This window comes from Armigeres subalbatus, chromosome 1 (genome assembly GCF_024139115.2).
Source record: "Armigeres subalbatus isolate Guangzhou_Male chromosome 1, GZ_Asu_2, whole genome shotgun sequence".
Taxonomy (NCBI): Eukaryota; Metazoa; Arthropoda; class Insecta; order Diptera; family Culicidae; genus Armigeres; species Armigeres subalbatus.
Window position 1 is genome coordinate 285160179 of NC_085139.1, and position 576716 is coordinate 285736894.

The 576716-nt window shown below is 41.7% G+C and overlaps 3 protein-coding genes, 1 long non-coding RNA gene and 1 pseudogene across 5 annotated transcripts; 1 reads left to right on the top strand and 4 right to left on the bottom strand.

Annotated features, from left to right (window-relative positions):
* Window positions 1-59877: 59877 nt before the first annotated feature.
* LOC134215187 (uncharacterized) lies at window positions 59878-365595 on the bottom strand. 2 transcript variants are annotated; one of them, XM_062694424.1, is made up of 7 exons: window positions 364383-365595; window positions 216683-217106; window positions 128974-129188; window positions 128780-128915; window positions 128083-128708; window positions 80258-80396; window positions 59878-61274 (listed from the first exon to the last, which is right to left on the bottom strand). In XM_062694424.1, the coding sequence occupies exons 2-7, from the start codon at window positions 216735-216737 to the stop codon at window positions 61054-61056; spliced, it is 1392 nt and encodes a 463-aa protein (XP_062550408.1). In that variant the 5' UTR covers window positions 216738-217106; window positions 364383-365595; the 3' UTR covers window positions 59878-61053. The 2 variants fall into 2 exon arrangements, with proteins under 2 accessions (XP_062550408.1, XP_062550412.1); XM_062694428.1 differs by lacking the exons at window positions 216683-217106; window positions 364383-365595 and adding an exon at window positions 129769-129884.
* Window positions 365596-409768: 44173 nt separating this feature from the next.
* Window positions 409769-414610, bottom strand: LOC134207403 (uncharacterized). Its single transcript, XM_062683127.1, has one exon. The coding sequence runs from the start codon at window positions 414608-414610 to the stop codon at window positions 409769-409771; it is 4842 nt and encodes a 1613-aa protein (XP_062539111.1).
* Window positions 414611-456588: 41978 nt separating this feature from the next.
* On the bottom strand, window positions 456589-457527 carry LOC134215207 (uncharacterized). Its single transcript, XR_009980073.1, has 3 exons — window positions 457369-457527; window positions 457173-457309; window positions 456589-457111 (listed from the first exon to the last, which is right to left on the bottom strand). It is a non-coding gene; the product is annotated as an uncharacterized LOC134215207 (long non-coding RNA).
* A 5654-nt stretch (window positions 457528-463181) lies between these two features.
* On the bottom strand, window positions 463182-465720 carry LOC134207404 (116 kDa U5 small nuclear ribonucleoprotein component-like; annotated as a pseudogene).
* A 36749-nt stretch (window positions 465721-502469) lies between these two features.
* LOC134207405 (uncharacterized) lies at window positions 502470-506317 on the top strand. The gene is made up of 2 exons (XM_062683129.1): window positions 502470-502488; window positions 502623-506317. Exons 1-2 carry the CDS (start codon window positions 502470-502472, stop codon window positions 506315-506317), a joined length of 3714 nt encoding a protein of 1237 aa, XP_062539113.1.
* Window positions 506318-576716: the final 70399 nt, after the last annotated feature.

The window sequence follows — 576716 nt, forward strand, 5'->3', positions numbered from 1 at the left end:
GGCTCTGGAAGCCTCCTTTCAAGAGGCTCGTAAGCCTCTCTTAAGAGGCTCAAAACCTTTTTTCAAGACGCTTGGAAGTCTCCTTTCAAGAGACTTGGAACCCTCCTTTCAAGACGCTTGGAAGTCTCCTTTCAAGAGGCTTGGAAGCCTCCTTTCAAGAGGCTTGGGGGCCTCCTTTAAAGAGGCTTGGAAGCGTCCTTTCAAGTGGCTTGGAAGCGTCCTTTCAAGAGGCTTGGAAGCGTCCTTTCAAGAGGCTTGGAAGCCTCCTTTCAAGAGGCTTGGAAGCCTCCTTTCAAGAGGCTTGAAAGCCTCCTTTCAAGAGGCTCAGAGCCTCCTTTCAAGAGGCTCAGAAGCCTCCTTTCAAGAGGCTCGGAAGCCTCCTTTCAAGAGGCTCGGAAGCCTCCTTTCAAGAGGCTCGGAAGCCTCCTTTCAAGAGGCTCGGAAGCCTCCTTTCAAGAGGCTCGGAAGCCTCCTTTCAAGAGGCTTGGAAGCCTCCTTCCAAGAGGCTTGGAAGCCTCCTTCCAAGAGGCTTGGAAGCCTCCTTTCAAGAGGCTTGGAAGCCTCCTTCCAAGAGGCTTGGAAGCCTCCTTCCAAGAGGCTTGGAAGCCTCCTTCCAAGAGGCTTGGAAGCCTCCTTCCAAGAGGCTTGGAAGCCTCCTTCCAAGAGGCTTGGAAGCCTCCTTCCAAGAGGCTTGGAAGCCTCCTTTCAAGAGGCTTGGAAGCCTCCTTTCAAGAGGCTTGGAAGCCTCCTTTCAAGAGGCTCGGAAGCCTCCTTTCAAGAGGCTCGGAAGCCTCCTTTCAAGAAGCTCAAGCCTCCTTTCAAGAGGCTCAGGAAGCCTCCTTTCAAGAGGCTCAGAAGCCTCCCTTCAAGAGGCTCAGAGAAGCTTCCTTTCAATAGGCTCAGAAGCCTCCTTTCAAGAGGCTCAGAAGTCTCCTTTCAAGAGGCTCAGAAGCCTCATTTTAAGAAGCTCATAAGCCTCCTTTCAAGAGGCTCAGAATCCTCCTTTCAAGAGGCTCAAAAGCCTCCTATCAAGAGGCTCGGAAGGCTCCTATCAAGAGGCTTGGAAGCCTCTTTTCAAGAGGCTCAGAAGCCTCCTTTCAAGAGGCTCAGCCTCCTTTCAAGAGGCTCAGAAGCCTCCTTTCAAGAGGCTCAGGAAGCCTCCTTTCAAGAGGCTCAGAAGCCTCCTTTCAAGAGCTCAGAAGCCTCCTTTCAAGAGGCTCAAGCCTCCTTTCAAGAGGCTCAAGCCTCCTTTCAAGAGGCTCAGAAGCCTCCTTTCAAGAGGCTCAGAAGCCTCCTTTCAAGAGGCTCAGAAGCCTCCTTTCAAGAGGCTCGGAAGCCTCCTTTCAAGAGGCTCAGAAGCCTCCTTTCAAGAGAGCTCAGAAGCCTCCTTTCAAGAGGCTCAGAAGCCTCCTTTCAAGAGGCTCAGAAGCCTCCTTTCAAGAGGCTCAGAAGCCTCCTTTCAAGAGGCTCGCAAGCCTACTTTCACGAGGCTCAAAGCCTCCTTTCAAGAGGCTCGGAAGCCTCGTTTCAAGTGGCTCAGAAGCCTCCTTTCAAGAGGCTCGTAAGCCTCTCTTAAGAGGCCTCAAAACCTTTTTTCAAGAGGCTTGGAAGCCTCCTTTCAAGAGGCTCCTCCTTTCAAGAGGCTTGGAAGTCTCCTTTCAAGAGGCTTGGAAGCCTCCTTTCAAGAGGCTTGGAAGCCTCCTTTAAAGAGGCTTGGAGGCCTCCTTTCAAGAGGCTTGGAAGCCTCCTTTCAAGAGGCTTGAAAGCCTCCTTTCAAGAGGCTTGAAAGCCTCCTTTCAAGAGGCTCGGAAGCCTCCTTTCAAGAGGCTCGGAAGCCTCCTTTCAAGAGGCTCGGAAGCCTCCTTTCAAGAGGCTCGGAAGCCTCCTTTCAAGAGGCTTTGAACCATTCTTTCAAGAGGCTTAGAAGCCTCCTTTTAAGAGTCTTAGAAGCCTCCTTTCAAGAGGCTTAGAAGCCTCCTTTTAAGAGTCTTAGAAGCCTCCTTTCAAGAGGCTCGGAAGCCTCCATTCAAGCGGCTCGAAAGTCTCCTTCCAAGAGGCTTGGAAGCATTCTTTCAAGAGGCTTGGAAGCCTCTTCTCAAGAAGCTTGGAAGCCTCCTTTCAAGAGGCTTGGAAGCCTCCTTCCAAGAGGCTTGGAAGCCTCCTTTCAAGAGGCTCGGAAGCCTCCTTTCAAGAGGCTTGGAAGCCTCCTTTCAAGAGGCTCGGAAGCCTCCTTTCAAGAGGCTCGGAAGCCTCCTTTCAAGAGGCTCAGAAGCCTTCTTTCAAGAGGCTCGGAAGCCTCCTTTCAAGAGGCTCAGAAGCCTCCTTTCAAGAGGCTCAGAAGCCTCCTTTCAAGAGGCTCGGAAGCCTCCTTTCAAGAGGCTCGGAAGCGTCCTTTCAAGAGGCTTATTATCTGCTGGGACTCCTTTGAGCTCCGCTACCAGCTGAGGCCTCTCAACACTAACTTCAGGGTCGACTCGGAATACTGATCGGAAATACAAACACGGTCTATGCTTTTTACCAACTTTTATTGTGTACTTACAATGGTAGTGTGAGTGTGTAGTGTAAGGGTGGCGGCCGGCCGGCTTGGGGATCACTGCTGATGAGGAAGGGGACCATGCGCTGGTGTACGTTACCATGCGGCGATCGCCTGATGAAGACGACGATAGAACGTTGGTGGCAGCGGTGGGGTCACCGATTATGGGGGGGGACCATGCGCTGGTGTACGTTTCCACGCGAATGATCGGTTGATGCAACGACGATAAAACCTCGCCTCTCTTGAGTTCCCCAGTGGTTCTTGGACGGAGGAATCGAGGGCTACGGACGAAAGCTGGTCCTCATTGGTTCTCTCTCGGAGCACAAATTCAGTTTGCTGAGCCGATGTGGATGGGAAGGAGATGCGTCGCTATTACGGACTTCTCCGACGGTTCGTCCACACCTATGCAAACGATTCGTAGGTGTTCAGCTCTTCTGGTCGAATCTTCCGAAACCCTCGGATGCTCGGGGCTGACCACGAGGGCTTAGGTAATAAATACCTATGGGTCCTAATTAGGGGAATTGGGAAAGAGGATAATGTTCGAGCTAACCGGTCCACTCACATATTCTTATACCTGATTCTTGCTTGGCCTCTATGCAAGCAGACTTTCACCACTAGCCTATTTGGAGCACTATAACACGGCTTCACTCAAATTATTGTTTAAAGTTAATAAACTTCCAAAGATGCAACTATCTAGCTTGCTGGTTGGCTTGGGAAAGAAATCGCCTTTTGTCTAGGACCGGTAGCTGACCCTCAATTTCCCTCCCTTTTCCAAACGTTCCTTGTACATACTCCGTCGTCTAAATTTCCTTTTAAATCCCAGATCCCAAATAATGCTTGTATTTGTTTAGTGTATGTCAGATGTAACTTAATTTTAATATGACCGTTTCATCGGAGTGCTGTTTTATAACTTGTTTGATGTCCTAAGCTAATTGTTTATAGTTTAATCCTTGTATAGTTTTAAGACTTTAATATAAGATATTCATTATTCTCCTCTAGGCTTAATTAGTATTTAATAGTTATAGTTTAATTAGCAAACAATTAAAAATGACATATTTCAAAAGATAACTCATTCTCTTTATGACGAACAGTAGTATGCTGTTCGTCTCTGGCTCTTTTTTGTTGCTTCTCTCGCTCTGCTTCAACTTCTTCCCTAGGGTGGAGATACCTAAACGGTAACACTACCTTACCACCCCCCCAAAATAAATCGTTCGCGATTTATTTTTGTCTTAACATTATCCCATTTATTCCTACTCAGGTTTGAGAAGCTTTCTTTGTCAAGCAGACTCGACTTTCCCAAAAGAATCCATCTAGTTCTTCAATAAACAAATTTTATAATTGCAGTTCAAATTGAAACTTATTGAACGATTTTAGACCCGAATCGATTACTTGATCTTATCCTCTCCCAATCATCTGAGTACACTTCCAGTACTCAGAGGAAGAAATTTGATCTCTTTTGCTTTGTGAGATACAACAAATGAAGCTGGCATTCAAACATCGTCGTTGCTGGAAGATTGACGTGATTCCTGTTTTGGCTACCTACTTTTATTCGTAAAACTTATTGGGATTTTGCGGCAATTGATATAGTGAATTTTGATTATTCCGGAGCTATGGCATGAGGACTTTGTGCTTCTTCGAGACGTAACGCAGAATGAACCGGTTCGAGAAAGTTCTGCTGTGCATCTAATTGAAAGTGGGCATTTATCAGTTTTACTCATTTGTCTGTGTTATTACAACGACGCGAATTACTCTCTACAAAACAAACGAAAACCTCTTATTGTACTATTTTTGTGAAAGTGGCGGTACTATTGAAAACTACTACATGATCGTCGCACCAACTAGACGAGCTGTTCGTGCTTCATTTGCTCACATTACTGAAGGCTGTGACATTGACTCTGACCTCGACTGAATGTTGGACTAATTCTAAGACTACCTAATTGATCCTATTGAATATAAATTTGATTGAGTGAATTGACATCTATTTTAGTGTATTGGAGTCCCTGGCTTTAAGTCAGCTGCTGAAAAGACTCCTAATTTTTCCCAGACTCATCTTCGATCTCATATGAGCTTGTACCGCGCCTAGAAACTATCCTACAAGGAATGTAAGCGGGACCCAGCTTAGCATTAAAATTTTCACCAGCTACCGACTGGGTAAAACTTCTTCAGTAGACCTTTTGACCTACTGCATAGATTGGTGCCGGCGTATGGTACCGCAATTTGTAGTTATGTGCACTCTTGTCATGAGCTTTCTTCAAATTGTTCATAACCGAATCGTAAACTTTCTTGTTTACGTTCAGCCGATTTTCGTGTCTGTCGCTCTCTGTAATGTCTCTAGTGGTAGCATCTAGCCTGTGCTCATCGCCTCTGGCAACAATTTCGTGACCAAATAATATACGATAAGGCGAGAACCCTGTCGATGAATGTATAGTATTATTGAGAATGTGTTCTACTTCTGATATTTTCGTATCCCATGTTTTCTGATCCCACTTTACATAAGTGCGGATACATGAATTGATTGTCCTATTTAATCGTTCTACAGGGTTGGCCTGGCTATGATGACGAGCATTAGCCCAGTGCACAACCCCATAGCGATCAAGAAATACCTTAAAGTCCTTGCTAATAAAGCAACTAGCATTATCGCTAATTATATTTTCTGGTACCGAGTATCTACGAAACCAATTCTCTTCAATCAGTTTTGTCACAATACCAGTACTGATCTTTTTCACGGGGAAAAGCAAAACCCACTTCGAAAACAAATCCATTAGCACTAGTAGGTGGCTATTGCCGGATTTGCTGCGCGGAAGGGATTGAATAAAATCGATGGCGAGGATTTGAAAGGGCTTTGTGCAAATTCTCTGTCTTCCCATCTTGGGATGTTGAGAAACGCACGCAGGCTTACACTCTTTGCATGTGTTGCATTTTTCGACGTACTTTCGGATAGTTGATGCCATCCGAGGCCAAAAGTATCGTCGACGGACCTTATCCAGCAATTTCTCATATCCAATATGGAATGCTTCGTCGTGTTCGGCTACGAGAACTCTCTCACGAGATCCCTCGGGCACACAAAGCTTCCATTGAAAAACGTAGTCTAGTAGTCTTCAGTTTTTGATGGGACAAATTTGTATAGCTTATTATTTTCTAATTTATAATCTAGATTTCCATCAGGACTATCACGGACTTGTTCAAACAGACGGGAATACCATTCGTCTGTTACTTCTATTGCTTCCATTGCGCGTGACAAGGCATCGGGGATAATATTATCTCGACCGCGACGATGACGTATCTCCATATCATAGCTCTGGAGCTCAATGCTCCAGCGGCTCAGTCTTGAGGAAGTTCTCCATTTACCTTTCATGATATGTGTCAGGGCAGAGGCATCGGTCACGACTAGGGTGGTCTAACCGGTAATACCGAAACCGGTAATACCGGTTTTACCGGCCAATTTCGAGTACCGAAAATACCGGTTTTAGAGACGGAAAATACCGGTATTTTCGGTATTTCAAATTTGGCTGTTGGTATAAAAAATCTCGAATAGTTTTCAGTTAAGCTAAAGATTCACCGTGACAAAAACACTTGCAACAGTTGAATGCGCTCATGTATGAACATTTGCACAAGTAAGCATCATTGACGACGTTCACGCTTCCGCAAAAATCAATCACCAATATTCACCATCGTCATTAATCATACGTGTTGCTCCATTCTTTTAGCCATATGTCAAATTGCCAATGACTCTTCAATGTAAATGTGAAAACGGCAAGTGCCGTAGTAGTTCTCTTCCGGAGATCACATGTGAAAAATGGTTTGCTGCAAAAATATGTCCGTTCTGAATTCGGAAAAGCACTTGTATTGGTGGCTGACACCAAGCCACGTCGGAATAGCAAGTTATCCATGCTCGAACGGTTCTACGAGTTTCAGGGGGCCGTTCAAAAAACTTTGATCGATTAAAAGCTGCAATCCAAACTTATCTTCTGTGATTATGATTTTTGTTTTTGGTAGGTGAAACAATTCAAGCCCTAGAAACTGGTCAAGCTGCTGTGGAACTACTCTTCCGACGTGACAATTGCCAAGTAAAGTCAAAGAAATTGTCGTCGTTGCGATGCTCTCAAAGAACGAATCCAAGAGACGATCAGAATACGCTGATTTGTTTACTTTTCTGAATTATCCTGCCGAAAAATAATTGATCAAGACATCCGTCTTTGATTAAGCAAGTGGACGAGATCTTGAAGCGTCTAATCATACGTACATCAGAGCAGAATGCATAGGCAACGGCCACACCTGACGACTGGTGCATAGAAGATATCTCTATATGTACGATTTTTCTGGTTTATCGATAAAAGAACAACATGTAAAAAGACTGCAGCAGAGCAAAATACTTGCTTTGCTGGTGACAATTGCGTTGACGCCAGGATCCTTGCAAGGATTCGTAAAAAAGTTCAAACTAAAGGTTTTTTTTATTTATGGAATTTTCACAAATACCGGTTTTTTACCGGTATTACCGGTATTGACTCCACCAAATACCGAATACCGGTATTTGTGAATAATGGCCAATACCGACCACCCTAGTCACGACCGTGAAGTGGGTTCCTTCAATATACGGTCGAAACTTTTCTATGGCGGATAGGACTGCAAGGCCCTCTTTTTCCGATGCAGCATATGATTGCTGAGCAGGAGAAAGCTTTTGCGAAAAGTACGCGATGATCGTTTCGCCACCTGCGTGCTCTTGTGTCAATATAGCCGCGATTGCGCAATCGCTTGCATCGGATTGGACAACAAACGGCAAGTCAAAGTTGGGATTACACAGTACTGGCGCCGTAATTAAACATTCCTTTATTTTGATGAAGCTTTGTTCAGCCACTTCGTTCCATCGAACGGTTTTCGGCTTGTTTCGAAGTAGATTGGTTAACGGGACTGTATACTCACTAAAAAGTGGTATGAAACGCCTATAATAATTGGCCATACCGAAAAACCTACGCAGCGATCGAATTGAATTTGGCCTTTCATAATTAATGATTGCCTCTATCCTTTCGGGGTTCGGTCGGAGCCCTTCCGATGAGAGGATGTATCCTAAATATGGAAGTTCTTTAAACAGAACTTCGATTTATCCATATTGACCGAAAGATTCGCTTTACTTAAGCGTTTGGCCACCTCCCGTAAACTTTGAATATGTGCCTCGAATGTTTCGCTAGCAACGACAATGTCGTCGAGGTAGACAAAAACACCTGGCTCTAATTCCCCATAGCCGAGAACATCGTCCATCAGCCGTGACAAAGTAGCAGGGCTATTGGCAAGTCCAAAAGGTAAGCGGGTAAATTGAAATAGTCCCCTTCCCAACACCGAGAATGCAGTATACTTTCGCGAGTTCGGATCTAGTGGTATTTGTAGGAAAGCCTTAGTTAGATCAATCGTGGACAAATATTTACACGATCCCAACCTGCTGAGTATTCTGTCCTGGTGTGGGAGGGGATATGCGTCTCGTTTCGTCCGTTCGTTCAAACGCCTAGCATCCAAACACAGTCGGACCTCCCCTGTTGGTTTAAGAACCGGCACGGTACTTAGGGCCCAATCGCTTTTAGCTTTTTCAATGACTCCCTGAGAAATCATTTTATCAATCTCCTTATTGATTTTAGTTTGCATTTCTGGCGATGTGGGGTACGGGTTAATACGAATCGGAGGTGCTTGCAAAAACTCTTCTTTTAATTCTATTTTGTGCGATATCAACGAGGTGATATCAAGCATTCCCCCCTCTACCGATTCCTTGAATAACCCCTTCACCTCGCCTAGTCTCTGCATCTGTATTTCACTCAATTCGTCTTGTTCCCCTCGCTCTTCTTGGCACTCACTCTCGGTCGTGTCAAGTGCAAAAATCTCTGACGATTTGAGCACATTTAGTTGGAATCTGAAAGCTTTCCAAAAATCTTCGTAGCCCAGAATCAGCCTACGATTTAATTTGGGAGCAATCAAAGTGGGGATTATATGACACTCTTGATTGAACGATATAGGTAGGTTGACGTACCCTTCAATATCGATTCCGGTACCTGAAGCGGTCTTGATAGATACCTCTGAAGGATAAATTTTTAAACCGAGCTCCCTAACCAATTTTTTTGAACCTATGCCCAGTACAGTCCGTTGTGCTCCGGTATCTAGGAGACCCAGAATCTCTTTTCCGAGTACATTTATTTTGATAAACGGTCTCTCATCTCCTTCGACTCTAACGAAAATCTCTTCAACATTTCTGTCATTTTCGTATTGATCGGCAGCAACTTACTCAAAGCCGCTTTGTCGCAAAAGTGTATGGGTATCGTCGAGATTAGGAGGGTTTAATTGGGTGGCTTCGGCTTCCTCCTCTAAGCCGAGCTCTGCTCGTTTTTTGGGCAGCATGGACAAGTTTTGGTGAGAACATCGGGAAAGCCACATATACGACAAAATTTTCGTCGTTCCTGTGAACATTCTCCATAGTGGTGGCCTTGTTTTCGACAGTTATAGCAAATGCCTATAGCTGGACGTTTATATTGTTCGACTGAGTCTGGCAAGTGGCTTTTAGAAGACCCTTCTTTCGGATCCCATTCAACCTCTTGTTTGCTGGGTCCTTTGACCACCACTTTGTGTTATGTATTGGGTTTAAATGCATTTTGTTCGCCTTTGTCTTTGCCTGGTTTAGGCTGAGATTGGGTGCTTTTGGTGAATTGCTTCGAACCGGTGATTTCATTCACCTGATTAGTTCGAGATCGTGGGAAATTGTCGACTGGTCTTTGGAAACTAGCCCAATTATTGTCGTCGACAATTCTACCGAAACGTTTAAGTTTTGATAGAGATTTAATGTGAGCACCTGTCATAGCATTCTTATAGTCGAAACGCATGTTTCGCCACACTATCTCGAATTTGCGTCTTTCATGAATAGGGCGCGTCATCGATTGGAAAATCTTGAGAATATCGTGGAAGTAATCCACGAACTTCTCTCCTCTAGCCTGTTTTCGATTTGTGGCTTGAATCTCCAATTGAAAATCTAGATCTGGAGGGAGAAACTCTCGCTTCAGGTCCGATTTCAATTGGGCCCACGTTCTGAAGTCTCTATTTTCCAGTCCTTCTATTAACCAATCTTTTGCTCTTCCTGAAAATAAATGAATGGCTCCTCTGAACAGTTCCCGATCCGAGATTTCTTCGGCTTTACTTCTCATTTTAACTTCTTTTAAAATTCTCCTAACCTACGGCCATTATCCTTCCCATCGTACTTTAATCTCCAATCTGAGATTGGAACCCTTTTCAAAGGCTTTTTTGACCCTTTTCTATGCTTCTTTTTTCTACTGTCGCGCGAGCTTGAGCTTTCTGTCGAACTAGAGCTTTCCGAAACTGACGCTGATGTATTCTGCGCGGACGAGTCGTCTACCGAATCAGTAGAGAAACTGATTCTTCTTCCTTTTTTCTTATGAGAACTTGCGGACGGATTAACTCTCTTAGTGCTAGCATGTTTTTTTGGCTTGCTCTTCAGAGGTTTGCTTAGCTTCCCTTCTTTAATACTTTCAACTGAGCTTTCTGTACTACTTTCGATGTTAGAAAGTTTTGAATCAGAGTGTTGTTGAGCTTCATTTTCTTCCGGGTTTGAAAAATTGATAAAATTTTGCAAGTCCTGTTCGTCAGAATTTCTCACGTCTTCTTCTTGTTTTGGAAACTCCAGCTTAACCATTGCAGGTTCTGTTTTAATTTTTTCATTCAACGTTAGCAGAAGTTTTTCAAGTCGACGTTTTCTTTCGACATTCTGTGCTGTTTCTTCGATTCTTAATCTCTCTTGTTCAATTTCTTTTCTCTGCGACTTTTTCTTGTTCCGTGGTTTGGATAACAAAACTTCTGAAGTGCTGAATCAAATCAGCAGCTCCTTTGCTGTCGCCTTTCTCATATTCTGATAATCTTTTTCAATATAGCTTCCGATTTCTTCATAGATTTTTCTAGTTCTGATTCTTTAATACGCTTTCATTTAAATACTCCTCCACTTGCTTCGATTTCCCTCTTTTCGGGTCAAGTTCCATAGCACTCGTGGATTCATTCAAAACATCAATTTCATTCCTAATTTCTTCCAAAGCCATAGTCACGTCCTTTTCTAATTTCTCTGACTCTTCGCATAACTCTTCTCCTCTACCATTCGGTTTAGGGAAGTAATTCTCAAGTAAGTATGCAGAGCACTGACTTAATTCCAAAATTTCATTTCGGTATTTCTTAGATTGAGAAGCTCTTGATAGCAGAAAGGATCTCACTCTATAATGTACCAAGCGAGTTTTGAGTTTCTCGCGTTGACGCGTGTCGGTTTTTGAGTTCTCCAACAAACCACCTATTACTTTCAATTTTGATTTAATAATAGAAATTTCTTCTACTACGTTCCTCCACGTAGGAGAGTGGGACACTGCCACTTTACCTATGTCCCTCTCAACTCTCATCCGATTTTTCAGTTTACATCTCTTTATGCTCTCATGCTCATCTAACCCGTAGAATATATTACGAATTAGCAACTCATGCTCTATTCATCAGTCGAGAAATGCGAAACATCTATGTGTTTATACATCAGTTGCAAATCCATCGTTGCCAATGCGAATCGTGAAGCACTAACGATATAAATTTGAATAAAGCTTCTATTACTGAGAACTACTGCTGATTAGAATCAAGACCCATTAATAAAAAAAACTAATACAAGTTTCCGTAATTTGGTAATTGATTATTCTAGGTGTATACTTTTGCGAGTGTTCGCGCACTAGTAAGTAGAAACGAATTGAATATTAGAGCCTAAAAAGAATTCCCCGGTGAGTGATCACCCGCTTTCAGCACTCCACTTTCAGAAAAAACAGTCTTCGCAGATTGAGTTATCCTAGCTTAGACCCTACTTCACTCCAGATCACTCGTATTGTATTCCAGATCAGTTTAATCAGTTAGTTGGGCGCCATTTATTATCTGCTGGGACTCCCTTTGAGCTCCGCTACCAGCTGAGGCCTCTCAACACTAACTTCAGGGTCGGCTCGGAACACTGATCGGAAATACAAACACGGTCTATGCTTTTTACAAAATTTATTGTTACTTACAATGGTAGTGTGAGTGTGTAGTGTAAGGGTGGCGGCCGGCCGGCTTGGGGATCACTGCTGATGAGGAAGGGGACCATGCGCTGGTGTACGTTACCATGCGGCGATCGCCTGATGAAGACGACGATAGAACGTTGGTGGCAGCGGTGGGGTCACCGATTATGGGGACCATGCGCTGGTGTACGTTTCCACGCGAATGATCGGTTGATGCAACGACGATAAAACCTCCTTTCAAGAGGCTCGGAAGCCACCTTTCAAGAGGCTCAGGAAGCCACCTTCAAGAGGCTCGGAAGCCTCCTTTCAAGAGGCTCAGAAGCCTCCTTTCAAGAGGCTCGGAAGCCTCCTTTCAAGAGGCTCAGAAGCCTCCTTTCAAGAGGCTGGAAGCCTCCTTTCAAGAGGCTCGGAAACCTCCTTTCAAGAGGCTCAGAAGCCTCCTTTCAAGAGGCTCAGGCCTCCTTTCAAGAGGCTCAGAAGCCTCCTTTCAAGAGGCTCAGGAAGCCTCCTTTCAAGAGGCTCAGGAAGCCTCCTTTCAAGAGGCTCAGAAGCCTCCTTTCAAGAGGCTCAGAGCCTCCTTTCAAGAGGCTCAGGAAGCCTCCTTTCAAGAGGCTCAGAAGCCTCCTTTCAAGAGGCCTGGAAGCCACCTTTCAAGAGGCTCCAGAAGCCTCCTTTCAAGAGGCTCGGAAGCCTCCTTTCAAGAGGCTGGAAGCCTCCTTTCAAGAGGCTCAAGCCTCCTTTCAAGAGGCCTGGAAGCCTCCTTTCAAGAGGCTGGAAGCCTCCTTTCAAGAGGCCTGGAAGCCTCCTTTCAAGAGGCTCAGAGCCTCCTTTCAAGAGGCTCAGAAGCCTCCTTTCAAGAGGCTCAGGCCTCCTTTCAAGAGGCTCAGAAGCCTCCTTTCAAAAGGCTCGGAACCCTTCTTTCAAGAAGCTCGGAAACCTCCTTTCAAGAGGCTCGGAAGCCTCCTTCTATGAGGCTCAGAAGCCTCCTTTTATGAGGCTAGGAAGCCTCCTTCCAAGAGGCACGGAAGCCTCCTTTGAAGAGGCTCGGAAGCCGCCTTTCAAGAGGATCAGGAAGCCTCCTTTCAAGAGGTCTGGAAGCCTCCTTTCAAGAGGTCTGGAAGCCTCCTTTCAAGAGGCCTCAGCCTCCTTTCAAGAGGATCGGAAGCCTCCTTTCAAGAGGATCGGAAGCCTCCTTTGAGGAGGCACTGAAGCCTCCTGTCATGCGGCTCGGAAGCCTCCTTTCAAGAGGATCAGGAAGCCTCCTTTCAAGAGGCCTGGAAGCCTCCTTTCAAGAGGCCTGGAAGCCTCCTCTCAAGAGGCTCGAAAGCCTATTTTCAAGAGGCTCGGAAGCGTCCTTTCAAGAGGCTCAAAAGCCTCCTTTCAAGTGGCTCAAAAGCCTCGTTTCAAGAGGCTCGGAAGCCTCGTTTCAAGAGACTGGAAGCCTCCTTTCAAGAGGCTCAGGCCTCCTTTCAAGAGGCTCAGGCCTCCTTTCAAGAGGCCTGGAAGCCTCCTTTCAAGAGGCTCAGGAGCCTCCTTTCAAGAGGCTCAGGAAGCCTCCTTTCAAGAGGCTCAGGAAGCCTCCTTTCAAGAGGCTCAGGAAGCCTCCTTTCAAGAGGCTCAGAAGCCTCCTTTCAAGAGGCTCAGAAGCCTCCTTTCAAGAGGCTCAGAAGCCTCCTTTCAAGAGGCTCAGGAAGCCTCCTTTCAAGAGGCTCGGAAGCCTCCTTTCAAGAGGCTCAGAAGCCTCCTTTCAAGAGGCTCAGAAGCCTCCTTTCAAGAGGCCTGGAAGCCTCCTTTCAAGAGGCCTGGAAGCCTCCTTTCAAGAGGCTCAGAAGCCTCCTTTCAAGAGGCTCAGAAGCCTCCTTTCAAGAGGCTCAGAGCCTCCTTTCAAGAGGCCTGGAAGCCTCCTTTCAAGAGGCCTGGAAGCCTCCTTTCAAGAGGCCTGAAGCCTCCTTTCAAGAGGCTCGGAAGCCTCCTTTCAAGAGGCTCGGACGCCTCCTTTCAAGAGGCTCGTGAGCCGCCATTCAAGAGGATCGGAAACCTTGTTTCAAGAGGATCAGAAGCCTCCTTTTAAGAGGCCTGGAAGCCTCCTTTCAAGAGGCTCGGAAGCTTCCTTCCAAGATGCGTGGAAGCCTCCTTTTAAGAGGTTCGGAAGCCTCCTTTCAAGAGGCTCGGAAGCTTTCTTTCAAGAGACTCGGAAGCCTCCTTTCAAAAGACTCGGAAGCCTCCTTTCAAGAGGTTCGGAAGCGTCCTTTCAAGATGATCGGAAGCGTCCTTTCCAGAGGCTCTGAAGCTTCCTATCAGAAGGCTCTGAAGCCTCATTTCAAGAGGCTCGGAAGCCTCCTTTCAAGAGGCTCGGAAGCCTCCTTTCAAGAGGCTCGGAAGCCTCCTTTCAAGAGGCTCGGAAGCCTCCTTTCAAGAGGCTCGGAAGCCTCCTTTCAAGAAACTCGGAAGCCTCCTTTCAAGAAGCTCGGAAGCCTCCTTTCAAGAGGTTCGGAAGCCTTCTTTCAAGAGGCTCGGAAGCCTCCTTTCAAGGGGCTCGGAAGCCTTCTTTCAAGAGGATCGGAAGCCTCCTTTCAAGAGGCTCGGAAGCTTCCTTTCATGAGGCTCGGAAGCGTCCTTTCAAGTGACTCGGAATTATTTTTTCAAGAGGCTTGGAAACCATCTTTCAAAAACTGAGAAGCTTCCTTTCAAGATGCTCAGAAGCCATTTGAGAAGCTCGGAAGCCTTCTTTTAAGAAGCTCAGAAGTCTCCAAAAGTTCTTGAAGTCTTCTAGGAAACATGATATATTAACTTAATTTTAATTGGAAAGTTCCACGGAATAACGAACAACTTTTTGGAGAGCCATATATTCCGTTAGTTTTAACGTCCGTTTTTCATTTATCTTGAGGGTTACGCTTATTTTCATTTACAACGAAAAAATAGGGGGTACCTCAATAAATGCAAAAGTTTGAAAGGGTACCTCTCAAGAAAAAGGTTGAGAACCGCTGAACTAATTCATTGCAAAATCCCTTCAAATAAAAAACAAACACATTTTAGGATTTTTTTGATTGCTTATGTTAAACACATTTCAGGAAAAATATAATGGTTGACAGTAACTGGAATCGGATCCAGGTCTTGCTTCGTAGCCGCGCATCTTATCGCACGGCTAATGAAGGTCCCAATATTGAAATTATCGACCTAGGTTTTGTGTCGTGCAGCATTCGTATCATTATCAATTAACGATGTCATTCCTAATTCCTAACATTTCACTCAAGTTACTGAATAGACACACACACACATCCATAAGCGAGCCATCGTACGTCAACAAAGAAAGGAACCCCATTTCCGCAATGACTATGTTGCACATAAACGCCACCATAGTTTGGCCAATTTCACCTGAGTTGCACATTCCCTTGATTTCCGGTGCACCGCATCCGCAGCCGAGCCGAGCCGAGCCGAACACACAAACAGACAACCTCATTCCACTTCCGTCGGTCGATGGCTAGTTTTGCGACGTCGCTCGTTCGCTTGGTTATCATTGTGCGGTCGGTGCTGTCCAACCGTCTATCCGTCTATCCAAATCTTCTCTTAATTGGAGCTAGGGGACCCGGAATCCGCATCCTGTGCACTGTTTTTTTTCTGTTGTCCCGGGCTGAGGAGGGGTTAGAATTCCAGGTTGGTTTTTTAATCCTGTCTCTCCATTGGTGAACGGGAAACATTGTACCTGTTCCGGTAGAATGGGAATTAAATTATGAAGTTATTAAATTATGCAAGAGACCTAGCGGGGATTATACACCCAGAAAGCAAGACAGCTGGAAAGGCGGGCAGAAGAACATGCTCGAGTTCTATTCTGCGGGTTATGGCTCAGAAGAAGAAATCCAAAACAGGCTACAAAGCACTGTGGTCCAAACGGGATGGAAGGGGATAGTTTTGACATAGGTATTTGATGCAAATAGAAATTATTCAATCATTTTTTTATTTCTCTTTATTCATATTGTTTCATATTTATTTCGTCAAAAATCGATCGGTGACCTCCAGCTATTACCGTGGGGCATCGAAATCCGTACATTTAAGCACCTTAGTATATGAAAAAGTCATTAGAAAATAGGAATCGAATGTAAATAAAACGTTTGTCACTGACACAGGCGCATGAAGGCTTCTACTTTTGAAGTGTTTCACATTTACTCATTAAAAACTACGAAAGACATGATCAAATAATGAATTAAATCAACTACTCCTGACTCGAAATCCGTCCACCGTGGACGGATTTCGAATCAAAGGATCAAAATCCGTACAGCTATTTCTTAACTTAATATTTAAATTGAAACAGTCTGATTGACTAAACTACCACTGTGAATAGTTCGATACGCACCTAGAGAAGCGACCCCTTCGATTTGTATTCCGCTTATCTTATGTAATGATTTGCAATTAGAAATTAAAACAAAGTTACTTTTGGTGCAATTATGTTCTACCCGAAAACAAAATGGCGGCAAAAACTCCGCGTTTGGTGGGTGGAGATTTGTTTTTGATTTTTGTTGTTTTAATTTCAAAGCCTTCTTTTCAATTCTATGCTCTAAAAGCTTACTGTCAAGTATCTGAACAGGATAAAATTAATTATTTCTACATTAATTACCTTTAACCTCCTTTAATTTATTGATATCTCATGAGGTGGACGGATTTCGGTGCTGTACGGATTTCGGTCCCGCACGGTATTCATAAAATTAATAACCTAGCGAAAAAATACTCCGATGGTTACTTTTATTAAACTCATCTAAAATTTCTCAAATATGGAACGTGAAATTTTTGTTTAAAAAATATTGTTAAGATTTCGTTGAAAGAGTTTTCACGGAAATCCTCAATTTCTTCAGCTTTGTTCTGGAAACTTTTTCCTGTGACCTGAAATTTTCACTGTTAAAAAAACGCCGGAATAACTTTGAAAATCTTCTTGTCTGTTGAAAACGCTGGAATAACTAATTTGAAAAACCTTGATTTCGAAACATGTTGTAAAACTTTCGTATTCTCTTCGTCCTTGTCGTGTTCGGAGGAGACGGCCTCACCCGAATCAGCCGTCTCCAGCTGCTGCTCGATCCGCAGCAGCTCGGAAGCATTACTTCTTCCCGCGAAATACATCACAAAACTGAAGCTGACTCCGCTCATCTGTCACTCACACATCTGGCACTCGTGTCCAATGTATATGCCCTCTTATTCTGTTTATATTTATATTATCAATACCCGTCTCAATCCCTACATCTTCCGCCTGTTCTACTCTCTTATAACTTCATTATCATTATTTTGTTCTACTATTTAATTCAATCTACTATTTTATAATGAGTTTTTTTTTCAGTTGCGAGCTTTTAAGTTCCGACCGAACAGAGAACTGTGACATTCATGAGATTCACAACAAATTAAAAAAATTAAACAAATAAAGTCATCAAGTTTTTTTTTTCTACTCCTATATGAGTGTTCACTAAATCCACATAAGTTTTACATAGTTTCAAACCGATTTCCATAGAAATTTCAAATAAAAGTCACACACAAACACGTAATTCGAATCTCCAATCAAACCATTAACAACATTCTACGCAACTCTTCGCTTACTTGAACTTAATCTTTGTTATCATTTTCTAACACTGAACTCAAAACAAACACTGATCTCGGAATGCAGTCATGGATAGAACTTACCAGGCTCTAGAACATCAATCCTGCATCAAAATCGAAAAATAATCATTAACAACATTCTACGCAACTCTTTGCTTACTTTTTCTGTTTGTTTACATTTCTAACAACGAACTCAAGACAAACACTGATATCAGAATGCAGTCATGGATAGAACGTACCAGGCTCTAGAACATCAATCTTGCATCAAAATCAGAAAACAATCATTAACAACATTCTACGCAACTCTTTGCTATTTTTTTTCTATTGTTTGTTTACATTTTCTAACACTAAACTCAAGACAAACACTGATCTCGAAATGCAGTCATGGATAGAACTTACCAGGCTCTAGAACATCAATTTCGCATCCAAATCAGAAAACAATCATTAACAACATTCTACGCAACTCTTTGCTTACTTTTTTCCTACTGTTTGTTTACATTTTCTAACACTGAACTCAAGACAAACACTGATCTCGGAATGCAGTCATGGATAGAACGTACCAGGCTCTAGAACACCAATCTTGCATCAAAATCAGAAAACAATCATTAACAACATTCTACGCAGCTCTTTGCTTGTTTTTTTTTTCTACTCTTTATTTACATTTTCTAACACTGAACTCAAGACAAACACTGATCTCGGAATGCAGTCATGGAAAGAACTTACCAGGCTCTAGAACATCAATCTTGCATCAAAAATCAGAAAACAATCATTAACAATATTCTACGCAACTCTTTGTTTACTTATTCTCACTCTTTGTTTACATGTTCTTACTCTGAATACAAGTCAAGCGCTGATCTCAAACATGCCATCATGGAAGAGCTTACCAAGCTTAGAGATACCCTCTCGGGGGAATTCTTGTGTACCCTCTCAGGGGAATGATTGTTTACCCTATCAGGGATACCCTCTCGGGGGAATTATTGTTTACCCTCTCGGGGGAATTCTTGTGTACCCTCTCAGGGGAATGATTGTTTACCCTATCAGGGATACCCTCTCGGGGGAATGATTGTTCACCCTATCAGAAACCGTCTCTAAAAATAATTTGATTAAACAAATTAAAATAATTCTATTTCACAAACATCGTTTAATAATTTTCACATTTTTTCGAGTGTAATAGAATTTTTGTTTCCAAATTTTCTCACGATTTACAGTATCACAGAACGCACTTTCACTTTTTTTTTGTGTAATAAAATACAAACATATATATTTTTTTATGAGTGTCACGTTTGCTTTTGCAAAATTATATTTTTTCCTGAGTGTACCAGCGATGAATGACCAGGGCTGCCATATATACAGATTTATCTGTATTATACAGATTTTTTAACGTCAATACAGACTTGATACAGATTACAGAGTTTATACAGATTTTTCAAAACAGTACAGATTTGTACAGATTTTTTGTTATTTTAAATGGTATCGTCCCTATAAAAATCACATAAGGTTTGCTGGAAAACTATCACTTCTTTCTTCGATGGTTTACCAGATTTATTTGACTGACGGTTAATTGCCACGATTGCTTTGATTAATATTTTGGTGGCTCTCCGTTGTGGTTCATATCAAGTCTATTGCGATGCTTTCAAGTCTATAGACTATATAGATATATTAGATGTTGCCTTTCCATAATTGGTCGGGGTTCTACCAAACCGCACCAAGCAGCTTTTATACTGCCTTGTGATATTTTGTTCGAACAAGGAAAAGGGCAATAATTTCGTATCATTTGTTGCAGGATATCCCAAGTTACGGGGTTGAGGGATATCCGATCAAATAAATCTGCTAAACGAAAGCTTGAATAGAAAAACAAGTTTTTTTTTTGTTTGCGCTTGGTGCGATCTGGCAGAGGCCTGACCAGTCCAAACCCAGGACCATTTCCCTGTCACACATAAAACCATAAATTGAGGTGTGACTGCTTCATGCATACTTGGCAAACTTATTTCTAATTAAATTGTTTGAGTCTCAAAAAACGAACTCAAAATATATTTTAAAGAAGTTTCGGATATGTGAGTTTTTAAGATAGTTAAATGTTTCTTGAGTACATTCCGTCACCATACCAGCATATGTATATCGAATTGACTGCTTAGTATCCATCAGTATTTTTTTGATAAATAATCATAGAATTATTAAACAAATTAAGATAATTCACAGGCACACTGGAAAATGTTATTGCCATTGTGATATGTTTTTCTTTCATTATTTTACGCAATTGGTAGAAGTAAATAGAAAGGATTAAGAAATGTATTCCTCTGTCTTATAAGCATCAGTTGATTGGGCATGCATAAATGGCAAAATATAGCAATGGTTACGTAATCGGGTTTAGTAATCGGTATTTGGGCATTGCAAAAATCATTGTTTCCGAATTATACCATTTAACATTTAATCTCGGTGGAATACATATTGAAGAAGCTAAAACAATATCCGAAAAACATCACTTGTAGAATGATGATATTTTTTTTTGCTGAGATCGAATAATTGAGATGTAGAATTTAAAAGACGACATGAATTTCAGAAAAGAAATGAATTATAACAACCGAGAGAATTTAAGTGATGTGATGCTTCTACATAATTGCAAGCAGCCCCCTTAAAAGATTCCAACGGATTTCTGTAATTTCTAATTTTATTTATCTGGTTTAAAAAATACTTAATGAAAATGTTTTCTAAGTACATCACATTACAATCATCAGATTCGATATTTTGCATAATTTATAAAAATAAAACTATTTCCCCCCAAATACAGACAATACAGATTTTTTACGATTCCCAATACAGATTTACGAAAAAATCATCTGACAGCCCTGTGAATGACGTTTAGCGCACGCACACTAATGTTCGTGATGTGTTTGTTTACCTTACCTTTTTTCACAACCTCAAACCGACACATTTGGATGTGATAATCTCAGCACACAACTCTTTTTTTTACCAAAACAAACGCAGTTTTAATTTTTTTTTTTTCTCGCGAAAGACCGAGCTCATTTTATTGGAAGCGTCACATTTGTCACAACAAACCGACTTGGCCAATGTCGTGTTCGGATGAGACGGCCTCACCCGAATCAGCCGTCTCCAGCTGCTGCTCGATCCGCAGCAGCTCGGAAGCATTACCTCTTCCCGCGAAATACATCACAAAACTGAAGCTGACTCCGCTCATCTGGCACTCGTGTCCAATGTATATGCCCTATTATTCTGTTTATATTTATATTATCAATACCCGTCTCAATCCCTACAGTCCTGAATATTGGGCCTTGCAAAAAAAATGACAACTTTGGAAATAATTTTCCAAGGCTCTCATAGATGTGTAAAATTTCTCCGCAGAACAAACACGTGCACGTGCTATCAAAGCTTTCATCACTATAATCCTCCACGTGGTGGACAAATTTTCAAAAATATCAAAGTAGCTTTTTTTTTCTTCAGGTATGTTTTTCTTATGCGACTATCTGGCGCTTATTTTTCGTTGTAGACTTTTTTCATGCGCGATATAATATAGGTATTCCTTTAGTTTTTCTTAGAAGTGCCCCTGAAGGCAAATTTCTAATCCGTCATACTTTTCAATTTTTTTTTTTTTAATTTTGGTTTCTTTCTTCCAAATTCTTCTTCCTTCTAAAATCAACAAACTTTTAACAACAAATTGTTCCTATAAATTATAGTGTTGAATTGACAGACGAATTCTATTCAAGAATTAACTTGTGTGGCTGCGGTTGAAGTCAGGGAGGGTCGTTGAATTTTCTCTCCCGGATTCTGGAGTTAGAGCATCTGATCACATCCACTTCTGTATCGAGAGGAGTACGGCAGCTCAAGAATCGTGGTCATCAATATGCGAAGGGATAGACCGGATCGTATACACACAGCTTGCCAGAGAAAAGCAGGATTACTGAGCCGAATGTCAAAGAGGAAGAGGTATTTATCGCGAAATATTTGACGGCTGATTTTCGAGGTATTCAGAAGTCCAGGTATGTTAAATTTTTAATTTTGCTTGCTGCACAACAATGGCCGTAAAAAGATCTACCTCATGTTGCCGAAAGGGTCAAACATGATAACAAATGATAAGCTAATAAATTTAAACTTCTATATAACGTACATATCGATTTCAAAGTTGTACGTTATATCTAGGGGTGGTGGAAATTCGCGACAAAATTTTGAAAATTTCGCGGTCAGCCTATTCAGAAAATTTGAAAATTCGCGGCAATTTCGCGGTAAATTATATTTCGGTCCAAAAAATAAAAAAAGACAATGTAGATTCCATATTTATTTAAATTGTTACGTTTATTAATTTCAAATTATTTTTTTTATTATTTCTTTGCATTACTGGTCAAAAGCACTTGGTTGGCCAAATTTTTTTCCGTCAACTTTTGGCGCTGGGAAGTTGATTAAATTGTACTGGCTGACACTACGTTCAGCATCTACCGAGTTTCCAGGAATAGACAGATATTTCACCGCTATAAGAGCTGAGGAAAGCGGTCTCGGTTTGCAAACCAAAACGTGAGTGGATCGGCATTTTCCTGTATTTCCGTAACGGCATGTTCGTAGGCCGATAGTTCATCCTGTATCAAGTCTATGATTGCACATTCTGAAATTCCATCGTACAGGTCATCAACAGACAAAAAGGCTAGCTGCGAATCCAGTAATCGGACCGATCGTAAAAACATTAAACCCGGTTGGCAGAATCGCGTGGTAGGTGTCGAGTAGTATTGCTTCATTTTATTCGACGCTTCGGCCAAATTGATTATTTCCCGTCAAACAATTTTATTGGTGCAATCGATTAATTCTCTTATTTAGGATAAATTTTCCTAAAGAATCCATATTTTCACGTCTCTAACTATTTTTAAAATTTGAAATAAAAACAAAATTGTTTTTCAATTTAATTTTAGCTCAACATTCGACCAATTTCGGACTTTGCACTTAAAAAATATAAGGACGTCAAAAAATGCGTTGTTTGTCGAGTTGGTATTGACTAGGTCAAGAAATCGAGTGAGGCAATAGATTGGAATAAAATTATTGACAGGAAAGGTTGATTTCGCGGTTTTTCGCGAAAATGTTTAAATTTCGCGGCTAACATAAAATTTCGCGGATTTCCACCACCCCTAGATATCGAATTGTACGTTATATCGAAGCATGAGTAATCATCCTTATTTTACACTACTTAAATATTGTACTATCATGTACTTTATTGTATGTATTAGGGTATCTGTTCCTATATCAATAACAATAAGGCAATGCCCATATGAAATGCATTGATTTCTCACCCAATAATCAAGAAACATGAGAATAATTATGCTCGGCTCATGTAATTTTTAATTGAAAACAATTTGTAAACTTCAAAAATGAAATTTTCATCACATTATAGAAGTATTTAGCTAAAAAACATTATCACCGCCATGCACCTATTTCAATAACATTCAAAAACAGTTAATCCTATGCCTGTACCTATATCAATAATACTGTTTCCAACATAAAATACGCACACTATTACTTATGTGTATACGTAACGATATGATTGCAGTGATGCCGAATTCTTCAATGTTTTGTATTTGAGTTGGAATATAATTACAAAATTGCTGTTTTTGTTGCAGTTTTCCATCTTATCAGTTCAATTTTGTGTTTGTCATAATTTATCTTTTCGATATAATTTATTTTACAAACATAAGATTGGAATTTCACAGTGAAAGTACATTCAAGCGCTTTGAAATAAAAATCTAAGTCGGCAACCCTTGAGAATACTGCAAGTCATGTAAACAGTTTGGAATGCGGACAAGGATAATTTAGACGTTGTTCGAAATAAACCTATATCAAACTATAGGAAATTGCGTTGGTTTTTTAAATATAATTATATTCATAGTGAAAATGTGATGTGCTTTGTGTGCTGTGAAGTGAATTTTGAAGGGAAAGAATTGTTTTAGCTTGAAATTGAGTGGAAAACAACGGCGTGAAAACAGATGAATCTGCTAGTCGCAATCGACCAGTGCATCAAACCATCAGTTCAGAGGTAGTAAAATGAAAATAAAAGTGCTTTATAATTTTATCTTTTAATAATTTGATTCTTGTGAATTAAAACATCATTTAAACGACTTTTTGAATAATATTCCAAACATTCAAGAATGTGTTCCATCCATTATTGTGTACATACGATGTGAGCAATTGTAAATAAATAGATTTTTTATTTGGTTTATCGTCGGTTGTGATTAATATACGGGCTGTTATTAATATGGGAACAGATACCCTATATGTATTGTTTAATGTTTATTAGGTTGGAATGATGAAAGGCTGGAAGTTAGGGTTCGGTTTTCACAATCATCTAATCTTTGACATATAGGAGAACACGAAGATACAATGGGAGTTAACTAACAATATGTGTGTTTGTAATATATATGCAATAGTCGTCACCATTGAATAAGTTTGCGTCGTAATTTATCCGTGTAGATAGTATGAAGACGTAGATTTTGAATTGCTTTCACTTGATGTTTTATATCATCAGATTTGTTTTACTTGTTTGGATAAATTGTATAGAAAGACGCAGTTATAATTTTCGTTGTCGTCGTCGGTGAATAGAGTTACCTTTTCACTAATTTGCAGTGAGGGCTTGAAAAAACAGTCATCATTGTATTATACCCAAAACAAAAATTGCTACCATCGAATAGAAGGGTATCTTTCTACCATTCTCTGTATAGAAAGCTAACGAAAATGTTTGGAAATCTGATAACACGTCTTGTATAAGAACTTCGCATAAGAGTTATTCTCAATACATCCAAACAATTTCACCTTTTCTCGTCAAAATACGCATCCTTCTGTACTGAAATCTACACACGATTGGACAACGTTGCACATCCGCATACATATGCGCTGCAGCATCGTCTGACATCATAAAGCGAACTCTACATATTCTTTCGCACATGTGTGCGTGAGGCATCGTACACGGAAGAATAAAAGTACCCAAAATTGAGTACTTTTAAACTTACTTTTGAGTTATTTTTCTCTTCGCTTCCATCCACTCTTTCTTTTGTTGTCAAAAACAAAAGAGCCAAACAATCCAACGACGCCAGTTCAATAAGGGAAGCCAATTTTGAGTTTTATTACCTGAGGTCGAAATTGAGTGAATTAAACTTAAATTTGGGTCAATAAATTTTCCGTTAGGTACTGGGAGTAAAGGCAAACTACTTCGACCCTACTTACTCAATTTTGGCTTCCCGTACGGATGTTCGAGGTTGGGTGAATTAAACTCACTATTGGGTAGTTTATTTCTTCCGTGTAACTTTGCGTCATGCATAGTGAGTATGTTCTGTTCTGAGTCGTAGTTTCGATGTAAAAGTTCAACGGTCAACACTTTGCTGTTTTTGGTAATTTTGTTTTCATTGCTAACGGTTGGACGGTTCAGATCGATTAACAAGGTAAGTAAAAACAATTAGTGATGAATTATGAAATTCCGGAGTGTTCTAGTACCATTTATTATAGCTATTCGAAGCATGAATCATCAAAATCAAACATAAGTTATGATTATTTCAAACGTTTACACAATGATGAAAAAAAGAAATCATTTTTGATACTAAATTAACGGTATAGAGAAAAAATGTTTAAGTTTTTTACGGCATAACATGTAATCGTCACCAATTCGGATAAGATCGAATCAACTCAATGCACATTTTTACGAATTTCTTTCAGGGCCGTCATTTTTGAATGGTAAAATTTAAATAGAATCAGCCGTATCTCTAGCGACAGTTTTATATACAGTTCCCATATCTATCCTACTAAAAACAAAGGAATGTAAGTCCAATTTGGTCGAGTCTGTTTTGATTCCTAGCGTTCACACAATGGCCATCCATACAGTACGTCACGCCCTTTGGGGGGAGAGGGGGCTCCGAGCAGCGAGACGATCAATACAAAAATATAGAGGTTTCATGCAAAAGGTGTGACGAAGGGGGTAGCGGGGTCACCAATTGTTGCGTGACGTACTTTATGGATCTTACCACATGTCAGACAAAACCATTAATTATTGGTGTTTAACCCTATTGATGGTTTATTAAATGTGGAAAAGGTGTTTACTTGAAAGAACAGAAATTTAATAATCATATTTTCATTACTTTTGTATCTATAGCATACGTAGTAGCGTATACGCTTTTTTTAAGATAAGACTGATTTGGCAGCTTTGCATGGAAAGCCTAATGGTTGTTTAATTCACTCTTAAAATGTGTCGTTTGTGCTGACATAAGAACACTGCGACTGATTTCTTTTATCAAGACCAAGTGTTATGACAATAAAGACATTATAAAAATCCGAAAGTTTGAAATATCCGAAAGCATAATATAATATAGTATGTACTTTATTTAGTGTTTCTCGATGAAAAGAATAAATAAAATTTAACAGGGAGTCGTACAAGAAGTAATTGAGCTCGCGCGACAATCGCATTTTCTCCCATTTTCGAATGTCGCAACTATATTGCGAGTGGTGCGCATGATGGCGCACGGCTATGGCATAGATGCGCACTACTCGCGATGCAGTTGCGACATCCGGAAATGGGAGAAATGCGATTGTCGCTAGAGGAAAGCTCGGTTTTCAACTGGATCGGTACAATATTATGATCTGGGTAAAGGCTCAGCTAAAATAGAGGTAATAAACCAGCTGTTCGGCCACATTGAGAGTTGACGTAAAGTCAATGTCAACTTCTCTCCACGAACAGCCTAGATAGCCGTGTGGTGTTCAGTGGTTCCAGTGGTAAAAGTCCACCATACAGGTGACCCCTAATTCTCGGTGTGATGCGGCTTTATGCTTACCGTGCCTACGAATGAATGGTTAGGGGGGTCTAATAAAAACCTAACCGCAAACGGAGCCTGTGAAGCACCAGGGCACCCTTCACAGTATTTTAGCCCTCGCTGCGCTAACCGCAGCTATGGCGTAGTTGACTTTTTACTTCTCCGAGATAATCGGCTACTCCTATTCAACCTCATCGTGAGGTTAAATAAGAGAAGGGTTATGAATATGTGTTTTAATTAGTTTTCAACAAATTGTCACCTATATGGATTCGCATTATGCGTTTTTTACAATGTGCTTTGTGTATGTTACCTATATGGATTCGCATTATGCGTTTTTTCACAGTGTACTCTGTGTCTCGTCCTTGACGTTTGGCTTCGGCTACTCTTGTTCAATCTCAACGTGAGGTTAAATAAGAGTGGGGTTATGAATATGTGTTTTACATAGTTTTCAACAAATTGTCACCTATATGGATTCGCATTATGCGTTTTTCACAGTGTACTCTGTGTCTCGTCTTTGACGTTCGGCTTTGGCTACTCTTGTTCAATCTCAACGTGAGTGTGGGGTTATGAATATGTGTTTTACTTAGTTTTCCAACAAACTTCCACCTATATGGATTCGCATTATGCATTTTTTTACAATGTACTTTGTGTTTGTCACCTATATGGATTCGCATTATGCGCTTTTCACAGTGTACTCTGTGTTTCGTCTTTGACGTTCGGCTTCAGCTACTCTTGTTTAATCTCAACTTGAGGTTGAATAAGGGTGGGATTATGAATATGTTTTTTACTTAGTTTTTCAACAAATTTTCACCTATATGGATTCGCATTATGCGTTTTTTTTACAATGTACTTTGTGTTTGTCACCTATATGGATTGGTATTATGCGTTTTTCAGAGTGTAATCTGTGTTTCGTCTTTGATGTTCGGCTTCAGCTACTCTTGTTTAATCTCAACTTGAGGTTGAATAAGGGTGGGGTTATGAAAATGTTTTTTTTACTTAGTTTTTTTCAACTAATTGTCATCTATATGGATTCGCATTATGCGTTTTGATTTTTACAATGTACTTTGTGTATTTTTTATTTTTTTTTTTTTATTTCTTTATTAAGGTGTTTTTTTAATCTACAGACTAAGTTCAACACCGGACTTTGTGTATGTTACCTATATGGATTCGCATTATGCGTTTTTCACAGTGTACTCTGTGTCTCGTCCTTGACGTTCGGCTTCGGTTACTCTTGTTCAATCTCAACGTGAGGTTAAATAAGAGTGGGGTTATGAATATGTATTTTACTTAGTTTTCAACAAATTGCCACCTATATGGATTCGCATTATGTGATTTTTACAATGTACTTTGTGGTTGTCACCTATATGGATTCGCATTATGCGTTTTTCACAGTGCACTCTGTGTTTCGTCTTTGACGTTTGTCCATTGTTACGTCCTCTATGTTTTTGTGACACCTCTCTTTAGTCCCAAGCTGAATGCGTGTGAGTCTACATAATTGGCTTTCCTATAAATGGTTCCATTCTCCTTTCCAACTTCACTTCCTCTTCCTTTCCCCTTTTCACTTCCTTTTCCGTCAGGTAAATGATGAGAAAGGCCAGTGAAGGCGATGGCACAAATCTCCCAAATTGAGGGGAACGTGCCTCCTGAGCCGACGTTCTGATACCTGATACGATACCTGATACCACATGTCAGACAAAACCATTAATTATTGGTATTTAACCCTATTGATGGTTTATTAAATGTGGAAAAGGTGTTTACTTGAAAGAACAGAAATTTAATAATCATATTTTGATTACTTTTGTATCTATAGCATACGTAGTAGCGTATACGCTTTTTTAAGATAAGACTGATTTGGCAGCTTTGCATGGGAAGCCTAATGGTTGTTTAATTTACTCTTAAAATGTGTCGTTTGTGCTGACATAAGAACACTGCGACTGATTTCTTTTATCAAGACCAAGTGTTATGACAATAAAGACATTATAAAATCCGAAAGTTTGAAATATCCGAAAGCATAATATAATATAGTATGTACTTTATTTAGTGTTTCTCGAAGAAAAGAATAAATAAAATTTAACAGGAGTCGTACAAGAAGTAATTGAGCTCGCGCGACAATCGCATTTTCTCCCATTTTCGAATGTCGCAACTATATCGCGAGTGGTGCGTATGATGGCGCACGGCTATGGCATAGATGCGCACTACTCGCGATGCAGTTGCGACATCCGGAAATGGGAGAAATGCGATTGTCGCTAGCGGTCAGCTCGGTTTTCAACTGGATCGGTACAATATTATGATCTGGGTAGGCTCAGCTAAAATAGAGGTAATAAACCACCTCTATTTCAGCTAATTGTGTTTTGCATGTAACCCGTTAAACCAGAGTAGGCGCGACCGCCCGATGCAACCTGTCGGTACTTATTCAAAAGGACGTATGTGATTTTGTAAACAAGATTTGTCCAATCTGATATCCCTCCCATGCAAACCATCACCATAGACAGATAGAGGGAGGCTTCAGCTACCTGTTGGTGGTGTTGATTTTCGTGGGTGGGCCATCAGATTGGACAAATCGACGTTTGAATCTTTGTTTACAAAATCACATACGTCCTTTTGAGTACCCGAGAAATATTCATTGATAATATTTTCCCTTGCGTGAGTAGCATCGGAAGTTTGTGAATCATGATATACCAACTACGAATCGTACGGCTAAAATACGTGTCTTTTATAGGATTAAGATTAAGTTTTTTTGATCTTTAGTTCAAAGCAAAACTACCTAAACAAATTTTAAAATAGGGATTGGAACCATTTTTGCTTGAAATTTGATTGGAACGAGGGCTTGAGCCAATACATGATAACGGTAACTGCTTGCAATTATAGTCTACATTACACTTGTTACAGAACTATTATAATGCTGTAACGGTAGTAAAATCCCCGTACTGATTAAATTCTATGCAACACAAACTCTTCCACACATAATTTTATCTTTACCACATAATTCTAATTTTCACGGAAAGAGCTATCCGAAAAACCTTTCCCGGAAACTTGAACTTTTCAAAAGATTTCCCTTCTACAACCAATAAATCGTCGGAACCAACTACAATTATTATTTAGCTCAATAATATAACCACACGCACTGCCCATGATCTCATAGTTGACGTAACAACCATTCCAAAATTCACCGAATTCGACTTATCACTTGTACGTGTTTGAGTAAGGGACGATTCAAATATGACGTCCACTACTTTTTGAAATTTCTGGACCCCCCTCCCCCCTCTGTCGCGCTTTTTTGTATACCTAGTATATGTACTGTCACAAAATCTTAGACCCCTCCCCCCTTAAGACTGTGACATCATTATTGAATGACCCCTAAGTCCACTTCACTGTTCTGCTGCTCTAAACCATAACTTTTATGCCGAATAAATCACCAACAATAGGGCATCATCTTTTGGTTTTATCTTCCAAGTCCAAACCCGCTGTTTGTCATTGGTTTTATTTCATTTTGCCAAATAAGGCCAACGGCTCTTTTAGCCCTCGAGGATTTCGGTCCGGAATCCAGAAAGAGAATCCGATTAAAACCCCAGGCCACTGGTCTAACCTACGGCAGTCAACGGGGTGGGCACAAAAGGCCTCCTTTTGATCCTCGAGTCCCAGGGTCGTTTTGAGGAAGCGGGGAGGCGTTCGGGTCTGGTTAGCAACGGAATTGGGGGTCAGTTTTTGGAACTTATATTAAGGCTTGTTCGCGACAAAATCTGGACACATAACTTTAAGAATCAAAATAAACTGCTGTTGGTTTAATTCGGTACGTTTTTCACTTCAAATGGCTTCATTCCTTATCGATGCTTCGATGTATGCACGAAACTTGGTGACATTTGAATTTTCTAAGAAATAATACGTGCCGAATGATCTGGCATCCTCAGTAGAATTTGTTTCGAGCTCGTATCCTTCTGGTGGCTCATAAAATCCGTTTTTGTTCCACTCTCTGACGTTTTAGATATTGTCGAACAAGCATCGACAAATTTTAAAACGCTTTGAGCAGTGTTCACATGAAAACAAATTAGTTTAAAAAAACTTTTTAATACAATTCTGTAACCTAACGCTCAGATAATAATGTTAGTTTGGGGCACCTGCTCACTTCATATTACATAGCATTGTGCAGGCACTATCATCTTTCGCCTCCTTCCCACTAACCAATCTCATGAAAAAGCAAAATCTCAATTGTATTGGACTTGGCGATTGCATTGACAAGAGATATTTAAATCTCGACATAACATAAATACATTACAGTTGATATTATGTAGAGAAGTTGGTGCATAAACATAGTATGGGGTAGGGGATAAAATGGGCTGGTACCATTTTAAGCTAAATAGTAACAACTTGAATCAGCAGTCTACTTGTTCTTAAAACCACTTTATGCAACCTTGTAATTAGAAACCTTGTAAAAAGAAAAATTTCCTCTACAAAAATAATCGATCCCATGTTTTGTCAACAAGATTATTTAAACAGAGAGTCAGAGCCAGAGTTTTTTTTAATAAAGTTTCCGATGCAACTGATGTTATGCGTGAGTAATCTGTGTTGATTGTACGTTCTGGGAAGCTTTCGCTGTATACAATATCGGAAACCTGTGAAAAAGGAACTGAAAATCTAATATTATGAACCGCTCAATATTTACCTTTTTGCTATAAACTTATCAAATGCTACAAGAGATTTTTATTTTTTTACATTTCCCACGTAAATTGAGGACAAAACCGAGTAACCGAGGTCTTTTTCTCCCCATTCTTGACATTCTTCGTGTCATTTCTCGACTTCCGTTCTATATTATGTCACCCAGCTACCAACAAGCGCCATCTGTTGGGTAGTTTGTCATTCCAACTCGTTGGTAGCACATGCCCCCGTAATAGGGTTCTAAAACCGTACCACTGTTCCATATACTATCCAAATAGTGAAAATCGCGATAATACTTTCCTTTACTGCTTTGGAACTAGCAAGGTTACACTGAAATAGTAAAATATATCTAGTAAAGTAATTTTGCATAGCTATAGCCTGTTCAGCATCTACGCCCCAACGAACGATAAGCCTGATGACGTGAAGGATGAGTTCTATGAGAGCCTTGATAAGGCCTACGGAGAGTGTCTTACACACGATGTACAGATCGTCATCGGGGATGCTAATGCGCAGATCGGAAGAGAAAGTTTCTTTTGCCCTGTCATTGGTACGGAAAGCCTTCATTCCGCTACCAACGATAATGGTCTGCGACTTGTAACCTTTGCTGATGCTAAAGGGATGGCAATAAGCAGTAGCTACTTTGCACGTAAGAATATCCGCAAACACACCTGGTAACATCCGAGTGGAGACACTTCCTCACAGATAGACCACGTGCTGATCGATGGACGACATTTCTTGGATGTTATAGATGTAAGGTCCTTCAGAGGTCCGGACATCGACTCGGATCACTATCTTGTCTTGTCTTGTCTTAGCACATGCACAGCCACTATTGAAAAGCATCATGAAATGGTTGTATTTCCGAACATTTTCTTGTCTGGATCTCGGATCACTATATTGTAAATGCAAAAATTCGGGCGCGACTCTCCAGCGTCAAGAATTCACGAAACAACAGAACGATGCGTTTTAATATCCAACGCTTATCAGTTGAAGAAGTTGCTGAACAGTACCACCAGAAGCTGGACGAGCGGATAGGAGATGCCACCGGATCTGGCGAAGTCAACAGATTGTGGGATCATATCCACGAAGCCGTGACTACAACAGCACAGGAAGTGTTGGGCACTGCACAGCGACGCCAACGAAATGGTTGGTTTGATGAGGAGTGCCAGCGAGTGACGGATGAGAAAAATGTTGCTAGGAAAACGAATGCTAGTGGATCGTACCTGTTCCAACAGAGAGCGGTACAGTGTAGCAAGGCAGAAGAGAAACGAATCCACCGCAGCAAAAAAGGCAACACGAAGAGAGTGTGATAGCTGAAGCGCAGGAGAACATGGATAGAAACGATATGCGGAGGTTTTATGCAACTGTCAATGGCGCGCGGCATAAGACTGCGCCAGTGTCTGCCATGTGGAATGACCAAAAGGGGAATTTGCTGACAGACAAGTCTATGGTGGCAGCCAGGTGGAAGGAGCACTTCGAATATTTATTGAACGGTGAAAATGAAGGTGTATTAAGGTCACTCCTGACGGAATCCACGTTCCAAACTGCTCGCGTTTTCGGGGGCACATCACTCGATTCAGAGGCGGCGCACAACTGTCATTTTTGTTGATTTAGCTTTGCTGCGTCGCAGCATGCGTGAAATAATAAAAATGACAGTTGTGCGTTGCTTCCGTATCGAGTGGTGTGCCCCCGAAAACGCGAGCACTTCTAATCTTGGATTCCGTCAGGAGTGACCTTAAGGAGCAAGATGGGCATAGTCGGCGATGATGGTCAAGCTGTGGAACCATCAAAGTTGGACGAGGTAAAGAAGGCTCCAAACGAGCTGAAAAACAGTAAAGATGCTGGAAAGGACGAGATCCCGGTCGAGCTTCTCAAGCACGGAGAGCAGCTGCATCAATCAATCCACCACATTATCCAAAAAATATGGGAGGATGAAGAACTGCCTACCGGCTAGTTGGATGGTCTCATATGCTCAATCTATAAGAAAGGGCACAGACTAGAGTGTGCCAATTACAGAGAGATCACCCTTCTGAACTCGGCGTACAAAATCCTATCCTGTTCGCGTAACCTATTTAACAGACTGAGACCGCTTGAGGAGTCCTTCGTCGGCGAATACCGGAGGTGAGGGCCGATCAACGACATATCAGATGTATAGCCTACGGATAATCCTTGATAAATTGCGGCAGTACAACTTGCAGACTCATCATCTGTTGATTGATTTCAAAGCAGCGTACGATTCAGTGAAGAGAAATGAGCCAAATGCCACAGGATAATGTCCGTACATGGTTTTCCGGCGAAACTGATTAGACTGATACGTGCAACACTGGATGGCATGAAATCAAATATTCGGATTGTAGACGAAGTGCCAATCTCGTTTGTGACCTTAGACGGATTGAAGCAGGGCAGTGGCGTAGCCACGGGGGTGGTTTTGGGCATAACCCCCCCCCCCCCCCCAGGAGACAAAATTTTTAGAAGCAATTTTTTATCGAACCCTCTCAAATAAAAAAAAATGTTCAGAAACACCACGCAAGCCCCCCCCCCTCCCCCAACCAATTTTCTGGCTACGCCACTGAAGCAGGGTGATGCACTTTCGAATTTATTGTTCAACATTGCACTCCTGGACTTCGCAGACGACATCGACCTTATTGGAATAGATCGTAGAGCAGTAGTGCAGGCTTTAGTCCCACTGACGACGGCGAGGATAGGCTTAACCATTAACTCTAGTAAGACAAAGTACATGGTGGCAGGTAGAGATAGGGGAAGACCTAGTGGTGTTGGTGCTTGGGCGGGATGTATTTGAAGTTTTTGAAGAATTTGTTCACCTTGGAACGCTTGTAACATGTGACAATGACGTTTCTCGTGAAGTCAAATGACGTATTGCTGCTGCGAATATGGCCTTTTACTGAATACCTAACCAGCTTAGATCCCGCAACATGCAGACGGAAACGAAATTTGCTCTTTACAAAACTCTGATTCTACCAGTGGCCCTTTATGGTCATTAAGCTTCTTCTTCTTCCTATTGGCATTACATCCTCATACTGGGACAGAGCCGCCTCGCAGCTTAGTGTTCATCAAGCACTTCCACAGTTATTAACTGCGAGGTTTCTAAGCCAAGTTACCATTTTTTGCATTCGTATATCATGAGGCTAGCACGATGATACTTTTATGCCCAGTAAAGTCAAGACAGTTTCCAATCCGAAAATTGCCTAGCTTGCACCGGAAATCGAACCCAGCCACCCTCAGCACGGTCTTGCTTTGTAGCCGCAGGTCTTACCGCACGGCTAAGGAGGGCCCCAATGGATATTAAGCATGAGCGTTAAAAGAGGCGGACCGACGAGCTTTCGTGGTTTCGAGCGAAAAGTGCTGCGTACAATACTCGGAGGGAAACTAGAAAATGGTGTTTGGCTCAGACGCATGAATCATGAGCTGTATCAAGTATACAAAGAAGAAAATATTGTGAATCGTATAAAATACGGCAGACTTCAGTTGTCTTGTCACTTGGTGCGAATGTCGGAAGAAAGAATATCGAAAACAATATTAAACAGAGAACCAGATAGAGGCCGGCGACTTCGTGGAAGGCCACGAACATGCTAGCTGCACGCGGTGGAATCGAACCTGGAGACCCTAGAGTTTCGGGGAAACTGGAGGAACATCGCCCAAGACCGACGATTATGGAGCTCTACAATACGCCAGGCATAGGTGTATCGACGCTGTAGCTAATCAGGTATCCAGGTTTCCAGGTAGGTGTTGCTTCTTTCTTTCTTTTCTTTCTTTTTATTGGCGTTACATCCCCATACTGGGACAGAGCCGCCTCGCAGCTTAGAGTTCATTAAGCACTTCCACAGTTATTCACTGCGAGGTTTCTAAGCCAAGTTACCATTTGCGCATTCGAATATCATGAGGCTAGCACGATGATATTTTTATGCCCAGGGAAGTCGAGACAATTTCCAATCCGAAAATTGCCTAGACCGGCACCGGGAATCGAACCCAGCCACCCTCAGCATGGTCTTGCTTTGTAGCCGCGCGTCTTACCGCACGGCTAAGGAGGGCCGAGGAGGTAGGTGTTGCTAAAATGCCTAGAAGGTGGCTACTTTCCAGATAGGTGGAAGTTCCAGAAACTAGTGCTGCTGCCGAAACCAGGGAAACCGCCGGAGCTGGATTGTACAGGCCCATATGCCTACTAGATACACGGGAAGGCTGTGGAAAAGGGTGATTTTGACATCGTGGTTTGGGCAGCTGTCGTTCTCACGTTCGAGCTGTGCGTTGAATACGTTTTTATCATCATCAGTGTTTGCGGAGTGTGGGCTATGGACGTTGATTATGCTAACATTGAAGAACCGGCCTTTGATCCTCAACCTGCACATTGCCATGATCTCCCATCGCTATGAAAGCTGTTCCCAGATCATGCGTGTTGCCGCAGTTCTGCTAGTTCCTACAGCGCTACGATGCCGAATCCACGGCCCTAGGGCATATTTGCGAGGATGCGTGTGCTCCCAATGAAATTGAGAGATTTGAAGTTCTACGAACCAAGCTTCCATTCGCTGGTCCTTTTTCGTCGCTGTGATCTTCGTCGATTGTTCCGGACCATATTCTCTTGCTGAATATTTGTTGCTGTTTTTATAAACCTGGCTAGCAGGGCCTGACGCCAAACCCCTTAATTTCCGAAAGACCTAAATGAACTTTTTTCTTAAAGTCCCTCGCTGGTACTCGAACGATGATCAACCGCTCCTAGCATGGAGAACAGACGCTCGGTAAAATGTGCACCTCCGGACAGAAGTAAAGTCCTAACCCCTCCACTTTCTCTGACCCACATGGGGTCTATTTAATTCCTTCAGGTGTGCGCTACCCAGCATTTGCCATAACAAATGGTATGGCTGAAAATGTCATTTGGCTGAAAGCGACATGGAGCCGAAAGGGAAATATGTAAGGCTGAGCTGTTAGTTTGGGCAAAAAGTCTTTCGCCCTTACAGTTGATTTGACCGAAATGCCATTAGGCTGAATTGGTAATTTGACAGAGAGATCCATTTTGCTGGATACAGCATATGGCCGAACAAGTCATAGGGCCGAGATTGTCATATCCTGAACGGTTTATATGACCAACAACATCGACCCATTGACATTTTCTGCCAAACGACCATTTTAGCCAAACATTTTTTTCGAATAAATTGCCAGTTCAGCACATCCAATACAGCCAAATCATATATCCGGTCAAATGCCCTTATCTGCTGAATGGACCAATACGGCCAAACGACTTTTTTGGCCAATTGACTTGTTCGGCTGAACTTCATTTTCTGCCGGATGTCCGGCCCAATGGATTGTTCGGTCAGGTGGGTTTCGGCTTAACAGTTTGTTTAGTCAAATACGTCAAATAACATATTCGACCAATCAACTTTCAATATTGGGACCAAGGACGGAAATCGGTCGGAACGGAAGGGTATTTCATAATGAGTGTCAATGAGCCAAGCTGCAGTTCGCAACTTCCACTGGGAGTTCTTTTAGTTCTTACGTGATATTTTGGGGATATCAATCTGGCATTTTTTTGGACTCCTACAAATTTGAAGAATTGTGAAAAGCTATAGATCAGCTGCGTGACAGCATTTAAACGGCAGCGAGTCGATTCAAAAAATGTCAGTGGCTACTTGATGCCAAAAATCTGAGACCAAAAACTATCGGCGACGGTGTGGCGCACAATGGAACAACTCTGAAAAAAGACGGTCAAAACCTCTTTGAGACGTTTGATACAGATTTAGATTTATGATTTATGATTTATGTTCGTGTTCATAAAGTTACCCGTCAACATTTGGAGCATTAAATCCACTATTGTGTTACAATGAGGTACCCGAACAAAAAAAAATTGTAGTAAATTTTTTTATTCAGATTTTTGATAGTGTACTAGAATAATGTGTTTTGAGAAACTTTACCGAATAAACTATATGTTTTCCTCTTGTTTTTGAAGGGTTGAATCTTTGTTTTTCGATATTGCAATCCAGAACTAATGTAAAAATAGATTTTCAATATTTGTCAACTAAATATACAACATATGGATCCGTTTTGTATTACAAAACATTGAATGGCACTAATATACGATAATCTGCAGATAGAATGCTGTTTTTGATTTAAATTTCTATCAAATGTAACAGTTTTATCGAAAAAAATAGGCCAATGATTAAATATCTGCCTTATAGGCACATTTTGGCAGCTAGATTATTTTATATAGCTTATTTTATATAGATGAAGCCAGTGGCTAAAGCTCAATTGGGTCTGATGAGGCTCATTGGTGCATATTTAGTGTACAAATATTGAAAATCGATTTTTACATTAGTTCTGGATTGCAATATCGAAAAACAAAGATTCAACTCTTCAAAAAAGGAGGAAAACATATAGTTACTTCAGTAAAGTTTCTCGAAACACAATATTTTAGAACACTGTCAAAATATCGAACAAAAAAAGACTGAAGAAAAAAAAAATTTGTGCTCGGGTATCGCAATAAAACCTAAAAGTGAATTTTACGCTCTTCATGTTGTCGGGCGACTTTATGAGCTTATTCTATGAACAAATCATGGATCTATATCTGTACTAAACGTCTCGAAATGGTTTTGACCGTCTTTTTTCAGAGTTGTTCCATTGTGTGGCGCGGCGGAGCACACATCTGCTTTCGGAATGCGGAAAATTTGACATTTGAAAACTCGGACAGTTTGTGTTTCGGAACAATATAATGTGCGTCTCAGGGCTTGGAGAATTACTCATCGAAACTTATCGATGTGAATTCCTTCTCAGATTGCGAACGATTTACCACTGTGGAAGATTTTTGTTTTATGTTTTCCCTCCACTCGTAAGTGGAAAATCCTTCTCGGAGCTCTTTATAGGAAATCTCCGGATTTGTTAGTCGGAGCTCGGAAAACTTATATCTCGGAAGTCAGGCAAATTACTTCTTGCAATTTTGAGAATTGCTTTTCGGAACAAAAATAGTTACTGAGAGTAACACGGCGAAATTTTATGCGGAGAAAATTCTTCTCGCAAATAAGATAATTTGCAGTTCGGAGCCCGGAGAATTTGTTTCACAAATCACGGTCAATTTACTCTGTTAGGGTTACAAGTAGGTACTTGGCGCGTTTCGTTATATTTCTCCGCATGTAGCATAAAGCCTCTTTTATCGGAGTCGCTTTTGATAGTCTCACGGAGAAGAAATATACAGTTGAGGGCACATGAAGCCAGAAATTATCTGCTAATGTGCATCTCAAGTTTTAGTCGCAAATCAACATCCCACCCGGTCGATCGCAAAATCCATCTCGCTGTATTAGTTACTCCGGTAGTGTTTCTAATAAAATCTTGTGATCCCTCAACACGCAGTTGTTAGTATATTGAAGTTGGAAGAAACGATCATCAGTTTGTGCTTTATTCGAGAAGAAGGGTCTGCAACGACAGTTTTGAAGATTTGGTCCGTGGTCGATAAGAAAACGAGTGTTCAGTGACCGTTTAAGAAAAGGCAAACGAAGAATCCTCCGAAGATACACAATTTGCATTCTCGTAACGCTGGATAGACATCTTTACGCTATATTCAAATTCCAACCCAACGAATACCTTCCTCAATATTCAACTCCGTTGTATTTATGAGACCATCGGCAAATCGTAGGCCACTCGTAAACTAAGTACTACACGAACAGTTAATTCCCCTCCTTACAGTGAAGATATGCGTATTGTTTTAGATTGAAATCAAAAACTCTACATCTGGATAGAGATGTCTAAGAAACATAAGTGTTCAATCTACGGAGTATACCGTTGCAATGCTATGCTGCGCTATGCTTTGAATTGAGGTTCAATATAAAAACCCAACAGCGTGCTTTTGTTTGGATTTTGCATTCGTGATAGTCGTCCACAATCCCCTACGATTCCGAAGCCGTTACAAACTATTATTATCGATTATGAATGGTCAGAACGAATGATTTCATTCGAGCGATAAGCTTTTTCAAATACGATTTCAACGCCCGTTCTTATAGCTTGATTTATCGGAAACTGCTCGCAGTAGATCGAAAATTATTCTCTGCGCACAATGTGGCGCAAGTTACTTCGTGCAGTAATCTTACTGCTGATAGCAACTGCAACGGGTGCCGTAAATTTCTGCGAGTGCCCTTGCAGCACGGCTTCACAATTGGTCTTCGAACCGTATTTCCAAACGGGAGCGAACTGTGTCAGAATGAAAAACGGACAGAGCTACAAGAATTTGTTTTTGGGTGACAACATAGTCGATGGGGGTCACCAGGTCTATGTGGATCAAACAGTGTACACAAATCCGAACTACCGAAACAAACCCACTGCCTACTGGAAGCTGTTCTATCCGTGGAAGAACGACTCGAACAAAGTGGTCCCGTACGTGATACAGAACATTCTCACATTGGAGTTCCTGACGGCAACGACGGTCGCTCAGCAGATCGATCGCTATGTTGTGGGCAAACCGGAAATCAATACGAACAGCTTGTGGAATTTCTACTTTGGAGGGCTCAAAGGAGCGTACAAGATCGAGAACTACAAACTGAAGGAGTGGTTCCGGCAGCACACCGAGAGGTCCGAGGGTCTCATTAAGGGCGTAGTTTATACGGATATATTTTTCAAGAACGATACCAACTCGCAACGGTTTAACTGGTTTCTGAAGGCTTGTCATGAACAGATTTAAGAAGCTAAGATTTCAATAAGCATTGCTGCATTTGCTGACTGAAATTGATAATAAACAAGCCAAAAATCAAAATGCACAGTGCTTAAATACTGACAAAACATAAAATTGATTAATAAAATACAGCCATTTAATGTGTTTGATAGGTTGGGTGTTGTTTTTGAAGTGCTAAAAAACAATCTCATATTTGATCGTATTCGAACACAGCCACAAGGTACCTTATTCTATTCCAATACAGCAAAAATTCTAGGAGCAAATTCATAATGTGGAAATCTTCAAAATAATTACAAGTTTGTTCTTACATACCTAGTTAAAAAAAATCCTCGGAGCGGAATGAATATGTCTTTATAAATGCGTTTTCCAAGAAAAATAACAACGAATGTTTTATTAGGAGAAAAACTGTGAGGAAAAAGGTCCACTTTCAGCCGGTTTTGCATCACTGAGCTATGACCAGCGGACCATTCATGATGGTTCCTAGGGAATAGGATAATTGAAACGGTTCTCTCAAATTAATTTTGCTGGAAAAGAAGATGCCTTCTCGGTGGATATTTTGCTTTTGCCTTTTTATAATCATTTCGCCTGAAATATAATTTTGTCAGGACGGAACGACGGACGGGCTGAGATTGAGTTCCCGTGAACGAAGTTTAATGATTCTCAATGCATAGCAATTCGGTTGATTTCGGGGGAAAATAACGAAAGGTGATAACCTACCGCGTTGCCTGTGTATATTTATTGCGAGCATTTATACTTTCATATTTCAGCCGTAAAAGCAACTTTATGACTGCCAGGCAAATTAATGGTCTCATTAGGAATTCCGTTTACGGATCATGTTCATCAGTCCAGGATTTTTGGTTTTTCTTTCCCGCTTTAGTACACAATATTTATTGACGTATACGCGTCACAATCCTGCAAGGGGGAATGCAAACACACGGACATAGGAAAAAGGACTTTTTCTCTGCATGAAATATGTTAACACATCAACCTCTCAGGTATAGACGTTTTTTCAACAAATTCGCTAGTAATAGTGCCAATATCAGTAAAAATATCTTTCCAAATTTGTGACAGGAAATTGGCTCCCTATACCGGAAACACACGACGGAACCTTACACTTTCCATGAACCAATGGTAATGATGCTTCGAATTGATCACATGTTGGCTTCCATGGACGATTTATCTCGGAATCAACAAATTGGTCGCAAGTGATGCATATCGATCGGGTCATTTATCATCGTCGGTAAATATTTGAACTGAAAATAACTGAGCTGGGATTGGAATGGGAAGAAAAAATTGTTTACTCTCTACTTCAAAGGACGCAGTTTTCTAACAGACTCTGCAAATACACCATCATCAACTGGTGCACGTGTGCCATCTCAGATTCTATGTGTTCATACTTTCATAAGTTAGAAGGCATCCTCTGCAGAAGTCCTCTGTATAAAACAGGAAATGTATTTTTTTTGCCCAATAGCGTCATTTTCAGTAAACAACATCATTACCGAATGAGCAGCTTCTGGCTGCGAAGATTGAAATACCTATTCATGTTTTGATTGACAGGTATCAATTAGGCCGCTACAAATATTTGATAAAAATTATGTATGTCCAACTGGTCTCCGAAAGGTCATGAGCGGATGATAAAATATAAATTGTTGCAAATGGCGTCCATTTTCAGACGAAGACGACTGGCCCTAATAAAATTTGTACCACGCCACGATCACTACGAATGGTTCTACACAGCAAATAATTTTGAAAATTCAACGACGCGACGTGTAAAATTGCAGCTTACCCATCAAACGAATTAACATTCGATATTCAATTAAATTTGACTGAACTTTACAAGCAAGCACAGTTTAAATATATTTCGATTTAAAAGACTTTCGAGATCGATTGAATGTTACGTTTATTTACATGCTCCAAATATGTGCATTAAAATACATTTGAAATCACAACATATTTTTATCTGTGTAGGAACTCCTCGACGTGCAATGAAGTTTCTTAAGGCGATAAAGCAAGAGTCGGTGCTTAATGAGTTTGCTAGCTCAACATGAATGGCTCGTGTCGCCAGGCAGATAATAATCAAACCCCACCGCTTTTGTTTTCTTCTTCCGATTGCTACATCCATGGGACCAAAAAAGTCGACTTCTATATGTGTGAAAGGGTGTGAAAACCTCTCTGACGGAAGATCTGCCATTACAAATTAATTGTGTACAGACTACTCTTATTCTAAGTTCCTTATTCTAGATTTGAAACAATACTTGGACACATTAAAATCAAACAAATTACAAACATTATTAAAAGCTCTAAGCGAAGACCACATTATCAAGAAGACTGGCGACACAGTCTGAAATCGGGCGACACTGTTAGCAGCGTTGTCGGTGAGCCAAGGTGGTACTATGTTTGTTTGTGTGAGTGAGTTGCCATTGTATAGTCAGTTACACATTCAATCAAAATATATGAAAACCACATTTAAATTATGCTTCGAAAAAACTCTCGAGAAGTACACTGTGAACCATTCTACCGATTCTTTTAACTTTTAGTTAAAATTTGACAAGCGGAACTTTTTTTACGAAAAAAGAGTAAGATTTCCATAAAAAACCCAGATTAATCCACCTAGCGGTAATGATGCCTTTCTCGTGCGGTAAAAAAATAATATTTTGAGCATTACTCCTGAGCCCATAGTCCGATCGGGCCAATTTTCAATAGAAAATAATGAGACAAGATACTGCGTCGAATGTAGCCTGTTGTGAGCGAGGTAAGTGCATTAAAAGTGAGCGAGACTTTTTTACGCGCTTTTTTATGAGAAAAGGTATTTTGGCCATAACTCCCAAGCCCATAGTCCGATACGGCCAATTTTCAATAGGAAGCAATGGGGCAGAATACTGCGTCAAATGCAACCTCGAAAGGAAAGGAAAGAAATCGGTCAAGGGTAAGTACAAAAAAAGTGAGCGAGACTTTTTGCTCTTTTGGTGCGCACATACACACACACATACACACACACCCACACACACACGCACACACACACAGACATCACCTCAATTCGTCGAGCTGAGTCGAATGGTATATAACACTATGGGTCTCCGAGCCTTCTATAAAAAGTTTGTTTTTGGAGTGAACATATAGCCTTTACGTATACTTAGTATACGAGAAAGGCAAAAAATGGTATAATTTTCGATCCCATAGTCCGATATGGCCAATTTTCAATAGGATAAAACGGGACAGGATTCTACGTCGAATGCAACTTGTTGTGAGCAAATCGGTTGAGGATAAGTGCCCGAAAAATGAGTGACATTTTTACGCGATTTTTTCGTATGAATTTGTATTTTGGCCATAACTTTCGATCCCATAGTCCGATCTGGCCAATTTCAAATAGGAAACATTGGGACAGGATTCTGCGTCGAATACGACTAGTTGCTAGCAAATCGATTGAGGATAAGTGCCCGAAAAATGAGTGACATTTTTTACGCGATTTTTCCGTATGAATTTGTATTTTGGCCATAACTTTCAATCTCATAGTCCGATCTGGCCAATTTCAAATAGGAAATAATGGGACAGGATTCTGCGTCGAATGCAATTTGTTGCGAGCAAATCGGTTGAGGATAAGTGCCCGAAAAATGAGTGACATTTTTTGAGTAGTTTTGCGCACACACACACACACATACACACACACACACATACACACACACACACACAGACATCACCTCGATTCGTCGAACTGAGTCGATTGGTATATAACACTATGGGTCTCCGGGCCTTCTATAAAAAGTTTGTTTTTGGAGCGATCATATAGCCTTTACCGTATACTTAGTATACGAGAAAGGCAAAAAAGAGATGTCAATACAATTTCACTCTGTCTCTGAGTGATTTGAAACGGGCGTGTACATAACTAGTACCAAATAGTTTTACTTGAAAAGTTCCTAACTTTGAGATAACCCACGTTAGATGTTTTTCCCCATAACTCATGCTGGTGGTTAACTCATGCTGACTGTTTGCACATATACGTTAGCGCTTGGATGCTGGCAGCGGCGAGAAGGAAACCAGCCATTGCCAACCAACCAATAATTTATAGAGAAAATTCAAATAATAGATAATAAAAATAGATGTTAATATATATGTAGAAAGAACGGAAAATATTCAGAATGTTGGTTCACTAGCCGTGATTATGTTACCTCGGGGCAAGCCAGAATTTAGACAGATTAATAGTTTTTCTAGGCAAAAAAAATCATTTTATCGCTTTTCAGTTTTTGATGTTTCAAAGGTTCCAATAGGTTCAAATTCATTTTTTAATCACAACACTTTATTTTGTAGACAAACAGATAAAAACCCATAAAAGACCTCAAAGAAATATGTTTAAAGCATATAATTTTAATGTTTAACTTACACCCAGATAGTTTTCTGACTCTCTTTCTCTCTTGATTGGTGTTAAGTACTAAGGAACTGTCCATGCGAGATGTTCATACAAATAATAATTCCGAATTTGTTCCTTGTGTTTTTTTTCTGAATTGCCACGAAAAACTCTTTTTGTTTCAAACTCAGTTTTACGAGAAATTTTTCTGCCTGTACAAAACTGAGCTGATTTGTGATTCCGTGTGGTTTATTTTGTGGGTTGACAGCTATATTCCATTGCAAATAATAAAGGTGCGGGTGCGTTCGCTGAATGGTGACAAAGTGGTGCAGGAAACACCCCGGAATAGTAAATATAACACCCGTCGATAACAATATTAAAAAGACATTATCCTCTCGTGGAAAGAATGCATTTGCAATGCAAAAGTAGGCGCATGCCCGGATTAGAGCAATGGTGGGTGTAATCCCTTCTTTAGAAGTAGGCGTGTGGCCAGATTATGGCAATGGAGGATATGATACCTTCTTTAAAAGTAGGCGTGTGGCCGTATTATGGAAATGAAGGATGTGATCCCTTCTTTAAAAGTAGGTGCTTGCCCGGATTAAGGTCATGGTGGATGCGATCCCTTCTTTAAAAGAAGGCGCTTGCATGGATTGTGGCAATGGAGAATGTGATCCCTTCTTTAAAAGTAGGCGCATGCTCGGATTAAGGCCATGGTGAATGCAAGTAAACGCTTGCATGGATTATGGCAATGGAAAATGTGGTCCCTTCTTTAAAAGTAGGTGCTTGCCTGGATTATGACAATGGTGGATGTGGTTCCTTCTTTAAAAGAAGGCGCTTTCCCTGATTGAGGCAATGGTGGATTTGATCCCTTCTTTAAAAATAGGCGCTTGCACGGATTATGGCAATTGAGGGTTTGATTCGTTCTTTAAAAGTAGGCGCTTGCCCGGATTGAAGCAATGGTAGATGTAATCCCTTCTTTGAAAGTAGGCCCTGCCCGGATTATGACAAATGGTGGATGTGACTCCTTCTTTATAAGTAGGCGCTTACCGGGATTAAATCAATGGTAGATGTGATCTCTTCCCCGAGTAGCACAATTCAGATTGATTTGGTTGCAGTAACTCATATGTGACTTGATTGGTTTCAGTAACTCTTCTACGACAAGTGTATTGCTTGATTTTTTAGAATTAGGCGCTTGCCTGGATTAAGGCAATGGTGGATTTGATCCGGTCTTAAGGCGCATGTCCGGATTGAAACAATGGTGGATGTCAATCAATCAATCAATAAGTTTCTCGCGGTGATGAAACCTCATAAACAAGGAATCTAATTGGCAAAACAATGACAAATACGGTTCGTATTAGATCGCTTGGGCCAAGTAGGAACGTGTGAATTGTTGCGTGAAAAATTCCAATAAGTAGCGCCAATTTGCAGGAATATCTGAAAAATGCCACTGATCGTTAGAACTGTCTCCGAACGCCGAACAACATATCAGCAGGTTGAAATCGCTGTTATTTTGCCTGTCTTGGTAAGATAGTTCACACACTATCAGCCAAGCCGTTCCTGGGTGGACGTTAGGTAAAATAACAGCGATTTCAATTTCCTGTTGTTCTTCAATGGCCCTCTGCTTACGTTTCAACTTCTATTCAATTTCATACTTGTCGCTCGCTTGCGATAACTTTCAATTCTGTGCTTCATCGTGCTTTACAAACATGCTCCCTTCCCCTTTGAGCTTAGGTAGTTCGATCTCACCGATAAAAGCCAATGAAAATCAATCAATATATATATATATCATAATATACATCGATAATGCAGTAGCGGAAGCAGCAAAAATACCAATAGGAACAATAAGGTAGAAAATCTAATTAGAAAGATTGACTCTGTACAGTAAGTTAGACGGTTATAGATGTCACATGTAATACGCTCACGTTGTGCCTAATTGGACGAAAGAGCTGATAAAATAAGCAAATAAAAAAAAAAATATTGGTATAGCATGCTTTCGTGTTTACTTCATTATCGAACCCATAATGAACGAAATAAAGACATTTGAAAATAAAAACTAAAACCATTACGATTTATTTAAATTTAATAGAAAAAGATAAATAGAGGGTTAGGATTAAGAGGTTTGGTTATATGGAAATTCAAGCAACATTTCTAAACAAAATTAATTCTCACTTGATTTGACAGTCCTACAATTTTATTTCGAAAGTTCAAACTTTTAATTTCAAAGCGGCATGCTATTTTTTAACACTAGGCGTAACAAAAGTTTACGTACTTTTATTTTGAACATACGCAACTCTCTACGAAAAAGAACCAACGCAAATTTTCATTTTTACCAACAATATTTTTAATTTTATTAATGATTTTTCTTTCTGTGTAAAAGGGAGAAATGGGCAAGTTTTCTTGCTTGCTCTTAAATGAAAGACAAAACAAGCCACCAATGTAAATCTAATTTAATACTGATCTATCTTGCTGGTAGGTGCGTCAACATTTCAAATGGTCCCGTTTTGACAGGAAGCTTCTTTATTCTTAACTTGTCACGCCGTACAATTCCGATCCCAATTATCATGTATTGCTCATATGAAGGAAACCACGTAACTAAATGGCTCAACAAATCTTACTTATCTATTACACAGCTCAAAAAAAAAATAGGCCAAATGACCTTATGCCAAACGACCATTATGCCAAACGGCCGTTATGCCAAACGGCCATTAAGTCAAATGACATTATGCCTAACGGCATTATGCCTAACGACGTATGATGGTGGCCGGGTGTATCAACCAGAGGATACGAAAAAGGTACGGAGTGGCTAACTCCGGGTACGCAAGGTCCACTAATCACGGCGGCTTCGGGACAGTTCGTCGAATGACATTTCGTCGAATGACGTTTGGTCGAATGACACTTGGGCGAAAGGACATTTGGTCGAAGGTACATTTAGTCGATTGGACATTTAGTCGAAAGTATTTATCAGCATAATTCATCGAGGCCCATCTAGTCGAAAGGACGCCTGGTCGAAAGGACATTTAGTCGAAAACACATTTAGTCGAATATACATTTTGTCAAATGGACATAAAGTCGAAAGTCAGTTTCATCATAATGGATCAAGGCCGACTTAGTCGAAAGTTTTTTAATTTTTTCAACTTTATCATCGTAATTTTTTTATTTGCGGTCGAAAGGTCATGAACAATAATGGGCAATTACTATTTCTAATCAAGTGTTTCAATTTTAATCGAAAGGTCATTCAGTTGGTTTGTCATCCACCCAAATGGGATCTAAATGATATTTATTAGTTGAAGTTTTTCAAAAAAATTTTAACAAAATAATATAAATAAACACCAAATTATATGTAACGTTTGCCGCAATATAATAATAAAAGACACTATATCATTCTTTAAATTCATTTCATTCCGGTACCACGATCAGATCCATCTAAATATTCATATCTATTATGCATAATACAAAAAGTATTTCTGTTGAATCTCTTCTCCCTGGTAGTACTGAAAAAGAGTCCTGAGTTCTGCTTCTTATCGGCGGAAGGCTAGTCCTTTGATCCGTATTGAAAACATCAGCCAACCATCGAGATTTCAATATCCTCTTTCCGCGTAACAGAAAGTTTCCGAGATAATAATTTTTTTGATATATCCTGGCCACATGTGAACTGGTCCACAAACGTCTTGAACACTGAACAAAACATCCGAAGAGTATTTATTTTCACGGTATATCTTCGAGAGTTGTTCTAGAGAATTTCTCATTTTGACTGCAAGAAGTATTCTGAATAAGGAACAGTTCCAAACAAGTGTTGCTAGGGAAATTTGGGTAACTATAGAAATTTTTATAAACAATAATTTTCATACTTCACCAAAGCAATCCTAGGAAACTAATCAAATTTATCTTTCTAATTGTAATTGGTATCTCAAACGACATAGACATGATGGAACTCGTTTGGGAGTGGAGTAGCACGGAAGATATATGGATGGATTGCTTGGAGGGGTTTAATGGTCGTGAAGAAATTCATTCAGCAGGAGAAGAAGCAGTTATGGAAGCCAATGAAGATTTTTCGCTCGGAAAAACGGAAACTTGTGAAGACCTGATGGAAGCTTCTGGTTCAGTGACGGGTGTTATAACCGAGAAAATTGAGCTGGAAAAAACTGCAAAAGATTCACCTGAAGACGTGGGAGGACCAAGTAAAACCACAAAATGCAAATCGCAAACCACGGCGGTGAACGCAAAAGAGCAGAACGATTTTTCAGAAAGCGCATTGAGGGACTCTGTGCAAGCCTTAGTGGAAGTACCAGAAACAACAAAAGAACCTGTAGCAGAACATTATGAAATTATTGAATCTATACGAGGACGTCCGAAGCTATTATTGAACGGCTATGCTTACAACTTAAACAAGAAGGTACGTGTTGAAATAGATATTGAACCAAAAACATATATTTTTATTCCTAACTAGTCGACCCGGCAGACGTTGTCCTGCATAGTAGGCGAAAATGCGCGTTGTGAACTGCCCATTCGAAATTTCCATACGAATCATACTTTTGGTTTTTTACGATTTACTCGACTTTACTTGTAATTTTTGCATGAGGAAATATCGTATAAACCCGTCGGAAACTATAACGAATATTTCTGCTGAAGTAATGATGAAAATCCATCCAGCCGTTATCGTGTTATGCGGATACGAACACAGACCATTTCATTTTTATTATATAGATGTAGATAGATGAAGTTCATTATTGGACCTGTGTGAAAAAGCGCAGCTTAAATATTGGAAATAGGTGTGAGCGACGCTTATTTCACGAGTCACAACAGGACAGAAGCATAATATAGACATTTGTAAAGAGCATTGCCATCCGCCGAACTTATTGGAAAATGATTGTCTGCGACAAGCTGACAGCTGTTGAAAAAACGATCAAGTGAAAACCGTGAACCTCCGTCGTTAACCATCAGCGTTTGTGCCAAGAATACGCCGTTAGAGGTTTGTTTTCCATTAATAATGTGAGGTAAAGTATAACCTAATTATTTCAAATCAATAGGTTCAGACGATGATTTCGAAACCAGCACAGAAGAAGATATCTAGACCAACATTTGAAAAGGGCGTAACAGCCAAAAATTATTCTTTCTGATTCTTCGTCCACATATAGAGCTATATATGCAGTCGAAGAATCAGAAGGAATAAATTTTGGCTGTTACGCCCTTTTCAAATGTTGGTCTAGATATGTCGAAGAAACCGCGAATCAATCAAAATATATCCTAAAGCTCCTGAAACGCCGGAAGATTTTGAAGAAATGGACGAATGTTTCAAAAAAACTTTAAACGGGCCCCCTTTTTTAGTTGGACAAAAAATCACCGAAAGCGGAATAATATTGATGTTCTCTACTGCAGGTAATAAAGTGGTAACAGTTATTTTTCAGGAAATTTTATTTTTGTTAAAAAATTACAGATAATGTAAACCGTTTAGCTTCATCCAACCTTTGGATGTTGGATGGAACTTTTGCCACAGCTCGGCAAGGTTTCCGTCAGATGTACTCCGTTTTGGCATCCATCGGGACAAAAGAATCGGCTAGATTTCTCCCAATGGTATATTTTTTGCGAATCTATACCATTTCGTCGAAAGACATTTAGTCGAATGACATTTGGTCGAAATGACATTACGCCGAATGGACTTTTGGTCGAAGGGACATTTAGTCAAAAATGATTTTTAGTCCACTATAGACATAGGACATTTGGTCGAATGAAGTTTGGTCGAATGGACATTTAGTTGAAATCAGATTTTAGAAATAATAATCTTCGTACATTTGGTCGAAAGGACATTTGGACATTTTGCCGAAAATCAATTTAAAATTCTTTAAAGACGTAGGACATTTGGTCGAAAGGACATTACGTTGAATATTAATTATAAACAAAATGATCAATTGCGGTGTTTTGAAAGATATAGATTTGAAGATTACCCCAAATACTCGTATGTCGCTGGGCGACTATTCATACGACTATCACTGGGTCGCTGCATGCAAGATTACTGTGACGCTTTTATTTCAATATTGACCAAAGAATGATAGGATCTTTAAAAGAATAAAAAATAAGAAAAAGGTAAGTTTTCCCGACTTGATATAGCCTTTGGCACACGGTGAAGTTTTTAGCAAAACAATATTGCCATCATTGATTTTTAGACTTATTCCAGGAAAAATAAACAATAGATTTTACTCTCCATGAGTGTTTGATTAGTTAATTTATTATATGTATTAGGAACTCAAACAACTAATGCTACTTAACGAAGAGGGGAAAAAACAATACAAATTAAAAATAGCCTTGTGAATTAAAAATCTTTCAGTGTTAATGCTACTCCTCGCAAATAATCTTGGATGTTTGGATAATTTTTGTAGTTTTGCACTAGACCTTTCAAGCGCGTGTCCTTTTCTGTTTCTTTGAGACTTCGTTTAGGCACGGGTAGCCCTTGTAGAATAGAGAGTATTTCCCCGTCGGTAATATTTTGCTCTTTCTGAAGGTTCAAGTGTTTAAAAAAAACCTGCATTAGGTTTCGATAAAATTCGCCATCGGTTATGCCACCCTTCTAGACGATTTGTGGTACGAGGCATGCCTTGCACATTTTTAAACACGTTCCAAATATGTACATCGAAACACGGTTTGCTTCTAACAACGGTTCCATCTTGCTTTGTTTTTCTAACACAGCCAAGAACGTAATTATTTTCAACATATCTGTGGGTTGAGAAGTGGTTAGATAAAATAAGTTTCAATATATTATATGCTACAAACTGGAAAAAATCATGCATCATAGCTGGAGCTGATGTTCTTAGCGTCTGGAAGGCATCTGGTATGAGTTTTGGCGGTAGGAATGCAAGGGCTTGAGTCATTTTAAATGCCATGAAAACATCTTTGTTTTTCGAGTATGAATGTACCAGTCCACTACTTTGAATCCGTTTGTAAAAATTTTGGCATAAATGGAAAAAACATCCTTGCGTTCGAGTTTCAGGAAATACTGATTGAACCGCATTTATGGCTGCTTTCTCATAGTCAGTGATGACTACTTCCGGATCGAGTTCGACACTGGTCTGAGCTGCGTACTTGACCAAAAGCTGGAAAGCGTCGGTATATGTTTCTTCCGACTTAGACTGCAGCAAAAAATGGCTTTGGGACAGTTCGTCGAATGACATTTCGTCGAATGACGTTTAGTCGAATGACATTTGGTCGAAAGGACATTTGGTCGAAGGGACATTTAGTCGAATGGACATTTGGTCGAATGGACATTTAGTCGAATGGACATTTAGTCGAATGGATATTTGGTCGAATGGACATTTAGTCGAAAGGACATTTAGACATTTTTGGTTAAATTTTAATAAATAATCCACAAGATACACGAATAAATTGGTTGGAGGAATTCAGTGGACATGAGGAATTTCAATCAACAGCCGAAGAAACGAATAAGGAAGCCAATGAGGATTTTTCATCTGAGCTAACAGAAACTTCTGGAGACCTGGTGGATTATTGAAAAATTGAAAACCTACAGAAGTAGCAAAATATATACCCTCTATTCTATTTTCGGCACATGGTCAAAAACCAATGATATCAATGTTATTTTGCTAATACTTCATCGCAGTCGGCTTTGGAACATTTCGTTGATTGACATTTGGTCGAATGGAAATGGTTTTTTATTCTTTTCATTGATACTCTTTCTTCCACTCAATATGTATACAATAATTAGTTCAGTATAAAATGGTCTTTCAACCATAATTCGTTAGTTATTGGCCGAAAACTTAATATAGACCAAATGATCATATGACCTTATATGCCATCACACGCATATTCGTCCCATATTTGCTGGAATTTCCGATGTACATGGGACAGTTATGCGTGTAACGGTAGTAATGTCTATTCGGCGTCATGTGTAATGACGAAACATCATTCGACTACATTTCTTTGATCAGGTGGTATAGATTCAATGTAGTCGGTTAGAAGGGTTCACGAAAGTCAATATCCAGTCGAAAATAATATCGCAATATTCACCGTTTTTGTATTATTCATTCTTTTTATCAACCCATAATTCTTTGGACAATATTGGAACAATAATTATATGACTTTTAGGAATACCGCAATAAATCAATTATTTTTTAATTGTTATTGATTTAAGTTCTTTTTTTTTTTTCAAATATTCATTCGACGGAACGTCATTAGACTAAATGTACCAAGATTATCAATTCGAAAATCCACTTTCGACCAAATGTCATATAACCAAATGTACGAAGATTCTTCTTTCTAAAATCTTATTTCGACTATGTCCGTGTCCGGTCAATTCGACGTAGTGTCCTTTCGACCAAACGTCATTTGATCAAATGTCCTACGTCTCTACTGGATTAAAAATTCATTTCGACTGAATGTCCCTTCGATCAAATGTCCATTCGACGTAATGTCCTTTCGACCAAAGGTTTTTTTTTTTAATCTTGCGTTTATTTAGAAGGCTCATTTGCCATTTGGCGTTACGGAGCCGGAAATATGTTTGGTTTTTGTACAATTTATTTTACAGTTCTTGTGATTCTTACAACTAGAGTTAGTTTGGGTAGCCGACGTACACGCGACTGACTCAAGGTTAGGGATCACAAATACACAATAGGAATAGGAGGGGGTAGGGTTTTAAAATTATTGATTCCGGTGTTGTTGCTTTGGTTTGATGGTGGTTTTTGCATTGATCTGTAATGGAAGAGAAACAAAAAAAAAGGAAAAAAGAGACACCGAAAAGAAGAGGACACTTTTAAGGGTAAATGCAGGGGACAGGGGACAGGGGACAGGGGACACAAAAAGAATCAAATTCTAACATCAATCTCTTTCAAAAACAGATTGATAAAATTCATACTCTAAATCAAGGCTTGCCCACACTTCCTGAAGGGTTTTATTTGTTTTCCTCGGACCCGGACAGGTCTAGTTAACTCAGACCTGGTTTCACGATGCTCGATGCACACCCACACGACGTGCTTGATTTCCTGATAGTTGCCACAGACACAGAGATTGCTTCCAGAAAGCCCAATCTAAAACGTATGCGCATTTAGCGAGTAGTGATTAGACATTAGTCTACACATGATTCGAATGAAATCACGTCTGACATTCAACCATGGTTTCTTCGATACCTGAGGGAGAAAAGAATGCAGCCATCTACCCATGTCTCCACTTTTCCATTTCCGCTGCCAACTGATCAAAGTCTCCTGATGAGCTATTGCAACAAAATTCATCAAAGGCGATTTACCTCGTAAATATCGCCTTCCATAGCGCCCACCTTAGCCAGGGAGTCCGCTTTCTCATTGCCCGGAATCGAGCAATGAGAAGGGACCCATGCCATGGTGATGGTATAGGAGCGTTTCGATAAAGCACTCAATGCTTTTCGTATCCCTCTTAAGAGATACGCTGAGTGCTTAACCGGCTTCATCGAACGAACAGCCTCCAGAGAACTTAGACTGTCGGTGAAGATGAAGAAGTGCTCAGCAGGAAGTGTTGCAATATACTCCAGTGCATAGTATATAGCTGATAGTTCAGCAATGTATACTGAACATGGCTTCTGCAATTTGTAGGAGGCGCTATGTAAATTATTGTACACACCGAAACCAGTGGAATCTTCAAATTTTAATCCGTCTGTGAAAAACCTTCTGTTTGCGCTGACATGCCCGTACTTGTTTGCAAATAATCTAGGTATCACCATCGAACGATGGGAACCGGATATTTCATGAATCTCCTGTTTCATGGTTGTATCAAAAACTACAGCGGAACTGTGGGAATAGGAGAAGTTATCACGATTAGTGTTAACCGAAGAGGGGGCTACCTTCAACGTCATGTACCGGTAGTACACATAAAACGAGTTTGAGGATTACGTTCAAGCAGCTTCTCGAAATTCTCAATGACCAAAGGGTTTAGTACCTCACAACGAATGAGAAAGCGGAGTGATAATTCCGCGAAACGATCGGTAAGAGGAAGTACTCCCGCAAGTACTTCTAGACTCATCGTATGAGTCGAGTTCATACAACCTAACGCGATGCGGAGACAGCGGTACTGAATCCGTTCAATTTTTAGCATGTGCGTCTTCGCCGCGGACTGAAAACAAAAACTACCATACTCCAAGACCGAAAGTATGGTTGTTCGATACAACCTAAGTAAATCTTCCGGGTGGGCTCCCCACCATGTACCGGTTATTGTACGCATGAAGTTAATTCTCTTTTGGCATTTTTGTGTCAGATACACAATGTGCTTCCCGAAGGTTCATTTGGAATCGAACCAGACCCCGAGGTATTTAGAAGACATACTGTGAGTGATTGTCTTACCCATCAGTTGAAGCGGGAACTTTGCCGGCTTATGTTTTTTGAAAAGACAACCATCTCAGTTTTCTCCGGAGAGAATTCGATACCCAGCTTTAAAGCCCAAGTAGACAAATTGTCCAAAGTATCTTGCAATGGTCCTTGCAGATCAACCGCTGTTGGCCCCAAAACGGATACAACACAATCATCTGCAAGCTGTCTTAACGAGCAATTCGGCATGAGACATTCATCAATGTCTCTGACGTAAAAATTGTAAAGAAGGGGGCTTAAACATGAGCCCTGAGGGAGACCCATGTAGCTAATTCGTGAAGTTGCCGAGTCACCATGAGAAAAACTCATACGCTTCTCTGACAACAAATTGTACAAATAGTTGTTCAAAATTGGCGAAAGTCCACTCGTGGAGTTTGTCGGATAAGACATCGACGCAAACTGAATCAAAAGCCCCCTTAATGTCCAAAAACACTGAGCCCATTTGCTCTTTATGAGAGAAGGTGAGTTGAATTTCTGAAGTAAGCAACGCAAGACAGTCGTTCGTTCCTTTGCCTCTCCGGAAACCGAATTGTGTATCTGACAACAAACCATTAGACTCAACCCATTCGTCGAGCCGATGAAGAAGAATCTTCTCCAACAGCTTCCGAAGACATGATAGCATCGCGATAGGACGATACGAATTACAATCGGACGCGGGTTTGCCAGGCTTTTGAATGGCTATGACTCGCACCTCCCTCCAATCATCTGGAACAATATTCATTTCCAAGAATTGATTGAATAGGTTCAATAAACGCCTCTTCGCGACGTCTGGGAGGTTTTTTTAGAAAATTAAACCTGATTCTATCCATCCCTGGAGCAGAATTGTTACATGAAAGAAGAGCGAGTGAGAATTCAACCATCGAAAAGGGCCGATCCATGTCACTAGTGCTGTCAGCTGAAGTGACCCGAAGCATTCGCTTCACAGGAACGGAATCTGGGCAGACTTTCTCGAATATCGAATATCCACCGTGGTGAACTTTCACGATCCTTGTTAACCGACGACGCGTTACGCATTCTTCTACCGACGGACCAAAGTGTCTTCATTGAGGTCTCACGCGACAGACCCTGGACGAAGAGTATCCAGTAACCGCTTTTCTTCGTCTTGACCAGCTTCTTAAACTGGTCCTCAAGCGCAATATAACGCTTATGTAGTACGACCGAACCATGTTTTCGAAAATCCTTAAACACTATGGATTTCTCGCGATAGAGCTGTGTACACTCGCCATCCCACCACGGACTGGATGGCTTCCTACGGACCGAAGTTCCTGGCACCGGCCGGCGTTGTGCAGGAGAGCGCTGTTAAGAATCAATTCGGACAAAACTGGTACTCTTCCGCGGTGGAAGTACGTCTACCGACTGTTCACCGACAACAATTGCCTTAGCATATTTGCCCCAGTCAATGTGCTTCGTGAGGTCATACGCGATGTCGACCGGAGGAGGCTGGTATGTTCCATTGGAGATTGATATTTCGATTGGCAAATGATCACTACCATGGGGATCCTGGACAACCCTCCACGTGCAGTCAAGGGATAGTGAGCTCGAACATATTGAAAGATCTAATCGGCTATCTTTCGTCGAAGGTGCCACTCGTGTAACTTCTCCAGTATTAAGAATTGTCATGTTGAAGTCGTCGCAGAGGTCGTATATCAGAGATGAACGGTTGTCGTCGTACAGTTCCCCCCAGCCTGTTCCATGAGAGTTGAAATCTCCCAAGAGCAACCGTGGCTCGGGCATTACCGAGCAGATGTGTGGAAGATGCCTGCGAGATATCGCAATTCCCGGCGGAAGATATATCGAGGCGATACTGAGGTCTTTTCCTCGGATAGTCACCTGACATGCGACTGCTTCGGTGCCTGACATCGGTGCAAGATCGACTCTATAGAAGGAGTGCTGTTTTCTGATCCCTAACAGTACCCTCCATGTCTATCTGCACGATCTCGGCGAATGATGTTAAATTCTGGAAAATGGAGGTTCACATCGGTGTTAGCCATGTTTCGCACAAAGCAAAAACATCGCATTGTAATTTGTTAACTAAAAATTTAAAAATATCTAATTTGTGAAAGATGCTTCGACAGTTGCACTGTAGAACCGAAATCGTATTAACCTCGTTGACCTTGTTAGCCATCGAAGGATACCAATGTTTCAAGTAGGGGCATTTTGGAAGCCAGCTGCTTCAAAAGGGGTGTCAAAAGAGGGAGAACTGATTTAACCATGTTTGTCACATGGTCAGAAGCATGAACATGAGCATGAGCACTATGACCGCACAATTCGTAGTTGCTACTCCGTGATTGACTAGAACTTGCGAAATTGTACAGAGAACACAATAAATGGGGCTTGGGACTAGCTACCCATTCTCAATGTACACGTTTCGGGAGCTCAAATATCTAAAGTCAATAACGGCGCCGGCCACGTCCTTACGGTCATATAGGAAGGGAAGGATTGTTAGTCCGACTCTCGTTGCTACTAGAGACCGAGAACACCTCTGCATCTCCACGATTGTCTTCGGATAGGATATCGTTTTAGTTACAAAGGATAATTTATCTGGATTCACTTCGGTAAGTGATACGATCTATGGGATGGGAAATAACACTCTCGCTGTCTGAAACTTTCACTTTCTGATTTATTCACTTACCCGCGCAAAGCAGAACAAAATTACGGCGACCGGCCGATCGTTTTGCCTTCCGCACAAAGCAAAACTAAACTTCGACGACCGGCCGATCCGCTTACTGGACAAACACGACAGGACAAGAAACAAACTTTTGCTTTCTGATTTATTTACTCACCCGCACAAAGCAAAACTAAACTTCGACGACCGACCGATCCGCTTACTGGACAAACACGACCGGATAAGAAACAAACTTTCACTTTCTGATTTATTTACTGATCCGCGCAAAACAGAGCAAAATTACGGCGACCGGCCGATCATTTTGCCTTCCGCACAAAGCAAAACTACACTTCGACGACCGGCCGATCCGCGTACTGGAGAAACACGACCGGACAAAAAACTTTTACTTTCTGATTTATTTACTCACCCGCGCAAAACAGAGCAAAATTACGACGACCGGCCGATCATTTTGCCTTCCGCAAAAAGCAAAACTACACTTCGACGACCGGCCGATCCGCGTACTGGAGAAACACGACCGGACAATAAACAAACTTTCACTTTCTCATGTTTGTCACATGGTCAGAAGCGTTGAAGAAGTTAAGGATGAAATCCACGATGCCAACAAACGTGAACATTGGAGCATCCTGGGATTGATCTCGATGCCCAGCAGCTGACGGAGAAATTGAAAAAGTAAGAACATCAGGGATTTTAGATGTCCCCGGAAGGGGCGGAAAGTCCTGTTCTTCCTGGAGAAAGACTCTAGGAGCTGAACGTCTGGGGATAATTCCACTTACCTTCGATTTTGCCATGTTGGCTTGGGGAACACTGCGTGGTAGTTTTCGAGATTTTTTCGAGGATCTCTGGCTCTGTTTTCCTCGTTTCCTCGATGTCCCTTTGAAAACAAAGGACACCCCTTCGCCAACTTCAGAGTCAGAAGCTTGATCATCAATTGACAGAGACGAGTAAATGTTATCTGCTTCAACAGGCGAAGCGGCCTTTTTCAGCATCTCGGCGTAGCTTCGTCGAGAACGCTGCTGTAGAGACCGCTTCTGATATTCTCGTCGCTGTATGTACGTAGGGCAAGCGGTGAGAGCATGCGGAGGGCCTTCGTTGCAATAAACGCATTTCGGCGCAGTCTTGCATGCACCGTCCTCATGATGCACAGCGAGGTTTATTGCAGCAGTACTGAGCGGTATGGCCCAGCTGCTTGCAATTAACGCAGTTCATCACCCTCGGCACATACAGCCGAACAGGCAATCGAAGTTTGCCAATCACCACAAAATCAGGCAACGCAGACCCGGAAAAGGTCACGCAAAAGGAGTCAGAAGCCAAGTAGACCTTTTTCTCTCCCTCCTGCGACACCGAATGCATTTGCCTGCAATCCAGTATCGGGACAGGAGGAAGCGAACGGTTTTTGAACTGGCCGACGCCATGAAGTATATCTTCGGTGGTCATACTCCCTTCGGTGACCACGCCCGCGATCTCGATTGCCTGACTCGGCAAATACACTTTATATTCAAACGTAAACAGCTGACAGGAAACAATCTCGTTAGCCTGCTTACGATCACCAACAGTGACCCTCAACTTGTTGGAACCGACCATGTCGATGGTGGTTACCGACGAGAAGCGCTTTTCCAGATCCTTACTGATCTGATTAATATTCAATAGTTTTCCTTTGGGTCGAAAGAAAACAACGTATGGCCCATTAAAGTCGGGAGGGTAGGCCTTCTGGCGGGGGGTCGTACCAGTGTTGCTGATATCCATTTTGGTTTGACTTGGAACACCAGAACCCAATAAATTATCATCGGACTGGGTATACGATATACGACCCCCGCCGTCTTCGCCTTCGTGCATTGCGGAAACTATTCCGCTGCAGCGAGGCACACAAAATTTTTAACGAACCTTATCACAAGTAGAGAGAAAACTAATACTAATAATACTGAAAAACACTACAGGGAGGGTAAATGAGAGAATCTAACTACTACCTACTAACTAACTAAAATAAAACTATCATAAAGTTATCGACTAGGATTGGAAAAGGGGGAAACAACGAGGGAAAAATTATAATACTCAACTTCTATTGACGACAGCTGCACAGCACCACAGTACGCACCAGATGAAAGCACGTGGCACGAACGGGACCAACCACAAGAGACGTATGTATTGGTCTTCGCACCAACCACTTGCAGCGAACGCTCCGTCTGGGCTGCGATGGCGGTTATGATCGGTGTCTGCTGCTTTCTGCTCGCACGATAGGTAGGGACAGCAGGGAGCGATGAAGCTTGGCTCGATGAACTGACGCGCGTAATGACGCTGATATACTTTGCGCACGTGATTTTTTTTTAAGAAAACCACGAAAAACTTCTCACGGGTACTTAATAGCGTCGCTAAAAAGTCCCACTTCTTAGTCTAGCTAAAGATCTTGGTCACTTCACACTTTCTCACGGTAAAAAACCTAATACACGAGGGAAAAAACCGGCACAGGACCCAGAGGTACAAGACGAACGTCTGTCTCGCAAGGTAGCCCGACAAAGAATGACCAAAGGTTATTCGACTAAATGTCATTCGACGAAATGTCTTTCGAAGAAATGGTATTGATTCCTGCCCAAGTGCCCAAGCGCATCCAATACAAATTGACAGTTATAGATCCAAAATGAAATTTACAAAATTTGTCCCTATTTTCCCGTAATCGTGATTCGGATTAAATATCAATTGTTACCCGCAGGTAACAACATGTTCATATTTTTCAGAAAAAAAAGAGAGGGAATAGATATTTGTCGAAGATGATCTGGTATTCCTTGAATAGCATGATTTATGGACAAATCGTATTCAATTAAGGAACTGTCGTTGGTGAAGTGAATTCGTGGGATGGCCATGGCCACATCTTTGAGAATGCTGAGGAAGTGGAAGGATGGTTAGTTGGATACCTACCCTCTCATTGATTCTACTGAAGGTTTTAGGATGGAGGGTTATAACAGTAGGAATCGTTTTGGTAGAACGTGAAATACAGAACAGAAAGAACTAAGATAGAAATACAAAGTCCACCGAGACCACCGAGCTCGTCTTGATCCGTTATGGTCTACAATATATGGTACACTTTCACTTGGATCGAAGTGCAATTTACACCAGTTCTGATCAATCACGGAGTAGCAACCATTGATATGTACAGTCAGTCTAAACTAAGCTAAGCTGTATCCGAGACTTCCCCCAAGACGTAATTCACGTCAAAACTAATTATCGTTGCGCATATTCATGCTATGCAATCAGCCCCGAAAAAAAATAAAATATGCTGTGATACATCACTCTACTCACAAAAGCAACCTCGTTACAACTCATTGAAGGTTTCGTTTCTTATATTTTTCCAATAGACTTTTTCACTATACAACATTCGTTTTCTCTTCTCCCATCGTTTGCGTCGTCTCCACAGCACCATCCACACAGCGGTGGGGAGGAGCAATCAGCCTCTAGTTTTGTTCTATGTGTTCCGATCACAAATTCAGTTACGGTGACCGCTGTTTCACGTTCCCATTTGAATGTACAATTTCGTATAGATTGTGAGATTGCATTATTTAGCGATATTTCGCTCGTTTTCTCGTGCTCTACAGACCCGATTGATGAACATTTGGAATGCAGTTTTCAGAAGTTTAAATAATATTTTTTTTCAACGGGATGGTATTTTTTTTCTGCTATTTATAGTGTTTGTGAGTGAATTTGCTGTACAACCATCATTGTTTAGAACGTGTTTTAGTTCAGATTCGATATCCTGGTGTGTGAGTTCACACGAAACTTATTAACTATGCCCTTAAGAGTGGTATTGTTCTAATTATTCAACTATTGACTATGTGATCTTATTCCAAATATTTCAATTTTTGTTATCATATAACTACCTTTAGACTCTTACACTTGTAGCGTAGCTGGCTTAAAATACAAAAAATAGCATTTTATTTCTTCACTAGATATTTTATCCACGATTTTACACAACAAAGCTTTTCCGTGCAAGGATCTAAAACGAAACGCTGTTGCTTTCACAATCCACATTATTTCTGGTCTTTGCTCCGTGCAGATACCAAGCGGACATAGTTTTTGTATATGGCATCGTTCACGATCCCCCTGTATTGGATTGAAACCTCAATAGCGCAAGCGTGTTCACGAAATTTTCCAAGACTTCAGAATCGATTCAATCTTAAATTCAAATGACTTGATATGTAATAAAATATGTCTAAATGTGATCAAGTCAACTGAAATTAAGTTTTTCGACTCATAATAAGCGATTTTGCAAACTCGCTTGCCCCTTCGAGGGTTAAAACATCATTCTCCAGCGGAAAATCAAAGTTCAGCGTTCGTTCCGATCCAATCATCCCCTGTAACGCGCGGGAAAAGGGCCGTTGGTATTTGGTATTTGAAAAGAAGCAACGCTGAGAACAACATAAACATAAACCTCACACCGACTGTACAACGCTCTGCTCGGCAGCCATCGCCAGTGCTCAGACCCCAACCCTACCGCAACAGCGTTAGGAAGCCATTAACGGGAGCACTACCACAATCGACGACAGGAGCACCATCAACGATGGACCACCCCCCAAGAAGGACGATACCGCCATTAATGCAGCTGTGAGTGACGACGGCCACACCATCGTAGTTGGGAATTGGCCGGTGTCTCGGTACGGTGACTGGATCCACGGCGGCCAGAATAGTCGCAGTCGGTTGTGGAGCGGTGCCGATCCGGATGACGCTGGAAAAAAGAAAAAAAAATGAGAAGAGAAAGTGAACGGAGATTCAACACGAGTAAATTGAATTTTTATGCTTGTTTGGCATCGTCAGGCGACGACAACGTCTTGGAATTCAAGAAGATGTTATTCCAAGGGTCGAGAAAGCGTGTAGCGCGCTGAGTATCAGTATCATAATTAATTCAATCGCATATTACTGTCACATCCGAACACATGAGTCCGTGTAAAGGGCTTTTAGTGTGGGGACATTTGAAATGGGAAGGTTTTTGTCAGGGCATAATAGAATTGGATGATTGTAAAAGTGTCGACTTAAGATAAAGAAAAGTGCAACGGATCCATTGCAGTTGTCTTATTATGGCCGCTTTATGTGCAAAGAGAATGGAAAATTCTTGTTTGGGTTTTATCGTCTGGAGAAGCTGTTAGTGAATCTGATCATCACTCTGAAACAACATTGCATTTGCAGACAATCCATTAGCACTCCGGTTGAAAATTGGTTTTTGCCATTAACAATATTTAACAATGAGATTTCTAAGCGATTGCTCGTTTAGACTATTTAAATGTTATGAAAACAGGACACGAAAAAACAAATCTGTTTAATATTGTATAAAATCTTGGCAATTCTGTAAGGTTTTAATACAAGGAATGTAAGCTTACAGGATTGGTCAGTGATATCCTAGATCTCGATTTTAATCTCATGCTGAACCCGATTTCTGAAAGTGGATGATCTTATGACGTTGCGGATGTAGAGCAAATAAAGTCCGTAGAAATATGCGGATATAGACCGGATAGAATCGTATGTCCCATAATTCAATAAAAGAAAACAGCCTCACGATCCGAACAGAGTGAAAACGACACCACACAATAGTACCTGTTACAAACGGCGAGACATCTGCATCCCGTTGCGAAAGGGTCACTCGATCCACTCGCAGCAGAAAGTAGTGAAAGTCATCCTATCCATGCATCACGACTGTCATACGGGAGCTTTTTATATCGTCTACATTACAGCTTGATCGTGAACATGAGCATAAGCACGATGACTTGTGTATTTCGTAGTTGCTACTCCGTGATTGACCATAACAATTGCAATTGCAAGGAACCTAATAGATGGAAGCATGGGATTTGCTCTCTAACCTCAATGTGCACAGTCCGAGAGCTCTAGTATTTTTGAATGGTCGATAACGGTGCTGGCCACGTTTTCACGGTGTATCGAAGATGGGAAGGAATTGATGATGCAATGCCCACTGCAAGCCGAGAAAACCTCTGAACTCGCCACGAGCTTGTAACTATGTCTGCTGGGCGTGTGCAACCCGTTCTAAAAAAAGTCAATCGTCGAAGACAAGCTCTTGAGCATAGTGCGCCTCTTTTGACCTCCAACGGCTCGAATAGGAAAAACGTCTGGAGAAATAATTCATCGGTAGAAAGTACGTGATTTGCAAGCCCAGCTTGAAGAGGATGGAGAAACCAGTATCAATAGCAGCAAGACACATCGTTTGTCGCATGGCAGTTCACAGAGAACCCACGATTGGGTACAGAACCAACTAGTCCCGACTACAAACACCAACGGACCAAAAACATTCCAGTGCTTCCAGTGACAGCCACAGTGCAGTGTAGCCACTGCGAACAAATCGATTGCGCTATCGAGCGTTTCTGTTGACACCAACCCGGTAAGCACGATCAAAGAGCCACACAGCATCGCTACTTTCGAGCCGACACGTCACAGTTTTTGTCCCTTGGACAAAAATAGAAACATCGACTCTCGTATTTAGTCGAATCAAGTAGACCATGATATTAACATATGTTTCAATTATTATGCAGTATGCGCATTAGTATCTTTGTAAGGTCACTTGGACGGTCAAAACAACTCGTGTTTATAATCATTTCCGTCGCTGAAAAATGGATGATTTATCACATGTTAGTGAAACGCATATTTTTCATTCCCTAAGTTTTCGAACGGTACCTGTCAATGTAAAAATCGATATGAAAAGCGTAGAATCAAGTAATTAAGATCCAATTCAATGTGTTTAAGTTTGACATATTTCGACCATTGTAATAAGTAAAGCTTCCAAGTCATGGGCATGAAGTTATATAAGAAGAAATAATCCACAACTTTTTTTTCCAAATTCGTTTATTTGGTAGGCTCAGGCGTGTATAACACTTTAAGGAGCCATGAATCTACAACTTAATACAGCTTTTAAAAAAAGTACATCAAAACACATCTCTGAAAATCGCACCAGATCTTACGTATAGTATTCATAAGAGAATGGAAGTGATTCCAGCTGCTCTATTAAGAGTTCATGTATTGAAATTTCTGTCTGATTTATATAACCCAGATGATTTCCCCAAAGAACTTGAGATAGAACGGAAGCAGTATTGCAAACTATTTTGTTTGAGAACTGATAAAAATGGTCAAAAACTTTCAATCTTTCAAGAAATTGGAGAAGCAAAACTCTCGCTGTTTGTCTTCGTTGGTAATTCTTCCTCCCAATCCGAATACAATTATTGAAGGTATTGCCAAGTCTTTATTCAACATTCAACAACCTCAAAAACCGTATCAGGAATGTTCAAATAAAACCAAGAAACAACGTATTGAAGACCTCATCATCATATATATAGTAGCCCTGTTTGTCTGTCCGGTGACTAGCCAACCAGACGCAGCACGCGGGGAAATTCTCACAAAAAATAAAATATTTGACACTTCAATTCTTTTTTACTATCAGATGCAGAAAACAAAACCAGTGACAACCTTAGACAACGAGACACAGCATTTGATGAAAAAAATCACAGACAACAGACGTTGAAAATTTTGATTTTTTGATTTAATTATGCATACCATCTATAAGAAACTTAGACACAATCCAGTGTTGTGATCAAAAGTATTGATAATGTCATAATTTTCATTGTACGTGACTGGCGAAAAATTCTTTTAATAGTTTTGAAACCTGTTGATAATAAGAAACATATCAGAAATGTTATTTTTAAGACAAAAGCTGCAAAATCAAAGATTTATATACACGTATACGTCTATATACCTCTTAGAGAATAGACTTTATGATCGGGAGGAAACGGGTATCTTCAACAACAACAAATGCATGATAGGTACATACCATGACAATGCTCACGAAAAAGCAAAAAAATTACTACCACTAAGGTTGTTGAAGATCTTATGGTAATTTTTTTGTTCAGTCAAGCAAATGACACCAAACTAGTCAGTAAAAACTTAAAAAAAACGATTAATGATGACGACTTTGAAAGAAGCGTACACACGTTTCAAGGAAATTCACGATAATATTAAAGTAGGTTTTTCCTCATTTGCAAGCCTTCGGCCAAGGCAATGCAAGCTTCTTTCCAATTCAGGAACACATAGGGTAGTGAGCTAATTCCCGTCGTAGTAGGTAGTGCTTGGTTTTCAAATCTAATTTATACGCCAGCCCAACTACTTACTCTAACTAAGTTGTATGCAACACGTATTTTAGAGTTCCTAGTTTTCATTGTGTACTATTAGCGCATTGAACAAATCATAGTTTATTGAGAATCGGCAATTAAAAATACCCTTCAAATTTTTCAAATTTTTTCTTATGAAAATCTGTTTACGTCCATGAGAATTTTCATTCGTCCAGTCTAAAATTCGATGGATTGCTGTCAAATAAATCTGTTGGTATTAGTGTGCGATTTCTACAAGTACACCAAATTAGTTTTTTATGCGGTATCATACCGTGCTAAATAAAAATAACATAAATTCAATTAATATTGGCCTGTTCTGAATATGATATGTGTACATTGTGAAACATTGGATAGAATATGTGTACGGAGGATGTTCGCGGCTATCCAAGAAATACCTGAAGTGGAGGTCTTCAGATCTACACGCGTAACCAATGATCTACAGGCCTATTTTGTTAATGTAATGTACCCATAGTAGTACATATAACAGCATCTGCGTATGGAAGACGTTCGCGGCTATCCAAGAAAAACCTGAAGTGGAGGTCTTCAGATCTACACGCGTATCCAATGATCTACAGGCCTGTTTTGTAAATGTAATATACCCATTGTGGTACATATAACAGAATCTGCGTATGGAAGATCTTCACGGTTATCCAAGAAATTCCTGAAGTGAAGGCCTTCAGGTCTACACGCGTAACCAATGATCTACAGGCCTGTTTTGTAAATGTAATGTACCCATAGTAGTACATATGACAGAATCTGCGTATGGAAGACGTTCGCGGTTATCCAAGAAATACCTGAAGTGGAGGCCTTAGATCTACACGCGTATCCAATGATCTACAGGCCTGTTTTGTAAATGTAATATACCCATTGTGGTACATATAACAGAATCTGCGTATGGAAGATATTCACGGTTATCCAAGAAATCCCTGAAGTGAAGGCCTTCAGGTCTACACGCGTAACCGATGATCTACAGGCCTGTTTTGTAAATGTAGTTTACCCATTGTGGTACATATAACAGAATCTGCGTATGGAAGACGTTCGCGGTTATCCAAGAAATACCGGAAGTGCAGGCCTTCAGATCTACACGCGTAACCAATGATCTACAGGCCTATTTTGTTAATGTAATATACCCATTGTGGTACATATAACAGAATCTGCGCATGGAAGATCTTCACGGTTAGCCAAGAAATCCCTGAAGTGAAGGCCTTCAGGTCTACACGCGTAACCAATAATCTACAGGCCTGTTTTGTAAATGTAATATATCCATTGTGGTACATATGATATAATCTGCGTATCGAAGACGTTCGCGGTTATCCAAGAAATACCTGAAGTGGAGGTCTTCAGATCTACACGCGTAACCAATGATCTACAGGCCTGTTTTGTAAATGTAATATATCCATTGTGGTACATATAACAGAATCTGCGTATGGAAGATCTTCACGGTTATCCAAGAAATTCCTGAAGTGAAGGCCTTCAGGTCTACACGCGTAACCAATGATCTACAGGCCTGTTTTGTAAATGTAATATATCCATTGTGGTACATATGATATAATCTGCGTATCGAAGACGTTCGCGGTTATCCAAGAAATACCTGAAGTGGAGGCCTTAGATCTACACGCGTATCCAATGATCTACAGGCCTGTTTTGTAAATGTAAAATACCCATTGTGGTACATATAACAGAATCTGCGTATGGAAGATATTCACGGATATCCAAGAAATCCCTGAAGTGAAGGCCTTCAGGTCTACACGCGTAACCGATGATCTACAGGCCTGTTTTGTAAATGTAGTTTACCCATTGTGGTACATATAACAGAATCTGCGTATGGAAGACGTTCGCGGTTATCCAAGAAATACCGGAAGTGCAGGCCTTCAGATCTACACGCGTAACCAATGATCTACAGGCCTATTTTGTTAATGTAATATACCCATTGTGGTACATATAACAGAATCTGCGCATGGAAGATCTTCACGGTTAGCCAAGAAATCCCTGAAGTGAAGGCCTTCAGGTCTACACGCGTAACCAATGATCTACAGGCCTGTTTTGTAAATGTAATATATCCATTGTGGTACATATGATAGAATCTGCGTATGGAAGATCTTCACGGTTATAAAAAAAACCTGAAGTGGAGGCCTTCAGATCTACACGCGTAACCAATGATCTACAGGCCTGTTTTGTAAATGCAATATACCCATTGTGGTACATATAATAAAATCTGCATATGGAAGATCTTCACGGTTATCCACAAAATACCGGAAGTGAAGGCCTTCAGGTCTACACGCGTAACCAATGATCTACAGGCTTGTTTTTTAAATGTTATGTACCCATTGTAGTACATATAACAGAATCTGCGTATGGAAGACGTTCGTGGTTATCCAAGAAATACCTGAAGTGGAGGCCTTCAGATCTACATGCATAACCAATGATCTACAAGATGGTTTTGTAAATGTAAGGTCCCTTTAATATCGACTCATGGAGGTTTCACAGTAACAGAATCTGCGTATGAAAGCCGTTCGCGGATATCCAAGAAATACCTGAAGTGGATCATTTCAGATCGACACGCGTAAATAACGATCTGAAGGCCTGTTTTGAATATATAATGTACCCATTATTTTTGCCTTTCTCATACAACAAAGTTGTACCGAAAGGCTATCATTTCACTCCAAGAACGAACTTTTTATAGAAGGCCCGGAGACCCATAGTGTTATATACCAATCTACTCGACTCAACGAACTGTATGCATGTGTGTAGGTGTGTGTATGTGTTTGTGTATGTGTGTGTATGTGTGTGTATGTGTGCACAAAAGCTAAGAAAAACATTTGACAACTTTTCTTATAGCAATCCTTAGCCGATTTTCTCGCAACAAGTTTTATTCGATAGAAGGCAAAGCCTAGTTGATCGCGTTTGAAAGTTATTACGAAAATGGTACATTAAACCGAGCCATATAAGCGACATATAAGGTTGGTGTCTTGACTAAATGCGAGAAAGGCAGTATCACAATTCGGTGAACTAAGTTGGGTTTTTTTTTCTTTGAGGTCGTTCAACAATGATGTCACAGGTTTTAGGAGGGGAGGGGTTTGTAAGATTTTGTGACACTGCATATACAAGGTATACAAAAAAGCGTGACAGAGGAGGGAGGGGGGTCTAGAAATCTAAAAAAATAGTGGACGTCATATTTGAATCATTTGCGTGTTTTTTAAGTTTAACATCAAGTTCAACACAAATGTATTCAATATGAAGAGAGCATAAACCATATTTAAAATCGGAACATTGATCTTCAGCTACGCGTGAAGATCAAATTGCTTACTCCAGGGATTTCTTGAATGACCAAGAACATATGCTGTGAGGGCATTCTGTTATTCGTACTACAGAGAGCATGTACCTTCTTTGAAACCGGAAAATTGATCATCAGTTACGCGTGTAGATCAAAAGGCCTTACTCCAGGGATTTCTTGGATGACCAAGAACATATGCAGTGAACGCATTCTGTTCTTTGTACTACAGAGAGCATGTACCATATAACCGGAAAATTGATCTTCAGTTACACGTGTAGATCGAAAGGCCTTACTCCAGGGATTTCTTGGATGACCAAGAATATATGCAGTGAACGCATTCTGTTCTTTGTACTACAGAGAGCATGTACCATATTTGAAACCGGAAAATTGATCTTCAGTCACACGTGTAGATCGGGAGGCCTTACTCCAGGAATTTCTTGGATGACCAAGAACATATGCAGTGAACGCATTCTGTTCTTTGTACTACAGAGAGCATGTACCATATTTGAAACCGGAAAATTGATCTTCAGTTACGCGTGTAGATCGGAAGGCCTTACTCCAGGGATTTCTTGGATGATCAAGAACATATGCAGTGAACGCATTCTGTTCTTTGTACTACAGAGAGCATGTACCATATTTGAAACCGGAAAATTGATCTTCAGTTACGCGTGTAGATGGGAAGGCCTTACTCCAGGGATTTCTTGGATGACCAAGAACATATGCAGTGAACGCATTATGTTCTTTGTACTACAGAGAGCATGTACCATATTTGAAACCGGAAAATTGATCATCTACGTATTCTTTCTCTGTACCACAAGGAGCATGTACCATACTTAAAACAGGACTGCAAATCTTTGTTCCTGAGCTCAAGCCATTTCTTGGATAACTGGACGACTTATCTGTGACTTTATGCAGAATAACTATCATTTCGGTCAATTTTGAAAGTCAAACTTAAAAGTTTATTTCGGTTCCAGTTAACAAAAATTTCCTATTGCAATCCCATTTCGACCGCATAAAAATGGTTTCGATTGTGCTGCCATTCAGTTAAATGCCTCAGTCTGTCAAACAACTAACACACATGCTTAACATGTACGTGGGTAGTGCTGCCAACAGATTTCTGTTATGAAATTATTTCTCCTGTTTCAAACTTTTGGAATAGTGGAAAATTTTAGTGTGAATGACGAGTGTGTATGAAAAATATTTATTTGGAAGACTTTTCTTTTATTACACTAGCGGAAAATAATTGAAAAACCCACTTTTATTGACTGCATGATGTATTATCAGATGTGTAACATAAGATTATTTCAGTTCAAACTGCCAGTTTGGCAACGCGTTTTTCGACTATAAACAAGGCGACGAAGAAAATAAATTTCAAACGATCTAAAGTTTTAAAAAACAGATCATTTGAACGCCTTCCGGTAGTTATTTTTCAATTATTTTTCACTTGAGCAATAAACATTGCTTTTATTTAGTGCGCAGTGAGAAATTTATGTGAAAAAGTGCGGTGAAAAGCAGTGAATTAAGTTGGTTTTGGTGACGGTGTTGCGCGTCTTCTACAGCAGTGAACGAACTGGATTTTCCTTCGTCGCACGGATAACGTAGGAAATTGTGAAAAAGTCACTGCCGCAAAGTTAAATTTATCTGTATTTCAAGTAAGTAACACCGGAATGTAATTTAAATGAATGCAGATCGTAGTGTACACTTTTTTCTATCTCGCCAGATGGTTAGTTCATTATTTTAGTTTACGATTCGCGAGTATTTAGTGATTTAGAATTTGATATGACGAATGCTAACGCCATGGACGAATTAGCGCATAACCCTAATGTGTGTGTGTGCACAACCCATGAGAATATTAATCTTATTTTACATAGTTTGAAAAGAATCAATTTAACAAAGGATATTAAAATGTTAACTGGTAGTCTTTTGTGTGAAAATATAACATCAAATTGCTATCTATGATCTTGTTCGGATTGTCCAGGCTCTTCATCATTGGAAAATATTTTATTCGTTGAGTTTGAAGACAAATATATTGATCAGTTATCATTTGAGCAATGGGTGACCACGGATAGGTGTGACCTAGAAACTATTGTAAAACCTGTAGATGAGTTTGTGTCATATTTTTGCTTGAAATTAGAAAGTTTAATCCCTCACGATTTCATTAAAACAGAACAATCCAGCTTTTTAAAAAATACGAAAAATACATTACAAAATGGTGAATTTTTAGTCATTTGTGATTTTTCTGAAAATTACAGCTTTGTATTGCAAGATGAAGTGCAGTCCCATCACTGGAACGTACAACAAGCTACAATTCATCCATTCGTTATTTATTTTAATGGAAGTACGCAAATTGAACACTTAAGTTTTATTATAATTTCCGAAGATTTAAGACACGATTCAGTATCCGTAAACTTGTTCATTGAAAAAATGATTAACTTTTTACGCGTTGATAAGAATAAAGTAGTCAAAAAGATATATTTCATGTCTGATAGAGCAGCGTCGCAGTACAAAAATCCTAAAAAAATTTCGAGCCTATGTCAATTTAAATCAATGTACGGAATTGATGCAGGATGGCATTTTTTTTTGCTACGTCACATGGCAAAGGTCCTTGTGATGCTATTGGAGGAAAAATAAAGCTCATGACCACAAGAGCATGTTTAGCCAAAGAACGTGAGCATCCAATTAATACTGCGAAAGAACTTTTTGATTGGGCGAATCGTAGAAAAGAAAAAGACAAATTATCATTTTGCTTTACTACTACTGAAGAGTACGAAATAAAGGCTTCAGAGCTCAGCGAGCAATATAATAATGCAAAAACGATCCAAGGAACCCCAAAATTTCACTGTTTCATTCCATTGTCGGAAAAAAAATAAAGCAAAACTATACTCAAACTGTGCTGATAATAATTCAAAAGTGTTCGATATTGTAAAAAATTTGAATAAAAACAAATAAAAAATAAGTATTAATAAACTGTTTTCATGATATCATAACCCATACCGAAATTCAAACCCAAAGCTCTTAAAGTTTCTATAACAACATTGTGTAACTGCCACATTTAATTTAATAATTAGGATAATATGATAGATCGAGTAGAGAGACTCATCGATCATTTCCTGCAAAAAAATATTCTGGTGCTGATATTAAATGTCAAATCTAAAATTATTTTTGTGATCTGTTAATTCATTTTTATTTATTTATACATATTATATTTATACATATAATAGACATAATATCGATGAATACATAAATATGGAATATCATAAAAACAACTTGTTCAGCTCACGCAAGGCCCTTAACAATAAAATCAGCATCAAACTGCGATTCCTGAAAAAAAAATACATGGAAATTGTTTTTTTTGTTTACTATGTGTGAAAATTGTGAAATGTTTGAAATGTCATAACTTTTTTGTTTATTAGTTTACCATCACCAAATTTTTATGGTAGATAGCTAATATAATGGACCGTTTTCCCTAAAAAAAATTACGTTCGTAAAAAGATAGGGTTTTGAGATATTTGAGTTTTTGTGACAAAAATGATATTTTCTAAAGCAAAAAAAAAATTTTTTACGGTGTACATTTTTTTAAGAATCACCATTTAGTTGTCTAACTTTGCTGAAAAAATCATAACAATCGAACATTCCGTTTTTGCTGTACAGCTCTTTGAATATTTTTGAACCATTTTCACATACACCCTTTTGAAAAGTTAGTCGTGACTCAATAAAAAGATTTGATATCGAAAAATGACGATTTAGATGAAATTAAAAAAAGTTTCAACTCAATAGAAAATCATGAATTAAAAATTTTGTTAAATTTTGATGCAGTTGCTTGGAATCGCTCAGCTGAGGAGCTAGCATTCGCGGTCAATTCGACATTGTTGTTTCAAAAGGACGAAAGTCGCAAACGTAAACATTGACTTCTTCAGGAAGATTAGAGACTTCTGGCCTTATTTTCCACTTCCGTTCGATAGAAAGCGCGGAGCGCCACCAGTTCCAAGTGGTTGTTAGCTGGGAGCGGTCCTAGTTGTTGAGTAATTTGCAGGAAAAGTCATTGTTTTCGTTTGCGACATTGGCCCTTATGAAACAACAGTGTCGAATTTATAAAGTAGCTCAAGCGCAAATCAGGAAAACCATTGGCATTGGCATTGTACATTGACTTGGATTTATCTGAGAGAAAGTACAATCTGCTTCAAAGTACTTTAAGGACACTCCTCACGGAATCCAAATTCAAAAGTACTCGCGCCTCAACGGCACACCACTCAATACGGAAGCAACGCACAACTGTCATTTTTATTATTTAAGCTTTGCTGCGTCGCATTCCTGAAATAATAAAAAATACAGTTGTCCGTTATTTCCGTATCGAGTGGTATGCCCTTGAAAACGAGAGTATTTGGATTCCGTGAGGAGCGTCCTTAAACTAGGTTCATGAAAATCTGCTTCCTAGCCTTTATGCGTTGAAAACGGAGAAGGAAAAAATCATTCGTAAGACCTAATTAATTGTACCTCTTTAAGCATTATGCAGCAAATTTCGGTAGAGAGCTCAAGGGCGGCGAAACTTGTATGCAAATGGGGTTTTGATGGAAGCTCAGGACATAGCACCTACAAACAAAAATTTGCGGAAGCTGAGAGCTTAGATAAGGGGCTGCTTGTCGTGGCTTCAGTTCCATTGAAAGTTATCGACACTATCCTCTAGTCAAATCCGCTCAACATTCTTCATTCTCTGGCCATCCGGAATATGCTCCCGGCCGAATCATTCCTCGAGCACGACGACACACCACATTGTCTCTGACGCCAAATGAACGGATGGAGCAGCTTTTCCTTGATTATGATGATTTCCCTGATTCCACAATCCTAATCCCCGTCCATCCTTAAACATTGTAAACCTAACCTCGAGTCACCACGAGTTTGCTGGCTTCTACTCCTCTGTTACTGACTTCATAATAAGATGATATTGATTGTACATATAAAACCCAGATTAATCCACCTAGCGATGATGGCGCCTTTCACGCGCAAAAAGGTAATAAATGTTGCCTTTACGCTTACACCTCGATGATGTACAAGAAAGGCAAAACAGTTACACCGTCTAATGTTATGATAGAAAATTTACACTAGTAGACGACAGATGGCGCTGCCAAAAGTTTCTCGAATTTCCTATGTTCGAATTTTGACTTTCGGACAATTTCATAGTACTATGAAACTGAACGAAGAGCATACTTACGCCTAAATGCGTGCAACACGAGCATCTTTATAGCACGATGAAACTCTTAATGGGAAGCCACGGATAAAATATTCATAGATGCAAGGCATTTTTCATAACACATTATTGTTCTATGTGACTATGTCTCATCACTATTTTAATATTATCTATTTTTTGCAATTTGCAATTATTATGAAATTCAATAGTGATCAACAGCGTTTTAGTCTCTGTCGGATGCAACTTGTTGCAAGAAAATCGGTTAAGAGTTTCTATGTGAAAATTTGGCTAATGTTTTTTATGGCATTTTGTGCACACACACGCACACACATACACACACACACGCACACACGGACAGACAGACATTTGTTCAGCTCATCGAGCTGAGTCGAATGGTATATAACACTATGGGTCTCCGGGACTTCTATCAAAAGTTCGATTTTGGAGTGAAATGATAGCCTTTCGGTACAACTTAGTTGTACGAGAAAGGCAAAAAGAACCATGGCTCCGTAAAGTGTTATATACGCCTGGGCTTACCAAAAAACGAAATTGAAAAAAAAAATAACAAATTCCAATGATTTCTGATACCGTCGTTAAAAAACAACCCCTCAAATCATTTCTAAGGATATCCAGATTCTATAGTATAAAACATGGCGTTTACGACACTTATGAAGTGGTCAATTGGAAATTGGTCAATTGTTGTAAAAATCATCGGATCATTACTCGTCATGGTACGATTTACACAAACTCCGAAACCGGTACATAAGGGAAGTCTGATCAGTTTTGGTCTGGCATGCAAAAACCTTTCTTAGCCATCTCGAGGCTGCAGGTCTTCAAAATCATCTTTCGAATCCCCTACTGCTTGAGGAGCTGGTACACAATCTTCCAGCTACACTCAAGCTTAACTGGTCACTTTTCAAAAGGCAGCACCTCATTGACGACCTTACCACATTCGGGTCTTTTATGGAAGAGATCTTGATAGCCGCAAGTTATGTTAGTTTTATGAACGAGGTAGAAGGACATCGAATCAAACAGAAGAAACCGAAGACGAAGAAGAAAATGTATGTAAACGCACACGCTTTAGAGGAAAAAAAGAGGAGACACTTTGCCCAATGGTGATCGTCAGGCATAGGCAACAAAAGCCGTGTGTCACTTTTAAGAAAGTTGGTCACAGGATCAAGGATTGTTACACTTTCTTTAACCCTCTAAGACCCGGGACGAACGGATTTTTTTCAAATGGCTCGCATTCAGCACCTGATCGTCGGAATTCCTCGCGGTTTGGTTTGTGCTCAATGGGAATAGCTATATTTTTGCTCTGATACATTTTCAAATAAAAATTTTTGTTCAGGTCCGAATTATTGCTAAAAATAAGTGTGCGCGGGGGTGTTTTTTCTATAATTCAAACATCTCTTCAATATTCTGGACGTGTTCATGCCCAAAATTTATCAAATCACCCATCAAACCAACCCAAAAAGATATTTGTAAAGATTTTTAGTCGATTCCGATGTTTTCACCATTTGAGTAGGGCAGGATTGACTGAATTCAGGGCCGCATTCAGGGGTTACAATGGTAGAGTAAAAAAAAATTGACCTTCTGTAATTTTGACCAGGGCCGGCTTGAGGGGTCCAAATGGGGAGAGCAAGGGCCATATCACCAAAAGCAATGGAACTGGGCATGCGACTGCTCAAACACCATGGAAACACATCAGGAGCTCAAAGAAATCTGTTTCAAATGGAAATTGATCTTCTGAAATTTCAACCAGGGCCGGATTTAGGAGTGAAAATGGGGAGGGCAGGGGCCATATCACCAATTGCAATGAAACAGGGCATGCGACTGCTCAAACTTCATGAAAACACATCAGGAGCACAAAGAACTCTGTTTGAATTTGAAATTGACCTTCTGAAATTTTGACCAGGGCCGGATTCAGGGGTCCAAATGGGAAGAGCAAGGGCCATATCACCAAAAGCAATGAAACTGGGCATGCGACTGCTCAAACACCATGGAAACACATCAGGAGCTAAAAGAAATCTGTTTCAAATGGAAATTGATCTTCTGAAATTTCAACCAGGGCCGGATTTAGGAGTGAAAATGGGGAGGGCAGGGGCCATATCACCAATTGCAATGAAACAGGGCATGCGACTGCTCAAACTTCATGAAAACACATCAGGAGCTCAAAGAATTCTGCTCGAACTTCAAATTGTCTTTCCGAAATTTTGACCAGGACCGGCTTCAGGGGTCCAAATGGGAGGGCAAAGGCCATATCACCAATAGAAATAAAACTGAACAGTGGGCATGCGACTGCTCAAACTTCATGAAAAACACATCAGGATCTCAAAAACTCTGTTTGAATTTGAAATTGACCTTCTGAAATTTCAACCAGGGCCGGATTCAAGGGTGAAAATATGGAGAGTGGACTGCTTAAACATCATGAAAACACATCACACATCTCCGGAAGTTCCTCCAGGAAATCCTCCGGAAGTTCCTCCAGGAAATCCTCCGGAAGTTCCTCAAGGAATTCATCCGGAAGTTCCTCCAGGAATTCCTCCGGAAGTTCCTCCAGGAATTCCTCCGGAAATTCCTCCAGGAATTCCTCCGGAAGTTCCTCCAGGAATTCCTCCGGAAGTTCCTCCAGGAATTCCTCCGGAAGTTCCTCCAGGAATTCCTCCGGAAGTTCCTCCAGGAATTCCTCCGGAAGTTCCTCCAGGAATTCCTCCGGAAGTTCCTCCAGGAATTCCTCCGGAAGTTCCTCCAGGAATTCATCCGGAAGTTCCTCCAGGAATTCATCCGGAAGTTCCTCCAGGAATTCCTCCAGAAGTTCCTCCAGGAATTCCTCTGGAAGTTCCTCCAGGAATTCCTCCGGAAGTTCCTCCAGGAAATCCTCCGGAAGTTCCTCCAGGAATTCCTCCGGAAGTTCCTCCAGGAATTCCTCCGGAAGTTCCTCCAAGAATTCCTCCGGAAGTTCCTCCAGGAATTCCTCCGGAAGTTCCTCCAGGAATTCCTCCGGAAGTTCCTCCAGGAATTCCTCCGGAAGTTCCTCCAGGAATTCCTCCGGAAGTTCCTCCAGGAATTCCTCCGGAAGTTCCTCCAGGAATTCCTCCGGAAGTTCCTCCAGGAATTCCTCCGAAGTTCCTCCAGGAATTCCTCCGGAAGTTCCTCCAGGAATTCCTCCGGAAGTTCCTCCAGGAATTCCTCCGGAAGTTCCTCCAGGTATTCCTCCGGAAGTTCCTCCAGGTATTCCTCCGGAAGTTCCTCCAGGTATTCCTCCGGAAGTTCCTCCAGGAATTCCTCCGGAAGTTCTTCCAGGAATTCCTCCGGAAGTTCCTCCAGGAATTCCTCCGGAAGTTCCTCCAGGAATTCCTCCAGAAGTTCCTCCAGGAATTCCTCCGGAAGTTCCTCCAGGAATTCCTCCGGAAGTTCCTCCAGGAATTCCTCCGGAAGTTCCTCCAGGAATTCCTCCGGAAGTTCCTCCAGGAATTCCTCGGAAGTTCCTCCAGGAATTCCTCCGGAAGTTCCTCCAGGAATTCCTCCGGAAGTTCCTCCAGGAATTCCTCCGGAAGTTCCTCCAGGAATTCCTCCGGAAGTTCCTCCAGGAATTCCTCCGGAAGTTCCTCCAGGAATTCCTCCGGAAGTTCCTCCAGGAATTCTTCCGGAAGTTCCTCCAGGAATTCCTCCGGAAGTTCCTCCAGGAATTCCTCCGGAAGTTCCTCCAGGAATTCCTCCGGAAGTTCCTCCAGGAATTCCTCCGGAAGTTCCTCCAGGAATTCTTCCGGAAGTTCCTCCAGGAATTCCTCCGGAAGTTCCTCCAGGAATTCCTCCGGAAGTTCCTCCAGGAAATCCTCCGGAAGTTCCTCCAGGAATTCCTCCGGAAGTTCCTCCAGGAATTCCTCCAGGACTTCCTCCGGAAGTTCCTCCAGCAGTTCCTCCGGAGTTCCTCCAGGAATTCCTCCGGAAGTTCCTCCAGGAATTCCTCCGGAAGTTCCTCCAGGAATTCCTCCGGAAGTTCCTCCAGGAATTCCTCCGGAAGTTCCTCCAGGAATTCCTCCGGAAGTTCCTCCAGGAATTGTTCCGGAAGTTCCTCCAGGAATTGTTCCGGAAGTTCCTCCAAGAATTGTTCCGGAAGTTCCTCCAAGAATTGTTCCGGAAGTTCCTCCAAGAATTCTTCCGGAAGTTCCTCCAAGAATTCTTCCGGAAGTTCCTCCAGGAATTCCTCCGGAAGTTCCTCCAGGAATTCCTCCGGAAGTTCCTCCAGGAATTCCTCCGGAAGTTCCTCCAGGAATTCCTCCGGAAGTTCCTCCAGGAATTCCTCCGGAAGTTCCTCCAGGAATTCCTCCGGAAGTTCCTCCAGGAATTCCTCCGGAAGTTCCACCAGGAATTCCTTCGGAAGTTCCTCCAGGAATTTCTTTGGAAGTTCCTCCAGGAATTCCTTCGGAAGTTCCTCCAGGAATTCCTTCGGAAGTTCCTCCAGGAATTCCTTCGGACGTTCCACCAGGAATTCCTTCGATCCATCGTCGCTTTGATTAACCGTGTCAGTTTATCCGGAAATCCGTTTTCGTGCATTAGCTGCCATAGCTGGTCCCGATCGATTGTATCATATGCGGCTTTGAAGTCGATGAATAGATGATGTGTGGGCACGTTGTATTCGCGGCATTTCTGCAATACCTGACGTATGGCGAACACCTGGTCTGTGGTAGAGCATCCACCCATAAATACCGCCTGGTACTGCCCACGAACTCTCTTGCAATTCGTGTTAGTCGGCGGCATAAAATTTGGGAGAGTACCTTGTAGGCGGCGCGGTAGTTGCTACAATCCAGCTTATCGCCCTTTTTGTAGATGGGACACACTCCTCCCAAACCTTGGTAATGACCAAGTGCAGCGCTCTAGCCAGTGCCTCACCACCGTAGCTCTCCTGGTAGTTGGTAAACTCCAGGGGCTTTGTTGTTTTTCAGCCGGCTGATCTCCTCCTGGATTTCCGGAGATTCGGAGCCGGAAGTCGTATGTCCTGCGCATGTGCTTCCAGGTTCATTACCATACCTCTGATCCCGGGGCACCATGCCTAATGCAGCGGTTGCGGTGCTTCCAATGGCTGCAAAGTTTATGCATCGTTGGCCGTTGTCGTTCGATACGGTATGCAGACTATCCGATCCAATGACCAGTTTATACATTTCCTCCCTACCTACTTGAGCGTTCATGTCGCCGATGATGATTTTGACGTCACGCAGTGGGCATCCATCGTATGTCTGCTCCAGCTGTGCGTAGAACGCTTCTTTCTCGTCGTCGGGTCTCCCTTCGTGTGGGCAGTGCACGTTGATGATGCTATAGTTGAAGAAACAGCCTTTTATCCTCAGCTTGCACATCCTTGCGTTGATTGGCTGCCACCCAATCACGCGTTTGCGCATCTTGCCTAAAACTATGAAACCGGTTCCTAACTCATTGGTGGTGCCACAGCTTTGGTAGAAGGTAGCCGCTCGATGCATGCTTTTACACTTTCTGTCCTGCCCAGCAGATTTCCTGCAGCGCTACGATGTCGAAGTTGCGGGGATGTAATTCGTCGTGATCCTTTATTCGTCGCCTAGGTCGTTGCCGATTGTATCGAGTCGTATTATCTTCTATGTCGTTCGTAGTGATTGGTTTTAAAGACGGCTTATTGGGCCTGCGCAAACCTCCTGTCTCATCGGAGGGTCGTCGTGTCAGGTCTATTTAAGTTTAATAGAGTCAACTGTCAAACTCCACCACATCCTGGGCAGCCACAACAACTCACAGGTGGCCTGAGCAGGGATTGTCAAGCCCTTGGACATAGTCTCTGCTGCCACCTTACATACAAACATCTCCATGAATGGCCGAGCCGAGTCACTTGTTATGTCCCTATTGATACATTTTCTATGCGCTATGTCTTGATCACACTTTTCATTTGTTTGATAACGTTAGAAGAAATTTAAAGAGAGTGTGTTTTCTTGTGCCTGCAAAAATGGGTAAATTACTTTGACATAACTTCGTAAAAATAATTACTTAGTCTCTCACCAAAGCAACTTCCTTTAGATTAGTTTCTCTTCAAACTAATCATCTCTTACCCGTGGCGCGCACGAAGATGCAGAAGATTCCTCGGTCTCTTGTGGCAATGAGTGTCAAACTAATCATTCTCTTCTAATCGTAAATTGAATATAATGACGAAGCCGGCATCGTTATTGGCCTGTACAATGAGAATATTTTTCTAACCCCAAAAAAGTTATTCAATTGGTGAGCTGTGCATATTTTTTTGTTTCTCGGTTTATCACGTCCATCAACTATAAGCCAATTAAGCTAAGTAATGTACATAGAATTTCAAAGGATGGGAGAGGATCTTAAGAAGTCTACACAAGTCTAAAAGAGGGGTGTAGAGTTGTAAAGTTCTGCATTATAAGAAAATTATTTAGAGCTTTTCAATGGAATGTCTTCACTTGTCATAGGACGAATTCGTATTATTGCATTTAATACCACCACTTGATTGAACTTTACAAATACGTATTTCGACCTCAACTCTAAGGCCGTACGAGATTACTGTTAAGGCCGTTATACGTATCTATAAAGTTACAATCAAGTGATGGAATCAAATGGAAAAGTACGAGCTCGTCATATGACAAGAGATGTTCTACATATTTTATGCGCGGCTCTTTGTACAAATAACATCATACAACGTATATGAATCTCACTTTAAGCATCATATCAATGAATTAAATACAACAAAGTAAATTCCGCATTTAATCCAATCAAGTATTTGCGATTCTCATGTCATCGATGCTTTTACACCTAAATGCTCAATTAATTGTCGAATACTATTACCAATTAGAAGCAAACATTGCATCTGACATGACGACGCTGGAAGACCGACCGGGTCCATTTCGCCGAGTCGAACGCTTTTAATTAGCGCAATTGAATATCGATTTCCAAATGGTCATTACATTCAGCGCGATCCGGAACCATGCCCGCCCACCCACTTCTTCCCTCCCCCATCCCTCGGGGAGTATTGCGATTTCGCGGTGGACTCTGCTGAGTGAGTATTTAGCGCCAGTTGGCTTTGGAGCGGAAACGTGGTTGTGGCAACCAACACTCACCTTCGTCCTTATCGCTCATGAAGGAGAAGTGCACTCCGTTGTCGCTGTTGGAGAGCACCCGCACCTGGGGATAGTTTTCATCCGCCGTTTGCTGGGCGGACCGTTCGTATAGATCGAATATCCGGGCGATGCATTTCACCTGCGGGAAATTGGAGAGATGGAGAATAGGAAACTTCAATTAATTTGCGAGTGAATGTAAATGAACACGGGGGGAGATGAATGGTTTCGAAAGCATGCTTTTGTTTTTCTTTCAAGATCACAAAATCCATTTAAAATTTCCAGAGGATTATTTCGTGGACCTTCACAGCACATGAAACAAAATTGATTTTACGTTTTAGAAATGGTTTTCTGTAACCTTCATCGGTATAAGATTGAAAAGTAAGAACAAAGTAACAGGCAACAATCTTACAGACCCGAAAAGCACTTTCTTAATGTGGCTCAAAAACACTGCTGCCCAGACTTATTGTCGAACATTTGGTGTGTACAAAATTAAAGATTTTTCAATTACGTTTTGTCCCAGGAAGCAACCGCGAGTCAAATATTCCGGATACAGGTCTTCTCAGCTTTTTTCCTATATTTTCAATTTGTTGAAATATGAGCCAAGACATGTTGAAATATGAACAAGAAGTCGCCCCAAAAGAGTTAATCGCATTAATAGGTCACAAAGTTTTGCGATCGATAAATACCTACGAAACATCCCACCCTCTAGTTCCGCCATAAACACAGCAACAAAAATGTGATTGATACCACTTGTGATTCATAATAAACACGAAACAAATCAAATATACCTCATTCAGTCATAAAACAACCCCCTAGCCGACGACGTCCACAGCCCCACCGGAGTTTATCACGAAGGTAACAATTCAACCATATTCGCCCGATCTTGGCACTCGACCACAAAAGCCAGCAAAAACCTCGAAAAACAATTTTTCAATCATAAACTGAAGGATATTTGAGGCTTACGGGCTCAACTCGTACACGTCCACGCGAGCTCCAGAATTCGCCCTTTCGACTCACTCACATATCATCATTATATTTCGCTCGGAGTCATAAATTTTATTCCGCCATTATTTCTGCTGCCAAACGAACTGTATTCCTTACTTTCAGCACATTCCGGCGCACAGAGACGAATTCGAAAAGCTTTACCGTTTTTTATTCGGTCTGCCATTATTCGTTTCCGAGGAAATTTCGTGCTCTTACCTTGATTCTGAAAACCTCTCTCTAATAGATTTTTTTTGAACACACAGCAACAAAAATGTGCGTAACTCTGAACTTCGAAATATGATCATCCTTCAATAAGTTCATTCAACAAAGTATCTCACTGTTCCACTGACATACAACTTGAAAGAACATGTAACTCTCTTTTGTATAATACCTGAATGTTTTAAACGTGTAAGATGAGATCGCTAATCGATTTCATTCTTTTGCACCGTGCATTGCCATCGATATCGCTTTTGCCCCTGTGCCACTCGGAGTTAGACATTTGTAGCGTTTGCTACCCTGCGGAGTTTTTGCGATTTTTTCTCCCTATTTTCGCAAGCCAATGGAATTTCTCACTGTCATTCGTTGACAGTAAAAGCATTGCCATGTTTATTCACATTCCATATACCTTCTATGTATGGCGGTGAAACGTTTGTACATATTATCGTCCTTCGGTTCCCCCCAAAAAAGCCCCCCCCCCCCCGCGCGTGTGGTATTTCGCTCAAAATAAATCGAACTCAACCACATTCAGTGACGAGGACGCACGGCGGCGGCCACGATTTGTGCCATCCCGCGAAGCGGAACGCATGTGGCGGCGGGAACGGAGTTTTCAAATTTGTTTTAATTATTGCTTGCCAGCCCCGAATGGCTTTTCCTGTGGGGTTTTTCCCGCGCGTCAATTTTCATTTACTGTTCAATGCGGTTACACACATTTTCGAATCGCTGTTTTTTTTTTCATTTTTTTCATTCTCAATCCAGTACGCAATAATGAAAACGCATTTAACAATGCTATTACCCGGCTTTTTGCTCGGGGCCACAACCATACCGCCTTCCATCACGCCAGTTCACCTAGTTTTTGGGGGTTTTAAATGGAAATTAATTCGTATAAAAATATGGTGGAATGGATGTCGGAACCCACTTGGTGTGGGTCCACCGCATGATGGCTTGAATTTGTTTGTTTTCCAATAGCAAACTTGAGGTTTAAAGAGACATTCACCGGTTTTCGTAGGAAATTATTTAATTTATCTTCCAGTTCTTGAATTATTGAAATGACATATCTTTAAGTTATAAGGGGCCCTCCTTAGCCGTGCGGTAAGGCGCGCAGCTACAAAGCAAGACCATGCTGAGGGTGGCTGGGTTCGATTCCCGGTGCCGGTCTAGGCAATTTTCGGATTGGAAATTGTCTCGACTTCCCTGGGCATAAATGTATCATCGTGTTAGCCTGATGATATACGAATGCAAAAATGGTAACCTGGCTTAGAAACCTCGCAGTTAATACTGTGGAAGTGCTTAATGAACACTAAGCTGCGAGGCGGCTCGGTCCCAATGTGGAGATGTAATGCCAATAAGAAGAAGAATATCTTTAAGAATTCCTTGAATTTTTAACAACTAGAACCAGAAGCCATTTTTTTAAATTGTGGAAAGGAATTCTGGACTAAGGGAAGTTTCAGAAACTTCAATCCTTTCAAAATTTTCGAAGTTTCAATAAGAACTCAAAGAACGGCTGTTGAACATAACAGTCAAAATTTAATAATTCAAAATTAATATACAATTCAGAACAAGAATCGCCGGTACTCAAAATTCAACAACAACAGGTATTTAAAAATACTAATGAACCATTCAATCCGAGGTAACTCTCGGAAACCGAAGTGGAATTGCGAAACAAATCCTTCACGGATATTTTGCTCGATATTTTCCATGGGAAAATTCCGAGGCAAATCATGCGCGGATTCCAAAAAGAATTCCGCCATGATTCCAAGAGGAATGCCGTAAGGATTCCGATGGATATCCTGAATCTATGACACAAGTTGGATAGGACAAAAGGTAAAAAAAACAAAAGGTCACGAGGACAAAACGTCAAAAGGGACAGAAGGTCAAAAAGGACAAAAAGTCGAAAGGAACAAAAGGTTCAAAAACACAAAAGGTAGAAAAGCAGAAAAGGTAAACAAAGAAGGACGGAGAACGATGCAATAAAAACATAAAAGAAAGTAGACAGAAAAAGTGAGAAGGAATAAGGAAGAAAAAGATGAAAGGAAGAAGGTAGAAGGAAGAAGAAAGAAGGACCAAAGCAAAAGTAAGAAGGTAGAAGGAAGATGCAAGAAAGAAGAAGGAAGAAGGAATAAAAAATAAGAAAGAGTGAAGAAAGAAGAAGGATTAAAGAAGAATAAAGAATTTGAAGGGAAGAAGGAAGAACAAAGAATGAAAAAAAGAAGAAAAAAATAATAAGGATGAAAGAAAAAAGAAAAAGAAGAAGAAAGAAGAAAAAAGGAAAAAGAAATAGTGGGGAAGGAAGAAGAAAGATGGAAAAAGGAAGAAGAAAGATGGAAAAAGGAAGATTGAAAAATGGAGATGAAGGAAAAAAGAAGGAATTAGGATTCCGAGTAGAACTCCGTCAAGATTCCGAGTGGAATCCAATCAAGATTCCGAGTGGAATCCCGTCAAGATTCCGAGTGGAATCCCGTCAAGATTCCGAGTGGAATCCCGTTAAGATTGCGAGTGGAATCCCGTCGAGATTCCGAGTGGAATCCCGTCGAGATTCCGAGTGGAATCCCGTCAAGATTCCGAGTGGAATCCCGTCAAGATTCCGAGTGGAATCCCGTCAAGATTCCGAGTGGAATCCCGTCAAGATTCCGAGTGGAATCCCGTCAAGATTCCGAGTGGAATCCCGTCAAGATTCCGAGTGGAATCCCGTCAAGATTCCGAGTGGAATCCCGTCAAGATTCCGAGTGGAATCCCGTCAAGATTCCGAGTGGAATCCCGTCAAGATTCCGAGTGGAATCCCGTCAAGATTCCGAGTGGAATCCCGTCAAGATTCCGAGTGGAATCCCGTCAAGATTCCGAGTGGAATCCCGTCCAGATTCCGAGTGGAATCCCGTCAAGTTTCCGAGTGGAATTCCGTCAAGATACCGAGTGGAATACCGTCAAGATTCCGAGTGGAATCCCGTCAAGATTCCGAGTGGAATCCCGTCAAGATTCCGAGTAGAATTCCGTCAAGATTCCGAGTGGAATCCAACCAAGATTCCGAGTGGAATCCCGTCAAGATTCCGAGTGGAATTCCGTCAAGATTCCGAGTGGAATCCCGTCAAGATTCCGAGTGGAATCCGTCAAGATTCCGAGTGGAATCCCGTCAAGAGTCCGAGTGGAATCCCGTCAAGATTCCGAGTGGAATCCCGTCAAGATTCCGAGTGGAATCCCGTCAAGATTCCGAGTGGAAACCCAGTCAAGGATCCGAGTGGAATCCCGTCAAGATTCCGAGTGGAATCCCGTCAAGATTCCGAGTGGAATCCCGTCAAGATTCCGAGTGGAATCCCGTCAAGATTCCGAGTGGAATCCCGTCAAGATTCCGAGTGGAATCCCGTCAAGATTCCGAGTGGAATCCCGTCAAGATTCCGAGTGGAATCCCACCAAGATTCCGAGTGGAATCCTGTCAAGATTCCGAATGGAATCCCGTCAAGATTCCGAGTGGAATCCCGTCCGAAGGGAATCTCGACAGGATTCCGAAGGGAATCCCGACAGGATTCCGAAGGGAATCCCGACAGGATTCTGAAGGAATCCTGACAGGATTCCGAAGGAATCCTGACAGGATTCCGAAGGAATCCTGACAGGATTCCGAAGGAATCCCGACAGGATTCGAAGGAACCTGACAGGATTCGAAGGAATCCTGACAGGATTCCGAAGGAATCCTGACAGGATTCCGAAGGAATCCGACAGGATTCGAAGGAATCCTGACAGGATTCGAAGGGAATCCTGACAGGATTCGAAGGAATCCGACAGGATTCGAAGGGAATCCTGACAGGATTCGAAGGAACCTGACAGGATTCAGAGGAATCCTGACAGGATTCCGAAGGAATCCTGACAGGATTCCGAGGAACCTGACAGGATTCCGAAGGAATCCCGACAGGATTCCGAAGGAATCCCGACAGGATTCGAAGGGAATCCCGACAGGATTCGAAGGAATCCCGACAGGATTCGAAGGGAACCCGACAGGATTCCGAAGGAATCCTGACAGGATTCCGAAGGAATCCGACAGGATTCCGAAGGGAATCCTGACAGGATTCCGAAGGGAATCCTGACAGGATTCCGAAGGGAACCTGACAGGATTCCGAAGGAATCCGACAGGATTCGAAGGAATCCGACAGGATTCCGAAGGGAATCCCGACAGGATTCCGAAGGAATCCCGACAGGATTCCGAAGGGAATCCTGACAGGATTCGAAGGAATCCTGACAGGATTCCGAAGGAATCCCGACAGGATTCCGAAGGAATCGACAGGATTCCGAAGGAATCCTGACAGGATTCCGAAGGAATCCTGACAGGATTCGAAGGAATCCTGACAGGATTCCGAAGGAATCCGACAGGATTCCGAAGGAATCTGACAGGATTCGAAGGGAATCTGACAGGATTCGAAGGGAATCCCGACAGGATTCCGAAGGAATCCTGACAGGATTCAGAAGGAACTCGACAGGATTCCGAAGGAATCCTGACAGGATTCCGAAGGGAATCCCGACAGGATTCCGAAGGGAATCCCGCCAGGATCCCGGAGGGAATCCCTACAGGATTCCGAAGGAATCCCGACAGGATTCGAAGGAATCCTGACAGGATTCGAAGGAATCCTGACAGGATTCCGAAGGAATCCCGACAGGATTCCGAAGGGAATCCGACAGGATTCCGAAGGAATCCCGACAGGATTCGAAGGAATCCTGACAGGATTCGAAGGAATCCGGAAAGGATTCCGAAGGGAATCCCGACAGGATTCCGAAGGGAATCCCGACAGGATTCCGAAGGAATCCGACAGGATTCCGAAGGAATCCTGACAGGATTCCGAAGGGAATCCGACAGGATTCGAAGGAATCCTGACAGGATTCCGAAGGGAATCCCGACAGGATTCGAAGGAACCTGACAGGATTCGAAGGAATCCGACAGGATTCGAAGGAATCCTGACAGGATTCCGAAGGAATCCCGACAGGATTCCGAAGGAATCCTGACAGGATTCCGAAGGAATCCTGACAGGATTCCGAAGGAATCCCGACAGGATTCGAAGGAATCTGACAGGATTCCGAAGGGGAATCCGACAGGATTCCGAAGGAATCCCGACAGGATTCGAAGGAATCCTGACAGGATTCCGAAGGAATCCGACAGGATTCCGAAGGAATCCTGACAGGATTCCGAAGGGAATCCTGACAGGATTCCGAAGGAATCCCGACAGGATTCGAAGGGAATCCGACAGGATTCCGAAGGGAATCCGACAGGATTCCGAAGGAATCCGACAGGATTCGAAGGAATCCTGACAGGATTCGAAGGAATCCGACAGGATTCGAAGGAATCCGACAGGATTCGAAGGAATCCGACAGGATTCCGAAGGGAATCCGACAGGATTCCGAAGGGAATCTGACAGGATTCGAAGGAATCCTGACAGGATTCGAAGGAATCCTGACAGGATTCCGAAGGGAATCCCGACAGGATTCGAAGGAATCCTGACAGGATTCCGAAGGGAATCCCGACAGGATTCGAAGGGAATCCCGACAGGATTCCGAAGGAATCGACAGGATTCGAAGGAATCCTGACAGGATTCCGAAGGGAATCCTGACAGGATTCCGAAGGAATCCGACAGGATTCCGAAGGAATCCCGACAGGATTCCGAAGGAATCCCGACAGGATTCGAAGGAACCCGACAGGATTCCGAAGGAATCCGACAGGATTCGAAGGGAATCCTGACAGGATTCCGAAGGAATCGACAGGATTCCGAAGGGAATCCTGACAGGATTCGAAGGAATCCTGACAGGATTCCGAAGGAATCCTGACAGGATTCGAAGGAATCCTGACAGGATTCGAAGGAATCCGACAGGATTCGAAGGAATCCGACAGGATTCCGAAGGAATCCCGACAGGATTCGAAGGAATCCTGACAGGATTCGAAGGGAATCCGACAGGATTCCGAAGGGAATCCTGACAGGATTCCGAAGGAACCTGACAGGATTCCGAAGGAATCCTGACAGGATTCCGAAGGAATCCCGACAGGATTCCGAAGGAATCCTGACAGGATTCCGAAGGAATCCTGACAGGATTCCGAAGGAATCCCGACAGGATTCCGAAGGAATCCTGACAGGATTCAGAGGAATCGACAGGATTCGAAGGGATCCCGACAGGATTCCGAAGGAATCCGACAGAGTTCGAAGGAATCCGACAGGATTCCGAAGGAATCCTGACAGGATTCCGAAGGAATCCCGACAGGATTCCGAAGGAATCCCGACAGGATTCGAAGGGAACCTGACAGGATTCGAAGGAATCCTGACAGGATTCGAAGGAATCCTGACAGGATTCCGAAGGAATCCCGACAGGATTCGAAGGGAATCCTGACAGGATTCGAAGGAATCCTGACAGGATTCCGAAGGGAATCCTGACAGGATTCGAAGGGAACCTGACAGGATTCCGGAAGGGAATCCCGACAGGATTCCGAAGGAATCCGACAGGATTCGAAGGAATCCGACAGGATTCGAAGGAATCCGACAGGATTCGAAGGAATCCGACAGGATTCCGAAGGAATCGACAGGATTCAGAAGGAATCCGACAGGATTCCGAAGGAATCCGACAGGATTCCGAAGGGAATCCGACAGGATTCCGAAGGAATCCTGACAGGATTCGAAGGGAATCCGACAGGATTCGAAGGAATCTGACAGGATTCGAAGGGAATCCTGACAGGATTCGAAGGAATCCTGACAGGATTCCGAAGGGAATCCCGACAGGATTCGAAGGGAATCGACAGGATTCCGAAGGAATCCGACAGGATTCGAAGGAATCCTGACAGGATTCCGAAGGGAATCCTGACAGGATTCGAAGGAATCCGACAGGATTCCGAAGGAATCCCGACAGGATTCGAAGGAATCCTGACAGGATTCGAAGGGAATCCCGACAGGATTCGAAGGGAATCCTGACAGGATTCCGAAGGGAATCCGACAGGATTCGAAGGAATCCTGACAGGATTCGAAGGGAATCCCGACAGGATTCCGAAGGAATCCTGACAGGATTCCGAAGGAACCTGACAGGATTCCGAAGGGAATCCCGACAGGATTACGAAGGGAATCCCGAGAGGATTACGAAGGAATCCGACAGGATTCGAAGGGAATCCCGACAGGATTCGAAGGAATCCTGACAGGATTCGAAGGAATCCCGACAGGATTCAGAGGAATCCCGACAGGATTCCGAAGGGAATCCCGACAGGATTCGAAGGGAATCCCGACAGGATTCCGAAGGGAATCCCGACAGGATTCCGAAGGGAATCCCGACAGGATTCCGAAGGGAATCCCGACAGGATTCCGAAGGGAATCGACAGGATTCGAAGGGAATCCCGACAGGATTCCGAAGGAATCCGACAGGATTCCAAGGAATCCCGACAGGATTCCGAAGGGAATCCCGACAGGATTCCGAAGGGAATCCCGACAGGATTCCGAAGGGAATCCCGACAGGATTCCGAAGGGAATCCCGACAGGATTCCGAAGGGAATCCCGACAGGATTCCGAAGCGAAGCCCGACAGGATTCCGAAGCGAATCCCGACAGGATTCGAAGAGAATCGACAGGATTCCGAAGGGAATCCCGACAGGATTCCGAAGGGAATCCCGACAGGATTCCGAAGGGAATCCCGACAGGATTCCGAAGGGAATCCCGACAGGATTCCGAAGGGACAACTGGGCACGATATAAAGCCAATAGCAATTCATGGTATCCATACAGTGCCTTAGAGGTCATGCGCATGATTAACGATTTAGATATGTCCAAACAGGATATCTTAGGTTCTCCAAATCTACCAAGTCATCTGAGATCGGTACAAAATCAATAGCAAGTCATATTCTCCACCCAGGCCAGGATTTACGATTTGAATATGTCCAAGCCAGATGATCTAAGTTCTCCAAATCACTGTGGAGTTCAGACCAATTGATCCACCAAGTCAACTGGGCCTGCTACAAAATATATAGCAACCCATGATTTGCGATTTTGTCAAGTCCAAATTGAATGTTGGAAGTTCTCCAAATCATTGTGGAGTTTAAACCAATAAATCTTTCAAGTCAACTAGGCTCGGTTAAAAACCAGTAGCTAACCATGCTGTCCCATAGACCCTTAGAGGCCATGCGTATAATTTACATTTTGGATATGTACAAATCAGATATTCTAAGTTTTTCAAATCAGTCTGGAGCTCAGACCAGTTAATCTACTAAGTCAATTTGGCTCAGTACAAAATCAAAGACAATCCATCGTATCATTCCGAAATTCATACCAATTTGTTTAGCATATCAACTACAATCGGTACAAAATCGATAGCGACTCCATCTCATCAATCATTTTCCTGATTATTATCTTCATGGTTTATGGTTTAGAAATTACCGATAACGACGTTCTAAGTTTTCCAAATCTTTTAGTAGATTAATTAGCCCACAATGCCATTAACGCTAGGTACAGAACCGACAGCAAGTTGTAATGTCCATTTAGGTCCCTGAAGACTCAAAAGAGCTCAAAACATCATATTAGGACGAACCAAGATTGTGAATCGTAAGCATGGCCGATAGTAGCCAGAATATGTTAGGTTGCCATCGGTATTGCGCCGAGTTGAATTTGTAGATCAATTCATCTGGACTCTTGAGGGATTGGTTTTGTACCGAGCACAGTTGATATGATAGATCAATTGGTTTGAATTGATCAATGATTTGAAGAGCTTAGAATATTCAATTTGATTAAATATGATTCGTAAATCATGCGCATGGCTTCAAGGTGTTTATTTGAATATCATGGATTGCTATTGGCTATGTATCGAGCCTAGTTGCCATGGTAGACCAGATGGTCTGAACTCCAGAATGATTTGGATAAATCATAACATTCGATTTGGACTGATATAATTCGTAAACAATGTACATTGTCTCTGAGCGCCAATAGCCAGACACAATGACTTTGTACTAAGCACAGTTGACTTGAACATATCATGGATCATGGGTATATCTATATCGTAAATCATGCACATGGTCGCTAAGGGCTTATATGAGTTTCTTTTGGCTATATATTGGGCTCATTTGACTAGGTTGACCAATTCGAAAACTCCCGAATTATTTGGAGAACTTAAATAACTTGTTTGGTCATAACTAGATCGTAAATCATGTTTATGGCCTCTTAGGGTCTGCATGAACACCTTAGAATTCCGTTTTGGACATATTAGATCATGCACACGGCTTCAAGGGCTGTATGGGCCTGCTGACGTGGTAGATCAATAGGCTTGAACTCCAGAATCATTTAGAGAACTTATAACATCCAGTTTGGACATATTCGAATCTTAAATCATGTACATGTGCTCTAAAGACATGTACGGACCCCATGGGATGTTACTGTCTTTGAATTGAGCCCAGTTGACAATTGGTCTGAACTCCAGAATGATTTGGAGGACTTAGATATACGGTTTGCCCATATATAAATCGTAAATCATGCACATGACCTATAAGGGCTTGTATAGACACCATGGGTTTCTATTGGCTTTGTATTGAACCCGGTTGACTTAGTAGACCAATTGGTCTGAACTCCACATTGATTTGGAGAATCCAGAACATCCGTTTTGGACATATTTAGATCATAAATCATGCACATGGCTTCTAAGGACCTTAGAACATTCGGGTTGGAAATATCCATAAGCGATAATTTGCTTTGTATCGAGCCCAGTTGTCTTGAAAGACCAATGGGCCTGAACTCTAGAATGATTTGGAGCACTTAGAATATCCGGTTTGGACATATCTAGATTGTAAATCATGCGCATGGCCTTTAAGGGCCTGTAACGACGCTATCGGATGCTATTGGCTTTGTATTGAACTCAGTTGACTTTGTATCGAGCCCAGTTGCCTTGGTAGACCAATGAACCCAAATCCAGAATGATTTGGAGAACTTAGAACATCCGGTTTGGACATATCTAGACCTTTTTTTTTTTTTTTTTTGACTATTATCGGCTCTTTCAGTCTTATAAAGCAGCTAAAACGTTATTGCATCTATTTTCCGACGTTTCGGTGTATATTTCACCTTCTTCAGGGATTTCTATGATTTTGATTTTGTTAACAACTAATTTCAATTTTCATCAAAATCATAGAAATCCCTGAAGAAGGTGAAATATACACCGAAACGTCGGAAAATAGATGCAATAACGTTTTAGCTGCTTTATAAGACTGAAAGAGCCGATAATAGTCAAACAAAATTGAGCACAACAGTCGAAAGCATCCTTTCATATCTAGACCGTCAATGATATACATGGCCATGGCCTGTTTGGATTGATATCGAGTCCAGTAATCTTGGTAGATCAGGGCTCTAAAATCCAGAATGGTTTGGATAACCTAGAACATCTGTAGAAATATTGTCTGCACTCATGATTCGTCATCACTGAAGTAGTATTGTGTATTTTGTGTTTGTCATAATTCATCTTTTCGAAATAATTTATTTTACAAATATAAGAGTTGAATTTCACAGTGAAAGTTCATTCAAGCGCTTTGAAATAAAAATCTAGTTCGGCAACCCTTGACAGTACTGCAAGCGATGTAAACAGTTTGGAATATGAACAAGGATAATTTAGACGTTGTTCGAAATAAACCTATATCAAACTATAGGAAATCGCGTTGGTTTTTAAAATAAAATTATATTCATAGTGAAAATGTGATGTGCTTTATGTGCTGTGAAGTGAATTTTGAAGGGATAGAATTGTTTTAGCTTGAAATTAAGTGGAAAACAACGGCGTGAAAACAGATGAATCTGCTAGTAGCAATCGAGCAGCGCATCAAACCATCAGTTCAGAGGTAGGAAAATGCAAATAAAAGTGCTTTATAATTTTAACTTTGGATAATTTGATTCTTGTGAATTAAAACATTAGTTAAACAACATCTTGAATAATATTCCAAACATTCAAGAATGTGTTTCATCCATTATTGTGTACATACGATGTGAGAAATTGTAAATGCATTGATTTTTTATTTGGTTAATCGACGGTTGGGATTAATATACGGGCTGTTATTAATATGGGAACAGATACCCTATATTATCAATTCAGTAGAAAACCGAAATGAGCGATTAGTGAAGTCGGATTTTTCTCACAATCCGTACGCTAAACCTAACTGCACTGCAATACCCAACGCATGTTATTGTGTCAACTGATTGACATAATCCCACTGCATTTTTAAATGCATGCGTGCATGATGCGCACTACTAATCACATAATTCGAATTGTCGCGACTCGCGTCGCAGCGCGAGTGCTCAATCGCGCGGTCCGCTTTGGTGGCGGCGCGACAATATGCAGCTTAAAACCTGGGTGATGCGAATAGAATCGATTTGGTTGTCAAACTGAAGCCAAACTTTTCTATTGTGCCGGAGCCAAACATTGAAGATTGTGGTTATGTTCGATTCAGATCCTATATATAGAAGTATTGTTATTATTTGGGAAAAAAATAAAAATAAACTTAGTTTGAGTTTTGTATTCTTTGTAACAAATATTTTCACATTATTTTTCGAGTGGAAGATTAGTAGGAATGCAATTAAAAAGCACTCGTTACGCTATTTCACGAGATTCAACAGCTGATTGGGACAGAAATGTATGCAAACCATCGTAAAGTCGTGTAGAGTCTCGCGCATTTGTGCGCCTTCATGCAGCATGGAAAGAGAAATTCGAAGAGCGGGAAATTTTTGACAGGCAAGTAACTGCAAAATAATTTTATTTATGGGATTGATTTCAAAATATCCCTCTACTTGCTTGAGAGCAGAAAAGCGGCTCTATCCGCACCACCCAGCTTAAAACTATTCACCCACTTCAGCCAGTTTTGACAGCTACACGATTTGTCTCACTGTCAGAAAAAAACAATCGGTCAGGTTCGTTACGAGAAGTGTTTTTCTAAAACGTTGTTCCGAAGTAGTTGTAAGTGCACCATGGAACCGATTCCCGGACCATCTAAGGAAGTGCCCACGAAACCGAAAAAGCGGGGTTTTACCGATATTGCATGGGAATTGGTGCAGCAGGAGGAAGGGAGGTTCTATTGCAACTAGACCTGTGCGCCGATCCACTTTGAACCGGCGGCGGCGTGAACGCAATTTTCTATCGGCGGCGGCGGCTTAGCCGGCGTCACGCCGCGGTTGCTCTCGGCGGCGGCGGCGGCGGCTCGGATCGGCGCGATTCAAAATTTCTTCGGTGTTGAAGAACGATTGTTTTTTGGAATATTATTTGCATAGCAATGGCAATAAGCATAATTTATATTGTACGCTGTTAAATAATCCTCCAGGAATATATGTGAAAATGCACCTGAGATTCCTTTAAAAATTTCTTTAGGAATTTCATTACTTTCTCTCCAGAAATTCTTATTGAAATCTCTTCATAAATCTTATTTCCTGAAAATACTATCAAAAACCCTGAATTATGGCTTCCTTAGCCTGGCGGCCACAAAGCAAGGACATGCAGAAAGTGACTGGATCCATGTCATGTGGCAGTGTAAGTTTTTTTTTTGGTTCTTCCCTTTACCTTTGAGGAACATCGCGTTAGTGTTATGACACAGGAATGCAAAAATAGTGAATTTACTTAGAAACCTCACCGTTAGAAACTGTAGATGTGCTTGATGAACACCAAGCTGCGATACAGACATTTTCAAATGGAGGATGTAATGTAAACAAAAAAAATCAAATGAGAAAATTCCTGAATGTCAGAAAACCCTACAAAAATATACAGAAACTGATGATGGAAATTTTCCATGAGTTCCCCATACAGAAATTCTGGGACACGTATTATTCAATCCTCAGAACTGCTGATCAAGGGAATGCCTAAAACTCATAGATATGGAATTCTTGGAGTGAATTAAAAATTGGGTCCTATCGAAAGAATTCCCCAGAATACAAGAAGAAATTTCCTTTAATTCATAGGAGAAGATATCCTCATAATTCGTGAGGGAAGAATTCCCCAGAGTTAGGATGAGGTGAATAATTCGCCGGTATCCTTGGAGGATAAATTCCTCCAAATTCCTTAAGGAAGAATTCATATTAATTTCTGGGGGAGGGATTCCACAAAATTCGTGCGAGAGAAATTGCCCTAGCCTTTGGAGGGGCAAAATTCCTAAATATGTATTTAGGAGAATTTCTGTAGAAGGAATTATTGTAGGAGAAATATTTGTTTATTTATTTATTTTTTTTATTTCTTATGTAATAAGGATAAAAATGTCCCTCAAATCTAATTATTTATGTACAAACAAATATGCTCATAATACAACAATCAGAATTCATAAGAAACACATCAATACAAATAAACAGGACATATCAATCTTCAATTTTTGTGTTAATTTGTGCCTCAAAAGTGTGTTGCGAAAAGTCGTTGTAGAATAGCTGGCCATAAATTAAAATCAAAGTGATAGAATACTGCGAATTAAAATATCCCAGAGCTTCTGAAAGAGGAATTCTCTAAAAATACTAATTTTAGAGCTCCTTAGTTCCTAGAACTCTTGGAGGAGAATTTCTCCAAAATAGCTGGGGGAGATTTCCAGTGAGAGAGGCGATGGTGTTGCATTTATTTAGATTTTTTGGTGGATTTATTCCGCATAATTCCTGAATGGACAAGTTCTCAGACCACCTGAGATGGAAGAATCAAGAATGATGGGAAAATCAGAAAAACCAGAATTCGAGGAGCAGGAATTTCCTAGAGTCATAGAGAAATCGTTCAAAATTTTAAAAAAAATAACGGGTTGTTTGACCGAAACCCACTCGGCCGAAAGCCATTTGGCCGAATGCCATTAGGCCGAAACCCATCTGGTCGAAAGAATCGCTTGGCCGAAAGGGTCGCTTGGTCGAAAGGGTCATTTGGCCGAAAGTGTCATTTGGCCGAAAGGGTCATTTGAAAAGTAGGAAATTAGGAATGAGAAAAGAGACATGTCACTTCTCACTCTTCATTATTTTCTTCTTACTCTAAAAAGTGAGAAGCGCGAAATGAGTGAGGAGCGTGAAGTAAGGAGTGAGACGTCTCACTACTCACTTCGCGCTTCTCTTTTTTTTAATGTATGTAGTGAGAACTGAGGAGTAAAAAGATAGACGTCTCAATTCTCATTCCTCATTTCTAACTTCTCACTGTAAAAAAAATGAGGAACGCAAAGTGAGTAGTGAGACGTCTCACTACTCACTTCGCGCTTCTTATTTTTTACAGTGAGAAGTTAGAAATGAAGAATGAGAATTGAGACGTCTATCTTCCTACTCCTAATTTTTCAAATGACCTATTCAGCTAAATTTTTTGTCTGTACAATTTGGCCAAATGACCTTTTCGGCCAAATGACCTTTTCGGCCAAATTACCCCTTCGGCAAATGACCCTTTCGGCCCAACGACCCTTTCGGCCAAATGACCCATTCGGCCAAACAACCCTTTCGGCCAAACAACTTTCGGTCTGGTGGCATTCGGCCAAATGGCTTTCGGCCGAATAAGTTTCAGCCAAACGACCCTTCCCCTTCAAAATAACAGTCTGCAGGGGCCAAAGTCCTGAAATCCTTGGAGGTAGAATTCCCCATGATTTCTGAAGCAATAAATGATCAGAACTCCTGGGTAGGAATTCTCAAGAACTTCTACAGAAGGTATAACCCTGTATTCTTGAAATACCAGTTTCCCAGAATTGCTAAAGAAAGAATCTTGAAAATTTTCTGGGAAAAGAATTTCTCTGAATTAAAGAATCCAAAATTTTTAACAGAGCAATTCCTCAAAACTCTTAGTGTGGGAACTTCCGACTTCTTGGAGGAGTCTTGAATCCCCAGAACTTCTGCAGAAAGAATCACTGGTGGCGGAGTTCCCAGAATTTCAGAATCCCAGAAATGAATCTTCCAGAGCTCCGGGAGAAGAAATTTCCTAGGAAGGATATGCTACCAGTTATGTTAAAAGCACGAGCATGATGGCCGTGCATTTCGTAGTTGCTACTCCGTGGTTGTCCAGAGCAATCGCAATTGCACAAGGAACCAATGGATGAAAGCATGGAATTGGCTTTTTAACCTCAATGTGCACAGTTCGGACTGTGTTCTCTTATTCTGAATGGTCGATAACGCCACATCCTCACGGTTTATCGGGGATGGGAAGGAATTGATGATGCAATCACTCACCCACTGCAAGCTGAGAACACCTCTGCATTCGGCATGAGTTCCTGTGGAAAATCTAGGAGTTAGGTTGTATGGCAGAGGTTGGTTTTTTTAAACGGGTTGCCATTGTGGGGGGGAGTATATTCTAATTGGACCGAAACGAGCTTTTTTTCACTCATTTCGAATTCTAACAGTTAACTGCTAGAACTAATCAAGTTGTAGGTATAGGGATAGAAGATGGAAACGGTATGGAAGCCTATTTCCAGTTCTAGAGATTGCTAGAACATGAGATATATATGAAAAGATACAAAGTAGGAGGAATGGAACAGGCCTGGTACTGAACCCACGACCTTCTGCGTATAAGGAAGAAATAGTAGCCATATGAGATATGTAAAAAAGATGCTCAAAAATATTTCTAGCTCTCTTATGTACAAAATGGCTCAACGATGATTTTGTCATTGTCAGAAATGCTATGCTGTTCACCGTATCGAACCATTTGATGGCACATTACATCATGTCTGTCATCAGTTACAAAATCATATTTTCTAAAATTGCGTTCGATTAAGCAACTAGGAATTATGTTTCTGCCCGACTTTGTGTCCCACGTCTTTCAAATACAATGATCCAGAATCTTTTCATTTTCTAAGCTTCTCTTTAGCAAATAAAATTTTAAGCGCAACGGATCGTTTTCAAATTTTTATTATAATTAGGAAAGACTCATCCCTACCGATATTGAAAAATATGCATCCCAGTTCATACAAGAATTGCCTGAAGTATAGGCCTTGAACTCCTTGAGGGCTGCCAGTTTTATTTTTATTCGTTTATGCTGACTGTGGTCTCCTTAGCCGTGCGGTAAGATGCGCGGCTACAAAGCAAGACCATGCTGAGGGTGGCTGGGTTCGATTCCCGGTGCCGGTCTAGGCAATTTTCGGATTGGAAATTGTCTCGACTTCCCTGGGCATAAAAGTATCATCGTGTTAGTCTCATGATATACGAATGCAAAAATGGTAACTTGGCTTAGAAACCTCGCAGTTAATAACTGTGGAAGTGCTTAATGAACACTAAGCTGCGAGGCGGCTCTGTCCCAGTGTGGGGATGTAATGCCAATAAGAAGAAGGAGAAGAAGACTGTGGTCTATAGAATTGAATTTGATGAGAGTTTTTCATCCAAGTTCATCCAAGAATTCCCTGTAGTTTAGGCATGAAGATCTGCTCGCGTACCCAAAAGTCTATTATCTACTTTTCAATGCTTAATTAGTATTGGGCGTCTTAGATAAACCTTGACAATTGGTGCGCTTTGTATTCCATAGATCCACATTGGATATCCGCTCACAAATTATTTTATTGCAGGCTTCCGAGAATTTCCTTGAGTTTACGCCTTATTGGATCTTAGATATGTCCAAAAATGGTTCATGTTCTATGTGATCCAAATAACCAAATTGGATAACCCTTAAACAAGAGGTCAAATTTCAAGAAGGAGATAATAGATCTTTCATTACCCTTACATTACCCCATAGACCTTGAGGTCGCGGAATTCTTGGGTTACCTGTCATGGAACACATGTTGAATATATGTCCAATTTGATTCATAAACCACTAGGAATATTGATATTAGTTTACGCGTGGAGATCTCTCCAGGAAATTATTGGAAGACCTGAAACGAACCTGGCGATAACATAGTTAATTAATTAATTTAATTTGGGTCCGCGGATTGCCATGTATCATATTTAAAAGAATTCGAAGATCAATTAAATGAAAAACAAGTAATCTAAACAAATAGTAGTTTGTGCAACTAGTTGCAAAAAGATGATTTTTTCAGCACGAGTTGTACGTTTATCCAACGAGGCTTGCCGAGTTTTGCAACGAGTTGCACACGCTATTTTTTGCAATGACGAAAAATGGGCTTTAATATGATAAATCTATACCAAAATTGTACAATCGAATTTACTCCACATGATCATTCATGTCAATAAATTATGTTGCGGCAGAGAACAACAAGATTCAATCTTATCGTGCCAAATTGCATAGCTTGAAAAGCTATGAAGCGATGGATGCAATTGCCTTTGGAAAATTGTGATCTTATGTCCAACAAACCATTTCATTTATTACGAGACGCTTAGAATACACTATTTAAACAGTCACCCAAACTAATTCAGCTAAATGTAGTCAAGTAACTACTGTCTCAATGTAGGTTTTTTATTATAGCACCCAAATGAGTGCTATAATGAATATTATGCAACCCATTTGAGTTGCATAATGGTCATTAAAGCACCCATTCTGTTAATATGGAAAAGTAGGCCGTTTTATCACTCAAATGACAACTGTAAACCAGGTATTATGATCAGGAATTGCAAAAAAAATCATTTCCTAACAACAAAGTGACATAAAAAGATGGTTGAGTGTACAAATAGAGGTAATAAACTATAGAGGACGATTGTCGCTGCGGTTCCCTTTGTTATCGTCCCCAAACATGTTGGGTGCCTATCTGTCAAAACGTACTGATTTTTCCTTTGTTGACATTTAGTGCCCTATCCTCGCCAGCAAAAGATGTTTCGCCCGTGACGACAGCGCCAAGCGTCCTCTATAGTTTATTACCTCTATTAGTGTACATGTTCTTTTCAGCGGCGCAGCCGAAATTTTTCAAATGTATAAGGGTTTTAACGGAATTTTTCTTCTAACAAATTGGAGAGGAGGGTAAATTCTCAAACGGCTCGCTCAAAATTCACCGGCGGCGCGGTTAAAAAATTACAGCGGCGCGCCGGTCAAAAACGGTGGCGGCGGCGGCGCATAAAAATTGTCGGCGGCCGCGGCGCGGCGCGGCGGCGCACAGCTCTAATTGCAACATAGAACCGTCATCTAATTGCCGGCTCTCACAGCAAAAATATGATAGTGGAAACTTTATCCGACATTTCCGGACATTACACCCACATGCAGCATTCTCACATGGCCTCCAAGTGGATCCTGAAAGTTCTTCGAAAAAGAAACCTCGCGTAGTGACGAAGCGGATGGTGGCTATTGACGCGCAGCAGTTCACGGAGGGATGCGTTCGACTAATAACGAACCATAATCTCCCTCTGAACTGTTTCGAATGGAAAGGATTGCGTTTGTTGATGGATCCGAGTGCCCAAGCTCTTGGCATTTCAAAGGATCGTCGAAATATAAAAACGCTTCTCCACGAAATTTCCGTAAAGGTTGTGAAACGCATACAGGATGAAATGAAGGGGCGGTTGATATCAATTAAAAATGATTCAGCACAGCGCCACAACCGTCATATATTGGGTGTGAATGCCCAATACGAACTGTAGAACGTGCTGGTAACAAGAACTCTGGGTAATTTCTATTCTACAAAGAAATGAAGTATACTGATATATGATTTTTATGTTTCAGCTATGATGGAAGTTACAGAGAGCCAAACAGCGAAATTTCTCAAGGCCAAAATTATTTACGTGCTCAAGCGCCATGGGGTAGTGATCGAGCAAATTCACTCGGTCACTACCGACAACGGAGCAAATATGCTCGCCGCAGCAAAGCATTTGCGTCAATTATTCACTGTGGAAATGCTGGAGGAACACGATGGTCATCATGAATTCCCCCCGGACTTGGAGTTCGAATTGAGCAATCAGTTCAATATCGTGCGATGCGCAGTGCACACGCTGACGATGTCGTCAAGAACACAGACCCTAACATCAAACAAATCACCGATTGCACCAAAAGCTTGAAAAAAATAAAGTAAAGTACATCGATTCTCACGGAACTAGATATCCTCCACTATGGTCTCCTACAAGGTGGGGAGGCAAGTATAAAATGATACGGAACATCATTAAGCAAGAATCATTCTATTCATCGATTCACGAGCACTTTCCAGAGCTAAGTGAGTATTAAACGATTTCAAATTCAAAGCCTTTCTATTATACTGTGTTATCCTAATTTTGACTCTTATTGATTTTTTAGCATTATCTGAAGATGATTGGATCTTTATGAAGGAATATGAAACGGCTTTCCGTCCTTTGCATAAGATGACTAAGATGATGCAATCGCAACACCAAGTGTTCAGCGAATTTTATATGCAATGGATACTAAACTTGAAATGCATTCAAGATTTGAAAGAAAATCGATTTTCAGCCCCGTTGTTCGCTTCACTGACTGAAAGGCTAAAGATGCTGAAAGGTTCAATGGTTTTCAAAGCAGCGTTATTCCTGGACCCCAGATTTAACTATTTGAATTCGAAGTTCTTCTCACCAGAGGAGAAGATGGAATTATCCATTTCAACCAGCCTATCCACACTTCAGGCAACCTATCCTCCCCCTATCAAAGAGTTACGACATTTATGGATGCTCCCTTATTTCTAATTTATAAATTTATCATATTATACCGTATTCGATTTTTTTAGAAGTACATACTGAATGTATGGAGTCGATTGCAAAACCTGAATGGATCTCAGAAGCTTAATGAATCATCTGAAGCGGAGAATGTTTCAACGGAAGAACAAGACATTACGGATTATCTAACGGAGCTCTACGGAGGAAAGTTGGATTATTGTGCAACGCAATCAAACGAAGCAGATTTACAAAGACAACTAAAACTACTGGAAGTGGAACCACGACAAAGACACAATTTTGATGTCTGGAACCATTGGATTTCTAGAAAATCATCTCACCCCCAACTCGCTCAGGTAGCGTTAGTGATCCTTGCGACCCCAAGCAACCAGGTTTCAGTCGAAAGAGCCTTCAGTGCGTTACCTTTGGTATTGTCTGATCACCGTACAAGTATTTCCGTTGGCACTCTGGAAGAAATCTTGATTTTGAAGCTGAACGACGACGTGTTTGAAACAGTATTTCCAACTTTTTACAACTGGTGGATGTATAATGGAATTTCCTCTTGAAACTGAATGATTTTTTTTAAAATACATATATGCACTGCTTGATAGTGTTGTCATTTGTACTAACTTTGTAACAATCGAGTGGAATCAGAAATAAAAAGGAGTACACATTGTTATTGTTTTTTTAAACCGTCTAAGACGAATTAAGTACTGTCCATTTAATTCCACCAGTTAAATGGACAGTACTTAATTCGTCTTAGACGGTTTAATACATTCCACTAAAAGCTTAATATATTTTTCTGGATTGTTTTTTTTTTTTTAATTTGATTATAGACTAAGGATTCAGTCTTTGTACGTCACATAGTACATGGACGATTCATAAATCATCTGATAATAAATCAATCCATGATTAATTATTTTTAGAGCGTCTTAGGGGAAATGCTACAAGGTTAAAAGACTATTATTCTTCCATTTACTTCCACTATTCACTTTTATGTATCAACAAGCAGATACGTATTTCGTTTCCTACTTGGAAGTTCAGTGTTTGTTATCGACTGAAGAAAAACATTGCTCGTTAACTTTAAATATGGTGTGTAGGTAGAACGGTAGGTAGGTAAAAATTAGGGCATGTCGCTTGGACCGATTCGTCGTCGTCCCGTGGGTAGTAATCTAAACAGCTTGATCTTGATCTTTGTTAAGTAAGTTTAATTGTTTTTGTTTGTAAATTTCTAAGCTTTCTGCTACGTCAAGTTGACGTAGCTAACAGGAGATATATCCCTCGTGCTTCTTCACTGTTGAAACTGTTGAATATTTTTTGGAAAATATGCATTTTTCAGGGTTGGCAAAATTAGGCACTAAGGTGGCCAAAACCGGTACACTTCCCCTAGCATGATCAACATGTAGAATTGAGTTTTTAGTTTCTCGTTTGATGGAAACTTTTAAAAATACAAATATCAGAATAAATAGCTAGTTGTATGTCGGTATCTAAAATGATCCTATAGGGACACGGCAGGTATTTCCGTCCATCGTCGTAGGGGCTAAAACCAACGAAAGCAACGTACATTTGCTAGAACTCCACTATAGCAGAACGTTTCTCCTTAGCTTATGATTTGGTACGTATGAGTTTTACAAAAAAAAAGCGTCTCTTTTAGTGGTTTTCGAGACTATGACGAACAGACGAAAATACCTGCCGTGTCCCTATTTTAAATTTTTTGCAGCGTTTAATAAAAAATGAGAAGTAGGGGGAATGACGGCTTTGGCAGGTTTTGTTCTATTATTGGTAGGGGTTTTTTTATGACTGACTAGGCTCAAATTTGGCATAAAGATTCTTTGCATATCAAAGAATATTGTGGCCAAATTTCATAAAATTTGGTCTACAAAAACCCCCTGCCAATAATAGAACAAAACCTGCCAAAGCCGTCTTTCCCCCTATGTAAATTAACGAATTTGGGCAACATGTCTTAATTTCCAGTTAGTCATACAAGCAGGGGCTTAGAAAGCAGGAATGAATTCGAATATCGATAAAACTAATGCTATGAAAGACATTTAAGCTGTTAAATTCCAATGAACAATATTCTTTGAGTTTAACAGTTTTACTAGCGGAAATACAGCATTTGACTTCCAATTCCAACGATATAATTGTATCACAAGTGTAGAGAATGATATTCATTTGCCTTTGTATCACTACAGCATATCTGGCAACCCTTAACGTTTCGTCTCGGTAGAGTATAGAGTAGAGGAGAGTGAAAACCGTTGGCGTGAAAAGTGGTTGCCTACGTGCGGTTCGTTGAATAAAGTTTATATCTAAAACCCACTGTTAGTTCTTGAAGTTTATTATTAGTTAAGTCCGTTAAGATCCTACAACAAGTACATACATATACGAGTTTGTTCATATAGATTAAAAGAAAAGCAAGCCTATCCCTCAGATATAAATTGCTTCACAAAATTACCATCATGACCATCAATTCCAGAATAAACGGTTTTATCTTGTGAGTGAAAACGAATTGTGAAAAATGTCAAATAAAATTGGAAATGTGAAGGAGGGAAAAGAATTGCTAAGTCAAATCTGGGTCAATATGACCCGAACACCGTAAGTGTGAGTTTTTTAAGCACTGTAGGAAGGTTAATGACTACTAGATCGACATATCTTGCCTCATGCTTTTATTTTTAAAATTCAACTCTCCGCGTGGCTAAATGTGTTAGATTACATTTCCAACACTTAGGATGAAGATGTTTAAAGCTGGTATCATTTACCACTAAAAGCGGACAGGCTTGATATAAATAATCACTGAATACCATTCCCATAAACATCGCTCGTTTATATAACAGATTCGCAATGGGACAAACAAACTTGATGTTGTTTTCACTAATTTTCCGAAAAAAAAGTTTGGGATTTTTTAATGCTTTCGGAAAATATGCATGAGAGTAGACTGCTCTGTGATACAAAGTTGAATACCAAAACAAACATGGGACAATTTTGCGTAGAAGGGCAGGTAGTATGATTCTCGTGTGCGGGTTTCTCGCAAAGCATGAAACATTTTATAGTTTCAAATAAAAATATAACTCGACGTATTTTGAATATCGCACATTTGCTTTGAATTTTAAACTATGAACAAAGTGATAGTTGAATGAAAATGTGCCAGCGAAATATTTCTCCCTGTAAAAAGTTTTTACGGACAAATTAAAGCTTTTTTCCAGCGGAAGCAATTTAAAACTCGCACCATCAAATCGAGTGAAATTTGGTTCCATCCCAACTCCAGCATTGAATGTGGCAATAAACGATGACTATCCACAAACCCACACTCTCATGACGTTGGAATACTTTCCAGTTCCCATTTTCTATTCCAACGTTGATATTATTCAACTTTTTTTTCACATTCTCTGCAATGAAAAAGTGGCGTGAAGGGAATTCAGCAAACACCCGGCAAACAATTGGCGTAGAACTCACTTTGAAACATATTGAACTTTTATTTCTTCCCATGTCTGTTATTATTATTGCATTTGTTGCATCACCCGCCCGGCGCTCAGTCGTTCCCCTTCACACAAATTTGTATCGAAAGCTCAAAGCTGGTGTCTATTTTTTTGGATAATAATAAAAAATACTCCATCATTTCGCCATAAACATATATACAAAATAAGGGGGGAAATGTTATAAAATGCTGCTGTACACGTATTTTTGTAACATTTTTTAGAGATGCAAATTGATGATCAGACTTCACAAAGATTTCAAAGAGAAACATCTCAAGCAATATTCCAGAATAATCAACGAAAACCTTAGACGTTCCGCCAGAGGTGTGTTTTAGACCATCATCCTTTATACGATTCGTTGCCATTCAAACGAGCTGTGCTGCAAACTAGCGGGAACCGAAGGGAATCGCAAAACGTGCAGCAATACAATAATTCTCACTTTGGCGTTGAATCAACTTCCCTTCATCTGACTGCGATCCCTCACCCAATTTTCACTCCATCGCATTCAGTTCTGGTGGATAAAAAGTGGAAAACCTATCGCTCGTAGAAAGGAAAGGAGGTGGCACCTGGGGTGGAAAGGTGACCGTGAGGATTGAATTTCAAATAAATTTCGAATAAAAAGTTTTTTTTTTGTATCGCGCACTACTGCTTTGAGCTTTTTTTTATCGTCGAATGCAACGTGCTGGGGATGAACAAAAAATAAACCGCGAGTGAAAATAACGTGGAAACAACATAACAGTTGGCCAAAGCTCCTATCATCGACGAGCAAACTCTGTTTGAATCTTAGAACCAGTATAAGAACATATTAAAACATGCAACTGCTAATTAATTCATATTCAGTCAGATCTCACAAACGAGCACGATTTTATGGTTTCATTATTTGACCGAGATCACCGGAATGCTTCTGCGTTTCAGTGTTGAGTAACTAGTTATGATCAAAAATAAGTAAAGAATGAACAGAAGCATTGTTTATATTTTTAAAACGAAATCGCGCCATTCGCACATTTCCGGGCAGGTCCAAACTGGTACAACTTTCTACCGCGCAGTTTGGCACTGCAATGTGCACGTCCGCGAACGAACGCCTCATGCATTGCACCTCATCGAAGGGATAGCTGGGCACGAGGGTGCCTTAAATTTTTTATGATGATTGCAATAAAAATGATCGCCGTGTTTTAGCTGCGGCCGGACGAGCCACACAGGCGTGATAATTTTTGTTTTGTTTGAAAGAACAATCGGCCAGGATCAAAGGCGACTATAATTGGAAACACATGGCTGGACTTGGATTAATGAAAATTCGTGGGGGGCATTTCAATCAAAGGATTTGTTTTAGAATTGAAAAAAAAGTTTCAACGGCTTGGAAAATCTTTATGAAGCTTTTAGCTTTTATGAACCTTTCATGAACATGACCATGTGTTGACAATTTTATTGATGCTCGACTGTTCACATTCGCCCCGGTTTGGTACAGTACAAGAAGCGAAACATCCCAATCAGCATTGTCTTCAAGAAGTTTCGGAAATTTTTCGACTGAATGTTGGTGAAGCGATGAATCGTCGAAAGGAAGCAATAGAGGCATCGGTCGGGATTCATTCCGGAGTTCGGTCAGAACTCATTCTGGAATCCGGACAGGATTCCTCCTGGAATCCGGACAGGATTTCTCCTGGAATCCGGACAGGATTCCTCCTGGAATCCGGAAAAGACTCCTCCTGGAATCCGGACAGGATTCCTCCTGGCATCCAGACAGGATTTCTGCTGAAATCTGGACAGGAATCCGGACAGGATTCCTCCTGGAATTTGGACAGGATTTCTCCGGAAATCCGGACAGGAATCCGGACTGGAATCCGGACAGGATTCCTCCTGGAATCCGGACAGGATTCCTAATGGAATCCGGACAGGATTCCTAATGGAATCCGGACAGGATTCCACCTGGAATCCGGACAAGATTCTTCCTGTAATCCAGACAGGATTCCACCTGGAATCAGGAAAGGATTCCACCTGGGATCCGGACAGGATTCCACCTGGAATCCGGACAGGATTCCACCTGGAATCCGGACAGGATTCCTCCTGCAATCCGAACAAGATTCCTCCTGCAATCCGGACAGGATTCCTCCTGCAATCCGGACAAGATTCCTCCCGGAAATCGGACAGGAATCCGGACAGGATTCCTCCTAGAAGCCGGACAGGAATCCTCCTGGAATCCGGACAGGATTCCTCCTGGAACCCGGACAGGATTCCTCCTGGAACCCGGACAGGATTCCTCCTGGAACCCGGACAGGATTCCTCCTGGAAACCGGACAGGATTCCTCCTGGAAACCGGACAGGATTCCTCCTGGAAACCGGACAGGATTCCTCCTGGAAACCGGACAGGATTCCTCCTGGAAACCGGACAGGATTCCTCCTGGAAACCGGACAGGATTCCTTCTGGAATTTGGACAGGATTTCTCCTGTAATTCGGACAGGATTTCTCCTGAAATCCGAACAGGATCCCTTCTGGAAGCCGGACAGGATCCTTCCTGGAAGCCGGACAGGATTCCTCCTGGAATCCGGACAGGATTCCTCCTGGAATCCGGACAGGATTCCTCCTGGAATCCGGACAGGATTCCTCCTGGAATCCGGACAGGATTCCTCCTGGAATCCGGACAGGATTCCTCCTGGAATCCGGACAGGATTCCTCCTGAAATCTGGACAGGATTCCTCCTGGAATCCGGACAGGATTCCTCCTGGCATCCGGACAGGATTTCTCCTGAAATCTGGACAGGAATCCGGACAGGATTCCTCCTAGAAGCCGGACAGGATTCCTCCTGGAATCCGGACAGGATTCCTCCTGGAATCCGGACAGGATTCCTCCTGGAATCCGGACAGGATTCCTCCTGGAATCCGGACAGGATTCCTCCTGGAATCCGGACAGGATTCCTCCTGGAAGCCGGACAGGATTCCTCCTGGAAGCCGGACAGGATTCCTCCTGGAAGCCGGACAGGATTCCTCCTGGAAGCCGGACAGGATTCCTCCTGGAAGCCGGACAGGATTCCTCCTGGAAGCCGGACAGGATTCCTCCTGGAAGCCGGAACGGATTCCTCCTGGAATCCGGACCGGATTCCTCCTGGAATCCGGACAGGATTCCTCCTGGAATCCGGACAGGATTCCTCCTGGAATCCGGACAGGATTCCTCCTGGAATCTGGACAGGATTCCTCCTGAATCTGGACAGGATTCCCTTCGGAATCCGGACAGGATCCCTCCTGGAATCCGGACAGGATCCCCCCTGGAATCCGGACAGGATTCCTCCTGGAATCCGGACAGGATTCCTCCTGGAATCCGGACAGGATTCCTCCTGGAATCCGGACAGGATTCCTCCTGGAATCCGGACAGGATTCCTCCTGGGATCCGGACAGGATTTCTCCTGAAATCTGGACAGGAATCCGGACAGGATTCCTCCTGGAATCCGGACAGGATTCCTCCTGGAATCCGGACAGGATTCCTAATGGAATCCGGACAGGATTCCTAATGGAATCCGGACAGGATTCCTAATGGAATCCGGACAAGATTCCTCCTGGAATCCGGACAGGGTTCCTCTGGAATCCGGACAGGATTCTGCCTGGAGCCCGGACAGGATTTTACCTGGAATCCGGGCAGGCATCCGCCTGGAATCCGGACAGGATTCCACCTGGAATCCGTACAGGATTCCTCTTGGAACCCGTACAGGATTCCTCCTGGAATCCGAACAGGATTTCTCCTGGAATCCGAACAGGATTTCTCCTGGAATCCGGACAGGATTCCTCCTGTAATTCGGACAGGATTTCTCCTGAAATCCGGACAGGATTCCTCCTGGAATCCGGACAGGATTCCTCCTGGAATCCGGACAGGATTCCTCCTGGAATCCGGACAGGATTCCTCCTGGAATCCGGACAGGATTCCTCCTGAAATCCGGACAGGATTCCTCCTGGAATCCGGACAGGATTCCTCCTGGAATCCGGACAGGATTCCTCCTGGAATCCGGACAGGATTCCTCCTGGAATCCGGACAGGATTCCTCCTGGAATCCGGACAGGATTCCTCCTGGAATCTGGACAGGATTCCTCCTGGCATCCGGACAGGATTCCGCCTGGCATCCGGACAGGATTCCCCCTGGAATCCGGACAGGATTCCCCCGGAATTCGGACAGGATTCCTCCTGGAATTCGGACAGGATTCCTCCTGGAATCCGGACAGGAATCCTCCTGGAATCCGGACAGGATTCCTCCTGGAATTTGGACAGGATTTCTCCGGAAATCCGGACAGGAATCTGGACAGGATTCCTCCTAGAAGCCGGACAGGAATCCTCCTGGAATCCGGACAGGATTCCTCCTGGAACCTGGACAGGATTCCTCCTGGAATCCGGACAGGATTCCTCCTAGAACCCGGACAGGATTCCTCCTGGAAACCGGACAGGATTCCTCCTGGAAACCGGACAGGATTCCTCCTGGAAACCGGACAGGATTCCTCCTGAAATTTGGACAGGATTTCTCCTGTAATTCGGACAGGATTTCTCCTGAAATCCGAACAGGATTTTTCTGGAAGCCGGACAGGATTCCTCCTGGAAGCCGGACAGGATTCCTCCTGGAAGCCGGACAGGATTCCTCCTGGAAGCCGGACAGGATTCCTCCTGGAAGCTGGACAGGATTCCTCCTGGAATCTGGACAGGATTCCTCCTGGAATCTGGACAGGATTCCTCCTGGAATCCGGACAGGATTCCTCCTGGAATCCGGACAGGATTCCTCCTGGAATCCGGACAGGATTCCTCCTGGAATCCGGACAGGATTCCTCCTGGAATCCGGACAGGATTCCTCCTGGAATCCGGACAGGATTCCTCCTGGAATCCGGACAGGATTCCTCCTGGAATCCGGACAGGATTCCTCCTGGAACCCGGACAGGATTCCTCCTGGAACCCGGACAGGATTCCTCCTGGAATCCGGACAGGATTCCTCCTGGAATCCGGACAGGATTCCTCCTGGAATCCGGACAGGATTCCTCCTGGAATCCGGACAGGATTCCTCCTGGAATCCGGACAGGATTCCGCCTTGAATCCGGACAGGATTCCTCCTGGAATCCGGACAGGATTCCTCCTGGAATCCGGACAGGATTCCTCCTGGAATCTGGACAGGATTCCTCCTGGAATCCGGACAGGATTCCTCCTGGAATCCGGACAGGATTCCTCCTGGAATCCGGACAGGATTCCTCCTGGAATTTGGACAGGTTTCCTCCTGGAATCCGGACAGGATTCCTCCTGGAATCCGGACAGGATTCCTCCTGGAATCCGGACAGGATTCCTCCGGAAATCCGGACAGGATTCCTCCTGGAATCCGGACAGGATTCCTCCTGGAATCCGGACAGGATTCCTCCTGGAATCCGGACAGGATTCCTCCTGGAATCCGGACAGGATTCCTCCTGGAATCCGGACAGGATTCCTCCTGGAATCCGGACAGGATTCCTCCTGGAATCCGGACAGGATTCCTCCTGAAACCCGGACAGGATTCCTCCTGGAATTTGAACATGATTTCTCCTGAAATCCGGACAGGATTCCTCCTGGAACCCGGACAGGATTCCTCCTGGAATCCGGACAGGATTCCTCCTGGAACCCGGACAGGATTCCTCCTGGAAGCCGGACAGGATTCCTCCTGGAATCCGGACAGGATTCCTCCTGGAATCCGGACAGGATTCCTCCTGGAATCCGGACAGGATTCCTCCTGGAATCCGGACAGGATTCCTCCTGGAATCCGGACAGGATTCCTCCTGGAATCCGGACAGGATTCCTCCTGGAATTCGGACAGGATTCCTCCTGGAATCCAGACAGGATTACTCCTGGAATCCAGACAGGACTCCTCCTGGAATCCAGACAGGACTCCTCCTGGAAGAAGACAAGATTCCTCCTGGAATCCGGACAGGATTCCTCCTGGAATCCGGACAGGATTGCTCTTGCAATCCGGACAGGATTCCTCCTGGAATCCGGACAGGATTCCTCCTGGAATCCGGACAGGATTCCTCCTGGAATCCGGACAGGATTCCTCCTGGGATCCGGACAGGATTCCTCCTGGAATCCGGACAGGATTCCTCCTGGAATCCGGACAGGATTCCTCCTGGAATCCGGACAGGATTCCTCCTGGAATCCGGACAGGATTCCTCCTGGAATCCGGACAGGATTCCTCCTGGAATCCGGACAGGATTCCTCCTGGAATCCGGACAGGATTCCTCCTGGAACTGGACAGGATTCCTCCTAGGACCCGGACAGGATTCCACCTGGATTCCGGACAGGATTCCTCCTGGAATCCGGACAGGATTCCTCCTGGAATCCGGACAGGATTCCTCCTGCAATCCGGACAGGATTCCTCCTGCAATCCGGAAAGGATTCCTCCTGGAATCCGGACAGGATTCCTCCTGGAATCCGGACAGGATTCCTCCAGGAATCCGGACAGGATTCCCCCAGGAATTTGGACAGGATTCCCCCAGGAATCCGGACAGGAATCCGGACAGGATTCCTCCTAGAAGCCGGACAGGAATCCTCCTGCAATCCGGACAGGATTCCTCCTGGAACCCGGACAGGATTCCTCCTGGAATCCGGACAGGATTCCTCCTGGAACCCGGACAGGATTCCTCCTGGAAACCGGACAGGATTCCTCCTGGAAACCGGACAGGATTCCTCCTGGAAACCGGACAGGATTCCTCCTGGAAACCGGACAGGATTCCTCCTGGAAACCGGACAGGATTCCTCCTGAAACCGGACAGGATTCCTTCTGGAATTTGGACAGGATTTCTCCTGTAATTCGGACAGGATTTCTCCTGAAATCCGAACAGGATCCCTTCTGGAAGCCGGACAGGATTCTTCCTGGAAGCCGGACAGGATTCCTCCTGAATCCGGACAGGATTCCACCTGGAATACGGACAGGATTCCTCTTGGAATTCGGATAGGATTCCTCTTGGAATCGGACAGGATTCCTCCTGGAATCCGGACAGGATTCCTCCTGGAATCCGGACAGGATTCCTCCTGGAATTTGGACAGGATTCCTCCGGAAATCCGGACAGGAATCCGGACAGGATTCCTCCTAGAATCCGGACAGGATTCCTCCTGGAATCCGGACAGGATTCCTCCTGGAATCCGGACAGGATTCCTCCTGGAATCCGGACAGGATTCCTCCTGGAATCCGGACAGGGTTCCTCCTGGAATCCGGACAGGGTTCCTCCTGGAATCCGGACAGGGTTCCTCCTGGAATCCGGACAGGGTTCCTCCTGGAATCCGGACAGGGTTCCTCCTGGAATCCGGACAGGATTCCTCCTGGAATCCGGACAGGATTCCTCCTGGAATCCGGACAGGATTCCTCCTGGAATCCGGACAGGATTCCTCCTGGAATCCGGTCAGATTCCTCCTGGAATCCGACAGGATTCCTCCTGGAATCCGGACAGGATTCCTCCTGGAATCCTTGCAGGATTCCTCCTGGAATCCTTGCAGGATTCCTCCTGGAATCCTTGCAGGATTCCTCCTGGAATCCTTGCAGGATTCCTCCTGGAATCCTTGCAGGATTCCTCCTGGAATCCTTGCAGGATTCCTCCTGGAATCCGGACAGGATTCCTCCTGGAATCCGGACAGGATTCCTCCTGGAATCCGGACAGGATTCCTCCTGGAATCCGGACAGGATTCCTCCTGGAATCCGGACAGGATTCCTCCTGGAATCCGGACAGGATTCCTCCTGGAATCCGGACAGGATTCCTCCTGGAATCGGGACAGGATGCCTCCTGGACTCCGGACAGGATTCCTCCTGGAATCCGGACAGGATTCCTCCTGGAATCCGGACAGGATTCCTCCTGGAATCCGGACAGGATTCCTCCTGGAATCCGGACAGGATTCCTCCTGGAATCCGGACAGGATTCCTCCTGGAATCCGGACAGGATTCCGCCTGGGACGCCGAAAGGATTCCGCCTGCGATCCGGACAGGATTCCTCCTGGAATCCGGACAGGATTCCTCCTGGAATCCGGACAGGATTCCTCCTGGAATCCGGACAGGATTCCGGACAGGATTCCTCCTGGAATCCGGACAGGATTCCTCCTGGAATCCGGACAGGATTCCGGACAGGATTCCTCCTGGAATCCGGACAGGATTCCTCCTGAATCCGGACAGGATTCCTCCTGAATCCGGACAGGATTCCTCCTGGAATCCGGACAGGATTCCTCCTGAATCCGGACAGGATTCCTCCTGGAATCCGGACAGGATTCCTCCTGAATCTGGACAGGATTCCTCCTGGAATCTGGACAGGATTCCTCCTGAATCCGGACAGGATTCCTCCTGGAATCCGGACAGGATTCCTCCTGAATCCGGACAGGATTCCTCCTGGAATCCGGACAGGATTCCTCCTGGAATCCGGACAGGATTCCTCCTGAATCTGGACAGGATTCCTCCTGGAATCCGGACAGGATTCCTCCTGAACTGGACAGGATTCCTCCTGGAATCCGGACAGGATTCCTCCTGAATCTGGACAGGATTCCTCCTGGAATCCGGACAGGATTCCTCCTGGAATCCGGACAGGATTCCTCCTGAATCCGGACAGGATTCCTCCTGGAATCCGGACAGGATTCCTCCTGAATCTGGACAGGATTCCTCCTGGAATCCGGACAGGATTCCTCCTGAATCTGGACAGGATTCCTCCTGAATCCGGACAGGATTCCTCCTGAATCCGGACAGGATTCCTCCTGGAATCCGGACAGGATTCCTCCTGGAATCCGGACAGGATTCCTCCTGAATCTGGACAGGATTCCTCCTGAATCCGGACAGGATTCCTCCTGGAATCTGGACAGGATTCTCCTGAATCCGGACAGGATTCCTCCTGAATCTGGACAGGATTCCTCCTGAATCCGGACAGATTCCTCCTGGAATCCGGACAGGATTCCTCCTGAATCCGGACAGGATTCCTCCTGAATCCGGACAGGATTCCTCCTGGAATCCGGACAGGATTCCTCCTGGAATCCGGACAGGATTCCTCCTGAATCTGGACAGGATTCCTCCTGGAATCCGGACAGGATTCCTCCTGAATCCGGACAGGATTCCTCCTGAATCCGGACAGGATTCCTCCTGAATCCGGACAGGATTCCTCCTGGAATCCGGACAGGATTCCTCCTGGAATCCGGACAGGATTCCTCCTGAATCCGGGACAGGATTCCTCCTGGAATCCGGACAGGATTCTCCTGGAATCTGGACAGGATTCCTCCTGAATCCGGACAGGATTCCTCCTGGAATCTGGACAGGATTCCTCCTGAATCCGGACAGGATTCCTCCTGAATCCGGACAGGATTCTCCTGAATCTGGACAGGATTCCTCCTGAATCTGGACAGGATTCCTCCTGGAATCCGGACAGGATTCCTCCTGGAATCCGGACAGGTTTCCTCCTGGAATCTGGACAGGTTTCCTCCTGGAATCCGGACAGGATTCCTCCTGAATCCGGACAGGATTCCTCCTGAATCTGGACAGGATTCCTCCTGGAATCCGGACAGGATTCTCCTGGAATCCGGACAGGATTCCTCCTGAACTGGACAGGATTCCTCCTGAATCCGGACAGGATTCCTCCTGAATCCGGACAGGATTCCTCCTGGAATCCGGACAGGATTCCTCCTGAACTGGACAGGATTCCTCCTGGAATCCGGACAGGATTCCTCCTGAATCCGGACAGGATTCCTCCTGAATCCGGACAGGATTCCTCCTGAATCCGGACAGGATTCCTCCTGGAATCCGGACAGGATTCCTCCTGAATCCGGACAGGATTCCTCCTGGAATCCGGACAGGATTCCTCCTGAATCCGGACAGGATTCCTCCTGAATCTGGACAGGATTCCTCCTGAATCCGGACAGGATTCCTCCTGAATCCGGACAGGATTCCTCCTGAATCCGGACAGGATTCCTCCTGAATCCTGTAGATGTTGCATTGAAATCGTAGCAATTGAAGTTCTAGAATATACTGAATTGATAAACTGAAATAAAATTTTAATCTGAAATTGCAATCGCTTTCCTCATCAGAACTTCTGCATTTAATTATAGAAAAACGCTCAACACCGTCGATTAACGCTCGCCACTGATTGAATGCACTCGATTCTAATATGGATAACATTTCATTCATTTCCGCTGTCACTCTACAAATCATCCATCCATCCCGGACGACAGCCAGCCAGTGCCAATCTCGCGGAACGCCATTCGGTGTGAGTCAGCTCTCCAATCACATTTCTAGATTTCGCCGTGAAACGACAAGAGACATTTCCGCGATAACAAAGAGTCCTCCCGAAAAAAAATCAGAAAACAAAACACTGTGGGAGGAGCACTTCAATTCGCACCGACGGCTTTATTGGACGAATGCATTCGTTTCAAAATGAAACTTGGATTCGTCCATAAAACGTTTCTAAGTCATAATTTTTTTCTAATATCGATGAATCTACAAACATATTCAATGTTTTGGAGTTCAAAACAATTCTCTACAATTAACGGAGATGAGTGTTTTACTTCTGCGTGGCCAATATCATCTTCTAAACTTAGACTTGCATGATCATGATAAAATTACAGACATATGAATAGATTTGATAGTTCCGTTACGAATATATCATTATTAAATACTTTTCATGCTTACTTCAGTTCATTTTAAAACTGTTGTGCAATATTGCAGAAAATTCCAGTAATTGTCAACTTTTTTATTTTATATATTTTAATGTGCCATGGATTCTGCTGCCACTTCACCCCAATGATATCCTCGCGGGAAATTGAAAATGTCGATTCGTCGTTCCACTTTGGCACCCAGTCTCCCAGATTGGAAAGCCCTCACCCCTGTTCAATGACACTCGTTGGTCCGCTTCGCTAAAAACGAACACAACCCCGACGTCCTGCCGTAATAGCAACGGGTACATACCTGGCAGCCTACCCTAAATTGACAAACATCAGAGCCGGGTGCCTACGCAAGGAAGAGGGAAAAAAATTGTCACGCAAAAACCGACAGTGATGGCGCGTCACACTGCCACGAATTCATGGAATCCGGCACCGCAAACTAGATTGGGCGGCCTGTCATCGGTTTTCCACCAACCAAACCCATCGCATCGCAGTTATTTCCGCTGGCAGAGGGGACCGGGACACCCAACTCAATGGGGGCAGTGACACTACACTGCTGCTGTTGCTGCAGTGGTGTCAGGTTTGAGGAAAATTGAAACCGTCTATAATTTGGAATAAATGAAATTCGCAATCTGAAATCAATATGTTTCCAATTTCATTTCAAGTGGGTCGAATTTCGTTCCCGATTGGTATTTGAAAACGATGAGCATGGAACGCTTTGAAAATCAATGTTATAGGTAGAAGACACCCAGATATCGCGCTCCCCCAGTTTTCGCCCACCTATTTTAAAACCTTCATTTCTCGAAAACTATTTGTTGGAAACAGTTAAAGCTCAGGTTTTTTCATAATTGATTGATGCTTGTATGGAAATTTGTTTACTGTAACTATTTTCAACAACTAGTTTACGTGATATAAAGATTTTAAAATAGGTGGGCGAAAATTGGGGTAAGCGATTTCTGGGTGTCTTACCCTATCTGAGCTTAGGATAAATGTTCAATAGTTAAAATGTTTCGTGAACTTCTTGATCTCCGCCATGAGTTCAATTGGATTACGGATTAAAATAATTAAGAACAAGTGGAAGTGGTCAATGGTCGGTCATCTTCTAATATTATATCAGTATAGTGTTTATCTATACTATGGATTCTTTTTAAGGCATCACAAATATTTATGAAAAATATGAGAATGGCAGAACAATATACATTCTGACAACCAGCTAAAATACTATATTAATTATGATTTGAAGTTTCGAAACCAGTTTGGAAAAGTGCAATTCTAAATCGAAATCTCTTAGTCAATTCCTTTGTAACATGCTTGAGAGAAATTGAAAAGAATTGACTCAATACATAGGAACATATCTTTGAAGCCTGGCCTGCCATTTCCTAAGGTCACCATAATAATATAAGCTCGGACATTCAAATTTTAGTTTCTTGAGGGCTTTGCGAGTACCTACAACTTAACAAGGTTTCAAGAAAGCATAGAGCGTCTTGCCAGAGAAGCCGAACAAAGCCAGCTCTTGAATGACAGATTCTGTTTCCTTTCCTGGAGAAACCTACAGAAAGCCTAGTGGCGAAAGTTCGCACGGCCCAATGTCCGCGTATTGATAAGCTAGAGACGTTCATGTACTTTGTTATAACAGTAAACCAGCTATACGATCATCTTGAGGCTGCTGGAAAGTACGAATATCTAAACAATGCTTCGCTCGTTCAAGAGCTTATGAGCAAACTGCCACCCAAGCACAAAAATAAATGGGTGCGATTTTAATGCGGCACGAAGGAGACACCGTTGAGGACCGTCAATAACTTCGTCTGTGAAATACCTAGTGTTCGAAGTCTCAGAAGTTGCGGACTTCACTGGAGTATAACAAGGAGAAGGAGAGGTACCTCATGCAGGGACGGCTAAATCGAGATCAGATCATCATGTAGCGGAGCGCGGATTCTCAAACGCATACAACGCAGGTACATCGTCCGTAACCGTAGCGATCACAAAATTCGATTCTATGATGACTTCGCCAAGCTAAGTATCCCTGAACGTTAAGAAATGTTTGAGAAATTAATTAAGGGTGTACGGAATCAAATTGCATCACTTCCAAAGGTCGATAACATTTCGCTTCCTGAGTTGGTTGTAATAAAATTTTGAATACGACGACTTCAGCATGTGTTTACACTGCGTGAGTTTCATTGCGAAATTTAAATAGTTTCGAAATTACAGTCAAAGGAACAGGACGTACGCCATATAATGCACTCACTTTAATAATCAACACCTTAATAGAAAATGCTAGTAATGCAATTTTCTGCCAATGGCCCCTAAATCATCGGAGCTGCGGCCGATCCAAAGATACTTAGAGCTTTAAAGGTATCCACTTTTTTGCATTATGGCACATAAAATGTTGTATTGGTCTCAAGCGGTAAATTTTTATTGGCTAATAATAAAAATAATAATAATAACGTCAACATTTTTAATTCATTGACTAATTTCATATTAGCATTCCGAATACACCATCTGTTTAGTAACTTCTATAGTTGAAAACCAAAATAAATAGAAAGCAAAAATGCTGAAATATAATTTTGGACTGATATTCGCCAAGTTCTGGGAGAGCATCAATCTCATTGTTCAAGCCGGATTACACTGTAGCACTTCTTTTTTTTGTAGGGTAGAACGGTCCAAAATGCACCCCTGGGGCAAAGTAACCTCACTCATAAAATCACTCATATAATCTCTTGTAGTACATTTATGAACGAATATTAACATTACAATTCATAATAAGTTATCCATCATTGAGTTCCATTGTAAAAATTAGCAAAATCCGTTCATATTCACCAAATTTTAACAATTTGCCATTCTTCCACCACATCCGTAAGATTGTAGTTCAATCCATTAAGAAAAACAAACAACCATGCGTTCATCATCATTTTACATGCTATTGAGTCATTTTAGACCACCATTCGGGCGTTTTTCCCAAGGCCTATTTTTAAAACATTTTTTAAATGCATTAGAAAGCCACGAAAACCTTATTGTTTGTATAGGAGATCATTGTGAAATGTAGGTGGGTTTGTAAATTTTGCACCTATACGTTGAAATGGTTGGATATTTTTGTTTATATGGGCAAAAACAAGGAAAAAGCTTAAGGAGTGCATTTTGGACCGTTCTCCCCTATTCCATTTTTGTAATAGTTAGTGGCAATGCTGTGCAGCACATTTCAACACTCTGATATAGACACGCTTATTCTTCTGCATCCCACACTGTAACTAACCATCACAGTGGCATAAAGCTGTCTTTGTCTATTGTGACATGCCCATTGAAATGATCGGATTTGCTTCGTCCATCATTCTCCAAAATATAAAAGAGTGGCACGATACCGGACCATCATTTGACTTGTCTGTAAAAAGATACTAATTACCATCAATTTGCAGTTGTATTTGTATTAGCGCTACCCGAGCAGGAGAAATTGGCTCAATGATATCTAATTATGTTATTGATACCATACTCTGTTATGAACTATCCCTGCATAAGAGGTAAAATACCAAAGGAATAATACCAAAAACTAGTATGCACAATACTTAAGCCATAACATGCTCAGTTATTAAATTGAATTTCAATACCAAATGCATAACCAATTATAGTATTGAAATACCTAAGCATGTTATCCCTCAGGTATTCTGCATATAAGTTTTTGGTATTATTTTTTGGTATTTTACCTCTAATGCAAGGCTAGTTCTACTCGGAGCAAAGCGTAGAACAAAATATATTGTGCAGCGGAGAAACACATTTAGATTCAGCCATGTGTCGCATGGGCTTCATCAGCATGAGCATCGATCCCTTTGGTTGTCTTGGACGCTCTTTGTACAATGATGGTTATCCACAAAGAAAGAGCATCATTTTAAGTTTTCTATGAATGTACAAAGAGCATCCTGATATTGCTCTGGTTAGAGGCGTCAAAATATGGGTTCTTTGGCAAAATTGACGTTAATTAAGTCAAATAATCGACTGTGACAATGAAATGAGTTAATTTGTTTGTTATGAAAGATTTTAAGTGGAAAATGTTGGTTGGGAAGATCCATTTATTACGTGACGTAAAAAATTACCATTTTCAACCCCCCTCCCCCCATGTCACACTTTATGTATGAATCATTTAAAAAACATGTATGGATTCTCACACTTCGGGCAACCCCCTCACCCCTCTAACGTTATGTTTCATAAATTGATAATCTCTTTTAGGACTTGTACAAAACCTTATTTATTTATTTATATTACAGTACTTCTAAGTGATGATGCAATTTTATTCCGTTCACCCTTTATTATGCCAATTTATTGATAGAAAACGACACGGCAAAGCACCGTGCATGTTCCGTGAAGATTGCAATGTATCAAGCTGCTCGAAGAGATACAATCAAACGCATCCTCTACATTAGTGGAGCTTCTGAGTGTCTACGGTGTACCAGAACCATTGGCGGTAACCTGGACAACGAATATGAAACGGTTGGAAGAGGCTTCACGGAACTGCGACCTGTAAAGGGTCTTTCAATCCACGGTTGTGGTTCAGAAGTTCCCTGAGACTTGGCATCTAAAAGTCCAAGGAACCTAAATTTAAAAATTAACAATTTCCTAACACTATATTCGCTTTCAACTGTTTAATGTGAAATTTTTGGACAAGCTTTTGTTCTAATTTCGATTCCACTTCGAGTGATGTCTATTCCTGATGAATCCGATATCATTCAAAACTCCATTGGAATACATAGGATGTACTTTTTCGGGTATTTCGATGAAAACTTAAATGCTTGTGAGCGTCCGAAACTTTTTCCAGATTCATGGAAGCAATCCTGTTCGGATTTTCAAAGGAGTCCTGTTCAAATTCCCAATTCCCGGATTCCCGAAGGAATCCTTCCCGGATTCCCGAAGGAATCCTTCCCGGATTCCCGAAGGAATCCTTCCCGGATTCCTGAAGTAATCCTTCCTGGATTCCCGAAGGAATCCTTCCTGATTCCTGAAGGAATCCTTCCTGATTCCTGAAGGAATCCTTCCTGGATTCCTGAAGGAATCCTTCCTGGATTCCTGAAGGAATCCTTCCTGGATTCCTGAAGGAATCCTTCCTGGATTCGAAGGAATCCTTCCTGGATTCGAAGGAAATCCTTCCTGGATTCCCGAAGGAATCCTTCCTGGATTCCCTGAAGGAATCCTTCCTGGATTCGAAGGAATCCTTCCTGATTCCTGAAGGAATCCCGTTCGGATTCCTGAAGGAATCCCGTTCGGATTCCCGAAGGAATCCTTTCCGGATTCCCGAAGGAATCCTTTCCGGATTCCCGAAGGAATCCTTTCCGGATTCCCGAAGGAATCCTTTCCGGATTCCCGAAGGAATCCTTTCCGGATTCCCGAAGGAATCCTTTCCGGATTCCCGAAGGAATCCTTTCCGGATTCCCGAAGGAATCCTTTCCGGATTCCTAAAGGAATCCTTTCTGGATTCCTAAAGGAATCCTTTCCGATTCCTGAAGGAATCCTTTCCGGATTCCTGAAGGAATCCTTTCCGGATTCCTGAAGGAATCCTTTCCGATTCCCCGAAGGAATCCTTTCCGATTCCTGAAGGAATCCTTTCCGGATTCCTGAAGGAATCCTTCCTGGATTCCCGAAGGAATCCTTCCCGGATTCCCGAAGGAATCCTTCCCGGATTCCCGAAGGAATCCTTCCCGGATTCCCGAAGGAATCCTTCCCGGATTCCCGAAGGAATCCTTCCCGGATTCCCGAAGGAATCCTTCCCGGATTCCCGAAGGAATCCTTCCCGGATTCCCGAAGGAATCCTTCCTGATTCGAAGGAATCCTTTCCGGATTCCTGAAGGAATCCTTTCCGATCCCCTGAAGGAATCCTTTCCGGATTCCCGAAGGAATCCTTTCCGATTCCCGAAGGAATCCTTCCTGGATTCCCGAAGGAATCCTTCCTGATTCCGAAGGAATCCTTCCTGATTCCTGAAGGAATCCTTCCCGGATTCCCGAAGGAATCTTCCTGATTCCTGAAGGAATTCTTCCTGGATTCCTGAAGGAATCCTTCCTGGATTCCCTGAAGGAATCCTTCCTGGATTCGAAGGAATCCTTCCTGATTCGAAGGAATCCTTCCTGGATTCCCGAAGGAATCCTTCCTGGATTCCCGAAGGAATCCTTCCTGGATTCGAAGGAATCCTTCCTGATTCCCGAAGGAATCCTTCCTGGATTCGAAGGAATCCTTCCTGGATTCGAAGGAATCCTTCCCGGATTCCTGAAGGAATCCTTTCCGGATTCCTGAAGGAATCCTTTCCGGATTCCTGAAGGAATCCTTCTGATTCGAAGGAATCCTTTTCTGATTCCCGAAGGAATCCTTTCCGATTCGAAGGAATCCTTTCCGGATTCCTGAAGGAATCCTTTCCGGATTCCTGAAGGAATCCTTTTCCGATTCTGAAGGAATCCTTCCGGATTCCTGAAGGAATCCTTTCCGATTCTGAAGGAATCCTTCCTGGATTCCCGAAGGAATCCTTCCTGGATTCCCGAAGGAATCCTTCCTGGATTCCTGAAGGAATCCTTCCTGATTCCCTGAAGGAATCCTTCCTGGATTCCTCGAAGGAATCCTTCCTGGATTCCCGAAGGAATCCTTCCTGGATTCCCGAAGGAATCCTTCCTGATTCCTGAAGGAATTCTTCCTGGATTCCCGAAGGAATCCTTCCTGGATTCCCTGAAGGAATCCTTCCTGGATTCCTGAAGGAATCCTTCCTGGATTCCTGAAGGAATCCTTCCTGGATTCCTGAAGGAATCCTTCCTGATTCCCGAAGGAATCCTTCCTGGATTCGAAGGAATCCTTCCGGATTCCCGAAGGAATCCTTCCCGGATTCCCGAAGGAATCCTTCCCGGATTCCCGAAGGAATCCTTCTCGGATTCCCGAAGGAATCCTTCCCGGATTCCCGAAGGAATCCTTCCCGGATTCCCGAAGGAATCCTTCCCGGATTCCCGAAGGAATCCTTCCGGATTCCCGAAGGAATCCTTCCTGATTCGAAGGAATCCTTCCTGGATTCCTGAAGGAATCCTTTCCGGATTCGAAGGAATCCTTTCCGATTCCTGAAGGAATCCTTTCCGGATTCGAAGGAATCCTTTCCGATTCAGAAGAAATCCTTTCCGGATTCCCGAAGGAATCCTTTCCGGATTTGAAGGAATCCTTTCCGGATTCCTGAAGGAATCCTTCTGATTCCTGAAGGAATCCTTCCCGGATTCTGAAGGAATCCTTCCTGATTCCCGAAGGAATCCTTCCTGGATTCCCTGAAGGAATCCTTTCCTGGATTCCCGAAGGAATCCTTTCCGGATTCGAAGGAATCCTTTCCTGATTCCTGAAGGAATCCTTCCTGGATTCGAAGGAATCCTTCCTGGATTCCTGAAGGAATCCTTCCGGAGTTCCTGAAGGAATCCTTCCGGAGTTCCTGAAGGAATCCTTCCTGGATTCCCGAAGGAATCCTTCCTGATTCCTGAAGGAATCCTTCCTGATTCCTGAAGGAATCCTTCCTGATTCCTGAAGGAAATCCTTCCTGGATTCCCGAAGGAATCCTTCCTGATTCCCGAAGGAATCCTTCCTGGATTCCCGAAGGAATCCTTCTTCCTGATTTCGAAGGAATCCTTCCTGATTCGAAGGAATCCTTCCTGATTCCCGAAGGAATCCTTCCTGATTCCTGAAGGAATCCTTCCTGGATTCTGAAGGAATCCTTCCTGATTCCCGAAGGAATCCTTCCTGATTCCCGAAGGAATCCTTCCTGGATTCGAAGGAATCCTTCCTGATTCCCGAAGGAATCCTTCCTGATTCCTGAAGGAATCCTTCCTGGATTCAGAAGGAATCCTTCCTGGATTCGAAGGAATCCTTCCTGATTCGAAGGAATCCTTCCTGGATTCTGAAGGAATCCTTCCTGGATTCCCGAAGGAATCCTTCCCTGATTCCCTGAAGGAATCCTTCCGGATTCCCGAAGGAATCCTTCCTGATTCGAAGGAATCCTTCCTGGATTCCTGAAGGAATCCTTCCTGGATTCCCTGAAGGAATCCTTCCTGGATTCCTGAAGGAATCCTTCCTGATTCCTGAAGGAATCCTTCCTGATTCCCGAAGGAATCCTTCCTGATTCCTGAAGGAATCCTTCCTGGATTCCTGAAGGAATCCTTCCCGGATTCCTGAAGGAATCCTTCCTGATTCCCGAAGGAATCCTTCCTGGATTCCCGAAGGAATCCTTCCTGGATTCCCGAAGGAATCCTTCCTGATTCGAAGGAATCCTTCCTGGATTCCCGAAGGAATCCTTCCTGGATTCCTGAAGGAATCCTTCCTGATTCCTGAAGGAATCCTTCCTGATTCTGAAGGAATCCTTCCTGGATTCCTGAAGGAATCCTTCCGGATTCGAAGGAATCCTTTCCGGATTCCTGAAGGAATCCTTTCCGATTCCCGAAGGAAACCTCTCCGGATTCCCGAAGGAATCCTCTCCATATTACCGAAGGAATCCTTCCCGGCTGCCTGAAGGAATCCTTTCCGGATTCCCGAAGGAATCCTTTCCGGATTCCCGAAGGAAGGAATCCCTTCCGGATTCCCGAAGGAATCCTTTCTGATTCCTGAAGGAATCCTTTCCGATTCCTGAAGGAATCTTTCCGATTCCCGAAGGAATCTTTTCCGATTCTGAAGGAATCCTTTCCGATTCCCGAAGGAATCCTTTCCGGATTCGAAGGAATCCTTTCTGGATTCCCTGAAGGAATCCTTTCCGGATTCCTGAAGGAATCCTTTCCGATTCCCGAAGGAATCCTTTCCGGATTCGAAGGAATCCTTTCCGATTCCCTGAAGGAATCCTTTTCCGATTCGAAGGAATCCTTTCCGATTCCCGAAGGAATCCTTTCCGGATTCCCGAAGGAATCCTTTCCGGATTCCTGAAGGAATCCTTTCCGATTCGAAGGAATCCTTTCCGATTCCTGAAGGAATCCTTTCCGATTCCTGAAGGAATCCTTTCCGATTCCTGAAGGAATCCTTTCCAGATTCCTGAAGGAATCCTTTCCGGATTCCTGAAGGAATCCTTTCCGATTCGAAGGAATCCTTTCCGATTCGAAGGAATCCTTTCCGATTCCTGAAGGAATCCTTTCCGGATTCGAAGGAATCCTTTCCGGATTCCCGAAGGAATCCTTTCCGATTGAAGGAATCCTTTCCGGATTCTGAAGGAATCCTTTCCGGATTCTGAAGGAATCCTTTCCGATTCCCGAAGGAATCCTTTCCGATTCGAAGAATCCTTTCCGGATTCAGAAGGAACCTTTCCGATTCCTGAAGGAATCCTTTCTGATTCCTGAAGGAATCCTTTCCGATTCTGAAGGAATCCTTTCCGATTCCTGAAGGAATCCTTTCCGATTCCCTGAAGGAATCCTTTCCGGATTCGAAGGAATCTTTCCGGATTCTGAAGGAATCCTTTCCGATTCCTGAAGGAATCCTTTCCGGATTCCTGAAGGAATCCTTTCCGGATTCTGAAGGAATCCTTTCCGGATTCGAAGGAATCCTTTCCGGATTCCTGAAGGAATCCTTTCCGGATTCCTGAAGGAATCCTTTCCGGATTCGAAGGAATCCTTTCCGATTCCTGAAGGAATCCTTTCCGGATTCGAAGGAATCCTTTCCGATTCCCTGAAGGAATCCTTTCCGGATTCCTGAAGGAATCCTTTTCCGATTCCTGAAGGAATCCTTTCCGGATTCGAAGGAATCCTTTTCCGGATTCCTGAAGGAATCCTTTCCAAATTCTCGAAGAAATCCTCTCCGAATTCCCGAAGGAATCCTTTTCCGATTCCTGAAGGAATCCTTTCCGGATTCCCTGAAGGAATCCTTTCTGATTCGAAGGAATCTTTTTCCGATTCCTGAAGGAATCCTTTCCGGATTCCCGAAGGAATCCTTTCCGGATTCGAAGGAATCCTTTCCGATTCCTGAAGGAATCCTTTCCGGATTCCCTGAAGGAATCCTTTCCGGATTCCAGAGGGAATCCTTTCCGGATTCCCGAAGGAATCCTTTCCGGATTCCCGAAGGAATCCTTTCCGATTCCTGAAGGAATCCTTTCCGGATTCGAAGGAATCCTTTCCGATTCCTGAAGGAATCCTTTCCGATTCCTGAAGGAATCCTTTCCGGATTCCCGAAGGAATCCTTTCCGATTCGAAGGAATCCTTTCCGATTCCTGAAGGAATCCTTTCCGATTCGAAGGAATCCTTTCCGATTCCTGAAGGAATCCTTTCCGGATTCCTGAAGGAATCCTTTCCGATTCCTGAAGGAATCCTTTTCCGATTCGAAGGAATCCTTTCCGATTCCTGAAGGAATCCTTTCCGGATTCCTGAAGGAATCCTTTCCGATTCCTGAAGGAATCCTTTCCGATTCCTGAAGGAATCCTTTCTGATTCCTGAAGGAATCCTTTTCCGGATTCCCGAAGGAATCCTTTCTGATTCCTGAAGGAATCCTTTCCGGATTCCTGAAGGAATCCTTTCCGATTCCTGAAGGAATCCTTTCCGATTCCTGAAGGAATCCTTTCCGGATTCCTGAAGGAATCCTTTTCCGATTCCTGAAGGAATCCTTTCCGGATTCCTGAAGGAATCCTTTCCGATTCCTGAAGGAATCCTTTCCGGATTCCTGAAGGAATCCTTTCCGATTCTGAAGGAATCCTTTCCGGATTCCTGAAGGAATCCTTTCCGATTCGAAGGAATCCTTTCCGATTCCCGAAGGAATCCTTTCCGATTCCTGAAGGAATCCTTTCCGATTCCCGAAGGAATCCTTTCCGATTCCTGAAGGAATCCTTTCCGATTCCTGAAGGAATCCTTTCCGGATTCCTGAAGGAATCCTTTTCCGGATTCCTGAAGGAATCCTTTCCGGATTCGAAGGAATCCTTTCCGGATTCGAAGGAATCCTTTCCGGATTCCTGAAGGAATCCTTTCCGGATTCGAAGGAATCCTTTCCGATTCCCGAAGGAATCCTTTCCGGATTCCCTGAAAGAATCCTTTCCGGATTCTGAAGGAATCCTTTCCGGATTCGAAGGAATCCTTTCCGGATTCTCGAAAGAATCCTTTCCGGATTCCCGAAGGAATCCTTTCCGGAATCCCGAAGGAATCCTTTCCGGATTCCGGGAGGAATCCTTTCCGGATTCCGGGAGGAATCCTTTCCGGATTCCTGAAGGAATCCTTTCCGGATTCCGGGAGGAATTCTTTCCGGATTCCCGAAGGAATCTTTTCCGGATTCCCGAAGGAATCCTTTCCGGATTCCCGAAGGAATCCTTTCCGGATTCCCGAAGGAATCCTTTCCGGATTCCCGAAGGAATCCTTTCCGGATTCCCGAAGGAATCCTTTCCGGATTCCCGAAGGAATCCTTTCCGGATTCCCGAAGGAATCCTTTCCGGATTCCCGAAGGAATCCTTTCCGGATTCCCGAAGGAATCCTTTCCGGATTCCCGAAGGAATCCTTTCCGGATTCCCGAAGGAATCCTTTCCGGATTCCTGTAGAAATTCTCCGGATTCGCGAAGGAATCCCATAAGGATTCCCCAAGGAATCCTGTTCCCAAGCAATACAAGTTGAATGAAACTAGTTGCAGCAACCTAATTGTGACTGTATCTAGGTAAATTATGGACAGTCTTCACGAAAACATGAAAGCCGCTGAGCTTGAGTGCTGTTTTTGCCAACGCATTGTCATCCCGAGCGCGCACTCTCCGCTCGTGTTCGCCATCAACATTGAACATTCATTGGTGCGAAGAATAAACGCGGTACTGTTCAGCTCAGGCTCGAGCTCAAGCTTTGGAGTTTGTGCTTTGGGTGAACTGCGGCTGTTTTAGGCCGAGCACGAAGCGGAACGTTTCGATTTTGGCATAGTTGAGGCAAGAAACGAATCTGAGTTCGTATAGATGAAAACAAGTTATGGTTTCATCATTTGCAGTTAGACATGGCAGCATAGAAAGATTTTTTTTTAATTCAAACGAAAATAAACAATATTTTATTGCATTCTGTTGAACGACATGCAAGATTTTATTGCTTGAATATTTTTCAAATGTGTGCATGTGACGTTGAATGAAGTGAGTAGAAATATACGCACACATAAATCTTATTAATAATTTCGTACAGAACTTCGCGAATTTTTTTTTTTTTTCGTTGAATCCAAATACAATAAATTTTACGGAATCCCCAATGGTAATTCGTAACGAAAAAAATTCTGAAATCGGCACCGGAATTTCTACAACATATACTTCGAAATGCGTGAATCCGCGAAACTCTTCTGAGTTTCTACGATTAACTCTTCGGATCTTTCACAGAAAATTTTTCAAATTTTTTCAAAAAAAAGTTTTTGATATTAATTTGAACCTGACCCGAGATAATGAAAATTCAAGTAGCTTCCCGCAGTTTGAACCTATGCTTTGTATAACACGAGTAAGCACTATTTTATTGAATTCCTGCATTTTGTAGACTAAAAGTTAATCGAATAGTACTAAACCGTCTTACAGCAGGTCAAGACGATCTAAAAATAATGAAATAATGTTCCATCCGATACTTTATTGTTCAGTCGCAAATAATTTCTCATCTGCCTGCACTGTCCACTTTTTACGCCAGCAATGAGCAAATACGTGAATCATTATCCAAAGATCTTCGTAAAACGTCCTACTGCGTTGAGCCATATTCTACCCTGCGAACTAAATAACATGCGTTATTCAAATTAACGACAAGAGCATTTCATTTGTTTGAACTTTCCCACAGGACCCTGATTTTGACTGTGATTTTGCTCATTCATACTGCAAACCACTGAAAATAATGGCTTTGAGCTGATAAGACGATAGTGATGGAATGTGTTATTATGAGTCATGCTCGATATTCGGGTCGAAACGGTACTCTTTCTACTACGCAGCAATTCCTCGATTCGCACCGTCACAACGCCATTGAGCGCTTTGATATTAGATTCGCGAAAAAAACGTTTGTCCCTCGTCGCAGTGCGTCGCTTCAGTGTGGTTTGTTTTTCATCACCGCACTTTGCTAAACACATCTCAACGGCTGCTCTGTCGGACTGAATCGATGATAATGAATCCGGACTGAACTGATATTGAACGGAATTTTATCCCCGGCGGGGATGGCATACTTTTCAAATCATTCATAGATAACAGGAGCCATTCGAAATAGGATTCGACAAAAAGCACTCACCTTAATCTTCCCTTTGTCGAAGTGTTCGTGCCCGAGCAGCAACTTCAGCCGGGAAACGGCCGTTTCGTATCGTGCTGTGGCTGCTCCCTTCTTGCCACTCCCGGAGGATGACTTTTTCGATGTCGATGCCGAGGAATACACGGCTGACGGCGATGGCAGCGCCGGAGCGGACGACAGAATTTGGGAACTGGCCGTCGTCAGGGACAGGGCAGCAGCTGAGGCCACTATGGCAGCGGCCACCGGCATCGTAAACTCCGGCGAATGGTACTGGACAGCGTTGCTGTCCAGTGCTGCTGCTGCCGATGTGCCTTCATCGTTGTCGGCCTCGTTGTGCGCAGGAACCTGCTTTTGGCGTAGGGAAGACTTGGTGGATTTTCTACTGAGAGCACCATCGGCGGTGGTGGCACTGCTACTGCTACTACTACTGCTGCTGCTGTTCGACGTCGGTACAGTGACGAACTCCAGCCTGGACGGAGGCTGGATCGCTCCGAGCGGTCGATCGTTGATGAGCCATTCGAGCCGGGCCGCTGGCAGTGATTCGTTTGATATGCATTCGACCTCGAGAAACTCGTCGGCCCCGTAGAATGGCTTCATATCTACGATCTGGGGTTCGCCGTTTGGTAAATCTGTTGGTTAGATTAGAAAAAAAAAATCTGATAATGATGTGAAGAATAAAATGATTTATAGCGAAACCGACCTACTGCATTTAAATCTCTGGTGACTATTTTAGTGTGAAACGAGGGTGCTGCTTCGGTGATTTCGCAGCTGTACTTCCCACTGGTGTGTGGTTCTACGCTTCTGAGCACAACGTGACTCGCGTTGCAATGTTCAACCTGGGAAAGTAATAAATTAATTCCGTGACCAACACAGTCTCAACAAATATCAACTCACATTGATGTTTATTCCCGCCTTCGGGAAGATCTTGATCGATGGGATTTCCTTCGAAGTGTAGCGAAAGAACTCATGCTTCCCCTTGTACCACTTAACCGAGTACAAGTCCTCGTCGAGAAGGTCGCTCTCGCATACCAGCACCGCCGGGCTGCCCAGGGTCACCGCCAACGGGACCCGCACGTGAACGCTGTCCAATCCATGCACACTGTATGAAACTGGAATGGAATAAAGAGAAGAAGAAATAAGGTTTCACAATGAAATAAATTCTAAAATCAAATTATCACTATGAATCAAACCGAATAGTTGACATAAGTTGGAAAGTCACTTCACAAGCAAAATCAAACTAGGTATCGCCTAGGTATCATCTTGCTCATAAATTCCATATTATAGAAATCTACTTCAACAGACCCAGAGCAATCCCAGCAGAAACAACTTTTCCGCTCATCATTGCATGCAAGCATGAACGAACAAACCCCAATTACATTTTCAACCCCTTCCTTCCGCACACCCATCGAGACCTTGAACTCCAACGCAAAAGGATATTCGGATCCGGATCCGATTTCCTCTGACCGATCTGCCTATAGTCCATAGTTACAACAGAGCGGGAGCGGCCAGCCTCGTAAACAAGAAAAAGGGCACCCAGGAAGAAAAGCGATAACGTGCAGGCAATAAAATTCGTCTTTTCCTTTGGCCTTGCTGCAGACAGACAGACAAGACACGAAAGGTCCATTGCATGCACCGTTAAAGTGCTCTGACTGACTGGTTGGCTGCCTGGCTGGGATCATTTCTTCGAACCTTTGAGGGTCGTCTGCCGAAGATGCGAAACGAACATGCACTGAACCCTGGCCCCTGAAGTGTGGTGCTTTGCCCGCTGCTTATTGCTTTATTGCAAAATAACGTTTTACAGCCACGACACGGAACGAGTGCAGGGAACTGCACCCATGCGGCAGCAGCCAAGACGCAGACTGGTGCTGCAACGATGTTCAACATGACTCTGATTGGATTGCGAAGTCAGGCAAAAGTTATTCCTGGGTGGTGAGGCGCATACATTTCTCGACGTTCACGTGTTGTTAGCTCTCGGAAGTGTGACGCTGGATGCTGCATTTTCCGCCTTTGAGGAGAGCTGATGAACTCCGGGCGTAACTCAATCAGGGAAAATGTGCCGCCGCAGAAATTTGTCACCCGGAAGAAGGAAGTTTAGCATATTTTCGGGAAGGAAGTTTGCCTTTGCTGTCACTTACTAGTTGTTTGGTGTTGCCTCTGGCAGTTTCGTGAAGGTGGAAGCTTTGTACGGTGAAAACTTACTGTCAGTGACATGGTTGGAAAGACGAGAGCTGACATGGGTTGCCTCTGATTTCGTTATGCAACAGTGCTCACTGCTGATATTCCATGTTTAGTACACCAGTGAGATGGTGTAAAAAAGTTTCCTGACGGCTAAAGTCAGGGAAACTTAGAATGAACATGAGAAATGAATGAGATAACTTGGCAGACCTTCTCTGAAATAATGTAGATTACATTTAACCCATCATAATCATGAATTTGCTTCCTATATTTCACAGAAAAATATTACTCCACATCTTTCCGAGGGAAAAAACTTGTGAAAATAACGATACTTTCTATCCAACTCGGCCCTCGCCATATTCCCCTGACTGAAGACGTAAACCACATCCATCCCTTTGGAGGAATTTTTCAGCACTCAGACAAGTGCCGGCGCTCTGAACGATGTTGCTTTTTACCGCTGATTGTATATTTCACTCGCCCACCTTGAAAAATAAGCACTTTCTTTATAACTTCCGAGCCTCATCGTTCAACAACCAACAAGTCTTCCCGTTGAAGTATCACAGACACTTTTTTCAACGTATTTCGCTTTTTCAGATGTTTTTCTCTGCTGACGAATTATTACCCTTAACGAGGTACAGGAAATATACTTTTTTTTCTCACAAATGATCAAAACGCGAATACCTACTCGAATCGAAATGTTTAGAGGGCTTATTTCTTGTTAGAGTCTGCTTATCTCGAGTTGACGGTAAAACACATTTTGGTGGGGAGCTAAGGAATAACTACGAGGACACGGGAATAATGGCAAGATATGAACGCATCCGCTACTTTTCGCTGTGAGAATTTCGCCTATTGAATAATGTCTTGCTTTTGTCCACACAGCAAAAAAATTGTAATATTACATCGGATTCGATGCACATCATCGCCGTCGTAATTCGTGTGTGTTATTACATCTGATTTGTGTACCAGAAAATGATGTAATTGGCATTTTGTCACCAAAATGAAACGATGTAACACGTAATATGTTCGACGTAATGAAAAAACGACGTAATAACCAGCCAGCACAAATCTCGCTTTTGGCTGCTGGGTTAGGGTGCTCAGGAATTTTCTTCCATGTTTCCAAAAAGCGTATCAAAAAATGTTATATTTGTTTTTATTTCTCATAATTTTCCACGTCAATATACAATATAATAACAAATTATTGATTTTTATTTTAACTAATAGTACTTTGAAGTAAAATTTGTTCGTTAGTACCTAAATTTGGCAATACTTTATTTTTCCAGTAACAGGTTTTCGGGACATTTTATTCTTAAATTTTCAGCTTTTCATGCTTAATGATTAGTTTTTCAAGATTTTCGGATTTTTGGTAGACTCGATAAAAATATTGTCCCAGCGGCGTGATAGATTATTTCCGGCCTGCTTGGATTGGCGTGGACTTATTTCATTCATTTAACGTTTTTTGACAATATTTGAATTATTTCGCCCAACAAACATCTTTAAAAAGTCCTCCACAAATTCCCCCGGAAACTCTTCCAGGAATCCTCTGAAAATTCCTCTAGGATTTTGGCAACTTCTCCAGTAGTTCTTCGAAAATTCCTTCATGTGTTCTTTTGAGTATTCCCCCAGGAATTCTTACGAATATTTCTCCAAGGGTTCCTATAGAAATTTTTCCAGGAAATGCTCAAAAGGAGAATATCATCCAAGAGTTCATACGAATATTCCTTCAGGAGTTCTTTCGGAAATTCTTTTAAGAATTTCTCTGCTTCCGGGGATCCCTCCTGGATCCCCAGGATTCGGAAAATCCTCAAGGAGTCCCTACGGACATTTCCATAGTTTTAGAGTTCTTATGGAATGTCTGTCGAAAGTTCCTTTCGGTAATTACTCCAAAACTGCTTCAGATTAATTTTGCGTTGCGTTGTGTTGCGTTGTAACGGAGTATTTCGTAGATTGCATACTGATAGCTGTCATGTAGGGTAACTGTACCAGTTTCGGCCAGGTTCCTAATTTGGCCAGTTTCTCGCATAACTTCGAAAATAAAGTAATTTTCGAGGTTTTATCAGCTCTAAAAAAACAGATAAATCCCTTAGGCTTCTTTACTGTTGAAATTGATCGATAGTTATTGTAAAATATGTATTTTTCAGAGTTGGCCAAATTAGGCACTAAGGTGGGCAAACCCGGTACACTTCCTATATTCTTTAACACTTTCACCCTAATTGCTTATGGATTCCAATTGGGGTTTAATGGCTATCCAATTGAGGGTCAAATGATAAAGAATTTAAGCTACCATTGCTGTCCACGCCCATCTTCTCCGTTACTAGGGAAAGGAAGAAAATGATGATATGACATCTACTTAACTAAAGGCCAGCGACTCACCGACGCCCTCATAGATGTCAAGGAGTTTATTTTATTTATTCATTTATTTATTTATTTGCTTGATCACCTCCATCTGACCTATGTCTTAATGAGTTGGATGGTTGGTGGGGTTTGAGGTTTAGGAAATAAATTAAAACCCCTTCCCCCTTATATATTTTTAAAATTTCAATTGACATTTAGTTTTGATCAAAAATTTTATCCCATCAGGATGAAAATATGAATCATAAAATGACAATTCAGTGATTAGGCGTAAGAAATTTTGAACCAACAAAACATTCCAGAGAAATTGAATTTTCTGTGGAACTGATAACAATTTTCAGTCGATTGCCCTGAAAACACTTCATAGAATAAAAAAACATGCAAATGTCAACCAATTCATAGTATTATAAGGACAAACCTTTTTGACAATTCGTTATTCTTCAAATGGTATTTGAAGTAATGTCAATCTAATATAGACGAAACAACTTGGTGCAATTGTCCTGCAAACCCGACTTTACAAAATATTTAATCATTTCGCAAACTTTCCGACAATCGAATAATGTCTGTATAATAAACTCGATTTAATTTTCAAAGTAAATTTAGATGACGTACCGATTTCTAGATTAACGTAAATGATGTTCAAAACATACCAAATTAGGATTTCACTTACGGATACCATCTCTAAATGACCAGTGCTGCTTGAATTTATGATGCTAGTTCATTTGACTCAAACAGGAACAGATTAATTCTTCCAAGAATTCCTTCGGAAGTTGCTCCAAGAATACCTCCAGTAGTTCCTCCAGGAATTCTTCCGAAAGTTTCTCCAGTTTTTCTTCGGAAGTTCTTCTGAGAATCCTCCGGAAGTTCCTCCTGCAATTCCTCCAGCAGTTCCTTCAGGATTTCCTCTGGAAGTTCCTCCAGGAATTCCTTCCTCCAGCAATTCCTTCTGAAGTACCTTCACTAATTTCTATCGGAAGCTCCTCCAGGAATTCCTTTGGAAGTTCCTCCAGGAATTCCTTTGCAGTTCCTCCAGGAATTCCTTCGGAAGTTCCTCCAGGATTTCCTTCGGAAGTTCCTCCAGGAATTCCTTCGGAAGTTCCTCCAGGAATTCCTTCGGAAGTTCCTCCAGGAATTCCTTCGGAAGTTCCTCCAGGAATTCCTTCGGAAGTTCCTCCAGGAATTCCTTCGAAGTTCCTCCAGGAATTCCTTCGGAAGTTCCTCCAGGAATTCCTTCGAAGTTCCTCCAGGAATTCCTTCGAAGTTCCTCCGGGAATTCCTTCGGAAGTTCCTCCAGAAATTCCTTCGGAAGTTCCTCCTGGAATTCCTTCGGAAGTTCTTCCAGGAATTCCTTCGAAGTTCCTCCAGGAATTCCTTCGGAAGTTCCTCCAGGAATTCCTTCGATGGTTCCTCCAGGAATTCCTTCGAAGTTCCCCAGGAATTCCTTCGGAAGATCCTCCAGGAATTCCTTCGGAAGATCCTCCAGGAATTCCTTTGGAAGATCCCTCAGGAATTCCTTCGAAGCTCCTTCCTTCGGAAGTTCTCCAGGAATTCCTTCGGAAGTTCTACCAGGAATTCCTTCGAAAGTTCCTCGGAAGGAAAATTCGGAAGGAATTCTTTCGAAATTCCTCCAGGAATTCCATCGATAATTCCTCCAGGAATTCCTTTGAATGTTCCTACAGGAATTCCTTCGGAAGTTCCACCGAAAGTTCCTTCGGGAGTTCTTCTACGATATCCTTCTGAAGTTCCTCCAGGAATTCCTTCTAAAGTTCCTTCTAGAATTCCTTCGGAAGCTCTTTCAGGAAAACCTTCGGAAGCTCCTTCAGGAATTAATTCGAAAGTTTCTCCAGGAATTCTTTCGGAAGTTCCTCCAGGAATTCCTACGATAGTTCCTCCAGGAATTCCTTCGAAAGTTTCTCCAGGAATTCCTTCGAGAGTTTCTTCAGGAATTCCTTCGAAGTTTCTCCAGGAATTCCTTCGGAAGTTCCTCCAAAATTCCTTCGAAGTTCCTCCAGGAATTCCTTCGGAAGTTCCTCCAGGAATTCCTTCGGAAGTTCCTCCAGGAATTCCTTCGGAAGTTCCTCCAGGAATTCCTTCGGAAGATCCTCCAGGAATTCCTTCGAAAGTTCCTCCAGGAATTCATCCGAAAGTTCCTCCAGGAATTCCTCCAGAAGTTCCTCCAGGAATTTATTCGAAAGTTCCGTCACGAATTTCTTCGAAGTTTCTCCTGGCGTTCCTTCGGAAGTTCCTCCTGAATTCCTTCGGAAGTTCCTCCAGGAATTCTTTCGGAAGTTCCTCCAGGAACTCCTTTAAAAGTTGCTCCAGGAATTCCTTCGACAGTTCCTCTACGAATTCCTTCTGGAGTTCCTACAGGAATTCCTTCAGATGTATCTCCAGGAATTCCTTCGGAAGTTCCTCCAGGAATTCTTTCGTCCTTCAGAAATTCCTTAGGCAGTTCCTTTAGGAATTCTTCCGGAAGTTCCTCCAGGAATTACACTACAAGTTCCTCCAGGAATTCCTCCGAAAGCTTCGCCACAAGTTCCTCCATTAATTCCTCCGGAAGTTCCTCCCAAAATCCTTCGGAAGTTTCTCCAAGAATTCCTTGGGAAGTTCCTCCAGGAATTCATCCAGAAGCTCCTACAGGAATTCTTCCAGGAGAAAGGAATTCTTCAGGAATTTCTCCGAAAGTACCTCATAAAATTCCTCAGGAAGTTCCTTCAGGTATTCCATCGGATAATCCTCCAGGAACTTCTTCGGAAGTTCGTGTATAAATTCTTTCTGAATTTTCTTCACGAATTTACTCATGGATTGCTGCAGGGCAGGATTTTATCTGGAAGGCATCCTCGAGAAATTTTCCTGAATTCCTGGAGGATCTTCAGAAGGATTTCTTGGAGGAACTTCCGAAGGATTTTCTGGAGGAACTTCCGGAGAAATAAATGGAGGAACTTGTGGCGGAACTTTTGGAGGAATTCTTGGAGGAACTTGTGGTGGAATTCCTGGAGGAACTTCCGAATATTTCCTGGCGGAACTTCCAAAGGAATTCCTGGAGGAACTTCCGAACGATTTCCTGGAGGAACTTCAGAAGGAACTTTTGGAGGAACTTCTGAAGAAATTTCTGGAAGAACTTTTGAAGGAATTCCTGTAGGAACTTCCTGATAAATTGCTGGACAAACTTCCGAAGGAATATGCGAAGGAACTTCAGAAGAAATTCTTGGAGAAACTTCCGAAGGTATTCCTGGAGGAATTTCCGGAGGAAATCCTGGAGGAATTCCTGGTGGAACTGCTGGAGGAGTTGCAGTAGGAACTTCCGGAGGGATTCTCAGAATAACCTCCGGAGAAATATCTGGAGTAACTTTCGGAGGAATTGCTTGAGAAACTTTCGGGGGAATTCCTGGAGGAACTTCCGAAGAATTTCCTGGAGACACTTCCGAAGGACTTCCTGGAGGAACTTCAGAAGGAAGTCCTGGAGGAACTTCAGAAGGAATTCCTGGAGGAACTTCAGAAGGAATTCCTGTGGGAATTTCCGAAGGAATTTCTGTGGGAACTTCCGGAGTAATTTCTGGGGGAACTCCTGGGGAGCTTCCGGAGGAGTTCCTGGGGAAACTTCCAAAGGAATTTCTGGAGGAACTTTCGAAAGAGTTCCTGGAGGAACTTCCGGAGGATTTCCTGGAAGAATTTCCGAAGGAATTCCTGGAAGAAGTTCCGACGGAATTTCTGGAGGAACTTAAGAAGCAATTCATTTCAAAATTTTTAAACTTTAAATTTTAGAATTTTTAAATTTTTACATTTTTTAATCTTTAAATTTTTAATTTTTAATCTTTAAATTTTAAATTTTTAAATTTTTAAATTTTTAAACCTCAAAATTTTTAATTTTTAAAGTTTTTAATTTTAAAATTTTTAAATTTTTATATTTTCAAATTTTTATAATTGTAAATTTGTAAATTTTTAAATTTTAAAATTTTTAAATTTGTAGATTTTTAAATTTTTTAATTTTTAAATCTTCAAATTTTCACATTTTTGGTTTTTTAATTTAAAAATAATTAATTTCCATTTAAATTTAAATTTAAAATTATTTATTTTAGTGCGTACGTGTTTTAATTGACCGGAAACTTGAATTCCGCCTGCTTCTCATATGCGGGTCCGGCGGAGCACTTCACTTGGAATAGGTTAACATCACAATATTCTTATTCATTTCGAAAATATCGGCAAATCGTTTACAGCACGTAGGTATAAACTAAGCTTATTCACAGTCTGAACAGCTGCTTAGATTTTGCATGACCATTTGATCAGAAAATAAATAAAAACAATTTAAAAATAAACAAATACCTAGCACATTGATTTAAGATCAATTCAAATTATTTCCTGCTTTGAAGATGTTACCCGTTTGTTGCTGGTTGGCATTGGCAATCCGATGGCTTTGTCATCGTTTCCCCTGCCTCATTGGGTCTTTTTACCCGTACACAGTCCGTTTCCAACACTGTGGTTGGATTTCATTCCGCTTCCTTCCTTGGAACTGAGATCGGCAAATGAACTACAGCATAATTCCGCCGGATCATTGTCCTGGAACGAAAATGAAACCACAGCTTGAAAATATCAAATTGTAAATTTGAAGGAGCTTCCGTGCATCGGAGATAACTTACCTGATGTATTCCTTTTGTACCGGAAGGGATTCTGATGCCTCGCTGAAATTATCGATCGAGTATCCGTAAACAATAATCCACTAGAAAATCTTTTCCGAATTAACATTTTCTTTTTGCTTCCGGCAACCGAAATACTAACAATTCAAAATGAAAACTTATCGCTTGATTGACTGACAGTTCTGTGATATGGAAATGCTAATATCATCTTCCAAACTTGGACGTACATGATAGCATTAGAGGCGAAAGTATAGAATTGATAGTTCCGTTAGGATACGGCAGGCATGAAGAATGTTTTTATAGAAGTCGATTTGAAAGCGAGCGGAGGGCAATATTTGTGATGGCACATATCGCGACCTTCCTTCTGCCAAGCTCCCGTATGAAGGGGAGGAAGAATATCAGTGTGAAGCTATATATCTCCACTGGCAGAAGGAGATATATCAGCTAAAATATTCTTCCCTCCTAACGGAACTTCAATTCTATACTTTCGCCTCTAATGCTATCAGAACATGTACGTCCAAGTTTGAAGATAAGCATTTCCATATCAAAATCGTTTAACTTCACGTAGAAGTAACACACACGAAATCATTAATTTAGTGACAGTTCTGATTCGGTTACGTAATATTACATATATTTTGCACACCCGAATCCTAATCCCCATCCATCCTTAAACATTGTAAACTTAACCTCGAGTCACCACGAGTACGTTCCCTCTCTTACTAATTTAATAATAAGATTATGTCGATTGTACATATCACAAAGAAACGTGGCTCCGTAAAGTGTTATACACGCCTGAGCCTACCAAATAAACGAACTTGGAAAAAAAAATATTTTGCACAATATATCACCTCTAATGTAATATTTTGTAAGTAAACAAGTAATATTACGCTAGTTTAGCGCAGATATAGAAACATTTTCACCAATCAGATTTTGCGTTGCGCGATGTACAAATGGATCAATTTGACGTAAAAATACGTTAAATCTAGTTTTACATAGAAATATAAGGTACATCTCGTGAAGTTACGTCGCTGGATATTAATATTTTTTGCTGTGCAGGAAATATTAGTGATAAAGTATCTGTTCCATTATTAATAACATGCTCCTATATCAATAACATTCACAAAACAGAAAATTTAGGCTCAATTTGTGTCGTGTTTTGTTGTTTTCCGGCGTGCTCAATATAAGACCAGCATAATCTACAAAAAAAATATATAAACGACGCGTTGAGAACAAGATATTTTAAATAGAAAATTGAAATATTCTTAATAGGTACAGTAAAACTATTATTTTACCCCACCTGATTTTACGCTAACTCTTTTACACACAAAATTTGGTATAACGCTCCCTATATTGACGTAGGACTTACGTTTCTCTTTACTATACCGGGTGTCAGTTCAAAATATCAAAATCGACCGCGTTAGCGAATATCCAAAAATTACGTAACGCACAAATTGACCATTCCCCTATGTCACACTTTTTGTATGAATCATTTAATAAAATGTATGCATTGTCACACTTCGGGAAACCCCCTTCCCCCTCTTAGCGTTACATAATTTACGGATGCACCTTTACGCTGTGTTGAAAGATTTTAAATCAGGCCTGCCCAACCTTTTCAAGCCACGGGCCAATTCTTATGGGCCAAAAACAATGGATATGTTTGCGTGCGTTTTGACAGATTTCCCATGGGAAAACTGTCAAAACGTACGCAAACGTATCCATTGTGTTTGACCCTTTAGAATTCACACTTGCAGGCGGGCCAGAAATTATTCGGTGCATAACTTTTGAAATATTTTCAAAATAATCATTGTTTTTTTTTTTCAATTTCTTGATAAACTAAACACGATTTTATTGTGTTCAAACAATCTTTTTAGTTTATTTTATTTTCGTTGTTGCATTACACGGAAGAAAAAAAGTACCCAGCGTTGAGTTTTTTTAAACTTACTTTTGAGTTATTTTTTCTCTTCTCTTTCATCCACTCTTTCTTCTGTTGTCAAAAACAAAAGAGCCAAACAATCCAACGACGCCAGTTCAATACGGGAAGCCAATTTTGAGTTTTATTACCTGAGGTCGAAATTGAGTGAAATAAACTTCCATTTGGGTAAATAAATTTTCCGTTGGGTACTTTTTTAACATGGGAGTAAAGGCAAACTACTTCGACCCCATTTACTCAATTTTGGCTTCCCGTACGGATGTTCGAGGTTGGGTGAATTGAACTCAATATTGGGTAATTTAATTCTTCCGTGTAGAGATCATTTGAAACATTTAAAAAAAAAATTCACGCCGTTTACCGGGTGTTAAAAAAATGTAAATTTTGTAACCTTATCAGCATATTGAACAGATTTGCATGAACTGTTTGTAGAAATAAAAGATCTTTTAGTTACTAGGTAAAGATTGTCGCTTCGGTTCCATTTGTTCTCCTCCCCAGAACATGTTGGGTACCAAGCTGTCAAATCGTATGGATTTTCCTTCTTAGACATTTAGCTCCCCTATCCTCGCCAGCAAAAAGATGTTCCGGACAGCGACGACAGCGACAATCTTTAACTAGTAACTAAAATATCTTTTGTAGAAATGTACCAGATTTCAGAAACCCACTGTGTCAAAGTGCTTATTGTTCAAGTCATTGAGATGTTTGGCGATATCTGCTAGAAATGCTAAGTAACTCAACTTCATCTTGTAGAAATGGTGCCATTCTCTATCGAAAAGAACAAAATCTTTAGGCATGGTACCACGGCTTAGTCACTGAAATTCGCAAGGTTGAGTTCCCTGATGTTGATAAAGTTGATTATCTTAATAACGAGCGTCAATACTTGAGAAATATTGATCGTTTTTGCATATCGATTCTTTTGGTGAATATGCAATGGCAGAAAAATATCGCCATAACTCAAGCTCTATTTGGTAAAAGGGCGAATGTCGCAAGGGAGAATTCTATTCGTCGTCTTCCCTTTTTTGAATAAAAGTGACAAGCAGTTTATCACCACCTTTGTTGCATTTTATCACCTCAGAACGCAAGTTCGCATTGTTTTCTATCGTTCTGAGGTGGCTGAGTATTGTCCGCAGCACCTTACGCTCAAACACTCCGAAAGTTCTCTCATCAGCCTCCTTTAACGTCCATGTTTCATGGCCGTATAAAGTAGTATACAGAGTTGTATACAGCGCGAGTTTTGTTTTCGTTTGCAGACTACGGGAAGCTGGTTACGAAGTCCGTAATAAGCCCTATTTGCAGCTGCAATACGCCTTTTCACCTCGCGGGTAACTTCATTATCGCACGTCACCAATGTTCCAAGATACACAAATTCTTCTACCACTTCAAATTTTTCACCATCCAGCATCATTTCGCTACCACCACCACTAATGAACCCACGTTGATTGCCAGCGACCATGTACTTCGTTTTGCTGGTATTGATCGTGAGTCCAATCCAAGGCGCAAAAGCCTCTTCCACGGAATGGCGATCAATCCCGATAATATCGATATCGTCCAAAAATCCCAGGAGCATATGCGATTTTGTGATAATGGTACCGCTTCTTTGCACACCAGCTCTCCTAATCGCTCCCTCGAGCGCTATATTGAACAGTAGGTTCGAGAGTGCATCACCCTGCTTTAATCCATCTAAGGTAACAAATGACGTCGATATTTCATCCGCAACCCTTACACTTGATTTCGATCCGTCCAACGTTATACGAATCAGCCGTATCAGTTTCGCCGGAAAACCATGTTCAAGCATAATTTGCCATAATTCATTCCGTTTTACTGAATCGTACGCCGCCTTGAAATCAATAAACAGATGATGTGTCTACAGGTTGTACTCCTGGAATTTATCAAAGATTTGTCTCAGGGTAAACATTTCATCCGGCGTTGATCGGCCTCACGAAAACCTACTTGGTATTCGCCGACGAAGGACACTTCAAGCGGTCTCAATCTGTTGAACTGAATACGGGACATAAATTTGTACTACGCCGAATCAAGGAGGGTTATTCCTCGGAAATTGGCCCAATCCAATATGTGCCCTTTATTAAAGAGAGGGAAAATTAGGCCGTCCAACCAGCTAGCAGGCATTTTCTCGTCTTCCCATATTTTTGACATAATATGGTGCAGAACTTCATAAAGCTGCTCACTGCCATGTTTGAGAAGTTCAGCCGGGAGCTGGTCTTTCCCCGCAGTCTTATTGTTTTCAGCTCTTTAATAGCTTTCTTACCTCATCTAGTGTAGGTGAATCCACAGCTTGTCCATCGTCGCTAATATTTATTCTGTTCACCGATGCACCGTCACTTCCACTATTCAACAAAGTCTCGAAGTGTTGCTTCCACCTGGTATCCACTTCGGTTTTATCTGTCAGCAAATTCCCTTGTTGGTCGTTGCACATGACGGGGGACGGCGCTATCTTTCTCCGCACGCCATTGACAGACTCATAGAACCTCCGAATATCGTTCTGCTCCATTTTTCCTGCGCCTCGCTAATCACATGTTCTTCATATTATTTCTTCTTTCTGCGGTGGGTTCGTTTTTCGGCTGCTCTTGCTTCCTTGTACCGATCTCTATTCGATCGAGTACCGGACACCAACATCCGGCTTCTGGCAACGTTCTTCTCGTCTGTCACTCTCTGACACTCCATATCGAACCAACCCGTCCAGGGTCGCCTCTGTGCAGTGCCTACCACTGCTCGTGCTGATGTGCTCACCGCCCCATGGATCGACTCCCATTGATCGTTGATGTAGTCGCTAACGTTGATTGTACTTATCCGTTCGTCGAGCCTCTGGCGGTACTCAGCCAATACTCCTTCCGCCGACAATCGCTGGATATTGTAACGCATCGTTCGTTGTGATCTTTAATTCCATACAGCTGACAACCGTGATCGAATTTTACTGACCACGAGGTAGTGATCAGAGTCAATGTTCGGACCTCTGAATGTCCGCACATCGATAACATCCGAAATGGCATCCATTCACCAAAACATGGTCTATCTGGTTGCAAAATCACCATTTGGGTGTCTCCAGGTGTGTTTCGGATATTCTTGCAAAGTAGGTGCTACGGATGGCCATCCCTCTGACAGCAGCGAAATTAACTAGCCGTAGGCCGTTGCCATTGATAACGGAGTGAAGACTCTGCCCACCGATTATGGACTGGAAAAGGTCCTCTCTACCGACCGTTAGCATCTCCGATAAAAATTTTCACGTCATATTTGGGCACTCTTCATGGGCTTTATCAAGACATTCACGTCGTCGGATTTATCGTTTGTTGGTGCGTAATTGAATAATTTGCCTCTTATCCTAAACACACAGATTTGTTTGTTTTTGGGTTTCCGCCGCATCACTCGCTTAATCTGCTTGCCCATCACTACGAAACCGACTCCATGCTCTGCTTTTCCGCCGCCGCTTTAATAGATGTTATATTTGAATGCATTGTTGGTCATGGATCCACGGCTCGGAATTCACGTTCTCCGGATCTAGGCCATCGGACTTCTTGAATAGCGGCCACGTTCACTCCAACCTTCTTCAGTTCATGAGCCAGAAGGCTCACTCTTCCAGGGTCATTTAGGGTCCTGACACTCCAGGTGTGGTATTTGAGAGGCTTCAGGGTCGCGTAACCTACATCGCGATGATGGGGCTGCCACCTTAGGTATAGCTGACGCGATACAGCATTTCGTTAATCTTCTCACTCTAGCTGATGTCAGAAGGACAACAGTGCCCAGACTGCACTACCAGCTAATTAGTACACAACCCTTAGCTGGCGGTCTTTTGTCATCGGACGACCCGTGGAAGCGTGAGATAGGAACTTGTGGGGACCAGAGATCTGTTGGGCGCTCCTTCCTTGATGTCAACCCACCATTTTGCAGCCCAGAGCTTGTACTATGTGATTGTTTTTCCTAACTTAGAATTGTCACAACGCCATTGTTATTTTCTGTCATTGTTGATGCTCCATCAATCGTAAGGTCACTTAAGTTTTCCTTCATACAGGTCTCAACAGCCGTCAGGTTTTCCCGTTAGTTATTCCCTGCATTGGGATCGAAGCTGCCAATTTCTTTGTCATTCGAGGACCACCAACAATTCCTACAATGAAGACAGCCACCTTCGCCACGTTTTTCGCGTCAATATTTTCATCGTTTGCGAGAGAGTAGAATAGCGGCTTTTTCAAGTAACGTAGCTTGCAAATCTTCTGCGAGAACTTTTACTCTTCACCGTCTTCCGCGCAAAATAATGCTACCTCAAAATTTGGTAGCCAAATTTTATTATTTGAGGGGGGTTTCACCGGGAAAATTATAAATATTGAGCTTTTATAGAAAATTCTTCAACAAAACAGATGAGTTTTTCGATTTTATCAATTTACGCCTTTACGAAAAAAAAGTAGGTATTTGTTCTATCCTAAATGGAAATTCAAATTGATTTAAGCCATATTTCATAGAATGCTGGGATTCAGATTTTATTCCTTCAATAAAAATTTCCTAACAAATTAAGCAAACCAGCCTTCCTTTTTCCAACGTGAGCATAAACTACTCTGACCAATCTTTATTGAAAACTCGATGTTTCACATCAACCTTCTGTGTCTCGGGGTTGCTTAATGCAATCATTTCAAATTATATAAAATATTATTTTTCGTTTCAAATTCGAATAAATGGTTTTCCATCACGAGCTCTGATTTAGAACTTTCGCATTTTATAATGAATAATAAAAAGAGCTTCTAGAGCCATACAGAAGAGATGGCGGGCGGATTATGAGACTAATGAGCCACAAAAAATGGAACCGAGGGACGCATCCGGCCCGCGGGCCGTACGTTGGACAGCTCTGTTTTAAATGTTAATAGCGTTTGTCTCAGTGAACGAATTGTTACGGTGTTACGAGACGAGCCAGCCTCAGGCTGAAAGTCTCGATAATAAATACAAAAAAAAAATGTTACGGTGTATGCCTTTCAAGTCCATGCTTGATAAGACCCGAAAAACTTGTTTCAATAGGCATAAAACTGTTTTCAATGAAAAATATAGAGTTCAAGGGAATCTTCAGATATGGGTACCGCATAAATCTTTCATCATTCCATTACCACGTTCTGATTGGCGCAGACACCAGCGAATAAGCTGCCGCTAGGTCTGCCCGGAATCCATAAAATAGCGCAACCCGACTTTTTCCTTCCATTCTGACCGGGACAAGCAAAGCAACAGCAGCGTCGATTCGACAGCACTCACGCCGTTTAGCAAGGAATTACGTCCATATCATCCGCTTTTTTCGGCCCTACAGAATCCAAGCCCATCAGCCGAAACATAGCCAGTACAACAGAAGATGTATTTCCAGAAGCAGTCCATTCTATAGACCCGTCAAAGCAACAATGCGGAGCAGGCTTGACAGAGCATCACTCGCGAGTCAAAATTGAGGAGAGTTTGATGAAATCCTGAGGAGTATCTCAAATGCTCTTTATCATTAATCTTGAGCTTCACACAAAAGATGTTGAGTCCTGTCAACAAATCATCAAATAATAAACAAACTCTCAATTTTCTGCTTTGTAACTCACGAGAGCTAAGTTCCCACGCCGCAATATTGAACATATCGCTCACTCTCTATAAACGTCTCCCACACTCCTTTTCCTTCTCTCAGTGTATTTTGCAGTATGCACCTGTCACTTGCTATGAAAACAAAACAAAGTTCATAAGCAACGAATCCGGTTCTGATTAGCTTTGATTGCTGAAAATGGCCCAAAAACGGCGCTCCGGATTCGATTCCACGGTATTTTTTGAAAAAAGTGTCTCATCGGATGGATTTGCTACAATAATTACGTGTAGAACGTGTCGAAAGGAATTTAAAAGTGATCAAAATTACAACTTGAAGAGGCACATCATAACAATGCACCCGGAACTTGCAAGCAGCTGCGGATTATTGCCCGAGACAAACGAACTTGGAGATCATCCCCCAGTGAAAACCAACAAAATAAGCGTCAAAATGGATACGAACAACTTCCTCATTAACATGGTAAGTTGGGCAACTGAGTGTAATTTGCCGATGAACTTTTTCTCCAAAGAGTGCGTACGGAATATTCTCGGGCCCTTGGAAGATGCCCTTGAAATACAACGAGCAACAAGACAGCAAATTCTAGTTTACGCCGAAGTGGTTCAAACCCGAATTGAAAAGTTCATCACCGACGAAGCAAAGGGAGCATTGGTATGTATTAAGGCAGATTTGGCTTCTCGAAAAGGACGTTCGGTACTGGGTGTTATGTTAATGCACAGTGTCAAGGACGGCAAAATTACCGTCAGGACCTTGGGGATGATTGATCTGTATACCGAACAACACTTGGCAGAGGAGGTGTTGGATATGCTTAAACGTTTTTCGATCGATATCCAACATATATATTTGTTCACTAAGGATGGTAACGGGTCAAATTTTCGTATATAAGCTAACTAAATGTTACCAATATCTGTATAACATAATCCAAGTGATGCTCTATGATGTTTAAAACTGCTAATCCATAACTGGATTTTCCCTAAAGTACATGCAGCGCCACTTAGGTACTGCAAACGATGCGACGCACCTAACATTTTGCTGTCAATATATTCGATTTATATGGGGAGATAAGAAAGTCTGATTGCAATCAAATGAAGTGAAATCGGACTCACTCACTGAAAATTATCGAGCAGCGATTGAACTTGGGCAAATTTCTGGGCTGCTTCGATCAGCAAAGAGTGAATCCAGAGCGGGCTAAATCCGCTATCAACCGAGTATAGGAAGAAATGAACATGCTTGAAATCGGGTCCTCTCAAATTCATCAAAATGAGAGCGCTTGTGTTGATTCGCATACGACAGTATAGAAGACGAGTGTGTGTCAAGTGGTGAGAGAATAAAAGCTTTTTGCTGATTCTCTCGGGAATCGACCATCACTGCCTCTGCATCCCCACAATTACCGCGGGAAGGAAGTTATGTTAGTTAGGTGGGGTAATCAGTAACATAGATCGAGGATTCACCATGGAAAGTGATGGTACCTATGCAACTTCTATACAACTGTATAAGGATTTCCTTATCTTGTTCAATTGTTCATCCTTCGCGAGGATAAACAATCAATCGCTCAAAGTGAGTGATTTTTCATTTGAATTTGAATTAAAGACTGCGTCATAATTTCTTTAACGTAAGGAAAGTAGAAAAGAAGCGGGATTAAAATTTAAAATAAGGAAATATTCACGGCTGTTCAACCACATTGATAGTAACCGGAAAGCTAATGTCAACTATCAACCCTTATTTTATCTCAATTTTCTTGGAGCTCCTCCAGAAATTACTCCTGTGATTCCTCCTGTAGTTCGACAACGAATTTTCATATTCCATAGAAGAAATTTCGAAGAATATTTCTCCTCGAGAAATCCGAAGAATTTCTTAAGCGAACCCGATCAGTACGACAAAACCTAATTATATAAAACTTATAATAACTGTTAAATTAATTAAGATATATTTCTTTATTTTGCTAATTTTCTGTTATTTTAACTACTAATTGGACACAACTTGTAATTGAATCTGTTAGAAAAAAGAACTTAACTACACGACCTGTTACAAATCGGTTATTTTATTATGCCAATGAAACTCTGAAGAACTTGTTGAGTTAATTTCCAAGAAATTTCAGAGGAGATAACTTTTTGGAAGAATTTCTGGAATATCTGGCTGAACTTCAGGGGAACTTCAGAAGGAAATTCTGGAGAAACTTTATAAGATCTCTTGGCTCCTTAAGGAAATCCAGGGGGAATTCCTTATTGAACTCCAGAAAGAATTCCTGGAAGAACTGCTGCAGTAATTCCTGTGTGATTCTCCTGAATGGAACCCTGGCTTCTGGTTAAATTCCTAAACGACCTTCATTAAGACTTTCTGGAAGATCTAATTTCATAAATTACTAAATTCCCAAATATCTGAATTCGTTATTTCTTAAATCCACCACGTGGCGGCCGAATTTTCAAAAATATCAAAGTAGCTTTTTCCGTAGGTGTGTTTTTATTAGGTGACTATCTGGCGCTCATTTTTTTTTGCGATTATAAATAAGCGGCGGAGTAGATTTTTTTATGAGCGGTACAATATGTCAATAAATTAATTATAAAACCAAATCGAGAAGCTTAAGGCTCTAGTCGAATTGCAAAGTCAGAATGCGCAAGAAGCAAGTGAACAAATAGCTTCTCTTCAAGCATCCATCTCGTGCGCAGCGCCAGCGTGGGTCACTCAACCTTCCTCTCGGCTAAAAAACGCCGGTAGGGGTTATTGACGGCCCATGGCTTGTGGAGGCGATGAACCGCAAACGCGATGGGCTTTCGGCCTTCGAGGTGGCGACGGAACAGCTGGACGCCATCATCGACTTTGCGTCATCGAAGCATAATATCAGCAAGGACCTCAAGAGGAGCTTGCAGAAACTTCGAAAGTCGATGCTGGACGCCAAGCTGGAGAGGGCGGTCGGGACGGCCAAGTGTAAACCCGTGAAATCGGTGGGGTCGAGGTCTACCCAGACTGAGGCCCAAGGATTCGCGGACTCGGGCAAGGTCGAATCGACCGAAGGCGTGCCGACGAAGACGGTGATACCAAAGTCTACCCAGACTGAGGCTCAAGTATTTGCGGGCTCGTCGGAGGTGACTGCTCCAACGGAGCAGACACAAAAACGGGGGAGACAGTCTCCAGGGGATGAGCTCCCTACGGGCCGTTCCAAAACGCGGAGGGTTACTACCCCGAACAAGGGTAGTAGGGCTGGGAAGCTGATCCCAGGTCAGGTACCTCCAAAACCGGGGGAGGAAAGACCTGGAAAGATCCGTCCTCCCAGGAAAGACGGTGGTAAGGGGTTACGGCAGAGCTCTCAGCCGCACCAGACCAGGGAAATAGAGGGGGATGACGCCTCCTGGACCCTGGTCAAGAACAAGAGGGAACCGAAGACGTCAAGGGCCGAAAACGAGGCCCAGGCGAATGAGGGTAGCAAGAAGTCTAGGGTAGGCGCCAATCGCTCCAGGGGCGATGGACGTTTTGAAGGCGATGAGGAGTGACGTCAAGCTCGGTGAACTCGGCGCCGACGTACGTCGAATAAGACGTACCCGGATGGGCGAGATGATCCTGGAGCTGAAGCGGGGCGTCTCGCAAAAGGGCGCCGCCTACAAGAAGTTGGCGGAGGAAGTTCTAGGCGAGACGGTCAAGGTGAGGGCACTCACTACGGAGGTGAATCTAAGGGTTAAAGACCTGGACGAGATCACCGAAGTCGAAGAGCTCATCACGGCACTGCGGCGACAGTGTGAAGTGGAGACGCCCACCGCAGCCGTTCGGCTACGGAAAGGTCCGGCAGGGACGCAGGTAGCATTGGTTCGGCTATCTGCAGCGGACGCCTCCAAGGTAGTCAAGTTAGGGAGCGTCAAGGTGGGATGGTCGGTATGCCCTGTGGGCATATACGAGCAACCCGAAGTTTGCTTCAAGTGCCTGGAACCGGGGCACAAGCAATGGGACTGCAAAGGCCCTGACAGAAGCAATCTCTATCGACGCTGCGGATTGGAGGGACATAAGGCACAATGCTGCACGAACCCTCCCAATTGTTTGATTTGTTCCAGCAAAGCTGTGAACAGCAAGCACCCCATGGGAGGTTCGATGTGCCCGGCGTTTAAGCGTGCTGCAAAATCACAGTGCAGGTAAGGCAGCTGGCTTGCTCGGCCTCGCCCGAGTGTTTGGTGTGCGCAGGTTTAGAGGAAACGGCGGAACACGTGTTGTTCGTGTGCTCACGTTTTCGCGCAATGCGTGACCACATGCTTGCCACAAGTCGTCTGGACACTACCCCGGACAACCTAGTTCGGATAATGTGTAAAGATGATGTTGGCTGGAACGCCGTTTTATCGGCTATCGCCCAAATCTTATCTGATCTACACAGCAAGTTGCGCGTGGACTCAAGGATGGCTAGTTCAGGCGCAAATAAGAGGTGGTCCAAGGGATCGGAGTCGGCGTCATGGGTAATACCGGTGGTCATGCTCTGTGGTCGAACTCGATCCTTTTATCGAACAAGTGGCCGCGCGAAGAACAACATGGAATCGTCGCTTTCGCGGCGTTGGTAAACCGGGCGGGTTCCGAGCCCGAGGACGGAAAGGGTCCTCGTCAAGGCTGGGGCAGGCGTAGGCACCGCGTCGGCAAGTCCCTCTGTGTGCTGGCGAATAGGCCCTATCGACCCTTCCCACCTTGCGAAGTCGACCCTTCCCACCTTCCGAGGACATAGGGCGTGATAAGGCCACCTGGAAAGCCGGCAACGTGCTGGCACGATACCATGGTGTTCTTCTAAAAGCGAGTTACGATGTTCGGTGCTGCAAGGACACGCAACTAGCATCGCGGGTGCGGTGTGCACTGGCACCATTTGCAGCAATATTTTCTGGTTGTACCGTAGGGACAATGGGCTTGGCGGCAATGGAAACGGATTGGAGGGTCGGGGAAGTGGTCCTGCCTCCTCGGTGATCCCTAACCCTGCACTTCCTGGTCAACCCAGGATGTCTGTTGAGCGGATTCCTCCATTGTTTAGGAAGAAAAAAAGCATCCATCTCACTGTATATTCATCTCATGGCAAAATAAAGAAATACAGCCAATACCAATTTCATCACTTCTGTTTGCTGACTTCTGTTTGATGAAAAAAATCACAAAAGTGAGAAACAAACCAAATTCCTTGTCATCGCTTTGTTTTTGATGAGATGGATATAGGAGCTATGGGATGAAGTGCCGAAACGTTCCCCTACTTTGATTGAATATTTTGGAGACAAATCTGTCTACACACTGTCTACACAGTTTGTCTTCACTGGCCGCAAAATTGACAAACCTCTATCAAGGTTCCCAATAATTATTAACAATGCCGCACCCAACGAGACGAAAACCTTAACGTACGATATCTCTTACGTCTAGAAATACGAAACCTGATGTTTCGAAAAACAAACCGACTTAAATGGCGCATGGATCACAATCAAATAGTCCGTTCGCTTTAACACATTCAGAGTATTCAAAACCATTATTTTCCCTGATGCCTCAGCAGAGACAATTCCTACCTGGATACCTGGTTGACTACAGCGTCGATACACCTATGCCTGGCGTATTGTAGAGCTCCATAATCGTCGGTCTTGGGCGATGTTCCTCCAGTTTCCGATATTCGCACCAAGTGACCAGCCCACTGAAGTCTGCCGTATTTTATACGATTCACTATATTTTCTTTTTTGAATACTTGATACAGCAAAAGATTCATGCGCCACACACCATTTTCTAATTTTCCTCCGAGTATTGTCCGCAGCACTTTTCACTCGAAAACCCTCCGGTCCTCCTCTTTTAATGTCCATGCTTCATGTCCATAAAGGGCCACCGGTAGAATCAGAGTTTTGTATAGAACAAATTTTGTTTCCGTCTGCATGTTGCGAGACCTAATCGTATTCCTTAAACGGCCCTATTCGAGTCCCTTCGAAACGCGCAGAGGGTTACGGAAAGGTGATGGTCTTTCGTGTCTGCTATTCAACATCGCCTTGGAGGAAGTACTACGAAGGGCAGGGATTGACACGAGTGGTACGATTTTCACGAAGTCCGTCCAGTTATTTGGCTTCGCCGACGACATTGATATCATGGCACGTAACTTGGAGAGGATGGCGGAAGCCTACATCAGACTGATAAGGGAAACGAAACGGATTGGAGGAGTCATCAACACGTCGAAGACGAAGTACATGATTGGAAGAGGCTCAAGAGACAATGTAATCCATCCACCACGAGTTTGTATCGGTTGAGACGAAATCGAGGAGGTTGAAAAATTCACTGGTGATCTCCGATAACGATACCAGCAGAGAAATTCGGAGACGCATCATGGCAGGAAATCGTACGTACTTTGGACTCCGCAAAACGCTCCGATCAAATAGAGTTCGCCGCCGTACCAAACTGACTATCTACAAAACGCTCATTAGACCGGTAGTTCTCTACGGACACGAGACCTGGACGATGCTCGTGGAGGATCAACGCACACTGGGAGTTTTCGATAGGAAAGTGCTGCGTACCATCAAAGGTGGAGTGCAGATGGCGGACGTTACGTGGAGGTGGCGGATGAACCACGAGTTGCATGAGCTGCTGAGAGAACCATCCATCGTTCACACCGCGAAAATCAGAAGACTGCGGTGGGCCAGGCACGTAGCCAGAATGTTGGACAGTAATCCGGTGAAAATGGTTCTCGACAACGATCCGAAGGGAACAAGTAGGCGAGGTGCACAGCGAGCAAGGTGGATCGATCAGGTGGAGCACGATTTTTGGACCCTCCGCAGATTACGTGGTTGGCGAAGTGCAGCCATGGACCGAGCTGAATGGAAAATACTTTTATGTATTGCACAGGCCACTCCGGCCTTAGTCTGGTAATAAATAATTAAACAGCTGAGAAAGCTCAGGTTTACCGAGAAATTAATTAATCCCAACCGCGTAAATAAAACCTGGGTGTACTAAAAGTGTTCACTCAACGAAAAACGCTTCTTAAATAATCATTTAATTTGAACTATATTTTTTTTTGACACGAATGGATCTCTCTGGTGTAACGTATCAGTAATAAACAAATCACGACAGGATATGTCTTTGGTTACCAGATCAGTGCTAATGGCGTAAGCCCACCCATCGCAGCAAGATAACATATTCGAGGAGAGGAAACAACTTGAAGGCATTTCATTGTACCATAATTCGTTCGATATTGGAGTATTGCTCGACTATTTTGAGTTCTAACTACCCAAACGGAGAAGAATCAGTATAACGTTGTTTTATTCGTTTCGTGCTTCTTCGAATACCATGGTGAGATTTACCAAATTTCTAAGACCGTTGCCTTCACAAAGAAAATAGCTAAATCGTTCGTTAGTTTGTGTTGAAACACTATTTAGATATCCCTTATAGGTACACATTGAATAGCAAGCAGTCTTAAATTAATCAAACCAGCAATCCAATTTTCCTCCTTCCTTCCGGTATGCTCCGCTCATTAGAAACCATCAACTCCACTCGGAAACCCGAACCGCTAAATTGATGTTTACTGACACAAACAGGCTATACAAAGTTTGTCACGGACGGATGATGGCTCCTGGGTCTGGCGGGCTCACGTAACCATTCGCTTTCGTTTCCGTAAATAAATGGCTTTCGTTTGGCTCGTAATCGCCACATAATTCAACTTTTGCCACTCCGTCCGATTCACTTCCCACTCACTCCACCGCACCGCTGCCGCGTGCCTTGGTTGAGTGTTTTGCCACCGGCGATAGCGTGGGGTGCGAACTTGGTGAGTTCGGGGTGTGAGAATGATAAATTTTCCGCACATAGGTGAGGAAAATTCTTCGGGGTCCAAGGGACACCTTCATCACATTCCTTCACGGCCCAATTGGACGACCGATAGGGAACTACACTCCGACCGGAAACCGCTATCGGTGCCACCATCGGAGGAGCGCTCGGCGGACGTCGTACATAATGACCAATGCCGGATCTGACACGTATCGCGGGGACGCTCTTAATCACACGCGTCGTTGGTTGGGGATTTCCCCGATTAGTGTGCAATCAATGGTGGCCATTAGAGCGGCGTAGAAATCCGAAGTCGTAAATCATAGCATGGACGATTCGGTTGGTGTCCGGTGGTGGGCGAAATTTTGCACGCGGAATGGCAATGAGCACTAATGTCGTTTGAGTTCCACGCTTCGGAATTGCAATTGGAGGTTATTTGTATAGGCACACTACGTGATGTAAGTCATGCCGTTTTGATGCCGAAAATGGAATTGTGGCTATTTTTATAATGGCTGTTTCATTTTCCAAATTTATGGACGTCATTGAAAGGATGTTACGAGAAAGTGAAAATCCTCTTAATATTTACAATTTGTGGCATCCAAACTGTTGGTTGTCCGAATTACATCCAAATTGTTTTTTCGTGGAAATTTGAAAGAATTTCTTTCTTTGGGAATTGGAAATATTTTTCTGTGAAAATCGCAAGAATTCTCAGTAGAAATAGGAAAAAAATAACGTGCAAACTCAAAAGCTTTTTCTGTAGAATTCCGCAAGGATTCGAAAAAAAATATCGCTGGAAAATTGAAAGAATTTTTCAGAAAAGATTTCTGATCCGTCGATTGGATATCCGAAATTCGCACATATTGTAAAAACCCATTTATGAATAGAAGTTCCGAAGCGTTTTTATTTATGTGTGCGTTAATCCACATTGGCTAGGCTCCTATAAAAGCATAACTCTTTTACAGTTTGTTACATCAACTACCACTTTACAAACAGAAAACAAGATATGTTTCCCCACAAAGCAAAGGCGACCGACGATGATGTAAAGGATTAATATCCTTTTACAGGGGAGCTTATCGATTGAGAGGGACGAACTACTGCGTCCACAATCGCATAGCAGCTCGTGTGATGAGGGTTCAGCTCTGTGTCGTCGAGGGCTTACATCACATCATCAACATTAGCAGCCACCCAGCCGAAGCTCGAAAGGGTAGGTAAATGGAAAAATAACATGAAAAGAATAATAACCACATCAGGTGCCGTCCGGTTCCACCTGTGTCAGCATAGGTGGGTAGTCGGGCAGAAGTTCCGCTTCCCATAGAGCAATGCATACATACGGATGAAAATGATGGGCCGGTTGTGAAGGGGAGCTTGATCCAAGACGCACCAACGAGAAGGTGTTGTACGAATCACCCTTGACGCATGATTTATCGGCCGAATGCTCGGAAACTGCATTTCGAACCCAGTTCCCCAATATCAACGGGCTATTTATCTGTTATGAACGCGAGGGAAAATCCTTTCTTCGGATTGCTTTCACAGTGATGATGTTTTCCCTTTTCTGACCTCTGATGGAGGGATAAACACCGAGCCCCGATTCAATGCTGTTCATTGTGTGGTACGACGGACCGCACGGGATCTGAGTTTTTCCATCAGGTTAATAATTGAGCCGCAAAAATGCTTCTGTGAATAAATGGAAGCAGGGTTGATTTAGCACGATTATGGATTCCACCGAGCATCAAGCTAAATGTATTTCCGCTACAAATCGTGCGACTTGAAACGGTTGGCACCACGATTAGAGCAGAGCACGAACAGCACACCTATTAAATGGAATGGTTTTGAGGCAGGTACGTGGATAACGCCAGGTTCATAATAAATCGTGAAAATTGCTGTCACACACCCCATAAACTGGTAATAATGGAGAAGTTGGTTTGTGGCAGAGTTACTGCATAATGCTCGCTGGACTACCACATCAGGTGAGTAAATCGCTGAGCTAGTGGAATGGATTCCGAGGAAAAAAACTTCTGTTTAATCCATGCACGGAGAATTGTTGTGCCATAAAGGGTTTTCAAAAATCACTCTGATCGTGTCGTGCTTCAAAAGATTTCTTCAAATTATGAATGAAGAAGTAATGTCTATGAGTAGTTTAGTGTATCTTAGGAATAAAAAATGCGTTCAAATTATTCCGCCAAATTAATTAAAAATCGAAAGTGAAGTTCTGAAGTCATTTAAAAATTTACAGAAATAAAGAAAAAAATAAATAAATTACAAATGTCATGCTAAGCTTTTTAAACATTCCTTTACACCGTGCAATCTTTTAAAAATCATCGCTATGCCGAATGCCATTAGTCGGCGTATCTGATTCAGCGGATCTAATTGCCAGGTGGTTTATATGATAAATGAAAGCTGATTTCATTTGCTACTGCTGGGGTAGTAGTAACTGATGGTCGTCACCTAAGCGATTACTTTTTTCCCCAACACTATACATTGTCACGAACATGTTAGCGAGGTTAATTCTATGGTTGTCGCTCTTAAATGGAAACTGTTTTACTTATGACTTTGATAGTGAATACTAAAATCTTTATGGTTACGACCCTTCTATTAAATAATGGCACGGAAAAAATGATTGCTGACCAAACGAATCTGGCCTTGCTGAGTAACTGACAGTTTCGTTCTCGTAATAAATTTTCTTAAAAAAGTGTTATTATTTTTCAAAAAAATTACGTATTCAATCACTTTTTGCTTGGTTTATCTTTCATTTGTGTTTTTTCTGTCATAACTATTCTATCTTTAATGAAGTATCCGAACAGTATATTAGCATTGAAAAATGGACTAATTTCGGATGGCTATAAAAAAATCTACGAAAAAAGACGACTCGATAGAACAAACATTTCTTGAGCTTGAGCTTGAGCTTGATTGACTGCTCGTAGTTGCTACTCCATTATGACCAGATCAGCTGTTCTTGCACAGGGAACCAACAGATGTTTGCTTGGGACTAGCACACATCTTCAATGTACAAGAACTGGTGATCTCATTTGTTAGGTCATACTGGCGCCTGCCACGTCAGAATGCAAGTCAATGTAGGGAAGGGGGAGGAAATGATGATGCAATCACTCGCCCACTGCAAGCCGAATATACCTCTGCACTTGCCACGAGTTCATGCGGAATTTGTTGGAATTTCTGGGTTAGGTTGGAGAGGCAGAGGTCCGTCTTGGTTAACGAGCTGCCAATGTGATAGATAGGAGAAGGTAACTGATGGAATTTCTAATTGGATGTAGGAAACGAGCTCTATAAGTTCATTTCCAATTCTAGCAGATTACTGTTAGAATACGCAAATTGAAGGTATAGGAATAGTAATGGAAACGGTATGGAAGTCCATTTCCAGTTCTAGCGATTGCTAGAACATGAGAAATAAAGAGAAAGATACAAAGTAGGAGAATGGAACGGACCTGGGATTGAATTCACGACCTCCTGCGTATGAGGCAGAAGCAGTAGCCATATGACTACCAAGCCCGCTTCGAAACATGAGAGATCATGCACTGAACTAATTATTTTTATTACCGGCCGCGCAATGCAGAACACAATAATTCGGCCGACCGCGCGATCGTTCTGCTGTCCGAAACATGAGAGATCACGCACTGAACTGATTACTTTTATTACCGGCCGCGCAATGCAGAACACAATAATTCGGCCGACCGCGCGATCGTTCTGCTGTCCGAAACATGAGAGATCATGCACTGAACTGATTATTTTTATTACCGGCCGCGCAATGCAGAACACAATAATTCGGCCGACCACGCGATCGTTCTGCTGTCCGAAACATGAGAGATCACGCACTGAACTGATTAATTTTATTACCGGCCGCGCAATGCAGAACCAGCCCGGTGGCATTCCTATCTCACACAATAGGTTCGTTTTGCAGCCAACATTGCGCGACCGTATCCCACTGACAGTTTTGTATCCCAATAAGAATCAAATGTGATGTTTGTAAACAAAACACATACTATCATGAATTTTACACTGGGATGTTGGCTGCAAAAACATGGCGTCGTGCTACCCACCTGGGCAGAACACAATAATTCGGCCGACCGCGCGATCGTTCTGCTGTCCGAAACAAGAGAGATCACGCACTGAACTCCGACTCGATAGAACAAACATTCCTTACGATAAACTCTGAGGCCGCCAGGCTTCCGTACGGCAGATGGCCAGAACATTACCCGTGGACAATGAAAAGAAGATTGTCAGCAATTTCTCCAGCCATTTCGTGGTCCTATTCAACTGTTTCTCCGTTTTGGCCATGAAATTACTGAAGTAGATCTTTCTATCTGTCTCAGATAAGATGCCTTTTGTTGGCAAAAATTGATCTCATATTAAATTAAAAAAAAAATTGACGTAAACTACGTCTAACAGGGTGTAAAATGGAAATTTCCAAATTCGAGACCATCACAAAATTAGGGGAGATTTCAAACGTTAATAGCGTCTTTATATTTCGATGGATTTAAGAGATTTGCTTATCAATCGATTCAGAAACTTTCCAGCAATTTGCCAATTCCATTGATACTATTGATTATATCAACGTTAAACTATTGAAAATGTTATTTCTTTCCAAACCCGGTGAAAAATTCAGAAACAATCAATCCCGTTCAAACATCCCCAACACGGACATCAGATTGCAGTAAGGTACGGGCCTTTTGGCCCACTGCTTCGTTTTCACTGTGTATAAAAAGCCCCATGTTTCGCGTGCGTGCGTCTTTTTCATTCTGGATTTCATGGAGAGCGGACCAGGGGTGACATTGCGCATCTCGAATCGAATCACTCGATTCGTACGTTTTTGCATTCGTTTCGAAAAAATTGCGGCATTATGTATTTCGTTCGACTTCATTCAGTCGCAGTACAAGATTTCGAATGGTGCTGTACTAGCTCAATCGAGTATGTTCTGTCAAACGAAATGTAAACAGAGAGAATAAGAGATAGCTGTCTCCGTGTTTATTATGCCGCCCGCTGGAGAGATAGCCTTCAGCGCATTGCGAATGTGAGTAAACAAAGAGAATAAGAGTAATTTCATCTGCGTGAAGCATGTTGCCTGTTGGAAAGGCATCCTTCAAGGCATGAATTGACAGTTAATTTATAAACAAGCAAATCGTGCTCAATGACTATAAAATCTATATTTTTTATTGAGCGGTTGTAACCGATTAAAACATTATGCCAATACGACATATTTTATAAATTGAGATATAGTTACGACACAAATTATAAGTTTTATTATTAATTGAATATTATTCGGCAACTCGGCCGTACGTAAACCATTTTTTTTGTTAAATGTCTGGGCTGTGCATATGCACAGCACATGTTTCTAAATGGACAAATTGATATGAAATTTGCGAAAACGAATACACGTGTCTTGTAGGGACTAGAACCCCCAACCTCCTACTTTCTAGATAGGCGTGATAACCCCTACACAACAAGACCACTTAAAGGTCAAGTTTGCGGAAAAGCCATCAGAATCCTAGTACCAAATTCAACCATGGTTAGCTCTTTTTTGCAAATTGAATATCTTTCGGATGCTTGATTTGTCCAATCTTCACATGTGGATGTGCTTTACTGTTGCATATCCACAGTCAAGCGAGTGCACATTGTTTATTAATCGAGAGGATCACACTCTATGCCCCCAACAACGAGCTGGGCGGATTTGTGCCAAAGGCTTGCTTGGCTAAAGCATTTGATTAGTTTGATTGCTCTAATTGTAATCAAGTGTCGGTCTTCCACCGTCATTAGTCGTCTGAGTACCCGCGACCGCATGCGTAGAGCAATCAAACTCATCAAATGCTTTAGCATTTATTATATTTATTCGAGTTTATGCCACAGATCCAATTTTGAGCTAAATAATTTAAAGCTAAAAAAGGATTCAATAATACATTACTTTGATGTTTCCATGTGTTTTAGTTAAATGCACTTGGGTCATCTCTTGCGCGTTTTGTTTTATTTAACTCAACTATTTTTACGTAGATTTTGGATTATATACGTTTTTACGCAGATTTTCGCCATAGATTTTTCACGCGGTTTATCGAAATCGTCAAGAAATACGTGAAAACTGAAAAAAAAAGATTTAAGTTGAAGTCGTTTTTACGAGGATTTCGGGATAATTAGAGATTGCATATTGTCTGGAAATTATAAAAGTAGGTATACTAATGACATTCTTTCCTTCAAGATACAATAATGAAACATTTATACTATTCCCGTAGAGTAATAAAAACAAATATAATGAAAAACTTTTAGTGAGAAATGACTCTCGAACAAAATTCGAAAGCTATAAAGGTGACGAGTGATTTTCATTCGATTTGAGTCGTTTTTCAGTGTGCTATCGAGTCTCCATAATGCCAAAACATCTCGTTATTCTTGTACCTCCTCGAGAATACTCGAACGATGAGTCGTTTTCGAGATCGAATCGAAAGCCGTAATGTCAAACATGTTCGACTCGATAGAATTACGTTCGAATCGAGATGCACAATGCCACCCCAGGGCGTCCAGAAGCGGTCCTCGCGAAAACGGCTGTCACAGCGGTGGTGGTGGTGCGGATGAAAATGTTTCGCTCGGTGGTGGTGGCGGTCGTGGCAGCACCAGCACATCATTTACATCCGTGTTTCAAACCACATCTTCGGCGGATCTGGCAATCAACGGCGTCCGTAGAGCCGAATCATCGGATGGTCGGTGGTCGCGCAGTCCAGTAGTTGCTGTTAATGTATGTATGTATGTATGTAGTGAGCCACCATCCTGGCTGGAGTCTTGCCCTACATGCGGTTCCACCCAACCCTTATGTGAGTGACGATTTTTCCCACCGTAAACGGGTGACGGGGTACCCGGGTACCCAACCTCCTTACAATGGGCATTTATGTGTCTGTGGGTGTTTGTATGTGTGTATCGCTGTGTCTATGTATGCGCTTGTGCGTGAGTGTGGTTTCAGAGAACTGTGTGAATTCAGAGGCCACCGGGTGGTCCCCTGGAAGATCCGGAACTCCCATAAAAATGGTCAATTCGTAAATTCCATCGTACAGCGACGGCATTTTTAGAACCATTTTTTGCCGAACCCTGAGTAGGGAATTGATGCTTTGACCCACTTCCGGCCTTTGTGTCCACTGGGTGGTCCCCTGGAAGATCCGGAACACCCGTAAAAATGGTCACTTCGTAAATTCCATCGTGAAGCGACGGGATTTTTGAGAACAATTTTCTGCCGAATCCTGAGCATGGAATCGATGCTTTGACCATCATTCGGACCATTGTATCAACTGGGTGGTCCCCTGGAAGATCCGGAACATCCGTAAAAATGACCAATTCGGAAATTTCATCGTGATGCGTCAGGTTTTTATTTTAAACCATTTGTTGCCAAACCCTGGAATTGATGCTTTATTCCATACTCAGGTTTCGGCAGAAAATGGTTCTAAAAAAATGGCGTCGCTTTACGATGTAATTACGAATTGACCATTTTACGGATGTTCCGGATCTTCCAGGGGACCACCCAGTGGACACAATGGTCCGTATGTAGGTCGAAGCATCAATTCCATACTCAGGGTTCAGCAAAAAATAATTCTAAAAAAGTCCCGTCGCTGTACGATGGAATTTACGAATTGACTATTTTTACGGATGTTCCGGAAATTCCAGGTGGCCACACACCTCCAAAAATATGTACATGCACTTGAGCAGCCTTTGTCCCAGTGACATACGCAAAGATTCATATAAGGTACACTGGGGGAAGTGGAAAAGGAAAAATCGATAGTTCATGTTCAAATTATTGTAGAACCAATTTAAATGATCTAAATGCATTCAATCATTATGGGCTACCAAAAACAGTCCATTTTGCACCAACTGTGCGGTAATTCATACCATTTTAGCCGCTTGAAATTTATAAAAATATATTTGAAATTTGGGAGTTATTTTTCCACTTACCCTAGCAGAATGGGGTAAGTGGAAAACCCAAGTTATCTTGACCTTCAATTGTGATGAGTAGTGATATATGATTAAAATCAAGACGGTAATTGCTCTGAGTATCTTTTGTTGAATAATTTCATTGGATTAAAGGAATAGGTCCCCAAGGAATTCTTGAAATAGCTAGGGGAGGGCTGATTGTGCCTTCTCGACCACTAAGTGTACGTAAAATCTGTATGTTTGCCTCAAAGTTAAACTTTTTTGAGGGAGAATGGGACTTACAGTGTTATAAACTTATCGACTCAGTTTAACGAATTGATATGATGTCTGTGTGTGCGTTTTTGTATGTATGTGTGTGCGCAATACACGTACAAAATTATCACCTATTTCCATGCACTTGTCTCTACCCGATTTGTTCGCAAGAAATTGGATTCAACGGCGAAACTTGTTATGAATATAAATGAATATGTATTATGGAATTTATTTACCTATCAGTGCTATTTTATTATTCTCGTACATTTTTTTTTTCATATATAAAACAAGTGAAAGGCATCAATACTGATAGGTGGATTAATCAGGCGTTTTCTTATGTATGTTAGTCCAATCACCACTGAAATCACAATGATAACAAAGAAGGAACATATTAAGCTATGAAAGCTATCGAAATAAACCATGAAGGGAAGGAAAAAAATTGCGTGATCAGAACATTATCCACTTTCCCCGCAGCATTCGATACCAGGGGTAAGTGTAAAATCTTTAAATTATTTGCTTTCATGGTACAAACCACTACAAATTGAATGTGATTAGTTTAATTGTATTATAATGGTCACCTGTGGTGCAAAATCACCGGAAAAAGGAACAATTTATGCAAGTAAGAATTGATTTTATGAATGCAAAAATCAACTTCTCGCGAAACCTAAAATGACAGCTCCAGCGTAAACTGTGTTAGTGTAAGTATAACACAGATTTTAACATAGTATTAGTGTGAACATTAAACTATATTTTTGCACAATGTTATGGTGTGGTAAAAACTGTAAAGTCTGTAAAATTGAAATTTTTAGAGTCGATTTTTACACTTACCCCCTTTTTCCACTTCCCCCAGTGTACCTTAATCAAACACTCATATAAATACACAGGCCCACTGTTATATGATGCCCTGATGCACCCTCCCAACCCCATATGATATATTTACAGTCAAATAAGTAATATAGTAATATAGTATAGTTGTAATCAATAAAGTTAAACCTGTAGCCACGCCCCTTTGGCGAGTGTGTAATGGTTACACAATAATTGTACTCATACCGTATCGAGGCGGGACTAACGACCTTTCTTTATTGATTATAAGAAAACTGCTTTCGACAGCGCGCGTGGCATTTCATTTGAAATGTCGCGGAGAGCGGTCCCAGCATCGGCGGAGCTGCTGAGCAAATTTGATTCCAGCCCATGGCGTGGGTCGTTATATGCATTAGTTAGTGATTCGAAATATGCATTATTGGAATTGGAATTGAATATCTTCTCAGGGCCACCATTCTACACAAAGACAAAGGAAGATTGAGGTGGGGCGAATTTTATTCAAAGCGCAAATTAACCGCTTGGCGACGCCATAAAGTTGCCGTCCGTAGCAGAATGACGAGGGGGAAAGGTCATTTGGCCGAATCCCATTCAACCGAAAGCCATTTGGCCGACTGCTACTAGGCCGAACAAGCCACTAGGCCGAACAAGCCATTAGGCCGAAACCCATTTGGCTGAAAAAGGTAATTTTGCCGAAAGGGTAATTTGGCCGAATGGGTCATTTAGCCGAATGGGTCATTCAGCCGTAAGGGTCATCTGGCCGAGAGGGTCGTTTGGCCGAAAGGGTCAATAGGGTCGTTTGGCAGAATTGGTCGTTTGGACAAATGGGTCATTTGGCCGAATGGGTCATTTGGCCGAAATGGTAATTTGGCCGAAAGGGTCATTTGGCCGAAAGGGTCGTTTGGCCGAAAGGGTCGTTTGGCCGAATAGGTCATTTAGCCGAATAGTTTATTGAAAAGTGAGAAATTAGGAATGAGAAGTGAGACATCTCACTACTCACTTTGCGCTCCTCTTTTTTAACAGTGAGAAGTGATAAATAAGGAGTGAGAACTGAGACGTCTCACTTCTCTTTCCTCATTTCTCACTTCTCACTGTGCAAAGTGAGTACAGTAATATACCGATTTTGTCCATTGTCCCATTTTGGAAGATTCTTGCTGCACGGCAACTTGGAGTAGGTCGTATTCCGAAAAACGTCATACTTGTCGGATGAAGCCCAAGCACAATTCCTCGCTGAAAAATAATGCCCCCCTTCCATCGATACAACATGCGAAAGCAGTAATTGTCGAAGCCCTGGGTCTGGAGTCGCAACAGCCGATATGAACACAATGTTACAAACGAGCTTCTGTTTATGCCGATAGAGTACCGTGCGGGACCGAAATCCGTATAGCACCGAAATCCGTCCACCCCATGAGATATCAATAAATTAAAGGAGATTGAAGGTAATTAATGTAGGAATGATTAATCTTATCCTGTTCAGATACTTGACAGCAAGCTTTTAGGGCATAGAATTGGAAAGAAGGCTTTGAAATTAAAACAACAAAAATCAAAAACAAATCTCCACCCACCAAACGCGGCGTTAGTGCCGCCTTTTGTTTTCGGGTAGAGCATAATTGCACCAAAAGTAACTGTGTTTTAATTGCTAATATCGAATCATTACATTAAATGAGCGGAACACAAATCGACGGGATGGCTTCTCAAGGCGCGTATCGAACTTTTTACAGTGGTAGTTTAGTCAATCAGACTGTTTCAATTTCAATATTTAGTTAAGAAATAGCTGTACGGATTTTAATCCTTTGAGTCAGGAGTAGTTGATTTAATTCATTATTTTATCATGTTTTTCGTAGTTTTTAATGAGTAAACGTGAAACAGTTCAAAAGTAGAAGCCTTCATGCGCCTGTGTCAATGACGAACGTTTTATTTACATTCGATTCCTTTTTTCTAATGACTTTTTCATATACTAAGGGGCTTAAGTGTACGGATTTCGATGCCCCACGGTATTTCGTTCAGAGCCAGCCCAAAAATACCGCACAAAGCGCAGGCGATAAAGCTAGCCGCCGCACCACCCTTCGTCGTGCATCCAGTCTACGCTCTGGAAGCAAAGTTTCCCGGCGGTTTGAGGCCGGAAGGGGGTCGCGAACGCCCTCAACGTACTCCAGGGGAGTGTTCCGATCGTCGTTCGGCCAGGCAGTAAGTTCACGGCACGAGAAAGCCACCAAAACCTCGTGCGTGAACGTGAAACTCGGTTGCAGATCAACGAGTCATCGTCGCCGTCGTCGTAGAAAGCGCAAAAGGGAGCTTCAAAGCGTAAGCCCAGAAAGGCCGTGAGTAGAAAGCCTTGCATGCAAGCTCCTTAGCACAGGCACACAAGAATAGCTAAAGTAGACAAAAAGGCCCACGTTAGGGACCCCATACACGCTTCGACATGTTGTACAACTTTGAGTCCGTATCCAATAAATTTGGTTCGGTCAGAGTGAAGTCGGACCGTCTGTGGGCAAGTTGTAACATCGAACAGTCGTACAACTTGCTCACAGACGGCCCAACTTTACTCCGACCGAACCAAATTTGCTGGGGTGGAAATCAAAGTTATACAACATGTCGGAGCGTGTATGGGCCTCTTATGGAACGTACACACGGTCAAGCAGTTTGACTAACATTGACTCCACCTCTCGTTTATTCAAACATCCATCAAGTTTTACCAACAGCGGCACGAACAATCAATTTATTTGACCAACAATATCACACACACGAAAAACCGAAGCACCAACTCGAGTACCAACCATCAAAAAATATATGGGGTTTGTGCAACTTCACTACAAATGCTCAAACATGTTCGGCGAACCTTGACTCCACCGCCGACAACTCAAACCAAAATCAAACCATTTAATTTTTTTCCAACCGAGCCGCCAACTGTCAAATGGTTGTTCGAACAACTTCACACACGTTCAAACAAAGCAGCAACCGAAACGTTTTCTTGGGGGTGGAGTCAATGTTCGTCGAACTGCTTGACTGGTGTGTACGTAGCATTAGGTAACCATATGTGAACAGGGGCAATTAAGCCGGCCGGTCGGAATGACCGTTGTAAATACCTAGGTTAAGTAATCTGTTAAATAAAAGTCGTAAAAAACATGTATTAGTGATAGTGAGGAAGCTTGAGTGTGTTACACATTCGGGTAGTTTCAAAGTGGAATGAGGGTAAAGAGGTTGGGGAATTTCTGCCAGTGATGATAACGAACTTAGGTCGTGTTGAGGGAATTCGGTTGTCTGGTGGAATTTGTAAGCTATGCTAGATCGGTGTCGATTGTGGGTGTTTCCAGGTCTTTCGGATCGGAATTAGAATGCTTGCTTGTTCCCGTTCATCTCCGAGAATTTTGAAGCTGACTTTCAGTCAGTATCTAGCCGGGCATCGTAGAAAACGACGAGTGGTTATCTTCGGAGGTGGCGCATAAGCCATTTTGTATGCAAGGAGTCCGGGAACAAGCCGCGGAATGCTAGCCGCCATTTTGGCCGCTACAATGTCCACTTATTTCTATTTTATACTCCTGTGGAGTATAAAATAGAAATTCGCTGTTTTTGTGTCATCTTACAATATTGTTACTTGTCCATATAAATATCCTTATACTTTCGAATTCGTTTAGTCCAATAGAGTTGTCCCTTTTTATAACAAGAGGGTGTGGAGAGGGTGGTAATCGAGCCCATGACCATCTGATTTAGAGTCAGACGTGTAGATAACTACTCTACGGACCACCCTGAATAACAGCGTCAAATGATAAAAAATGGTTTCAGTTTGAGTGGAAACATTACAAGCAGAGTTTTTGCATTTAGGGTAATTTTCTGCTTCAAGTGGGTGTGAATGATATGCTGTTCTTTATGTCCTTCAATCTACTACAAAGACATCATCCACTAACAAAGACAACGATCTGCAAGTGTATTAAACATTTGTATTATCCAAATGAAAGTCAATAAATAGATAGCTTTAAAAAATAACTGTGTGCGAATAAATGCCACAAAAACACTTAGCTAAGAGGCGGCATAATGGCAGGCTTTTGAGGAATGTAAATAAGAAAAAGATAATCATTTTGTAACGGAAAAACAATCAGGCGGACCCTAATTAAGCTTCTTTAAGAAGATTGTGCTAATTTCTCTGAGCTAAATTACAAACAAGCTTCCGTTTCCCATTTCCAGTGAATGAGCGAGCCGGGATAAGTGAGTAATTACGTAACCGCTTGAGTTGTTCTCCGTTGAAGGGGCCCAACTCCTCGTATCAGCCGACAACAATCGCAAGAATGCTGTAATTTAGAGCTGACGGATAAAACTTACGCATTCTTCCTTTCCATGGTAGGTATGTGAGCTGTCGAAGAGGAGCCCATCATCCGGAATGTGTGTTGTGTGGGGACCTGCCATGTAAAACAACGGGTGGGTTCGTACCGGTCGATCCCGAGACCGCTTGCTTGCCGGGGTACCACCACTATGAATGCAAGACAAACTTTCCGGGCCAACAAAGCGCGCATTCAGGCATTGTTGTAGAACCCCACCGATTCGACAGCGTCGACGAGCGGAAAATTTCTATAATTGTGTCTAATTTAAATTACAAATTAGACATCTGCCATGACAAAAGTCGCTCTCTACGACAATGGCTACGAGGCGCTCCTGGGATGGTGTGGACCGTGGGTGGAGCTTAGCTACTTTACTACTTTCGGTAATTACTGGCGTTTTTCCACACACACACAGACGGGGAAGGAATTTTCATTAAATTAACTCTAGTTTTTCGAAGGAAAACTTTCCGGAACCGAACAACGCTTTTCCATTCGCCAGCGGAGGGCGGATAAATTCTCTATCGAAGTGACAGTCAGGGGGCCTTAATTACTTTAATTGATACTTGGAGTTTTAAATGGTACCAAGAATAGGAAAGCAGCTCTCAAATTACAGTGGTTGTGATCTGATTTTAACGTTAGAAGGTTAGAACAATAAAGGTGATAAACTATAGAGCAAAATTGACGCTACGGTTCTCTTTGTTTTTATTATCAAACATGTTGAACAGATACATTATTGTCAAACCGCGTAGATTTTGGATTGAGATTTGTTGCATAGCCAATCCTCGCCAGCAAAAGACGTTTCGCCAGTAAAAATAGCGACAATATTTCTCTTTAATTTATTACTTCTATTGCTTGAACTCATAGACTGGTGTATTAATCTTTACTTTTTATTCTTCTATAGACCACACAGCAAGTTCCATTTATTTTGACATGAGACGAGCCTGCCTTGGCCTGCAAATCTCAATATTTGTTTAAACTCGTGTTTATACATAGGAACATAATTTTACAGCCAAATTATGAGAAATTCATTCAGCAGGGTTCAAATGTAGAAAGAAATTTAAATAAATCTCACTAATCATCTCCAAATGGTCTCATATGATATGTAGCATATCGTCAGAGACGTTTATCGCTTGTAACGATAATTAACAGATTCATGGAGATACACTTCCTAAAGTATTCCTATAACATGATTCAATGACGAGGAACACCGTTGTTAGTGATGTATTTAAACTTGGTTCATACACGTGTGTAAAAACCCCATGGCCACAAACGTACACCTTGCTGTAGAAAATTTAATATTCTAAGCTGCATTATCGTCTTGAGACTACAAAACAAAAGAAAGAGATAAAAAACGCATTTGAGTAGGTTTATGCATGTTATCGTGCAAATGATGTTTCATGCTTCAAGCCAATATCGAATCAATTAACTCAAAACTAATAACCTTATGCTCAGACATCCGTCCGACTGCATCCCGTCCCAACAACGGAATCACAAAATATACAAGCAATTATTAGTACTAAACACCCTTTCGTGCCGAGGCACTTCCTGCTCGTGTTCCTGTGTTTGTGACTGCTTGTGCCCAGCCAGCCGAACAAATGACGAAAATCCCGGATTCATGTTGCGACTTAGGTGGTATAATAACAAAAATTAATTTCCCATACACACGCCTGCTTCCGCCTTGGCACTGAAATGCTGGTCCGACCACATTTGCTTCGGAGTGCAATCAAACTGCCGGACAACAGCAACAGCAGTACCCCTACCCTACCAGACAGAACCACACCGAATGCAGGATTAAACTGCATTAAAACGATAGAGCGACGCAGCGCTGGGCGAAGAAAAAGGGTCAACGATGAGCTTAGCATTATCCACACTAGGGTGGGATTTTCTCACTTGTAAGTTGTGACAAGGAGTGATGCTATTTTTGGGAAGTTAATCGGTTGGAGAGTTGAGTTTAACATAAGCTTGAAGAATTAGTGGAGCGACCTGAATCGGGGAAGGATCGTTTGGCCGAAACCCAAATGGCGGAAAGTCATTTGGCCGAACGGGTTATCCGGCCGAATAGGTCATTTGGTGGAACAGGTCATTTGGCTGAATAGTCATTTGGCCGAAAAGGTCATTTGACCGAATAGGTCATTTGGTCGAATAATTAGGTCATATGGCCGAACAAGTCCTTTGGCCAAATAGAAATAAGGTATGAAAAGTGAGACGACTCACTTCTCACTACTTATTTCCCACTTCTCTCTGTGAAAAAATAGTAGTGCGAAGTGAGACTTTTGACTACTCACCTCTCACTTCTAACTTTTTAGTGAAGTGTGAGATGAGAAGTGAGAAGTGAGACTTCTTACTTCTTATTTATCTTTTCACAGTGAGAAGAAATAAATGAGACGTCAAATGTTACATTCGACCAAATGACTTATTCGCCAAATAACATATTCGGCCAAATAACCTTTTTGGCTAAATAACCTTTTCGGCCAAATGCATGTCGTTTTCGGCCAAATTACTTTTCGACCAAATCGGTGTTGAACTTAATCTAGAATTAAAAAAAAAAAACACCTAAATAAAGATTAAAAAAAAAATAATTTCGACCAAATTATTCGACTTATTCGCCAAATAACATTTTTCGGCTAAATATCCTATGAATCTACTGCCGTGAATCGCATATTTGTCCCATATGAATAGGAAACCCCACAAAGATGGGATAGTTATGCTATTTTTAGATTTTTCCATTATTCATGGTTGTTGTCGTTGCTGGTCCATCTCGTCGTGAGTCCATTGTGTCCGTTTTGTCCATGTCATGTATCCAATGATCGTTGCATTGTTCGATTGCCATTTATCCCGGTAACGTTGAAGGAAGGCCTCCGATAAGAACAAGTTATCAGTCGTCATCAGGCAGCCGTGAGGATAAGGCGCGCACCCCAATACGCCACCGCATAGGCTGCGCATCTGGCGACTGACGAGGGTTTTGGTAGAGGGGCTGGCAATCGAACCCATGGCCATTCACTTGTAAGGCGAACGTGTAGCCAACTACGCTACGGAACCCCCCTTTTGAAAATTTTACTACTTGGAAGTTAGCTCACAGGTTGACAGCACGCCCCATAGTAAAATCAAGTTAGAAGTGTTAGGTTTTTCGAAATTGATTTAAAATAGTTCCCGTGCACCAAAATTCATGAAATTTCGGATTTAGGCTCAATTTTTTATAATAGATTCAAGGTGTGTAGTAATCTCAATACCCCTAAAAACCCCAATTCAGGAAATGAGACGCAGCCATAGAAAACAATATGTATATGCAGCGCCGTAGCGTGTGGTTGGCAGGGTTGGCCCCATCAAGGGCGCCAGGCCTTAGGGAGCCCCGATATCCAGAATTCGCTATGGGAAATGATGACAAATTATTCTCAAATTCACTGGTTTAAAGTGATTCAAATTCATGGTTTTATCTCGGGACTACATTCATAATCAATCGTTTGACGTATTTCCGGAAGGCCATGTTTCGTCATAAACTGGCACAGGTTCCAGAACGTCGGCTTAGGGGCATGTTCCCCTAGTTAGGGAATGTTAGGGAATGAATGAATGAATGAAAAGGAGCATGGAGCATATTTACGATTCCAGTAAACCAGAATCTTGTATAATTTTAAAGGTGAAAAACGAACCGAAGCGTTAAATATTCGATGAGCACTTATAATTTGAATTTGATTTTTCTTCTCTATAAAATAAACCGGAAAAGCTTTTAACGAGGATGACCATTTGAAATGACGGCATGCAGAATACGAGAATCTGCAGCGAGAGATTTCAGTAACGGTGACAACTGACGTGAATTTATTGGCCCAATCAAATCAACCCGTGCCAACCAACTACCGTCAGACCTTCAAAAATTCATATACGTTAACATGCCCGTTGGTTATTCTGGTCATCAATCAACCCACCCCGGGATTGTATTGTTCTTGATAAGACTTGGTCCAATCGCTATTCTCACCATCTACCAATTTTTCTCCAAAGCTGAATTTCATTGAAAGAACAGTAGTCCTTTCAAACCTCCGATCAGCCAGGATTTTTCTTCATTAAAGAAGCATCCAATCCACTCCAAAGTAGGGTTCTTCTTGATGTGACTAGCCTCGATAGCGATCCTACCACCGACCGGGACACTTAAGAGTTGGGTTTTATTGGCCTAATCAGCTCCATATTTTTTTGTCGTGAATCCACTCTTCATGTGCAAAGGTTTATTGAATCTTTCAGAAAATCATTAAACTCCAAGGGATTTCTAGAAATGTTCTGGCCTTTTAATAATCGTAACTTCCTACCTATTGAAACATATGCAGGTTAAAGATCCTTCTGGAATTCATAAAGCAAAAATTCATTAGAACCACCGGGCAAAATTAAAGTTTATTTTTATTCTTCCTCCTCTTAGCACGCTCGTTTTGAACATCTGTAAGAGAATAAGGGGCGCGTACGCTATGTTTAAAGGCAACTATTATGCAAAGTGGATGCACCTCGGATGTTAAGCCGTTAGGTAATAGTTTTTGACCTCTAGTTTAAGGATCTGTGACGATTGAAATATTTCATCGGTGAAAATTTGACTTTTTTACCATTTAAGGAGATATTTTTAACCTTAAAATTTGTTCTGATTTTTCAAAATTTTTTGAAGCTAGTTAAATAAAATCCAGGCACCACATTTTTTTCCTGACGCTTCAAGGAAAATTTTCATTTGAAAACAATTTTCATATGATGAAAGTAGCAAAAGTCTACTAAAAATACTGTTGACACCTAACATATATTTCATTTTTCGTTAGCGAATTCTTGTGTAACTGCATATCTCATATGTGTCTATTAAAACCAGCAACCCTGCACTACTTGTTACCATAGAAACAGAATTTAACGCTGGATAGGGTAAGGAAGATGCTCGATTATATTTCTATTGTGTTCATAATCAGCTTCTAGAAGGAGGAGACTATGACACAATTTTAGGCAAAACCCATCCTCCAGCGCTACATTAGCTGGTAGGAATGGTCCACCAAATTTTCGGCCCTGTAGCAAAAAAACCATCCAGACAAATCTGCAGTCTGGACAGAGGTCAACGCAACTCATCGCGCTCACCATGGTTTCACTGGGCGTTACTGCCGAAGTCTTTTTAGTTAAACGGGGTGTTTTGAAAGGAAAATAATGCAATGGTTATTACACGGTATTGGAGAGTCTACCACAGGTGGTTGATTGCTGATTTAGTGTAACATGTAACATTTTTGGACTTCTATTCAGACGCCATACGAGCTTTTTGTGACAGTTGAATAGCAGCCGGGCTACCAATCACCGAAAAATTTCTTATTTTGAAATTCCATGTTCTTGAATTGAGCGCATCACATGGAGGCCTCACAAAGTGCACGGAGCAAACAACGGAAGCCATCCATAGAAATATTTATACTATCTAGCAAAACTACAAAATGCCAGATAACCACGACCAGTATGCAAGTAAACTGTTATCCACGGTCGGTGGTAGCAAATAACAGTGGTCACATAATGCAGACGTTCATTGAGGTTCAATCAAGATTGAAATACAGAACATGAATACTACTTTTAACTAGTTCGTAGTTTTAATTTTTTGTTGATTATATGTTTGTCCAAGCGTAATTGTATAGCAAAATCAGCTCAATGCTAGTGACAGTTATGGGCTGGTCGCTATCCAATAATGTCTGCATGCATGCTGTAATATTAACTTGACTGAAAACATATTCATCCTTATTTATGGAAATTTAGTATTTTTTTCCGTGGAATATTTTGATTTCTTTATGGGAAATTCTTATTTTATAATCGCAATGTTTGCTTTTAAAAGTGCCAATTTATTTTTGTTTTGTTAAAATTCTCTATATTTTACTTCATTGCAGCATGCGTGAAATATTAAACATGACAGCTGTGCGTTGCTTCCGTAGTTAATGGCTTGCCCTTGAAAACGCGAGTACTTTTAAGTTTGGATTCCGTGAGAAGCATAAGGATAACTATGTATGAAATAATTGCGCACCATTTTTTTCATTTTTTGCAACACACACACACACACACACACACACACACACACACACACACACACACACACACACACACACACACACACACACACGCGCGCGCGCTGAGAAGGCGTCCAAACAGAAGCGAAGAGGAGATCGATATTGCGCAGTGGTAACAATAGACGTAAAAAATGCGTTCAATAGTGCCAGCTTCGAAGCCATCGCATCAGTGCTGCATAGAATGCAGGTCCCTGGTTACCTGTGCCATATCCTGAAGAGCTACTTTCAGTGCAGAGTGTTGGTGTACGACACTAACGAAGGGCGTAAGTCGATGCGGGTTACAGCGGGCGTTCCTCAAGGCTCCATTCTCGGTCCAACTCTTTGGAACGGGATGTACGATGGAGTCCTGAGTCTGCGGTTGCCTAGAAAAGTTAAAATCGTGGGTTTTGCGGACGACGTGTCACTAACGGTGATGGGCGAGACACTTGAAGAAGTAGAGGTGTTGGCGACGGAGGCGATAGCAATGATCGAGAGCTGGATCAACGGAGTGAAGCTGCAAATAGCTCACCATAAGACGGAGGTGCTACTATAGTCAGCAACTGTAAGGCGATTCAGCGGATGGAAATCGTCGTTGGTGATCATACGATTGCATCGAAGCGATCACTGAAACATCTGGGAGTGATAATCGATGACCGACTAAACTTCAATAGCCACATCGATTACGTCTGCGAAAAGTCGGCGAAGGCTATGAGCGCAATAGCAAGGATCATGCCAAACGTTGGCGGTCCAAGAAGCAGCACCAGACGTCTACTAGCTAGTGTCTCGTCATCGATACTGCGGTATGGAGTCCCCGCTTGGGGTAATGCGCTGGAAACCAAGCGAAACCGTAGAAGGCTACAAAGTGCGTTCCGGCTGATGGCTATACGAGTCGCCTACATAACGATCTCGTCGGAGGCAGTATGCGTTATCGCCGGGATGGTCCCTATCTGCATCAGCCTAGCGGAAGATATTGAGTGCTATCATCGGAAAGACACGAGAAATGTGAGAAAGATGGAGAGAATCCGTTCAATGGAGAGGTGGCAGCATGAATGGGACAGTACAGACAATGGGAGGTGGACCCACCGACTCATTCCAAACCTGTCAACGTGGATGAACAGGAAGCATGGCGAAGTAAACTTTCACCTGACACAGTTCCTGTCAGGCCACGGCTGCTTCAGGAAGTATTTACATCGGTTTGGGCATGCTGCTTCGCCATTTTGCCCGCAGTGTGAGAACATCGAGGAGACGGTGGAGCACGTGATTTTTGAATGCCCCAGGTTTGAGGCAGTTCGAAGGGAAATACACGGTTTAAACCAAGAGAACGTGATAGAAAAAATGTGCCGAGAGGAAAGCACGTGGAATGCAGTCGACAGGGTAGCTACACGGATTTTATCCGAGTTGCAGAAGAAATGGCGTAACGACCAAAGAGCATCGGTATCGGGAGAACTGCCTTCGTCGGGGAACTCTCCGAGGACTAGACCGAGTAGTTCGCGATGAAATACAACCAGTTACGGGTCGTCAGGGCACCAGTGAACCGGACGCCCTGCTCCCCCGGAATCGCTGGACTGACCTTGGCACTCGGCTGGTTGGCGTTGGTATCGGAAGAACCTCCTTCGCCGGGGCACTGTTAGATTCCCCGTTGGCACGAGGCCGAGTAGATTGTGAAGAATGAGCTGCTAAAGTCGCCGAGACACCAGTCACTTCAAGGTGAAGGCTGGGTACACCGGCGATAGTATTAAGGAGTGGTGCTGAACAGCACAACAGGCCGACTTTTCCGAAGTAAAGCATATTGGTAGTACCGGAGAAGTTTAGGCAAAGACACGAATAGGATGGAAAGATGGAAAATTCGAATGGTAGAATCCATGAAGTAGACAGTTATCTTGCGGTCCGAGGGGAAGCAAGGTAACAAAACAAGTAAAGGAGGTTTTTTCCCTCAGTCGAGGGTTTTTCCTCCCACCACGTTGGAAGCAAATTTCCATAGAAGCAAGATTACCTAATTGTGGAAGGTAACTTAGCAGGCGTGATCCCCAGAGCCCAATCCCCCTAGCAGGCCGCAAGGGGAGATGGTGAATGTTTCCAAGCAGTTTTGCGAGGAAGTGCAGACGAAAGTGTCATAACTCAATAAAAAAAACACACACACACACACACACACGGGGGGGCAGCAGGGACTTTGTCCAAGGGCTTGACGACCCCTCCCCATGGCCACTGCGAGTTAGGGGCCTGTCTAGGACGTGGTGGGGTTTGACAGTGGGCTCTGTTGAACCTCTATAAAAAGCTGCATGTGTCTGCAAGCAGGCCCTATCACAGCGACCGTGCGCCACTCAAAGCACACAAGCCCAACAGGTGTGCCAACCGGCACATCAGGATCCATGCCAGTAAGATCCTGATTATGGTATACTGGTCACGGCAAACGACATTGGACGATTCTCGGTTTTTAGATAGGATTAGGCGTATATGGGCTGACAGTCGAGCTATTCTGTTTCCTGAGTAAAAAAGAGTGACATCCTTTTGAAATGGCAAGCAGGCTAATGGTTCGTCTGCCTCCGTCCCGGTAAACAACCTGGCAGGCCTCCGGTAACGCTCATCACTTGTCACCTATACTGGTGGGTAGTAGGTTCAGATGCACCATTCCTGATTTACGCCGATCCGGCTCTGAACACGGTGTTATAAGGCACCGGAGTCAACCCTTGCATGGACCTCACTGTTTACAAAGGCACCCATGGGATCACAAGAGGCGACTAACTACAACAGGTAGAGATAACGGCCCGGAGGGGGGACCCCTTTTAACATGGAAAATTCTACAATCAACGAAGGAGCAGGCGGTGCGAATGCTTTCGCAAAGAGTGGGAGGCTGCAGCGATCTCCAGTGATGGCGCAGGCAGCAGTAGCAAGTACCAGCAGTATGGCCAAGGCTGCTGAGAACCAGGCAGGCCAACAGGAGCTAGGATCCGGGAATGGGGTGTCCACCCCAAAATCGGGAAGTAGTGCTATTCAGGAGGATTTACAATTCGGGAGGTCCAACCTGATGGAGGTGCGGAAGCGAGTCAACGAGCTCTATGACTTCGTGAAGGACAAGCACAATGTTCACACGAAGATCGCGCTGAAAAAGAAAGCCGAAGCAGCTGAAAAGGTGCTGAAAGATGCGGCGGAGCATACAGCAGTTGAGACACAGCAGGCACCTAAAAGTCCCCTAATCATTCGCACGGAAAAGCGAGGAAGGGATTCGCCTGGAGAGAAGGAAGGTACGAAAAAGCAACGGAACGTGCAAGACTTTGCCAGCGTGCTGAAGGAACGCGTCACCGATGGTGAGTGGCAGACCGTGGAAAGCCAGCGGGAGAAGAGGAACAAGCAGGAGGAGAATGTGGAAAAGAGGAAGGAACAGAAGAAAAAAGAAAAACGTCGTTCTCCTCGGCAGAGAGTTAAAATCAAGCGATAAAACGTCGTACGCAGCGATCCTGAAGAAGGTGAGAGAGGACTCGGAGCTAAAAGACTTGGGTGAGAAAGTGATGAGAACTAGGCTTACCTAAAAGGGGGAGTTGCTGTTCGAGCTGAAGAAGGATCCCACGATCAAGAGCTCGGCCTTCCGGGAGCTCATTGCCAGTTCATTGGGCAATGACGGTAACGCAGGAAGCAGTGATCGAGTGCAGAGACCTGGACGAGATCACGACGGAAGACGAACTGAGGGATGCACTGGTCGCACAATGCAAGCTGGGGGAAATGCAAATGACGATTCGACTGAGGAGAGCGTACGGTGGCACACAAGTAGCAGCGATACGACTACCAGCAGAGGCTGCCAACAAAATGGTGGAGACGGGAAAGGTGAAAGTAGGATGGTCGGTGTGCCCGTTGAGATTCGCCCCACGAGTCACCAAGCAGATGGAGCGATGCTTTAAATGCATGGCGTTTGGCCATGAGGCGCGAAACTGCAAAGGCCCGGATAGATCCGGTCTATGTAGTAAATGTGGTGAAGAAGGAGATGCCTGCTCTGCAAACCGGAGGACGGAAACGAGCATATGACGGGTGGCTTTCAATGCCCTGTAGACTGGCCCAGATTACTATGGGGAGAAAAATGTTGTCGAATTCCACGGGGCACCCCAGAATTTTGTCTTTGGGTGAGAAAATCAATCTTTGAAAATTTCAGCTCAATCGCTTGTTGCATAAGCTGGCGCATTTGATTTGAAGTTTGTAAGGGGATTTCAGCCAAAATGTATAGAAAATACACCTCCGTCACTCATTCGATCTGGAAATTGGTTCTGATTGCTCGATTGACCTCAGAATTACAAAAACGGCAGTCGGTATGCTACAGAACAATTTCATAGAACATTGCATGATGATTAAATGAACTTTTATATAATTTTCGGCTGATTTATTAGGAGCTGATTTGTGTATTTTTGGGTTTTTGATCGAATCGCATCAGCCGAAAACTATATTATAAAAGTTCATTTAATCATCATGCAATGTTCTGTGAAATTGTTCTGTAGCATACCAACTGCCGTTTTTGCAATTCTGAGGTCAATCGAGGAATCAGAATCAATTTCCAGATCGAATGAGTGACAGAGGTGTATTTTCCTATACATTTTGGCTGAAATCTCCATACAAACTTCAAATCAAATGCGCCAGTTTATGCAACAAGCGATTGAGCTGAAATTTTCAAAGATTGATTTTCTCACCCAAAGAGACAATCCTGGGGGTGCCCGTGAAATTAGACAACTTTTTGTTTCCTGGGCCAGTCTAATGCCCTGCATACAAGAAGGCGATGGCGGACCGGGATTAATGGAGATCATCCAGTTGAATCTCAATCATTGCGACACCGCACAGCAACTGTTGTGGCAGTCGACAACAGAAGCAATGTGTGACGTGGCAATTATTGCTGAACCGTATCGGATCCCTTCTGACAACGGCAACTGGGTGGCGGATTCATCGGAGATTGCGGCTATCCAAGTGATGGGCAAATTCCATATTCAAGAAGTGGTAGACAGCTCAAGCGAGGGTTTAGTTATCTCCAAAATCAACGGGATCTTCGTGTGTAGCTGCTACGCACCCCCAAGATGGACCTTGGAGAAGTACAACCGGATGCTGGACTCACTCACGGAGGAGCTAATCGGCCGAAAACCGGTAATCATCGGAGGCGACTTAAATGCTTGGTCAGTGGAATGGGGATGCAGATTGACCAACGCCCAAGGCTACAGTTTGCTGGAGGCGCTAGTGAAGCTGGAAGTCAGACTGGGAAACGAAGCTTGCGTCAGCACATTTCGCAGAGATGGCAGGGAGTCCGTTATGGACGTCACGTTCTGCAGTCCGTCTCTGGTTAGAAACATGTACTGGAGAGTTTGTGAAGACTATACCCATAGCGATCACCAGGCGATTCGGTATAGTGTTGGAACACGAATGCCGAAAGTACGGCGAGAAATTAGGAATAGCGGGGGAAATGGAAGACGAAAGACTTCGACAAGGATCATTTTATCGAAGCACTTCGAGCAGACAGCGGCGCTACAAATCTCGATCCAGATGAGCTGACAGAAACTCTTGCGATGGCATGCGATGCGACGATGCCAAAGAGACTGGAGCCAAGGAAAAGCCGGCGGCTAAATTACTGGTGGAACGAAACTCTTGCGATTCTCAGAGCCAGAAGACGCTTTCAGAGAGCAAGGTCTGAAACAGTCAGAGAGGAGCGTAAGATAATCTTCCGTGAAGCTAGATCGACCTTCAAACGGGAGATTAAAGTCAGCCAATCCAACTGCTTCAAGGAGTTGTGCCGGGAAGCTGACGCTGATCCTTGGGGTAACGCTTATCGGGTCGTAACAGCGAGGATCAGGGGCCCAGCGACGCCAGCGGAGATGTGTCCGAACAAGCTGAAGATCATCGTGGACGGTCTTTTCCCGCAGCATGATTCTACGATGTGGCCGCCTGCACCGTACGAAGATGAAGACGGAGTAACCATTGCAGGTATGCAAGTCTCCAACGACGAGCTGTCATCAGTGGCGAAAGGTCTGAAGATGAAGAAAGCTCCGGGTCCGGATGGAATTCCGAACGTGGCTCTAAAAACTGCGATACTGGCGTTTCCAGATTTGTTCAGGATGGTGCTGCAAAAATGCCTAGCAGATGGCTACTTTCTGAATAAGTGGAAGATTCAAAAACTGGTGTTACTGCCAAAACCAGGAAAACCTTGGGGAGTACAGCTTCGTATAGGCCCATATGCCTGCTGGATACACTGGGGAAGCTTCTGGAAAGGATTATCCTTGATAGGCTGACGCAGTTCACAGAGGGCGATATCGGCTTGTCGGAGAAGCAGTTTGGATTCCGAAAAGGCAGATCGACGGTGGGTGCAATTAAAGCGGTCGTTGAAGTTGCAAAGAAAGCATCCAAGAAAAAAAGGTGCGGCAATCGGTTCTGCGCCGTAGTATCGGTTGACGTCAAAAACGCTTTTCACAGTGGCAGCTGGGAGGCCATCGCCGTAGCGCTGCATGGAATGCGGGTTCCAGACTATTTGTGTAGAATCCTTAAGAGCTACTTCGAAAACCGGATTCTGGTCTACGATACGAATTCGGGGCAGAAGTCAATTAGGGTTACGGCGGGTGTTCCGCGAGGCTCCATACTCCAGACATCTAGGAATGATGATCGACGACTGTTTGAATTTCAACACCCATGTCGACTATTCCTGCGAGAAGGTGGCTAAGATGGTCACTGCGCTTGTGATCCTTGCAAACGTTGGCGGACCGAAAGGCAGCAGTAGGCGTCTTTTGGCGGCCGTATCATCCTCAATACTTATGGGCCAAACACAATTGGTACGTTTGCGTGCGTTTTGACAGTTTTGCCATGGGAAAACTGTCAAAACGCACGCAAACGTATCCATTCTGCTCCGCTCTTTAGGTATGGCGCTCCAGCCTGGGGAGCTGCGCTCAAGACGAAACGTAATCGCAGGAAGTTGAATAGCGTGTTTCGTCTAATGGCCATTCGAGTCGCGAGTGCGTACCGAACTATTTCGTCGGAGGCAGTTTGCGTTATCGCAGGGATGATTCCAATCTGCATAACCCTAGCAGAGGATATCGAGTGCTACCAACGGAGAGGTACCAGAAATGTGAGGGAGACGGTGAGACTGGACTCTATGGTAAAGTGGCAGCAGGAGAGGGACAATGCAGATAGTGGCTCATCCCCAATGTGTCGACGTGGGTGAACAGGGAGAGGTGAACTTTCACCTCACTCAGTTCCTATCCGGACACGGTTGTTTCCGCCAATATCTGCACCGATGTGGCCATGCGTCATCGCCATTCTGCCCAGCGTGTATCAACGTAGAGGAGACTCCAGAGCACGTGTTATTCGATTGTCCGAGGTTTGCGGAAGCACGTAGAGGAATGCCTGCCCAAAGCGTGGACAAAACCGCACAGCGAATGTGTCACGATGAAGATACCCCAAGTAACATTTTAAGGTCTGAGGGAAGCTCTCTCGCGGTAGAGCGCTATTTTCGTACTAAAATGTCTATAACTCGGAATTGGGAACGAATTTCGCTTATCCCAACTGACAATCTCTTTGAAATTTATCAAGGAATGTTCCTACAAAATTTCATGGACCTACTATTTCCCAAATTTGAATTAAGCTCTAAATACTGAATTATTGTAGAACTGAAATTTTTGCTTCTCAGTACCGCTCTTCGATGATTTGAAGCACAAAGGAACCGAATTTCGCAAAACTCAACTGACAAAAGTTTTGAATTTTTCCAACGATCATTTTGATGTAATAAAAAGTATATGTCACCGCAATAAATTTTGCAGGAAGCTCTTTTTACTTCAACCACGTTTTTTAAATTCCATACAAAAGTTACCATTTCGGGAGAGCAGCCAACAGCATATTTTCTTGTGGCGCACGGCAGGAAAGGAGCGATGAGAGCGATAGAAAGTCCGTCGTCTAGCGTGACACTATAAAAAAGCGTATTCCTATTTGTGAACACGATGATACCAAATATATAAATTGAAATCAAATATAGGAATGAAATGAGATAAACAATTGAAAATAAATAAGACAAATAAGACAAATCAAACAAATAAGCCAAATTAAACAAATAAGACAAATAAGACAAATAAAGCAAATAAGACAAATATTTTGGCTCCTCCAGGAATTGCTTCGGAAGTTTCTCCAGGAATTCCTTCGGCAGTTCCTCCAGGAATTCATTCGGAAGTTCTTCAAGGAATTCCTTCGGAAGTTCTTCCAGGAATTCCTCCAGGAATTCCTTCGGAAGTTCCTCCAAGAATTCCTCCAGGAATTCCTTCGGAATGTTCCTCCAGGAATTCCTTCGGAATGTTCTTCCAGGAATTCCTTCGGAATGTTCTTCTTGGAATTCCTTCGGAAGATCCTCCAGGAATTTCTTCGGAAGTTCCCCCCCGAATTTCTTCGGAAGTTGCTCCAGGAATTCCTTCAGAAGTTCTTTCAGGAATTCCTTCGGAAGTTCCTCCAGGAATTCCTTCGGAAGTTCCTTCAGGAATTCCTTCGAAAGCTCCTCCAGAAATTCTTTCGGAAGTTCCTCCAGGAATTCCTTCGGAAGTTTCTCCAGGAATTTCTACTGAAGTTTCTCCAGGAATTGCTTCGGAAGTTTCTCCAAGAATTTCTAATGAAGTTTCTCCAGGAATTGCTTCGGAAGTTCCTCCAGGAACTTCTTCGGAAGTTCCTCCAGGAAGCATTTTGGAAGTTCCTCCAGGAAATCCTTCGGAAGTACCTCCAGGAATTCCTTCGGAAGTACCTCCAGGAATTCCTCCGGCAGTTCCTCCGGGAATTCCTCCGGAAGTTCCTCCGGAAGTTCCTCCAGGAATTCCTCCGGAAGTTCCCCCGAGAATTCCTCCGGAAGTTCCCCCGGAAATTGCACCGGAAGGTCCTCCGGAAGTTCCCCCGGGAATTCCTCCGGAAGTTCCCCCGGGAATTCCTCCGGAAGTTCCCCCGGGAATTCCTCCGGAAGTTCCCCCGGGAATTCCTCCGGAAGTTCCCCCGGGAATTCCTCCGGCAGTTCCCCCGGGAATTCCTCCGGAAGTTCCCCCGGGAATTCCTCCGGAAGTTCCCCCGGGAATTCCTCCGGAAGCTCCCCCGGGAATTCCTCCGGAAGTTCCTCCGGGAATTCCTCCGGAAGTTCCTCCGGGAATTCCTCCGGAAGTTCCTCCGGGAATTCCTCCGGAAGTTCCTCCGGGAATTCCTCCGGAAGTTCCTCCGGGAATTCCTCCGGAAGTTCCTCGGGGAGTTCCTCCGGAAGTTCCTCCGGAAATTCCTCCGGAAGTTCCTCCGGGAATTCCTCCGGAAGTTCCTCCGGGAATTCCTCCGGAAGTTCCTCCGGGAATTCCTCCGGAAGTTCCTCCGGAAGTTCCTCCGGGAATTCCTCCGGAAGTTCCTCCGGGAATTCCTCCGGAAGTTCCTCCGGGAATTCCTCCGGAAGTTCCTCCGGGAATTCCTCCGGAAGTTCCTCCAGGAATTCCTCCGGAAGTTCCTCCAGGAATTCCTCCGGAAGTTCCTCTGGAAATTCCTCCGGAAGTTCCTCTGGAAATTCCTCCGGAAGTTTCTCTGGGAATTCTTCCGGAAGTTCCTCCGGGAATTCCTCCGGGAATTCCTCCGGAAGTTCCTCCGGGAATTCCTCCGGAAGTTCCTCCGGGAATTCCTCCGGAAGTTCTTCCGGGAATTCCTCCGGAAGTTCCTCCGGGAATTCCTCCGGAAGTTCCTCCGGGAATTCCTCCGGAAGTTCCTCCGGGAATTCCTCCGGAAGTTCCTCCGGGAATTCCTCCGGAAGTTCCTCCGGGAATTCCTCCGGAAGTTCCTCCGGGAATTCCTCCGGAAGTTCCTCCGGGAGTTCCTCCGGAAGTTCCTCCGGAAGTTCCTCCGGAAGTTCCTCCGGGAATTCCTCTGGAAGTTCCTCCGGGAATTCCTCCGGAAGTTCCTCTGGAATTCCTTCGGAAGTTCCTCCGAATTCCTCGGAAGCTCCTCCGGGAATTCCTCCGGAAGTTCCTCCGGGAATTCCTCCGGAAGTTCCTCTCGGAATTCCTCCGGAAGTTCCTCCGGGAATTCCTCCGGAAGTTCCTCCGGAAGTTCCTCCGGAATTCCTCCGGAAGTTCCTCCGGAATTCCTCCGGAAGTTCCTTCGAATTCCTCCGGAAGTTCCTTCAGAATTCCTCCGGAAGTTCCTTCAGAATTCCTCCGGAAGTTCCTTCGAATTCCTCCGGAAGTTCCTTCGAATTCCTCCGGAAGTTCCTTCGAATTCCTCCGGAAGTTTCTCCGAATTCCTCCGGAAGATTCTCCGAATTCCTCCGGAAGTTTCTCCGGGAATTCCTCTGGAAGTTCCTCCGAATTCCTCCGGAAGTTCCTCGGGAATTCCTTCGGCAGTTCCTCCAGGAATTCCTTCGGAAGTTCCTCCAGGAATTCCTTCGGAAGTTCCTCCAGGAATTCCTTCGGAAGTTCCTTCGGAAGTTTCTCCAGGTAATCCTAAAAGAATTCCTGGAGGAACTTCCGAAGAAATTCCTGGAGGAACTTTCGAAGGAATTCCTGGAGGAACTTCCGAAGGAATTCCTGGAGGAACTTCCGAAGGAATTTTTGGAGGAACTTCCGAAGGAATTTCTGGAGGAACTACCGAAGGAATTTCTTGAGGAACTCCCGAAAGAATTCCTGGAGGAACTTACGGAGGAATTCCTGGAGGAACTTCCGAAGGAATTCCTAGAGGAACTACTGAAGGAATTCCTAGAGGAACTTGCGAATGGATTCCTGGAGGAACTTCCGAAGGAATTCCTGGAGGAACTTCCGAAGGAATTCCTGGAGAAACTTTCTGAAGGAATTCCTGGAGGAACTTCCGAAGGAATTCCTGGAGGAACTTCCGAAGGAATTCCTGGAGGAACTTCCGAAGGAATTCCTGGAGGAACTTCCGAAGGAATTCCTGGAGGAACTTCCGAAGGAATTCCTGGAGGAATTTCCGAAGGAATTCCTGGAGGAACTTCCGAAGGAATTCCTGGAGGAACTTCCGAAGGAATTCCAGGAGGAACTTCCGAAGGAATTCCTGGAGGAACTTCCGAAGGAATTCCTTGAGGAATTTCTGAAGGAATTCCTCGAGGAACTTCCGAAGAAGTTCCTGGAGGAATTTCCGAAGGAATTCCTTGAAGAATTTCTGAAGGAATTCCTGGAGGAACTTCTGAAGAAATTCCTGGAGGAACTTCTGAAGGAATTCCTGGAGGAATTTCTGAAGGAATTTCCAGAGGAACTTATGAAGACAATTTCTGGAGGAACTTCCGAAGGAATTTCTGGACGAACTTTCTTTTTTTTTCTTCTTAGTCTTCTTGACTTAATTGTCTTATTTGTCCCATTTGTCTTATTTGTCTTATTTATCTTGTTTGTCTTATTTGTCTTATTTGTCTTATTTGTCTTATTTGTCTTATTTGTCTTATTTGTCTTATTTGTCTTATTTGTCTTATTTGTCTTATTTGTCTTATTTGTCTTATTTGTCTTATTTGTCTTATTTGTCTTATTTGTCTTATTTGTCTTATTTGTCTTATTTGTCTTATTTGTCTTATTTGTCTTATTTGTCTTATTTGTCTTATTTGTCTTATTTGTCTTATTTGTCTTATTTGTCTTGTTTGTCTTATTTGTCTTATTTGTCTTATTTGTCTTATTTGTCTTATTTGTCTTATTTGTCTTATTTGTCTTATTTGTCTTATTTGTCTTATTTGTCTTATTTGTCTTATTTGTCTTATTTGTCTTATTTGTCTTATTTGTCTTATTTGTCTTATTTGTCTTCGTTGTCTTATTTGTCTTATTTGTCTTATTTGTCTTATTTGTCTTATTTGTCTTATTTGTCTTATTTGTCTTATTTGTCTTATTTGTCTTATTTGTCTTATTTGTCTTATTGTCTTATTTGTCTTATTTGTCTTATTTGTCTTATTTGTCTTATTTGTCTTATTGTCTTATTTGTCTTATTTGTCTTATTTGTCTTATTTGTCTTGTTGTCTTGTTGTCTTATTTGTCTTATTTGTCTTATTTGTCTTATTTGTCTTATTTGTCTTATTTGTCTTATTTGTCTTATTTGTCTTATTTGTCTTATTTGTCTTGTTGTCTTATTTGTCTTGTTGTCTTGTTGTCTTATTTGTCTTATTTGTCTTATTTGTCTTATTTGTCTTATTTGTCTTATTTGTCTTATTTGTCTTATTTGTCTTATTTGTCTTATTTGTCTTATTTGTCTTATTTGTCTTATTTGTCTTATTTGTCTTATTTGTCTTATTTGTCTTATTTGTCTTATTTGTCTTATTTGTCTTATTTGTCTTATTTGTCTTATTTGTCTTATTTGTCTTATTTGTCTTATTTGTCTTGTTGTCTTATTTGTCTTATTTGTCTTATTTGTCTTATTTGTCTTATTTGTCTTATTTGTCTTATTTGTCTTATTTGTCTTGTTGTCTTATTTGTCTTATTTGTCTTATTTGTCTTATTTGTCTTATTTGTCTTGTTGTCTTATTTGTCTTATTTGTCTTATTTGTCTTATTTGTCTTATTTGTCTTATTTGTCTTCTTTGTCTTATTTGTCTTATTTGTCTTATTTGTCTTATTTGTCTTATTTGTCTTATTTGTCTTATTTGTCTTATTTGTCTTATTTGTCTTATTTGTCTTATTTGTCTTATTAGTCTTATTTGTCTTATTTGTCTTATTTGTCTTATTTGTCTTATTTGTCTTATTTGTTTTATTTGTCTTATTTGTCTTATTTGTCTTATTTGTCTTATTTGTCTTACCTACACCGGAACCACTGTTATCACCCAAATACTTTTCAAAGCTTGTGTGGAAACCTTGTACAGAAATCCTCTCACGATATTTTCTAATGTTGTTCTAGAAACGGCTCATGTTTTCATTTTTCGAAACCAGCTGGAGTTTGTTTATTTTGATTTCCTCATTGCGTGATTGGTCGGCGCTGCTGCTGTTCTCTCGCCGAACCACTGCATGAGTGATATATTTCTTCCCCATTGTTGCCAATTCCTTTTGTTCTCCGTTTACGGCAAATTCTCAAACAATTGTAAACTGCATAATGATGAAATAATTTTGGCGACACTGACAGCGTCATTCTGGCGCGCTGAATTGGGCAATTTTCTCTCTCAGAGAGTGCTACCACGTGCTTTTTTAACGGAAAACTCTTCCCTCAGACCTTAAGTTTTATAACGCTCTTGAAGACCATAACTTACTCTTCAAGAGTGTTATAAAACCAGTATAAAACCAAAATGTTACAAGGGACGTGGAATGCGGTAAGCAGAGTAGTGAGGCCAGTAGTGTCAGAGCAGCAGCATAGATGGAGAAGAAGGGACCAGCAAATAACCGTCGGCTCGGAGGAAAATCCAGCATAGTGAGCAGTATTTGGCCTCGGGTCGTCGGGGCGCCGGTGAACCGGAAGTCTTCTGCCAACCGGAATCGTCGGACCGACTTCGGCACTCGATCAGCCAACCTGCTGAAAAAAGAAGAAATGATAAGGAAGTGTTTCGGGCATTGCCAGTGCGGACGTCATCCACCAACGGAACTGTCGGACCACCTCTGCAACCCGAAGACGAAGTCGGCGCAATGCGCGAAAGCGTCCTCTGCGATAGCCGCCGGTAGTCGGAGAACCATCAGTGCGGAAGTTTCCCTCACCGGAACTGGTGGACCACCCTCGACGCCGGGGTAAGACAGGAGGATTCAAGTGATGATGTTTGCGTAGCAGTGGATCTCAGCAAGCCAGTCGGCGAACTAGCCTAAACTAGGGGGCGGAATTTTAGAAGAAGTGCATGAGCTCAGGAGGATAAGGGACCCGGTTTATCCGGGAGGCACATTTTTAGCAGGTCGGGAGGAGCCCATCCCTGTTCGCCTTCGAGCATAGTGTGGATGCTCAGGTGTCTGTCGCGCAGATTTTTTCAAAGCCTTAAACCCTTGTAAAAAAAACGTGCTCAGCTCAACAACTATGGGTCTACGAGCCTTTTAAAAAAGTAAGTTCTCGGAGTGAAATTATTGCCTTTGGGTACAACTTTGGTGTACGCGAAAGTAAAAAAAAAACTCCACAACAATTTAGAGAACCAAGAGCATATTCATCAAACCAATATAATACGTAAGGGCTTGGGGCCTGCATGGACAAGCTTTGTTGATTTCCTTTATGAAATACTTCTAAATCGGTAACTTTTACTCATATTGAATTTTGTAAATCGAAATTTTCTACATTTTAAATGACAGCATCCGTACTCCAGTCAATCTTCCCAAAAACATGAGGATCCCTTGAAACATAACAAACGAGCAAACTACAGGAAACTAGATGAGGTGGATTAGGCAAACGTGAAAATGTGAAAACCGTGAAAGTGAAGTGTGAAAATCGCTTAAAAGACGGCCGGGAACTGGCTGTTTGAAATCATGTTTTTCTTGATCGCAGTATTAGACATGTTAACCAATACATGTACTTCCCAACATGTCATTAGGTTCAGGTTTCCCTTAATACAAATCCCGTACAAATGCTTGTTCATTTATTTGATAAATCGAATGTGATGAAACTTGCATAAAATATTTAGTCACATGATGAATCATCGAACAAATGTACCATGCGTCTCCATATTCAATTCATACAAGTTCTTACATACTTCATGAATTGATATCTAATGAGATTGAAACTCCTTTCTATTAGTTTACCCAATTATTTTTCCATGGACGTTATGCAAAATTAAACAAAACACTGAATTTATCCCAAAGCCACACCCTAATCCACAATCGCATAATCCAACAGCAATGCCATCTCGATCCTGAACCATCTCAAACAAACATGACCAACAACGATGTTCAGGGTGTCCAAAGCGCACTCCTGCTCTCTTCGCGCGCACCCACACGGCTCCCCGACTCACAGGCTCCATTTCGGTACCAGCGCCAGTTCAGTCGCGGCGAGTAAAAGATAATGACTCTTTGGTCAAGCTTTAATTTAATGCCGGACATAATTGCATCCATTATAGAATGGGAAATCGAATCATTGCAAATCGGTTAGAGCAACTGACTGCAACTGCAGTTGGCATGCGGACCGTTCCGGTTCCATTTTGGTGCGCATTCAATTTCGAGGCACATTTATCATCCGGCTTGAGTGGCACACGGAACGTTGTTTGCTGTTGGCGTCGTCGTCGTCGTCGTCGGAGGTTTAGAGCTGTGCAGTCATTCAACGCAGTTGCATTTATTGATTTGCCTTCGGACCTAATTAATCTTGTACGGGAGCATGTTATTTGCTTTTTGCTGGCCTTTCAAAACACTATGCGCGATACCCTTCAGTCAGTTTCGAGATGAGAGAACATGACGTTTCAGTTCATTTGACTGGTTTCGGTGATTTATCGCTTCGAATTTGTAGTTTGACTCATTGGAACGAGTGGCGAAGTACCTACTCAACAGAAGAAGTCGCATTTTGAATGCAATTAAAATACACGAACGCTCCGGAGCATAACTCCTCGCAAAACTATGGAAAAGCGAAGTGTTATGGCAAACTGCAGAAAGTTTCCCCATCCAGATGTTGTGCGATACCGTGACAGAAAACAGTCTCCTTCGGACGCCGATGCACGTTGATAAATCTGGAAAACTTTCACGTCCCGTGAAGCAGCTGTAGGGGCACAAGCTCACGGACATGTGCTTCCTCGTTTAGCATGTTCACATGAATGTCTGTTTCTTGGAGTGTGTTCGGTAGTTTAAGGTGTGTCGGGGACTGAATAAAAACGCCGGAAATGGGTCCCTGGAGCGAAAACTTGAGCCATATGGCAGAGAGACTTATTTGGAAAGTTCCGAGTCGTTACTGTGATTGCATTCGCAGACATTAGTTTTTGATAGCAGAGCATCCTAGTTGTGATGATATCTTGGCATTCGGGAAGTTTCTCAAATAAACTGATATTCACTTGATGGTTTATTAAAGGATCCGAAAACTTTGCTCCAAAAACATAGAGACGAGTTTTCGTCTCACAAATTAGCCCACGAAGGTCGCCAGCTGTGCAATTTGAGGAATTTTAGTAAAAAAATCTTATATGTGCTTGAGTACTTTGCTTTGTCCCACCTTTGCAATTCAATACAACTTCCCATTCAAGATCAAAACAATTTGCAAAACAGAAATTTAAATAATTATCGTGGAGACTCAATACACTTTCACACGGACATTGAAAAAAATCCCGGTGGAAATTCAGTTGGATTTCCCTTGGACATAGGAAATTTTGAAAAGAACTTAGGAGTATTTTCTAATTAATATTTGGGAGAATCTTTCGTGGGAATTGAGAAGAATTTTCGGTTGAATTTCTGAAGAACAGCCCTTGTAATCAAGGGTATGCGATAACACACTTTTTCCTAACGAAACGAAACGAAACGAAATATAGGTTTCTTTCGAGATTTCGAGACGAAACGAAATCAAGGTTCATTTAATTCGAAATTTTTCGAAACGAAACGAAATTTAATTTTTATTTTCCGCGGAATTTGTTTTATTAAATTACATTATGTACGCAATCCTGATTTCACTTTTACGAAGTCGAATAACTGTTTTGCGACCAAAAGAGTCACAATAACAGAAAAGGAAATCTGTGATAAATCGCCACACATTCTCGCCGCATATACCATTGGCGATAAGACAATACCCCAGCATTTGTGCCACTTTCAAAAAAAATCATCGTGGAGCGTGTGTTCCCGAATCTGATCAACTTTATATCAGTTTTATACCAGTAAGTATATAAAAATAAAGAAATTGTGGGATTTTTCATATACGGATTCAAATTTCGTTTAAAACCTTAGTTCACTTAAGAATTATGTAATTATGCTAAAGCATACTTCATATTGTCTTGTCAGCGTGGACTAAGTACTGACTTAGTCAAAATTAGAAAATTAATGCTTAGATTTATTTTTTATTTAGTGGGATACTCAATTATGTATCCACATCTGCCAGGCGTATACGCAGATAGAGAATTGATAATACTAGACCCACATTTGAAAGAGCGTATCAGCCAAAATGTATTCCTTCTTATTCTTCGTCTACATATATAGCATACATTTGCTCACTAGAAGAATCCTGTGCGCCTTTTTAAAATGTACGAAAATATATATTTCCGATTGAATTTAACAGACCCATAGTCTTATATACAATCAGCTCGACAAACTGAGCTATTGTCTGTGTGTTCTTGACATATGAGAACAGCTGTTATGGTCAGTATAAGCTGAAAGCAATCTTAAGTAATTTTAATGATCTTTCAACCCGTTCTGAATTTTATTTTTGCAAATTCCATGCGAAGATCTAGAAGATCATACAGCGCCGTATCGAGCAGTTGGCCGGATGCCACTTCTCCAAGGGCGCCAGTCTTTAGGGGGCGCCAAAATCAAGGATTACGCTATAAGCAAAAGACAAATTTATTTAGTTTAGGGTTGGTACAATGGTAGAGATAATATGTCTTATGACAAGTAAGAGATATCTGGAATTATCTAGAGCAAGCCAAAAATATTGCCTTTTTTCCACATCAATTTTTCGAAACGAAACGAAATTTATTTTATTTTCCGCGGAATTTTTATTAAATTGTTTTATTAAATTACATTATGTACGCAATCCTGATTTCACTTTTACGAAGTCGAATAACTGTTTTGCGACCAAAAGAGTCACAATAACAGAAAAGGAAATCTGTGATAAATCGATAATTATGGATTTGTTTTAGTTTTGACTGCTAATCCGATTTCTCAAGGACTTCCGAAACCGATTTGAGGAGGTCAGTAGAAAAAAGAGAAAAACAAAAATATAATATTTAACAAATTATTTGACAATCATGGATTTTGATTATCAACATTGTGTGAATCGGTTTATTTAAAATTTTAGCTATTACATATTAGGGCCACCGAGGGATTTCCGGAGCCATAATGTTTGATAGCAGTGACTTTTCGCGAGATGTAGAACTTATTGAATCAGTGCAGCATACATTTAAGCGTTTTTGTATAGAAAATTCTATTACCCTTATGAACCATATCAGAGAAGAATAAGTCGCATGCAGATCACATCATTAACTCGGCGCGTCCTTGATGTGTCTACGCTTCATTGACTTGTACATCGATCTATTCACTGAAGCATTACTAGTGACCTCCAGTTTTGGTTTCCCACGCATGGTCTACGTCAGTTGCATCTATTCTACATCCCTAGATCAAGGGCAAACCTGGGAAAAGCTGCGCCTCTTTCTCGTTTATGCCAGACTTACAATGAGGGCTACAACGAAGTGAACATTTTATGGAGCTTTCGCAATTCAAAAGGATTGCATTCAATGGTTTGAATTTATTCAGCTTTTTTAAGTGGACATCTTTAAAAGGTTACATTCATTATAAACCGATTGACAACATTTAGAAGGAATCTATGACAAAAGGTCGAAAGACAAAAGGTCGAAAGGACAAAAGGTCGAAAGACAAAAGGTCGAAAAGACAAAAGGTCGAAAGGACAAAACGTCGAAAGGGACAGAAGGTCGAAAGGACAAAAGGTCGAAAGGTACAGAAGGTCGACCGGGACAAAAGGTCGAAAAGGACAAAAGGTCGAAAAGGACAAAAGGTCGAAAGAGACAAAAGGTCGATCAAGAACAAGTTGATAGCAAGAAGAATTTAAGAAATGCATTTAACTTCAAGCAGAAATAACACACTCATCATATCAATCAAAGTTGAAGAATGAGCAATTTTCAAAGAAGGAGTAATTACTATGAAACAATATTATGAATATCTAGATAGTTCTGTTAGAGATAAAAAAGATTGTTCATTTAGGAAATAAATAAAACTTGTATTGCGCAAGACAGAGTTGTCCTATATAGTTGGCAAAAAAATTGCTCTTTTATTTTAAACTATTTTTGGCAACTAAATACAGAAAAATATATTAAGCTCTTTTAGTGGAATGTATTAAACCGTCTAAGACGAATTAAGTACGGTCCTTTTAATTCCACCAGTTAATTTTCGTTATCTTTGCAGATACGTATTTCGACCACAACTGTGTGATCGTCTTCAGTGTCTTGTACTTGACTTCAGTGTCTTGAAGTCGAGTCAAGTATGAAGACGATCACACAGTTGTGGTCGAAATATGTATCTGCAAAGATAACGAAAATTAACTGGTGGAATTAAATGGACAGTACTTAATTCGTCTTAGACGAACTAAATACAATTCATTCAATGAGTGCAAATAATAGATGAATATCTAGGTTTTCTGAATGTCACTTCGATCTGCCAAAATAGTGTACTCCGCAGCCACGCAGGCGCACACATTGAAAATACACCGGCGTGTAACATACGCCGGTGTATTTGATTTGCGGCGTGCACCATTTTGACAGTCGAAGTGACATTTAGGAAACTCAACATTCATCTATTAGTTGTACTCACTGAATGAATTTTATTTAATTGTTAAAAATAGTGAAAAATAAAAGAGCAGAGTTTTTGCTAACTGTGTAGTGCAACTTTGGTGCTAGATTGCCTTTCTTCGTTTCAGTTTCTTGTCTATTTCTACCTTTTGTCCCTTTCGACCTTTTAATCCTATTGATCTTTAGTTTCTTTCGACCTTTTGTCCCGTTCGACGTTCTGTCCTTTTCGACCTTTTGTCCCTTTCGACGTTTTGTCCTTTCGACCTTTTGTCCTTTTCGACCATTTGTCCCTTCGACCTTTTGTCTTTCGACGTTTTGTCTTTCGACCTTTTGTCCTTTCGACCTTTTGTCTTTCGACCTTTTGTCCCTAACCCATTTAGAAGTGCCTTTTGTTCTTATATCCGGAAGTATGGATTTTTGTGTAATCTATAGTTAAGATAAATTTCCCGGTTTTTGTTTTTTTTTTCATTTCTTCTTATTATAATCAAATGTATATTGGTCCTGAGGTGGACGGCAATTCCGACCATTGAACAACCCACTGCATAGTTCAATTTTATCAACACAAATATGTACAGGAAGTGACTTCAAACTATCGACAGACACAGTCCTGAGTTAAATTTTCCTTGATCCAAACAGATCCGTTGGCGAATTCGACCACCAACCAATCTACACACCATACAGTTATTTTTTATTTAATTTGTCCTAACTGGGTTCAGTGGTCCAAAGCTACATTTTACTTGATCCAAATAGGTTCAATGGCAACTCCCGGCCACCAACAAACCAACTCCAAAATATGGTTTTCCCTGATTCGACTAGATCCGGTAGAAACTCTGACCTTCAACCATCTCACCCCAGAGTGAAATTTTATTAACTCTGTTAGGTCCAGAAGTGGTTTCAAAACACCGTCAGACCCACTCCAGAATCGGATTTTCCTTGACGCGAATAGGTCCGATAACGATTCCGATAATCGACCGACGCATTTCAGAGCTGGATTTTATTGACCCAACTAGACCCAGCAGTGCGTAGGCTCTGAAAAAAACCTTAACATTATTAATGAACTTCCATCACGGCTTTAGAAGATATTTAAGCGAACTTGTGAAATAATCAAAAAAAAATATCACCAAATGGAAACAAATCTTAGATCGACATTCTGCAATTCAAATGAACTTCAGGAACAGAAGTTCTTGTTCTCTTCACAGTATTGAATGATGTTTAAAGCATCTTTAAACCACTAAACCTTCTAATTTTACTGTTCATGCATTTCAAATTGTCAAATTGTTGTTAAATTTTCCCATTTTTATAATCAAAAGAGGGGCGCCAAATTATGGTTTCGCCAAGAGCGCTAGCAGTCCATGCTACGGCTCTGCTTACATATTGTGCAAATAGTCGAAGAAGAGCTTCCCGAGCAAAGTCTGAAAACATAATGAGAGCTTATAGAAAACACATTTTGATTTTGACATCAAATTGAAATCATAATTTGTTTTCAAATATGAATCATCATGATTGATTACATATTTTGATCCTTTGCTCTCATCGATAGCAGGAATAGTTTTCGATTTGATGTCACAGTAAGATTTTTCTGCTATACATTTTGTTATTTCAACCGTTAAAACGACCAAAAATATATCAAATTGAGAACCATATTCGGCGATTTCACAACATCAAAACGGGTTATCGTTTTGCTCTCAAGCTTTGCTCGGGTTATTAGCTTGATTGTACACATCGTAGTTGCTAATCATGATTGACCGAGAAACAGCAAATATGCACAGCTCACCAAATAAATAATATTCTTGGGATACAAAAAAGTTATTCTTATTGTATACTTGCTTCGGTGTTTCCAATTCGTGACCAATAATGATGCTGGTCACGTGTTTCTAGTCAATTAAGGATTAGGAGAGGAAAATTAGTTTAACACTCATTGTTATAAGAGACCAAGGAATGCTCTGCATCTCCGTGAGCGCTACAGGAAAGAAATCGTTGGTTAGTTGAGAAGGTATTTCTTGTTAAACCCTTGGTGAGCGACAAAATATGTATTACGAAGTTATTTTGAAAACAAGAAGACGAAAACTGTGTTTCAAATCAATCCAACGCAAGATCAATGTGTTTCGTTTAATAATCTTCTACAACACGATCGATCCTGCACTTAATAATTTTGTGATCTTCGATGCAGACATTAGTTTTATCACTTTACGTTCTCCCACACTAGTTGGCGTGATCAGCATCAACACGATCGATTGCACACTGATTAAACAAATTTCTGCTACGCGAGGTAGATTTTTTCACTTCGCGTTCTCCCGGACTAGCTGCCGTCCCATGACCAGCATCCACATGATCGTTTCCGCATTCATATAGAAGAAAACTACATACGAATTTGTCGACTAGGAATGAGGTTATGTATTAAGCTTTAATAGAAATATTGTACAACCTAATGTTTTGAAAACAACTTTACGATGTTCAGCGGCGCAGCCAAAATTTTTGATAATATAAAGTATGGTTTAAGTTTAAATTTGTTTCGAAATTCCGCGGAATTCCGTTAAATTTCGTTAGAAGCTAGTTTTTTTCTAGCGATTTTTTTGTAACTTTACGAAACGAAACGAAATCAAGAAATCAGATTTCGCCATGCTCAAATTCCGCGAAATTCCGCGGAATTTCGTTTCGAACCACCTGAAACGAAATTTTTCGAAATACCGCATATGCTTACTCGTAATCTGCTCGTGAAAACTAAGAAGCGTTTCCCGCAAAAAAATAAAATTTAATGGACCGGTGGACCAATCGAATCTGCCAAATCTGAATACCAACGCTTGGACAGTGGAGTGGAACAGCCGCTGCACCGGGGTCAAGCGTTACTAGACGCGCTAGCGAAGCTCGACGCAGTCCTAAGCAGCACACATGTTCCACATAGGTTGCTGCAACTCATATGCGACCAGATTGTGTCACAATTAAGTTGCTGCAACCATTTTTGTCGGACTTGTGCAATGATAGTTCCGCTAGCTCATTCAGAAGAAACGGGGTCGAGTCATGGATTGACGTAACGTTTGCCAGTCCTGGCACCAGACTTGGACTGCGGGGTGGATGAGGGTTAGTGATCATCTAGCAATTCGCTTTGAGATCAACTATGGCGAGCAACATCCAAGGTCCGGGGATCCCTGTCAGGTCCGTGGATGGAGAACCAATCACTTCGACAGCGTTTTCAACGCGGCCCTGGGACTGGAAGCCAACACTGAATGTCTAAGCGGGGATGCGTTGGTAGCTGTCCTATCACGCGCTTGCGACGCCACCATGCCGAGGAAAGCCCTGCCAAGAAATGGCAGTCGCTCGGTATACTGGTGGAGCTCCTAGATTGCGGCCCTTCGATCAACCTGCCTTAAGGCTAGACGAAGGATGCAACGTGTCCGCACCAAGGTTGAAAGAGCGGAACGCCATGAAGAGCTTCGAGCTGCGAAACTGGTCTTTAACTAGGCCATCAAGAGCAGTAAGAGAGCGTGTTTCGACAACCTATGCGAAGGAGCCAATGCGAATCCGTGGGGTGACGCCTACATGATAGTGATGGCCAAGACCAAGGGGAGCTCTTCACCCCCTGAACGGTCCCCAGATAGGTTGGCGAGGATTATCGAGGTACTATTCCCGTCCCGAGGCACAAGTCCCTGGCCTCCTGCACCGCAAGGCAATATGGGTGCGGTCAAAATGGTGGCTCCGGTGACGAACGGAGAGCTACTCGTGGTGGCCAAATTCCTGGTAACGAACGAAGCTCCAAGGCTTGATGGAGCTCCAAACAGCGCTCTCAAGACAGCAATGATAGCGAACCCGGACATCTTCAGTCTAGCTATGCAGAGATGCCTAGATGAGTGTAGATTCCCCGAAAGATGGAAAGATGGAAAAACATCAAATTTTCTGCAAGATGAAAGACCCGTTGCCCCCAGGCAAGCAGAAGAACGTGGTGTATTCCATTAGAGTGATTCAAATTTTGACTTTTTTGCTCCCCTATGCTTAAACGATGGCATTTGCCATTTTAATAATCGTCCTAAAATTTTAGCTTATTTGGATGTAATTTGACTGAGCACAAGCAGTTTGAAGCTTGTATGGAAATTACTATGAAAACAGTAACTTTTGTGAAAAACCGTTCCCCATCATTGCCCATGAGGCTCTAAAAATGTATGAATTCGTTAGCAACATAGAAAATTTAACAAGGGAAAATATCGTCGTTGTTGCTAAACGATTTGATGCTGGCAACAAAAGTTATTAGGGAAATACTGAATTGTGGGAAATTCATTTTAACACGTAAAAGAATAACATCAATATCAATAATGAGCACTTCTGTTTTCTTTATAGTTTAGCTCACAAAAGTCAGAATGCTTCGCAACAACAACTGACTTTCAGCTTAGGATCTATTCTATGATGGCGATGCGTTACATATATTCAAAAAGATTCTGGGCTGCTTCACGAAACGATTCTTTACATAAGTGGGAATCCTCATAGTAATTTTCATATAACCTTTAAACGGCACGTGCACAACCAAATTACATCCAAATCAAGTAAAAATTTGGGAGGAATATTAAAATAGCAAAAACAATCGTTTAAGGATAGGGGAGAGAAAAAGTCAAAATTTGAATCACTCTAGTATTCCATACCATGCGGAACGAATGATGGTAAGGTGTACATCGGACAGACGAAACGGATGCTGGAAGGGAGGATCATGGAGCACAAGAACGACAGCAAAAGGCTCCCCAGACCCAAGCGATTCCATCGCCGCGACGGCGACAACTAATCGCCGCGTTTCTATCGCTGAGTCGCTGCAGGCGATGTTTCATTTACACTTCCATACCAGCGCCGACAGAATCGCAGTCGCCAAGCGATAGAATCGCGTCGCGACCGTCGCGGCGCGTGTGTTTGGGGAACCTAAAAGCGAAACCCGCGATCTGGCCTGGCTGTACACACAATGGAGGAAGGACACGTGTTGAATTTGGAAAAAAAAAACCACCGTACTGGAGACAATCGCAGACCCGGAGACCAGGATGATTGCGGAGGTATTCCACATTAAAAAACAAGGCGAAAGGCAATCGGTAAACCTGCAACGTGAATGTGGGAATATCAACAGCACGTACAATGTGCTAATGGCTAGGCTACGTGAAGGCGAACACAAACGAACAACAAACAATACCAATAATGCGGAGAACGAAACAGGCGCTTTTGGGCGTTGAAAAATTTGTGATAGAGTAGAGGGTGGTGGGCAATAAAATTAGTTTAGTTTGACCGAGGAAGGGAAATGGTCGCATTAGCGAATTGTGAGTGTTCAATTATGAATGTAAATTTGTGTAAAATGTTTGTAGTTTTTTAGTAATAAATGTTTATTTTTATACGTCTGATGATGGCTGAAGAATAGTAGGTCGAAACGCGTAACGTGAAAAATGCTTTTTTATTCCATCGTTACCGTAATTAATAAAGAAACTGGTGTTGTTGCCGAAACGCCGAGAAGCCGCAGGGCGACCCATCGACATATAGACCAATTTGTCTTATAGACACGACGGGCAAGTTGCTAGTGAGGATCATTTTCAACATGCTGATCCCGTACTCAGAGGGTACGAACGGTCTGTCAAGCATTCATTCATTTATTCAGACTAAGGCCGAAGTGGCCTGTGCGGTATATAAGAGTCTTCTCCATTCGGCTCGGTTCATGGCTACAAGTCACCAACCACGCAGTCTACGGAGGGTCCGCAAGTCATCCTCCACCTGATCGATCCACCTTGCCCGCTGCGCACCTCGCCTTCTTGTGCCCATCGGATCGTTGTCGAGAACCATTTTCACCGTGTTACTGTCCAACATTCTGGCTACGTGCCCAGCCCACCGCAGTCTTCCGATTTTCGCGGTGTGAACGATGGATGGTTCTCCCAACAGCTGATGCAACTCGTGATTCATTCGCCTCCTCCACGTACCGTCCGCCATCTGCACTCCACCATAGATGGTACGCAACACTTTCCTTTCAAAAACTCCCAGTGCGCGTTGGTCCTCCACGAGCATCGTCCAGGTCTCGTGTCCGTAGAGAACTACCGGTCTTACGATTTCCAGCCACTATGCGCCTCCGAATTTCTCTGCTGGTATCGTTATCGGCGGTCACCAGTGAGCCCAAGTACACGAATTCTTCAACCACTACTTTTAAGTCGATACTGGCATTTAAGCCAAAAGCCATCTAACATCTAACCAAATCCCATTAAGCCGAATTGAACGTGTATCCGAAACTGTTATCAGGTCAAAAATGGTTTGACTAAAAATGTATTTTTACCGAAAACGACATTCAGCCGAACTGGTAATTTGGCCGAAAAAAATTGTTTAACCGAATAGATCATTTGACCGAAAATGCCGTTTGGTAGGAATGGTAATTTGGCCCGAAAATGTCCTTTCTGGCCGAACGGCATTATCTGCCAAATGACCTATTCGAATGAACGACTTTTTTGGCAAAATGATCAGTTCAGTCGAACGACACGTTTTTAAGAAGGTTGCAGAAAGGACAAGGGTCAAATGGCTCTTTCAGTCAAATGCCATTTTTTACCAAACGGCATTTTGGTCAAATTATGATTATGTATATTCGGTCAAACGACTTTTTCACCCGTACGCCATTTTCAGCCAAATGACCTGTTAGGGTAAACAACTTTTTACAAGTCCGTCCAAATTTTCCTTTTGGCTGTACATCGCTTTCGGCCAAACTACATTTTCGGTCAAACCAGTTTTGATCTGATAACAGTTTCCGTGAATCGTTTTGCTAAATGATACCTGGCTAGATGTCTTTTGGCCTAAAGTCCAGTATCAACTAAAAAATAGAGAGGCCACGGAATGTTGTTCAATGGTCAATTGACAAAAAAAATTATTTCGCCAAACAAGTGGCCATTTCTGACCATATTACCCGTTCAGTACGAGGTTCAGTCATTGAAATTTGGCCGTATGGCTGGTCCAAATGACATTATTGGCCAAATTGCCCGTTCTGTCAAAAAACTATTTCTGCTTTTTTTTACAATGTTATGAAAACTCATATGTGAATATGTACGTTATGTGGAAGATATTGATTTGGAAAATGTATTGGAGGTAACCACTTTCCCTTCGATGGGACTCGAACCCATGACCCTACAGTACGCTAGACTGGTGCTCTAACCAACTAAGCTACGAAGGACCTAGGTTGCGAAGGCCGACGGAGGTCCTTCGTAGCTTAGTTGGTTAAAAGCACCAGCCTAGCGTACTGTGGGTCATAGGTTCGAGTCCCATCAAAGGAAAGTTGTTACCTCCAATTCATTTTTCAAATCAAAATCTTCCACATAACGTACATATTCACATATGAGTTTTCATAACATTGTTAATTAACGTCCAGGTCGGGCGGTTTAATGCCTGGAAATAGGCAATGACCTTTGATTGAACTGAACTTGAGTTGCGTGCTCTTGCCTACGCAATGCGGTCGGGTCTGAGCTTGATGACCGACTGGCAAATAGCTTACACAACCTCACTTGATCAGTACCGTTGCTGATGAAGAATGTGTATAGCCGCCAGACATTCTAAATACTCACGCTCCTCTAATGTGGACGTGTACAATACACATGTGGAAGTATTGGCTTGAGAAATGGATTGCGAGTGATTTGACTATGCGTCCAATTTGGGAATCTCGAGCTCGTTCAGTGGCTGCTAGGTTGCGAAGGCCGACGGAGGTCCTTCGTAGCTTAGTTGGTTAAAGCACCAGTCTAGCGTACTGTAGGGTCATGGGTTCGAGTCCCATCGAAGGGGAAGTGGTTACCTCCAATACATTTTCCAAATCAATATCTTCCACATAACGTACATATTCACATATGAGTTTTCATAACATTGTAAATTAACGTCCAAGTCGGGTGGTTTAATCCCCGGAAATAGGCAATTATCTTTGATTGAACTATTTCTGCTTAATTGGCATTTTTAGGCAACGATGGTTTCGGCCAGACGACCTGTTAGGGCAAATGGCTCTTTTGGCCAAATTACCAGCTTGGCCGTCCGTCACTTTCGGTCTTATTGGAATAGGATGGAACTTACCAAGAATTTTTAATCAAAAATAGATAAAATTTTCTGAAGAAATCCAAAAACAATCCTCAAAAATTTAGAGCATTTTTCCGATGTTTTGAAGTTTAATGATGAACTTCTCCCAGCGAAAAAAAAATCACTCCAATAAAGGATAAAAAAAACTAACCGTCTTGATTAATTTAGATTGGGGAAGTCAACGTTAACTCTCTTTCACTAGTCACAATTTTCTGTGTGAATTTTAAAGAATACTCAACAGAGACATTTTCCCGTAAAAACTATGAAGAGATTCTCATGTAAATCCCAACCAATTTTCCTTGGTAATTCCAAAGAGTTCTCGAAACTAGAAAGTAGTTCCCGTGGAAGATCTGAAAATAATTTGAAATGAAAATTCTGGAAAAACTTGAAGAATTTCTGGGGAAGTTCATCAATTTGTTGAGGTGAAATTCAAAAGATTTTCCAGTTATTGTCGTGAAAATGTCCAAAATAACCAATTCAGCCGAACGACGCTTTCGACCGAATGTCCTTTTGACCAAATTGCCCTTTTGACCAAACGACTAATTCGGCCGAAGGACAACTTCACGATTTTTTCAGCCAAAGGAACTGTTCGACTAAATGACATTCTCGGCCAAATATCTTTAGGCTATCACTGAGGATAATCCGCACATTTTTATAGGCGAAAATCCATAAAATTTAATTTGAAAATTTAATGTGCGCACATAGCCATTTACTATCCCAGGACGCACTTAAAACAAATAAGTGTAATACATATCATTAGCGTAAAACGATTTTTATTAGCCGAACAAATGAATCACAAATGCGTGGTTAACTGATCACATCAAAATCTATTAGTGTACACATATTGATTTCGTGCAGATTGTAACGAATTAGTTATCATGCGACGAATGCGAACAGATATTATTCAGCCGACGCGCCACCTATACGTGGATGTAGAGACTGTTCAAGCTTTTGAACATAAAAATTTAAAGCGAGTACCACTTCGGATCTCATTTAAATTTTCTAGGCATCTACAGCCACCTTACTCGTTGCCGCTACTAAAGTACATTTCGGATTTTGTTTTCCGCAAATTCGCGAAATTTGTACAATAGGCCCCAGTCGCAGGGAGAAACCCAGTAGAGAAGATGAGATGGGATGAGAATTTATTTTTTTCCAGCAAAGACGATATTGAGGCTTTGTTAGCAGGATCGGTCGGTCGAAACGATTTGAACATTATAATCGAACCATTTCCAGTTGATCCGCCGAACTAAACAGTCATAGTGCGAGTAAAATCCTAAAACTCAACTGAAAGCAAAACGTGCTTCATAGTGCAGTTATAGAAGTGAGAAACCTGTTGTAATTGATTTTCGAGATTAATATTATGGATATTTCAATTAAGTCTAGTGAAGCAGTTTAGAATAATTCTCCCTCCTCGATATTGATTCCTAAAGGGCTCGTGTTATCAAAAGCCATTAGGTCAAGGTAAGCAACCTATAATTGCAAAAAGGCAGATAAAGGGATCAATAAATCATTATTCGTACGTGGAACAGCATATCCCACTGTTCGACGTGGGTGTGTCCGAGGGGCGACCACACACGGCTCCGAAAAGTGCAACACGTGACTTCAAACTGCGAGATTGCCTGGCACGTGGTTAACGTTTTCCCGCCAGTACAGCCGCCCACCATCATATTTGAGGGCAAGTGGCGCTATTCCGAACCACTGTGCAACCGTTATCGATTTCCCGCAAAGGCGGACGCCCACCACCCACTCCAAGGGCGAGTGACAGCAATTTTGAGCTACTGTGGTAGCTGTCATAACGTGTAGTCAAACCTTCCCAGCTCCACCGTGTGATAAGACAACCACCATTCGTTACACGCCGAGACGGAGCATAACACTTCCTCGATCCACCGATCGACGTGAGCAGCGGCCAGCACACCAGTCAAGCAGTTTGACGAACATGGACGGGGCGGCCCAAGAAAACGCTTCGGTTGCTGCTTTGTTTGAACGTGTGTGAAGTTGTTCGAACAACCATTTGACAGTTGGCGGCTCGGTTGGAAAAAATTAAAACGGTTTGATTTTGGTTTGAGTTGTCGAAGGGTGGAGTCAAGGTTCGCCGAACATGTTTGAGCATTTGTAGTGAAGTTGCACAAACCCCCATATATTTTGTGATGGTTGGTGCTCAAGTTGGCGCTTCGGTCGTTCGTGTGTGATATTGTTGGTCGAATAAATTGATTGTTCGTGTCGCTGTTGGTGAAACTTGATGGATGTTTGAATAAACGAGAGGTGGAGTCAATGTTGGTCAAACTGCTTGACCGTGTGTACGTTCCATAACGACACCTAGTGGAAACCGTTTGAACTAGCGGCGGTGTAACATCGCCGAATGCATGCCTTGGGTGCAACAGTGCATCTGCCACGTGCGGAGCATAGTACCATGTACGTCCAGCGGAATTGCCTGAATAAATCGATCCACGCCTTACGAAGCCTCGCACGCCGTCAGCATAATCTTAAGCACAACAGGTCAGACCCATCTATTGTGTTGGATACTCAAATCTCGCACACACTCGTACCGCCCCGTTGCACATTCACTCAATAGGAACAGGGAACTCTTACCTTTTGTGACGAGCCGCCGACTCGATGGGATGTACCGCTGGCTGTTATCCACCTCAAAGCCACCTGCGATGCGACGTTGTATTGCCGATAGCTGTGCACACACACCACAATCACCAACGATGTTTATCCGATGTCACCACTACACACAACCACCAGAACTCGATGATGAGAACCAACGACCGTGTCCACCACCACTGACACGACCACCAGCCTCCACCCACCGACAGTCGCGCTCCACACGACTGCTGCCACCAATCGGCTCCCACGAAGGACCACGGCAATATGCCGACACGCACACCGCAGCTGAAACGCCACGTATTGCTATGGATGCGCCAGGTGCGATGCCGAAACCGCACGGTTTCATAAAATTATTATGAACTCTTTGCAGCCGCGCCGGCGGTCCACAGCCCGCACACCGTCGTTGTTGCCGAACCACACGCCACCTCTCGCTTTGCCGTCCCAACGCTAGATCCGTTCCGATGCTCGCGACAACAAGATGAAACACGTTTGTCGACTCGCGTCTGAAGTGCTGCTGGTCGCCTTGTTGACCGCTCCACTCTGTCGCCTCTCGGAACTTCTTCTTGTGAGAAGAAAAGACACCTTTTTCACTTTTACTCTTTATTTCGTTGTTATCGGTACAAAGTATGAAAACAGAATGAAATGAGAACTTTTTAACTTTTTAACTTTAAATTCATTTATTTTAATCTTTTTGTTTTCCACAGTGATTTTTACATTTAAAGTGTTTAGCCTTCTGGCCCTTCATCTTAGGTTATGAGTATTTCTTTTTTTATGTAATTTTTATATAATGAAACTTATTTTCTATTTTTACAGTTTAGCCTTTTGGAGGCATCGATTTGTTTGTGAAATTTGATAACCTAACTACTATGTACACTAATATTTACAATAAAAATTTGATAACCTAGATTGGAACTAGCGCCCTAAGCGCTTGTTGGACCGACGCAAGACACGGACCCTAAACTTTTCTTTACACTCACCAAGGCGTTCATGTAAGGTTTTTATTCCGGCCAGACGGTGGACCTCGGATGTTCTTGTCCTGGGAGGGGTGTTGAGGATCATCCTCAGGAATTTGTTTTGGACCCGTTGAAGTTTGAGGTGGTGGGTTTTAGCGCAGCTCTCCCAGACCGGCATGCCGTATTCGATCACAGGGAGGATGATTTGCTTCTAGACAGCAAGCTTATTTTTCAGGGACAATGACGACCGGCGGTTGATCAAAGGGTACAGTAGTTTCAACAAAACGTTACACTTTGTCACCGTTTTGTCAACCTGTTGCCTGAAAATAAGCTTGCTGTCGAGGGTCAAGCCAAGGTAGTTGGGGCCTTATTGGCCCATTCCACAGTCGTGCCATTGAGGATGATTTTACAGTGCCCAGGTGGAACAAGTATAGGGGATTTAGAGTGGGGGAAAATGATGACGTGGGTCTTCGCCGCGTTGATACAGATCTTCCAGCTGGTGAGGTACTCTGTCAGGGCATCCAGGCCTCGTTGGAGTTTGCCACTAGCGCTCTGATCACTCTACCGTTGTAGACCATGGAGGTGTCATCTGTGAACAAAGGCAGCATGCCGCCTTCTGGAGGTTCTGGCATGTCGGAGGTGAACACATTGAAAAGCAGGGGCCCGAGGATACTGCCCTGGGGGACGCCTGCGACGATGTTATGCGCATTGGAACTCGCTCCGCTGATTGCGACCCGGAATGTCCTTGCCGACAGGTTATTGTTGATGATTTTGATTGATGTTTGTACACCAGGCCATCATGCCATACATTGTCAAATGCCTTCTCGACATCGAGTAAGGCCATGGCGGATGTTTTCGAGACAAACTTGTTCCGTCTTAGGACGTTGGTAACTCGGGTCAGTTGGTGTACAGTTGACCGACCGCGTCGGAAACCAAACTGTTCCTCGAGCAAGATGTTGAGATTTTCGGCAGACTCAAGTAACCGGTGATGAATAGCTTTTTCGAATAGCTTGGATAATCCTGAGAGAAGGCTGATGGGACGATAGCTTTTGGGTGAGGAAGGATCCTTCCCAGGCTTCCGGATGGGGATGACTTTCGCTGACTTCCAGGCCGATGGGAAGCAGCTGAGCCGGAGACACTGATTGAAGGTGCTCAAAGAACGGCGCACTCATGTGTTTGAGCTCGAGATTCAGGATGCTGTCGAAGCCTGGGGCCTTCATATTCTTCGATGATTTGATATAGGCCGTCAATTCGCCAGCTGAGATCTCCAACTCCTCCGAGAAGTCGTTGGGAATCAAATGGATGTTGTTAGCATGCTCGTTGACGGCTGCTTCGTGTGGACTGACGATGTTCTGCCCAAGATTGTGTGAGCTGACGAAGTGACGACCTATTTCAGCGACCTTCTCTGCAGGAGTTATCAAGCGATCCTTAGAGCCATTATTGTCTAGTGGGATCAAAGGTGGAATGGGCCGAGGCTTGGATTTTAGAATTTTGGTCATTTTCCAGAACGGCTTAGCATAATCTGGGAGAGTGCGGATCTTATTCGAGAAGTCGTTATTTTTGAGGTCCACCATTCTGGCCTTGATAATTTTTGTGATTCGATTGCAGCGTGCCTTAAGCTCAGGCAGTCCAGTACGCTGAAACTGCCTGCGAGTGACATTCCGCAATCGAATCAAATCTTTGGTGAGTGTATCGATGTTTAAGGAGTTGCTTACCTGCCGAGCCGTCGGTACGTGTTGCTCTCGGGCCGCCGTGATCGCCTCCTCGATAGCGCACAGCTGGCGGTCGATACTTTCCGGCGTCTCCGGACGCACTTCGTAGTCGACGGTGTTATCGACGCACTGCTGGAACCGCTGCCAGTTCACTCGGTGGTAGTTCCGCCGTAACTGCTGGTGCCGATTGACCGAGAAGCCCAGTTCCGCCACCACCGGATAGTGATCCGAACTGAGTTCCTGGTATACAACCGGCTGCGAGACGTGGTCACTCAGGTTTTGTTATGTAGAGGTCGAGCGTTGCGTGGGCACCGGACCGACGCAGCCGAGTGGGGGAATGCGGGCTCAGGCTCGTGTAGTGGCCTTCCTCCATGTCGTTGCTCCAGATGGTGCCGTTTCGATTGCCGCGACTGTTGCCCCAGGCTTGATGTTTGGCACTCAAGTCGCCGGCAATGATATACTGGCCTTGCCTCCGCGTCAGCTTGACGATGTCCCTCCGAAGGGCAGCCGATGATCCATCGCCGGCTTTGGCTTGCGTTGGACAGTACGCCGCGATGAGCGCGATTGTGCCGACCGAAGTGGTGATTTCGACACCGATGGCCTCGATGACACTGAGCTGGAAGCTTGGAAGCAGACGACAGTTGATGTTGTAGCGAAGAGCGATGGTCGCACCACCGTGCCTGGTCGGCCGGTCGAGTCGCGGGCTGCGGGAGTCCGGGATGTTGGTGTTCACCTCCGGTTTTAGGTGCGTCTCGGTGATGAACGTGGCGTCCAGGAAATCCTTCAGCTCAATTATTTTGCTCTTGAGCGAGCAAGCGTTCCAGTTGACCAGGCCCACCCTAGCAGCCATTTTCGATGATGAACATGCCAAGAGTGAAGACCTGGTCGAAGCGGGTTTTGCAGCCGCGCAGTCGAGTGGCGAGCTGCGCGAAGATCGGCATCAGTTGTTCCGGAGTGTACAGCGGAGCAGATTCTTCCGATGGGACGGCTTCGTTCTCCGACTGCCGATGGAACCCAGGAGAAGGGAATGAAATGAGAACGAATGGAACATTTCTCATATAACAAAAAATCTGTGTTGGCAGCTAAGAACTACATGTCATGACCACGCCCTTCGGGATGCGTTGCTGGATGTGAACTCATATCCTGTCTTGAAACGCGTCCATCGCGAAATTATTGTTTTTATGATATCTAGAAATAAGCTAAAATTGTACAAACCTAAGATACGTAGATAGCTAGCGTTGACGTCAACTAATAGAAGACCAGGACATGCATCTTGTAAATTGTGCACACTTTAAAATTCGACAACATGAATTATGGTCAGATAAAATTTAGTCTTCTTCTTTGATTGAATAGGTTGACGTTTCCTGGGCATAGTTTGGTTCGGTATCGATTAAATTCTTATTTTACTTGCTTTTAAATTGTACTGCATCCCCACTTATTCGGGTTTGAATTCGTGGCATGGAAGAATTCTAAGATTGGCAGCTACATGCTTTGGGAAGTTCAAAATGGGATCGGTGTTTGAAACTCCTATCAGCCTCTCCCCGGCGAGTGGCGCTAAAGCTGCTGTTGGTTAATAAGGACAAAAAGCATTTCGTTGTTCTGAGTGTATATATCCTACCGAAGCCTGAAAACATAATGAAAGCATATAGAGTATTTTGATTTTGACATCAAATTAATTCATAATATGTTTTCAAATAATTATATATCTTCATAATTATTTACATATTTTGATCTCATGTTGCTATAGATTACTAAATTTAATGATATGACATCAAACTGTGTACTTATTTTGCTATCGGAAACCAATATCTAATTCAGTTTTCGATTTGCTCTCATCGACAGCAGAAATAGTTTTTTATTTGACATTAAGATAATTCTGCTACACGTTTTGTTATTTTAACCGTTAAAACGACCAAAAAGATATCAAATGAAGTAAACAGAATCGATGATTTCACAACATTAAATCAAGTTATCAATTTGCTCTTAAGCTTTGCTCGGGTAGGCTTCTACCAAATAGTCTTTTCAGTTAAACGACTGACCTGGCCTGACTTTCTGTTGAACAACTCTTTTCTGTTCAAAAATTCAATTTCAAACAGATTTTTTTTATTTCAACTTGAACTCCAACGCAATTTTCACGCTTAGTTTTTACGGAGAGCTCTTCGAAGTGTTAAAAAGATGTTGTATGAAATTTTCATGGAAATAATTGGAATCTTCACGAAGAATTCACTGGAGTTTCCACATAATGTTGTCACTGAGGAAAATGGAAGTATGATTTTCAAGCAAATGCCTTATGAAAATTTGCCACAAGGAATCGGTATGAATTTCAATATGTTGCCTTATGAATAACGATTTGCAATTTAAAAAAGTTAAGTACGGTAGACTGCGCCCATCGACGCTTGAATACTCGGGAAGGTAAACTACGTATAAGAAGCACTGTTGGCGGAATAATCAGTCGAAGATTCATAAGGCGCCGGTTATGAGTTTCGCTAGTCCAGTTTGCTGAGTGTAGAGATCTATCAGGAAATTATACGGAAAATCCAATGAATCTTAGGAGTTTCCACTGAAAATTTTGATCGGCGTGGGAAATTATAGATTAACGGCGTGACAAATTTTAAACGGCGGAGCGCCGATGCAAAAATGTCGGCGGCGGCGTGGCGCGGCGGCGCACACCTCTAGCTGCAAGATACGGATCAACCAACACGTCGAATTTTTATTATCCAACATTGAAGCTTTTGGAACGAAATTGGCACAGAAGATGTTGGCACAGTTGGTTGCTGAAAACTGGTACATTTCCCTCACCTTGATTAAAACAGTTCATGTAAATCTGTTAAATAAGCTGATGAAATCCGAGACCATCACAGCAGTTTTCAAGCTTATTCGCTGATTTGATAGGACACAGTAACGAAATATCCATTTTCTCAACACCGTTTAATGATGTGAGTTATGAAATATGTATACCTAAAATGAAAAAAACATTGATTATTTTGAAAATATATGAATTTTTTTTGCGAATAATTTCTGGCCCGCCAGCTGGTGCTAATTCTGAAAAATGGGCCCGTGCCTTGAAAAGGTTGGGCTGGCCTACCTTAATCGATAGGATTTTTATTGGTGGAGCTTAGGCATTATTACGGATTTCAATTAGGCGCGCTGCTATAATGAATGCTGTGTTTGTGTGTCATGGCTGAAAACGAGACAAGTTGAATCTTCGTTTAGTAGATCAATCTATCTTTTAAGTCTTATTTCTACGCCTTACTTCAGTAATACCTATAAAGATGCCTACCATTAGTAAATTTCTGCTGCCTAAAATTTCTACAGCACCAATGCCTAGAAAATCAAACAAATGATATTCCATTCTTCATTGGCTTCAGGTTTTGGCCTTGTTTCCCAAGCAAATGCGATTAATTTATCTTAGAAATATCGTCCCATTCTCACATCGGTTGAATGGCTTTATCAAAAAAATAAAATAAAAGTGAACCGAACGAAACCGTCTCCTTAGCCGGTCCAAAAGTTAATTAATTGGATGGCTAATTTGATTTGATCTGAGCATAACGTGCTTCCATGCTTTCCACCAATCTTACGGCCATCAGCTTGGATTTTTCTTCGTGAGGATAACTTTTCCTTTTTATGTTTTCTGTGAAACAATGCCGAAGACGACAACGACTACGTCCGTAGACCGGTCGGTCTCGAGGTGGAGTGAGTTGTTCACATGACGACGACGTTTCTTCATAGTGGTGGCTTGCCTGGCTGGTGTGCTGGAAAAAACTTGACACTATACTGGAGCTGGGAACGAACGCGTCCAGGATGAAAAATTATAGCGCCTTGTTTCGTGTCCCGGGCTGATGGCGTGACCGCACAACTTCTTCATTTTTTCGAGGCAATTAATTTATCATGATCCTGGTTCTATGTTCTCCGGTGGATGGTGGTGTGCTCGTTGGCCAGTCAGCAAGACGAACCATCGAGGTCGTCGTTGCGGGTTTGAGTTTCCAACAGCCGACAGAGTGATAGTGCTGTACGAGTGGGTTTTGTTTTGTGCAGTGCTACAGAAGAGAACTTTCATCAATGTGCTCAGAAGTGAGCGGTCTGAAGGCTTAGAAGTCATTAAACTCGTCTTAAAGATAACGGCGCTCGTTTCAAACGATATGGCTCGTCCGTGGCTGTTGGAAGCTTTATCATTCGGTTTTGAACTGAAGTACTGTTTTAATGGGTTGTTATTCACGCTCATAAATCAAACATCATGATAATTTATCTTCTTCACTTCTCCTTTGAATGTTGATAAAACATTTATTTCCATAATAGTTACCGCTTAGCCGTGCAATAGATAACAATTTCATCACGGATATACATCTTATCCATGGTCATGAACGAAACTTACACAAGTCGGTTTTTGACGAAGAATAAGCAGATTCCAAACATTAATAACGTCGACTATGGGAGTTAAAGGATTTGATTCGTTATCTGATACTGGCGATTTGTAGTGTGAGCTGTGTGAAACGTGCACAATGAATTGTTTTATTTAAAAAAAAAAATAATTCAGTCCAGTTCATTCGAACTGGAGCAGAAATAACTCGCTCGATTTCAATACAAATAAAACAGGCGGGCAGTGATGCCCCTCCCCGGAAGATTCATCAATTGAACAGGATTTACCGTTTCCCTTTCTATTAATGACCAATACGAATAAGCATCATATCTTTCCGATCGCTACATTTTCCTCCTGAATCGGCATCTTGTTTGTACGCTTACGAGCTCACTTTCCCGGAACGGATGTTTGGATTGTAAAAATGCTCGGGGATTCCGGTTTCGGCTCACCGATGAAAAGACTTCCACTATTTGGTTTTGAATAACATCGAGGCGAGCGGGCGGGCTGGCGTTCGTCGGTGGAAAAGGACCTGCCTTCTTCGAAGTCGGAGCAAACAGATCATCCATATTCCCACGTGGTTGGATCGGAATGAAATAAACATTCAATCACTCCCGTGGTGGGTATCCTCCGATTCAAAGAATCCTACGATCTGATAAACCTACCTCAGGTGTTGGATGCTGGAAGCGTAGCTAATTTTCACTTTGAATTGTAAATCAGCGGCAGGCAACAACAGCAACAACAACGGTGGGAAACTGTCTGACGTAATCGTGTTCGATTAGGCTTCTTGTTTGTGGTTTCTGGGGTGTCGTCAAGAGAGGATTTGGGTTCGATGGCTGGTCGGGGCGAGCCTAAACCCGTTCCCAGTGATACTTTTCCGCATGATGAAGACGATGTTCGTGGGAATTGCGTCAGTCAGGCGGATAAGATTTCGCAGCAGCGGTAGTGAGCTGCAACGATGTCGTCGTTGCCTACAAGTAGAACGACGACGATGGGATGAAATATAATTTAATGCGTGCCAATTTTCCGGCCCAACGAACCACGAAGGCACTTGTTAAGTAGCGACTAATACCTCGGTAAGCTTCGCGAGTGCAATCCGAGCAAGGATGTTTACGTAATTGGTTGTCAGGTGATACGATAGAAGGAGCGGCATAAGTTGTTATAAATATTTCATCGCCATGTCCGCCTAGCAGATTAGTATCCGTGATGTACTTTCACAGTTATTAACTACAGGACAAGTTATTAGACTTCGTTTATCTTGTAGAAGCATCATATTGGTCGGCGTTCTGCCAAACCGCACCAAGCGGCTTTTTGACTGACTTGTGATATTTTGTTCGTAAAAGGAAAACGGAAATCATTTCATATAGCAATTCATACGTACACTTTTTGGAGGATATCCTCAGCTATGGAGTTGAGGGATATCCGATTCGATTTGTAATCAATTGAATCTGTTGAACGAAATCTTGGTCAGAAAAATGGTGAATTATCTGCTGGCGCTTGGTGCGATTTGGCAGAACCCCGGCCATATTCGATTACTGGACTGGACATGTTTCATATGACAATTCCCCCTTTAAATAAACATTTTATTACAGGTTTTCTGTACGAAGGATCTAGGATCTAGGATCTAGGATCTCGAAGAAGTTTGCACAGGGCCCAGTACACTTTCCGAGAAAAGTCCGATTATCATAAATAGAGCAAATTGAAAACATTTTTGAGGTCGACATCAAATTGAAATCATGATTTGTTTCAAATTCTAATTTACGTGACTGATTACATCTTTTGATTTCGTTTTGCTGTCGTAACTGCATGAAATGATATTTTTACAAAAACCAACATCAAAATTATAATCTTTCCGGAAGTTCCTCCAAGAATTTTTTCCGGAAGCTCCTTCAGGAATTTCTTCCAGAGAAACCTCCAGACACTCCTTCTAAAAATTCCTCTTGAAGCTTCTCCAGGAACTCTTCCGGAATTTCTCCGGAAGGTCCTCCAAAAGTCTTTCGAATTCTTCCAAAAATCTGAAAATTCTTTAAAATCTTTAGACATTCCTCAAAACTATCCATCAGGAATTCCATGAAAAAAATCCGAGAGGAAATCCTCCGGAATTCCCTCCAGGAATTCTTCCAGTAGTTCCTCCAGGAATTCTGCCAAAAGTTCCTACAGGAATTCATCCCATTCCCGAAGGATCCTTTTCCCGGATTGCGAGAGGAATCGGCATAAGTTGTTATAAATTTCGAAAGGAATCCCTTCCGGATACCGAACCGAATCCTTTCCAGATACTGAACCGAATCGAGGGGAATCCTTCCCGGATTCCGAGAGGAATCCTTCCCGGATTCCGAGAGGAATCCTTCCCGGATTCCGAAAGAAATCCTTCCCGGATTCCGAGGGGAATCCTTTCCGGATTCCGAGGTGAATCCTTTCCGGATTCCGAGGGGAATCCTTTCCGGATTCCGAGGGGAATCCTTTCCGGATTCCGAGATATATCCTTCCCGAGAGGAGTCCTTCCGAGGGCAATCCTTCCCGGATTCCGGAGGGAATTTTTCCCGGTCTCCGGAGGGAATCCTTCCCGGATTCCGGAGGGAATCCTTCCCGGATTCCGGAGGGAATCCTTCCCGGATTCCGGAGGGAATCCTTCCCGGATTCCGGAGGGAATCCTTCCCGGATTCCGGAGGGAATCCTTCCCGGATTCCGGAGGAATCCTTCCCGGATTCCGGAGGAATCCTTCCCGGATTCCGGAGGAATCCTTCCCGGATTCCGGAGGAATCCTTCCCGGATTCCGGAGGAATCCTTCCTGATTCCGGAGGAATCCTTCCCGGATTCCGGAGGAATCCTTGCCGGATTCCGGAGGGAATCCTTCCCGGATTCCGGAGGGAATCCTTCCCGGATTCCGGAGGAATCCTTCCAGATTCCGGAGGAATCCTTCCCGGATTCCGGAGGAATCCTTCCCGGATTCCGGAAGGAATCCTTCCCGGATTCCGGAAGGAATCCTTCCCGGATTCCGGAAGGAATCCTTCCCGGATTCCGGAGGGAATCCTTCCCGGATTCCGGAGGGAATCCTTCCTGATTCCGGAGGAATCCTTCCCGGATCCCGGAGGGAATCCTTCCCGGATTCCGGAAGGAATCCTTCCCGGATTCCGGAAGGAATCCTTCCCGGATTCCGGAGGAATCCTTCCTGATTCCGGAGGAATCCTTCCCGGATTCCGGAGGAATCCTTCCTGATTCCGGAGGAATCCTTCCCGGATTCCGGAGGGAATCCTTCCCGGATTCCGGAGGCAATCCTTCCCGGATTCCGGAGGCAATCCTTCCCGGATTCCGGAGGGAATCTTTCCTGGATTCCGGAGGAATCCTTCCCGGATTCCGGAGGAATCCTTCCCGGATTCCGGAGGAATCCTTCCCGGATTCCGGAGGGAATCCTTCCCGGATTCCGGAGGAATCCTTCCCGGATTCCGGAGGAATCCTTCCTGATTCCGGAGGGAATCCTTCCCGGATTCCGGAGGAATCCTTCCCGGATTCCGGAGGAATCCTTCCCGGATTCCGGAGGAATCCTTCCCGGATTCCGGAGGGAATCCTTCCCGGATTCCGGAGGAATCCTTCCCGGATTCCGGAGGAATCCTTCCCGGATTCCGGAGGAATCCTTCCCGGATTCCGGAGGGAATCCTTCCCGGATTCCGGAGGAATCCTTCCCGGATTCCGGAGGAATCCTTCCCGGATTCCGGAGGAATCCTTCCCGGATTCCGGAGGAATCCTTCCCGGATTCCGGAGGAATCCTTCCCGGATTCCGGAGGAATCCTTCCCGGATTCCGGAGGGAATCCTTCCGGATTCCGGAGGAATCCTTCCCGGATTCCGGAGGAATCCTTCCCGGATTCCGGAGGAATCCTTCCCGGATTCCGGAGGGAATCCTTCCCGGATTCCGGAGGAATCCTTCCGGATTCCGGAGGAATCCTTCCCGGATTCTGGTGGGAATCCTTCCCGGATTCCGGTGGGAATCCTTCCCGGATTCCGGAGGAAATCCTTCCCGGATTCCGGAGGAAATCCTTCCCGGATTCCGGAGGGAATCCTTCCCGGATTCCGGAGGAAATCCTTCCTGGATTCCGGAGGGGAATCCTTCCCGGATTCCGGAAGGAAACCTTCCCGGATTCCGGAGGGAATCCTTCCCGGATTCCGGAAGGAAACCTTCCCGGATTCCGGAGGGAATCCTTCCCGGATTCCGGAGGGAATCCTTCCCGGATTCCGGAGGGAATCCTTCCCGGATTCCGGAGGAATCCTTCCCGGATTCCGGAGGAATCCTTCCCGGATTCCGGAGGAATCCCTCCCGGATTCCGAAAGGAATCCTTCCCGGATTCCGGAGGAATCCCTCCCGGATTCCGGAGGGAATCCTTCCCGGATTCCGGAGGGAATCCTTCCCGGATTCCGGAGGGAATCCTTCCCGGATTCCGGAGGGAATCCTTCCCGGATTCCGGAGGGAATCCTTCCCGGATTCCGGAGGGAATCCTTCCCGGATTCCGCAGGGAATCCTTCCCGGATTCCGCAGGGAATCCTTCCCGGATTCCGCAGGGAATCCTTCCCGGATTCCGCAGGGAATCCTTCCCGGATTCCGCAGGGTATCCTTCCCGGATTCTGCAGGGAATCCTTCTCGGATTCCGCAGGTAATCCTTCCCGGATTCCGCAGGTAATCCTTCCCGGATTCCACAGGTAATCCTTCCCGGATTCCGGAGGGAATCCTTCCCGGATTCCGGAGGGAATCCTTCCCGGATTCCGCAGGGAATCCTTCCCGGATTCCGCAGGGAATCCTTCCCGGATTCCGCAGGTAATCCTTCCCGGATTCCGCAGGGAATCCTTCCCGGATTCCGCAGGGAATCCTTCCCGGATTCCGCAGGGAATCCTTCCCGGATTCCGCAGGGAATCCTTCCCGGATTCTGAAGGGAATCCTATCCGGATTCCGACAGGAATCCTGTCCGGATTCCGATGGGAATCCTATCCGGATTCCGATAGGAATCCTATCCGGATTCCGACAGGAATCCTATCCGGATTCCGAAAGGAATCCTATCCGGATTCCGACAGGAATCCTATCCGGATTCCGACAGGAATCCTATCCGGATTCCGACAGGAATCCTATCCGGATTCCGACAGGAATCCTATCCGGATTCCAACAGGAATCCTATCCGGATTCCAACAGGAATCCTATCCGGATTCCAACAGGAATCCTATCCGGAGTCCGACAGGAATCCTATCCGGAGTCCGACAGGAATCCTATCCGGATTCCGACAGGAATCCTATCCGGATTCCGACAGGAATCCTATCCGGATTCCGACAGGAATCCTATCCGGATTCCGACAGGAATCCTATCCGGATTCCGACAGGAATCCTATCCGGATTCCGACAGGAATCCTATCCGGATTCCGACAGGAATCCTATCCGTATTCCGACAGGAATCCGATCCGAATTCCGACAGGAATCCGATCCGAATTCCGACAGGAATCCGATCCGAATTCCGACAGGAATCCGATCCGAATTCCGACAGAAATCCTATCCGGATTCCGACAGGAATGCTATCCGGATTCCGACAGGAATCCTTTCCGGATTTCGACAGGAATCCTATCCGGATCCGACAGGAATCCTATCCGGATCCGACAGGAATCCTATCCGGATTCCGACAGGAATCCTATCCGGATTCCGACAGGAATCCTATCCGGATTTCGACAGGAATCCTATCCGGATTTCGACAGGAATCCTATCCGGAGTCCGACAGGAATACTATCCGGATTCCGACAGGATACCTATCCAAATTTCGACAGGAATCCTATCCAGATTCCGACAAGAATCCGATCCGGTTTCCGACAGCAATCCTGCCTGGATTCCGAGAGGAATCTTGTCCAGACTCCGAGAGAAACTCTGTCCGTATTCCTGTTCGAATTTCGAGAGGAATCCTGTCCGAATTCCGAGAAGATTCCTTTTCAGGATTTGAGAGGAATCCAGCAATCCTGTCTGGATTCCGAGAGGAATATTGTTTGGATTCTGAGAGGATTTCTGTCTGGATTCCTGTCCGAATTTCGAGAGGAATCCTGCCCGAATTCCGTGAAGATTCTTTTCCAGGATTCGAGAGGAATCATATCCGGTTGCCGAGTGGATTTTTTTCGGAAAAAGATTCATTACCGGATTCCAAAAAGAATCCTTTAAAGATTCCGAGGAGAATTCGTCTCGGATTCCGAGGAGAATTCTGCCCGAATTCCGAGGAGAATCCTTTCTGAATTCCGAAGGGAATCATTCCTATAGTACAACTCGATTTCCAGGAATTGAAGCTTTTGGAAAAACACTCCAAAGAATTCCTATAGACCTTTTCAATAAATTATAATTCATAGACAATAAAATACAAATAAAAATTTCCTAATATTTGAAACTGCTTGACATGTTTTTTTATCAATTTTTTCATCGCTTTACTGATTAACCAATTACACCAAAAATGCTGGTGCCCGACGATTACCAGAACTCTGGCGCCGCCAGTGAGAACGATTATGATATTGGACCAACAGACCATCAAAGTAATCACCAAATTTACTCAAAACGATTGAATTACTTATTTTAGCAAAAGTAGCTAAACTAGGAACAAAGTAAATGGTATTTGTATACTGAAGTTTTTCCATGACGCTGCTTTATACCTCTCTAATCTTGGTACATCTTAAACAAGCCACAGAAATATAGTAAAGCCTTAAAAAATCAATATCACAATTCAGTCTGAATGATATATTTTCTCCTGTGGGTCTATACACTGCCATTTTACTACGCAAACCGAGGAAATTGGAAACTAAACATGACATGATGTTGCTTTTTCAATGAACCAGAATAACCGTCCGACCGAGCAATTGCTTGGACTAACAACCGTTTAACCAGATATCTTCTGGCCTATTGACCGAAGTTTCCTTTCGGTTTGATTCAATAAATTTATGTTTGCCTGTCACGTCCGACAAGCCAAATTCACAGGAACCTTAACACAACCATCCAGCATCTTCTCACAGAATAAATTTAATAAAAGCAAAATACAATTGTGGAATGGCAAAGAAAATTGAATTGAAATTTGTTTCTTGCTTGGATGCAATATGGATGGAATCCAACATCAACCACGGCTTCCCCATTGCCTTCCCCGTGCCAGAAGCACCATAATCATTCAATTAACATGCTGTGCTCAAATAAATTGCCCTGTCACAACTAAGTCGCCCTACAAAGCGACAGGACCAGCGACAAATCGAAATAGATTAACGAGTACAAATTGTCCCCCGTCCGTCAGTGCGAGCCTTCCCCGCCTTCTACACCGGGTTCCCCACCGTCATCGTGACATCGCGCAATTCCGCGACTTCGATTCACCCACAGAATGGCTTCCACCGGTTGCGTCAATTTTGAACAAAAGCCCCCTCCAGCCTTATTAGCATAAAATCTATTTCGCGAATTTGACCGCCGCCGCCCGTGATGGCGACCGACAACTTACTGCTCCGCTATGCCACGAATTGAAAATTGAGCGGCGAGCTGAGAAAGACGCTCGGATCCGTAGGATGGGGTAATTCAATTCAACTCCCAATCGTAGCGGGAGGAAATTGGTTCTTTGAGCATTGACGGCCGTTTGTTTGATGGCGCCGCCGCCGCCGTGCTGCTGCTCCACCCTAAGATAGTGACGAAAGGGCGGACGTGACTGGAATGCTTCTTTAAAATTAATTGGTATTCGAGGAAGGGAGACTTCCCATCATGTTTTCCGGTTTTGTCCAGACAACATTAACACAAGTTGTGCTAAACCTAGGGAGTTTGGTGAGAATCCGAAACGATGACGGGTTGTATAACAACCTTTAAAAGCAACTGAACGGGAATTACGAAATTCGAGACAGGGGTGGCAAACTTGTTAATTTACAAATTGAACCCCACACAACTCCCGGTCCCGTACTTACCTTTCATCACAACAAGCTGAAACACGTACATCCAAATGTTGGCCTTGATTAGCATTTTTGCGGCCGGGTTCTGCCAGAGCGCTCCACCGGCCTGGACGTTGCGCACCGAGTCCGTGATTTTGGGCAAACTTCACTAACGATACTTTGGGAAACAACTGATTCACATTCGGTGTCCGGTATCAGATGGCATTGTTTTGATCGTCCCCGCCAGGTGAGATGAGTGGGAAAGAAGGAAAGCAAAACTTGGTACCCGGAACCGAAATCATCCGCCCGCTCCTCCCCCTTTGCAGACGGTTGGCAGCTCTGGTTTAATTTCCATCGCTCGGAGCTATGGGAAATTCGAGTGGGTTTAACGATAATGGAGCTCTGACACTCTGCTTCAGACGGTTGTTTCCGGAACAGTGTACTTCACTTGAATTTCATTCTGTAATTGAACGATAGAGAAAGAAAGCGATGTTAGTCAACAAATTAAGTCAATGCAGTGAGACATTTTGACAATTGGTTATTGAGCACGAGATTTTAAAATCAAGTTTTACTACGGAAGTGGATTTCATTAGTAGAAATAATGTAAATTCATTAAAGCCACTTTATGGATGTTGATCCTTTTAGGCTATAGGCCGATGCTATTATGGTAGCATTCCATTAAGTAGTTGATGTGCACATTCTGAAATATAAAGTTCGCCTTGGGAATGATAGACACAAACTGCCAGATTTTGATATCAATCGATCAACGAACTCTTTAAGATGTTTCTCAACTATTAAAAACAATGGTTTAAAAGCGGTAAGCTATTGAAAAATTAAATTTCGCCAAGCACTGTTCAAAATTGGTAAACCAACCAATTCCGTATGTGCATCGCAAGCACAGACATCAAAACCGTGCAAATTACGGACTGGGCTCTAAGCCTCAGTTCAAACAAAACTTCGCCGAGAACGGGCACAAAGGCCGCACAGCAGCTGTCCCAAGATGACGCCGGTAGCAGGTGTACTAGCGAAAAGGAGTAATTGATTGGCGGTTGCCAACAGCAGCACTGAGCCGAAAGTAAATCATCCGACAGCAGCAAAAGAAATTTTCCCGCAAAGTTCGGACCATCTTTAGTGATTAGAAAGGCGCTTTGGGAAAATAAAATCTATTCTTTTCATGGCCAAAACTTTATGAGAAGGGAGACAGTGCAGAAATTTATTCGTACAGATGGCAAATCTAGTAGCTGACGTCGCCATCGGTCGCAGTGCTTCTTTTAAAATTATGATTTTCTGCGTGAGTGGTAGGAAAACCCTTCTCTTCTGTGAGCGTGGCTGGAGCTCTGAAAAAGGCCTTTTTGGCTTGAGCTACTCCCTCCTTCTCGTTTACTTGGATCAGGTGTATTTTTTTGTCTTCATTTGAGAGGTTTTCAGCCCTAGGCTGGCTCACTTGATGAAGGCTACCACACCCCCTCCCAGTTCGGATTTTTTGCACGAAAATAATATCTTGAGGGGACAACTGAATTTTCTTTTGTGAATTTTGAAAACACTGTTTAGCAAATCCCAGGAGCTTTTCGGCAAATCCAAGAAAAGAAATTAGGCCGAAACAAATATTTATTTCTTCTTTTGTCCCACTGACCTTACGATAATGAAAAAGGGGACAATAAAAAATAAAGGCATACATTAATAAAATCTTCATCAGTTTCCTTAAAGATTTTTTTTATGGAAGTTCAAAATATTATTATTCTTCTGAAAAAAATTAAAATCCCCCCTCAAATGAATAAGTTTGGCCATGAAACTTAATAATGATAACAAAATTATGCACTGAGAAACTAAATAATGAACAGAAAAAAATTTCGGGGTGTACCCTTTCCATTTTTCTTACTCCTCAAATAAAGTGCTTGAAAAATAAAGACACTCTCCAGAAGACATCAAAAGTCTTCAATCAATAGTTTCGCCGATAATTCCAATGTTCCACTTTTTTCAAATCAATACGCGTCGAATCGACTCCCGCAATCTTGCGTGCTCCAGTCGTTCCTCATAGTCAATGCTGCAGCCAGTTCGTCGGGACTCAGGTTTACCAGATTGCTCCCAAATCTAATTGCTTCTGCTAGCACATCCTTGTTAAAAGTTTCTATCGTCCACCTAAGCTCTTTGATACCACACTCAAGTGCTCACACGCTAGCTTCCCTCCGACGCAGTATCGGACCGCATGATGATCGCTATGTGTATAGCCTTCGCAGACTCTCCAGTTTATGCTCCTCGGTAATGCAGGACAGGACTGTAATAGGTAACATCAATGACGGACTCTCTGGATGTGCTAGCAGAAACAATTAGATTTGGGAGAAATCTGGTAAACCTGAGTCCAGAAGAGCTTGCTGCAGCATTGGCTCGAGCCTGCTTCCCTCCGGTAGGTGCTCGTCGATCCTTCGTTAGCCAGATCTACGTTCAGCCTAGCAAGTGCTTCCAATAGACTCCAACCGTGAAAATTCGAAAAAAAATAACATATTCGGACCAAATGTCCTATTCGACTAAACGTCCTATTCGGCCAAATGTCTTTTTCGGCCAAATGTCTTTTTCGGCCAAATGTCCTATTCGACCATATGTCCTATTCGGCCAAATGTCCTATTCGACCAAATGTCCTATTCGACCAAATGTCCTATTCGGTCAAATGCCCAATTCGGGCAAAATGTCCTATTCGGCCAAATATCATATTCGGCAAAATGTCATATTCAACCAAATGTCCTATTCGGCCAAATGTCATATTCGTGCAGATGTCATATTCGACTAAACGTCCTATTCGGCCAAATGTCTTTTTCGGCCAAATGTCCTATTCGACCATATGACCTATTCGGCCAAATGTACTATTCGGTCAAATGTCCTATTCGACCATATGTCCTCTTCAGCCAAATGTCCTATTCGACCAAATGTCCTATTTTATGTTTGTTCTAGTACATAAGCTCTTGTGAAGGCTTGAATACATGCCCAAAGCGCTCCCATTCTTATAGGATCTTTCACTGGTGAAGGCACATCAATGCAATTCAGGTATTTTTAGTTTTTTTTAATCAACCAGGCCACTTATTTAGTTAGATTTTTAATTAATTGCATATTATTCGGCAACTCGGCCGTACGAAAACCATTTTTTGTTAAATATCTTGGCTGTGCATATGCACAGCATATGTTTCAAAATGGACAAATTGATATGAAATTTGCGAAAAAGAATCCACGTGTCTTGGAGGGACTCGAACCCTCAACCTCCTACTCTCTAGATAGGCGTGATAACCCCTACACAACAAGACCACTTAAAGGTCACGTTTGCGGAAAAGCCATCAGAATCCAGGTACCAACCTCCACCGCGGTTAGCTCTCTTTTTTGCAAATTGAATATCTTTCGGATGCTTGATTTGCCCAATCTCCACATTTGCTTTACTGTTGTATATCCACAGCCAAGCGAGTGCACATTGTTTATTAAACGAGAGGATCGCACTCCATGCCCCAGCAACGGACTGGGCAGGACGGTATAGAATGCGAATTCAATCGCACTCTGCTGTGCCAAAGGCTTGCTTAGCTAAAGCATTTGATGAGTTTGATTGCCTTTACGTAAACGGTCGCGTGTACTCAGACGACTAATGACGGTGAAAGACCGACACTTGATTACAATTAATTGCATATTATTCTGCTACTCGACCGTACGAAAACCATTTTTTTGTTAAATATCTTGGCCAAGACACGTGGATTCTTTTTCGCAAATTTCATATCTATTTTTCCATTTCGAAACATATGCTGTGCATATGCACAGCCAAGATATTTAACAAAAAATGGTTTCGTACGTATCAATTGACAAATCATCAAAAAACTTGTGAAATGCTAAATATCTAGGAAATATTCATATCGACAACAAATATTAACAAAAAATTTTATTTTTTGGTTTGTGCTATTAGGACAGTTGACTTATTTGACAAACCAATTTGGCAAACTTATTAAATCCCTACTGTGAATGCTTTTCCAGTTTTTTATCCAGTGTAACTAATTTTTATTTTGAAATCAATTTTTGGATAAGATTGACAAAACCATTTGGTTTTTCTGGTAAATTCCTCCAGTTATTCCTCCAAAAAGTTTCCTTTAAAAAAAATCTTGGAAAATTACTTTAGGAACGTTTTCGGAAATTTCTTACAAAATTTCTCCGAAAATTCTTACAAAATTTCTCCGAAAATTCTTTCCGACTTTCCATTACGGATTTTTTTTTCAGAAAATCCTGTACGAATGTCTTTCGGAAATTCGTTATGGAATGCATACGAAAAAATTGTTTCAGGAATTCCTACGAAAATTTAGTTAGGAATTCCTTCGGAGACTTCTCAAGGAATTCTTTCGAAAGTTTATTTAATAATTCCTCCGAAAATTTCTTCAAAAATTGTTTAGCAACTCTTCAATTTACTTAAGCAATGCCTACGAATATTTCTTAAAGAAATCCTTCGAAAAATATTCCTTATGAAATTTCTTCGGCAATTATTCAATGAATTCCTTAAATAAATTCTTTCAGATATTGTTTAAGGGATGTCTTCGAAATTTCTCAAAGGAATTTCTTCAGAACTTCTTCCAGAAATTCCTTTGAAACATTCTCCATGAATTCTTCCAGATCCTCCCGCCGGAGTTCCTTCGAAAATGCTTTAATGGGTTCTTTCCGAAATTCTTCCAGTAATACATTTGGCATTTTTTAATGTTTGTTATTCATTTTTTTGTTCTAATCTTAGAAAATTAAATAAGTAATTCCATCGGAAACTATTTCATTATCTAATTGATTTTCAAATGAAAATCCAAGAGAATTTATGATGAAATCTACGAAGGAATCCCGGAGAAACTTTTAAAGAAATCCCTGAGGAAATATATATCCGAAGACATTTTTAGCTATTTTTTTAATATTGAGGCATTCCACGGGGGCATGTCAGTCGATCCTGAGCGACCATTTCGAAAATATTTGAAACTCTGCACAGTTTTTCAATTTCATCTAAATCGTCATTTTCGATATCAAATCTTCATATTGAGTCACGACTAACTTTTCAAAAGGGTGTATGTGAAAATGGTTCAAAAATATTTAAAAAGCTGCACAGCAAAAACGGAATGTTCGATTGTTATGATTTTTCAGCAAAGTTAGACAATTAAATGGTGATTCTTAAGAAAATGCGCACATTAAAAAAATTTTTTTGCCTTTAAAAATATCATTTTGTCACAAAACTCAAATATCTCAAAACCCTATCTTTTTTCGAACGTAATTTTTTTAGGGAAAACGGTCCATTATATTAGCTATCTACCATAAAAATTTGGTGATGGTAAACTAATAAACAAAAAAGTTATGACATTTCAAACATTTCACAATTTTCACATTTAGTAAAAAAAATTTTTTTCCTGTGTAAGTTATTTCGAGAATTGCAGTTTGATGCAGATTTTATTGTTAAGGGACGTGATTTAAACAAGTTGTTTTCATGATATTTTGATTTAATTATTCATAGCATCTATAAGAAACATAGACACGATCCAGTGTTGTGATCAAAAGTATTGATAGTGTCATAATTTTCATTGCACGTGACTGGCGAAAAATTCTTTTAATAGTGTTGAAACCTGTTGATAATAACGTTGATAGAAACATATCAGAAATGTTATTTTTAAGACAAAAGCTGCAAAATCAAAGATTTATATACACGTGTACGTCTATAGTTTACCTGCAAAAATATACCTCTTAGAGAATAGACTTTATGATCGGGAGGAAACGGGTATCTTCAACAACAACAAATGCATGATAGGTACATACCATGACAATGCTCACGAAAAAGCAAAAAATTACTACTACTAAGGTTGTTAAAGATCTTATAGTAATTTTTTCTTCGATCAAGCAAATGACACCAAACTAGTCAGTAAAAACTTAAAAGTGATTTTGTTTATTGAAATATTACGAACAACATGAGTAGCCGCTTTCTCAACTGTTGTAGGCCGTTTGATGGAAAAAGTGTTCAAAAGAGTTACGAAATCTCACCGAAAGCACCATAGATAAACTGAAAGCGACTGGTTATGCTCCAATGTCCACATTGAATACAAATTTACGCATTTGCACGTCCTGCCGTCTAAACGTTGACAAAAGAGCAATCTGTATATCATCGGTTGAGCAGAGCGCAGGAAGTTCGAAAACGACAGCAACTGAGGAATTGCCAGATGTATCGACAACAACTGAGGAATTACCAGAAGTATTAAGTGCTGAGAGCCTTGCCACCGTACCATCAGCGAAATCTGTTTCAACAAATCAATCGGAAGATGAGTGTATCCAAAAGGTCAACATCGAACGCTTTAACGAGGGCATAGCTGGGATAAAAGTGACTCCGATTAAATGGAGTAAGATGGACTACGTTTATTACCCGGAGAAAAATACCGTGAAATAAACGAAGCTGTACGAAGAAACCTCTTCAAATTAGGACCTGATGATGTGGAAAATACAGACTACGATGAGGTAATTATAAATATGAAGGAAAGGTTCTCGAATGCAGCCACGACAAGGAAAGAAAAATTATTGATTTTGTCGATGCTGCCAAGTTCGTGGTCTATTCAGGATGCCATTGATGAGTTCAAAACCAATAGAAATACAGTAAAAGAGGCAAAACAATTGAAGAATAACTGTCTTTCAACCAAAAATACTAGGTCTAGTACTGCATTAACAGATGAGACAAAAGAAATAGTAGTTCAATATTTTGAAGATGATGAAGTAAGTCGAGCTATGCCTGGTCAAAAGATTATGTATCAGTAAAAAAGATGGAAAGCGTCAAGCAATCCAAAAACGATTAATGATGACGACTTTGAAAGAAGCGTACACACGCTTCAAGGAAATTCACGATAATATTAAAATAGGTTTTCCTCATTTGCAAGCCTTCGGCCAAGGCAATGTAAGCTTCTTTCCAATTCAGGAACACATAATGTGTGTGTGCACAACCCATGAGAATATTAATCTTATTTTACATAGTTTGAAAAGAATCAATTTAACAAAGGATATTAAAATGTTAACTGGTAGTCTTTTGTGTGAAAATACAACATCAAATTGCTATCTACGATCTTGTTCGGATTGTCCAGATTCTTCATCATTGGAAAATACTTTATTCGCTGAGTTTGAAGAGTTTGAAGTTATCATTTGAGCAATGGGTTACCACGGATAGGTGTGACATAGAAACTATTGTAAAACCTGTAGATGAGTTTGTGTCATATTTTTGCTTGAAATTAGAAAGTTTAATCCCTCACGATTTCATTAAAACAGAACAATCCAGCTTTTTAAAAAATACGAAAAATACATTACAAAATGGTGATTTTTAGTCATTTGTGATTTTTCTGAAAATTACAGCTTTGTATTGCAAGATGAAGTGCAGTCCCATCACTGGAACGTACAACAAGCTACAATTCATCCATTCGTTATTTATTTTAATGGAAGTACGCAAATTGAACACTTAAGTTTTATTATAATTTCCGAAGATTTAAGACACGATTCAGTATCCGTAAACTTGTTCATTGAAAAAATGATTAACTTTTTACGCGTTGATAAGCATAAAGAAGTCAAAAAGATATATTTCATGTCTGATAGAGCAGCGTCGCAGTACAAAAATCGTAAGAATTTTTCGAGCCTATGTCAATTTAAATCAATGTACGGAATTGATGCAGAATGGCATTTTTTTGCTACATCACATGGCAAAGGTCCTTGTGATGCTATTGGAGGAATAATAAAGCGCATGGCCACAAGAGCAAGTTTAGCCAAAGAACGTGAGCATCCAATTAAAACTGCGAAAGAACTTTTCGATTGGGCAAATCGTAGAAAAGAAAAAGATTTAACCAAATTAACATTTTGTTTTACTACTACTGAAGAGTACGAAATAAAGGCTTCAGAGCTCAGCGAGCAATATAATAATGCAAAAACGATCCAAGGAACCCAAAAATTTCACTGTTTCATTCCATTGTCGGAAAATAAAATTAAAGCAAAACTGATAATAATATAAAAGTGTTCGATATTTTAAAAATTTGAATAAAATAAATAAAAAATAAGTATTAATAAACTGTTTTCATGATATCATAACCCATACCAAAATTCAAACCCAAAACTCTTAGAGTTTCTATAACAACATTGTGTAACTGCCACATTTAATTTAATACTTAGGATAATATTAATTCATTTTTATTTATTTATACATATAATATTTATACATATAATATACATAATATCGATGAATACATAAATATGGAATATCATACAAACAACTTGTTTAACTCACGCAAGGCCCTTAACAATAAAATCAGCATCAAACTGCGATTCTTGAAAAAAAATACACGGAAATTTTTTTTTTGTTTCCTAATGGTGAAAATGGTGAAATGTTGGAAATGTCTTACCTTTTTGTTTATTAGTTTACCATCACAAAATTTTATGGTAGATAGCTAATATAATGGACCGTTTTCCTAAAAAATTACGTTCGAAAAAGATAGGGTTTTGAGATATTTGAGTTTTTGTGACAAAATGATATTTTTAAAGGCAAAAAATTTTTTTTACTGTGCACATTTTTTAAGAATCACCATTTAGTTGTCTAACTTTGCTGAAAAATCATAACAATCGAACATTCCGTTTTTTGCTGTGCAGCTTTTAAATATTTTTGAACCCTTTTCACATACACCCTTTTGAAAAGTTAGTCGTGACTCAATATGAAGATTTGATATCGAAAAATGACGATTTAGATGAAATTGAAAAACTGTGCAAAGTTTCAACTCAATAGAAAATCATGAATTAAAAATTTTCTTAAATTTTGATGCTGTTGCTTGGAATCGCTCTATTTTGGACTTCACAAATGATTTTTTGGAGGAGTTTTTGAAGAAATTCCTAGAGGATTTTGTGTAGAGTTTTCGAAGGCATTATTTTAAGAAAGCCTGTATCAAAAGTAATTCCTATTGGAACTGCTAAAAGAGTTTTTGAAGGTTTTTCTAAAAGACTTCCCAAAAGAATTCCTAGAGTTATTTTCGCAGGAATCCATAAAGGATTTTTGGAAGGATTTTTGAAGAAATTTCCGGAGGAATTCTCAAAGGAATTAATGAAGAAATTTCTGATAGAATTTCAAAGGAAATGCCTATTGGTATTTTTTAAGTAATTCCTAGATTTCGCCAGGAATTCCTTCCAATTTTTTCCAGTAATTGATTTGCAATTTCCTTAGGAAATTTCTTTGGAGATTCATCCAGGAACTCCCTCGGAAATTGCGTCAAGGTGTACAAAAAATCCTTTGGAAACGAATTCCAGAAAGTCTTTCGGATCATTTCGAGTATTTCTTGGAATTTCCTTCAGTTCGGCATTTCCTCCACCCGTTCCTTTAAAAACTTGTTTAGGAAAACCTTGGGAAAATCATCAAGGTATTCTTCCATAAAATCCTTCTGAGAACTCTTTTGGAATTTCTTGAAAATCGAAAGGACGAAATTTTCATAAAAAATCCTGAACGAGTTCCTTAAGGTCACTCCTGACGGAATCCAAGTTTCAAAGTGCTCGCGTTTTCGGGGACACACCACTCGATACGGAGGCGGTGCACAACTGCCATTTTTGTTGATTAGCTTTGCTGCGTCGCAGCATGCTAATCAGTCGTACGTTGCTTCCGGGTCGAGTGGTGTGCCCCCGAAAACGCGAGCACTTTGAAACTTGGATTCCGTCAGGAGTGACCTTAAGGAATATCCGAAGAAATTCATAAAGGATTTTTCAAAGTAGCTCCTGAAAGAACTTCCAACAGTCTTGTATTTTTCGGAAAATTTGTTTGGACATTCCGTCAAAACTTCATTCAGCATTTCGTATATACTTTCTGAAAATTCTTCGCAAATTTCTTTTGAAATGACTATGGAAAATATTTTAGAGGACCTTCGGAAATTGTTTCAGAATTCCTCCAAAAACTCCAGAATGTTCTCCAAAATCTCCTTAAGAAATTCATTCAGGGATTACTTCGGAAATTTCATTAAGCTTTGGAAATTTACTTAAAAATTTCTTCGAAAATAATTTACGAATTCTTCCGGAAGATTCTTTTTGGAATTCCTTCCTATTTTTTTTAGAAATTCTTCTAGGGGTTCCTTTGCAAGTTCCTTGACAATTTTCCTGAAATTTCCATAGGAATGTTTTCAAAACTACCTTAAGTAATTTTTAGAGAATTTCTCCGGGTAATCCTCTGGAAATCCCTCTTTAAAATTCTTTGGTAACTTTAGGAAGCTACATACAGACACTGACAAAACTAGATCTGTACACATCGTTCATTCTTCCAGTCGCCCTGTACGGTCATGAAGCATAGACATTAAAAGATGCAGACTATCGAATTCTCGGAGTGTATGAGTGGACAATACTGCGCTCAATACTTGGCGGTGTGGTAGAAAATGGTGAATGGCGCAGCCACATGAATCAAGAGTGCACAAAACTGCAGACATCAGCAGGCTGATAAAATACCGCAGATAACAGTGAGCTGGACATGTAGTGCGTATGCCGGAGCCTGGAAATGGACGTGGGCTCCGGGGTAGACCTCGCACTCGCTGGCTGTGTGCAATCGAGGAAGATGCGTGTGCGGCCTGCGTGCAGGGAGACTGGCGACTAGCGGTCCAAGAACGAGCGACCTGAAACAAGACATCACATTCGGTTTTGCTCCGGACAACACGGAGTGTACAACCATCATAGGTATAGGTATGGGTAACTTAAGGAAGAAATTCTTGAACATTTACCTCAGGAATTCTTTCACAATTTTTTTCATTTCTTTTGATTTTTTTTTCGGGATCTCTACAGAAATTCATTCAAAACTCTTTTGGAAATTTCTTCGGAAATTTATTTGAAAATTCCTTCTAAAATTGATTTTAGGATGCATTGGGAAATTCTGCTACGAATTCCTTTGAAAATGTTGGTGGGGGATTTCTTCGGAATTTTCTTAAAAGAGTGCTACTAATTTTTATTCGGGAATTCCTTCAGTTCCCAAAGTTCTTCCGGAAATTTACTCAAACATTTTGCCGGAAATGCTTTAATAAACTCTTTCCGACATTACTTAAGCAATTTCCTTCGGAATGTTCTATGGAAAATTCACTTAGGAATTCCATTGGAAATTAGTTCATTTTCTAATAAAGTTTCGAATGAATTCCTGCAGGAATATTGTATGGTTCTCCTAAAGGAATTTCCCAAAGAGAACCTCAATGGATTTTAGAAAGAATACCTATATGAATTTATGCTGAAATTCTCATAGGATTTAATGAAAGAATTCCTAATGTTCCTAAGAATGCCTGCAGGGATTTTCAAAAGAAAAATCCTAGTTACCTCCAGAAATTTCTTTAGGAACTCCATCAAGAACTATCTTGGCATTTAACCAAATTTAAGGAAAAATATTCAATATGGTTGGTCATCGTGCCCCAATCTGACTCAGTTAGTGTTTATTTCAGTTATGTTGATGAGTTATGTTGATGATCTATTGTGCATACAAAAACGGAATTGGCTGTTCATTGTGGCTGTCATTAGTGGATTCCATTGTGTATGTCCTTCCAGGCTCTAGGGGTCACAGCAGGTGAACGAAGTAGCACCGCAAATTCTCTAAAAAAAAAATAAGCAGCCACTCAAACATTGCTCAATTCTGTATATTTTAGGATTTAGATATATTGAGAAGCAAAACGACTGGAGTGTATCAAAATCCTGAAATGGAAATAACTTAATTTAAATAACATTTCGAAATCAGGTATTGATTCGTGTCGCCTGACTTTGATGATCGACATACAATAAATATTGCATTTTTAATCCACTGAAGTCGATTTTTATACGAGCGATTTCTACCCCGTGAATCAAAACCGCTTGAATCCAAAAAAACGCTTTTTATTTATTTTTTCAGCCATTGATTTTTTCATCCACGCCGGTTCACGCCGCAGCCGATAAAAGCGAACGGCGCGCCGCCGTAACGAAGCCGCCGGGGCAAAAGTGATCACCACGCCGCCGCCGATTCGAACAAATGTCCTATTCGGACAAATGTCCTATTCGGACAAATGTCCTATTCGGACAAATGTCCTATTCGGACAAATGTCCTATTCGGACAAATGTCCTATTCGGACAAATGTCCTATTCGGACAAATGTCCTATTCGGACAAATGTCCTATTCGGACAAATGTCCTATTCGGACAAATGTCCTATTCGGACAAATGTCCTATTCGGACAAATGTCCTATCCGGGCAAATGTCCTATTCGGACAAATGTCCTATCCGGACAAATGTCCTATTCGGACAAATGTCCTATTCGGACAAATGTCCTATTCGGACAAATGTCCTATTCGGACAAATGTCCTATTCGGACAAATGTCCTATTCGGACAAATGTCCTATTCGGACAAATGTCCTATTCGGACAAATGTCCTATTCGGACAAATGTCCTATTCGGACAAATGTCCTATTCGGACAAATGTCCTATTCGGACAAATGTCCTATTCGGACAAATGTCCTATTCGGACAAATGTCCTATTCGGACAAATGTCCTATTCGGACAAATGTCCTATTCGGACAAATGTCCTATTCGGACAAATGTCCTATTCGGACAAATGTCCTATTCGGACAAATGTCCTATTCGGACAAATGTCCTATTCGGACAAATGTCCTATTCGGACAAATGTCCTATTCGGACAAATGTCCTATTCGGACAAATGTCCTATTCGGACAAATGTCCTATTCGGACAAATGTCCTATTCGGACAAATGTCCTATTCGGACAAATGTCCTATTCGGACAAATGTCCTATTCGGACAAATGTCCTATTCGGACAAATGTCCTATTCGGACAAATGTCCTATTCGGACAAATGTCCTATTCGGACAAATGTCCTATTCGGACAAATGTCCTATTCGGACAAATGTCCTATTCGGACAAATGTCCTATTCGGACAAATGTCCTATTCGGACAAATGTCCTATTCGGACAAATGTCCTATTCGGACAAATGTCCTATTCGGACAAATGTCCTATTCGGACAAATGTCCTATTCGGACAAATGTCCTATTCGGACAAATGTCCTATTCGGACAAATGTCCTATTCGGACAAATGTCCTATTCGGACAAATGTCCTATTCGGACAAATGTCCTATTCGGACAAATGTCCTATTCGGACAAATGTCCTATTCGGACAAATGTCCTATTCGGACAAATGTCCTATTCGGACAAATGTCCTATTCGGACAAATGTCCTATTCGGACAAATGTCCTATTCGGACAAATGTCCTATTCGGACAAATGTCCTATTCGGACAAATGTCCTATTCGGACAAATGTCCTATTCGGACAAATGTCCTATCCGGACAAATGTCCTATTCAAACAAATGTCCTATTTGGACAAATGTCCTATTCGGATAAATGTCCTATTGGGACAAATGTCCTATTCGGACAAATGTCCTATTCGGACAAATGTCCTATTCGGACAAATGTCCTATTCGGACAAATGTCCTATTCGGACAAATGTCCTATTCGGACAAATGTCCTATTCGGATAAATGTCCCAGGCCTGGTAGCGGGTCACTTTTTAGTGACTTGGTCACTTTTTTCGAGCAAGTCACTAAAAAGTCTCTTTTTTCGACCTCAAGTCACTAAAGTCACTTTTCCTCGCAAAAAGTCACTATGTTCAACTATTTTGAAACTACAGTACTGACCCGATTTTGTCACTCCCCGATTTTGTCTACCCCCGATTTTGTCTACCCCCGATTTTAGCACGTTTTCGACCCGATTTTCGTTTTCGACCCGATTTTGTCACCCCAAAAAAATTTGTCATTTTTTTTATTTTCGTAAATAATACCAAAAACAACATTGATTTTCATGAAATAACTTTCACCGCCTGTAGTTTATTACGAACGACTTCTGAGTACCTGGGAAATATTCTGCAAGCATTTTCGACAAGGAATAACGGGTACCGTTAACGCATTTTGCCTTTCTAAGGCTTAAGCTGGTTCATACTTCATATTTGTAAAAGGAATTAAAAAAAATTAAAAAATTTCAGATTTTGTCACATGCCCTATTTTATCATCCCAAAATTCACCAGGGGGTGATAAAATCGGGATATTACTGCATTTGTCAACTATTTTGAAACTATCCACTATTTTTTTATAGCTTCATGTATCCGTCGGATGATGCTTTGTTCATGGTGGAAATGAAATTACGGATCATGGAAAAATTATCGCTCTGAAACTTCGCCAGCTATTTAACTCGCTGCTCTTATTGGCATTTCACCAGTAACTAATTGAAGATGTTTTACGTCACAATTTATAATTTCGAATTCCATAGCAAAAATCGTTCATAAACACGCACAGCAAGTAGGAAAATCTGCGTATTTTAGGGAAAAAATATTTAAAAGTTCAGAGATCATGGTCCTGCATTATAGGCAGGAGGTCGAGAGTTCAATCCCAGGCTCGTTGTAGTACAATGTACATGAATTTTCAATTTTTGTTGTTTCGTTTTCTACCAAAACAATCCGTACTGTTGTTTCTTTCGCACTAAAGATTCCAAAAACTTCCGTGACACCTATGACAAATCGTAGAGTTCTTTGCAACTTTCTTAAGTAGGTATTCGGCTAAACCAGTGATCGTAATTTTCACTCATTCTCACGACACGAGAAGAGCCCATGCTCATGCTCATGCATCATGCTCATTCACGCAGATTTTCGCCGAGAAATCATTTTTTGGGGAAGAAAAACAGGTCTTATGAGTGATAGCAATGTTTCGCTCACTTCCAGTGGCGAAAAATATATGATTTGCTAGCAAGACTACTTCTAGTTTTGAGTAGTCCTGCTTTTGACTGATATTGAGTAAAATTTTCGTGCGTTTAAAAGAGAGGGCAATCAGAGTTTGTAGAAATAGATAACAAATTTATCAAACTTGTATACAAGTGCGAAAAAACAGGATAGGCAGCCCCACAGAGAAGTGATGATTTTCGCTTTGTTCTTCTCATCTTGTGTTGCGGGCCTCACTGCTGTGTAGAACAAGTTGAAATGCATCAGAACCAGAGCTTCCCGCAATTTGAGCTTTTTGAAATAAATTTATAATGAAATTCTGAGTTCGTTCCAAGAGAAAAGAGTGGTGAGTGTAAGATGTTTCCACCACAAATTACGAAAAAAAAAGATTCACTTTCAACCCAAAAACGCTTGATTTCGTCTCATCGAACTTGCAACTGAAACTAAAAGTCACTATTTTGTCACTTTTTTTGCAACTGAAAGTCACTATTTGGTCCCTTTTTTCGTCGGCTCTGGTCACAAAAGTCACTATTTTGAGCGCCATCCGTCGCTACCAGCCCTGATGTCCTATTCGGACAAACGTCCTATTCGGACAAATGTTCTACTCGGACAAATGTCCTATTCGGACAAATGTCCTATTCGGACAAATGTCCTGTTCGGACAAATGTCCTGTTCGGACAAATGTCCTGTTCGGACAAATGTCCTGTTCGGACAAATGTCCTGTTCGGACAAATGTCCTGTTCGGACAAATGTCCTGTTCGGACAAATGTCCTGTTCGGACAAATGTCCTGTTCGGTCAAATGTCCTATTCGGACAAATGTCCTATTCGGACAAATGTCCTATTCGGACAAATGTCCTATTCGGACAAATGTCCTATTCGGACAAATGTCCTATTCGGACAAATGTCCTATTCGGACAAATGTCCTATTCGGACAAATGTCCTATTCGGACAAATGTCCTATTCGGACAAATGTCCTATTCGGACAAATGTCCTATTCGGACAAATGTCCTATTCGGACAAATGTCCAATTCGGACAAATGTCCTATTCGGACAAATGTCCTATTCGGACAAATGTCCTATTCGGACAAATGTCCTATTCGGACAAATGTCCTATTCGGACAAATGTCCTATTCGGACAAATGTCCTATTCGGACAAATGTCCTATTCGGACAAATGTCCTATTCGGACAAATGTCCTATTCGGACAAATGTCCTATTCGGACAAATGTCCTATTCGGACAAATGTCCTATTCGGACAAATGTCCTATTCGGACAAATGTCCTATTCGAACAAATGTCCTATTCGGACAAATGTCCTATTCGGACAAATGTCCTATTCGGACAAATGTCCTATTCGGACAAATGTCCTACTCTAACAAATGTCCTATTCGGACAAATGTCCTATTCGGACAAATGTCCTATTCGGACAAATGTCCTATTCAGACAAATGTCCTATTCGGACAAATGTCCTATTCGGACAAATGTGGGTTGCAGATGGCGGACGGTACGTGGAGGAGGCGAATGAACCACGAGTTGCATCAGCTGTTGGGAGAACCATCCATCGTTCACACCGCGAAAATCGGAAGACTGCGGTGGGCCGGGCACGTAGCCAGAATGTCGGACAGTAATCCGGTGAAAATGGTTCTCGACAACGATCCGACGGGAACAAGAAGGCGAGGTGCACAGCGGGCAAGGTGGATCGATCAGGTGGAGGACGACCTGAGGACCCTCCGCAGACTGCTTGGTTGGCGAAGTGCAGCCATGAACCGAGCTGAATGGAGAAGTCTTTTATGTGCAGCACAGGTCACTCCGGCCTTAGTCTGATGATAAATAAAAATCCTACTCGGACAAATGTCCTATTCGGACAAATGTCCTATTCGGACAAACGCCCTATCCGGCCAAATCATCTTATTCGGCCAAATATCCTATTCGGCCAAAATATCGTATTCGGCAAAATGTAATATTCGGCCAAATGTTCTATCCGGCCAAATGTCCTATTCGCCAAAGTGTCATATTCGGCCAAATGTCCTATTAGTCCAAAAGTTCTATTCGCCCAAAGGTCCTATTCGGACAAATTTCTTATTCGGACAAATGTCCTATTCGGCCAAATATCCTATTCGGCTAAATCTCCCATTCGGCCAAATGTCCTATTCGGCCAAATGTCCTATTCGGAAAAATGCCCTATTAGGCTAAAAATGCCCTATTAGGCTAAATGTCCTATTCGGCCAACTATCCTATTCGGCAAAATGTCCTTTTCGGTCAAAAGTACTATTCGCCCAAATGTCCTATCCGGCCAAATGTCCTATTCGGCCAAATTTCTTATTCGGCCAAATGTCCTATTCGGCCAAATGACCTATTCGGCCAGATGGGTTTCGACTTGATGGTTTGTTCAAATGGCTTTCGGCCAAAAGACCCTTCCCGTTTAGAGAACTTAGAACACCTGGCTTAGGCATGATTGAATAGTAAGTTATAAACGAGGACTCTATGGCATAGTTTCCCAAAGTGGTGGGTCGCGATTCCCCTGCCTGTGTAAATGGAAGGGGGTCGCGACCCCGCAACATTGGGAAGCTATGCTCTATGGACATGTGTGGGCTTGATAGGTTGACGGTGGTGTAGTACGGAGCGTAGCTGACCTGGTAGACCAATTGATCTGAGCTCCGGAACGGTTTGGAGAACCTTGCAGGTTGAATGGTTTAACATTAATGAAAAAAATGGTTCAAAATCATTTGAGAAATATCTGAGACATAGTCATTTTTAACGCTGCTTAGTTTTGTTTTCCAATAGAGTAGACCCTTCCGATGGCATATAGGGATATTCAAAAAGTTCATGTGACATTTCCTTTTGGTATGATAGTGAACTATGCTAAAGTTCATTGAATAAACCTAATTTTACTGATTTTTTATTAGCAGCGTCCTGACTCACGGCATTCCAGGGAAAAACTGAACACCCCTAGAAACGCGAAGGGTAATATGAGATAGGTAAGAAATCAATGAAACAATTTTGAAAATCGGACTGAGATGTAGCGATTTGAACTTTAAGTTTCCCTCAAATCTGATCTCGGTATTCGGCGTGTTAAAGCCATGACGCAGTAACTCCACTTCACACTTACCGAACTTTCCATGAGTTCAATGCATCCCATTCAAGTTCACCGACTTCCAAGAACGGTACTCCACCGTCTCCCTGAGAAAACAAAATTGAAAAATTAAAAATTCAATTTTGCAGAACCACATCGGCTTCCGGACAACGGTAAACTGCCCATCTGGGAACCACCCGGCAGCAAATCTTCAACTAAGGCAGAGCCTTTTCGATTCCATTTTGCCAGCCGAAAATTGTGAGCTCTCTGCGCTTCGTAATCGAAAACAATTTCCCTTGCCGTTGCCGCTTCACGCTTCACATCATCGGCCGGCGCCGCTACACCGCTCGGCTCTATACGGCAAAACTTTTCCATTTTTCCACATGGCTGGCCTGTGCATTCATCTCCTCCACCACCTCATTTCTCCCTGTCTTCCGTGGCCCTCGGCTACTTTTCGGGGAAAATGTTCCGTCGTTTACACAATCGCCTCATAAAGTCTGCCTACACGGCTACGGTTCCAGCAACGTACCCGACACCACCCGCAGCCAGCCGCCAGCTACAGTCCATCGAAACCAGCTGTTGGACCGTGGCCTGACTTTTCCGCTGCCGCAGATTTACTGCTTCGAACCGAAAGCGTAACTTCGGGGGAGGAAACCACACAGGACCAGCAAATTCTACGATATCGCTGTGTATAATCGATAAATCGATTCGCAAAGTTTCGCCTGAGCTCGTTTTTGTTGATCACATTTTTACTCAGAGTTACTATTTTATCGCTCACGACAGGGGTGGATTGCACACGAGATCAGCCGAGGAAAAACGCCCCCGTATTCGGGGGAGTGATGCGTGTTAAGTGTGTCCTTTTCATGTAGGCTACATTGAGGTGAAAAAGTTTCGATTAACCTTAATGGATACCATGTCAGCATATGACACCTCGCCAGCGCGCTTGGCGAGATCAGAAAAAGCTGCGACAAATGATACCAATTTCGGTGATCATTCGCTATTGAACTGAGCAATGTAAATAAAAGCTCTTCAAAAATATTATATTGATTCAACGGTACTCTGCTTATAATTGCCCCGGCTTTTCCCCGGTCGTAAAAGATTATCGTCATTCCGACTCATCATCGTCGCGCCGCATTTACCGTCGTCCCCATCTGGAGGTGGAAAACCGATTTTGTTTTTGTTCAAGCCAATGGCGCTTCCGATTTGGGTATCATCTTGTTTCAGGGATTGAATGTTTTTATTTACTTCGTCCGAGTGGGCGCGCATTGGGCGGCCGCTATTTTTTACTACCCGCAGCAATGTAGGCCGAAAGGCAGATTAAGTTGTAATGATTTGGCAGTGTGGGTGCGCGTGGACGCCAGACGGGGAAGCAATGGATGGTCTGGTCATTCGACCAGAGGCGGCGGGGGCAGCGGCGGCAGCGAAAGGAATTCGCCGAAATTGCCTAAGCTCATAAATCGCATTTGATGGTGATGGATTTTATGTGTAACGGCCCACGCTGTTTGGACAAGCGTGTGACTTCATTAAAGGAAGATCAGCGGTTGTTTTGAGTGATATTGAATGGCCATTATGTCAGCCTATGGCTATTGAAATGTATTCATTCGAGAAGCTTTTCGATGAAAAAACAAAACTGTTGATGCACAGTAGCTTTTGGGTGTTGATCGAATTCTTTTAGTGCAAATCCATTTGGAATTTTCAATGTTTGGTTTGAAAATATTTGATATGGGAGATATCAATTTTCAGTTTCACGAAATCGTATTAGATTTGAAGCGCTAATAACGTCATTCCTAATTCATGGATGATAATGGGCTCTTCTCGAGAACAAAACAAGCAATAATTAGTAGAAATCGAGAATTTTGGTAGGTGTAGTTTAAGGTACAGCCATCTATACCATCGAGGGCACGTTTCTTATTCCCATTCAACTTCATAAACAATAAGACGAGACAATACTGATTATGACGATGCTTTGTTACAGTCCCAAATACATTCTTGTTTTTATCATGAAGATCCACCCAATTTACAGGTATCACATTCGATCCTTATTGATCAGCGCCCTGGAACTTGGCTGATATTCCCAAGAACTGTTAGTGGAATTTTCGTAGAACTTCTCCAACAAATTTCGAATAATTTCCTTTGGAATCAGTCTTTATCAAGCATTAAAATTTGCTCCCGAGATTTTTTCGGGTTTCGGCCAATTCCTTCCCACTACGTGCTTTCCTTCCGAAAACCATACAAATCATGTAAAGGAGACGCATGGTACATGCTACTTTTTTCTACATTGGGAACAACTCCCGGGTAAAGGTGTGTGCCGGACCTAAAATCGTCGCCGGGTTCGATTGTAATAATTATATCGTGCTCTAAAATTTCATTGGCAGACGAGCCCCTGGTTGACCTTGACACTAATCATCCTGCTCTGGTTGTTACAATTAATTTGGCTATACCGATTGTCTATGAACCGTTGACTGAGTATATTGCTCTGGATTTTTTCTCGAGCTTTTTATGCTGCGTTATGTGGAATGCTTACCGAAATCGACTGGAGTTTTCTCGACTCGAATGTTAATGTTAACGACGCCGTGAATTTTTTTAGCACAGCTGTAGAAGAAGCAATCTTCAATATTGTTCCAGCGAAAAGGCCTCCGCAAAAACCTCTATGGCAGAGGCTCCCAAACTTTTTCGATATGCGACCCACCTAGCAAAATCCCATATTCTTTACGACCCACCAGTTACCAAATACATGCATTTTAAGAAGGTGGATAAAAATAAGTTTACGTTGGATTGATCAAATCATTTGTTGCTTCACGTTTCAGGCGGGTGTACAGTTCTGCCAACTTTGCAAATGTTCGGCCGACAATGTCCATGTCATCAGCGAAACAAATAAATTGACGGGATCTGTTGAAAATCGTACCCCGGCTGTTAAACCCGGCTCTCCGCATGACTAGAGATGTCGCAAATTAATCGATTACTTCGATTAATCGATTCATCGTTGTGATAATCGATTAATTTTGAATCGATTATTACCCAACGATTAATCGATTCAATAATCGAGAGGAATCGTGAGTAATCGATTAGTTACTAATCGATTAATCAGAATTTTACGACATCATAAGGATGTCGAAAATTAATTGATTATTTCAATTAATCGATTCATCGTTGTGATAATCGATTAATTTTGAATCGATTACTATACAATGATTAATCGATTCAATAATCGACAAGAATCAAGAGTAATCGATTAGTAACTAATCGATTAATCGGGATTTTACGACATCTCTACGCATGACACCTTCTAGCGCTATTTTGATCAACAGGCACGAAAGTCCATCACCTTGTCTTAGTCCCCGGCGCGATTCGAACGAACTGGAGTATTCGCCCGAAATCTTCACACAACCTTGCACACCATCCACCGTTGCTTTGATCAGTCTGGTAAGCTTCCCAGGGAAGCTGTTCTCGTCCATAATTTTCCATAGTTCTACGCGGTCTATACTGTCGTATGCATACCCCTGTATTGTATTTTTCAAAATCTCAGCAAATTTTTAATCCAGTTTGGAACGGAATTAAATTGGATTTGAGTTGGATTAGATTTGGATTGGATTTGGATTCGGTTTGAATCGAATTTGGGTTGGATTTGGTTTGTAGTTTGATTTGCACTAGATTTGGATTGAATTTTGTATTTCATTTTAATTGTAGTTGGATGATGATTGGATTTGGATTGGATTTGGAATGAATTTGCATTGTATTTGGATTTGGTTTGGATTGGATTTGAAGTGAATTTGGATTGGAACTGGATTGTAGTTGGATTAGATTTGGATTGATTGTATTGAACTTCATTGTATTTGCCAACATCTCTCTATTATTCTATTTCTAAGTGTCTGCCTCTGTTCACTTTACTTCAATAACAAAAAAAAGGCCATTGAATTCGTAAAATTTGTTGTTCTCTAGTCTTCCATTCATTACTTAGGTCCATATCTACTTGGTGGAATAGATTTGTGGGACAAAATATGCCTAAAAGTATGAATCATAATTAATCTATCGCGACCCACCATTGATCAGCTCACGACCCCCCGGGGGGTCGCGACCTACAGTTTGGGAAACCATGCTCTATGGTATAATCCTCGTTTGCGCGCTCTAAAACGACAACGATCAGCTGCCTTTCAAAGATACAGCAACTGTCGACTGTCGTACTACAAACGGCAATTCAACCTTCCAAGTAATCGAACTACAATCTTTTTCTCTACAATCGCCACGTCAAACGCACGGAAACAAGACTGCGAACGAATCCAAAAAGTGTCTGGTCATTTGTAAACTCGAAGCGAAATAAGGAATCCGGATTGCCCTGTTCCATGTTTCTTGAAGGAAATGCAGCAAGTAACGAAAGTGAAAAGTGTTCCATGATTTAACTTCATCCACGATACAAGTGCGAGACGCTACCCTCGCAGCACACATGTTTGACATAAGTTACTGCAACTGATATGTGACCAGATTTAGTCACAATCAAGTTGTTGCAACCATTTTTGTCTGACTTGTGCTGCTCGGGTATAGCTGTAATTCCACGGGATGTTCTTGATTTCAGACTTCCTCATTTCACGGACAACGTGGTGATAGCTGCAACAAAGAAATTGAAGCATTCGTTCGCTGCCGGCCCTGACGACATTTCCTCTTCTGTTCTGCAACATTGCGCAGACACGTTAAGTGCTCCTTTAGCTAAGCAAGCTGTTTAATCTCTCGCTCATTTGAAATTCTCTTATATGTTCCCAGTCTTCCCGGGCGAGGCCGAGTGTCCGAACCGGTGTAGGTACTGTCTGAAGCCACCATGGCCTGTAAGAACCTGGGTCAGGTGGAAAGAGATTTCCCCATGGCGCCTCTTGACCCACGTACCTATCTCCGGTATCAACCTATGTGTCCATCTACCCTTAGTGGAACTGTCCCACGCACGCTGCCATTTGACCATTGAGGCCAACCTGACAGTCCTACGGATGCCTCTCGTACCGCGCATTTCGAAGCACTCTATGTCTTCACCGATAACGATGTCAATAGGCATCATACCGGTGATGACGCAAAGTGCATCGTGCGACACGGTACGGTACGCGCTCGCAACTCTTAGGCACATGAGCCTATACGTACTTTCTAACTTCGTTCTGTAGCAGTTAATACGCAGGGCCGTGCCCCAAGCTGGCCACCCCATACCTCAGTATGGACAGAGCGACACTAGCCAGAAGCTTGCGCTTGCTGGCATAAACCGCAGAGCTATTGGACATCTTCCGGGACAATGCCACTATAGCTGTGGAGGTACGCTTGCAGGCGTAATTGACGTGGCTACCAAAGGTGAGCTTATCGTCGATCATTACCCCCAAGAGTTTGATGGAGCGTTCAGAGGTGACCGTGCCGTTGCCCGCCCTTATCACCGCTTGTTGCTCCGACTTTCGGTTGATAACAACAACCACCTCAGTCTAGTGGTGAGCCATTTCTAACTTCCTGGAACTCATCCACTCCTCCACAATTGCGATCGAGTACGCTGCGGTCAACTCCACCTCTTCGATCGATTCGACGTAGACCTCCAGCGTAATATCGTCAGCGAAGCCGATGATTACCACGCCCACCGGGAACTTCAACCTCAAGACACCGTCGTACATGACGTTCCATAACACCGGACCCAGTATGGAACCTTGTGGAACACCTGAGGTTATGTCAACGCACTTCCGACCGGCCTTCATGTCGTATACCAGTACTCGATTCTGGAAGTAGCTTCCGAGAATCTTGTACAGGTATTCGGGAATTCCAAGACGCAGGAGCGCATCTGCAATAGCTGCCCAACTGGCACTATTGAAAGCATTGCTCACGTCGAGAGTCACTACTGCACAAAAGCGAACTTCCCTCCTCTTACGCTGGATAGCTATCTCCGCGGATTTGGTAACCGACAAGATAGCGTCTATGGTCGACTTACCCTTTCAGAAGCCAAACTGGTTACTCGATAGACCATCCGCACCCTCCGTGCGTACCAACAACCTGTTGAGGATGATCTTCTCGAGCACCTTCCCCGCCATATCAAGCAGGCATATTGGTCTATATGCCGACGGATCCCCCGGTGGTTTTCCCGCCTTTGGCAATAGAACCATGCTCTGCCTTTTCCATGCTTCAGGGAAGACTCCCTCGTCCAGGCATCTCGGCGCCTTACCTACACTAAGGGACTGTGCAATCCCCGCAAGTTCCGCCACAGTTACTCTCCCCTCGTCGGCCACCCTGGCCCTTGGCAGCTCCACAAACGGAAGCCAGGGACTTGGGTCGTGACGTGGGAAGAGCCCCGCGATGATCCTCTCCAGCATCTCTGAAGACCGCTCTGTAGAGGCCATCACTCCACGTGCCTTGGCCATTACGACCCTATAGGCGTCACCCCATGGATTCTCGTTGGCACTTTGACACAAGCCCGCGAAGCAGGTTTTTTGCTTGATCTAATCTCAGTCTTCAGAGCGGCTCTAGCAGCCACGAACGCCACCCGTCGTTCAACACGCTCCTCTTCTGTGCGTGCTCGCTGCATCCGCCTCCGTGCTCGTAGGCAGGCGCGGCGCAGGTTCGCAATTGCTTGAGCCGGTGGCCTCCTATTCGTAGGGTGAACTTTCCTAGGCATGGTGGCATCGTATGCACGCGAGAGTACTGTTACCAGCTGCTCGCCGCTCAGACCGAGAGTATTGTGCTCGCGGCGGAGCGCTTCCTTAAACACCTCGTCGTCAAAGTATGATGTCTTCCACATACAAGGGCTAGGCCTCGCCTCTTCTTCCGTCCGCTGAATGCTGGTCGTATAGTCGATACTATAGCGAACTGCCAGGTGGTCGCTGTGAGTGTAGCCATCATCTACCCTCCAGTTCGAACTACTCGTTTGGCCAGGGCTCCAGAACGTAACGTCGATAGTCGACTCGGCCACGCTCCAGCTGTAGGTTCTTTTGATACCGAAATTACCCAAGTCCACATCCAACATGACCAGCGATTCCAGCAGGATCTGCCCCCGTTGATTCGTGGATCGGATTCCCCATTCCACGGCCCAAGCGTTGAAGTCCCCCGCTATCACCACCGACCTACGCCCCACCAAGTTAGCCGTCAAACAATCTAGCATTCGACCGAACTGCTTGATTGACCAACGAGGAGGCATATAGCAGCTGCAGGAGAAGACCCCGTTGATTTTGGCAATGACGAAGCCCTCGTGTGTCGAAAACACCAACTCTTGGACTGGGTATGTCCCCGTTGTCCATATCGCCGCCATTTTAGACCCATCGATAAGGATCTGCTATGATGGCAATATCCGTCCCCCTTCAGCAACTGTCAGACACAGCAGTTGCTGGGCTGCATCACAGTGGTTCAGGTTAAGCTGCGTTACCTGCACTGTGATTTTGAAGCACGGATGCTTGCTGTTCGCAGCTCTGCTGCCTGTGCAGCATTGTGCCTTATGTCCCTCCAATCCGCAGCGTCGCCAGAACTTGCTTCTGTCAGGGCCTTTGCAGTCCCATTGCTTGTGCCCCGGTTCCAGGCACTTGAAGCAAACTTCGGGTTGCTCGTATATGCCCACAGGACACACCGACCATCCCACCTTGACGCTCCCTAACTTGACTACCTTGGAGGCATCCGCTGCACACTGTCGCCGCAGTGCCGTGACGAGCTCTTCGACTTCGGTGATCTCGTTTAGGTTTTTAACCCTTAGATTCACCTCCGTCGTGAGTGCCCTCACCTTGACCGTCTCGCCTAGGACTTCCTCCGCCAACTTCTTGTAGATGGCGCCCTTTGCGAGACGCCCCGCTTCAGCTCGAGGATCATCTCGCCCATCCGGGTACGTCTTATTCGACGTACGTCGGCGCCGAGTTCACCGAGCTTAACGTCACTCCTCATCGCCTTCAAGACGTCCGAGTACTTAGCCTCGTCCGTCTTGATGACTAGGGCATCGCCCCTGAAGCGATTGGCGCCCTTTCCAGGTCCTTCCTCCCCCGGTTTTGGAGGTACCTGGCCGGGGTTCAGCTTCCCAGTCCCACTACCCTTGTTCGGGGTAGTAATCCTCCGCGTTTTGGATCGGCCCCCAGGGAGCTCATCCCCTGGAGACTGTCTCCCCCGTTTTGTGTCTGCTCCGTTGGAGCAGTCATCCTCGACGTGCCCGTGAATACTTGAGCCTCAGTCTGGGTAGACTTTGGCACCACCGTCTTCGCTGGCACGCCCAAGGTCGATTCGACCTTGCCCGAGCTTGGCGTCCAACATCGACTTTCGAAGTTTCAGCAAGCTCCCCTTTAGGTCCTTACTCATATTATGCTTCGATGACGCAAAGTCGATGATGGCGTCCAGCGTCGATACGGAGGCGGCGCACAACTGTCATTTTTGTTGATTTAGCTTTGCTGCGTCGCAGCATGCGTGAAAAAATAAAAATGACAGTTGTGCGATGCTTCCGTATCGAGTGGTGTGCCCCCAAAAAGGCGAGCACTTTGAAACTTGGATTCCATGAGGAGTGACCTTAACGCCTTGGGATTAGGGGTAAGGGACGATGGTCCCCTTGGTCGCACCCCTCACTCTAGCTGATGTCAGAAGGACAACAGTGCCCAGGCTGCTCTACCAGCTAAAGAAACAAAACCCTTAGCTGGCGGTCGATTGTCATCGGAAGACCTGTGTAGGTCGCTCCTTCCCAGACGTCAACTCACCATTTCGCAGCCCAATGTCATACGAATTCTGTGGTGTGTCTATAATGGTGTTACGAGGTACCGTGGAGCTATTCCACCTCATAAAACTAGTGGGGACATCGAAGATCTTCATGTTGATCGATTTGAATATTAAGATCTGAGCTCAAGGAGAGTTTGGAGTGTCGTAGATGTCGAACGAATTCTCTACTGTGTCTGTAATGGTGTAATGAGGAACCCTGGAGATATTTCAACTCATAAAGCTTGTGGGCTCATCGAAGATATTCATTCTGATCGATTTGAATATTAAGACCTGTACTCAAGGATAGTTTGGAGTGTCGTAGATGTCAAACAAATTCTGTGGTGTGTCTGTAATGGTGTAATAAGAAGGCATCGTGGAGCTGTTCCAACTCATAAAAATAATGGGAACATCGATGATCTTCATTGTGATCGATTTGAATATTAAGACTTGTACTCAATGATAGTTTGGAGTGCCGTAGATGTCAACCGAATTATGTGGTGTGTCTGTAATGGAGTTACAAGGTATCGTGGAGCTATTCCACCTCATAAAACTAATGGGGACGACAAAGATCTTCATGTTGATCGATTTGAATATTAAGATCTGAGCTCAAGCAGAGTTTGGAGCGTCGTAGATGTCGAACGAATTATCTAGTGTGTGAAATGGTGAAATGGTGTAATTAGGAACCCTGGAGCTATTCCAACTCATAAAACTAGTGGGCACATCGAAGATCTTCATGTTGATTGATTTGAATATTAAGATTTGAGCTAAAGGATAGTTTGGAGTGTCGTAGATGTCAAACAAATTCTGTGGTGTGTCTGTAATGGTGTAATGAGATACCGTGGAGCTGTTCCAACTCCTAAAAATAGTGGGGACATCGTAGATCTTTTTGTTGACCGATTTGAATATTAAGATTCAAGTTCAATAACTGTTTGGAGTATCGTAGATATTGGAAAAGATCTGTTATACCGCTGAACAGGCGCGGGATATTATCATAAAGCATTTCAATTTCAATTATTTAACCAGAATATGGTAAAAAATGGTGTTGATTCCTTAGAACATCAAAATTAGAACTCAAGGATAGTTTGGATGCTCTAGATCATCCTAGTGCCCGTAACCTGACCTGGGCAATATTTTTCCTGGATGGAACAGTTAATTTTGAACATTTTTGCTGAAGAAATCAAGGCTCTATCTCTTAAAACTGATTTTTGACAGCTGATTTTCGTCTTGGGTAATATATGACCCATCCGGTTAAAGCACACACTTGGTGTTACAGAAGAGGGGTCTAAATGAAATGCTGTGCTACACGTTCAAAAAACCAGGACATCGACTAAAGGAGTATGAAAGGTTTAAGCCGTTCCAACAGTGACTGTCTGTGTGGTCAGTCGTCACCATTTCCTACTCTATTCGGTGAGATCTGGCCCTGCACTCACCCGGTCATCGCAAGTAGCATTGAGTTTGGCTTAGTGTGTTGATGAGCTTAATAATGTTGACATAACATGAGTTTATGGTTGAGCTAATGTTAACGTTAAAATTACTGAAACTCATGGAAATTTTAGTTTTTGATAAAATTAGACAAGATATTGACAAGATTTTATGTTGTTGTAAATGTACTTGAAATAGAGGACCATTATATAGCTTTCAAGGTCAGCAAAAAGTTACTTGAAGAAAGAATAAAAAATCGTTCTAGGTATTCACATTATTTAAATTCTCACGACAGACTGTCCACAAAGTAAAGCTCTCGTTCCGACCCACCTTTCAATAACGCAATGATGGAAGGGCACACTTTCCTACAATTGCTCGGAAATTGGATTCTTCTCGTCCACTTCCGACCGACAAATGAACGAACAACCCCTTCTGCCGACATCCAAGCGGCAAAAGGATCAGCAAGCCGTAGAACAACTCAGCGGCAATAGACTGGCTGCTTTTATTACAGCCCAGTTTCTTATCAAGATGCTCATCGGCAGCCGACAGACGCCAAACAACAATGTTCACTGTTCAGTGCAGGTTTATGGTGATGCCTTTTCTTGGCTGGTATCCGTCCAACTAAGCAACGTACCTAGAGAAGTATGATTCTTGTTATGCTGGGTGCCGCGCCACCCGTGGCCGTCCTCAAGCGAGGGGGCTGGATGGTAGCAAACAACTTTCCTAGGCGAGTAATTACTGGTGGATGTTGTTCTACTGAGTGAAGAAGAACACGATGACTGGTTTTATTCAAGTGATGCAATGATACAAATAACAGATGCAGAAGTCCGACAGCTACATCTTTGTTCCCAGCACTTGAAGGGTACATCTGTAGAAGTAACTTGCTTTTGATTTTCTGATGGAACAGAAAAAAATGGCAATTAGAAGCAGCTATTGTAAAAATAAAAATGAGGTCTCCAGGGTTTGCATATTTCAACTGCAGACTTTGAATTGCTGAATTGCTACAATTTGATTTACGTACAAAAAGAAGTAGAATATTCTCTTCTGACTTAAAAACAAATCTTTATTCTCATTTGCAATGAAACCTTAGCTCGGCTCAAACCGAATTTCAACCCAGAATAATCGAATTGCAGTTCCTCAGCTCGAAATGTGCTTCAAATTTTCACATGACAACTATTATTGGATCATCCATAACCGGCGCTAACTGCCCGACGCCAATTCACCATTCGAAACGGGCCCGATAACTCATGTCCACTCAGCTTCGCAAAACATCATAAATTCTTGCTGTCCCGAACCGCTCCCTCCAATTAATCTTAACAGAACCGACGACCCCCTCTAGAACGGAACGAGCCGTTCCGAGGTGGCGGAAAATCCTATTCCCCATAAACACCCACTCACGGATATATTGGACCCGGTTGACTGACTAACTGACTGCGTGCCTACGTGCTATCGGCGCCGTCCGTCGTCCGTGGTTCATGGTGTCACTTTTTCCTGGCGCGCTGCTGGAGTGTCGCCAGTCCTCCTAACAATGGGACAGGCGGCGCGCTTGTTTGGCCGTTTGGAGTACGGGGCATGAAGTGCACAAATAAAACACTCACTCTAATCACTTTTGCAAACATATTTTATTCATTTGTCACACGTCGTAGCTAACGATGTAGCGGACGCTGCAAAACAGGCACAGAGGGACCGTGTCCCGGCGTTGAGCGGGTCGGGATTGTGAAGGGCAATCCATCAGGGACACAACATCAGTAACAGTTTAGGTCGCTTCTATGCGGGAACAGACTCTGGCAGATATGCCTAGATAGGTGTATGTTTTCTATCTGTAGCACATATGGTTTCAACAAAATGTCCTTCAATATAAAGCAAATAAACATTTTTTTAAACTGATTTACAAGACCAACGACTAGCACAACAAAAAAAATCCCATTAATCTTTAGTGGAAAACGTAAACAATAACAAATATGGCCAATTAATCAATTGATTTGGCCACGCAGGTCATTCAACCAGTTTTTTTTTTAATTCGAAGAACCAGACGTTTGGAAACTCAGTTAAGGACAAGTATCACAGAATCCAAAACAAAATTCACTCACGTTTTCAAGGGCACACCACCACGAAGGCATCGGACAACTTTTATTTTTATTATTTAAGCTTTGCTGCGTCGCAGCATGCGTGGAATAATGAAAATGACAGTTGTGCGATGCTTTAGTATTGAGTGGTATGCTTTTGAAAACGCGAGCGAATTTTATTTTGGATTCCGAGATGCTTGTCCTTAAAGTAGACGTTCGATAACTGCAACACATTTAACTACAATGCTTGTTACTACAAGTTGATAGTTGCAACGACTTCGCAGTTATCGGACCACTAGATTTCAAAACGTTGTCATAGTCAATGCACTTCTATTGCATCTGGTAACTGTTTGACGTCTAAAACGCATTGCAGCTTTTTTACTGAAACGTACGTGATAGTAATCGAGCGCCTAGTGAGCATGATTTTAATATTCCAGCTAATTAGGTGTGTTAAGCCGTTGTTTATGTTACCAAATTGACAGTGGGGATGTAATTGACTCGGTGTAGTGTTTATCGGCTATGCAGTCAGACGACCAGCTAAAAGGCTATATTAATTCTGATCCGACGATTCTGTACCTTTATTGGTACGAGTTAAATTGATTTAAATGTTTCAGCGTTTAATTGTCAATTTAAAAAGGACCAACAAAGGCACTGAAATGTTGGATTTGAATTAACATAGCTCATTAGCTGGTCGTCTGACTGCAGATAAACACTACACCTTTCCAAATTGAGTTAAAAAACCATTCAATGCTATGAAACTAAGATCAACCAACCACCCCCTTCCTTCAGTATTTCCCAACTGATGCAATGTCATCATCGTCCCTAACTGCGTAACACTTTTGCATCTTTCCCGACCACAATGCTTCCACTACAGGTCAAACTTTGTCTTCAATGAAATATCAACGGCTTTCAGAACAACCTGCCCAACTTGGAAATGTTCACATAGAATAGTTTCCCCTGGCCAATTAGAAAGTCAAACGCATTACTTGCCTCCATGGATCGTTCGCTCGCACTTTCAGAGGCACCGATTTCAACAAGGAAGCAAGGACAAAGGATGTAACAGCCAAAATTTATTCTTTCTAGTTCTTTGCCTATGTACATAGCTATGTATGTATGTAGAGAAGGAACCGGAAAGAATAAATTATGGCTGTTACGCCCTTTTCAAATTTTGATCTGGAACTGTAATTTTTTTTTATTTCAGTTTTGCTGCGTCGTAGCAAGCGTCGAATAAAAAGATAACAGCTGCTCGTTGTTTCAGAATTGAAACCCGAGTAGCACAAGTCAGATAAAAATGGTTGCAGCAACTTGTTTGTGACTGAATCCGGTTATATAAGTTGCCGTGACTCACGTGGAACATGTGTGCTGCTAGGGAAGTGATGCCCTCGAAGACGCGTGGAATAACATTGGATTCCAGAAACTTCGTCCCTAAATATTCCTTACTCTGTTGCAATTGTTATTCTCCGAGTGATCTCCTTTGACGCGAAGACTTCCCAGTCGTTAGAGTTTGTCTTCGTCTTCATCATCGTTATGTATGTCTCCATTAGTGAGGCACCATCTGCCCCTTTCTTCTCTTGGGAGATATTAACGCCCACCACCCGAACTGGGGAGGTACAAAATCGTCCCTTTCTGATGTTTTCCTACTCGAAGCTTCTGACTGTTCCCCCCTAGAAAGATTGCTTCTGATCTCTATGAGATCAACCATTCCCCAATCCATGTTACTTCCAACGCCTCTCCCTTTATTTGATCAGTTCTCGGATGGATGAAACGCATCCGAATGCAGAGACTTCCCTCTGGGCACCCCAGAAAGTTAAGTGCATTGGAAAACTACAAACAAAATCACTGCCGAACAAAAAGTGCCGAACCAAAGACTAATTAAGACGTTCATGTACGTTTTAGGCCTTTCAAGCCGGTTTTTCCCCTCACAAAGAGGGAAATTTGAACCCAGGTCAGACTACCCAGTGCGGGGGCGGAGGTCATTGGACGTTCCATTCGCTCAGTGCGCATCCTTACGCAGATCCGGACAGTGTGGTTTGTGTCTGAAGTGGCCATTTTACGGCGGAAAAAGGGTGTTAACAGCAGTCGTTTCGACAATCATTCCTCCAATACAGTTGCACCTTGCACCGGAGAGTTTTGATTTTTCGGAACTATATTGTAGGAGCACAAGGGACAACTAACTCTATACTTTCGACAGTATCCAGAAATACTAACAAATACCTAACAAATACTAGCGAAAAACTACGTCGTATCTACGGTAAATTTATGGAAGAGCCCTGGTTAGAAAAGCATGAAACACAACGCCACCCAATCGATACTGTCCACCCAGTTATATGAAACACATGGTTTCAGTCTCCTTTAAATTCTTAAAAATCACTGAACAACTATTTCTATTACTATTACTTTTTGAGCAATCTTTAGGGCCTAGGTTTTGGTTTGATGCCATTCGAAATATAAAATGCGGTTTGAAAGTTTTCAAGAATCTGTAGAAGGTAGATATCAGGTGTTTCCAGTACGGGGGAGCACTGTGTTTCATCAGTGGCGCCGGGAGTGGGTGGGACAGATAGGACATGTCCTACGCACGAAAAATCATGGGTAGGACAACCTGAGCATTGTCCTACCCATGATTCTAAAGAGATAACAAACAATAAATAAAACAATCTGCACTATGTGCTACATTAATAGCTGCTGCCCATTTTTAGGATTATTTTCTATATACTGGCTTTCAAACGTATGGTTATCATTTATTCCAAAGCAATTCGAAATAGTTTATTCTCTTGATCTTCCCTGAGAAAATTTTAGATTAAGGGCGATTAAACGTTACTTATTACAGTTTATGTATATCTTACCAATCATCTGTCATGAAGAACATGTTAGCGACTTTTGGCCAAAATCATGGCCCATTGAGTTGGCCTGGTGTGCTTAGGAAATTGTTTTAAACTACCATGAAGAGGTTTTTTCCGAGTTTCCAGCCCAACATTTTTAAAATTCCTATAAAACAAATTCAGAATTCTCGCGAAAATTTGTTCAGCATTTCCATTGATTTTTTTCAAAATTTTCTTTGAAAACTCTTCGAAATTTCCTCGGGAGATTCTTTGGAATTTCGTCGAAAAATTGTCCGGAATTTAATTCGAAATTTCTTTAGGAAACTTTTCGGAATTCACTCGGGAATCACTTCCGAATTCTCCGGAAAAACTTCCCAAATTTTCCTTTGGAAACGCTTCCGGATTCCCAGGGAAGAGTCCCTCCGGTAAAAATCATCGGGAAGCTCTTCAAAATTTCATCGAGAAATACTTTGGAATTACTTTGTGAGTTTCTTCAAACTATTTTCGGGAAACTCCTCGAAATTTGCTCAAAGAACTCTATGAAATGTGCTCGTCGGAATGTTCTATAAAAACTATCGGGAAACCTTTCGATTTTTTTTGGAAAACTTTTCGAAATTTTCTTGGGAAACTCTTCCAAATTCCAAGTAGAAATTTGTTGAATAATTATTTGCGAGTTTAGGGGAAAATGTTACACGGTTTAAACGACTGTTGTGTTCCTTGTCTTCTAAAAGGACGAAAACAGTCGTGTAAACCGTGAGCAATTTGTTCCATGGAAAACCATACGAACATTATTCGGGAAGCTCTTAGAATTTATTTTAAAATTAAGAATTTACTTGGGAAGCACTTCGAAATTTTTACGAAAAATTCTACGGAATTGCTTTGCGAAACCATTGCTTTCCTCGGAAAATATTTTGAATTTCCCCGGGAAAACCCATGTAATTGATTTGAGACACTTTTCAAAATTTCCTCGGGAAATTGGTGGAAATCCCACGGAAAATTGTTTGAAAATTCTTCAGGAAACTCTTCGGATCAGATAACTATTCAGTTTTCTTTGAAAATCTTTTCGGAGTTTCCTCGAGAAACGATTCCGAATTTCCTTTAAAAAAACTCTACGAAATGTCCTCGGGAAACTCGTAGAGATTTTCTCAAGAAACTCTTTGTAATTTCCTTGCCAAACTTTTCGGAAGTTTCTCTGAAAAGCGTTCAGAGATTCCTCGAGAAACTCTTTAGAATTTATTTGGGAAACTTTTCCGAAATACCTCGGGAAACGCTTCCAAATTATCTGAAGAAACTCTTCGTAATTTCTTCAGGAAACGCTTCGGACTTCCCAAGGGATTTTTTTTTTCGGAATTTTTCAGGAAGTTCTTCTAAAAATCCTCGGGTAACTCCTCGGAATTTCGTTGGGAAATATTTCGAAGGTACATCAGGAGAATGTTTATAATTACTATGAAAAACTCTTCGGAATGTCATCGAAAAAATCTACGTACTTAATTTGGATAAACTCTTTACAATTTCATCGGGAAGCTTTCGAAATTACCTCGAAAAACTCTACGAGCTGGTTGGAATTTTCACGAAACACTCTTAAGAAATCCTTCGGGAAAATCTACGTAATTAATTTGGAAAACTTTTCAAAATTTTCTAGAGAAACGCTTTGAAACTTTCTCGTAAATTCTACGGAATTTTGTCGGTTAACTCTGATCATTATATGATAATGGAGGATATTTGACTGAACACAGATAAATTCGATCAGCATTCAGAGCTTTGTGTGAAACGTACTCTATCAATGCCTCGTTTCAAAATTGGCGTTTTCTTAGATGTTCGTTGGGGCAAATTTTGTCCTACCCACGTCTTGGAACCCGACAGCGCCTCTGTGTTTCATCGACTAACTGACAAACGCCATAACAACCGAACTAGCAACCGTTTCTTTGTTTGACGAAAATCGTGGATACTAGAAATATCACGAAATACTATTGCGAGACAATGAGAAATATTATGGCAAAGTTTAGAGTTACTTGCCGTTTGTAGGAGCACGTATTTTGGTGTAATGTTATTGCGGTGAGGTAGAACCAAAACGGGCTTGGTAGTCATATGCTTACTGCTTCTGCCTCATATGCAGGAGGTCGTGGGTTCAATCCCAGGTCCGTTCCTTTCTCCTACTTTGTATCTTTCTCTATATTTCTCATGTTCTAGCAATCGCTAGAACTGGAAATGGACTTCGATAACGTTTCCATTTCTCCACATACCTTCAACTTGACTATTCTAGCAGTAGAATTGGAAATGAACTAAAAAGCTCGTTTCCTACATATCCAATTAGAAATTCTATCAGTTGCTTTCTTCTATCTATAACATTGGCAGCTCGTTAACCAAGACGAACCTCTGCCTCTCGAACCTAACCCAAAAAATCCAATAAATTCCGTATGATCTTGTGGCAAGTGCAGAGGTATATTCGGCTTGCAGTGGGCGAGTGATTACATCATCATTTCCTCCACCTTCCCTGCATTGACTTGCATTATGACGTGGCAGGCGCCAGTATGATCTAACAAATCAAAGATCACCAGTATTTGTATATTGAAGATGAGTGCTAGCCCCAAGCAAACATCTGTTGGTTTTCTGTGCAAGAACTGCTGATCTGGTCATAATGGAGTAGCAACTACAGGCAGTCAAACAAGCTCAAGCTCATACCTCGGACCAGCGGCAAAATTGGACCAAAAGCGGCTCCATGGTGGTGCCCCGAAGCGAAAACGACAACCCGATGGAGAAGAAAGTGTCTTCGCTTCCTTCGACGACTCCAGTCATCCGACCCGGATCACCCTGAAGCACTGGCGAGATTTCAAGAAGCAAGGGCAGCAGCACGAAAAGCGATCATTCAGGCAAAGCAGCAATCGTGGGAAAAATTCGTGACGAGAATATCACCCAGCAGCACGACGACTGAAATGTGGCGGACCGTGAACACTCTACGTGGTAATCGACGACAGCGTCCGGTAGTCCTCCAACGATCGGACGGGTTCACAGATGATCCCGAAGAAGTAGCAGAAGAACTAGCGAAAGTTTACAGCGAAAGATCTGCGACCTCCAGCTACCCTCCCTCGTTCCAAATGGCGAAAGCGGCAGCTGAACGAAAACTCATCGATTTTTCTCGACACGTATTTCGCCGAGCTTGAAAAGTCGCTACCTACCACTGACGAACACTGTCTTATTGCATCTCTTGATCTGTCGAAGGCGTATGAAACCACCTGGCGACATGGCATACTACGAACTTTGAAATCTTGGCGAATTCGAGGGCGCATGTTTAACATGCTGCAAAGCTTCCTCTCGGAGCGCACCTTCTAGGTGTCCATAGGGGGACACATGTCTCAACAATATTCGCAGGAGAACGAAGTTCCACAGGGTTCCGTCTTGTCCGTGACGTTGTTCCTCGTGGCCATGCAGTCGATCTTCCTTCTGCTGCAAGACGGAGTTCAAACTATTTTGTACGCGGATGACATCCTTCTCGTAGTACGAAGGTCAAAGGGAGAAGGTTTGCACCGGAAACTGCATGCGGCAGTCAAGGCAGCGGATAAGTGGACGAAGAGTATTGGATTCACCATCTTCTTCTTCTTATTGGCATTACATCCCCACACTGGGACAGAGCCGCCTCGCAGCTTAGTTTTCTTTAAGCACTTCCACAGTTATTAACTGCGAGGTTTCTAAGCCAGGTTACCATTTTTGCATTCGTATATCATGAGGCTAACACGATGATACTTTCATGCCCAGGGAAGTCGAGACAATTTCCAATCCGAAAATTGCCTAGACCGGCACCGGGAATCGAACCCAGCCACCCTCAGCATGGTCTTGCTTTGTAGCCGCGCGTCTTACCGCACGGCTAAGGAGGGCCCCAGGGGAGGGATTCACCATATCAGAGACGAAATAGCAAACATTCTATTGTAGTCCAAATGCACGCCGTGAGCCGACACAGAGCATCACCATAGACCAATCCCCCATCCCGAAGACCAATCGCCTGAGGATTCTAGGTGTCACTCTCGACCGAACACTTACGTTTAAACCGCACTGTAAGATGGCCAAGAAAGCTTGCGAATCGCGACTAAGGATCCTGCAGATGATCGGAGCGAAACTTCCGCGTGGCAATCGCACGACTCTTCTGCAGGTGGGCTCGGCTTTAGTCACCGCAAAGCTGACATATGGAATAGGATTAGTTAGCCGAGGAGGTTCGGAAACCCTGCAAAGTCTCGCTCCTGCATACAACACAATGGTCCGCTACGCTTCCGGAGCATTCGTAACTAGCCCGATTAACTCGGTCATGGCTGAAGCTGGCAATCTACCGTTCGAACTATTGGCCGTTCAGTCTATTGCACGGACGGCCATTCGGATGTTAGCTAAAAGTCGACACAACAGCATCCTTCCGCTAGTTCATCGAACTTCCGACCGTGTACTCGAAGTAACGGGTGCAGCGTTTCCCGCTGTTGGGCAGCAGAACAATCGTGTTTGGCACGCACGTAAACCGTCGATAGTATGGGATGTAAAGAACAGTGTCCGAGCCGGCGACCCACCAGACAGAGTTCGTCCAGTCGTCCAACAGCTACTTTCGACCAAATTTCACAGGTCGACAGTAATTTACACAGATGGCTCCAAGCATGATGACAAGGTAGGGTCCGCCTTCCACTCCCATGGCCTAGTCCGAAAGTTTAGTCTCCCGAAAGAATGCAGCGTCTGGCGTATGCCATCAAGAAGGCGGTAACTATGCGAAATATCAATGACGACATGGTGATACTAACGGACTCTGCAAGCTGCTTGTTGGCGTTAGAATCGGGAGCATCGAAACATCCGTGGATCCAGGAAATAGAACAAACAGCACAAAACAAACCTGTCCGTTTCTGCTGGATCCCCGGGCACACTGGTGTGAACGGAAATACTGTGGCTGATCAACTAGCGAACGAGGCCAGGGAACAGCCTGTCATTGACACGCCTATCCCTGGTGAAGATGCGCTACGAATGGTGAAACAGGCGATACGACTCCGGTGGGACCGTCACACATTGGAACAACTCAGAAAAAAGACGGTCAAAACCTCATTGTGGCGTTTAATACAGATTTAGAACCATAATTTTTTCATAGAATGTGCTGCTCGACAAAATCTATAGCGTGAAATCCACTATTATGTTTTAATGCGATACCCGAGCAAAAAAAATTTTTTTCAAGTATTTTTTTTTGTTCGGGTTCTTGACAATGTTTTATAATATTGTGTTTTGAGAAATTTTGCTAAAGATACTGTATGTTTTCTTCCTAATTTTAAAGGTTGAATCGTTGTTTTTCGATACTGCTGTCTAAAACTCATATAAAAATCGATTTTCAATATTTTTAAAATAAATATACAACATATCAACACGTTTTATATCACAAAATAAAAAATGGAACTAATATACGATCGTTTTCAGATAATATGGTCTTTCTGATTGGAATTTCAGTCAAATAGAACGGTTTTATTGAAAAAATAGGTTAATTTCTTGATTAAATATCAGCCTTATAGGCACATTTTGGCAGCTAGATTTCCGTTATTCTAAAAGCTGATTTTGTATAAAAGAAGCCAGTGGCTAAAGCTCAGTTGGGTCTGATGAGGCTCATTGGTTTTTGTTCCAATTTTTTAAAGTGTTATTTTCGAAAAAAAAATAGGTTGTGTTTCACCTGTATCCAGTTTGTACTAAAAATAGTACTAAAAATGCTATAGCTCCCGCTCACAAAAAGCATTCCTCTTCCCTTAAGATATGAAAGATAGAAATATGCGCTCAAACATGATAAGTAAGTAAAATATAAGTATACTAATTTTCTTGTTTCAATTTGATTTGCCTTTAATTGATTATTAGGCAGTTGTTTCCGCATTATCGATTAACTGTAAGGTGCAAGTATCTTAACCAATAAGGTATTATACGGGTACAGTACCGAGTTTTGGCCATATCTCCATATTCGAGCATTTATTTAAAATATTTTACAAGTTCTAGTGGTGTTTTAGCTCTCATAAAGATACACTTATTATTTAGTCAAATTTACTTCTAAAACCAATCGATTTTGTTAGAAAACAATGTTTTTCAAAAGTTGGCTAAATTAGGCACTGAATTATAAGCAAAGGGTACGCTCATCCTACTTATAGAAATAATAATAAATAGATCCACAATAAGGCCGATGAAATGAGTATATGATGAGAAAGAGAAATATTTATCGAAAACTACACTATAAAAATTGGAACAAAAATCAGTGAGCCTCATCAGACCCAACTGAGCTTTAGCCACTGGCTTCTTTTATACAAAATCAGCTTTTAGAATAACGGAAATCTAGCTGCCAAAATGTGCCTATAAGGTTGATATTTAATCAAGAAATTAACCTATTTTTTCAATAAAACCGTTCTATTTGACTGAAATTCCAATCAGAAAGACCATATTATCTGAAAACGATCGTATATTAGTGCCATTTTTTATTTTGTGATATAAAACGTGTTGATATGTTGTATATTTTGAAAATCGATTTTTATATGAGTTTTAGATAGCAGTATCGAAAAACAACGATTCAACCTTTAAAATTAGGAAGAAAGCATACAGTATCTTTAGCAAAATTTCTCAAAACACAATATTCTAAAACATTGTCAAAAACCGGAACAAAAAAAAATTGCAGAATTTTTTTGCTCGGTTATCGCATTAAAACATAATAGTGGATTTCACGCTCTAGATTTTGTCGGGCAGCTTTTTGAACACATTCTATGAAAAAATCATGGTTCTAAATCTGTATTAAACGCCACAATGAGGTTTTGACCGTCTTTTTTCTGAGTTGTTCCAATGTGCGTCAGTGGTATGAGTCTAAAAACGCTAAGCTGAGGGAGATAAAATTTGATACGAATAGGTGGGCAGACCAGGGTAGCGTAGCCGACCCACTCTTTCCTGCTGAAAAAGGGATCATCCGCCCACCTGCGATTGCTGTGGAACCGTAAACGACGTACGACACCTTATTTTGTATTGCCGGAAGTATGAGAAAGAACGATAGGAGAACGACATCAGCACTACTAGTCTGAGGGATGCCCTGAGTAATGATGGAGGAAGAATAAATGCACCAAACGCGATTATACGAGCAACTCTGAATGATGGGAGGTCTAAAAAAAGGTCGCTACCAAGCAGCAGTCCTCTCACCCGGGAAAGGGCCCCGACGAATCGTCGAAGAAATATTACACAAAGCGCTTCCCCAGTGCTGGGCTGTTGTCGGTGTTTTCAAGACTAGTGTAATGGTTTCGACAGCGGCTGACACTGTGGGGCAAAGCGTCCAACAGGCAAGTTCCAGCTCTGAGCTAATATCCTTCGCAGGTTATCGTGGCACCTTTTCTCCCACAGATGACCAACCAACGCAGAGCAGAGTTCGCTGCAGACTTCGGCACGAGTTGTCGTTATGGCGGCGCCTCCGGTCTACAGTACCACATGCTTTACACAATTCTTTGTTTGCACAGAAGAAGGGACTGACAATTTATTCGTTAGGACGAGAGAAGGAGAAGGTGAAGCTGAAGAGAAGAAAGATTATGAGATGGTTTCCTCTCTTGAAGGAAAAGGACGAACATTTCTGAATTTCATTTCAATTAGTTGTAAATCAAAATTTTAGACACATACTCCCTGACACGAATGCATCCATGGCGGTGTGAAGTGTCTCTAATAAACAAACAAACAAACAATTATGTTATTTGTTTACCATTTGCTTGGTCGCAGACGGTCGCAGCTGGAACTGCTTTTAAATGACAGATAATAGTGTAGATATTTACTCAGGGGATGTTTCAGGAGGAGATTTGAAGGGGAAACATACTTTCTTGGCGGATGAGGATAACAAAATTTTTAAGAAAATTGTGTTTCCGTTCGACAAACATAGTGAAGTTATTTATCAGGACGGCCCCAGCTTTAATAGCCTTTAAATGACAGCTGGAATTGTAAATATTTATTCTGAAGACGTTTTAAGAGATAATTTGGAGAGGAAACATAAGTTTACGTAATTTATTCAACCAAATTATTTCAAATTTGATGCCTTATTAAATTAGCAAATTAGCTCAAATTCAATAACAATAACGATTGCATCTCATATAGTATACCATAAAGCAGCATAACTTGTATTACGATAAAGTAATATTTTTTGATTTATGAACCACTGTGCGGTGTCTACCCAGTGGCGGCATGGAGCGAGAAGCCAGGATCAACCACACCATTGCCTCCCGGTTCAGAAATGGAGAAAACACTAACTTATTAAAAAGATCTGTTCTAGAACTGTTACGAGTTCCGTAGCCGTGTAACCATGGGACGTGGTACACCTATGGATCCGTCTCCAACCACGGCGTCGGTTTTGGAGTCTCCGGACCCGATCCAAATAGATCAGAGAATCTAGCCAGTCAGTGCAACAACTTCTAGGCCGCTCCCTTTTGTCACCACTACGGTCCCGGCTTACAAGCCGATTGCGATCCTCACGGATTAAACCAGTAAGTAACACTCCCAAACATTCATGGATCCAAGGAATTCTCGCTGACATGGCGTCAAATACCTGCTTCGCTTGGATCCCTAGCCATTGTGGCATCAGGGGTAATTGCCCTTGCAAGCGTTGGATATGAAGGCCTTCTCTGCACCCACTCCGTCCCACTGGCTGACATTAAAAAGTGGATAAGAAGTGTCGTCGGCCAGAATTGGGCACGGACTTGGAGTATTTGTCTTTGTTTAACAGCAATGAGAATCAGATAATCGGACCAACCAGCTCACTAACTATGGTAGGCAAAATAAACTCGCCTTGACGATGGTGTGGGTCCCTTAGTACAACTGGTATTTGTCTGAAACTTGATTATGCATATGTACAACATGTGATAGATTTAGTTCGGAAAAGGTATTGGAGGGTAACCGCCCCTTCGGTGGGGTTTGATCCCACGACCCCAGTTCGCATGACAGGTGCTTTCCCTACTAAGCTACGAAGGACCTCCGTCGTCCACCGCAGCGCCGTTGCTGATGAAGCAAGTGTGTAGGAGCCGGACAATATTAAATACTCATCCTACTTGGTTGACATTGTGTACAAAAATACATTTGAGAGAGTTAGTTCTGAAAATGTATTGCGAGAGATCGGCTGGTACCTGGTGCTGGGAATTTGGTTTCATCAGTACCCGCTAAGCTGCGGTGGACGACGAAGGTCCTTCGTAGCTTAGTAGGGAAAGCACCTGTCATGCGAACTGGGTTCGTGGGATCAAACCCCACCGAGGCGGTTACCCTCCAATACCTTTTCCGAACTAAATCTATCACATGTTGTACATATGCATAATCAAGTTTCAGACATAGTAATTAATTTCCACTCCGGGTGGCTTAATACCCGGCATATAGGCAATTAACTTTGAATGTACTGAATTGGTCTTTGTTCACACTTCACAGACGACGGGAGGTTGTTTTCCTGCGAACATTGCCAGCTGTCAGATTACCGGAAAGGAGTCCGAATTCTTGGGTGGTAACGAGCTCTTGAGTTAGTGGCCGATAAGCCCCCAATCCATTGCTATGCCAAACATGACAACAGTCTAGGCAATGAGGACTCCTGTGGGGTCAAGCTAGACTACCGACAGTTAAACCCACGCCGAAGAGCCCTCACTATAAATTGTTTCACGACGGCCAAGTTTTTATCGATGTCTATACCAGAGCTTCCCAAACTTTTGGGTATGCGACGCACCTAGCAAGATTCTGTATGTCTCGTGACCCACCTATGAAAAAATTTTACCAAGTAGTATTGAGCATTAATCGAATCAGAATGTCATCTATTTCGGCAAGTTTTACAAAATATTCACGTTACCTTCATGTACAAATGCAAAAAATGACAAACATGATATTGTTTGTCAAAATGTTTTTATTTTACTTCATTAAGGGGACAGCTTTTAGGCATAAATGTTTTCTAAAATAGCGTGGTGATGAATATTTAAATACAAATGCGGTTTGAACTTGAAATTATGTTCCTAAAAAAATGATCAAAAGGTTCGGCATTCGAACTGCAATTAATATTTGTTCTACGCGACCCACCAACAATCCGCTCGCGATCCCCCTGGGGGTCGGGACCCACAGTTTGGGAAACCATGCTATACCATGGAGAAGCTAGAAGAGCCCCGTGAATACTGCGTTTCCATCCTAGAATTGACTAGTACTAGTAGATATCCTTCTCCTCGAACGACAATAATTTTAAATAATAAGAAAGAATAATGAAATGAATTTGTTACTTTTTTTTCTTAACTAATTTTATTTGCTAATTATCTAATACATGCATTCATCTCTTAGACTAGGTGTTCCGTGTTTTCTTAACACTATCATCCTTATTTGCTATGTTACGCTTTTAGTTATTATTAATACATTTCAATTGCCTCTGGCAGTTAGAATTTTTCCTCTGGTTGAATTGAACCATGTAGGAATTACAATGTTTTCAACTTAAACTAAACTTAACCTATTTTATACTAAGGGTACAAGGAGTTAATCGTTGCAATAGAAGATTGCAACGATTTTTTATCTAAAATTGGAAATTATGTTATTGAACATTTGCTGCAATGTCTCATTATTAGAAACTCTATGAAGGTCATTGGTGCTATCCCACGGAGGCAACTTCAGAATCATTTCAAAATTTTATTTTGATTCCTCTGAAGTGCTTTCTTTCAGGTATTGCAGCAACCAGTCCATATTGACACAGCATACAGCATGGCTGGTTTAGAAAATAGGTTGTAATTCAAAAATTTGTTCTTAAGACAAAGTTTCGATTTGCTGTTTATATTATATATATTTTTTACATTTGGCTTAAATGCTTTCAATGTGATTTTTAAAAGTTAATTTTTGATCTAGCAGAAGTCCTAAATATTTAGCTTCGCTAGACTAATTAATTGGAACCCCATTCATAGTGACAATATGTCTGCTAGAAGGTTTCAAATAAGAAGCTCTCGGCTTATGTGGGAAAATTATAAGCTGAGTTTTGGAAGCATTCGGGGAAATTTTCCATTTTTGCAAGGAAGTGGAGAAAACAGCCAAACTTTTTTGCAATCTACTACAAATGACACGAAGGCTTCGCCCTTTGGCTGAAATGCCCGTGTCATCTGCAAACAAAGATTGCTGACACCCGGGTTGTAAAGCAGGTAAGGCAGAAGTAATAATGTTATACAATATGGGCCCCAGTATGCTGCCTTGGGGGACACCAGCCCTTACAGGTAATCTATCAGATTTAGTATTCTGATAGTTTACCTGCAGCGAGCGATCTGATAAATAATTTTGGATCAGTTTAATGATGTACAGAGGAAAATTAAAATTCATCAATTTTACAATCAAACCTTCATGCCAAACACTGTCAAATGCTTTCTCTATATCAAGAAGAGCAACTCCAGTCGAATATCCTTCAGATTTGTTGAGCCGAATTAAGTTCGTAACTCTTAATAACTGATGAGTGGTTGAATGCCCATGGCGAAAACCAAATTGCTCATCAGCAAAAATAGAATTGTCATTAATATGAACCATCATTCTATTTAAAATAATCTTTTCAAACAGTTTGCTTATTGAAGAAAGCAAACTGATTGGGCGATAACGAGAAGCCTCAGCTGGATTTTTGTCCGGCTTCAAAATTGGAACAACTTTGGCGTTTTTCCATTTATCTGGAAAGTATGCCAATTGAAAACATTTGTTAAATAAATTAACCAAAAAGGATAAAGAGCTCTCAGGAAGCTTTTGATAAGTATGTAGAAAATACCATCATCACCCGGGGCTTTCATATTTTTAAATTTTCTAGTAATAGATCTCACTTCATCCAAATTAGTTCCCAACGAAGGGTCAAAAACATTCTCTTGATTGAGAATGTCTTCGAAGCTCCGTGTAACCTGATCCTCAATTGGACTAGTGAGACCTAGACTAAAATTATGGGCACTCTCGAACTGCTGAGTAAGTTTTTGAGCCTTTTCGCCATTTGTTAATAAAATTTTATTTCCCTCTTTAAGCGCTGGAATTGGCTTTTGAGGTTTTTTAAGATTTTTCGTTAATTTCCAAAAGGGTTTCGAACTGGGATCCAACTTCGAGACATTATTCTCAAAGTTGGTATTTCTCAGAATAGCGAAACGTTTTTTAATTTCATTTTGCAAATCTCGCCAAATAACTTTCAACGCGGGATCGCGAGTTCTTTGGTATTGCCTTCTTCTCACATTTTTAAGACGGATCAGTAGCTGAAGATCGTCGTCAATAATAATGGAGTTGAATTTAACTTCACATTTCGGAATTGCAATGCCTCTGGCTTCGACAATTAAATTTGTCAAACATACGAGAGCATTATCAATATCACTTTTGGTATCGAGAGGAATATCAACATCAAAATTCCTATCGATATACGTTTTATATAAATCCCAATCAGCTCTATGATAATTAAAAGTAGAGCTGATTGGATTATAAATGGCTTCTTGTGAGATTTCAAATGTCACAGGAAGGTGATCAGAGTCAAAGTCAGCATGAGTTACCAATTGGCCACACAGCTGACTTGAATCCGTTAAAACTAAATCAATTGTAGAAGGATTTCGACTGGAAGAAAAACAAGTTGGTCCATTGGGATATTGAATAGTATAATATCCCGCAGAACAATCTTCAAATAAAATTTTACCATTGGAATTGCTTTGAGCATTATTCCATGAACGGTGTTTGGCATTGAAGTCACCAATTACGAAGAATTTTGATTTGTTGCGAGTCAGAATTTGAAGATCAGCTTTCAACAAATTCTTTTGCTGCCCATTGCATTGAAAAGGCAAGTAGGCTGCAATGAAGGAAAATTGTCCAAAATTTGTTTCAACAGAAACTCCCAAGGTTTCAAAAACTTTGGTTTCAAACGAAGAAAATAATTTATGTTTGATACGTCTATTAATGACAATGGCGACCCCACCACAGGCGCTGTCAAGACGATCATTTCTGTAGATAAAATAGTTTGGATCTCTTTTAATGGAGAGTCCTGGTTTTAAATACGTTTCAGTTATAATGGCAATATGCACATTATGAACTGAAAGGAAGTTGAATAATTCATCTTCCTTACCCTTTAGAGAGCAGGCATTCCAATTTAGAACTTTCACACAATTATTTGGATCTATTGAAACGGAGTCCGATAACAATTTTTGTGTGTACTTTATACCAACCTGAACAGCTTCAGGAATGGTATTTGCTTTGAACATTGCATCAATCATGTGATGCAATTGTTCAGTTAAAAAATCAAATCGGAAGCAGTCATGCTACCTGAATCAACAACATGACCGTTATTTTCCGTTGGGACATGGGTATAAACCTCATTTTGAGAAGAGAAATTTTGTCTACCAGCAGCGATGTTTGCATACGTAGGTACATTCGAAAAATTGGAATTTACTTAAGTGCTTGCTACCCGTTGACGAGCGGCAAAATTTGTTTGTGAATTGTGGTGGGTATGAATTGTTCGACCGGTAACCGGTTTCGAAATTTGAGCGTTTGAAAAATTTCTACCCGTCGAATCTGGGATCCGATTGGAATTTCCCGTCATCAATTTTGAACGGGAATTCAAAACTTTTTGCGTGAAGGGCATTCCCAGAAATTGGATTTATGATTGCCCCACAGTTTGCGCACTTAAATTTATTGGAATCTTCTCTCACAGGACATGCGTCCTTGGCGTGAGAGGTTCCACCACAAATCATGCATTTAGCATCCATGTGACAATGTTTGGTTCCATGACCCCACTTTTGGCACTTACGGCACTGGGTAGGGTTTTGGAAATTTCCCAGGGCCTGCGGAAATGTTCCCATGTAACACGGACATGAGACATAATACAGGCCTTTTCCAAACTTTTCATACTATTTAGTTCACTTTTGTTAAAATGAACTAAATAAAATTCTTGAGAAATGCCCTCTGGGAAGTACCAGAATGGATTTCTTTTTCATCTTAATTACTTGGACTGGTGAAAATCCAAGTAATTGAGAAATTTCAATTTTAATCTCATCCAGTGATTTGTCATCACTGGGGAGACCTTTCAAGACGACTTTGAACAATCGCTCAGTTTTGTCGTCGTATGTGAAGAATTTATGGCGCTTCTCAGTTAAATAGTGAAGAAGACGTTTGCGATCGTCAAAGGATCCCGGCAAAACGCGGCAGTCACCCTTCCTAGCAATCTGAAATGAAACCTTGATCCCCTGAAGGTTACTCAAAATCTCATTCCGGAAGCCAGAAAACTCGGCAACAGATACCACAATTGGCGAAATCCTTTGCTTTTTCGCATGAATCGAATCTCCTGGGCTAGAGGTATATTCGATTTGCTCAATTTCATCATTAATCAAATCGAACTGATTGCTCAGTTCGATTGGAGAAGAATTATTTCCGATATTAGAGTTTGAAGGAATTCTCCAGCTTCCTTCTATTTTTCCGCGCTTTCGCAGGACGGTCTTGAAACCTTGTTTCTTTGAAGGAAGTGGAGAATTCAGAGACTCCTTCATCTGGTTTTCATTAATGCTCATTGTGAGCGTGGAGACGTGACCTTCTAAGAGGTTTTTTCCCAGAACGGTGTTCCTGCAGGATTACCACCGCTTGTCGGAATTTTACTTCCGCAAACGGGTCCAACGTAAAACGAAGGCACGGGTCCTTGCAAAGATCGTAACGGGATCAGTGGGTACAAATAGCGCTAAGAAGCACCGTTGAAATTAAAATAGCTTCGGGTAGTATTAAAACTTCCTTCCGCAAAGAGAGAAAGAACCGCACAGCACGAAAGCACGATGCGGTCTGAATAAATTTGTTACTGCATTTTACATTTGCATTGCTATACAAAACAAAACGAAAAGTGTTCTTCCAAACAAGATGAAGGGCACTGCACGAACGAATTTCTTTCTCTTTCGTTCTTCATGAAAGTTAGAAAACAACAATGCCAGTAAATGTCAAAATTGACATTTATTTCTATGCAGTGAGAAAGAGATAAAGTTCGTCAGGTTGCCATAGGATACTAGTGGCTCTACGGGTCTTCACAGAAACATCAAAATTGGGTACCTACCACTTTGTTAAGAAAATTATTTTGAGCTTCTTAGTGGAATGTCTTCACCTGTCATAAGAAGAGTTTGAACAATCCCATTTAATTCCACCACTTAATTGTACCTTGACAGATACGTGTTTCGACCTCAACAGTAAGGTCGTCTTCAGTGTACAAACTCGTCTTATGACAGGTACCTACCACTATCAAATGCAATACTAGAAGTGGGGTCTCGCATGAGCCTCAATAGTCTATGGTCGAACGGTCATCGAAGATGTCAAAAGGAAGTTGGCTGGGGGGGGGGCGGTCAGTACTTCTCTGACTCCATTAATCTGGCCCAACCCAATCAACCGCCGAACTGTGGGGGAAAGTCCGCCGGAGGTGGCCAATGCATTCGTGGAATGTTTTGCATCACTTGCATCGGTAACTTTCTATCCAGCCTTGTGCCCAGCCGATTTTCAAAGGCTCATAGCTACTAGGACCAGGTCAGAAGCAGCGGGAAGCCTTCTGGTTTGGATGGAATATAGTATCTAATGTTGGAGAACCTTCTCTCTACCACAAATATGTTTTTTCTCGATCTGGTACGTCAAGCCTATACTAGTCAAACTTTTGTCGTCGAGTTGCGGCCCAGCCACGTCACTCTGGGCACCAAAACAGTATCTCGTCCCGTACTGACGGAAGATTTAGTTTCTGTCAAAACGCCTTTTTCCCGGGGTACGAGCCTAGTTCGTACTTCGCTAGATTCGCACTTCAAAGCGATTAACACAGTTATTAACCGCGAGGTTTCTAAGCCAAGTTACCATTTTTGCATTCGTATATAATTTTCAAAGCTCACACAGCATAAGTTGACTGCAAAATGCGAAATAAAATATATGCAATCAATCATAAATAGTCTAAAAGTTGGTCTCTCATATCCATTAGAACTCGCCACAAGGGCATACCTCAAAACTGATAACAACCATTTTTGCATAACCAATTTTGTTGATAAATTTGAGCTTGGCTCGTGATATATGTCCTTACTGGAGTGTTTACATTAGCGAAAGCCATTAGTTGCAGCCAACAACATAACCATGGCTTGTCTTTGCATCTAACTATGTAGATCAGCTATAGTTTCCAACGTGAAATTGAGTCCTTTTTCAGCATGTTCGCGTGGTACCAATAATGGGCTCCCCACGTTGCAAAAAAAAAAGTTGTACACATTTATGACACTATCGGCCATATCATTCCCAGCGCGCGAAATACCTGGCGTGCAAAACTCCTTTTCCCAAGCTGCAATATTTGCCGAAACACATGTCATACATAGATATTCGCACACCGCGGCTCCGCTTTCGCCCGTTAAGCACACTTTTATAATCGTTAAAAAAAACGCTATACAAAACCACTTTCGAGCACGATCTGACCCCTCTAATTCACTCCGCCCACCCCAGAGCCCCATCATCGCTGATGAATGGGGGTCGGCATGGTTCCGAATTTTGTCATTTTTTAACGACCGTCATCAATTATTTCGACGCCTCTGGCACTCGCTCGCTAAGCACCACCGCCGTTATCCACCATTACAGTACAGTGATCGATTCAAGAGAAAGGCTCAACTTTCGGTCAAAAGTATAAAACGACCGAATTCAAACGGCAGAAAACAAGCCACAGAATAAAACATTTCAGTTCCTTGTTCCCCAAATTTTGCCCACTATGCGCTGGTAATCCAGAATCCCGCGCATCGTAGCACTGCCCGACCGACACAACAACTTTTGTTATGGTTATTACTCCAATGCACGCGCTGCTGGATGCTGGTGACCGTCCGTCGTCCCTTTGTTGCTGCTGATAGATCATTAATGGCGGCGGGCCGCGAGAATGGAACACCGCACCATACCACCACCGTGTCGGGTGCGTCGCACAATAAGCGCCAACTGTTGCGCCGGAGCTTCCCCAACCGAAGAACGGGACAGTATGTGCCGTTCCCGGTCGGGAAGCCAAGCCGCGTCGTGATGGTATCAATTAGTCAGAATAAAATGGTGACGTGCCAGTTCGCCAGTCTGCAAGTTTGTTAATTATTCAATTAGTCTAATTCCGCGGTCGGTCGTGGCTGAGTTCGCATGAGGCCCGTGCTAGATTTTGTTTTGTACACGAAATTGACTGAACGAGCGATTGTGTACAGGCCTAATTAATTTAGTCGTCCAATTGGACGTAATTGAATTCAATGTCAAGGAATGGGACAATCTAAATTGCTGAGTGCTGATATCTTGACTTGAGATAAAATAAAATTGATGAAATTTTAATAGTTTCCATAAGTATGTTTGTTGAATACCTAATGTTCTTTTAAGGGAAATCCTTGAAAACTTACTCAAAAAACTAACTAAGCTAACCCAATAAATTGAGCATACTTTCTCTGCATCTCTATTGAAGTTTACGAAACTTTTTCAAAAAGCCTATGTCAAGTTAGGACCACAATCATTTGTTAGCATGAATTTTAGATAACAAATCTCTGTTGAGAAAACAAGAAAGCTCCAATAAGAAGGAAAAAACTTTATCAAAAACATTGAAAATCATTTGCAGGAGATTAGGAAAGAAGCTGAGATACATATTTTATCCCTCAAGCTTGAAAAGCTTGGAAAGCTTCCTCGAGAAGCTTGGAAAGCTTCCCGGAGAAGCTTGGAAAGCTTCCCTGAGAAGCTTGGAAAGCTTCCCTGAGAAGCTTGGAAAGCTTCCCTGAGAAGCTTGGAAAGCTTCCCTGAGAAGCTTGGAAAGCTTCCTCAGAAGCAAGCTTCCTGAGAAGCTTGGAAAGCTTCCTGAGAGCTTGGAAGCTTCCTGAGAAGCAGGCTTCCCTGAGAAGCAGAAGCTTCCTGAGAGCTTGAAGGCTTCCCTGAGAAGCAAGGCTTCCTGAGGCTTCCTGAAGCAGGCTTCCTGAAGCAGGCTTCCTGGAAGCAGGCTTCCCTGGAAGCTGGGAGCTTCCTGGGAAGCAGGCTTCCTGGGAAGGCTTGGAGCTTCCTGAGAAGCAGGCTTCCTGAGAAGCTTGAGCTTCCTGAGAAGCTTGGAAAGCTTCCTGAGAAGCTGGAGCTTCCTGAGAAGCTTGGAGCTTCCTGAGAAGCTTGGAAAGCTTCCCTGAGAAGCTGAAGCTTCCTGAGAAGCTTTGCTTCCTGAGAAGCTTGGAAAGCTTCCCTGAGAAGCTTGGAAAGCTTCCTGAGAAGCTTGGAAGCTTCCTGAGAAGCTTGGAAAGCTTCCTGAGAAGCTTCTGGAAGCTTCCTGAGAAGCTTGGAAAGCTTCCTGAGAAGCTTGAGCTTCCTGAGAGCTTGAAAGCTTCCTGAGAAGCTTGAGAGTTTGGAAAGGCTTCCTGAGAAGCTTGGAAAGCTTCCTGAGAAGCTTGGAAAGCTTCCTGAGAAGCTCCTGAAAGCTCTTCCTGAGAAGCTTGGAAAGCTTCCCTGAGAAGCTTGGAAAGCTTCCTGAGAAGCTTGGAAAGCTTCCTGAGAAGCTTGGAAAGCTTCCTGAGAAGCTTGGGCTTCCTGAGAGAAGCTTGGAAAGCTTCCTGAGAAGCTTGGAAAGCTCCCCTGAGCCTGGAGCTTCCCTGAGAGTTTGGAGCTCCTGAGAAGCTGGCAAGCTTCCCTGAGAAGCTTGAAGCTTCCTGAGAAGCTTAGGCTTCCTGAGAGCTTGGAAAGCTCCTGAGAAGCCTGGAGCTCCTGAGAGCTCAAGCTCCTGAGGCTTCCTGAAGCTCCCGAGAGCTTGGAAGCTTCCCTGAGAAGCTTGGTGCTTCCTGAGAAGCCTGGCTTCCTCCTGAGAAGCTTGGTGCTTCCTGAGGCTTGGAAAGCTCCTGAGAAGCTTCTGGAGCTTCCCTGAGAAGCTTGGAAAGCTTCCTGAGGCTTGGAAGCTTCCTGAGAAGCTTGGAAAGCTTCCTGAGGAAGCTTGGAAAGCTTCCCTGGGAAGCAGAGAGCTTGGAGGCTTCCTGAGAAGCTTGGAAAGCCTCCCCGAGAAGATTGGAAAGCTTCCCCGAGAAGCTTGGAAAGCTACCCTGAGAAGCTTGGAAAGCTACCCTGAGAAGCTTGGAAAGCTTCCTTGAGAAGCTTGGAAAGCTGCCCTGAGAAGCTTGGAAAGCTTCCCTGAGAAGCTTGGAAAGCTTCCCTGAGCTCCCGAGGCTTGGAAAGCTTGGAGCTCCTGAGAAGCCTGGAAAGCTTCCTGAGAAGCTTGGAAAGCTTCCTGAGAGTTTCAAGCTTCCTGAGAGCTTTGAAGCTTCCTGAGAGCTTGGAAAGCTCCTGAGAAGCCTGGAGCTTCCTGAGAAGCTTGGAAAGCTTCCTGAGAAGCTTGGAAGCTCCTGAGAGGCTTGAGCTTCCTGAGAAGCTCTGGAGCTTCCTGAGAAGCTCTGGAAAGCTTCCTGAGAAGCTTGGAAGCTTCCTGAGAAGCTTGGGAGCTTCCCTGAGAAGCTTCAAAGCTTCCTGAGAAGCTTGAGCTTCCTGAGAAGCTTGGAAAGCTTCCTGAGAAGCTTGGTGCTTCCCTGAGAGCTTGGAAAGCTTCCCTGAGAAGCTTGGAAGCTTCCTGAGAAGCTCCTGGAAAGCTTCCCTGAGAAGCTTGGAAAGCTTCCCTGAGAAGCTTGGAAAGCTTCCCTGAGAAGCTTGGAAAGCTTCCCTGAGAAGCTTGGAAAGCTTCCCTGAGAAGCTTGGAAAGCTTCCCTGAGAAGCTTGGAAAGCTTCCCTGAGAAGCTTGGAAAGCCTCCCTGAGAGCTGGTGCTTCCCTGAGTTTGGAAAGCTCCCTGAGAAGCTTCTGGTGCTCCTGAGAAGCCTGGAAAGCTTCCCGAGAGCTTGAGCTCCCGAGAGGCTTCAAGCTCCTGAGAAGCTTCGGTGCCCCTGAGAAGCTTGAAGCTTCCCGAGAAGCTTGGAAAGCTCCCTGAGAGGCTTCTGGGAAAGCTTCCTGAGAGTTTCAAGCTTCCCGAGAAGCTTGAAGCTTCCTGAGAAGCTTGGAGCTTCCTGAGAAGCTTGGAAAGCTTCCCGAGAAGCTTGAAAGCTTCCCTGAGAAAGCTTCCTGAGGTGCTTCCCCGAGAAGCTTGGTGCTTCCTGAGAAGCTTCTGGTGCCTCCCTGAGAAGCTTGGAAAGCCTTCCTGAGAAGCTTGAAAGCTTCCTGAGAAGCTTGGAAAGCTTCCTGAGAAGCTTGGAAAGCTTCCTGAGAAGCTTGGAAAGCTTCCTGAGAAGCTTCTGGAAAGCTTCCCTGAGAAGCTTGGAAAGTTTCCTGAGAAGCTTGGAAAGCTTCCCTGAGCTTCAAGCTCCTGAGAGCTTTCTGGAAAGCTCCCTGAGAAGCTGGAAGCTCCCGAGAGCTTGGAAGCTTCCTGAGAGCTTCTGGTGCTTCCTGAGAGGCTTCCTGGAGCTTCCCGAGAGGCTTCTGCTCCTGAGAGCTTGCTCCTGAGAAGCTTGAAAGCTTCCCTGAGAGCTTGGAAAGCTCCCTGAGAAGCTTCTGAGCTCCTGAGAAGCTCTTGAAAGCTTCCCGAGAGCTTGGAAGCTTCCCGAGAAGCTTGAAAGCTTCCTGAGAAGCTTCTGAAAGCTTCCTGAGAAGCTTGAAAGCTCCCTGAGAAGCTCTGGAAAGCTTCCTGAGAGTTTGAAGCTCTGGAAAGCTTACCCTGAGAAGCCAAGCCCTGAGAAGCTCTGAAAGCTCTCCCGAGAAGCTCTAAAGCTTCCTAAGCTTCCTGGAGCTTCCTGAGGCTTCCTGTTGAAACTCTCCTAAGCTTCCTGCTGAGCATCCAGCTTTCAAGGAAGCCTCCTGCTTCCTGGCTGAAGCCCCAAGCTTCCAAGCTTCCAAGCCTGGGAAGCCTGCTTTCTCAAGGAACCTCCGCTTCCAGCTGGGAAGCCTAAGCTCCCAAGCCTCCCCTGGCTGAAGCCTCCAAGCTTCTGGAAGCCTGCTTGCTTCTCAAAGTCAAGCTTCCCAGGAAGCTCTGCTCGGGAAGCCTGCTCAGCCTGCTTCCTCGGGAAGCCTTCAAGCTCCAGCTTCCCCTGGGGAAGCCTGCTTCCCAGGAAGCCTAAGCTCGAAGCCTCTGCTTCCTGGGGAAGCCTTCCTTCGAAGCTTTAGCTTCCGGGAAGCCTTTGCCTGGGAAGCTCCGGGAGCCTTCCGGGAAGCTCCAAGCCTCCAAGCTCCTGTTCTTCTCAGCCTCCTGGGGAGCTCAGCTCCCAGCCTGGGAGCTCCTGCTCCCAGGAGCCCAAGCTCCCAGCTCAGGAAGCCTCCTGCTCCCAGGAAGCCTCCGCCTCCCAGGGAAGCCTGCTCCAGCCCAGCCTGCCTCCAAGCCTCCCCAAGCTGCCAAGCCTCCAGCCTCAAGCCTCCGGGAAGCCTCCAAGCCTCCCTGTGCCTCCAAGCTTCCCAGGAAGCCTGCCTCCAAGCTTCCCAGGAAGCCTCCAAGCTTCCCAGGAAGCCTCCGCTTCCCCAGGAAGCCTCAAGCTCTCCAAGCTTTCCCAGGAAGCCTCTGCTTCCTCAGGTGCTTCTCTGCCTCCCAGCCTCCGCCTCCCAGGAGCCTCCCAGCCCAGCTCCCAGCCTTTCAGGTGCCTCCCAGCCTCCCAGCCTCCACAGCTCCAGCCTCTTCCCAGAGCCCCAGGAGCCTCCAGCCTCCCGCCTCCCGGGCCTCCCAGCTCCCGCCTCCCGCCTCCCAGCCTGCCCCAGCTTCCTAGCTCCGTCATGAACCTCCAAGCCTTAGCTCCCGCCTCCCAGGAAGCCCGCCTCCCAGGCTCCTGCCTCCCGCAGCCTCCCAGCCTCCCGCTCCCGCCTCCTTCCTGCCTCCCAGCCTCCTGGGAGCCTGCTTCCCAGCCTCAGCCTCCTGCCTCCCAGCTCCCAGCTCTCAGCCTCCCGCCCAGCCTGCTCCTGAAGCCTGCCTCCCAGCCTCCTGCCTCTCAGCTTCCTGCTTTCGAAGCTTCCAAGCCTCCTGGAAGCTCTGCTTCCCATGAACTCCCAAGCCTCCTCAAGCCATCCGCTCAGCTCAAGTTTCCCAAGCCTCATGAGCTCTGCCTCTCAGCCTCCCGCCTCCCGAGAGCTCATCCCCGAGAAGCTTCCAAAGCTCCTGAGAGTTTCAAGCTCCTGAGAAGCCTGGAAAAGCTCCTGAGAAGCTCTGGAAGCTTCCCGAGGCTTGGAAAGCTCCTGAGAAGCCTGGGTGCTCCCTGAGAAGCTTCCCGAGTTTCCTGAGAGCCTCCTGAGAAGCTCTCCCTGAGAAGCTTGCCTTCCTGAGAAGCTTGGAAAGTCCTTGAGAGCTTCAAGCATCCCTGAGAAGCCTGGTGCTCCTGAGAAGTTTGGAAGCCCTGAGAGTTTGGAAAGCTTCCTGAGAAGCTTGGAAAGCTCCCGAGAGTTTGGAAAGCTTCCCGAGAGCTTCTGGAAGCATCCCTGAGAAGCTTTGAAAGCCTCCTGAGTAGCTTCCAGGTAAAATGCTCCTGAGAAGCTTGGTAGCTTCCTCTGAGGCTGGAAGCCTTGAGAAGCTTGGAAAGCTTCCTTGAGAAGCTTGGAAAGCTTCCTTGAGAAGCTTGGAAAGCTTCCTTGAGAAGCTTGGAAAGCTTCCTTGAGAAGCTTGGAAAGCTTCCTTGAGAAGCTTGGAAAGCTTCCTTGAGAAGCTTGGAAAGCTTCCTTGAGAAGCTTGGAAAGCTTCCTTGAGAAGCTTGGAAAGCTTCCTTGAGAAGCTTGGAAAGCTTCCCTGAGAAGCTTGGAAAGCTTCCCTGAGAAGCTTGAAAGCTTCACTGAGAAGCTTGGAAAAGCTTCACTGAGAAGCTTGGAAAGCTTCACTAAGAAGCTTGGAAAGCTTCACTGAGAAGCTTGGAAAGCTTCCCTGAGAAGCTTGGAAAGCTTCCTGAGAAGCTTGGGAAGCTTCCCCGAGAAGCTTAAGCTTCCTGAGAGTTTGGAAAGCTCCTGAGAGCTTGGAAGCTTCCTGAGAAGCTTGGAGCTCCTGAGAAGCTTGGAAAGCTTCCTGAGAAGCTTGGAAAGCTTCCCTGAGAAGTTTGGAAAGCTTCCTGAGAAGCTTGGAAAGCTTCCTGAGAAGTTTGGAAGCTTCCTGAGAAGCTTGGAAAGCTCCCTGAGAAGCTGGAAGCTTCCTGAGAGCCTGGAAGCTTCCTGAGAAGCTTGGAAAGCTTTCCCTTGAGGAGTTTGGAGCTCCTGAGAAGTTTCAAGCTTCCTGAGAAGCTTGGAAAGCTTCTGGAAAGCTTCCTGAGAGTTGGAAAGCTTCCCTGAGAAGCTTTGGTGCTCCCTGAGAAGCTTGGAAAGCTTCCTGAGAAGCTTGGAAAGCTTCCCTGAGAAGTTTGGAAGCTTCCCTGAGTTTGGAAAGCTCCTGAGAAGCCTGGAAGCTTCCTGAGAGCTTGGAGTTTCCCTGAGAAGCTTTGGTGCTGAAAGCTTCCTGAGAAGCTTGGAGTTCCTGAGAAGTTTCAAAGCTTCCTGAGAAGCTTTGGAGCTCCTGAGAAGCTGGAAAGCTCCCTGAGAAGCTTGGAAAGCCCTGAGAAGCCTGAAGCCTCCTGAGAGCTTCCTGAAAGCCTCCTGAGAAGCTTGGAAGCTCCTGAGAGCTTGGGAAAGCTTCCTGAGAGCTTGGAAAGCTTCCTGAGAAGCCTGGGAGCTTCCTGAGAAGCTTGAAAGCTTCCTGAGAAGCTTGAGCTTCCCTGAGAAGCTTGGAGCTTCCCTGAGAAGCTTGGAAAGCTTCCTGAGAGTTTGAAAGCCCCTGAGAAGCTTGAAAGCTTCCCTGAGAAGCTTGGAAGCTTCCTGAGAAGCTTGGAAGCTCCTGAGAAGCTCTGGAAAGCTTCCTGAGAAGCTTGGAGCTTCCTGAGAGCTTCCTGAGCTCCTGAAAAGCTGCTCCTGAGAAGCTTGAGTTTGGAAAGCTTCCTGAGAAGCTGGAAAGCTCCTGAGAAGCTTGGAAGCTTCCTGAGAAGCTTGGAAGCTTCCCTGAGAAGCTGGTGCTTCCCTGAGAGTTTGGTGCTTCCCTGAGAAGCTTGGAAAGCTTCCTGAGAAGCTTGAGTTCCTGAGAAGCTCAAGCTTCCTGAGAAGCTTGGAAAGCTTCCTGAGAAGCTTGGAAGCTCCTGAGAAGCTTGGAAAGCTTCCTGAGAAGCTTGGAAAGCTCCCTGAGAAGCTTGGAAAGCTCCCTGAGTTTGGAGCTCCTGAGAAGCTTGGAAAGCCCTGAGAGCTTGGTGCTTCCTGAGAAGCTTGCTCCCTGAGAAGCTCTAAGCTTCCTGAGAAGCTCTGGTGCTTCCTGAGAAGCTTGGAAAGCTTCCTGAGAAGCTTAAGCTTCCTGAGAAAGCCCTTGAGAAGCTTGGAGCTTCCTGAGAGCTGGAAAGCTTCCTGAGAAGCTTGGAAAGCTTCCTGAGAAGCTTCTGGAAGCTTCCTGAGAAGCTTGGAAGCTTCCCTGAGAAGCTCTCTGGAGCTTCCTGAGAAGCTTGAAAGCTCCCTGAGAAGCTTGGAAAGCTTCCTGAAGAGGCTTCCTGAGAAGCTCTGGAAAGCTTCCTGAGAAGCTTCAAGCTTCCTGAGAAGTTTGAAAGCTTCCTGAGAAGCTTTGGAAAGCTCCTGAGAAGCTTGGTGCTCCCTGAGAAGCCTGGTGCTTCCTGAGAGTTTGGAGCTTCCTGAGAAGCTTGGAAAGCTCCTGAGAAGCTGCTTCCTGAGAAGCTTGGAAAGCTCCTGAGAAGCTTGAAAGCTCCTGAGAAGCCTGGGAAAGCTTCCTGAGAAGCTGGAGCCTCCTGAGAGCTTGGAAAGCTCCTGAGAAGCTTGGAGCTTCCTGAGAAGGCTTGGAAGCTTCCTGAGGCTTGGAAGCTTCCTGAGAAGCTTGGAAAGCTTCCTGAGAAGCTGGAAAGCTTCCTGAGAAGCTTGGAGCTTCCTGAGAAGCTTAAGCTTCCTGAGAAGCTTGGAAAGCTTCCCTGAGAAGCTTGGAAAGCTTCCCTGAGAAGCTTGGAAAGCTTCCCTGAGAAGCTTGGAAAGCTTCCCTGAGAAGCTTGGAAAGCTTCCCTGAGAAGCTTGGAAAGCTTCCCTGAGAAGCTTGGAAAGCTTCCCTGAGAAGCTTGGAAAGCTTCCCTGAGAAGCTGGTGCTTCCTGAGAAGCTTTGGAAAGCTCCTGAGAAGCTTGAGCTCCTGAGAGGCTTCCTGAGAAGCTGGAAGCTTCCTGAGAAGCTTGAAAGCTCCCTGAGAAGCTTGGAAAGCTTCCTGAGAGCTTCTGGAAGCTCCCAGCTTCCTGAGAGCTTCAAGCTTCCCTGAGAAGCCTGGAAAGCTCCTGAGAAGCTTCAAGCTTCCTGAGAAGCTTGAGAGCTTCCTGAGCCTGCTCCTGAGAGCTTGAAAGCTTCCTGAGAAGCTCTGGAAGCTTCCTGAGAAGCCTGGTGCTTCCCTGAGAAGCTGAAGCTTCCCTGAGGCTTGGAAGCTCCCTGAGAAGCTCAAGCCTCCTGAGAAGCTTCAAGCTTCCTGAGAAGCTTGGTGCTCCTGGAGCTTGGAGCTTCCCTGAGAAGCCTGGGAAAGCTTCCTGAGAAGCTTGGAAAGCTTCCTGAGAAGCTGGAAGCTTCCTGAGAAGCTTGGAAAGCTTCCCTAAGAAGCTTGGAAAGCTTCCTGAGAAGCTTGGAAAGCTTCCTGAGAAGCTTCAAGCTTCCTGAGAAGCTGGAGCTCCTGAGAAGCTTGGAGCTTCCTGAGAAGCTGGAAAGCCCCGAGGAAGCTCCTGAGGCTTCTGGAAGCTTCCTGAGAAGTTTGGAGCTCCTGAGAAGCTCAAGCTCCTGAGAGTTTGAAAGCTTCCTGAGAAGCTGGAAAGCTTCCCTGAGAGCAGGAGCTTCCTGAGAAGCCTGAGAGCTCTGGGAAGCTCCCTGAGAAGCTTCTGGAGCTTCCTGAGAAGCTTGAAGCTCCTGAGGCTTGGAGCTTCCTGAGAAGCTTGAAAGCCTCCTGAGAAGCTGGAAAGCTTCCTGAGAAGCTCCTGGAAGCTCCTGAGAGCCTGGAGCTTCCCAGGAGCTTGGAGCTCCTGAGAGTCAAGCTCCTGAGGCTGGAAAGCTCCCTGAGAAGCTTCTGGAAAGCTTCCCTGAGAAGCTGGAAAGGCTTCCTGAGAAGCCTGGAGCTTCCCTGAGAAGCTTGGAAAGCTTCCTGAGAAGCCTTGGAAAGCTTCCTGAGAGCTTGGAAAGCCTCGAGAAGCTTGGTGCTTCCCTGAGAAGCTTGGAAAGCTTCCTGAGAAGCTTGAAAGCTTCCCGAGAAGCTTGGAAAGCTTCCCTGAGAGCTTCCTGGAGCTCCTGAGAAGCCTGGAAGCTCCTGAGGTTTCAAGCTTCCCTGAGAGGCTCTGGTGCCTCCTGAGAAGCTTGAAAGCTCCCTGAGAGGCTTTGGTGCTTCCCGAGAGTTTGCTTCCTGAGAGCTTCAAGCTCCCGAGAAGCCTGGAGCTTCCTGAGAAGCCAAGCTTCCCTGAGAGCTTCTGGTGCTTCCCTGAGAAGCTCTGGAAGCTTCCCCTGAGAGCTTCAAGCTCCTGAGAAGCCTGCTCCCGAGAAGCTTGAAAGCTTCCTGAGAAGCTTCAAGCTTCCTGAGAAGCTCAAGCTCCCTGAGTAGCTTGGAAAGCTTCCTGAGAAGCTTGGAAAGCTTCCCCTTGAGAAGCTTGGAAAGCTCCCTGAGAGCTCTGGAAAGCTTCCTGAGAAGCTTTGGAAAGCTTCCTGAGAAGCTTGGAAAGCTTCCTGAGAAGCTTGGAAAGCTTCCTGAGAGAAGCTTGGAAAGCTCTTGAGAAGCTTGGAAAGCTCCTGAGAAGCTTGGAAGCTTCCTGAGAAGCTTCTTCCTGAGAAGCTTGGAAGCTTCCTGAGAAGCTTGGAAAGCTTCCTGAGAAGCTTGGAAAGCTTCCTGAGAGCTTTGGAGCTTCCTGAGAAGCTTGGAAAGCTTCCCTGAGAAGCTTTGGAAGCTTCCTGAGAAGCTGGAAAGCTTTGAGCTCCTGGAAAGCTTCCTGAGAAGCTTGGAAAGCTTCCTGAGAAGCTTGAAAGCCCTGAGGAAGCTTGAAAGCTAAGGCTTGGAAAGCTTCCTGAGAGCTTGCTGGAAAGCTTCCTGAGAAGCTTGAAAGCTTCCTGAGAAGCCTGGAAGCTTCCTGAGAAGCTTGAAAGCTTCCTGAGAGCTTGGAAAGCTTCCTGAGAAGCTTGGAAAGCTTCCTGAGAAGCTTGGAAGCTTCACTGAGAAGCTTGGAAGCTTCCTGAGAAGCTTGGAAAGCTTCCCTGAGAAGCTTGGAGCTTCCTGAGAAGCTTGGAAAGCTTCCTGAGAGTTTGGAAAGCTTCCTGAGAAGCTTGGAAAGCTTCCTGAGAAGCTTGGAAGCTTCCTGGGAAGCTTAGGCTTCCTGGGGAAGCAGGCTTCCTGAGAAGCTTGGAAAGCTTCCTGAGAAGCTTGGAAAGCTTCCTGAGAAGCTTGAGCTTCCCTGAGAAGCTTGGAAAGCTTCCTGAGAAGCTTCCTGAGAAGCTTGGAGCTTCCTGAGAAGCTTTGGAAGCTTCCCTGAGAGCCAGGCTTCCTGAGAAGCTTGGAAGCTCCTGAGAAGCTTCAAGCTTCCTGAGAAGCTTGAAAGCTTCCCTGGGAGAAGCTTCCTGAGAAGCTTGGAAGCTTTGAAGCCTCCCGAGAAGCTTGGAGCTCCTGAGAAGCTTGAAAACTCCTGAGAAGGCTCTGGAAAGCCTCCTGAGAAGCTTGGAAGCCTTCCTGAGAAGCTAAGCTCCTGAGAGGCTTGGAAGCTTCCTGAGAAGCTCTGGAAGCCTCCTGAGAGTTCTGGAAGCTTCCTGAGAAGCTGGAAGCTTCCTGAGAAGCTTGGAAGTTTCCTGAGAAGCTTTGGAAAGCTCCTGAGAAGCTGGTGCTTCCTGAGAAAGCTTCCTGGAAAGCTGCTCCCTGAGAAGCCAAGCTTCCTGAGAGTTTGGAAAGCCCTGAGAAGTTTGGAAGCCCCTGAGAAGCTTCTCCTGAGAAGAAGCTTCCCTGAGAAGCTTTGGAAAGCTCCTGAGAAGCCAAGCTTCCTGAGAAGCCAAGGCTTCCTGAGAAGCTTGGAAAGCTCCTGAGAAGCTGGGCTTCCTGAGAAGCTTGAGCCTCCTGAGAAGCTTGGAGCTTCCTGAGAAGCTTGGAAAGCTTCCTGAGAAGCTTGGAAAGCTTCCTGAGAGGCTTGGAAGCTTCCTGAGAAGCTTGGAGCTTCCCTGAGAAGCTTGGAAAGCTCCTGAGAAGCCTGGAAAGCTCCCGAGAGCTGGGAAGGCTCTGAGAAGCTCCTGAAAGCTTCCCGAGGAAGCTTGAAGCTCCTGAGAAGCTTCAAGCTCCCTGAGAAGCTCAAGCCCTGAGAGCTTGGAGCTTCCTGAGAAGCTTGGAAAGCTTCCTGAGAAGCTGGAGCTTCCTGAGAAGCTTGGAAAGCTTCCTGAGAAGCTTGGAAGCTTCCTGAGAAGCTTGGAAAGCTTCCTGAGAAGCCTGGAAAGCTTCCTGAGAAGTTTCAAGCTTCCTGAGAAGCTTGGAAAGGCTCCTGAGGCTTGGAAAGCTTCCCTGAGAGCTGAGGCTTCCCTGAGAAGCTTGGAAAGCTTCCCTGAGAAGCTTGGAAAGCTTCCCTGAGAAGCTTGGAAAGCTTCCCTGAGAAGCTTGGAAAGCTTCCCTGAGAAGCTTGGAAAGCTTCCCTGAGAAGCTTGGAAAGCTTCCCTGAGAAGCTTGGAAAGCTTCCCTGAGAAGCTTGGAAAGCTTCCCTGAGAAGCTTGGAAAGCTTCCCTGAGAAGCTTGGAAAGCTTCCCTGAGAAGCTTGGAAAGCTTCCCTGAGAAGCTTGGAAAGCTTCCCTGAGAAGCTTGGAAAGCTTCCCTGAGAAGCTTGGAAAGCTTCCCTGAGAAGCTTGGAAAGCTTCCCTGAGAAGCTTGGAAAGCTTCCCTGAGAAGCTTGGAAAGCTTCCCTGAGAATACTAATTAAGAATACTAATTGAGAATACTAATCTTAATACTAATTAAGACTAATACAAAAACATTTTATATACCTTTATTTTGTTGTTTTTTTTCTGATTTTAAAATTAAGTTCAACACCATAAAAACGCCGAATAAATGCAAAACAATCAAAGCTAACTAAAATCTTTTATTGTTATTAGTTTTAAATGCATCTCTTGAAAAACCGTCTCAATTAAATAAGATTCAGTTTATACTCGATAGGATCCCAGCTCCCAAGGTGTTGTCCTGATGCGGTGTTTGTCAAACAAAACCATGGTTGACAACTTTCAAAAGCCAAGGTCAAAAGGTGAAAGAGATAATTCAAGGACTAGCTAACAAATTCTAGACGCAACAGAAAGTCGCATGGATATGGTAAACAAGCCTAAACAAACGTGACTCTAAAACTTCATGAACCAGTTTGATAGGAGTTTATGCTATTAAGTCATTTACAGCTTAAATTTTACTCAAATATTTAGCGAGCCCATTTTATGAACTGCTAATTAATTTATTATTATGGTACGAAATTAATTAATCCATTTATAAGGATCCATTCTTTTCCATTTTATGTCCATTTTAATGAACCTCATTGAAAAACTCATAACAAACAGGAAGCTACAAATCTCTCATAAAGTTCCATTCCCATTCACAAAAAAATGAAACAAAAAGTCACAAAGTCAACAATTAATTCACAACTAAATATCTCCTCCCTGTTTCCGACGTATTACCCGCCTCACATCCTCGAAGACACACAAACCCAACACACATTCGAACTCATAAAATCCAGATTTGGGAGGATGATTTACTCAACAACCCTGGGCGGAGACGACGACGACAACGATGAAGTTGAGCAGCAGAAAAACCCCACCATCCAGCATCGTTAAAATGTCGCGTCATTCAGCCGAAACAGCGAGCAGCTCGAGTAAGCGTATTCTCACTACAGCCTCAGCCTTTTCGTTTAGTTGAATACAGCCTCTCTCGGAGGAGCGAACCCAGCAGCATTAGCGTGGCCGTGTTGAAAGCAAGGACTTTCGCGAACATGACAATCCTTTCCGTGTTCAGCTTGTTCTTTGGTCCCGCGCCGTTTCGGTCGGAGATGAGTTGACAAGTTGAGGCCCGTGTCGGTGATGATGTAGTCAAAGTAAATTTATTCGAAATTCCTACAAAAAAATCTGCTTTTACGAGATACTAGAACTAGAAAATCACAAATGAGCCTTTTAATAAATTAGAATAATATTCGAGCAACACTGCAATTCACGAGCAGTGCGTCAAAAGTCGACAATGGATTTTGGTGGGCTTTTTTTTGTTTATACGAGCAGAATGTGAGCAACGACTAGTAAACAACATAAGCGGAAGATTTATTGCGCTCCACGAAATGTTTCCCAGGAAAAGGAAACTCTTTTTGTCTTGCCCCCTCATTCGCTCCATTCGTCAGGCGGACAGTTGCCGCCAGGCTGGTCCTTGTTCGAGAAAATTTATTTTCCTTCTGAATGAATAATTCCTCAGTCAAACTGGCAAACAGTTGGGAACAGCACGGGCGGCGGCGGTTCCGGCTCGTCGTACTCCGAACTCAATGCTATTTTTACTGGCTGGTAGTACAAGTTATATTTGGAATAGGAAAAGTATCTTTGTGGGCAGATTTTCGTCAGAATTGTTATATGTATTAGCTGTTGCACGCTGACACTGCACAAATAGACACCCAATGCCAAAGAAAAAATATCGGAAGTTCCAACGTCATGATGACTAAGCAGGATAAGACGTATGAATGTGGCTATGTATTTTTCATCCCATCAGCACTCGAGTGTTCTGCGACACCCGGAGCTATAGTTACATTTGTCTTCGGATTATTAGTTGAGATAAATACGGTATTGGTACATTCACCAGTGAGCATTGAATATATTTTCTGTATGGATTCGGATGAGCATGGAAAAACACAGATTTGAGCGAAACCAACTGACTCACATATTTCATATAAAATAACGCCACCTTTAGACTGGCATTACGAGAAACTGGAGAATGCGGATTGGACTTTCAGCAGCTTTGCGATAATATGTACTACGAAGTAAACATTAATGGTGACAGAGTGCGAACCTCTGAGCCCGGTTTTCCGAAGGACATAAATATTGTAGATAGCAGACCCGCCGAACTTCGTTTCACCTAAAATTGATTTATTCTCTGCTAGTTCTCGAAGGGGAGGAAGGGGTCTCGAGCCATCTTAAGAACCTTCCCCGGCCCCAATAACCTCTGCATACAAATTTTCACGCCGATCGGTTCAGTAGTTTCGGAGTCTATGAGGTTCAGACAGACAGAAATTCAATTTTATGTATTTAAAAGAAAAAGATTAGGGCATTTCAAATTTAAAAAGTGTTCAAACAATCTGGGCTCCCATATTTGTTGTGACTTTGGCACCACAGATGCGGAGTTTGAGCATGGCGAAATATAATTCTTTGATTTTGTTTCGTTGAATTCGCAATTTAGCTTTTAACGAAATGAAACGGAATTTCGCGGAATAACGAAAGAAATTTAAATTAATACCAAACTTTATTTTCATTGGGGATGGATAAAATGATTGGGAGAGGCGAAATTTTATTAAAATTTAATTAACCATTACTCCATAAAATATCAACCGATTTCATTCTGTTTCGAATGCATGTTTACACCACAGGATACCGAAATAATTCGGATTAGTTGAAAGCATGCCAGAACAGTGTGTAGCGGTTTAAATCTGGTATTATTATCAGGAGCACCTCAGTGCAGCTAATAATATGACGTCCCCTGACCCCTAATCCTACGGCAGCGGTTCTCAACCTTTTTCTTGAGAGGTACCCCTTAGCAATTTTGCATCAATTGAGGTACCCTCTCTCGGAGTCTCGGGTACATCAGGTACGGGTCAACACGGCCAAACCTCTTGAAAAAATAATTCCTAGCCCCTTAAAAGGAGGTTTCTTATCCCTTTAAAGTAGGCTCCCGCGCCTTTTGATAAGCGGTGTAGAGAGGCTTCCTAATCCCTTGAAGGTGGTTTTTGAGTCACTTAAAGGATGCTCCCTTTGCATCTTGAAAAGACGCTTCTGAACCTCTTGAAAGGAGGCTTCCAAGCCTCTTGAAAAAATTCCGAGCTTCTTGAAGCAAGGCTTTATAACCTCTAGAAAGAAGGCTTTCTAACCACTTGAAATGAGGCCTTCGAACCTCTTAAAAAGAGGCTTCCGAGAATCTTGCAGAGAGGCTTCAGAGCCTCTTGAAAGGAGGCTTCCGAGCCTCTTGAAAGGAGTCTACCTAGCCTTTTGAAGGGAGGCTCTCTAGCCTCTTGAAAGTAAGCTTCTCAGCCTCTTGAAAGGAGGCCTCTAGCCTCTTGAAAGGAGGCTTCCAGGCCTCTTGAAAGGAGGCTTGAGCCTCTTGAAAGGAGGCTTCTGAGCCTCTTGAAAGGAGGCTTGAGCCTCTTGAAAGGAGGCTTCTGAGCCTCTTGAAAGGAGGCTTCTGAGCCTCTTGAAAGGAGGCTTGAGCCTCTTGAAAGGAGGCTTGAGCCTCTTGAAAGGAGGCCTGAGGCCTCTTGAAAGGAGGCTCTGAGGCCTCTTGAAAGGAGGCTTCTGAGCCTCTTGAAAGGAGGCTTCTGAGCCTCTTGAAAGGAGGCTTCTGAGCCTCTTGAAAGGAGGCTTCTGAGCCTCTTGAAAGGAGGCTGAGCCTCTTGAAAGGAGGCTTCTGAGCCTCTTGAAAGGAGGCTTGAGGCCTCTTGAAAGGAGGCTTCCAGGCCTCTTGAAAGGGAGGCCTGAGCCTCTTGAAAGGAGGCTTGAGGCCTCTTGAAAGGAGGCTCTGAGCCTCTTGAAAGGAGGCTTCTGAGGCCTCTTGAAAGGAGGCTTCCAGGCCTCTTGAAGGAGGCTCTGAGGCCTCTTGAAAGGAGGCCTGAGCCTCTTGAAAGGAGGCTTCTGAGCCTCTTGAAAGGAGGCTCTGAGCTCTTGAAAGGAGGCTCTGAGCCTCTTGAAAGGAGGCCTGAGCTCTGAAAGGAGGCCTGAGCCTCTTGAAAGGAGGCTTGAGCCTCTTGAAAGGAGGCTTCTGAGCCTCTTGAAAGGAGGCTTCTGAGCTCTTGAAAGGAGGCTTCTGAGCCTCTTGAAAGGAGGCTTCAGGCCTCTTGAAAGGAGGCTGGAGCCTCTTGAAAGGAGGCTTCTGAGCCTCTTGAAAGGAGGCTTCTGAGCCTCTTGAAAGGAGGCTGAGCCTCTTGAAAGGAGGCTTCTGAGCCTCTTGAAAGGAGGCTTCTGAGCCTCTTGAAAGGAGGCTTCTGAGCTCTTGAAAGGAGGCTTCTGAGGCCTCTTGAAAGGAGGCTTCCAGGCCTCTTGAAAGGAGGCCTGAGCCTCTTGAAAGGAGGCTTCCAGGCCTCTTGAAAGGAGGCTTCTGAGGCCTCTTGAAAGGAGGCTTCCAGGCCTCTTGAAAGGAGGCTTGAGCCTCTTGAAAGGAGGCTTCTGAGCCTCTTGAAAGGAGGCTTCTGAGCCTCTTGAAAGGAGGCTTCCTGAGCCTCTTGAAAGGAGGCTTCTGAGCCTCTTGAAAGGAGGCTCTGAGCCTCTTGAAAGGAGGCTTCCTGAGCCTCTTGAAAGGAGGCTTCCTGAGCTCTTTGAAAGGAGGCCTGAGGCCTCTTGAAAGGAGGCTTCTGAGGCCTCTTGAAAGGAGGCTTCCTGAGCCTCTTGAAAGGAGGCTTCCTGAGCCTCTTGAAAGGAGGCTTCTGAGCCTCTTGAAAGGAGGCCTGAGGCCTCTTGAAAGGAGGCTTCTGAGCCTCTTGAAAGGAGGCTCTGAGCCTCTTGAAAGGAGGCTTGAGGCCTCTTGAAAGGAGGCTTCTGAGCCTCTTGAAAGGAGGCTGGAGCCTCTTGAAAGGAGGCTCTGAGGCCTCTTGAAAGGAGGCTTCTGAGCCTCTTGAAAGGAGGCTTCTGAGCCTCTTGAAAGGGAGGCTTCCTGAGCCTCTTGAAAGGAGGCTCTGAGCCTCTTGAAAGGAGGCTGAGCCTCTTGAAAGGAGGCTTCTGAGCCTTTTGAAAGGAGGCTTCTGAGCCTCTTGAAAGGAGGCTTCCGAGCCTCTTGAAAGGAGGCTTCTGAGCCTCTTGAAAGGAGGCTTCCACGCCTCTTGAAAGGAGGCTTCCAAGCCTCTTGAAAGGAGGCTTCCAAGCCTCTTGAAAGGAGGCTTCCAAGCCTCTTGAAAGGAGGCTTCTAAGCCTCTTGATAGGAGGCCTGAGCCTCTTGAAAGGAGGCTTCCTGAGCCTCTTGAAAGAGGCCTGAGCCTCTTGAAAGGAGGCTCTGAGCCTCTTGAAAGGAGGCTTCTGAGGCCTCTTGAAAGGAGGCTTCCAGGCCTCTTGAAGGGAGGCTGAAGCCTCTTGAAAGGAGGCTTCCAAGCCTCTTGAAAGGAGGCTTGAGCCTCTTGAAAGGAGGCTTCTGAGCCTCTTGAAAGGAGGCTTCCAGGCCTCTTGAAAGGAGGCTTCTGAGCCTCTTGAAAGGAGGCTTCTGAGCCTCTTGAAAGGAGGCTTCTGAGCCTCTTGAAAGGAGGCTCTGAGCCTCTTGAAAGGAGGCTTCTGAGCCTCTTGAAAGGAGGCTTCCAGGCCTCTTGAAAGGAGGCTTCTGAGCCTCTTGAAAGGAGGCTTCCTGAGCCTCTTGAAAGGAGGCTTCCGGAGCCTCTTGAAAGGAGGCTGGGCCTCTTGAAGGAGGCTTCCAGGCCTCTTGAAAGGAGGCTTCCAGGCCTCTTGAAAGGAGGCCTGAGCCTCTTGAAAGGAGGCTTCTGAGCCTCTTGAAAGGAGGCTTCTGAGCCTCTTGAAAGGAGGCTTTGAGCCTCTTTAAAGGAGGGCTGAGCCTCTTGAAAGGAGGCTCTGAGCCTCTTGAAAGGAGGCTTCTGAGCCTCTTGAAAGGAGGCTTCTGAGCCTCTTGAAAGGAGGCTTCTGAGCCTCTTGAAAGGAGGCTTCTGAGCCTCTTGAATGGAGGCTTCCTGAGCCTCTTGAATGGAGGCTTCCTGAGCCTCTTGAAAGGAGGCTGAACCTTTGAAAAGAGGCTTCCAAACCAAGCAAGTTGTCGACCCTAAGGAACGACGGGAACCAGTTCCTCCTTCTACGAAGAATACCGAAGTTCGCCGGGAGGGAAGTTGCTAATCCCAAAATGGCGAAGAAGGAACGAAAAGCGGTAGAGAAGGCGAAGGCGCCTTTGGCCAAGAAGGGGAGTGCCCGCAGAGGAAAAGGGCACATCTTCCAATGGTCATGGCAGGAAGGCCAAAGGCGAAGCAATTATCGTCAAGGCTGATGGTAAGAGCTATGCTGACGTTCTGAAGGCTTTGCGGGGCGATAAAAAGCTCACTGGTCTAGGGGATGATGTCAACTGCATTCGCAGAACGCAGAAGGGTGAGATGATCCTCGTCCTGGAGCGGGATGCTGCGCGGAAGAGTTCCGCGTATAAAAAGTTGGCAGACCTGGACAAAATTACCGTAGCCGGTGAGCTGCTAGCTGCACTGAGAGATCAGTGTGGCGTTAAAATCCAGGATACCGCGATTCGGTTGCGGAAAGGTTATGCTGGAACGCAGGTTGCCTCATTCCAGGTACCTGTGGCTGACGCCAAGAAGGTACTGGATAAGGCTGAAGGTGGGTTGGTCGGTATGCTCGGTGAGCGCAAACCAACAACCTCAAGCATACTTCAAGTGCTTCGATTACGGACATAAGTCATATGACTAAAAAAGTCCTGATCGGAGTCGGCTTTGCCAGAGGTGTGAAGCTGAAGGTCACAAGGCTCACACCTGCCAGGCCGCTCCGAGGTGTTTGATCTGTGGTCCTGTCGGCCTCCAGACAGTAGCTCAGCTAAATCTCAACCAAGTGCTGCTACAATAGACGGTGCACGAGAATAAGACTGATGTTGCCTTTCTGTCCGACCCATACCGCATCCCTGCTAAACATAGCAGTTGGGTTACGGATAAGTCCGGAATAGTGACCATCTGAACTTGCGGGAGGTACACCATCCAGCAGAGTGTCATCTCCGGATGATGAGGGTTTTGTTATAGCAAAGGTAAACGGAGTTTACTTTTGTAGCTGCTACTGTCCTCCGAGATGGAGCATAGAGCTGTATATTAGTGGTACTGAACGTAGTCCTGCTGAACGAGAGCCAAGCGTCAACGTTCAGAGGACCGAATGGCGAGTCATGGATCGATGTGGCCTTCTGCAGCGCGGGATGGACGGTGGAGCCTGAATGGAGGGTTCACGAAGGTTATACTGGCTAGTGACCATCAGGAAATACGTTTTTTGATCAGCTATACCCCCACGTTTTAGTACGTTTATGATCAGCTATACCCCCAACAGAACTACAAGGCGGGTCAGTAAAGCTGATCTGGGATGGCGTACCTCGCAGTTCGACCCAGAACTGCAGGAAGAATCACTACGGTGGGAAAATCGGACTCTAAGCCTTAGTGGTGATGAGTTATCCGATGTCCTAACACGAGCATGTGACGTGACAATGCCCAGGAGGACTATGCCAACCGCCAATCGATGTACTGGTGGACGAGCACGATAGCTGATCTTCGCAGAACCTGTCTTAGAGCTAAAAGAAGGTTGCGACTTGCTTATTAACTTAAATTGTCATTCCACCACATTATTACCTACTATTCTACCTAATATAGGAACGGGGTGATAATGTCTCTTTCAATAGGACGTGTTTGCAGAGGAGATAACGCTTTCTTCAAATGAACGCGTTTGCCCGGTATAAAGCTCTGTCCATTTAACATAATCCACTCAACTGCCCGCAGTTTTGGCCCATCGAGACATTTTGGGCAATAATGAAGCGGAAGCTTGAGAAAAGTGGATAAACACCTTGGGACGCGACTCAGATGACCAAAATGTGGAACAAATGTGCCAAGGAAGTTGTTTCCGGAGGTATGTAGCGTTGGATGGCAGGAATAAAAAAGAAAGTGCAAATTGTCTCAAGAAAACTAGAAATGATTTGCATTTATGATTAATGATTTCCTTAAAGAACAGTAAATTACCTTTGTTTTGATGTATTAACCTTATTTGTGTGTCAATCCGTTACCTAGATACAGATGTTTTATTATTCCGGATTCTAAATGGACATAGCTTTACGGCGGATAATGGAGATAATGCCTTTTTCAAATGAATGCGTTTGCCCGGTATAAGGCGGTCAGAGGAGATAATGTCTTCTTTAATTTTTTTTTTCTGTACAAGGTACACCAGAGGAGATAATGACTGTTTAAATGAACACGTTTGCCAGGTACAAGGCACACAGAGGAGATAATGCCTTCTTTATGCGTTTATGTTGTATAAGGCGAACGGAAGAGATGATGCCATCTCTAAATCAACGCTTCTTTCCGCAGACAAACAGAGCTCTCTATCTCACATACACACAATATATTACTCTTTCACTACCTCTTCCTCACTAACTATTATTCACTCACATACTCTTACTCACTCACTTACTCTCAATTACTCCTACTGACTCACTTACACTTAATCAGTACTGCAAAAGGTCGAGATCGTCATAAGACAGAGAACAAAGCGCTTTTTTCTATATCTGACGATCAAATGAAAGAACCGTGTGCTCTTTTATCAATTTTGCACGAAAAGCAGTCATGAAAGGATGTTGTATTTTGTTTTTTAAATTAAAACTTCTAAATTATTTTAATAGAAATATGCAGAGAACAATCACTGGACGATAAATTAATCATATTCCTTGAATCCAACGAGTTGAAAGCGGCAATAATCACAATAATAAAGCAGATATTGCAATTTTTCATGTCCTGTCACGGAATAAAAATTGGTGAGATTTTTACAGCATGCCTTTCATTCTTCGCGTTTCTATAGAGAATGAGAGGGGCAGATATGTAAACACCGCGTGACATCTCTCATTGAAATTGACAAATTGCAGTACTGCTCTTAATCACTCACTCTCTCTTATTCACTCACTCACTCTTACTCACTCATTCACTCTTGCTCACTCTCTCACTCTTACTCACTCGCTCATTCTTACCACTTACTTAGTCTTACACTCACTCACTTTTACTCATGCACTCATTCTTACTCACTTACTCACTCACTTCAACTTACTCACTCACTTTTGCTCACAAGCTCATTCTTACTTACTCACTCACTCGTTCTTACTCATTCATTCACTCTGTTACTCACTCTCAGGGCAGCAGGGACTTTGTCCAAGGGCTTGACGACCCCTTCCCATGGCCACTGCGAGTTAGACCGGGACCATCGTCCCTAACCCCTAATCCCAAGGCGTCAAGCGACCCGTGCCGAGGGGATGCATGGCCAGGGGGGTGAAATAATGAGCTAGGCCTTTAACGGAGCATGTGGGGTACCTGGGCACCCTCCACAGTAATTGTCCCTTACTGCGTCATGCTGGGCTTTGGCGTGGTGGACCTCTTTTTCCGAGCAACTCGTGGGACCAAAATGGAAAACCAAGCCTTCAATAAGTGGTAGTAGTGTAGTCGACAACCCCTTCGCATGAGGTGGGTTGTCCAGGTTTCCGCCTAGGAGGCCAGAGGCAATAGTCGGCAACTCGGTGCGCAGCGCCAGCGTGGGTCACTTAACCTTCTCTTCGGCTACGCCGGTAGAGGTTAAGGACGGCCCATGGCTTGTGAGGGCGATGAACCGCAAATGCGGAGGGCTTTCGGACTTCCAGGTGGCGACTGAACAGCTGGACGTTATCATCGATTTTGCGTCATCGAAGCATAATATCAGTAAGGATCTCAAGGGGAGCTTGCTGAAACTTCGAAAGTCGATGTTGGACGCCAAGCTGGAAAAGGCGGTCGGGCGGGCCAAGTGCAAACCCATGAAATCCGTGGAGTCGAGGTCTACCCAGACTGAGGCCCAAGGATTAGCGGACTCGGGCAAGGTCGAATCGACCGAAGGCGTGCCAGCGTAGACGGTGGTACCAAAGTCTACCCAGACTGAGGCTAAAGTATTTTCGGGTACGTCAGGGGTGACTGCTCCAACGGAGCAGACACAAAAACGGGGGAGACAGTCTCCAGGGAATGAGCTCCCTGGGGGCGCTCCAAAACGCGGAGGGTTACTGCCCCGAACAAGGGTAGTGGGGCTGTGTAGCTGAACCCCAGCCTGGTACCTCCAAAACCGGGGGAAGGACCTGGAAAGGTCCGTCCACCCAGGAAAGACGGTGGTATGGGGTTACGGCAGGCTGAGAGCTCTCAGCCGCACCAGACCAGGAAAATAGTGGGGGATGACGCCTCCTGGACCCTGGTCAAGAACAAGAAGAAACCAAAGACGTCAAGGGCCAAAACGAAGGCCCAGGCGAATGAGGGTAGCAAGAAGTCTAGGGTAAGCGCCAATCGCTCCAGGGGCGATGCCCTAGTAATCAAAACGGACGAGGCTAAGTACTCGGACGTCTTGAAGGTGATGAGGAGTGACGTCAAGCTCGGTGAACTCGGCGCCGACGTACGTCGAATAAGACGTACCCGGATGGGCGAGATGATCCTCGAGCTGAAGCGGAGCGTCTCGCAAAAAGGCGCCGCCTACAAGAAGTTGGCGGAGGAAGTCCTAGGCGAGACGGTTAAGGTGAGGGCACTCACGACGGAGATGAATCTAAGGGTTAAAGACCTGGACGAGATCACCGAAGTCGAAGAGCTCGTCACGGCATGGCACTGCGGCGACAGTGCACAATGGTCCCTGAGTCGAATCTAGCAAGACAAAAATGTTTGAGCCAAAACTATTAGTTTTAGATATATAGTGCCTTTGGGAAAAAAAATTCATATTTTTTGACGATTTTTTTCCATGTAGTGAATTTAGGGTGGTACCTATATTTTAGAAGTTCATAATATCAACTTTTTAATTTTTCGGTAAAGACTTGTGCAATGTTCCACAAAGTTGTAGGGCAAAAAATTTTGAGCAACTTTGCCGAAGAAACCATTTTTCTATCACTTATGGTTCACAAGTTATGAGCTTTTTCAATAAATACGTTAGGGCGGTCCCTAAAAATCGGCATTTTTCACATAACTTTTTATACATTTATTTCTCGCATAAACTTTGTTTCGAGCACTTTTAGGACTTTTGAAGACGCACATTTTTGTCAAAGAACCATGGAACTATCTCTTATAACAAAAAAGTTATTTGAGTTTTTGTATGAAAAACATGTTTTTTTCATATGCATATATTTCAAAATGGAGCAAACCGATTTTCAATCTATTGGTTCTATTCGAAAGCTCGCACTTTTCTGCTTTTATGGTGGGAAAACTGAGAGAGAGTTTTTTGCTTAAAGCGTTTTATTTCATTTTGAAAAATATGATTTTAATCGAAAACGGATATAACTTGATAAATAAACGAGATAGGATTATGGGTCTTCAACAAAAAGATGTGCCTTTAGAAGTACTAAATGTAGTCCATTCAACGTATCCCTCAAAAATCAATACATAAAATATATTTAAAAAAACGGTTTTCGTAAGGAAATAATCGGTTGATCGATCGATCGTAGGCTGGTTGACAGAGTGTAGGATACCTGGACCAGCGATGATAGCTCAGCGGAATAGGTGGGATGCTCGATCGGTGGTACTTCCATGGACAATAATAATCGCACGCGACACTTAGCAAAAAACACACTTTTATTGAAACGCGGACTCTAACAGGCTACATGTATTTCGACTTAACTCTAACAAAAACCCTGATTAATCCACCTAGCGGTGATGATGCCTTTCTCGCTCGTTCAAAAGGGTTGACAAACATATTATACAAGTCTAATATAACACTAAATAGGGCTTATTTTTCACATTTGTTTATGGCAGCCCTTACTTTGTACCGTTAAATGCACAACAACGATCCATAAATAACATCTGAATGTTCCATAAAACGCTATCTTAAATCCAAAAAATAGTTCAGGCTTATCCATAAAGAATAATTTTAAGATCCATAACTAAGCATAACTAAGTTAAAAAAAAATAAATCAAATAATTGGAAAATAAGTATGTACCTTTAAACATGATCAAGAAAAACAATATCATTCCTGCTATTTTCCCATGAGCGTATGACAAAATGATCTATAAATGTTTTAAAAATTATCCATAGAAAACTACATTTAATAAAAAATACAATTTTGTGCAATTTTTATCGTGATTATGATCCATAACTTCGGTAATATGATCCATAATTTTGGTCAAATGACAAATTTTCGAGTGTTTCCCATTTTGAAGTCAGAATCCAGCTTAGGCTTCTGGCACCTTCTGGAATAGTATGATTCTTCATCATATAGATAAGAATTCATTTTTTGCTGATGAGCAGTTCCGGTTTTGTCATTGATATTTAACCACTTTTCAACTAAAATTTACGAATTTGATTCGACTTAATAAAATCTTCTCTTCAGATTCTATTAAGTCGGATCAAATTCGATACTAGGGTTGCGTTTCTTCATATGGAGAAAATTTCGAAGTGATTAACCGAAGGTTTGATTAAAGTTGATTAATTTTAATTTGCTTTTGTATTTATTATACTGAACTGAACTAAACTTATTTATCAGATCACTCAGATCTACAGGTAAACTCCTGTACAAAAATTTGATAAATTACTCGTGACAGAGCTGGTGTTACCTAAATCAGCATACTTGTGCCAATAATGTGCCAGGGAATCAAAAATCGTTGTTTACCTTAGTGTAATTTGTTATGGATTATAGCAAGGATGTTTTCGATCATTTAGTAATATAGGTTCGATAATTTAGTAGTTTGACAATAACTCATTCCAGAGGTTAAATGTCGAAAAATATTCACACCAGAAGTTCACCATAAAACACGTTTTAAAATTTAACTCCTGGTATGAGTCATCGACAAACTAAATGATCAAACTTAGATTACTACATGATCCAAAACATGTTTGGATTGTAGAAAAGTTTGGATACATTTTCCATTGACTTGCCAAAAAGAAAAATTTTCTCCGAATCCTTCCGAAACTCAGCTTCTCCCACATAATCCGAGTGCTATTTGAAATCTTCCAACAGATATGTTGTCACTATGAATGGGGTTCCAATTAATTGGTCTAGCGAAGTACAAGATTTAGGACTTATGTATAGCATGAATTAATTAACTATCAAAACCACACAGAAGTTATGCAAGCGAAAAGGTACGAATATAGTAAGTTAATATTTATAAAAAACAAAACCATTTACTAAAATAAATTGTTTGATTTACAAACTAATTGTTAGGCCAGCCATGTTTTACATATACTGTGCCAATATGAATTATTTGTTGCAACGCCAGGAAGAATGCATTACAGTGGATTCGAATCAAATGTTGAAATTGAGTCTGAAGTTGCTTCCCTGCACACCAAAACATTATGAATATTAGGTGACATATCTGAATGAATTGACACAAAAGCACACGTAACGTAAACTCAATCGTATATGTTTTTCAACGTCAGATGATTTAAATATGCCACGGAACCTAAACACAGCACCAGGTACGTTGCCGCACGAATGCACAAGCAGCCGATGATCAGTGCAAATTGCGTATAACCTCTTATACTTCGATCACTTCTCATCCAAGAAGCAAAAATAGCTGAGGGGTATCGTTCTAAGCTCTCACTCAGAGCGTCTATGTTCGACGCTCGTTCGGTTAAGTCGATTTGTCAAATCTGAGAGCCGAGAGCACTCGGCACTCATCCTGACCCTCTTTTTTTAAACATAATTTTTGGATATAATACAAATAAGTTTTATATAATTTTTATTTTACTAAATGCCAAATTTTTAAAACGACTTCTCTGCGATTGTAAACAAAGATTAAAACATCGATTTGTCAAATCTGACAGGCGAGAGCACTCCCACGCAATCCAACACCACCAAAAGGTAGCCGAAGAATTTACCTATATGTTAGACTACATATCTACACTACACAAGTCTTTTACTCGAAATAATTAGACTTTCATGTTGCCAATCTAAAAGAAAATTAAATTTCGAACCCGAAAAATCAAATCACTTTCGGCTAAAATGTGTTTTAACGTTTTAACAATCATTTTAAAATTGACGCCCTATATCCCTTGCCGGGTGAAATAAAAAAGCATCATCCGGTCCCCATTTTGTTTACTTATACTGACTAATAATGACCAATAAAAAAATAATATTGTTATTATTTAGTATAAGTTATTACACACTAGTGCTTTAACTCTGTTATTAGGTAAATTTAAAAAAAACAAACTGTTGGGCAGTGCTGTCGAAAAATATTCGCACCAGAAGTCCACCATAAAACACGTTTTGAAATTTAACCTCCGGAATGAGTCATCGACAAACTAAATGATCGAACTTAGATTACTACATGATCCAAAATATGCGTGGATTGTAGAAAAGTTTGGATACATTTCCATTGATTTGCAAGAATGAAAAATTTTCTCCGAATCCTTCCGAAACTCAGCTTCTTCCACATAATCCGAGTGCTTTTTGAAATTTTCAAACAGATATGTTGTCACCATGAATGTTCCAATTAATTGGTCTAGCGAAGTCCAAGATTTAGGACTTATGTATAGCATGAATTGATTAACTATCAAAAACCACACAAAAGGTATGCAAGCGAAAAGGTACGAATATAGTAAATTAATATTTATTGAAAAATCAAAACCATTTACTAAAATAAATTGTTTTATTAACAAATTAATTGTTAGTAAGCATATGCGGTATTTCGAAAAATTTCGTTCGAAACGAAATTCCGCGGAATTTCGCGGTATTTAAGCATGGCGAAATCTGATTTCTTGATTTCGTTTCGTTTCGTAAAATTACAAAAATTTCGCTAGAAAAAACTAGCTTCTAACGAAATTTTACGGAATTTCGCGGAATTTTCGAAACAAATTTAAACTGATACCATACTTTATATTGTCAAAATTTTCGGCTGCGCCGCTGAATTAACTAAAAACTGTTTTCAAAACTTTATGTTATGCAAATTTTTCTACTAACGCCTACTATATAATCCCATTCTGGGTTGACAATTACATATTTAGTTTTCTTCTATAAAATGTCTTCAGTGTTTTGTTTGAAATATTTGATAGAAACCAAAAGTATCTTCTTCTTTGATTTCTCTACATTCCAAATAGGACCTGGCCTAATTTTCAACAAAATATTCTATTAGCATTTCCTCAGTTATCAATTGAAAGCTTTTCTATGCCCACCATTGCATGAGTATGTGTCGAAAATGTTTCCAACCCGAAAGCATCCTAGACCGAACCGAGAATTGAACACGCCATTCCCGGATTGACAATCCTACACCTTTGCTCGCAATGCTACTGGAGATCCCAAAAAGTATCTTTAACTCAATTTTTGGGATATGGGCTTAATATTTGAGACGTCAGGCTTAGAGTGTAAATGTAATAAGATACGAAGTCTTTTTCTAGCGCTTCTTTCCTTTTAAAGGCCGATTTGTCCACCTCCGTTTAGGACTCAAACCAGGACTCAAACATTGGAGGTTTCCGCACTATTCTAGGGATTTATGGCAGTGTTTTATGGAACAATCAGATTTTTGTTTATGAATCTTTTTTCCTTTTTTCATGGATCATTCTTTATTGTTTATATACAAAAGTATGTTTTGCCTTCACCTCATACTGTCCATAGCAGCTGTTTCTTGCACTGAATTGAAAGCGTACTTTAAGGCGAAACCCGTTAGAATTCAACTTCAAATCTACCCCATGCTTTCGGGAGTACACATCTCAAAATACATGAAGCTTGAAACACGGAAGATATTTTTCATCTTTGCTGCGTTGTAGAATGCATTAAGATTTGTTGGTCATCTATTCACATAATAAGAGTTTGGTCAGCTGGCGCTTATTGCGCTTGCAATAATTGTTGAATATGCAGAAACACATATACAAGAGCAAACAGACAATAGCTCAGTTCGGCGAACTGATTGTATATCAGAATTTGGAGAATTTGGATTGTATATGAATTTGGAGTAAAATAATTGCCTTTTGGTACATTTCTTTAATTACTTCTCAAAATTATTTCTCTATACCTGACAAACTGCTGATGCTGCCATGGAAACTTTGCTATCACATTTCTGAAATACAATCAGAAATTGTTATCTTTGTGCATTTTAGAAAGTTGCAGAGGATTTGTCAAGTGAGTAAATGTATGCTATTATCAATTATTTTTTAGTCATTACTTAATATTTTGAACGGAGGGGTTGGTATGACCCCGTTCTATGCTTGAAAATTATGAATTGATTTTCACTGAACTTCTCCGAAAACGCTGTAGGTACAGTAGGCTTTTATCTTTGAACTACATTCATGATGTGCTTCGAACACAAATATGGACAAGAAAAATAATAAAAATAGCCGATTCTATCATTTTCCATGATTCTTCCAACTGGTGGCAATGTGTATGCAGGCTAGCCTTACTGATATAAAACTGAACTGATATAAAATAGATCAAAGTCGGGAGCACACGCTCCACGATGAATTTCTTTGAAGCGATACAAATACTGGTGTGGTTGTATCTTCTTCTATATACATACAAAATAATTTCTGTCTGTTTGACTCTTATAGGTAGATTCGGAAACTATTGATCGGCCGATCGGCCTGAAATTTTGTATACAGAGGCTTCTCGGGCCAGGAAAGGCTCATAAGATGGTTCAAGACCTCCCCTATTTGGAAAAGGGGGTTTCCATACAAATGAAACACAAATATTTGCATAAGTCAGGAACTAATCAAACAAATGGAACCAAATGTGGCATATGAGAGATTTTGATGACAAGAAATGTTTCTATGATAGGTTGAGACTCCTCCCCACTTTAGAAGGAGGGAGGCTCCCATAGAAATTAAACATAGAAATTAAACAAGAACGAATCAAGCAAATGGAACCAAATCCGGCATGAGGAGCTTTTAAAGATAAGAAATGGTTATATAATGGTTCGAGACTCCTTCTAGCTCTAGGAGTTTTGACGTATCGTATAGCAAACATTCAAACTTATATTGTGAAAACAAAATAAAAGTTTGGGCTAACTAATCCATTGTGGGCAAGACGAAGTTCGACGGGTCTGCTAGTGATATATAAACGGAAACGCGGCGATTTATCACAGCCTGCTTCTTCTGTTACTATAACGCTATTGGTCCCAAAACCTTTTTCAACTTCGAAAAATTAAATCATATCATATAAAACCAATTCAATAAAAATTCCGCGGAAAAAATTATAATTTCGTTTCGTTCCGTAAAAATTCGAATTAAATGGACCTTAATTTCGTATCGTTTCGAAGTCTCGAAAGTAAATCTATATTTCGTTTCGTTCCGTTTCGAATCAACATGGACATTTTATATTTCGTTTCGTTTCGTTTCGTTAGATAAAAGTGTGTTATCGCATACCCTTAATTGTTAGGCCAGCCATGTTTTGCCAATATGGATTATTTGCTGCAACGCTAGGAAGAATGCCTACAGAGGTTTCAAATTAAATGTTGAAATTGATTCTGAAGTTGCTTCCCGGCACACCAAAACATTATGAATATTAGGTGACATATTTAAATGAATTGACGGAATTGACACAAAGGCACATGATGTAAACTCAATCGTAATGTTTGTCAACACTGAGGAAAATGGACGTATGATTTTCAATCAAACGCCTTATGAAAATTTGCCACAAGGAATCGGTATGAATTTCAATATGTTGCCTTATGAATGATGATTTTCATTTGAAAAAAAGTGAAGTGCGGCAGACTGGGTTCGAACCATGGACGTCGGGGTCGGGAGGCCGGTATGTAGACCACACGCCCATCGACGCTTGATTACTCGGGAAGGTAACTGCGTATAAAAAGCACTGTTGGTGGAATAATCAGTCGAAGATTCATAAGGCGCCAGTTATGAATTTCGATAGTCTAGTTCGCTGAGTGAACGTCAGATGATTTAAATATGCCACGGAACCTAAACACAGCACCCGCGCGTTGCCGCACGAATGCACAAGCAGCCGATGATCAGTGCAAATTGCGTATAAGTTGTTCTACTTCGATCACCACTCTTCTAAGAAGCAAAGATAGCTAAGGAGTATCGTTCTAGGCTCTCACTCAGAGAGTCTGTGTTCGACGCTCGTTCGGTCCACTTTTTTTTTCAAAAACATATTTATAAACAATTTTTAGTTTCTATAACTCAATATAAAATTTTTAAAACGACTTCTCTGCGTTTAAGATTAAAACATCGATTTGTCAAATCTGAGAGCCGAGAGCACTCCCACGCAATCCAACACCACCAACAGACAATCAGACAACAGACAATCTTCACCTATATGTTAGGCTACATATCTACACATGGTTTTTAATCGAAATAATTAGACTTTCGTGTTGCTAATCTAAAAGTAAATTAAATTTCGAACCCGAAAAATTAAACTATTTTCGGCTAACATGTGTTTTAACGTTTTACCAATCATTTTAAAATTGACGCCCTAATACCCTTGCCGGGTGAAATAAAAAAGCATCATCCGGCCCCCACTTTGTTTACTCGCTTTCGTCAGGGCCAATGCGGTGTGTTGGTGATGCTTCCTTCTGCGATATTCATCCGACGGCAAGCGACTGAAGCGAATGCAGTGCCGTTCGCTCCCGCCGAAATGTGCTTGCATAGCGTCCTCACGCAAACCAACTACGCTCCCATACGCTTATTGCACGCCACAAAAAAGATACCACTTGAGAAGTTCACTCGTATATAGGGTATGCGAGCGCATGATAGCAAAATAATAGAAAAAATGAGCCTGATTACGCTTAGTAAAGAGAAACATTATTAATTATTGAACAGATTTCTCTTCGTTAAAGGTTGCCCAAATAAACACTTATAGGGCGATCATGCTCTCAGTGGAGACAATGGGTTCTTAATAATATTGTTCATCATTGCATTACTGAACGTTTGCTTTACTTGAAACGACACGTTGTAATTATGCCATTATAAATACTAATTGAAAACAATAATTTCCCCAACAAATTGGCTTTCCTACCTATATACTGCCGCCGTAAGCGTTACTGTTCTATATTTTCTTCCAAGCAAAATCAATATTGGACGATTATGCTTGCGACGGCAGTATAGTGGAGCTCATTTTACCTCCAAGAAATTTAGATCAATTATCAAGACGAAATGAATCCAATTTCATTTCTAGCTAATTCAAAGTTTGTCTATTAGTTAATGCATTAAAACTACCAATTTCGAATTATCAAATACATATTTTCTTTTATTGATTCAATAATACTTCCAATATTGGTACCGTCACCCTAGCAGAGTGAACTCTGTGGCTTGGAAAAGAAATGAACATATACCAATTTGATGAATACTGTACGACTTATATTTACTCACATCAAGTGTGATCCGATGGTTATGTGGTACAGCAAGCGCTTTCCACCACAGAGGTCAGCAGTTCGAATCTAGGTGTAATCAGTATAGAACATTTTGCTATTTTTTTATACGCAAAAACAGTTTTTTGGCCATAACTCCAGATTGCGATGAGCTATTGATCTAATTTTCAATAGCAATCAATGGGACTGAATTCCGCGTCGACTGCAACTTGTTGCGAGCCAATCGGACAATGGGAAGTTCAAAAAAGTGTGTCTACAAAATTTGTACACATACACACATACACACACACACACATACATACATACACACATACAGACATCACCTCAGTTCGTCGAGCTGAGTCGATCGGTATATAAAAATCGGCCCTCCGGGCCTCCTATCAAAATTTTGTTTTTGAAGCAATATTATAGCCTTTACGTACACTTAGTGTACGAGAAAGGCAAAACTTATAACTAAACACGTATAATCGGCCTCGCAGGACCGTTTCCGACTGTGGATGAAATCGAACTAACTAATCTCCTGATTTCTCTAATGTCTCCAACCACATTGCTCTGGTGAGTTTGGTACTACCTAAAAGCTATGATAGCCCATATCTCCTGCTCAAACCACCTAGCCATAACATCGGCTCCTATCATCTATCCCATATCAATGACGTCACCAAAGGCACGATCGAAAGGGAAAGTGATCGTTGGCCTAGGTCATGTACGTTTGGCCGGCCGTCGAGCAACCGATAGAACAAAAGCCATCTGCAATGATCTATCACTGATCTGGCGACGGTTTGCTTTGCTGCTGTTGGTGACTGAAACTACGAGATGCATAGGGTGGCTCTCACAGACACAGAGCTTATGATTTTTTTTACGTTATTGTGCCTTGCAACAAAATTACAACTTTCGTGATAATTTTCCAAAGCTCTCATAGATGTGAAAAATTTCTCCGCAGTACAAATAGCACGTGCTATCCAAGCATTCACCGCTAGGATGCACCACGAGGCGGCCAAATTTTATAAAATATCGAAGTAGCTTTTTTATCTGGAGGTATGTTTTTCTTAGGCGACTATCTAGCACGTATTTTCCGTTGCGACCAAAAATGAGCGAAAGAGTTGTTTTTTTTGTGAGCGGTACAGTACATAGTTCGTTTACAAATTACATAATACCGAAAAAACAATTTTCAATCCCTACCCACCCCTTTTTACAACTTTGATCTCGTACTTGATGAAGATTTGCGCCGTTTCAAGGTTTTCCGTTCCGGAATTTCTCCTGGTGTACCTACTTAGCCAAGTTTGTTGCGTTCAAGAAATGCTCTTTTTTCTATTACTTGCCTTTCATAACATTTCGAACTTTAATGCAAACCACTGAGATTTTCCCACCTGATGAAGATTTGCTTTTAACGTAATAGTAATAAAAACATTTCAGTAGCTAACCAATGGTCATCTTCGCTTTCTCCCACTGGCGATACCGAAAAATATCTAATCAAAACAAGGTAGGCTTGTAACAAAGGCTATACTTCAAAAGTGACGTATTTTTAACGCTACATATCCAACAGAAAACCAAGCTACTACCATTAATATGCATAGTAACCTGATTTTCTGTTTGATGTTTAGCATGGCACACAAAAGACATGGCAGTCTCAACGCGTATGTGAACATTCAGTAAGAATGAACCGGTGAACCGAGGAAATGCGCTCTCTAGTTCAGCCTGCTTTGATCGATCTAACGTTTATTTCCTTACGAAAACCTATAAATTTTGTATTGTTTTCAGAGGGATACTTTGTATGAACCAGATTTAGAATTTCTAAATACACATCTTTTTGTTGAATACCCATGGACCTATCTCGTTTATTTATCAAGTTATAGCCGTTTTTCGATTAAAAACATATTTTTTTCAAAATGAAATAAAACGCTTTAAACAAAAAACGCTCTCCCAGTTTTCCTACCGTAAACGCAGAAAAGTGCGAGCTTTCGATTAGAACCAATAGATTGAAAATCGGTTTGCTCCATTTTGAAATATACGCATATGAAAAACTCAGATTAATCCACCTAGCGGTGATAGTGCCTTTCTCGTTTCTTGCGAGGGAGTAATTTCTTCGTTCTTTTGGTATGAAAAAAAGTATTTTGACCATAACTTCTGAGCCAATAGTCCGATCCGGCCAATTTTTAATAGGAAACAATGGGACATGATTCTGCGTCGAATGTTGCGAGCAAATCGGCCGAGAGTAAGTCAAGACAAAATTTTCAAAACGACTTATCTGCTTTTGTAAACAAAGATTCAAACGTCGATTCGACGAATCTGATAACACTCCCACGCAAACAAACACTACCAATAGGCAGGTGAAGGTCTCGGCTACCTGATGATGGTGTTGGTTTGTGTCGAAGTGCTATGAGATTCATGCAATCGACGTTTGAATCTCTGTTTACAAAAGCAGATAAGTCGTTTTGAAATTTTGTCTTGAAGTGCCTAAATAGAGAGTAAGATTTTTTTTTTTGTAAAAACTGGTCATAACTCCGAAGTCCATAGTCCGATTGGGCCGGTTTTTGATTCGAAACAATGGGACAAGATTTAGATAGAGGTTAAGGATAAGTGAGTGTCAGTCAGTGAGTGAGAGAGATTATTTTGCGCACACACATACACACACAGACATCACTTCAATTCGTCAAGCTGAGTCGATCGGTATATAACACTATTGGTCTACGGGGGTCCTATAAAAAGTTCGTTTTTGGAGCGAACATATAGCCTTTAAGTATACTTTGTATACGAGAAAGGCAAAAAGAATTTTGGTCATAACTTCTAAGCCCATAGTCTGATCGGGTCAATTTTCAACAAATAATGGGACAGGACTCTGCGTCGAATGCAACTTGTTGCGAGCAAATCGGTTAAGGATAAGTGCCTAAAAATGAGCTAGACTTTTTAACGTGCTTTAATATGAAAAAAAGTATTTTGACCATAACTTCTTAGCCCATAGTCCGATCGGGTCAATTTTCAATAGGAAACAATGGGACAGGATTCTGTGTCGAATGCAACTTGTTGCGAGCAAATCGGTTAAGAATAAGTGCCTAAAAAATGAGCTAGACTTTTTAACGTGCTTTAATATGAAAAAAAGTATTTTGACCATAACTTCTTAGCCCATAGTCCGATCGGGTCAATTTTCAATAGGAAACAATGGGACAGGATTCTGTGACGAATGCAACTTGTTGCAAGCAAATCAGTTAAGAATAAGTGCCTAAAAAATGAGCTAGACTTTTTGCGCACACACACACAGACATCACTCCAATTCGTCGAGCTGAGTCGATCGGTATATAACACTATGGGTCTCCGGGCCTCCTATAAAAAGTTCGTTTTTGGAGCGAACATATAGCCTTTACGTATACTTTGTATACGAGAAAGGCAAAAACATGTTTTTCATACAAAAACTCGAATAACTTTTTTGTTATAAGAGATAGATCCATGGTTCTTTAACAAAAATGTGCGTCTTCAAAAGTCCTAAAAGTGCTCGGAACAAAGTTTATGCGAGAAATAAATGTATAAAAAGTTATGTGAAGAATACCGATTTTTAGGGACCGCCCTAACGTATTTATTGAAAAAGCTCATAACTTGTGAACCATAAGTGATAGAAAAATGGTTTCTTCGGCAAAGTTGCTCAAAATTTATTGCTCTACAACTTTGTGGAACGTTGCACAAGTGTTTACCGAAAAATTAAAAAGTTGATACTATGAACTTCTGAAATATAGGTACCACCCTAATTTCACTACATGGAAAAAAATCGTCAAAAAATATGAATTTTTTTCCCAAAGACACTACCCAGGTAACCAATAAGCATTAAAGTAAGCACTATAGTAGCATTATACTTGCATTGCATATGCTCCATGCTGTATATAAGCATTTCGAAAACCTGACTGTTCTAAATAAGCATTCTCAAAGCAATCATGAGAGGCATAGTCTTAAAATAGCATTTTGCAATGGAACAGCTACATTAGTGCCACTTTAAGGCCTGTAGTGTTCATACGTCAAACGTTTTCCAATATGAAACCATATAGCGGGGAGTATTTGTCCAATGAACTTACATTTGAAAATAGAAATCGGAACGTGCAGAATATTTTTTCCATTCCGACCATTGACAGGAGTATTTGTCGTTAACCTAACCCTACCACTAATTACATAGTTTAGCTACATTTTATTATTCCATTGCTCTATTTTCGATGGATGCATTAAAGCAGCACTACTGTAGCTGTTTCATTGCAACTGGGTATAACGTTTGTGACGGTTGCATTCTGAGATGAGTTAGATTAAGTTTCAATGTTCCTGAAAGGGGATTTTGTTTATGTTGGACAAAATTATTTCCACTACCATCTCTCTTTTATGGGCCAGCTGGTAAGGGCGATGACAACTACAGCGTCGAAATGGCAAGAGCGCGAGTTCGAATCCCGCTCGAAGAAAGTAAAAAAAACATGTTCCATATCAAATATGAAAATAACAATAACGATATAATATGAAAAAAAAAACTATGTAAAAAAATAAATTAGAAAAAAATGCCATGAAAAAACTTTTTTTCTTGTTTTAAAAATTAAGCATTTATTCAGCATTTCGGATGCTGAATAAATGCTACTCAGCAAAATTTCTACTTTATCGATAAAGTAGGATTGCGCATTTAAGCAGCCATATATTGGGCCAAAACCTGCATTAAAATAGCATTAAAGGCGACTATAGGGCTTATTGGCATTTAATGTTTTGCAGTAAAGGCGCATATAATGCCACTTAAATGCTTTATATAATGCTTACTGGTTACCTGGGTATCTATCTAAAACTAATAGTTTTCTCGTAAACATTTTTGTCTTGCTAGATTCGACTCTGGGACCATTGTGCAGTGTGAAGTGAAGACGCCCACCGCAGCCGTTCGGCTACGGAAAGGTCCGGCAGGGACGCAGGTAGCATTGGTTCGGCTATCTGCAGCGGACGCCTCCAAAGTAGTCAAGCTAGGGAGCGTCAAGGTGGGATGGTCGGTGTGCCCTGTGCGTTATGGGTTATGGAATTATGGGTAGTATCGTAGAGTGCATCGTAGCAACTATGGTAGAACTTAACTCGTAACACACCACGCAAAGGTGTCTACCCAGCATTACGGTTATCCGTAATATCTAAATTCCTGAATTCTTAAATTACTAAATTCCTTAATTCATGAAATGCTAAATTCTAAATTCCTAAATATCTAATTTCCTTAATTCTAAATTCCTTAATTCCTGAATTCCTAAATTCCAAAACTCCAAAATTCCTAAATTTCTAAACTTCCAAATTCCTAAATTACTAATTTCCCAAATTTCTAAATTCCTAAATTTTATAGTTCCATAGTTCCTGAAATCCTAAATTTCCAAATTCCTACATTTCCAAATTCCTAAATTCCCAAATTTCATAATTCCTAAATTGCAAAATTCCTAAATTTCTAAATTCCTTAATTCCTTGATTCCTACCCGAGCAAAGTCTGAAAACATAATGAGAGCATATAGAGAACATATTTTGATTTTGACATCAAATTGAAATCATAAATTGTTTTCAAATATGAATCATCATGATTGATTACATATTTTGATCTCATTTTGCTGTAGATTTCTAAATTGTATGATCTGACAGCAAACTGTGTACTTATTTTGTTATCAGAACCAATATCAAAATTAGTTTTCGATTTGCTGTCATCGATAGCAGGAATAGTTTTCGATTTGATGTCACAGTAAGATTTTTCTGCTGTAGATTTTGATCTTTTAACCGTTAAAACGACCAAAAGGACATCAACCTGAGTTATCAAAATTAGGCGATTTCACAACAACAAAATTAGTTATCGATTTGCTCTCAAGCTTTGCTCGGGTAAATTCTCAAATTACTAAATTCCTGAATTCCTAAATACTAAATACCTGATTACTAAATTTAGTAATACCAAACAATAATAGCGCTCAAACTCTTATTCAAGCCATCAAAAGTCTTGAGCGAAATGGACTTTATGTGCGGGCAATTTTCGTAATCTTAGTTTAGGTGGTGGATGCTTCTTTAGCACATGGATTTATTTTTCTACTTTATCAATGTGTGTTTTAATTCAGGATTAAGTTCAACACAGATTCAGCACATGGAAAGTTGGTGCATTATTCACTATCACTCGTCTGTAAGGTAAACAATTATCAGGTGCTGCTTCTAATTTAAATTGAATATTGAAATTTGGCAACAAGTACTCCTAATATTGTCCCAAAACGTTTTGGTTGATCGTGTCACTTTACTAATGAAAATTGCATTTTTCACGCAAGTTTATGGCGTTTTCAGTCGAAGAAGTGTATGCGTAATCTAGCGTAATGTAACTTAAATATGATTGATACATTTTTTTAGAATCAGTGATAGATATTTCCCCACAAAACGATGTATTATCGCTGAATTATTGATTAATTTGCATGTTGAGCCAACGTTACATCCTTTACTTACTTACTCATGGGTCCTGTACACCTCCGGTGTGGTGCGTTACATCCTATGTCAAAATTATCTCTCGTTACCCTATAAAAAAATGTTCAGTCGTGGTGATCGTTACTTTTAATTTGAGACTTTTAATCTGTTGTATTCCAACTGATGATAGCACTTCATAAAGCTTTCTCTCCAACAAATATAATTTTAGGCTTTATTCCGCAGTACGTATGAAGATCATTACAAATTTCCCTCTTGATCGTCATAAAACTTAAATGCATTAAAGAATCATTGGAAATGCCATTTGTATTTATTGTCCAGAACCCATACTACACAATGTATTTTTTTCTCTCCCAAAACCTACAGAATGACAATGCTCTTTATTGCAAAATAATGCCTTCCCTCGTCCTACAGCCGGGCCGTTGCGTGCCGTTCGTTAAATATAATAGATGAAAATTACTTCAGAATTCCCCGGCTACCTCATCAGGGCTCGTTTTCGACGCATTTTGATATTTTTTCGGATGATTATATTTTGCTCTGCACCTCAGCACCCCATCCCGGGACGTTTCTCGGCCGTCTAATGACTTTGGAGACCGGCACGAGATTGGAGCAGCTTGAATCGGGAAATTAGACTCACTTTTACCGTTATCCTGGGAGCATCACGAAACTCGTAAACGGTGGGCGGGGATGGAGGATGCTCGGCCGTTGAAGGCATCAGCAAAATAAGGAATTTTTATTTCCGCCGCTGAAATGTTGTGATGGTGAAACGTATTTTCCGCTAGCCTGAGCAGAAGTCTGAGAGCAGTCCGAAAAATAAGCGACAAAGTATTCACAAGGTGAGCGAGCTGGATAATTGCACCATGGTAGGATGGGAATATTCGAAATGTGTAATTACAATCTCACTAAACAAGAAAACATATTGAAAACAAATGTTGACATCAAAATTTAGGTGCAATCAAGCTGAATTTTCAAGCAACAATGGCTTTGTCGTGATAGCATGTTGGTTACTTTTAAGTAGGAGCTATTACCTTTATTATGGAACTGTTACGTTTTACCCTCGAACAGCCTCAGTAACAGCACGTCAGTGAGAAAGTTTCAAGGGCGCAATGGACTTCTAATTTATGACCCATTATGGTACCAACCGCCGGGTTTTTCTGTTGCTCTCATTCATTCGTTTTTCCAACTGCTATAGAGCTTTGTTTTTGGGAGGGAGCCTCTACGGACGAGATGACGCTTAATTACGGTGTAAAGTGGGTACGGACGGGAAAAGGTCTCCGGGAAAAAAAGCAGTGAAAAGTACATAAACCTCGTGACACGGCAGTGCGCTGCTCGTCTTACCGAGCAATGGACTCTTTTATTGGGGCAATTATTTTCCCGGGTCCTGTTTGTGGAGTTCATTTTGATGACGGTGTGGTTCTTTGGGACTATGTTGCTGACCCGGGCGTCGACTAACCTGGATAAAGTCTGTTTTGAAATTAATTTTGTTACAATTCAGTTGAGTAAGAGTAGCAACACGGGGATTTTAATAAGGCCCAACCCTGTTCGAAATTATCACTAGATGTGGGAACTGTGGAGTGCATTCTCACTGTTGGCAAGCGGGGCCACTTGGAACACCTTATGGCACTGACTGTTCACTGTTCACTGTTTTGTTGACACATTGCACGATGGGCTAGGAGTACCGGATCACAAAAATTTAACACGGCAAGGTATCTTCTTCTTATTGGCATTGCATCCCCACACTGGGACAGAGCCGCCTCGCAGCTTAGTATTCATTAAGCACTTCCATAGTTATTAACTGCGAGGTTTCTAAGCCAAGTTACCATTTTTGCATTCGTATATCATGAGGCTAACACGATGATACTTTTATGCCCAGGGAAGTCGAGTCAATTTCCAATCCGAAAATTGCCTAGACCGGCACCGGGAATCGAACCCAGCCACCCTCAGCATGGTCTTGCTTTGTAGCCGCGCATCTTACCGCACGGCAAGGTATAGCCAATGGAATTCAAAATAATGTTATAAATTACGAGCTGATTTTATTTTGAAAAAGAATAAATGCATTGACTAAACATTCAATAGACACCTTTTCCGGGGTCAATTCGGGAAAAAATATTATCATGAACAATAAAATAAATATATGTACAATGTACACGGAAACAAATTCGTTTCTGTTTTCATGAATAAAAAATCATGATTCCATGAATCGAACTCATATATGAAATCATGAAATGGATTCATAATTTCGAGAATCTAATACCGAAATTCATGAATCAGAACACCTATTTGGAACTTGGTTCATGATATTGCTACAAGCGTTACGCTAGCTGTCAAACTCAATTTGTATATTTGTGGCATCCATTTTGGAAACGAGTGTTTTTTCATCTGCACGTTCAATTCGTGAAAAAAAGGTTTATAACGTTTTTATAGTGTGATAAAATAGTAGAAATAGTGTAAAGTTAATTCGCTTAATGTCGGAAGTGAGCATCAGCATCGTAAGTAGTAGTCAATACTAGTCAAAAGCGATTTTACGAAATTAAAACTATCTGCGAAAAACCATGTATAGTCAGATTTCTCGAAATTGAAGATCTTCATCGAAAAACATTTGGTAGGCGTAGTAGCGAATAACTTCCTGCATACCCAGTAGGGGAAGGTGGGGAGACTTGATCCCCGGGGAGACTGATCCACCCCTGTTTTAACGAGAACTAAAGTAGTTTTGTTCCAGCGTATTTTTTTAGTATAGATCCTCTAGACAAATGATTTTTATGTGATGAGCTATTTTTTGGATTCACAACCTTATTAATTCTGCAGGGCGGTTTGTATGTTTTGACCTACATAAAGATTTTTAATTTGCCACGCAAAATATGAATCACTTTTCATAGCAATGACCAAATGGTTTCGTTTTTAACAGCACAAAGCCATAAATGTGCTTAATGATCTGTAATGATGAAAATGTCAACATTCCATCAAAGTTTTAGGATATTTGGATTTGAAGTTGCTGGACCACCCTGGCAAAACGATTTCCATCTACGATATTGCTGGATGTTTTGGTAAAGTATTTCCGAAGGCGTTCACACCTAGCAAACATCAACATCAAAGGAGGTTTCAAAGCAGCCGGAATTTACCCTTTCAATAGAAATGTTTTCTCGTCTTATGTCACCAATAGGCCGCAAACGGAAAATGTCACAACTCAAACTGAAGATGGAACTGTGGCAAACCCATTTATGGATGATAATCGTGCGGCGAATGATTCGAAACCTCTGAAAGAAGATCCTCTCTGCTCAACGGCAGGCCCTTCAACGCAGAGCTCGGCTGGTTTCAATTAAGAAGATATAAGACCGTTTCCTGAAGCATCACCGAAGAAAACTAATAGAAAAGGGCGTAAGCGAGGAGAGACAAAATACTAACGGATACACCACAAAGAACGGCACTGATCCTGGAGCTTACTGCACGTCTTCGGAAGCATCCAGCACAAAAAGGAAGAAGTGCCAAGAAATCGTTGAAAATGACTTCAGAGACATTTGCTGTTGCACAGCAACAGCTTTCTGATGAAGAAACCGCTCGCGATGTACAGAAAACACGGCCAGCGAAGAAACGAATAATAGATGACCTCAAAATGCGATGTCAAAGACAACGCGAAGCCAAGGGAAAATCAGTCAGGTGTTCGGCGAACAGGGATTTGGATTAATGATGAAATTTATGATAAAACAAGAAACTTTACACTGAATTTTGAAAATTCCTCTGTTATTGACGTGATCTACGTCTAAGGGGAAGGCTCGGGTACAAGGTGTAAAATGATAATATAAAACCCAGATTAATCAACCTAGCAGTGATGATGCCTTTCTCGTGAATTATCCAATATATTGAAAGAACCACATTAGAAAGGCAAAAAAGCTCTTTAGGAGAATAGATCACATTTTTTCGATCATTTTGCATGTTTTTGCATTAGTTAAAATGCATCGCCATCATCTCGGAAAAAAAATTTTTTTTTGGTTTTGAATTTTTTTTTCCAAGGGGGGACCCTTGGGAAAAAACAATGATTTTTCAATAATTCCGAAATGCAATGTCCGATCGAGCCAATTTTCAATAGCAAACAATGGGACCGCATTCCTCGTCGAATGCAACTTGTTGCGAGTAAATCGGATAATGCTAAGTTCCAAAAAGTGTGTCTACAAAATTTGTACACATACACACATACACACACACACACACATACATACATACACACATACAGACATCACCTCAGTTCGCCGAGCTGAGTCGATCGGTATATAACACTATGAGTATCTGGGCCTTCTATCAAAAGTTCTTTTTGAAGCAATCATATAGCCTTTCGGTACAACTTTGTTGTACGAGAAAGGCAAAATTGGGGACCGTCACGAAACCATGTAAGATTCGTAATATTAATAGGTCCTTTATCTGTCAAAGGATTTCAAAGATTTATATATCAATCGATTCGCAACTCTCCAACAATTTGCCAGTAGGATTGAAACTTTTGAGTATCAACATTGAACTATTGAAAATTTCAGTTTTTTCATCTCCTGTGCAGCGCGTTCCAATCCTTGGTAATTGCCTACTTTTAGGATATTATCAATTGTTGAACTGGGTGTGTGTGAAGAATGGGGTGGCCCAGTTGCTAGATAGTGGGGTCCCTACTTCCTCACAGAGTTTGGAGTGATGCTAAAGCTGGGTAGTAGTGTCGGTGGGATAGTTTTTTCTCTTCTATATAGAGCGGAATAATTGGTTCAGTGTAGGGGACAACGGTCAAAAATTCACCCCTGGGGCAAAATGGCCTCACTCATAAAATTACTCATATAATCTGTTGTAAGACATTAATGAACGAATATTACCATTACAATTCATAATTAATTATCCATCATTGAGGTCCATTGGAAAAATTGAGAAAAATCCCTTCATATTCACTCAAATGTAACGATTTGCCGTAAGATTGTAGTTCAAAACAAATATTACAAATATTAAACAAATATTTGGTTTTACGTAGTGTACGTCGAACGGTCGTGTCTTGTATACAACCCCAATTTTTTAAAATCTTTTTTGCATAGTTGAGTTAAATCTTTTTAATTAAATATGAACATTTGAGTATTATCGCAAAAATGAATTGCTTTATAATTTTGCTAACTGGTTGAATGGAATTCTGGATTGAAATAATAATAAAAAAACTCGTTTCAAATTCTTTTCTTTCATTAACCATCGAGATCTTGTACCATTGTAATGCCTTCCAAAAAGTACGCTTGTCTTCCACAACAGGAGCGAGGATCAAGTCTCCCCCACAAGGGGATCATGTCTCCCGCAAGTTTTCAAAATGCTGATTTTTCCATTTTTCAGAAAAAATGATATTTTAGTTATTTTTATCGATAACATAATGCTTTCGATAATTTTTTAAGGTGCTTGACATGTTTCTCTATCAGATTAACCAAAAGTTCATGTAAAACAATGGTTTTTTCGATAAAAAATTTTGAATTTAAAAAGTGGGGATCATGTGTGTCCAGTTTCCCCTACTGGCAGTGGTGGTTTGGAAATCAGTTGTATGGTCGTAACATTCGTAACATTGTACGAAAAAGTTTTAATTTGGTCCAATCCGTGTTAATTTTGTAATGTAAAATACGACTTGTGTGGTGTGTGTGTGTGTGTGTGTGTCATCCTCTATCCCTCACCCAGCTGGGGGTGTTGGTCAAGTAGTACTACGAATAATTTGATCATATCTCATGCTCCGTAATGGTGCCCTTTTAGTTATGAAGACTAGTGCTGTAAAAAGGAATCACTGCTGAAGCAAGAATGGTGTCTTCAGAGAGTGTAGGGGATGGGGATGCACTAGCTAGCCATAACAGGTACAGCAAAACTTCACAAGGACGCCCTTATTCGTACTGACTACTCAGGGAGTAAAAGGTCGAGAAGAGCCACCGCTGCCAACTAAAGCGTGAACCGGATACCTGGGAGTCCCACAATATCCGCAGCAATAGTAGCAAACGATGCCCTGTACGTATTTAGTTGGCAATATATGAGGTAACAAAATATAATAGATACAAATGAGGGATCAAAAAATTAATACAATTAACTCTCTAATTCCCAAGATCGCCTTTAGATGGATGTTTTTAGTTTTTAAATAATTAAAATTCATAATTCATTTTGTTGACATTGAAGTCAATCAAAGTGTATTTCAAAGTAACTTTAAGAAGCTTTATTAAAAATAACATAGTAGTTTTTATGTAATGTGTTTCATAAGTTGGTTTTATTTTTATATTTTAGTATTTAAATTTGTATTATTTTGATGAGTGAAATATTTGTGGTTAGTATTCTTCCACAATAAATCCGTTATCATAAAGAGCTTAAAAGATACATAATTCTTTTAATATGATAGAAATTATGTCCAAGTATGAAAAACTATAGCAACACAATTCTAAAAGTTTAAAATCTGAATTTGACAAGATGGAAGTAAAAATGGTTTTGAGCGAATACGGACATTTGGGTCTTAGAGGGTTAAAGGAAACAATTGGAACTTTCTCACCAGATTCAAGTGTTTTTTTCTTCTCCATCAACCAGCTCCGCAATTCAGCAGGATACGCAAACAACGACGACCACAGAAACGATTTTTCCGGCGATTTTCAGTAGATGGTACAAGTTAAGGAGTTCGTTTAAGGGGTTTTTCCTTTTTGTCATTTATTGGATAGGGGTCACATTGTAGGCGGTGTGGAATCAGCATGTCAGTTTGAAAATTGTTTCTTCTTCCGGACGCGAAATATTATTCTCATGTATCACTTAGAGCGACAAAAAACCACAGAACAAAAAGCGGGCGAGAAAAAAAACCGTATCAGTAAAATCTCTCTACATAATACTTTTTCACTTAAATTTAAATTAGCAAGTTGAATGAAACGCAAAAAAATGGCGGGAGCAAAAATTTTCCGATACACTCCCGACCGCGGCACACTACGATTCCTGTAAAATACGACTTGTGTGGTCAAAATTTATTATTTGTGGGGTGATTTGAAACTTTTAGCAAACTTTTATAAAATTGATCAGTTTTTCTATTTTATATTTTGTTTTATCGTGTAATTTCAAAACGATTTCTATTAATACTAGTTGACCTGGCAGATGTTGGCGTTCGGTGGTGTTTGTAGCGGTCGTGGCAGCAGCAACACGTCATTTACGGTTGGGATTTCACGGAGCGTATACCATCCGTTGTCGTAGCAACGAATAATCAGACGGCGGTCGTGGTACAATTAAAATTAATCGGTCCTTTTTTAGGGCCACCATATGTTATACACAGAGAAAACTTGTTTGGCGGGATCGACAAAAAGTAAACAACATTGACGCTTGTCAAAACGCCCCAATTAGCGAACGATCACTGTAATATCAAATCTTGATTAGACAGCAAAGTTAGAAATGGATATGATTGATATAAGAGATAAAAGATCAGATCACAATATCAATAATTTTTGCACTAAAATATCATGAGGAGATCTAATTATGTTATTTATAAGAAGTGATTAATATCATGTGCTATTAGCTTGTCTTGTTCTTATTCATAGCACATTTTGATATTTGAATGATATTTCGGTGCAAATTTGTGATACTAATGCCTGTTATTTTATCTTTTATATCAATCAATTCCATATCATGTTTTGCTATTCTGCTCATGGCTTCTGCCCTGGTATCGGTTCGAGCGGCGGTCATCGGCAGGTAGTAGCTGCAGAAAATTTGTTCACTCTTATGCTACAAAACCACGATAAATCTAAGGCTGACATCTCTCTCCCTCTTTTTCTATCGAGCAATTCCCTTTTTTTTGGGTACGTTTTCGGTAACCCTGAAAGGGCCGTTGGATTATTTTCGGTGTGGATGGACGCGCTTCACCTCCGGAGCCGTACAGCGTGCGACCCTAGCATTCAGTGCAAATATAGTTTATTAACAATATAGTCCACTTCGTGAATCCCCATATGTTAGGCAAGAAACAGCACATCCACACCATCTTGCGTCACAAAAGGAGACTAACGCCTGAAAACGATAGCCCAGGCACAGACAAACAGACGTAACACTTAAAATATTATCAACCATAACTTTAATGACCATTTTGAATTTGATTGATTACGCGTTTCACAACTAGAGGCGCTAGCGTCGTAATCCTTCAAGTTTGACATTTCACTCTAGCGCCTTCTGGTGACAATGTCATACGAAACATTGTTTCGTGTAACATGCTCGCAAGATGGTGGTAGAGCAGTTGAGCGATTGATTTTTTAGAAAATTGTTCAAGCTGTTACGTCTGTTTGCCTGTGGCCCAGGGGAGCGGTAATTGCAAAAATTACACAAATTTCACAATTTAAGAAAAATTGAATTACTTTTTCCGAAATTTTATTTTTAAACTCTGATATCAAAATGGGGTCATGGGATGATTCCTAGCATATAATTTCGACATGTTATATTGAATATTGAATCATACGTTTGAGCTCCCCTCGGAATGTCTCTTTACTACAATGCTTGCCTTTTGTGACACCGCGGCGCTACTGCGTTGTCTCTTCAAATCAGCTGGAGTGGACTATATTAGTAATAGAGTGTATTTGGATCAGTGCGTAGACAACATCCATGACGGTGACCATTCTGCGCTTGGAGTGCTCCGTGTAGGTGACAGCGTCCTGTTCTATATTTCCCAGGAACACAGGTCAGCATACCACAGGTTTCCAAGTAGATGAGTCCGGAAATATGCTTGGCCCCTCCATTGCCGAGTCCTTTGCTACGGCCGGTTATTGTGATGGTGGTGGACGGGTGGATGTGTTTGGCCTGTCTCTCACACTGCCTATCGTCCGCGCGGAACGCTAGTGTGAACCGAAAAAGCGCGCGCGAGACAGCAGCTTTCTTGTAACCAATAAAGTAAAACCATTAGCCCCGCCCCATTAGAAATAACGGTGCACATTTCATTTATGCATTTCCACATTCACTGTTAGGGCGGAGCCCACTTCTTCTTTTTCTTTTTTTTTTAATCTATCATTTATTTGGAAGGCTCATTTGCCGTGAAGCGTTACGGAGCCAGAATCATGTTTTAAATACAGTTTATTGAGATTCTTATACACTAATGTTAGTTTTGGGGAACCGTAAGACTCGCGGTTTGGTCGAGGTTAGGGAATACAATAATATTGAAGGAAAGGAAGGGAATTTAGGGTGCTTAAATTAATTACATATGATGCTGATATTCACTTAGTTGATATCATTGGCGATGTTTCACATCTGTAACGAGATAAACATTTTTTGGAAGACAGCAGCAAGAGGAAGACATACGAGTGGGATTTAACGGTAGACAACGAAGAGGGAGACATTCTTAAAGGACTACGACAACGAAAGGGATGGGTGGACGACGATTACAGTCTAACATCAGCCACTTTCAGAAAATGGTGGACAAGGGACATGTATTCGAGATCAAGACCTGCCAACACTTCCCTAATAGGCCTCGGCTGCTTTCCTCGGACCCGCAGATATTCAGTTAGCGTAGATCTGGGGCCACGATGCTCCTCGCACGCCCACACGACATGGTCAATGTCTTGGTAATCTGCGCCGCAAACACAGAGATTGCCTTCTGAAAGTCCCACTCGAAAAAGATGTGCATTTAAAGAGTAGTGATTGGACATTAGACGACACATGGTTCGAATGAAATCTCGTCCCAAATTCAATTTTTTGAACCATGGCCGCCTCGATACCTGTTGACGAATTGAATACAACCATCTACCCATCTCCCCATTTGTCCATTTTTGTTGCCAGCTGATCAAGGTTTCCTGACGAACTAATGAGAAAAATTCATCGAAGGTGATTTGTCGATCATAAATATCACCTTCCATAGCGCCCACCTTAGCCAAAGAGTCCGCTTTCTCATTGCCCGGAATCGAGCAATGAGAAGGGACCCAAGCCATGGTGATTGTGTAAGACCGTTGTGATAAGGCACTCAAAGCTTTCCGTATCCCATTCAGAAGATACGCTGAGTGCCTAACCGGTTTCATTGACCGAACAGCCTCCAAGGAACTTAGACTGTCGGTGAAGATGAAAAAGTGGTCAGGAGGTAGGAATGCGATTTGCTCGAGTGAATAGTGTATGGCTGCTAGCTCAGCAGTATACACGGAACTTCTTCTTTTTCTCTATGCATAAAAAGACCCGTGTTTCGGCGCGCGTCATTTTCGTTCAAGCACTCACAGAGAGCGGACACGACGGTACTGCTGTGAGCCAGCATAGGAAGCGATCGTCTCGGGTGGAGAGTCGACCATGGCATCAAGTAGCGATCCCAGCGATAACGGCTGCCGTAAACTAATATTTACATGACGCTAATATTAATGCTGTCCAATGAGCAGCTCGAAGTAGCTCGAAGTTGTTCCCGTCCTGCTCGTTCTTTTGACGTAAACTACGTCTAAGGGGAAGACTCGGATACAGGGTGTAAAACGGAAATTTCCAAATTCGAGACCGTCACGAAATTAGGATAGATTTCAAACGCTAATAGCTCCTTTATCTTTCGATGGATTTTCGAGATTTTATTATCAATCGAATCGGAAACTCTCCAGCAATTTTTTATGCCCATTGGAACTATTGAATATTAACGTAAAAACATTGAAAATCCCAATTCTTCAGAAACCCAGTAAAATTTCAGGGTTTCGTTACGGCCGCCATATGGTGCGGTTGGTTCTTGCGCTCTACTTTTGTGCGGTGATTCGCACAAAAACTAGAACAAAAGAACCAAAGCCATGACCGCGGTCGAAGCAAAAGAGTAATGTTTATGAAAAAGTGCTTTAGGTGCTGGACATGTTCGCCCTTGCTAATAATTATTTAAAGCTTACACTGATGGACATAATTATACTTCAAATTTTCATTGTAATCCCTCTAAATGCATAAACAGGTTTATGTCAAAAGGCAATCTAGACTAACATTATAAAGCCAATTTTGACGTAAACTGCGTCTAAGGGGACGGCTGGGATACAATTTGTACAATATTTCAAAATTGAGGACCGTCATGAAATCATGTAAGATTTTGAAGTTAATAGCGCCTTTATTTTTTAATGAGTTTTTAAAATTTGTTTATCAATAGACTCGGAAACTCGCCACCAGTTTAAAAGTTCTATTAAAATTGATTATTAACTTTAAACAAGGTTATCTTACCATTTGGGCAGCACCCCTTAAAATAATACTTCAAAGAATTTAATAGCCATTTATTAGGCAATTACCTTTGAGATGCATTAACCACTCTAAGTCGAATAGGTAATAGTCGAAGAAAAGCATCATCACCACTGGGGAATGAATTCGGGTTTTTTGAGTGAAAATTTTAAATTGTCGCATTCAATTCTTTTCATATTTTGAATTACGTCAAATTTGTTCGTTGTCGTGCCACATTGCATAGTTCGATAAACCGTGAAGCGATAGATGTACTTGCTTTTGGAAATTTTTGATGTCATGTCCATCGAACTATTTCATTTATTACGCGATGCAGAGAATACACTATTTGAACACTTACCCATTGTGTACTGTTCTGATGTTAGCCAAATGAGTGTTATAATGAATATTATGCAACCCATTTGATTTGATAACGTTCATTAAAGCACTCATTTCGTTGGTATGGAAAAGTAGGCCGTTTTATCACTCAAAAGTGAACTGTAAACCAGATATTACGATCAGGAATTGCAAAAACCTTAAAGTTGAATCGCCTTTCCACACCTCCATATCGAAGAGACCATCGAGATAAGAAGAGATCGAGGAATTAAAATGGGTAGTAGATGGAAAAAGCTCGTTGCTATGAAAAACGGTAGAAAACCAAATGTCATTTCTTGTGTTTGAGTTTATCATTGCCCAAAGGTTGTCTAATAGCCTAGAAACTTGAATATATCGACATAGAGAGAGTGAATCCTGAATAAAACATGATCAGAACACATCGAGATAGAGATACCAAGATAAGGAGGTTATGGAAATGGGAAATGCAATAATGTATGTAGTTCGTAGGGACGGAGAAAAGGGACATAGGGAGATATATCGAGATGTAAAGTGTCGACGGTAATTGGTGCGCGATCGGTGCAGAACATACTCGCGAAATACTGAATCGTGGGAAAATCAATTTAACACGTAAAAGAATTACATAAATATTAATAATGAGCAACAATCCGATCGCTTCGGAAAAATGACTGTCTTACATATTAGGAAATATTCTATGAAGTCTTCGGGTTGGGCCGCCACACAAAATGATCATATAAGGGGCGATTTCTATAGTAATTTCCATACAAGTATCAAACTGCTCGTGCTCAGTCAAATTACAACCAATTCAGTTAAAAATTTAGGAGGTTCATTAAAATAGCAAATGTTATCGTTCAAGCATGGAGGAGCAAAAAATTTGAATCACTATAAGCTCATGTTCAAACCAGTAACATAGGCAATCAAATGAATTATCTTATAATCTGTTTTACGTAGTTTACGTCGGGCGGTCGTATCTTGTATATAACCCTTCTGATTTTTTGTCAACAAATGGGCATGAGCGTGACAGGAACAACTTCGAGCTACTTCGAGCTGCTCATTGGACAGCACTATTATCTTTGCACCAAAAGGTTATTCGTAATTTATGTCGGGCGGTCGTGTATTGTACACAACCCTTCTGATTTTTCTTTTTTGACATTTCTCCTAGCATGTTGCTTTGGTTTCTAATAATGTGATTGTCAGTTGTGGTTCACATTAGGCCTACTTCGATGGTTTCGAAGCAATTGAATATTTGTTTTATATAGTAAACGGCTAGGATGTAAACGGCAAGTGCTGTTTTACTGCCACACTGGAACGGCATAAAATGTGCCAAAATAAAATGCAGTAAAAAGCCACACACACACAAGTTTTTGGAACAAAAAAGTTGAGGGTTGTATCCGAAATACGGCCACCAACTGGACGTAGGATTACGTAAAGAGTAAAATATTCAATATTGAATGCAAATAAATTTTCGCAGAATCTGCCTCCGACAAGAGCCGCCGGTGCTGCCGACGCCAAGCGATTATTATTTGCACTTTGAAGTAAATGCCTTGACACGGAAGCACTGGCATCAAAGGAACAAATAGCAGAGCCAGATAGCAGATGCCAATGGTAGGAAAGAAAGATACGCCATCTACATTTACAAGGTGTTGCACTGTGTTGCAGCAGGTCCGTCTAGATACTGGCGTCTCATCGAAGGCAAGCTGTTCATGCTTCGTAAATGACATCTTCGAGTGTATCGAGGCTGAGATCTCCAATCTGGTGCAGTACAACAAACGTTCAACGATAACCACCCGCGAGATTCGAACCGTCGTCCTCCTCCTGCTGCCGGACGAGCCGTCTCTAATCAAAGCCTTCACCAAATACACCAGCTCAAAATTAACTGGAACGAGGGGGTAGCCCCAGACGCGCCTATACAAGAGAGGCCTTCTCGTACAGCGCACGCAAAAATCCACTTTAGCTTCTTTTGAGGCATTATACACTGTTTAGTGTTGCCTGGGTTGCCAATCGACACCGCCGGCAAGCCACCGAACCGAAGGCGTTAGAAACAATAAACGCTGCTGTTAAAAGTATAACCAAAGCGGAAGCAGAAGTACCCGCCTGTGTTTGTGAAGGGCGATCCGCCGGATTTGCACTTTAAAATTTGCCAGCTGATCGCGAAAGGACTGAAATGTATATTTTGGATCGAGGTCGAGAAAGTGATTCCGTCCAATAAAGACCTCCATCAATCCGTTGTGAAATTACTCGAGGTCCACACGTATGAGTTTTACACTCATGACCTCCGTCACGCAGTGCACAAAACTGCTTCAACTTCGGGCACGACACCAGGTATTGCCGCATGAAGCCACGCTGCAACAAGTGTGGCAACCCGCACCCAACGGAACAATGCGACAAGATGAAGGTGGCCGTACGCCAACTGCATCGACAAACATCGAGCCACCATCATGGTCCTCCCACCGTTATAACAGCACAGGCGACTGGTAGCGACAGTCGCGTCGGTTCAAGCTCCAGCACCACCTGCTCTATTCTTCAGCGAATGGCCCTCGCTTCCTCCTTTCGGATTCCATCGACAGACGGGGAACGAAACTATCCCTACCAATGGAATCTTCGCTCCGTTTTACACCCCGTATCAACTAATACCGAGCTTCTGATAACTCGGCTGCCACTGGTTGCAAAACCCGATTTGACCAGGTCTGTACTCTTGGCATGTTAATCGTTGAAAATGGCTGCTAGGATGGGCCGTTTGCTCACTCAAGAGCAAAACCATCGACCTAAAGGATTTTACCAGATTAAAATTAGATATACGTGGCGTTCATCACCGAAATACACCTCAAACCGGAGGTGAACGTTTACATTCCGGACTTTCGCATCGTGAGACTCGACTCGACTCGACGCTTTTCGCAAAACATCAACTTTCCTTGCCGACAATCTTCCAGCTAAGTGTCACCGAGGTCATCGGTGTGGAAGTTACCACTTGTGTAGGTACAATCACGTCCATCACGCCGACTGCCCAACTTTAACCGAAGCATCAAGTCTGAGGGAAAAGTCGCGGTAATTGGCACCATATGACGCGATATAGAAAATGGGGAAGGGCCGTTTGGCCGAAGGCCACTAGGTTGAAAGTTGTTTAGCCGAATATACCATTTGGCCGAACAGACCATTAGGCCGGAAGTCATTTGGCCGAAAGGGTTATTTGACCGAATATGACATTTGATCGAACATGTGAAAAGTTAAATTGAAAGTTAACGAAGAACTTATTTAATTAAAAAAAGGCTATTTCAGCTGGAAAAGTAACATATTCAGCCTGAATTGCTTGTTGATGAACCACTGGATCATTTGTTGTACAACTCGGTCAAACAAAATGCACCCGTCATTTAATGATCCCGAAAAATAAGGGAATTGTTCTTCAGGAATTAGAGGAATTGCTCCTAGAACTTCTTGGGCAGTACGTACTAGAATATTTAAGTCTGAAAAAATATTTCAGAACTTCATTAAAAAAATATTTGGAACCTCAACAAACTTTTTTTTTGACATTCTTTATGAAGTAGTACGTCTACTTCATGAATTTCCACAAAAATTCTTCTAGGAATTCCTTCGCAAATTTCTCCTTCAAGCCCATCGGGAAATCCGAATTTATATAAAAATTTCTTATGAGATTCAAATCAGGAATTCCTTTGCGAATTTCTTCTAGATCATATTTTCGCAATACAGTTCCCATACAAGGTTCTTCAAGAATTCCTGGACAATTTTCTGAATATCAGAAGGAATTCAGAAGAAATATCTGTAACAAACATGAACGACCACATTTCGCAGCAGGTTGTCCACCAGGAGCTCAGCTCAGTCCACTACCCAGTAGTGGCGGAAGTGAGCCTCTCAGTAAATCGACATTAGCAGTACCGATGAAAGTATAATCGAGTCGACTGTGGTCGGTTCCAACGATGCGTGAACGACCACATGGACTGCCAGCGTCATCCAGCAGCTCCAGAGGAAATCGATGCGTGTTATTCCAACGGCAGGTAAGCAACACCCTAACCATTGTTAACATCACCAAAGATTTGATCCGTTTTAGATATTTCAGTCGTACCAAGTCGTACCAGTCGTACAGTACCAACATACTGGATTGCCTGCACTTAAGACACCCACACAGATTTATATCTGAACTTGTTATTCTGTTACAACATTTTTTTGTGATTAGTAGCTAAAATAACAAAAATTCTAACAAAATTTCTTTATGTTTTATTAAAAACGATACTAAACATGTTTTCAATTGATCTACAATATAACTCAATGTGCAATAAAAAAGGATGAAAATAATTAAAAAAAATTAAAAAGTTATGTTATTGAACAATATATGGAAAATGGAACTGAAAATTAATGGAATATATGACTCTCCATAAAGTTGGCTGAAATTTCCATTATTCCGAGCTCTTGTAGAGAGGCTTTCGAGCCACTTAAAAGGAGGCTTCTAAGCATCTTGGAATGACGACTCTAAGCATCTTGAACGTAGGCTAATAGGCCCCTAGAATGATGAATTCCAATCCCCTTTAAGAGAAACTTCCGAGCTTCATGAAAGGAGGCTTCCGGGCCTCTTGAAAGGAGGCTTCCGGGCCTCTTGAAAGAAGGCTTCCGGGCCTCTTGAAAGGAGGCTTCCGGGCCTCTTGAAAGGAGGCTTCCGGGCCTCTTGAAAGGAGGCTTCCGGGCCTCTTGAAAGGAGGCTTCCGGGCCTCTTGAAAAGAGCCTTCCGGCCTCTTGAAAGGAGGCTTCCGGGCCTCTTGAAAGGAGGCTTCCGGGCCTCTTGAAAGAAGGCTTCCGGGCCTCTTGAAAGGAGGCTTCCGGGCCTCTTGAAAGGAGGCTTCCGGGCCTCTTGAAAGGAGGCTTCCGGGCCTCTTGAAAGGAGGCTGGGCCTCTCGAAAAGAGGCTTTCTGGCCTCTTGAAAGGAGGCTTCCGGGCCTCTTGAAAGGAGGCTTCCGGGCCTCTTGAAAGGAGGCTTCCGGGCCTCTTGAAAGGAGGCTTCCGGGCCTCTTGAAAGGAGGCTTCTGGGCCTCTTGAAAGGAGGCTTCCGGGCCTCTTGAAAGGAGGCTTTCGGGCCTCTTGAAAGGAGGCTTCCGGGCCTCTTGAAAGGAGGCTTCCGGGCCTCTTGAAAGGAGGCTTCCGGGCCTCTTGAAAGGAGGCTTCCGGGCCTCTTGAAAGGAGGCTTCTGGCCTCTTGAAAGGAGGCTTCTGGCCTCTTGAAAGGAGGCTTCTGGGCCTCTTGAAAGGAGGCTTCCGGGCCTCTTGAAAGGAGGCCTGGGCCTCTTGAAAGGAGGCTTCTGGGCCTCTTGAAAGGAGGCTTCTGGCCTCTTGAAAGGAGGCCTGAGGCCTCTTGAAAGGAGGCCTGGGCCTCTTGAAAGGAGGCTTCTGGGCCTCTTGAAAGGAGGCCTGGGCCTCTTGAAAGGAGGCTTCGGCCTCTTGAAAGGAGGCTTCCAGGGCCTCTTGAAAGGAGGCTTCCGGGCCTCTTGAAAGGAGGCTTCCGGGCCTCTTGAAAGGAGGCTTCTGGCCTCTTGAAAGGAGGCCTGGGCCTCTTGAAAGGAGGCTTCTGGCCTCTTGAAAGGAGGCTTCTGGGCCTCTTGAAAGGAGGCTTCCGGGCCTCTTGAAAGGAGGCTTCCGGGCCTCTTGAAAGGAGGCTTCCGGGCCTCTTGAAAGGAGGCTTCCGGGCCTCTTGAAAGGAGGCTTCCGGGCCTCCTGAAAGGAGGCCTCCGGGCCTCATGAAAGGAGACTTCCGGGCCTCTTGACAGGAGGCTTCCTGGCCTCTTGAAAGGAGGCTTCCGGGCCTCTTGAAAGGAGGCTTCCGGGCCTCTTGAAAGGAGGCTTCCGGGCCTCTTGAAAGGAGGCTTCCGGGCCTCTTGAAAGGAGGCTTCCGGGCCTCTTGAAAGGAGGCTTCCGGGCCTCTTGAAAGGAGGCTTCCGGCCATCTTGAAAGGAGGCCTCTGTACCTCTTGAAAGTATGTTTCCGAACCTTTTGAAATGAGGCTTCCAATCCTCTTGAAAAGAGTACTGCGAGGTGCATACAAGGAGGCTTTCGAGAAGCGTAGAAAGATGCTTCCAATGCTCTTGCAACGAAGCAACCGAGCTTTTCAGAAAAAAAAACCTACATGCCTCTCAAATGGAGGCTACCGAACGTGTAGACTCTTAATTTTAGTTCAGAAACATATTCTTAACATATCATTTAACATTTTGTTTCGATTAGGTAAATTACACAGAAGATTTTTTAAATTCGTGCATTCATCGTGCTGTCCTGTTGAGTTTTTGTCCCACATCCCTGCATCTACTGTGCTAGTTGTGTAAGGCAGGATTCGATAGTCTTTGATTGACTGATCGCCATGTATAATATGTACAAGACAAAATTATGAAATAAAAAAAATATACATATACCAAAACTTTATCAATAACTTTTGATTAAAATTGTAATGAATCCGCCATTATGCATTTTTGTACGAGGTACCCCTTGGGCCCGGCTCTAAGGATCGCTTGATGACTCCTGCAAAGAAGGTCGCCAAAATAGGTCGTCACTTTGTCAGCTCACATAATCTTGAAAAGAACATCGTCAGTCCGTACGAAGCCAGCCGTTAACGAGCAGGGAAGGAAGATGTCGCTGTTCAGGTTAAGATTCTAAAGCTCTTTTCTACTGCAGCTCTTTTTGGCAATGATTATGAGTTTGACAACTATATGAATGGGATGAATTAGTAAATTACATAAAAATCAATGAGTGATAAAATTAGCACCAGACTTATTCATGTCACTTTTGGTCAACAAGCAAACTTAAACGAGAAGAATTTGTGAACCGAAATGTTATCAATAAGCTATTATAAACCCAAAATTGCCTCCATAAAAATGATCAAGGTGATGAATGCGTCAAAATTTTCATAATTTAAGAAAGCTTAATCATAGCAAATCATGTACGTAACTTAATTGAAACAAACGTTCAACTTTGCAAGTTTTAATCAACTCCCTTGATACTGAAAACTCTCATTAAGATATCGCAACAACTTACCCCCACATACAATTAAACTGAACAAGAACCCGACAAAATTTGTTCTCCACTTAAGTTACTCCCGACTGAGATTGCTAACCTCTACCAGGACCTGCTCCCACAGACCGTTATCCAAACAAAGACGAAGAACAAAACTTAGTCCTACCCTCGGGAGACTCGTGATCCGCACTCGTGCCCCTGGGAATCTCACAAAATATATGAGCTCATAAAATTATCTTCCTGCCAATATAATTTGCTCTCACCCATGTACCCCTTTGACCCACTCTCAGCCAACTCAACTCATTTTTATTCATCGGAAAACCGCTCGTTCGGAGGGAAAAGTTTCCCGCCCGGATCCGCTCCTGGTGTGTCTCGATAAAAGTCAACCGAAAGACAAATAAACTAGCAATTTAAATGGGGGATCCGTCGTTATTTCCGAGCACCCATTATTCCCCAGCGAGCGAGCGGGCGGGCAAGCGAGGGCGAACGTTGCCAAACCGGTCAGTCTAGTTCTAGTATCTTTGGTCGGGTGAGCCAAGTGGAGAGCCCGTACCTATCTGAGGTCGGTCGTCTATGCAAGCTCGTAATCGTAAATCGTTAGCCCAATCCAAGAGGAACGAGCGCCTCGGTGATAGTTTGGTTTAGTTTTATTTGAGTTTTTCGGGAAAAGTAGTTTAGGTAAGCGAAGTCTGATTCAACAAGAGCAGCTTGATATTGGTTTCATCGTTTGAGTTTGGGGAGTAACTAACTTCGAAACTATGGGGCGTAACATAGCGAGCTTAATCAATATTTGAGCATAAAATGAGGGGAGGTTATTATCTGTGGTTGTCAGGCATTGTTGAATACAACCTTTGTTTATTTCTGAAATAGGTAAAGATAATACCGAGCTCCGAACTGGTTACTATAGTAAAATGACTTTAACAATCTTCTTGAAATGTTTCTACGTTACTTATAACTGTAAGAAAGGACAAACATGTTGCCTCAAATAGGTAATGGCTTGATTTTATATTCACCGGAAAATCATGTACAGTACATACTTCATTTCTGGTATCACAATGTGTGAATTTTTTAATACTTTTCTCCCGATTACATTCGGTCTTCTTCTAATTTATTACTGAGAATAAACATTTCTAGGGTTAGGCCTGCTCCAATTTTCAGCTGTTTTGCCTTTGTTGGGGAATTGATGCCATTGATTTGATCTGCTGTGTTGTATCCTCTTTTTTATAAATGTTAAAAGAATTTTTGATCATTTGTGAAAATGTGACATGAGTTCAGTGCGAATTGGCTCTTGTTTCGGACAGCAGAACGATCGCGCGATGTGCCGAAATTTTGTGTTTTGTTTTGTTTTTCCTTAGGACGGTTCGTAAGTAAATTGATGAATATATTTTATTATTTTTACAGCATATACTGTTATTGACAAACGCTTTATATTGCCGAATAGAGCTCCCTATTATTCTTTCCCACTAACACAAATTATCCATCCCGAGACATCTATGAAGGTAGTATGGGTTCCCTGCATCTTCACTAGTAGATGTTGAACTAACATTCCTTCCCTTCCTTCCGTGATTGTAAGGACGTGGCCAGGTATACAACTGCTACTGTATAGGAAAAGGTACTAATCCCAAGTACCAATTTGCGACAATATACAGTAGATTGCTCAATTGAGCATTGTATAGCCACCCACGATTTGTACAATCACATATGCTATGCTATGCTATGCTATTTGTGAAAATGTGACATCTAGCATCGATTACAGACTTCACCATGGTTGGATTGCTCAAAATTAGTATCATAATTTCGACTGATGAAATTTTCGTTGCCATCCCATAGGTTCAGGCTACTTGAAATACCATGCGCCCCCATTTTTTTTCAACATTGTTCATCCATTGCACTATGGTACAGGATACAGATTTACGCGGAAAGATGCATTTTACGCCAAAACTATATTTTTTAGAAAAAACTGTTGTTCTACAAAATTGTTCGAAATAGTAAGGCCATCATTATGGTTCTACCAAAAAATAGGGTGGCCCATCATATAAAAAAAATTATAAAATATTTTTTTTACTTCTCGGAATATTGACATATTATGTTCTACAAAGTTGTAGCGCAGCTTATTTCAATCAATTTTGCTAAAAAACTTTTTCTGTAGCTCTTAAGTTGGCTGATTTAGAGCAATTTTACCTAATTAGATTAGGGTGTACCTCAAAAAAACAGTATTTTTGATCTACTTTTTTTGTTCTACATTTCTCGAAAAAGTCGTCTTCAGGTGACTTTTAGAGCTAAAAAAATGCAACTTTTGATGGGTAAATATGCTCAATATCTTTTTCCGATCAAAAGTTATAATCGTTTTTCTGTCAAAATTACATTTTTTCATAAGTTGATATCTCCGGTTAGGGCAGACCAAAAAAATATATTTACACGGCATTTGAAAGAGAAATTAATATTCTTTATTATGTCAAAAAATTGGGGATATGTTATTTTTTTTATCTCAAGTTTTATCAATTTTACTAAAATCATGTTTTTTCAAATAAATTAATATAACTCGACAACGGAAGAAGATACAGACGATATTCTTATAGCAAAACACGCGTTTTGAAAAGCCCCAAAAGTCTTCAGAAGATGATATTCGTGAGAAATGAAAAATAAAAAATCTACGGCTTAAACACTTTTTATAAATTTTATCATTATTATCGTATTGCAAGATTTACGAGAAAAGATGCATTTTCGGTCTGAAGCATACTTTTAAGAAACAAAATTTGTTCTACAAAGTTTTTCTGGATACTTGGGCCCTTATTATAGTGTTGCTGAAAAATAGGGTGGGCCATTTTATAAAAATGTGAAATTTTATTTTTTTTATTTTGCGGAAAATTGACATAAAATGTTCCACAAAGTTGTAGCGCAGCTTTTTCCCATCAACTTTGCTATATAAACTTTTTATGTAGCTCTTAAGCTCACTTGTTTAGAGTAATTTTACTTACCAAGATTAGGGTGTCCCTCAAAAAAGAATATTTATGATCTGCTCATTTCATTTTTTATTTTTCACGGATGTCACCTTCTGAAGATTTTTGAGGCTTTTTAAAACGCGTGTTTTGCTCTAAGAATATCGTCTGTATCTTCTTCCGTTGTCGAGTTATATAAATTTATTTGAAAAAACATGATTTTAGTAAAATTGGTGAAACTTGAGATAAAAAAATAACATATCCCCAATTTTTTGACATAATAAAGAATATTAATTTCTCTTTCAGATGCAGTGTGAACATATTTTTTTGGTCTGCCCTAACCGAAGATATCAACTTATGAAAAAAATGTAATTTTGACAAAAAAACGATCATAACTTTTGATCGGAAAAGATATTGAGCATATTTACCCATCAAAAGTTGCATTGAGCTCTAAAAGTCACCTGAAGACGACTTTTCCGAAAAATCTAAAACAAAAAAAGTAGACAAAAAATACTGTTTTTTTGAGGTACACCCTAATCCAATTAGGTAAAATTGCTCTAAATCAACCAACTTAAGAGCTATAGAAAAGTTTTTTTAGCAAAATTGATTGGAATAAGCTGCGCTACAACTTTGTAGAACATAGCATGTCAATATTCTGAGAAATAAAAAAATATTTTCTTATTTTTTTTTATATGATGGGCCACCCTATTTTTTGGTAGAACCATAATGATGGCCTTACTATTTCGAACAATTTTGTAGAACAACAGTTTTTTCTAAAAAATATAGTTTTGGCGTAAAATGCATCTTTCCGCGTAAATCTGTATCCTGGACCATAGTGCATTGATTAGAGCTGTGCGCCGCGGCCGCCGACGATTTTTAAACGCCGCCGCCGCCACCATTTTTGACCGGCGCGCCGCTGCAATTTTTTGATCTAGCCGCCGGTGAATTTCAGGCGAGCCGGTGAAATAATTTGGCATTGGGGGTTCATATCCCTCGATTTGTTAGAAGAAAAATTCCGTTCAAACCCTTATACGTTTGAAAAATTTCGGCTGCGCCGCTGAAATAACATATACATCAAACCTCTTTTTACGTCACTTACTGGGAGGATGTAAAACGAATAATGTTGAGGAAAGAATTTTGGTTCATATTACTTGTTTTTCACTTAATATATGAATCTTTGGATTCTTTTACATATGATACTACGTCCACTAGTTGAACTTTTGTGGTGAATATGTTATCGCTAATATATTTCATTCAAGATAACCCAAGAATTCCCTGAAGTATAGGCCTTATCGTCTATACGCATAACGAAAGATCAATTAGCTCCTTTTAGAAATGAAACATGCTCTTAGTGATCATTTGAATCAAATTGGCTTTTGTTTCATTCCAAGAAATCCAAGAAGTCCAAGAATTGGAGTACAGGCCTTAAAGTCAATACACGTAACGAAAAATCTATTAGCTCCTTTTAGATATGGAACATGTTCTTCATTTAAATCAAATTCTTTATGAATTGACCCTTCCGGTCAAAATTTTTTATCGATTCTTTAATTTATTTAAGATGAACTTCGGCCTAGCATTTTCCCGATCTGGAACCAACATCAGCTCAATTCTTCAGGCCGGTTCATACGTAAAGCACTTTTTTTATCTCTTGGTTTCAATTTTTAAAATAGTTAAAAGGTTAAAAAATGGGAGTTCTTGGGAAAAGGTGACCTTAAATAAGTCAAATAATCGACTGAAACAATAAAAACGACACTCAAGGAAAGGTCAATTGAATTCGTGTTCCATTCCAAGTCAAAATTTTCTAGAATTGGAGTCCAGGTCTAAAGGCCAATACGCATAACGAAAGATCTATTTGCATTTTTCAGAAATGAACATGCGGTTAGTGATCTGCTAATTAGCATTACATATCTCACTTAGCTTACATATCTTAGCTTAGTACTCATTAAGGCACATCCACAGTTGTTAACTTCGAGGTTTCTAAGCTAAGTTATCATTTTTGCATTCGTATATGAGGCTGAGACGATAATATAGTTGATAAAACAAAAAAGTTTCCTAGACCAGACAGGAAATCTAACCCACCTTCAGCTTGAACTTGCTTTGTAGCTACGCATCTTACCGCATGGCTAATAAAGGCCGATGACATAGTGACGCGTGTGCGTGCGCGAACGCGTCCAAGCACTCGTGAAGCAGAATATCAGCAAGAGGATTCCTTTTGTCTTGGACGCGTTCGCGCACGCACACGCGTCACTATGTCATCGGCCAAAGACCTAGCTGTTTGTGATCATTTGATACAAATAGCATTTGATTTCATATTTAATAGCCTATTCAGATTGGGCTATTTATAACTTTGTTAAGTGAGAGGGTATCCAATTATTACGAGGTGTTCAGACTGCAGCAAGATAATATATCTTGACGTTTCCATGTTTCCTCATTTGCACGCTAATACAGGGTTGAATTCAAGGAGAGTTTTAAAATTTAATTTGCGAAATCAAGCATTTGTGTGGCGACAATCGAACATCTTTTATGAACAAAGTTTCTACGAAAAAAATATTTTAAAAAATATGAAAGGGGATTTTCGAAGAATATTTGAAGCTCTCATTAAGGATAATCAGCGAAGCTACATTCATTAGTTGGGTGCGCCGTTCTTCGGGGAATCAGACTATTCCTCAATTTAAAATCAGTTTAAAAAGTATTTTGATTCTGTACTATGATCGAACGGAGATTTGATAGAAAAATTTAGATACTTTTGAGAATTCTCACAAAAAACAAAAAAAGGACAATTTGACCAATTGTCAAGAAATATTATTGAACTAAAATGTATTTCCACCAGTATCTCCATGTATGAAGGGCAACTCAGCAATTTCATTTTTTTTTTCAAAAATGGAAACTGGACCATTGCGTTCTACTCGACAATCAATGATACAGCTTCTAACGAAATCGAATCATGTGAATGTGATATAATTTAAACTGGATTTTGGATGAATTAATGCATTACCAATCCATGTTTTATTTAAGGTTATTCTACTTTATATATACATCCCATTCAAATCGTACAGTTTTCCCACGTGAAAAATGTTGAAATCCAAAGTATATTAAGCTATTTAAGGAGCAGAATTGAAACAATTTATGAAATCATGTTTATTCATCAAACATATTCGTTTTACAACCATTCCTACGTTTTAAATTGTCTTCCGCATTGGCCCTTGAACTTTGAAAATTTATTCGATTTGTTCTATTTAAATCTATAGGTTTAAGTTAAATACTTTATGTTAATTCTAGAGATAATAATTATCATCATTATTTTTCATCATATAAAATGCTTTCCACAAAACCATCACAATCCGAGTTATTCTTCAGCGCTCAGAAGATTTCCATCTAACATGCATTCGACCCTGCTGCGACAGAAAGAGCATGACTGTCAACTACGAAACGAAATGAAAACAGAGAGAATTTTCTCTCTGGCAAAGAGAGCGTGACGCTTGTCAGTTTTGTTTTGTTGAATTTCTCCCTGCATCCCAGTTAGAACGAAAGCTCTCTCGTAATGATTGTTCGTAATAAATTCTTTATGACTCTTTTTAGCGGGTATCTTTTGACAGCGCAAAATGTATGGAATATTACGTAAATAATGACATCATAAAGCGTATTTACCCTGAAACGCCAATTATTATGTCATTAATGGTGTAATCTGAATAGGCTATAAGGCTTATGCAATTTAGTGATATGGATCATAAAGAGCATGAACCATCTCTAGAAAAAAACAGCCGATAGAGCGTATTATACTCCAAGGAATATCTCAGAAGATCTGGAAAAATATACTTTTTGAGGGCATATCCAATTTGGTTCTATAGATTACAAGGCACATTGATTTCTTAAAACGTGGTACGCTGGAGAGGATATTAAAAATCCTTCAAAACGGTATAAATGTTTCTAGGGCAGCGGTTCTCAACCTGGGGTACATGTACCCCTGGGGGTACCTTCGCTGGTCCTAGGGGGTACCTCGGTCAAAAATGCATAATGGCGGACGTATTACAATTTCAATCAAAACTCATTGATAAAGTTTTGATGATTGTGTATTTTTTTATTTCAAAAATTTATATTGTACACAATATGCAATGCGATCAATAAATCCTAATAGAATTCTGCCTTCCACAATCAGCACAATGTATGAAGGGCTGCGGAACAAAAGATCAAACGAACAAAACATCAAATGAACAAAATGATTTTTTTTCACTAAAGCTCGATTGCTTCGTTGCAAGAGGATTAGAAGCATCCTTCTACGCTTCTCGGAAGCCTTATTCCAAGCAGCTTGAAGGTCTCCTTTCAAGAGGCTCGTAAGCCTCCTTTCAAGAGGCTCGGAAGCCTCCTGGGCACTTCAGAAGCCTCCTTTCAAGTGGTTAGGTTGCCTCCTTTCAAGAGGCTCGGAAGGCTCCTTTCAAAAGGCTCGGAAGTCGCTTTCAAGAGGCTCAAAATCCTCCTTCCAAAAGTCTCGGAAGCCTCTTTTCTAGAGGCTCAGAAACCTTCTTTCAAGACGCTCGGAAGCCCCCTTTCAAGACGCCTGGAAGCCCCCTTTCAAGAAATTCAAAAGCCTTCTTTCTCAAAAGTCTCCTTTCAAGAGGCTCGTAAGCCTCCTTTCAAAATCCTTTCAAGAGGCTCGGAAGCCTTCTTTGAAGAGGCTCGGAAGCCTTCTTCTAAGAGGCTTGGAAGCCTCCTTTCAAGAGGCTCAGAAGTTTCCTTTCAAGAGGCTCAGAAGCCGCCCTTCAAGAGGCTCAGATGCCTCTCTTCAAGAAGCTCAGAAGCCTCCTTTCAAGAGGCTCAGAAGCCTCCTTTCAAGAGGCTCAGAAGCCTCCTTTCAAGAGGCTCAGAAGCCTCCTTTCAAGAGGCTCAGAAGCCTCCTTTCAAGAGGCTCAGAAGCCTCCTTTCAAGAGGCTCAGAAGCCTCCTTTCAAGAGGCTCAGCCTCCTTTCAAGAGGCTCAAGCCTCCTTTCAAGAGGCTCGGAAACCTCCTTTCAAGAGGCTCAGAAACCTCCTTTCAAGAGGCTCAGAAGCCTCCTTTCAAGAGGCTCAGAAGCCTCCTTTCAAAAGGCTCAGAAGCCTCCTTTCAAGAGGCTCAGAAGCCTCCTTTCAAAAGGCTCAGAAGCCTCCTTTAAAGAGGCTCAGAAGCCTCCTTTAAAGAGGCTCAGAAGCCTCCTTTCAAGAGGCTCAAAAGCCTCTTTTCATTAGGCTCTGAAGCCTTTTTCCAAGAGGCTCGGAAATCTCCTTTTGAGAGGCTAGGAAACCTCTTTTCGAGAGGTTTGGAAGCCTCCTTCCAAGTGGTTAGGTTGCCTCCTTTCAAGAAGCTCGTAGGCCTCCTTTTAAGAGGCTCAGAAGCCTGCTTTCAAGAGGCTCGGAAGTCTACTTTTAAGTGGTTCGGAAGCCTCCTTTCAAGATGCTCGGAAGCCTCGCTCCAAGAAGCTCAGAATTCTTCTATAAAGAGGCTTGGAAGCATACTTTCAAGAGGTTCAGAAGCGTCCTTTCAAGATGCAAAGGAAGCCTCCTTTTAAGTGATTCGAAAACCGCCTTCAAAAGGTTCGGTAGCCTATCTACAAGAGGCTCAGAAGCCTTTAATCAAGAGGCGCGGAAACCGACTTTAGTAGGAATTCAAAAGCTGAAAGGAGCTTCCCTTCAAAGGGCTCGGAATTACTTTTTCAAGAGGATTGGAAGCCTATTTTCGAAAGGGGGTACCTCAATTAATGCAAACGTTCGAAGGGGTACCTCTCAAGAAAAAGGTTGAGAACCGCTGTTCTAGGGTAACCTAAATTATGATTGTTTTCGTAAACATCTCGTGGGGTAGGTTGACCGGCTTCTGTGTGGTCTGTTAGGCCGAGTTGAAAACTTAGTAAATACCAATCGACACAATTGTTTACCGATTCCCCAATAAAAACAGCATTGAAGGAAGAGAAAATGCTCGAGAAAATGATATCAAATGCAAGTAGGGGGAATGACGGCTTTGGCAGGTTTTGTTCTATTATTGGCAGGGGGGTTTTTAATATCTGACTAAGCTCAAATTTGACCTCAACATTCTTTGCATATCAAAGAACATTGTGGCCAAATTTCATAAAATTTGGTCGACCAAAACCCCCTGCCAATAATAGAACAAAACCTGCCAAAGCCGTCTTCCCCCCTATGTTAAGATTTTAGATTATATTCAAGAGTTAAGATTTTTTTACGTGCCTAAAAATTACAAAACTATAAACACTACATTTTTCCAACTTCAAAACATTGCCCACTGATTGATTTGATGTGTTTCGCCTTTGTTTTGTTATAACTTTTTCCTCATTTTGTGTTCATCGATGAGAATATGTCACAAATGTGCTCAAGACTTGTATGTTTATGACTGTGAAAACCGTTTTTTGAAAAGTCGAACCAGACAGACATTCCGAAAGGAAAATTCGGCCAACTAGCCCTGGTCTCCCCTACCCGTGCAGACCTAAGGGCCTAAATTCCAGTAAATTCTTGGATGCACTAAAATGGAAACATTGTTCATCTAATTCAATTTAAAAAATAACACAAACAACATAAACGATTGAGAAAAGCTAGCAGCTCCGAAGGAGATCAAGACCTGTATTTCAGGGAATTCTTATATGAACTGGAATGCAATAAATGTTGGAAGAATATCCATTTTTATTCTATGTCGATAGGAGCGAGTCCTTTCAAATTATTCGTGAAAACTGGAGAACGGTACTTTGTGTTCATTATTTAAATTGTTCGGAAGAATCTAAGGAAACGAGAAGATTTCGAGCCATTGTATTTGAATGACGGAGGTCACAATGTCGAGCAGAATCATAACTCTCAATTGTTTGATCGAACTCAATACAAGAATTCTCCCTCTCCCACAAGACAATTTTCTTGCTTTGCCTCTAATTCACCGGATATGGTATCTTTTTTAAAGAAATCTGATTTTATTACTGATGACAGATATTTTGATGTAATGTGCTATCAGATCGTGCGATACTTTGATCAGCATTGCATTTCAGGCAAAGTCAAAACCAACATTGAAGCATTTCACATAGAAGAGCTAGAAATCAGAGAACACCTTTGTACATAACTGGTACCAAACCAGAAAATCTTCCTGATACCATTTTTAAGAAACCTCTTTCTGAAAAAATTGCTCCCTCGGAATTTTGGAAATTTATTTCTAGAAACTCCTCCATTATCGATTCTTTCTACAGAAATTCTTCATAAGAACTACTCTCAAAGAAGTTTGAAGAATTGTCCCTTTGAGAATTTCCTTTTTCCTTAATTCTGTGCAAATCCTCCCCCAGGAATGCTGCTAAACTTCTTCTTCAAGGATTCTGGAAAGCTTTATTAATAGAACACAGGGTTTTTTTTCAGCCTTATGAATTATGGGGAATCCCTTCCCAGTAGTTCTGATTATGTACCCAGTACACCTTCGGATATCATGTAGAATTCTTCCTCCAAGGATTTTTGGGAACTTTGGACTCCATCAGACTGTAACCTTTTCCTTGAATTCAGTACAAATTCTTCCTCAGGAATTCTAGAAAATTCCTGTTCCATGAATTCTGGGAAATTGATTTCAATCTTCTTGGTTTTTCCATATCCAAAAATTCCTCCTCAGGAGTTCTAAGGACTTACCCCATCCGGAATTATGGGAAAATATTCCACAAAAAAAATAAAGGACTACATCTACAGCCTACCTTTTCACCTCAATACAAGTATTCCTTTATCTAAAATTTCTGTGGAAATCTCCCACCAAGATAAGGTACCCCGGGGCAAGTGAAAATACGGGGTAAGTGGGTACTATGACTGCAGATGAATCGATGAACGTTTTTAATGGTAACAATGTTCTAGGAAGATGAAGCAGAACTATAAACGAGTTCACCCGACACAAAAATATTTGGAATCAAAACCATTTGAGGCACCATACTAATGCTATTGCTTGATCATGACTTTAAACTACCGGGAAAATCTATTACTTTTATTTTAATTCAATGGATTTCCAACTAAATAGTCGTTTCTAAATTAAGCATTGATGTGGAGAATGAATGTTTTGAGCAATTAAATATTTGTGTGACATCGAATACGATTTAATTTTTTTCATTGGGCCAAAATCTGCCATTTTCATTTGTCCTTGACTTTTAACATACATGGGGCAAGTGGGACATATTTGAACAACACTTTCAATAAAGCTATTTTAATTGTTTTTAAATAGTTGTCTAGTTAAAAATAACTGCGTCTTCATATATCATATGGATCTTAATCAGATGCAGTTTGATTCGTTTTGTTATTTTCAAACTTCGCATCAGATTTTCAGATAAATAAAGTGCTTAACACATAAATTGGCTATTTTGTTCTGTTACAAATTAAAAACACTGCGCATCGCCTGAATAAAAACGTTTCTTCTGAAGTATTGATTTATGTAATAATTTGTGTTCTAAAAAGAGAAATATTTATTCATACGAAAAGTGAATAAAGATTTGCTTATCCTTGCCACCTAAAACATTTGGTACAAAAGTAAGCTAATGGAAAACAAGACAACAGCCAAATAAACAGTAAATCGGCTGTTGTCTTGTTTTCATATCTGCTAACATTATAATCCCTTTCTTGTTGCAAAAATAAAGTCCGACATGCAACCAATCTCCATCCATGATCTGCAAATACTAATACTCAAAAATAATATTAACAGTATATCTACATTCCTCAAATTAGTTTCGTTCGACAGTAGAAAACAGAATAGGTCCCACTTGCCCCGTTTGAAGGGGTAAGTGGGTACTGAAGGTAAATTTATTAATTGCACTACCAATATTTTTGTAATTGAATAAATGGGCTTCAACACCTCTACACTTCAACAATGGAAGCATATAATGGTGTATCAGTAATTAATGTTCTGAAATTACCAGTTTCCTAAGTATGCGTTAACAATTTTGTTGAACTAGCGTTTTTTAGGTCCCACTTGCCCCGGGGTACCTTATGTCGGAATTCTATATGAATATGAATTCTTCTTTAGAAATTATGGGAGCTCGATATACAAGAATTGTGATATATTTCTGCTTTAGAATTTTTGGGGAAGTTTTGGGGAATGGCCCTTCCAAAATATCATGCCAATCCCTCTAGCTAGAATTTTGAAAAATCTCTTCCCCAGAAATTAAGAGGGATTTCTCCTTCAAGAATTTGTAAAAATATATCCTATTATGTTCCTGGTGAATTTCGCACCATTGGCCAGATAATTCTTCTCTCTGATATCTCTAAGGAATTTCTCCTTCATGAATTATGAAGAAATATTCTCCTATGAATAATAGGAAATTCCTCCGACTTGACTTCAAAAAAGTGTCTTACACAAAAATTACTTCGAAACTCAAGAATTCTAGGGGGTTTTATTCTCCCAGATTTTTTAATTCACTACAAGAATTCCTTACCTAGGAGTTTTAGGGATTCCCTTATCCAGAATCGGAATGAATACAGTGTCAACCCGATTTTGTCACTCCCCGATTTTGTCTACCCCCGATTTTATCACCTTTTCGACCCGATTTTATCACGTCCCGATTTTATCACGTTTTCGACCCGATTTTGTCACCCCAAAAATTTTTGAAAATTTTAGTCTTTCTTTTTATTTCCGCAAATAATACCGCAAACAACATTGATTTTCATGAAATAACTTTCACCGCCTGTAGTTTATAATAAATGACTTCTGGGTACCTGTGAAGAATTCGGTAAGCATTTTCGACAAGAAATAACGGGTACCGTTCACGCATTTTGCCTTTCCAAGGCATAAAATGATTCAAATTTGTGAAATGAATTAAAAAATTGAAAATAATTTTTTTTCCGATTTTGTCACATACCCTGTTTTATCACCCCAAAATTCACCATGGGGGTGATAAAATCGGGATATTACTGTAATACGTATCTTAGATTTTCTGGATAAGAAACACCTAGAAAAGTTCTCAGAAAATGTCTTTAAGATTCTCACGTATGTCCTGCTGACATTTTCTCATCTGAACTTTTTGGTTGGCAGTACATACCCCATTTGAACATTCCCATGTCGAAGCTAAGTGTTTGTTAGAATTTCCACAGTTATTAATTGTGAGGTCTCAAAGTAGACTTATTGTGATTAGGGCACGAAGACCAAATATTTAAATAAGGTATTTTCGTCACCCACCGAAATGTTTGAAGGATAATTTTGAGCCGCGCCGATCCGAGCCGCCTCCGCCGCCGCCGCCGAGAACAAATTGCGGTCACGCCGCCGCCGGCTCAAAGTAGATCGGCGCACAGGTCTACCATTGATGTAAATGATGAGCAAATTTAACCACTTTGGAAAACAAAGAACAAAAAGGTTCATAAATACAGCATAAAATGCAGTTTATGTGCGCTTTTCGAATTGTTTGTAGATGCAGTATGAAATTGTGATAATAATACTTGTTCAGCATTTGAATCAAATTAATTTAGATTGTTAAGTTGAATTTTGAATCACCCTAAGGAAGACTAGATGAGTCATATCCCGACCAACCATTTCTTCAATTTTCTTTAAAATTCTTCATATAGATCGTTAAAGGTTTTCATATCAACCGTCGATAGCGATCGATGCCACTTCATGAAGAATTTTAAATTAATCAAAAGTTAAAACACGGAAAATTGTTATCGATCTTTTCCAAAATATCGATATCAATTGATACCAACAAAAAGTTATTTATTTTTACAGTTCTAACTCACCGACCTGTCAAAATTTCCAACAAAAACAAAAATAGATTCTTCAGAGGTTTGCTTCTACATTTTTTGTTTATTTATTTGCTTAATCGGGAATCGAACCTGAAGAAGTGATGATGTTATAAATTTGCCCAGAGAACTTAACCACTATCCCACAATGAAATGATGATTGTAAGCAGCTAAGTTGCATCAACATGCTAAGACTTGAAATTTTCATTCGCATATTACTTGCATATAGGGGGATTATTTCCCACTTAACACCATTCTCACATTCATCTTACTTCAATGCGTACATAAAATGACAGCTGCTGTTAATTTGTTCGTAAATTGGAACTATATTACGGCTTTTAGAATTGAAATCCGAGTGTCGTTTCATTCAACATCCGTTCATTTTTAGAAAATTTCTAAATCATAGTTTTTGAGATGTAAACAAACCGCAAAATATCCATCGGTGTTTTGGTATCCAACGATATGAATCGATGGACTAAAACGTAATGAAGGTGCAGCGATGTTCGACAGTAAAATTCGTTGTCAAAATATATCATAAAGTTGAGATCGTACTTTATCAGAAATCTGATAACGTTTCATGAATATTCATATCGTTATTGTGATTAATTTGATGGTAAAGATGTAGCGATGTTCATCTTTCAAATACTTTGTCAAAGTATATCATTGCGTTGATATCATACTTTATATGAACTATGATAACGATTCATTAAGATTTGTATCATTTTTGTGAATAATGTAGTGTAAAGAAATACCAGCAAAATTATTTAATTTTAGATAAATAACTTCGAAGAAGTTTGACGAATGGTTGGCCGGGATGCTGTAGATACAGCCAGGCGTAAACAACAATACACTAATAGTAATCAGTTGTGGATAGTAGAGAGCAGAAAGTTTGAAGAGAAGCAATAACCGAGTGTGTGTTGGTTAAGCCGAATGCGTCCAGCACAGCTGAGTTAACGAGGAAAAAAAGGTTGTTTACGTCTGGCGAGTTAGTTCGGTTTGTATCACACGGCACAGCTGTTGCCGTCGCGGCGAGTTTTTAATAAAATTGAATAGTGCAAAGGTGGAAATTAAACGATTTGTTTTCTCGCTATTATGATTAACTGGCGAGTTAGTTCGTGTTTAGTGGAATGCAAACATACGTGTTTTAGTGCCAAGTTGCAACGGGAAATAGAAGAAACTTAAACCGGTTCCGACGTTGGACCCGGTAGTGAAACAGTGACGAATTTCATATACAATACTAACATTTTGAATGTTAGTAACAATGCACCATGTATAACACACATTTTTCATTATTTTTTAATAATTTGAATAAATTTTACAACATGCAGCTTAAAGTAGATTAACTATTCCACTATACTTACATTCCAATCAGTCTTAAATCGGGATAACTAGGGTAAAGGATGTATTTTGGACCACCCTTACCGGGGCTCTTATTTTGAACCACCAAGAAGAATTTGCACTCAGTGGCCCAAAATATGAGCCGCCGAACCGGTGGTCCAAAATACCTCCCTTACCCTACTGGAATTTGAAGTAAACTCATAATTTACGGTTTTTGGCCATAAAATAATCGAAAATTTCTTAACATCGCAATAGTGTAAGTGCTCCTAAAAATCAAAATATCATTCAATCATCATGAATTAAAAAACCCTGATTAATCCACCTCGATACTTTTCTACGCCTCATCGTTTTGGACAGCGTCCCAGCGAATCCGTGCTGCCTAGTCGGATGCCGTGCATGCCAATCGGCAGGCCTGCCGTTTCAGCCAGACTGCTACAAATAACCGAAGAAGAAAAAGAAGCCACCAAGCCGTTGACTGTGCCAAGCCACAGGGCTGTTAGGGGAGCGGAGCGTACCATCCGTCCCCAAGGATCGTCATCCCACCCGGCCGTTGCGCCATTTTGGACCCAGCGTCCACATTTGGACCCTAGCATCGTATATCGGACGATCGATTGTATCATATGCGGCTTTGAAGTCGATGAATAGATGATGTGTGGGCGGGCACGTTGTATTCGCGGCATTTCTGCAATACCTGACGTACGGCGAACACCTGATCTGTGGTAGAGCGTTCACCCATGAACCCTCCCTGGTGATTGCGCGGTAGTTGCTACAATCCAGCTTCTCGCTATTTTTATAGATTAGACACACGACACCTTCCACCCACTCCTGCGGCAGAACCTCATCCTCCAAAACCTTGGTAATTACCCAATGCAGCGCTCTAGCCAGCGCCTCTCTACCATGTTTAAACAGCTCTCCTGGTAGTTGGTCAACTCCAGGGGCTTTGTTGTTTTTCAGCCGGCCGATCTCCTCCTGGATTTCCTGGAGATTCGGAGCCGGAGGTCCTGCGCGCGTGCTCCTAAGTTCATTACAATATCGCTACCGTTGTCTGCCGCATCGCCATTCAGGTGCTCTACGTAGTGCTGCCACCACCTTTGGATCACCTCACGCTCGTTTGTAAGAAGGTTTCCGTTTATGTCCTTACAAACATCGGGCTGTGGCACGTGACCCTTACGTGATCGGTTTAACTTCTCATAGACCTCGGTCTCGATCTTCCTGCTGGCGCTTTTTCCTCCAAAAAATCGAGTTCTGTCTCTTCCGCGCCCGTTTGTATCGTGCATCATTCGCTCCCGTGCGGTGTTGCAGCAATCTCGCCCATGCTGTATTTTTCTCCTCAACTAACTGCTCACGTTCGCCGTCATACCAGTCGTTTCTCTGATCCGGAGCCACCGTGCCTAATGCAGCGGTTGCGGTGCTTCCAATGGCGGATCGAATATCTCTCCAGCCATCTTCAAGAGATGCTGCACCTAGCTGCTCTTCCGTTGGGAGTGCCACTTCCAGCTGCTGCGCGTAGTCTTGGGCTAGTCTACCATCTTGTAGCCGCCCAATGTTAAGCCGCGGCGGGCAACTCCGACGCGTGGTGTACACCGTCGAGAGTTTTGAGCATAGACATACTGCAATGAGGTAGTGGTCGGATTCAATATTCGCTCTGCGGTAAGTGCGGACGTTCGTGATGTCGGAGAAGAATTTGCCGTCGATAAGAACGTGGTCAAATTGGTTTTCCGTTCCTTGATTAGGTGGTTTCCATGTGTCCTTGTGGATAGTCTTACCATTAGCTACCCATTTTCAACACGTACACGTACACTCTCTGTACACGTTTCGGGAGCTTAAACATTTAAAGTCAATAACGGCTGGCGGGCCACATCCTCACGGTCATATAGGAAGGGAAGAATTATTAGTCCGACTCCCGTTGCTACTAGAGACCGAGTACACCACTGCATCTCCACGATTGTCTTGGGATATAGGATATCGTGTTAGTTACAAAGGATAATTTATCTGGTAAGTGATGCGATCTATTGGATGAGAAATAACACTAATACGCTGTCTCGCAACGAGTAAAAAGGTAAAATATGCACGCCCGGTGGCAATCGCGTTTTGGACGACCGAAAGGAAACGCAGCACTCTGTAGTCACTTGATCGGTGGCTACTCCCAGGGGGTCCCTCGGACAAAAATGCGTAATGGCGGATAAACTACAATTTTAATCAAAACTTATTGATGAAGTTTTGATAATTTTGTTTTTTTTTTATTTAAAAACTTTGTCTTGTACAAAATATGCATGGCGGTCAGTAAAACATGGTCTATTAAATCCTGCCCTCCACTACCAACACAATGGATGAAGGTCTGTGGGACAAAAGATCAAAAGGACAAAACCTCGAATGAACAAATTGTAAAAATCTTCTATGGAGAATGTTGTAATATGTTAAGAATATGCTTCTAAACTATAAACTAGAATCTACAGATTTGAAAGCTTTCATTTTAGAGACATGGAGGCTTTTTCCTTCCAAGCAGCTCGAAGGACTCCTTTCAAGAGACTCGAAAGCATCCTTTCAAGAGATTCGGAAGCCTCCTTCCAAGAGGCTCGGAAGCCTCCTTTCAAGTGAACCGGAAGCCTCATTTTAAAAGGTCCGTAAACATTCTTTCAAGAAGCCCGGAAACCTTCTTTTAAGGTTTTCACTATAAACTTTTTTTCTCCTTCTTTTAAAAGTCTTGTAAGGATCTTTTTTGGGGTTCTAAAGCCTCATTTTAGGAGGGTCGGAAACCTACTTTCAAGAGGCATGGAACCGTACTCACAAAAGCCTCAGAAGCGTCCTTTCAAGATACTCAGAAGCCTCGTTTTAAGTGGTTCGAAAGTCTCCTTTCAAGAGGCTCAGAAACCCGCTTTTAAAGTGGTTTTCATCCAAAAGGCTCTTTCAAAAAGGCTCGAAAAGCTTCTTTCAAAAGGCTCAGAAGCCTCCTTTCAAGTGGTTCGGAAGCCTCCATTCAAAAGGTTCGAAGTCTTTCTTCAATTTTTTTTCAAGACGCTTGGAAACGCTCATTCAAGATACTCCAAAGCCTTCTTTCAAGTGACTTTTAAAGCCTTCTTGTTAAAGGCTCGTAAGTCTTTTTTAAAAAGGCTCGAAAGTCTTCTTTCAAACGGCTCGAAAGCATCCTTTCAAAAGGCTTGGAAGCCTTCTTTGAAAAAAGGCTCGGAAGACTCTTTTGAAAAGACTCGGAAGGCTTCTTTCAAGAGGCTTGGAAGCCTTCTGTAAAGTGGTTCGGAAGCCTCCTTTAAAAAAGACTCGAAGCCTTCCTTCAATAGGCTTGGCAGCGTCCATTCAAGATACTCCGATGCCTTCTTTTTGGGGGGTTCAAAAGCCGCCATTCAATAGGCTCGGAAGGCTCTTTACAAGATGCTCAAAAGCCTCCTTCGAGAAGCTCGAAAGTCTCCTTTCAAGAGGCTCAGAAGCCTCCGTTAAAGGGGTTTAGAAGCCTTCTTTCAACAGATTCGGAAGCCTCTCTTCAAGGGGCTTGGAATTCTTTTTCCAGGAGGCTTGGAAACATACTTTCAAGAAGCTCAGAGGCGTCCTTTCAAGATGCTTAGAAGCCTCCTTTTAAGCGTCTCGAAAACCGCCTTTCAAAAAGACTCGGAAGCTTTTCTTCAAGAGGCTCGAAAAGTTCTCTCGGAAAAGGCGCGGAATAATACTTTCAATACACTCAGAAGCCTTCAATAGTCCAAAAAGTTCTGTTGGAAGCTCGATGTATTAACTTAACTTGTATTGAGAAGTTTCCCGGAAAAGGTAAATTTCAGAAAAGTTTATGGAGAGCCATATACTCCGTTAGTTTTCAGGTTAATTTTCCATATATCTTAAGAGTTACGCTTATTTTCATTTATAGCAAAAAAAACATAGGGGGCAAAAGTTCGAAGGGGTACTTCTCAAGAAAAAGGTTGAGAGCCACTGGCTTATATGGCATAACGCTTCAAAAGCTTAAGAGTGAAATCAGTAGTGATTCAGTTTCATTCTAAATTTTCGACAACTATTCTAGTTTGAATCTGGAGCAAAATAGTACAAACTCGTTGGTTTCCCCAGCAGCGTTCTATTCATGTTTTCCAAATTTTCAATTAAATGAAATCATTATGTTGCTGCCAAGAAAGGTCCCGTAATTACAAAGTGGATTGATCCGTAGATAAAATGACGCATTCATACACCAAAACAATTGAAAGTAATTTCTCGTGATTCATTCGTGGTTCAAATCTGCAGAAAATAGAACTGAGCGTTATACCAGTTTTAATTTTTTGACAGTTGACTGGTATAAAAAATGAATGTAGAACAGCTGCTGAATGTTTGATTCAGATTCATATCCAAACTGACAGGCTCGAACGATTTGAATCACTGCTGCTTTTACCCTAATTGGTCAAAGAAAAAAAGCACAAATAAAACGCGCATGTTAAGATTTTCTCACAGCACAGACACACCCTCATATTCCATCGTTTCATTATTTTCTGATGATGCATTTGAAGAAATGTAATTTTGGCTCAATGGCTAATTACATTGAGCCAAAATTACATTTCTTTCAATAGCTTTAGTTTCTAAAAGACTGATTTGTAAGTCATCCATACACAATTTTTCTTTGTTCGTATTTTGTCTACTCAAAGGCCAAAGCATCAACAAAGTGTAATTTTTTTTTAATAAATTCCTTTTTGCCTTTCACGTACAACAAAGTTGTACCGAAAGGCTATCATTTGACTCCAAAATCGAACTTTTATAGAAGTCTCGGAGACCCATGATGTTATATACCAATCGACTCAGCTCATCGAGCTGAACAAATGTCTGTCTGTTCGTGTGTATGTGTGTGTGTGCACACAAAAACCGAAAAACATTAGCCACTTTTTCATATAGTAATTCGATTTTCTCGCAACAAGTTGCATTCGACAGGGGACAAAGCCTTGTGATCACTATTGAATTTGAAGAACGATATATACTATTGCGTTTAAAAGTTATTAAGAAAATGAAATCGAACTAAGGTACACTGGGGGAAGTGGAAAAAGGGGGTAAGTGTAAAAATCGACTCGAAAAATTGGAATTGTACATACTTTACAGTTTTTACCACATCATAACATTATGCAAGAATAAACTTTGATGCTCACACTAATACTATGTTGAAATTTGTATAATACATACACTAACACGGTTAACGCATGAACTGTAATTTTAGGTTTCGCGAAAAGTTGATTTTTGCATTGATAAAATCAATTCTTATTTGCACCAATTGTCCCTTTTTCGAGTGAATTTATATCACAGGTGACCATTATAATACAATTAAACTAATCCCATTCAATTGGTAGTGGTTTTGTACCAAGAAAGGAAATAATTAAAAGATTTTACACTTACCCCAGGTATCGAACACTGCGGGGGAAGTGGATAATGTTCTAATTACGCAATTTTTTCTTCTCTCTAGGGTTTATTCGGATAGCTGTGAATCTTAATATGATCCTTCTTTGTTATCATTGTGATTCCAGTGATGATTGTACTAATATAAAGTAGAAAACGCCTGATTAATCCACCTATCGGTATTGATGCCTTTGACATGTTTTACATATGATAAAAAATGTGTAAGAAAGTTAAAAATAACACTGATAGGTAAATATATTCTATAATTCACATTAATTTTTATTCATAACAAGTTTCGCCGTTGAATGCAATTTTTTTTGCGAACAAATTCGTTAAGTACAAGTGCTTAAGAATAGCTGATAATTTTGTACGTGCTTTGCGTACACATACATACAAATACGCACATACAGACATCCTCTCAATGCGTTATACTGAGTTGATTAGTTTATAACCCTGTAAGACCCATTTTTCCTTTAACAATTTCATCTTTGGGGCGAACATATAGACTTTACGTACACTTAGTGTTCGAGAAGGCAAAACAAGCCCTCCCCTAGCTATTACGAGAATTCCTTGAGGATCTATTCCGTTAAGGTAATGAAATTATTCCACAAAAGATACTCAGAGCAATTATCATATTGATTTTAGTTATATGTAACTACTCATCACTATTGAAGGTCAAGGTAACATGCGTTTTCCACTTACCCCATCCCACTAGGGTAAGTGGAAAAAGAACTCCCAATTTTAAAATCTATTTCCATAAATTTCAAGCGGCCAAAATGGTATGAATTTCCGCACAGTTGGTGCAAAATTGACTGTTTTTGATAGCCCATTTTGATTGAACGCATTTAGATCATTTAAACTGGTTTTACACTAATTTAAACATGCACTATCGATTTTTCCTTTTCCACTTCCCCCAGTGTACCTTATATAAGCGCCATATAAGGTTGGTGTCTTGGCTAAATACGAGAAAGGCAGTATCACCACTTGGTGAATTAAGTTGGGGTTTTAATTAACGTTTGAGCCAATGCACTACAAACCGTGTAAATATTGAATTTTGTACCAGACAAATAATCTCTTAATAGCATGTACTATTTACTGCCAGTGTCTCTAATACAAAACTGTGCAATTTAGACTCAAATTTATCAGTACTTTTACTAAAATAGCTTATAGGGTGAAAATTGTTACCATTTTGTTTCTGTAATATAATAGCTCCAAATCCATGACTACTAGCATCGCAATGGAGTTGTGTTTCAGCATTTGGATTAAAAATGGATAATATTGGTGCCCTAATTAATTTCTCTTTCAACATCTGAAATGCTTCCAACTGAGCTGCATTGAAATGAAAAACAGAATCTTTTTTTAAAACATTGTATAGTGGTCTTGCAATGAGAGCAAAGTTTTTAATAAATTTGCGAAAATAACTTGTTAGTCCTAAAAATCGCTGAACATCTTTTATGTTTTTAGGAACAGGGAATTTTGAAACAGCCTCAATATGCGATTGATTCGGTCGTTTACCGTTTTCATTGATTGTGTAACCTAAATAGTCAATCTCATTAAACAAAAATTTGCATTTTTCAAGATTTAATTCCAAAAGATTATTATTTAATATTTCGAAAACTGTTTTAAGAGTTTCTAAATGTTCTTCAAATGTGTCTGAAAATATAATAATATCATCAATATAAACACAAATTTTTCCTTCTTCTATTAATTTTCTAAAGATTGTATTAATGAACCGTTGAAAAACTGCGGGCGCATTACAAAGCCCAAACGGAACGCGTAAATATTCATACTGTCCAGATGGTGTTACAAACGATGTATATTTAGTACATTCAGGAGCGATTTTGATTTGGTGAAATCCGGCTTTTAAATCCAAAACGGAGTAATATTTTTTGTTCCTTAATTTATCTAGAGTATCTTCAATTAATGGTAAAGGGTAGTTATCTCTAATTGTATCTTTATTTAGCTTGCGATAATCAACACGCATTCTAACATCACCATCTTTCTTCTGAACCAATACAATAGGGCTTGCATAAGGAGAATCACTTTCTTTGATAATATTGCTATTCAAAAGCTGTTTAACTTTTTTGTCGACTTTATTCTTCTCAACGTATGATAAACGTATTGGTTTGAGATTAAATTGATTACCGGATTTGTTCGTCCAGAAAGAAATGTTCATACTATAATTTGTGACAGGCTCGAAAGGTTTGTCAGAATATTCAAAATATCGTAAAACATTGCAGATTGATCACTACTTACAATTCCAATATTATTCTTTATTTTGAATTCTTTGAACAATTCTACAGGGTTTGCATCTGAAAGATATCCAGCCTTAACATTTTCAATCAGAGAGTCTCGAGAAATTTGGATGTGGTTTCTCTCGATAATTGTTCGAACATCTGGTTTCATGATAATATCTCTTCCAATAATAGCATCTGGGCTGGGTCGGCCACACTCTACGTAGGGGCGGAAACGAAATCTGTAACCAAGCACTAGACTGGAACCCAGCGGGACATCGCAGTAGAGGCAAACCCAAAGGCTCTTGGCGGCGAAGCCTCAATAAAGAAATAAAAGAATAAAAAGAAGCCGTGTTCCTCCAATACCCCTATAGATTTTTTTTTGTGATCATAATGTTCAATTTTCGATTGTTTCGTAAAAGTTAAGTGTATGAGAGAAACAGGGCTTCCAGTATCGAATAAAGCTTTCAAGTATTGATCAGTATCAGTCAATGTTATGTCTACCAATCCATTGTTGTTGTTGGTCTGTTTGTCTAACTCAGCATCCACAATTCCTATTGCATTCGATCGCATCTTTGGGATAGGGTTGTGAGTAGATTGTTCTTTCCTTCCAAACATTTGGTGAGCATGGTAATATCTTGCGGCAATATGTCCTGGTTGCTTACAGTTGTAACACACGATTGTAGTTGACATTGAAGGTCCTCGAATCTTGATCATCGAAAAAGTTCTTGCAATATCTGCTACCGTCGAGAAATTCTGTACTCTGGCTTGATTTTTCAGGTGCTGATCGGAAATTCCTTCAACAAGATATTCCACAAACTCATTTTCTTGTAGACCAGCGGTTCTCAACCTGGGGTACATGTACCCCTGGGGGTACCTTCGCCGACTCCAGGGGGTACCTCGGACAAAAATGCGTAATGGCGGATGTATTACAATTTTGATAAAAAATTGACCTTTCCGTCAAAAAAAATATTCGCTCGATCGATTCTTTATTTTATTTAAGGTCAACTTCCCAAAAAAAACATATTTTTTACGCCTCTAAGTATTTTTAAAATTTAAAACAAAAAATCAAAACAGAGCTGTTTTTCAAAATTGGCCTAACATTTGCCCGACTTTGAACGAACATCGGGTGAATTTTTCAAACAGGTTCAAACGTGCAGCACTTTTTTGGATTTTGTTTTCAACTTTTAAAATAGTTAAAGGCTTAAACAATATGAGTCTCCTTTCTAGGTTCGGAAGCCTCCTTTCAAGAGGCCCTGGAGTCTCCTTTCAAGAGGCTCGGGAGCCTCCTTTTCATTTTACTTCTCCTAAGTTCATGCGCCAATGATTGGAGAAAAATTTAACTAAGCCAGAGCATATTTTTTGCAATTGATGTAAACAATTTCTCGAATCTGCAAGAGAAAAACAGTATGGCGAGTTCTTGATAAACAACAAGGTCGACGAAGAACGTTCATTGCATTGATTTTAAAAGATGTTGAAATTACGTTCAAAATGCATATTTTAGCTAAATTGCTATCATTGGGATATATATTCTGACGAAACAAATGTCAAAAAGTGAACATGTTATGACCTTGTTCGTAAAATCTTCCTGTAGACATGTTTTATGTCGTGAGTATGTAAAACGAAACATATCAAATAACCAAACAAATGTCATAAAACAACATGTTATCAGCAAGTTGTAAGAATGTATAGTATGAAACATCTTCAATGATCGGATTGCTGTATGTTTCGCAAAAACCATTTCATAGCTTTCCTTGAACATATTATGTTATGTATTTAATTTTCCCGACCATTATTCAACATTATTATTAGATCTTCGTTAATAATGATGTTTTTGGTGTTACTTGGGTCGGAAGCCTCCTTTCAAGAGGCTCGGAAGCCTCCTTTCAAGAGGCTCGGAAGCCTCCTTTCAAGTGGCTCGGAAGCCTCCTTTCAAGTGGCTCGGAAGCCTCCTTTCAAGAGGCTCGGAAGCCTCCTTTCAAGAGGCTCGGAAGCCTCCTTTCAAGAGGCTCGGAAGCCTCCTTTCAAGAGGCTCGGAAGCCTCCTTTCAAGAGGCTCGGAAGCCTCCTTTCAAGAGGCTCGGAAGCCTCCTTTCAAGAGGCTCGGAAGCCTCCTTTCAAGAGGCTCGGAAGCCTCCTTTCAAGAGTCTCAGAAACCTCCTTTCAAGAGTCTCAAGCCTCCTTTCAAGGGGGTCAGGAAGCCTCCTTTCAAGAGGCTCAGGAAGCCTCCTTTCAAGAGGCTCAGGAAGCCTCCTTTCAAGAGGCTGGAAGCCTCCTTTCAAGAGGCTCGGAAGCCTCCTTTCAAGAGGCCTGGAAGCCTCCTTTCAAGAGGCTAGCAAGCCTCTTTCAAGAGGCTCGGAAGCCTTCTATCAAGAGGCTCGGAAGCCTCCTTTCAAGAGGCTCGGAAGCCTCCTTTCAAGAGGCTCGGAAGCCTCCTTTCAAGAGGCTCAGAAGCCTCCTTTCAAGAGGCTTGGAAGCCTCCTTTCAAGAGGCTTGGAAGCCTCCTTTCAAGAGGCTTGGAAGCCTCCTTTCAAGAGGCTCGGAAGCCTCCTTTCAAGAGGCTCGGAAGCCTCCTTTCAAGAGGCTCAGAAGCCTCCTTTCAAGAGGCTCGGAAGCCTCCTTTCACGAGGCTCGGAAGCCTCCTTTCAAGAGGCTCGGAAGCCTCCTTTCAAGAGGCTCGGAAGCCTCCTTTCAAGAGGCTCGGAAGCCTCCTTTCAAGAGGCTCGGAAGCCTCCTTTCAAGAGGCTCGGAAGCCTCCTTTCAAGAGGCCGGGAAGCCTCCTTTCAAGAGGCTCGGAAGCCTCCTTTCAAGAGGCTCGGAAGCCTCCTTTCAAGAGGCTCGGAAGCCTCCTTTCAAGAGGCTCGGAAGCCTCCTTTCAAGAGGCTCGGAACCCTCCTTTCAAGAGTCTCGGAAGCCTCCTTTCAAGAGTCTCGGAAGCCTCCTTTCAAGAATCTCGGAAGCCTCCTTTCAAGAGGCTCGGAGGTAATGCCACTAAGAAGAAGATGAGTTACTTTTATTTCCATTTACAGCAAAAAATAGGGGGTACCTCAATGAATGCTAAAGACCGAAGGGGTACCTCTTTAGAAAAAGGTTGAGAACCACTGTTGTAGACGTAATGGCATTGCTAGCATTTTTTTTTCTCGTTACAATATTGACGGAATGTTTTGTGTTCCACTTCCTTAACTCCAATCGTTTAAGCGCTTCGAATAGACTTATTTTGACGTAGGACTTACGTCTCTCTTTACTATACCGGGTGTCATTTCAAAATATTCAAATCGACCGCGTTACGCTGTGTTGAAAGATTTTAAACGTTAATAGCGTTCGTCTCAGTGGACGAATTTCTGCGGTAAGCCCCTCAATCGACAGATTTTAAGTATGCCTTTCATGTCCATGCTTGATAAGACCCGAAAAACTTGTTTCAATAGGCATGAAACTGTTTTCAATGAAAAACATTGAGATCAAGGGAACCTATAAATATGGGTACCGCATAATTCTTGCATCATTCCATTACCACGTTCTGATTGGTGCAGACACCAGCGAATGAGCAGCCGCTGGGTCTGCCGAGAAGCCATAAAATAGCGCAACGCGATTTTTTCCTTTCATTCTGACCGGGACAAGCGAAGCAACCACATCATCGATTGAACAGCACTCACACCAGGGAATGAAGTCTGCACCGACCGCTCTTTCGGCTCGACACCATCGAAGCCACCATCATCAGCCGAAACCTAGCCAGTACAGCAGCAGTCCTCCCTACAGACCCGACAAAGCAGCAATGCTGAGCAGATACCGGCAGCAGCAGCAGAGTCGAGCCGAGACCGGCCGGCATCGGTGATGAGCCGAGACAGGCTGAAGAAAAGCTATATGCTGCAGCATGTATGTCCAAAAAACAAACGGTTCTTCAGAGAACCAATAAAAGAGATCAATATCAAAGCTTTCAATATCCTTCGGGGTAGAAATTGTACTCCAATATGCTAGTGATAAAATTTTATAATTTTCATAAATAGCGACTTCGCTTGACCATGGCTAAAAAAACATAAGATGTCCAAATCTCTCACATAATATTTGGATATTTGGATTAAAAAAAAAACACCGATAACAGCTCAAACATTAATAAACTATCAATCGATTTTTCATCAAATGTTGGATTTTTTGGCATTGATCAAGAAATATCTAGATAAATATTGTTTGATACTGACCGCACACAAAGCGAACGTGACTGAATGATCGTCCCATGTTACCAATGAATCGCCTGCTTTGAGCGTGCTTACAGCGGCACACTAGGAGTTAACTTTCTGAAATCAGTATGGCGAAAGGCATCTAAGGTTCGATTTCTCAAAATTAAGCACTTTTATCAAAAAAATATTTGGTAGGCATGGTAGCGGACACCTTCCTACATAATCGGTACCAAATAGTTTTTCATGAAAAGTTTCTTATTTTGAGAAAACCCGCGTTAGATGACTTTCGCCATACAAATTTCTGGCGGTTAACTCTTGCTGGCTATTTTGCGCATATACTATAGCGCCTGGATGTGACAGCGGCGGGTAGAAAATCAGCCACTGCCAATAATTCATTCTAAATCTTATCACCCGAAATCCCATGTCCGGGTGTTTCCTTCCTTCTACTACTAACAATGTTGTCTCAGAAAGTCAGAAAAGAACACGTACTTCCCACCTGAACTGCAATTCTAAGCTCGCTTGCCCGGCTTATTGGCCTGTATCTAGCGAAAAGTCCCGTTAGGAAATAGACGTAAAAAAGAAGAAGTCTTTCTCGAACGCGTTGATGATGATGACGCTTTGGCTGACAAAGAAGCGGGATACAAGACACTGGCTGATTGGCCCACCAATTGGGAAGCAGAGAAGATTCAAAATACACCCAGGTTTTTTTTTACACGGTTTGGTTTTAGTCGTTTAAGACCTTCAGCGTCAACGAAACAATGAGCTAACCCCACGAAAAAATTCACAAAAAATCAAAGAAAATCCAGGGGGTATTAGAAATTAACGAATTCCAACCGCGTAAAAAAAAAACCTGGGTGTAAGGTATAAAAGAAAAGTGCATTCGCTCGCAGAGCATTCAGTGTTTTTTTATACCACCACTAGAAATTCGTGGTTATTTGAATAGATCGTTTTCTTACTTTTTGGACTTAGCCGAAGCAAACAGCCTTTTTCAAGGCTCTAAGAGTTAAAAATAATGTTCTCCTTCAGTCGCTATCGCACGGATTAGGAGGCCCTACATCCTCTGCTGGGCCAACTTGTGGCTTATTTCAGGCAGTCCTTCAGTGGGAAGGTTGCCACTGTCGAGGCTAATATTCCGTGACCGGATAGATACTTCCTGAATTGTTTTTGATGATTCTTGTTCGAGGTAGATTTGATTTCTGTGTCGGTTTGATGAGAAGATTTTGCCAAGGAATGGTATGCAACGCCGATTATTTATCCAAAATAGCTGATGTGAGAAATTTGGACATATTATGTATCTTAAAGGCATGGTCAAGTCAAGTCCTACGTCCACTTAGCGGTTATGTCACAGCCATTACCCACTGTTGAGGAAAAAATTGTTTTCATGGCACAGAAAAAGTTGTGAAGATCCGTAGTCAACAGCTCCGTTGACGATGAGAGCCAAACTTGAGCATTTCCTTTTAAGTGTTTCAAAACTAGCAGCTTCATGATACCGTCGTTAATCTTGAAAATTTGTTTCGTATGCTCAAAGACGCTAACGAAAGGTTCAGCATTCTCCGCATAGGATCCAGAGTAGTCCGGCAACAGTGAAGAAATGTCTTCCAACTTGAACATCTGATTTGAAATTGCCGCTGTTGCAACATTACGTTGCTCTTCTTCTGATCTACATACAGACGGTATTCCAGTAACTTGGTCTACAGCGCGCGAACTTCCTTCTTGACACGTATTTTGGCCAGAATTTCTTGCCCCTTCGCATTGATTTTCTTGATTCGATAAAAAAATACCGATGATGATGAGAGCCAGATGGTGTTTTGTGACAATTGCCAGGTATGGTTCCATTTTGGCTGCCAAGGAGTGACGCCAGGGGTACTTGTAGAGCACGATTGGATTTGCAACGACTGCGCTGGTAACGCAAATGGAACGACTGCCATCGGGGACGAGGAAAAGCAAGCAGTTACTGGAGGCGAAAAGGGAAATAGCTCGTGAACAAGAGCGTCTTGCTGCTCTGATAGAAAGGAAAAAGCGGGTGGCAAGTATGAAACTAGAGTTAGAAAAGGAAAAGAGGGAAGCTATGTGGTAATTAGAGAAGCAGGAGTTAGAGGCGAAAGTGGTAGCAGAGGGAGAATTTAACAAGAGGAGGAAAGCAGAGCAGAAAAAGATTCAGCGCAGGTTAGATAAGGCTCTATCGGCACGGGTTCAGTTAGAAAAAGAACAAAGAACGATGCGGTTCTGCCGAAAAACGTCTACTCCAACAGTACGTTTAGGGAAAGCGGTACAAAATGCGAAACCATCGGGAGTCAATGTGAATGCAAGTCATGCAGGAGATGTGAATGTTAACGCTTCGATGTCAGATAATGAAAGTGATAGTGATGATGGTTGTGGTGCATTTTTTTTTTCTCGAGCAAGGGTAAACGGAAATCTGCAACCAGACACCTGAGGAGGTACTCAGGTAGTGTGGGGATGGGTATGTCATGTAACTCTTACCCGACCCACTAAAACCAAAACCCTTTCGCCAGTCCGTACCCCCGGCCCGCAATTAAGCAATACATCAGGGGGGACTATTGAGAACGCTCACGCCTATGCTAACGCACTTGACGTCAATACACACAACATCGACTTCTTGGGTGGCTACCTCACCACCCGTCGATCGCAAGCTATGATAGTAACCTAACGGTCCGTATCATAATCTTACGTTGGAGACGAGCACCGACAACAACCACCGCGCGTGAACCGCAATGACCTCTATATCTACATACTGAGGTCCCCGCAGCCCACCCGCGACATGTTGGTTGTCGGGGTGAGCAAAGTGTTCACTGCATCACAGGTGCCCTTACTGCACACGTTGGTTTTGTTCAAGACGCCACCACCGCTGCAGTTTCAACATAATCTGTTGAGATGCTGTGTTCACCGCATTCCATATAGCTTCCTCCCGGCACATCCTCTCGACGAGGTTGTCCGGGGTTGTATCCATACCACTAATAAGCAGCATGGTATTGCGTTCTATCTTGAATCGCGGGCATGCGAACATCACATGCTCTGCCGATTCTACCTCACCTACACATTCAGGACACTCCGCAGTATCTGCGAAGCCAAACCTGTGTAGGAATTTCTTAAAGCAGCCATGTTCAGACAACACCTGTGTAAGGTGGAAGTTGACTTGACCATGCTTCCTATCAACCCAGTTGGACACATCTGGAATCAGTCTGTGGGTCCAACGACCTTTGACTGCGCTGTCCCATGCTCTTTGCCATTTGAGCAACGAAGCTGCTGTCTTGACACGTCGCACTTGCACCGAGTCCCTTTCGTTGTAGCACTCCACATCCTCCTCTAAGAGTATGTCGATCGGCATCATTCTAGCTATAACGCACACCGCCTCATATGATATGGTGCGATATGCGCTCGCGACACGTAAACACATCAGCCGGTGTACTCTGATCAATTTCTTTACATTGTACTCGGCTTTTAGTGCTACGGCCCATGCCGGCACGCCATAACGGATGATAGACAATGCTACGCCAGCTATCAGCCTACGCACTTGACTATGCACCACCGATCTGTTGGACATCATTCGTGATAAAGATTTTATCGCCAATGAAGCCCGCTGACATGCATAATCGACGTGGCTCGAAAAATTGAGCTTATCATCGATCATCACGCCCAGATGCTTGAGAGACCTCACGGAGTTAACTGTGCAGGTCCCTACTCTTATCCTCGCCTGTTGCAGCCCATGACGGTTATGCACTACCACGACTTCCGTCTTGTGATGTGCAAGGGACAACCGCCTCGAGTTGAGCCATTCCTCCACTCTGCCAATCGCGTATGAAGCCTTCAGTTCGACTTCGTCGAGAGTGTCTCCTGTTACCTCCAGCATTACGTCATCCGCGAAGCCTTCTATTTTCACACCGGCCGGGAGACTTAGGCGTAATACTCCATCGTACATAATATTCCACAGAACCGGTCCGAGGATCGATCCCTGTGGAACACCCGCGGACACTACGATCGACTTTTGACCAGCATCAGCGTCGTATAACAGCACCCTATTCTGAAAATAGCTTTCAGTATCCTGCACAGGTAATCCGAAACTCTCAATCGGTGCAGGGAGTCAGCAATTGCTGCCCAGCTAGCATTGTTAAACGCGTTTTTTACATCAAGTGTAATCAACGCGCAGTACCTAATACCTCTTCTGTTTAAACCTCTCGCTATCTTGGCCGTACCCGTTACCGCTCGAATTGCTTCGATGGTAGAACGGCCCTTACGGAAGCCATACTGGTTGCTAGATAAGCCACCAGCACACTCTGTATAAGCCGACAATCTATTCAGGATGACCCTCACGAGTAGGCAAATTGGTCTGTATGCCGATAGGTGCCAAGCTTCGGTAATAGCACCAATTTCTGTCGTTTCCATCGATTTGGGAAGTTTCCTTCGTCCATGCATCTCTGGAGGTAGCTCCTGAACATATCTGGATTGGCAAGAATGGCGTGTTTAAGGGCCAGGTTTGGAATACCATCCGGGCCTGGCGCCTTATTGAGCTTAAGTTTTCTTGCAGCTACGATAAGCTCTTCGTTAGTCACTAGCGGTATCACGTCAACTGACTCATACGGAGTAGCGGGCCAGTTCGATGATTCATGTCTCGGAAACAACCCGTCGACTATTTTGGCCAACATCCTCGGAGATTTTTCAGGTGGCGTGATATTGGTCCTAGCCATCACCATCCTGTATGCATCTCCCCATGGATTGTCGTTTGCCATCCTGCACAGCCGCTCGAAGCAGGCTCTCTTACTACATTTGATCTCGTAGTTCAGAGCTCTGCTCGCTGTCTGGAACACCCTGCGTCTCTCGACCTTATCAGCGTCTGTTCTGGCACGTCGCAACCTTCTCTTTGCTCGAAGACAGGTTCTACGAAGGTCTGCAATTGTGTCAGTCCACCAGTACACAGGTTGCCGATTTCCGGAAGGTCCTCCTAGGCATCGTCACATCGCATGCACGGTTTAGTACATCGATTAACTCGTCGCCACTTAATCCCGTTGTTCGCGTCTCCCATCGTAGTGATTCCTCCAAGAGTTCTGGGTTGAACTGCGAGGTGCGCCATCCTAGATCGGCTTTGCCGATCCGCCTTGTGGTTGCTACGGGGGTATACCGGATCATAAAACGAATTTCCTGATGATCGCTGGAGGTATGCCCCTCATGAACCTTCCATTCTGGCTCCACCGTCCATCGCGCGCTGCAGAAGGTCACATCGATGCATGAATCACCGTTCGGTCCCCTGAACGTTGACACTTGGCCTTCATTCAGCAGGACTACGTTCAATACCGCTAGCGACTCTAGCAGGGTATGACCTCTGGCGTTTGTGGACCGGGATCCCCAGTCCACTGCCCACGCATTGAAGTCGCCTGCTACAACTAACGGTTTTAAGCCAGTTAGTTTTGCTGCAAGAATATCTACTACCCTAGTAAACTGCACTATACTCCACCTGGGAGGACAGTAGCAGCTACAAAAGTAAACACCGTTTACCTTTGCTATAACGAAACCTTCATCATCAGGTGATGATACTATCTCCTGGATGGGATATCGCCCGCAAGTCCAGATGGCCACCATCTGAGACTTATCCGCAATCCAACTACGGACAGCAAAGCTACATCAGCTTTACACTCAGTAACCGACTGTTGTAGTAGCAATTGAGCCGCCTTGCAGTGGTTCAGATTCAGCTGTGTTACCTGCGTGTCTGGATCCTTCTAGAGGCCAGACAAGCCTGGACACCGGTGAGGTGTCTGTTGTCTGTACCCGGGGGACAGATCAGACACCTTGGTGCAGCCTGACAGGTGCGAGCTTGGTGGCCTTCAGCTCCACACCTACGGCATAGCTTACTGCGATCAGGTCCTTTACAGTCATAAGACTTATGACCGTTGCCAAGACACCTGAAACAGGTCTGAAGCGGTTGGCTTATACTTAGCGGACATACCGACCAACCCACTTTCAGTTTAGCCTTATCCATTACCTTTTTGGCTTCAGCCTGAGGTACTTGGAATGAGGCAACCTGCATTCCCGCGAAGCTTTTGCGTAACCGAGCCGTAGATTCCTGGATCTCGACATTGCACTGATCTCTCAGTGCGTCGACCAGGTCTCTAGCCTCGGTTACTTCATCCAGGCCCTTGCACTGGATGTTCGAAACTGAACATAGGGCTCTTACTTGAACCCCATCGCCCAGGACTTCCTCCGTCATCTTTTTGTACTCAGTACTCTTCTGAACAGCATCCCGCTTCAAGACGAGAATCATCTCGCCTCTCCGCGTCCTTCGGATGCAGTTGACATCCTCTCCTAGGCCAGCGAGTTTGTCATTAACTCTCATGGCCTTCAAGACTTCGGCGTAGCTCTTGTCGTCAGTACTGACGATAATCGCCTCGCCTCTGTCTTTACGCTTACCACTGACATTGGAACGCGTACCCGTCTCCTTCTGGGCTCTACCCTTCTTAATAGTGGCGCGTATCGCTCCGCCTGCCGCTTTCTCTGCCGCCTGCTGCCGTTGCCTTCTCGCCTTCTTGGGATTCACGACCTCCCTCCACGGTAGATCTTCCTCCCGGCGAGCTTCAGTGGTCCTCGATGGTGGAGACACTGGGTTCACCGGCTTGGGATGGCCATCCTTCTGCTCGACCTTATTCCTTTTCTCTGGCTTCGGGGCTGCGGACTTCTCGACAGCTGCTTTCAGGTTCGCCTCATGCGTAACCTTACTCAGCTTCGGGGTCGCCCCTGTTACAGCCATCCTTTTGTGGAGTTCCTCGACCTGGCTCTCCGCCAGTCGTTTGCCCTTGGACAGGAGACGAATTTTCGATTCTGCCTCCTCTTTGTCCTTATCCGCCTGCTTCCGCTCCTTGACAAGTTTGCGGAGCTCTCTCTCCGCACTCTTGCTGGCCTCTAGTAGGGACCTCCACTCCGATTTGGCCTCAACTACTAGGGCACAGAGTGCCTGCACAGCAAGTTTCAGATCCTTGCTGTACTTAACCCGGTTGTCTAGGAACGACATAATCACGTCGGATACCTCCGTGACTACCTCCATCGTGTGACCACCGTTCTTCGTGGTTCGCCATCACAGATTTGATGACGCGGGTCAGGGTGAGGCCGTCCATCTTTACTTCAACCGGCCCCTCCTCAGACCCTCTACGGGCTCCTCATCGCCTTCCCCCGGCGATCTTTGGGGAGACCTTTCAAGGCCGCTACGTCTGGTGAAAGGGTTCTCCTTACCACCATTCGCCTCACCTGCATCCCTCGACGTTTTGTGTTTTGTGTTGTTAGAATTCATCGCTGTTGGGTCCCCCTTGCGGCTGCTGTCGAATCCTGCTGGTGTAGTCGCCTTCGCGATCCCATGGTTATCTATACATACCTTGCGGCATGCAGGGAGGCCATGCGAGGGTTGACACTTTCGTATTCAGAGCCAGATCAGCGCTAGTCAGGGAAAGCATCTAAGCCTACTCCCACTCAGCTGCCAGCTGAGCGACAGAATTGTACCGCGTGCTACAAGGCCCGCCACGGTTTTAGGGGACGGAAGACAGCCTGGCCATTAGCCCATTCGCCGTTTCAGGTCGGTGTCACCCGGCCTTACTAAGAGAATAGAATAACCAGACTACCAGCCCTCGCGTTCACAATATCTCAATATCCAAAAACAAGACCAATAACATGCAACCAGTATACCATAATCAGGATCTTACTGGGATCAATTTTGATGTGCCAATGGCACTCCCTGGGCTTGTGCTTTTGAAGCGGCACACAGTCGCTTTGATAGAGTCTGCTTACGGGCACTTGTGGTTTTTTGGGAGGGATTTTAGCCCACAGAGCCAACTGCTAAATTCCACCACGGCCTAGGCAGTTCTCCCTGACTCACAGACAGCTGGAGAGGGGTCGTCAAGCCCTTGGACATGGTCCCTGCTGCCTGCTGTGGTGCATTTAATGAAGTAGAAGTATAAGAAAATTATTTTGAGCTTTTTAGTGGAATGTCTTCACTTGTCATAAGACGAGTTTATACCATCCCATTGAATTCCACCACTTAATTGTATCTTGACAGATACGTATTTCGACCTCAACAGTAAGGCCGTCTTCAGTGTCTCGTACGAGTCGTCGAATCGAGTCAAGTACGAGACACTGAAGACGGCCTTACTGTTGAGGTCGAAATACGTATCTGTCAAGATACAATTAAGTGGTGGAATTCAATGGGATGGTATAAACTCGTCTTATGACAAGTGAAGTAGAAGTAGTGCCAACTAAAGCTCAACTGTCTGCGCGACAGTTTTTGGCACGACCGTTACCAACATTCACCGGAAAAGCAGAAGAGTGATCAGTTTTCATCACCAATTATGAAACGACAACGAAGGCGTGTGGCTTTTCCAATCTAGAGAACCTAGTACGATTGCAGGAATGCTTAAAGGGAGCTGCACTGGAAGCAGTAGGATCGCGACTTCTGCTTCCTCAGTTTGTTTCAAGTTAATTCAAGAGCTTCGTGAACAGTTTGGTCAACCCGAGCCAATTTTGGAGACATTGTTGGTGAAGGAGAGATCTGCAGACGTCTCGAAAGCAGAAAAGCCGGCGTCGCCGTCGTTCATCACGTTCGGCCGGTTGGTTCGACAGCTCTGTGACCACATGGAAGCAACACGTCTGGCGAAAAAGCTTCCATCTAGCACAAAAATGGATTGGATCCGCTTCAAACGAAACGAGATATGCGGAGGAAGCAAAATAATGCTACGTACGATGGCAGATTTCCTCGTGGAGCTCGTTTCAGTTGCATTAGAGGCAGTTAGTTTAGATTACAAGCAGGAAACCAGTTGTCGAACATTTAGTTCGGGGCGGTGCAAGCAAATACGTTCAGGAGTGTTTGTGAACGTTCGCAACCAGGACGAAACAGTAGTGCGCACCGTTGGGATTTGTGCAGAGTTGGGATTTGTGCAGAAGCTGTCTCAATGATCATGGAGACTTCAAGTGTAAGATGAACATCAGCTGCAAAGTGGCAAATTGTAACGGGTCTCATAACACGCTGCTGCATCAACTAAACGCACACTCCCTATGTAACGTACATAGTAGCTTATCACAGTCGTCGGTAGTATTCCGCGTCGTTCCCGTCGTAGTATACAATGGCTCCAGGGCACTGAAGATTTTGACATTTCTGGATTTCATATACGCTTATCGAATCTTCGGTGGCAGAGAAACTAAAATGCGATGGAGATATGCAACCTCTGTGCATTTCGTGGACTTCCGGGATGACACGAAAAGAGCAAGATTCGAAGAATATTAGCCTGTCAATATCAAGTCCGGAGTCCACCAAGAAAATAGAGATAAAAACGAACAGTGGGTAATGTCTGTGACATAACCGCTAAGTGGACGTAGGACTTAACATCAACTATTTTGGATAAATAATCCGCGTTGCATACCATTCCTTGGCAAAATCTTCTCATCAAACCGACACAAAAATCAAATCTACCTCGAACAAAAATCATTAAAAAAAATTCAGGAAGTATCTGTCCGGTCACGAAATATTAGCCTCGACAGTGGCAACCTTCCCACTGAAGGACTGCCTGAAATAAACTACAAGTTGGCTCAGCAGGGGATGTAGACTGTATCTCAGCCCTTCCACTGAAGAGCCTTCTAATCCGTGCGATAGCGACTGAAGGAGAACATTATTTTTAACTCTTAGAGCCTTGAAAAAGGCTGTTTGCTTCGGCTAAGTGCAAAAAGTAAGAAAACGATCTTTTCAAATAACCGCGAATTTCTAGTGATGGTATAAAAAAGACTGAATGCTCTGCGAGCGAATGCACTTTTCTTTTATACCTTATTTTGAATCTTCTCTGCTTCCCAAATGGTGGGCCAATCAGCTAGTGTCTTGTATCCCGCTTCTTTGTCAGCCAAAGCGTCATCATCATCAACGCGTTCAAGAAGGGCTTCTTCTTTTTTACGCTTGTTGCTCGCTGCTGGCGTCTATTTCCTAACGGGACTTTTCGCTACAGGCCAATAAGCCGGGCAAGCGAGCTAAGAATTGCAGTTCAGGCGGGAAGTACGTGTTCTGTTCTGAGACAACATTGTTAGTAGTAGAAGGAAGGAAACACCCGGACATGGGATTTCGGGTGATAAGATTTAGAATTGGTAACATGGGACGATCATTCAGTCACGTTCGCTTTGTGTGCGGTCAGTATCAAACAATGTTTATCTACATATTTTTTTTATCAATGCCAAAAAATCCAACATTTGATGAAAAATCGATTGATAGTTTATTAATGTTTGAGCTGTTATCGGTGTTTTTTTTTTTCAAATAAGATTATGTGAGAGATTTGGACATCTTATGAATCTTTCAAGGCATGGTCAAGCGAAGTCCTTCGTCCACTTCGCGGTTAAATCAGAAAAACTATCCACTGTTAGTTAGCGTCAAATTTATGAAAATCACGCATAAAATTTTATCTCTAGAATATTGGATTTGGCACCCAAGTACAATTTCTATCTCGAAGGGTATTGAAAGCATTGATATTGATCTCTATTATTGGCTCTCTGAAGAACCGTTTTTTGGACATACATGCTGCATCATGTGGCTTTTCTTCAGCCTGTCTCGGCTCAGCACCGATGCCGGCCGGTCTAGGCTCGACTCTGCTGCTGCTGCCGGTATCTGCTCAGCATTGCTGCTTTGTCGGGTCTGTAGGGTGGACTGCTGATGTACTGGCTAGGTTTCGGCTGATGATGGTCGCTTCGATGGTGTCGAGCCGAAAAAGCGGTTGGTGCAGACTTCATTCCCTGCTAAAAGGTGTGAGTGCTGTTCAATCGATGATGCGGTTGCTGCGCTTGTCCCGGTCAGAATGAAAGAAAAAAATCGCGTTGCGCTATTTTATGGCTTCTCGGCAGACCCAGCGGCTGCTCATTCGCTGGTATCTGCACCAATCAGAACGTGGTAATGGAATGATGCAAGAATTATGCGGTACCCATATTTATAGGTTCCCTTGATCTCAATGTTTTTCATTGAAAACAGTTTCATGCCTATTGAAACAAGCTTTTCGGGTCTTATCAAGCATGGACATGGAAGGCATACTTGAAATCTGTCGATTGAGGGGCTTACCGCAGAAATTCGTCCACTATGACGAACGCTATTAACGTTTAAAATCTTTCAATACAGCGTATCGCGGTCGATTTGAATATTTTGAAATGACACCCGGTATAGTAAAGAGAGACGTAAGTCCTACGTCAAAAAGTGTACATACGGTAAGAGATTACAATAACGCTAACGCAAACAATTACGAACATCTACAAGGGCTGGACGTAGCGGACTATTCATTAGAGGCGCCACGAATGCTCATTGGATTGAAGCATCTGCATTTGTTTGCACCATTAGAGTCGCGTATTGGAGATCCCGGTGAACCAATAGCAGTAAGGTCGAGGCTTGGATGGTCAGTGTACGGTACACAAGAGAAGCCGGTACATGGTTCAATATTCGATAACCATAAGGTAGTGAAGTGTTTATCAGTGTCGGAGTCAGACAGTAATAATAGAACCAACGATACGGAAAATACGACGGAACGCATAGCAGAAGAGGGAGGAAATACAAGGCATTTGTATAAATTTGCCATGGCAAACGAGGCTAGAAAGATAGTTGAAAAAGTTAAAGAGATTTGTTCCAATCGATCACCTAAAAAATCCCGAGAAAGGTTTTTGGAGGCAAGTTGTAAGTGGCAAGGAATATGGTCATGGAAAAAAGCGCAAGGAAATGTGTTTAGGAGAAAGTTGATATGAATCATGATATCCGAGGTCATGAAGCTGGCGTTAGAATTCGTCGTGTTCGAAATTTGAGATGGCGGCAGTTGTGCACGCGAGTGTTGAAATCGCGGTGCCTGTTATAGAAGACAGAACATCCAGCTGCGTTTTGAGGATCCTGCGCCTGAGTTACGGGGGGGCTGTTGCGGCACCTGGCAAGCTGCTACAAAAACGTATTTTCTCGACATCCGAACAATTATTAGGTATATTATTACTACAGCCACCTTTACAAATGTTCGGCCGACAATGTCCATGTCATCCGTGAAACAAATAAATTGACTGGATCTGTTGAAAATCGTACCCCGGCTGTTACACCAGGTTCTCCGGATGACACCTTCTAGCGCAATGGTGAACAATAGGCACGAAAGTCCATCACCTTGTCTTAGTCCCCGCGTGATTCGAACGAACTGGAGTGTTCGACGGAAATCCTCACACGGTTTTCGATACCATCCACCGTTGCTTCGATCAGTCTGGCAAGTTTCCCAGGGAAGCTGTTCTCATCTATAATTTTCCATAGCTCTACGCGGTCTATACTGTCGTATACCGCCTTGAAATCAATGAACAGATGGTGCGTTGGGACCTGGTATTCTGGTCAAGCGGCCGTCAACGAAGCCGGCTTGATAACTTCCCATGAGCTCATTCACTAATGGTGACAGACGACGGGAGATTATTTGGGATATCACTTTATAGGCGGCATTAACGATGGTGATCGCTCAAAAGTTCGCACACTCTTGTCGCCTTTATTGTAGATGGGGCATATATGTTAGAACTGATTATAAACTGATCACAGTGTATATTAAAGTATATTCTCTGGGTACTGCGTTGCTTCACTACAACGTGTGAAGAAAAGTAAATAAAGAAAATTTTCATTTGATTTCTTCTATTCGACAAACGCACACGCTTTCTTATTTCGTTCTCCGTTTTCCACGCATCCGGTTTTCAATATACCGTGGATAATCAAAATTCAGACATACTTTAACTTCGGACACTCCAATTTGTATGGGAGGTTTTCAGAAATATGTCATTGAAATGTTTCATCCAGCTGTTTCAATTCAGCTCATAGTTTTAGCTTTATTTAGGATAGTTTCGATCTAGTAATCCATGTTAATTCAATGTGATGAAATAATTGAATGTCAGTCTGAGCTATCTAGTGATAATTATTTGCAATATTTCTTCTCAATATTGTGTAATTTGTTGTCCGAAGTTTGAAACGTTGTGTCCGAAATATGAATCCAATGTTGCTTCTGTCCGAAGTTTGAGTATAACAGAAGCCGGACAGTTTTATTAATCGCAAGGATTCTACACAATAATTCGTACATGTTAATCCTGTGTTACAAAGATAAGCGATATACTTTATGATAGTAATGGTAATTAGAACGGTGAGACTTAAATAGTGCTTTATGATTGTAATGGTAATTAGAACGGTGAGACTTACAAAAAGTGCTTAAGCGTCCAAAGTTTGAATTTGCACGGTAACCCCTTCCTTCCACTCCTCCGGCAGCTGTTCAGTTTCACAGATTCTGACTATCAATTTGTTCAGACAAGTGGCTAGCTTTTCCGGGCCCATCTTGATGAGCTCCGATACCATCCTTACCAGCTGATTTATTGGTCTTCAACTGTTGGATGGCATCCTCGACTTCCCTCAAGGTGGGGGCTGGTTGGCTTCCATAGTCCGCTGAACTGACGTAGTCATCTCCTCCGTTGCTTTGACTTTCACTGCCTGTACTCTCAGCGCCATTCAAATGTTCCTCGTAGTGCTGCTTCCACCACACGTTCGTCCGTCAAGATGCTACCATCCTTAGCCCTGCAAATTTCGGCTCGAGGCACGTAGCCTTTGCGGGATGCGTTGAGCTTTTGATAGAACTTGTGTGTTTCTTGAGAACGGCACAGCTGTTCCATCTCCTCGCACTCCTCTTCTTCCATGCGGCGTTTCTTCTTCTAAAAAAGGCAGGTCTGCAGTCTACTCTTCCGTCTATAACGTTCTACGTTCTGCCGGGTACCTTTCTGCAGCGCGACCGCCCGCGTAGCGTTCTTCTCCTCCAGAATCTGTCTGCACTCTTTGTCGAACCAATCGTTCCGTTGACTTCGTCCCACATACCCGACGTTGTTCTCCGCTGTGTCGTTAATGCCTGCTCTAACTGTATTCCAGCAGTCCTCAAGAGGGGCCCCATCGAGCTCACCCTCTTCCGGCAACGCTGCCTCGAGATGGTGCGCGTAGACGGCCCGTGGCGACATCAGCTTGCTTCAGTCGCTCTAAGTCGTACGCGGCGGTCATCGGCACCGAACATTGTTGATGACGGCTAGTTTTGGGCGCAGTTTATCCATCACCAGATAATGGTCAGAGTCGATGTTAGCGCCATGATATGCCCTGACGTCGATAATGTCGGAGAAGTGCCTAAACAATACCCAACCCCAATAACCTCCCGTATTACAAATGACCTTTCCAACCTCTCTATAATTGTTTATTTTCGATAGAGAATACATGTTCCAAATTTGTTTTAAAATAACCCATGCATTAAAAAAATATTCAAATCTTTTCATTTCATAAATATGCCCTCTTTTCCATTTACCTGTGACACTCCCACCCAGTCTAATATCGTCTTTCTTAGATATGGAATAGTTGTTTCAAATTTGGATAAATTTGGTTAAAGAGCTCAGGAGTTACACTGAATTTATTTATTTATTTTATTGTTGTCAATGGCTACCATTTCATCTTCATACACATCTTTGGTGGGTAGGTACAACGTAATTGTTATCGCTCTAACAATTCTTTTAATTCAATTCATGATCATTAGGGGTCGTTCAAAAATGTCGTCATAGGTCATAGGTATACAAAAAAGCGTGACAGAGAGGGGTTTAGAAATCTCAAAAGGTAGTGGACGTCATATTTGAAACACCCCTTATTTTAAAAATGGCACTATTGAGAACCAGTCTGTGAAGTGGAATGAAATGTCGTAACAATTTGTTGACCCTTTACAGATGTAAAAAAAATCATAAAGATGACCCAGTTCGCGCCGGTATTTAATAAACCCGGGCTGGCATCCATTTATTTCCTCCTTGTAACATTTCCAGCATAATTAACTTTTCATGTCCTTCAAACGCACCTGTTTCCTAACGAGTCCGAAATATTTCCCTCTAGCATTTTTGCACCCGGAATTATGGGCTCCATTTAATTTCGCTTACGGCGAACAGAGAACTACAGTAAATCACCTTTTTAGTACCACCTTCTCAGAAGTATTAACATTCCTTGAAGACCTGCTTGCTCTCGCGCAAACAAACAAACCGCTAGCCTCCAGGGGAAAAGCAATCACAAATCAAACCAGATGGTCTCCACCAGCACCGCAGTCCAGTCCGGTTCGCCTTCTTTCCCACGTTGTTCCCTGTTATAATTCACACACACCCTCCACCTAAATAAATATGTACATATTTCAAAGTTTACTGGTTTACGCTCCGGTTCGCTTACATTCTGGATTGGACGCCGCTGCTTCTGCTTCTGATGTTCGGTTCCGTGCTTGCTCCACTGAGTTTTCCACTTCCGAGTCGAATGGCTCTGGCCACGCGCCAACTCGCGTTCTTCCGTTCAGCCTTGGCTGACTCGCTCGGTCTGTATTCAACGGATTCTCGCACTCATCTCCATCAATCTCGGGGAAAACTTTTTTTCGCGCATCATTTTTCTTCCGCCGCTTGACTGGTTTCGGCTTTGCCACTCCACTTTCCTATCGAACTCTTCGGTAAACAATCACACGAATCCCAAATTAGCAACACTCGGGTAAACTTTTCAATTTTCGCTTCACGCTTGGGCCCTTTTGCTTTCACTGCATCCTCATTCCACTTTGTTTGGACAGATTTTATTTCTTTTCTCACTGCGGGAACTCACTTCAAGGGCACTCTTAGGTTTCGTCTTCCTTCCTTTTATCAATAAAAAGGTTTCACCAGGGTTTGCTTCTGTTTCCCTTTTTTCTAAAGGCTTTGCCTTTTTCGGTACTTCTCGTTTTTCCTGTTAACGATTCCCATCAGGCTTGGGCATTTGCATTTATTTTCCACAACGCAACACAGCCGTAGAACAATCACTACTGAAAGTTGGGGAGGTCACGTTTCCCATAAGCCGACGATATGAATACCCCTGAATGTGTTCTTTCACCAAACGAAAAGCAAAGAAAAACATTCCCTCCGAAGGACCGCTTTTTTATCTCGACACCATGAAAGTCAGAACCCCCAGAAAATAACATCCTTCTTCACGAAATCGGTTATGTCACAAAACCTCCACTTGAACGAACGCCCCCTGCCGAAAAGGGATACACTTCTTCCAGCCTGGATTCACCCTTTTCTCGTTGCAAAAAGCAACAGAAGACCTGCCAGCACACTACCCGCGAAGCGTCCCAAAGTATCCAAACATCACGTCGCAATCCTCGCCGTTGCCGTCATCTCCCTTGGCAATGACACTCGCCGCCGCACTCTCAATCGACGACAATCATCACACAGTCATCGTCAACATCTCCGCCAGATGACCACCACGGACGGCAAGGAAAAAATCGCAATCCGTATACGCAGGAAGGAAGAAAAAATCGAAGAACTCATCCAGACCTGTCACACATTGCCGTTCACTGGGGCAGTGGTGTGTGGAACCGCTGGAATCGCGCGCGCTACCAAAAAGCTTACGACCGCATCCGGACCGATTCGACGAGCAACTGAGTTGCGACACTTGCCAGCAGTGTTGTCTACCGCCCGCTGTCTGTGTCGGCATCTTCGGTGGTCGGTCGTCCCGTCCCGTCCGTCTTCGTTGGGTGCTTTATTGGGGGGTTAATTGATTCGGGGCTCGATTCGGAACGCGTTTGGTCGCGAATTTGGAAGGAGCTTGCATGCAAGTCCTTGGCTGGGATCATGCGCTGTTCTCCAGTTCCGGATGATGTTTTGTTTTGGCGGGAAGTTGTAGTCTAGTACTGCGTTTTTAAAAGCATGTTTGTTTCGTTACCTCCAATGTTGTGATGCAAGATGTGACGTTTTCTGATTCTGCTTGCGATTTCGGAAATTTTACAGCTGTATTTATGTAAAATTCACCACTAGAAAAAATGAAAAAAAAAACTTTTGTATACTTCACAAGGCTGAGCCTGTCAATAAATCAAACAAATCGCGTATGATTCAAGTTGTCCGTTAGAATAAAACACTCTCAAGGTGCAAAGGCCACCAATAAAAGATCTCCACCCTGAGTAAATGTCAGCTAAGCCGAAAGCCGATAACCTATATACCATCCATGTACCATGCGTCTCCATTCATATACTTGTAATATGATGATGCAATTTTTTTTCGTTTGTTTGAGAAACTACATATGTGCACGCACTTTGAAGAGCAATTATGGAGTACTGTTTGTAGTTTTCGAACTGGAAGTGCCCCGGGATGTTTAGTTTTGCCCAACACTATTGATCTGTATAGAAGAAATCAAAAGATTCGATGCCAATTTGTACAAAAACCGTTTTTTATTGTTTTTTTTTTTTTCAGAATTGTGTAAAATGAATATATGCAGTTTCACAAACAAATGATTCATATATCTCTCTATCTCGATGTGTTCTGATCATATTTTGTTCTGGATTCATTCTCCTTATGCCGATATGTTCATAATTCTAGGCTACTAGACCATTTTTGGACAACAACAAACACATCAAACAGATGACATTTGTTTTGTTGTCATTTTTCATAGGGGAAAAGACGGCTTTGGCAGGTTTTGTTCTATTATTGTCAGGGGGTTTTTGTCGACCAAATTTTATGAAATTTGGCCACAATATTCTTTGATATGCAAAGAATGTTTAGGCCAAATTTGAGCATAACCAGTCATAAAAAAAACCCCTGACAATAATAGAACAAAACCTGCCAAAGCCGTCATTCCCCCTAGCAACTAGCTTTTTTATGGATGTAGTAGGTACCGGTTTCAATTTTCCTTCCATTCCTCGATCTCTCCAGTTGATTCAATAATATAAGATTGCTAATATCGTTCCTGTTCGCGTGACTAACATCTAGAATACTTCGACCTGGCAGTCAAAGTACCGGTACGACAAGTGCCAAACCGATGTTGGTGATAAAACCAAAAATACACTACCTACAACATGATGCATAAATTATGGCCAATTGAAGCATAATTAGGCGAAATAATTTTAATGACTACAGCGCCACCAGCGTTCTAGTACTTATGCTTCTACTATCTCACGCAAAAAAAAGCGTTCCCGAATTCGTGAACCAGCAAAAATACACCGTGATTTAATTCATGGATTCGGGAACACCAGTCACGTTTTCCAGAACGTTCCAGAAAACGTGACTGTGTTCCCGAATCCGTGGTTGTTGTTCACGAAAAAATACACCGTGAACTTGTTAGTTCACGAATTCATGAACGCTTTTTTTGCGTGCTCTACTTATCTCTCTCTTATCTCGACAGAGTTAGTCATACAGTCGTGAGGTGTGGACGTCTTTTCGGTACGGTCCGCAATTTAAATTGTATCTATATATTTTTACCTCTACGACGCAACCGCGTTGTGCGCTTCTCGTGCTTCGCCAGTAACTGTTTAAGTTTACTTTTTTATAAATATACATAAGTTTTCGTCGCGCGCGAGTCATCGAACCGACTGTGTCGTGAGAAATTTATTTTCTTCTAAAGTCATGCCGTGTGGTGTTAAATCGTGCAACATAAACAACGATCGTTACTTGTGGAAATGCGAGTACTGCAATAAGCGATTCCATGCAGCCTGTATCGGAGTTCAACGACATCAGGAAGAAATTATCACTGCGTTTGTTGCTCCTTTATGTGCGGACTGCCAGGACATTCTAAGGAAAGAGGCCGACGTGCGCATAATGCTACATCAGCAGGAAGAGCTTATAAAGGCTATTCGTACACAAACGGACACGAACCATCGTATTATGGCTGACCTAAAGAACTTTTCTTCAGTGTCATTGCTATTTGAAAACATTGAGCACCTGCTCAATGATGTTGAAAACGTACTGGCTACGACCAACCAAAACAACGAACGCTTATGCACTTTGCTAAATGAACATATGAAGTCGTGTGACTCACGTGCGACCTCAACAATTGCCAACATTTGTAAGTCGAATACGGCATTGTCACAAAAAAATCACCATCTATGTGACGAGAGGCTTATTTGCCTACAAAATGACGTGGTTCTTTAAACAAAAAGTACCGAAACACTGGCATCATCGAGCCAAGCATCAAAACTTCAAGAAATTCACGACGAAGAAAAATTTGTGTCCGCGAATATATTCGCCCCACAATTAAATGCAGCGGGAACCAGTGCTAGCCAGCCAGAATTAACAGAAAATAATAGCCTACCTCTCATCTCCCCGCTTCAACAGCGCGCACAACAGCAGCTGCAACCAGACCCCCCATCGCCCACTAAGAATAAACTTGCGCGTAATGCCATTGCTGAGCTTTTTGCTGAGCGTCGTGCAAAAATGCTAAGTGCCGATGCTCAAGTAAAAGGAAGTTGCTCTACGCATATCAACGAACCCGGCTGGAAATGCTTTCAAGGTGGGGAAATGAAATGTAGGTGGAGCCCAGACTGGAAAAAAATGGAACATGAACGGCGTCAGCAGAACATCTCCATGCAAAACAATCGTCTCAACAGCACCAATACCCAAGGCAGCATTATCAAAACCAACATCGTTAGCAAGACGAACGTCAAACGAACCACTGAAATGATTAAACGACCTGAACGACGCAGTAAAAGCAACAACAAACCAAATGACAAGCAACTACTGCCAATGGCAAAAAGTCAATTTTCTGGTCCTCCAGTAACAATAGAACATCCAATTGCAGCTCTATCAGCTCATAGTGCAAAATCTTTCATCCAGTTTAAGAAGGGTGAAACCATCTATCCAGCTGAAAAATCACAAATGAAACCTCAACCACCTTACGCTAATACTCAGCAGAATCAACAGCAACGGCAACAGCAGCAACTACAGCAACAAGAACAACCACCAAATCCTGACGGCCAATTCGAACTAGACCCAATGAGACCACCCATCGTTCGTCTGACGCAACAATCTACGGAAAGGGACGGGCGGTTGCCAAAAGCCAGACTATGTGATCCTACCATCATGAGGGTTGTTCGGTTGTATCTTGCGTACATGAAAGACCAGCCCCCAAATGTATGCATCGATGGAATGACGCCAACCAGCATCAAGATCTTGCATCTGAAGGACTATCATCATCTCCTGGACACCTTCAATGCATATTCACCGAAGTACATCGGGAATATGGAGTTGGGCCAGTTGAAGTCGCAGCAGACCTGCAGTCTTATCGCCAATACCTTTCGAGTGAACGGACACATCGCTTGCAACAGCTAAGGGAGAGCTCAACCAGGTTCCACTCTCCTTCCCCCAGAAATTTTCGCAAGTAAGGACGCCTTCTTCGCCTGAAGTAAGTAGCACTATTTCTTTGACCGACGAGCAGCCAAAAACTTCTTCAGAATTTAAACAGAATGTGACTGAAGTTTCGATATATTGTCAAAATTTCAATCGCATGAAAAGTCCAGCTAAAATGAAGGAAATTTATAAAAACATTTTGAGCACGTCTAGCACGAAACTAGCTGGGACGAAAGCGTAAAAAGTGAAGAAGTTTTTGGAAGCGGCTTTAATGTATTTCGAAACGACAGAAATTTTCATGAGTCCAATGGAAATCAGGTGGGGGAGTTCTTGTAGCTATTTCGACTACCTTTAATTCAGAAATGATTCCTACATCTAAATTTAAAGAATTTGAGCATGTTTGGGAGAAATCATACATCGCAGGTGAAACACACGTGTTTGCCTCGGTGTATTTTCCACCTGACCATGCTCATAAAAGCACGTATGAAAGTTTTTTCCAATGTGCTGAACAAATTTTATCACAACTCCCTCCAGAGGTTAAAGTTCACATCTATGGTGACTTCAACCAACGCAATCTCGATTTCATTCTGGACTCTGAAAATGAAAGTATTCTACTCCCAGTCGTTGGGGACAATGAAACATTGCAATTTATTTTCGATTCAACCTCTAAATTTGGGCTTAATCAAATTAACCATATAAAAACAGACAGCAATGCTATTTGGACTTTTTATTAACTAACGTATATGAAGATTTCTGTGTGACTGAATCATTAAATCCATTGTGGAAAAATGAAGCGTTTCACACAGCAATCGAATATTCTTTAATCATTCACGCCCACCAAAGACATAACGACTATTAGTATGAGGATATCTTCGAATACCATTCAGCGGACTATGAAAGAATTAAACTAAGATTAAATTAATTGGTATTAATTGACAATCAATTATAAGGAATGAAGGAAACATCGATACTGCTGCATACACTTTTAACGAAACTTTACAGCAAATAATTAAACAAGAAATTCCACTAAAAAAAAACGACGATATAGAAATACAAAAGTCCAATCTGGTACAACATTCAAATCAAAAATTTGAAAAATCGCAAACAAAAAGCACATAAAATCTACAAGAAAGAAGAGAGTGATCAAAACTTAGCGAAATATTTGGAAATCTGCGACCAACTGAATCTAGCCATCAGTAATGCACTTGAAAAATATAATTCAAAAATTGAGCTTGAAATAAAGTCCTGTCCAAAGAACTTTTTCAATTACGTAAAAACAAAATTAAAATCAGACATTTTTCCATCTGTGATGCACCTCGACGAAAATGTTGGCGATAGCTCGGAAAAAACTGTAATTTATTTGCCAATTTTTTCCAAGACATCTGTACTACATTTTCGGAAGAAGATCGCGATCGCGATTATTTTGCGTTTTATCCAGAATTTTTCAGAGATGTTGGTGTAAATCAAATTCAAGTCCAGGAAATTTTCGACGCTCTAATGAACTTGGATGCTTCGAAGGGACCTGGCCCTGACAGTATTTATTAAAAAATTAGCAAAAGAACTCACTACTCCTCTATATTGGCTTTTCAATAAGTCTCTGGAATCTGGAATCTTCCCAAAAATATGGAAAAGCTCTTTTCTAGTACCAATATTTAAATCTGGTCGAAAATCAGACGTACGTAATTATCGTGACATAGCCCTTATCTCTTGCATTCCAAAACTTTTCGAGGCAATTGTCAACGAGAAGCTATTTTTGCAAATCAAAAACAGAGTAACTGACACACAACACGGCTTTTTTAAAGGTCGCTCGACTTCAACAAATCTGCTTCAATTCGTAGATTTTTCATTGAATGCAATGGATAACGGCAACCATGTAGAAGCTCTATATACGGACTTTAGCAAGGCATTCGATCGCATTGATATACCGATGCTGCTTTTTAAACTACACAAAATTGGAATTGAACCACGACTCCTGAAATGGCTTGAATCATACCTAACTGACCGCCAACAAATTATCAAATTCAATGGACACAAATCAAAACCAATTCAAGTCACTTCAGGAGTCCTCAAGGCTCTCATTTGGGCCCTCTTCTTTTATCTTGTACGTAAACGACATTTCCTTCATTCTGAAAAACATTAAAGTGTTAATTTATGCCGATGATATGAAGCTCTTTATGGAAATAAGAAATGAAGTCGACATCAATGTATTCCGCAATGAAATAGACAAATTCTACATATGGTGCAAGAAAAGCCTATTAGAACTGAATGTAAAGAAATGCAACTTAATATCATTTAGCAGAAAAGAACAATACCAAACATTTCAATCGCATTAGGAAATCAGAATGTGGAAAAATGTGAAAGAGTAAGGGACTTAGGAGTAATCTTAGACTCTAAACTTTCTTTCGTAGACCACTACAACACAATCATTCACAGGGCTAATAACATGCTAGGGTTCATAAAGCGTTTCTGCTATAACTTTCATGACCCATATACAATTAAAACACTTTATGTAGCTTATGTTAGATCAATAATGGAATATTGCAGTATTGTATGGTCTCCTTTCTCAATCACGCACGAAGAGAGATTAGAATCTGTACAAAAGCAATTCTACTATTTGCTCTTCGTAAATTAGGCTGGACATCATTTCCACTCCCATCATACAAAGCACGCTGCATGCTTATTGACATACAGACTTTGAAAGAGCGGCGTGAAATAGCAATGGTTTCCTTCGTAAATGATATCGTTTCGCAACGTGTTGATTCACCTGAAATCTTATCAAAATTAAACTTTTATATTCCTTCAAGGCAACTTCGTAATCGCACCTTATTTATAACAAACTATCATCGAACAAATTATGCCAAATTTGGACCTTTGAATCGAATAATGAACATTTACAATCAACACTGCGAAGCTATCGACTTTACAATGTCTCGGCAGAATCTTAAAACATATTTTAATAGAATTCGAAATCGCAACACATAAGACAAAAGATATAACATTTTTTATCTGTACTATTTAATCTCTAGTTATTATAAATATATGGTAAATACTTCACAATTTATGTATATTAGCATTAAGAAATGAAAAAAATATGTATATTTATATGTACTAGTCTACGACGGTTGACGAAAATTAATAAATAAGATGGTCCCTTCAATATCGAGATTTGGAAAGGTGACTGTATTTCATTACTATGTTTGAAATTCGATTAATGCACATGCACTACATGTGAAAAATTTTGTTCGAAAAATGTTTTGTAGGGTAACCACTTCCTTCGGTGGGGTTTGATTCCACGAAACCAGTACACTAGACGTGCTATCACTACTAAGCTACCAAGGAACTCCGTCGCCGTCGTCCAATTTCAATTTCTGTGCACTTAGATCAAGCACATTACATCATCGACTAGTACAATTTACAAGCGACGAACCCTTCGTAATAATCTCGGAATAAGTATTCCCAAACAGTCTTCTAGCGTTTGTGGTCTGTCATAAGTCGATTTTGGTCGGGAACTACCTACATTTGCAGAAAATAAGTATTACGATTTTTTGACATTAACTACGTCTAAGGGAAATTTCCCTTAGGCTCGAATACAGGGTGTAAAATAAAAATTTCCAAATCGTTAACCCCCACGAAATAATGTTAAATTTAGAACGTTATTAGGAATCTATACAATTTTGTCGAAAGAATGGACACTTAGTCGAAAATGAGTTTAAGTCCACTTGAGACGTAGGACATTTGGACGAAAGGACACTGCGTCAAATGGACATTAGGTCGAAAGCAGATTTCATACGTTTGATCTAAAGGACATTTGATTTTTAGTCTAATGAACATTTAGTCGAAAGCGGATTTTCGAATGAACAATCTTAGTGGGACTCATTGGCGTAGCCAGGATTTCGAGCAGGGGGCAACTTTTTTAGGTCTTCTAAATTGTTATTTTTTCAGTAGTTTCACAAAAACACATGAATATTAGTGCTTGGCACTATTTCCTTCTAAATTCCAAAAACTTTGAAGCCAAATCCACAACCAACAGTAAAAGCTGGATCATAATAGCGCGTTGCGCTGGGCGTAGAAGTCAGCTTTTTATACTAAAACGCAAAGCCAGGAACTCCGGAATTGATCCGAAAATTTCCCCATTGTTTACTCCATGAAATCCTACACAAACTCCTTTATAAGTTCTGCAGGGATTTCTTCAGATAATTCTTTCGTGCTGTTTCTCGTAAAAATTTCTGAAAAATTGCACTGTGGAGTTCCTAAGAATATCGGAGACGAGCCAGCCTCGGGCTGAAAGTCTCTTTAATAAAGATAAAAAAAAAAATAAAAAAATTCCTAAGAATATTCCGGGGAAATTCCGCAGAATTGCCAGAAAACATTCCTGAGAAATTCGCGAATTTTCGGAATTTTCGGTGAAAGCTTCGAATAATTTCATGTAAAAATTTCAAAGAATTTCTCCATGAATTCCACCAATTCTATCCAATTTATACAGATATACCGAAAATAAAATTATCAATGGAATATTTGGAGGAACTCCTTGATTTATTACCGAAGAGATCCTGAAAGAATTCCGATGGAAACTTCAAGATTTTTACTGGGAGATCCTCCAGGAGTTTATCCGGAAATTCATCCGGGATTTTTCCCAGAAATTCCACCGGCAGTTCCTCCGAGAATTCCTCCAGGATTTCCTCCGGAGAATTATTCCGGTAGTTCTATCGACGGGGTTCCTCTGAATTTCTCCAGAATTTCCTCCGGGAATTCATTCAGACTTTCTTTCTGCAATTCATTTAGGCTTCTTTAGGAATTTATATAAAAATTCCTCCAGAAGCTAATCCGAGAATTTCTCTTGAAGCTCCTCTGATGATGATGATGATAATCCAACTACATACCCCTACAAAGGTTTCAGCTAGACGAGATTTATCTATAAGATGAATTCTCCAAAATTTCATTCGTGAATTATTCTGGTAGTTCCACTGGCAGTTCCCTCGGGAGCTCCTCTGAAAATTCTCCCGGGAGTTTCTTCACAAATTCCACCGAGAGCTACTTCGAGAATTCCTCGGGCAATTCATCCGGGAGTTTCTATGGGAGTTCCTCCGAGAGCTCCACCGGCAGTTCCTCTGGGTGTTCCGCTGCAAATTCCTCCGGGAGCTCCATCAGAGTAGCTCTTCCAAGAAATCTTTCAGGCTTTTTCAGGAAATAATTGGAGTTTTCTTTTGAAATTTTGCTGGAAATTCCCCCCGAAGTTCTTCTGATAGTTTCTCTGGTAGTTCCTCCGGGAGGTCCTATAGAAATTCTTCTAGGAGTTTCTCCTGAAATTCCTCCAGGGATTCTTACGGGAGTTCCTCTGGCAGTTCCTTCGGGAATTCCTCCGGGAGATCCACCGGCAGTTTCTACGAGATATTTTCCGGGAGTTTCACCGGCAGTTCCTCCGGGTGTTCCTCTGAGGAGGAGCTCCCGGAGGAACTTCCAGATTAATTTCCGGAGGAACTCTCGGAGGAATTTCCGGGGGAATTCCCGGAGAAATACTCAGAGGAATTCTCGGAGGAACTGGTGATGGTAGTTCTGGAGGAATTTCTTGAAGAACTACAGGAAGAATTTGCGGAGAAACTCTCGTAAGAACTCCCGGATGAACTCCCGAATGAACTTCCGTTAGAATTCCGGGAGGAACTCATGGAAGAATTCTTAGAGGACCTCAAGGAAAAAATCTCGGAGGAACTTCTGTAGATAAATTCCTATAGAAGCCTAAATGAATGCCTGAAAGAAAGCCTGAATAAAATTCTGGAGGAACCTCGGGAGAAACTACTGGTGGAACTCCCGGAGGAATTTTCAGAGGAACAGCTGATGGGATTCCCGGAGTTGAATTTCTTGAGTAACTTTCAAAATCCAATTTTCCGTGAAATTCCTGCCAAATATCCTCCAGGAAATCCCTATGAACTTCCTGGAGAGATTCCAGGAAGAACTCTTGGAAAAATTCTTAGAGGAGCTCCCGGAGGTACTCCCACAAACACTTCCGGAGGAATTCTCACGAGGAGAAGTTTCTGAAGGAATTTCTGGAGAAATATCTGAAGGAATTCCAGGAAAAATACCAGGAGGAATTAATGGAGAAACTCCCAGTTGAAATCCTGAAAGGGGAGCGGGCCATTTGGCATAAAGTCATTTGGCATAACGCCATTTGGCATAAGGCCATTTGGCATGAAGGCCATTTGGCATAACGGTCATTTGGCATAACGGACATTTGGCATAATTGTAACCAACGTCAAAAGTGAGGGTCATTTGGCATAACGGACATTTGGCATAATTTTCTTTGGGTTCGCTAAATGGTGACTAAGTGGTGCGGGAAACACCCCGAAATAGTAAATATAACACCCGATAGCAATATTAAAAAGACATTATCCTCTCGTGAAAAGAATGCATTTGCAATGCAATGCAAAAGTAGCCCGACTAGAAGGTCATATCAAAATTATATCATATTGTTATTATGTTATACTAAATTTTTATAACAAAATTTGTTAGAAACATGGTTCAGGATGTTGTTAAAATAACTAAATTTCTATCAAAAACTGCACTACTTGAAACAAAAAATTATCAAATTTTGTTACAATTTTATCATAAAAATAACATATTCTGTTAGAAATTTATAACAGAATCAGATACAAAATATATTGTTTCTGTGCAGTTGGAATTTTTACAGGTCGTGATAGGTCTCCAGATTGTGATCAACAATCATATTTTTTTTTGTTTTTGTCTGAACAAGAATATTTTTCGAGAACATGAAATTAACAACATAACAAATAAGGCAACCTTCTCAAATTATATCAGCGTTGTGATACCTATGGCTGGGAGACTTTGCTACATCTATTTTAATTGCCTACTATTGGGCAATTCGGTGTTAATCATTTTTCAAATCATATTATGATATAATCCTGTTACAACATTTGAAAGATAATGGCTACTGAGAACAAAATTGTATCAAAATAAGATATAAATATCACAATATGTTAAAATTGTGTTCAATTTTTGTTATGCTCTTCTAGTCGGGAGGTGCATACCGGGACTAGAGCAGTGGTGGATGTAATCCCGTCTTTAAAAGTAGGCGTGTGGCCGGATTATGGCAATGAAGAATGTGATCCCTTCTTTAAAAGTAGGTGCTTGCCGGATTATGGCAATGCTGGATATGATCTCTTCTTTAAAAGTAGGCGCTTGTCCGGATTATTATAATGGTGGATGTGATTCCTTCTTTAAAGAAGTTGCTTGCCCGGATTATGGCAATGAAGGATATGACCTCTTATTTAAAAGTTGACGCTTGCCCGGATTAAGGTCATGGTGGGTGCGATCCCTTCTTTAAAGGTAGGCGCTTGCATGGATTATGGCAATGGATGATGTGATCCCTTTTTCAAAAGTAGGCGCTTGTCCGGATTAAGGTCATGGTGGATGTGATTCCTTTTTTAAAAGAAGGCGCTTGCCCGGATTGAGGCAATGGTGGAAGTGATCCCTTCTTTAAAAGTAGGCGTATGCCCGGATTAAGGCCATGGTGGATGTGATCCCTTCTTTAAAAGTAGGCGCTTGCATGGATTATGGCAATGGAGGATGTGATCCCTTCTTTAAAAGTAGGCGCTTGCCCGGATTATGACAATGGTGGATGTGATTTCTACTTTAAAAGAAGGTGCTTGCCCAGATTGAGGCAATGGTGGATGTGATCCCTTCTTTAAAAATAGGCGCTTGCACGGATTATGGCAATGGGGCGCTTGTCCGGATTGAAGCAATGGTGGATGTAAACTCTTCTTTAAAAGTAGGTGTGTGGCCTGAATTGTGGCAATGCAATGGTGGATGTGATCCCTTCTTTAAAAGTAGACCCTGCCCGGATTATAACAATGGTAGATGTGACTCCTTCTTTATAAGTAGGCGCTTGTCGGGAATAAATCAATGGTAGATGTGATCTCTTCCCCGAATAGCACAATCCAGATTGATTTGGTTGCAATAACTTTGGTTTGGTTTTAGTAACTCGTCTACGACAAGTGTGTTGCTTGAGTTTTTAAAGTTGGGCGCTTGCCCGGATTAAGGAAATGGTGGATTTAATCCGGTCTTAAGGCACATGCCCGGATTGAAGCAATGGTGGATGTAATCCCTACTAATAATAATAAGTCAATGATGGATGTGATCCCTCTCACGGAAGTAATTCTGCCGTTTTGTTATTTCGTTCTTCCGGAAAATGTCAAACATCAGTCTAAATTTATCAGAAAAACATTACATGAAATATCCCTTTCACTTTCACAGTTCGAAATTATGCTAAATGTCCGTTATGCCAAATGACCCACTCTTTTCTTGCAGTTCAAAATTATGCCAAATGTCCGTTATGCCAAATGACCATTATGCCAAATGGCCTTTATGCCAAATGACCGGCTATTGGGTTTTCCGCAAGATAAAAAAAAACTCACAATCACTTCACGGACAGTCGTCGTGGGTGGTTCTGGGCCGTACGGTAAAAACGTCTTTTCTTATAGAAATAATTAATAGACTCTGGCTTAGTCATCTTGACCAAAAGTATTTATTTATTTATTCAGACTAAGGCTGAAGTGGCCTGTGCGGTATATAAGAGTCTTCTCCATTCGGCTCGGTCCATGGCAACACGTCGCCAACCACGCAGTCTACGGAGGGTCCGCAAGTCATCTTCCACCTGATCGATCCACCTTGCCCGCTGCGCACCACGCCTTCTTGAGCCCGTCGGGTCGTTGTCGAGAACCATTTTCACCAGGTTACTGTCCGACATTCTGGCTATGTGCCCGGCCCACCGCAGTCGTCCGATTTTCGCGGCGTGAACGATGGATGGTTCTCCCTACAGCTGATGCAACTCGTGGTTCAATCGCCTCCTCCACGTACCGTCCGCCATCTGCACCCCACCATAGATGGTACGCAGCTCTTCCCGACCAGTTAGTCATAACAAAATTTTATCACAATCATAACAATATGTGTTACAAACAACAAAACTTGCAATAATTTTGTTATAAATTCTCTGCCAAAGATGAAGGAAATAAAATTTCATGATCCTCATAACATGATTGTAACACAATGTGTTATGTCTATTTCTCCAGAAAAAAAATTGCCTACATTTTTGGTAGATAGGAATTGGAAAAAAAGTAAGGTACCACCTACAGTATAACTTGAATCTACATTCAAAGTTGAACCAGCAGGACAAGATAATTGCCTACATTATGGATAATCATAATCTTTTCAAGAACATAATTTGTTATAGTATAAGCTATTTTCACCGCTTTTTATGTAACACAACAAGTTATAATTTTGTTCAAATAATAACATATTTAGTAATATTTTTGTTAAAACTAGAAGAGATTTTGTTACAATTTTTGTTATTTTAACTACTAATAGTACATGTTTTATAACAACCGCTGTTATAAAAAACTGTTGTAACAGAATAACAAGGTCTGATATAAATCTGTTACTATCTACTGGTCGGGTTTCCTTTCAAAAACTCGAAGTGCGCGTTGGTCCTCCACGAGCATCGTCCAGGTCTCGTGTCCGTAGAGGACTACCGGTCTAATGAGCGTTTTGTAGATTGTCAGTTTGGTACGGCGGCGAACTCTATTCGATCGGAGCGTCTTGCGGAGTCCAAAGTACGTACGATTTCCAGCCACTATGCGTCTCCGAATTTCTCTGCTGGTGTCATTCTCGGAAGTCACCAGTGAACCCAAGTACACAAATTCTTCTACCACCTCGATTTCGTCACCACCGATGCAAACTCGCGGTGGGTGGCTCACATTGTCGTCTCTTGAACCTCTTCCTATCATGTACTTTGTCTTCGACGTGTTGATGACTAGTCCGATCCGCTTAGCTTCCCTCTTCAGTCTGATGTAGGGTTCCTCCATCTTCTCAAAGTTACGTGCCATAATACACATAACATAAGTGGATCTTTGAACAAAATCCCTATCAAAAAGTTGACCCCCTTTCGGTGGGCCAAAACTGTTATAACGAGCGTCGGGAACATCGTTCTGTCATTCTCAAATGTAAACAAATACCATATGATCAGAAAATTAGAACACTTTGTTTCAAAGAGTACAAAGGTCAGGATAGGCAACCGATGTGTGGAGAAATTCAGTTTTAGCATGCATATATTTTAAACATTATCGAGAAATGGGAGATAATATCCGAAAACAAATCTCTTCTGCGCTTCTCACCACAATGGACAAGATATAAAATCAATATCGACATTTTCTATCGACAAACAGCTATTATCAGGCGATTTTATAACAATATATTTTTTCTACCGATCATTATTATCGAAAATGAAATGATCCTAAAACCGGTTCAATAATTTTGTGTATGAATTGAAGAAAATTGAAGTTTTTTCAAAAGGTGTTAATTAAGATGTCGTTTAAAACTGTTCTACATTAGAAACTAATCTGTAAATATGCAGTTTTCGGCTTTTTCAAAAGGATGGCGAGGGATACACCAATGTTGGTTTACAAGTTGCAAAAATGAGTTGCGAAATAAAATGAGAAAAAAACCAAACAGTTTTCAAAACAAAAGTTTTATTATTGACTAGATGCCATTCTTGTTATTACTTTTATACCGTATAGATTGCAATGTTGAATATATGTAAATCCTCTAACTAAATCATTAACCAAGTATGTATACGAAAGCAAACTCGCGGGACGGCGTCGCGAGACTTTTCTAGTTTGGAATAACAATGAACTATATTAACAATGTTTCTGATCATTTTGAGAATTGAAAAGCTGTTTCAGCATTAATTTACCTCATACGCTTTAACTAAGCATTAGGTTAATTTGAATAACTTGACAAATTGCTTGATAATATTCTGGTAATAACGTTTCCAAATTTGTACCGATAAGGGGAAGCATTGATTACATTTATTGTTCAAACAGCAGAACACTGATATTGTGAACCAATATATAATACTTCATTCAAAAGTTTGGTGTTACTGTAGTATGATAAATCGAAGTTTTATGTTCAAAATATTTCACAGTTAATTACAGAGTTTCAAAAGATTAATCGTATGATTATGTTAATAATCAATTTCATAATAATCATATAATTTTATAATGATTGTAACTGACCTTCAAGAGTCGATATTGGAAGGAACAGTCGATTAATGATCGAGATGTGGAATAGAAAATCCTTGGAAAGCTCTTTGGAGGGACCATAACAGTAACCCAGAAAATATTGTTTTCATATGGCATAATTTGCTTCCACGATCCGACATCGAGTCAAAGAACATCGATTCATGGAGTTTTGACTGTAATCGTTTTTATATTCAATGAATCAATGGTATATGTTAACTATTTGAGGCAACGAAGTTCGATTCCTTTATTTGACATTTTTCGCATTGTTATGCAGAAAGACAGGTTTTAGCTCAATAACAGGGAGTTTCTTTACTATGTGCGTCTTCTTCATCTTCTTCTGTGTCTGGTGGGCTTGGTATCGTGTGGGACCGAAATCCGCACAGCACCGAAATCCGTCCATCTCATAAGATATCAATTAATTAAAGGGGGTTAAAGGTAATTAATGTAGAAATAATTAATCTTATCCTGTTCAGGTTCTTGGCAGTAAGCTTTTAGGGCATAGAATTGGAAAAAAGGCTTTGAAATTAAAACAAGAAAAATTAAAAACAAATCTCCACCAACCAAACGCGGAGTTTGTGCCGCCATTTTGTTTTCGGGTAGAGCATAATTGCACCAAAGTAACTGCGTTTTAATTGCTAATTGCGAATCATTAAATAAGATAAGCGGAATTCAAATCGAAGGGATCACTTCTCAAGGTGCGTATTGAACTATTTACAGTGGTAGTTCAGTCATCCAGACAGTTTCAATTTAAATATTTAATTGAAAAATAGCTGTACGGATTTTGATCCTTTGATTCGAAATCCGTACAAGGTGGACGGATTTTGAGTCAGGAGTAGTTGATTTAATTCATTATTTTATCATGTTTTTCGTAGTTTTTAATGAGTAAATGTGAAACACTTCAAAAGTAGAGGCCTTCATGCTCCTGTGTCGATGACAAACGTTTTATTTACATTCGATTCCTAATTTCTAATGACTTTTTCATATACTAAGGTGCTTAAATGTACGGATTTCGATGCCCCAAGGTAGTCATATTGTTACCGCTTCTGCCTCATACGCCATGTCGTTTCCTTTTCTATTCTATATCTTCTTCTTGATATTCTGGCAGTGATTGCTAGAACTATAAATAAACGAAAAGATAGTTTCCTACATCAAATTAAAATTCCATCAATCGCTTTCTCCTGCCACTTTACAAACTCGTCAACTAAGACGAACCTGTACTACTCGTGGCAAGTGCAATGTATATTCGGCTTGCAATGGTTGACTGTTTAGAGTTGCATTGCTGCTTACTTTTCTGATTCACAGTGCCCGGTAAACGGTGACATCAAGATCAACGAATACAAAACGAGCTGTCTTTCCTCAAGATCGGTAAATTTTATTACCAACTAGTCGACCCGGCAGACGTTTTACTGCATAGTAGGCAAAAGTGTGCGTTGTGAACTTCTCTTGCAAATTTTCCATACGAATCTCATTATTTTCGCATGAGGATATATCATATAAGCCCGTCGGAAACGACAACGAATCTGCTGTAGGAATGAAGAAAATCCATCCAGCCGTTTTCGAATTATGCGGATACGATTTAATTTTTATTATTCAGAGATATTATTTACATCAACATCAGCACTTTAAACCATCAATATGGAAGAATTGGGTTACAAAACTGTAAAACAATAAGAAAATTATTAAGCCTTTTTTATGGATTGTCTTTACCTGTCATAAGACGAGTTTAGTACTATTCAATTTTATTCCACCACGTTGTAATCTAAAAAAATATTTGGCTAATTTTGGTGTGAATAATAATCAGATAAACAGTAAAAATCACGCGACCCCTTGCTAATTCAATACTGTTATACCATATCTTTTGACGTTTCGATGTTCCGTATAACACATTCAATCTGTTATAAGGGTACAACTTTTGCTACCCGAGTTACACATATGTTATGTGCATAATATCTATGTCGTCGGCGAAGCCAAATAGCTGGACGGACTTATTGAAAATTGTACCACTCGTGTTAACCCGACCAGTAGATGGTAACAGATTTATATCAAAGCTTGTTATTCTGTTACAGCATTTGTTTATAACAGCGGTTGTTATAAAACATGTACCATTAGTAGTTAAAATAACAAAAATTGTAACAAAATCTCTTCTAGTTTTAACAAAAATATTACTAAATGTGTTATTTATTGAACAAAAATATAACTCGTTGTGTTACATAAATAGAGATGAAAATTGCCTATACTATAACAAATTATGTTCTTGAAAAGATTATAATTATCCATAATGTAGGCAATTAACTTTGTCCAGCTGGTTCAATTTTGAATGTAGGTTCAAGTTATACTGAAGGTGGTACCTTCGTTTTGTTTTCCAATCCCTATCTTCCAAAAATGTAGGCAAATTATTTTTTCGGCGAAAATAAACATAACACATTATGTTATAATCATGTTATGACGATCTTGAAATTCTCTTTCCTCCATCTAGGACAGAGAATTTATAACAAAATTATTGCAAGTTTTGTTATTTATAACACATATTGATATAATTGTGATAAAATTTTGTTATGACTAACTGGTCGGGAATCCCTGCTCTTCGTATTACCCCTTCCAAAGCGATGTTGAATAGTAGACACGAAAGACCATCACCTTGCCGTAACCCTCTGCGGGTTTCGAAGGGACTCGAGAATGCCCCTGAAACTCGAACTACGCACATCACCCGATCCATCGTCGCTTTGATTAACCGTGTCAGTTTATCCGGAAAACCGTGTTCGTGCATTAGCTGCCATAGCTGGTCCCGATCGATTGTACCATATGCGGCTTTGAAGTCGATGAATAAATGATGTGTGGGCACGTTGTATTCGCGGCATTTCTGCAGTACTTGGCGAATGGCGAACACCTGGTCCGTGGTGGAGCGTTCGCCCATAAAACCCGCCTGGTACTGCCCCACGAAATCCCTTGCAGTTGGTGCTAGTCGACGGCATAAAATTTGGGAGAGTACTTTGTAGGCGGCGTTCAGCAATGTGATTGCGCGGTAGTTGCTACAATCTAGATTATCGCCCTTTTTGTAGATGGGACACACAACACCTTCCATCCACTCATGCGGCAAAACTTCCTCCTCCCAAATCTTGGTAATGACCCAGTGCAGCGCTCTAGCCAGTGCCTCACCACCGTGTTTAAATAGCTCTCCTGGTAGTTGGTCAACACCAGGGGCTTTGTTGTTCTTCAGCCGGCCAATCTCCTCCTGGATTTCCTGGAGATCCGGAGCCGGTAAAATTATATCCTGCGCTCGTTCTCCCAGGTCCATCACCATACCGCCATCTTCGTCTGCCACATCGCCATTCAGGTGTTCTTCGTAATCCTGCCGCCACCTTTGGATCACCTCACGCTCGTTCGTAAGAAGGTTCCCGTTTATGTCCTTGCACATATCAGGCTGTGGCACGTGGCCCTTACGTGAACGGTTTAACTTCTCATAGAACTTTCGTTCGTTATTAGCGCGGTACAGTTGCTCCGTCTCTTCACGGTCTCGATCTTCCTGCTGACGATTTTTCCTCCGGAAAATCGAGTTTTGTCTGTTCCGCGCCTGTTTATATCGTGCCTCGTTCGCCCTCGTGCGGTGTTGCAGCAATCTCGCCCATGCTGCATTCTTCTCTTCCACTAACTACTCACATTCGCCGTCATACCAGTCGTTTCTCTGATCCGGGGGCACCGTGCCAAGTGCAGCGGTTGCGGTGCTACCAATGGCGGATCGAATATCTCTCCAGCAATCTTCAAGAGACGCTGCGCATAGCTGCTCTTCCGCGCCTAGTGCCACTTCCAGTTACCGTCTTATAGCCACCCCATGTTAAGCCGCGGCGTCCGACTTCGACGCGTGTTGTACATCGTCGAGAGTTTTGAGCGCAGGCATACTGCAACGAGGTAGTGGTCGGATTCAATATTCGCACTGCGGTAAGTGCGGACGTTCGTGATGTCGGAGAAGAATTAACCGTCGATTAGAACGTGGTCGATTTGGCTTTCCTTTTCTTGGTTAGGTGATCTCCATGTGGCCATGTGGATATTTTTGCGGGGAAAGAAGGTGCTTCGGACTACCATTCCGCGGGAGGCTGTGTAACTGTAACTGTGTTTTAATTGCTAATTGCTAATTGCGAATCATCAGATAAGCGGAATACAAATCGTAGGGATCGCTTCTCAAGGTGCGTATCGAACTATTTAAAGTGGAAGTTTAGTCAATCAGACTGCTTCAATTTAAATATTTAGTTAAAAAATAGCTATACGGATTTTGATGCTTTGATTCGAAATCCGTCGGACGGTGGACGGATTTCGAGTCAGGAGTAGTTGATTTTATTCTTTATTTCATCATGTTTTCGTAGTTTTTAATGAGTGAACGCGAAACACTTCAAAAGTAGAAGCCCTAATGCTCCTATGTCAATGACAAACGTTTTATTTGCATTCGATTCCTATTTTCTAATGACTTTTTCATATACTGATGTGCTTAAGTGTACGGATTTCGATGCTCCACGGTAAATCCCTGAAATTGAATGTATGACGTGGTTTTTGTTTAGAGAACCTTAGTGAGTGCCAATGTTTTTCAATATATCGAATCCTACATTGATTTTTGTCAGAAGTTCACTCATAAAAGCTCACTTAGCCGCCATTATAGAGCGTAAAATACTGAATATAACATTTAAATTTTCTTCCCAACCCAGAAAACATTCCAGAATCAGCTTTGGGACAGTTCGTTGAATGACGTTTAGTCGAAAGGCAATTTGGTCGAAGGTACATTTGTTCGAATGGACATTTGGCTCAATGCAAGATGAATACACTACTAGGTGTTTCAATTTGTCAAATACCCGTATCAGCCATCTTGGATTTTAGTATGGGATAGCCAGCGAGTTTGTTTACGTTTTCACTGAAAATTATAACCGATCCATTCACTCCACCAAACGTGCGACTATATTTTTCAATTTGCTTAAAATAATATTTATACGTTTTTACTCATACAGTAAAAAAATGGAAAGGTTCACCAACCCGTTTTTGAGCAACTTATTTTTTTTAAATTCAGTTTTTTGCCTACATACGCATGGAATGATCATGCGCCTCCATCACTTCAAAGTAACAGTTCTAATCAGTCAATCCTTGTAACTGACCAAATATAACAAAGTAAATCCAGAATGCATGATTTGTCTCATGTTCAATGTTGATTTCATGATAAAGAATCCGTTGAAAATTTTATGAGAAAATAGATTTTTCTTAGATTAATTTTTTACAAGTCCAGATTTTCCTAGTTCTATTATCTAGGCTATTATTCGTTCAACATATTTACTTCATATGATTTGTCGTTTTTGCTCATTTGCTGTATCATATTAGTCCGTTTATTAGATTTGTTGCACAAGAAAGGATATATCGCAGGATGGTCTATTACATTTTTCTTCACTTCACCGCAGCAAGATGTTGATTTTGTTTGTTTTGTTTCCTCTCTTCCCTACTTCATGTTTAATAATAAAACACCAATAGAATGTCGCATATTCTAGAAAACGAACAACGAATAAATATTTTAATTTGTCAACTGTAACAGGAAGCTCATATTTATTGCCTTTCACGTGTGAATACGTGACATGCTTTCGATAAATAAAGATCATCCATCGAGAGTGTACTTCTATCGAGATGGGGATTATTTGCAGACGCTTTCTACTTTGGAACAGATGGATGGAACTGCATCCAAAGGGATGCGAAAGTGCTGCCCACACTCGAATGCGATACCGTCTTGTACTTTGTCCGGAACCGCACTTCTTGATAAAGTGCTTAATGATTCTTCTTCGGTTGTATTCGCCATAGAAGCTAAAGGCAGGGCGCGGGGAACGCTCGCTCTCTATCTCGATATAAAATTGAAGTAAATCCCAGCAGAAGGCAAAGACAGCTTGCGCTCTCTGCTCGCCTCCAGATAAGACAATGGCAGATTTGCTCTGTTTGTGTTGGCTAAACAGCCATACCGGGCTACAGAAATCCTTGTCTTGCCTTGCGAGTGTGGCAAATACGGAAATGTCCGGGCCATAGAGCAAGCCTTCCCGTTTGGGTTAAGGGGCGAGAGGGGGGGCAGGACATTTTCCTCACGTGGAGACTTGCGGGTTGGCGAAAGCAGCAGCTGAAACAGCCCTGAGTTGAGATGAGGATTTAATTATTCAAAGAGCAAATCAGGCTAAACTGGCAGTCGGATGTCCGCAGGCTGAGAAGTGGTTTGGACTGGAAGGGCACGAGGCAGAAGTTCTCAAGAAGAAAGGATTTTCTGCACTCAAAAGGGCAACAGCAGACGGAAAGGCTGGCTTCGTTCTTCTAATCGGCATTTGCCTGTTGATGGAGATGGGGGAAAATATCAAATCTCATTCGAAATAATTCCGATATTGTTTACTGATTTTACAATGGGAAGCAAGAGTCTGTGATCTTGTATTTGATAAGATGGAATAGGATTTACTTTAGAAGCAACATCTTCTGTCTGATAAAGCCTAGGTTTAACCTTCTGTGGGAAGATTGCCATTTGTAGTTGGATTAGATGGAACAAAAGGTGGGCCGATTCATTGCCTACTTGTTGCTGAGAATTGGTCAATTATGATGCTATTTAGAAATTTTAAGTGAATGGAATGGGGGTTGTTTGATAGCACATGTAAGGATAGGATTTCCGCCATCCACAAAAGCCTTAGAATATGACAAATCCAATCTTTATACAACTACTACCTAATTCTACCTAAACCAAATTCAAATTATAACAAATTACAGAGTCCAAACAAAGAAAGAAAATTGATTGTCACTTTTTCGTGAGTTTTGTAATTGGTACATTGCCGTTCTACGCATAACTGTCTCATGTACATAGGAATCTCAGCAAACATGGAACAAATATGCGTATGACGGCAGTACATATCCGCAGCAAAGGAAGCCATATCCATAGAGGCAATGGAAATTAGTACCTTGAGGGACCGAAATCCGTAAGCACCGAAATCCGTGCACCTTATGATTTATTATTAAATTCAAACAGTGAGTCATCGAAATCCGTACACTTAAGCACCTTAGTATACTAAAAAGTCTATAGAAAATAAGAATCAAATGCAAACGAAGCGTTTGCCGTTGATTCAAAAGCACGATGGCTATCACATGTCTGGCACATCAAAAACTATGAAAAACATGATAAAATAATGAATTAAATCAACACCTCCCGAATCAAAATCCGTCCACTATGTACGGATTTCGAATCAAAGGATCAAAATACGTGTACGAATTTTTTTAACTAAATATTTACATTTTAGCAGTGTGATTAACTAAAATACCACTGTAAATAGTTCGATACGCACCTTGAGAAGCGATCCCTTCGATTTGTATTCCGCTTATCTTATGTGATAATTGGCAATTAGCAATTAAACACTGTTACTTTTGGTAGAATTATGATCTACACGAAAACAAATGGCACCAGAAACTCCGCGTTTGGTGGGTGGAAATTTGTTTTTGATTTGTGATGTTTTACTTTAGAAGCCTACTTTCCATCTCAATAGCCTTAAATCATTCTGTCAAATATATGAGCAAGATAAAATAAATTAGTTATTAATTAATTACCTGAAACTCTTTTTACAAAACAGAACATATAGCAAACTTGTTAGTATATGATAATTGTATTGTCATAAGACGAGTTCGTATCATGCCATTTAATTCCACCACTTGATTGTACCTTGACAGATACGTATTTCGACCTCAATAGTAAGGTCGTCTTCAGACACATCCCCAAAGAAAATTTCTAAGGAATTCCGAAAGAATTAGCGGACGAGTTTCCGGAGCAGTTTCCAAAGTAATTCCTAGAAGAATATACGGTAGAACTTACTTGAACTCCGCAGAAGCTTAGAATGAATTTGAGGTTGAGTTTTCGGAGGAATTCCCGAAAAACTTACGGAAACCATGTCTGAGCTTCCGAAAAATTCCCGAAGAAATTTTCGGAGGAATTCTTGAAGGAACTTCCGGAGGACTTCGAGAAAGAAATTCCGAGGGAATTCCTGAAACAACTTCCGAGGGAATTCGTGAAAAAAATTCCTACTCCGAGAGCTCCGAAACTTCATACGGGAATTCCCCTAGAAGTTTCTAAGAGAACTCATTCTAAAGTAATTCCTTCGGATGTTCCTTCAGGAAGTCCCCGAAAGTTCCTTCGGGAATTCCTCCGGAAGTTCTTTCAGGAACTCTTCTGGAAGTACTTTCAAGAATTCCTCCGGAAGTTCCTTCAAAAATTCCCTCGGAGATTCCTTTAGGAATTCCCCCGGAAATTCCTTCAGGAATTCCCCCAGAAGTTCCTTTAGGAATTCCCCCGGAAGTTCCTTCAGGGATTCCTCGGAAGTTTCTTTAGGAATTCCTCAGGAAGTTCCTCCAGGAATTTCTACGGAAGTTCTTGCAAGGATTTCACCGGAAGTGCCTACAGGAAATCCTACAACAATTTCCTCCAGAAGTTCTTTCAAGAAATCCACCGGAAGTTCCTCCAGAAATTCCTCCGGCAGTTCTTTCAAAAAATCCTACGACAGTTCTTTCAAAAAATCCGCCGGAAGTTCCTCCAGGAATTCCTTCGGAAGTTCCTCCAGGAATTCCTCCAGAAGTTCCTCCAGGAATTCCTCCGGAAGTTGCTCCGGGAATCCCTCCGGAAGTTCCTCCAGGAATTCCTCCGGAAGTTCCTCCGGAAGTTCCTCCAGGAATTCCTCCAGGAATTCCTCCGGAAGTTCCTCCAGAAGTTCCTCCAGGAATTACTACGGAAGTTCCTCCAGGAATTCCTCCGGAAGTTCCTCCAGGAATTCCTCCGGAAGTTCCTCCACGAATTCTTCCGGAAGCTCCTCCAGCAATTCATCCGGAAGTTCCTCCAGGAATTCCCCTGGAAGTTCCTCCAGGAATTCCCTCGGAAGTTCCTCCAGGAATTCCTCCGGAAGTTCCTCCAGGAATTCCTCCGGAAGTTCCTCCAGGAATTCCCTCGGAAGTTCCTCCAGGAATTCCCTCGGAAGTTCCTCCAGGAATTCCCTCGGAAGTTCCTCCAGGAATTCCCTCGGAAGTTCCTCCAGGAATTCCCTCGGAAGTTAATCCAGGAATTCCCTCGGAAGTTAATCCAGGAACTCCCTCGGAAGTTCCTTCAAAAATTTCTCCGGAAGTTACTCCAGAAATTCCTCCGGAAGCTCCTCCAGAAATTCCTCCGGAAATTCCTCCAGGAATTCTCCCGGAAGTTCCTCAAGAAATTTCGTTGAAAATTGTTTCAGAATTTCTTCGGAAATTTCAGCAGGAATGACTTTGGAAATTCTTGCAGGAATTACTTCGGAAATTCCTCCTGAAGCTCCTTCGGAAATTCCTCCAGATGTTCCTTCGAAAATTCCTTTAGCAGTTTCTTTGAAAATTCCTCCAGGAATAACTTCGGAATTTTTTCCAAGAATTACTTCGGAAATTCTTCCTGAAATACCATAGAAAATTCCTCCAGGAATTATGCGTAATCTTTCGGAAATCCCTTTAAGAATTTCTCTAGGATTTTTTCGGTTATTCCTTCAGGAATTCCTTTGGTAATTCTTACTCCGTTTCCCTCAGGAATTCCATCAGAAATTCTTCCAGGATTTTCCTTGGAAATTTTTCCAGGATTTCTCTCGGAAATTCCTCCAGGTGATCCATTGGAAATTCATATAGGAAATCCTTCGAAAAATCCTAAAGGAAATTTGTTAGAGTTTCTAAAGGAATTCTTGAATTTCCGTAGAAATTCTTGGAGGATTTTTCGAAAGAGTATCCCAAGGAATCCCTTGAGCAATTTCTGAAAGAATCCCTGGAAGAATTTCCAATAGAATTTCTGGAGGAATTTCCGTAAGAATGTTTGTAAGTTTGAAGGAATTTCTGTAGGAATTTTCGAAGGAATCCTCTATGCTATTTTCGGAAGGATTCCTGGATGAATTTCTGAAGAATTTCCGGGATGAATTTTTGAAGGAATTCCTGGAGGAATTCTGAAGGTATTCCAAAACGTTTCCGGTATAAATGTCCGATGGAATTCTTTGAAGAATTTCCGAAAGGATCCTTGGAGGAATTCAAAAGAATTCCCAGAGGAATTTCCGAAGGAATCTCTGGAGCAATCTCCAAAAGACTCCCTGGAAGAATTTCCGACAGATATTTGTTCAAATTTTTTTTCTGAATATGTTTCAAGAATTCCTTCAGAAACTCCTCCAAATATTCATTCAATAATCCCTCAAGGAATTCTAGACTCGAGTCTTCTACGAGACGGTGAAGACGACCTTACTGTTTGGTCGAAATGCGTTTCTGTCAAGCTACAATCAAGTTGTGGAATTAAATGAGATAGTACGAACTCGTCTTATCACAAGTGAAGACATTCAACTAAAAAGCTCAACAAAAATTCTTATCAACTGTGGAAATGCTAAGAGAACACTCATAACACATAACACTCATTCCCGTGCAAGAATCTTCCGGAATTGAATTTATTTTGTGAAACTAAACGATTCCCAAGAAACATAAGGAATTTCCACGGAGGAATCGCTGAAGGGCCGAAGGAATTAATGGATGAATATGAATGTTCGGGTAAATTCCTGGAGCAATTTCCAAAAGAATCCCTGGAAGAATTTTAGAAGAAATTCCTGAAGGAAGATCTAGAAGAATCCCTGGAGAAATTTTCGAAAAAACAAACCCTGGACCGTAGGAATTGCTGGAAGAATATAAAATATTACGAGAGGTTGTTGACAAAGAACCCCTCAAAGAATTTGCGGCTAAACATGCTGAGTATCTTGCAGAATAAGGTAGACATTTAGTATATTTTTTCTTTGACTTTCGGATTAAACTTCCATGAAAATCTAAAATAGTTTTCCGTGCTCACTACCGTAGAAGATAATTCGGAGAAGAATTTATCTGGTAATACAAAAAGACTCCCAAGAAATTCTAAGAATTTCAGGGTATTTATAAAAACATTTTTCAGTTCATAGGTCTTTCCAGGCTAAAAACATTATATGGCTGGGAACTACGCCGATGTAGGGTAAATGCTACCATATTAATAACAGCCCGTTTATTTATCACAACCGTCAATAAACCAAATTGTAAATCGATTTAATTACAATTGAGTAATTCTCGCTGAGATCGGGCCACTTATATTTATTCGAATGCCTGGAATATTTTTTCGGTCTGACCTAGAAATCAAAATTGAAATAACCCGTGTAGGCTCATTTTTCGTCCGATTGCCATGAAATTTTCAGAGAAGAAGCGTCATCATGTCTATTTTTTGGTACATGACTTGATTTGACCATGGTGCCAATCCGGCCGGATTTATTAAGGGGGGTCCTGGGTCAAATGCAGTAAAAAACGGGTCATTTTTTTAAAACCATTGATAAATGAACGAAAGTGACCAGAATGCTGATGCAAACATGGTCAATCATCATTGACCAGCATCAGAAGTTAGTTTTGATACATTTGAATCACCAGGACATGGTTCTGGATGTTCCGGGAACCTGGTTCCCTGGGGTATCCCTGGGGTGGTGGACACTTTTCAAGTGAACACAACCCAGTCTTGCGACATATCAAACTTTATGGTTTTGGAAAAGAATCCTAATAGATGGGTTTTGGGAGGTTTTGGACACATTGGCCACATCCGGAAGTGTTCCCGGGATCCTGGTTCCCCCAAGGAAGTGGACAAATTTCGATTAGCACCGAAACCCATCTTGCGACATATCAAACTCCATGATTTTGAAAAACAAGCTCATTGGATGAGTTTTTGACAGGTTTTGGATACATTGGCCACGTCCGCAAGTGTTCCCGGGAGCCTGGTTCCCTCAAGAAAGTGGACAAATCTCGATTAGCCCCGAAACCCATCTTGCGACATATCAAACTCCATGATTTTGAAATACAAGCTCAATAGATGAGTTTTTGAGAGGCTTTGAACACATTGGCCACGTTCGGAAGTGTTCCCGGGAGCCTGGTTCCCTCAGGGAAGTGGACAAATTTTGATTAGCACCGAAACCCATCTTGCGACATATCAAACTCCATGATTTTGAAAGACAAGCTCAATAAATGAGTTTTTGAAAGGTTTTGGACACATTGGCCACATCCGAAGGTGTTCCCGGGATCCTGGTTCCCTCAAGGAAGTGGACAAATTTCGATTAGCACTGAAACCCATCTTGCTACATATTAAACTCCATGCTTTTGCAAGAAACGCACAACACATGATTTTTTGAGAGGTTTTGGACACATTGGCCTCGTCCGCAAGTGTTCCCGAGAGCCTAGTTCCCTCAGGGAAGCGGACAAATTTCGATTAGCACCGAAACCCATCTTGCGACATATCAAACTCCATGATTTTGAAAGACACGCACAACACATGATTTTTTGAGAGATTTTGGACACACTGGCCACGTCCGGGAGTGTTCCCGGGAGCCTGGTTCTCTCAGCGAAGCGACCAAATTTCGATTGGCTCCAAAACACATCTTACGATATATCAAACTTCATTATTTCGCTTGACTTTCAAAATCATGGAGTTTGTTACGTCACAAGATGAGTTTCGGTACTAATCTAAATTTGTTTACTTCCTTGAGGGAACCAGGTTAAGAACAAGAACACTCGGTCGTGGCCAATGTGTCCAAAATCTCAACAAAAAAAATCATGTATTCAATTTGTCTTTCAAAATCATGGAGTTTTATATGTCGCAAGATGGGTTTCGGTGCTAATCGAAATTTGTCCGCTTCCCTGCGGGAACCAGGTTCCCGGGGACACTTCTGGACATGGCCAGGTTGTCCAAAACCTCTCAAAAACTCATTTATTGAGCTTGTCTTCAAAGTCATGGAGTTTGGCATACCGCAAGATGGGTTCCGGCGCTAATCGAAATTTGTTCGCTTCCCTGAGGAAACCAGGCTCCCGGGAACACTTCCGGATGTGGCCAATGTGTCCAAAACCTCTCAAGAACTCATCCATTGAAATTGTCTTCCAAGATCATGGAGTTTGATATGTCGCAAGATGGGTTTCGGTGCTAATCGAAATTTGTCCGCTTCCCTGAGGGAACAAGGCTCTCGGGAACACTTACGAACAAGGCCAGGACCCCCCCTTAATAAATCCGGCCGGATTGGCACCATGGTCAAATCAAGTCATGTACCAAAAAATAGACATGATGACGCTTCTTCTCTGAAATTTTCATGGCAATCGGACGAAAAATGAGCCTACACGGGTTATTTCAATTTTGATTTCTAGGTCAGACCGAACCGGGTTGTATATTAAGGGTCTGTCTCATTTGGAGAATTAAACTTAAAAGTGACAGTTCGAAAATTAACAAATAACCCGGTAATAAGAATGGCTGGTGCTGCCCAGCAATTCCAATAAGACATCGATGCAAAATGATTCGATATCTGTCAAAAGTAATCTTGCTCTGCAAGCAGGGTTATTTGATAATTATTTATATGTCACTTTTAAGTTTTATTTCAGTTTAATTCTCCAAATGAGACAGAGCCTAAGGGTCTGTCTCATTTGGAGAATTAAACTGAAATTAAACTTAAAAGTGACATTTCAATAATTATCAAATAACCCTGCTCGTAGAGCAAGATTACTTTTGACAGATATCGAATCATTTAGCATCGATGTCTTATTGGAATTGCTGGGTAGCACCAGCCATTCTTATGACTGGGTTATTTGCTAATTTTCGAACTGTCACTTTTAAGTTTAATTCTCCAAATGAGACAGAGCCTGAGGATCCGAGTTAAATTCTTCAGATAGATGAACCCCCCGTTAGTTTTACACGAAATCAACTTAATGGACCTCTCGATTTTTGATTATTCTTGACTCACCAAAACTGTCATAAATCCAACATTTCTCAACCGATCAAGCTTGCGATTTGTTTATTATTTTTGTGTATCCAATTTCAAAGCCTACTACTACCAATTTCAATGGCCAAAAAGCTTACTGTCAAGCTGGGACGGGACTTGCAAAGAGGAAAAATATAACTTCAGCTGCGGCCAGTCAACTGCTGTCACGAACTGTCAGGTGCAGCCAGCAGCTTTTTGTGTGAAAGTATTGGTATCCCAAATAAAATATTCCGCATGAATTTTGTTTTACGAAGACTTTTTCACTTAAACGAGTATTCCAAATCATCCGTTTAACTTATTAATAATCAGTTATAAACGTGTGTTTTGTTCCCGGTATGAAAATCCTTATGAAAATGATTTTACTAATTCGTGAATTTGTTACACTTTTATTGTGCTCAGAAGAGTCCACCCGGGGCTTAGGTGAAACAGTCAAGGAAACAGTTGAAACTCGATGGTCAACTGTGATGAAAAAAGAACAAGTGTCAAAACAAGGAAAAAGAAGCTGTCTTTGCCGGTCTCGTCTCAGCTGTCAAGTACATGAACATGATGAGATAAATTGATTATAAATTAATTCCCTTAAACCCGGATTTCATTGTTGTACGGATTTCAGTCCCCTACGGTATCCGATACGATTTGTGATGAATAAAATCTATTACAGGAAAACTTGAGCAGAAAAATGGGAAATCATTGGTTGGCGCTTGGTGCAATTTGGCTGAAACCCGGCCAATTGATCACGTAAAAGTGTTCCTTGATTTGATGCAGTCGCCTCAATTTAATAAGTGCGCCCGTAGAAAATCGTTCAAAAATTAAAAGATGATTCTGAAAAGCTATTCCTGAAAAAAAACACAGTAATTTCTGGAGGAGTTTTTGTCATATTTTCGGATATCTCCTGTGGTATTTTTACAGTAGAAATCGGATGGTATTTTTACAAAGAAATTTATACAAGCATTTTATGAGAATTTCCATAAATAAATTTCCACAGCCTAAAGAGGATTTCTGAACCATTTAAAATCCGAAGATTTTTTTTAGGAATTTCCGCAGAAATTCTTGGAGCGGTGACTGCAAAAAAGCCACAAGAATGCCGCCTTGAAAGAAAGAATTCCCGGAAGGTTGTCCGCAGGAATTCACCAAAGAATGTCTGCAAAAATTTCAAAAGCGATTTCCACAGGAATTCATGGAGGAATTTCTTGAAAGTATTCCTAGGAAGAATTTTTACAGACATTCCCAAAGAAATTTCCGTAAGAATTCACATTGCTAAGCAGAATCCTATCCGGATATCATAATTTCTACTTGTCAAAAAGCTGAAGTTTGATACCCATATTGGTTTGATGACTTCGAAGGCTTCGTCAAGGGCCTCGGAACTGACCTCAGGATGGCTATAGTCTCCAGAAGCATATCCGGATGTAATAATTCCACTTGTCTTGCAAAATGTAGGGTATCTTGTTGGCCAGAGATGTCCATCTCCTCAGTGTGGTGAAAAGAAATTTTAATACACGCACACGCACCGTTGCATTTGAACGGGAGCGCGCCTCTTACGTTTGAATTCACCACAGCTTCGGAGAAGTGTGTGATAAAAGAAGATCGAACAAAATGATCCGAGCGCACAATCAACAGCAGAACAGTGCAGTGTGGAAAAAGGGCCCTAAAACGCACTGCAGTGAGCGCTGATAAATACGCAGCCGCGCGCACGGCCGTGTATACGCGCCGGTGGCATTTCGGTGCAGGGATGCCAGATACATTTTTTAAATGTCTGTGTTAATCTCAGTAAAATGTCTGTATTTGTCTGTATGGGGCTTCAGTGGTATACTGGAAATAGAGAATTACTCAAAACCATACATTTTTGATATCATCGAATATCATGGTTTCAATAATCTGAAATTCGAAATAAGTTTTCGTTCCATGAAACAATTAATAATGTATAATAAAAATAATTGTAATTCATTTAATTTCCGTTAGCGATTATCCAGCTGAGATTCAGCGACCACTCCCCATCTTTCGAGTCCCCCGGATTTACAAAACGCCAATTTCGATTCTGCGTTTTCCGCCTCAGAGCTGCCTCTCAATGAGTAATGGAAAATCATCAGGTCTCGATATGGTTGGTTATTTCATCATCAAAAACGTACCCAACTCCGCCAAAATATGGTTCTGGGGTTGATCAACCAAGCATGGTCTGATCGAATCTTTCCAGATGAATGGCAAAAAAGCCTCGTTGTGCCCACCCAAAACATTGCCTCTCGAGATGTCACTATGTACCTGCCTATTTCTCTGACAAGAGGTGTCTTCAAAGCCGTAGAAAGGTTTGTAAATCAGCGGCTGTAAATTAGAAGTCGATTATAGGTTCGGCTTTCGCTAACAAGCGTTCCGCCCGGAATACGGCACGGGCACATACTTCGCATATCTGAAAGATGTGCTGCACAACTCGTACAACGACGGCAAGCACGCGGATCTAGAACATTTCCAAGGCCTTCATCAGGACTTCTAACAGTGGCAAAAATGGGGATTTTCCGGCAACCTCCTTTCTTTTGTCCGAAACTTGGTAGACTCTGATAACCAGCAAATGCGTTCGAGGACACGTCCTCATTCCGCTGGTTGGGTGACTAACCCATCTCCAACAAAAAGATTGTGGAAGTTCTCGGAGTCTCCATTCATCGGAGACTCCCGTTCCTTTCGCACATCCGCGAACTCAAATTAAATTGTCGGACCAGAGACAACGTGGTTCGGACCTTGTCTCATCCTCATCGGACCAACAACAGGAGGTCCTTCAATTCCTACGTTCGAGCCGCCTCAGAATTGTTACTCGCAACACCACCCGAGTCTGCCTGTGCCGAGGTTGGTATTCTTCCTTTTTGCCACCGTGCGCTGGCGGTCATCTGCCGCTAGCCGGCTCGTTCGCCGCAGCCACTGCTGGAGAATACAAGATCCCTCTCCTAGCTGAAGGGGGCCGGAATCGACGCACTACGGCCTGCGGGAATATAAATAGTTTACAATTTCCGCAGGGGTGACAATTCCGTGTCTCTTAGAAGGTCGGTGGTTGAGCTACAGATATTTCCACAACTATGAACACAGGTTTACGGATGGGTGGAGTCGGCATTGGGGTCACTGGGACCGGTTTCACTATCTCGGACCGCCTCCCAGATGTGTGCTGCATTTTTTCGCCTGAAGCAGCCACGGCGTCGTCATCTACCCGTCCAGGGAACCCATCCCCGTACTTTTAGACTCTGCCAGCGCCATCTCCACATTCCAGAGTGATAAGCCTAAGTACAACAGGATCCAAAGCATCTTAGCGAACATGCTCTCGAACACTTGGATCATGGGGCACTGCGGAGTGCGTGGCAACAACAAGGCGGATCTCCTTGCAGAGTCGCACATCAGGGCCAACATTTTAGGATGTCGTCCCGTTTGGTGATGTCAAAACCTGCACGAAGAAAATCATTTGAGAAAACTGGGAAAAACTGGACAACTACATCCGTTTATATTCGGAAAATTAAAGGGACCACATCGGCGTGGACATAGGTTCCCTATTTTAAAGAACAACAGATCATCTCCCGGCTCCGAATCGGATACAGGCGGCCCATGCATAATTTTGGCAGGAGCCCTTTCTGTACTATCTGCAATGCCTGTGACGTTAGCAACTCTGTGGAGCATTTTGTCAGCGGATGTTCTAAGTTCTTCCATTCAAATGTCCTATATAGTCCACCTTCGAATTACTTATAAAATCTTTATGAAGTTTGTACAATTATTCCAAAGAATATACATTTAGGCATATTATTAGGTCCTCAGAAAAATTGATTCGATTTTCTTTGGTGTTGTTCTCTTTGGATGCCCTACGTAATGTTTTCAGAAGCAACATTATAGGTTTTAATTTATACTGGAATCATCATCGGAGATTCTCAGGTTTTCATGATTTTCTCTGATTCGTTTTTCCTCCAAAGATAACAAATGTCTGTAAAAGTCTGTAACATCAATCAAAAGTCTGTATAATGTCTGTAATCTGCATGATGTCTGTATGCAAGATCAAAAGTCTGTATAAATACAGACATGTCTGTATATCTGGCATCCCTGTTTCGGTGTGAATATTACTGCTGAGCTAATAAAATTAACCGAGCAGTTCGTAGCGATTTTTTTAGGAAATAATATTGAATGTTCTTAAGTCTTTTGTTTTTCAGCTTAATCCATTTGCATGTAAAGCATTATGATTGCCTTAATGAGTTATTTTCTCACACGGCACTTTTTCGGTCATACGAAAAATCTAATTTTACTGAAAATTTACAAATTCTATAAATGCCGTATAATGCAAGGCAAGTGGGTTGGACAAGACGCTTGAATTGAACTCGAATTGAACGTCTAAACACCTCCATTCAACTCACTTGAACGAAAAGCTCCGTGGAATAAAAACCGAGTTTAAACAAATGTATTCATGATCCCCTTCGATGCAGGGTACTGCAGAGAGCATGCACGCTATGTTGACTGGACAATTAGTGGACATCAAACCTTAGAGGAGTGTACTAAAGCGCAAAGGCCTGCCGAGAATATTAATCATTTTCCCACATACATATTAAGAATTTGGAAATTACAATGAATAGTAAAATTCACGTAAATTTCACTAGTATCACTAACCACATAGAAAATTAATCTATTTTACGATTCTTGTGATGTGACTGACATACTGCGACTCCATACTCGATTTTTCCAGTTTTCAGGCCACGCACAACATTTTTGTTGAATCCCAAGCATCTGAGCAAGGGTCATAGTGCCTTTCGTATCACGACCAAGTTTTCTCGAATTTAGCTAATAAATATGGGTTCTAATTTTCGGTTCGAATTTAGGTATTTGGGTAAATTATTTTAATTTTGGAAGACTTCAAAAAAAAATTGTACATGTTAAATTATGTATGCAACACACTTCACTGCATTTGAATAACAATCCTTCTGTAACTTATGATATTGAATTTGGAAACTAAAAACTCGCTTGAGAAATCACATCAAGTCACCCAATAAAAAAGCCCAAAATTGCAATGTAAGGTATCAGCCGGTATTCCCAACATGGTATTGCGCTACATATTTAAGTTCCAATGCAAGTAGCTGTAACATAAATTCTCGAGTGGGCACAACGAAGGAGTACAGAGTACAGAGGAGTTTTGGCAACAACAGCAACAGTGGCCTCGAATACCTACAGGGTGGAATTGTGTTTGATAATCACAATATAGGGTTCATTACTTCTAGTGATATTTTTAAAGGCATTTTTAAGGTAAGGTTCCATTTACGCATTGTGGGCCGTACACAAATTACGTAAGCATTTTTCTGGGTTTTTCAACCCCCTCCCCCCATGTAAGATTTTTCCCAAACAAATATTTTTTTATTTATATGGAACGTAAGAAAATGGCTAAGCGGTAGCCATATGACCACCAATCCCGACCATTTAAGTACCGGCTGCGTTTTTATTCCAAAAACAAATGGGTGAAATTAAATTTAAAACCCTGATAAATCCACCTAGGTGTAATGGTGCCTTTCTCGTATATTATAATAATAGTATTTCGGCCATAACTTTTGAACCCATAGTCTGTATTTGGATTGAATAAACAGACCCCATTCGATTTTGGCAACACGTTCGGAAAATTTATGTTGCCTAAATCGAATGATTTTTGTTTTCTCATGATACTTCAACATTTCTTCACTTTTTGTGACGCTACACACATTGTGACCCTTCTTAACGCTAATTTAGAAATCTTAACGTTTGAACAAAAAAAAAATTCACGTTTTTTTTCTTAAATTGTTTTTTGTCGGTTTCGGGGTCTAATCAATTTCTTTTACGAAAATTTCGACATTTAGGCGATTACCTTAAAAAAAACTTAAGCGATTTTTTCGCCTTTTTTTACGTCGGTTTTTGGGTCTAACCAATTTGTTTTAAGAGGGTTACGATATTTACGTGGTTTATAAGCAATATCAAAAATAAAAAAAAATTGTCTTTCCAAAATCGAATGGTTGTTGCCAAAATCGAATGGGGTCTGTATTGGTTTTTCGGGGCTTCCTTAGCCGTGCACTGAGATGCGCGGGTACAAAGCAAGACCATGCTGAAGGTGGCTGGGTTTGATTTCCGGTCCGGTCCAGGACATTTTTGGGTATCGGGCATAAAAGTATCATCGTGTTAGCCTCATGCAAACGAATGCAAAAATTGTAATTTGGTAATCCCAGTGGCAGTAAGGGGTCGTACACTAATTACATAAACCTTTTTTCTGGGTTTTTCGAACCCCTCCTCCCTTCATATAAGATTTTTCCCACTTATATGATTTTTCGTTTATTCGGAGCGTAAGAAAATGACAGATCCCCCTCCTCTTTAAGTGCTTATGTAATAAGTGTACAGCCCTAATGCCAATAAGAAGAAGATGATATTGGCTTTTCGCTACTTCTTGTTATAGGAGAAAGCAAAACAGCTGCTCAGTCTAGGCTAGATAAGTTATAATTCGTCATAAATACTATACTTCATGATAGGCCAGAGCTTACTAATTTTCTAGGGTTCAGGGTCTCCAGTAGCATTGCGAGCAAAGGCAAAGGTAGGATTGGCAATCCGGAGATGGCGAGTTCGATTCTCGGTCCGGTCTAGGATGTTTTCAGGTTGGACACCCTGGGCATAGTGTATCCTTATACTTACCACACAAGATACATACTCTTGCAATGGCGGGCATAGAAAGCTTTCAATTCAAGACAAAATTTTCAAAACGACTTATCTGCTTTTGTAAACAAAGATTCAAACGAGGATTTGACGAATCTGATAGCTCTCCAACGCAAACCAACAACATCAACAGGTAGCGGAATCCTTCACCTACCTATTTATGGTGTTGGTTTGCGTGGGAGAGCTATCAGATTCATCAAATCGTCGTTTGAATGTTTGTTTACAAAAGTAGATAAGTCGTTTTGAAAATTTTGTCTTGAATTAATAACTGAGGAAATGCTAATAAAATACTAATTTGAAAAGTAGGCCAAGTTCCAGTTGGAATGTAGAGCCATTGAAGAAGAAGAAGAAGAAGAAGAAGAAGGGTCCAGATAATCTCTCAGGTAATAAAAATTACGAACACTTTGAATTTAATAATACTTTTTGTTGACCGCACGAAACAATACACAATTCGAAGAAAAATTAGGTGGTATTAAAAAGTTGTAGGAATTGCTGTAACCCGAGAAATTTTATTGAAACCGATACTGAATAAGAGGCGTGTGCCTTTCGGAGATGGCGTAAACCAGGAATATACATAGCGAAACTTTAATCTAAAGTAGCCTCGAATATAAGAAATATGTATCTGCATAAAAGGAGTGCTTCATTTCTTGTCAATAGGAATGGAGTGAGAGGTCTCCAGTTAGCCGCGAGCAAAGGCATAAGATTGCCAATCCGGAGATAACGAGCTCGATTCTCGGTCCGGTCTAGGATGTTTTCGGGTGGGAAACATTCGCGACTCCCTGGGCCTAGTGTATGCATTGAACATGCCATAAGAGGATAACCAATAGTAAGTTAACGTTGTCCACTGTATCCGCATGGTGATGGAGAGTGTTCTTATCTTTATAATGCATTGGTTCAATTAACTTGTAATGTCTGATGAATTGAATAATATCTACATTTCATTTTTTGGGGTATCCAGTTAGCTTTGCGAGAAAAGGCGTAGGATTGCCAATCTTGAAATGACAAGGCCGATTCTCGGTCCGGCCTAGGATGTTTTCAGAAGACATGACAACAATATGTCTTTATTAAAGAAACTTGCAGCCCTTAGGCCTTTGGGCTCCTTGGGCACAGTGTTTCCATTGTACTTGCCCCACAATATTTATGCAGTTGGCGGGCAATGAAAAGCATTTAATTAATAACTGTGGAAATGCTAATAAAACACTAAGTTGAAAAGCATACCAAGTTCTGGTTGAATTGAAATGTAGAACCATTGAAGAAGAATAAGATAAGTAACAGTTACATTTATTTGATGAAAACGATAGTTTGACTGAATGTATCCATTTTAACATTATTCTTCTATTCATCCAGCGTCAGACCATCTATGGAGTAAAGCTTAAATATTCATTATAATGAAATTAACACTCGAGCACGCGTGATGTTGTATTTTGTACAACATTAATGAAAAAATCATCGCTCGTGGTACACAGCACGAGCGAGCCTGCATGAGCGTTTCAGGATCGAGAACGTCTTAACGGTTAAAATAAACCATTCGATCTCTACCACATCGCACCAATTTACTGCTGCGATCCTGAAAGAGCGCACACTGGCGTGTACACGGCAGTGAATACGCAGCCGAGCGCGTGCGAGCGTTTTTCTAAGCACAAGTTTGGTACACATGCACTGTAGCATGCAGGCACCTACACTCACCGGCGTTCGGTAAACTCACCAGCGAATGAAAGAGTGGGTCGCATAAAGTGTGGTGAGTATTGTTTGTAGGCTCAATTTTTTGCATTTCTCATGCGCTACAGTGCAAACACTGTGGTGAAATGCCATCTCTGTTGTTGGCCATTTCTGGAACAGGGACCACAAGCCCCAACATATATTCTGAATTCTGGGATCCGTACGAGCAGAACAATGATAAAACCAGGCAAATACGACATACAATGACGAAATGCCAGCAATTTGATTTTTTTCCTTCACTCAGGTCGATACGGGTTAAGGGCGATAAAACTAGACCATACTTTCACAAAGCAAAAGTAATCCTAGGGTTCTGGATAATCCTTGAAGAGGAGCGGGACCTACCGTGCTGGTAGTGATGATGGAAGCTCTGACAGACAGTACTATATAATATTGCAAAATTTTCAATATTTACATTTATGGCTTATATTCTCATTAAATAACATTCCTTGTTAAACAAAATCATCGTTTATCCGAGTTCTAAAAATAAGAATGAGCGACGATAAAACCCTTTCCAATAATTCCAATCCGTCAGTAACCCTTTTGGAAAAGAAAAAGTTTTCAGTTCTCTTCCGTTTCTTCAACAACGGCACCAAAAACAACCATAACCAATCAACTGTGGTGCTTACTCAAAATAAATCGCTTTCTCGTTATCTTCATCGCTGCTACAAATTTCTTGTCGATTTCGCAATCCAACCGGTAAAAAGGGCCCAACTCAGTCATCAAACTTCAATTCCCCTCCCTCCACAATCTGCAACCGTTCAAAAGTGGATGGCTTTCACCTTGCACGCAAAAAAAACTACGAACTTCCGTTGAACTCGCGTTCTGGCTCGGCTCTGCCAGTTCCGTTCAACTGCCTGTTTGTTGTTCGACAAGAAACATTAGATTCCACAATCCGATAAAGATCTTCATTAGCTGCGAATACAAGCAACCTGCTGTTGGCTGTCCCCTTCCTTCGGGCTTTTCGCTTCCCCCCATTGGACCGATACGTACGTACATACACACACGGGTCGATGCTTTCCGTCATCCCGAGCATTCCATGCCCGACAAAGTATATTATTTTCGTTAGAGGGTACGTACGTAGCTGCAGAGTAGAAGCCAGCTGCCGTTGTTGGGCTCGGAAGTCGAAAATGAACGTCGCCGACTTTATTGCCGTTGCACAGTGGGGCCGCAAACCTGGACTAAAACAATGAAGTTCCCGGACTACGCAGTACTAGAGATTTGGTCCGCCTAAAGCAGTGTTCTGCCCTACAATGCGTCATCCTCCTCTACATCTTTGCTATAGATTGTAGCGTGAAAGGTTTTCCTCATTTTCCTGAACTTGCAAAAAGCGGTGACTCTTCCACATCGCGGGGTGGGGCCGACGGTTCGTCCCCCTGTACGGTACTGAACAAAGTTTACCGAGAATGTTGCACATTTATTGAGAGATGACGCGGCACGGTGCGGTTGATAATGAAATGGAGCAATGGTGGGACGAAGGGATGGGGAGTCCGAGAAGGGAAGCAGCAGCACGGGATAACATCAGGGCCAATCGCCTTGGAGCAATAGTTGGATGTGCTTTATCGTTTCTTGATTTACTGCTTCCGCTGCTTTTGCTAATACCATCATTGTTCAATTTTCAGTCTTCGAGACTCCGGGCATCCGTCCATTTGCTCTGTGCTCCATCGGCGTCGTCGTCGTCGTCATCACCGTCGTTGTCGGATGTCGGGAGGGTGCTTTTTGCGCTTTTGTCCGGGTGAGTACACAATACTGCAAATCCTTGCAGGCGGAAGCTTTTGTGCTGGAAGATGATAAGATTGTTTATGGGATAGGGATGGCTAGTTGTTTATATGTTTAACTGATATGGTTTACCAAACATTTTCGAAGCCGCCCTCGAAACTTGTTCTACAATGTCTAAACAGTTTTTAAATAGTGTCACTATATTACGTGTGAAAACTCTGAAAAATCTGAAAAACTTCGAACTTCAAGTTCAAAGTATTTTTAGAGCAAAACAACAGGACTCCTGAATTAAACCTACAGGACAAGGGATTCTAGGACAAAGGCAACTTAACTTCGTGTATGAAAGTCTGAAACGTCACTCGACCCTTCTTATGTAATGCTACCGGAAAAGGGTGAGCTTGAAGCGCTTCTCTTGAGCACTGCTGAAGTACAACCATTGGGTTAAGAATAAAGTTGGATTTGCGCATCAGTAGCACAACTCAGACTTAAATGACTAAAATAAATACTCCCCCTAAACAATTAGAAAATTCCCATAAGAAAAAAGAAAATTGCCAATAAAGAAATCAGGGTATGAGCAATAAATAAATATAAAATTTCCACAAATAAAACAAAATTTCCATAAACAAATAAAATTTTTCCACAAAACAAAAATAAATAAGCACTTTTAAAAGCAAAAATTGCAATTATAAAAGAAGAATTTTCCATAAAAAAAATTAAATGTTCCACGAAAAAAAAAAAATTTCCATAAATAAATCAATATTAGCAATAAAAATTTCAAAATTTTCCACAAAATAAATATATTTTTTCCATAAAAAAATAAAAATTTTCCACAAAATGATCAATAAAGAGCAATAAAAAAATAAGAAAATTCGCATAAAAAAATATAAAAAAGCAATGAAACTGTACTTTTTTCCATAGATGACCCATTCTTTAAAAGCGTTTAAATTTCATGTAAAATTTCATCAGCTTTATTGCTTTTTTGTATTTTTTTTTCTTATTTTTTTATTGCTCTTTATTGATTATTTTGTGGAAAATTTTTATTTTTTTATGGAAAAAATATATTTATTTTGTGGAAAATTTTGTAATTGTTTATTGCTAATATTGATTTATTTATGGAAATTTTGTATTTTTTTCGTGGAACATTTTGATTTCTTTATGGAAAATTCTTCTTTTATAATTGCAATTTTTTGCTTTTAAAAGTGCTTATTTATTTTTGTTTTGTGGAAAATTCTTAATAGTTTATGGAAATTTTGTTTTATTTGTGGAAATTTTATAATTATTTATTGCTCATACCCTGTTTTTTTTATTGGCAATTTCTTTATTGTTTATGGAAAATTTCTAATTTTAAATGGAAATTTTATTTAGCTGCCGACTTAAATATGACCAAATTCCAACGGTCTTCGAGACGCGTTATGTGGTTTAGTTAACCACAAACCATTTTTCGACGGTCTTTGAGACGCGCCTTGTGATTTAGCAAACCACAAACCATTTTCCGACTGTCTTCGAGACGCGTCTTGTGGTTTAGCAAACCACAAACCATTTTCCAACGGTCTTCGAGACGCGTCTTGTGGTTTAGCAAACCACAAACCATTTTCCGACGCCCTTCGAGACGCGTCTTATGATTTAGCAAACCACAAACCATTTTCCGACGGTCTTCGAGACGCGTCTTGTGATTTAGCAAACCACAAACCATTTTCCGACGGTCTTCGAGACGCGTCTTGTGGTTTAGCAAACCACAAACCATTTTCCGACTGTCTTCGAGACGCGTCTTGTGATTTAGCAAACCATAAACCATTTGCCGACGGCCATCGAGACGCGTCTTGTGATTTAACAAACCACAAACAATTTTCCGACGGTCTTCGAGACGCGTCTTGTGATTTAGAAAACCACAAACCATTTTTCGACGGTCTTCGAGACGCGTCTTGTGATTTAGCAAACCACAAACCATTTTCCGACGGTCTTCGAGACGCGTCTTGTGGTTTAGCAAACCACAAACCATTTTCCGACTGTCTTCGAGACGCGTCTTGTGATTTAGCAAACCATAAACCATTTGCCGACGGCCATCGAGACGCGTCTTGTGATTTAACAAACCACAAACAATTTTCCGACGGTCTTCGAGACGCGTCTTGTGATTTAGAAAACCACAAACCATTTTTCGACGGTCTTTGAGACGCGCCTTGTGATTTAGCAAACCACAAACCATTTTCCGACTGTCTTCGAGACGCGTCTTGTGGTTTAGCAAACCACAATACATTTTCCGACGATCTTCGAGACGCGTCTTGGGATTAAGCAAACCACAAACCATTTTCCGACGGTCTTCGAGACGCGTCTTGTGGTTTGGCAAACCATTTTCCGACGGTCTTCGAGACGCGTCTTGTGGTTTAGCAAACCACAAACCATTTTCCGACGGTCTTCGAGACGCGTCTTGTGATTAAGCAAACCACAAACCATTTTCCGACGGCCTTCGAGACGCGTCTTGTGATTTAGCAAACCACAAACCATTTTTCGAGACGTGCCTTGTGATTTTTCAAACTGAAATATATCACTCGTCACATTTTAACCACTTGAATTCAACTCACCTCATGAAATCTGCCACAGGATCCAAAAAATAGACTGGCCAGGATCGCCAAAATGTGTAGCCCTGAATAGCCGAAACGAAGTTATGACGGCGACTCTCCGTCGATGCGTGTGCACGCGGAGGTCTGACTGCAAGAGGCAAAATCATGGCTTGCTGCTCGCCGATTGACACGCTGATGTGTGAATCTATTGTAACACGCTTAAGGCATTTTACTCAAACACCACAGGCTGGTCACATTGTTCGTATACCGGACGAACGTCAAGCGAAGATAATATTTAGTAGAGAACCCGGAAGAGGCCGCAGGCTTCGTGGAAGGCCGCGTACACGATGGCTTTTTGCAGTTGAAGAGAACCTGAGGGCGCTCAACGTTCAGGGCGACTGGAAGCGATTGGCCCAGGATCAAGTCCAGTGGAGAAGGATACTCCATTCGGCGTAGGTTCATCGAAAAGCTGTAGCCCATGAAGTATCAAGTAAGTATGCTTGACACCTGCTTGATTATAGGGAGTCGAAAAAGAATTTATTTGCAGTAACTAACCGAATATAAATATTAAATATGTTCGCATTAACGAATTCGCCCTAATACCGGTTCTAAGCTTCGATGCAGAGTACACGAGCTTTGTTCGCCAGTGACAGGCGTATGAGGTCCTTGGCTTCATCAACTCCTTGTGATGGGTGATTGATTTCTACCTAGCTTAGTAGGAAATGGTTTTGATAAAACATTTCTCACATTCTTTTAGAACTCTACAGTTCAGGTATTAATTTAAAGTTCATTACTTGTACTTTGTTATGCGTATAAGATCGACTGCAACAATTTGCCCGATGTCAAGTAGCAAAAAAAATCCAATAATAATGTAACAACTTTTTTATTTTTCAAGTTTTTAAGTCACAATAGCCGCCAAACGGCTTATTTTAATATTATCTAAAACTTTCTAGAACATGCAACAAATGTAGAAATTAAAGTGAAAAAGATATGATAAAAAAACAATTTTAAGTAACGGAATTACGAACTTGGTGTCTTCGACAAAGTTTTTCAAGAGAACCTTTGCTACAACTTTTATGAAGAATCAAACCTTACATATATGTTGTGTAGTGTAAAAATTTAATTTCTCATCTCACTTTTAGGGAGATTGATCAGTAAGCTGAATACATCCAATGAAGCGCATTAACTTACTGATAAAATGTCTCGAAGACACCTGTTCCCGGTCGTCAGAACAAACACCGTTCTTCTAGTTACATACTTAGCAGCTACAAAGCTGTAATTTATTAGATTTCAGTTAGTCAGTGGTCGGTAAACAGTATTTAAAACAGTCTTACAATTCAGTATTTTTCTGTCGCTTTTAGATGGGTCGGTAATTGAGGAGAAAACGTGAAACGTACAATCTGTAGAAATTACACAATTGGTTTCGGGTTATGTACTGTTTAACACGGACTGAATAATGGAAAGAGCTTCTTAATTGACTACAAAACGTACCTCAACTGACTGATATTTTACACTATCTGTGCGATGCTGACTACTGCCGAATACCGGGTACAACTGTGCACTAAATTCAATGAGAATAAACTTAAGATGGATTTCAACTAACTACAGTTCACAAACTTACTTTAGATAATCGAAATATTCCACTACTAATTTTCACTTATGCCTATCAAAATGTGCTGACTGTGCACTATTACGATATACTCTGAATGAATCAGTTCTTCTCCTTTCTGTCTGCTGCTGTCCGAACTGTCAGTCCACTCGGCGACAGCCGCTCAGTTGCCAGGGAGCGGACGGTGGTTTCACCGTCGTTTCGCGGTCAACAGTGTTGCCGGTAACATCCCCCGCCCGTGAACTACTTCCGTTTCCGACGCGACTTCATCCTCCTTCTTGTCGTTGCTCGCAACATCCAGGACTGCCAACTTCACTGCCGGCCTGGCGAAGACTCCTCGAGCTGTCTGTACTACTGCACGTCGAACTTGTCCTGATTTGTCCGGAAAAACCTCCAGAATTCGTCCTCTTTCCCAACTGTTCCGTGTCTGCTCATCTATTATCACGACTAGGTCACCAGGTGCCAACGGCTTCACATTCTCGAACCACTCCTTGTTAGCATCGGTAAATACTCCAACACCCATCTGCGCCAGAACTCGTCGACGATGTTCCTGGCGATTGACCAGCTGTCTCGGAGACTGACTGACTGATCAACTGTTGGCTGCTTGATACCGCTTGAACCGTACAGCAAGAAGTGATTCGGAGTGAGCGCTTCTTGATCTGCTACTTCCAAGGCTACGTAGGTCAGTGGACGATTGTTAACGATCCCGTCTGCTTCCAGCATTATGGTTTCGAATACCTCGTCACTCGGATGATGCGGACTGTCGGATATTGCTGCCATTGCCACTTTTACGGACTTGACCATCCGCTCCCATGGGCCTCCCATGTGCGGCGCTGCAGGAACGTTGAAATGCCACTGCGTACGGGCGTTAGTAAACGTAGCTGCACAATCCTCGTTGATGGCCTTAATCATCTGGATCTCCTCTGATAACTGACGGCTGGCTCCCACGAAATTAGTACCGTTGTCCGAGAATACTTCCAGCGGAGCTCCTCGTCGATTCACGAAACGCCTGAACGCCATTACGCAAGACTTCGTTGACAGACTGTGTGCTAGCTCCAGATGAACGGCGCGAACTGTGAGGCACGTGAACAGACATATCCACCGCTTCACTAAACTGCGACCGACTTTCACTTCGAAGTGACCGAGGTAGTCCACTCCAACGTACGTAAACGGACGGATGAAGGGAGTCAGACGAACTTTCGGGAGCGGTCCCATCATCGGTGGAACTGGAGCTGCTTTCTTAATCTTGCAGTACTGACAGCTACGACATACGCTCCGCACTACTGTTCGCATCCTCGGAATGTAGAATCGTTGTCTCAACTCGTTGCACACTGTCTCGGTGTTCGCGTGCAGGAACTGCTGGTGGAAGCTGAGCACAACGAGATATGTAATCCGATGACTTCTCGGCAACACGACTGGATGCTTCGCTTCGTATGAAATCGATGGAGCTTGTTCGATTCTGCCGCCAACCCGTAGAACTCCTTTTCGTCCAGGAATGGAGACAGCGCACGAATTGAACTGCCTTTTGACAAACTTTGTCCTTCTTCCAACAGCTGAACTTCTTCCGGATACGCCTGTGCTTGCGCCTGTCGCCAAAGTGTTTCTTCTGCTTTCGCGAATTCACTCTGGCTGAGTACCTTAAGCGATCTTGTCCCGCTCGTTGAATGCTTCCATACCGCTACAGCTCGGTGAACATAAGCTGTCGCACGTAGCAGTCTGTTCCAATTGGAAAATCGTTGAATATCTATCACTTCCACTACTGTACGGTGTGTGGCAACGAGGCGAATTTCTTCAGTCGTTACATCTGCTTCCGCTGTATCTCCTGGCCGTTCCGTAGGCCACTGACTTTCCGGATCTTGCAGAAATAGTGGGCCCTGATACCAACGGCAATCCGGATCGAATGAAGGCCCCCCATTCCATTTCGTGGCATCGTCCGCAACATTTTCGCGAGAAGGAACGTAGCGCCACTCATCCACACTGGTCAACGACAGGATTTCGCCAACACGGAAGGACACGAACTGATGATACCGACGACTATCGGAGCGAAGCCAGGCAAGAACTGTCGCTGAATCTGACCACAGGAAACGTCTTTGGATATTGATGGTAAGAGCTGAGCAGATATTCTGCAGTAGACGGGAACCCATCATGGCAGCCTGAAGCTCCAAACGTGGAATGGATAGCGTTCGAAGAGGCGCAACTTTTGTCTTCGCTGCAATCAACGAACACTGACTCTCTCCGTCCACTGTGGTTCTGAGGTAGGCAACGCACGCACAGGCTGACACGCTCGCATCTGTGAACACATGGACCTGGATATCGCTGACCTGCTGCGGACAGAAATCCTTGAAGAAACAGCGAGGAACGTTCACTTCGTTGATCTGCCGATACTGTTCGATCCACCTTATCCAAAGCTCACGTGGCTGCTCCGCAATAGGCTCGTCCCAGTTAGTGCCTGTTCGCCAAATCTCCTGCATCAGGATCTTCCCTTGGACGACGAAGTGTGCGATGACTCCTAAGGGGTCGTAGAGTTTCATCACGATACGCAGGACTTGGCGCTTCGTCGGTTCCGCCCAATCGGTGCCTAACACTTCCTCCAATCCCTGGTGATTGAATGAGAATGCGTCTTCCGACGGAATCCATGTGACGCCCAGAACACGTTCGCATATTCGGAATTTGTCTACTGGCAGTGGTTTACTGATAGCTGTAGTCGTCTCTCCTAGTCGGTCTAGCACTGCCTTCTCGTTGGACAGTATCTTCCCAAACTGGAAACCCGCTGCTGCGTGGATATCTTTCACTTGATGAACCAGCTGTACTGCTTCTTCCACCGAGTTGACGCTGTCAAGGAAGTCATCAACATAGTGGTTCTTGGTCACTGCTTCTACTGCCCTGGGATACTGTTCACTGTAGTTGGAAGCATTCCAGTTCTTCACGAACTGCGCTGTACATGGAGAGCTGGTAGCACCGAACATCGCCACGTTAATCACGTAGACTTGTATTTCTTCTTCCGGATTACTTCTCCAAAGAAAGCACTGCGACCATCTGTCTTCATCGCGAATTAGGATTCTGAGGAACATTTCCCGAATGTCAGAGCACACGGCGACTTTCCCCTGTCTGAATCGCAACAGAACGTCCACTAGCGAGACAAGGAGATCTGGACCCTTCAGTAGCATATCGTTGAAGCAGACTCCATGGGCTTTCGCGGCCGCATCCCATACCATCCGAATTTTGCCAGGCTTCTTGGGATTTATAACCACTCCAAGCGGTAGATACCAGACACGTCGAGTATCCAGACTGCCGACCTCTTCCTGTGAAGCCTTACTGATATACTGCTTTTGCTCGTAGCCGTTGATCTGCTCGTTCACTCTTCGTCGTAGTTCCGTATCTCTGGACAGACGCTTCTCCAATCCCAGGAGTCTGTTCATCGCCATCTTGTAGCTCTCCGGAAAGTGGATATTGTCCTTGCGCCACAACAAACCAGACTCGATTCTAGTTCCTCGGCGAACTGTACTTGCCTCCAAAATGCTGCGTGCTCGTTGATCTTCGTCGGACTCAAGGTGTTTCGTAACCACAGCTTCTTCAACGGCGAAAAACTTCTTCATCGAATCATACAGATCACTGTTACTCATTTCCTGATCGACGTGTAGATTCAGCTGCTCCACGGATTCACCTTCACTTCCAGAATTTCTTCCATAGATGCACCAACCGAGACGAGTTTTCGTTGCGACTGGATCACTTCTTCCACCTTCGCGAAGCTTCAAACTGGTAAGGAGATGCACGTGTTCGATTTCGATGATCATACTGGGTTTCGCATTCACGTAACTGCTGACGGGAAGACCTTGTAGGTGTGGATAGGATCCTGACAGATCGGAATAGTTCAACGTTTGACTGGGAAGTCCTAGCTCACGCACCGTCCGTACGTTGCTCAACTGGAAGGTATTTTGTTTCCCAGCTCCGGAAATCTCCACGTTGACCCTTTTGAAGCTTTTCTCGTGTCTACCGATCTTCCCTGTCCATCCTAGCCAAAGGTTGTCCGGCTCTCCGTCAATCCCCAACTGAACTGCAACTGCCTCTTCCAGTAACGTTGACGATGATCCGTCGTCCAGGAACGCGTAGATTTCAACTTGTTTCCCATATCCGTAAAGCGTGACTGGCAGATAACGGAAGAGAGAGAACGACTTCGTGTGGTGGTAGTTGTGCTGTATCGCTTCGGTTGGCTTCGTTGTCTCAGCGGATTCGCTTCGGCTTGTCTGGTTACTGTGCAACAGCATGTGATGACGAAAACGACAGCCATCCACGCCGCACTCCTTTTTCGAGTGGCATGGCCATTTCCGATGCGGTACTAAACACAGACGACACAGATTCTTCTGACGCATGGCTTTCCACCTCGCTCCTATATCCAAGGACTTGAAACTGGAACAGTTCAGTATCTGGTGGTTGTCCTTTCCGCAATACGAACAGGCTTTTGAAGCAGACCTTTCTGTCGACGTGTCCTTCTCCTTCTTGGCGGCATCGGACGATTCGTTGGCGTGAGTGAATAACTTCTCCCTTGGCTTCGGCTTCTTCACGCGAACTTGCTTGTGTTGATTTTGTGCACAGTCCACGTCGATGGTGAGCTCCGACGCCAAGTTCACAAGGCCTGCCATGAAACCGTTGAATGTCGCCAGGTTGACATATGCAACGCCTTGCTTGTAGGTTCCCCACTGCATCTTGAGGGATGTGGGCAACTTATCGACCAACTCCTGAAGCAACATTGGGTTCGCCAAATGTGCTTGCTGATCAGCCAAGATGATGTGATCGACCAAGTTCTGAATGGCCAATCCATAGGCCACAATCGTACTCAGGTGCTCCACTTTAGGGGCTGGCACGTTCCTCACCTTCTTCAGAAGCGAACTGATCAAAATCTCCGGCCGCCCGTAGAGTTTGTGAAGCGTATCCATCACATACGGAACAGACGCTGGTAACAGCAGACGACTTCGTACGGCTTCTAAAGCGGAACCTCCCAAACTCCGTTGTAGACGGGCCAAATTCTCCGCATCGGTATATCCGCACACCTCCGTCGTGTTCTTGAAAGAACTGTAGAAGATAGGCCACTCCTGCGGATCGCCATTGAACTTGGGAAGCTCACGAGGCATTACCTGGCGCGCTGCGAGTTGAGCACTAGTTGGTCCTACTGCAGGACTCGATTGTGTTCCATTCGGCAATCCAGCTCCCGCAAATGATGGTCCAAACGAATTCGTTACTGGTAGGGCCGCTGAATAACCTAATGGTGCATTTCCGTGCAGAACTGCTGAACTATGCGGAACATTACCGAAATAGGATTGCGACGAATTCACTCGAACTAAATCTCCCGAAGCTACTGCATTCGTTGGTGCTAGATGAGCCATTGGAGCGGCTGTGTAGTACGGAAGACCTCCGTAAACTGTTGACATCAGACCACTCGAACCAACAAATGACTGCGATGCTGCACATGGCGCTGAGGACACTAATGTATCCCGTGCAGCGAACGTAACCGCCACAGAATCGGTATTCCCGACTCGAATATCTTGCATTTCCGGAAGAACCACATTGGAAACAGTAGAAGCTACTGAAATAAGCGGAACCGATGATGCGAGTTGCGTAGCTGCTGATGTTGGAGCAGATGCCATCGCAGAAGTTCCTTGTCCGGAAACCAGCTGTTCGTATGATTTTGCCAGAGTGGGAACATTTCCAATGATTCCCGAAACAGGAGGGCGCAATAGGTTCACGTTTGGCGGAACAGAAACATGCGACGAAATATCCGGTAACGACGCAACTGGTGTTTGTAGTTCGCGAACCACTGCGGCTGGATGAATTGATTCACTGACTGTGTGAACCGGCAGGGCAACTCGATTTCCTGACGACGATGGCTTCGACTGTCCAACATCCTCCACCACAGCTCCCTTCAACCATTTCTCCAACTGGTCACGCTTACTTTTCACACTTACTCCAGTCTGCTTACTTTTTCCGCTCACTCCACTGCGCCTGCTAGATGAATCCTTTTCGTCGGCAATCTGCATTAGTAGGTTGTATCGCTGCTTCAAATACTCCTGTTCTTCATCCAGCTGCTTCAATTTGGCTGCTTCCTCCATCTGCAGCTTTTTCAGTCGGGCTTCCTCCTTGGCTTCTTCTTCCTTTTTCTTCATTTGCAGCTCTTCTTCCGACCGCAACTTACTCAGCCTACGTTGTTCCTCCAGATGCTGCAAGCTGAGTTGCAATCGTTGAGATGCACGACTACTGCTTTTCAAACATTTCAAACATATTTATTTTATTTATTTATTTATTTTATCACGCTTACTACTACACTACCAAACTGCACGGGCCACTACTGTGGTGCGGGATCCCAGATGAAAGCAAAAAGGAAATCTGTACTGACTTGGATTAACTGCAATCAAACCTCCGGCGGCGACGACGAAGGCGGCGGCGGTGCGATGATGATGGTCTATAATCGTGGGTCGTTCAGTAGGCGGACGTCTTCTCGGTTGTTTTACTCCTCGGCAGGGACCGGCGATGGGCAACAATCATCCAACTTCGGATGAATTCTTTGTAGAATTGTGTTTGTTCTGACGACCGGGAACAACACCATTATGCTAAATCTATATAGGGGGAATGACGGCTTTGGCAGGTTTTGTTCTATTATTGGAAGGGTTTTTTTGACTGGAATATGCTCAAATTTGGCCTAAACATTCTTTGCATATCAAAGAATATTGTGGCCAAATTTCATAAAATTTGGTCGACAAAAACCCCCCTGCCAATAATAGAACAAAACCTGCCAAAGCCGTCTTTCCCCCTACATAAAAATGAATTTCTGTCTGTCGGAACCTTATAGACTCCGAAACTACTGAACCGATCGGCGTAAAAATTTATATGCAGAGGTTTTTGGGGTCGGGGAAGGTTCTTAAGATGGTTCGAGACCGCTCCCTCCTTTGGAAAGGGGGGCTCCCATACAAATGAAACCAAAATTTCTGCATAACTCGAGAACTAATCAATTTTAGGCGAAACGAAGTTCGTCGGGTCTGCTAGTTGAATAATAAAGGTACTATTAAATAAACGTGCTCAAAACACGATTTTAGTCACGGTGCACTGGCGTGCTGCTGGCAACCCCGCTGCTTTACACGCCATTGAAACTGCACCAATGCGTCATGGACGTTGAGCATTAAAGAAAGGCCAATCTCAAGGAATTACATCTCACTCACACAACCTACTGCCTTTTCGCTATTTATTTCCATTGCGAACCATTTACTATTCGCGATTGAACACTACGTCTGCTTAATGATAAACCAATAACTGTATGTCGTATCTTCGTTTTTCTTTAATCGAAATAATAAATTCACCAGACTTAACTATATCACCGTCAAACTTTCTCTTTTACTGAAACTTTAAAAAACGTGTTTTTTTCCGGAGCATCAACGTCAGCGATCCTTCGCTTAAGAAAATCGTTTCCAAAATGAGCCAAGTATTTCAATCACACGTTCATTTCTTCCGGTGCTGACTTTGCGTTCCGTTGCGTTTCTCTTTTTCCTGCGTTTATTTTATTTTCCCTTCAGGAACATTTTCCGTGTCAAGAGACGTATAATAATAACCCAAATTACACGTTAAATAAATATTAGCATGCTGTATCGATAAGTCGCAAATTCTATTCGAGTGCTATCACTAATCTTTAAAATCATTACGCTATGGCGAAAACTTAACAACGAAATAATGTACTGTTTACGCAACACAGTACAATTATTTTGGTGCTTATGTTATGAACCATAATACTAAGTTTGCAAAATAGCACATTTCCTTTGTTGATAATTAAAATAACGTGTTATTCCGTGCATAGTGCGAACATGGTATAAATGTATAATTGGGTTGTTTATCTCAGAAAAATATCGAATTTTTGGCAGTTTAACATAAAGAGCATGCTTTTCTGATCTCCAACATGTTTTTATTTTGTTTGTAAACCTTTTATTTACATTTCTATACAGCAAACAATAAGCCATTTTAATCGATAGAATGACACTAACATTCATAGAATGACAGTTAGCCCATGCAGCATAAGAACAAATTTTTAGTCCCATATAAATTTAAAATGCAAATTAAAAATAGTTCCGGGCTCCAAAAATTCTGAAAAATTGTTGTTCAGCTCAGTTTTTACCGCAGATTCAGAATATGTAAAAACATACCCGGATAAAAATGTACTATTGGTTCAATTGTGTAAACAATTGAATTACCATAGAATGTACGGTATACAATAGGATACAGTGCCCGTTCGATTATTGCAAGACCGTTTATTGCAACGCTTTTTAATTGCAAGTTCGATTATTGCAACGTGTTGCAATTAAAAAGCAGATAACCGTCACTTTCAGATGTCAAAATATCGGTCTGTCATTTTAAGCGGGGGGCTTTCCAATGGTAATGCATAAAAGAATTTAAAAGCTAGTTGAAAATACATAAGACAACAACTGTGTGTCGCTGTTGACTGCTATATGACTACTCCGTCAAGATTCGGTTTTTGATAAGTCTTTGTAATGTTTTAATTCCTGTTTAAGTTTAAAGTTACCGTTTAGTGAGTGATCGTGCCCCAGAAGACCAAAAGAAACTGAAGTCGCAAGTTTTTAATGCACTGAAACAACGTTAAAACCTGGGTGCTGCGGATAGAGCCGCTTTTCTGCGCTCAAGCGAGTAGAGGGATATTTTGAAATCACTCCCATAAACAAAATTATTTTACAGTTACTTAGCTGTCAAACATTTCCCGCTCTTCGAATTTCTCTTTTCATGCTACATGAGGGTGTACAAATGCGCTAGACTAGAAATCGTAAATCATTAAGGAATTAGGCAAACTATAATTTACATACCTGCAATCCGTCGATACGTTTAAACCACTTTGATGGGCACTGATAAAAATAAACATTGATATGCCCCTTCGCTTTTTTTACATTCGATTTGGTATGTGTCAGTTGTTGCAATTATCGAATGCCATTCGTTAAATGCAATGTAAATATTTTGCAATAATCGAACGGGCACTGTATATTGTTTCTTGATGGTTGCACAGGTTGTATCCACACTGAGGATACAATACATCAACATATTTCACTAATGTAACAATACTTGCAATTGTTTTTTAAACATTTTCGTACATAAGATTCATACATTGATAACTTTTGAAACGTGTCTTTACATTGCATATAAACTATATAACAATATTTGCCTCAAAGCGCCAAATATGCATTTTTCCCTTTAAATTGCATTGTTGAACAGTAAAGCTGTCGCAACTGAGAAATCAAAAATCGTATTGTTTTACTATACAAATACAATACAATCCATTGTATTTTGAACAGTTTTGTTCGGATATTTCAACAATATATTAACCATACACTCTATTGTGTGACGAAAAAAATGTATGGAAAAATCTCAGATTTTGTATAGTTACGATACTTAACAACCCGTACATTCTATTGCGAAAACTTCATTTACATTTGAGTAAATGGTTCATAACAATACATTCTAATGTATTTCTATGGTTTAATTTACAATACAATCTATTGCCAATTTAATGTTATTAATAGTAGTGTTACAATAAATTGTATTGTTATTTTACTGTATTTTTTATTCGGGTATATACCCCTAAACAACCCAATTCCCTATAGGCACAGTTATATATATTCACTCATAATTCTCCTTTTTCTTTTAAAAGTACAATATCGATTCACATCTTTTTATAGTATGTCAATGCTTTTTGACATTTAGGTGTATGTAAATATTTAGCCAGTCAAAAGTGAAATCGTGCCAAGGAGAATAATTGTAGCGGTAAATGTTACTTATTTTTTTGTTTTACTATTAATTCTTATTCGCAGCCCTATTCACTACACTGTACTCATCTGATTGCAGACCAGTATTTTATTGGTATAGTATTTTACTTGGCAGCTCCCGCGTTGCTTGGAAAGTTCGGGAACACAAAGGGAAATTCAATACGCGTAACAATGTTTCCCACCACAGTCCCCAAGCAGTTTCGAAAAATGGTTTAGCAAGTTATAGAACGTACATGAAGTCACCAATAAATGTATAAGGAGGGCTTCCCAAAGATCAATTATGGGTGCTAGAATGACTCATTGGCAGGCTCCTTACGAATTTCCAGGAGGATGAAACAAAAATCAGTTGACATTTGTAATACATTTCACACCCACAATAATCACCTCTGCAGTATTTTTCAAAACACTTCAAGGATCTTTTTTTATTTCTCCAAAACTATATAGAAGGCATCCTGAAATTAAATGCGAAAAATATTAACTCTTAGGTGATGCTAACTTACTTGTAACTTCCGTTTCACGACCACCGCGATCATCTCTGCTTTCAAGCTGTCCCTTATTGAATCATCTGCGGGATTTAATATCCCTATAGTGAGCTAAATTCGTGCACTCAATATTTTAAAAGATGGGCATGAAAAATATTGACATATGGTATGTTTTGGACAGATTCAATGGCTACTTGAACAGTACCATAAAATATGTACACAGCAAATGCAAATTTTAAGCAACCACAGTTTATTTATGGCTAGTGTAAGAAGCTGGATATCCACATAATAACAAGAAATACCGGAACTAAGCATTAGTTATCAGCAACAGACGCAGATTATTGTGCAGCGAGACATTCTCCGTTCGTAGAATTTAGTATATCAAGTTGGAATACGACAATTATTGGAAGAATCTTAGCAAATTTGCATCTCGATGTTCCACGTCTCGATATCTCTCCTTACGCCGATTGTTTTTTCGGTTCCTTAAATCTACATACATTTGGGCTTTTTACGTCTCAATAACCTCCCTACACACCAATTTCTTAAAAAGTATTTCAGCAAAATGCTTTGCTGAAAAACAACCAGCAAATTCAAAACTTACTGAAAGTCAGTAAATTGATTCGTATTTGCTGAAAATCAGTATACTTTTCCAAATTACTGATTGTTCAGTATTTTACATCAACTGTCAAACATTAAAAAAACAAGTTTTACGCGCTGTTTATTTTTCATTACTTTTTTCTGTGCCTGAAAACCCCTTATTTTTTGAGCCGGCGTCTAATCCTGTCGTAAGACCTAACCCCTGGTATCAAAATAACGACATGACCACGGTTCGACGATGTTTTATAGAACTAATTCCCACTACATATTTTGTATTATATTACTTTTAATCACTTATGTAGCAGTTCAATTACCGGACCCTGTATGACATTCGTTTTGTTGTTGTTTTTCATAGCAACGAGCTTTTTCCGATCTAGTACCCATTTCAATTTTCATTCCTTTCCTCGATCTCTCATCCTTATCTGGGGTGGCATTGTGCATCTCGAATCGAATCACTCGATTCGTACGTTTTTGCATTCTTTTCGAAAAAATTGCGGCATTATGTGTTTCGTTCGACTTCATTCAGTCGCAGTACAAGATTTCGAATGGTGCTGTACTAGCTCAATCGAGTATGTTCTGTCAAACGAAATGTAAACAGAGAGAATAAGAGATAGCTGTCTCCGTGTTTAGTATGCCGCCCGCTGGAGAGACAGCCTTCAGCACATGGCGAATGTTAATAAACAGAGAGAATAAGAGTAATTTATCTGCGTGTAGCATGTTGCCTGTTGGAAAGGCATCCTTCAGGACATGAATTGGCACTTAATTTATAAACAAGCAAATTGTGCTCAATGACTATAAAAAGGAATATTATTTATTGAGCAGTTGCAACCGATTTAAACATTATGCCGATACGATATGTTTTGTAAATTGTAATACGACACAAATTTTTATGTTTTAGTTTTATGTTTATTCGAGTTTATGCTACAGATCCAATTTTGAGCTAAATAATTTAAAGCTAAAGAAGGATTCGATAATAAATTATTTTGATGTTTCCATGCGTTTTAGTTAAATGCACTTGGGTTATCTCTTGGACGTTTTTTTTATTAAACTCAACTTTTTTTTTTTTTTTTTTTTTTTTTTTTTTATTGTATTTAAAGGATTTAATGTTGGAATATACACGTCGTTTTCCAGTGTGCTATCGAGTATCCATAATGCCAAAACATCTCGTTATTCGTGTACTTCCTCGAGCATACTCGAACGATGAGTCGTTTTTTAGATCGAATCGAAAGCCGTAATGCCAAACATGTTCGACTCGATAGAATTACGTTCGAATCGAGATGCGCAATGCCACCCCTGCTTTCGTCCACCGGTGTGTAGCTCTCTGGCAACTAATTTTTTTTGTAACCTGGTCCATTACATCAACTCCTCCTTTATATTTGTTATACTCCTCCACGACAGCGGACAACTGTAATAAAAGTTTTATTGGTATTGCGTCGTGAAAAAATACATTGGTGCAGTTAACAATGAATTCATACGATTTGAGAAGATCATACCTCCTGGGGATCCGTGCCTTCATCCTCAATTAGCGTGGTTGGCTTGGATGGCACCAGCGTTTGATCTGTTGACAGCATTAAAACATGTTTCGATTTTTTCGGGATCCATGATGTCATCATTAGCTCTCCATTGTTGACTTGGATGCACGACCAAGTGCATGGACCACGATGTAGGAGTAACTCTCCAACGACCACGATGCAATTTCGTATGAGGAGATATGCTTTTTGTAAAATTTTCATCTAAATTGGTCGAAATTCTTTAACAGCAAACACTCTTCGTTGTGTTGAGGTTGATATTTTTTCTATGCATGCATCTTCATTTTCTTTTCAGAATTTCTTCTCAATAGTCGGTTTTTCGTTCGTAATTCACTTTTTCACCAAGAGTTCAGTGCGTGATCTCTTTTGTTTCGGTCAGCAGAACGATCGTGTGGTCGGTCGAATTATTGTGTTCTGCATTGCGCGGCCGGTAATAAAATTATTCAGTTCAGTGCGTGATCTCTCATGTTTCGGACAGCAGAACGATCGCGTGGTCGGACGAATTATTGTGTTCTGCATTGCGCGGCCGGTAATAAAATTAATCAGTTTGTAGAGATTAGTATAATAATATAGAAACTTCGATTGGTCCTAGTTGTTAATTAAAAGAAAAGATAAATGCGTAACATACGCGTTAAGAAACGTAATTAATATTATACTTATTGAAAGTGTTCGAGAATTTCTTAGAGTGTTGAACCCCACGAGAGCATTTTGAGCGAAGCGAGAGATGACTGGTTGAAATCACAGAGAAGGAGAAGACAGCTCAGTTTTGTAACGATATTGGAAGTGAACAGATGTGTAAAGTGTAAACAAAAAAAAAAGGATGAAGAAATTTGAAAAAAATGGATTAAATATACAACTGTATTTTGATTGTTATAAATGGTGTTTTAGTGTTGTGGTGTTAAAAGAAAAACCCGACAATGGCCATGTCGGTGGTATATTTACGCTCCCAAATCATTGCGAATGTGTTCAATGGAATGTGTTTCCGCTCGGTGGCTATTTTTGGGTTGGTTGTCTGTCGCACGGAAAAATGTGCTTTGTGGTTCTGCTGTTGCCTCATTCAAGTAAGTTGCTTTATTTTCTATGTCTTCCGGATTCTGCTTATATTTTCATTGAGTTGGTGCCGAAATATATTAATGATGCCGAGGCTAGATCATGTGCCTACGAACAATACAGGGCTGTTGAAGATTTTTTTCTAACTCTGACAGCACAGGGCTATCGAAGAATTTTATTGTCATGATTGCAAATTAACTATGACCAAAATAAAATATGGAAAATTTTGAAACAATATATCATTATTGATTGCACATTGTAAATTGCGCTTCAGCAGTTGAGGCAAGTTGTTGAGGATTTGCTGTTACCGCATCATTAATTAATTTGCTCCTGGAACAGGGAGACATTTTTTTTGTTAAAGAACACGCAATAGAGTTGGTAGAGAGATTGTTTGAACTCTGACTTCAGCAGAGAAATAGCAAAAAAATTCAATCCGTTGGTTGGTGCGTCATTGATGCCTTCTGCACGTTTGATCCGGTGGGATCAGTTAAGAAAAAATCCAATCCTTGAGCGGTTTGGTGCGTCATTGATGCCTTCTGCATTCAAATGGACGTTTGATCCGGTAGGATCAGTTGCGAGCAAATCCAATCCTTGAGCGGTTTGGTGCGTCACTGATGTCTTGTTGACGTTTGATCCGGTTGGGTCAGTTGAGAGCAAATCCAATCCTCGATCGGGTTGGTGCGTCATTGATGCCTTCTGCATTTAAGTGAACGTTTGATCCGGTTGGATCAGTTGAGAGCAAATCCAATCCTCGATCGGGTTGGTGCGTCATTGATGCCTTCTGCATACAAGTGGACGTTTGATCCGGTTGGATCAGTTGAGAAAAAACCCAATCCTTGAGCGGTTTGGTGCGTCATTGATGCCTTCTGCATACAAGTGGACGTTTGATCCGGTTGGATCAGTTGAGAAAAAAAAATCCAATCCTTGAGCGGGTTGGTGCGTCATTGATGCCTTCTGCATACAAGTGGACGTTTGATCCGGTTGGATCAGTTGAGAAAAAATCCAATCCTTGAGCGGGTTGGTGCGTCATTGATGCCTTCTGCATACAAGTGGACGTTTGATCCGGTTGGATCAGTTGAAAAAAAAAATCCAATCCTCGATCGGGTTGGTGCGTCATTGATGCCTTCTGCATACAAGTGGACGTTTGATCCGGTTGGATCAGTTGAGAAAAAAATCCAATCCTTGAGCGGTTTGGTGTGTCACTGATGTCCTGTTGACGTTTGACCCGGTTGGGTCAGTTGAGAGCAAATCCAATCCTCGATCGGGTTGGTGCGTCATTGATGCCTTCTGCATACAAGTGGACGTTTGATCCGGTTGGATCAGTTGAGAAAAAATCCAATCCTCGATCGGGTTGGTGCGTCATTGATGCCTTCTGCATACAAGTGGACGTTTGATCCGGTTGGGTCAGTGGAGAAAAAATCCAATCCTCGAACGGGTTGGTGCGTCATTGATGCCTTCTGCATACAAGTGGACGTTTGATCCGGTTGGATCAGTTGAGAAAAAAAATCCAATCCTTGAGCGGTTTGGTGCGTCACTGATGTCCTGTTGACGTTTGACCCGGTTGGGTCAGTTGAGAGCAAATCCAATCCTCGATCGGGTTGGTGCGTCATTGATGCCTTCTGCATACAAGTGGACGTTTGATCCGGTTGGATCAGTTGAGAGAAACCCAATCCTTGAGCGGTTTGATGCGTCATTGATGCCTTCTGCATACAAGTGGACGTTTGATCCGGTTGGATCAGTTGAAAAAAAAAATCCAATCCTCGATCGGGTTGGTGCGTCATTGATGCCTTCTGCATACAAGTGGACGTTTGATCCGGTTGGATCAGTTGAGAAAAAAATCCAATCCTTGAGCGGTTTGGTGTGTCACTGATGTCCTGTTGACGTTTGACCCGGTTGATGTTCTGGAGGCTGGAAAGCTCTATCAATGATTACATGACTAAGATCAGTGGTTGCCTTTTGTATAGAGATAGACCATGTAGAATATGAGATGTGGAGAAGACTTTTGATATTTTTCTGATTTTAATGCAGTATTGATGTTCTAGGGCCTGATAAGCTCTATCCATGATTGCATGACTAAGATCAGTGGTTGCCTTTTGCATAGAGATAGAATATGTAGAATATGAGATGTGGAGAAGACTTTCGATGTTTTTTCTGATTTTAATGCAATATTGATGTTCTGAAGGCTGGAAAGCTCTATTGCATGACTAAGATCAACGGTTGCCTTTTGTATAGAGATGGAACATGTAGAATATGAGATGTGGAGAAGACTTTTGATATTTTTCTGATTTTAATGCAGTATTGATGTTCTAGGGCCTGATAAGCTCTATCCATGATTGCATGAATAAGATCAGTGGTTGCCTTTTGCATAGAGATAGAACATGTAGAATATGAGATGCGGAGAAGACTTTTGATATTTTTCTGATTTTAATGCAGTATTGATGTTCTGAAGGCTGGAAAGCTCTATTGCATGACTAAGATCAGTGGTTGCCTTTTGTATAGAGATAGAACATGTAGAATATGAGATGTGGAGAAGACTTTTGATAATTTTTCTGATTTTAATGCAGGATTGATGTTCTGGAGCCTGGTAAGCTCTATCCATGATTGCATGACTAAGATCAGTGGTTGGCTTTTGTATAGAGATAGAATATGTAGAATATGAGATGTGGAGAAGACTTTCAATGTTTTTTTCTGATTTTAATGCAGGATTGATATTCTGGAGGCTGGTAGGCTCTATCCATGATTGCATGACCAAGATCAGTGGTTGCCTTTTGTATAGAGATAGAACATGTAGAATATGAGATGTGGAGAAGACTTTTGATAATTTTTCTGATTTTTATGCAGGATTGATGTTCTGGAGCCTGGTAAGCTCTATCCATGATTGCATGACTAAGATCAGTGGTTGGCTTTTGTATAGAGATAGAACATGTAGAATATGAGATGTAGAGAAGACTTTTGATATTTTTCTGATTTTAATGCAGGATTGATGTTCTGGGGCCTGGTAAGCTCTATCCATGATTGCATGAATAAGATCAGTGGTTGCCTTTTGTATAGAGATAGAACATGTAGAAGATAAGATGTGGAGAAGACTTTCAAACTTTTTCTGATTTTAATGCAGAATTGATGTTCTGAAGCCTGGTAAGCTCTATCCATGATTGCATGACTAAGATCAGTGGTTGGCTTTTGTATAGAGATAGAATATGTAGAATATGAGATGTGGAGAAGACTTTCAATGTTTTTTTCTGATTTTAATGCAGGATTGATATTCTGGAGGCTGGTAGGCTCTATCCATGATTGCATGACCAAGATCAGTGGTTGCCTTTTGTATAGAGATAGAACATGTAGAATATGAGATGTGGAGAAGACTTTTGATAATTTTTCTGATTTTAATGCAGGATTGATGTTCTGGAGCCTGGTAAGCTCTATCCATGATTGCATGACTAAGATCAGTGGTTGGCTTTTGTATAGAGATAGAACATGTAGAATATGAGATGTAGAGAAGACTTTTGATATTTTTCTGATTTTAATGCAGTATTGATGTTCTGAAGGCTGGAAAGCTCTATTGCATGACTAAGATCAACGGTTGCCTTTCGTATAGAGATAGAACATGTAGAATATGAGATGTGGAGAAGACTTTTGATATTTTTCTGATTTTAATGCAGGGTTGATGTTCTGGGGCCTGGTAAGCTCTATCCATGATTGCATGACTAAGATCAGTGGTTGACTTTTGTATAGAGATAGAACATGTAGAATATGAGATGTGGAGAAGACTTTCAATGTTTTTCTGATTTTAATGCAGGATTGATGTTCTGGAGCCTGATAAGCTCTATCCATGATTGCATGACTAAGATCAGTGGTTGGCTTTTGTATAGAGATAGAACATGTAGAATATGAGATGTAGAGAAGACTTTTGATATTTTTCTGATTTTAATGCAGTATTGATGTTCTAGGGCCTGATAAGCTCTATCCATGATTGCATGACTAAGATCAGTGGTTGCCTTTTGTATAGAGATGGAACATGTAGAATATGAGATGTAGAGAAGACTTTTGATATTTTTCTGATTTTAATGCAGTATTGATGTTCTAGGGCCTGATAAGCTCTATCCATGATTGCATGACTAAGATCAGTGGTTGCCTTTTGTATAGAGATGGAACATGTAGAATATGAGATGTGGAGAAGACTTTTGATATTTTTCTGATTTTAATGCAGTATTGATGTTCTGAAGGCTGGAAAGCTCTATTGCATGAATAAGATCAGTGGTTGCCTTTTGCATAGAGATAGAACATGTAGAATATGAGATGTGGAGAAGACTTTTGATATTTTTCTGATTTTAATTCAGTATTGATGTTCTAGGGCCTTATAAGCTCTATCCATGATTGCATGAATAAGATCAGTGGTTGCCCTTTGCATAGAGATAGAATATGTAGAATATGAGATGTGGAGAAGACTTTCAATGTTTTTCTGATTTTAATGCAGAATTGATGTTCTGAAGGCTGGTAAGCTCTATCCATGATTGCATGACCAAGATCAGTGGTTGCCTTTTGTATAGAGATAGAACATGTAGAATATGAGATGTGGAGAAGACTTTTGATATTTTTCTGATTTTAATGCAGTATTGATGTTCTAGGGCCTGATAAGCTCTATCCATGATTGCATGAATAAGATCAGTGGTTGCCTTTTGCATAGAGATAGAATATGTAGAATATGAGATGTGGAGAAGACTTTCAATGTTTTTTTCTGATTTTAATGCAGGATTGATATTCTGGAGGCTGGTAAGCTCTATCCATGATTGCATGACCAAGATCAGTGGTTGCCTTTCGTATAGAGATAGAAGATGTAGAATATGAGATGTGGAGAAGACTTTTGATAATTTTTCTGATTTTAATGCAGGATTGATGTTCTGGGGCCTGGTAAGCTCTATCCATGATTGCATGAATAAGATCAGTGGTTGGCTTTTGTATAGAGATAGAACATGTAGAATATGAGATGTAGAGAAGACTTTTGATATTTTTCTGATTTTAATGCAGTATTGATGTTCTGAAGGCTGGAAAGCTCTATTGCATGACTAAGATCAACGGTTGCCTTTTGTATAGAGATAGAACATGTAGAATATGAGATGTGGAGAAGACTTTTGATATTTTTCTGATTTTAATGCAGGATTGATGTTCTGGGGCCTGGTAAGCTCTATCCATGATTGCATGAATAAGATCAGTGGTTGCCTTTTGTATAGAGATAGAACATGTAGAAGTTAAGATGTGGAGAAGACTTTCAATGTTTTTCTGATTTTAATGCAGAATTGATGTTCTGAAGGCTGGTAAGCTTTATCCATGATTGCATGACCAAGATCAGTGGTTGCCTTTTGTATAGAGATAGAACATGTAGAATATGAGATGTGGAGAAGACTTTTGATATTTTTCTGATTTTAATTCAGTATTGATGTTCTAGGGCCTGATAAGCTCTATCCATGATTGCATGACTAAGATCAGTGGTTGCCTTTTGTATAGAGATAGAACATGTAGAATATGAGATGTGGAGAAGACTTTCAATGTTTTTCTGATTTTAATGCAGAATTGATGTTCTGAAGGCTGGTAAGCTTTATCCATGATTGCATGACCATAATCAGTGGTTGCCTTTTGTATAGAGATAGAACATGTAGAATATGAGATGTGGAGAAGACTTTTGATATTTTTCTGATTTTAATGCAGGATTGATGTTCTGGAGCCTGGTAAGCTCTATCCATGATTGCATGACTAAGATCAGTGGTTGCCTTTCGTATAGAGATAGAACATGTAGAATATGAGATGTGGAGAAGACTTTTGATATTTTTCTGATTTTAATGCAGTATTGATGTTCTGAAGGCTGGAAAGCTCTATTGCATGACTAAGATCAATAGTTGCCTTTTGTATAGAGATAGAACATGTAGAATATGAGATGTGGAGAAGACTTTTGATATTTTTCTGATTTTAATGCAGGATTGATGTTCTGGGGCCTGGTAAGCTCTATCCATGATTGCATGAATAAGATCAGTGGTTGCCTTTTGTATAGAGATAGAACATGTAGAAGATAAGATGTGGAGAAGACTTTCAATGTTTTTCTGATTTTAATGCAGAATTGATGTTCTGAAGGCTGGTAAGCTTTATCCATGATTGCATGACCAAGATCAGTGGTTGCCTTTTGTATAGAGATAGAACATGTAGAATATGAGATGTGGAGAAGACTTTTGATAATTGTTAATGTTAATTAAAAGAAAAGATAAATGCGTAACATACGCGTTAAGAAACGTAATTAATATTATACTTATTGAAAGTGTTCGAGAATTTCTTAGAGTGTTGAACCCCACGAGAGCATATTGAGCGAAGCGAGAGATGACTGGTTGAAATCACAGAGAAGGAGAAGACAGCTCAGTTTTGTAACGATATTGGAAGTGAACAGATGTGTAAAGTGTAAACAAAAAAAAACCCAGATTAATCCACCTAGCGGCGATGATGCCTTTCTCGTGCATCGTAAAATGTACTGAAAAAATCACATGGGAAAGGTCAAAAAAGCACTTTAGGGGGATAGATCGCATATTTTCTATCATTTTGCATGTTTTTGCATTAATTACTATGCATTCCCACCATTCTTGAAAAAAAAATTTTTTTTCGATTTTGAAATGCAATGTCCGATCAGGCCAATTTTCAATAGCAAACAATGGGACCGCATTCCCCGTCGAATGCAACTTGTTGCGAGTAAATCGGGTAATGCTAAGTTCCAAAAAGTGTGTATACAATATTTGTACAAATTCAAAAATACACACACACACATACATACTTACACACAAACCGACATCACCTCAATTCGTCGAGCTGAGTCGATTGGTATATAACACTATGGGTCTCCGAGCCTTCTATCAAAAGTTTGGTTTTGGAGTGAAATTATAGCCTTTACGTATACTTAGTATACGAGAAAGGCAAAAAGATGAAGAAATTTGAAAAAAATGGATTAAATATACAACTGTATTTTGATTGTTATAAATGGTGTTTTAGTGTTGTGGTGTTAAAAGAAAAACCCGACACAGTTCAGTGCGTGATCTCTCATGTTTCGGACAGCAGAACGATCGCGTGGTCGGACGAATTATTGTGTTCTGCATTGCGCGGCCGGTAATAAAATTAATCAGTTCAGTGCGTGATCTCTTTTGTTTCGGTCAGCAGAACGATCGTGTGGTCGGGCGAATTATTGTGTTCTGCATTGCGCGGCCGGTAATAAAATTAATCAGTTCAGTGCGTGATCTCTTTTGTTTCGGTCAGCAGAACGATCGTGTGGTCGGGCGAATTATTGTGTTCTGCATTGCGCGGCCGGTAATAAAATTAATCAGTTCAGTGCGTGATCTCTCTTGTTTCGAAGAGGGCTTGGTAGTCATATGGCTACTGCTTCTGCCTCATACGCAGGAGGTCGTGGGTTCAATCCCAGGTCCGTTCCATTCTCCTACTTTGTATCTTTCTCTGTATTTCTCATGTTCTAGCAATCGCTAGAACTGGAAATGGACTTCCATACCGTTTCCATTACTATTCCTATACCTTCAACTTGAGTATTCTAACAGTAATCTGCTAGAATTGGAAATGAACTATGCAGCTCGTTTCCTACATCCAATTAGAAATTCCATCAGTTACCTTCTCCTATCTATCACATTGGCAGCTCGTTAACCAAGACGGACCTCTGCCTCTCCAACCTAACCCAAAAATTCCAACAAATTCCGCATGAACTCGTGGCAAGTGCAGAGGTATATTCGGCTTGCAGTGGGCGAGTGATTGCATCATCATTTCCTCCCCCTTCCCTACATTGACTTGTATTCTGACGTGGCAGGCGCCAGTATGACCTATCAAATGAGATCACCAGTACTTGCACATTGAAGATGTGTGCTAGTCCCAAGCAAACATCTGTTGGTTCCTTGTGCAAGAACAGCTGATCTGGTCATAATGGAGTAGCAACTACGAGCAGTCAATCAAGCTCAAGCTCAAGCTCAAGCGTAATTCACTTTTTCACCAAATATATTTAACACAAGGAAACAAGATCCACATAAATCTATAATATTTTCCACTTTTTACACCAACTAATTATAAATTTTATTGTCAACGCGTGATACAAACACCCATTGGTAAGAAGTGCTGCCAGACCTCTCTCATGGCGAAAACCGAATTGCTCATCACCAGAAATAGAATTGTCATTAATATGAACCGCTTGAAGTAGCTCGAAGTTTCTCTCTGTCCTGCTCATGCCCATTTGTTGACAAAAAAGAACGAGCAGGACGGGAACAACTTTGAGCTGCTCATTGGACAGCATTATTGACTGCCCGTAGTTGCTACTCCATCATGACCAGATCAGCTGTTCTTGCACAGAGAACCAACAGATGTATGCTAGGGACTAGCACTCATCTTCAATGTACTGGTGATCTCATTTGTTAGGTCATACTGGCGCCTGCCACGTCAGAATGCTGGTCAATGTAGGGAAGGGGGAGGAAATGATGATGCAATCACTCGCCCACTGCAAGCCGAATATATATATATATATATATATAAGTTAACGAACAGGGCACACGGACTCCAACACCCTTTCCCACGGGACGAAGCTGCAGACGTTAGCAGTAATGGAACACGACACCATGGATGCATCGTGATGCACCCAGACAGCTGACGCAGCACGGACAGCAACGACGACCAACGGACTTCGGACCCCGATCACCTGATCTGGGCCACAGGGCAAATTGCTGAGTAGGTTAGATAGGTTTCTTCAAATTGAATAGAGAAAAATAAAGTTAGTCTTGTCGTAACCTTTTTTAAAAACGGTCTTTCATTGAGAAAGCCCTTAATTGGCGCAGTCGTGCGGATTTTCTTTACGCTAAGTTCCGGTAGTGTTTGCCATCGGCGAGTGAATATCGCGGATTTGTGGACAAGTGTTTAGAAAATTCGGGAACCGAATCCCAAAAGTAGAACTGTTTCGCGAGTGACCAAGTGTGTTTTCCGCCTTGTTGGCAACTGTGAACGGACATCATAGTTTTGTGGTAACAACTGGATAACAAACGGAGCGGATCTGCAACTATCTTCCTATCGGTCACCGGACAAGAAATCGAGTGAATATCGATTCAAAGGTGAGTGATCAATTTTCATTTCTAAAATCTATTCTATCTTCTACTACCTACATTACCTCCGTAACCATAGTGCTTAATATTATAAATTTTATAGTGAAGTGAATCTATAGTGACAGTTTATTAAAATCATACAGTAACAAAATGCCAGAAACTAGGTATCAACGATTGAATCAAATTAGTGAAGAAAGTGAAGATTTCGAAACGGGTGCAACCGCTGGTCCATCCCGCAACGAACAAATTGCACATTTAGAGCAAGAGATGGCACGCATCTCTGCTCAATTAAACAGGCTGTGTGTGAACACACCAGCATCAAATAATGTTAGAGTGCTCTCGGTCGAAGAGGAAGTGCATAAGAGCCTCCAAGTACCAGCCTCACTAAGAGACCTTGTGCCGTTCGAGGGGAACCCCCTTAAATTGCATCAGTTCATTAAATCCGTTGATCGCATCATGCCGATAATGGAAAAAGTTCGTAACACCCCAACATTCGAAGTGTGGCTCCAAGCCATTCGTTCTAAAATTATTGGCGAAGCCGATACTATGTTAGAACTATATGGAACCGAGCTAGACTGGGATGAAATTAAAAACAATTTAATTTCACACTATAGTGATAAACGTGACGAAGTCTCGCTCACCCGAGACCTGTTCAAGTTATATCAAACAGGAAACGTGCAAGACTTTTACGAAAAAGTTACGCACCTGATATCACTTCTCATTAATCATCTTATGATTAACGAGATGGATGCCCATGTTAAAAAAGCAAAGCAACAATATTACCAAGAAATAGGACTAAAGGTATTTGTCGCCGGACTACGAGCACCTCTTGGACCTACCATTAGGGCACAGCAGCCCAAAACCTTGAAAGATGCGATGAGATATTGCTTGGAAGAAAGCAATTACTCATACGTTCAAAATTTTCCAAAACCGCAATCAGATAATGCACACCATACCGGTACCATACCAAAGACATTTCAATCACAATACAAACCTAATTTCAAACCACCCATGCATCCAGCTTTTCGAGCACAACCCAACTCTGATCAACATTTAAATAACCCAAAACCATTTTCTCAACAAATAATTCGCCTAATCATTCTCATTACCCAAGAATGTTTCCGCAAAGACCCCCATATTTTAACGCATCCAATAAAGCTAATCCACCTTCATCAAAACCCAACACATTTGCACATATCAGGAATCCAAATCAAAACTTCCCGAACAGAGCCAGATCAGACGGCTTCCGTCCAAACTTTAACATAGAAGAAAGTGCACCAGACCATTACAACGAGCAATTTTGTTTTGACTACAGTAGTTATGATTATGATGCATCTGCGTCATATGATACAAACCAAACATACACGCTTCATCCCGACGAAGCGTCCGAACAGCAACAGCAGACATCTGATAACCTTGAAGATGAGTTAAATTTTCATCTGGTCGAGGAATCAATGATGAAAAGGTGAACAACTTTTTGCCCTTTATTCAAATTTTTACCAATAAAGGACCATTAAAATTCCTGGTTGACACTGGAGCGAACCGTAACTATATTAGTACTAAGCATGTGAACTGGGATAAATGTAGAGAAACGCAACCAATAAAAATTAAAAACATTAGAGGAAATCATATCGCTCATAAATATGTGGAATTTAACCCTTTTGAGCAAATAGAGGGTACATCGAAACAAAAATTTATAGTTTTTGACTTTCATGAATTTTTTGACGGTCTCATCGGATATGAGACATTACGGTCATTGAAGGCTAATATTCTCACAGCCGAAAACCAGCTTCAATTCCCTACAGGTAAAGTTGATATGCATAGAAAGTACCCCGATTCTACTACGATAAATTTAAACTCTTATGAAACAAAAGTTGTCAATCTACCAACTGCCGAAAAGGATGGTGAGTTTTATTTTGAAAATGATATTCCGCTTTCACCTCAAATTATTATTCATACTGGCATTTACACTTGCAAGGACAACCGTGTTCATGTAACTGTAACAAATATCTCTAACGAACCAACCAAAATTTTGATCAGCAACCCATTAGCAGTAGAACTGAATAATTTCTACGCAAATGACCCAATCCATGAAGAAGCTGCTCCTTCATTCCCAAGACAATTTATTTTCGATCAGTTGAGACTTGACCACCTTAACAGAGAGGAGAAAATAAACTTGTTAAAGGTAATCGCTGACTATGAAAACATTTTTTATGTTGAGGGTCAACAACTTACTTTTACAAATGCTATCAAGCATAAAATTGTCACAAAGGACGATGTGCCTATCCACACGAAATCGTACCGCTATCCATTCTGTCATAGAGAGGAAGTGCAGCGGCAGATTTCCAAAATGCTGGATCAAAACATAATTAGACACTCCAACAGTCCATGGACTTCACCTGTTTGGATAGTGCCCAAAAAATTGGACGCATCTGGACAGAAGAAATGGCGACTAGTCATAGATTATCGTAAATTGAACGATAAAACTATTGACGACCGCTACCCCATTCCAAACATCACAGATGTTTTGGACAAATTGGGAAGATCCATGTATTTCACCACTCTTGATCTAGCTTCTGGTTTTCACCAGATAGAGATTGAAAAAGGTGACATTGAAAAACCGCTTTTAGTGTCGAGAACGGACACTACGAGTTCTTGAGAATGCCATTTGGACTCAAGAATGCGCCCTCGACGTTTCAACGCGTCATGGACAACGTGTTGAGAGAACACATTGGCATAAGATGTCTTGTCTATATGGACGACATCATTGTGTTTTCCACCAGTCTTAAGGAACACCTGGATAATCTAAGGAAAATATTTGATACCTTAAGAAAATACAATATGAAAATACAACTCGACAAAAGCGAATTTCTTCACAGTGAAGTAGCTTTTCTCGGTCATATTGTTACGAGAGATGGTGTAAAACCAAACCCGGATAAAGTTGACATTATCCAAAATTGGCCAATTCCAAAGAATGAAAAGGAACTCAGAGGATTCCTTGGACTTCTAGGTTACTATCGGAAATTTATTCGAGATTTCGCGAAAGTAGCTAAGCCCTAACACAAACCCTAAGGAAAGGAGAAAAGGTCGAACACACGAAGGATTTTATTGAAGCATTCGAACGCTGTAGGAATATTATTACCTCCAGCAATATACTTCAATATCCTGATCTGGAAAAGCCTTTCATCCTGACAACTGACGCCTCCAACTACGCAGTTGGCGCCGTTTTATCACAAGGCACAATAGGCAGTGATAAACCTATTGCCTTTGCATCAAGAACTCTTAATCGATCAGAGGAAAACTACTCTGCTATCGAAAAGGAGCTTTTAGCTATTGTATGGGCATGCAAATATTTTAGACGGTACCTTTATGGACAGAAGTTTACTGTTTATACGGACCATAAACCGTTAACTTATGGACTGAATCTGAAAGATTCAAACCATAGGCTTATTCACTGGCGCCTACGATTAGAAGAATTTAACTTCGATATCGTATACAAACCAGGAAAACAAAATGTTGTAGCAGATAGTCTCTCTAGGGTCAGAGAACTAAATGCTAATGATGTAGACGAACCCTCTAACAGCGAATCTATCGAAGATGACGATTCCGAATCATCGGTACATTCCGCAGATACAGACGACTCCGTCTACATACCATGCACCGAACAACCCCTGAACAGGTTCAGTAATCAAATTATCTTACGAATGGGAAACAACGAAGAAGAAACGTTCGAAGAAATATTCCCTCGGATATTTCGACGTACAATTACGAAAATAACATTCGGTGTTCCCTATCTGATTAAACTATTTAAACAATATATGGATGTAAAGAGATCTAATTGTATATTTTGCCCGGAGAACGTCATTCCAACACTTCAAATAGTGTACAAAAACTATTTCAGTCGAGGAAAACCGTTCAAGATCCATATTAGCCAGAAACTCCTCACTGATTTGAAAACACCAGAGGACCAAAACCTTATATTAGAGCAAACGCATACTAATGGACATCGTGGAATCTGGGAAAATTATCAGCAGATTGCAAAACGCTATTTTTCCCCGCGATGAAAGTTAAAATTCGGCAGTTTATTCGGCTTTGTCGAATTTGTAATAAAAATAAGTACGAAAGACACCCGTACAAAATAAAGTTAGGATCAACACCTAATCCTAAAAAGCCGTTAGAAATAGTTCATCTAGATATTTTTATAAAAAACCCTAATATATTTCTTTCCTTTATAGACAAATTCTCACGTTTTGGTACCATCATTCCGATAAAATCCCGTAACATCAACGATGTAAGGAACGGGTTAACAAAATACTTCTCTTTAATAGGTACTCCCAACTGTATTGTCTCCGATAACGAACCAGCTATGAGATCAATTGAAATGAGAACTCTCTTAGAAAACTTAGATATCCAAATTCATTTCACTCCTCCAAATCACAGCCTCAGCAATGGCATGGTCGAAAGGTTTCACTCGACATTAGGTGAAATCTATCGATGCCTTAAGCCAGAATATCCTGATTTAACTGGTAAAGAATTGTTTCGGATAGCTTGTACAAATTATAATAACACTATACATTCGGCTACCAAATTAAAGCCAAAAGAAATTTTTTATGCCAGAAAAGATGGAGAAGAAAGGTCTCTAGATATCAATACAATTTTACAAAATAGGAATAACTTATTTCAAGAGGTCTTAAATCAATCGAAAGCTACGCAAAGGAAGAACTTGGAGCATCATAATAAAGACAGAGAAGAACCACCAGCCCTACCGTTGGATGATACAGTGTACAATAAAGTACAAGGTATCAGGAATAAAGGAGGAAAGATATCACTCGGTCACAGTCGTCCAAGATAATGGAAGAACATTTATGGACAATTCTGATCGAGAAATTCACAAAGATAATATTCGAGAAAATGAATCCACCACAAAATTCTTTTCATTTACAAATTTCAGATGTGGATTCACCTAACTACCCTGACTTGCCTGACAATTGCCATGACGACATCACAGACTATACAAGTTTACGACTTAAACAGAAACCCTGGACTATTAGCGATACAATCTGGCAACACACTCATAAAAACTGGACAGCATCGCATATATCACGCTATTGACCTAACCAAGTACAAACCCTTTTGGATAACATCGAACTCGCTGTCGATGGACTTAAAATTTTCACTGATTTTGAAGACTTGACATCTATATTGAGAACAAAGCTAGAAGAAGTCAATGTTTCCTATAAAAGCTAATCCCGATAAACCACAGTCGACAGAGACGAGGAGCTTTTAACTTTCTAGGATCAGCCATAAAAGTCATAACAGGAAATTTAGATGAAAATGATTTGAATCAGATTAACGATGATATCAGAGATTTAAAGGACAGGAACCAAGATTTAGTAAGGCAGAGTAATATTCAAGTAAAACTTAATAGACATTTAGAAAACCGTATCAACAAAATTATAGACTCAGTAAATAAGGAACAGCAGATTATAACAAGTTGATAAACCAGAATTTTACCGCAATTAGACAAGCTTTCAAAATTTCCTATCACCTAGATCTTTTGCAAAAACACTTAGATTCTATTTTTGAAGTCATCCAGTTGGCAAAAATCCATGTTATTTCTAAGAACTTTTAGAATCAGAAGAAACTAAATTTATTGTAGACAGATTAGAAGAACAGAACTTAACCATTTTGAACCCTGATCAGGTCTACGATTATCTCGACATCCGTGCTATCTTCAAAGGTCCGATTCTCTACTTCATAATCGGAGTCCCTCAAATCTCATCCCTATATTTCAACAATCTACTATTGGAACCACTCCCTATCAACGGTCGAGTTATTAAGCTACCCTGGAATCATGCAATAATTCACGAGAACCAGACTTATTTCATCAAAGATGGTTGTGAAACCACCGGAGAATTCACCATATGCGAAGAAGATAAACTCGAAGACATCTCCGACGACGAATGTTTTTCAAAAGTCATCCGAGGATTTCACGGAAGATGCGTCTTCACTAATTACACGATTTTTACCCACGCTACGAGACTGACAGATAATCATGTCTTAGTCAAAAATGCATCAGTCACGCTCAGATCTGACTGCCTGCAAAATAACAGAAAACTGTTAGGAACAACACTAATATTTTTCTCAAACTGTAGTATCGAATTAGATGGAAAAAACTTCACCACCACCGGGTTTTCATCTGTACTACCAACTATAATACCGATGGATGGAGTAAAAATCGAGCAAGCAAACTTCGAAGCAACCATAAATCTCAAGGAGTTGAGAAAACTACACATCGAGAACCGAGTGGAACTTCAAATCATCAGAAATAGACATTCGCTCCAAACAACCACAAGTTTGGGGTTATTCTCCATTTGTATACTTTTAGGCATCTGCATCATCATCTACATTTGGTGCAAGAGGAAAACACTTTCAGACGAATCTAGCGTAACCATCAACATAGAGACGCCTAGCAACCCAGGAACGACAGATCGAATCGAAATTGTATCGGGACGATCCAATCTTGAGGGAGGAGTAGTTAACGAACAGGGCACACGGACTCCAACACCCTTTCCCACGGGACGAAGCTGCAGACGTTAGCAGTAATGGAACACGACACCATGGATGCATCGTGATGCACCCAGACAGCTGACGCAGCACGGACAGCAACGACGACCAACGGACTTCGGACCCCGATCACCTGATCTGGGCCACAGGGCAAATTGCTGAGTAGGTTAGATAGGTTTCTTCAAATTGAATAGAGAAAAATAAAGTTAGTCTTGTCGTAACCTTTTTTAAAAACGGTCTTTCATTGAGAAAGCCCTTAATTTATATATATATATATATATATATATATATATATATATATATATATATATATATATATATATATATATATATATATATATATATATATATATATATATATATATCTGAACTTGCCACGAGTTCTTACGGAATTTTTTGGATTTTTTTTTGGTTAGGCTCGAAAGGCAGTTCGTCTTGGTGAACGAGCTGCCAATGTATAAATAGGAGACAAGAACTGATGGAATTTCCAATTGAATGTAGGAAACGTGCTTCTTAGTTCACTTCCAATTCTAGCAGCTACTGTTGAGTTGTTGAAGGTATAGTATAGAAATGGAAACGGTATGGAAGTCAATTTCCAGTTCTAGCGATTGCTAGTACATGAGAAATACAGTGAAAGATACAAAATAGAATAAAGGAACGGGCCTGGGATTGAACCCATGACCTCCTGCGTATGAGGCAGAAGCAGTAGCCATGTGACTACCAAATCCGTTATGAAAAACCGAATGAATCAACTGATGGAAAACGAAACTGCTTCAAAGATTTTACCAGTGAAGATAATCTTAAAAACCATAATTTATCGTTGCATCCCTACAACTGCAGTCAGTCTGCATTATCCGATAACACATTGTATGTAGTAGATAGGTATAGTGTTAGTGTTCTTTTAGCTGTTCACATATTGTGAACTCGCAACTTCAAGGCACACCATACTTCAAATATAAAGCGCGCTTCTATAGTTTCGGCTGCTGCAGCTGTTGCCTCGGCCAGGTTTCTTCGGGGCACATATCGCGATGCAGAGTTTCACATGTCTACTCGTCGGTGCTTCCACTACTGTGCACGGTCTTTCTACTCGGCAGGGTGGAAAAGGAAAAGTTTATCATATCAGTTGTTGTTAATCTCGTGCTATTATCTTGCGGTGCGCGAAACCACCGCCCGTCGACGACGGGGAGATGATGACTGCTGGAGGTGACCCCGGCTCGGTCGCGTGTGTCGTATTTATCCGTTCGTTGATGGCAGCCCGTAAATACGGTTTCAGCAACTTGTTAGCGAGGATGTGCCCCGGATAAGCATTGCCTCCAGCCGCCGTGGCTGATTCTTCATGCGGGTCGTCCGAAGCTTTCCGGTGGGAATTTTTCATGATTGATTAGATCAATACAAGCAACAATGTGCAGATAATTTGGTTCGAGTTTATTGAAACGAGAAATTCATCGGAAATATCTATTCTTTCATTTTTATCGGTTGAACAAACCTGAACAATACGTTCTTGGATGACGATACAAAATTATATTGATACGCTATAAAACTATAACCAATACTGGTGAGGTTAAGGTTAACTTAAAAAATAATTTAAAAATAAAAATAGGTTTAGTCGGAAAAGCAGTTTTTGTATAGTTCAAATCAAAAATCTACCCGAACTTTAACCACGCATCATTTTGTTATGTTTAAGTACAATAAAAAAAAATTCTTATAATAAATTAACTCGCAGACATTGTCATTCTGTGTTCTTAATTCAACATAAAGTGGAAAGTATTGTAGAAAAAGTTGCTCCTTTCGCTGTACATTGCGCAAATTCAATTTGTACCTCAGAATCGGTTGTGAAGAACAGAGAATAATCCTCTTCTTTCTGTTCGAAAGAAGCGAATCGTGATATCCACGGTTCTTTCACCAGTTCCGCTTCTTTGAAATGCTAGCAGGCCGTCCGTCTACTTATTACCAGTCTGTTGGAATGATTGTTGTTTTCTCGTTAAGGGTCGTATTATATAGGCACCCAGACAACCGAGCGGAAGGCCCCCTTTTCACTTTCCCTTCGCGCGAACGGATGCCATTGATGTGGTCGTTGTAGATTTTCTTGGTGAGGCTTCCCGGTGCCGACCGGCCAGTTGAATCCGGTTGAATCCTCTGTGGAGATGAAAGTGATGCAATTATAACGGAGAAGCAGCTGCCGTCGTCATCGACGAAGACGACGACAATGCAGTTGAGTTAAGCAAAATAGCATCCGTTTTCTTTTCATTTAATCAAGGTTGGATTGGTTTACTTAAGAGGATGATGACCAATATAGTGGAATGGCATTCCGACTGGGGGAGAATTACTTCAAAATATTTTCCTGAGGTATTCATTACCCGATACTTCTGACTGAGAATTGAAGAGCCGTGCATAAGAGATAAAATATCAAAAAAATAATAACTTGACCAGTGCATCGTCGCCGCTGGAGAATATTCTTGGGCTGCTCCTGTCGTATGAAAAAGAAAACGCCATTGTAAGGCCAATTTGGCCAGTAGATCCCTTCCTATAAAACGTATGCTCGACCAAATCCGGAATCCGATGAGGATTCCATCCAAATTCCTTTGAGGATTCCATCCGGTATCCGATGAGGATTCCATCCGGAATATGTTTAGGATTCCATCCGGAATCCGTTGAGGATTCCATCCGGAATCCGTTGAGGATTCCATCCGGTATCCGATGAGGATTCCATCCGGAATCCGATGAGGATTCCATCAGGAATCCGATGAGGATTCCATCAGGAATCCGATAAGGATTCCATCAGGAATCCTATCAGGATTCCGTCCGGAATCCGATGAGGACTCCATCCCGAATTCGACAAGGATTCCATCCGGAATCCGACAAGGATTCAATCCGGAATCCGAAAAGGGTTCCATCCGGAATCCGACAAGGATTCCATCCGGAATCCGACAAGGATTCCATCCGGAATTCGACAAGGATTCCATCCGGAATCTGACAAGGATTCCATCCGAAATCCGACAAGGATTCCATCCGGAATCCGACGAGGATTCCATCCGGAATCCGACGAGGATTCCATCCGGAATCCGACAAGGATTCCATCCGGAATCCGACAAGGATTCCATCCGGAATCCGACAAGGATTCCATCCGGAATCCGACAAGGATTCCATCCGGAATCCGGCAAGGATTCCATCCGGAATCCGACAAGGATTCCATCCGGAATCCGACAAGGATTCCATCCGGAATCCAACAAGGATTTCATCCGGAATCCGACAAGGATTCCATCCGGAATCCGACAAGGATTCCATCCGGAATCCGACAAGGATTCCATCCGGAATCCGACAAGGATTCCATCCGGAATCCGACAAGGATTCCATCCGGAATCCGACAAGGATTCCATCCGGAATCCGACAAGGATTCCATCCGGAATCCGACAAGGATTCCATCAGGAATCCGATGAGTATTCCATCAGGTTTCTTCTATCAGGAATCCGATGAGGATTCCTTCCGGAATCCGATGAGGATTCCATCCGGAATCCGACGAGGATTCCATCCGGAATCCGACGAGGATTCCATCCGGAATCCGACGAGGATTCCATCCGAAATCCGACGAGGATTCCATCCGGAATCCGACGAGGATTCCATCCGGAATCCGACGAGGATTCCATCCGGAATCCGACGAGGATTCCATCCGGAAATCGACGAGGATTCCATCCGGAATCCGATGAGGATTCCATCCGGAATCCGATGAGGATTCCATCCGGAATCCGATGAGGATTCCATCCGGAATCCGATGAGGATTCCATCCGGAATCCGATGAGGATTCCATCCGGAATCCGATGAGGATTCCATCCGGAATCCGTTGAGGATTCCATCCGAATTCCGTTGAGGATTCCATCCGGAATCCGTTGAGGATTCCATCCGGGATCCGTTAAGGATTCCATCCGATGAGGATTCCATCCGATAAGGATTCCATCCGATAAGGATTCCATCCGATGAGGATTCCATCCGATGAGGATTCCATCCGATGAGGATTCCATCCGATGAGGATTCCATCCGATGAGGATTCCATCCGATGAGGATTCCATCCGATGAGGATTCCATCCGATGAGGATTCCATCCGATGAGGATTCCATCCGATGAGGATTCCATCCGATGAGGATTCCATCCGATGAGGATTCCATCCGATGAGGATTCCATCCGGAATCCGATGAGGATTCCATCCGGAATCCGATGAGGATTCCATCCGGAATCCGATGAGGATTCCATCCGGAATCCGATGAGGATTCCATCCGGAATCCGATGAGGATTCCATCCGGAATCCGATGAGGATTCCATCCGGAATCCGATGAGGATTCCATCCGGAATCCGATGAGGATTCCATCCGGAATCCGATGAGGATTCCATCCGGAATCCGATGAGGATTCCATCCAGAATCCGATGAGGATTCCATCCAGAATCCGATGAGGATTCCATCCGGAATCCGATGAGGATTCCATCCGGAATCCGATGAGGATTCCATCCGGAATCCGATGAGGATTCCATCCGGAATCCGATGAGGATTCCATCCGGAATCCGATGAGGATTCCATCCGGAATCCGAAGAGGATTCCATCCGGAATCCGAAGAGAATTCCATCCGGGATCCGAAGAGGATTCCATCCGGAATCCAAAGAGGATTCCATCCGGAATCCGAAGAGGATCCCATCCGGAATGAGGATTTCTATCCGAAATCCGATGAGGATTTCATCCGGAATCCGATGAGGATTCCATCCGCAATCCGTTGAGGATTCCATCCGATGAGGATTCCATCCGATAAGGATTCCATCCGATAAGGATTCCATCCGATGAGGATTCCATCCGATGAGGATTCCATCCGATGAGGATTCCATCCGATGAGGATTCCATCCGAATCCGAATTCGATGAGGATTCCATCCGGAATCCGATGACGATTCCATCCGGAATCCGATGAGGATTCCATCCGGAATCCGATGAGGATTCCATCCGGAATCCGATGAGGATTCCATCCGGAATCCGATGAGGATTCCATCCGGAATCCGATGAGGATTCCATCCGGAATCCGATGAGGATTCCATCCGGAATCCGACGAGGATTCCATCCGGAATCCGACGAGGATTCCATCCGGAATCCGACGAGGATTCCATCCGGAATCCGACGAGGATTCCATCCGGAATCCGACGAGGATTCCATCCGGAATCCGATGAGGATTCCATCCGGAATCCGATGAGGATTCCATCCGGAATCCGATGAGGATTCCATCCGGAATCCGATGAGGATTCCATCCGGAATCCGATGAGGATTCCATCCGGAATCCGATGAGGATTCCATCCGGAATCCGATGAGGATTCCATCCGGAATCCGATGCGGATTCCATCCGGGATCCGTTGAGGATTCCATCCGGGATCCGTTGAGGATTCCATCCGGGATTCGTTGAGGATTCCATCCGATAAGGATTCCATCCGATGAGGATTCCATCCGATGAGGATTCCATCCGATGAGGATTCCATCCGATGAGGATTCCATCCGATGAGAATTCCATCCGGAATCCGATGAAGATTCCATCCATCCAGAATCAGATGAGAATTTCATCCGGGATCCGATGAGTATTCCTTCCGGAATCCGACAAGGATTCCATCCAGAATCCGTTGAAGATTCCATCCAGAATCCGTTGAGGATGCCACCTAGAATCCGTTGAGGATTCCACCCAGAATCCGATGAGGATTCCATCCGGAATCCAATGAGGATTCCATCCGAATCTGATGAGGATTCCATCCGGAATCCGATGAGGATTCCATCCGGAAATCGATGAGGATTCCATCCGGAATCCGATGAGGATTCCATCCGGAATCTGATGAGGATTCCATCCGGAATCCGATGAGGATTCCATCCGGAATCCGATGAGGATTCCATCCGGAATCCGATGAGGATTCCATCCGGAATCCGATGAGGATTCCATCCGGAATCCGATGAGGATTCCATCCGGAATCCGATGAGGATTCCATCCGGAATCCGACGAGGATTCCATCCGGAATCCGATGAGGATTCCATCCGGAATCCGATGAGGATTCCATCCGGAATCCGATGAGGATTCCATCCGGAATCCGATGAGGATTCCATCCGGAATCCGATGAGGATTCCATCCGGAATCCGATGAGGATTCCATCCGGAATCCGATGAGGATTCCATCCGGAATCCGACGAGGATTCCATCCGGAAATCGACGAGGATTCCATCCGGAATCCGATGAGGATTCCATCCGGAATCCGATGAGGATTCCATCCGGAATCCGATGAGGATTCCATCCGGAATCCGATGAGGATTCCATCCAGAATCCGATGAAGATTCCATCCGGAATCCGTTGAGGATTCCATCCGGAGTCCATTGAAAATTCCATCCGGAATCTGATGATGATTCTATCCGGAATCCGATGAAGATTCCATCCGGAATCCGATGAGGATTCCATTCGAAATCCGATGAGGATTCCATCCAGAATCCGATGAGGATTCCATCCAGAATCCGATGAGGATTCCATCCAGAATCCGATGAGGATTCCATCCAGAATCCGATGAGGATTCCTTCCGGAATCCGATGAGGATTCCTTCCGGAATCCGATGAGGATTCCTTCCGGAATCCGATGAGGATTCCTTCCGGAATCCGATGAGGATTCCTTCCGGAATCCGATGAAATCCGATGATGATTCCATCCAGAATCCGATGAGGATTCCATCCAGAATCCGATGAGGATTCCATCCAGAATCCGATGAGGATTCCATCCAGAATCCGATGAGGATTCCATCCAGAATCCGATGAGGATTCCATCCAGAATCCGATGAGGATTCCATCCAGAATCCGATGAGGATTCCATCCAGAATCCGATGAGGATTCCATCCAGAATCCGATGAGGATTCCATCCAGAATCCGATGAGGATTCCATCCGGGATCTGATAAGGATTCCATCCGATGAGGATTCCATCCGATGAGGATTCCATCCGATGAGGATTCCATCCGATGAGGATTCCATCCGATGAGGATTCCATCCGGAATCCGATGAGGATTCCTTCCGGAATCCGATGAGGATTCCTTCCGGAATCCGATGAGGATTCCATCCGAAATCCGATGAGGATTCCATCCGGAATCCGATGAGGATTCCATCCGGAATCCGATGAGGATTCCATCCGGAATCCGATGAGGATTCCATCCGGAATCCGATGAGGATTCCATCCGGAATCCGATGAGGATTCCATCCGGAATCCGATGAGGATTCCATCCGGAATCCGATGAGGATTCCATCCGGAATCCGATGAGGATTTCATCCGATATCCGATGAGGATTCCATCCGGAATCCGATGAGGATTCCATCCGGAATCCGATGAGGATTCCATCCGGAATCCGATGAGGATTTCATCCGATATCCGATGAGGATTCCATCCGGAATCCGATGAGGATTGCATTCGGAATCCGATGAGGATTCCATCTGGAATCCGTTGAGGATTGCATCAGGAATCCGTTGAGGATTGCATCAGGAATCCGTTGAGGATTGCATCCGGAATCCGTTGAGGATTGCATCCGGAATCCGTTGAGGATTCCATCCGGAATCCGGTGATGGTTTCTTGTTTCTTGTTTCTTGTTTCTTGTTTCTTGTTTCTTGTTTCTTGTTTCTTGTTTCTTGTTTCTTGTTTCTTGTTTCTTGTTTTTTGTTTCTTGTTTCTTGTTTCTTGCTTCTTGCTTCTTGTTTCTTGTTTCTTGTTTCTTGTTTCTTGTTTCTTGTTTCTTGTTTCTTGTTTCTTGTTTCTTGTTTCTTGTTTCTTGTTTCTTGTTTCTTGTTTCTTGTTTCTTGTTTCTTGTTTCTTGTTTCTTGTTTCTTGTTTCTTGTTTCTTGTTTCTTGTTTCTTGTTTCTTGTTTCTTGTTTCTTGTTTCTTGTTTCTTGTTTCTTGTTTCTTGTTTCTTGTTTCTTGTTTCTTGTTTCTTGTTTCTTGTTTCTTGTTTCTTGTTTCTTGTTTCTTGTTTCTTGTTTCTTGTTTCTTGTTTCTTGTTTCTTGTTTCTTGTTTCTTGTTTCTTGTTTCTTGTTTCTTGTTTCTTGTTTCTTGTTTCTTGTTTCTTGTTTCTTGTTTCTTGTTTCTTGTTTCTTGTTTCTTGTTTCTTGTTTCTTGTTTCTTGTTTCTTGTTTCTTGTTTCTTGTTTCTTGTTTCTTGTTTCTTGTTTCTTGTTTCTTGTTTCTTGTTTCTTGTTTCTTGTTTCTTGTTTCTTGTTTCTTGTTTCTTGTTTCTTGTTTCTTGTTTCTTGTTTCTTGTTTCTTGTTTCTTGTTTCTTGTTTCTGTTTCTTGTTTCTTGTTTCTTGTTTCTTGTTTCTTGTTTCTTGTTTCTTGTTTCTTGTTTCTTGTTTCTTGTTTCTTGTTTCTTGTTTCTTGTTTCTTGTTTCTTGTTTCTTGTTTCTTGTTTCTTGTTTCTTGTTTCTTGTTTCTTGTTTCTTGTTTCTTGTTTCTTGTTTCTTGTTTCTTGTTTCTTGTTTCTTGTTTCTTGTTTCTTGTTTCTTGATTTATAGTTTAGAATTCTGGCAATCGCTTCAATCGTCCTGGTTATCGAAAAGTCTTTTAATTACATCACAGCATAAACAAGAAAAATCGAAACAAGATACTAGCGAATGAAAAAATCGTATATAATTATCCAGAAGCATATGTGTTCTGCGATCCCAATCAGCAGCAGCGATAAATCTTCCTCCCAGCACAATAGTTGCATCACATCGTATAACGATGGAAAATTGACAAGAATAATTTCTCTCCAGGGGCTTCACTAAAGTAGAGCGAAACTTTGACACCCAATTAAGTTTTCTTTCGTTGCGAAGCGGAGAAAAGCGCAGCGCTTGTCTGATTCTGCACAACAACTATGTAGGTATGGATGTACGTAGTTACAGATACATGTATCGATCAAGGATAGAAATAAATTAAGGAACTTTACGAGCGCTGCCTGTTTCGTCGTCGTTTTTGGCATATTATTGGAATACGAGCATTAGGGTGGAATTGGTAACGAAAGACAAGAATTTCAAAAAAGCTACTGATTCATCATCTGACTAGTTGGATATTTTGGAAATTACTTCATAAATCACTGAAGAAACGAATTTGTGATAGAGATCTATTGCTCTGACTAAAGCACCTGTCAGACAGTGGTGAAGTGAATCTCTTTTTGCCTAGTTTGGCGTATAGATAGTGGAATATATAGATGAGCGAAGATAAATCCACTGTCTCCAAACGAACTGTCAAACGTGTCTCCAAACGAGCATGACGTCACGATTTCAATGGAAACGTTAAGGGCTGTGACGTCATATCCGCGTGTGCACGGGCAAAAAAATCGACTCAGCCATGCTTTCGCTCATCTATAGATTCTACTATCTATAGTTTGGCGAGTTCCATTCGACGGAAAATTTTCCCTAGTTATGAGTTACAGAAATAAGTTACATATCCTTTGATAACATTTCTTTTCAAAAATTTGGAGGTTTCCTTCCCAATTTATTCTATCTTCACCCTAATAAGTATCTATGGCGCGGTGCTAAAGTTTAATTCGACGACAGGAGCTTCTGGTGGTTCTGGTGAAGGGGACGAAAACTGCTCGCGATGACGCGACTGAGCGCTACTAGCAAAAGCACATCATTACTTGCACAATTTTATGGAACTTGTTGCCGATGGAATGGAGAGCGGCTTATGTGTATGATGAAGTTTAATCCGGATTAGGCGGTGGCACGGGATGATGTGGATGTGGACGGGAACTGGTAAATGCGGGAAGGGGACCGGCGTGAAAATTGTGAATTTAAACAACAAAGTCGATGAAATATGCACTTGAAGCTTTGTTGCGAGAAAATTGAATGTTTCGGAATAAGAACTTGTTACCCTCCGCTTAGCAAAAGAGGTACAATGTTACGATGTGCTTGGATTTTGTGCTTTGTGAAAATATTAAAGATGGATAATATTTTTAGGGAGCTAAATTTATTTTTTAAAGCTATAGTAGCCGCAGTAGGAATATTTTCTAATATACGAACAGGAAAAAATAATATATTTTTGACGATGTATCCGAAAATATGTGTTTCTTTTACTCGTTTAAAATTTATTCTCAGTAATTCTGATCTTCCTCCAGGATTTCAAGAATTCTATCAGGGATTCAGGAGTAGAGGATTTTTTCAAGAATTCTGGAACTTAGCTAGAGATTCCGATTTATTCTTATATTATGCTGTTCGAGATGAATGGGGAGTCTTGCCTCTTCATCCCACTAAGGCCATAACCACAGACAAACAGACGTAACAGCTTGAACATTTGTTTAAGTAATCCATCGCTCAACTCATCTACCACCATCTTGCGAGCATGTTACACGAAACACTATTTCGTATGACATTGTCACCAGAAGGCGCTGTAGTGAAATGTCAAACTCGAAGGATTACGATGCTAGCGCCTCTAGTTGTGAAACGCGCAATCAGTCAAATTCAAATTGATCGTTGAAGTCATGGTCGATGGCAATTTCTCTAGTGTTACGTCTGTTTGTCTGTGCCATAACTCTTGCGAGATACTTTCACTGTGTTTTAATTGCGCCCTAGGTGATCTGGCACTGACGATGCTTTCCCCACATTCTTCCAGGGCACTAACCTTAAGCAAGGTGTCTATACACTCCTTCCAACCTTTGTGAATGCTTCAGCAGCAGACATGTCCTAGACTCCTAGACGTGTTACTACGACCTATTTACGACCATATCAAGTCGTATTTAGGTTGCTGCCACCAAATCAATCTAAACTGTGATACTTTACTACAGAAAAAACTAGTTTTTAACGAAATTTATCGGAATTCCGCGGAATTTGAACAAATTCAAACCATACTAAACCATACTTGTAAAGTCGTATATTATCAAAAATTTTGGCTGCGCCGCTGAACAAAATCACAAAGCTGTTTTAAAAACTTTATGTAGGGGGAATGACAGCTTTGTTCTATTATTGTCAGGGGGGTTTTTATGACTGATTATGCTCAAATTTGGCCTAAACATTCTTTGCATATCAAAGAATATTGTGGCCAAATTTCATAAAAAATCGGTCGACAAAAACCCCCTGACAATAATAGAACAAAACATTCCCAAATACAAATTGTACAAATTTTTATATTAACGCTTACTGCACAATCTCATTTTGGCGAAGTAAAAAAAGCCGATGAACCTAAAAAATCATTCCTTACTTTGATTTGTATGTTATGAAGTCAATTTTTCTCCAAATATAAAGTATTATATACCATTTCAAGGCTTAAAACCTCAGCTTTTCGAAAGTTTGGTTTGTTTTGGTCGCAAAGATTAACATCAAAAAGTTGTAGAAAAAAACTTAAATTATCATAATTCTTCACTATAAAATGGTCCCGCAAACCTAATGTCCCCAAATGTCCCCTCATCTGTAAATGGGGGATTGAAATATAACCCTAGTACCACCTTTTAGTGAGTGATTTGCTTGCGCATATTTGCGCTTTTACGAGAACGCTGTAATCAAAGTTTTCTTGAAAATTGTGGTTTTTATTCTCTAAACCTCGTAATGATTAAAAAAAAACAGCATTATCACTAGAAATATGATTGTTTGCTATTTTATACATGCTGTATTAGAAACAAACAAAAAAATAGCCCAAAAAAATTTAAAAAAAAGTTTTTTTTTCATGGGTGTCATTTGTTGAAGGGTTAACGATGGCCCTTAAAGGGTTGAAAAAACTTCTTAAATATTCCTTCACACAATATATGTTGCATAGAAATAGTTTTCATTGAAAAAATATTCTTGGCCGCCCATTTGTATGAGAATTCCCCATAGTGCACCCACAGTAATAAAACCACCCACCGAGGAGAAAAAGCATTCTCCAGCTGGATGGGAGAAGTATTTTTGTTTCAAGACTGCATCATTCAATATCGAAGACATAATAATATCCGGTGGATGCTTCATTTGGTTGTATTTCGCTTTAGTTTTCAAAAAACCTATATTTTGCAACATTTTTTTTTTCCAAGAGGAGAAATCGACGATTTACTCTCACGCTCTCTTATATCTAACACATCTGGAAGTGCGGGAGAACACGAAGTGAAAATAATAACGTCTGCGTCGAAGAGCACAACATTATTGAATGCAGAATCGATCGTGTTATAATAGCTTATTAAACGAAGCACATTGGTTTTGCGTTGGATTTATTTGAAACACAGTTTTCGTCTTTGAGTTTTCAAAATAACTTAGTTTACAATAAATATTTAGTCCCTTACTTACTTACATAAATAACGTTTTTAACTAACCAACGATTCCTTTCCCGTGGCACTCACGGAGATTCAGAGCATTCCTTATAACAACGTCTCTTATAACAACGAGTGTCAAACTAATTTTCCTCTCCGATCGGCTCATACTATCCATAGCAGATGTTTCATGCACTCAATTGAATTGTTTTTTGAGAAAGGCAAAAATATATTTCCATACCTGGTAAACTGATATAAAATTGATATAAAATTGAACAGATTCGAAAGCACACACTCTATGATGAAACGCACAAATGCTGAGGTATTACCTTATCGCCAATAGTATATAAACGAGAACGCACCGATTTATCACAGTCTGCTTGCTTTGTTACTATAACTGTATTGATCGCAAAGCAGTTATTTGACTTTGGAAAAAATTAAATCAGAATTGCGTACATATGTAATGTTGAATTGAATAAAAAATCCGCGGAAAAAAAATAAAATTTCGTTTCGTTTCGAAAAAAATCGAACTAAATGGACCTTGATTTCGTATCGTTTCGAAGTCTCGAAAATAAATCTACAAAAAAAATATTGTTTTACGGAATACTGACATGTAATGTTCTTCAAAATTATAGCGCAGTTTATTCCAATAAACTTTGATGAAAAAACCTTTTCTGTTCTTAAGTTGGCTGATTTTGAGCAGTATTACCACCGACAAACCGACGGGCCTCTCTGATTCTAAAATTGGCAAATAAATTACAATCGTTTTACTCCGAGTGTAGTAACTCGTTCTGTCATTACTGACATTAACGCTCATTTGATAGAAAAAGTCAAGAAAAAGAAAAAGCAAAATGCGCGCAATCCACCAGCTGGTCGACGTAAACATTATATGCACGTTTCAAACAATCTACACAGCGATGAAGATAAAAATAACCAAGTAATAAAAAATCTTTTTCGATGCCTAAATCGACATTTAAGTCTTTACGATCATTGCACACATTTTTGAAAATCGAATGTTTTTCATTTGGCTAACGAATCCTATAATAAAACTCTTGATTTTTATAATATCGAATATTGATTATTATGTGGAAGCTGATGAAATAAATTAAAGAGTGCATGACCAAATTTGCCCGCACATTTGTGAGAGCTGTTGTGTAAACCATCGCACAGATGGAGCTAGGTTATGAAAGGAGAGTAATTGCCAAGAAATTTGAAGAACTTTATATGGGAAGGCACGTCGGTTTGTCGGTGGTATTACCTACTTAGTTTAGGACAGCGGTTCCAACCTGGGGTACATGTACACCTGTGGGCACCTGCATAATGGCGGATGTATAGCAATTTTAATTAAACCTTATTGATAAAGTTTTGATATATGTATAATTTTATTATCTCTGTATTTTATCTTCTACATAATACGCATGATCAGTAACTCAGAGACTATTGAATCCTGCCTTCCACAATCAGCACAGGGGATGAAGGGCTGTGGGTCCAAAGATCAAAAGGACAGGACGACGAATGAACAAATTGTAAAAATCTTCTTAATAAATTGTAAAATCTATATGTTCGAAACAAAATGTTGAATGATATGTTAAGAATATGCTTCTGAACTAAAATTTAGAATCTACACGTTCAGAAGCCTCCAGTTGAGAGACATGAATGCTTTTTTTTCTAAAAATCTCAGTTGCTTCAGCCAAGTTTAAGGAGAGTTAATGTTCAGTTCCATTTTTCATATACATATCCTATGAATTGCACTTATTTTCATTTACAGCAAAAAAAAAGGTTGAAGAACTCAAAAACAGGTTGAGAACTGCTGGTTCAAGGTGTTTTTTTTACAAGGAGTAATGCATTATTTACTGAACTAGCACACCCGTAGTGGTTGCCAAGCTACCACATGGCAGAGTACTGGAGTGTGGAACTCTGACCCACTAAACCCTTCTTGGGCTCCAACCCTATTTTCCCCCCGGGACAGCTTTCCAGCATTTCTTCCGGAGGATAAGCTGTACTTAATGTACTCTGTCACACAGGCACTCCCACCTTTTGAGACTTACTTGGATGCTCATTCTAACACTCTACTAACATGCCTCGAAGAGTCAATAGCGGTAATTAAAGGCACCCTAAAGGTTTAGGGTGTCTCATAAAAACAGTAATTCTGATCTACTTTTTCATTAAGAAAATTATTTTAAGCTTTTTAGTGGAATGTCTTCACTTGTCATAAGACGAGTTTGTACAATCCCAAAATACGTATCTGTCAAGGTACAATTAAGTGGTAGAATTAAATGGGATTGTACAAACTCGTCCTACTTTTTTAGTTTTCGATTTCCGTGGCACCTCCAGAACGGCTTATTGTCTGAAACAAACGATTCGGCATACTGTGGACCAGCTTTTGCAGTGTTCCCTGCTCGATTTCTTCCCAAGATTGAAGAATGGCGGTTTTTAACTCCTGGATTTATGAAAATTGCCAATTTTCAGCATAAATCTTTCGCACCATAATACACCAAAACTTTTTAATCAGGTTCAAGTCAGGGGAACAAGCCGGCCAGTTCAAAACATCTATTTTTTCTAACCTTAATCCCGCCATGAGACAATGCACATGCACTTGGTATGGATCCTGGCATCCTGGAGACGAGCCAGCCTCGGGCTGAAAGTCTCCTTAATAAAGAGACAAAAAAAAGATCCTGGCATTCTTCTTCTTATTGGCATTACATCCCCATCCCCATCCCCATGAACGTGGTGGCCCTGGAGCCGACGTTCTGATACCTGATACATCCCCATAGTGGGACAGAGCCGCCTCGCAGCATAGGGTTCATTCAGCACTTCCACAGTTATTAACTGCGAGGTTTCTAAGCCAAGTTACCATTTTTGCATTCTTATATCATGAGGCTAACACGATGATACTTTTATGCCCAGGGATTTCGAGACAATTTCCAATCCGGAAATTGCCTAGACCGGCACCAGGACAGGAATCGAACCCAGCCACCCTCAACATGGTCTTGCTTTGTATCCGCGCGTCTTACCGCACGGCTAAGGAGGGCCCCTAGGATCCTGGCATTATCCTGCTGAAAAATCAATTTTGCCTTGCGTCTCCTTCGAATAACGGGTAGCAAACTGGCTTTGAGGACATCTATGTAGTCGGAACTTTTCATCTTGTGCGAAACAAACTGAATTTTCATTTTCCGGTCGTACTAAATGCACCCAAAACCATCACAGATCCGCCCCCAAAGTTTCGCTTCGAGAAAAATCGTGGTTCCTTCCTCAAGTTCCGCCAATAGCCATTGAACCCATCCGGACCATCTAGGTTGAATTTTTTCTCATCCGAGAATATCACCTGTGAAGATTAAGAATATTAAAAGTAAATAGTTAAATTTCTAAGGATTTTCATTTTTGAATAACACTTTCAAGTTCCTTATCCTACCTTTTTCCAGTCCTGTGACATGTTCCGGCGCGCAAATTCCAGTCGAGCTTCCTTGTGTCGAGTTAACAAACGAGGAGCACTATTCATTTTCGACCGCGACATTTTTGGAGATTGTTTCAAAGTCCTCCAAACAATCGAAATAGATGCATCCAAGTTCGGCTCGAATTTGAGAACAGCTCTTCGTGGAATTTGATGCTTTGTTCACGACATGGCGCTCTTCTCTAGCAGACAATTTCTTTTTTCGTCCTGGACTCTTTTTCTTACCATACGACGCGGGGTTTTTCAGGAAATTCAGGAAAACACAGTGGCTTCGTCCAATTTATCTGGCAATTTTTCTGCTTCCCCATCCAGTCTTCCTGAAAGCCAGAAAAACTCAATCCCTTCTGCCTTCCCATTTTGAACAGAACTATTCGACAGTTTAAAAAATAATGGTTAATTAACACAAAACGCAATCCCGGTGTTACCTCACCAAGTGGTTTTATCTTTTTTAAAAGATATATTTACTGTTTTTCCCTATTTATACGACGCGAATAAACATACACATCCCTTTTCAGTGGGTTGTTTGTGTTTGTGTTAATATTCATCGGTTTTTTTATTCATATATCTATTTGGTAGGCACTCTGTGTTCTTAACCGCTACTGTGCCGTGATCTACTATGGTATTCTGCTGTATACAGAACCCACACAGAATCTATTTTTAGATATCCATTATTCGTTATTGTTGTCGTTGCCAGTTCGCCTTGTCGTGAGTCCATTGTCAGGGACTAATACCGGGATCCGACACTCGCAATTTTATCGTGTTGCACTTAATTCTCAATCGGTGTGTAGGAGTCCTAGGTATACAACTGAAAAGACACTAAATACGCTGTCAGTTATCACGCATGTTTCTCTCACCGTGCATTACTGACAGCATCGATGTTTTTGTTGTTTAGCAGGAGCTGAAATTATTTGCTGAAGTTTGTATTCGAAGAATACAAATCATGGCTTCCACACGACACGTATTCTCCTACACGACTGTTCAATAATCGTCCGCGTATTTCTGAAGTGGTAGAGAACATGGATTTGTGCAAAAAACTATTGCTACGTTGTCCCATATCGATGGATACAATTCAGCATAAGCTCGAAGACTCCACGCACGAGAGATTGGAGGAATATAGTGCAGATATTCTGGACATAGCTCACAACATCCGGATCATTCATGGATCTCCTTCCCTTGAGTACAACGCAGTGATGTACTTTGTTACGGATAGCGTCTATGATTTGATTGAGATCCGTCAGTGTTCGGATTGTTTCCGATACCGATAATGAAAAAGCGGTGCCAGACTGGTTTGCAAGACCGTGCAATACCCGCCATGAGCTGGTGTTCGCCAAGCATAAAAGATACCAATACTGGACGGTGAAGGTCATCCGGGTAGTGAACACAAGTACGATGTTCGCTTTTTCGGTGACAAACATTCCCGGGCCGTTGTCGATGCCATTTTTGTTAAGCCCATTGACACAGATCTTGAAATTTTATAAATCAACCCGAAAAAGACAGGTTTTTATGGAAGAATTGCGTAAGCATATGACGTTGACGTCTCTACCCAAGGATCACTATGCATATGGTAATTATTCATTATATATTCATTAAAAAAAATATTTACCGTACACTCCAAATAATCTAAACGTTGTTTCCACCTGAATTTTCAGGTACATTTTACGTGCACACGTAGCTGCAAATGCTTCAGAAAATTCAAGTGAAACTTACGTGTCCGGTGAATTCTATCCAAAACTCAGGTAGAACTTACCTGACATTCACGTAGCATGAAATTTCTATCGGAAAATCAGGTAAAAGTTACGTGAATTTCAGGTGGAAAAAATCTACGTATTTTTTCAGGTGGAAAGAACCTTCAGATTTTTTTGGGTGTAGGAATTTGCGATGTAGACTGGCTTGTTCTTTTGTTCCGAATTTACCGCCGATATCTCTTCGCTAACTTTTCTGAATTTCCTTAATGTTTCGACGTTCTTCATCCTCGTCGCCAATTTGTAGGGAGGACGGGTAAACACTTGCTTCCGTTCTGAGGTATGTACTGATTTCAAGTGACATTCTTGTAAGCCAATCATTTCCAAGCCTCCTCAGTTTATTGCTACTTACAAGTATACTACACCTATCAAGCAACTAACCAATCAAGCAACCAACCATTCAAGAACTAACTAACAAATCAAGATACCAATTATCCAATCAAGCAACTAATCAACCAGCCATTAAGCAAACAACAAACGAATCAAGTAACTAACTAAACAATCATTCTAACCCACTTCCAATCAATCAAGCAACCAATAACCAATCGTCCAATCAAGCAACTAACCAATCAGCCAACCAACCATTCAAGTAAGCTACCAATCAACTAACCAACCAATCAAGCAATTAACCATTTAACCAACTAACAAATTAACTAATCAATCAATCAACCAACCAACTAATCAACCATTCAAGCAAAAAAAAACAACCAATCAACTAGCCAGCCGACCAACCAATCAAACAACCAATAAAGCAATCAATCTACCATTTATGCAAACTATCAATCAACTAACCAAGCAATAAAACAATACCTTTACCAATCCACTATTCATTATATTTTTATATTATACTAGTCGACCCGGCAGACGTTGTCCTGCATAGTAGGCGAAAATCCGCGTTGTGAACTACCCATGCGAAATTTCCATACGGTTCTTAATTTTAGTTTTTAACAGTTTGGTCAACCTTATTCGTGATTTTTGCATGAGAAAACATCATATAAACCCGTCGGAAACGATTACGAACATATTTGCTCAAGGGATGAAGAAAATCCATCCAGCCGTTTTCGAGTTATGCGGATACGAACACAGACCATTTCATTTTTATTATATAGAAGATTTATTCAGACTAAGGCCTAAGTGGCCTGTGCGGTATATATTGTGCTTCCAGTTGAAAACCGAAGTGAGCTCTCGCGACGATTGAGTTTTTCCTTATTTCATGATGTCGCAACTGCATCGCGAGTAGTGCGTATCTATGCCACCGCCGTGCGCCATGATGCGCACTAGTCGCCACGTAGTTGCGGCAAAAGGAAACGGGAGAAAACTCGATTGTCGCGAGAGCTCACTTCGGTTTTCAACTGGAAGTACAAAGAGAGTCTTCTCCATTCGGCTCGGTCCATGGCTACATGTCGCAAACTACGCAGTCTACGAAGGGTCCGCAAGTCATCTTCCACCTGATCGGTCCACCTTGCCCGCTGCGCACCTCGCCTTCTTGTGCCCGTCGGATCGTTGTCGAGAACCATTTTCACCGGGTTACTATCCGACATTCTGGCTACGTGCCCGGCCCACCGCAGTCGTCCGATTTTCGCGGTGTGAACGATGGATGGTTCTCCCAGCAGCTGATGCAACTCGTGGTTCATTCGCCTCCTCCACGTACCGTCCGCCATCTGCACCCCACCATAGATGGTACGCAGCACTTTCCTTTCGAAAACTCCAACTGCACATTGGTCCTCCACGAGCATCGTCCAGGTCTCGTGTCAGTAGAGGACTAGGTCTAATGAGCGTTTTGTAGATTGTCAGTTTGGTACGGCGGCGAACTCTATTCGATCGGAGTGTCTTGCGGAGTCCAAAGTAGGGTAGAGAACCATTTGGGTAGTACCCAGCCTGCCCTCATAGAGTTGTTGTTTACAGTTTAATTTTTCCATCGATGTTTATTTTTATTCCATTTCAATACTTCAATTAAAGATTTTTATAAATAATGGCGAAGTTATCCGAGTGGTGGTAGTGCTTGTCGGTGCACGTTGTATGGATCTACCGGAAACAGCAAGGGGAAAACTTGATACTTCCCAAAATAGCAGGAATAGAACGTTTTTCCAAGAATCCGCGATGAAGACTGTAAAGAGAGTAAACTATATTGAAAATTGCGAAGGACGAAGGTTATAAAGCATACTAACTAGCTTAGCAGTCGGCTGCTATGTACCCGGAGGCATTTGCCGCAGTAAAGATTGGCACAGGTGCTCGACGTATGGATCTCCTGGGGAACAACAAACGGAAAACTTAAAAGTGCCCAACACATTCCATAACGAAGGTGCTGTAAAAAAAACAAAATTGAAATTTGCAAAGGACAAAGCTTGTATGAATGATACAAACCAGTTCAGTAGTCGGCTGCTATGTACTCGGAAACAATTTCCGCAGTTTGACGCAGGTTTACTGCTGATTCAGGAGGAAATCCAAGGTTTTCGATCAAGACCGAGACGAGAAGAAGATGACGCAGCACATCCATGGACCAGTAGAGAATTATTTTTCCACGGTTGCTGGGAAAATTAAAATTTGATAAGAAATATAAATATTGAGCATTCTGGAGCATTCCACTTGTTATGGGGAAATCTATAGATATACCTGCTGTGGATCTGCGGAATCCTTCAGAAAATCTAAGGATATATTTCAAAATTTCTAGGGATTATTTTACTAATCAAATAAAGACATTGTTCCGGAGATTTTGGGAATTTCTTCCAGGAATGCCTGGCTATTGCTCTAGGAATATCTCCGTGATTTTCATCAAGATTTTAACCGAAAATGGCTTCACGAAATTCATCTCAGAGTTCTTTTGATGATTTCACGAAGACTGCATCACAGATAACAGACATCCAGGCTAGAACAAATTTTACTCAAAAAGCTGTGTAAATCAACGTACGTTAGAATACTGACTGTGGCAATACGTCGTTTGGTGGCGCTAGGTGTCATTCGTGGAGTCATGCGTACCAGCTGTCACATTTCCTCAAACAAATATTGCGCGCCAAAATGATACCAAGCTTGCCGCCTCTTCCGACACGTGGTAATTGTTGATGTTTATTTTTCATGCACTATGGAACCAACAAGGTAAAAAAATCAAAATCTACGAAATGCATTTCGTTCTCTCTAACAACCTTATTAAATTACCAAGTACAGGTTTTGCTACTTATGCCACTTCTAAATTCCATATTGTTGAATGAATATACGCTTATAATAGCATTCCAGATTACTATTAGTAAAATATTTTAACTGCACTAAATTCTGTTTTTACACGATTTACATTTTCTCAATTTTGCACTCATTCTAAATGTTTAACGCATATCAATTACCATGTGATTTTTCTTTAAATTATTTAAACATGTTGCAAAAACTTTGGTTGCAAATTGTAGTCAAAAAAAATCCTGTGTACTATCAAAGAGAGGTAGTGTTCCGAAACAATTCACTACCGGAAATGCTAGTTAGCTTCCTCTACACAACCCGAATGAAACGACTAGGTGGGACATAAGCGAGTGGTAGAAAAATCATGAATATCCCTGAGCACAAATTATGGCCTTTTCATCTGTTTAGTGCTTTGCTGCCAGGGGACTGAAGAGAAGGCTAATACGCCTACCCACCATTCATTCAATATGGTGTACAATGTTTTTGTTTTAATTTTGTTTAATTCATGTTAACAAAACTTCGGAAGTATCGACGAGCTATTTTTCGACATAAAGAAGCCATACAAACACAAAAGACTCGATGTACCTCGACTAATTGCAAGTTTTCGCCAGGAGAAGATAATTTCCGATAATTGGCACTAACTGCGTACGAACCAATCACCCAAAATGAGCGCTGCATTCGGGTATACTACCCAGAAACAGGGTACCAAAAACAGAAGTACCAAAAACGATGTTGGGTAGAGTGCCATTGTACCGCGGATGACAGGCGTTTCACCCTCCTGTTTGCTGCTGGCTGTGACGATTACTGTGGGTAATGGAAGGGGCGGTACAGATTCTAAAGAATTACAATAATGAAAATACATTCAAAGGTGGTAGCTGCTGTTCACCAACGAAACATCTCATCACAAAACAAACCATGCGCTCCTTGATGGCAGCAAAATCGCTTACGTTAGTGTGAGAAACATCGGTGAGGAGGATCTGTTGTTTATGTTTATGGTGGGTGTTGGCGCCTAAATTTGTGACAGGTTCTTGACGAGAGAAACTTTGCGATGCCAGCGCCGCCACGAGATTGCCAGTTGTGTTGCGTTCCAAAACGGCCGTTATATTCCTTACACACGTTTGAGAACGGACTTGTATGTCTGTTCTCTGTGACTGCATATTCTACCACAAATCAAGCAAAATTTTTCATAACGACGTATGTAACAAAAGTAAACAAAACGGGGTTTTTAATACAACGTGACAATCACACGCGGCTTTATATAATACGCATCGATTTTACTGATTTCAGATCTTAAAATTCTTTAATTCGATCTTTTTGCGAATCGACGTATGTAAAAAAAAATATTTTTGAGGTCTCACTGTTACATACGTCGCTTTAACATATGGGAACTGAGAGCGACCTATGTAACAAAAAAAGCAAAACAAAACAAAACTGCAGTTGCGTCAATCGTGCAACTATGGAAAACCGACCAATGTACACCGACGTACGTGTAGCATACCGGTGTATGTATAATTTTATCGTTTTCACAGTGAATTTGAATGAACTGAGCTTTGCTGTGAAGCACGCTTATTACGTGTCATGTAATGATGCATGCCAGCGGAAAAAAGTATTGAAAAAAGATTTAGTTTTAAAACAGTTTTAGAAAAAGTTTTGCCAACTTTCTGCAAAGGATTTCTCGAATCCTCATAATTGTTACATACGTCGTTATGAAAAATTATGCTTGAAATATCTTCCATCAATTTTTTTTTGGGGGAATTTCACCAGAATTTTTTCCGAGATTCTAATGGGTTATTTTTCCTTCAGCAATTACTTGGGGAATCCCTTCGAGAAATTTTCCGGGAAATACTTTAGGAATTCCACCGAAAAATCTTTGGATATTTGTCTGAGAATTTCATCGGGTATTCCTCCAGGAAAATTCCTTCGGAAATTCATCCGAAAATCCTTCGACAATTTCTCGAGGAATTCCTTCGCGAATTTCTATGAGAATTCCTTCGGCAATTACTTCGAGAATTCTTTCGGGAATTGCAGCAGGAAATCCCTCCTCTAGAAATTACTCCGCGAATTCCTACGGGAATTCCTCTAATAATTCAAGAATTCCTCAAAGAATGCCTTCGAGAATTCCTAAAAAAAAAACCCTCCGGTAATTCCACCAAAAATTCCCCCTAGAATTCTTCAGAAAATTCATCCAGGAGTTTCTCCGGGAATTTCTCCGAGAATTCTTAGGGGAATTTATCCGGGAATTCCACCAAGAATTTCTCTGGGAATTCCTTTGTAAATTATATAATAATTTCTTTCTAAATTCCTCCAGGAGTTCACCCGGGAATTCTTTTAGAAATTGCTCCCAGAGTTCTTCCAGGAATTCTTCCGGGAATTCCTCCTGGAATTCCGCCAGGAGCTCCTCTCGGAACTCCCTCACAATTCCATTGGAAAATTCGGATCGGAATTCGGTAAAAAATCGGAATTCCTCTGAAAATGTCTCCAGGAAATCCTCTGTTAATTCCTCCTGAAATTCCATGCATTTCTCCAGTAATTTGAGCAGGAATCCCTTCAGAAATTCCCCCGGGAATTCTTCTAGCAATTCCTGTGGGAATTCTTCCAGGAATTCCTATGAGAACTCCTCCAGAAATTCCTCCAGGAACTCCTACAGAAATTTCTCCAGTAATTCTTCTTGAAATTCCTCCTGGAATCCCTCCAGAAATTCCTCCAGGAGTTCCTCTGGAGATTCCACCAGGAACTCCATGGATTTCTCCAGTAATTTCAGCAGGAATCCCTTCAGAAATTCCTCAAAAATTCCACCTGGAAATGCTATAGGAATTTCTATGGGAATTCTTCCAGGAATTCCTCCGGGAACTACTACAGGAACTCCTCCAGAAATTCCTACAGGAACTTCTCCAGAAATACCTTCAGGAATTCCTTCGGTAATTCCTCCAGGAATTACTCCGGTAATTCCTCCAGGAATTCCTTCGGTAATTCCTCCAGAAATTCCATCGGTAATTCCTCCAGGAATTCGTTCGGTAATTCCTCCAGGAATTCCTTCGGTAATTCCTCCAGGAATTCCTCCGGAAATTCCTCCATGAATTCCTCCGGTAATTCCTCCAGGAATTCCTCCGGTAATTCCTCCAATAATTCCTCCAGGAACCCCTCCGGTGATTCCTCCAAGAATTCCTCCGGTGATTCCTCGGGGAATCCCTCCGGTAATTCCTCCAGGAATTTCTCCGGTAATTCCTCTGTGGTAATTCCTCTTCAAAAATTTCTTTGGCAATTTCTATGGGAATTCTTCCAGAAATTCATCCGGGAACTCCTACAGGAACTACTCCAGAAATTCCTTCGATATTTCCTCCAGGAATTTCTCTGGTAATTCCTCCAGAAATTTCTTAGGTAATTCCTCTAGGCATTTCTCCGGGAATGCCTCTGGGGATTCCTCCTTGAATTTCTTCGGGAATCTCTCCGATGTAAATCCTCCTCCCGGTAAATCCTCCTGGAATTTCTCCAGGAATTATTCCGAGAATTCCTCCAAGAATTCCTCTGGGAATTACTCCAGGCGTTCCTATATGGGAATTCATCCAGGAATTCCTCTGGGGATTTCTTCAGGAATTCCTCTGGAGATTCCTTCAGGAATTCCTCTGTGGATTCCTCTAGGAATTCCTCCAAAAAATCCTGCTAGAGTTTTCCGGAAATTTCTAAAGGAATTTCTTCGGGAATTCCAACTAAGAACACCTCTAGGAGTTTCTCCGGGATTTCCTCGAGGAGTTCCTCTGAAATTCGTCTAGGAGTTCCTCCGGAAATTAAAGTTCATGAAGAAATTTCATTCCCGATTCCCGGTGCCGGTCTAGGCAATTTTCGGTTTGGAAATTTTCTTGACTTCTCTGGGCATAAAAGTATCATCGTGCTAGCCTCAAGGGCCCTCCTTAGCCGTGCGGTAAGACGCGCGGCTACAAAGCAAGACCATGCTGAGGGTGGCTGGGTTCGATTCCCGGTGCCGGTCTAGACAATTTTCGGATTGGAAATTGTCTCGACTTCCCTGGGCATAAAAGTATCATCGTGCTAGCCTCATGATATACGAATGCAAAAATGGTAACCTGGCTTAGAAACCTCGCAGTTAATAACTGTGGAAGTGCTTAATGAACACTAAGCTGCGAGGCGGCTCTGTCCCAGTGTGGGGATGTAATGCCAATAAGAAGAAGAAGAAGTGCTAGCCTCATGATATACGAATGCAAAAATGGTAACCTGGCTTAGAAACCTTGCAGTTAATAACTGTGGAAGTGCTTAATGAACACTAAACTACGAGGCGGCTCTGTTCCAGTGTGGGGATGCAATGCCAATAAGAAGAAGAAGAAATTTCAGGAGGAATTCCTCGAGGAGTTTCCAGGAGAATTCCCGGAGGAATTTTCGAATTTATGTTGGAATAATTCTCACAGGAATTCCCGACTTCTCGGAGAAGTTCCCAGACGGTTTCTGAAAAAAATTCCGGAAGAATTCCCAAAAAAACTTCAAGAGCAATTCCAGGCGGGTTTCCCAAAGTATTTCTTGGAAGGCTGCCCGAAGGAATTTCCGGAGGACTTAATGAGCGCACTCCAGTAATTCGCACTCGAAGATTATTTTAGGTGTATTAAGCATTCCCGAGAGAATCTCTTTGAGTAATTCCAGAACAAATTTCTGGAGGCATGCCCGAAGCAATTCTCGGAAGAATTTTAGAAGAATTCCCCGAGGAATTCCCAAAGCAAATCCGGAAGGAGTATATTATTTACTTCTGCTTTATTTTAACGATACTTCTCAAACCGCCTCGTGATGGTATTTCTTTTGGTATTTTTTGTGGATTCCTATCTTATACTGATATCCACAAAGAATTTCAAAAGTATTCCAGAAAATATCCCGAAAGATTACCAGAAAGTGTTGTATGTTAATTTTAAATTTTGAATGAAAATTATGTAAAACATATGAATAATAATAAACTTGCCCGGTCTTAACTCAAACGGTTGTGTTGCTCTAGTCCTAGTTGCTCTAGCTTCTAGTCCAGGATATACTCCTTTTCCGTCGCTAGTTGCATTGGTCCACTCTCGTATTCCCCCAGGGGGCTACGAGACCGTTGTTCATTTTCCCTCTGGGACTCATAGAACGACGGCGTCGATGGTTTGCCTTACGAGAAGTCGTTTGTTTCCCTGTTCAATTAAACCTTAATTGCCTTAATAGAAAACAAACTGTAAGAAAAAGTGTACTACTTACATTGACTCATCGTTGCAGGGAAGTCACGTATATAGGTCACTGGGCCTCCGACGGAGCCGGCGGATGTGCCTTCCCACGATCCTCGTCCGGACATTTCTGACCATGGAGCGACTTCCGTTAGTGTCACGTGTTGTGAATTAGGATATAAGAGTTGTGGTTCTGATCCGATTAGATGAATTACGATTTGGTGAGACGGAGTTGGCTGCTAAAGCCACGTTCCGGCGGGCGGCTTACGGATATTATTTATATTCAATGGTTACTATTCAGGTGTTCCTTTTTCTCAGTTTGCCTCTATTTCTAAATTGTTGTGGAGTTTCCTATCTAAGATTCCTATCTTTCTGAGATAGGACGTCCCTGCGGGCCAGTTTCAGCAACATAGGATCGTCGAAGAATTTGTTAATCAAAACGTCCTCAGAAAGACCATTTCTTCGGCGGGTTTTTGTTATGACTTCACGCGCCAAAGGCAAGGCAGGCTGAAATTCTGGCGATTGACGATAGTTTTGTTCAGCGGGTCAGCCGGGACAATTTGCCAATGATGAAACACCGAGGTCCGGAGGTCATATTTAGAATCCAAACGAATCGATCGTTGGAATTAATGCCTTGATGGTGTACAACGGAGAACTGGGTACAGGCGCGTACTGACTTACGTGACCCGTCCTCTGGCCAGGACGGAGCAAATACAATCGACAGGTGGCTACACGGCTACATATAGGATACACGCCGGGCTGTTGGAAGAATCTGGCCACCTCCTTAATGCAAAGGTTTCTGCGCAATTACGGCTTTAAAAATTTAGAATTTGACATTTCTATTTGGTTTTTCACAGAGTGGACCTTCTCGGGTTCTCCTATGGAAAACATTGAATGATTGAATCCTTTACTGATCCCAGTAGAACTTTGTCCACTTCGAATGGTGTGTCGAATGGAAGAATATTGGGACCTGTGATGTCTGGCCCAAAATTACCGAGCAGCAAGCGAATCCAAATCGTAATTCATCTTGAAAATTCTTCTATTTTTTCCTAGTTTTTGTTCCAACCAATGCAATGGAGACCGTTTCGTTTTCGATGTCCTCATCCAGTCCCTTATTCAACGGCTTTGCAATCCATTGCCACCATTGGATTTGCTACTTCGTTGTCCATCTCAGAATACATATTTTGCAGATCATGCATGACACAATCTAGATACAGTTCGCCAATTCCAAGAATCTTGTGCTCGCCGGACTCCTCCTTTTGTGGGTAATAGAGGGTACGATTTGTTTACTTTTGTAACCCGTCTAATATTTTTTGCAGCTACGTAGGATTGACCGTAGGATTGGGGCCCTCCTTAACCGTGCGGTAAGACGCGCGGCTACAAAGCAAGACCATGCTGAGGGTGGCTGGGTTCGATTCCCGGTGCCGGTCTAGGCAATTTTCGGATTGGAAATTGTCTCGACTTCCCTGGGCATAAAAGTATCATCGTGTTAGTCTCATGATATACGAATGCAAAAATGGTAACCTGGCTTAGAAACCTCGCAGTTAATAACTGTGGAAGTGCTTAATGAACACTAAGCTACGAGGCGGCTCTATCCCTGTGTAGGGATGTAATGCCAATAAGAAGAAGAAGAAGGATTGACCGATTCTATCGCAATTGTGATGATACTCTGAATGTTGAATTTCAGCGACCTGAGAATAAACACATCCCCGTTCATTTGACGTCCGTAACGAATAGTTTCCGCCCGAAACTCGCACTTCTTGACTAGGATGCAATATTCCTCATAAATCATAACGCGACCGAGGACCTGGAAGAAAGTGAAAAAAAGATTGCTACGATATTATGTTTTCAAATTATGCACCATCAGTTCCGAACCGAACACTGACCACTGTATCCTGGTAGATGTCACTTTCTCTGACCCCGGTATGGGCCTTTTCACGAGACGTTTAAAAACAGCTGATTCCATCGTCAATTGACAGTTCTTCTATGAAAGTGACAGCTTCGGACTTGCAGGCCTGTTCAGCGGTTGTAAACAATGTGCAGTCTCGGCAGTGTCACATGAAAAGGCCTATAGATATGATTGATCTTCGCCTGGGCATTGTCCAGTGGTTATTGAATGTGTTCCACGCAGATATCAACAAATCCGACAAAGTCCGCAAAGTCCTCAACAAATCGATTACAGTTTTCCTCCTTGGCAACACGGATATTGAACTCGGCCAGTGTGTCAACAAGGTAAACAAGAGAAGTATCAACGACGCCAACAACCTTTACAAAAAGCTTATACAAAGATTCCAGAAAACTGCGATTAGCCGTCCTATTCGACGGCTTTGGTAAACTTTCGCAATTTACTGTCGAAGTACATATATGTACTTCGACAGTAAATTGCGAAAGTTTACCAAAGCCGTCGAATAGGACGGAGCGATTCCAAGCAACAGCATCAAAATTTAAGAAAATTTTTAATTCATGATTTTCTATTGAGTTGAAACTTTGCACAGTTTTTCAATTTCATCTAAATCGTCATTTTTCGATATCAAATCTTCATATTGAGTCACGACTAACTTTTCAAAAGGGTGTATGTGAAAATGGTTCAAAAATATTTAAAAAGCTGCACAGCAAAAACGGAATGTTCGATTGTTATGATTTTTTCAGCAAAGTTAGACAACTAAATGGTGATTCTTAAGAAAATGTGAACAGTAAAAAAAAATTTTTTTTGCCTTTAAAAATATCATTTTTGTCACAAAAACTCAAATATCTCAAAATCCTATCTTTTTTCGAACGTAATTTTTTTAGGGAAAACGGTCCATTATATTAGCTATCTACCATAAAAATTTGGTGATGGTAAACTAATAAACAAAAAAGTTATGACATTTCAAACATTTCACAATTTTCACATATAGTAAACAAAAAATTTAATTTTATTGGCATATCGGTCTCGATGCTGCTCGTATAGAGGAAGGGAGCAGCGTGTGTGCGAAAGCAGATGGGAAAGAAACAGGATGTACGGCAAAGACGGACGCGATAATTGTGAAATTATTCTCAAATGGCCTCGCAGTACTTCAACACCATTTGAGAATAATTAAACTTATCGCGTCCGATAACATTTGCCGTACATCCTTTCCCATCTGCTTTCGCACACACGCTGCTCCCTTCCTCTATACGAGCAGCATCGAGACCGATATGCCAATAAAATTAAATTTAAACTGATCACGGTCGTACAGCTTCTGTCTAATAAGTAAACAAAAAAAAAATTTCCGTGTATTTTTTTTTCAAGAATCGCAGTTTGATGCTGATTTTATTGTTAAGGGCCTTGCGTGAGTTAAACAAGTTGTTTGTATGATATTCCATATTTATGTATTCATCGATATTATGTATATTATATGTATAAATATTATATGTATAAATAAATAAAAATGGATTAATATTATCCTAAGTATTAAATTAAATGTGGCAGTTACACAATGTTGTTATAGAAACTCTAAGAGTTTTGGGTTTGAATTTTGGTATGGGTTATGATATCATGAAAACAGTTTATTAATACTTATTTTTTATTTATTTTTATTCAAATTTTTAAAATATCGAACACTTTTGAATTATTATCAGCACAGTTTGAGTATAGTTTTGCTTTTAATTTTATTTTCCGACAATGGAATGAAACAGTGAAATTTTGGGTTCCTTGGATCGTTTTCGCGTTATTAAATTGCTCGCTGAGCTCTGAAGCCTTTATTTCGTACTCTTCAGTAGTAGTAAAACAAAATGATAATTTGGTTAAATCTTTTTCTTTTCTACGATTTGCCCAATCAAAAAGTTCTTTCGCAGTTTTAATTGGATGCTCTCGTTCTTTGGCTAAACTTGCTCTTGTGGCCATGCGCTTTATTGTTCCTCCACACGCTAACCTGGACCTACCCAGAATCATGTCAAAGTGACCCAGATTCGGCAAAACCGTGGTTACTCTAATTTGGGTTCGGGTACCTAAACTCAAATATGGGTAACCGAACAAGCGAAAAAATCTGGGTAACCGGTACCCAGCTATTTTCGCTCCAGAAAATTATTATTGTGTAAAAAATGTTAAAGAAAACAATTTCCCCAAACGCATATCACTTGCCGGCTGTGCCGACAATGCTCCGCTGCCATTCATTTGACCATGCTTACCTTTTTCTTGCTGCATTCAGAAAAATCCCCTAGCATTTACTCCAGCATACGACGTCGACGCCATGTTGTTATATCCGAAAATGTTTAAGTCCCCGGTTACCCAGATTTCGGGTTCGTCTGACTCAGATCTATTTTGTTGACATACCCAGATTTTGACAACTGCTAACATTGAAAAAATCCGGGTACAAACGACCCGGTCACTGGGTTATTTCAAGTTAGCGTGCAATAGCATCACAAGGACCTTTGCCATGTGATGTAGAAAAAAAATGCCATTCTGCATCAATTCCGTACATTGATTTAAATTGACATAGGCTCGAAAAATTCTTACGATTTTTGTACTGCGACGCTGCTCCATCAGACATGAAATATATCTTTTTGACTTCTTTATGCTTATCAACGCGTAAAAAGTTAATCATTTGTTCAATGAACAAGTTTACGGATACTGAATCGTGTCTTAAATCTTCGGAAATTATAATAAAACTTAAGTGTTCAATTTGCGTACTTCCATTAAAATAAATAACGAATGGATGAATTGTAGCTTGTTGTACGTTCCAGTGATGGGACTGCACTTCATCTTGCAATACAAAGCTGTAATTTTCAGAAAAATCACAAATGACTAAAAATTCACCATTTTGTAATGTATTTTTCGTATTTTTAAAAAGCTGGATTGTTCTGTTTTAATGAAATCGTGAGGGATTAAACTTTCTAATTTCAAGCAAAAATATGACACAAACTCATCTACAGGTTTTACAATAGTTTCTATGTCACACCTATCCGTGGTCACCCATTGCTCAAATGATAACTGATCAATATATTTTTCTTCAAACTCAGCGAATAAAGTATTTTCCAATGATGAAGAATCTGGACAATCCGAACAAGATCGTAGATAGCAATTTGATGTTGTATTTTCACACAAAAGACTACCAGTTAACATTTTAATATCCTTTGTTAAATTGATTCTTTTCAAACTATGTAAAATAAGATTAATATTCTCATGGGTTGTGCACACACACATTATGTGTTCCTGAATTGGAAAGAAGCTTACATTGCCTTGGCCGAAGGCTTGCAAATGAGGAAAACCTATTTTAATATTATCGTGAATTTCCTTGAAGCGTGTGTACGCTTCTTTCAAAGTCGTCATCATTAATCGTTTTTGGATTGCTTGACGCTTTCCATCTTTTTACTGATACATAATCTTTTTGACCAGGCATAGCTCGACTTACTTCATCATCTTCAAAATATTGAACTACTATTTCTTTTGTCTCATCTGTTAATGCAGTACTAGACCTAGTATTTTTGGTTGAAAGACAGTTATTCTTCAATTGTTTTGCCTCTTTACTGTATTTCTATTGGTTTTGAACTCATCAATGGCATCCTGAATAGACCACGAACTTGGCAGCATCGACAAAATCAATAATTTTTCTTTCCTTGTCGTGGCTGCATTCGAGAACCTTTCCTTCATATTTATAATTACCTCATCGTAGTCTGTATTTTCCACATCATCAGGTCCTAATTTGAAGAGGTTTCTTCGTACAGCTTCGTTTATTTCACGGTATTTTTTCTCCGGGTAATAAACGTAGTCCATCTTACTCCATTTAATCGGAGTCACTTTTATCCCAGCTATGCCCTCGTTAAAGCGTTCGATGTTGACCTTTTGGATACACTCATCTTCCGATTGATTTGTTGAAACAGATTTCGCTGATGGTACGGTGGCAAGGCTCTCAGCACTTAATACTTCTGGTAATTCCTCAGTTGTTGTCGATACATCTGGCAATTCCTCAGTTGCTGTCGTTTTCGAACTTCCTGCGCTCTGCTCAACCGATGATATACAGATTGCTCTTTTGTCAACGTTTAGACGGCAGGACGTGCAAATGCGTAAATTTGTATTCAATGTGGACATTGGAGCATAACCAGTCGCTTTCAGTTTATCTATGGTGCTTTCGGTGAGATTTCGTAACTCTTTTGAACACTTTTTTCCATCAAACGGCCTACAACAGTTGAGAAAGCGGCTACTCATGTTGTTCGTAATATTTCAATAAACAAAATCACTTTTAAGTTTTTACTGACTAATTTGGTGTCATTTGCTTGACTGAAGAAAAAAATTACTATAAGATCTTTAACAACCTTAGTAGTAGTAATTTTTTTGCTTTTTCGTGAGCATTGTCATGGTATGTACCTATCATGCATTTGTTGTTGATGAAGATACCCGTTTCCTCCCGATCATAAAGTCTATTCTCTAATAGGTATATTTTTTGCAGGTAAACTATAGACGTACACGTGTATATAAATCTTTGATTTTGCAGCTTTTGTCTTAAAAATAACATTTCTGATATGTTTCTATCAACGTTATTATCAACAGGTTTCAACACTATTAAAAGAATTTTTCGCCAGTCACGTGCAATGAAAATTATGACACTATCAATACTTTTGATCACAACACTGGATCGTGTCTAAGTTTCTTATAGATGCTATGAATAATTAAATCAAAATATCATGGAAACAACTTGTTTAAATCACGTCCCTTAACAATAAAATCAGCATCAAACTGCAATTCTCGAAATAACTTACACAGAAAAAAAATTTTTTTTACTAAATGTGAAAATTGTGAAATGTTTGAAATGTCATAACTTTTTGTTTATTAGTTTACCATCACCAAATTTTCATGGTAGATAGCTAATATAATGGACCGTTTTCCCTAAAAAAATTACGTTCGAAAAAAGATAGGGTTTTGAGATATTTGAGTTTTTGTGACAAAAAATTTTTTTTTACTGTGCACATTTTCTTAAGAATCACCATTTAGTTGTCTAACTTTGCTGAAAAAATCATAACAATCGAACATTCCGTTTTTGCTGTGCAGCTTTTTAAATATTTTTGAACCATTTTCACATACACCCTTTTGAAAAGTTAGTCGTGACTCAATATGAAGATTTGATATCGAAAAATGACGATTTAGATGAAATTGAAAAACTGTGCAGAGTTTCAAATATTTTCGAAATGGTCGCTCAGGATCGACTGACATGCCCCCGTGGAATGCCTCATCAGCTATATAGTCGTCGTGCGAAAACTACTGGATTTACTCCGTCGTACGTGGTTTACGGTTCAATTAAAGGTTTATCCAGTTTATCATTCTCTTGCACGATGGTTTCAATTTATTCTCTGTATACCTCCAGATAGTAGCGTTTGTCCTCGTGTAAAACCAATGATTCTTCTTGTGCGGCTTCTTCCTCCATGTCATCATCCAGATTGAGATCATCCTGTTGGTCCGGTTGACCGTACAAACTTTGATCGTCGTCGATATTATTAATTGAAGCCCACGATGTGCCGCATATGCAATCCTATTGAGATAAATAGTTTAAGGAGAAAAAAAACGTAGGAGAAATATTCTCTTTTAATAAAGGACTTACAATCCGAATGCTGCCGGTTGAAGTGCCGCTTCTAACATTGCACTGAGCTTGCACGGGTTCAATAATTAAGTGGTGATAAATGAAAATAATCTATTGCTTCCTGCATAGATAATATTCCGCTGTCGCTTCCAGTCCCGATAGACAATCCACAATTTCCTGCTGCTGCTGCAACCGTTTTTCCACTAGCGCTATTTTAATTTTTCTATGTTTAGAACTTCGAGGAGAAGGAAAAATGGGAAAAATAGGAAAAATACGAACTAATGACCAACCTTGATACAAACAAAATAAACGTCAAAACACGGCGCATTTTATTTTCGATGAAAAAACTCAAAGGTGCAGCCCAATCGGGTTGTACGCAAAGGTGACATAGGACTACGTAGCTATTCAAAATTGATAGTATTTGCCATAATAATTTGTGTCGTTTTATTAACATTGAGCAAACTGCTCGGAGGCCAACTGAATAAAGAAGTCGAATAGTTGTTCCGAGTTGGATGGACTTTGAGTCTCTAACCGTGGAATTAACATGACTCATTGGCCGCTGAAGCCACTCGACTGGCTTTCAGTCGGGACATCACAATCCTTACTTTGCCACGAACGCTTACATCGCGGGCGAAGACCAAACGTTGCATATAAATATATTTGAGTTTGGTTTCACGCCACTTCTGATTCTGCTTATTTCTCCTTTATTTCGGCCATTTTTGAGGATGGTGTCCTCCAAAAAGGTTTTTATGCATACAAAAGAAGGTTGATCCGACAATCCGATATGAACTTTCTTCAAAGTGCAAAACTCAATCGTAACTAATAAATTTGATAGCGCAGTGGAGGGAGATGATGCAATTAATTTGAACGGGTGGAATCACTAACAGCAACCAAGCTACCACGCTAAACCAGATGCGGCCGAAACAATCCATTTTCGCAATTAACTCTTTCTTTCCATAAAATACTGGTCCTGAGAAGAACCAATTTTCTTTTCCCAATGCGTCTTTCCAATAACTAACTGCATCCAAATGCTTGACAGCACCTTGCGTTGAAATTGTCCGACCGCCTTCGTGCTGCTGTATACGCTCCGCTGCATCGAATGTCGAACTGAATCCCGATCAAAACGATGAGCGCGCCGAATAGCAGCTTTCTTGGATTTAATAAATTAAGAACGTTAGCCCCGCCACTTTGTGATCTGATATGGGTGTGAATATAATGTGCACTCATAACGATTAATGAAGGGGCGGGGCTAATGGAATTACTTTATTAGATATAAGAAAGCTGCTTTTCGGCGCGCGCGAGCCATTTCGATCGGGATTTCGCAGACAACGGACCGTTCGGAGAATGACAAAGTCTAAGAATCCTATGAAATTTTCTCGATTCTGAATTTGAATATGAGATTTAGTTTATCTTAGATGTGTATTGTTACGAGGAATAACAGCAGAAATTTCACTCAAGACGAAGTTTCTCCATATTACCAATTATTATCTCTTGCCATCTGTCTGTCCGAGCGACGTTCACCGATGGTGGTTGCTGTAGATAGTTTCCACTGAGGTGGCGTCTTCATTCATTTTATACAAAAGAAGGTTGATCCGACTATCCAAAATAAACTTTCTTCAAAGTGCAAAACTCAATCGTAAATAGCGAATTTGATAGCGCGTCGGAGGGAGATGATGTAGTAAATTTGAATGGATGGAATCACTAACAACAACCAAACTACCACGCCAAACCCGATGCCACAGAAACAGTCCATTTTCGCAATTAACTCTTTCTTTTCGTAAAATGTTGGTCTTGAGAAGAACCAATTTCTTTTCCCAATGTTCCTTTCCAACTAACTGACACCACAATTTGTAATACATTTTCAGCATCGGCACTGGCGGTGCGGGATCGCCACAGTGCTATTTTTATGGTCAACCTTTTCTTCATATGACATTCGGGTTCGTTGAGGTTGAATGATCTGCAGCAACACATCGAGCACCACCACCAATGCGATGGATTTCCTTTGAAAATGTCATTAGCGCCTCCGTGATGCTGTGTCCGCTCCGCTACGATCGCTTTGATGCGTCTGCTATGCGTAAAATCTTGTTCAAACTGAGGATTAGATCCAAACCCGCAAGTGATTGATTTGATGTCTGTGCTAGTGATGCATGTACGTGATTGGTTGGTTGACCTATTTCTAAACTTTTTATCAATTTTTGATAATAAATAGTTAAAATTCAGTATTTTCATATAAATACAAAGAAGCGTTGACTCATCCTTGATCGAATGGCCCAAAAACATTGAAAATCCATCGAGAAACGGCTTAGATATTAAAGTTTAAAGTCTATCATATTTTCGTGACGGTCCCCGATTTTCGCAATCGTAAAGTGTACCCCAATATAGAAAACACAGACGTAGTCCTACGTCAAAAGAAGAAGTAAATTTCGCCGCGGCTTTGAGGGGGTAGGAATCTGTCAAAAACTCACAGCAAACACTTTCAAATAAATTTACCTTAATATGAGTAAAATACACTAGCGCCTCTGGCGGTGCTGGTCTCGTCAGCTCATCTGGGTTGCATGAATTTTAAATCGGTTCTTCGGAACTCCGATGTCCCGGTAATTAGTTCCTGCCATTGTGTCGTTGCATTGTTCGGTTGCCATTTAATCCGGGTAACACGTTGGAGGAATGCCTCCAAGAAGAACAAGTTGTCAGTCGTCATCAGGCAGCCGTGACGGTAAGGCGCGTACCCCAAACGCCACCGTATGCTGCGGATCCGGCGACTGACGAGGGTTTGGTGGAGGGGCTTATAAGGCGAACGTGTAGCCAACTACGCTACGGACCCCCCTTTTATATTCATCGGTTGTCATCAACAGATTAGGGTGGTTCCATTCAAGTCGCAAAAAAACATGAAAATCAAGGGTGGTCTTATCATTCTGGAAAGCACTCTTTCTCTGTAGCTTTTAAGCTCCCTGATTTAGAGCAATTGTACCTTCTAAGATTAGGTTGTCCCTAAGTAGAATTGGAAAAACTTGAGATAAAAATAACATATCTCCAATTTTTTGACATAATAAAGAATATGAGTTGCTCTTTCAAATGCCGTGTAATCGTGCGAAAAAAACGTAATTTTGACAGAAAAACGATTGTAACTTTTGATCGGCACAACCGACCATGTTTGGGTGCCGACAACCAAAATCAGCAATCAATACGAAAAGTGAAAATAAAAAATTAATTGCGAACACCACGATAGCATTCAATATTGAATCACAAAATAGAGCAAATTCACTTTGTAAATATGAAATAAATTTACCTTTCGATCGTTTTACTTCGTTTTGTAACACTAAGCAAAAAACCGTAATAAAGTTCTGAGTAGGTTTTCGCTTGATAAAAAAAAATGTTTCCTCTATTCGCGAAGTCGAAGCAAATTCTGCTCTTCCCTCCTATGGGAAATCCCATTGCTATCTGTCAGAGTTTGAGTAAAAACCCATAAAGAACTGTCATTGTTTGTGTGAAGAATTTTGCTTCGACTTTGCGAATTAAACGAAACATAGGCATCAGTTTGGATCAGTAGTCGGCACTAAAAGCACCGACAAACCGACGGGCCTCTCTGATTCTAAAATTGGCAAAAAAATTACAATCGTTTTACTCCGAGTGTAGTAACTCGTTCTGTCATTACTGACATTAACGCTCATTTCTAGATTGCTTTGAGAATAGGTCGTATGTGCAAAAGAGAGTCTCTCTTTGGATCTATTCTTTTTCGATTATTATGAAACTATACAAAGATTTACTTCGAATTTCTTGGCAGATATTCAAAGACAATAGCAATGTCTATCATGCTGAAGTGGAAATGTAGCAAAATATGCAAAACTAGCCGATATATTGGCGAAAGAGAGCGTGATCAAAGAGAATCTCTCGTTTGCACATACGACTTATTCTCAAAGCAATCTAGATTTGATAGAAAAAGTCAAGAAAAAGAAAAAGCAAAATGCGCGCAATCCACCAGCTGGTCGACGTAAACATTATATGCACGTTTCAAACAATCTACACAGCGATAAAGATAAAAATAACCAAGTAATTGTAAGAAGCGGCTAGCTCAGGGGTTCTTTCCAACAGGGTCGGCGTACTCGGGAAGACACACAAAACACTTACCAAGAACAAATGAACAAAGTGAACCAAGACCGTCTATCAAAATAAATAAATTAAACAAGGCACAGAACCAATACTTTTGAACATAGTTATATTAACTTAAATAGTACATGGATTTAGGGGTTAGGGAAGGGCTTAAAGGTGGCAGGCTTGTGAATGAAGGGGCTGTCGCACTGGGTAGTGGCGTCCATCTTGGTGGGGACATGCAGTCGATAGAGAGCGTGGGAATCTGGTTACCTTGGTCATTGGAGGTATGCTGCAACTGATGATGTGTCGTTCGGGGGGATTCGGGAGCTTTGTCCCGACGTTCCACGGGCTCGAACACGGGGTAGTGGCTCATCGGATATTGGGTACTAGTGAGCGGGGAAGCCCGCGGACCTCACAAGCCCCTCACCTCCAAAACGTCCACCACTACTATCCGTGCCGTGTGGTCTGGCAATGACGTACGGCTCTAGGACCACCAGCTCGGGACTCGCCGGAACCTCCCATAAAATTGTCCTCACTTGTGGTTCTGGTGATTGTCGAACTCTATTCCCGGCACGAAAATTCACTCTTCTCCTCGCAGCTTTTTATTCCTTCGCCATCTTTTCTCCCGATCTTTTCCCTCTCCCTTCTCTTGTCCTCCTCCTGGCCTTCCTCGCTTTCTCGTCCTGTCATCATTGTTTCTCTTCTCATCCCTCTTGCATCCAGACAGGCAACATTTACGAATAATCGTGGAAGGGATAGGCGTGGATGGGATGCGAATCGTTTTAATTTAAAAGGACAGTTTTTTTGAATCGATCGTTTTTTGTTTTGTTTTAGAGTATATTATTTAAAGTAAAGTTATTAAGTTAATCTAAATAATTTTAATTTCAAATATCATGATATCTAAGATCACATTGTTTACCACTTGTTGGTAACATAATAAAAAATCTTTTTCGATGCCTAAATCGACATTTAAGTCTTTACGATCATTGCACACATTTTTGAAAATAGAATGTTTTTCATTTGGCTAACGAATCCTATAATAAAACTCTTGATTTTTATAATATCGAATATTGATTATTATGTGGAAGCTGATGAAATAAATTAAAGAGTGCATGACCAAATTTGCCCGCACATTTGTGAGAGCTGTTGTGTAAACCATCGCACAGATGGAGCTAGGTTATGAAAGGAGAGTAATTGCCAAGAAATTTGAAGAACTTTATATGGGAAGGCACGTCGGTTTGTCGGGCTAAAAGATCGTGCGTATATAGCGCATTATTGACATATGTCAAAATGTTCATATCTGTTATCTGTCAAAAGTCATGTCGGGGTACCAACACCCGACCAGTGCCCGCAACCGACCACCTTCCCTATATAAAAAGTTGTATTTTTTTAGCTCCAGAAGTGACCCGAAAATGACCTTTCCGAAAAATTCAAAACAAGTCCAAACAAGTAAAATTGCTCTAAATCAGCCAACTAAAGAGTTACAGAAAAAGCAATGTAGCAATGAGTGTCGAACTAATGTTCCCCTCCTAAACTGTGAGAACTGTAGAAAATATAAATAGTTAAAAAATAAAATAAAAATATGACGGAAAAGATATTGTTCGTCGTTAATAAACCATATACAAAAAACGAACTCATTTCAAATATGTGTGCATCAGGAATCAACATGATGCGAAATAATTTCCGGCTTCTAGTACTATAGTTTATGAACAGGAGACAAAACATAATACTCTTATGGCCCATCCACAATTGTGAGCGCAGCGGCAGGTTTTGACAGAAAATACATGGGTTTACTGTCAAAACGCGCCGCTGCGCTCATCATTGTGGGGGCCCCTTTAGTTTTCTGGGAACACATAATAATAATAATAATAAAACCCGCACTAGTACTACAAAATGTGCTAGTACAGTTTTGCAGAAAAAGAAGCGGAAACAAAGCGAGCTCTAGAAAATCCGGCTCAGTTTTGAAACAGTTGTGTTAAAGTCCAGCTCGTATTGAGAAAGTGTGCTCAAAAGTTTGAACCAAGGCGACTAAATAATTCCACAATAATGGAGAGATGGGGAGATCCGACAATGGTTCGGTCGGGGAAACCAAAAGCGCTCCCACTGGAAAGTAAGTATAAAAATAAATCAATGTTCTCGGCCACAAAATAAACTATTTCATCCTAAAAATCTGTAAAAAAATGACGCGTTTGAAACCACACAATCACACCCTAAATGAAAGCAAAATGGCGATTATCGTCTTAGTGTATTGTCCTTTTAGACCAAAACTGTTTATATGACGCTGATGAACTGGCAGCAAGGCCCACTTCCGACGAGATTCACACGGAAAAATAAAATAAATATGCAGCACTGCACGGTGTTATCTGTCACAAAATCGAGCTTGTTTTGTCGCTGGCACCAAATTGAAGTTCGGAAGTCGATTTCCACACTTCCGAAAGCTCTTCCGTCAATGTTTTGGTAGAAAATTCAAATTTTGTTCTGACGTTCATGATATCGGAAGTAAGTTCGGAAGTAAAACGTCGGAAGTTGGAATACAATTTAGTGCTGGCGACACAATAATATTTCTTTGCTTAAAAGCGTCTAAAAAAATCGTTTGAAAAAAAATAAGTTAATTTACCATTACAAACATTTTGGATTCAAAATTTGAAATGGTATTTTATCACACAGGATTAATTATTGCATTTAAAATCTATGAAAAATTACAGGTATGAAATCACACAATAACACCCTTAGTGAAAACAAAATGGCGTTTATCGTCTTCAAGCACTTACATATGCCTTTGCACAAAAAAAACCCAATGGCGAATGTTGTTAAAAATCATGTTCTAATCGTAGATAAAAAAAAAACCAACTCAATTCACCGAGTAGTAATATTGCTTTTCTCGCATTTAGCCAAGACACCAACCTTATATGGTGAATATGGTTCGATGTACCATTTTCTTTATAACTTTTAAACGCAACGGTCGATCGTTTTAAAATTCAATAGTGATCAACTAGCCTTTACCCCCTGTCGAATGAAACTTGTTGCGAAGAAATCGGTTAAGGATTACTATAAGAAAAGTTGTCTAATGTTTTTCTTAGCTTTTGTGCACACACATACATACACATACACACGGACAGACAGACATTTCTCGCTTAACTTTTCAAAAGGACCTAAGTAACATTTTTTTTCATGAATTAATTTGAATTGTGCTATCAACAGACTAATATAAAAGCTTTTGATTGCAATACTCAAATTAATTCATGAATAAAATGTTACTTAGGTCCTTTTGAAAAGTTGAGCGAGATTTGTTCAGCTCGTCGAGCTGAGTCGAATGGTATATAGCACTATGGGTCTCCAAAGCTTCTATAAAAAGTTCGTTTCCGGAAGGAAATGATAACCTTTCGGTACAACTTTGTTGTACGAGAAAGGCAAAAAACGTTTGATCAGGTTGGGTCACAGAAAAATCCAATCCTCGATCGGGTTGATGCGTTCTGCAATGAGTAAATTCCAATCCTCGATCGAACGCACCATCTGCAATGAACGTTCGATCCGGTTGGGTCGTAGAGTAAATTCTAATCCTCGATCGAATTGGTGTGTTCTGCAATGATGGTTTGATCCGGTTGGGTCACACAAAAAAATCCAATCCTCGGTTGGGTTGGTTCGTTCTACAATGAAAGTTCGATCCGGTCGGTTCAGAATGAAGTCCAATACTCGAAAGAATATCAACAAAGAAAATATTTGTTATATTAAATATCCGCAGTGCATGCAATAACTAACGCTAACGTATTTGCGTATTCTTACGTATCTTTACGTTTATAACAGGAAGACTACCAGAGCCTCAAAAAGAGATGCAGAAGAAATTGCTGCTTGAAGACGAAAGAAATCTGAATTCTACTTTGCGGTCGAAACTGAAGAAAGTCCGATCCGACAAGAAGCAGCTTCAACATGCATTTGGAGATGGTAGTTTCGTACATTCGCATTCTACTATGCATGAGGAAAACTCGACGGGCGATCAAAATTCCGTGTTGAAGGCATCTATGAGCAATCTATCATTTGCGTCGCTTCAAGTTCCAGAATGTAAGCCTAACGACGGTGAGGATTCCAAATATGTAAAGAGAGTCATATCAGTTGCAAAATTATGCGACTACGAGGATGTTATCTTGGCAGGTAGCGGACACAGTTCAGTCACATGCTACTAATCGAACTGGCAAGAAGAATTCTGCGTAAAGGGGGACATCTCGGAGAATAGCTCGAAGAAGTGGAAATGGATGAATTGAACGAAGAGATGTATGCTAAGAACCATCAAATATTCAATTTGAAGACGAAAATCTAAAAGCCATTCGAAGCTTTCGTAAACCAGAAACACAGCAAGAAGTGAAGAGTTTTTTGGGACTAATGAACTCTAATGGAAGACTAATGGCAGATATCGTTATTAGTCTTGAATTATTGAAACTTCAAAGCATATAGTGAGTTTAGTTTTCTAGTCTCAAGAAGGCTATTCAATTGGTAAGCTGTGCATATTTGTTGTTTCTCGGTCAATCACGACACGATGTGTACAGTCAATCAAGCTAAGTTAAGCTAAGCTATTTCACTTCCATACTCTGATTTTCAACGGTACAATTAATCACTTATTTACTCAATTTTTTGGTTGTTTCAATTTTTACAATTCTATTGCAGTCGAATTTGTATGGATTTCTTCAATACAGTATTCATTAATCGCATAATAAGAATGTTTATATGTATCCTTTTGTTCAATGCATTGAACCGGTAATGTATTGAATAAAACTAATTTTCACAATTTATTCATTGCTACCAATATGATCCCACCTTCTAGGTGACTAAAGGTTGTCAGATCAGTGCCAATCAATGTGCATCGAGGGTGATAGATGATGCAGCTCTGTGAAAAGAACCGCTCTGTGTTCTCCTCCGCACACACAAACAGTAACGAAATGTCAATTTCTCTTCGTTTTCCAATTTTCCCCATTTTCACGTCTGTTCCACTGTAAGGAAGTCGCTCCGTACGCCACGTGACTGGAAAAGTGCAGTTTTCCTTACCAATCCAAACGAACCGTCAAGATGCGGATTCAGGCAACCATACACGAGGTTTGGCGTCGAGGTTCGAGGGAACGTAAAGAGCAATCGATATCGGATAGCCTGTCAAGTGGTTTTTGCCTCATACTCGTCTAACCTCGCCCCGAAGGGGAGACATTATGCTTCGACTACTGGTGGCGGGCCGGAAGTGTGGCACTGCTCCTGCTAATACTTACGGCTGCTCTATTGCATCGCCGCACCTAAACCAGAAAGTCGGAAGCAGATCTCGTAAAACCTCTGCCAATGCAATTTTCTGCTAATCCATTGGGAGGAAATATTGCTATCACATTTGCCAACATCGACGGGGGGAGGCTTGGCATGAGAGCAGGAGAAAAAGGAAGCGAAGTGGTGGCTGATGATGCTGACCTAGAAATTCATAAGTAGAAGAAATCGACGACACGGGTGCTTTTCGATAGCTAAGCCCTGGGATGTAATCATCTTTGCGCTTGGCCATGACCACGGGCAGCAGGATGGTTCGGTAAATGGTTTTACAGATTTTTCTTCTGTTCCAATGTTTGCAAAGCTTTCGTTATGATGGGATTCATATGGCACTATTTGGACGGGGATTACAGCGTGATTTCTTATTTTATTTTTCATGTGAAAAGCGTGTTCTCGGAAGAAAAAGTGATTGAGTCGTTTTACTGTATTATGATTGTCCATCATTTATCATAGTAAGTATTACAAAAATGAAGAAGAAACACCTTATAACCATCGTAAAATTTGAACACTGCTTTTTCATTGGAAATTACAAAGTGAAGATTTCACATACCTATTTCTTGTCAGAAAAAGTACAATGTAAAATAGGTAGAAAACAATAAATCTCCTCTTACCAGTTTTCACTTGTAATAAAATAATTATATAACTATTTATGTTCTACGTGCTTGTCTCAATTCCATTTGTTAGATTTCCTTATCCTGAAAATCACGAATTAACAAACGCTCGTGCGTGTTAGCAAAATGGAACAGAAGCTCTGATCCGCACTACATTTTTTACCGATACATTGATGTGGCTGTTCTGAAGAGCCCTCTTAGCGATTCGCTCATCATTCGTAAAGTAAAAACTACTCATCGCAATTGACTACCATCCGCAAAGATAACTTCGACGATGCCAACAACTGACTATACGTCGTCGGTGCCCAACGCGCATTGGTGTTGACGCAAATGTTTGCGGTGGGTAAACATAAATTTGAATTTTCCAATTACTTCCGCCACCAGGGTTTTTGCGGAATACTCCGGCCGGCAACAACACCGTCAGTCAGCGCGCCGCGCACCAAGCTGCGGTTAGTTCCCCATCAAACGGGATGCAAAATATACGACCGAACAGGAGGACGTGTTTGGTGCATATAATTTTCCACACCCGCTGTCCCGATGTAACATATTCGTTCGCCATGGGATGTTTCCATTTGTTTGCACGTGCTCAAAGGTAAAGTTGCTGCTGGGCTCCTTCTGCCGGGACCGACACACGAGTTTATACAAATATTGTTGATACAACAAACCGTCATGACGGGATTCATTGCGGCCGTCAGTCTGGCAATTCAGTCATTTAACGGTGGTGCGGCTGCCCTGCCTTGCCATGATTCGGAGGTCTCGGTTGTGGCCCTGTCGAGTTATTTGGCCATTCTCGGAAACTTTGGAAGCATATTTCACGGGAAGGTGTGCAAGACGGACAAAGTTGCTCATACTCGTGCTCCGGTGTGAGCCTTGATGGTAAGGTGTTAGTTTGGATATTGGGTAAATACTGAACGCGAGTCAAACTATTGTGCAGCATTTGTTAGTGATGATGATGAGACAAACTTTGGGCCCATCTGCGAGTAACTAATGGTAAGTATGTGCGAGTTGTAATAAAATATCACAATTCATGAGGCGTTCTTCGAGTAAGTTAGGTTAGGTTTCCAGGCCAAACGCTGTCTATACCTTAACTCATGGAGACTGAAGAAATTCCATAGTCGAATAATTACCTCCTTAATAGGGGCTCTCCTTAGTCGTGCGGTAAGATGCGCGGCTACAAAGCAAGACCATGCTGAGGGTGGCTGGGTTCGATTCCCGGTGCCGGTCTAGACAATTTTCGGATTGGAAATTGTCTCGACCTTCCCTGGGCATAAAGTATCATCGTGTTAGCCTCATGATATACGAATGCAGAAATGGTAACCTGGCTTAGAAACCTCGCAGTTAATAACTGTGGAAGTGCTTAATGAACACTAAGCTGCGAGGCGGCAATGTCCCAGTGGGGGATGTAATGCCAATGAAGAAGAAGAATAATTACCTTAAACCAGATCGAGATTCGAATCCTACCTATGTATCTATGCATGTATGCTTGCATGTATGAATGTATGTTGGGGGAGGGGTTTTGTTTTGAAAACGAACAATTCAGTGTAACTTTCAACAAAGTTTTGTACACATATTCTCTATGGAAGACAATAAAATATATGAGTAATTGGGAAAATGAGGAGGGACTGGTCTGATCTCCTTAGCCGTGCGGTAAGACTCGAGGCTACAAAGTAAGACCATGCTGAGGGTAGCTGGGTTCGATTCCCGGTGCCGGTCTTGGCAATGTTCGTATTGGAAATTGTCTCGACTTCCCTGGGCATAAAAGTATCATCCTGTTAGCCTCATGATATACGAATGCAAAAATGGTAACCTGGCTTAGAAACCTCGCAGTTAATAACTGTGGAAGTGCTCAATGGACACTATGCTGCGAGGCGGCTTTGTCCCAGTGTGGGGATGTAATGCCAATAAGAAAATGAAGAAGAAGAAGAAGAAGAAGGAGGAGGGTCTGGAGGGAGGGGTATTGTGCAATTCAATTCTTTATCATTTCGAGGATCAATAATCGGGTAGTGCAGTACAACTGAAGTGCAAATAGTCGGTGTATCGATATAACGTGGAGGACACTTTCTAAACAGTTCAGTTAGATAGCAGTGGATTGTTCCAATAGTATCAACAACACAGAAAAATAATTTTGTTGGCGTCATAAAAATAGTAGCGAGCAAGACGACTAGCATGCAAGCTTGCGTGCTATAGGCACGGCCAAAGCTTTGCTCAGTGGCTGCCACCAGCTAGGCGCAATCGAAAGCTTCGCCAATAAACAAAGTTCTCCATCGTGTTGGGAGATCTCCTTGTTGTAGTGGTGAAGATACTATCTGCAACAAATCACCAAGCGTATCCATCAACGTGCTATATTAAGAAGCATTTCTCTAATTGACTTAGCAATCCAATTCTATTCACCTGGACCTTCAACCCTTGGGTGAAGTAGAAAACTAGGTTAAAGGGTAGTCGTTACTTGTTTAGGCAAGAACGCATTCGGGAGTGAAAAATTTCGTAAAACTCCACACATTTGCTGTACGCCATTATGGCAACAGCAGCAATACCCTCCATGGACCCCCCTTGGGGAGGTCCTTCAAGGCAAGGAGGAAATCAAAATGATCGAACTCTGCCAGTATGGATGGATCGACAAGGCATGTATGGTCAACGCATTGTTTTGTCATTAAGAGCTGTCGAGGGAGAAAGTCTGCCAGACAACCTATTCATCGTCAGCAAATCAGTAACTGAGGCATGCGGGGAAAACATTGAATCGGCATCCATGGAAGGTAAGAGAACAAAGTTTGTTATCACAACTAGAAGCAAAACCCAAGCGAAAAAACTGCTGAAAATAAGTCAGCTGATTGATGGAACGAAAGTTGTAGTTACGCTTCACCCGAAGCTGAACATCAGCAACTGCGTAGTGACATGTATGGCAGCTATTAGGATGACAGAAGCCGAACTACTGGAGGAGCTGAGTCCGCAAGGGATGTCCAAGGTACGTCGTACCACTCGTTTTGTGAATGGTAAAAGTGTAAATACTGCAACTTTGGTACTGACTATCAACGGAACTGTGGTACCTGAACACATTTATTTAGGATTGCTGCGAGTATCGACGCGATTATTCTATCCAACACCGATGTTGTGTTACAATTGCTACGCATATGGACATACAAAAGGGAAGTGCCAGAATACACCCGTGTGTAGAATATGCTCCGGTGAGCACGTTATCAACGCAGATACTCAATGCAGTATGGAGGCTATGTGCAAAAACTGCAAGGGTAAACACTCACCGGCAAGTAAGAGCTGTCCAGCCTATCGAAAAGAAGAAGACATCGTCAAGATCAAAGTGGAAACCAGTGTAACATTCAATGAAGCCAGAAAAGAGTACTTAAAACTGCACGGGAATGCCTCGTACTCTGCTGTAAGCAGCGCGCAAGATAGGATCGAACAAATCAGGAAAGATAGCGAGAAAGACAATGAGATTCGAAAGCTCAAAGAGGAAATAGTCAGGCTGAAGGAAACAATCAAGAAGGACTCGAGAAAGGATACCGACCAAGAAGTAATGGGATTGCCGAAGGAAGTAGCTAAATTGAGAGATAATTTTGAAGGCAGCAAAGGAGTATCAAAAAACGAACAGTGGGTAATGTCTGTGACATAACCGCTAAGTGGACGTAGGACTTGACTTGACTATGCCTTTAAGATACATAAGTAATATGTCCAAATTTCTGACATCAACTATTTTGGATAAATAATCGGCGTTGCATACCATTCCTTGGCAAAATCTTCTCATCAAACCGACACAGAAATCAAATCTACCTCGAACAAGAATCATCAAAAACAATTCAGGAAGTATCTGTCCGGTCACGGAATATTAGCCTCGACAGTGGCAACCTTCCCACTGAAGGACTGCCTGAAATAAGCCACAAGTTGACTCAGCAGGGGATGTAGGGCCTCCTAATCCGTGCGATAGTGACTGAAGGAGAACATCATTTTTAACTCTTAGAGCCTTGAAAAAGGCTGTTTGCTTCGGCTAAGTCCAAAAGTAAGAAAACGATCTTTTCAAATAACCGCGAATTTCTAGTGGTGGTATAAAAAAGACTGAATGCTCTGCGATGGAAGATGATGGTTTGGTTTTGAGGGATATTAACTAAAAAAAAAAAAAAAAAAAAGACCATCATCATGCTCTGCGAGCGAATGCACTTTTCTTTTATACCTTATTTTGAATCTTCTCTGCTTCCCAATTGGTGGGCCAATCAGGGGGGAGTAAGCCTGTCATCCACGAACAAATCAAGCCTACCTAAGATGTATTATCCGGGCCTCGCCGCTTGGGAAAGGCGGGCCACCCTGGGCCACCCCGCTTGGCAAGTGTAACATTTTTCGAACTGGAATCTTGTAGGATATTAGTTAACCTACACTACTGCTGACTAACGAAAAAAAAGTGGGATTGTTTATTTACATTTGCTTCATACTACATGCAGAGGAGGCGCGATGCACCGCATATTACCCCCCTGCTTGTATCCCGCTTCTTTGTCAGCCAAAGCGTCATCATCATCAAAGCGTTCGAGAAGGGCTTCTTCTTTTTTACGCTTGTTGCTCGCTGCTGGCGTCTATTTCCTAACGGGACTTTTCGCTTGATACAGGCCAATAAGCCGGGCAAGCGAGCTTAGAATTGCAGTTCAGGTGAGAAGTTCGTGTTCTTTTCTGAAACAACATTGTTAGTAGTAGATGGAAGGAAACACCCGAAGATAGGATTTCGGGTGATAAGATTTAGAATTGGTAACATGGGACGATCATTCAGTCACGTTCGCTTTGTGTGCGGTCAGTATCAAACAATGTTCATCTAGATATTTCTTGATCAATGCCAAAAAATCCAACATTTGATGAAAAATCGATTGATAGTTTATTAATGTTTGAGCTGTTATCTCAAATATCAAATATTATGTGAGAGATTTGGACATCTTATGTTTTTTTGGCATGGTCAAGCGAAGTCCTTCGTCCACTTCGCGGTTAAATCAGAAAAAATATCCACTGTTAGTTTTGACGCTTTTTATGAAAATCACGCATAAAATTTTATCACTAGAATATTGGATTTGGCACCCAAGTACAATTTCTATCCCGAAGGGTATTGAAAGCTTTGATATTGATCTCTATTATTGGCTCTCTGAAGAACCGTTTGTTTTTAGGACATACATGCTGCATCATGTGGCTTTTCTTCAGCCAGCTTCTTCTTCGGCTCATCACCGATGCCGGCCGGTCTCGGCTCGACTCTGCTGCTGCTGCCGGTATCTGCTCAGCATTACTGCTTTGTCGGGTCTGTAGGGTGGACTGCTGCTGTACTGGCTAGGTTCCGGCTGACGATGGTAGCTTCGATGGTGTGGAGCCGAAAAAGCGGTCGGTGCAGACTTCATTCCCTGCTAAAAGGCGTGAGTGCTGTTCAATCGATGATGCGGTTGCTTCGCTTGTCCCGGTCAGAATGAAAGGAAAAAATCGCGTTGCGCTATTTTATGGCTTCTCGGCAGACCCAGCGGCTGCTCATTCGCTGGTGTCTGCACCAATCAGAACGTGGTAATGGAATGATGCAAGAATTATGCGGTACCCATATTTATAGGTTCCCTTGATCTCAATGGTTTTCATTGAAAACAGTTTCATGCCTATTGAAACAAGTTTTTCGGGTCTTATCAAGCATGTACATGAAAGGCATACTTGAAATCTGTCGATTGAGGGGCTTACCGCAGAAATTCGTCCATTGAGACGAACGCTATTAACGTTTAAAATCTTTCAACACAGCGTAACGCGGTCGATTTGAAAATTTTGGAATGACACCCGGTATAGTAAAGAGAGACGTAAGTCCTACGTCAAAAGACAGTGATGGAGCAAAACAAACTTTTCTATCAGCGAGGAAGAAATGACAGATGTAGAAATACAATCAGAAGATAACGATAAGTTCGCTGAGGGGCCGAAACCGTCAGAACAAACAGTACGTAGGAGATCTAAGCGAATTTCATCGAAAACTACTAAAACCGGGCGAGGAAAAGAAGAATACGATACGGATCGAAGCCGAAGCAGTAGAAGTGGAAACGGCAATTTACCTACTCAAAGCAGTAACGCAAAAATGAAGCCAGCTCAAAAGAAAAAAGGAAGACCATTAACACATAAAAATGACCAGTGAAAGCAGAGACTCGAACCAAGATGACAGGAACCCTCGCTATGGAAATGGCATTGAATGCGGAAATAGTTTACAAGGAAGAAGCGTAACGGTGAGTTGGTCGGGGCCAGGTGAAGAGAAAGTAGCCACCCCACTCTTCACAAGAGAGACTAGTCTGAGGGGCGAGAGCGAGGACGTTACACTCCCACCTGTGCTCTGTCAGCCGCCTCGACGGTCTGCCAACAATGCCGCAACTGAAGGATCACAACTTGCAAATCAAAGTACAGAGGAAAATGGACACCAATCACATCAGGAACAACCAGCAATTCTTTCATGGAATATCCAGGGACTACAAACTGGGAAACAAGATTTGGATCTAATAATCAAAAAATGGAGGCCATTAGTGATATGCCTCCAGGAAACCATGTGTTCAAAGCGAAACCAACCAAAATTAAATGGATACAAAATTTATAATCGACCACGATTGTGTTGTCAACGGGCGTCTGGAGGTGTATTGATTGCAGTACAAACTGGACTAGAAAGCGAAAAGATAGAAATTGAGACAATACTGGAGTCCATAATAGTTAAAGTGGGCCCTCCGTTGAGTATGGCAATCATCAATGTCTACTTACCGCCGAGAGAAAACGTAGATAGTTCGGACATCGAAAATTTACTTCACAGCACAAACTTGCCTACGCTTCTAGTTGGAGATATGAATGCCCACCACCCATTATGGGGATCTGAAAACAGCAGCAAAAGAGGAAAAGACCTGGAAGATGTGATTGAAAAAAATGAACTCGTGGTACTCAACACTGGAGACACATAACATATGTGTAACTCGTGTTCAAAAAGTTGTACCCAAGGACAGATTCAGAGGTGGTATAGAGAACATCGTAATGTCAAAGGCATTATACCAGTTCACTTTCGAAACACGGAAAAAAATATAGTAAACACAATCAATGTGCTGGAGAGCAAACGTACTTTAGTCAAGCAACAGGAAAAGGGTCATGCATTGATGTAGCAGCCTCTACAACACATCTTGCAGGAAACTTGGAATGGGAAGTTTTGGAGGATAGTTACGGTAGTGACCACATGCCAACGCTCATAAGCTATCCTGGACAAACAAGAGAAACACCCACTCGACCGAAATGGAAAATACACGAGGCAGATTGGGAGCAGTATCAAAGAGCAGTTGAATTTCCAAGACACATCGACCCGGAAGAACAAATGAGGAAAATCACGCTAAGTATCCTAACCGCAGCTGAAGAATCAATACCACGGACTTCAGGAGCACCTAAGCGCAAATCGGTTCCGTGGTGGACTGCGGAAGTCCGCGCAGCAATAAAACAAAGACGTAAAGCATTGAGGAAGATGAAGTCCGCAACAAATGATTCTCTCAAGAAACAATTAGCCGACAACTTCAAATTAATTCGATCTACCACGCGAGATGTGATAAATAGTGCCAAGAAAAAGTCATGGAAGGAATTCGTATCAAGTTTTAACGTTCATACATCGGCTAAGGAAATGTGGAGAAAATTCAGATTACTCCAAGGAAAGCATAAACAGACAAATATTGGGGGAATCAGATATGAAGGACGAGAAGAAACGACAAGCTCAGGAATTGCTGAAATAATAGCGGAAGCTTTTCGTAGTGTGTCTAGTGATTTTGCCTATGAAGAGAATTTTCGAGAATTTAAAAGACGAACCGAAAATTGCTAGTTGTTAATCCTCGATGAAGCAGAAGAAGAATACAGCAATAAATTTACAATATATGAATTGGAAGAGTCTCTAGAAAGCCTGAATGATTCTTCACCAGGTGAAGACAACGTGCACTACGCAATGTTGAGAAACCTACCGCAAGACTGCTAGCGTAAACTATTGGAAGCTTATAGTAAGTTGTGGTGGACGTCGGCATATCTTAAGAATGGACTAAATCAATAGTGATTCCGATTTATAAAGGAAGTGGAGATAAAACGAACCCAATGAACTACCGGCCAATATATTTAAACAGTTGTATAGCAAAAGTTTTCGAAAAAATGGTGAACAATAGACTAGTGTATGAAAACCAGAAACCAGACAGTTATTATACAAATACCAGGTTGGATTTAGGAAGGCCAAATCTACCACTGATCATTTGGTAGAGCTAGAAGGAAGTATCCGAGAATATCTTGGAAAAAATCAATATGCACAAGCAGTTTTCTTGGACACCTCAAAAGCGTACGACACCACATGGAGGAGGCTGATTTTAGAAAAACTACAGTCGTGGAAAATCGGTGGACGTCTTCTAAGGTTCATAAAGGAGTCGCTGGAGTGCAGAACCTTTCGTGTATTAGCAAATGGATCACTTTCGAACGAGAAAAAGATGGAGAATGGATTGTGCCAGGGGTCAGTGTTGAGTGTTACGTTGTTTTTAGTTGCCATAAACACCATTATGGAATATCTACCGGTAGAAGTTAAATGTCTTATTTATGCAGATGATGTTGTGATCATTTTAGGTGGAAGCAATGTGAAAGAAATTGAAGAAGTACTCCAAATAGCTTTGAATGCTGTGAACGATTGGCAAAAGAAAACGGGATTTAGAGTATCTGCTGAGAAGTGTGCTACAGTGACTTTTAAATCGGCAAAATCAAGAAGAACTGCAAAAGTGAGTACCCTATCATTAAATGGCATAATTATACCGAAAAAAGAAACGTTCAAGTGCCTAGGAGTCCTGTTCGACAAAAACTTGCAATTTAAGGAACACGTAGAATATATCAGAGCAAATGCGTAGCTGGTAGTTCCTGGGGAGGCGATAGGGATACGATTTCAAAACTGTACAAAGCAACTATATTAGAAAAAATGTTGTACACAGCACCTCTAATTTCAGCAGTGCCTCAAGAAGTTTTGGGGAAACTGGAAGTGATACACAACGCAGGAATACGAGCAATAAGTGGAGCGTTCAGATCAAGTCCAACGGAAAGCATCCGCGTAGAAGCAGGTATTCCGAGCTTGAGAATGTATTTGGATCAACGAACCGCAGTTTTCGCAGTCAGATTGAAAGCTCTTAATAATATTGCAGAAGAAAATTCAACTGAGCCAAAAGACAGCGAAGAAGAATCATGGGTTTCAACATCTGAAGGATCCAGCTCAGGAGAACTGTGGGGCTCAGCACAATCTTTGAGACAACAGTCTGTAAGAGAGCGAGGAGAAAACATATTACAGGACCTGAACGTGCAAGTTCCACTCGTGAATATTTTTTCTGTGCCTAATTGCACACCGTGGAGTAGAAAACGAATAACTGTTGATAAGACTATACTGAATGCTTTTCGTCAAGGATCATCTGAGACTGTATTGAGAAAATTGTTTATCATGAGGAAATCCACAAAATACAGAATTCATAAATTTCTTTACACAGACGGATCTAAGATGTCCGGTAGATGTGGTTACAGTGTTGTAGGTGAAGATATTTGCATTAGGAAAAGAATAAGCAACATAAGTAGCATTTATGGAGCAGAAAGTGCAGCAACGAGAGAGGCTATCAATTGGGTAGTCAATCAAGATGGCCAAGGAGCTTATCTGATTTGTACGGACTCTGAGTGTAGTAACATCTTTAGAAAATCATAAAATTAAAAGTGTATGGAAAGATTATATGCTACAGCAGTATAGTCAATGTCTGCAAGACAATAAAGAAATAGTAATTTTGTGGGTACCAAGCCATATAGGTATTGAAGGGAACGAGAAAGCTGACCGAGAGGCCAAACACGCTTTACAGGAAGGTATTGATAGCTCAATAGTTTTAGATTACAGAGAAGTAAAAAGCAGTATAATAGACCACATGTTAATAAACTGGCAAAGTGAATGGGACAGTACGAGGCCTTTTCGTGTAGAGTGCTGCACAATGGGGTCCTGTCCGACCCTATCCGGGTCGTAGCTGGTGTGAGGCAAGGATGTATTCTATCACCGTTACTGTTCCTCATCGTAATCGATGAGATTCTGGTAGATGCGATTGACCGTGAACCAAACCGCGGGCTGTTATGGCAGCCTATAACCATGGAGCACCTAAACGACTTCGAATTGGCGGATGACGTTGCACTACTCGCGCAACGGCGCTCTGATATGCAGAGTAAGCTCAAAGACCTTGCCGATCGCTCCTCCTCGGCAGGTTTAGTCATCAACGTCAACAAAACCAAATCGTTGGATGTAAACACGGTGACTCCTTCCAGTTTCACAGTAGCCGGGCAACTAGTGGAGAATGTTGAAAGCTTCCAATATCTTGGTAGCCAAATGGCGTCAGACGGCGGTACCAAGATCGACATAGGCGCACGGATCAAGAAAGCAAGGGCTGCCTTTGCGAGTTTAAGAAATATTTGGAAAAACAGGCAGATAAGTGATTGCACCAAAATACGAATTTTACGAATACGAAAACCTCTAACGTGAAATCTGTGCTGTTATACGCTAGCGAAACATGGTGTGTATCAGTGGAGAACACTCAACGGCTGCAGGTGTTCATTAACAGATGCCTGCGGTATATTATTCGGGCCTGGTGGCCTCACAACTGGATCTCAAACAACGAGCTCCATCGTCGTTGTCACCAGAGGCCGATAACAACGGAAATTCGGGATCGGAAGTGGGGCTGGGTCGGCCACACTCTACGTAGGGGCGGAAACGAAATCTGTAAGCAAGCATTAGACTGGAACCCAGCGGGACATCGCAGCAGAGGCAGACCCAGAGGCTCATGGCGGAGAAGCCTCAATAAAGAAATAAAAGAAGTCGACCGAAATCTAACCTGGCAACAGGTTAAAGCGATAGCCGGGCATCGCTCAGGATGGAGATCTTTCAAGTCGGCCCTTTGCACCACCGGAGGTGTACAGGATCCATAAGTAAGTAAAAAAAAAGTGAATGGGAAAGAATTGATAATAACAAACTTAGAGAAGTAAAAAATACTGTGATCCCATTCAAGATTAAATGTAATACAAGAAGAGATAGTGTAATCATATCTAGGCTACGTATTGGGCATACTTTTATTACCCAAAAACATCTTTTTGATAGAACAGCTATACCAACCTGCCAGTGGTGTAATGAGCTTCTCACAGTAAAACATATTCTAGTAAATTGTGCCAACTTGGAAGATGAAAGGGAAAAGGTTGGATTAGCATCAAGTATGAGGGAGCTGATGATCAGAATAGAATTGAAATTGTTTTGAATTATCTGAAAAATATTGGACTGTACAGTAGTATATAATTATGAAAACTCCGCTAGACCTGAATAACAAAAGGTTAAAAGGTCTATAAACCAATAAAAAAAAACTCAAAAGTGCAGCCCAATCGGGTTGTACGCAAAGGTGACGTTGAACTACGTAGCTGTATGTAATGTACAGGTTTTCGACTTTTCTGTTCTGGTTCTGCGTTTTTCAAGCCCAGGGTGAATCTGTTTTCGTTGTTTATCCTGTGCTCCTAAGATTGAGTGAGCATTGCGATTTATATTATTTTTAGACCAACATTTGAAAAGGATTGATAAAAATAAAATTTGGAAATAATCGACGACAAACAACACTCTCAAGCGATCACATATCTAAATTATCAATTGATAAAAACTCACTAGAGAGTAAGAATCTTTTGATAATTGTATCTCGATTCGAAGCATTGTTAATTGCTACTTTCAAACCTATTTTCTTAAATAACACCAAAACACAATGCTAGATATCCGATTGAACTTCATTGTTGACATTAAATTGGTATTAGTTAGGATTACATTAAAATGTTATTTTGTGTTTATCATCAATCGAATACAAGAATTGAAAAGTTATCGCCGATGAAAACTCACATACTTTCACACCTGAGAAGTTATCAAATGATAATTCCAATAATTATTGTATGAAAATGTTTCAGCACAACCCTGGCTGAAAGTGTAGCGCTGCAACCATCACCGACGCAAACTGGAACAGAGACTAAGCACCCGCCACTAAGTCAGTCTAAACCCTCGGTGGCTCATTACAGAAAAGCCAATCGTGAAACCTGGGCGGTCAACGGCGTTTGGTGACCATCCTAGGGAGGAAGTCAGAGTAGACGCGAACAAAGGCGCAGAATCCGGAGATGGCGAGTCGATTCTCGATCCGATCTAGGATGTTTTAGGGTCGAAACTTCTCGACATCCTGGGCATAGTGTATCCATTGCATTTGTCACACAAGATACATACTAATGCAATGACGGGCATGGAAAGCTTTCAATTGATACATAACTAAAGAAATGCTATTAGATAACTAAGTTTAAAAGCAGGCCAAGTTCCAGTTGGAATGTAGTGTTATGGAAGAAGAAGCTTGAGATGCACTTACAAGATTGACTGATTCTGACCGAAACCGATTGCTAAACTGTTAGCAAGTTTTCAATAGTAAATATTATCATACATAAATATTGTAACACACTGGAGTCAGTTTTTACGCGGAGGGTATGGGCCGTATTAATGAAAACAACGTGAAAAACCGCGTAAATCCCTAAATATGTCTTGATGAACCGCGTAAATCCAGAAATTCGAGTGAATAAAAAATCGCATAAAAAGCTATTTGTGTAAAAAAAAGCAGCGTAAAAAAATGGCTTCAGTGTACATCGGGAATAAATCCATCTAGAAACGGCTGAGATATTAACGATCAAAGTCTATCATATTTTCGTGACGTTTTTCGATTTTTTGCAAATCGTAAAGTGTACCCCAATATAGAAAAGACAGACGTAGTTTTACGTCAAAAATTATTCACATTTCAAAAAAGCGGCGATCGTTGCCTGAAAACTCATGAGCCAAAACGCCTTTTAACCGGCAGCTCTTAGGGAACAACATACCACGCGTCGGCACATCAGCATTCTAATATGGACAGTGCGTGGAGACGCGAGTACATTGTAGGATAGTTCCACTAGGACGTTTAGCATCGCCGAAATGTTAAATGCTTCATCAAAATGTGGAAAATTTCAGTTTTTCCCACATTCCTATCTTTTATTTTGACCCTTTTTTCGCCTTATCTACACAATTTTACGTCTAGTTTTATGAAGGCTATCTCAAACATGGTAAATATAAGTAAATACCCGAAAGTCGTTTTGCCCCGGGGGGCGTTTTGGGGCCTCTTCCCCTAATGTGATCTATCGTTGACGATTCACCCATAGCAAGCAAGAAAACAAATCCATCGGAACTGTCACTCACTATGCAAAATCAAATGTTTAGGTCACGGTATACAGAAAACAAGGTAGGCTCGTTAGAAAAATTACACTTCGAATGTGACGCATGTTTTTTCGCCACATGTTGGAGTACAAAAGTAAGCATGCTGCGACCGTAGAGCATCGTCTCGGTCCAGCTTGTGCGAAGATAGCAGTGACTTCACATGTTTACATTCAAACTGAATGTTTACATACGTGATGAGCCTGCCTTGTTTTTTGTATGCCGTGGTTTAGGTATTTAAGTAGCATTGCCTATGCTGCGCGAGCATGCTTCAGGTAGTAGATGATGCAATTTGGAGAGAAGAAAAATGAGATGTAGGGAGCGGGACCATTTGGGCAGCACCCCCTATTCCCGTCCGCAAGGTTAATAACTCGACCGCGTTCCAACCAAATGGCTTGATTTTTTGTACATCACTAGATATCGACAGAAACTAAACATGTACCAAAAAACTAGTAATTCGGTTGTAACACGATCGAGTAATGAACGTTGCGGACGGGTACTGCCCAAATGGTTCTCTACCCTATATTGGTACATATGGTAAGATGGAAATTCTAAGGTGAGATGAAAAATGCTACAAAGCGGTGGAATTTTAAATCATTTTATAGAATTATTATAGACAGAAACTGAGATATTTTATAAAGTCAGTTCAATTGTAAATTATGAACAAGCCTGTTAATGGTACTGCATCAATAGTCGAATGATTTACTACAGCGCTATTGCGGTTTATTGTAGACACACTGGCTTAACCCGTTAACGCCCAGTGATCTATTTATAGATCAGAAGCGCTTAACGCCCAGTGATCTATGTATAGATCAGTTACATTTTTTATATCTGTTGGCAAGTTTTAGCTCAAAAGCTATACATGTCTTCGTCAATATTGTTCTATGAACTAATATCTTTCATATGGTGAACAATTTAAATCGGAACTGACTCACTAGGTGGCGTAGGCGTCCATAGAAAACTGAACTTTTTCATACAAAAATCAAGTAATGAGTAGTGAACGTCCAAACAGCATCACTCTATACCTCAAAAACCTGACTAGATAGCTACATGGAGTCTTCAGCAAAGTTGTTCAGAGCATCTTGGCTGTTCAAGAAATGATCGAAATAATTCTGAATTTTCTCATGAGGTGGCGCTAGTGAGCATCCAAACTTCTTCTACATAAAACATCAATCTGTATCTCAAGAACCTGACTACTTAGCTATATGGAGTCTTCAGCAAAGTTATTCAGAGTATCTTGGCGGTTCAACAACTGATCCAAACAATTCTGAATTTTTGCATGAGGTGGCGCTAGTGATCGCCCAAACTTCTTCTACATGAAATATCAATCTGTATCTCAAGAACCTGATGAGTAAGCTATATGGAATCTTCAGCAAAGTTGCCTAGAGCATCTAGGGGGTTCAAGAAATGATGGAAATTATTCTGATTGTTTGCATTAGGTGGCCCTAGTGAGCATCCTAATTTCTTCTGCATAAAACATCAATCTGTATCTCAAGAACCTGATTAGTTAGGTTCATGGAGTATTCAGCAAAGTTGTTCAGAATACCTTGGCGGGTCAAGAACTGATTCAAATAATTCTGAATTTTTGTACGAGGTGGCGCTAGTGAGCATTCAAACTTCTTCTGCATAAAACACCAATCTGTATCTCAAAACCCTCACTAGTTAGCTATATGAAAACAACGTTGCATCCTTCTACTATGCTCGCTTCAATATCCGATAATACTCCACTTAGGTCTTCACACGATGAGTAAATTTCAACTGGGCCAGGCGCACGAATATCACCATCCAATACTAGTTCATCATCGGCGGAACTTTCGTCGCTGGATTGTTCTGGTGCTGGTGGCAAAGCAACTATCTCCCGTTGAACCTTTTCAACGGTGATATGATCGATGGCAGCTTCAAATGTTTTGAATTTCATCTCAAGCAATCAGAATCTTCTTAATTTTAGTAATAAATATATACTGCTGATAATTATTATTATATAAAACCTACCAGTACACCGACCGGATAAAGGAAAATAATCAAATTATACTCCACTGCGCACTTCTAAAGATCCTTCCACAAACAAACTCGTTGTGAAACAAGGGAAGTTGCGAAAGACACATAAAAACCAGTTCGCTAATAGGGTAAATCACTACTTGGGCCTATGGACCCGGTTCCCGGCTCACTGCACAGAAAACTAATGATTTAAACTGTTTGGAAGTCGTAGGTTTATGGTTGATAATTTTTAAAAAGTCTCCCATTTATTTTTCACAATACTCAATATTTTTCTATCACTTGTTTTACTCCTAATTGATTCAATTGTAGGAAATAAAAATGTAGAATTCAAAATTTCACTCTCCGATGCCACACCACTGAGCCGGAGTGATTCTTTCCACTTTTACAAAACGGTATTATCGAATAAACACCTACCTGAAAATCGTCACAGTGCTCGATACAACCATTGCATGAAGCTGTTAATCACCACACCATAATTCTATACACCCGCACTTCAATTATTCTTATTTGTTCGTTTCACTAGAACTTATTCAAACATACTAGAATACATTTTAAAATGTATTCACAAACCGAACAAAAATTCACCTCGGCCCAAGAACTTCTAGCCGCACCGTGCTGCCAAAAGGCCAGGATTATAAAAATGATCCTTCATCGTTAATAGGAAAATTGTCTAATACATTGACGTTATCATGTTATTTATAGTTCTCTCGATTTTGAAAGGTGAAATAAATATTGTTTTAAAGTATTTGGAAGAAATTTGGATGAGTTTATGTATCTTCTCAACCAAATAAAAATGATTATGAATAATACCATCTGGCATCTTGTTGTCGTGGAACGTGCATATTTTTGTTTACATCGCATTTTCTACCGTCCCGAGAGAGAATGAGAGTAAAATGTTGAGAGATTGAGTGAAATTTTGCTTAGGCCGGGAACTGGTTTTTTGTATGCCGGATTGGGAATCGCTATGACTGAAATGAGTGCTGCACCTCATTAATTTAAATCAAATAAAAGCTTCTTTGAACGATATTTAGCACGAATAACTATTTTTTAAGCAGAAGTGAACCCCAATGCAGTATTATACAGCCTACAAATTTCAGAAAAAGTTGCTTCCTGTCATAAATATCAACTAAATAATGCAGTCGTACGCATGTTAGGCCGGGAATGGGGTAAGAAACCCTATGCGTACCAATTCTTATTGACCAATTTCGTAAACATGCTCAAGGAGGACTCTCCGGGCTTAGTCTGGTAATAATAATAATAATAATAATAATTGTAATCACTTTAGAGAATATTTGTCTCGATTCAACCTTCTCTTCTGTAAAATTGTGATTGGAAAGAACCGAATTATTTTCCGCCTTACCAGTCTAACAACAACAAAAACTAATCAGAATCTGAATCTGAAACCAAATTGAGATCAAATTTCACATTACTGATACTGTTGTCATCTATGCGAATATTTTTTTGCAGCGTCTCCCTCCGACGCGCGCTTGGGATGCTGCTACGGACAACAACTTTCAGCCGTCATATATATGCACTGTGAACAAAATTGGTTTTGGCTCAACCTTCCCGTGTATTGAATGTTGGTTCTGAGAAGAACCGATTTATTTCCAATAATGCACTTTTCGAATCACTAACAGCAACCACTATTCCCACCGACGGCGTGGATCGAATAGGCGCCGTCTTCAACATCAGCAGCTCTCAGATGGAGCTTTCTTGCAAAATTCAGTCGCTTCGATGGCGTCAGCGCCAGTGGCAGCAGCGCGCGCGGTGAAGAACATTCATGCAACGGTGGCATCTGAACTATCCTCGGCTGGCAATCAGTGGAAGCTGCCGCTTAATCGGTTCTTCTCAGAGCCACCATTCTATACAAAGGAAGGTTGAGCCGAGTCGAGTTTTGTTCAAAGTGCAAATAGTTCGCTCTGTAACAGTCAAGTGGAACTTTCTCTCAAGATTCTCATTTGGTTTTGCTGCTGTTTGTGATTAGGACGGTGTATTGCCTACCTGGATACCTTGTTGGCTACAGCGTCGATACACCTTATTATAGAGCTCCATAATCGTCGGTCTTGAGCGATGTCTTTTCACTTCACGGCAAACGTCATTGTCACATGTCACAAGCGTCTCAAGATAAACAAATTCTTCAACAACTTCGTTCCCATTGAAGTCGATCTCATCCACAAATCCCAGAAGCATATGCGACCGTGTGATGATAGTGCCGTTCTTTTGAACGCCAGATCTCCTAATAGCACCCTCGAGTACAATGTTGAACAATAAATTCGAAAATGCATCAGCTTGCTTCAACCCGTCTAAGGTTACAAACGAGGTTGACACTTCGTGTGCAATCCGAATACTTGATTTCGAGCCATCCAGCGTTACACGTATCAGTCTAATCAGTTTCGCCGGAAAACCATGTTCGGACATTATCTGCCACAGCTCATTTATTTTCACTGAATCGTACGATGCTTTGAAATCAATGAACAGATGGTGAGTCTGCAAGTTGTACTCCGGGAATTTATCAAGAATCATCCGCAGGCTGATCCGTCGTTTATCGGCCCTCACGAAAACCTTCGCCGACGAAGGACTTCTCAAGCGGTCTCAGTCTATTAAACAGGATACGCGACAGTATCTTGTACGCCGAGTTCAGAAGGTTGATCCCTCTGTAATTGGCACACTCTAGTATGTGCCTTTTCTTATAAATTGGGCATATGAGGCCATTCAACCAGCCGGCAGGCAGTTCTTCATCCTCCCATATTTCCTGATTTATGTGGTGGATTGATTGATACAGCTGCTCCCTTCCGTGTTTGAGAAGCTCGATCGGGATCTCGTCCTTCCCAGCAGCTTTAATGTTTTTCAGCTCGTTTAGAGCATTCTTGATCTCGTCCAGCGTTGATGGTTCCACAGTTTGTCCGTCGCCGACTATGTCCATTCTGCTCCTTAATACACCTTCATTTTCACCGTTCAACAAATCTTTGAAGTGTTCCTTCGACCTGGCTGCAAATTCCTTGTCTGTCTATATAGTCTTGTCTGTCAGCAAATTCCCCGCTCGGTCATTGCACATGACGGGCACTGGCGCAGTCTTATACCGCGCGCCAGTGATAGTTGCGTAAAACCTCCGCATATCGTTTCTATCCATGTTCTCCTGCGCTTCAGCTATCACACAACAAGAAGAGATTGTTGCCTTTTTTATCTGCGGTGGTTTCGTTTCTCTCCTGCCCTTGCTACACTATACCGCTCTCTGTTGAAACGGGTACGAGCCACTAACATTCGACTCCCATAATATGACAAATGAATATTCGAGTGTGGAACGTATTACCCTAGCAGCACACATGTTCCACATAGGTTACTGCAACTTATATGTGACCGTATTCAGTCACAATCAAGTTGCTGCAACCTTTTTTGTCTGACTTGTGCTGCTCGGGTAATGAACAGAGCAAATTTTTCAGAGAGTGAATATCTGTTCAATACTTCACGGAATCCTGAAAAATCTTAAATGAAAATTGTATATAATAAAAAAATGAATTTGTAAATAGTTAACCCTTACCTTTAAGTCCACTAATCCTAGAATAATCAAAAAGTTATTATGTACATATTTTTGATCATCGATATTCCCATAGTGCGCAAAACATGTATTGTAAATCGTTTATTTAGTTTAACTGGCAACCCTTCCGCCAGTATGTTTATGCGCAACATAATAAACAACAACAGTTGAAATAAAATCTCGTCGCGAGCTGGTTTTTCTTGTGGAAGAAACAGCCAATTAGTTGCCGTGTGTCTCCCTGCGTCAAAGGGGAATCAATTCTTAGTGGTAGAAAGTGCAGGAATTGAACGGAAACCGCAAAAGTGATCCGTGGCGAAGAGAAGATAGATATATTAGAGAAAGTGATCGAATACAATCCAAAACTAAATCGAAGCAATTACGCTAATTACTGTACATAATTTGGTCCGGATCGAGCCGGATAGTGTGCCGCAAGCAGGGAATCAATATTCGAGCAACGCCTAACAATATACCCTTTCAGAAAAATATATTAAGCTCGTTTAGTGGAATGTACCCTTTGTCGTCAACAGAGTTTGTTACTGACAAACGCACCTAGCGACAAACCTTTATCAGAACCCGAACACAATATGACAAGAATCATTTGCCTTGCATGCTCTGATATTTCCGAGAATACGATGCTAATATTGTAATCATTGTTGGATTCTCGAATATTTCCATAAAAGCAGAAACTATGATAGCATAAAACCGAAATTTGCTCTAGAAATAATGCAAAATAACGGGATGAAAAGTTAGCAACAAGATTGTCTTCTTTTTTGTTGCTGACAAATTTTTTCGGATCTTTGTCATTATCATCTGCGACAAAAACAAAGCTTTGTCGTCGGTTCTCTTTTGTCGCTTGTTTCGCAAGCGCATTTCAGAAAAATTGATTCCCTGACCGCAAGTGAACAAAAAGTGCTTAAAAGCCGTTGAAGTGGCAAAGAGCGCCGTTGAAGAGGCTACTAAATTGCAATTGAAGAGCAAAGAAACCATTTTCCCGGTAGTGACCGCAGTGCAATTTCGCCATCACAAAAAATAGCCACTCAGTGCGTGTGACACGACGAGTCCGAAACAAGAGATTGTTGTCGCCGTGAGTGTTTGTGTGGAGCGCCACGGTTGGAACGTAGTTTGCGAAGTGTTGCTTTTCGTGTCCGCACACTGAGTAAAGTGGACTCGCGTTGGCCAAAATTGTGTTTGGACGAATACTTTGCGAAACCGGAGAAAATTGAAAAAGTGCTAAAAGGTAGTGTTAAAAATGTCGGAGGAAGTGCTGAAGAAGAGGATGGGTGGAATTATTGAATCCATAGCGCTCCTGGAGTCCTACAAGAAGGATTTTGAGAAGGAGAAGCCGCCAGCAGGGCACGTCCAGGCATGGTCGGAAAAGCTGGAGTCTTTATACGAATTGTTCCATCGTTCCGCAGCTGAGTATGAGGCCTTACCGAGAAAAGAGGAGGAACCGGTGAGTCTGAAATCTGAAAGATTGAAATTTGATGCACGTTACTATTTCCTCCGTGCATTTTACATTAATAAAATGTCAGTGCCCATGAATTCTTCCGCCCAATCGCATCCACCCTCTCGCTGTGTAAAGCTTCCGGAGCTGAACCTTCCCAAGTTCTCCGGGAAGCTTGAAGACTGGTGCGCTTTCCGAGATTTGTTTAATTCGGCTGTAGGCTCCCGCACGGACATTGGCTCGGTCGAAAAACTCCAGTATCTGAAGGGATCCGTTCAGGGTGAAGCTGCACGTCTGCTGGAGCCAATCAAAACATCCGAGCAGGGGTATAGGGATGCCTGGAGAACTCTACGGCTGAGGTACGAGAATAAGCGGCAGCTGATCAAATGTCACATCAGGATGCTTTTCGAAGTTTCATCAATGAAGAAGGAGTCTGCGGATGAGCTGCTTGGTTTGGTCGACCGGTTCGAGCAACAAATCTCTGTGCTCAAGTCTCTTGGTGAGCCAGCAGATAAATGGAGCTCGATTCTCGTATATTTGCTATCCACCCGCCTGGACGCATGCACACTCCGCACCTGGGAGAGCCATTGTGCCAAGATGGATTCCGAGAACGTCGCTGCTGTACTTGGGGGGATCGCCACCAAGCAAGAAGATGAGGAAGCCGAGGGAATGCCGTCGTATGTGTCGATGGTAAACTTTCTGCAGAATCACGCTCGAGTCCTACAAGCAGCACCTCTAGATACAGCTCGCGAGGTACCATCGTTCCGAGACCGGAGGCTGAAAGTCCAGAAATCGGCATCGTATCCAGTTACGAGTTCATCGGTGACGCAATCTTCGCAACCGCTGCCTCTGTCGTCGACGTCTGCTTACAGGAAGTGTTTCATGCAGTGTGATGCCCCTCACTTCCTCTATCACTGTCCCAAGTTTCAGAAGCTCGACTTTAAGGGGAGAATCAACGTTGTGAGGCAGCACAATCTGTGCTTGAATTGTTTGCGCTCTACGTCTCACTTTGCACGGGACTGTCCAGCGCAAGGTTGTCATCGCTGCCAGCAGAGACACCATACGATTCTTCACGTCGCTAACTCCGCTCAGAGAAACACCCCGATGGAAGCTAGAGGGGAATCTAGTGTATCTGTTTCTGCTCCTCCTGCTTCGACTTCCTCCGGAGAATGCTCCCAATCCGGAAACCCGCATGTTGCCTGCGTGGCTTCCACCGACACCGTAACCTCCAGTATCGTCTTCCTTCCGACTGCGCTAGTCAACATTCGTGACAGCAAGGGCGCTTGTTACACTGCTCGTTGTCTGCTGGATAGTGCAGCATGACTTCATCGCACAGAGGTTGTGCGATCGCTTGAAGCTTCCTCGTCTACGACTGCTGGTTCCTGTCCGAGTGTGTGGTATCGGAGGAGCCACGACGTCGGTCACACATCAAGTTGTTGCTGCTCTTTCTTCCCGAGTTTCTCCGTTCGCAGTGAAGGCAAATGCCCTCGTTCTACCAAATATCACGGTGCGGTTACCACAAACCGCCACGGATCCTCGAAATTGGTCTGTCCCAGATCATGTGGATTTGGCAGATCCAACGTTTGCGATACCTGGCGACATCGATGTAATTCTGGGTAGCGCACATTTCTTCCGCTTACTACGTTATGGTTCCATCACGATCGGTGACCAGCTGCCGACGCTGCAGCGGACAGAATTTGGCTGGGTAGTTTCGGGCGGCTGCACACTGTTCAACCATGATCATTCGGATCCACGGACCTGCCATTTCAGCACTGAGTCCTCGCTCGAGGAATTCGTACATCGTTTCTGGTCCTTGGAAGAACTACACGACACCAAAGGATGGTCGCCTTCCGAGCGGTTCTGCGAAAAGCACTTCGTCGAGAACACCACACGCAATCCGGACGGGCGATACGTAGTAAGGCTTCCAAAACGGGAAGAACTTCTTTGGCAACTGGACAGCAACCACTACAACGCCACCCGTCGCTTCTACGCTCTGGAAAGATCCCTGTCGAGGGACACGGAGAAGAAGGCGATGTATTTTCGATTCATCCAGCAGTACGTGTCGTTGGGACATATGCGAGCGGTCACAGCCGAAGAACTGGACGTCAAACCCCAGTACGTTTTGCCTCATCACGCGGTGATGAAACCAGAGAGCACGACTACGAAGTTGCGCACGGTATTCGATGCTTCCTGTCGGTCAAGAACCGGACTTTCGCTCAACGACATACTGATAGCTGGACCTACTATCCAAGACGACATCGTGTGCTTGATTTTACGTTTCCGCATGTACCGTTTCGTTGTGTCTGCTGACATAGAGAAAATGTTCCGGCAAATTCTGGTGCATCCGAGCGATCAACCACTACTACGGATCCTCTGGCGTGGCGACAAGGATTCGCCACTAACGACATTCCAGCTTCTCACCGTTACGTACGGTACCAATAGCGCTCCATTTCTGGCGGCTCGTACATTGCAGAAGCTCGCCGATGATGAAGAATCTCGCTTCCCACTGGCCGCACAAGTCGTTCGCAACGATTTCTACGTCGACAATCTGCTCACTGGGGCAGATAATATTTCGGATCTGATCGTCGTGTGTGATCAGCTGATTCAAATCATGAGTGCAGGTGGCATGTCGCTTCGTCAATGGTCGTCGAATAGCCAAGAGATCCTTGACACCATTCCCGTTGACCTTCGTGAAACAGAACTGGATCGGGAAAGTTTTGTTACTGATTTGGGGCTCCGTTGGGAGCCATCTACGGACCTTCTCTCCTTCAAGCAACCGAAGTGGGTCGGCTGCGAACGGTTGACGAAACGCATTATACTTTCGTTTATTAGTAGCCTGTTTGACCCGCTGGGTTTGATTGGTCCGTTCATCGTCAAGTTGAAGATTTTGCTGCAGATGTTGTGGAAGCTGCAGCTGGACTGGGACATTGAGGTACCAGCTGGATTCGCACGGGCTTGGTCAAAGCTTCAACAGAGCATACACCTACTCAGCCAACTGAAGATTCATCGACAAGTTGTAGAAACGAATGCCCAACTGGAGATTCACGGTTTTTGTGACGCTTCGCTAGACGCTTACGGAGCTTGCCTTTATCTCCGATCAGTTTCGACAGGCGTTTCGGTCGCAGTACACCTCGTCACCGCAAAATCGAAGGTCGCTCCACTTGGGAGCCAATCTATACCGAGACTCGAACTGTGTGCTGCACTCCTACTGGCCCATCTCCTCACGAAGTTCTCTAACAGCGTCGATATCAACTGCAAGGTTTACCTCTGGTCTGACTCGACGATCGTCCTGAACTGGCTTGCAGCAACACCGTCGACCTGGGAAGTTTACGTCGCAAACCGTGTAGCTGAAATACAGGAACTGACCGCACATGCCTGCTGGCACCATGTTGCCTCCGGCGACAATCCCGCTGATCTAATCTCCCGTGGCACTACGCTCGATGTTCTTCTTGACAATTTGCTATGGTGGCATGGCGCGCCTTGGCTGTCGAAAGCTGAAGAAGAATGGCCACAATCGTCGTTTGCATCAATACCCGCTTTCGAGATGGAAAGACGCAAGGTTGTCGCACTTCCAGTCGTCGTAGAAGACGCCGACGTCATCGATCGCTACTCCAGTCTCAGTCGACTCCTTCGCGTTTCTTCGTGGTGTCATCGTTTCGTGGAAAACATTCGGCGAAAGGCACAAGGACAGCAAGCGCAAAGTGGACCCCTAATGCCGGAAGAAATCGACTGTACACTGATGCGGTTGGTTCAAAGGGTGCAGCAGCAGCATTTCCCCTCCGAATACCGCCGTCTGGCCAACAACCAACAAGTTGACCGCCGATCCAGGCTTAGATTTCTCCACCCGCGGCTGGTTGATGGTCTTATTCGTCTTGGCGGCCGGTTACACAATGCGCACATTGCGGTAGACGTGAAGCACCCTGTTCTCCTGCCTCCGAAACATAGGCTCACCATCCTCATAGCCAGACAGGCGCATCTTAATACACATCACGGTGGACCTGAACTACTGTTATCCACCCTTCGCCGAAGATTTTGGCCTCTTGGCGGCCGGAATCTGGTCCGCAAAGTTTACCATGATTGCTTCACCTGCACAAGGATGAGACCATCACCACTGCAACAGTTGATGGGGGACCTTCCTGCTGTACGAGTGCATCAAGCGTACCCGTTCCAAAACGTTGGAATCGACTACGCGGGTCCTGTTTACGTTCGAACTGCGAATACCCGACGAACCGTACTGGTCAAGGGATACATTGCAGTATTTGTCTGCCTCGCTACAAAGGCCGTTCATTTGGAACTGGTCAACAGCCTCACAACGGAAGCATTTATTGCCTGTCTACGCCGGTTCATCGGTCGTCGTGGCAAGCCCTCCAACATCTATTGCGATAACGCACAGACATTCGTCGGTGCTCACCGGGAGCTGGAAGAACTTCGACGTAGATTCGTGTCTCAGCAACACCGAGAAGCAGTAAGCAATACATTTGCTGAAGACGGAGTACACTTCCACTTCATCCCTCCACGATCTCCCAATTTTGGAGGAATATGGGAAGCCTGCGTGAAGTCCACCAAGAATCTGCTCCGCAAGATAATGGGAAACGCACACTTCACCGAGTCGGAGTTCATTACTGCATTGATTCAAGTCGAAGCTCAGTTAAACTCGCGGCCAATTACACCGTTGCCGAACAGTCCGGATGACCAACTGGCCCTTACACCGGGACATTTCCTGGCGGGTAGACCACTAAATGCCACACCGGAACCCGATCTATCTGAGGTTCCAGAGAATCGGTTATCCAGATGGAGAAGAGTGCAGAAAGTGACGCGCAATTTTTGGAATCGTTGGCATAACGAGTATCTGCAAACGTTGCAGAAACGCTACCGTTGGACAGAAGAACTGGACAACGTTATGGTTGGTTCGATCGTTGCACTCAAGGACGAGAAGCTACCACCACAGAAGTGGTCACTTGGTCGGATTTTGACAATAAGACCTGGCCACGATGGTTTAGTTCGAGTAGCAACAGTACGAACAAGCTCCGGGACGTCAGATCGTGCAGTATCTAAGCTGTGTCTACTTCCAACGGAAATTGATCCGGTGAGAATTCGCCTTCGCCCGCTCGATCCTGCGTTCAATAATCGATCGGCATCTTCAATGGGAGCCGATCAACGAGAATGACCGCCAGACTTTCAGTTTGGCCCTAGCTCGGGGGAAACGAGCACTGTTCCTGGAGCATCTCTAAAAAAAACAAGCCTTTGCCGCGTAGATGAAAATCTCGTGGCCAAGACTTAACGCAAGTTAAGTATTTTTTCATCACTCGCAAACCCTCTGAATATTCAGCCGTCGTTCCTTGCAGCTCCAGGACCATCTACATCAACCTACTTCTACACCAACACATTTCAACACACTTCCTCCTCGGGAAACAACCTGCGATCATCGCATTGTACTTGGCGCCGGGTACAATCGTCGTGAGCAGCACACCATACTCTCGTTAGAAGGACGTCTCGCCGAAACCAGTTCCAGAGACAACAGGGTTCCGTATGGAACAAAGCCTTTGCCGCGTAGATTCGCATAGCGATCTCGCGGCACGGGGCTTAACACAAGTTGAGTATCCCATTTGTTCCATAAATCCAACCTTTTCGTACAGGATTTTCTCATTCGCCAGAATCACCTTCGGGGATGTTGATCCCGCTTCGCTACGTGAAGACCTGTACCATAAGGAACGAGACACTGCAGCCGATAATGATGTAAAGGATTTTCATTTGGCGGCCGGGATGTTCAATACTTCACGGAATCCTGAAAAATCTTAAATGAAAATTGTATATAATAAAAATTGAATTTGTAAATAGTTAACCCTTACCTTTAAGTCCACTAATCCTAGAATAATCAAAAAGTTATTATGTACATATTTTTGATCATCGATATTCCCATAGTGCGCAAAACATGTATTGTAAATAGTTTATTTAGTTTAACTGGCAACCCTTCCGCCAGTATGTTTATGCGCAACATAATAAACAACAACAGTTGAAATAAAATCTCGTCGCGAGCTGGTTTTTCTTGTGGAAGAAACAGCCAATTAGTTGCCGTGTGTCTCCCTGCGTCAAAGGGGAATCAATTCTTAGTGGTAGAAAGTGCAGGAATTGAACGGAAACCGCAAAAGTGATCCGTGGCGAAGAGAAGATAGATATGAGCATGAGCATGAGCATGATTGACCGCCCACGGTTGCTACTCCGTTATTGCCAGGTCAGCTGTAATTACACAGAGAACCAACAGATGACATTTGGGACTAACATCATCCTCAATGTGTAAAAACTGGTGACCCAATATAAAGCAATACCAGCGCCGGCCGTGTCCGAATGCAGGTCAATTGAGGAATGGGTAGGAAAATGTTGACGTGATACTCGCTTTGATGGAAGCCGACGAGTCATCTGCACTTCCACGAGAAATCACTGGGAGGTTGGATATATGAGGTAGGGCATGTAGCGGGGTTCGTTTTGGTAAACGGTATGCTGTGTGAAACGTGTAGTTTGATTATCGTGCACTAAATAGTTCAATCACTGACCGCACAAAGTAGAACAAAAACTCCGTGATCTCGAGACCGTTCTGTTATGAACAAACACGTCCGACCGCGCACTTAATTATTTGAATAACTTACCGCACAAAGCAGAACAAAAAACCGTGGTCTCGAGACCGTTCTACTTTTAAATAAACAATTTTTATCGCACACTAATTATTTTTAAATCTTTTACCTTTATGGTCCCGCGACTTCTTCGTACGTTTCGGCTTCTGCGTACTAGGGATCGCGTTTCTATGAACGAATCGTCGCGCACTTATAAACTCTATCAACTTTTATTTATTACGTGCATCATCCCGCACATAAGAGAAAATCTCGCATAATATAAGCTCGATTAACTTTAACATACCGAGACACTTCCACCGAATAGACGCGCACTTTAACACGATCTTTCAAGCACTATTCCAATTATTACCAGGATTTAGGAATGGAAATGGACATATTTTAGGCCATTTATTCCGCAATGCAGTCAATAAAATCAAATTCATTATCAGTTCCACACGAAGAAGCTTATACATGAAAAAGGTAGAATGTAATAAACATAAACAATTTAATTGGTGTATTGATTTTAACAATATTACTAAAAAAATAGTTATAATGAATATGATATGAGCACTGTCCATAAACTACGCTGAAATGCAAATTCGACATATATTGCAGCAAAAGAGTACAAACCCAGACAAACAATTCCAGTTATCTGTAAACCATCATTGTTCATCTCATTTACTTTCGTTGTGTGAAATCCACTATTTCTTCAAATAACATGTAAAATATAAATGCATAAAGTTCAAAGCTATTTTTAAATCGATGAACTATTTGAAGTATGGAAAAATAAGAATATATATCTCGCGCTTAGCCCCACAGGGGCGCAACCGTACTGATCGACCTCCTCTTGATCGATTTTATGTTTTGTTAATAACTCAATTGTTTCAAAAGCTACAACCGTGATTATTGGTTCTGGTGCAAGATACAATCATCCTTTATCACATCAAATCATTAAATCATCGACAAACTAGCGCAATGCGGTACAATAATAAAAAGAAAACATCGACTAAGAGAAATCGATCAACACAGCTACGCCCCTATGAAACTAAGCGCGAGATATGAAGCGCTAGATTATGAAGAAACGCATGAGATCATCATGCTGACGTTGAAAGGGATCAAAATAATTTGAAAAGAACTTTTTTTTATGATTTGTGATTTTTATGTGGTACATATCAACACGTTGTAACAAGCTGCAACAAAAGAGGGGCTGGTTCGAGGTAGCAGATTTTTACTAATTTAGTGACATAATTTACGTATAAGAAAAGAAATTTAAATATAGAGGAATTATTAACGTAATACGGGAAACACGAACAATCATCCAATGACCCTCATTTTATTACTCTATGCAAATATTTTTCCTTCAAAAAGTGGGGAGTGCCTCTCCGAGTAAGATTCAGTAAACTCAGATGAAAAAAAGTGTTAACTACTTATCTTGAATGCAGCCTATCTTCCGGTAATCTTCTGTTACATCTCTCAACATTAAATGTTCTTATATCAGATTGGAAGCTTGATTTTTCTAATTCCCGAACATTTTGCGTACTTTACAATAGCTAAACCAAACACCTAGTACCGTGGATGCCAGGATTTTGATTCGCGGCATCTCATCGTACATATCAATTCGTCACATACCTGACTCTGCAAACTGTAGATTTGTTACCAAGTTCCAATCGCTGACCAAATCCTCCTTGTCCATGGACCTAGATGGTCTAGTTCGGTACTTCGCTTTCCCAATCGGACTCACCAGCTCCATTTGCCTTCTAATTCAGCACACCGTCGATCGAACTTAACCCGGTAGAATCATCTACAGTCGGCGGATATATCTGCCGTCCTCATCTCCTGCTTTATAAGCTTGACTTCATGGAAGTTGCACCGGCTTGAATTTGTATTTCGAAAAACATTTTCGGCAGTAAAAAATCTTCTGTCAAAAAAATACGTCTGCTCATGAGCCTTGACTACTACGATCTCCCCGTGGCGAAGAGAAGATAGATATAATAGAGAAAGTGATCGAATACAGTCCAAAACTAAATCGAAGCAATTACGCTAATTACTGTACAATATCTTTGAAGTATGTATTCGTGCGAAAAATGAACCCTAAGGTCTTAGACGCTTTAGAAGTAATGTATCCGATGTGATCTTTAAAATTCAATCTCTTATCTATAACAACGCCTAGGTCTTTGATGGACGAAACCCTATTTAAGACGAATTAAGTACTGTCCATTTAATTCCACTAGTTAATTTTCGTAATCTTTGCAGATACGTATTTCGACCACAACTGTGTGGTCGTCTTCAGTGTCTTGTACTTGACTCGACTTGAAGAAAACAATCGCAACTTACACTATTTATACTACGCTAGGTACCTAATCTAATCTTATTTGCCTACTTTATTTACCTATACAGTAAATTACTTTATTGTTTAGGTAGAAACTTGAAGAGCCAAGAGCTGCCATTTCCCTGATCCTTATTCAACAGCGCTGTTTGTACCTGTCGGTGGATTTCCAAACTCTCAGCTACATCGAGTTTCCATGGGGAAGAGACATTTCTTAAGATTTTAATATTTGATGCCGTAATTGGGTGATTTTCCTTATACACATGCTCTGCTACCTTAGATCTAAATTCGTAATGTAATCCCTTATCGTTTTCTCTTTTCGCCTTACTCACTTCCGCCATATGTTCCTTGAACCTTATATCTAATGATCTTTTGTTTGGCCTACATAGATTTTCACATTGAGAACAACTTATCTTATAAACGCCTGCCTTATTCAACATTTCTACTTTATCCTTCGTTGAACCCAATAGAGACTTGAGTTGGTTGCTTCTACTGGAGAATACTAGATCGATGCCGAATTTCCTTAGTCGAGGGCGTAGCTGGTTGGTGATGTGTTTATCATATGGGACCGAAACTCTTTTCAGCGGCTCCTCTATCGGTGTCAGCGTTGTATGTCCATTTCGTCGTAGGGTCCTTTCCTTCTTGTTGATGATCGCTCGTATAGTCCTCTCCTGGTATCCGTTGATCTTCGCTGTTTCCAAGATGTATTGTAGTTCCTTCGTTTTCCTTCTTCGCTCAGGGGTATCGTCTGCATCCTGTGGATCATGTGATGAAATGCTGCCATTTTATGTTGGTACGAATGGTTCGATGTATATGGGATGACTCTCATGGTGTTCGTGGGCTTCCTGTAGATTTCGAGGCTCAATGTTGTATTTGCTTCCCTGATGACTAGTAGATCCAAGAAAGGTAGTTTACCTTCTTTTTCCTCTTCGAAGGTAAATTTGATGTCCTTATGCACGTTGTTTATCGCTTCAAAAATCCTGGGTAGATCTTTTCGGTTGATGATGCTGAAAATGTCGTCGACGTATCTCCACCACTTCTGGGGTAGTATTCCTTGTTCTTGTAGGTTGTTCTCCAGATTCGCCATGAACAGTTCGCACAAAAACGGTGATAGCGGATTTCCCATCGGTGCTCCTTTCGTCTGTTTATAGTAGTTGCCACGAAATGTGAAGTAGTTCTCCGTCATGCATAGCCTTGCCAGATTTAGGTACATCTTCACCTTTCCTCGCCATGTTGTTTCCGTCCTTTGTGTTAGCAGCCAATCCTCTAGAAGATTCAGAGCATCTTTCACTGGAACGCTAGGGAACAATGCCGCTACGTCGAATGATACCATTATGTCCTCTTCTTCGATGTGTCCTGATTCCAACAGTTTCTGGGCGAACTCCTGGGTGTTGATGACTGACCTGCTGGGGAATGGTTTCGGCATACTTTGGAACTCCTTTACCAACCATTTGGCTATGTTTTGGGTAGGGGAACCCACTGATGAAACTATCTCTCGCATCTCCTTGCCGGGTTTATGGATTTTTGGTAGTCCTTTAATCCTAGGTAGAACCGGGTTTACTGTCTTCACTCGGGCTTCTCCGATGATCGCCTTACACTCCTTTATTGTTTTGTCCGTGAGTCGTATTAATCCTGGTAGCGGATCCACTCTCAAATGTCTATAAGGTCCTCCGTTGATTTTCGTCGTCATCTGTTCGTCGTAGTCCTCTTTATCCATTACCACTACTGCGTTTCCCTTATCGGCTTTTACGTAGTATACTGGTTTTTCCTTAAGCTCCTTTAGAATCCTCCTTTCGTCATGGTTCGTTGTCCCGTGCCGTCCTTCTTTGATGGCGTCTGCCACGATGTTCCTCGCTGTATTTTGATCCTGTTGCTCGATGTTTCGGGAAATCGCTGTCTCCATGTCCACGATGATCTGTTCCACGTCTGATTTCTGTGTGATCGCATACCCCAGTCCCTTGTTGAGGTGAGCTAGTTGTTCCTCCGTAAACTGCTGTGTCGAACGGTTCACGACGAATCCTTCGATGATCTGTACGGTGGGTTTGTCAGTACGGATTTCCTCTGCTGATTTTACTCGCAATTTGTTCATTTTTTCCTGTGCAGTCTCCGCTTCCGGTCTGATTCACATTCTTTCACATTCACATTTCACATTCTGATTCACATTCGGAGGAACAACTAGCTCACCTCAACAAGGGACTGGGGTATGCGATCACACAGAAATCAGACGTGGAACAGATCATCGTGGACATGGAGACAGCGATTTGAAACATCGAGCAACAGGATCAAAATACAGCGAGGAACATCGTGGCAGACGCCATCAAAGAAGGACGGCACGGGACAACGAACCATGACGAAAGGAGGATTCTAAAGGAGCTTAAGGAAAAACCAGTATACTACGTAAAAGCCGATAAGGGAAACGCAGTAGTGGTAATGGATAAAGAGGACTACGACGAACAGATGACGACGAAAATCAACGGAGGACCTTATAGACATTTGAGAGTGGATCCGCTACCAGGATTAATACGACTCACGGACAAAACAATAAAGGAGTGTAAGGCGATCATCGGAGAAGCCCGAGTGAAGACAGTAAACCCGGTTCTACCTAGGATTAAAGGACTACCAAAAATCCATAAACCCGGCAAGGAGATGCGAGAGATAGTTTCATCAGTGGGTTCCCTACCCAAAACATAGCCAAATGGTTGGTAAAGGAGTTCCAAAGTATGCCGAAACCATTCCCCAGCAGGTCAGTCATCAACACCCAGGAGTTCGCCCAGAAACTGTTGGAATCAGGACACATCGAAGAAGAGGACATAATGGTATCATTCGACGTAGCGGCATTGTTCCCTAGCGTTCCAGTGAAAGATGCTCTGAATCTTCTAGAGGATTGGCTGCTAACACAAAGGACGGAAACAACATGGCGAGGAAAGGTGAAGATGTACCTAAATCTGGCAAGGCTATGCATGACGGAGAACTACTTCACATTTCGTGGCAACTACTATAAACAGACGAAAGGAGCACCGATGGGAAATCCGCTATCACCGTTTTTGTGCGAACTGTTCATGGCGAATCTGGAGAACAACCTACAAGAACAAGGAATACTACCCCAGAAGTGGTGGAGATACGTCGACGACATTTTCAGCATCATCAACCGAAAAGATCTACCCAGGATTTTGGAAGCGATAAACAACGTGCATAAGGACATCAAATTTACCTTCGAAGAGGAAAAAGAAGGTAAACTACCTTTCTTGGATCTACTAGTCATCAGGGAAGCAAATACAACATTGAGCCTCGAAATCTACAGGAAGCCCACGAACACCATGAGAGTCATCCCATATACATCGAACCATTCGTACCAACATAAAATGGCAGCATTTCATCACATGATCCACAGGATGCAGACGACACCCTGAGCGAAGAAGGAAAAACGAAGGAACTACAATACATCTTGGAAACAGCGAAGATCAACGGATACCAGGAGAGGACTATACGAGCGATCATCAACAAGAAGGAAAGGACCCTACGACGAAATGGACATACAACGCTGACACCGATAGAGGAGCCGCTGAAAAGAGTTTCGGTCCCATATGATAAACACATCACCAACCAGCTACGCCCTCGACTAAGGAAATTCGGCATCGATCTAGTATTCTCCAGTAGAAGCAACCAACTCAAGTCTCTATTGGGTTCAACGAAGGATAAAGTAGAAATGTTGAATAAGGCAGGCGTTTATAAGATAAGTTGTTCTCAATGTGAAAAAATCTATGTAGGCCAAACAAAAGATCATTAGATATAAGGTTCAAGGAACATATGGCGGAAGTGAGTAAGGCGAAAAGAGAAACGATAAGGGATTACATTACGAATTTAGATCTAAGGTAGCAGAGCATGTGTATAAGGAAAATCACCCAATTACGGCATCAAATATTAAAATCTTAAGAAATGTCTCTTCCCATGGAAACTCGATGTAGCTGAGAGTTTGGAAATCCACCGACAGGTACAAACAGCGCTGTTGAATAAGGATCAGGGAAATGGCAGCTCTTGGCTCTTCAAGTTTCTACCTAAACAATAAAGTAATTTACTGTATAGGTAAATAAAGCAGGCAAATAAGATTAGATTAGGTACCTAGCGTAGTATAAATAGTGTAAGTTGCGATTGTTTTCTTCAAGTCGAGTCAAGTACAAGACACTGAAGACGACCACACAGTTGTGGTCGAAATACGTATCTGCAAAGATTACGAAAATTAACTAGTGGAATTAAATGGACAGTACTTAATTCGTCTTAGACGGTTTAATACATTCCACTAAAAGAGCTTAATATATTTTTCTGAAACCCTATTGATAGATTCACCCTCTATCGAGTAATCAAACAGGACAGTAGAGTGCTTTCTTGTGAACGATATAATCGAGCATTTAGAAGGGTTCAAACACATACGATTGATGGTGCACCAGTTTTTAAAGTTATCGATCTCATTTTGCAGAGTAGCAGCTTCCTGGAGACTGCTTACTTCGTAGAAAAGTTTAAAAGCATCAGCGTGTGAAGATTTTTGGCATTTGAGTTGGAGGTTAACATCGTTTAAGTAAAGTTAAAATAGGAAAGGCCCAAACTACCCTTTGGAACACCAGAAGCAACGAGAAATGGTACAGAGGTGGCTTCTCCTATTTTAACCGACATAGAGCGACCGTTCATGTAGGTATTAAGCCAGTCCAAGAGTGATCCAGAAATTCCAAGACGTTCCAGCTTAGCAATCATAATTTTGTGGTTGATTGTGTCAAACGTTGCTGAGAAATCTGTGTATATTGCATCCACCTGCTTGTGTGCTTCCATGGACTTGATGATAAGCGATGTGTATGCAACAAGGTTCGTTGAAGTCGATGCTGATTCCGTAAATCATAGTCAATGCAATTGTGCTTGATAAAGTCCAGAACAATAAGCTCGAATAGTTTTGATGTAGCACACAAGGCTGCTATACCACGGTAGTTTTTGTTTTTGAATACAGGGAAAACGAAAGATTTTTTCCAAGTATTGGGAAATGATCCAGTGCGAATAGAGCGGTTAAAAATAATCGATAAAAGCCGCGAAAGGGAACGGCTGCATCTTTTCAGGACGATGGCAGGAATTCCATCTGGACCAGGATTACAGGAACTTTTGAGGCGTGCACAAGCTGATTCGATGGCGTTGCAGGTGATGTCTGGATGAGGACCAACAGTAGCACGTTGAGGAACTTTTGAAGCAGCATCTAACACTACTTGTTGATGCTCTAGCTGCTCATCAACGAAAACCGAGGCAAATTTTTCGCGAAACAGTTTACATACAGCTGCAATGTAGATAGACCTGTTTACCATTTTCAAAAGTACTCTAGATTCAAAGTGCCACCCCTCTATTTTATTGAGTATCTTAAATGGAGTCTCCTGACCAATTTTCAGCCAAATCCATGGAGATTTAGAGATGCATCAAACGAGATTTGTGAGTTTTTAGACTTTTTCATCAGGTATCAGAACGTCGGCTCCAGGGGCACGTTCACCTCAATTTGGGAGATTTGTGCCATCGCCTTCACAGCCTTTTTCATCACACACCTGACGGAAAAGGAAGTGAATAAAAAGGAAAGGAATGTGGGTGAGAGAACAAAGGGAAAGTTTGGAAAAAGACCCTTGAAGAGGGCATACAACGCATAAGCGTACAAGAGCTTATAGCTCCTTACCACAACGGGCTATGAGCAACAAAATACTCTGAAGGTTCAGGTTTCTGAAGTCAATTTCACTAAGTAAGTGTTTACCAAATATTTGGATGCGCAATTGTGCATAGACTGGGCAGTTACATATTAGATGATAAGAAGTTCCATAATCGGATTCACAACTATCACAAACAGATGATTCAACGCGTTGAATATTTGCCATGTGATAGTTCAGTCGGCAGTGACCTGTCAAGGCCTTGACTAAGACACTGCAATTCTGTTTAGACAGATTAGCTAAATAGCTTGCTACTACCGGAGATGGCTCCCGGATGTACAATTTTGTTTGATGACATGAATCCAGACTACTCCAATGCCATTTGTGCTGAGTGACAGCCCAAGAGTTGATCAAAAGCTTCACCCAACACTTGGATATTGGAATAGCTGGCTCAGGACCAATAAAGTCATGCGATGCTCCATTACGAGCTAACTCATCAGCCAATTCGTTTCCAGCTATGGAAGAATGGCCAGGTACCCATATAAGGTGTAAAGTATTAACTGAATTCAGTTCCTCAATTTGAGTTCGACATGCGATTACTAACTTCGACCTTGAGTTGGCCGAGGCGAGAGCTTTAATAGCTGCTTGGCTATCTGAATAGAATTATATTACTTTGCCTATATGTCCACTTATCCCGCGAGGGGAATTGTGTTGAAAATGTCATATAAGGAAAACTACTAACGTGTGTGAGATCACTTGGAGCAAGGAAAATTATATAAGCGGTAACAACGAAGTGTGTGTAGAACTGCGGTTTACAGGATTCTTATCCATAAAACCGAGTACCCATAGTCGGTAAGTACAAGAAAATGCTTCTTGTTTGAGATGTATGTGTAGTGGGGCCATGTCGAAGAGAACTTCAAGAGCAGCCGTGTGAGTTGAAGAGAACGCACCAGACATTGCCATTAGGCACATCCTTTGAAGATGGCCTAATTTAGACTGAATTGTCCTCACTTCCCCCGTTTGCCTCCACACAAGACATCCATAAGCCAAAATTGGTCGTACAACTGTTATGTAAATCCATTTGATATATTTGGGTTTAAGTCCCCAAGTTTTACCAAAGGTTCGTCGGCATTGGCCGAAAGCCATACACGCCTTTTTGATTCTGAACTCAATGTTAGGAGTCCAGGAAAGCTTTGAATCCAAAATTAGACCCACATACTTTACCTGATCAGTTACATTGATTTCAGAACCAAAAAGATGTAATGGACGAATACCATTACGATTACGTTTTTCCGTGAAAAGAACAATAGATGTTTTATTCGGATTGACCGGAAGGCCATATTGGCGACACCAACTTTCAACTACCTGAAGAGCATTTTGCATCAGGTCGAATAAGGTAGTAATGTACAAACCAACTATCAATGTTAGATAGTCGTCGGCAAATCCATAGGTAGGAAAACCGCCATTATTGAGTAACATCAATAGCGTGTCTGCAGCGAGATTCCACAAAAGTGGAGATAATACTCCCCCTTGAGGGCATCCGCAGACACTTAATTTCCTAATCGCTGCTTGACGTAATGTCGAGTAGAGATGTCGGTTTTTAAGCATCTGGTGAATCCATTTGGTAATAATATTAGGTAGCCCATGACAACGTGTGGCTTCCAATATTGCATCGAAAGACACGTTGCCGAAAGCACCTTCAATATCTAAGAAAGCACCCATGCACGATTGCTTTTGAGCGATGGCGATGGTGTCACAGAGGTGGCACACTCCTCCGCTGAGGGTGTCGCGATAGCCAAGATCAATGGTGTGTTCTACTGTAGCTGCTATGCTCCACCAAGGTGGTCATTAGAACAGTTCAACCAGATAATCGACAAGCTATCGTCCGATCTATTCGGTCGGAAACCGTTCGTCATAGCAAGAGGCTTCAAAGCTTGAGCAGTGGAGTGGAATAGCCGCTACACCAATCGCATGGGTCATGCGTTACTTGAGGCGCTTGCGAAGCTTGACGCAATAGTGCTAGTCAACGATGGTTCCACTTCGTAAGAATGAGGTCAAGTGGTGTATTGACGTAACATTTGTTAGTCCTAGTCTGGCAATAGACATGGACTGGAAGGTGGACGAGGGCTACACCAATAGGGATCATCTAGCAATTTGCTTTAAGATCGACTATTGCGTGCAGCATTCGAGGTCCGGGGGTCCCTGTCAGGCCCGTGAGTGGTAGACCAATCACTTCGACAGCGAAGTTTTCACCGCGACCCTGGGACTGGAGGCCAACACTGCAGGCTAAGCTGGAATGCGCTGGTAGCTATCCTATCACGCGCGTGCGACGCCACCATGCCGAGGAAAGCTCTTCCGAGAAAAGGCAGACGCCCAGTATATTGGTGGAGTGCTGTGACGACCCCTCGGTCGGCGCGTCGGTATAAAATGGATAATATTAAAACGTAGGAAACGTCAAGGTATCGTAACGTGCTCTCGGATGGATTGAGCTGGCAACAGATAGGTAGATGTATTCATCAAGTTATCAAAACCATGATTGGCCGAATCGAATGAGAGCTATTGGAAGATTTTTTCTAACGTTATTCAGTTGTGCAGATTTTCTAGATTATATTGTCGCTAAACCAACTTAATTTTAGTGTTACAAATATAATTGGTAGCCTTGGTAGGAGATTGGTAGGAGATCATGATGTTAAGCAGATAGAAGTTAAAAAAACTAATAATTTTCTGTTTGTTTCTCTAAGGTGAACCTATACTAGTGCGACAAGCTGCATACCCAATTGGGTGCGATTAATTTATTAGAAACCTGTTTAAAAGTATTATTCAAGATCATAAGTTTATACTGAAGTATTAATTGAACTATTTTATTCGATATAGTTAATTTGAACTTCCTAGATTTGAGGTGATTGAGTTAGCGGAGCAAGTGTTGCCTTCCAGCTTACATGTTAGTCATGCTGGTACCAATCTAATCTGAATAGTAATATTATGAATAATATGGATTGTAGAAATATCTTATGGGCATAGGAAAGGTCTGTATGTGACCTACATAGCAGGAGAAGTCAGGAATAAGGAATACTAAACGTGAGTTACAGATACTTATTTAGATCGCCTTAACGTTGTAATATACCGTAATTTACAATATCTTTCACAGGAAGATTTTAATCCTGGTAAAATAAACAGATTAAATCCCCGGAAACCTTTCCTAGTACCTGCTCTCTAGTTGATCCGTAGTCAACAAGTGCCGAGATTGCAAATTTTCAATCAGCCGGTCTTGAAGCTAGACGAGGGATGCAACGAGGATGCAAGAGCGGCAAGGATGTTATCGATCATTTAGTAATATGCGTTCGATCATTCAGTAGTTTGTCAATACAGGCCGGACTCGATTATCCGGAGGCTCGATTAACCGGAGGCTCGATTATCCGGAGAAAATGGCTCGATAATCCGGAGTAATATTTTTACCCATCTTACAAAAATAGAAATGTGTATTATCAGTGTGTATCCGTAACGTATTCAATATGTGCAAGACACCTAGTAATGATAGTGCTTTTCTCGCTTTTCTAAGGGACTGTTCACAAATTACGTAGTGCTTTAGGGGGAGGGAGGAAGTCAGACCAAGCGTTACGGTCCGTACAAAAAAATAAACCATCCATAAAAAAGGGTTGCGAAAGGGAGAGTGGGGTATCAAAATTATCAAATTCAGCGTTACGAATTTTGTGGAAGAACCCTAAGGGAACGGAAATCAAAAACATTCATAAAAATGGCCGAGCACCGATATTTTTTAAGCATTCGTATGTAAATTCAGAGTACAGCATTGACATTGTGACTGGGGTGGTCTAACCGGTAGTACCGAAACCGGTATTAGAGACGAGAAATACCGGTATTTTCGGTATTTCAAATTTTACTGTCAGTATAAAAAAATATGGAATAATTTTCACCTACTTTTATCAGCTCAACTGCCTGTAATCGCATATCTGTCCCATATTGGTTCTGTTACCGAAGGCCGCGAAATCGCCGGGTGACCCCTCGGCGTACAGACCAATCTATCTAACTGACACAACGGGCAAGTTATTGGAGAAGATCATCCTCAGAAGGTACCGACGGCCTATCAAGCAATCCGGTCGGGTTTCGCAAAGGTAGGTCCACATAGGACACTACTAACCCGGTGGTAAAAACCGCTGAGATAGTGATCCAACGGAAAAGGCGAGGTATCCGATACTGCGCGTTAGTGACACAAGATGTAAAGAATCCGTTCAACAGCGCAAGCTTTGATGTCATAGCGCTCTCGTTACACCGGCTTAGCCTGCCCCACCGGATTTTGGAGAGCTGTTTCCAGAACCAGGTGCTATTGAACGAGATCGATGCCGGTCAGAGAAGCGTTCCTATTACCGCACGAGTTCCGAAAGGTACAATACTGGACCCGGTATTATGGAACCATATGTCGTATGGCACGGCACATGCTGGGTAAAGCGTACCATTGGTACTTCGCGTACCTGAAGAAGTAAAATAGACCCCACCTCGCGGTCCTTAGCCTCTTACCCAGCAACTCCTATCCCTTGCTCCTCGTGGTGCTGGCCGGGATACGAGCAACCTTAGGGAAGATCGGATAACCAACCCCGGTGGGAAGTATGGTCGTATGCTGACAGGGAAGGGAGATTTGCTCCTCTCCGGGCGGCTGATCATCGTCCGAGTGCCAGCGAGGGACACTAAGTGAAACTGTGCACCATGGTCCACTGTAAATTTAGGAGGTTTTGGGTCAGGCCCTGCAAGCCAACCTTTAGAAAAAAAAAACTTACGCAATGAATAATCAACCAGAAAGTACGGACCGGAACAATCGGCAAAGACCACTGCGGACCGTGGATTCGGCTCCGTAGCGCTGCAGGAGGTTCGTTGGAAGAGATCACGAACGTTTAGAGATAATCATACCATCTAGCAGAGTGGCGGCAACACACACGAGCTGGTAACAGCCATCATAGTGATGAGCGATATGCAAAGCCGCGTGATCAAGTGGTGGCCGATCAATGAAAGAATGTGCAGGTTGATGATCAAAGGCCGGTTCTTCAACTCCTGCATAATCAACGTCCATAGCCCACACTCCGGAAGCACTGATGATGATAAGGACGCATTTTACATGCAGCTGGAACGCGAGTACGACAACTGCCCAAGCCACGACGTCAAAATCATCATAGGAGATTTGAACGCTCAGGTTGGCCAAGAGGAGGAGTTTCGACCGACTATTGGGAAGTTCAGCGCTTACCGGCTGACGAACGAAAACGGCCTACGACTAATTGATTTCGCCGCCTCCAAGAATATGGCCATTCGCAGCACCTACTTCCAACACAGCCTCCCGTATTGGTACACCTGGAGATCACCACTGCAGACAGAATCACAAATCGTTCTGATTGATGGACGACACTTCTCCGACATTATCGACGCCAGGACATGGCGCTGGCGCTAACATCGACTCTGACCACTATCTGGTGATGGTTAAACTGCGCCCAAAACTATCCGTCATCAACAATGTTCGGTACCGACGACCGCCGTGGTACGACCTAGAGCGACTGAAGCAACCTGCACCAACCTGCGACTCGCCACTGCATACGCGCAGCATCTCGAGGCAGCGTTGCCGCAAGAGGGTGAGCTCGATGGGGCCCCTCTTGAGGACTGCTGGAATAGAGTTAAAGCAGCCATTAACGACGCAGCGGAGAACAACGTCGGGTATGTGAGACGAAGTCGACGGAACGCAACGATTGGTTCGACGAAGAGTGCAGAGAGGAGAAGGACGCAGCGCGGGCGGTCGCGCTGCAGCAATGTACCCGGCAGAACGTGGAACGTTTTAGACGGAAGCGGAGACAGCAGACCCCCCTTTTTAAGGAGAAGAAACGCCGCCTGGAAATGACGCAGTGCGAGGAGAAGAACAGCTGTGCCATTCTCAAGAAACACGCAAGTTCTATCAGAAGCTCAACGCATCCCGTAAACGCTTCGTGCCGCGAGCCGACTTGTGTAGGGATAAGGATGAGAGCATCTTGACGGACGAACGTGTGGTGACCGAAAGGTGGAAGCAGCACTACGAGGAACATTTAAATGGCGCTGAGAGTACAGGCAGCGAAAGTCAAGGCAGCGGAGGAGATGACTACATCAGTTCAGCGGACGATGGAAGCCAACCAGCCCCCACCTTGAGGTAAGTTAAGGATGCCATCCAACAGCTAAACACCAATAAAGCAGCTGGTAAGGATGGTAAGGTACGATGGGCAGGGCATGTTGCAAGAATGCCGGACAGCAACTCTTCAAAGATGGTGTTCGCTTCCGATCCGACAGGTACGAGACGGCGTGGAGCACAGCGAGCGAAGTGGGCAGACCAGGTACAAAGCGACTTGAGAGAAAACGGATGGAGAGATGCGGCCTCGAACCGTGTATTGTGGCCCCAAATTGTTGATTCAGTGTTATCTGTTTAGATGTAAACTAAATAAATGAAAAGAAATCGTGAGTTATATTGCCTCAAAGGGAATGCAAACTCATTTATGTAATAGAGATATGTTCAGCATCATTGTCTTACTTGTATCATCATGAAGTACATCTATATTTCCTTTGTCTTCATATGACCTCATATCGTCACAAGTTTGACTACTGCACATACTGCCAACAAAAATGACGATGTCTCCGTTCTTCGCAACAAGTGGTGTGGTGTGCATCCGCTTCCCTTTCCTTCCAATGCATTCACTTTATTTTATCGCTATTCCGTTTTTTTTTAACTCGTCCCATCCTGATGTGTGCCCCCCGGTCCTCTTCCCGACCTCAGATGACGATGAGAACTGGAGGAAATGAGTTCATTAAAATGAGCATCAAACCGAACACTGCTGTTCGCTGTTGGCGCGCCGCCGTTGGCAAGGCCCTGCTATCTCTTATCGGTATGACATTTGGCTTCCATACCGGCCGGCACAGCCAAAATGGAGACGACACCGTCGCCGCCGTCATCGTCATCGTCGGCATCTAAAGCCAGAACCTCTGTCGGGAGTTTTGTTGGCAGACGGTGTGCATGGAAAAGAAAAAAACTTGTCGACTGAATATGACTTCTACACTAGGTCGATCGGTCGGTTGAGTGAAAATGTGGTGCTAACTGCGCGAAGCCGCTTTCCTCCTTAGTGCCTACGACACCTCACCTCGCTGGTGGTTGTGACAGTCTTTGTTAATGTCATTTCCTCTGCCGAGCTATATTTGATAGTGCGCAATTTTTGAATGAAAGAACACTATCACGTTTTCCCCAACTTGACTGGTTGGCAACTTTGTGTACGATAACGAAGTTGCATCGTGAACTTTGCCCGGCGGGGCTGACGGAGGATAAGGAGGGAAAGAGAAAAACTTGGCAGAATTCAATTTTCGGGAAATTGTTCGAATAAGTAACGATTGGGGTATTCATTGCTGGTGCAAATTTCCAATGGAGCATGAATAAATAATGAACTGTCGAGAATGGACGCCCGCTCGGATGCAGTATTCATGAAATATTTACAGGCCAATCAATTCGTCGATGACATATCTATTTTGGTAAACTAGGGTGCATCTTTTAGTACATATATCTGGAAGATAACTAAATTACATTATTAGAACTCTACGATGGTAGATTTCAGGGGACTGTTGTGCTGTCGCAATCATCGAGGGTTTGAAAACCATATTCAGATGGATTATGAACAAAGAGCACGCTCAACCGAAACTCTGTAAAATAAATGACCCAGAAGGGCAAACAACATCATCGATAACATTGTGTTGCTTTGCACATCATCCAAATGCTTATTTTTTTCTGAATGGGCGGCACCCACTATTGTTGATGAAACAATAAATAATTCCACAGGAAGAAAAAGCATAAAATTCAAAGAAAAATCAAGTGGTTATGAAAGATCAGGTTAACTAAGTATTACCATACATTCTATGGTAATCTCATACGGACACTCTATATCGGCATCACCCTAACTATATCAACCATCACCGTACATTCAATCACAATCCGATGAGTTCCCTGAGATGCCCATGCAAGCAAGCATCGAATTGCTCGTTAACTTTACGACCGGATGTGCATCAGTAAATACTTTTATGGGAAATCTGATTCGTCACCAATTTTCATCGCTCCTCTTCCATTCTTCGCTCCAGACCTGTAGAAGCGAAACTCGACGAAAATTGAATAAAAATTTATCACCAACTTGAAAAGTGTATACCTACTTCCTAGTTTCCTCAGCTTTCTTCGCTGGAGATAAATTACAGTAAAAAGATATAACAAATAGAGGCCTTTCAATGCTATGTGAGTAAATATAGTATGAGCATTGAAAAAGTTACTTGAATGCAAACTCTGAGCTGAAGAACTTCAAAAAAATAAAAATAAGTAAACATTTTCGAAGGAATTATGCATTCGACATTAAGTCGAGTGCAGGCTAAATTCGATCCCAACTGAGACGTATTTGACGCCAAGAAGAAAAATACCCGAAAGCACGACTTCGGAACCAAAAATAGCAGCTGCAATGCAAGGTTATGTCCATAGACAAGACCCGTTCGACGGACTACCGAGTCAAGTTTACCTCAATCAGTGCAAGGTAAAAAGGCGAAAAAACGACTGTCAATATGAAACTAGTTCGGAGCAGAAACTGTAGAACGACCATTTACAGGGATAGCAAAAAATGATCGAAAAACTAACATATCAGGGAAGGCAAAAAAAGTAGCAACTGGAAATAGTTTTGCCTGGCAGGATATTCGGCTTCCAGTCGTAAGAAAATTCTTGAGATGGAAAAAGCAGTTTGGGTAAATAAAGATGCTACAATATTCCAAAACAAATCACACGAACCTCTTTCAATGTCAAAACATAAAAAAGTTTGAATGACTTTCTTGCCGATAGGCCTGTTGGCAACTTTTACTTTTGTTTGACGAGGATACGAAATTGTCACCCACTGAGAGGACACTGCATTCCTTTGCATTTTCATGTGTCTGAGCCAACATAATTTGAATAGATGCAAACATACATAAATTGCCAAGTAAGTATCATAATAAACATCGCTAGTTTGCTCCAGCAGATATTTTCTACACAAGTGAACAACGCCGTATTTGCAGTTATTTTCATTTTTTCTCTCCAAATATGCAGAGCATAAGATTGTCATAGCTGCGTCCACATCGAACACGACAAACACCCAGCACTGAGCAATTTCTGTGTTCACAGTAGGTACAGCAGTTTCCTCTTGATTTCATTCTCGAGCCAGCGACTGGCGCAAATTCTGTACGAAGAAAGCACAAGGAGCGCCCACTATTCTACATTTACACAATACATACTACACAAAGTCATGTTCCCACCTAAACTAGCGTTACGTTCTGTTCCATGAAGAGATGCAGCTACAACAGACTGATGGAGAACGAAAAAAAAATCGTAAAAATGATGGAGATATTTGCGAGTTGTGTCAATAAACCTTCGATTAAGTGTACCTATGAACGAATGAAAAAATACATTTTCGTGTTGCTTTATTTGCGATCGGGCAGAAGTTGCTTAAAATTATTGAAATTTGTATTTGCGCAAATAATCGTTAAAGTAGCTGCATGGCAATTTGATGGAAGGTTAATTTTATTTGAACGGAAAGAACACAAGAAAAGATATTTTAGTTACTAGATAAAGATTGTCGCTTCGGTTCCCTTTGTTCTGCTGTCCGAAACATGTGTGATACATACCTGTCAAATCGTATGGATTTTCCTTCTTTGACATTTAGCTCCCCTATCCTCGCCAGCAAAAGATGTTCCGGACAGCGACGACAGCGACAATCTTTATCTAGTAACTAAAATATCTTTTAACACAAGCCTTCGATGCGACGGGTATTGCATTGGCAAATGTTGATGTCGACAATTCGCGATCTAAGGCTTATGCTGGCGTACAGATGGCGTATAAGTGCGAAGGATGATGTTTTTGCTTTGAATTGTAAAAACGTATGGAAATAGTTGTTCGTTTTAAATTATTTGGTTAACAACTCCTTTCTCTAACATTTAACTTAACAATATACTGCTTTTCGAATAAGAAAACGTGTTCCCTACTTATGTGAAGTCAAGCGGTGTAAGTTTTTATTATTATGTACCTGTAAATCAAGTTCCGGTTCTTGAAGTTATTATTCAAGCATGAAGTGCATTGTTCCCACTTGCCACAGTAGCGAAGCAACTTCCGGTTTACTGTTTTTCTCAGTACCGTCAACCGGACACCAAGTTTATCGGAAGTGGACGAAATATATGCAATTATCTGGGGATCGTAGCGAAAAAAATTTTCATCAACACTTTAAAGAAAGTGATTTTATAATACGTGAGTAGCTTTCCAGTCTGTCAAATTAAAAAATAACATCCAATAATATTGTAGGTCAACGGATAACGCTCAAAGCCAAAGCCGTTCCGTCACGAAAAATTCCTGTTCGAGACCCTAAAATATATTCGAAAGGAGTATGCTGTGTGTCGTATTCCAGCCAAAAACGGCTGAATGGAATCCGCCGTTGAAGAGCGGTGCGACTCTGAATACTACACTGTGTAGCTGGATGCAAAGTAAAAAGGAGAAGCACATTACAACCGTTCCCTACTCAACTATTCACTCTTCGGCGTTGGAAGCAGATACTATCAATACCGAATGGCTTCCCGATTGCTAACCTTCGGATTTGTCTTAGACATTTCAATACCGAAGACTACTGTAAAGGTAGTGATTTGAATAAAAATAATAAAATTAATTCACTAATAGTTATATAATTCCAGTGACTTCGAAATACTTGAAGCCGAACGCCAACCCGTCGAAAAAAAATTTGGGGTTGTATACAAGACACGACCACACGACGTAAACTACGTAAAGGAAGGAACCATCCCTCCGACACTACTTTAGCAGCAACTCCCACTCTCTGTGGGAGTAGAGACCCCACTGCCTAGCAGCTGGTCCACCCCATTCATACACCCCAGTCCAAAAATTGATAATACCCTAAATTAGGCAATTACTAAGGATTGGGACGCGCTGTACAAGAAATGCATAATGCATTAAAGAACTGAAATTTTCAATAGTTTGGCGTTGAGCGTTTCAATACTATTGGCAAATTGGTAGAGAGTTTGCGAATCGATTGATATATAAATCTTTAAAATCCATTGAGAGATAAAGGACCTATTAATGTTACAAATCTTACATGATTTCGTGACGGTCTCCAGTTTTGAAATTTTCATTTTACACCCTGTATCCGAGTCTTCCCCTTAGACGTAGTTTACGTCAAAATTAGAAAATTACCGAAGTATCCAAAACGACCTTGTATGGTACCGAATCCTCCCTCACATCTATGGGAACAAAATTACTGTTTGTTTCCTAAACCCGGTTTTAGAAGCAATCGGATTTGCTACGTAGATGGATGCTTCTCAAGAACAAGTAACGGTGTCTTATTGCACCAGTTTCCTCATAAGAGTGAAAAACGGTTCCATTTGTGGTTAACGAATTTGGAGTGTCGTAAAATGCCTACTAAAAACTCACGAGTATGCAGCATCCATTTTCGAAAATCGGATTACACTCCAGGTAATAATGCGATTAGCTTGTATGCTTCAATATACTTCTGGTAACTAACATTAATCTGGATAAATTGATCAATTAAACCTAGCCTATGTTTTATATTCATTCATATTGCAGGCGGGCGGTATTTGAAGAAAAACTCTGTGCCGTTGCCAGTCTTTTCGGAACCAGCATTGACGGATTCATCAATTATATTTTCGACTAATGCTGCACATAATTCGGATTCGAGTTATGACGTTTTATCATTCAATGATACCAAAGAACACCAATTGATTGAACAAATAGTCGCACACGAACCACCCGTACATTGTAGAGATTCAGCAGAAAGCTGTACGAGAGCACCATCTACGGGTGTGGAACAGAATACGAATTCGCGTTCAGAAGCGATTAAAGAGCGCGTCGACTGCAAATCACCATGTCATAGTAGTGACCCAGGAGAAGGTTATTCGAGTAATATGTCTTCATCCCATCTAGTGTCTTCTACGATCTTAAAAGAGAACACGGAACATGCTATGGAAACACTACTGGAAAAATCGGCACTACATGAAGAAATTACCAATTCTATCTACAGCGATGCAGAAAAAAGCATCCAACGATAAGACAATTGTTTCAGATTTACTTAACACTGATAGAGAGGTTAATGTCTGGACAGGAATCCCTACAATGGAACAATTAGTTGAGCTTTGTTTAGCAGTTAGGACTCTAGAAAGCAATTTTTTTCCAAGACATTTCAAACTGCATGCAACCGATCGAGTAATACTAACATTGGCTAAGCTCAAACAAAACATTTCTTATGAGGCATTAGGAATTTTGTTTCGCACATCTGGTGTGACAGTATCAGGTTATTTCTCTCATACAATCCAAGTTCTCGCACGAATACTTAAGCAATTTATCTACTGGCCTTCCAAAGAGGAACTCCATAATAATGTTCCGTTATGCTTCCGCGAACATTTTCCCAATGTAACTGTAGTCCTAGATGCTACTGAAATACCTGTTGCTACATTAAAATGTTTGAACTGTAGGATATCTTGCTACTCAAACTATAAATCGAGACGAACCGTTAAATTCTTGATCGGTGTCTCGCCTGCTGGTCTTATAACATTTGTAAGCCAGGCATATTCTGGAAAGTCTTCAGATAAGTTTATTTTCAATGAAGAAAAATTGATAGATCGCTTAGAATCCCACATCGATGAAGTGATGAATGTTCCACTAAGTGTGTCAGATTACATATGCCTCCATTTATGAAAGGAGACAAACTTACGCCAAATGAAGCTAGCAGAAATGAGGCTATAGCTCGTGCTAGGGTACACGTTGAACGTGTTATTCAGAGAGTAAAAATCTTTGGTGTTTTAACAACCACTATTAACACTGCTATGCTTGGTCATATAGATGACATAATGTCCGTAGTATGCGGAACTCCGCCAGTATTGAATGATGACAAATTTTGAATATGCTTTACCCACGCCGTTGAAAGATTTGTAACCGCTTCATTAAAGAATAAACAAATGCATTGCTGTAATATTTCATATTTTTCTTGCACTACTACTTTTCTGTCCCTCAAAAAGTTTTACAATGTTGAAACCACTTGAAACGTTCACTTCAGCGCTCATCGCAATGAAACATAACGGTGACGAAAACTGTATACTACTTTAGTACCACGAACTATATTTCATATGATCTATTTGCACACGAGAACTGATAGTGGCAGAATAAAAAGTTTAAACTCTTAAAATAAAATAGTAGAATGATGTATTGAAATGGTTGCAATGGTTTAAAAAACCCATCTGACTATAGCTTCAGGCTTTTAATAATGTATCATTTTCTTGCATATTTGCAAGCTGTAAATAATCAAATATAAACATTAATTCGAACACCACGAAATGTGACATCTGGCATGGTCCATATCATCGTCGATCCCTCGGTAGATCCCTTGCAGCAGCTTGTCCCGATACAATTCCTCGTACCCGATGTCAATCGTTAGCGAGTTAAGCATCCAAATCCTACCTCTCAGCTCTCCGGCCACCCGTTTTTGCTGCTCCACGAGAGTGTCATGACTGTGCCTGCTTCTGTTGGTCATTCTACTAAACTCAAGCTTCTGGTTCAGCAACTGGGTTTTTTTCCGCCACTGTGTTGGTTGCCACTTCACAGGATTTTAATAGCACTCAAGAATTTGTTCTGTTTTGTGTGTGTGCAGAAATCTGCGAAGTACATATTCCTTACGGATACGCAGGACTTTAATCTAACGGATAAGCAAGAAGGTTTTGGCAATCGATTGTTGGGAGCGTTTTGGTTTTGCAGTGACGATCTGTTTGGCCACGGTTTGGTCCAACTGTAAACAAAAAGAAATAGTGAGACGGAATAATAAAACATTAATATAAATTAATACATACCTTACATATCAGAGCAGATATTAGTGGATTTGGATTCATCGGATGCTCACTGTGGTTTTCTCTCTGGTCCCTAAAATTCACCGTTTTACTTTAAACTTTCGTACGACTGTGTTGACGGCGCTGACGTAAGAAACTGCATGCGACTAAGATCAAGGGTTGCCAAAGATATTTTTTACATTTTTACATCTTTTAGTTGAAGTGTTCAAATTTTTAAAACTGTTATTAAGGTGAGAACGAGTTAGTTGAATCAATTGAATATAAAATGTGTTTGTAAGTAATGTTCTCAGGTTGGAATGCAAATTTTATTGAATTTCATTTTATTGAAACAACGTATGTCACATACAGAACTACCTCGCTATTGAGCGTAATTGGTTATGAATGAGTTGACTAGTTTTTTTTTAATTATATAGGAACTATATACCTTTTTTATGTTATGTTTATTCTGGCACCCTACGTATGGTATCGACATTTGATAGGACTAAATCATCAAGGTGAAATTTTTTTAAGCATTCTATCGAAATATAGTTTTTTCAGCCCGTTGACCACCCTTGTTACAAACTCCTCGTCAAACAAAACTTCTATGAGCATAAACTTATCATCCTTCTTTGAGTATACTACAAAATCACCACGTTTACAATTCAATATGAACATATTAATTTGGATTTGACAACAATATGCATGGTGATTATTTAGTGATAAATTCTCTGTGTTTGGACATTTTTTATATAAACTTTTAAGGCGTTAGAGTTCATAATGTCTGTACGTGATGCGTCTTGGTTCATTGGACATTTAATTTCCAAAACAATATTTGATGTCGGATCAATTCCATCTGGTGACCCCGCCAACCAACATTCCGTCGGGTGTATCATTAATCCACATTTTTTCATATTTGAATTATGCTTTCTATAGCAATCGAAAGCAAAAGGTTCCGCTTCCTTTCCATATTTTGTAGCTGCTATTTTTAACGTTCTTCCATCCCAATATTGGGATATCTTTTTATCCCAGTCTGGGCGTTTGTTACTCAAATAAGTGAACAGTTTGTAGGCGGAACTTGCCGTTAAACGCTTAGAGCGATAAATGCGCCAGCTATTTGTGTTCTGCTCCTGCGTCTCAATAGCGATTTCAATGCACTTCTCGATATCAACTTTGATGACATTCTCGAAATATTCAAGTTCCTCCTGCACTTCAATAGACCTAGTTAGAATATTTATTGAAGTAGTTCTCCTCAGGCATGCTACGAGCTCATTAGCATCGATGTAGGGCGTCGGAATTCAAGTATTGTCAATTCCACGAGAACTTTGTATCGCCCGATTCGGAAATGTTTTGAGTACATTCAAATGTCTCCCTTGAATATCTTTGAATATAGAGGAGTTTTTGGACACTAAAATAAAATAAAAAGTACTATGAAATAAGTCTACAAAAAATGTGTCTTGTTACCATTCAGTATCCTATCGAAACTTGTCGTTAATAACTCCAACTCGGTATTGCTCTCCGTCGCTTCAAGTAATTTTGGCTTATTGACACAACATAGATCTGTGACTCGTTTTGCACCCCATGTTGCTTTTTTTCCAGCTTTGGAAATGCCCCATTCCTGAGTCACATCTGTCATATCCGATCCAACCATTAATACAACTTTGTGGGGAGAACACCCTGGATGGGAGGTTTGAGTTACGTAACCGACCACTTCCGTAAGCATATCATTCCGTTGGGTATCGCGGTAGCCTATGCACACAATATGGTTGGCAGCATAAACAGCATACCCTTCTTTTATTGGCCTAACCGATTCTCCAACATAATCGAGGATATCAACAATATTCAGTTGAATTTCAATATCCGGATGTTCATTCTCCATACCTGAAAAAAATCATAACCTCAATTCACGATTTGTTTTCCGGATCACAGTTTTTTCCAACATAACTTTGAAAAAGAACCATTTTTTCGGTACGACACAAAAGTATTTATTTAATCTTACCTTACCTATATTATTTGTTTAACTTGGACGAAATAAGCTAAATGAGAATTTCAACATTACATCACACAATGTTCAAACAAGTTTTCGTCATCTTTCGAATATTTCCAGTGTTCGAATGTAGAGGCGCTATAGTCAAGTTGAGTTTGTCGCTTGACAGCCAATAGCGAAAACTATATTCTCACATTCCAGGCAACGATCCGAGTCAAAGAAAGGCACACTGGCACGAATTCTGTCGAATCTCACATTCCCGGCAATACTATTTACTGTGTCAACGAAGAGCCGCAGCTTCGTTATATGTTCTCAACTGCCGTTGTCAAGATAGAGAACTACATTGCATATTGTAGTAGAATGTTGGTTTGTGGTATTTATTGGTCTACAAGTAAACCATTTATTCCCGATATCAATTAAGTAGGCCTTGGAATATAGCTCAGTTGACCAGTGGTTGTATCAAGTTGTCAATAAACTCGCCGTAGGTCGTAGAAGTTGATTCAAAAGAATAAGATTGCTAATGTCGTTCCTGTTCACATGACTAACATCTATGTTATTGTGGATCCAGTTGAAAACCGAACTGAGCTCTCGCGACAATCGAATTTTCTCCCATTTCCGGATGTTGCAACTGCATCGCGTGTAGTTCGCATCTATGACATTCGGAAATGGGAGAAAATGCGATTGTCGCGAGAGCTCAGTTCAGTTTTCAACTGGATCTACAATACTTTGACCTGGCAGCCAAAGTACCGGTACTAAAAGTCTCAAATCGATGTTGGTGATAGAATTAAACATGCACTACAACAACATGATACATAAATTATGGCCAATTGAAGCTTGTTGAAGCATAATTTGGCAAAATAATTTAAATGACTACAGCGCCACTAGCGTTCTAGTACTTATGCTTCTACTGCTCAGGTTGGTAGAAGTATCTTGATAAGAAAATTATTTTGAGCTTTTTAGTGGAATGTCTTCACTTGTCCTAAGACGAGTTTATACCATCCCATTGAATTCCACCACTTAATTGTATCTTGACAGATACGTATTTCGACCTCAACAGTAAGGCCGTCTTCAGTGTCTCGTACGAGTCAAGTACGAGACACTGAAGACGGCCTTACTGTTGAGGTCGAAATACGTATCTGTCAAGATACAATTAAGTGGTGGAATTCAATGGGATGGTATAAACTCGTCTTAGGACAAGAGAAGTATCTTGTCTTTGGTTTGAGCCGGTACGCATGAAGATAATCAGTTAGGAAGATTTCAAAACAGAATTATGAAAGGGATTTCCGAATACCGTTGACAAAACAGATGTTCCCTTTCGGTTGATGAAGGTTAGATGACAATATGAAAGGTTTTTGCACGACGTATTGGTAATCGGGAGAAGAGTCATCATCAGTGAATCAGTTCTTGTCTTGTCAAATATGTGGTCATTGGAATTAGAGATACTACTCTCCAAGCAGTGTTATTGACAAAGAGCTTTGTTTCGGTCATTGATATAATTGCTCATTTGAAACGTTTCGAGTCTTTAAATTAAATGAATATTTCAATAGCGTAGTTGGCTACATGTTCGCCTTACAAGCGGTTGGTCATGGGTTTGATTCCCAGCCTCTCCACCAAACCCTCGTCAGTCGCCGGATCCGCAGCCCATACGGTGGCGTTTAGGGTACGCGCCCTACCGTCACGGCTGCCTGATGACGACTGACAACTTGTTCTTCTCGGAGGCATTCCTCCAACGTTACCCGGATAAATGGCAATCGAACAATGCAACGATCATCGGATGGACAACTTGAACAAACGGACACAAGGGACTCACGATGAGATGGACTGGCAACGACAACAATAATGAATAATGGAAATCTAAAAATTAGATTCTGTGTGGATTCTGTACAGCAGAATACCACAGTAGATCTCGGCACAGTAGCGGTTAAGAAACACAGAGTGCCTACCAAATTGGCGATTAAAGGTTGCATGAAGAAGAAGAAGTCGAAGGATGATATTTGAAAAAAATCGCACGGGTAAACATACGGGAAATTTTTTAAAACTCTTCTCAAAAATTCTAGAAGCAATTTAATTAAAAACGGAAAGCAGTACGGGGTTGGACTTTGCTTGTACTGTGTATCAAGGGTGATATCACAAAATAAAATTTGAAATCGAAAAATTGCGTTTTATGCAGTAGAAGGAAAGTCCAACCCCGTACTGCTAACCGTTTTTAATTAAATTACTCCTAGAATTTTTGAGAAGAGTTTCAAAAAACTTCCCGTATGTTCCCACGTGCAATTTTTTTTCAAATATCATCTTTCGACTTCTTCTTTGTGCAACCTTTATTTGCCAATAAAGAAAGGAATAAAAAAATATAATATATTATATCTTCATATCTCTAGAATCTGTATGAAACCCGTTGACAAAAGTTCACAGTGCGCTTGATTCGGGTCTGTCGTGGTTGAGCTCCAAAGCAATTGGATTCATGACATTCTAAACCTCCGGCCACCGTCTACACAGCGAACTTTGTTTCTCATGCTGCGGATGTTAATCGAGGAAGCTCTGTGAATCGTTTTGAACCTGATATAACCTGATTGCGCAATATTCGATATCTATTTAATCTATTTTATTTGCAATATGATTGATAGTACTATTGAAACATTATTGAAGATCTGAACGAAAGTTGTTGGATGGTCCAAAGTCCCACGACTAGACAACGGACTGCCATAGTTGGATGCATTGGCAACCCCGTCGCAGTAGAAGCTCCAGTAATGTTACTGGCAACGGAACGCAAGTCACATAGCATCACAGTCGAGTATTTTTGCCATCTATACCTGCAAAGCCGTTCCTTTCCTGTTTTCGGATCTGGTGAGGGAGCTTTCCAACTTTCTAGTTCAGGCAAGTTATCTAACACAAGTTCATTTTCGAACCCTGAAGGTCGTTCCAATTGCAGCGTTATTTCTACTGTAACCACAATATCAGCTGAGTCTCATTTACGAATAACTCTGTACGTACATCAACAATCTTTGTCATCAACGGAACGTACAATTAGTAGCATTATGGGGGGGAGGGGGTTGAGCCGTCCGTCACATTTGAGTTTTGCGATTTCAAGATGGTTATGTTGATTCCTGCCTACCAAGTCGTTCCATTTCTGTGTACGGAGTTAGCGAGGGGGCACCCCACCTTGATAGCTCAGACAAGTATTATAAAATGAGAACTCTTCCGAACTCTGAGTCTCATCCTGCTTACAGCGTCTATTCAGCACCGTTTAAATCACATACATCCCAGCTGTATCAACCTTTTCGGGATGTATTGGTCATATAAGCAAGGCGTTTTACCCAAGCAGTACAAGTCAAGTGAAACTGGTTGCAGCAACCTAATTTTGACTGAATCTGATTACATATAAGTTACTGTAATCTATGAGCAACATGTGTACTGATTGGCTGTGTAAAATCAAAGAAGAGAGCTAGATCCTCACTTTCTTCAACAAAGCTGATTACAGTCAAGCCGAAGGGAGCGTCGACTTAAGGAATAGAAAATTCCTGGGAAGCTGTTTGATGGTACCATCACAGTAACCCAAAAGTATTTTTTGATATGGCATAATTTCCTTCCCTGAGTCGATATCGAGCCATAGAACATAGACTTATGGAGGTTTGACTGTATCAGGTTGTTGTTATTACAGAAAAAAATATCGGAAAGCATGCAAATGAATCTGAAATATTTAACTCCTATACTGCCCATGATCGCATATTTGTAACATTTGCATTTTGGTTGGTTTTGTAAATCGTTTGTCAATCCTCCCCAAACACTCAATCATTTTCGGCTTACCATAGATAAGCGTGATAGTAAAGCCTATTTTACTGTTGTGTGATAAGATGCAGTAAATTGAGCTTTCTGAACGTTTCACAGGCTTTTTACAAAATAAATCAAAATGCGAGTGTTACAAATATGCGATCATGGGCAGTATACCGCATTGTTTGATCATTTTAAACACAAACGATCTCGAGTTCATCCCACGCTATCTACCAGATCAAACAGGCTTTTGTAATGTCCTAATCGTCGGCAAATCTCCATTCCGGCTCAATTGAGGTTTTTATTGTTGTGTTGTAAAACCAAAATTCCGCCCAATTCATCGAAAACGAATGTATATAGTAATTAGGAGGCGTGCGCTGCCACAGCCGATATGTCTACATCCGTGTCCCGTTGACCAACATTCCTGCGTCCCCAAATTGAAAAGAACTTCCCACGAAAATAAAAAAAAATATTTTTCCAGTAGAGGTTCTTTATTGATTGAAACTGACTCGATATAGATATACTCGGATTTGCGGACTCCCCTAAAACGCTATATTCATACGGATCCGAAGTTTTTTTTTTTTTTTTTTTTTTTTCAGTTAGGTTCAAGCATTTGCAGCGACCAGACATACAGTTCAATAGCTCTATATCGCTTTGTTTTTCGGTTTTATTTAGTTTTTTCACACCCCGGTGTGCTAAACAGGCGTTTGCGTCAGTATACTCTGACGACCTTCTATCCTCGTGCTAACTCCTAGCAACCATGACTGCTGTGCGTGCTCGTGAGAACACATTCAAAGTGGATCTGTCCAACTTCCCAAAACGGCCTTCTTTCGAAGAAATTCACGCTTTCGTTCACGAGAAAATCGGACTCACCATAGACCAAGTGCTCCGCCTGCAAATGAACCACGCACAAAACTGTGCCCACGTAAAATGTCGCGATCTGAAGATAGCTCAGGATGCTGTTGACCAGCATAACGGTCGCCACGAACTGGAGGTCAACAAAACAAAGTTTAAGGTTCGTTTGATGATGGATGACGGTGGGGTAGATGTAAAATTCACGATTTGTCCGAAAATATTCGGAACGAAGAGATCATTGATTTCCTCAAACAGTACGGTGAGGTTATCTCGATTAAAGAGCTGGTCTGGGGTGACACCTTTGCATTCAAGGGATATCATCAGGAATTCGTGTTGCCAAAATGGTACTGCATCGTCACATCAAGTCGTTCGTGACTATTCAAGGAGAAGAGAGCCTAGTGTCATATCGTAATCTACCTCAATATTGCAAGCACTGTACCAATCCTTCACATCCCGGATTAACATGCGTCGAAAACAAAAAGTTGATAGGACAAAAGGCTGACCTAAACAACAGGCTAAACGCAGCACAAGGAAAAACAACCTACGCTGGTGTTCTTAACCAGAGAACGGCTGCTGCTACACTCATGCCTGAGTTCATTGGTACAAATCTGAATGAATTAAATGCAAGTGCACGATCACCTCGTGCACATGCGGTTGGTGGGGAACGAGAGCTGAAGATCGTATCTGCACTGCCCTCAGGTTCCATGGATGGCGGACGCAAGGATGAAACAGAAGTGGATACTGTTGCTGGTGCTGATTCTGCTGTTATTGTTGCTGCTGATGGGATTGCTGATGTCGTTGCTGCTGATGGTGTTGCTGTTGATGCCGTTGTGGATACGTCTCCAGAGGATGTGGCAACTACGACTGCTGCTATGACCGTTCCAGATGAAGCTGAGATCGAAATGACTGAACAAACTCTTCAACAAGTTGTCGATGCTCAACACAAAAAGAAGATCACCGGACCATGTCACATGAGTGCATTCAAAGTTTCTCTCAAATATTGCTCCCAATCCTTTATCCATGGAAATTTCCGAGAGTGAGAGCAACGAGTCCGAAAGTGGTTCTTTCTCCAAAGGGATGCGTACAAGGGACGCTCAAAAAACAAAAATTTGATTCTTCTGTATAAGTTGTAACAACACTATAACAATCGTCTGCAACACGTCCGCCGCACTAATATACATAACTAAAATTGATACCCTATTCCAATTCCCAAATTTAATCTCGAGTTTGCTGCGAGTACTACAGCAATATACCCCATAACTATACATGTGTAACACTGCTGTCATCAGCTATACTATTGGTTCTATCAATACCAACACCGTTTCTAGTGATAACAAAATAGCTGCCCTGCGCTCATATGTTCGTTTAATAGACTTCGATATCATTCTTCTACAAGAAGTTGAGTGTGCAAACCTATACATTCCTGGGTATAATGTAATTACTAACATAGATGAGGCAAAAAGGGGAACAGCCATCGCACTCAAGGCACATATTCCCTACTCAAATGTGCAAAGAAGTTTGAACAGCCGAATTCTGTCCGTCAAAGTAGGAAATTCTATCACTATTTGCAATGTTTATGCCCATTCAGGAACACAAAATTTCACCTCTCGCGAGAACCTGTTTAAAGAACAATTGCCATTCTACCTCCAATCTGCTACTGAATACCTTCTAATTGGTGGTGATTTTAATTGCGTAATTGCTGCCAAAGATGCAACTGGTTCAAATAACCACAGTCCTTCCCTGAAGCAATTTGTAGAAAATATGCAACTCACAGATACATGGGATTGTCTGAACAGGAATAGAATTGATTATAGTTTCGTCCGCTCTAACTCTGCCTCTCGTATTGATCGTATTTATGTATCCAGGTCGTTAGTTCCGCATCTCCGTAGCTCAGAGTTGCTTGTTACGTCGTTCTCTGATCATAAAGCATATAAGATTTGCTGCTGTATGCCCAGCTTAGGCAAACCTCATGGCCGTGGGTTTTGGTCCATCCGTGCTCACGTTCTAAATGAAGAAAATTTAGAAGAATTTCGGCAAAAATGGGATCGGTGGCTTCGAGATCGTCGAAATTATGACAGTTGGATGTCATGGTGGCTTAAGCTCGCAAAACCGAAAATTCGAAGCTTTTTTAGATGGAAAACGAACGAAGCGTTCGAAGCGTTACGACGAACGAAATTCTATATTGTCAAATGAAAAATGCATACGATCGCATGTACCAAAATATCAACGGAATAATAGAAGTCAATAGAATCAAAGCAAAAATGTTGAATCATCAGAGTCAATTTGCAAAAGCATATGAACGTCTGAATGATAGATATGTGGGTGGTGAGAAAGTCTCCTCTTTCCAGATAGGTGATCGCTACCGCAGAAAAACTATAATAAACGCAATTTCCCATGAAAATCGTTCAATAATTGATGGAACTGAGATTGAAAATCACGTTTATGATTACTTTAAAGCTTTGTATGAGGGTGAACATTTGACTACTAGCAATAATTTTCCTACAAATCGTAGCATCCCTCCCAACTCATACACAAATAATGCAATGATGAATGAAATTACAACAATGGAAATTTTTTTCGAAATCAAGGCAAGTGCATCGCGCAAGTCGCCGGGATGTGATGGAATTCCCAAAGAGTTTTACATGAAGGCTTTCGATATTATCCATCCTCAACTCAACATGATTATCAATGAAGCTTTGCAAGGAACAATTCCAGAAAAATTTGTTGAAGGCACGATTGTTCTATGCAAAAAAAAGACAGACGATCAAACGATTAAAGCATATAGACCTATTAGTCTGCTAAATTTTGACTACAAACTTCTGTCAAGAATCTTAAAGTCGCGCTTGGAAAAAGTCATGATTGAAAACCATTTGTTGAACCCCAGCCAAAAGTGTTCGAACTCTGACAGAACTATTTTTGAAGCTTTACATGCAATAAAAGATCGTATCGCAGAGCTCAATTGCAGAAGAAGGTGTGGAAAACTGATCTCGTTTGATTTTGATCATGCGTTTGATCGAGTGAATCAGAACTATCTGATGGTAGTGATGCGGAACATTCAATTAAACTCCAACTTCGTACAGCTCTTAGGGAAGATTATGTCCACCTCAAAATCTCGATTGCTCATTAATGGAAATCTCACTCCTAATTTTCCTATCCAACGCTCCGTAAGACAAGGCGATCCCTAAGTATGCACCTATTCGTCCTTTACCTCCATCCGCTCCTAGAAAAGTTACGCACTATTTGCAATGATCCAATGGACCTCGTGGTAGCATACGCTGATGACATATCTATAGTGATCACTGATGAACGCAAACTGACGCAAATTCAACAAGCATTTCGGGAGTTCGGGAGGATCTCCGGATCCTTACTCAACATGGGAAAAACTTTTGCCGTTAACCTGGGACCACATCGAGAAGTAAGTAACTCTGGCTGGCCAAGAACTCAGGAATCAATCAAAATTTTGGGTGTAACTTTCTTCAACTCACTAAAACATATGATCGACTACAACTGGGGCGATATCATTAGAAAAACATCTCGATTGATGTGGATGTTCAAGTCAAGAAACCTTACGCTGCATCAGAAAGTTATTGTATTGAATACATTCATTACATCGAGACTCTGGTTTATGTCATCGGTGATAAGTGTCCCAAATCAAAGTGTGGCACGTTTGACTTCGTATATAGGAACTTTCATCTGGGAACGATTCCCAACCAGAGTTCCCATTGAGCAACTGACGCTACCGAAAAACATGGGGGGCTTAAACTTGCACCTTCCAATGCATAAATGCAAATCGCTTCTCTCGTCGAGATTTTTGAGAGAAATCGAGCAAACTCCTTTTGCTAATTCTTTTTCCCAATTCCTGGAGAACCCGCCAAACATAGCTTCTATTCCGGCGCTATATCCGTGCATGAAGAGCCTCGCCAAGGTAATACCATACCTTCCTGCACAACTGAAAGAAAACTCATCTGCTTCAACTTTACACAGCACTTCCGAGATAAAATGAAAAATCCGAAAATCATGGAAGAGAACCCCAACATCGCATGGAGGAGAGTGTGGAAGAACTTGAATACGAGAGGACTAACCTCGAGGGAACAATCAGTGTATTATCTGTTAGTAAATGGGAAAATTCCACATGCTCGACTACTTCATCGACAAAACCGGATTGCAACACCTTGCTGTCAACACTGCCCTAATTCAGAAGAAGATCTAGAGCACAAATTCGCGACCTGTAGGAACACCAGTACATTATGGAATCATCTTCAGTCTCGATTGGAAACCACCATAGGTAGAAGGATGTCTTTCACCAGCCTAAGATTTCCGGAATTGGAAAATATGAATAGGAGATGTAGATACCAAGCTCTAAAAATATTTATTGTATATGTAAATTTCATTTTAGAAGCCAATGATCAAAAATCTTCAGAAGCATTAGATTTCGTTTTAAATTGTTCGTATTTGTAATGTACCAAATTGAGTAATGTAGTCTTTCAAATAAACGTGTTAAAAAAAAAAAAAAAAAAAAAAAGTTTTGGTACATTTAATGGTCCTTTTCAATCGATTGAAATGATGCAGCGTTCTATTGTCATATAAGCGCCCTTGTGTGCTTCAGTTCAGACATTTGAATGTCCTGAACATCAGCCCATTCGGTATCTGTTATATACGATTGACTGCAAATTGGATCATTATCACGACAGATTTTAACGAAAAACTTTTCTGCATTTCAACGAGAAATTGTTCCAAATTTCCGTTGTAATTTCAATTTGTTAAATGGCAAATGTTGGTCAGTAATACTCGACGCTGTTGAAAAAATATTGGCGACAACGCTCATCCCTATTCGCTATTCCTGAGTTAGTAAAGTGTATGCCTCCTGATTACTATAAACATTTTGTTTTTGACGAATTGGGCGGAATTTTTGGTTTTACAACACTTCGGGACTGATTTGCGATTTGGGCTTATTTTGTAAACAAACATTGCAAGGAAAATTCCTGCTAAAGCAAACATTTTCTGAGAAAATCACCCTATGTGGGAATTGGTTTTGAAGCAAAATGGTTGCATTCTACGAAATCCATAAAACAATGTTTGTTTGTCACAAAAATAATCATAGATTTGACATTTAATATGAGCACCAGCATATTTTTTTGCAGAGAATGATCGACGAGTCTCTCTACTCGATCTATCATATTATCCTGATTATTAAATTAAATGCGGCAGTTACACAATATTGTTATAAAAACTTGGGTTTTGGGTTTGAATTTCGGTATGGGTTATGATATCATGAAAACAGTTTATTATTACTATTTTTTTTCGATATCGAACACTACAAAAATTCCACACATTTTTATTGGCAAAAATTCATTAATTTAATTCATGATTCTAATTAGTGCACACATAACCACTCTCCACGCGAAGTACAAATATAATCTATAATCAAATAAAATGTATGTGTGGTCTCTAATATGCAGTTATTGAATTTATGTGTGGGTACAAATTGCATATATTTGGGTCGCCAAATTGCAAAAATTTATGTGTGCGACAAATATATTCAATATGAAGAATTTTTTCGGTGAACACTTTCCAATTATTATCAGCACAGTTTGAGTAAAGTTTTGCTTTAATTTTATTTTCCGACAATGGAATAAAACAGTGAAAATTGTGGGTTCCTTGGATCGTTTTCGCGTTATTATATTGCTCGCTGAGCTCTGAAGCCGTTATTTTGTTGAAAAACAGTTATTCTTCAATATTGTTTTGCCTCTTTTACTTTGGCTATTGGGTTTGAACTCATCATTGAATGAATAGACCACGAACTTGGCAGCATCTTTGGCCGATTGATTCGTTGAAACAGATTTCGCTGATGGTACGGTGGCAAGGCTCTCTGCACTTGATTCTTCTGGTAATTCCTCATTTGTTGTCGGTACATCTTGCAATTCCTCAGTTGTTGTCGTTTTCGAACTTCCTGCGCTCTGCTCTACCTATGATATACAGATTGCTCGTTTGTCAACGTTTAGACGGCAGGACGTGTAAATGCGTAAGTGTGTATTCAATGTGGACATTTGAGCACAATTAGTCGCTTTCAGTTTATCTATGGTGCTTTCGATGAGATTTCGTAACTCTTTTGAACACTTTTTTCCTGCAAACGGCCTACAATAGTTGAGAAAGCGACTACTCATGTTGTTCGTTATATTTGAATAAACAAAATCACTTTTAAGTTTTTACTGACTGGTTTAGTGTCGTTTGCTTGACTGAAGAAAAAAATACTACAAGATCTTTAACAACCATACTGCCGTTCTACGCATAGTTCATGTACATAGGAAATTCCAACAAACATGGGACATGAATATTCAAAAAGCTGCACAGCAAAAACGGAATGTTCGATTGTTATGATTTTTTCAGCAAAGTTAGACAACTAAATGGTGATTCTTAAGAAAATGTACACAGTATTTTTTTTGCGTTTAAAAATACCATTTTTGTCACAAAAACTCAAATATCTAAAACCCTAACTTTTTACGAACGTAAACGTTCCATTATATTAGCTATCTACCATAAAAATTTGGTGATGGTAAACTAATAAACAAAAAAGTTATTACATTTCAAACATTTCACAATTTTTACATAAAGTAAAAAAAACTCTGTGTAAATTATTTCGAGAATCGCTGTTTGATGCTGATTTTATTGTTTCGTTGCGTGATTTAAACAAGTTGTTTTCATGATATTTTGATTTAATTATTCATAACATCTATTGGAAACTTAGACGCGATCCAGCGTTGTGATCAAAAGTATTGATAGTGTCATAATTTTCATTGTACGTGCTTGGCAAAAAATTCTCTTAATAACTAGTAACTAATAACACTAGTGTTGAATTTGTTGATAATAAAAAAAACATATAAGAAATCTTTTATTAAGACAAAAACTGCAAAATATAAGATTTATATACACGTATACGTCTATAGTTTATATATATTAAAAATATTTATTTTTTAACCATTGTCACATACACCCTTTCTCAAATGAAGATCTGATATCGAAAAATGAAGATTTAGATAAAATTGAAAAACTGTGCAAATACCTCCGTGGAATGCCTCTATTGCAACAAACTTCAAAATAAAGCTTAAATAATAAGCTTTGACTTTGCTGAAGACACTTTGTTCCTAAAATATCATCTTCAAGGTGGAATTTTTTTTCCTCCTAATTTCTCGGCGTGGCCCATTGTGAAGCGGTAATGTTTGCTAGCCAAATGTTGAATTTAATAATTTCGGCTCAGTTTTGTTTCTCCGCATCTGTTTCTTTGATATCAGCCTTTAAATAAAAGAAAATGAAGAACATTCATTTATATTTAGCTTTTGATTCATGAAAAATCGGTAGAGTTTTTTAAATACCAAGGGAATGAAAGATAAGAAGCTATATTTTTACGTAGTTGAAATTTTAGCGATGCTCATTTTTGTATAATAATGTTGTTCTACCAAACACGCCGTGTTGCTGTCCTAGGCAAGTACTGTAATCCTAGAGCATTAAAGAGCTTTGATATTCGTCCCTTTTGCAGTTATTCCTCACCTTCTAACCGAGCCTCTGAACAATCCTGTTCGCCTGTCATAAGACGAGTTTATACAATCCCATTGAATTCCACCACTTAATTGTATCTTGACAGATACGTATTTCGACCTCAAAAGTAAGGCCGTCTTCAGTGTCTCGTACTTGACTCGACTCAACTACGAGACACTGAAGACGGCCTTACTTTTGAGGTCGAAATACGTATCTGTCAAGATACAATTAAGTGGTGGAATTCAATGGGATTGTATAAACTCGTCTTATGACAGGTGAAAACATTCAACTAAAAAGCTCAAAATAATTTTCTTATCAATCCTGTTCGCCACAATGCAAAAAATAATCAAGTGATGTCATGCAATGCACCCTCGGCTATGGATGGCGGAATTGTTAACAGCAGTATGGTGAAACCCCTTTTGTTGGTTCAATAGAAATATAGATGGTCGCACCTGGTTTTCTACCAAAATGTGCGGGGATACGAAGCAAAATCGATTACTTCTTAACGGTTGCTACGGTTTCTGAATATGTATGATGTTATGACCGAATAGGTACATTCCGCACAACTTTTAGGTGCACTTCCAAACTGCTCAGTATCGGATTTGACTTGATTTGGTCCCGAATGCATTTTTAAAGGGCGAGGAAAATGAAATTCCCACCCCTTTGAAAATAGATGGGGGACGAAAACCCGTGATATGTTTTCCGAACTGTGTACCAGCCTTTACTCTAAACCAAATAATCTCGGACTGCGCTCCTCTTCGCCGACTTGCCCCGAAGCTTGAAACGCTTAAGACCTAATCGCTTCGGAAACACAGCCAATCTGCAGGCTCAGCAGAAGTTTTTGCAATCATCGCTAACCATGCGTCTCCATCGAACTAAATGGTCGCGTTGCAAACAGTGAAGAGACTTGAACTCCGTAAATCGACGAACCTTATAGTGATATAGATTTTTTTAAATACATATTTTATTATAATGATGTTTTTTTAAATTTAGGGGAAGAGGCCCCAAAACGCCACCCCGAGGCAAAACGCCTTTTGTGGTTTCCCTCATATTTACCGTCATTAAGACGGCCGTAATAAAACTAGATCTAAAATTATGTAGGTTGGGCAAAAAAAGTTTCAAAATAGTGGATGGGAAGGTCGGAAAAACCGAAAATTTTCACATTTTGGCGAGGTAAAACGCCCTACACTGCCAAAAAATATCTATCTATCTATCTATCTATCTATTTTTTATATCTTCTATATCTTCTATCTTCTATCTTCTATCTTCTTCTTCTATCTTCTTCTTCTTCTTCTATCTATCTATCTATCTATATATATAAAACTCAATGTTTGTATGTATGTTCCAGCATAACTTTTGAACCCATCTACCGATTTTAACCAAATTTGGAACACACATTATTTATCTTAAGGAGATGACGATGCTGATGATGGCATGCTCTTTGGAAAAGGGGGAGGGTGTGGGGGGAGGGGTATTGCTTAGTTATCGGTCAACTCAGTGTAAATTCTGAACCCCTTGGCCGATTTCAACCAAATTTAGAACACAAATTCTTTACCTTAAGGATGGGACGATAGGGGGGTTGAGCATGCATTTTGGAAAAGGGGGGGTATGGGGGGAGGGCGTTGTCGGACAGTAATCCGGTGAAAATGGTTCTCGACAACGATCCGACGGGAACAAGAAGGCGAGGTGCACAGCGGGCAAGGTGGATCGATCAGGTGGAGGACGACTTGCGGACCCTCCGCAGACTGCGTGGTTGGCGAAGTGCAGCCATGAACCGAGCTGAATGGAGAAGTCTTTATATGCAGCACAGGCCACTCCGGCCTTAGTCTGATGATAAATAAATAAAATGGGGGAGGATATTGCTTAATTATTGATCTACGCAGTGTAAATTCTGAACCCTTTGGCCGATTTCTACCAAACTTGGAACACACATTCTTTATCTTTAGGAGATGACGATTGGGGATGCTTTATGGAAAAAGGGGGTGTGGGGCGAGGGGTATCGCTAAGTTTTTGATCAACTCAGTGTACCTTTTGAACCCCTTGGCCGATTTCTACCAAATTTGTATCAAATATTGTATGTCCTAAGGAAACAACTTTAGTGCATAAGGGTAGGTCATTTTAAAAGGGGGATGGTGTGAGAAAGGGGTTTGTTTAGTTATCGATCAATTCAGCATAACTTTTGAACCCATTTACTGATGTCCACCAAATTTGGAACCCATATTCTCTGTTTAAGGAAGACTATATCAGACTGGATAGGAGTGTCATAGATGAATGAGAGAGAGGGTATATTTATTAAACGAACTGTTTAGTATACCTTTTTATCGGATGGGTCAATTCAAACCAAATTTGTAAACACGAAAACTATTATAGAGAGACTGGGAGGGACTTTTGGAATGCGGGAGGTTATTGGGGCTGAATATTGTTTAGAAAACGACTTAATTTAAAATCTCTATTATTTAGTTCATTCGAAGTTCTTTGACATTGTACAATGCTCCAAAAACAAATTTCCCGAATTCCTCAAAAATAGCAAATACAGGAAAATTACATTTTCTCGGTAATAACATTTCCCCAAAAATGACTTCAACGAAAATAATATTTCCTAAAAATGATTCTTACCGATACACATATCTCAGAATATGACATTTCCTTGAAAATGACATATCCCTGAATAAAGCAGGCCATTAACATAACACTATTTGGCTTAAAGTCATTCGACATGAAGGGCATTTGGAATAATTATGAACAGCATCAGAAAAATCTTTCATAGAAAGCATGCAAGCATGCATTTGCTGGGTATAGAGCAATGATAATTGTTACCCTTCATCGAAATCATGGCTTGCCCAGTGAAAAGCAATGATTAATGTGTTTACTTCTGAATGGTGGATGTGATTGCTTCTTTAAAAGTAGGCATTTTTCCGGAATAAGGCAATGGTGAGTGTGATCCCTTCTTTAAAAATGGGCGTTTGCCCGGGATAAAGCATCGGTGGATGTTTTTCCTTCTTTAGCAATTGACGTTTGCCCGGAATAAGCCTATTCAAACCAACGATTCCTTTTTCAAGATCAGTCAATGTTTTCAAAGGCCTTCTTTTAATCAAATGATGAAGTATCAATAACTTAACACAATTACTCTGTTGACCAATTGGTTTTATCTTTTTCTGATTGTAAAAAAAACTGAAAACCAAACTGGCAATTCCGAGCCAGGCCGGGTACATAAAGCTAGTATAAGATATATGTGTCGCCGTTAAAAATTTTGCAATAGCTTCACCCTAATATAATCGATATAGAACCACACATAAATTAAATAATTGCTAATTCGAGACCACACATAAAGTTTATTTGGATATATAATTTATTAGTAGTTCGCGTGGAGAATAATTATGTGTGCGCTGATATACATTATAAGTAAATTCTATGGATTTTTGACAATAAATATGTGTGGATTTTTAGTAGTGTAGTGGCACTAATCTACAATGTACTTGCGTCTCCACGCACTATCCATACCAGAATGCTGATTCGCCGACGCGTGGTGCTTTGTTCCCTAGGAGCTGCCAGCTAAAAGGCGTTTTGCCTCATGAGTTTTCCGGCAACAGAATTTCACCACTTTTTTGAAATGTGAATATTATCAATATTATTGAGATATTTGACAATTTTTTAATGGCATCAACTAGCTATCTTGTTCAACTGTTGCATAATGTAAAAATACTTATGAATAGCGTTACAAATATAACAATAAAGCAGTGTTTGCTTAGCTAGGGCATATTGCCCCCACCCCCCCCTTACCCCTACATAAAACGTGCGTGTGTTTTGAATGTGTGTGCGTGAATTTTGCAAAATTTTGGAATACTGTCAGCTAGTATACCAATTTATCAAACAATTAGCAAAGCTTACGGTATACCTCGTACCTTGACCACTAATGATAAGGGAGTGTCTCCGGTTGTGAGCCTAGTCGCGTGTTTCATAACTTTTTTGGAAATGGAAAACTACAGTCCTTAGCTAACTTTTTGTTTCCGGTTGTGGGGCACCTTTTAAAGCCACTCGAAACGATTTCTTTTAGGAAAATGCTTATGAATTAACGAACAAAGGGCGTTTGATTATTTCAGAAGCAAAAATGGAAGAAAATTATTCTTCCATGTGAAATAGCTGGTTGTCATGCCAACGCAGTTCAAATGCACGGAACAATCGCAACCATTACAATAAGTGGATGTCATTCTTTTTGCAGCCTTACTGGGATAAAGAAAAAAAAAAACATTGTCGGCACCAACCATTCAATTTACAATTCAACCACACATCACTCTTCCTGACAGGGTCAGTTCGTGCGTTACCGCGATTGAAAGTGAGTGGCCCATTTAAACGCGTAGTGATTTTTTGTTATTTGCTGAATGTGAATTTTACTATGGCGAATTGTTTATTCGAGACACAGTTGCCCGATCAGCAATTATAGCTAAATTATAACAGGGGGAGTTTAGACCGATACAAATATTTAATAGTAGTTTGTGCAACTAGTTGCAAAAAGATGATTTTTTCAGCACGAGTTGTACGTTTATCCAACGAGGCTTGCCGAGTTGGATAAATACTACGAGTGCTGAAAAAATCGAGTTTTGCAACGACTTGCACACGCTATTTTTTGCAATGACGAAAAATGGGCTTTAATATGATAAATCTATACCAAAATTGTACAATGGAATTTACTCCACATGATCATTCATGCCAATAAATTATGTTGCTACAGAGAACAATCAGATTCTATGTTATCGTGCCAAATTGCATAGCTTGAAAAGCTATGAAGCGATGGATGCAATTGCCTTTGAAAAATTGTGATGTTATGTCTAGCAAACCATTTCATTTATTACGAGACGCTTAGAGTACACTATTTAAACACTCACCCAAACTAATTCAGCTAAATGTAGTCATGTAACTACTGACCCAATGTAGGTTTTTCATTATAGCACCCAAATGAGTGCTATAATGAATATTATGCAACCCATTTGAGTTGCATAATGGTCATTAAAGCACTCATTCTGTTGGTATGGAAAAGTAGGCCGTTTATCACTCAAATGACAACTGTAAACCAATTATTATGATCAGGAATTGCAAAAAAGTAATTATGTCTCCCCTCCTTGATTTTTACTTAAAAATAATATTTTGAGGAGACAACGAAAAAAATCAGATAATTTTGAGGTTTTTCAAAACATTTTTCAACAAATCCAGTTTTAAGATTTATTTTATTTTTTTTATTATACCACCCCTCCTTAACCTTTCGGAGACCAGTAGGACATACTTTGAATTAAATATTTGTAACGGCTGATTTTCACGAAGTCCGTTCAGTTATTTCGTTTCGCCGACGACATTGATATTATGGCACATAACTTTGAGAGGATGGAGGAAGCCTACATCAGATTGAAAAGCGAAGCTAAACGGATTGAACTAGTCATCAACACGAAGACGAAGTACATGATAGGAAGAGGCTCAAGAGAGGACAACGCAAGCCAGCCACCACGAGATTGTATTGATGGTGACGAAATCGAGGTAGTTGAAGCATTCGTGTACTTGGACTGACTGGTGACACAACAACAACAATTCCAGCAGAGAAATTCGAAGACTCATCATGGCAGGAAATCCTACGTACTTTGCACTCTGCAAAACGTTCCGATCAAATGGAGCTCGCCGCCGTACCAAACTGACTATCTACAAAACGCTCATTTGACCGGTAGTTCTCTACCTGTTAGTAGACCTGGACGATGCTCGTGGAGGATCAACACGCTCTGCGAGTTTTCGAAAGGAAAATGCTGCGTACCATCTATGCTGGGGTGCAGATGGTGGACGGTACGTGGAGGAGACGAATGAACCACGAGTTGCATCAGCTGTTGGAAGAACCATCCATCGTTCACACGGCGAAAATCGGAAGACTGTGGTGGGCCGAGCACGTAGCCAGAATGTTGGACAGTAATTCGGTGAAAATGGTTCTCGACAACGATCCGACGGGAACAAGAAGGCGAGGTGCGCAGTGAGCAAGGTGAATCGATCAAGTGGAAGACGATTTGCAGACCCTCCGCAAACTGCGTGGTTGGCGACGTACAGCCATGAACCGAACTGAATGGAGAAGACTTTTATGCACTGCACAGGCCACTCCGGTCTTAGTATGATAATAAATAAATAAACGTTTTCCCAGACTAATCTCTCTATATAAAAATGACGAAACCAATTGAGCCCATCTTTTGCATAGTTGATTGGGGTCCCAGAACGAGTAAGAAAAGCCTTGATATCACTTGATTGGATGAAGTTTGCGTTTTCATACTGTAACAACTGTACCCCACTTGTCACGTCACCCCCCTGCCAATCATCCACTGTGGCGAATTTGAGCTGCGGCTATCATTATGGTCAAGCAATTGTTGACCAATACAGCGATCTACCGACCAGCAGTGCAAAGGTAGATGGCGACGGATGGTATAGATGGCAATGTAAAAACAAAACAATCTACTCATTATATAGAAGTTGCTAACCGCATGGTAAAACCTCTGAATATTTATGGATTTAAACTTACAATTATAATTATACAGTATTGAATTTGTTATGAGCTTAAGACTAAAGTTGAGCGATTCCAAGCAACAGCATCAAAATTTAAGAAAAATTTTAATTCATGATTTTCTATTGAGTTGAAACTTTGCACAGTTTTTCAATTTCATCTAAATCGTCATTTTTCGATATCAAATCTTCATATTGAGTCACGACTAACTTTTCAAAAGGGTGTATGTGAAAATGGTTCAAAAATATTTAAAAAGCTGCACAGCAAAAACGGAATGTTCGATTGTTATGATTTTTTCAGCAAAGTTAGACAACTAAATGGTGATTCTTAAGAAAATGTGCACAGTAAAAAAAATTTGCCTTTAAAAATATCATTTTTGTCACAAAAACTCAAATATCTCAAAACCCTATCTTTTTTCGAACGTAATTTTTCTAGGGAAAACGGTCCATTATATTAGCTATCTACCATAAAAATTTGGTGATGGTAAACTAATAAACAAAAAAGTTATGACATTTCAAACATTTCACAATTTTCACATATAGTAAACAAAAAAAAATTTCCGTGTATTTTTTTTTTTCAAGAATCGCAGTTTGATGCCTTGCGTGAGTTAAACAAGTTGTTTGTATGATATTCCATATTTATGTATTCATCGATATTATGTATATTATATGTATAAATATTATATGTATAAATAAATAAAAATGAATTAATATTATCCTAAGTATTAAATTAAATGTGGCAGTTACACAATGTTGTTATAGAAACTCTAAGAGTTTTGGGTTTGAATTTTGGTATGGGTTATGATATCATGAAAACAGTTTATTAATACTTATTTTTTATTTATTTTTATTCAAGGTTTTTTAAAATATCGAACACTTTTGAATTATTATCAGCACAGTTTGAGTATAGTTTTGCTTTAATTTTATTTTCCGACAATGGAATGAAACAGTGAAATTTTTGGGTTCCTTGGATCGTTTTCGCGTTATTAAATTGCTCGCTGAGCTCTGAAGCCTTTATTTCGTACTCTTCAGTAGTAGTAAAACAAAATGATAATTTGGTTAAATCTTTTTCTTTTCTACGATTTGCCCAATCAAAAAGTTCTTTCGCAGTTTTAATTGGATGCTCACGTTCTTTGGCTAAACTTGCTCTTGTGGCCATGCGCTTTATTGTTCCTCCAATAGCATCACAAGGACCTTTGCCATGTGATGTAGCAAAAAATGCCATTCTGCATCAATTCCGTACATTGATTTAAATTGACATAGGCTCGAAAAATTCTTACGATTTTTGTACTGCGACGCTGCTCCATCAGACATGAAATATATCTTTTTGACTTCTTTATGCTTATCAACGCGTAAAAAGTTAATCATTTTTTCAATGAACAAGTTTACGGATACTGAATCGTGTCTTAAATCTTCGGAAATTATAATAAAACTTAAGTGTTCAATTTGCGTACTTCCATTAAAATAAATAACGAATGGATGAATTGTAGCTTGTTGTACGTTCCAGTGATGGGACTGCACTTCATCTTGCAATACAAAGCTGTAATTTTCAGAAAAATCACAAATGACTAAAAATTCACCATTTTGTAATGTATTTTTCGTATTTTTAAAAAGCTGGATTGTTCTGTTTTAATGAAATCGTGAGGGATTAAACTTTCTAATTTCAAGCAAAAATATGACACAAACTCATCTACAGGTTTTACAATAGTTTCTATGTCACACCTATCCGTGGTCACCCATTGCTCAAATGATAACTGATCAATATATTTTTCTTCAAACTCAGCGAATAAAGTATTTTCCAATGATGAAGAATCTGGACAATCCGAACAAGATCGTAGATAGCAATTTGATGTTGTATTTTCACACAAAAGACTACCAGTTAACATTTTAATATCCTTTGTTAAATTGATTCTTTTCAAACTATGTAAAATAAGATTAATATTCTCATGGGTTGTGCACACACACACACATTATGTGTTCCTGAATTGGAAAGAAGCTTACATTGCCTTGGCCGAAGGCTTGCAAATGAGGAAAACCCTATTTTAATATTATCGTGAATTTCCTTGAAGCGTGTGTACGCTTCTTTCAAAGTCGTCATCATTAATCGTTTTTGGATTGCTTGACGCTTTCCATCTTTTTTTACTGATACATAATCTTTTTGACCAGGCATAGCTCGACTTACTTCATTATCTTCAAAATATTGAACTACTATTTCTTTTGTCTCATCTGTTTATGCAGTACTAGACCTAGTATTTTTGGTTGAAAGACAGTTATTCTTCAATTGTTTTGCCTCTTTTACTGTATTTCTATTGGTTTTGAACTCATCAATGGCATCCTGAATAGACCACGAACTTGGCAGCATCGACAAAATCAATAATTTTTCTTTCCTTGTCGTGGCTGCATTCGAGAACCTTTCCTTCATATTTATAATTACCTCATCGTAGTCTGTATTTTCCACATCATCAGGTCCTAATTTGAAGAGGTTTCTTCGTACAGCTTCGTTTATTTCACGGTATTTTTCTCCGGGTAATAAACGTAGTCCATCTTACTCCATTTAATCGGAGTCACTTTTATCCCAGCTATGCCCTCGTTAAAGCGTTCGATGTTGACCTTTTGGATACACTCATCTTCCGATTGATTTGTTGAAACAGATTTCGCTGATGGTACGGTGGCAAGGCTCTCAGCACTTAATACTTCTGGTAATTCCTCAGTTGTTGTCGATACATCTGGCAATTCCTCAGTTGCTGTCGTTTTCGAACTTCCTGCGCTCTGCTCAACCGATGATATACAGATTGCTCTTTTGTCAACGTTTAGACGGCAGGACGTGCAAATGCGTAAATTTGTATTCAATGTGGACATTGGAGCATAACCAGTCGCTTTCAGTTTATCTATGGTGCTTTCGGTGAGATTTCGTAACTCTTTTGAACACTTTTTTCCATCAAACGGCCTACAACAGTTGAGAAAGCGGCTACTCATGTTGTTCGTAATATTTCAATAAACAAAATCACTTTTAAGTTTTTACTGACTAGTTTGGTGTCATTTGCTTGACTGAAGAAAAAATTACTATAAGATCTTTAACAACCTTAGTAGTAGTAATTTTTTGCTTTTTCGTGAGCATTGTCATGGTATGTACCTATCATGCATTTGTTGTTGTTGAAGATACCCGTTTCCTCCCGATCATAAAGTCTATTCTCTAAGAGGTATATTTTTGCAGGTAAACTATAGACGTACACGTGTATATAAATCTTTGATTTTGCAGCTTTTGTCTTAAAAATAACATTTCTGATATGTTTCTATCAACGTTATTATCAACAGGTTTCAACACTATTAAAAGAATTTTCGCCAGTCACGTGCAATGAAAATTATGACACTATCAATACTTTTGATCACAACACTGGATCGTGTCTAAGTTTCTTATAGATGCTATGAATAATTAAATCAAAATATCATGAAAACAACTTGTTTAAATCACGTCCCTTAACAATAAAATCTGCATCAAACTGCAATTCTCGAAATAACTTACACAGAAAAAAATTTTTTTACTAAATTTGAAAATTGTGAAATGTTTGAAATGTCATAACTTTTTGTTTATTAGTTTACCATCACCAAATTTTTATGGTAGATAGCTAATATAATGGACCGTTTTCCCCGTTCGAAAAAGATAGGGTTTTGAGATATTTGAGTTTTTGTGACAAAATGATATTTTTAAAGGCAAAAAAATTTTTTTACTGTGCACATTTTCTTAAGAATCACCATTTAGTTGTCTAACTTTGCTGAAAAATCATAACAATCGAACATTCCGTTTTTGCTGTGCAGCTTTTTAAATATTTTTGAACCATTTTCACATACACCCTTTTGAAAAGTTAGTCGTGACTCAATATGAAGATTTGATATCGAAAAATGACGATTTAGATGAAATTGAAAAACTGTGCAGAGTTTCAAATATTTTCGAAATGGTCGCTCAGGATCGACTGACATGCCCCCGTGGAATGCCTCAGTTGCTAAAAACTAAAGTGGCTACAGGTAACATGCGTATTACATTAATCGTACCGTATGCTGAAGATACCGTATTAATTTTAGTTTAGGCCTCCTGATTGCATAGTGAAAAGGCAGAAGTCTATAATGCTAATAAAACTATAATCAGCTTTTAGCTAACCACTACAAATTGGGTTTGCTCAGAAGAACTTGGAACCTCCCACCCACCACAACACCACTCTAATGCTTACTTTTGTACTCTAACATGTGGTGATAAAACATGTGTCACTCTAGAAGTGTCATTTTTCTTACGAGCCAACCTTGTTGTCTGTATACCGTGTGCTGTAGCCATATCTAAATCAGATGAGTATTTTTTTTACCATTTCATTTATTTGGTAGGCTCAGTCGTGTGTGACACTTTGCGGAGCCGCAATTCTTAAGTATGATATCTTTATAATTTGTATCATCTTATCATTAACAGTTAGTAGGGAAGAGACATAGACCATAATACTCGTGGTGACTCAAAGTTATAATTTACTTAATTCAGAATGGACGGGGTAGGGATTTGGGTTTAGATTATTCCAGCTTGTAACCGATGGTTCGAAAATTGTGCTTGTGACTCTATCACAAGGAATAGTTTTTTTTAATTAGTACAAATCGAAATTCGACTCTGTCAGAAGCTCAGTGAGAGACTGGAGCAAGATTTTTTTATGTACAGGTTATCCGACTTCGTCACTAGATGGGAATAACTAGCGCGGGGGGGAAAACATTCATGTTCAGTGCAAAACGTAAACAAACGAGCATAAATTCCATACAAAAATCCAAGATGGCTGAGTCGGGGATATTGACAAGTCGGATATCCTGTATACATAAAAAAAATCTTGGACTGGAGTTCTCTCTCTCAATCCCAATCCTTTCCAGCACGCACGGTACCACTCACCCACCTCGAGTTTGTTGACAGCGGTTTGAGCACTGGCAAAAGATACCCAGCTGAAATGGGCATGGATAGATAGGGTAAGGGGTATGGTGTTCACAAATATGACAAATACTAACCCAACGAACTCGGGTTCGTTCGGTTTTCTTATGGAAGTTTCGTAGGTAGAATGCTTGGCAATTTAACACTGTCGATCTCTTCTGTTCCACACTCTAACTTTCACTTACTCAGAGACTGAGTAAAATTGTATTGCTATCTCTTTTTTTCTCATGGAAATTTTACTCAGTTTCCGTCAAAAGCGGGACTACTCATAGCTATGAGTTATCCTGTTTTTGGCGGAAATTGAGTAAAATTTCCGTGAGAAGAAAAGAGAGGGCAATACAATTTTACTCAGTCACTGAGTAAGTGAAAGTTAGCGTGCAACCGCTCAAGCGAGCAGTAAAGTGCGCAACGCGTTAAAAATTTCAAAGTATGCCAATGATAGGCAAATTCTATTAGTGGTGTTTTTTCTAACATTTTATTGTGTTCTTTAACTTATAGGTCTAGATCAAAAAACAAATAGAACGGAAAACTTTGTTAGTGCGTATAAAGTAAAATAGTACGTTAAAAGTGAGTTAGTAGTGTTAGTATTTACTGAAAACATTGTATAAAATCTAAAATCTATTGTTCAAATCGTTCGTTTAATAGGGTAAACGGCAACAATATCGCCTAACATCGTTACTTAACGAAAAATAAATCCTGTAAAGAAAAAGGTAAAATACATGCACTAAATTCTAAAAGCGGTTTAAAATCACAGAAAATTATAATTCTTTTTGCTAAAATGTGGTCTAGAGGTCAATTTCAAAATGGCGTGAAAAGCTCTAATTGGTATGGTCAGGTCCACACAGGGCCTTTTTCTTCTATTTAACAGCTTTTGTCTGGGAAACGCCACCATAATTCCCAGACAAATAAAGACAAAAGGAACAGAAGAATAAGACGGAAGAAGTGGCCATTTTGGATGGAAAGTTGGTGTCGATTATCGCCATATTGAAAGGAAAGCTGACATCGAACGTCCCGTGGACAACTCCAGCATTTCCATTTCGTTGGCCAAGGAGGCCATTAGGCGTCAATTCGCCACCTGGCCAAGTAAGCACGTCGAGCGAAGCCCCGGTGGGCTGGATAGGCCGTCGGCCATCACTCCGACCACGAAAAACTTCCGGTGAGCTGCCTGGGAAGGAAGATTACAATAAGCTTCGTCCATCAACCTGCAACGGACGTCAGCCATCATTCCGACCACGAATAACTTCCGGTGAGCCGCCTGAAAGGAAAATTACAATAGCTTCGGCAGGGAGCAACGTCCATCAACCTGCAACGGACGTCTGCCAGAATCTTCGTCTCGCCTTCGCGTGCGACAAAACGCAAAGTTATCAGTTACCGCATTTCGCCGACCATAGAAGAACCTAGACCTACATACAAAAAACCGCAAGTAAAATAATGTGACGTCACAAAAACAAGAACTAGATTAAGTTAAAACCATAAATCTATGTTATCCATAATTGTTAATATACCCTATAGTGCACATAACGATTGAGTTTGAAGGCATTTTAAGGTGTCTAGAAAAGTTCACCACTACTCATAATCATTCCGATAATTCCGATCTCAAAATGAGTTTCACCCCTTCTCTCACTTCCGCGATTAAGATAGAGGATTTTCTACAGTGTGGCTTTTGAGCGACTGTAAACCATAAGCTTGTTTGTGAGTGTCACAGTTGAACTCTACTTATGTGAATGGCCTAATGTTGAGTTCCTCCTAGAATGAATTCGTGAGTGTAAGTGAGTTGTTGTACCGGTTTCCTTGATTCCGACCCTGTAGATCCAATTATACACTGAACATAGTTCGAGGGGGTTATAAGCTTCTCATCCGAGCGTTTGCGTTGGAAATGGTTATGTATGGCGTCGTGCTCGATTTTGGTTCAGCAAGGAGCATCTTCCGGATGGCCACGGCTTCGTGGTACACGGAACAGAAAAACAGAATCGAACAAGAGAAAAAAAAAACTGAGAAAGAGATAAACACGGGCATTAGACTTTGATATCAGCCGAGCAAAGAAAGGTATTGATGGACTGCATATAATCCACATCACGATCCCCCAGAACACTTCTAACTTCCCTGTAGGGTTGTTTACCTCGGGTCTCTAGGGTATCCAATAGTTGCTCTCTGGAGGCGTCGTTTTCCGAGCAATACCAAACTACGTGATTGATGTCATCGTAACCGGCTCCACACCTCCATAGGTTGCTATCGACCAGTTTTATTCTATAGAGATGTGCGTTTAGTGAATAGTGAATGGACATAAGCCTCGACATCGTGCGAATGAAGCCTCGGCTTAAGTCTTCACCTCTGAACCACGCTCGCGCAGAAACTTTAGGAACTATGGAAAATAGCAACCATCCAAGTTCATTGTGTGACCAAATCATTTGCCAATTTCGAAGAGTACCCTGACGGACTAAAGGGAAAAACTCGTTGCTCGAGATTTGTCTATCAAAAAATTCACCTTCCTGTGCGCCCACCATTGCTAGCGAGTCCGCCTTCTCATTGCCATAGATTAGGCAATGGGATGGAACCCATGCAAAGGTACTCTTGAATGATCTTTCGACCAAATCACGCATCTGCTCTCTTATGTTTGTAAGAAAGTAAGATGCGTGCTTAACAGGTTTCATCGACCGGAGTGCCTCGATAGAACTATATAAGAATATCCGAGAAGATGAAATAATAATCTGAGTTTGCATTTTCTCACTAATCGATTCGTCTTGGGATCAGTTGTGTTCATATACCTACATGAAAGAATATAACATTTTGTTGCGAAAGTTGAACAAATGTAAAAATAGGGAAAAAGACGGCTTTGGCAGGTTTTGTTCTATTATTGACAGGGGGGTTTTTGTCGACCAAATTTCATGAAATTTGGCCACAATATTCTTTGATATGCAAGAATGTTTAGGCCAAATTTCAGCATAATCTGTCATAAAAAACCCCCCTGACAATAAAAGAACAAAACCTGCCAAAGCCGTCATTTCCCCTATTACAAAAACAACCCGAGCAAGATCGGACAGGTTCGACTAGTCTTCATATAAATTTCAAACGCGATGCAGAAAGCGGGACGCAACCAATCAAGACGAGTCAGAGAAGGCTTGATCTCACTTGATTGGATAAAGTTTGCGTTTTCATACAACTGTACCCCACTCTAATGCTTACTTTTGTACTCTAACATGTGGTGATAAAATATGCGTCACTCTAGAAGTGTCATTTTTTTTACGAGCCTGCCTTGTTGTCTGTATATCGTGTTCTGTAGCCATATCTAAAACAGCTGAGTATTTATGCAGAAGCCACTCGAAGCCATCGACTTTTGACTGCGATATCTCAGGCGTGTTGCCATTTGTGTAACGAGAATACTCATTTGACACGTCGAACCCATAGCATGTTTCAAACCCCTCTCATGGACTACGTCAGTGTCGAACAACAATATTCTGTTATGGAAATGTCTTTTCATAATCCTGCATATGTAGTCTGGGGCCTCTAATCGGTGAATTTAGTTAGCCCAACTAGCACTGTTGAAAACCTTTTTGTCGTCTAGAGTAGTTAATGCAAAGTACCGGGAACCACATCGTTTCAGTCCACGCACGACCATAATTGTATCCGTGGCAGCTAAACCAAACTGATTATTTGATATGTCATTTTATCCTGTTCAGGATTACCGTCTTGAACAAGTTGCCAGATGTGTCGAGTAGACAAATTAACCTGTTTGCCGCAAAATCTCCCGGTGGTTTCCCAGATTTTACCAGCAGCACCAGTTTCTATCGTGTCCATCAGCTTAGGAAGACATCTTCACCCAAATTGCAGACAATACTCAAATATGCTCAATAATAGAGACAGCATCGCTTGTTGAGAACAAGGTTTGAGATTCCGCCAAGAACCGTCCTTAGTCTAAAGAAACGAATGGTGCTTACCGTCATTAGTGTAGTAAAAAGTGACGGTTATAGCATTGGATTGCTATCACTTGTTTAATATGTAATTAATTGTAGTTGTATTACCGGATTCCAGACTGTCCTAAATAGCGTCAGATGTCAGCGTATTGAGTTTGTCAGCATAGTTTTGATACGTTAGCTTGTCGCTGTGGCAAAAGTACACAGGTATTGCTTGCTGCTGTTGCAACTATGATACGCCAATGAACAGTTGCTAAGTGTCAAAGGTAAACAGAAACTGTGATTGTTACAATATCTGTTGGGTTTCTAATTACATGCACTGTAAACATGATAAAGCCAACCTAATTCTGCTTCAGAATATCGTGCCGTTCGCCATCAGACCTCATTCAACGTGAACGACAAAATAAAATTTAAACGCTCACCACTTGCCACCAATCACTAAATGTAACACTTAGTATTTCCAACGAACGAGACTTCCATCGCCTCACGTAAAGTTCCAGAAACAGAAAAAAAAACCAACAAATCCCTGCATTTCATTGCCTTTCTGTTTCATCACATTTGGCCTCTCGCTGTCGACAGCTTTTCACAGCTCATTTTCATTTTCGTCCAGGGGGAGAAAATGTCGCTCCACTCTAATTCCATCCCATCTTTCTCCCCTCAATTCGAAATCTGCAGCGACGCACGAACGACGATTAGAGCACTTTCATCTGATCATGTCCCTTTTTGAATGCTGCGATGGCAACGAGAACCGGACTGTCGCGAAGTGTTGCCACTGGCGCCATTACCGATGCTAAGTAAATGTTTCCCACAAACGATAGAAATTGAATAAATTTGGAAAGAAAAAGTTTGGTGTACAAATTCTTACAAGCACAAGACGATTCCCGAACCATGCTGGCATCCCTGCCGTCGGGTAGTTGAAGGATGTAGCAGAAGCGGGTCTGTCAGCGGCCAGGGCAACCTCGGAATTTCAAACAGCTTTCCTCCGTCAATGGCTGGAGGGCACACTCAAGAGATTTGCAAGAGGTGAGGTTGGGGGGTCGGAACGTGTTGAAAAAGTTCATAAAAAGTCGTGATGTACAAGTTGGAGCACTATTGCTGGATGATGGCATCCCAGTTGCCTAACCTGCTGGCACCGGGATTGAAGCGTGCGCGTGTGCTGACTGGCCAGGATAATAATGGCCGGAGCATGGGGCACGAACGTGCCAGCATTTTAATTACCTTGTAAAACTTGGAAAGAAAATATACAACCCATGGGGAGGGCCAATAAAAGGGCGATCAAAATCATGATGATGCTTCGGAAAGATACCGTCGGTTGTTGTTTTTACTCGTTTCGAAGTGTGAACAATATCTGCACAGCGGATCTTTACGGCGTCAGTTTATAGTCGATGCAATTGTGAACATCATGTTTATCTGCTGACTGTGCGTTGGAGTTAGAGGATGAATTTGTGGAAGTATCTAAATTAAGCGAGTTGCTGGACTCACGAAGTAATCAAGCTTATAGTTATTATCGTCTTTACCCGAGATACTACTCAGTATCTTCGCAAAACAAATTTATCTTGACATTAAGTTACGAGAGTGCTCTTAAAATTTTAACAGCAAAAATGTAAGAATATGAATCTGTCTTTTTTGCTTTTTTATTTTTGTAAAAAAAAATCATACTCGTTGAGTGTTATGTAGGAAGAAGGTCCATGTTGCTATGAAAGGAGGGAAATGCGTTATTTCTACCCAATAGGTGAGTATTTCCAAAGACGTTCTGTACATGGTCACTAGTCAGCGACCTTTGCTCACTGTGCTCCACGCCTTCTCATACCTGCCGGATCGGAAACGAACACCATCTTCGCAGGGTTGCCGTCCGGCATTCTTCCAAGGCTTCTGAAAAAAGCCTCTTGAAAGGAGGCTTCCGAGCCTCTTGAAAGGAGGCTTCCGAGCCTCTTGAAAGGAGGCTTCCGAGCCTATTGAAAGGAGGCTTCCGAGCCTCTTGAAAGGAGGCTTCTGAGCCTCTTGAAAGGAGGCTTCTGAGCCTCTTGAAAGGAGGCTTCTGAGCCTCTTGAAAGGAGGCTTGAGCCTCTTGAAAGGAGGCTTCTGAGCCTCTTGAAAGGAGGCTTCCTGAGCCTCTTGAAAGGAGGCTTCTGAGCCTCTTGAAAGGAGGCTTCTGAGCCTCTTGAAAGGAGGCTTCTGAGCCTCTTGAAAGGAGGCTCTCTGAGCCTCTTGAAAGGAGGCTTCTGAGCCTCTTGAAAGGAGGCTTCTGAGCCTCTTGAAAGGAGGCCTGAGCCTCTTGAAAGGAGGCTTCTGAGCCTCTTGAAAGGAGGCTTCTGAGCCTCTTGAAAGGAGGCTTCTGAGCCTCTTGAAAGGAGGCTTCTGAGCCTCTTGAAAGGAGGCCTGAGCCTCTTGAAAGGAGGCTTCTGAGCCTCTTGAAAGGAGGCTTCTGAGCCTCTTGAAAGGAGGCTTCTGAGCCTCTTGAAAGGAGGCTTCCTGAGCCTCTTGAAAGGAGGCTTCTGAGGCCTCTTGAAAGGAGGCTTCTGAGCCTCTTGAAAGGAGGCTTCTGAGCCTCTTGAAAGGAGGCTTCTGAGCCTCTTGAAAGGAGGCTTCTGAGCCTCTTGAAAGGAGGCTTCTGAGCCTCTTGAAAGGAGGCCTGAGCCTCTTGAAAGGAGGCTTCTGAGCCTCTTGAAAGGAGGCTTGAGCCTCTTGAAAGGAGGCTTCTGAGCCTCTTGAAAGGAGGCTTCTGAGCCTCTTGAAAGGAGGCTTCTGAGCCTCTTGAAAGGAGGCTCTGAGCCTCTTGAAAGGAGGCTTCTGAGCCTCTTGAAAGGGAGGCTTCCTGAGCCTCTTGAAAGGAGGCTTCTGAGCCTCTTGAAAGGAGGCTTCTGAGCCTCTTGAAAGGAGGCTTGAGCCTCTTGAAAGGAGGCTTCTGAGCCTCTTGAAAGGAGGCTTCTGAGCCTCTTGAAAGGAGGCTTCTGAGCCTCTTGAAAGGAGGCTTCTGAGCCTCTTGAAAGGAGGCTTCTGAGCCTCTTGAAAGGAGGCTTCTGAGCCTCTTGAAAGGAGGCTCTGAGCCTCTTGAAAGGAGGCCTGAGCCTCTTGAAAGGAGGCTTCTGAGCCTCTTGAAAGGAGGCTTCTGAGCCTCTTGAAAGGAGGCTCTGAGCCTCTTGAAAGGAGGCTTCTGAGCCTCTTGAAAGGAGGCTCTGAGCCTCTTGAAAGGAGGCTTCTGAGCCTCTTGAAAGGAGGCTTCTGAGCCTCTTGAAAGGAGGCTTCCTGAGCCTCTTGAAAGGAGGCTTCTGAGCCTCTTGAAAGGAGGCTTCTGAGCCTCTTGAAAGGAGGCTTCTGAGCCTCTTGAAAGGAGGCTCTGAGCCTCTTGAAAGGAGGCTTCTGAGCCTCTTGAAAGGAGGCTTCTGAGCCTCTTGAAAGGAGGCCTGAGCCTCTTGAAAGGAGGCTTCCGAGCCTCTTGAAAGGAGGCTTCCGAGCCTCTTGAAAGGGGGCTTCCGAGCCTCTTGAAAGGGGGCTTCCGAGCCTCTTGAAAGGAGGCCTCCCAGCCTCTTGAAAGGAGGCTTCCGAGCCTCTTGAAAGGAGGCTTCCGAGCCTCTTGAAAGGAGGCTTCCGAGCCTCTTGAAAGGAGGCTTCCGAGCCTCTTGAAAGGAGGCTTCCGAGCATCTCCATTTTCTCCGCTGTAGTATTCTCCAATTGTTCCGGTTCGTATCTCTTGCTGATTGTTCGTTGCTTGGTTTATTAAGGTTGACTTACAGGCCCTGACACCAACCCCCTGAACTTCCGTAGTACCACAGTGGCAAACAAAACCTCGATTAGAATTGCATCTGGATGAGGACACCTAAAGGATCGTTTTATCTTCGAGCTTCTAAAATCGTGAAGTTATTTAGAAATTTGATTCTGATGCATATGATTTCGAACACTTAATCAAAATACCTCTGCATCGTAAAATACAGCTAGGTACCATTTTTACCCTCTAAGAGGGTCTCCAGATGAAAAATCCAGTCAGCATCAAAGAAACTCATCTCCCAGGTTTAAAGTAGTCACAATCAGAATCAAACAATCGACGATAACAAGTTCTCAGAAGCTAGAAACCGTCAGAACTCAAGTATAACTTGTACTTATCTGGCGATAAACTCTAATCGAATTATCCCATCCGGACCCATGAACGGAAGCCGGGAACAAATATTAAATTATTTATTTCGAAAGTGAAACTCGTCCGTCTGGAAGGGGTAGGCAGTGTGAAAAGTTTTCCCATTTCCAGCGGCTTCTACATGTAGATGAAAGAACTTTTCAATTGAACGGAAAATACGTCGTCGCGTCGCGTCGGCGTTGATGGCGACATCGCCAAAGACAACTTTTTGAAAGTGTGCTGATTTTAATGAAGCGATTCATTAGTTTGGTAGGGGACGGGAGCAGAGGGAAGTCTCCCCGTCGTCGTCGTCGTCGTTGTCGTCGTCGGGGGTCTATTTAGTTATCAGAAGATCCTAACGCCACCCAATCCCCCCCACCAACAACGTTTGACGTTGTCTGTACAACACCGAACTTATAATTACTATTCAAATGAGGCTGACATGGCCGTTGACGACGGCGCTGCTTATTGGAGAAAGTGAAGAACCACACTACCGGGGGATACTTCCGGAGAAACTTCCGACCGCACTCCCCCTCCGTGCCAATTTTGTTATAGATTTTAATCAAAAGTTTAATTAATTTGTACAATGACGAGATTGGCTGGACAAGCTGTTCAGCAGCTTTAGTCGAACAATGTAATAAAATGTTCGACAAAATGTGAACCAAGAGGAGATTATCTACTCGTCTCCTGTGAAAGATAGAATCAATGGTAGTACGTCGGTCGTTGGAGAATCTTTTCATACATACATACATTGGGCTAAAATCCAACGGATTTTTTCTAGATTCTGGGACTACCTTAAAGCATTTTCTGGCTAGCAATAGCCATAGGCCGCTTTCGATCAATGACTGATCTACTATGAACTGCAACATTTTCTCATTTATATTCAATGATTCAATAATTTTATAGAAGAACCATCAAATTAGCATAACTCTCGTATCGCAATAGCTCCCAACTAGGGTTATGCGCTAATTCGTCCATGGCGCTAGCATTCGTCATATCAAATTCTAAATCACTAAATACTCGCGAATCGTAAACTAAAATAATGAACTAACCATCTGGCGAGATAGAAAAAAGTGTACACTACGATCTGCATTCATTTAAATTACATTCCGGTGTTACTTACTTGAAATACAGATAAATTTAACTTTGCGGCAGTGACTTTTCACAATTTCCTACGTTATCCGTGCGACGAAGGAAAATCCAATTCGTTCACTGCTGTAGAAGACGCGCAACACCGTCATCAAAATCAACTTAATTCACTGCTTTTCACCGCACTTTTTCACCTAAATTTCTCACTACGCACTAAATAAAAGCAATGTTTATTGCTCAAGTGAATAATAATTGCAAAATAACTGCCGGAAGGCGTTCAAATGATCTGTTTTTTCAAACTTTAGAGCGTTTGAAATTTATTTTCTTCGTCGCCTTGTTTATAGTCGAAAAACGCGTTGCCAAACTGGCAGTTTGAACTGAAATAATCTTATGTTACACATCTGATAATACATCATGCAGTCAATAAAAGTGGGTTTTTCAATTATTTTCCGCTAGTGTAATAAAAGAAAAGTCTTCCAAATAAATATTTTTCATACACACTCGTCATTCACACTAAAATTTTCCACTATTCCAAAAGTTTGAAACAGGAGAAATAATTTCATAACAAAAATCAGTTGGCAGCACTACCCACGTACATGTTAAGCATGTGTGTTAGTTGTTTGACAGACTGAGGCATTTAACTGAATGGCAGCACAATCGAAACCATTTTTATGCGGTCGAAATGGGATTGCAATAGGAAATTTTGTTAACTGGAATCGAAATAAACTTTTAAGTTTGACTTTCAAAATTGACCGAAATGATAGTTATTCTGCATAAAGTCACAGATAAGTCGTCCAGTTATCCAAGAAATGGCTTGAGCTCAGGAACAAAGATTTGCAGTCCTGTTTTAAGTATAGTACATGCTCCTTGTGGTACAGAGAAAGAATACGTAGATGATCAATTTTCCGGTTTCAAATATGGTACATGCTCTCTGTAGTACAAAGAACAGAATGCGTTCACTGCATATGTTCTTGATCATCCAAGAAATCCCTGGAGTAAGGCCTTCCGATCTACACGCGTAACTGAAGATCAATTTTCCGGTTTCAAATATGGTACATGCTCTCTGTAGTACAAAGAACAGAATGCGTTCACTGCATATGTTCTTGATCATCCAAGAAATCCCTGGAGTAAGGCCTTTAGATCTACACGCGTAACTGAAGATCAATTTTCCGGTTTCTAATATGGTACATGCTCTCTGTAGTACAAAGAACAGAATGCGTTCACTGCATATGTTCTTGATCATCCAAGAAATCCCTGGAGTAAGGCCTTCCGATCTACACGCGTAACTGAAGATCAATTTTCCGGTTTCAAATATGGTACATGCTCTCTGTAGTACAAAGAACATAATGCGTTCACTACATATGTTCTTGGTCATCCAAGAAATCCCTGGAGTAAGGCCTTCCGATCTACACGCGTAACTGAAGATCAATTTTCCGGTTTCAAATATGGTACAGGCTCTCTGTAGTACAAAAAACAGAATGCGTTCACTGCATATGTTCTTGGTCATCCAAGAAATCCCTGAAGTAAGGCCTTTCGATCTACACGTGTAACTGAAGATCAATTTTCCGGTTTCAAATATGGTACATGCTCTCTGTAGTACAAAGAACATAATGCGTTCACTGCATATGTTCTTGGTCATCCAAGAAATCCCTGGAGTAAGGCCTTCCGATCTACACGCGTAACTGAAGATCAATTTTCCGGTTTCAAATATGGTACATGCTCTCTGTAGTACAAAGAACAGAATGCGTTCACTGCATATGTTCTTGATCATCCAAGAAATCCCTGGAGTAAGGCCTTCCGATCTACACGCGTAACTGAAGATCAATTTTCCGGTTTCAAATATGGTACATGCTCTCTGTAGTACAAAGAACAGAATGCGTTCACTGCATATGTTCTTGGTCATCCAAGAAATCCCTGGAGTAAGGCCTTCCGATCTACACGCGTAACTGAAGATCAATTTTCCGGTTTCAAATATGGTACAGGCTCTCTGTAGTACAAAGAACAGAATGCGTTCACTGCATATGTTCTTGGTCATCCAAGAAATCCCTGAAGTAAGGCCTTTCGATCTACACGTGTAACTGAAGATCAATTTTCCGGTTTCAAATATGGTACAGGCTCCCTGTAGTACAAAGAACAGAATGCGTTCACTGCATATGTTCTTGGTCATCCAAGAAATCCCTGAAGTAAGGCCTTTCGATCTACACGTGTAACTGAAGATCAATTTTCCGGTTTCAAATATGGTACATGCTCTCTGTAGTACAAAGAACAGAATGCGTTCACTGCATATGTTCTTGATCATCCAAGAAATCCCTGGAGTAAGGCCTTTAGATCTACACGCGTAACTGAAGATCAATTTTCCGGTTTCAAATATGGTACATGCTCTCTGTAGTACAAAGAACAGAATGCGTTCACTGCATATGTTCTTGATCATCCAAGAAATCCCTGAAGTAAGGCCTTTCGATCTACACGCGTAACTGAAGATCAATTTTCCGGTTTCAAATATGGTACATGCTCTCTGTAGTACAAAGAACAGAATGCGTTCACTGCATATGTTCTTGGTCATCCAAGAAATCCCTGAAGTAAGGCCTTTCGATCTACACGCGTAACTGAAGATCAATTTTCCGGTTTCAAATATGGTACATGCTCTCTGTAGTACAAAGAACAGAATGCGTTCACTGCATATGTTCTTGGTCATCCAAGAAATCCCTGGAGTAAGGCCTTCCGATCTACACGCGTAACTGAAGATCAATTTTCCGGTTTCAAATATGGTACATGCTCTCTGTAGTACAAAGAACAGAATGCGTTCACTGCATATGTTCTTGATCATCCAAGAAATCCCTGGAGTAAGGCCTTCCGATCTACACGCGTAACTGAAGATCAATTTTCCGGTTTCAAATATGGTACATGCTCTCTGTAGTACAAAGAACAGAATGCGTTCACTGCATATGTTCTTGATCATCCAAGAAATCCCTGGAGTAAGGCCTTTCGATCTACACGCGTAACTGAAGATCAATTTTCCGGTTTCAAATATGGTACTGGTACATGCTCTCTGTAGTACAAAGAACAGAATGCGTTTACTGCATATGTTCTTGATCATCCAAGAAATCCCTGGAGTAAGGCCTTTTGATCTACACGCGTAACTGAAGATCAATTTTCCGGTTTCAAATATGGTACATGCTCTCTGTAGTACAAAGAACATAATGCGTTCACTGCATATGTTCTTGGTCATCCAAGAAATCCCTGGAGTAAGGCCTTCCGATCTACACGCGTAACTGAAGATCAATTTTCCGGTTTCAAATATGGTACATGCTCTCTGTAGTACAAAGAACAGAATGCGTTCACTGCATATGTTCTTGATCATCCAAGAAATCCCTGGAGTAAGGCCTTCCGATCTACACGCGTAACTGAAGATCAATTTTCCGGTTTCAAATATGGTACAGGCTCTCTGTAGTACAAAGAACAGAATGCGTTCACTGCATATGTTCTTGGTCATCCAAGAAATCCCTGGAGTAAGGCCTTTCGATCTACACGCGTAACTGAAGATCAATTTTCCGGTTTCAAATATGGTACATGCTCTCTGTAGTACAAAGAACAGAATGCGTTCACTGCATATGTTCTTGTTCATCCAAGAAATCCTTGGAGTAAGGCCTTCCGATCTACACGCGTAACTGAAGATCAATTTTCCGGTTTCAAATATGGTACATGCTCTCTGTAGTACAAAGAACAGAATGCGTTCACTGCCTATGTTCTTGGTCATCCAAGAAATCCCTGGAGTAAGGCCTTCTGATCTACACGCGTAACTGAAGATCAATTTTCCGGTTTCAAATATGGTACATGGTCTCTGTAGTACAAAGAACAGAATGCGTTCACTGCATATGTTCTTGGTCATCCAAGAAATCCCTGGAGTAAGGCCTTTTGATCTACACGCGTAATTGAAGATCAATTTTCCGGTTTCAAATATGGTACATGCTCTCTGTAGTACAAAGAACAGAATGCGTTCACTGCATATGTTCTTGGTCATCCAAGAAATCCCTGGAGTAAGGCCTTCCGATCTACACGCGTAACTGAAGATCAATTTTCCGGTTTCAAATATGGTACATGCTCTCTGTAGTACAAAGAACATAATGCGTTCACTGCGTATGTTCTTGATCATCCGAAAAATCCCTGGAGTAAGGCCTTCCGACCTACACGCGTAACTGAAGATCAATTTTCCGGTTTCAAATATGGTACATGCTCTCTGTAGTACAAAGAACAGAATGCGTTCACTGCATATGTTCTTGGTCATCCAAGAAATCCCTGGAGTAAGGCCTTTCGATCTACACGCGTAATTGAAGATCAATTTTCCGGTTTCAAATATGGTACATGCTCTCTGTAGTACAAAGAACATAATGCGTTCACTGCATATGTTCTTGGTCATCCAAGAAATCCCTGGAGTAAGGCCTTTCGATCTACACGCGTAACTGAAGATCAATTTTCCGGTTTCAAATATGGTACATGCTCTCTGTAGTACAAAGAACAGAATGCGTTCACTGCATATGTTCTTGATCATCCAAGAAATCCCTGGAGCAAGGCCTTCCGATCTACACGCGTAACTGAAGATCAATTTTCCGGTTTCAAATATGGTACATGCTCTCTGTAGTACAAAGAACAGAATGCGTTCACTGCATATGTTCTTGGTCATCCAAGAAATCCCTGAAGTAAGGCTTTTCGATCTACACGCGTAACTGAAGATCAATTTTCCGGTTTCAAATATGGTACATGCTCTCTGTAGTACAAAGAACAGAATGCGTTCACTGCATATGTTCCTGGTCATCCTAGAAATCCCTGGAGTAAGGCCTTTCGATCTACACGCGTAACTGAAGATCAATTTTCCGGTTTCAAATAAGGTACATGCTCTCTGTAATACAAAGAACAGAATACGTTCACTGCATATGTTCTTGGTCATCCAAGAAATCCCTGGAGTAAGGCCTTTCGATCTACACGTGTAACTGAAGATCAATTTTCCGGTTTCAAATATGGTACATGCTCTCTGTAGTACAAAGAACAGAATGCGTTCACTGCACATGTTCTTGGTCATCCAAGAAAACCCTGGAGTAAGGCCTTTTGACCTACACGCGTAACTGAAGATCACTTTTCCGGTTTCAAATATGGTACATGCTCTCTGTAGTACAAAGAACAGAATGCGTTTACTGTATATGTTCTTGTTCATACAAGAAATCCTTGTAGTAAAGCCTTCCGATCTACACGCGTAACTGAAGATCAATTTTCCGGTTTCAAATATGGTACATGCTCTCTGTAGTACAAAGAACAGAATGCGTTCACTGCATATGTTCTTGGTCATCCAAGAAATCCCTGGAGTAAGGCCTTCCGATCTACACGCGTAACTGAAGATCAATTTTCCGGTTTCAAATATGGTACATGGTCTCTGTAGTACAAAGAACAGAATGCGTTCACTGCATATGTTCTTGGTCATCCAAGAAATCCCTGGAGTAAGGCCTTTCGATCTACACGTGTAACTGAAGATCAATTTTCCGGTTATCCAGCTTTTTACGCAGGCCATGCTATAAATTTTTCATCACCCCTATCTGACATTTGCTATGTACACTATAATTTTTATAATTCAATCAAAGTATGCTTTATGTTGTGGGAAAAATATTGATTTAGTCCATGAAAACGTCACATAACCAAATGTTTTTGTATTTGAGTTTTACTTTATCAGTTTTTTCACAGGGTTTAACTACATATTTGATTCAATTTTAGGAAATGCAAGAGTTGCTGAAGGCTGTTCGTATTGTTAAACATGATAAACGAGGTGCATTAGACTCAATTCTATGGACATGAAAACCTATTGAGAGGACGAGACCTGGTACATTCATGGCCAACGCCCGAATAAACTGATAGTGAATGTTGAAGTGCCAGAACGGTCAATAGAGGCGAAATACCGCAACATTGCTCCTAATCGTGACCAATTGAGCTAAAACCATTTTTACCTCTATCTCGTCGTCACCTTTACCGTACCAAATATCCTTACATTCATCGTCACGTTACGAAATACAGGACAGGTTCCGGAGTCAATTCAAACGAGGATGGTGCTCTTTTGAGGTCAACTGCGGGGCATATATGCATACAGCAATCGCAACCGTTGTTGGTTACCCTGCGTTAACCTTATGCTACGTTTCAACATGTTCAATTTTCTTTTCCATTCAAGAGAGTTGAAAATCTTGGACAGAATCGAGAATCAAACTTGGATCTCCGGATCGGCTCTCCAACGCATTTGTACTCATTCTGCACCATTTCACTTGGACTTTGAACAATTGGACTCAACTACTTTTTTCCCCTGTATACGTATATAATTTCACTACGCTCATAATCCCATTCCCTGAAAGGTTTTTTGACTGGTAGTTGTTTCAAAATATACGCCACGTGATTGCCAGCTTTCGAACTACTGGCAAAGCTATCTTTCTATGGCAGAACTTAAATATCGATCAAAACATCCGCTTTTGAGCAAATTTTCTTTTATTTCGGATATTTATGCCAGTTTTAGTTGGTTTGCAGAAAATATAATGGAGCCATCTATAGTGGGAAAGAAAGGAGAAGATTTAATGTAGAAGTTATAGAGACTGTTATTAAATTGAGACGCGACATTTGTAAAATACCTGCACTTGTCCTACGACGGAGCTCATCGCTTTGAACACCACGAACGAAATTCCTTCTTAGAGAAAGATAACTTGGAGCATGAATATGCACCCTATCAACCAGTCCCATCCAAATCCTGACATCCATGCGCCTTGCATGATTTTATATATCTGAACTAGTACTTGGCAGTATTTTTCTCATGGTTTTTTTTTCACAGTGTTGATCCTTGAAATAGAAAGAAAATTAGAAATTAGTTTTACCACAAGTTTACAGTCCTGGAGTTTTGTTCATATTTTCAAAACATAGCTGAAAATATGACATTTGTTGGTGAATAGAAATGCATGGCTACTGAGACGTCGCCATAAGTTTGTATCTCTGTTTGTACACAGCATACGTCAAAATTGAGTCACCCCTTGTTTATTTATAGCTAGTGTAAAAAGCTGGATATGGTACATGCTCTCTGTAGTACAAAGAACAGAATGCGTTCACTGCATATGTTCTTGGTCATCCAAGAAATCCCTGGAGTAAGGCCTTCCGATCTACACGCGTAGCTGATGATCAATTTTCCGGTTTCAAAGAAGGTACATGCTCTCTGTAGTACGAATAACAGAATGCCCTCACAGCATATGTTCTTGGTCATTCAAGAAATCCCTGGAGTAAGCAATTTGATCTTCACGCGTAGCTGAAGATCAATGTTCCGATTTTAAATATGGTTTATGCTCTCTTCATATTGAATACATTTGTGTTGAACTTGATGTTAAACTTAAAAAACACGCAAATAAAGGGATGATTCAAATATGACGTCCACTATTTTAGATTTCTAGACCCCCCTCCCTCCTCTGTCACGCTTTTTTGTATACCTTGTATATGCAGTGTCACAAAATCTTACAAACCCCTCCCCTCCTAAAACCTGTGACATCATTGTTGAACGACCTCAAAGAAAAAAAAACCCAACTTAGTTCACCGAATTGTGATACTGCCTTTCTCGCATTTAGTCAAGACACCAACCTTATATGTCGCTTATATGGCTCGGTTGAATGTACCATTTTCGTAATAACTTTCAAACGCGATCAACTAGGCTTTGCCTTCTATCGAATAAAACTTGTTGCGAGAAAGTCGGCTAAGGATTGCTATAAGAAAAGTTGTCAAATGTTTTTCTTAGTTTTTATGCACACATACATACACATATACACACACATACACAAACACATACACACACCTACACATATGCATACAGTTCGTTGAGTCGAGTAGATTGGTATATAACACTATGGGTCTCCGGGCCTTCTATAAAAAGTTCGTTCTTGGAGTGAAATGATAGCCTTTCGGTACAAATTTGTTGTATGAGATAGGCAAAAATAATGGGTACATTACATATTCAAAACAGGCCTTCAGATCGTTATTTACGCGTGTCGATCTGAAGACCTCCACTTCAGGTATTTCTTGGATATCCGCGAACGGCTTTCATACGCAGATTCTGTTACTGTGAAACCTCCATGAGTCGATATTAAAGGGACCTTACATTTACAAAACCATCTTGTAGATCATTGGTTATGCATGTAGATCTGAAGGCCTCCACTTCAGGTATTTCTTGGATAACCACGAACGTCTTCCATACGCAGATTCTGTTATATGTACTACAATGGGTACATAACATTTAAAAAACAAGCCTGTAGATCATTGGTTACGCGTGTAGACCTGAAGGCCTTCACTTCCGGTATTTTGTGGATAACCATGAAGATCTTCCATATGCAGATTTTATTATATGTACCACAATGGGTATATTGCATTTACAAAACAGGCCTGTAGATCATTGGTTACGCGTGTAGATCTGAAGGCCTCCACTTCAGGTTTTTTTTTGATAACCGTGAAGATCTTCCATACGCAGATTCTATCATATGTACCACAATGGATATATTACATTTACAAAACAGGCCTGTAGATCATTGGTTACGCGTGTAGATCTGAAGACCTCCACTTCAGGTTTTTCTTGGATAACCGCGAACGTCTTCCATACGCAGATGCTGTTATATGTACCACAATGGATATATTACATTAACAAAATAGGCCTGTAGATCATTGGTTACGCGTGTAGATCTGAAGACCTCCACTTCAGGTATTTCTTGGATAGCCGCGAACATCCTCCGTACACATATTCTATTCAATGTTTCACAATGTACACATATCATATTCAGAACAGGCCAATATTAATTGAATTTATGTTATTTTTATTTAGCACGGTATGATACCGCATAAAAAACTAATTTGGTGTACTTGTAGAAATCGCACACCAATACCAACAGATTTATTTGACAGCAATCCATCGAGTTTTAGACTGGATGAATGAAAATTTTCATGAACGTAAACAGATTTTCATAAGACAAATCTGAAAAATTTGAAGGGTATTTTTGATTGCCGATTCTCAATAAACTATGATTTGTTCAATGCGCTAATAGTACTCAATGAAAACTAGGAACTCTAAAATACGTGTTGCATACAACTTAGTTAGAGTAAGTAGTTGCGCTGGCGTATAAATTAGATTTGAAAACCAAGCACTACCTACTACGACGGGAATTAGCTCACTACCCTACTTCATTAATTTCCTCTTCGAGCAACAATTCCGCACCCATTAAATTGATCGTTCCATCCTTCCGGCTAGTCAGGTCCTTATCCTTATAAAAATTGCGTAACGCGCTAAGACCGCACCACACATTCACTTTATCGTTTCACATCTCATCCTACGCTGCACTGCGCTGGGCTGGGTCTCGGATCCCATTGACGAAGATATTGACCAAAAAGCTTCTCATTCGCCAAAGCAACACGCCATTATTCCGCCCGTTTGCGGTTTCGGATAGGTAACCCATCGCCTACGGCTGTGTACGAGTTGTGGGAATCGGGTGAAGAAAAAAAAACGGTAGGATGGATCTGGCCCGTTTCGGTCAGGTCGGTCGGTCGGTCGGTCGGTCAGAATGGCTACAAGCGACCAATAATTGTTTTTATTTCAGCAGCAATCCGCTTGAGGCGGACAAAAATGGTACTATCCCGGAACAAAGGAAACCATTCACAAAACGATGCAGGGATTCCGGGTTTCTAAACAGACAAAGACGACCTTCTGGGAAAAATAGAAAAATTATCTAAAATCCGAACTGGAAGAAAATTTTTATTGCATAATTATTGAATCGAATATTCATCCATCCGATTTAATTCGAGATAGAAATTCATTGAATACAATTTATTGAAACCTTTTTCAATTAAGGAAACAGCATTACATTTTCTTCCTCCAAATTTCGTTTTTCATACTAAACTTCGGCAAATAATGGTTATTGCTACTACTACTAGTTATCAGCAAATCAATTTCCAACTCTCATATTCTTGGAAAAATAAACAAAAACCTAGAGTGCAAAATTTGTGTCATATTGGTCAATCATCTTATCGATGGCGATGTCCAAATGCATCCAACCCGAGAGCAAAATTGCAACACCAGATATGATGACAAATCACACTGGCTTGAAAGTCGTTGCAATCTGCATTTGTGCAGAAGGTACGCTTGATCCATTTCCGGGCTTTTGCCTGACGGAGCTCTTTGCTTTTGCTTACCGAGTACGAGTTCACTTGGCTAGCCATCGATCCATTCTTCCCGGAAAAAGACGACGGAGAACGTGCACGCTTTTAACCTAAAATTCCGAAAAATCATCTGATGGTTGTGGGAAGATAAGCGTGGGTGAGAGTGGAGAAATTGTCGCTAATGGATCTCGATTGAAATTCATATCTGAAAGGCAACACGGCGACGATGCGGTACCGGAATGCAAATTCGACCGACATTGGCGAGATTTTCCCCACCACCATTCCGACTCGTGTAGCAACGCATCCTCTGGGCCAGTGGTAATCCGGATTGCTGGTAGATTCAAGTGATAATTTGAGAGCGAGAAAGGCGGACACTTTTTCACGTTTCTGGATACTGTGCTAAGAACAAGAGTTGATGCCGATAAGAATTAACGAAGAATAGGAGTGAGTGGTATAAAATGCGTAGCTACAGTCGCCTCTCCACATCTCGATTATGAAGGAACCATCGAGATAGGGAGAAATCGAGGAATGGAAGGAAAATTGAAATGGGTACTAGATCCAAAAAAGCTCGTTGCTATGAAAAACGAAAACAAAACAAATGTCGTTTCCTGTTGTTGATGTGTTTGGTTTTGTACAAAGATGGTCTATTAGCCTAAAAAGTTGAACATATCGACATAAGGAGAGCAAATCCTGAACAACATTTGGCTGTTGGTAAAGCCCGCTGTAAGTCCACCAACTACATCTGTGGGCACTGTTCGGGTACCCACCCGATCACAGAGGACCGGAGGTGCGACCTCCCAAAATTCTGCAGTAAGTGCAACAGCAATCAGCACGGCATCTCTAGCCGAGCCTGTCCTAGCTACAAAGCTGAGAACGACGTTCAAAGTCGACTACAGTTGCACCCGGAGGCCAAAAGAATCCTCCAACAGGAAAAAAATGCAGAAGGGTCATACGCAGAAGTCACGCAGACGAATCAAGTCACCAGTCTAACTACTCAGCCGATACCAATAACAGACGATGCCTCCACTCTGCTACACGAGAAGAGAGCTATGCGCTAGGAGCTAGAGTCCCTCCGTCTCGAAGTCAAACCCTAACGATAGAGAACGATCTTCTTAAAAGACAACGGGACAGTTGAGCTGTTTCTCCCTGGAGCCACAATTCATCCCAAACCGATTATTTTCCCTCTATCGTTCAACCGTCTAAGTCATAGTCTAACGTTTCTCCATCTGTCGCTGCCACCAGTGGCGAATCTCGAACCGACTTCCCCGCTCCTCAGATCTCGCAAAATGAAAACGTCAACACGTCCAAGATCTCCCCATGTCAGGACGTTTTCTGTTCTCCGCAACCAAAGACATCAAATAGAGACCTAACCACTGCCAAAACCACCACCTCTAACGTTGGAGTCAGCCTTAGAGTTTCCAACACTCCGAAGCGGTGTCTTACAAACACCTCTTCTGACACAAAAGGCCCCAGAAATGCCCCAAAACCCAGCGTATGATCAACAAGAAGAGTGGTGGCACTTCCGCCAAACCTTAACCACGTCTTCAATACATACAACACCAACACCCAACACCCCGTCGCCTCCTACGCGCCAAAAACAATACACACTGCTGCAACCCTTGAGCCGTTACCTAACCGGAACCTTTGGATAGACCACGGCGTCCGGGAATGGTCTCGGACGAAGAGTACAATGACGGTGCCCTGGATAGTCGGGGCGCCGGTAGACCGGACGACACCTAGTGGACGAAGAAATGTCAAGCAAGAAGAGCCTGTCCAGATCCCCCGGTAGTCGAGCCTCCCCCCAGTACGGACGTCTTTCCCACACCGGGACTGGTGAATTCCCCCCGGCGCTCGGGGATAGACGGAAGAGGGACGCATTTTCCCCCTGCAAGCCAACTGTCAAGCGCAAGGTTTCAAGCCGAGGCTTAACAAATTTAAAAACTCACATAAATAAATGGAAAAAAATTGATTTCAAGTGGATTTGAATTTGAATTTGGATTAGCCTTGGATTTGAATAGGATTTGGATTGGATTTGGATTGAATATCGATTGGATTTGGATTGGATTTGGATTGGTTTTGGATTGGATTTAGATTGGATTTGAATTGGATTTGGATTGGATCTGGATTGGTTTGGTTGGTTTGGATTGGTTGG

Coding starts and splice junctions, on each gene's coding strand:
- LOC134215187 (XM_062694424.1), bottom strand. CDS start 216,737: ATGCTAATCAAGGCCAACATTTGGATGTACGTGTTTCAGCTTGTTGTG. Junction 128,709..128,779: donor CAGAGATTTAAATGCAGTAG/GTCGGTTTCGCT, acceptor TCTAACCAACAG/ATTTACCAAACGGCGAACCC. Junction 80,397..128,082: donor TCGACAAAGGGAAGATTAAG/GTGAGTGCTTTT, acceptor AATTTCCCGCAG/GTGAAATGCATCGCCCGGAT.
- LOC134207403 (XM_062683127.1), bottom strand. CDS start 414,610: ATGAAGAAAAAGGAAGAAGAAGCCAAGGAGGAAGCCCGACTGAAAAAG.